The sequence below is a fragment of the Pantherophis guttatus genome, chromosome 2, assembly GCF_059756535.1.
Source record: "Pantherophis guttatus breed Tessera chromosome 2, ASM5975653v1, whole genome shotgun sequence".
In the NCBI taxonomy this organism is placed as follows: Eukaryota; Metazoa; Chordata; class Lepidosauria; order Squamata; family Colubridae; genus Pantherophis; species Pantherophis guttatus.
The window spans coordinates 95871867-96448582 of record NC_142064.1 but is presented as its reverse complement, the minus strand read 5'-3'; the positions used below and the strand labels follow the sequence as shown (position 1 = coordinate 96448582).

At 39.6% G+C, this 576716-nt stretch overlaps 7 protein-coding genes and 2 long non-coding RNA genes across 30 annotated transcripts; 3 read left to right on the top strand and 6 right to left on the bottom strand.

Annotated features, from left to right (window-relative positions):
- Window positions 1-11959: 11959 nt before the first annotated feature.
- MELK (maternal embryonic leucine zipper kinase) lies at window positions 11960-45259 on the bottom strand. 4 transcript variants are annotated; one of them, XM_087886432.1, is made up of 19 exons: window positions 45015-45102; window positions 42613-42705; window positions 42320-42404; window positions 37497-37582; window positions 35969-36085; window positions 31568-31711; window positions 30636-30704; window positions 29371-29463; window positions 26840-26938; window positions 25154-25222; window positions 24227-24325; window positions 23286-23372; window positions 18464-18595; window positions 17204-17335; window positions 15488-15698; window positions 14161-14248; window positions 13553-13721; window positions 12591-12694; window positions 11960-12252 (listed from the first exon to the last, which is right to left on the bottom strand). In XM_087886432.1, the coding sequence occupies exons 3-19, from the start codon at window positions 42381-42383 to the stop codon at window positions 12075-12077; spliced, it is 1941 nt and encodes a 646-aa protein (XP_087742558.1). In that variant the 5' UTR covers window positions 42384-42404; window positions 42613-42705; window positions 45015-45102; the 3' UTR covers window positions 11960-12074. The 4 variants fall into 4 exon arrangements, with proteins under 4 accessions (XP_087742558.1, XP_034266651.2, XP_087742559.1 ...); XM_034410760.2 differs by having other exon boundaries at window positions 42601-42705; window positions 45015-45088; XM_087886433.1 differs by having other exon boundaries at window positions 44815-45037.
- Window positions 45260-89788: 44529 nt separating this feature from the next.
- On the bottom strand, window positions 89789-137467 carry LOC117661679 (cysteine-rich protein 1-like). Its single transcript, XM_034410758.3, has 4 exons — window positions 137249-137467; window positions 103432-103526; window positions 95958-96012; window positions 89789-90954 (listed from the first exon to the last, which is right to left on the bottom strand). Exons 1-4 carry the CDS (start codon window positions 137289-137291, stop codon window positions 90884-90886), a joined length of 264 nt encoding a protein of 87 aa, XP_034266649.1. The 5' UTR covers window positions 137292-137467; the 3' UTR covers window positions 89789-90883.
- Window positions 137468-218530: 81063 nt separating this feature from the next.
- On the bottom strand, window positions 218531-304470 carry LOC117661677 (uncharacterized). 2 transcript variants are annotated; one of them, XR_015732319.1, is made up of 3 exons: window positions 303769-304470; window positions 300857-301035; window positions 218531-219054 (listed from the first exon to the last, which is right to left on the bottom strand). It is a non-coding gene; the product is annotated as an uncharacterized LOC117661677 (long non-coding RNA). The 2 variants fall into 2 exon arrangements; XR_015732318.1 differs by lacking the exon at window positions 218531-219054 and adding an exon at window positions 300051-300339.
- Window positions 231379-235151, bottom strand: LOC117661678 (uncharacterized). Its single transcript, XR_004590094.3, has 2 exons — window positions 234930-235151; window positions 231379-232010 (listed from the first exon to the last, which is right to left on the bottom strand). It is a non-coding gene; the product is annotated as an uncharacterized LOC117661678 (long non-coding RNA).
- A 1764-nt stretch (window positions 304471-306234) lies between the features above and the next one.
- Window positions 306235-413730, top strand: RNF38 (ring finger protein 38). Of its 8 annotated transcripts, none has more exons than XM_034410752.3 (12): window positions 306235-307534; window positions 371166-371236; window positions 395248-395441; window positions 396901-397111; window positions 399690-399857; window positions 401192-401362; window positions 402956-403120; window positions 404778-404884; window positions 407960-408044; window positions 408667-408788; window positions 410942-411041; window positions 413484-413730. In XM_034410752.3, exons 1-12 carry the CDS (start codon window positions 306517-306519, stop codon window positions 413544-413546), a joined length of 2475 nt encoding a protein of 824 aa, XP_034266643.2. In that variant the 5' UTR covers window positions 306235-306516; the 3' UTR covers window positions 413547-413730. The 8 variants fall into 8 exon arrangements, with proteins under 8 accessions (XP_034266643.2, XP_087742555.1, XP_060546350.1 ...); XM_060690367.2 differs by lacking the exons at window positions 306235-307534; window positions 371166-371236 and adding exons at window positions 384417-384561; window positions 385992-386059; XM_034410753.3 differs by lacking the exons at window positions 306235-307534; window positions 371166-371236 and adding exons at window positions 384614-384924; window positions 385992-386059.
- Window positions 413731-419843: 6113 nt separating this feature from the next.
- Window positions 419844-432054, bottom strand: NANS (N-acetylneuraminate synthase). Its single transcript, XM_034410756.3, has 6 exons — window positions 431748-432054; window positions 429476-429691; window positions 428117-428216; window positions 425356-425510; window positions 424796-425062; window positions 419844-421372 (listed from the first exon to the last, which is right to left on the bottom strand). The coding sequence occupies exons 1-6, from the start codon at window positions 431877-431879 to the stop codon at window positions 421163-421165; spliced, it is 1080 nt and encodes a 359-aa protein (XP_034266647.1). The 5' UTR covers window positions 431880-432054; the 3' UTR covers window positions 419844-421162.
- Window positions 432055-442375: 10321 nt separating this feature from the next.
- On the top strand, window positions 442376-445465 carry CCIN (calicin). Its single transcript, XM_034410742.3, has one exon. The coding sequence runs from the start codon at window positions 443626-443628 to the stop codon at window positions 445399-445401; it is 1776 nt and encodes a 591-aa protein (XP_034266633.1). The 5' UTR covers window positions 442376-443625; the 3' UTR covers window positions 445402-445465.
- Window positions 445466-449513: 4048 nt separating this feature from the next.
- Window positions 449514-468797, top strand: CLTA (clathrin light chain A). Of its 6 annotated transcripts, none has more exons than XM_034410745.3 (7): window positions 449587-450066; window positions 460861-460898; window positions 462903-463020; window positions 463803-463914; window positions 465098-465151; window positions 467082-467117; window positions 468331-468797. In XM_034410745.3, exons 1-7 carry the CDS (start codon window positions 449862-449864, stop codon window positions 468500-468502), a joined length of 735 nt encoding a protein of 244 aa, XP_034266636.1. In that variant the 5' UTR covers window positions 449587-449861; the 3' UTR covers window positions 468503-468797. The 6 variants fall into 6 exon arrangements, with proteins under 6 accessions (XP_034266641.1, XP_034266642.1, XP_034266636.1 ...); XM_034410743.3 differs by having other exon boundaries at window positions 462882-463020; XM_034410749.3 differs by lacking the exon at window positions 467082-467117.
- A 2178-nt stretch (window positions 468798-470975) lies between these two features.
- On the bottom strand, window positions 470976-525461 carry GNE (glucosamine (UDP-N-acetyl)-2-epimerase/N-acetylmannosamine kinase). 6 transcript variants are annotated; one of them, XM_087886426.1, is made up of 13 exons: window positions 525145-525248; window positions 514059-514173; window positions 497581-497789; window positions 495339-495790; window positions 494637-494789; window positions 491975-492187; window positions 489078-489165; window positions 487437-487647; window positions 485562-485691; window positions 484343-484564; window positions 482794-482976; window positions 476060-476176; window positions 470976-475065 (listed from the first exon to the last, which is right to left on the bottom strand). In XM_087886426.1, the coding sequence occupies exons 3-13, from the start codon at window positions 497742-497744 to the stop codon at window positions 474830-474832; spliced, it is 2169 nt and encodes a 722-aa protein (XP_087742552.1). In that variant the 5' UTR covers window positions 497745-497789; window positions 514059-514173; window positions 525145-525248; the 3' UTR covers window positions 470976-474829. The 6 variants fall into 6 exon arrangements, with proteins under 6 accessions (XP_087742552.1, XP_060546348.1, XP_034266627.1 ...); XM_060690365.2 differs by lacking the exon at window positions 514059-514173 and having other exon boundaries at window positions 525129-525461; XM_034410736.3 differs by lacking the exon at window positions 514059-514173 and having other exon boundaries at window positions 525145-525329.
- Window positions 525462-576716: the final 51255 nt, after the last annotated feature.

Below are 576716 nucleotides of genomic sequence, written 5' to 3'. Positions count from 1 at the left end.
AATTTTGCCTTACATATCTCAATGAACATATTAAACATGACGACTGTACCAATCAATGGAAGGAGTCATGTCTGTCTTCAAATATAGTCTCAAAGAATGGATCAGTTTTTTTCTTACATCTGAAAGAATAGTGATGGCAAATCATTCTTTTTTTTAACCTGTTATACATGTTCTACTTTGATCCTTCCTTCCTTCCTTCCACTTTCTAAGTAAATTATTAAACCTGATTAACACATAGAAATAAAACAGCACGAAAAAGGAGAGTCAAGAATTCATCCTGTTAACAGGATGCTTAATTATCATTGTTCAATTAAGGGGTACATTTACCTCTTAAGCAACATAGGGAGGTATTGTAACAGCTTTGGTGGGGGAGAGTTCTAAAAACACCCCAATTTAGAAATAAGTGTCCTATTAAGGAAAAAGCTCTTACATTCTCAGCTGGAATCCTAATAGCAAATACAATTACCAATTGCTGATAAAATTGTAGTCAAAGCCTAAGTGAATCCAAAGTTTGCAAGATTGCATTCAAAAAATGGAGAAGCAGCAGCTCAATCCCAAAGGTGCTTTTTCCAAAAGTCAATTGGACTTCTTTGGTTTTTTGCTTTGAGAACATTTTGCTTCTCCTCCAAGAAGCTTCTTCAGTTCTTTGGGACAAGCATGACCTGGATGGTTGAGAATCTCCATAGACAGTAGGCTCAAACATTAAAAAAAAAACAAAAAACAAAAAACAAAACAAAACAGGCCAATATAAACAGGAGGCTAAGTGCTCGAAGAATACTGAATATCCCCCCTCCCCCTTCCTGAAAACAGATCGAATGAAGTATCCTGAGAAGAAGCTGCCTGTACGCCCAAGAGACTAGACCCATGGAATTACATTTAATTCATTTCTAGGAAAATTCTTCATTTTTAAAATATTTCCTCCATTTAAATTAATAGATTTTACTCCAGGAAAAGATACTGATATGTAAAATATCACAAACAAAAACCCTCAAACAGGATAGTACTCTTCCTTTTACATCCTAAAAACATTGGTAAACATGTAAATTGTCACATGATCCCATTGAAGGCAGTAAGAATGTTTAGCGTTATGGCTGTGCATTTAAACCATGTCTTTAGATATAGGGCCATGTAAAACCATTCTCCTCACAGAATTTTCCTACACTGTTTCTCTTCCAGATTTCAGGAAGTAGAAATTGTAACAGAAGCATACCCTATACCAGTGGATCTCAACCTTTTCTTTACCACGGATCCCCTTTAAATACTTTTTGTGGCCATGAGCCATGGCCACGGACCACCAAGACTTAACTCAAGATTTAAATCATAACATTTCTTCATCTGCTGTGACGACATTGTGGTCCACCAAGAGTTGACGGACCACAGGTTGAGACCACAAAGGCATTGTGCTCTCTTAGCTTCTATATTGTTTTTTAAAATTACGTATATTATTGAAGCATTTAAAATATACACTTATTAAATAGAGAAATCAAGGAAGATAAGTACATATAGGTATATAGCTAACAGGTTAGAAATGTAGCTGAGACTTCTGCTCAGTAAGAATAAATATTGTTGCAATATATCTGTTGGTGTTCAACTGGAGGGGGATAAATACGTATTTTTGGTTTTTTGTCTTTTTAATTTACATTTTTTATGTACTTGTTTAGCTTTGTTTTGTCTTTATTTTTATTTATTTTTGTATTTTAATATTTTGAATGAAATAAAAATTTATAAAAGGTTAAAAAAAAGAGAATAAATATAGCTCAAAGAACCATCAAATAAAGGCATTACCAAGGAGAAAATCATATCCCCACCAGGCAGTATAAACTATTGTATATAAACAAGGAGCAAACTCACACTCACACTGATGATCTTACTTAGTGGTGTAATGAAGCATTTGCAAGCAAATAACCAAGCTCAGAGAACATCAAGGACTCCACAGTTTAGGTAATTCAATAATTCAACTACTAAAATATATATATATATATCTTTAGTCATCTTACTCCATGTTGAAGCCTAAAATATTAAAAATAATTCAAAACATTTTCTGGATTTCACATATGCCAAATATGCATCCAGTGTTAATCTAGTTTATGTTGATATAGTAGTTCCCCCTTTCATTTTAAGCCCATTACTGAAACTTTCCTTATGGAAGTACAGCAGGTTCAAGTTAGTGAAGAAGTGAGTAGGCTATCCAATTGTTTAGGAGGGACAAGACTGTGTGGTTAGAATAACTTAGTAACAAAGCATTTTAATTTATATATAAAGGGCAACTAAATTTAGGTGGCTGTATTACTAAAGGCTAGATTAAGAATGTTGCATTTGGTACATCTTCACTGTAAAGCAAATTTAGTGACATTTTGAAATAAAAGCAGATTCCCTCAAATCAAGTTCAACTCCTAGTGACTAGGAGAGTTTTGGGTTTTTTGGGGCTATAATACTAAAAGTTTTATCCTGACTTTTTCCCAGGTATTTTGTTTTTGTTTACTTTCCAGTAACCTATAGCACTGGGGTTTTCTGGTGGCCTCTTGTCCAAGCGTCAGCTGGAATAAACCTTGCTTAGTTTCTTGAGATTAGCCAACGTTGGGAAGGTGCTGCCCCCTTCTGTGTCCAGAGATATTTATGTAAGCAAACAGAACCAGTCTTCTCAGAAAATGTAAAAAAGAACAGAATTGCATACATTCTCTGCTCTCACATACTACAAAATCAGCAGTCTGCACTAATCTTCCCTCTTACATTAATATGATAAAAACATAAATCACACTTCGGTATAAGAAGCCAGCTTCTTATACCGAAGCAGGGGCATCATATGAAGTCCAAGGAATTTATCATAATGCTGTTTAATTTTATATAGTTTTCAAAGTGTGTGTTTGTATGTGTATAGTCTCTCTCTCCCTCCCTCCCTCCCTCCCTCTCCCTCTCCCTCTCTCTTTCTATCTGTCTCTCTCTCTCTTTAATATATAACTCATATTATTTGACATGACACCTACAGATAGTCCTCAACTTATGACCATTCATTTAGCAACCATCTGAAGTTATGACCTACCTGGGAAAGTGGGAGCTACGACCTGGTTCTAAAGTTTCAATGGTCGCTCCTGAGTGGTGGGTTGCCCCTGGTTCAGACCAATTTGCAAGAACAGGTAGTAAAACTGGTGGGAGGCTCCGCCCACTGACCCAGATGTCATCAGGAAGCTTCTGCGCAGAAGCGCATGCGTGTGTGTGAGCGAAGTGAGTGCATGTGTGCAGCCCCATTGCGAACCGGTAGTAAAGATAAGTAGAACCCACCCCGTTGCTCCTGCTCTGCAGTCATGTGTGATCCCACTTCAAGCACTTGGTAACACAGCCACAGTTATGGCGAATTTGCAGCACCCTGCAGTCATGTGTCATATGTTTGCTGAATGACCACTGCAAAAAAGTTTGTAAAATTTACCACCATTACAATGTGTGGCTGTAATAAGTGGGTTAGTGATGGCTGTGTGTTAAGCATGACCTGTATTTCATCTGATTGTTGGACTTATAGAAAATTGCATTAACCAAGCTTTAAATATTGCCGAACATGTGCAGAATTGAAACAGGGTTTTTAGGAAGACGGTTTTATTTAAGCTTACCTTCAGAATAACCAAGTACATAACTACTAAAGGTGTAAATATAACCACAGAAATCTGACTAATATAAGAACTTACTTGGAGATGGCAACTTCATATATGCATGATGTTGCCTCATACAAAATGTCAATACTATCATTTACTTTATCAAGTGGTGCAAAGGAGAGGGGAGAGGATATTTTTGAATAGATAGCATTTAGATTTATAAAGTTAATTTTTTTAAAAAAAGAATGTCTGCATCATGTCTGTAATACTGTTAAACACAGCACACTCTTTCTATGGCAATAAACAGCCGTGATGAAAAGTATAAGGAAAATGTACCCAGTTTTGTTACGCTTTCAAAATACAAATAACTGTGCTTTCCCTTAGACCAGGAGTCTCCAAACTTAGCAACCTGTGCTAAGACTTGTGCACTTCAACTCAACCTGTGGGCTTCAGCATGGTTGATTGGGGAATTCTGAGAGTTTTAGTCCACAACTCTTAAAATTGCCAATTTTTGAGATCCTTTCCTTAGACCATTATCAAATCATAGAACTGAAAGGGATAATCAAGCTGAACCTATTGTTCAAACAGGAATGCAAATTAAAATTTCACCAGTGAAGTGGAGCCGTGGTGGTGCAGTGGTTAGAATGCAGTACTGCAGGCTACTTCTGGTGACCGCCGGCTGCCAGCAGTTCGAGTCTCACTGGCTCAAGGTTAATTCAGCCTTCCATCCTTTGAGGTCGGTAAAATGAGGAGTCAGATTGTTGGGGGCAATATGCTGACTGTAAACCGCTTAGAGAGAGTTGTAAAGCACTGTGAAGCAGTATATAAGTACTTTTGCTATTTCTCTTAAGTAATTGGTTCCATTTTGAAGCGCTATTTCTGTTAGGAAGATTCTCTAGCATTCAATCAGAATCTGCTTGTATTCAACATAAATCCATTCCCTTGGCATGAGAATGACACAATCTCCTTCTGCATAACATCCTTTCATGTAATGTTGATGCTCAATCATCCATGTAGAGTTGTCTGAAAGTTGAGTCATGGCAATTGTACTTTGTTGTATGAGATATTTTGCTACCCACCCAATCATGTATTTGAAGAGTGCTGTCATATCCCAGTCATCTTTTCTGAAGACTAGGCATAGCCAGTTCCTTCTATCTTTCTTCATAGGGCTCATTTTCTAGTTCCCTGATCATCTTTAGTATTTACAAAACAAGCTGTTCATTGAATTTGCCCATGTAATGATGTCAGCTTCGCAAAGTCTATTGTTGCTTGATATTCCTTCCCCCCTCCCTTTTTTTTTTTTTTTTTGGAAGTTGGGGACATTTACTTTCTTCCATCTGGTGCTGCCTCAAATCTTCAGTATTTGTCACAGATTATAAACTTTGCCCAGATCTCAATGTGATTCAGTTATTATCTTAGGATACAGTTAATTTGTCCTGAAAGTTTTAACCCAAAGAAGAGATGTACTGCTGATTATTATTCTCATCTCATCTGCCCTCACTAGCTGGTATTTTATTCTCCATTAAAGTAAAACATGCAAATATTAAACAGAATGGCAACACACATACACACGCCCGACACACAGACCCCAGCCTAAATTTCATTCATGCTTTTGGCTAAACAAATTATAGAGAAAACTATCTCTATGAAGGAGATTGGCAGGTACTCAAATTTGATAGGGTGGATGGATGGATGGATGGATGGACAAACAGATTACATAGATAATGATATAAATATAAGGAAGGAAGGAAGGAAGGAAGGAAGGAAGGAAGGAAGGAAGGAAGGAAGGAAAAAAAGAAAAGAAAAGAAAAGAAAGAAAAAGAAAGACAGACTATTTTTAGTCAATTTGTCTGCCATTACTAATTCTTTTTGTGATGAACTGAAAAACCTTTCTTTGCACAGAAATGGAAACTGAAATCACTTCATCCTACCAGCTGAAATTTTGTGCATATGGTTCCATTTCCTTTTATGGGTTCCTATGGAATAAAATATTACAGGCCCTCTCTCTCTCTCTTTGCTATCATGGTTGGTGGCTTTCACACATAAGCTAAGCATTCCATATGGCATTTGCACTGGCTTATTTCCTAAAAGACTGCACCCCATTTTCATAAGTTATACCTGTCAGCTCAATAATTCCTTCAGGTTAATAGATTGGCTTAATTAAGTAAAACACAGTTGGATAATTAGACTTACAGCCTCAGCTCCTCATTGATTCAGAAAATCTTTGTTTTGCCCCCATAGTTTTATTTATATTCCAAACTTCAGTGCTTTCTTTTTTATTACAGTATTACTTTAAGCCCATTGTTTGTTTAAAATATTGGCTGACTTCATTTGGCCAAAATTCTGGGATCTAACAGTCACAAACATAATTTTTCTCCATATGAGACTGCCTTCCAAAGGGCTACCAGTCAAAAGGCAAAGACAAGCCATGTTTGGAATTAAGGATTGTCTTGGGGGCGGTTTTATTACTTCATCCATGGATTAACCAACTTGGTGTGGAAATGATTGTAGCAGCCAAGTATGCTTACAACATGTCATCATTATTTAAAGCTTTGAAGAAAATCAGGCTCTAGTGACAACCATTAATTTATAAGAGTTTCAAAGGGAGATTAAATACATTCAGAGAGTACATTTCTATTAATGGAGATGATCCTTAGGTTCAAAAGAGAATGGCTTATTATCCATTACTGGGGAAGTAACTGCAGGAGTGAGCTGGTGTGTTCATGTGTAATGAGCATCAAAAATTACTAACTGGCCCTTATGCCAATGAAAGTGGCACATTAAATAGGCCTTTGGGTTGGTGAACCTTTTTATGCTTCTTTGGAAAGTACTTTTCAGAAATTAATACAACAGCTATCATTTGTATACTTATCACTCCAAGAATATGATTTAGGTCTTTACTGATTAAGGTATTATAGAATTACAGAATATGAGTTAGAAGGAATCTTGGAGATCTTCTAATCCAACCCTCTGCTCAAGGAGACCCTATACCCATGATGGCGAAATCTATGGCACGCATGCCAGATGTGGCACTCAACGGCCTCTCTGATGGCACGCAAGCCATCACTCCAGTTCAGCTTTGCTGCGCATGCCTCCTGCCAGCCAGCTGGTCTTTGGGTCTCTGCCGCACATGGGAGCAGGGGGGTGCATGCACATGTGCAAGGGGCAGGGCGCATGTGTGGGGCCATGTGTGCATGTATGGGGGGCAGAGCGCATGTGGGGAGGTGCACGCATGCGCGGAGCCACACATGCACTGCATTTTGGAGGATCGGGCATGCACGCATTCGTGTACACGTGCGCACTTTGAGCACTTGGTCCGGAAAAGTTTAGCTATCACTGCCCTATACCATTCCAGACAAATAACTGTCATCTCTTCACAAATTTTGGAGGTAAACCACTCCATTAATTGTTCTCACTGATATGAAAGTTTTCTTTAATTCTTGGTTGGATCTCTCTTTGATAAGCTTCCTTCCATTGCTAAATGACTATGAAGATTCTCAGTCATCCAGGTCATGGTTGTCCCAAAGGTCCTTTTTTTCAAGAGGCAATTGGACTTTCTGGTTTCTTTTCTTTGAAGACATTTCACTTCTCATCCAAGAAGCTTTGAGAGCTGAAGAAGCTTCTTGGATGAGAAGCAAAACATCTTCAAAGACAAAATCTAGTTGCCTCTTGATCTGCCCTCAGGTGCTTTGGAGAATAGGTCGATCCCCTTCTCTCTATGACAACCATTGAATTATTGGAAGACTGCTATTATATCACCCCTAATCTTTCTCTTCATTGGGGTAGACATATTCAGTTCCTGCAACCGTTCATCGTACACTTTAGCCTCCAGTCCCAATCACCTTTTTGCTCTTCTCTGCCTTCTTTCTAGTGTCTTAGTATCTTGCCTTTTCCATAATATCTTGCATTAATCTTTGTTTACTTAAAGAAGTTCTTTTGAAGGTTCTCTTAATTGTAGAGGCATGTCTATCTTCTTTGTAAGGAAACCTTCTGGGTTCTTTACCCAGGCTATGAAATGCACTCCCATGTTGTCATTACTTGGAAAATCTGTAAAGAGGTGTCTCTTTTTGCTCAGTTTTAATAGTTAACTGATTTGAGTATTAATAGTGGAGCTGGGCAGTACTTTGGATTTGAAGGGAGAAAAATACTTCTAGGTACACAGGACTGCTCCCCTATCTGCAGCTTCTTAAAGCAGCTATGTCTTCCCCCACTACCCCAGAATTGCATGGTTGCCTTCTTCAACTGTCACACAATCCCAGGAAAAGACACAGTTTAACAAATTACTAACAGATGCTATATGCACATTCTAAGGCACATCGTTGCCTTGGAATCCGAAGCACAACACAGCCTTAATTAGTAGCATTTCATTTTTAATCTTTTATATTGTGCGCACATTTTTGTTAGTCCTCTTGAATGCTTGTCTGAACAGAAAGGGGGGGGGATATAAATGGATTAATAACTTTTTTATTATGTTTGAATACATAATACAAACTCGTTATGATAGCGCATCTACTTTTTATGCAAAAAAGTCTCTGTGTTTCATTTCTGCCATCTCCAGGTGCAACTGGGAATGTCTCCCAATCTGTAATTTCTCAATAAGGCACAGAATTATTTCCTCCAGTCTGCAAAAACTCATTTGATCTTAACGGAGTACATCAAGGTGGTTGACTAGTAAGATTCCTTGAACAGCTACTTAAATCTTCCTAAATGTGGAAAAACCAGAATTATCCAAAAATTTCATATGAAGTACTTGTATTACAATATTCAGATTTTGTAGGTTAGAGATTTCTAATATTAAAATATAACAGAAGAACACAGTTGGAAGGAACCTTGGAGATCTTCTAATCCAAACCCCTGCTCAAGTAGGAGATTCTATACTATTTCAGACAAATGGTTGTCCGGTGTCTTCTTAAAAGCCTCCAGTGATGGAGCATCCACAACTTCTGGAAGCAAGCCATTCCACTGATTATTTTAATTGTTAGGAAATTTCTTAGTTCTAGGTTGGTTCTCTCCTTGATTAGTTTTCATGCATTGTTTCTTATCTTGCCTTCTGGTGCTTTGGAAAATAGATTGACCCCCTCTTCTTTGTTGCAGTCCCTCAAAAATTGGAACACTGCTATCATGTCGACTCATGCAAGTTTGCCTATTTCCCACCTGAGCCCATTTAATTTGTCGTTACTTTCTTTTGAAGCTGGGGGTGGGGGTAGGAGAGGTTGAAGCACTAAAGTTTAGGAAGAATGCAAAATACAAGGGTTGAAAGAACTGGGAAACTGAGGGGTGGGCGGTTGGTTCAATTAAATGATAACCCTCCTTTTCATGGAAAGTTGCTGTAGATAATAAAGGAGTTTTCAAAATAATTCTGTGAAATTGCATAGATAAGTCTGATGGAATGCCTAACAGACTTTGGGAGCCCAGAAAAGGCAGCAAGATAATTAAGAGAGGAAACAGGGCCATTGGAGGAGAGGATCCTGCATTCAGGGTGGGGGCCAGGGGAGGTTGTGTTCTCTAAAAGAAATAATATCCCAAAGGGATTGCCCAAGTCCACTGTCTATCTAAAATAGCATTTGGGACATGAGATCTCCTGCTGTCATTTCAAGCCTTTAGATGAAAAATGCAGCAAAGTTAAATCCACATTTACTTGAACAAAACCCTGAATTTAAAATAAATGCTCTTTTCCCTCCCTCCCTGAAGATTAGACAGGGAAAAAAAAAACTCACCAGCCTTCATTAGCATATTCTCAGCAAACCCAAGATAAGCTTTCCATTTAAGGGTAAATAATTTGGGAAAAAATTAATCTTCCTTTCAGACAAATACAGCAGATTATCTGGTAATTACTCATTGCACTTTCATTGACTAAATGGGTTGATAAATTTAAAACCATTACTTGAACTGGACGATGTGACTGCAATCAATTGTATTTTATTCTTTCTAGCTTGTTAGACAGAGCTCGTTAAGATGAAGACGTGCAGGATGGCTGGTATATTATTGTGTATTAAATTTCTTATCCGCCCATTTTAACAGGAAAAAAAACCAAGGCAAGCTAACCGTTCCATAACCCCACACAAATCAGTGGAGAAGCAAGATAATAAATGTTCTTGAAATGCAGTATTTTTGTAAGGCTTCACGCAACTCCAGTGTGTGAGAAAGCCCGTTACTGTCTTTCAGGGGAAAAAATGTCCAGGCTGCAGACAAAGACACTGTCCAAAGGTTGAAATTCAGCATCACAACAGGAAACACTTAAGAGAGGAACCAATCTAGTTTTCAAAGGCAATGGCTTGGGGGCCCTGGCTGCCCCCCAACTCAGCTGGTTCAGACACAGAGAAGCAGGCATTTTGATCATCTGATTATTCCTTTAGTGCAGTAATTTGTTTTCTACCCGGGAATATTAGGCATAAGAAATCAGCACCATAACTGGGGGAAAAAGGAGCCTATTTCACACATCAGAGCGTGTAAGATAACTTGAATCAATTATCCTCTGCTTGTTTTTAGTTTAAAAGAGGAAAAGGGGAGAGGCGGGAAGGCAGAATCCCAGAATATATGACTTTTTATCACAAGCAGAGGTTGCTGTGCATTTGTTATCAGCAGGACCAAACAGTTGTTAAGAGCAGGTCTACTGCATTGGGATGAAATAGTTCTTCATGTTGGAAGATTACGAACGGATGGAGGTACCTAGAATAGGCCCAATTATTCAGAATTAAATGGCAACAGAAATGGAATAAAGCTATCCAGCTGTAGGGTAATAGCACATGCAAGAGTACCCAAACACCACAATTATCCAAGGATACAGGATGTTTTATATGAATCAGATAAGAAAAGCTTTAGTAGAGCAATGTTTGGCTTTCAAAAGTGATAGCTAGTTTCAAATCAAGCATGAAAGCAGCAGCCTTCCACAATATACAAGTGTATGTGAAGTCTACCCAACCCAGCCTTTGAACTGGCCTCCAAAGATTTGCTTATGAGATGCTGATCAAAGATGCAAAGTTAAGACAAACACTCATTCTTTGATAATAACCACCCACATAGGCTTGTGGATAAGCAGAGAATTTTAGATGCCAAAACACACACACATACCTAAATTGGCACATCTTTGGATAGGCTTATTCATGAGTATATACAATAATACTTTTTAAAGTACCTATATATACTTGCAGATAAGACCATACCCTCTATAGGCAGACCCTCAATTCTTTTAACCAAATACTGTGGACAAATGCATCATCCATGGATAGGTCAATGTGAAAATTAAAACATACAAAATTTTTCAAGGGTCGGCTTATCCCCAGGTAGCACATTTTTCATGTTATTTTATAAAAAACTGAGGATCAACTTATCTGTGGATGGGCTTATCTGCAGGTAGATATGGTACTTTGTCAAGAACAGTTCAGAGAAAGGGAAGAAGATAAAAATGAAATGCAGCAAAAAAAAAGATCAGAAAACATGAACAAAAGTTTTAAACAAGAGGTTGTTATAGTTATTGGTAGCTATTACTACCAGCCAGTCTGAAGCTTAGAGGCTTTATCCAATTACAGGGAAACAGATGGAACATTATAAGGCAGGCATTTCAAATGTTGGGATTTATGACATAACAATTAGTATTGTCATAAATAACGTGACACTGTGTTATTAGTAAATGAATGTAAATGAAAACAGCACACAAGCGTCACATGTTACATTTAAGCACCGATACTAATTAATTTGAACTGCAAATCATGTCTATTGACTGATGAAGTAAGGTATTTGGGATTAGGCCATTATTATTCCCCCTGCTCCCGAAATCCATGGTTGCTGGCAACATGTAATTACAAAAGTAGTAATCTGAGAATTTGATTTGCTAAATTGCAATCCAATGTTCATTCCCACAGTGTAATGGAATGTGTGGATGACCTTGGGGAAAGAGGAGTCGTGATGATGCCTTGGAAACAATCAGACAAGAGAGGCAGGAGCCCTCAGTGGCATAGAAAGAAACTTAGGTGGCAGAGAAAAAAACTTAGGAAGGATCTGCCCTAATGGATCAAGCAGTTAAACATTGTGCCTGGAAGTTTGTGCCTCCAGATAAGCAAGCTCAACGTCAGTCCTCCCAGGTAAGCCAGCCAGGAAACACGACTAGATGAACTAATTCTGCTTTATTGTAAGGCTACATTAATAGACTCTTGCAAGGATGAAGGTGCCAACTTCCTGCTGTCACTTTTAACTGCTTGATCCATTAGGGAAAGGTCCTTCCTAAGTTTCTTTCTCTGACCATTTAGCCACTTGGAGCTCCTGCCTCTCGTGTCTGATTGTTTCCTAGGCAGCATTTCTTCCTCTCGATCCCCAAGGTCATCCACACAGAGACAGAAATCACATTAATGTATAAAAAGACAAAGCGAAGACAAAGACATGGTAGGCCATATTTATTGACAAAAAAGTTTCTATTTAAAACAAAATATACTAAACGGGTTGAAATAAGCATGGGTAGCATAGATAAAACAGTCTGTTTATTCATAAGGAGATCTATAACTTGCAGCTCGATAGGATGTCTTCCACTAGTCTTTTGTAGACCCAGGCATCGCCCTTCAACCGTTGCCTTCTAATGCCCATGACTTCAGGTTTGCTTAGCTGGCAAATCTCCAATTCAAACTGCATTTTCACTTTGCCATAGTCTGACTGGGTCTGACACTTCAGTTTATAACTGGGTAACACAAAAAAGAAGCAAAAGTGAAGCTACTGACTGGCAAATCTTTTAAGAAAAGAACCCTGAGTTTTTATTTTCGGGAAGATTTAATGATTCAACTCTTTTGAAAAACCAATAAACATCACTAAGACATAAGAAAGCCAAAACGTTTTTTTTTTATCTGCCGCACAGGACAAAATGAGCAGCTTCAGACCGGGAATGTTGATATTTCAGGCAATATTTTTTCTGAAGAATATGACATGAAGCAAGAGTTTGGCATAAAGCAATTCCTGACCCAGATCTCAGAGAAGCTATCACCATCATGGGCAGAACTCAAGAATATTTACCCTACTTACCCTTTCTGTACATATTCAACTTGTTTTTTTGGAAGGACAGCAATTATTTCCTGTAGCAGCTCATCTGGATTTATTAAGTTAGTCAATGTCACATTGTAGTGAGCCTACGGGAAAAAGTATTTAACAAAGAAAAGGATTATTTCCCAGAGCAAGATATTCTGTCACTTTATGCACTGTATATTAAGATCAAACTAACATGTGGAAAATCCTTCCGAGATAATTTCCTGCATTTAAATTAGGAACCTGAAAATATAAATGCACTTGAATTGTATCAAATCAAAAACCTATTGAGACCAGCAATCTGTTTCCATAGTGCCAACTAGATGCCCCTTAGAAGCCAACTTAACAGGATAAAATCAAAATAGAGCATTTCTATTAGGAACTGATATTGAGTACTGTTTTTTGTATGGGAGGTAATAAACAATTATCCCTAACTTTGTTGAGAAGCCAGATCATTTCCTGCATTCTTTCAGGAGGGGGGAAGCACAACACATTTGAATTTAAATCAGCATTTTGTACTCCAAATTTTGCCTTTCAGCAATGAAAATGCTAGAACCTACTGGCCACATGAAAATCAGTTAATTTCAGTTAGAGGCATCCTGGGAAAACCTTTGGGGAAAAAAGGCAACTTTGCCCTGTTGTTTTATATGCAGAGTATGCTTAATCCGTTATGTGGTAGTTATTCCAAGCCTGCAATTCTGCAAAGGTTGGGATCACGGATCGAAAGTCCTTCAAGCTAGCTAATCTAAGATACAAGAAACAATTTGATTGTATTTTTTAAAGATTGTGTGTCAGTAGTAAGATGGGTCTTATGGGTCTTTTTATCAGATAAAACGGCTCATTTCTCTTGAAGAGCCAGTTTCATATTTGGGGATCTGCAGCCAAAACAAGGATTGGTATCAATTGTTTCCCTTGATCCCTGCAATCTATTTCATCTGAATTAGTCTGATTGGCAAACATACCTTTAACTTCCTCGGGCCTTCTTTAGCTGAACCTTTCCTTTTACTAGGGGTAAGCATTGTGATCATTTTATCTAAGCCCCTTTCAAGGCTCCCAAACATTTTGGCTCCTTTTCGTTTTTGGCTACTTTCCAGGTGCATCTGATTTAAGTCCAGCTCCACCGAATGACACCTGTCATAATGAGAAACAGCAAGCAGGTGAGTAGATTGAATGCTGCTCACTTCAGTTAGAGCAACAATGGATCTTCCATTTCTGTTTCAATAGCAGGAAGTGGAAGGAGGAAGAAATTAGCAAAAAAAAAAAAAGTAAGAAAGAAAGAAAAAGGAGGGTTTGCTGCACAACAGTCATTTGGGATTTTGAGAGAGAACTATATATGTGCTCCAATTCTCTGGGGGCACAAAAGTGAATTTTAATTATGGAAAATAGGAATGCATCCAAGACTGCTGAAGTGTGTAATGTTTTTAAAGAAAGGCCCACAGCCTTTTAATATTTGTTGGTAAATGTAAGAAAGGATTTAAATAGGTTTAACGCAGCCAGCACTGATACATGGCAAAAAGCACTTTTCTTACCAATATAAGGATTAAGACTGGAATAACTGCTGGACATTTACCTTCTCTCGGGGCTAATGACGCCGGCTGTCAGCTCATCTGCTTTAATAGGAGCATTTACTGGCATTGGTTGGGCGGCTGGATTTTTCTCTGCAAGAAGAACCATTCAAGTTTGAATCAATAGGAAAGATAACTATTTCTTCTTATACCCATGCTTGTGTTAGTTTTAAGTTAACAAAGAACACTTGATCTTTGATTAGCGGTACCAGAAAAAAATGAATAAAGATTTAAGTTAAAAATTAAATACATGCAAAAAATGGAAGGGGAGGGAGGGAAGACATGACCAGGTTCAGTCTGGTTTGAAAGGAGGGTTAAAGAAGCTATTTTGCACATTTTACAAGAAATTGAAGTTGAAATAAATAGTGTTTCCCTGAAAATAAGCCCTAACCAGAAAATAAGCCTTAGCCTGATTTTTTTTTTTAGCGTGCTAAAGCCCTACCCCCAAAATAAGTCCGAGTTAAGGCTCTCATTACACCTGAGGTGGGGGGGGGGTTTGTGGCAGAGGTGGGCTGCTGCCGGTTCAGACAAACCTGTAGTTCTGACCAGCGGCTGGGCTCACCCACCCACCCTGGTGTTATCCCATCCTATATAATTGCTGTTTTTTCTATGCCACGCGCATGCGTGGAAGGCGCTCACATTTTCGGTTCTGGGTGAACCGATTGTTACAGGGACGCCCACCTCTGGTTTGTGGATAGGCATGGCCAGCACCGGGCTGACAGTATTTGGCAGTAGCCGCAGCCCACGCAACATAGGTGAGTACCTGTCCAAGAAGCAGGTGGAGACAGAGGTGGGATGGAGGCATGCAATCTGTACGTGCCACATGGGGAAGCCCAGTCGATGGGCTGGAGAGGGCAGGCGGCTCGTCTTCGCGTGGCAGCACTACCAGGAGATAGAGGCAGAGACACGGGGGTGGAGGTGGAAGTAGGCACGTGATCTGGGAGCACCATGGGAAAGCCGAGAGTTGGTGTAGCATGGCAGGTCAGGATCACATGCCTCCCCTCCACCCGGAACCTCTGCCTCCGTCTGCTGCTTGGGGGCCCCCCAGCAAGGCTGATCACTCTGATATCGTGTTTCCCTGTAAATAAACCCTTAATGTATCTTTTGGAGCTAAATATATATATATATAATTGGATAAGCGCATTACATAAAATGGCTGCATCGACTTGGTATTTAAATAAAATGTATACTTCCCATCAAAATAATGGTGCCATTTTTGATAGTAGCCTCAGAATAAGTAGGTAAGCCTGTAGCTTGTTCTCAAGTCCACACCCCATGTAGCCAGTTCAAACCTTCTCATTTCAATCCATTCTCTATAGTTACAAATCATACCCTCGAGTGGAGCAGTATAATTGGAAGATGTCAGCACTTGTTTCTCAGTCATGACCCAAGTAGGCGTCTTCGGTGGAGGAAGTGCAAAGGGCTCTTCCTGGGCAGCTGGAGCACCAGCATTCTCTTTGTTGGCGCGTTTCTTTGATGCTCCTCTCTTGGGCACAGAAAGTAACGGCGAACTGAATTCTCCCCTATCCTGGAACATTGGATTCTTAAAATAAATAAATAGATTAAAGATATTTAGACAAAGGGTTTCCAATTTTATGTGAAGAACATGAATTTTATCTATTCACCACTCAGAATTTTATCTATACACCATCATAAATCCTAGATAGTGGAGCAGCCTATTTATGAATTGGACAAGCTCGAGTATCTTTTTCACCAAGAAACAAGTTAGCTCTCTATCAGTGCTTTTTTCAACTCTTTATTGGTTGCAAAGTCCTGTATTAGAGGGCATAAGAGAGCCCAGCTACTAGAATTTGGAAGGTCTCTTACAGGACACTCTGCTATCAGTCTCAGATGGAAGAATGGAGAAAACAGAAAGTAGGAACACTAAGACAGTAGTGGCAAAGCCAGTTCAACTGTCTCTGATCTGATCTGATCTAATCTAAGGCACTGACATATAAGCAATGTAGAGTATGAGTATGAAACCAGAGAACATTCTTCCTTACAAAATGTTCTAGTAAATTCATAAATGTTATCCAATTGACACTACAGTATTTTTACGTATAGAAGGTGCCACTGGTATCTGGTGACAGACCAGGATCACAATTTGCTGACATTTAACAGCACGTTGCTAAGAGCTCTGGAGAAACAAATGTAGCTTGTCACCCTTATTTCCATATCTATTGAGCTCTTGCACCACATTAACTAGCTTATCCCAATAATAATCTATAATATAAATCTATATATTTTTACCTTGATCTTCTAAAAGAAAATTCAGTGTACTTTACAGCTGTCCTCCTATCCAGGGGTTGATTAGAAGATACCTACTTCTCCTGACTTGAAATGCCCTTTACAGAAGGCTGCCATTAACCATCTATAAATCTACGGGTGTGTCTAGTTCAGTATTTTCCATGGTTACAAACAAATTTCTCCTGCTGGGAGAAGCCAAGAATTTGATCTCTGATCTTTCTCATAGAAATCGGGTCCCACCCACCTAAATCTTTGTTGTTACCCCTGAATCTGGGATATATCAAGCAATACTTGCTTCAAGACTCAGTGTCTTGAAGCAAGACACGGAGCTTGTCGATCAGAAAGGTCGGCAGTTCGGCGGTTCGAATCCCTAGTAGAGGTCTCCTGTGTGAGCAGGGGGTTGGACTAGATGACCTCCAAGGTCCCTTCTAACTCTGTTACTGTTATTAATACAATTGCTTACCATGGTGTAGTGGTTAGGGTTGTTGAACCAGAAGTGGGAAATCCCATATCCTAAAATCTATCCTCAGCTATAGACATACCCTGGACCACTTTCTCCACTTCAACTGATGCTACTGCACAGGTTTGTTATGGGGAAAATATTTATAGTGCCTTGAGTTCCCCAAGAAAAGCAGCATATAAGTCAAATCAATATAAAATGCCTACATACAGAAGGAATTTTATAAAAAGCAAAAATTCAAGTAGATTATGTTTTCTAAAGAGTACAAACCAAAAGCTAGAATGGCTTAAATACACTACTGAGAAAATAAATTAGAATAAAAGGTTAATATTTATAGATACCTGCTTAGGTCTGGGTGTATTTCCTAACATAAGGTGACCTTCATCAAACGATGTTAGAAATTCCATGGAGCCAAATACATAGGGGAATTCTTTATTGTCTGGACCATCTTCATAACTCAGGGCTTTTTTTATCTGTACAAAAGAATTGTTTCAGAAGTAATGTATAGCTAGACACAAATCCACAACTGTCTATGATTGATTCTGAAGGTCCCTTGGCACAATAATCCAGCCTGGCACTTTGACTCAGTGGTGAAATTCAATTTTTTTTACTACCGGTTCTGTGGCCCATGGTTTGGTGGGTGTGGCAGGGGAAGGATACTGCAAAATCCCCATTCCCTCCCCACTCCTGGGAGAAGGATATTGCAAAATCTCCATTCCCACTCCACTCTGGGGCCAGCCAGAGCTGGTATTTGCCGGTTCTTGGAACTACTCAAAATTTCCACTACTGGTTCTCCAGAACCTGTGAGAACCTGCTGGATTTCACCCCTGCTTTGACTTCAGTATAGTTAAAGAGAAGGCCTTACGTCCAATATACTTGGAACATTTATTTTGTTAACCAGGAGTCTATATATTACTCTCATCCACTTCCCATCAAGTCCCATTTTTATAACTACAAATTGATCGCTGATGAAATATAAGGATGGATCGTGTAGTGAGATCTTTGCCCTGTACATAGAGAATTGCAACTCCCATTTAAAAAAAAACAAAAACTGGGTAATGGTTGTCCAACTGGAAAGGAACAATGCTATCAAATGGTTTGATATTTTGACCTCTTAAAACAGAGAGCCAATTTGGCATAGTGATTAAGGCAGTGGGCAGAAATCAGGAGATCATGAGTTCTATTTTTGCCTTAAGCACAAACTCAGCTGGGTGATCTTGGGCTATCCCTCTCTCTCAGCCCTAGGAAGCAAGCAAGCAAGGGCAAACTACTTCTGAAATTTTGCCCCAAAGTGCAGGGACTTGTCCCAGCACTAGCAAGGAATCAATAATGGCTCAAAACCACACATACACACACACAAAGACTTAAAACAGCTTAGTTTTAATACAGCAGTAACTGGAGCATTCTACAATGCCTTGGATTATATATATTACAGCTAGATTTGCTAAGCCATGACTTAAACCGAATATGTGGCAGGCTGAGTGGTTCACAATTCAGAGCATTATCAAGCCACATTGCAAACACTGGATGTTCCCACCCACCCATGATAATTATTATTGGAATACCAGCAAATTAGATAGCAATAAAAATAGACAACATACTTTTTCTTCTCTGGATGGTGTGATGCTCATACATTCTCCTGCCAGAGAAGGAATCCTCAGGCGAACAGGTTTACCATGAGTCTTCTTGTATTGAAGCAAAAGGTATGTTGCAGATACATTATCATACTTCCACTAATAAAGAAACATACATTCTGGTTACTTGTTTCTCGAAAAAAACAATTTACCCAACTCACTTGTATTTTAGAATATTTTTCAGTTAAATGTATGCTACAGGGCATCACTCTTCCTTGAAAAGACAAACAGCAACCCAGCTTGTGAGAAAAACACCTCACACTTCAAACCTCCTCCAGTAACTCCCTGCCCCCTTACCAGAAAGAGACATTCAGAATTTGAATCTGTGACCTGCCTCAAAAGCCAAGGCTTTATTACTCCGCAGTCTTTCAGTTAAATTACAGAATTTTATAGAATTTCCTACCCCCAATCTTGGCCCTTTAGAGACATGCTTGCTCATTTAAGATACATTTAGCAGAATTAAAACTCTCATTAATTCCACTCCTACCTTATGATCACAAAATCTGTGAGATTCATGTTTTACCTCCAGCCTCTTTACTTTTAATTTCATAATCGTAAAACAGTCTGTATTTTTCAAGTCAATCTGCCATGAAATATGCAAATTCTTACCATGAAATAAGCAGCTGATTGCCATGAAGATGAAGCCTGAGCAGTTAAGAATTTAGGTTTGCATGATTTTCCAAAGGGATATGAAATTTAGTGCCCACATACCAGCAATGAAGTGCACATATATTTGCAAAAACGCAACAAGAAAAAACAGACTGTTCTCAACAATGGAACCAGTATTGGGAAAAAGGTGTACCCATCACTATCATCCATTTCTACCAATATAGATACAAAAGACTCCTTGGGGTATTCTAGGAAAGTCTAAAGAGTGCTCTTAATATCCTTTGTAAACTAACAAGCCTGACTAGCATCTCAAATGAACAGACAGCCTCTTTAACTAGAATCCTCTGCAGGAAATGCAGCATTTTATTACAACAGACATGGAAAGCATTTTTAAAAGGCAAAGAGTTTGAAACAGTAAAACTTAATTCGGCATTGCTAAATGTGGGGTGTGTGTGTGTGCTCTGTAAGTTTCAAACCAGAACCTCTGCAGCACCCAAGCCATTATTTTACAGACTCTTCTTTCACAAACGACTCCTTACCTCACAGAATCAATAGCTACTAATGTGTTATGTTGCTTTAGGGGAACAGAATCTTGTATCTTGGGATTGTCGATTGGACCAAAAAGTAACAAAATAAATAAATATATATATAAATCCAGATATTTGTATTTTACGACTTCATAAATTGAATAATTCGTTTAACAAGGGGGCTAAATAATATATTTTCTTGGTGTGCCAATGAATTTCATCTTCAAACGAGTCTCAAAAATATTTGGCATGTGGATATTTCATTTCCAATGGTAAGTGAGTTCAAGGAGTTGGTTATCTTGTCCTTGACAATATGGATAATTTAAGTATACAGCATCACAATAAATTTCTTCATGCAGATATCCAGTCATTTTTTTAAAAAAAAAAATCATGGAAAGTTATTCCATGGAAGAGGTATTCCATAAACAAACAAACAAACATCAATTTGAGATTCTGGTCAAACTTCTTTGAAGTTAGTGATATGGCTATACTTGAGCCTCATTCAAGCAAAGGAAAGTGAGGTAATGTTTGTACATGGAGAAATGATGCTGGTTCATGCTAACGAGGCCCAAAGGCCCAATGTGTATTCAGAAGTAAGTTCGAGGTCAATTCTTTAAAGCGCTATGTGCCATTACTTCATCTAATGTATGTACCCAAAAACACACTGTGTGGACTGTGTAGTGGAAGCCACAGTCCAGCTCATAAAATAGAAGACCTCTGGCTCTTCACGCACCTGACTCTCCCTCCTACTTAGTGGGAGGGGCTTGTTAATCTCTCCAACCACAACTTAATTTCCAGAGGCCCTCACGGGTATCTACCCCCTTAAACCTGGTATGGTGTACTGTCAGCGTTCTAGAAAAAACCCCAAGTTAAACTCTGAAGCAAGCATTTTTCAAAGTTCTGTTTACTAGAATAGATAATCTGGCACATCTGGGAAAATCCGAATCTGAGAAGTCCGGGTTTTCCCTCAGTAAATCAAAAACGCCAAAATCATCCCCTCACTCCTCAGTCAATCACATGCTCCAATCACCATCCGTCCCATCTCGGGACAGCACTCCGACCACTCCTTCTCCAGATGCAGGATCAGCCTGACCTTGACCGACAGGAAGAATGCTATTACATCTAAAGACAACCCCTCTACTAAATCCCCCCTCCTATTTTCCCACACGAGAAGGTGGCAGCATAGAAGCTTCTGGCCTAATATGGCTTCCAAAGCTGACATGTACTCTTTCTGGTGATTAAAATATTGAGGAGAGGAGAGAAAAGAGAAACCTTCACATTATCTCTTGACCATACATTGTCAAGACACGAGACCCAGCCCCATCAAAAACAAAATCAAACTGTATACACATTTAAAATTGAGCAGAATCTTAGGCACTATTTTAAGTTTTAAAGCCAACATTCCTGGTTGAGGGAAATAAATAGAACAGTCCAGGCCATGGGGGTGGAAAAAGCAGCTGTAAAAGAGAATTGCAAAAGAAACGACAGTGCTCTAGGCAGACCACAAGATGGTGCTGGCTACAAATAAAAAATAGTTCATTGTAAAGATCTTTGAGTGGGATTTTACATTATTATTTCAAATCACAGAAAAACAGAATTATTACTTGATACGTAAGGCCAAAGTCCATACAATTACTGAATTTGCACAGAGAAATGATAGGAGACTTTTAGAGCACAAACACCAAAACAAATTCCTTTTCTTTTCCTCCAGAAGTCCTACCTCAAGCATATTTTCTTCAAATTCAATCTTCTTGGATTTTTTTTTCTTAAATTCCAAGATTTAATCTGAGACTCTTGGAAACAATGATAATCTCCTCTTAATCTAACTTTGGTCCAGCAATCACCTTCTTGCTTTTTCCGTAGCCAAAATAGAAGAATGGGCTGGGACTGCTTTCTGTATGCATCACAGAGAATCTATCTACTTCATGAAAACGTGGATTCTATGTCTGTACCTGTCTGGGCTATAAAATGGCCAGATGTGAATGTCTGGTCTACAGCCTGGCACTCACGACAGATTGTATCAAGCCAGCTAGGCCATGATCGGTTCAAATTGCAATGTTCTGGTTCAGGTAAAAAGCTGATGGGTTTACAGATGGATTATGGCAACCTGCTCTACATGAGGCTGCCCTTGAGAACCATTTCGAAGCTATGCTGGTCCATAATGCAGCACACTTGGGTAGTTATGGGCTCAATTAGTTTGCCCACCTGACACCTTTCCTGTAGTAGATGCTTTGATTGCTAAGCTAATTAGCTTCTGAGCGTAATTCAAAGTTCTGGTCATTACCTTTAAAGTTATACGTAACTTAATTCCTGGATTTTTAAAAGATTGCCTACATTGGATAGAATTTCCCTTCCTCTGAGATAGCTGAAGGGCATGTTATTGGTTCCACCTCTGAAGGACTTCTATCACCAGAATCCCAAGGGTAAGCTTAGTTGCTGGTGGCCCTAACACCTCTAGAATAGCCTACCCGCTTTTCTATCAGGATTTCACAGAGCAATAATAATCTGGCTTTCCTGTCATTGAATGGGGGGGATGAAACAGAATTGTGATGTTATTTCCAAGGGAAGTGATGCCTGAATATGTGGGGAGAAAGACCATATTTATCAACATGTTTCTCTGCTGCTATAATCAGAATGACACTGTGTGGCTTAATAGACTTTGGTTTTTGGATGACAGATTTATGGTTGCTGTGTTTATACTGTTTTAATCTTAATATTGTAATATAAGAGCTGTAAACTACTTGGAGTGGGGCTGTTTGCCCTAGAAACTTAAATGAATAAAATTAAATACATACAAAGAATAGAAGCAGAATAGACATTGGACCAGAAGCTGTTTGTGGGAGAGGGACTTAATCTCACATGCTTAAATTTCTGATTCAAGTCTTTAATTTTTGATACTGATCTGTGGAAGCTAAGAATGCAATCTGAAATGGACACCAAATTTTCCTCCCAGTTGCTATGCCCAATAAATGGATATTTAACAGTTGACATAGAGCAGTGATGGCGAACCTTTTCGGCACTGAGTGCCCAAACTGGACCGTGTGTGCATGCACGTGCATGCATGCGTGCCGGAACATCGGAAACATAAAGACCAGCTGGCCAGTGCGCCGGCATGCGTGCTGGCCAGCTGGTGTTCGTGCGCACTGGAAACCCGAAGACCAGCTGGCCGGCACACGCATGCCTGTTTTTTGGACGGTTTTAGCCGCTTTTGGGGGCGTTTTCCAGGTTGTTTCCAGGCCATTTTCCAGGCCGCTTTTTGGGCCATCTTCAGGCCGTTTTCTTGTGTGCCAGAGCCTGCAAAGACCAGCTGGCCAGTGCGCATGTGTGCGCTGGAACCAGAAGAGCAGCTGGCGATTGCGCACGTACCCGCAGAGGGGTCTGCGTGCCAACTCTGGCACCCATGCCATAGGTTTGCCATCACGGATATAGAAGATTCCCAAACAGGTTTCCAAGGATGCTCTATGAAATCATAAGTTTTGAGAATGGGAAGTCAATCTACATGGAACACTTTCCAAACTTCCAGAAAAGGCTCTCAAGTGTTTATACTACAAACATATTTACAAGTTTAAAGGAAGGTCAAAATATGTTAGCTCTAAATATGAAGCATTTTTACTCCCCTAGACTCTCCAACAATGATTAAAAACAAACATTACCTCTGAAATGACATCTGCCATTTTTCGTCTGCTACATTTATGAAACACAGAAAGTTCTGTTATGCAATCTTCATCAAGGCACCCAAGCTGGGAGGAAAAACATTTATATATTACAATTAAGATTTGAAAATATAAAGCTTTTTTTAAAGAACCAGTCCCTGGTACCCAAAAGATTGGGGGCCACTGAGCTAGAGAAAGCCAAGAATGCCAGTTCTGACAGGTAAGAGGAGGTAAACACTGGGGGTTTTGGGGACGGTGCGGGGTGGGGGGGGAAGGCACACAGTAGGATAAAGTCCTTAATTTCAAGTGGCATATCCAAATGGCTCTCCCCACAGTCTTCTGAGGGCCTTTTTAAGATCTGTGCTTACTGCCCAGGATAATGTGTGTTAATCAGAACAGATAATGCTGGCCAAGCTTTCTGATCTACAAGACAGTTTCCTTGCAACTATGTCTTCAGAGAATCGGGGCCATGGAAATGTTCATTGGAAAAACATTTATTTTGACAACTGCCCAGTTTGATTGATATTGAATAGCTTTTAAATTACATTAAATAGCCCTAGTACTAGGGCTATATAACAGTTGTAACAGAAAGCTATAGCTGTAGATGTAACAGAAAGCTATAGCTGAAATCAATACTTTATATTGCTCTTCCCAAAATCCAAGGGTCATGTACATTTTGACAGATTGTAATAGCAACTGGTAGAATAATGGTATCTCTTGATTTTACCCTAGAAACTCAGAGGTAAAAAGATTTCTCAGCAGAGAATTTTCGATACAAGAATAGCATGGTAGCCATCGTGTTATTCAGAATGTTTTAAATTCTTAATCTAAAATTTTTTAATAGTATGTTTCCTTTGCAATTGGTGATTAAACTATTCACTAATCACATGAACCTAAGTTCTCCTATATATGCTCTCATTAATATAAGTTAATCAACTCACCGGATATTTACTTTGCCACAGGACAGCAAAGGAATAGCCCTGCATGAGCCAGGGATGATTTAAAAGATGCTTCACCATAATCCGTTTCTTTGGGTCCACCTAGTGGTCAAGAAAAGAAACACAATTTAAAATATAGACACCTGATAGATACATATACAGATAGTCCTTGACTTACAAAAAGTTCATTTAGTGACTGTTCAAAGATACGAAAAAAGTTACTTATGATCATTTTTCACACTTATGACTGTTACAGCATCCCCATGGTCGCGCGATTTACATTTGGATGCTTGACATCTGACTCATCTTTATGACGGCTGCGGTGTCCCAGGATCATGTGACCATCTTTTGTAACCTTCTGACAATCAAAATCAGGGAAGCCTGATTCAATTAACAACCAAGTTAACACCATGTTAAATTTAACAACTGTAGTGATTCACTTAACAACTTAGCAAGAAATGTCGTAAAATGGGGCAAAACTCATTTAACAAATTTCTCAGTTAGCAACATAAATTCTGGGCTCAATTGTGGTCGTAACTCAAGGACTACCTGTATAGGGATAAGAAAAGGTATCACAGAAACTAAGAGAAGGCAGTGCTGTTAAGAACAGCATCCATAGTTTTTCAGACATTTTAGCGCTTATTTTTGAGGCTACTGAATGGTTTTGCCCTTCAAAGTAAATTATTCTATCTGAGCTAGTTGAACAACTGTACAGGAAACAGGTCTACTGATTTTTAGCTACAACAGAGTAACACAACTTCCATATTCAAAAGCAGAATACCTCAATACTAGCTGTAGATTAACAGAACAATGGAAGGGGGTCATTGTAAACAAAGATTGACAGAAACAGAGTGGGAAGCATTGAACAAAGTATGGATATCTTGGAATGTTTGTGATCCAGTAAGACCCTTTCTTGTGTCTGAGGCTTACCTGCAACATCTGTTGCAGAAGCAGGATACTGCCAGGTGAAAGCCATTTGGGGACATCATATTTCCCCCTCTGTAGAAAACAAAAGACATTACAGTTGAATGAACTTTTCTTCCAATTTTACAACATTCACAAATTCATGAGCATCACCTTTATCTCTCAATCAACATCATTTAAATATGTTAAAACTGAATGCAGTTGGGCAGACCCACCTACATATTGGAGATTAATTATTATTTATTTTCATTTTATTGACATTTCCTCTCTCATGTACCTTACATATTGATCCTTAACTATAAATAAGTTAAAGAGCATTAGGCCCATAATAAGATTTGAAAGCACCCTGCCTGACACCTCAACCTCAGAAAACAAATAATTGGCGAATACTCTTTAAGTCCTAGGTGAGCAAGCGATGTCTCTCCTTAATTGCCATACCATCTCGCCCAAATGGCTTTCACCATTAGCTAGTTTGCTAACGAGAATATCGGAGAGTATTTTGTCAAATACTTTGCTAAAGACATCGTATGTGTACTGCATTTCCTAAAGCAAGAGGAAAAAAAGATGCCCAGTTTAAACTATGAAAAAATGCTGGTTTCTAATTATTACTGCATTGTTTTCAAGCTGCTTATTTATCAATCATTTTGTGGTGTGCACTTTAAAATCATAGAAATGACATAGAAATCAAGTCTGGGGAGGGGAGAGGGACAGAGGGAGAGGGAGAGAGAAAAGTCCAAGGTCTTCCATATATTACAAATGATTCTGGGAGAGAACTGGAGACTATCTACCTGCACAGCATGTGATCTGTCTGCTGAAGGGGCTTATTGAGGAACAACAAGAATACGCCAGATAATAAGTTACTACCTATACCTGATTACACTGGCTGGAACTGTTCGGCTGAAGTTGAGGCTACCAGCTGAAGCGTTTAGGCAACTGTGCATACGTGAATCACAGGATGTATAGCAAATGAAGACAAATGCAAGGCATATGAATTGAACCCGTCACGATTGCTTTGTTTTTAAGCAGTTGAATCTGAATACCATTCAGCATCTTTTCCCTAAAAGAACTGATCCCAACTGAAATTCAGTGTGCTACCCAATCTAATGTCTTTTAATACTGAGTTTTGCCTGTTTCCCCCCGGATGTCGTTGATTCCTAGAGGCAGCTAAGAGATAGGAAAAGAAACAGATTAAAAAAAAAAACTGCAGTGTCTAGAAATAACCACATTTTCCACTCTACGGGTGGCTAGTACCCTTCATTTCATTCCATAATTTTCCCATTTCTTGATATCACCCTGAAAAGGCAAGACATATTACAAGGGGGAAAAATGGAATTACACACCGGGACAGGGTGCAAGAGAAGAAACTGTCCAAAGCAAATTTGATTATGTGGGTGTTCATAGCTATACCTCTCACCATGGGGAAAGAGAAGAGGAGAGAGATCATTTGAACATCTTGTGCTAAAATATAGTATTACTATCTTGGAGTAGTAAGAAAACACATGTTACACTAGTTTCAGTTGTAACATGAATCCAGCTTTTATACTATGGAGTTTCCAATCTTACTTTTTGTAAGATCAGCCAAGTAATAAAATGCCCAGAATTCTCCTTTTGGGAACAGGCCTCTCACACAGTAACTCCATAAAAGTCCTTGTTTAAACAGAGAGGCCTGGGTCTTGAAAATGGGATACATACCACAATTTTCCGATAGAGTGCCATCATGTTATCATCATCGAATGGTAGAAATCCACAAAGGAGAGCATACAGAAGGACACCCATGCTCCAGATATCTGCCTGAGATGATAAAAAAAGATCGTGATTAAGGCATCCCACTCAATTGTAAAACAGTTTTGAGTCACTTTCAACCAAGAACTCGGAAACACTAAGTGGCTAAAATCTTGTGATGCCTAATTGGCTGCCAAACCCTCAAGGTTCAATAATTCTGTGCACTATACTTAAGATGTCGAGCATTTCACCCCAGAGAAGAGGTATACTGTACAGGTAGTCTTCGAGTTACGACCACAATTGAGCCCCAAAATTTATGTGGCTAAGTGTAACATTTGTTAAGTGAGTTTGCCCCATTTTACAACTTTTCTTGCCACGATTGTTAAGTGAACTGTTGCATTTGTTAAGCTAGTGACAGGGTTGTTAAGTGAATCTGGCTTCCTCGTTGACATTGAAACAGTCATAAGTACGAACCACTTGCCAAGAATCTGAATTTTGACCATGTGACCGTGGGGATGCTGCAAAGGTCATTAAGTGTGAAAAACCGACATAAATCACTTTGTTCACTGCTGTTGTAACCTTGAACCGTCACTAAATGAACTGTTGTAAGTCGAGGACTAACCTGTAGTGTTGGAGTTGGAGAGAGGTGGGTTATTCTTGCCATTTTTAAAAACGTGTCGTAGAAACTCAGCATTGAAAAGCAGTTTTTTTCTCTCTCTCTGCGGTTCACAATTTATAGTATCAGTATGGAAACAAGGCAAAAAATGAGGGCTCCTGGGTGCTCTCTGAGCTTGCTTGTTTTCTTGCAGACGTTTCATTACCCTAACTAGGTAACATCATCGGTGCTAGTGCTAGACATCAATGCTAGGCTAGCATTGATGATGTTACCTAGTTAGGGTAATGAAATGTCGGCAAGAAAACAAGCAAGCTCAGAGAGCACCAAGGACCCCTCATGTCAATCCTGAGCTACAAATATTCTTCAAGGCTAAAGGTTACCTTGAAGGGAAACAACACATTCTTGGAAGGGAAGCAGCAAACCTCAGCCTTTCTCTATAGTTTCCAAAGTGCTCCAAACTCACAACTGTGGGGCAGGGACATAGGCAAGAGAAGCAGCATCAGAACTATTGCCACCTCTGCCAGTTTCTTTTCTCTCTCTTTAGGAAAAGCTAGAAAAGGGAGACCCTCAGATGGCTCAGGCACATGGCTACTGTAGTATGGGGAAGAAGTGGCCATCCTCACTTGTCAACAACCAGGAGGGTTCCGCATCCATTTAGCACTGGAAGATCTCTTTAGCACTTATGTTCTTAAAAGGGATTTTAATTTCAGGACAAAGTAACGAGAAAGAGGCAAAGATTTCAACTGAATCCAATCCATTTTGGAATCGATTAACGGCAAGGGTCTTCATGGATCAGGAATTCTATCACTACACCTGATTTACATCACCCATACTCTTCTAGTTGTCTACCAAGCCTTTCCAGACCTGATGGATTCTCTGCAGTATTATCAGCCATGCATGCCATCACAGTAGAGATCTAGCATACAGAGAACTAAATAAAACAGCGGTCTGCCATGGTTTTGGAAAGAGACAAACACTTGCATCTTAAAATATAAGTAGCTCCATCCCTAAAATGGAAGCAAATGGAAGCATACAACAATATGCATTTTTTTTAGCAGAAGAAAATTTTTCTTTTTTCCAGTCAATGGAAGAAAACAGCAGCTTTTTAAAAAGTTTTTTATGATGCATTTCAGATATTGATCAATGCAGAGGAAAGAGCATTGGGGCTGGGCAGCTTTCAGGTCTTTAGGGAAGGCACCTGAATCAGACCTTCTCCCCAGTACAGGTAGTCCTCGAATTACAACTATTCATTCAGTGGCCACTTGACCTTACAATGGCACTGAAGAAAGTGACTTACAAGAGATCCTTGCCCTTATGACTGTTGCAGCAACCCCATGGTCGTGTGTTCAAAATTCAGGCACTTGGCAACCGGCATATATTTATGATTTTTGCAACATCCTGGAGTCATGTCATGACCTTCCCAGCCAGCTTCCAACAAGCCAAGTCATTGGGGGAATTTGGATTTGCTAAATGACTGCACGTTTCACATGACTGCGGTAATTCTCTTAACAACCGAGACAAAAAGGGTCATAAAACTGAGCACGACTCATTTAACAACCCCTTTGCTTAGCACTTCTGTTCCCAATTGCGGTCCTAAGTCAAGGACCACCTGTATAGAATCTTTGAAGGAGAGAAGACAGGGAGAAAAGCTGCAGCATACAAAAGGTGACCAGTAACCAAAAAAAAAAAAAAAAATTGGGGGGGGGGGGGGGAACGGGACAAGCACCCTATCTATACATAATTGTGGCTTTCTAAGATTATCCCTTTTTAAAACTTAGATATTGTTAGATTCATGCAGTGGTACATTGGGAGGAAAATCTGAAAGAGTTCAGTTGAGAGGCTGAGTAAAAAAAGAAATTAGAGGCCAAAGCACCTATTACAATACCTCTGAGCCAATATAAGCCTTGCCCTGAATTAACTCTGGCGCTGCATAGGCAGGGCTTCCACAGCATGTGTTCAGCTGGTAATCCAGACCCCCCTACAAAAGGAACAAAAAGAATAAGCGAAGTCTGCAACACAGAACAGGCACTTCACCTCTGTATGAAAACTGAATTGAGTAGATCTTGTCGGCTTGAATACCTGAGCTCCTAAGAGAAAAACAGAGTGGCTTGTCACACTTAAGAGCCGTTGACATCAACACAATTTGTCTTTTGTCTCTTTATTGTCTTTATCTGGCATGCACATGAGCATAGAAGTAGGTTGCCTTTAGTGGGAGTTCAAACAATGGAATTTTTGAATTTAGTGGAAGTTGCAAATTGAGACCGTGTTGTGCTTAAAGCAACCCAAAATTCAGTTAATGAGAGGCTACTGCATGTGCAAGTTGGGGTTTAAGATGCTGCTGCTCTTTGTGCATTCAGAATAGAGAAAAGAAAGATTCCATCACAGGAAAATAGCACAAGTTATTATTATTATTTTTTTAAAAAAGAGGCTTGTTATTATGAGTCTGGCCGACTCAAGGTGTCTCAGTCTTTCATCCTTCCCAGATCAGTAAAATGAGGACCCAGATTGTTGCAGGGAATATGCTGACTCTGTAACCACTTAGAGGGCTGTAAAACACTGTGAAGCGGTATATAAGTGCTATTGCTATATTAAATATGTGATGTAATTAAATGACATGAACATGGTGAGAGCAACGCTAAAATGAGGTGTGGGAATGCCTGAAACTATGGTAGAATTTTGTTTTTATTTTGCTTTCTATAGCTATTTTTAAACCATACATTTAAATTGTAGGGAAAAAAAAGTTTGGAAGATTTGAGATCAAGATCCAGATATTCTAAACCAATATTGGATTTTGCTATTAGGCATTCCCTAATAGCGGGGTTGAGGAAAAGTGACTGGCCCAAGGTCATCCAGCTGGCCTAAACAGGACTAGAACTCACAGTCGCACAGTTTCTATCCTGGTGCCTTAACCATTATGCCAAATTGACTTTCTCTTGAAACTAAGACTCTAAACTTCTGTCACACACATGACTGACTTTCAGTAGGGCACTACTGGGAAAGAAGAATCCAAACAGAATGCATGAGCAAATATAGGTATGATTTGTTTGGAGATGAAACTGCAGACTTCTCTCCTTATTCAAACTGATATTGTCTGATATTTTTTTTTATTTTTTGGCAAAGAAATTCTAGCAAAATTAAGCTTATACTCACCCTTGGTTTTGCACAGAGACCAAAGTCTATCAACTTCAAATTATGCTCAGCATCAATCAACAAGTTTTCCTAAAAGAAGAACAACGACAGGTTAGAACAAGGACAATGAAGCATAAGAGTAACTATGGACAGTAAAGACGGCTCCTTCCAAGGAAGCCTCAAGCTTCAGTTCAATCAAATGCATACCTATACATACAAAACACGAATCGCTGGCTTAGCTGAAATTTGAGATCTTGCAAAAAGAGAATGTAAAGATGTAGGAAGAAGTTTTGGAGGGTCAGAAGTCTAGAAAAGTTGAGTCTTTCTCTAGGGCAGTGATTCTCAACCTTGGCAACTTTAAGATGTGTGACTCCAACTCCCAGAATTGAAATTCTGGGTTTGAAGTCTGCTCACCTTAAAGTTGCTAAGGTTGAAAAACTGCTCTAGGGAGAGACAACAAAGCAGACACTGGACTGGGGGAAACAAAGAAAGAGGAAATTAAATAAAAGTTTGAAGCTAGCAGATAAGACAATGCACCAGGCAAAAAGAGGGCTAGTTAAAAAATGAGAAAAGATTGTAGGCTCTAAGCGAAACTAAAAGAAGTAGAGGAGCAGGAGAAATGGGCAGGGAGAAGTGCAGGCAAAGAGAGGAGCCAAGAAAAAGCTGGAAGTTTAATAAGAAAGACTAGGCAGACAAACTTGGAGGCCCATGGGTGGCAGATCAGAGAGCCTTGAACTCAGAAGGCATTCGTGATTTCCAATGCCAGCCATGGAGCAACAGATGTATTGGCAGTGAGGCTTTTTATAAATTGGCTTGAACCTGTCATGTAGTTCTTTGGCTGCAGGCTTCTAAATAGAAATAAAACCAGCAGCCAGCAGTGAAGACCATCTGGGCGCCAATCTAGATTCGGCTTATTATTCCAGGAACAGTAGGCTACTGCTGTCTACACTTACTGGTTTGAGGTCCCTGTGAGCGAATCCCTGGCTATGTACGTAGGCAATTGCAGCTACAATCTGACGAAAAAAGATGCGGGCTTCATCTTCAGCTAAGCGGTCCTTTGCAATTATGTAATCAAAGAGCTCTCCTCCAGGGCAGTACTGCAGAGGAAGAAAGGAGCAATGATGTTTGGGGAAAAATTGGCTAGTTTGGAATTACAAAAAAAAAAAAAAACCAACCAAAAAAACCACCCAAAAGCAATGTTGCTGGCTCTCCAAAAAACATTGAAGACAGGAAAAACAATCAGCATTTAACAGAACCTCTTTTCCAAGCCCTGGTAGACAGCTGAGAGATGCATACCGCTCATTAATTTTTCAAGGGTTATATTAACAGATTAACAGAGTTGGAAGGGACCTTGTAGGTCTTCTAGTCCAACCCCCCCCCCAACCACACAAGTAGGAGACCCTACACCCTACAACATTTCTGACAAATGGCTGCCCAATCTCTTTTTGAAAGCTTCCAGTGATGAAGCTCTCACAACTTCTGAAGGTAAGCTGTTCCATTGGTTGATTGGTTCCATATGTTTTTGGTGCATGAAGCCGATATGAACGGTGGACATGGCCAGAGCCAAAAGCATATCACTCCTGTTCAAAGAAAGAGACAGAGTAATGCAGGGAACTCCATGGAGGGCAAAGTCAGATAGATTCTTTGCTTTCTTTCTTCATCCACTTATGAACCAGCCTAGAACTGAGGAGAAATTTCCTGACAGTTAGAACAATTAATCAGTGGAACAACTTGCCTCCAGAAGTTGTACTTGCTCCATCACTGGAGGTTTTAAAGAAGAGATTGGACAGCCATTTGTCTGAAATGGTATAGGGTTTCCTGTCTGAGCAGGGAGTTGGACTAAAAGACCTCCAAGGTCCCCTCCAATTCTGTTATGTTGTTTGAGCAGCACAGAATTTAAGCATGAAGACAAACAACCTTCTAAACAATTGGAGATTTTAACACCAAAAGGTAAGTTTCCTGTTCTCTCTTTCCCAGCAACAACAGATGCCTACTGAAAGAAAGATTAGAGTACACCCACCCATAAAGATATAATTGTTAATTCTTCCTTTAAATTAGCAATTGGTTTCCGTAGTAAGGTGATTTATTACAATGGTGAAAGTGTTAGACTGAAGACTGGGATGTCCAAAGTTCAAGTTCCACCTGACCTGGCTCTCAGAGGAAAGACCAGATAATAAATTCAATTTATAATGATATTAATAATTCCTGCTCTCTTATTCATTTTGGTTTTAACTAGCTGGTCTTTGCAAAAAGTGCTGAATAGTTTGGTTAGGAGCAGGGATGGGAAACCACCATGGAATCCAAGAGTTTTAGACTTTCCTGAAAAGAAATAAGTAGAGGACCCCACTCCACTTCTATATTTTGCTAGGGAAACATATATACATTTGTTAAATTCAATCTCTGCAAAATACTGCAGATATTACCTTTGTAAAAATTACTTGAGTAGAATTATTGAAATTTACAATGTTTTTTTATTAAAAAAAATAGGATAATTACCTAATGACAGAGAAAAAAAAATATCCCATCAATTACTGGCATTACCCATATTTTTAATAGCTCCCAGGATCCCTTTCAACTATGCTGCTGATTTCTAGAGGCAGAATATCTTTAAAACACTGTAGAGAGAATCCCACAATTGGCTTGAAACAAATATAAATACCAAAAAAAGCCAAGAAGAAAACATTAGTGGTTTGTTAATTATTTCGTTTTTTAAAAAATAATTTTGATTACAAGACTTTATATATATAATAGGAAATTAATTCAAAGAAAAAATATAGATGTGAAAAAAAAAATAAAGAAAAAAACTCCAATAAAATAAGAAAAAACATGGGAAAATGTATTAAATGGATTCCGATCTTTCTCTTGGCTGCTATACCAGTGGTGGGTTGCCCCTGGTTCGGACCGGTTTGCAAGAACTGGTAGTAAAACCGGAGGGAGGCTCCGCCCACTGACCTGGACATCATCATAGAAGATCTGCGTGGGCGCGATGCAAACCAGTAGTAAAGGTAAGTAGAACCCACCCCTGTGCTACACATATAATTTTATACAAATAATTTTAACCAAATCCCTCAAAGATTGAATTAATCCATGTTTGTGCTTATCACACTGCAGTAATCATGTAATGAAATAATTTTCCATGATTCTTCTCAAACTATGTATCATTCATCAGTCCTAAAAGGAAAAAGTTCTGGCTACAGTTGAATATTAATTTTTAAAATCCTCTATATCAATGTATATATTTGAATTCAAATTTTTTTAGTTTTACATGTCCATCAAGCATGACAAAATGCTTCTTCATGTTTTTCACATTTCTAACATACAGTACATTTGGAATGTCTTTATGCATTCTACGGTAGATAAATTTTCTGGCATCATGTACCAACAATACATCATTTTATAAAATTTCTCTTTAATATCATAAAGAAATGCTCAGCCAGGCAAAGAGGAGGAATCAAGTGGGGAGTTAGCCTTAAATCATTGCATAGCTGCAAAAGATCCAGGACTGACCTCCCCTTACCCCCACCCCCACCCCAAGCTCCATAGAATCTTATCTATCTGTTCCCAGAGAAAGCAAGCAGGGTAGGGAGATTCCTGCATTATAGATAGAATTGCAATAAGTAGTCAACTTGAACTCTTCACATGTTTATCTATTGCTTGGGCCTGGCAATAATATAATGTAAAATTTAACTCTTTTGACCACATACGGTATTCCCCCTTTGATCCATTTGTATATTATAACCAAATACTTAAGTCTACTATCATACATTGTATGATACGTTTATCATACAATGTATCATACATTGTCCTGCTCTTCCATTTCAAACTTCAACATAAGTTTATACATGTTAGCAATTACACGTTCATCATCAGTACACAATTACATTTCAAATTCTTATTTTGTTCCACATTGTAAATCTTTTTATCCATTTTAAATCTTTCTGATAACTGTAAATGGGAAAACCATTCACAACTATATCTGTATACCTTTAGTTGCAATTTAATTTTATATTTTCCTTGATGATTCTTCAAGAATTCCGGGTACATTTATCATGTCACTTCATCTGTTTTTTTCTCTTCTGTAAAATACCCCTTATGCTGAGATCCAAGTAGATATTTTGGGGGGTTATATCTATTCCCTATTCACAATATGGAATATCTAATAACTATCTCCAAAATACATATCTTCCAAAACTCTAAACAAGAAAATCAAATTATCAATTGCTTTCTCTGCATTTATTTTTGTTTTGGAAAAAGATCTCTTCTTTTGTTATTCTATTCTATTCACACTTATCATCCTTCCATTTGCATTTCTTTCAATTCTTCTTTTGTGGAAATTTTTTTCCACAAAATCTCTTGCTTTCTACATATAGCTCAGTCTGAATCTCTGTTGTTTAAAAATGAGCCCTTCCAACTTATCTCAGCTAAATGTGATCTTTTTCTGTTTGAATGTCTGTCAGAAAAATATACTTTTTCCTCTTATGCAATATTTAAGTTGAAATTTCCTTAAGTAAACTTACATCTCTCTCATCACCTCTGGAACGAGCTCCCCCCGGAGATACAGACGATTCTGGATTTATGTACTTTCCGCCGGGCCCTCAAAACTTTTCTATTTCAACAAGCCGGGCTGGCCTAACTCTCCAATTGTTTAATTTTAGTTGAATTTTAAATGGGGTATTTTAATTGTTGGGCCAAATTGTTTAATATATTTTTAAATTGTTTTTAAACTTTGTATTCTATGTTTTTTACTTTTGGCTGTTCACCGCCCTGAGTCCTTCAGGAGAAGGGCGGTATATAAATTTAAATATAAATAAATAAAATAAATAATCAATCCTCAATCTAAGACAAATATTAAAAAAAGAAAGTAAATGAAAAGTTTAAAAAGAAAAAGGAAGGGGGTGGAGAAAAGGAATATATTTATAAAAAAGAAAAAAACCAAAAGGAAAGTATAGAAATAAATGATTTCCCATTCATCAAAACAAGTACAAACATTTTCAATAACTCAATGCTAATATTTCAACCAAAATCTCTTCATTCCATATCTCATCTTTTATTTATTGACAAATAATAAAATCTCATTTTTCAATCTTCATCAGTAAAAGAACTAAATCAATTTCATTTTTTTCCTTTTATATTGCACAATATCTTGTCATTTTCTATTTAAAAAAAAGTTTGCAGGGATATCTAATCCTCACCTGGAAGCCGAACAACCTCCTATTTGGTATGAATGTATAAATCCAGTGTTTGCTAAAGAAACTTATAAATATACCAGACAGTTACAAGAATCCATAGCAATTCCTCTAGTATAACAGAATTGAGATGTAAATTGTAAAAATGTATGAGGTTTTAAATCTTACCTCTAAAACCATAAAGATCTTCTTTGGTGTCTCAATTACATGGTACAGACGGCAGATATTCTGGTGGCTTAAGCTCTTCATTGCTTCAATTTCAGTTTTTATACGAGGTAAGTCATCCTAAAAAATGGAAGATTCATGACATCTCCAGGTCATTTTATGTCAAAATAAATAAGATGAAAGCATTTGTTTGCTTACTTCTTTCCCTATTTTGTTTTTGGACTTTTGTGTCCCAATATTTCTGTGTGCACAAGAACTATTTTGCTCTTTAATCTCTGCCCATCTTTAAGTCTGTTTTAACTACTTTCTTTTTGTTCTACAGTAGTAAAAATTTCTCTGCAGAAAAACACTTGGTGATAATTGTCTCATCTAGTTCTTGTCTGTCTAACTGAGCATTTTTCAAATTTGACAACTTTAAAATGTGTGAACTTCAATTCCCAGAATTCCCCAAGCAGAAGCCCACACATCTTAAAATTGTCAGGTTTGAAAAACACTTGTCTAATCCAACACAAAGGTAAAAGTCAAGACAAGGAGAAAGGAGCTTTTCTGAGCAACTTGTGTACCATTCTTCAGGTGCCACATGAAGAAAACAATTATTTTCTCAGGGTTTCAGGGAAAAATACATGTCATTAAAAACATTGTCCGTGTTTCATTTGATCTATCCTCATTCCCCAATTCAGAATTAATGTATGCTGGCCTGAGGGACAAAAAGATCTTAATCAAGAATGAGGTTTGGCTGTCAAAATACGCAAACCTTGTTTCTTACAATTACTTTCAAGAGCACCTTATCAAGACCACCATGTATTGGACCACAGCTAAATTTTTTTTTAAAAGGAGAACAATAAATAGGAAGAATCTGAAATAAAGGCAATCTAGCCTAATGAAAGCAGCTGAGCAGAATCAGATGCAATACGTATGGCTGGGATCACAACTCTCCAGCCCATGGGCCTAATTTAGCTTGCTGGGCCAGCTCATCTTTCTCAAATATCATGACCTTCAATATTCTACATCCTGCTGGGACCAGCTGTGTTTCCAAAAGGAGCTAAATATTCTGAAATACTTAGTTTGGTGACACTAAAAGAGAAAATAATTTCTGGACAGAACTTCATTTTGGAAAAGACTGGGGGCACCACTTCAGTTTCCAATAGAATAAAAGTACGTATCCTGGCCTATTTCATCTTTCAGAGAAAGAATTCCTTGGTTTGAAACTCATTATGATGTCTGGTCTATCAAATCTTTAGAGGTGGACAATTTGACCTTTGGATTACAGTAGTTTGCCTTTTGTATCCAACATAAAATTCTACCATTAAGGAGGCATCCAACTAGCATTATTGTCTAAATATCATTAACGGAATGCCAAATGTTTGGTCTCAGTTAATGCAAAATGTGGCCCAAGAGATTTTAGCATATTCCAAATTCCCTAAGGTTCCAAATCATTTAGGGCAAAAACCACCTTAACAATTAATGAGCTGTATGATTAGAAACAGTATTTGTACATATAAAACTAATATTCCCTTTCTTAGAAACTCACCCCCAGAGTCAGCTTGTCCATTATTTTTATTGCAACCTGTTCACCAGTAAGTAAGTGACGAGCCAATTTAACTTTTGCAAAGCCACCTACAGTAAGGAAAAGAAAAGCCCACCATGATTCATAATTAGCATTTATATTCAATTCTGCCTTGATTACAGTGATTATTAGCTAGAATTATTGGTTAGGTCAAAACACCTCTTTTCCAAGGACAGCTTGTGACTATTTAACAAAGGAGCCCTTACTTAGAGCACCTGTTCAGCTATATGTCTAGCATACCCTCTATTTCATAATAATGTCTTACCTTTAAATCTGCAGATTACTCCTGTAGCAAAGCAGATCTTCCTCTAATATGCTTAGGATTCTATTCCTGTAACCGCTATTGCTACCCCTAGAATGCCCTCACAAAATCCAACTCTTTGAGAAAGGCCCAGGCATCTTAGAATTTGGAATGCAAGAGTAAATGGTCAACAGAAACATTCACAGTATCTGTGAAACTAAGAAAAAAGGAGAGGATATTACCTAGTTTGGGTAATGAAATGTCTGCAAGAAAACAACCAAGCTTAGAGAGCATCAAGAACCCCTCAGGAGAGGATGTAACAGATCTGAAGAAAGACAGCCTGATCATGTAAGATGGAGTTGTGAATGCAGGAAAATGAAGGTGAAGTTTCATTCATGAATCAAAGGACTGAACTGTTTTATCAATAAAGTATGAATTGAGATTATGTAGGTGTTGTGGGTGCACATGAAAGTAGAAATCTATAGTTGGGCGATAGTTGCACATTATGTTCTAGTGAACAGTGATAATGAAAGCACCAGAGATGTGCTTTGAGAAAATTATGCAACATTCTGACTGAATGCCACACAGGAGAAAAAAAAAGTATCCCGATCAGAGATAGGAATAGATAAAGTCACTCAGAAGTGTTTCCTTAGGAAAAGATCTGTTTTAAAATCATGATTTAATCATAAATCTATTCATACAGACAGAGCAATGGAAGGAATATAAACCCAAAAGCAAGATTGTTGTTGATGAAAGAGAATTACTGAAGATGATAAGGGCTATGAGAGGCTTCAGATATGGGAAAGTCCACTTTTGGTGGTGTCAAGTGCATTTTCAGAAAAAAAGAGGCATGAAAAACTAAGATTTGAAAAAAAATGGGTGTGAAAGCAAAGTGATTGCAGTAAGAAAAAAGTACAAATCATGTAGGAAATCATATTAGAAGATAGGTTTTCCAAAATCATGAATGGAACCAGTGGTGGGTTTCAAAACTTTTTACTACTGGTTCTGTGGGTGTGGCTTGGTGGGGCGTGGCTTGGTGGGTGTGGCAGGGGAAGGATACTGTAAAATCTCCATTCCCTCCCCACTCCATGGGAAAGATACTGTAAAATCTCCATTCCCTCCCCACTCCAGGGGAAGGTTACTGCAAAATCCCCATTTCCTCCTGATCAGCTGGGACTCGGGAGGCAGAGAACAGATGGGGGCGGGGCCAGTCAGATTTTTTACTACCGGTTCTCCGAACTACTCAAAATTTCCGCTACTGGTTTTCCAGAACTGGTCAGAACCTGCTGAAACCCACCTCTGAATGGAATGTAGAAAACAAAGGAGAATGCAGAAACTGGTTGGAAAAAATTAAAAAGAATTATGCTATGGAATGACATTAAAGACTGTGATGTTATATTAATGCAAAATCTAGAAAAATGCATTTGAGGGAATGAAATAAGCTATGGAAAATTGAGGGAATTTTTGCTTCAGAAAATGGAAGAAATATACTGTACAACATAGCAAAAGAGTTGAATCTGAAGGGTAGAGGGCTAGAAGTCTCAAACCACCTCTTCCGGAGGCTGTTTGGGTCTTTACTGATAGTTTTTGATCACCAACCATTCCTTCAGTGACTGGCAGAACTTACAATGTTGCTGAAAAAATTACTGCCAATTTGTGACTGACCTTTGCAGCCCTCTCAGACATATGATTTTTATTACAGTCAGTGTGCAGTGTCCTTTACCTCACTAGTGGTTTTTTTTCTCCTTTTTCTCCATCCTTTGCAGAACACACACATTGGAGAAGGGATTTCAGTGGTCTAAGATGTTTGCTCTTCTACACACTGAAAGCAATGTGATCACGCCAGCAACAGGAAAAGGTCGGGCAAAGGGGCAACTGCCTCAGAAATTACTTGTTCTCCTCTCCTGCAGTGCAGAGAGATTAGAGAAAGGCTTTCAAGATAGTACTGTAAGCTGTTTGTATAGCACGCCCGTGGCTCCAAGCCCTAAACTGTCAGTGCAATCATGTTGCTTTCTATGTGTAGATGAGCAAATATTCTTACTCTCTTGAGAGCTCTTTCTCTCCAATGTGTCTGCTCTATGATGGGGGATAAGAAGAGAAAAAGCAATCAATTTTTGCCGGCACTCTCTCCTTTGCCTGACACTCCATACTTTTCAAGAAAATAAGCTGCTTGTTCTTCAACACATCACAAGCAATGCTATTGCACCAACAGCGGGAAAGGGTCAGGCAAAGGAGGGATTGCCTACAGAAATCACTTACTTGTTTTCTCACCCCCACCCCAGAGTGGAGAGATTGGAGAAACGATTTCAAGAGAGTACTGTTGCATAATGGAGTCTGTTTACTGTGTAACTGTGGCTCCCAGCCACAGGCTGCTGGTGCAATCACATTGTTTTCACTGTGTACAAGAGAGTAAGCAGGCACTGGAGCATTCCAAAATGCAGGGGAGAGATTAGGAGGGAAACAAAGGCTACAGGTGTGAAACTGAGTAGCTAAAAGGCACAGTTGCGGCCAAGTGATTTCCCACTTAGCAACTATTTTGCTTAGTGGTGAAATTGCCAATCCCAATTAAGTTTGTTAAATGAGCTCTATCTGCCTACTGTTTTAGATTGGTGATGTGGTAATTTCCACTGCCATAAGCCATCCTCCAGAAGAACCTCATCTGATGTCCTCTCTCAAACACTGGTGTGAAAAGGGAAAATAAAGTTTGTAGTATTTGTGCATTCTTTCCGACAATAAAGATAAAAACAAAACATGATACAATTTTGATATTGCCAGCTCCTGACCACATAGGACTGATGCACTTGACTAATCAGCTCTTGTTCCCCTCTTCTCCAATTACACAAAAATAAATAAAACTTTATTTTTTAAAAAAGGAGAAATATTAACTAAAATATTCAATATTGAAGTATAGATCTGTCCAGGTTATCGGAGAATTAACTAATCTTTAATTAAGAAAGAAAATGCAATAGACAATACTCTGACCAGACCTTAAGATCTACTGTATTGTAATACCCAGAATATATGTTAAGTAATACTAAGCTACTACAAATAATATTTCCCCATCCCAAAATCCCAGTTAAAAAGACAACAGGTTCTTTATTATTATAATTACAGCAAACTGATGTTAAAGAGAAAACAAAGATTAAATAGTGGGCCACATATATGAAGTATGAGTCAAAGCTGACATTAAAACCCAGTTTCCTAATTTATGTAGTGAATTAAAGAATCTTAGTCTTAGCACAATGCCAAAAAAAAAAAAGAAAGAAAAGAATCTAAACCCCAAATATAAAGTCCTCATAAGGCTTATAACCAATTTCTGTAGAAATCATAGACTCTTCAAATAGATGTTCCCTTTGCTGAATTAGGAAGATTATTCCTAATCTTCCCAAAACTCTTCTTGAGATTCCTGCTTTGTGTTCTAGGACGTTTGGGAAGTTCTTGCGCTCCACTTGTTTCCAGCCTCTATCCAGTAATTTCTGCCTTGTTTTAAAGGAAATAAAACTTTTTTTTTCAATCTTCATGAAAGGAGAGCTGGGGGAATCTCTCTCTGTACCTAGATGACAAATACCCCCTTCTCTTGTAAAGATGTTGAGCCTAAGTGTATAATCTCGTTGAGAAGGTATGTATTTGAAATGTATAAGTTCTGACAGCTGGCAGGCAAACTACATATGTAACAAATCAGTACACATATAATGCAAGGAGTAGTGAAGGAGAGCAAGGAATGGTTAATCTTTTTAAAAGGCAGAGAAAATGTAGGAACATTTTAATAGATATGTTTAGGGATGAACAGAGCTAAAGAAGGTGTTTCCGGCATACTGAATAGAATTAAAATAGAAGTGATGATTTGGGATGAAATGGAAATGAGGGACTCAAGGGTTGGCTATGGATTTTAAATTGAAATGTTATAAATGTCAGTGTTCATAAAGAAATCAATGTATAAAAATGTTGAAAAATGGTAAGACTACAGATCTAGGAAGTATTACTAGAGAAATATTAAAATGTGGATGTTTTTCTTAGGAATAATCACCAGGTTGCTTTTTTTAATTGAACAATGTAGGGCCAGTTTATAATATATCAGAATCTGCAATAAATCTGAAAATAAAGCTAAAACATTACAACAATCACCTACAGTGTTTTTAATGTATGTGTATTGGGGATATACTCTTCATTGGAAAACTCAGACCAAAAAATAGAATATAAAGTAGCAAAGTTTAAATGGTTCTGCTTTGAAATTCATACATGGGTCTGAAAATGTAAATTTGTAGTGAAAAGTTATAACATTGGAATTAGACATTTAATAATTACTCTTTATTAAACTATATAAGCTCAATAACATATATTCTGTTGATGACAAAAGCGTAAATGTAAAATGTTAGGTGGGTTTGTAGGTGGTGGGTTTTTTGTTTGTCCTTGTATTGTATTGTATTGTATTGTCTTTATATCTGTGTTTATATTTAATAATAATAATAATAATAAAAAAGAAATTCATACATGGGTCTGAGATCCGTATATTTTGTACATCTATCTGAAATATTGTGGAAGATACCTGTTCCAATAGTTTCATGAATTTCATAATATTTGAGAAGTTCCTCATAGTCATCTACAGCCATATTGAAATGGAAAAGTGTCTTCTGGAACGACACAACAAAACACAAAATGAGCTGAATTAACAAAAAACAAAAATAATCACCAGGCAACTAACAAATACTTCAAAATGTTTAAATCTGTGTTCATAAACCGCCTCGGAGTATCATAATTCAAAGAATAAAGCAGTTTTCTGTAATGTTAGAGAGAACAGATAATCAAGGCTCCTTTTGGGTCATATACCATTTATCTTACTTGATTTAATTCAGGGAGTCTAGTTTAGCACTTCATCTGAGGCTCCAGTTTTGTCTGGTAAAGATCTATCTGGGCAAGAGCTGGAAAATATGCCTGGAACAAAGGGATTTTTGATTGTATTGATTAGAAAGAAATGAAGAAATGTTATATTCATACAACCACTTATTAGATGGCAACATGAGAATGAAGTAATTGGGAACTATTATTTTGCCAGAAAATCCATATTCAGAATCCTTAGCATGATTTACACTTAGGGAATAGACAGTAGCAATTTACTCAGGAGACCTTTCTACCTTTTATCCAGTTCACCAACAAGCCATATTTCAGGAAAGTTGTCAATATTATGTGCTTTTCCTCATATAAATTCTTCACGGAAAATTTGCATGATTATGTACGTTTTGAAACATTTAAGATACAATAAGCTGCAGCCCAGTTCACCCAGGTAAATGGAATTTTAGTGGTCTTCACATGTATATAAAGCTAACCAATGAAAATGGATGAAGTCACATCTAGTCATGTTAATGTGGTAAACTACTATAGTTTGCTGACATTGAGTGGTTATCTAGAGTTTTACAGTGTATATCTAGTAGCCCTTGGCTTTAACTTAATATCTTATGTGAATTCAGCATGTTTGCAGTATATCACAGTTTGGTGTAAATGTGGAACCATTCTCATTTTGCAACACAGAGCTCTTGCTCGGTCTTATTCAGGAAACTCCATAGAAAAGTATGAATTTGTAACCACACAAATTAATTGTTGACACCTTATAAAACTAGAGCAAAAGCTATGATCAACAAGGCCAAAATCACATTAGATGATTCTACTGCAGTCCAGCAGTTACTATAAATATGAATTTAAGATAGCTGGCTTACTCTCTATGGATACTTTTAAAGAGGCTTTAAAACCAAGCCATACTTGATTGCGAAAGGTGTATGGCATTTACTATACTTAGGTAAGTAAAACTGTATTGTATTTTTAATTTGTTTATATTTGCAGCACTTATAATGATCTACTTATGGCCTGTTTTGGGAAGGTTGGGGGTTTAAAAGGCAGCAAAGTACATTGAACAAAAACAATTCTTTTCTGTAATTCTTATCCCATGCAATACGTTTGTGAGAGGAAGTATGAAATAATCCCCTCTTTTGGCCCCCCTATATGATATACCCATATACCCCCCCCTCTCTCAGTCTCTCTTTCAGTCTCTCTCTGATAGATTATATAAGGTGCTTGTTACCATCCTTAAAGCGCTCCATGGCTTAGGACCTGGGTACTTACGGGATCGCCTTCTGCCACCGACGGCCTCCCACCGGCCAATACGCTCTCATAGAGAGGGACTCCTCAGGGTGCTGTCGGTCAACAACAGACTGGCGACACTGGCGACCCCCAGGGGGAGAACCTTCTCTGTGGAGGCACCTGCCCTCTGGAATGAACTGCCCCCTGAGATTCGTATGATCCCTGACCTACGTACCTTTCGCCGTGCCCTTAAGACTCTACTGTTTCAACAGGCTGGGCTGGCTTAAGCACAGATTTTAATGGGTGTTTTAGTTTTTAATATAGGGCCAATTCATTTAATTTGTTTTAAACTATTTTTTAAATTTTTATAGATATATATGTTTTTAGTATGGCTGTACACCGCCCTGAATCCCTCGGGAGAAGGACGGTATAAAAATGTAAGTAAGTGAGTGAGTGAGTGAGTGAGTGAGTGAGTGAGTAAGTAAGTAAGTAAAGTATGTATGTATGTATATAATATATACACACACATATGTATGTATCAAGCTGACATATATAAGAATAAAAGCTATTTATTTAACCTAGTTAAAGGGTTAGAGAGCAGAGGGAGCAATAAAAGATGGAATCCCATTAGCTTTTACCCATACAACAGCTGTTTAACTCAACCTCTTATTTTAGATAACAAATGACTTTGAAAGAGGGAAATAAAGATTCATGTTGTTAGATTCAATCATTTTGGCATATATTACATGCCAAGAAAAAAAAAACCCACAGTTGGCATGATGAATGTCATGAATATCAAAACCCAACATGCTGGAAGTGCCATAACAATACAGACAAATACAAGAAAGAGATGCAGACAACTTTAAATCTTTGCTGTAACCTAGCAGCGAGCCAGATTTTGTAGCCTTCGTTTTACAAACCAATACCTTATTTTAAACAGCAGAAAAGGAGCTCTTCTCTCTAACTCACCTTTGAATCCTCAGTACAGCTGCAAAAAAACAAATTTATCAAAAGACAAACTCGAAGCAGCAAAAAGAGTAGAAAAGACATAAAGAGTAGAAAAGACATAAAGAGTAGAAAAGACATAAAGAGTAGAAAAGACTCCTCACCCAGCGATAAATATTGCAAAAGGAGGCGGATACTATTATTAAGGGAAAACACACACATACCGTTGTCCAGATATCACCCACTATATCCAACTCAACGCTCCCGAAGTTTAAAATTCCCGGAAAACCAAACCGTTTCCGGCTTCCAGCCAAACGAAGGGCCGTATCCTCGGCGGAAAGGGCGGGATTAGCGAAGAAGGGGTGCATGGGAGGAAGGTCAAAAAAAAAAACACCAAACAAACCACCAAGCCGAAGTAGGAAGAGTGGCGGTTGGTTTGTAGCGTCGGACTTCTTGGGAGGCGTGGCTTCGTTTCTTCAAATAGCCAATGGGAGGAGCTGGCCGTTGGTCCAGTTCTCTTTCTGCTGAGCTTCAGAAGCGCAGGAATTCTTCATGTCCATTTCACGTGGGAGACGATCGGGGAAGGTTTCTTAGACCAGAGGTCTCCAACCTTGGGCACTTTAAGCCTGGAGGACTTCAACTCCCAGAATTCCCCAGCCAGCTTTGCTGGCTGGGGAATTCTGGGTGTTGAAGTCCTCCAGGCTTATTTATTTATTTATTTATTTATTTATTTATTTATTTATTTATTTATTTATTTATTTATTTATTTATTTATTTATTTATTTAATTTGTATACCGCCCTACTCCCGAAGGACTCAGGGCGGTGAACAGCCATAAAAATAAAACATGTAAATACAAAATTTAAAATAGAGATAAAACTGATTAAATAAATTTGGCTAAACCATTTTTAAAACCCCAATAATTTAAAACCAAATTTAAAATTCCCATTTAAAAGAGGAAAATTTAGGTCAGGCCAGCTTGATGAAATAGGAACGGCTTAAAGTGCCCAAGGTTGGGAGACCCTTAGACCCTTTTACTGAATGAACTGAATAATAGGAGAGAATATTATTTGATTACAATAGTAACCTAGGAACAAGACCAATTGCCACAAAACCTGATCCCACCAAGTATTATTTATGTGAGATGCAATTCTCCGCATACTTAACACACGGAACTGCGCTGCTAAATTCAGAGTAACATTTTCCAACAGAAAGCTTTCAAATCTTCTCTTACAGCCAGATCATAGTTCATAGCAGGGGTGAAATCCAGCAGATGCTGACAGGTTCTGGAGAACCGGTAGCGGAAATTTTGAGCAGTTCGGAGAACCAGCAAATACCACCTTTGGCTGGAACCTGAGTGGGTGAGAATGGAGATTTTGCAATATCCTTCCCCTGGAATGGGGTGGGAATGGAGATTTTGCAGTATCCTTCCCCTGCCACGCCCACCAAGCCACACTATACTTATTAAGCCATGCCCATAGAACCGGTAGTAAAAAAAATGGATTTCACCACTGGTTTATAGGTACACTTTTTAAACAGCTTTGGCAAAGGTTTTGCTCAGTGGAACCAAGCAAACAAAACCCACTTCTCTCCTCCAGCAGCCCATCCTGATTTGTTGGCTTCTGCTGTGTGATAGATGGGGTTAAACTGTTAGGACCAACTTGGCTTTAATATGGATGGGGAGGAACAGACTCAGGCTCAACCCATCCAAGACCGAGTGGCTATGGTTTCCGACGTCCCGATATAGTCAATTGGTGCCATCACTGACTATTGGGGATGAGTCATTGCCCCCCACGGAGAGGGTTCGCAACTTAGGCGTCCTCTTGGACTCACGGCTGTCTTTAGAAGAACACTTGACAGCTGTGGCCGGGAGGTCTTTTTATCAGGTTCGCCTGATTCGCCAGTTGCGTCCCTTTCTGGATCGGGACTCGTTAAAAACGGTCACTCATGCCCTCGTCACTTCACGCCTGGACTACTGTAATCCTCTCTACATGGGGCTCCCCTTGAAGAGCACCCGGAGGCTCCAGCTGGTCCAGAATGCGGCCGCGCGGGTAGTTATGGGAGCAGCATGGCGCTCCCATGTGGCTCCCCTCCTGCGCGAGCTGCACTGGCTCCCTGTGGTCTTCCGGGTGCGCTTCAAGGTCTTAGTTACCACCTTTAGAGCAGTCCATGGCTTAGGACCGGGGTACTTACGAGACCGCCTTCTGCCACCAATAGCCTCTCACCGCCCAGTACGCTCCCATAGAGAGGGGCTTCTCAGGGTGCCGTCAGCCAAACAATGTCGACTGGCGGCCCCCAGGGGGAGAGCCTTTTCTGTGGGGGCACCCACCATCTGGAACGAGCTCCCCCCAGAGATACAGAAGATTCCGGATCTGCGCACTTTCCGCCGTGCCCTCAAAACATTCCTGTTTCAGCAGGCCGGCCTGGCCTAACTTTCCCTTTATATTGCTTTTTGATTTTATTTTAAACTGGGATGTCTTGAATTATCTAGGACCAGAATGTTTAGTATATTTTAATTGGTTTTTTATTATTAACGTTTGTATTACATGTATTTTTATCGTTCGCTGTTCACCGCCCTGAGTCCCTTAGGAATAGGGCGGTATATAAATTTAATAAATAAATAAATAAATAAATAAATAAAATATCTTAAAAGTCTTAAAAGTCTCTAACAAAGATAGGACATCAAACCAGCAAAAGGTTTACCTTCTAGCTGCTACTTGGTCTGTAGATATTAGCTTTCCTCAAAGCTATTTATTTTATTCATCAAATTTATACAGTTGCTTGTCCCACCAAAAGTAACTCTGGGTAGCAATAAAACACCCCTGGATTCCAGCAACAATAATAACAATAAAACACCACTGGATTCCAGCAAGGAGCTTGGCTAGTTGTGGGGAGAATGGAGCAGAGGAATGGAGATAACATACAGCTGGAGCCTTCCAGAAGTAAGAGGTTCCATCTCAGTGGTGAAATTCAATTTTTTTTACTACCGGTTCTGTGGGCATGGCAAAATCTCGATTCCCACCCCACTCCAGGGGAAGGATACTGCAAAATCCCCATTCTCTCCCCACTCCTGGGGGAAGGACATTGCAAAATCTCCATTCCCACCCCACTCTGGGACCAGCCAGAGGTGGTATTTGCCGGTTCTCTGAACTACTCAAAATTTCCGCTACCGGAACTCCAGAACCTGTCAGAATCTGCTGGATTTCACCCTTGCTCCATCTGCCATAATTTCCACCTGGCACAGCTTCAAGGAATTAAAATCTGAACCTCTGGAAGGCTGGTTCCTCTAGTGGAGAGGAATGGAATTGCTCCCCAGAATGCCATTCAAAACCACATTTTTACATCTGGAAAATTGTTCCAGGCTTTCAAGCTTTTGGGGAGCTGGCTGGGTGGGTGGGTAAGAAAATAAAGTGGCCATTGCGACCACCACCACACCCATCAAAGCCACCACTCCTTGTGTATTGGGGGTGATTTTGATTTTGATACAAGCTGCGGATGTCGTGAACTGCAGACCCCCTCCCCACCCTGGAAGACCGGAGGTGATCCAGATGTGCTGATTTGGCCACACTAACATATTTCCTCTCTTCCCAGCTTTCTATCCACTGATAACCACAGGTTCAAGGTTTATGCCAATGGCCGGTTATTCTTCAACTATGCCCATCATTATGTCCCTATCGAACACATCCGCACTCTCAAATCACAGGAGACTGGACCCTTTCCTACATCAAGCACTAAGCAAAAGGGTGTGATGGGGTGGAAAGAGATCAGTAGAGGCAGAGACCTCCTCTTCTATCTCTCAGTCGGTGCCAGTAGTTAGAGTCCCGCTGAATTCGAGTGGTCTACAAGCCCCAGTAAATCAATCAAATCAACCATTCATTCATTCAGTCAATCAGTCAGTGATTCGATCAATCAGACACTTGGAAATAATTGAGATTATTAAATGGCATTTGCAATGAAGTATGTTGATCAAGCATTGCAACAGGCTTACTTTTCGGTCTTCTGAATTTGACATAAAGGATACAAAGCAGTGGGGTTTTTTTGCACCCTCTATATGTATGGGAACAATGTTTCACAAACCTGGCTACTTTAAGAGGTGGATTTCAACTTCCACATCCCATGTTTCACTCTAATACAGGGCTCCCTAACCTCCAGTCTGTGGACCAGCACTGGTCTGTGGCATGCCAGCAACCAGGCCGTGCAAACATGTGAAGCCCCATCCATGGGATACAGGTAGTACCAGTGGTGAAATCCAATTTTTTTTACTACTGGTTCTATGGGCATGGCTTAATGGGCATGGTGTGGCTTGGTGGGCGTAGCTTGGTGGGCGTGGCAAAGGAAGGATACTGCAAAATCTCCATTCCCACCCCACTCCAGGGGAAGGATACTGCAAAATCTCCATTCCCTCCATACTCTGGGGCCAGCCAGAGGTGGTATTTGCCGGTTCTCTGAACTACTCAAAATTTCCGCTACCGGTTCTCCAGAACCTGTCAGAACCTGCTGGATTTCACCCATGGGTAGCATACAAAATCATGGCCCATTGGTTCATGGGAAAAACTCTCCATGGAAACTGTCCCTGGTGCCCAAAAGGTTGGGAGCCACTGCTCTAATGGGTACATTGCAAGCAAATATAGATCTTAATTAACCCAAAACTCCATATTATCCCTCTGAATGTTGCTTTTCTACCCTCTTAGCGAATTTAAACATTTATGATAACTCAATGTTATTAATGGTCATAGACTAAAATTCTGAATATAAAACAAACCAAAATGATAACATTAAAATATTAAATGGTAAAACTTAATCATCTTTTAACCTGGAAATCATCTGTCAGAATGAAATTATGGTATATGCAATGTTTCCTTACAGCAGGGGTGTCAAACTCAAGGCCAGTGGAATGCTTATATCTGGCCCACAGGGCCAGCCTGGAAGCAGCAAAGGACTGGCCTGCAGTGCCTCTGCCAGCAAAAATGGAGCGCAAGGGGGGGTCACACGCGGACCCCTGCACCTCGTTTTTGGCTGCAATGGCGTCCTGCAGCCCTCTGCCAGTGAAAACAGATGTTTCCCCTTTTGCATTTGAGGATGCAAGAAGGATAGGAGAAAGGGAAAGAGGAAAGACGAAGAAGAAGGAAAGATGGGAAGAGAGCAAGGAAGGAAAAATAAGGAAAGAGGGAAAGGAAGAAGAAAGAATGAAGAGGAAAGGAAAAGAAGGAAGGAAGGAAGGAAGGAAGGAAGGAAGGAAGGAAGGAAGGAAGGAAGGAAGGAGATTATAATGAGAGTGAAGGAGGGTCTCAGAGAAATCCTTCCTTAGCACTTGGCCACCACAGGTGCCCCCGACACGAGTGATATTGAACTGGCCACGCCCACCATGGCCCTCCGAGGTCAAACAAAACCCTGATGCCGCCCTCAATGAAATCGAGTTTGACACCTTGCTTTACAGCAATCATAACTGAACGATATATTTCTACCTTTGCTGAGGCGTCCAGGGGTTTTTTCCTAACAAGAAAAATGTATTTTCAGTAGGACAGCTGAAGTGAATCTTAAGGAACATGTGCTATTGTTTTAGAGTGCCATGAATAGTTGATGAACAGCAGAGCAAAGTCCTGCCTTGGGTATGAAAGCTTGCTGAGTGACTTTGGCCAGTCATTCTCTCAGCTCAACTCACCTTACAAGGTTGTTGTGGAGGAAATAGGAGAAGGAAGGAGTATTAGGTTTTTTTTAAAAAAAAAAGAACAAAAGAGGGATTATTTTTTTTTAAAAAAAAAAATATGTGATGCCAATTCAGTCCACACAGGAAGAGATTTAAAAAGAAGGTTCTTATACTTTCTTTTGAATACTTTGACGAAACTCTGGTTTCTCTTCAAGTCATATCAAATGTTATGTTTTGCACATTCTTGAAGAAAAAAAAAACAACTTTGAGAAAGCTGAGATTTGCATATTTTCAAAAAAGCAACTTCTGTGAAGTACATTTTAAAAGCATAATACTGTACATTCTTTAACATGGTGTGGACTCTTCCATTACACCTCCAGTTAAAGCAAAGTTTTATTTATTCGTAGAGATTTAATAGCATGCCTATTTTTCATGAAATAATTGATGCTTTCAAATAGAATATCGTTTAATTGTCTAGTCTAGATGCATAAATATGGGTCAGTAGGTGGCAGCAAACTCTTTCTGTTCATTTATTTGTTCAGCATTTACCCCTATTCAGAAGCCACCAGGTCATTATGTAAGGTCTCTTAACAATTGTCTAACAATTTTAAAGACCTTTTGAACTCTCCCTTTCTTGTATCCGTTCCAAAAATCATCTTAGTCTTTGGCAAAAACACAAATCTACTATCCATCATAATTACTATAAAATCACTTCTACAAGGGCCTGCAATCAATGCTAATGACCTACTGTACAACAAATGCTTAGCCTTTAGTTGTTGCGTGGGATCCAGTCATAATTACCATGTTGATTGCAGGGGGAAAAAATGTTCTATTTTAAGCACTGCACTAAAACAGATGTTTTCTCTGGTATAGAAATGTTACATCTTTTAAGGCTTGGTGTATTGATATCTTTAATCACAACATTCCCAAATCATATTAGGGTAATACCTTTATTAGGCTCATTCAAAAATCTTGGAGATTGCTAGATTTCTGGATTGGACAAAATGTTAGAAAAATTGGGGAATGAAAGGCTTGGTAAAATCTGTAATCACCATTTAAACTCTAGTAGTATGTTTTATTTATTTCAGTGATATTTAGGTTTAATTAAGGAACTGGATCAATGGTTGATTCTCACACTGTATCTAAAATCTAGGTATACCTGAATCTGATCCATTGTTAAGTACAGTCCACAAGTCCCTTGAAAGGAGATGCCTGATTGTCTTCTGCTATTTGTGCATTTTGTATTCCTGCTGAATTTTTTCAGAGACTGGGTAATTCATACTATTAGTACTTCAAGTTACCAAAACCTATAGGTGGTCACTAACAAAGAGTTGTATGAGCCAGTTGTGCTTTTGTATACATGACTGTGACAAACTCACTTGGTAATTTTTTCTCTGCAGGGGCATGGAGCAATCTAGCTTGCAGCTGGCTTTACTTATTTTCTTCAGAGCAATCTAAATACTGATAATGATAGGATAATAAAGTAAAAAGGGAACATTCGTAGCATAAGTTAGACTTAAGAAGAATACTGTATTGTCACAAATAAGTGAGCCTACAACAAACCCCCATTTTCACCTTGGATTGTTTCCTTTTAGACCTGATGAGATAAAAACATAATTCACAGACTTGCATTGTACAGCTTTTGTTTTAATATTTTATTATCCACTATTTACTCAGTTCATTGATTTTGTTTGGTTTTTGGAGACCACCACTGTCTACTTAGTGTCTCCTAGATTTTATAACCTTGCCTTGCAGTTCTGAAAGTGTCTTCTGAACTACTGGACTGTGTGAATTAAGTGATATATAAATATATTAGACAACTAAAAAAAACCTGTTTAACAGAATGTCATGCATAAATCAGTACTGTTCATTGTATTCATTCAGTTGTTCATTGCCCCTTACGTATAAGAATCTAAGCAATACATTTATCAATACTTGGTTTTTTTAAAGTGATGTTAATTTATATGTTAAGTTGGATATCTAATCATTCTTTGAAAAAATTTCCAAGTTCTATTAGATATTTGAAATCTCCCCTTAATGGGAAGATTAAATCTCATAAATCTCTTCTGAGCTATTAGAGAAACATTTGTAATGTTTGCTTCTCTGGTGTTCAGACAAGTGGGATAGGCATTTGTGGATATGAACATATTTTCCCCACCTGATCTCCCAGAATTATGAAAAATGAATATCAGCTCTAAGGCTATCATCCAGAAAGTCTCTCCCATCACTACTAGCTTTTCTCTTTTCTAGCAAATACTTGTTGCATAAGATATGGCTATTCCTTTGGAATTCTACTTCCTTCAGCTCAAACTCACACATTAATTGTTAGGTAAACATAATCAATGTTTTTAGTAGAATTTATTAAAGAATAAAAGATCTCGAAATCTCCTTTGGCTGTTCAATAGCTTAAACAGTTAAAGAAATACATTGATGAATCTGATTCTATGGCCTTCTATTTCTTTTACACCAAACAAACGTAGCCCACTTTCAACTATATTGTTGGGTTAATGGATGGCTGAAATAAGCCTTCTGTACTATACCAGTCCCATTTTATTTTGAAGTTTTAATTATAGCCTGGCCTTCTGCTTCCTTCTATTTTGTGGGAGGGAACTGTCTTCTCAGTTCAATCACTTGCTTTCTTCAGAGACTACAGATTTTTAAAAAGTATCCTTACTTTAACTCTGGTTGTCAATCTCTAGTTCTTTTTACTGATCTCTATACTGGTGTTGCTCTAATCATTCTGTTTACCTCAATAGGTGTGCTCCTAAATATTTGTAGAGGAAATTATTTCATTCATTCTGTGACTTAGATCACAAATTCTTTGCAAAATGACAACTTAAATAAAAGAAAACGAATGAAATCATCAGCCCAGTCTCATTCTCTTTCTCTCTTTCTATTTCTCTTCAATCTAATTCATAAAGTTGTTTTTCTAGGGAAAAAACAGAGCGGCATGTATAATAAACAACACTTTAATTCACTGCACAAAAGGGAAAGAACAGAAGGGAGGGGAGGGGAGGGGAGGGGAGGGGAGGGGAAGGAAGGAAGGAAGGAAGGAAGGAAGGAAGGAAGGAAGGAAGGAAGGAAGGAAGGAAGGAAAAATTTCAACATCAATGTGAACAAAGATATGGGCACTAACTAAATCTATACATTTTGGAACATGAAGTTAAATGGCCTCAGAAAATTACAAAGCTTTAGGATTTGATGAATTACCAGCAGAACATATCACAGTGCTACATGAGGTTTGTAAGCAGATACAGAAAACATGGGGGCAAAGAGATAAGGGAATGGAAAAAATACTACATTCCACTATCAAAAAGAGGCAGTACCAACAATGTTTAAACTACGAAGAAATTGTACATATCTCATATGCTAGTAAGGTACTGCTCAGAATTTTGCAATCTATAATTCAACAATTCATGGAAGTACTGTCAGATGTCAACATTGGATTCAGAAGACTGGGGTATACAACATATCTCTTTAAGAAAATCAAATGTGGTCACAAATGGAAATGGAAAGTGCCAAAGTCTGCTTAAGTCAGGGGTGGCAATTAATTTTTCCAAGGGCCATATGAGAAACTTGGACTGTTGTGGAGGGCTGCTGCCCCCCACTGCTGTCCCCCACAGAGCTGGATGCATAAAATGCCCAGGTCTGGCTCTTAAGCTGTGATTTTAGGAGCCCTAAATAGTAGCCTATTTTGTACAGGACCAGGTTGTATCAGACACAAGGAGATAGCCAATTTTTACAACAACTGTAAGATCCTGTCAGCTTCCTACATTCTGAATTGGTGCCCTGATAGCAGTGATGCTAGCTTATTATCCATTTGGGCTGGGGATTATGTCATCAGTATCTCTTTGATTTGCCACAAAAACAATGACATTTGGAAAGCTCCCTGTTTGACCGAGAAAGCAGCAAGCCATCAGTTATGATATTGGCTGCTCTGCTCACCAAGCTTCACACTACTTTGCTCATTTCCATTATTTCAGCAGGTGACAAGTGAGCACTGAGGCAAGTGTGGCAAAGTGTGTGAAAACAACCATCCCTGCATTCTATGACGGCCTATTATCCAAGGCATCTACAGGAAGGAGTCAAAATAGCATACAGCATGAAAAAAACGGTGTGGATATGGCCATCATCTGGACTTTTTTGTCCACCCTCCATGGATGCCCCTACCTGTTATTTAGTTCTGGGACCATTAGTCTTAAACTTCTGCAGAAAGTTGGTGGTATTCTAAGACTGGCCCAAGACATTTTGCTGCCAGTGGTGTAGGGTGGTTGCTCAATACTATATCCTTGAGGTAGATCCTATTTTCAACAATATGTTGGGACATAACTGGCTTTATTAAGAAAATTGCATCTTTGGAGTTCAGACTATGACTCTGAACCCAATGAAATTTGTAGCAGGAAAGCATAGCAAGTCCTCAACTGATGAAAATATTTGGGACAAAATTTCCATTGTGAAACAAGGCAGTTAAGTGAATCACGCCCAATTTTATGACCTTTTTTTCCATGGTTTGTTTGTTTGTTTGTTTGTTTTATTTATTTATTAGTCCAATTTATATGCTGCCCTTCTCCGTAGACTCAGGGTGGCTTACAATGCATTATAGCAGTAGCCTGCATACTTTTTTGTATATACCTGCTTATTAGGACTTTTGGGGCCCCCCTAAGTGGTGTTGTTCTATACAAAGTTAGCTTATTGCTCCCACAGTCCGGGTCCTCAATTTATCTACCTTGAAAGGATGGAAGGCTGAGTCAACCTTGAGCCTAATGAGATTCGAACTTACACTAATTGCAGGCAGCTGGCAGCTAAGTGCTAGCACTTTAACAGCACTTTAGTCTGCTGCACCACCGAGGCAGTTAAGCGAATCACTGTTGTTAAGTCAACCAGGGGTGGGTTCCACTTACCTTTACTATCAGTTTGCAGCAGGAGCGCACGTGTGGTATCTGTGCATGTGCAGAAGCTTCTGCGCATATGCAGATCACTCATGATGATGTGGTGGGTGGGTGGAGCCTCCTGCCAGTTTTACTACCGGTTCTGTAAAACTGGACCCAACCGGGAACAACCCACCACTGAAGTCAACCACATGCTCATTAACGAATCTGGCTTCCCCCATTGACTTTCCTGTCAGAAGCCATCTGAGAGGGTCACAAATAGTGATCACATGACTTCAGGATGCTGCCACTGTCATAGACACCTTCCGGTTGCCAATCACCCAAATTTTGATTGTGGGATGCTGTGATGGACATTAATGCGAGATCATCAGTCAATTTTTGCAGTGCCATTGTAACTTTGAACTGTTGATAAATGAATGGTTGTAAGTTGAGGACTTTCTGTAAAGTAAACTTAGGGTGTTGCTTCTCATTTTGCCTATTCAAGCCTGTAGTGGGGAGTTGCTCTATCATAACATTTGAGTCTTCCCTGGGATATATAAATTAAAATGTCCTTATTAAAAGTGTTATGTTTATTTCTTGCCCAACCCTTAATATCAATGAACTCATCCGTTTCATCTGTCTACAGGTCACACAGATTCCTTTATCATTTTAAACATTCGCAATACTGCAATTATAACAAGCCACTGAATTAAGCGAGAGTCAGACGATTGGGACATGTAGAAATGCTGTAAAATAAAAATGAACAAATGAATAAAATATCACAGGGTTTTAATTTTTAATTTAATTTAATTTACTTATTCATTTCTTAATATGTTGCAGAGAAAGAAACAGAATTATAAATTATTAAGAAAGAACAACAAATACACAAAAAGCTACCAAACTAAAAACAGGTAGCAAACTAAAAAAAAGAACAGAAAAGGCTAAAATATTGATAAATATCAAATACTAATAAAATGTGAAATATTTCTAAATCTACCTCAGGAATCATCATCCTCACCAAGGAAAATAGGGTGTAGAATGTTGCATGCACACCAGTTAAAGAAAAAAAAAAAGGAGGGGGGAATTAGAAAAATGTCTGAAGGACAGTGAAGGAAGTGCACTGAAGCAGGTATACTGTATCATGAAGGCCTACTGAATATCAGAGACCAAACTGACTTAAACACCAAATGAAGAATAAAAAATAGACTTCACAAGATAAAGCAAGATAAAGCAGAACATTAAAAAAATAATATCAGTCAAAGCAGATAACAATAAGATTTGGCAATGGCTAAGAGCAGGAAACTGAAGAATGAGACAGACGGGTTATTCCGGCTGCATAAGACCAGGCCTTAAGAACAAATGTATACAAAGCCAGAATTGAGAAGATAGGAACAGACAACAAATGCTGCAAAGAGGATGAAGAAACAGTGGGCCCACCTAGTTAGCTGCTGCAAGAAGATAGCACAGACTATGACAAAGTGGCAACAATGGTGCATTGGAAGATCTGCAAGAAACACTGTTTGCCTGCAAGCAAGACCTGGTGAGACCACAAAATAGACCAAGTAATAGAAATGAAAAGTGCTCTGGGACTTTAGAATTCAAACAGACAAGCACATAACACCCCAAATTTAACAAACCCCGATTAACAATACCATGGATCAACCAGTGTTTGGTTCTTTTCATGTCAGTGACTATGATACTAGCACTGAACATCAAAGGTACATGATGTGAAATAAGACTCAAATTGGGAGCCTTTTTCAGCAAAAATGCTGCATCAGGATTCCTGTACATAACATTTCATCTGAAGCCTGAAGTCCTCCCAAGAACATCTCTGGGAAAAATCCAGATTGATATGTTTTAAAGATGCTTAAGAAATCAGTCTTGCTGAAAATTACTACTAGCCTCATGTTATCCTGTAGGGTTAGGGGTGTTTTGTTTTGTTTAATTCTTTATCTGGTGGCACTTCAACTTATTTCTCTGCTCAGGAAGATCTTTCCAATAATTTTGCTCTTAAACATTTTCAGAGCTTTGGCGCTGTTGCTGCAGTCATCAAGCTGATGTTGTGTACCTCACAGCTCCTTTGTTGAATCAGGTGTGGAACCTGGCCCATTTGCAAAAGGAAAAGAATTTCGCTTTATCAAAACAGCCAGCGATACCTTTGCCAATCCTCACAAGTAAGTTTATATAGTAAATAGAGTTTCTCTCCATTGCATCCAACTATGTGACCTTTATCTATTTATGAAGCTAGATGAAACAGTGCTTTAGGATTTCTTATCTGGAGAAAATTATTTATCTTAGAATGTAATTCTCAAACATGGCCAAAGTGGCCTTCTCAAAGACCAGAAAATACATCAATCTATAGATTATTTCCACCTGAAATAATCTTTTATTACTATTATTATTATTATTATTATTATTATTATTATTATTATTATTACGGTATTATTTGATGGGGTAGCTGACTCACCTTGCTAAGTGTGATTGTAAAGATCCAAGGAAAATGTGGACTGAGAGTACTGCTGCCATTGGCACCCTTGGTGTTTTATTTATTTGTTTGCCAGGCTGCTCTAATTGATGCTGATGAGGTGCAGTTTATGTAACTAACATATGGAAGCAGAGTTAAAACAATACAGATGAACAATGGAACAAACAAACAAAAACTCCTACCGCGTGCTTTACGTGCACCTGGATACAATAATAATAATGTTGATTTCATTATTATTATTGTATCCAGGTGCACGTAAAGCACGCGGTAGGAGTTTTTGTTTGTTTGTTCCATTGTTCATCTGTATTGTTTTAACTCTGCTTCCATATGTTAGTGAATGAGGATATTGTTCAAACCCTCTCTACTGTATCTCTAAGGCCTTTCTATATCCTGTTAAATTTCCAGTGGAATTTAAGTGATCCACTGAAGGAGACAGCGACTGAAAAGGCTTGTCTTCACAATTCTTTTATATTGCCTTCAGAGAATCTGCCTCTCCTGATCTTATTCCAGGGCAGCCAAAAAAAGAAGCCCAGATCTTGAGCCTTAAAGGGTTTTAAAGGTGACAACCAGCTTCTTGAAATACACCCAGAAACCACAAGGTTACCAGTGTCTCAAAGTAAAGCTGTTATATGAGCAAAGTGCGGAGACTCCTTAAATTGCTTCATCTGGACCATTTGTAGTTTCTAGGCAGCCTTCAGAAGCAGCCAATTGCAGAACTCATTGCAATAGTCCAGATGAACTAAGCGACTGTAGGAGTGACTTTTGTTAAGGTCTCCTATTCCAGAAAAACTCATAATTGGCATACAAGTTGGTGCATTTTGAACCGGTTCAACTTGGGGATGGAAATGTATAGTTGAGTACCATCTGCATATTGGTGACACTTGATCTCATGCCACTATATGACTTGACCCAGCAACTTCATATGGATGTTAAGAATGGGGAAAGTTCTGAGCCCTGTGGCATCTCATCACATGGGTCCCTAGGGCTTGAGTTTTCCCATTGTTATCATGATAGGAAGGGCCTATAGGAAGGCCCTTCTAACTCTTGGAGATAGTCTAGAACAGGGCTGTCAAAATCCCGGCCCATGGGCCAGATGTATCACGCACTGGCCAAGCCCACACCCAGTTTAGCGAAGGGGAGAAAAGTCCCGATATGTCACGTGACACCACCATGACGACCTGAGTTTGACATCCCCTGGTCTAGAAGGACACTATTCTTAACAGAATCAAAACTTCTGAGAACAGGACTGAAATGACATGCCTTCCTATCCTGGTTCCTCCAGGAATCATCCATAGGCCTAGTCAATGAGATATCAGTACTGTACCTGGGTCTATAGCAGTGGTGAAATCCAAATTTTTTTACTACCAGTTCTGTGGTCATGGCTTGGTGGGCGTGGCAGGGGAAGGATACTGCAAAATCTCCATTCCCTCCCCACTGCAGGGGAAGGATATTGCAAAATCTCCATTCCCACCCCATTCTGGCCCCAGCCAGAGGTGGTATTTGCCAGTTCTCTGAACTACTCAAAATTTCTGCTACCGGTTCTCCAAACTACTCAAACTTTCTCCTACTGGTTCTCCAGAACTTGTCAGAACCTGCTGGATTTCACCCCTGGTCTATAGCCATGTAAAAAGTGATCTAGAAAATTCACTTCTTCCAAGGTCCTTTGTAATTGTAAATCCGCTTCCTTCTCAACAGTTTTTTGCAAAAAAAAGAAAAAGGAAAGGAAAGTTGGAGACAATATATCTATCTTGAAAAAGGGTATACCCTGCCTTCTTGAAGACTGTCACATGTCTTCTTCTTACCAATGTGGAAGGGCAGGGATCCAAGACATGCAGAATTCATGTCGCAGAGAACTTTGTCCCTTTCCTCAGGACCAATAGAACTTGAACTTTCTACAGATAATTTTGCAAGAAACGACTTTCCTTAACCCGGCAGTACTTGGTCAGCTACAGATTTAACTCCAAAAGAAGACTGATGAGTTTTATCCTTCAGCTTACTAGAAGACGTCTCACTTGAAGTTATTGCTCTTTCATGTTGAGAAAAACACCTCAAAAGGAAACAAGGTAATGAGACAACCAGTCTGTTTTGAAAATTGCAGACAATGTCATTCCTACCTTATTTGAACAGCTTATTTGACTATTTGTTTTATTTGCTGAATGACCGAGAATCAACCCTGCAAAGTTTAATTCTGATTAGCTATCATAACAACTGCACCTCTAAAAAAACCAGAGGGGGAGGCATTAAGCCTATCAGAAAAATGCAATAATGCACCTATTTTGAATATTTTAAAAGGCATAAAGAATCCACCATCAAAAGTGGGGGATTTCAGCCCAAATGCAATCCTTAGAACTCTTATGTATGTGTGGCTCTGTATGTGTTTGGCGATGACTACTACATATATATATATATATATATATATATATATATATATATATATATATATGTAGGTCTTTGGTTATTCGGGTCTTCTCCCACGTAAAATTGGAAGTGTCTTGGCGACGTTTCGACGAAGTCTCATTCATCATCTTCAGGCTGGTGTTCTCGGCTTCGTGCTTCCAGGAGCAAGCACGTTGCTCCTGGAAGCACGAAGCCGAGAACACCAGCCTGAAGATGACGAATGAGACTTCGTCGAAACGTCGCCAAGACACTTCCAATTTTACGTGGGAGAAGACCTGAATAACCAAAGACCTACATACAAACACCCGCGAAAACCTGAGAAAACAAATATATATATATATGTGTGTGTGTGTGTGTGTGTGTGTGTGTGTGTGTGTGTGTGTGTGTGTGTGTGTGTATATGTATATATATATGTATATATATATATATATAGTTCTTTTATTCGTAGGTTTATATGTGCAATACTTTTCTAGTCAGGGTTTTTCCTACGTAAATCAAGATGTTTGTATTGGCATAGTTGGGTGATTTGAGATATCACCCAACTATGGCAATACAAACATCTTGATTTACGTAGGAAAAACCCTGACTAGAAAAGTATTGCATATATATAATATGTGTGTGTGTGTGTGTGTGTGTGTGTGTGTGTGTGTGTGTTGCTGGCTTTTGTGAATAAACCATTCCTCGATCTTTATTTTCTGATGGTGGTTCTCAAGGCTTTGCAGAAAAACAGAGTGGATCATCCATGTCTGTCTAGCCTTAGATGCCTTATGTACTCACTTTTATATTTCAACTCAGGTAGATTGTCTCCTTGTTTAACTTCTTAAACAAGTGATAGTGAATTCAAATGTTCCAAATAGCTGTTGGGCCAAAACCAGGAAGCTATGATCACAGCAACCTGAAAAAAAAAATATCTAAATTCGATCCGTGCTCCCCTATTTTCTATTATTTCTTGAAATCCATATCAAAATATAGACTACAATCTATCTTGACAAAATCTGAGGGAAGACAAATGATGTTCTGGAATGTCCCTGGAGAATAGACCTCTGAACCCTACAGTATACTTACATATGCCTATTTTAAGCATTTCATTTTGTGCACCTCTCCCAGAATTTTGAGAAGTGGGAGTAAGATTACTGATTGTAGCATTTAGATCACCTCTTGTGTGGATTCTAGCAAGTCACATAAACCAAAGCCATGGCTCTCTTTGGGCATATGAGCTACATGCAGGGAAATTATCCAACAGACAGAAAGAGAGTATTACAGATGCTAGCAATCTGTCTCCTGTTTCATAACTGAAGCTGTAAACAAAACCTTTGCTTTGCTACTTCATTCAGCTGAATGTCATAACTTGTGTGAAGATAGCAGCAGTCCTGTTTTTAATTTATTTGATTCATGGGTCAAATCAAAAGTAGCACAAAACAGTTGCTGCTTTCCTACCTTCAGTAAAATGGCTTCTGTTTCCCATCAGAAGGTCAGCTAGCTTGAACTTTCTCAAATATAGCATTCCTGAGAAGACCCACAGGTATGATTCAGATTTCAGACCAAGTCTTGGTCTGGTGTAAAGCTAGAGGGAACAAATATTTGCTAGAGCTTCATCCCCAAGATATACCTGTCAGCAGGGGTGAAATCCAAATTTTTTCCCTACCGGTTCTGTGGGCATGGCTTGGTGGGCGTGGCAGGGGAAGGATATTACAAAATCTCCATTCCCACCCCACTCTGGGGCCAGCCAGAAGTAGTATTTGCTGGTTCTCTGAACTACTCAAAATTTCCGCTACCGGTTCTCCAGAACCTGCTGGATTTCACCCCTGCCTGTCAGGGCAAAATTGCATTGGTTTGATAAGCAAAATACTTACCAATCAGGAATGCTAAACACTGTAAAATATTTTTTTTAAAAAATTAATCCCAAAATTAGCATTGCTTTGTGCAATTTTCCTTATATATCTCTTTAATTTATTTATATTATATCCTCTCATGGGTCTGGGCATCAGAGTGAGTGTCACATAGATCTGAAATATTTGAAATATTTGAGGTGTTGTCACAGAGAAGAATGGGTTGACCTAGTCTCCAAAGTACCAACGTAGGATGAGAAATAACAGATAGAAGATTATCAAAGAGATTTAAGGAGAATTTTCCTGACAGTACAATTAATCAGTGAAACAGTTTGCCTTCAGAAGTTGTTGGTGCTCCATCTCTGGAGGTTTTCAAGAAGTGATTGGACAGCCAGTTATCTGGAGTGGTATAGGGTCTCCAGCTTGAGCAAGGAGTTAGACTAGAAGACCTCTAAGGTCCCTTCCAACTCTGTCATTTTGTATACTGTTAAACTTTAATGAGCCAGGTTCATTATACACAGAGGTAGATTCTGGATCTGCTTTTAGGACTCTGTAAAACTTACTTCTGCCCATCGGCTAGGTTTCTGCTTGTCTGTATGTAGTGACAGAGTTAGCCATTTCTGAGCAAAACTTCCAGAGTTGACTCCCACCTCCAATATATAAGCATTAAAAGCAGAACTGTCATAAGACCAAACATTGTCCCGCTCCCAAGCAGAAAGTCCTGTTTAGGTCTGTTGACAAGCAAGCCATCCAGATTCCACCATAACCACGCAAGCAATGATTCTGGTCTTAGGCCAAGTCAACTACCCAACTGTTCCATGAGAGCCTATCTTGTGGATATGAGATAGGGTAGACAACTGAGCAGTAGAGCAAGCACCATCAAGAGTGGAAGGCAGTTGGAAACACATCCAGGCATGAGTTCTCTTGAGCTGTGCTAATGGATTTCCCTACCTTCCGGAGTTTTTGTTGTAGCTATTGATATTCAGACTGTTTCTGCATAAACTCACATTCAAATAGATGTGTGAGGTGTCAGTAGCCACCAGCTTTCAAAAGCCATTGAGCAAACACATGTAGCTGTTCATGTTTGAACTAGAGAAAAGCTCATCTTCTTGTCTGAAGCCTATAAAAATATTCAGCCCAACCATGTCCCACTGGTTGATCTGCCAGTTCTCATATTGTCTAACATTGTTAGGCTCATCTGTCTGCAGTTTTTCCCAAGATAATTGGGGCATGGTAAAAAAAAATTCTACATGTTTGTACTGAACAATTTCACATCCTTTGCCCTATCAATAAATTCTGCTGCAGTTAAAGAATCTTTTTTTTCCTGAGTAGACATAAAGAATTGTACAGTCAAGGATGAGATCACATCAGGCTCTCAAGTCCTTATTTGTTCTCCTTGAGTTGCAGGACTCTTCTTTCAATTGTGCCAACTCATGGTATATATTTTAGCCAACCCTCCATAAATGCAAAGCAGAGGAAAAAAGAAAGATACATTTATCACACACCAGCTGTTCTGTAAATAACCTACTATACAAACACTACTAAATTTAGCTTTCAGGTTATATACCGATTCGGTAAATGATAGGAATTAAATAGGGCACCTGAGAGTTCTCATTTTATTTTTAGGTGAGTTTCCAACAAATCACTGTTTCAGTGTGAATCATAGCAACTGAAAGATAACCTTGCTCACAACTTGAGCTTTATTGTAAAGAAAATAATATTTTGGCTAGGGTTGCAATTTTCAAGCAATAAAAGGCTTGAAACTCACTCCCGATCTTTTCTGCAACATGTTTAACCTGATTATTAAATTAATCATTTTTTCTGGTTTTGCTCAATACATTGAACTAACCAGACAATGTACTTAAGCCACAACATCTTCCAACCAAGATTATCCATAGCCAAGTAAATGGTGATTGTGTGAACACAGATAACTGGCTGGCAGTCCTACTGCATAAGTGATGGAGATAAGTTTTATTTGGGAAAAGGACCATTTTAAATGTCACTTTCCAGAGGCCTAAAGATGAGAAACATGCCTGTGCTAATTTTTCACTAAATTTTCTGTATAGTGCATGGGATTTGAAGACTGTGGGGAACATATAAATGTGAAGTGCCCATGGTGCAGGATATCAGCTTAGTTGCTTGTCCATGGGAAGTGACTCTGAAGATTTGATCAATATCCATTTAATCTAACATCCATTCAGCTCCAAAATTGCATTAGTTAATTCTCAGACTGACACATATTCAGACTATTACAGTAGGTAAACAGACAGAGGTGAGCATTCCGGTTATCAGCAAAAAGAACTACTCCTTCTCTACATCATAGAAAAGCTTTTAGAAAGAAAATCAAAACGCCTCCATTTGAAAGTGTATGGAGCTATATTTGTTCTACATGAGCAATAATTCAGTTGTTGGAATTCTTGCAGCTTTTTCTTCTAAACAAAGCTTGCTAACCGTTGTAAGAATCATCTTTGGGATGAGTAACCTTGAGTTTTAAGCATCTGCCAAAGGATCTGCCAAAAATCTGTTGAAATCTCACAGGTAGATGATAGACGTTGTGCAGGGTTGTTGGGGTTTTTTTGGCCCCAGCATTTGGCTTAAAAAAAAACCCTGTAGTAGTGAAGAAGTACTGATGGACTTATCCTCCACAAAGTTATATAATCTTACATAAGTTCTCCTTTATTGGTGAATAAGTCTTTGTACAGTTGTCAAGGCTACCGTTTGCCAGCCTCTGAGGTAGACCAGTTCAGGAAGCAGATACCCTGTTTCTCCGTGGCTCAGTTCTTCCAATTGCCCCTCAATTATTGGAACAGTTCTTCTAACTTTTCTGGTATGCCTCATTTTTCACTTCATCAGCAAATCCTTCCTGGAACTGGTCAATTATAGGAAGATCATTCCACTCCACATCACAGGTATGTAGCTGAAAATCTGAACGATGAAGTTGTTGTTTCAGCTGACAAATCTCTCAATTTGCTGTTGACTCCTAGACACATCATCAAATGCATGAAGTTGCATGAATTTGTGGTAATTATTCAGCAATGGATCATCACCCTCAATGATCTCCACTATCTATTTAGCTGCCCCTTCTTTCAGCAGACTCAGAACAAAAGTGACCCTGGAGCAATTTGTAGGAAATTCTGACTAACCCAGAAGAATTGTGAAAGTCAGAAAAATGATACTGTAATCTCAGACATCTTTGGCAAATCTCTGCGAGAATGAAGCAAAGTAATTTGGGCTGCAAGACTTTTGAACTGTTCCTGGCTAAGGCAGGGTTTAAACCAAATGTTGTTTTAGTTATACCATGGTGTTGTGGTGATTTGTTATATGTATAGGTACTTGTTCATAGTGCTTCAGTGAGTTGTTCTGCAGACAAAAGAGTGCCCCAAGGAACTGATGCCACCTCCACGATGAAAAGCAAGGTTCAATGCCTCCATGAATAGAGTGAAGCGGAGGACTTTCAAGATTGATGTCAGCCCTCCAGGGTAGGACAGGTCAGGAAACAGACACCAGAAGGGCTACCAAAACTCTACCTTATTATTTTAGGTAAAATAACAGTAATAAATAACTGGGGTTTCTCTCTGACCCTTCTCATACAATCAAGGTTGAGTTTTTGAGACTCGTCATGTTCCCAACGTCTCCAGGATTAGGATGTCTTTCCTGTCACTTTAACCTGCCAATGGTTCTTGAATTTCTATCAGGATGTAAATTAATTACAGGGCTATATGTTGAATTGGAATCATAGGTAAATTCTTTTACATAATATCTATGGTGGCTCAGCAGACTGATAGCATTGTGATTAACACCAGCTGCCTGCAATTACTGTAAGTTCGAATCTCACAAGGCTCAAGGTTGACTCAGCCTTCCATTCTTTCTAAGGTAGGTAAATTAAGGACCCAGTTTGTGGGGGCAATAAGCTGACTTTATATAAATATACAAAAGTATGAAGGCTATTGCTTAACGCATTGTAAGCCGCCCTGAATCTCCGGAGAAGGGCGGCATATAAATCAAATTAAAAAAAAAAAGCTTCCCTCACGAATGTTGAAAATTTAACAGAGAACTAATCTCACAATGCCATGCTAATAAACTTTTCGTGCATTTTCAGTACCTTAACAAACTATCATTCCGAGAATCCCATGCTTACATGGACTACTATATCTGGACTAGAAGACAACAAATCCATTTGCTCTCATTGAGAAGCTGTCTGAATTGTTGCATCCCAACTTTGGCAACAGCATTGGTGTCTAAATAGAGATGTGAAGGCCTTGAGGGGGAAGCAGAAGAATGGTTCCCCCCCCCAAGTTTCTATCCCCAGCCTCAGTTTGAAAGGTATTATACAATCACATCTACATATCTATTATTAAACACATTTTTAGTTTCCCTGTGGCCAATAAATTTAATCCATAAATAAATTTTCCCTGTAGATGCACACAAACCAGAACTTTATAGATTCTTTGGTAAACAATAAAAAAAAAGTATTGTGAACCCAGTAGGACTTACTAAAATTACAAACTTTTGACTGTATATATGTTGCCAAGGCAAGAAAGATCTGCTGGCTTTGAAAAGAAGCTGCATTACACTACAAGGCTTGCAGATGAAAACCAAGGACAATTGTTCAGAGACTGTTGGCAGCCTTTACAAGGTGGAAAAGCAGTGGTGGGATTCAAATTTTTTTTACTACCGGTTCTGTGGGTGTGGCATGGCATGGTGGGTGTGACAGGGGAAGGATACTGTAAAATCCCCATTTCCTTCTGATCAGCTGGGACTCGGGAGGCAGAGAATAGATGGGGGCGGGCCCAGTCAGAGGTGGTATTTACCGGTTCTCCGAACTACTCAAAATTTCTGCTACTAGTTCTCCAGAACTGGTCAGAACCTGCTGAATACCACCTCTGTGGCAAAGCCATACAACCTGTGGCAAAGATGTGTGAAGAGAACCAATGCCTTACACTTCCTTTGAATCTGGAAGCAGTGTTTTGCTTGTGCTGAAGAGGAATGGAGAGATAACCATGGACTAGCCTAAAACTGCTTGGTAAGGTCAATCTCTTACCCTCATCTTGGTATAACTCATCAGCTGTTTGCTTGAAAAAAATCACTTGAAATAATTATTTTGCAGTAGCCATTATAAAACCATACCCAGAACGTAGAACAGATTGTGATGTTTTTTTTTATTTATTTATTTTGTGGGGAGAAGAGGGTGTCTCCCAGTTTCCAGCCTGGAGCTTCAATCACCACATCAAACTGGTTCCATGGTGAAATTAACAAACCATTTAAACAGGTGTGTGTGGGGGGGTACTTCCTCCCTCCCGCTCTTCTCATTGTGTATGAGAGTGTCTGGTGTTAATAAAGAGATCAGTGAAAGGTACGGACACACATTTCACTGACTATAAAAACAATTATCCATGGCGCTGGCCAGAGATTAGAAAACTAATTTCCCTTCATTAGAGCACCTTCTTTTTCCCATTAAAAAGCGGCATTACAGTACGTAGAAATGGGAATCATCAAATGCATGGCCAAGGCAACCATGGAAGCACAAGGAAGAGAGTTTTACTGAATTCACAGCAGTTACTTCTCTTTGGCATTAGACAGGCCTTCATAAACACTTTCTTCTTCAATGCTCAAGAGATCCTTCAACAATGGCTAAGGATGTGGCGGGGAAGGGGGGATTAGTAAAAGGGTTTTTTATGTTCTTATTTTTCGGGTTATAAAGCAAGGTAAAGAGAAATGGTCACTGTTGGAAAAGCAGTGAAAGAAAGGAGGAAGAGATCACTGGTAGATCAATCAGTTGGGATTACACCTGAGGTTCTGCAGGAGATGTTTTAAAAAGATGGGAAAGCCTGTCAGAGCCTCAGCTGTGGCTGCGACAGCATCAATAAAGGAGAAATCCATGAATCTGGAGGGAGGGATAAATAAAAAGAGTTTGAAGAACCTGTAATACTGATGAAAACAAATTAAGGGAAAAGGAGGATTTCTGGAAAAGTATCGTTGGTGTGTGACACCAGAGAAAATGTCTAAGAAGATAAAAGTACTTTAATTATTGTTGGAAATTGAATTGACATTCAGAAAGGGTGCTCCTGATATCAGGTTCTCCTAAGAAAATCTCCATTGGGGAGGAAGGTTAGAACAGAATATGGCAGGTAGAAGAAAAAGCAGGGGTGCTATTCAGCAGGTTCTGACAGGTTCTGGAGAACCAGTAGCGGAAATTTCGAGTAGTTCGGAGAACTGACAAATATCACCTCTGGCTGGCCCCAGGGTGGGGTGGGAATGGAGATTTTGCGGTATCCTTCCCCTGGAGTGGGGTGGGAATGGAGTTTTTGCAGTATCCTTCCCCCAGGAATGGGGAGGGAATGGGGATTTTGCAGTATCCTTCCTCTGGAGTGGGGTGGAATGGGGATTTTGCAATATCCTTCCCCCAGGTATGGGGAGGGAATGGGGATTTTGCAATATCCTTCCCCTGGAGTGGGGTGGGAATGGGGATTTTGCAATATCCTTCTCCTGGAGTGGGGTGGAATGGGGATTTTGCAATATTCTTCCCCTGGAGTGGGGTGGGAATGGAGATTTTGCAGTATCCTTCCCCTGAAGTGGGGTGGGAATGGAGTTTTTGCAGTATCCTTCCCCCAGGAGTGGGGAGGGAATGGGGATTTTGCAGTATCCTTCCCCCAGGAGTGGGGAGGGAATGGGGATTTTGCAGTATCCTTCCCCTGGAGTGGGGTGGAATGAGGATTTTGCAGTATCCTTCCACCAGGAGTGGGGTGGGAATGGAGATTTTGCAGTATCCTTCCCCTGCCATGCCCACCAAGCCATACCACCCTCACCAAGCTACGCCCCCAGAACCGGTAGTAAAAAATTTTGAATTCCACCACTGAAGAAAAAATGAGAAGGGTTATTGGCTTCAGCTTGGTTCCTCTTAGTATATAGAATTGCCCCAGGATCAGCTTCAGCAGGGAATGCTACATCCATGTGCTACACCATTAGAAATAATCCTCAGTCCTATGTCCATTTGTATCAGTTTGGTGTAGTGATTAAAGCATCAGGCTAGAAATCAGGAGACTGTGAGTTCTAGTCCCATCTTGGGCACAAAGCCAGTTGGGTAACCTTGGATCTGTCACTTTCTCTCAGCCCTAGGAAGGAGACAATGACAAACCACTTCTGAAAAACACAATTGAACAGTGGGGAAAAAAAACCCACAGGTTATTCACATATACTGTACATGTGAACGGATAACATCAGGCAATTGAGTATAGGATGTGATGGGAATATCTTTCAGTTAGTGAGCCCTGTTGTGTCTTCTCAGCAACTTCACAACAACGCTAAGGCATTGCTATACCGTCACAGGTGAGAACAATGCTGTTGCAATGGTAGCTTACAGCTCTTGCTTGTGCTGTGGGCATATTGATTTTTCTCCCTGCTGTTCTAACTTGGCAGGTGTTTATTGAACACCGAAGCTATCTGAACCTCAGAACACTGGAAATGTCACATAAAGGTGGCATTTCTTCTGATGTCTCGAAATATTGCTCTATCCTTCTTTGTAGTAATAAATGTGTGGAGCTGATCTGGAATAAAATGAGATGGGAGGTTTTATCGAGTAATCATGCTACTTATCCACAAAGACCCAGATAACTTTGGCTTCCCTTTGTAAACTTCTCAGGTTTTCCCAATGCATTTTTTTTCTTACTTAGGGAAAAAAAAACCAAAATCATTAAGACGAAACAGATGGAACAGTTGCCTTTTGATAGGTAAAGTTACAGTTCCTCCATCTGGGAACACCCAAAATCTGCCTCAGGAATAACAACATTTTTAGAGCTTTAAGGCTGTAACCCAGGAAATTTAATTGATCTTAATTTTGAGGGGGAAATGTAAATTTTATGGGATGTGCTGTTGAAACGCTTATCTGACAGATGTTTAATCCTTGAAAAGAAAAGGACTTCTGCACCTTTGTCTTGTGTGAGAAATATGCCTTTCAGTTTTTAAAGAGCATATCAGGCCATAATCATGTCTGCATGTTTGTTGCATGGATGTATGCATATGGGAAACATTACTAGCTGAGACAAAGACCTGGAATTATTATCACCTGCCCAAGATCATATTGCTTAAACGGTATCTGGGGAAGAAAGCTATGGCAAATCTAGGCAGCATACTAAAAAGCAAAGACGTCACCCTGCCAACAAAAGTGTGTATAGTCAAAGCTATGGTTTTCCCTGTTACAATCAGGGGTAGGTTCTACTTACCTTTACTACCAGTTTGCAACGGGGCCGTGCCTCCTTTCTCAATTGGTTGGCATTAAATGCCAGTAACTACATGTCCTGTTTTGGTGTTATCCCCTGATTCAGTGTATAAGGGGTATTTCGGCCAACAGATTGTGGATACAAGTCATTTGCTGCCTATCGATATTGTTACCTTGAAGGTAGTTATTTGGTGCCAACCTGAGAATGTTCCCATTTGAAGATGGTGGGAGTCACTGTGGCAATCCTTGCTTTCAAGGGCAATCCCCACCCCGTTGCATCATGTTGTTGCATAATAAAGCTGGATTCTTGTTCTGTTTAAGACATATGATAGACAAAAAAAGAACCAAGGAGGAAACATATGGGAGATGGTATTCTGGAGCAAACCTAGCAGGTCTAATCCTGGATAGATATGTATGGACAAAAATTTACGAACAAATGTACAAAATGGCCAATTTTCTACTACATAGAGAGGTACCGGTATATTTGGAACAGAGGAAAGAGTGTTTGAAGCCCTAACTTGGAGTTTATTTATTTAGTGTCTGGCGCTGTTACATTAGCCAGGAGACTACAGTGCTACTACAAAGAAGTTGTTTGACTGTCAACAATTGCCAGTCCATTCTGTTCATGCTTCTGCGCTATCCAGAGTGCACCATAGGGGGCAGACTAGCTCCATACTCATAAGACTTGATGGCATTCTATAGGGACATCTGTGGCATTACCATTAATGTCACCATGCATTTTGGCATTGCATTTGGGCAGGTCCAGCACCGGTTGAATTCATACTGCTGCTCGAAGTGCTGTTTATTCCCACTGAAGTGGAATCTATTTATTTACCTGCATGTAACATGCTTTAGAACTGCTAGATGCTTTTGAACTGCTAGAAGCTGCAGCCAGTGACGAGAGCTCACTCCAGATGCGATGCAGGGATTCAAACTGCTGGAGTACAGACCTGCTCCAGTGACACTAAGTCACTGAGCCACCACACCTCTTCACCTGGAGTTTATTTACATTATTAATTCAGTGTTGGCTCAAGGGTATATAGTGCCCTGGTGTTACCTCCCACCAAAGCAAATATTTGCATAAATTAAGCTTGATAAATTAGATCTGATTTCATCTAACAAATGTTAACATTGTGGATGGGTTCTTAAAATAATGATAGGTTGCTCCTATCATTGAAATGAGCTATCATTTACACTGTATTGCCTTAGAAGTCTTCCACCTGGAGCGTTAAAAGATGGAATAGATCCCCTTGATAAAATAGAAATTTGACATAGAAATAGATTATAGAAAACAATATGAATTTCAGTTATACTCTCCAAGAGAAAAATGAAGTAAAAAGTACCACCTGAATCCTAGCTCTAAGTATTTTTCTATTGGGTGTTTCTAATAAGAAGCATATATTGGTCTCAAAATCTATCGTGTTTCTGATTAAGGCTGTTCCTATTTTTTCAGAAGGTGGAGTAATATTTTGGGAGCAAGGCTACCATGCTGATCATATCATTCCTGAAACAAAGCTAAGCACTGCTGTTATGTGAACACTCTGAGACAAACCCACAAAAACAACACAACTTTCACTTCAGAAAGAAAATCCCAGGGGTACCATTTCAATATTTTTTTTAAAAAAAGAAACATTATTGACAAGATAACTTTGCTTTATCCTGTTGGTCCATGTGGGAATGGGACAACTTGCCACAGCCAACTCGCTGTGCCCAACTCACTGTGCCCAACTCACCGCAGCCAACTCACCATGGGCAACTTGGCACAGGACAACTTGCCACGGCCAACTGACCGCGAGGCAACTCATTGCAGGACAATTTAACAATTCTGTTTAATTATTTAAAATAAATAAAAAAATATTGTAATTTCTGCCATTCACATTTCATTCTGTCCTTCCTTTTGCATCCTTTCTTCAATTTATTTTTATTTATTTATTTTATATCGAATTTATATACCGCCCTTCTCCCTGAGGACTCAGGGCGGTGTACAGCCAAAGTAAAAACATAAACTACAAACATTAAAATACAATTAAAAAGATATATATATTTGGCCCCATAATTAAAAGCAATGACAAAACCATTAAAAACATTTTTAAAAAAGGGTTAGGCCAGCCCGGCTTGCTGAAAAAAGAGGGTTTTAAGGGCACGGCGGAAGGCACCGAGGTCTTGGATTCTCCTTATCTCTGGGGGCAGCTGGTTCCAGAGGGTAGGTGCCCCCACAGAGAAGGCCCTCCCACTGGGGGTCACCAGCCTACATTGTTTGGCTGATGGCACCCCGAGGAGGCCCTCTCTGTGGGAGCGCACAGGTCGATGGGAGGCCGCCGGTAGCAGCAGGCAGTCTCGAAGATATCTAGGTCCTATGCCATGGAGCGCTTTAAAGGTGATAACCAACACCTTGAAGCGCACCCGGAAGACCACTGGGAGCCAGTGCAGCTCACGCAGGAGAGGTGTTGTATGGGAGCGCCATGCAGCTCCCGTAACTAACCGCACGGCCGCATTCTGGACCAGTTGGAGCCTCCGGGTGCCCTTCAAGGGAAGCCCCATGATTCTATGCCACCATTTCTTTGATATTAGTGTAACTCTTCTCCTGCAGTGAATTGTCCTGTGGTGAGTTGGCTGTGGTGAATTGTTATAGACCCGTCCATGTAGACCAGGACTGGCCATTCAGGTGCGCACAAGCTTTGAGTGACATAACAAGGACCACAGTTCCCCAAATGAACAAAACATTAATATAATGTAATGAATGGGTCAACAAAATTAAATTTATTAGCTAAAATTAACATGATTTCATGCATGTCTATTTAAAATGGTCTCCCTCTATGGCAGGGATGTCAAACTCGCGGCCCGTGGGCTGGATGTGTCACGTGCTGGCCCCGCCCCCATCTGGTTTAGTGAAGGGGGAAAAAGTCCCAATACATCACATGACACTGCCGTGACGCCGCGAGTTTGACACTCCTGCTCTATGGCATTAAAAATCACGATTCAGAAGCAATTTTGGGAAGTGTTCTGAAGCCCATTTTAGGGGCTTGGGGATTTTTATGTGGCACCAGTTATCAATTGCTACTGTTTAGGTCTCAACCAAAAGCCATTTTCAGTCCTTGGATATCCTGTTAGCAGCAAAGGCACTTAGCCCAGATTTGTGAGCATCCTATAAAAAGATATTGCAGTAAGTTATTATGGGGATTCTTTTTTTTTTTTTCATTTGCAGCCTTGCTTCTTGTATTTATCAAAAGGTTTATCTCATGCTGCTAAAATCACAAATATACTGAACATGTTTAAATTACAAAACAGCTGCTTTCTTGCACTTAGACTTTATGATATGTGAGATCATACATCTTCATCTAACTGTCACCACCCCAGCAATACTGCAAGAAGATGCTCAGAAGCTGTTGCTCCCATCTTATTATTATTTTTATTAACTGGAACTTTTGGGATCATCTAAACGCAATACGCTGCATTTATAAAGCTGTCACAGGCTTTGAATGTGATACTCGGAGCTCGCAAATTGAAACTGGAAGAGCTCGCAAATTGAAATCTTCCATTTTTTTTATTTGCAGCTTTGCTCAAGAAGGAAATAGGATGGAATCCTATGAAACCAACCAACAATAATCATTTGTCATGTTTGAATACTGACAATGCATATTAAAGGTTGTAAGCATCCATTGGAGAATTGTTTCCAGTGAAGGATATCCTATGCTAACAGGGGTTCAACAATTTATATTGGAGGAAAAAAGTAATAAAACATAATAATACACTTATGGGGGGAAAGACACCTACCTCCTGCCTCTCTCAATCATATAAAAAGAAAGCAAAAAAGACACATACTATATCAGAAATCATGCTGGATTTGTTACATTATAATACAATTATAATTAATATAATTAAAGTGATTTAGAAATATTTTCTTTTTTCTTGGAAAAGGGCTAAGCATCCTTGAAAGCTGCTTCCCATTATCACAAACAGATTGTGGGAGAGGTGAGAGGAGAAAGTCAAAATTGCCAAGAAGGTTGAACTATCCACAACCACAACACTAAATGCATACAAACACACATATACACTTTTCACCGTATGCAATTTATCCTGGACCACTCTTAGGTCTTTGTGGAGCTAAAGATTTGGAAAGTGAACTGAACCATAAAGTAAGCTGGATGAAAGTTAGATTCCAACCATCAGGAACTTTTCTTGGGAATCTTCTTCAAGATTGCTGTCATAGTTAAGGGGAAATCAGCGTATTGAAGGAAAGGTAGAGTACAAATACAGGTAGTCCTTGATTTATGACTTCAATTGAGCCCAAAATTTCTGTTGCTAAGCTACACATTTATTAAGTGAATTTTGCTCCATTTTACAACCATTCTTGCCTCAGTTGTTAAGTGAATCATTGCAGTCAATCCTTAAGTTGTTAAGTCAATCATTGCAGTAACAGAGTTGTTAAGTGAATCTGATTTTCCCATCGACTTTGTTTGTCAGAAGGTCACAAAAGGGGACCCCGGGACTCTGCAACCGTAATATGTATGAATCAGTTTCCAAGCGTCTGAATTTTGATTGCATGACCATGGGGATGCTGCCACATTTGTAAGTGTAAAAAACAGTCATAAGTCACTTTTTTCAGTGCCTTAGTAACTTTGAATGGTCACTAAATGAACTGTTGTAAATCGAGGACTACTCATAATAAATGCAATGGGTCAGTTCAGCATTTTGGAAAGAGTTAAAACATTTAAACTGTTCTGCTAGATTGAGCCCATTAATATTAGACTGTACACCAGTAAAATATATTGCCATGTTATGTTCTTAGAATGTAGTTATTCTGTTCTGCATAAATGGATGTGGAACTCATATAAACAATTTAATGGCGAGAAAGGTGGGAAGATCTTTTAAGAAAAGGGACTGAAAATACCCTTTTTAAAATTCTAGTTGTTGATATTTCTCTGCCAAGAATATTCTTTGATTTGTGTTCGCTTTCTTCCGTCACTCATGAATTCAACTCACATGACTTTAGATACAGGACTCTAAGAAAACCAAGAGCTTCAAGGTAGGTTAGGCCAATGGCAAAACAAGCGCAGAAGAAAAAAGTAAGACACAAAACCACAGAAGGCGAATCGATTGTCTGTTTGTATTGCTAGGGTGAGGTGGAGTTGGTCTTCTCAGGTGACCTCTTGAAAGGACTGTGCGCTGAGATTTGAACCATCCCAACAAGGAGAAAGTATCAGGGAAGAGATGGCAAGGTCATAATTTGCTGTCTGAATGCAGCCTTAACGTGTCTTATAGGTGAATTGGCTTTGCCCTTTTTTTTTTTTTACTTTAAGATGTGGGACTTCTAGGGCATGAACAATTTTGATTGTAAAACTCAGCTTGTTGAATTGGGCCCAGAAACTCACTGTAGTTAGTCCTGCACAGTACAGCTAGTCCTCAATTTATGACCAAAAATTGAGCCCAAAATTTTTGTTGCTAAGTGAGAAATTCGTTAAGTGCCCCATTTTATGAATCGCTTCAGATGTTAAGTTAGCAACACGGTTGTTAAGTGAATCTGGCTTCCCCATTGACTTTGCTTGTGACCCCGTCACATGACCCCGGGACATTGCAACCGTCACAAATATGAGTCAGTTTCCAAGCATCTGAATTTTGATCACATGACCATGGGGATGCTGAAATGATTGTAAGTGTGAAAAACGGTTGTAAATCACTTCTTTCAGTGGCATTGTAACTTTGAATGGTCACTAAATGAATTGTTGTAAGTCGAGGACTACCTGTAGATGAGCAAACTTTGGCGGGCATGTTTGGAATTTTGAGAATGTCAAAATTTTGAATTTTGAGAATGAGGAACATGTATGGCCACAAAATACTTATTTTAAAGGAGCTGCTGTACTTCGTCCCAAAATTCCTGGTAGACTGATAGATCTAGCTTGTCACAAAATATCTATTTATCAAAAGATAAACTTTGAGGATATTTCCAACCACTGCAGTTTGTCTTTTTTTTTTCTAGGCAAATCGACGTATTTCTAAAATAACCGTTGTCAAAAATGCCTCTGTGGCTTACATGAGCACCAGAAAACTCCCTGAAAATACAGATGATGCCAGAGACTGGGGTTTGTTTTATAGCCTGCCTGCTTCCCATTTAATTAATTTTTTAATTAAAAGCATTTTATTTTTTTTAAAAAAGAAAAAAAGGCAGTTCAGTGAAGGAATGAAGACTGGGGCCTGTCCATGGTCTGCAGCTACTGTGGATAATTACGGCCAGGAGATGATTGAGAAATGTAGGCATATAAATACCATAGCATCCCACATTAAGCAAAAAATACTCCTAACTCATGGTTTTATTGATGAATCACAGCTAACAAAAGCTAGATCATAAAGTTTAGATTGAATTGCCAGACATTTTCCCTTTGAGGATTTTAAAAAAATGTCTGCAATCAAGCATCTCTCTCTGGTTATCTTTGCCTTCTCTTACTTTAAGAGAGGGAGGGAGGGAGGGAGGGAGAGAGCGAGAGAGAGAGAGCGAGAGAGAGCGAGAGAGAGAGAGAGAGAGAGAGAGAGAGAGAGAGAGAGACTGAGACTTGATGAAGATAGGATCGATTTTGTGTGCTTCTTCAAAAATGCATTTTCAATTCAAAGTCCTGAAATACAGTTATGTCCTCCAGAGCCGGTGCCTATAATCAAATCATAGTGTCTGAAAGGTTCATCTAGACCAAAAACCCCACTGTTCTGCTCTTGTACTGAGATCTGTATGAGATTCTGAGCTAAAACATTAGTAACTGGACATTCAGAATCATTTTGTGTGGGGGATAACACACTCGCAGGAGTTTTAGAACAGAAGTACATTGATGGGGAAAAGCAGTGATCTTATATAATATGTTCATGGAGGACAGGAAAACACTGCCTGTTGGGTAATAGACAGGTACAACAATAAACCAGGGGGAGCCCTATGGGAGTTTGGGTTAGAAGGAGCCTTAATGGGCTCTCAGGTCTAACTTATCTATCTCTTCTCTATAAACAATCCATTGGTTATCAATCATGACTTGATGGTTGGCCAAGAGCTGAGTGCCAAGATCAAGATCAATGAAGAATCATTTTGGCTGCTGGATTGATGGCAGTCTCCACCTGCCCACCGACCCCACCCCATTTTCTGCTCTACCTATCCAATTTTCTTTTCAGTAATGATACATGTATAGTTGTATTTCTTGTTATGTTCTTTTTCATTTTTTCATTTTATTGTTCTATTATCTTACTTCTGTTCACACTAATTTTCATTTCTTTCTTTTTATTGTTGTAAGCAACCCAGAGTAACCCCATGGCGAGATAGATGGCAAACAAATTAACAAATAATTAAATAAATTGTTGGTAGTATCAGAGTCATTTTTCTCCACCCCTCCCCTCTTCCTTCAACTTCTTCTTCTTTATTTTCTCCTCCAATCTGAGGTTCTAGGTATTTCGATCAGAGTTGGGAAATGGCTCCAGTGAGACAATTGTTTGTATATATTGCAGATATAGCAGAGAAAAAAGATGACAGAAGAGAGATGGATAGACTTCTAGAGAGAATCAGACTGGCTATTGAGTTTCTTGTACTTTGAAGAAAGAACTCCAGCCCCAAGGCTTAGACTATCAGTAGTTAATTACGGATTCTCTCTTTCTGATTTTGTTTCTAACCCACAGTCTCATCACAAACTGATTTGAAAACCTCTGCTTTAAAGCAGCTTATCAGTATTTTGTATAGTAGAACCAGTACAGAAGCCTTATAGACAATTGATGTTACTTCAGAAAAATGAACTTTTGATTTTTAATAAAACACCTGATTAGTTTTTGCATTTTTATTCCCTTTTCCACTAGTCTAGATAGCATTTTCAAGGAAGAATAAGACAATATAATAAATCCATTTGTTTGTAAAAAAATAGTTCTATTCCACATTACTTAGAATCCAGAAGTAGTTTATAATTTCTTAAAACAAAATAAAAACTAGAAGGGAAAAAACAACATTAAACGATCCAGTATAAGACAAATAGGTTAATGGCTAGGGAAGGCCAACATAAAAAGACGTGTAGCACATATAGGAGATATCACCTCTTTATCTTGGAATATGTAAAGGTGCTTTTGAAGATAATGTACCATTCTATTCTGACAGACTATGGGAGTTGAGGTTAGAAGGGAATATGATGGCATGCCTGGAATGAGACTTCTTGTCAGATGCAAGCAACTAGATCCACATGTATAGAGTTCAAGCTAACTACTTTATTATAATCTGCCTACAATACAGGAATTCTCCCAAACTGCTTTGCCTTCTATAGGGAAGAGATATGTAGATAAGTCTCTATGGAGCTTGGATGGGTGGGTGGTGTCAATTCTGGACTCTTGTAATTGTGCACTGTAAAAAGGTAAAGGTTTCCCTGTCAGTCATGCCCAACTCTAGGGCATGTTGCTTATCTTCGTTTCTTGGCTGAGGGAGCCAGCATTGTCTGAAGACAACTTCTGTGATTGTGGCCACAGAACTAAAGCCATATGGAGCGCTATTTCCTTCCCACCTAAGTGGTATCTATTAATCTACTCGCATTTGCATGCTTTTGAACTGTTAGGTGGGCAGGAGCTGGGGCAAGTAACAGGAATTCACCCCATTGCGTGGAGCTTGGGTCTCGAACTCAGGCTGTTAGTTCTCTAGCTGACAAGCTCAGGGTCTTTAACCGCTAGCCATTGTTCAATGATTGAAAGCTAATGCCTCACTTGAATCCTCCTCCCTGCCTGGCTGGATGTTTGGAAGTGGAAATAATTTTCATCCATTTATCCATACCTTGTTTAAAAATATAAAATAAGTAAAGCTCAGTTCTGAGAGCCCTGATAAATGTGACCATGTTGTTTTCTTCACAATGCCACAAAAGAGATTAGCCTTTGCCTTCGTTCACAATGCTTGTTCAGCTTCCTTAGCCTATAGCTCTGGGATTCTAGCCAGGCTGCCCCAGCTACATTAGTTTATTTCAATGAATATCAGGAAAGTGCTAGTATTTTGGACCAAAATTTATTTGGGGAGGAGGGGGGGGGCTTAAGATCCTTTAGAAACGGGTTTGCTGTTTCAGCCTGAAACAGCCTCCCCTGGGCTCTGGAGGCCCTCCAGAGGCTGGAAACAGGTCTGTTTCCAGATTTCCAGAACCACCGGTAGGCCCGTTTTTTGCCCTCCCAGTCCCTCCACGCAGCCCCTGCACTTACCTGGAATGATGAAGGGGTGCATGGAGACTCCTGGAAGGGGTGGGGTGGGAGGGGAGGGGCCAGTGGGAGGGGCCAGCCAGGTGTGGCATTTGGGGGTTTGCTGAACTCTAGTGATCCTTGGCCAGAGGATCGCCCGAACCCGTGTGAACCCCCAGCAGCCCATCCAGTGGTGGGATTCAGCCAGTTCGCACCACTTCTGAGTGGTGAACTGGTTGTTGGAAGAAATCATTAGGGCAGAGAACCGGTTGTTAAATTATTTGAATCCCACCACTGAGCCCATTTCTGGGGGAGGTCAAAAGAGGACAGGAGATGGCAGTAAACAAGGTTAAAAAAAATCCTTGGGGGGGGAGGGAACAAATGGCAAACCACTTCTCTGTAGTTCTCTGTAGAAAATTACAGATGTTTCCAGGAATCAAGCTATTTTTACAATAAATGGATAAAGAACATTTCTGTTTGTCACACACCATGCATGTTACCCTGTTCTTTTCCAACCTCACCTCCCAGTGATGCAATGATTATTAAGCTGCCAGGACACAATTGTACATTAGCTTTAGAAACATCTCCACATTTGGAGATAAAGAGCAGGAACCTCCTGTCTTGAAGTTATGGGGATTGTAGTCCAGGGTAGAGTGTGTGTCTATCTCATTGTAAAATTCCTAAGAAATTGCCATTCCATCTTAAAAAGGTAGAACCTGTCCCTTGTGCTTTCCATCTAAATCCAAGTATATAAATGCAATGATTGTAACCTTATTGCTTCTCCTATAAAAAAATACGTTGTTTATATTATTCTTCCATTGTCTCTGGCTGATTTGTTAGAATGTCCTGTGGCTTGAATAACCCCCAAACCTATTCCATAATAAAATAAATTAACATCATTTAATCACTCCGCTAAATTATCTGCAGAAAATTATTGTGTCACCATAATAGAGTCTCTCCTTGAAGAATCGCACTGTAGAAGAATACTTCCAATAATTCCTCCCCTACAAGTTATGCGATGTGCCATAATTTAACTAATATGGTCACAGAACAGATAACAGCATCACTTTAATATTTCATACTGCTTTTTCAATACCTTGAAGGATCCATTTTAAAACCAATTATGACTAGGTTTTTATTAGTATTTATCTTCCTCACTCCACAGCCATGTCAATATTTTTAAGACTTCAAAATTAAGCACCTCTGAAATTCTCAAATGAGCATCTTGTCTTTTTCTTTTTCTCTTTTTCTTTCTTTCCTTCCTTCCCTCCTTCCTTCCTTCTCTCTCTCTATTTCTTTCTTTCTCTTTCTTTCTCTCTCTCTCTCTCTCTCTCTCCCTCTCTTCTCTGTGTGTGTCTCTCTTTTTCTTTTTATGGCATTCCTGTTTTTTCCTTTTAGAGCTTAATGTGACATATGGGTGCAGAGGAACTTCCCAATTTTTTAACTCTACAAAAGCCACCTATGGTGTTTTCTTGAAAATAAGACCTAACCAGAAAATAAGCCTTAGCATGATTTTTCAGGATGCTTGTTGTTGCAATATTTTCAGGATCAGACTCAATAAAGATAATAGAAGTTAAAGCTTTAAATATATTTCTTTTTAATTATGATAGGCATTCTATATTCACTGAATATTCAAGGTAGAAGCGACGAGAATGGTGAGGGTGGCTCCTTATATATACAAGGGGTGGAGCTAGGAATGGGAGTGGTAAGTTATGAATACATTAAAGTCCAAAGAATAAGTTAACCTCTGATGTTCCATATATACATTATTTACACATTGGAGAATAAGGCATTTACATCTGACAAATCCCCCTCTAAATGCCGGTTCGTTACACAACACCAATTACATTCTGATTCAGGACAATATAATACATATAATTTAGAAGTTAAATATTTGTGTTGTTTAGAAGGTAAGGGTTTTGTTAATATGTCAGCTAATTGTTCAGAAGTATCGCAATGTATTGCTTTAATGAATCCGTCTTGAGACAGTTGTCTCACATGCTTAAACTTTATATCAATATGCCTGGACCTTTGTCCAATTGCATCGGATCTGGATATTTCAATGGCCGCTTTATTGTCTTCATGCATAATAAATGGTAAGGTGGGTTTCTTCCAAACATCAGTGATCAGATCATTGAACCATACAAGGTTATTTGCAGCTTTGGACAAACAAACATATTCCGCTTCTGTAGTAGAAGTGGCTACTAGTTCTTGTTTACCAGTATACCAGTAAACTGGACAATCATTCAATAGAAAAACATAACCAGAAGTACTCTTTCTGCATGATATATCACCAGCCCAATCTGCATCAGCATAACAAGTAATTTTTGGTTCTCTGTCATTATTGGGTTCCAACATTAAACAAAAATCTAATGTACCCTTCAGATATCTTAGAATTCTTTTGACAGCTTCCCAATGATACAAGGTTGGTTTACTAACATATCTTGACAATAGATTGAGAGGTAATGCAATATCTGGCCTAGTCCAATTAGATATATAAAGGAGTGAACCTATAACTGATCTGTAAAATGTGTTGTCTTTAAACTCAGGGGAAGATTCATCAGTGTTTCTAAGAAAATCAGTTTGCATAGGGGTGTCACAGGTTTTAGCATTATTTAAGTTACATTTGTTTAGGAGTTCGATGATTTTATCTTTCTGTGTAAGTTTGAATCCCCTTTTAGTTTTGTTAATTTGCACACCAAGGTATTTATTCACTTTACCCAGAGATTTCAGTGAGAAGTGTTCATTTAACTTATTTACAAAGATTTCCCTGCTCTCTTTATGCTTTCCAATGTATAAAATATCGTCCACGTAAATTAATACAAATTCAATATGATCATTACTCTTTTTTACAAAGAAACAGTTATCAGCAGTGGTGGCGTTGAAATCCATGGTCTTAAGTACTTTTACCAAGCAATCGTACCATCTTTTGCCGGATTGCTTTAATCCGTACAGACTCTTATTTAATAACCAAATTTCGTTCTTATTAGTGTATTGACTGTGTGGTGCTCTTACATATATTTCCTTATCTAATTTTGCATGTAAGTATGCGGTCTGTATGTCATATTGGAATACGTCCAGATTGAGTGCAGATGCTACTACAAGTGCTGTTTTGACACTCTCTGTTCTCACTGTGGGTGAATATGTATCAGTATAGTCTTCTGGATATTTTTGTGCATAGCCTTGTGCAACTAGTCTAGCCTTGTATAAGGTATTGCCTCCTTCTAAGTTCTTAATTTTATAAATCCACCTGGTACCTATAATTGTTTTATCCTTAGGTGCGATCGCAGGTGTGAATACATTTAATCCTTGTAAACTTTCCATCTCTTTTTCCATAGCTAGTTCCCATTTTTCTCTTTCTTCATGTGGAAGTTTCAATACTTCTTCATATGTATTAGGTGTTATTTGTTCTCCATTCATATGCATTATGTAATCTTTGTATTTATTTGGTATTTGGTTTCTATTGTTTCTAATAGTTCTTTCAGGCTTGCTATGGTTATCATGCAAATATCTAGCTTCCTTTTTTGTTAATGTGTCTGTCTTTATTTTATGCTGACTATTAGTCCAAGTTTTGGTTTTGTTCTTACTTTTGTTAATATTTTGATTTTCTGTTGTTCCTTCCTCGCAAGATATCGTATCTTTACATTTATTAGGAAATATTTCATTAAGGTGCAATTTTGACCAATTGGCCTGTTCATGGAACACAGCTGTTCTGGATACTATAAATTTGTTATTACTATCAATAAATCTGTACCCTTTGGTTCCAGTTTCGTATCCCATGAATCTTAATCTCCTGGATACGTTTTCTCCCTTTCTCCTCAATTGTTTAGGTATGTGTACGTCTGCAGTGACTCCAAATATGTGCATGTGTGATAATTTGGGTTTTCTATTGTACATCACCTCATATGGTGTCTTATTCACAATACTGGACCAGGTTCTATTTTGAGTGTAATTCGAATAATGTAATGCCTCTGACCAAAATTGTTTGCCTAAACCAGCATCCTCTAATGTGCACCTAATCATGGTTTGTAGTGTGGAATTTTTCCTCTCTGCAACTCCATTTTGAAATGCAGAAAAAGGATTGGACGTGAAATGTAACATTCCTCTATCCTTTAACCATTGGGAGAATTCTTTAGACATGAACTCACATCCCCTATCTGTCATAATTTGCTTTATTCTGATATTATGTTGTGTTTCTATACGTTTGTAGAATTCCTTAAATTTCTGAAATGTTTCATCCTTGTGCTTTAATGTGTAAACAAAACCATATCGGCTGTAGTCATCCACTATTGTTAGGAAGTAACGTTTTCTATAGGTAATTGAGGGACTTAATGGACCAACTAAGTCCATATGTACCAAATCAAAAATATTGTTAGTTGATCTGTTAGATTTTTTTGGTCTGGGACTGGTTTTTAGTTTGGTGGACTTACATACTGAGCATTCCAAATAATTTTCACAATTTTTTATTTTGACACCTTCTGCGTGTTCAGTCATTTTTTGTACTACAGGAAAGCTTGCATGTCCTAACTTCCTGTGTAAGATGTGAGCACACTCATCATGAATTGGTTTACCTATTTTTGGTTTCTTTTCCTTGTATGTGTTTTTGTGATCATGAGTTATTCTACACTCATCATTGTCACTGTTACTGACATTTTCATCATCTGCTTCAATATAATCTTCCATATTTGAATCAATGTTATGTAAACATCTTTCTTTAGTTATCAGATAGGGTAGACCTCCTTTTATCATTATAGTACCTACATTTGTTTTGTTCTTTTCTATAGTTGCTTTCCCCTTTGAGAAAACTATATTGATATCAGATTCTCTGCTTAATTTTATGGCACTTAGTATGTTGTGAGGTATTTCTGGGATTAATAATACCCCCTCTATTTTCCCTAGACCAGGCAAGGTCACATTTCCTTTGCCTAGTACTTGAACCTTTTCTTGATTAGCTACCTTTATCACAAACTTATCTTCTATAAATGAAGATAATATACTTTTGTTGTTGGTGGTGTGATTTGTTGCACCAGAATCAATAAGCCAATTGTTATTCTCATCCTGCTGTGTTCTGGTGCTGTCTTGTTTATTTAGCCCATTCAGTGACCCAGATTTCCTCTCTTTTGAATTTTCTCTACCCCCTCTACCTTCTTTGTAATTTGGTGGGCTTCTATATTTGTGTCTATCTGTGGAAGATTGTCTGTAATTATATTTGCTCCTATATTCTGGTCTATGTCTCTCTCTTGAGACTTTGGGGCAGTCTCTTCTACTATGTTCCCTGGATCCACAATTGTAGCATCTAAAGGCCTCATTATGTTTATCTTGAAAGGCTACTTTCCTAAAAGGTTTGTGATCTGTTTGGTTACTGGATCGGTTTTTTCTTGAATTGTCTTCTGCTATCAATTTGTTAGATAGACTTTCTATGGATAAATATCCCAAATTAATGGTATCTAAGTGTGACATAAAGCTATCCCATGATGGATCAAGTGAATTGATAATAACACTTTTCATTGTTTGATCTGAAATCACTTCCCCCCTCAATTGTAGCTCAGCTCTTATTTTGTTTAGATTTATCAAATGCTCACTTATAGAAACCCCTGGTTTTACTCTAGAGGAAAAGAAATCCTTAGACATTCTTGTGGTTGTAGCTACGCTATCGCTGTGAAATAGATTAAACATGCATTGAATTATTTCTGATACAGTTAGGTTTGGTTTGATGCTATGATACATTGCAGGAGACACGCTAGATATTATTATGAAAAATGCTCTATGATGTAAACAATCTATTTTTAAAGTCCAAGGTCTTCTTGGAGGGCTAGTTATAAAGAATAGTAAATTTTCTTTCATGAAAATAACCTGAAGCTGTTGATACCACTCTTGTAAATTAATGCCATCAATTCTAAGTTTTGGGAAGTCACTGGGTAAGTTACCTACATTATTCTGTCCATTACTTACAACCTGGGGCAGTCCGTGATCTCTCAAGTGCAGGAAATTACAGAACGGCATTGGGATGCTTGCAATGAGTCTGCGCGGTTCTCTGGCCAGTTCAAGTCCTTCTGGGTCGTCTACGTAGTTTCGCACATGCGCGTTGTTCATTTCTTCTTTGGTGGCGTCGTGGAAGGTTCTCTCCCTTTCAGCTCTCTCGATCCGCTCCTCCTCAGATGAGTCGGTCTCTGGCTCGGTTTTTGGGGTTCTGGTGGTGGTGACGGTTCTTTTCTTCTTTTTGTGTGCGTTGGTATTCGATTTTGTCTGTGGTGTAGGGCGAAATCGGCATGGCTCTCTGGGCTCGGGCGTCGTCGCTTTCGAAGTCAGGATGGGAGCGTGCAGGTCTTGAGTCGCCGGTTTGATTTCTTGCTTCTTCGTAGATGTCTTGGTAATTTTCAGTCTTGGCCCAAAAGCAGCAAAAAGCGTTTTCATTGCTGATTTTACTTGAGATTTTGTTAAATCGTCTTCACTTTCTGATTTTGGATCATCTGAAGAGTTTGAGACTTCTTTCTCACTTTCTTCGTCTGATAGTGTTTTTCGCGCCAGAAATTTTGAACTGAGCGTTTTGATTGGCTCTGCTCCATTCTCTTTTGAAGTTCGTTGAAACCAAGATGGCTGCCATTCAAAATTTCGCGCGGGATCACATCTTTTCTTTTTAACAACTATTTTCTCAGTAGTCATCTCACTTACGATTTTTTGATCTTTGGGTTTTTCTTTAATGACGTTTTTCTCTTTCGCTGCTCCGCTGTTCTTCAGCATCTCCTGGAGGTCCGCGATGAGACTTTCATCATTCTTTTGGCTTTTTAGTATCTTTAATATCTCTGACCTGAGTTCGTTATTTTCTATTTCGATTTCTTTCTGGTCATTATTTTCACTCATTAGTTCTTCTTCTTCAGTGGTGTATTCTTCGGATTCTCTCGAAATCGCATTGGTGGATTCGTTGATCATCTCTTGATCAGTTTCTATTTCTTTGCTGTAGGCCCTGGTGTTGGGCCTATCTTTCTTGGACATTTTTAATTACTTATTGAGTCAATTAACCATCCTCTGCTACCAGCTTGTTGCAATATTTTCAGGATCAGACTCAATAAAGATAATAGAAGTTAAAGCTTTAAATATATTTCTTTTTAATTATGATAGGCATTCTATATTCACTGAATATTCAAGGTAGAAGCGACGAGAATGGTGAGGGTGGCTCCTTATATATACAAGGGGTGGAGCTAGGAATGGGAGTGGTAAGTTATGAATACATTAAAGTCCAAAGAATAAGTTAACCTCTGATGTTCCATATATACATTATTTACACATTGGAGAATAAGGCATTTACATCTGACACTTGTAATATAAGCCCTATCCCCAAAATAAGCCCCAGTTAAGATCGTCTGCCAGATGGATGCATTTTGTACTGTATTTTCCCAAAAATAAGACTGTCAACGTCCGAGACAGCGCGCCGTTCAAAATGGCCACAATGCGCCATTTTGGAGTTGCCACACATATGTAGGGGGGATGCATGGGACCACAGAGGGGTGTCGGGTGATGGACTCATGCTGGGAGAGGAGCCAGGAAGGCAAGCCAGCTGTGGTCAGTTCAGAAGCCATCCAGGTCTGAAGAATACTTGCTGGAGCCAGCCAGAGAGCAACCGGGCTCGAAGAGTACTTGCTGGAGCCGGGCCAAAAAAGTACTTGCTGGAGCCAGCTGGGGAAAAACCAGGAACAGGAGGGTGGAGTATGCTGAGTCCATATAGCCAGCTGGCTAGCAGAAGCCAGTAAAGCTGGCTAGAAACCCTTTTACTTGTATTGTTCACCACGTGTCAAGCTGAGACTCCAGTAGAGACCCATTCTGCTCACATTGTGGCCTCTTCTTTTGCTGGCTTGGTTTGGAACCATGACAAAGACCTTACCAGAAAGTAAGTCCTAATGCAGGGGTGGGCAAATGTGGCCCTTTTACAACCTGTGGACTTCAACTCCCAGAATTCCTGAGTCAGCTTGGCTGTCTCAGTTATTCTGGGAGTTGAAGTCCACAGGTTGTAAAAGGGCCATATTTGCCCACCCCTGCCCTAATGTGTCTTATGGAGCAAAAATTAATATAAGACCCGGTCTTATTTTCAGTGAAATATGGTAGTGTGCACTGTGATCATGTATGGATCTGGACTCACTAGCTTTTATTTTAGGAAGATTACATAATGAAGAAAAAAAGTAGGGCCTAGCTAACTGGTTTGAAAAACAAAGAACTGATATAAAAAAAGATGCAAAAATCCATTAGGCAAGGCATTTCAGCTGGTGGGATTCAGGAGAAGAGCTTTTTCTATGTGGCTCCCGTCCTTTAGAACATCATAGCTCCCCTAGAGGTGAGATCCATTCCCACTCTTATGATCTTCTGTAAAGGTCGGAAGTCTTGGTTCTGCCAGTTGTCCTGGGGCCCCAACAGGGATACATCACTCTGGAGGTGACTGCTGGAATAAGAGAATAAGAGCCCCACCTCTCCCCGTGCGCATCTTCCTCTGCAATGTTTAATTGTAAATTATTATTGTTATTTATTGTGCAATATTTTACTGGCTTTTAATATTTTAATGTTTGTAAGTCACCCAGAGTTGCTTTTAGGTGAGATGGGCAGTTTACAAGTCAAACAAACAAACACACATCTAAATAAATAAACCAATATTTGTTTGTATTTTGTGATATTATTGTCACCAATCTTGCATTTATAATTATTTCCCTAGACAAATGAGAATCCAGGCTTATAGCTTAGAAAGAATATACTCTTTTTTCAGAATTTTCTTTGATATGTGTACAATCACATTAATGTGTATGCCCTTTTTGTGAGCAAGAACAAACTCAATTACCCAAAGCTACCCAATCTCTTCCCATGTCCAGTTGTGTATATTTTATTAAGGAAGCAAGCACAGGGCAGTTGAAAAAATAATACAGGCAATATTCTCAGCAAGCCATGAAGATTTGTTACTGATGTACTGAAGGTCAAACCGTGAGTGATTTGGTTAGTTAGAGGTTGCAAACACAGGAAGGGAATTTTCTCCTTTCTGTTGTTTAGATTTTACAGCAAAGTGCTTGGTGCCTTCAGTTCATAGAGTTAATTCAGGGGCCTATTTCACTATTTATAACAAGAGTTAAGAAGGACAGAATAAGGGAGGGCAACATTTCGGTGGTCACAACAGCTGCTTTCAATCTTGCATGACATATTGAGTTAGAAAAAGGGATTGTGGGCAGGAAAGTGTGTAAGGTGTAAAAGGAAAAAGTGGATGTGGAATGATGTATGTTTAAAAGGACATGGTATTTTCAAGAGGACAGAAAGAAGGGCATGGAATTAAACATTTTAGGAGACAAGGCTGCATGTACTTGCTTATATTTTGTCCTCCACCACTGCACAATATAATTTTTCTAAATTGAAGATTTTGTTTCAAACCAATTATATACACATACACATGTACATGTACATGTACATGTACCCATACCCAGTGGTGAAATGCTACCGGTTCGCACCAGTTTGGGCGAACCGGTAGTGATAAAATCTACCAGTTCGGGCAAACTGGTAGTAAAAAAATGCTACCGGTTCGTCTGAATTGATATTTCCGACAATCAGCTGTGCCGTGCGATTTATATTCGCTAAAAAGCAGGAAATCCTGCTTTCTAGTGAATCTAAATCATGCAGCACAGCTGTTCCCCCCCTCACTGTTCTACTTATCTTGTTAAGCCTCCTTTTTCTGCTTGAAGCATGCGTTTGGCGTGCACTGCATACTTTTAGTGCACACAGTCCATGCATGCCCAGCACACTTTTGGCACGCACTGCACACACACGGGCAGCGAACCGGTGGCAATCTGTGGAGGATTTCACCAGTGCCCATATCCATATCCATATCCATATCCATATCCACACCCATACCCATACCCATACCCATACCCATACCAGAGGTGGGTTTCAGCAGGTTCTGACCAGTTCTGAAGAACCGGTAGCGGAAATTTTGAGTAGTTTGGAGAACCAGTAGTAAAAATTCTGACTGGCCCCACCCTCATCTATTCTCTGCCTCCCAAGTCCCAGCTGATAGGGATGAAATGGGGATTTTGTAGTAACCTTTCCCTGGAGTGGGGTGGGAATGGAGATTTTACAGTAGCCTTCCCCTGCCACGCCCACCAAGCCACCCCACCAAGCCATGCCACGCCCACCAAGCCATGCCACAGAACCGGTAGTAAAAAAAATTTAAACCCACCACTGACCCATACCCATACCCATACCCATACCCATACCCATACCTATACCTATACATCCTCTTCAGTTCTCATTATTTCTGAGTATTGGTTTTCTTATTTGTCATTCTTTGTGTTCCTAAGAAACATCTTCAAATATATGAGTGAAAAAAAAATTAGGATAGTAGATTGATTCCATCACACAAAGGACAAGAGTTATATTTTTTGGAGGAGTATACATTTATTCCTTCATTTACCTAAGGTGATCATGTAGATCTGGGTGTCAGAAGTCACCAGAAGTAACAGTATCTGTTCAAACTATTTCCTTATTTGGTATAAAATTATGCCCCAATTTCTACTTATTTAAGCACTCAAAGGGGTGAACAATAGTTGATCAAAACTCAATTCAAAACTCAAAAGCTGTCAAATCATATCAAGTCTATTCCACATAGAAAGCACACCACTCTTATCAATGGAATACTACTTGTGTTGGTTGATTGAGAAGCCTCTTGACAATAATACATGAAAGCAACTGCAAAAAAAGTGAATTATTATTTGTGTTGGAAATGTGGCTTGATTGCCATTAGTTCTTTATAATGAGATGTAGTTTCATTATATATAAATCCGAGGATTATCTTACAGCATAATGCAGTACATTTCCTCAAAAGTAAATCATGCTGGGCTTAGTGCTTACAGTGTAGGATTGCATGGATTAAACCTATGGTTCCCATAAGTGGTTGCTTAATGACAGAATGCCAATTGTGTGAATTAGGGACAATGGAGAACTTGTTTCAGTATGTTCTTATTGCTCATGTTTACCTCAAAGCTCTAGGAAAATATTGCATGAAACATTAAACATATATTGAACATGAAAACACAATTCATATTTCCCATCGCTAGCACATACATGAGTAGGCCCATGACTACCTGGATTCATTGTGAAATTGGGCCAATCCTGCTCTCTCTTGTCTGCATTAGAGATGTGCATTTTTTTTTTGCTTCATTTCTGAATGAAAAGGGAAAAAAGATGTAATGTTGACTAAAAGGCGCAGAATTAACATGTTCATTGAAACACTGCACGTACCAAAAAGATAGTACATTTTTTGCAGATATTAACTGCAACCTATTGAAAATGTATTTATCACAGCTGCTATCTGAAGCAGCTGTAGCATTAACACTCTCCAAGGAGCTGTCTTAACTTATTTGGACTCATATTTATAACCAAGCGATAAAGTCCTTTAAATGTGAACTTGGCATATTGTTTTATAAAATGCTACTTCTGCAGCATAACAAAAGCCAGGCATCTAGCTGGATTTTCAGATTTGTGCTGGAACTCGGGAAGAAGAAGAAGTACCAAAGGATGAACGCAATCTTGAAGGTCTTGCTCCTTAAAAACAAAAAACAAAAAAGTTAATGTTAGGGATAGATGGATGGATTGATAAAGAAAAAACTGCATTTAACCTTCATAGGTTAGCACTGAAAGCCCCAGCCTTTTAACTATTTTTTAACAGTGTTTTAATCATTTTTGCCTCTTTTTTAAATGTGTAACTTTTAGATGAGTTTTTTTATGGTTTAATATGTTATTAAAGCATATGCACCAAGACATATTCCTTGTGTGTCCAATCACACTTGGCCAATAAATAATTCTATTTTTCTATTTTTCTTATTGTACATAGCCCAGAGTTCCTCTGTGAGAGAGATGGATTGGTTCCAAAATGTGATAAATAAATAAATAAAGAAGCTAGACAATTAAAATATAGACACATGCCAGGAAAGATGCTATACCAGAAACCTAATCTGTACCACTTTCTTTATTCTTTTTTATCAAAATTTATCCTTTCTAGGAAATTACACTGGCTCAGTTTTGCAGAAAGTTTGCAAAATATAATATTGGCAATTAACAGGGAAAAGTGAAAAAAATAATGACAAGCTTCTGGTCCTATAGTGTAGAAGCATATGATTAAAGCTATTAGTTCTCCTTTACTCCCACTTTTCAAAGCTAGTTTAATCTTACAAGGGATACATAAAATTAAAGTTTATTGGAATGTGTGTGTGTATGTATGTGTGTGTGTGAATAAAATGCAATTCACAATTCTTGAAACATTCAATAGCTGCAATTAATTGAATGAAACAAAGAAAATATAAGTCTTTCCCCAGATTACAAGTTGTCACTGACCTGTTCCAAATCATCTACACCTCATTTTTATATAGCACAAAGACTTTTCCAAGGAAATGTTATGATCTCAAGAAAAAAAGGTTATCCTAATGCATATTTATTTTTCTTGCAAGCTTTCATTTGCTGCATTTGCAGAGAGAAGAGAGGTAAGACAAAACTGTCGTTCTTGGTAAAACTTTTAGATCTGGGTTCCAAAAAGCCAAATGACCACTACATGGAAGAGGGATACAGGAAACTTTATTGTCATATGTTGATCACTTGCATTTTTGCAGCCCAGATCCGATAACCATTTTCTCAAAAGTTACTGCCATGCACAAAGGAATGCTTAGCACATGATACTAAATCAAAATGTAGGAAGGTTTGGGTTTAGTACAGTGAGTAGACCAAGCCATTGTGTCCAATTAAACAAATCAAGGTTAAATAAACTTGGCAACCCACTATTATTCATATCATCTGAGGGAAACATCACACACTACTGTAAGATTTAAAATGTGCATGAGGATATTTTCTCAATTTAGCCAATTTAAGACCCATGAAAAATATGCAAACATTTAATATTTTTTTATCACATCAGGTAAGATATTAAAAGAAACCATTCTAGGAGACCAGAGATAGAAAAATCACATGGTAACAGAACTTATCCCCACTGTTTGAATCTTAAGATATGCTTGAGGGAGGGAGAGAGAGAAGAAGAGACTACAAATATTTAAGCTGAATTCCGGGGGAAAAACCCCACAAACATTTCTTAAAGTTCTGAAAATATGATGTCAGGGTAGAATTCACTGGATTACTGGAATGTTTGCATTCTACTTGGATATTTCCTTAAGGTTGGTTTTTCTCTCTGCCCAACTGATTTTTACAACAATTAGCTGGATGAAGACATTTGGAGATCTTGAAAGATTTCATGCTCTTGACCTCAAGATGGATTTTTGCAGCCTAGAATCTGGCCAACCTATTGTGGTGATAAAAGTACACACACACACACACACCATACACATGTAAACAACATTCACTACCAAACCTATGAGATTCCCCACACACACTCTTATGTATGGACTGCTTAAGTTGCCATTGTAAGAAAACATTCATAGTACGCTGAATTGACCCTGAGGGATGACAGGGAGAAGACTCACTCAGGAACCTGTGGTCCAATAACCAAATTGTTTCTATTCACTGACCATATCTCAAAGATAGAATGGTTAGCATGACTTGACCCTAATGCTAATTTTAAATGTATTATAGTTGATAGGCGCTGTACAAAAATAATGTTAAGAGAAACGAGGCTAAGGCTCTTAGAAGCCAGTATGACAAGAAAAGGCAAAATGGGAGCACAGAAAAAAATTAGAAAGCAAAAGTAATCACACTTTCCTTAAATAATTAAGAGTTGTTAAATAACAATGAGGGTGGGAGCAAAGGAAGAAACAAACCAGATAAATAGAATTTTTAGGCAAACTTCAGAATTTCTGGAAAGGCCGTCCACTAGCATAATAACAAATTGTGGGAATTACTGATAAATTTATATAAAAACATCTTTTAGCTGTGATTTATAAAGAACAAGTTGAGAGACTGCTTCTTTAATAGATTTATAATCTAAAACAGTCCAATCTAAACCATCTAAAATAATCTAATCACACTTGGCCAAATATAGTTTTTCTATTCTGTTCTGTTCTGTTCTATTTTCTATTCCATTCCATTCCATTCCATTCTCCATCCCACTGCACTCCACCTTACATTCCATTCCATTCCATTCCATTCCATTCCATTCTATTGTATAATAGATTTGGAAAAATTATAATAACCAAACTTTGGTCTTATACTTAAAGGCATAAACTGGAATGATTATTATGAATTTAGGAAAGTTGAATAATCAACTTTCTTCTTATTCTTGTAAACTGGGACAAGGTTTCTAAAATTCAATTCTGTTTACTTCAGCACAGTAAAATGAAATTGACTTGATTGATCAAATGCCAAATTCACCACTCTGGAAGATGTTAAGAATACACTCTGAAAAGGATCTGTCATTCTTTCAAATAAGCTTTCTTTGCTGCTACTAATTAGTTGGACTATTTTTCTTCATACAATGGAACCTAAGCAATGGAAAGAGAGATTGAGGACTGGGCTTCCCAATAGTGCAACTGGAAAGCAGCATATTGTTCTACACATCTCAATTTGGAAAGAGCTTGCTAAGTAAAACGGCAGCTCCATAATCTGTATGAAGAACAGAGAATTAGCAGCTCCTTTGTTCTCACCTTTTCATCACCACTTCTATGTACAAAAAAAGGAAGGCATTGGACCATGCTGAAGTAAAGATAGGAATGATCTTTACTTATCTTCTGTAGATTAAAAAGACTTTTTGGTTTTCACTGTTACCAGCAGAACTGTTGCTGAAGTGATGGAATTAGAGCTACCCAGATGCCACAGACCTTTAAAGTAAAGTTCTATGAAATCAAGATAGTTTGGATGGACTGATAATACCGAACAGTTCGCTGCAGATTACTTTCTTTCCAACCAACCCACGGTGGGGACAAGTAATTCAGTCACCTGAAGTAGGTTACATCATTCATAACATGCCCTCCAATAAATTCTGTAAAGCAATCCAAATGATGCCTCACTTGACACCGAGTTACCTTCATAGCAAGGGTGAAATCCAGCAGGTTCTAACAGGTTCTGGAGAACCGGTACTGGAAATTTTGAGTAGTTTGGACAACCGGCAAATACCCCAGAGTGGGATGGAAATGGAGATTTTGAAGTATCCTTCCCCTGGAGTGGGGTGGGAATGGAGATTTGCAGTATCCTTCCCCTGTCACGCCCACCAAGCCACCCCATGCTCACCAAGCCACGCCCACAGAACCGGTAGTAAAAAAAATTGGACTTCATAGAGTCCTCATATTTGTCCTGATTCAATTTTCATTTGCATGCAACTAATCATAATAATAACTAAATTATGCCGACTGGCGACTCCCAGGGGGAGGGCCTTCTCTGTGAGGGCTCCAACCCTTTGGAATGAACTGCCCCCTGAGATACGAAATATCCCTGATCTCCGTGCTTTCCGCCGTGCCCTCAAAACCCTGATGTTCCAACAGGCGGGGCTAAACATATAAACCTGTGAATATTTTTAAAATGTTATCTAATTTTAGGTTCTATTTAATTGGGTCAAACTATGTTATAATAATAATTTTAATTAGCAATTTTATGATGTTGTGTATCTATATTTTTCTTCACTATACACCGCCTTGAGTCCTACGGGAGAAAGGCGGTATAGAAATATAATAAATAAATAAATAAATAAATAAATAAATAAATAAATAAATAAATAAATAAATAAATCTGGCATAAGGGCTTAGAAGATCCACAAGTGGCATGCCAAATGGAACATGGAGATGAAGAACATAGGCATGGATATAAGTGATTACTTGAGAGCAGGAGCACGATCACACCTGTCTCCATGCCTCCCACACTTGTCCAATTTCAGATCGGTGAAAAATGGACGTACGTCCATGTATATGTTTATATGGCTCTTTCTCACAGTCAGGATCGCTAGAATTGCAAAGAAGATTTTCTACTATGGGCCTTTCTTACTGATGCTGCCAGGATAAATATAAAGGCTCTAGGGATGACAACTACTTGGGAATCCAAGCAGTTTCCCAGTCATTTTAAATAAAAGAGCAGTTCTGAAGAAAAGTGCACTGGCTATTTTGGTTTGTGATGATAAAAGTTGCAAAGATGAAGTAAAGCCCCTTTGATACACATGTAAGCCTCCTGTTTTCAACAACTGGTGTTAGAAACTAGCTATCAATCAGCTTTTAACATTGATCAACAACAGTTTTTCTCTCCTTTTTGCTGGAAGTTGAAACTTGGTGTGCGTCCACGTGAACATTCCTGTTAATGGGAATTTGATCTGAGCGATGGAGATTTTATAACCATAACAGAAAGAGATTTGTTTATTGGAAATACATTATAAGGATGGGCAAAGCCCAGCATCTCGCTACCTACATCCTGCAAAGAAAAGAGTCTACATATGACGGGAAAGGAAGTAACCCAAGATTAGCAATCTTTTAGCCAAAGAGCAAGCAAAGTAATAAAGAGGGAACACAGAAGAAACCCTGAAATCTCTATTTACGCCATACTACTTGTCTGCCCTCTACTTCTGCTTCCCCTGTTCTCTAGTGTTCCTCTCCTATTACAAGCAACTGGTTTCCAGGTCTTAAATTTACCTCTTGGTCCAAAACGCTGAAGATAGCAATGGGTGCAATAAGGCTTGTCATCATGCTGTGAAAGAAGATGAGAAACAAGATCAGTTATTATTATTATTATTATTATTATTATTATTATTATTATTATTATTATTATCATCATCATCATCATCATCATCATCATCATCATCAAATGGCATTGTTACATTAGCAATTGCAGAGTAGTAGCTTGGCTGCCAAGGTACCAGCTCCCTTGAAGGAAGCACTCCCATGGTGTGCCACAAGAGGGCGAGCTGGCTTTGCACCAGAAAAAAAAACAAGCGGCTCTTGCTATAGCATCATCCAAGACACCCTCCCTCCCCAGAACCATTTTGGGCTTGGATCATTTTGAATCCAAGTTCATCCATGTCTGATAATTCCATACATTACATACAACTAGGAAGGTTCAGAGGGCAGGAAACTGCCTGCCTGCACAGAGCACCAGCTTGTTCCCTCCACCTCCGAAATGGTACCTGTTTATCTACTTGCATGGAATATGCTTAGGTGGACAGAAGCTGAAGCAAGTGATGGGAGCTCACCCCATCATGCAATGCTAGGACTTGAATCGCTGGAGCAGAAACAATCTCCAATGTCATTAAGCCACTGAGCCACCGCGCCTCTTACAAGATCTGTTGTTTCATATTTATTAAAGATATTCATGGACTGTTAATCTCATGGAGGCTGTTGTACCGCATGCTGATAGTGCATAATATCTGAGGGTAGACAATAGGATCCTGATCATAAGTATTCCAAATCATTGGAATTTGTATCACATCCCACTGGGCTAAAAGCAAAATTGCCACTTGAAGGCAAAAAGAGAGTATGAATCAGTCTGAATCTGGAACAAACATGTCTGTGATGTAAGAGATGCTCCTGCTGGAGTTCTGGCAAGAAAGATTGGTACTAGTATTATCCATGCACACACTTGCTATCCATCTGCTCAACCTGAGTAGGATGGATACATTTGTCAAGTCAGTTTCTCACTGTTCCACCTTTTCATTTTATTTCTACAGCAGTATGAAGGTTTCTCTTTTTAAAGAAACCAAAAAAAAAAACCTCTTGCAAAAAAACCTGTATACATTATAATGCACATTTTTCTAGCAGACACTACTTGAACTTTTTTCCTCTAAATTACTCATATACCTGCCAAAAGATGCTTGAAAGTTTAAACTGAACCCTCCTCCCAACTGCAGACACTTTGAAGTCCACCCAGGTTTTATTTTCTCCTTGAAGTCTATTTTCCTTAAATCAGGTACTAATGGAAAATTAAATATACGTGCCAGTCCAACCTATTTGGGTGTTTTGGAAAAAAGAAACCCAATCAATGAATTAGAAAGACACCCCTTTCTACCATTTCTTATTATTAACATTTTCTCAAATTCCTGCAATGTACCTTGAGTCTAAAACCATTTCCATGTAGGGGATAGAGGAGATCTGCCATTATGCCTCCCCCAAATGTTCTTGTTAAGGAGATTTAAATTCTGGGAAAGATGTGGGTGTGATCATGCAGAGTAAAACACATGGCCATTGTTACATGGGGAAACAGGATAAAAGCTGAGAACTTAGTAAGGAATTCCATGGGGAGAGTTCAAACAGTTATGACTGAGAGATTGGGGTTGTACTTTAGTTTTGTATTTTATTTTCTCTTTATTAGGAGGGTTTACTCTGAGCTCAGCACAATGTTAAAGTCATTGCCAGTTCAGGCCCACCCTTTTGCCCATTCAGGATAGCCTATTCTTCAAGGCTGAAATGCACTGGAGCAACCATTAGCACCCGGGTATGTTTTGCCCAGAGAAATTGTGTTGGTGCTGGTAGAATGTAGTGCTTAATTTATAAAATGCTAACCAAGACTGAATCTTGAGTTAAAGTCTTACCATCATCTACCCTACTGGCAAATGCTGAAATTTCTCACTGATGAAGGAAAAGTACTGTTCTCAACAGTACTGGGTTCATAATTGTAAGGGGTTGTGAGAATAACCTTGAGGGAAAGGAGGAAATAGCCAAGGCAAGACATTGGTCAAATAAGAGAAATCTGAGTCCGAAGCAGAAATATAATTTGAGAAAACATCTCAGACTTGAGCTTCCCTAGTCCTCCTTGAGATAAAGGCAGGGAGGGGAGAGATACATTCAGACTGGCAAGGCTGATATCAGCCCTTCAAAGTAGGCCATGGAAGGAAATCAAAGTTATGAATGCTAGTACTACATTTATTATAGGATTACAGTAACAAATCTTACCAGTCTGAATGTGCCTTCATATCATATCCCTGTAGTTCAACAGCATCATTTCTGTCTGGCAACTAAGCCAACTTAGTTCCATGTTGCTGCAATGGAAGAGGAACGGTTCCAAATCTATGTTTCAGTTGGAAACCAGATTGCCTTGAGGAAGATTTACTTATCACGTCATCTCTCCCTAGTGGTATTTACCCAGCTGGTTTGATCTGACAGGTGAGGCATGCTCTGGTGCCTATCTGCAAGGAAGTGCCATTGGCAAGACTCCCAAAGAGCCTTTTCTGTTATGGTACCCTTCCTCTGGAACAGCTGGCTGACTTTAGATCCCTGTGGAAATTATACTTCTGCTGGTTTAAACCACCCCTGCTGGTTTTTCACAAGGCCTTAAAGATTTGATTTTGCCATTGAGCCTAGAGCCCTGATAACATGGGTGAAGTCATTGTTAGCCACCCAGAGTTAATAAATTTCATAAGTAAGTGAATAAATAAATAATTTCTGCATTGGGAGAGAGCTTCCCTCCTCCTGGTTTCTGAGTGTAGGATCTTGTAAAGAAAAAAAAACCATTTCTTCTCCTCAGCGTCTTCTCCTTAGAAGCCTTGGCAAAGCAAACAGGGATGAAATGCCAGTTTCCATTTTCTCTTCACTGATGGACCTCCTTTCCAAAGTGCCAGATTGCTTTGCTTTGCTTTTTTTTTTTTTTTTCCATTTCTTCTCTCCCACTCCTCCTGCCTTTGTGCGGAATGAGGGCAAAGAGATTTTTCTTGCTTTAAATTATGCAGCAACCCAGACCAGGTGGTGATCTTCCCTCATGCTCGTGCTTTTGAATCAACAAAACAGAATACAAGTGGATCGTGTTTAAGCTGCTTCGGAGGAATTGTGGGAATCGAAATGGAAGTCCCCTTGGTTTCTGGAGTTGCTTCCTGATGAAGAGTTGATCTACAGAGCAATTGTCTTTTGCAACAATGTCCAAGTTGCATCATTGGGAAGTCATGATTTTGGATATGAAACTTCATGAAACACTAACGAGACATTACAGTACTGGAAAGTTGTTACGAGATGCTACTTAAAAGTATCCATACATAGTCTATAAAGCCTTATATACAAACTCCACCATAAAAATGAAAGTGACAATAACTAATACAAATTATTCATCATCTGTTTGGTCTATTGATTTGGGTTTTTTAGGCAATAGATGGCATTGAGGTTAATTATCTGGCCAGAGTCATGGGTGCCATTCTTGAAAGAATAATGTTCATGCTCCAGCTTCCCATATGTGTAGTAACTTATGTTTAAGACTGTAATGATTCACTTAAAAACTGTGTCAAGAAAGGTCGTAAAATGGGGGAAAACTCACTTAACAACTGCCTTGTTTAGCAATGGAAACGTTGGGCTCAATTGTGGTTGTAAGTTGAGGAGTACCTGTACAAAACTGCTGGGTCTAGGAGAACTCAACACAGTCAACTCACTGTGGCTGATTCACCACGGCCAGCTCGCCACAGGACAAAAGTTACATAATATTGAAGAAATTTCAATAAAAATCCGTTCATTAAAGAATGGATGCAAAAGGAGGGACAAAATGAAATGTGAACAACACAAATTAAGAAAAAATGTAAATTATTTTAAATTAATAAATAAAATTGTTGAATTGTCCTATGCCGAATTTTCCCATTGCAAATTGGCCGTGTTGAATTGTGGCAAGTTGGCTGTGGCGAGCTGGCTGTGTTGAGTTGCTATGGCAAATTGGCAGTGGTAGGTTGGCCAAGGCAAGTTGATCATGGCGAGTTGTCCCATTCTGAACATGTCAGGTAGCTGTGAATTCTTAGAGTAGCAACCTAAGCATCTGGAGGAGGATAAGTTGAAGGAGGCTTGGCTAGAACAGTAAGAAGGAAGACAGTTAATCAGCCTTCATAAACAGTTTCCTTTCTGAACAGATCTTTTTGACTTCAGGTCTTTTTGAGCAATGCTTGTGCATTGTAATTTGATCATATCTATGTTATTCCAGATAAACCTAGGAAGTTATATTAGACCAGCTCAGTACATTGTTCTCGCTCCTCCATTACTAACTCTGATGGCAACCAATGTCTCTCCAGAGAATTTCTGCAGACAATTTCTGACAACTTGCTTGGACATTTTACCTCTGTCTTCAGTGTTAACTTCTGTATATTTAACATGCCCTGCTAAAATATGCAAATAACATCCATAGCTTAAGGCCATTCATAATGAACAAGATCATATCATGTGAATTTAACCCTTTCCTCCTTTGCTGCAATCTTAGTGAAAATCCCTCCTCTGAAACTGATATTTGCATTAGGGGGACCCCTATCAAATTTAGAAAATTTACTCTCCATATAAACTAACAACTTCAAAGGAGTCATTCTCATGAGCAAATCAAAAAGTCCAGGGTATGACCAATGAAGCAACCAAGATGGCAAAAGGGCTATCCATCAGCATCCCCAAATAAGCTAAATTCTCCTAGGGGGCATTTATGGATTGCTTGGATTTTAGTCACTACTAGCACTGATGAGGTTACCTAGTTTGGGTAAGAAAGCAACCAAGCTCAGGGAGCTCCAAGGACTCCGCATTTCAACTCTGAGCTACAAATATTCTCCTTTATTGGTAGTCACTGTTTACCCAAACTTGAACTAATAGTATCAATGGACCTAAATAGTCTACAGCAGGGATGTCAAACTCAAAACCTGGATCTGGATCTGGCCCATGGGGTGCTTAGATCTGGCCCACGGGGCCGCCCTGAAAACAGCGAAGGACCGGTCCACAGTGCCTCTGCCAGAGAAAACAGAGTTTGTGAGGGCCATGTGAACCCTTCTGGGCTCCATTTTCACTGGCAGAGAGTTGCAGGAAGCCGTCACAGCTGAAAATGGAGCCTGGGAGGGCCAAGCACAGCCTGCATGAACTCCATTTTTGCTGGCAGAGTGCTAGCAAAGCAAACTACTAGCAAAAGCGGCATTTGATCACACTAGTGACATCAAATTGGCCACGCCCTCCTGACTATGCCCCCCAAGGTCAAACACAACCCTGATGTGGCCCTCAATGAAATCAAGTTTGGTGCCCCTGATCTACAGTAAGGAAATAAAGGAGGGGATCAAAGGGTACACCTTATGCATTTTCAGGCCTTCCAAATAGATGTACTATGATTCCATGAATAATATCAGCATTAGAGTTAAGCATGCTGGCTGAGGAAATTCTGGGAGTTGAATCCCCATGTCTTAAAAGTCACCAAGTTTGAAAAAACATAGATTTAGAGCTTTTCCAGTGAAGAAAAAAGACTGAAGGGAAGGCTGTGAAAAGTAAATTTCAGGAAGTGGGTCTGGCAACTTTGTGCTCAGTGCGCATATTTTTGCTTCTCTTCCCAAAGCATTTTAAATGTGGCTGAAATGATACTATTTCTCCTCTTGCTGTGTCAGGGCCATTCTATATTCTATGAATTGTTCATGCATCCCAGGCAGAAAACTTGATTTAATGCTGCAAACTGGATCAGGCATTCTTAAGGAAACCACTTTACAGTGACAGTAAGCTTAATTTGATGCTTTGAATTCGCCCTAAAAGGAAGTACATTGGAATCGATTCTCCTTTCCTGTTACCCAACAGAAGGAGTCAATCCTTCACAGTTCCCTTTCCTGAAGTGGAATGATGTTGTTTCTTGGCTCTGGCCTCTTTTCTGACGAACCAAATAAGAGATAATTTATTGCTGCTGCATTGAAACTTCTGCATCATTGGCTCCAACTTAGCATCATTGAAAACAACATAGTATTATCGCTAACTTGTGCCAGTTCCAATAACTGTGTCTTAACCCAACAGGATAATTTAAGAGGAAGACATTAAAGTTTTAGTGGGTGCAAATGTCTCTCTTGCTAGAGGCAGCTTGGAACTACCTGGCTACCTGCCCATGCATCTTTTCCATTGTTATATTCCATTGAAATGACGTACAAGACCAACCTTGTCTGGGTTTGGAACGTAAGCAAGATTGAGGGGTCCTTAGTGCTCTCTGAGCTTGGTTGTTTCCTTGCAGATGTTTCCTTGCCCAAACTAGGTAACATCATCAGTGCTAATAAGCAGGTAAGCATTAGTACTTGGCTAGAGACCACTAGAAAACCTCAGAATTGTAGATTAGATGGTAAAGTTAAAGCAGGGGTGAAATTCAGCAGGTTCTGACAGGATCTGGAGAACCAGTAGTGAGTAGTTCGGAGAACCAGCAAGTACCATCTCTGGCTGGCCCCAGAGTGAGGAGATTTTACAATATCCTTCCCCCAGGAGTGGGGAGGGAATGGGGATTTTGCAGTATCCTTCCCCTGCCATGCCCACCAAGCCATGCCCACCAAACCACACCATGTCCACCAAGCCATGCCCACAGAACCGGTAGTAAAAAAAATTGAATTCCACTACTGCTATCAAGGAACTGCATGGGTATGTCCATATAGTCACCTGGGGTCGACTAACTTGAGGGCATCTTTACCTGATTTTTATGTCAGGTTTTTTTGTCATTGCAGAGCGATTGAGCAGAACATGGAGCTATTTTGAGTCCTCCTTCTGCTGTCAAACTTGGTAGGCCTTTACTGTAATTAGTATCTTTCTCCGTGTAATCAAGTGCAATCCACATTCCATCACAGTCCACCTGTCCACTGAACCATAACTAAGCAACATGAATCAGAGGGGGGTGGGGTGGAGCTCCATGAAGGAATGTGTTGGACAAAACATGGGGGAGTTGCCATAGTTTTCTAAACTTCCAATTACCTCCCAAAACCCAAAAGAAACAGGCAGCCCGAGAGTTACCTAAGGGGGGGTGGGTACAATGCTTAGATCCCCCCAATCATGCTTTTACTTTCTCATATGCAAATGAGGACTGAAAGAAAAAATTCTCCAGAAAACCTGGCATCTTGGCCAAAACTGATTAAGACTCTTGGTGACATATATGATGAGGCAGTGTATGTAGAGATATAAACAAACCGAGGTTCCCCTTGCAATATGTCACACATATACACACACACACAAACACCACTGCACATCCACATTCCATTCTGCTGGATTTAAGCTAACTCTAGCCTATGTATTTTCCCTTTCCCTCTCTCCAAGCCAAAAGATGAAAGCAATCTTTGCTGGCAAACCAATTCCAGGCAGCCTTTGAAAACAGAGCCCTCTCTCAGGAGAGATTGCTGTCAGGGTATCACAAGTTACGGAAGGAGACAGATGGAATAGTTGGTTTGCTCTGTACCTCAGCATGCTGGCCAGGAGTGAGTTGCCGTTTGCAGTGGTGGCACTTCAGGCAGAGGGGATGGTAGTCCTTGCCGAGAGAACGCCTCCGCTCAGCTGTTAAGAGAGGGAAAAGATATGAATAATTGTACAACTCCAAGCCCCTCATTAATAGGAGAAGGTATGTGGAATGCAGCTTTGAACTGCAAAATTCCTTGCTAGAATTTCAGAATAAAAGGAGTTTTAATACAGAGGCAATACATTGACATTTTTTCCTTTGTTGAACCCTACCTGTTTCTCTTTTGTAATTTTTATCTTTGGCTCACAACATATAATGATATCATTCTTATCTTTAACTCGTAGACATATTAAAACTGTAACTGTTTAACGCATTTCATTTATGTTGTCCATTTTCTTTTCTTCCATTCAATCATGTCTGATTCTTGAGATGGCCTGGAGAAGTCTCTGCAGTTTTCTTGGCAAGGTTTTTCAGAGGTGGTTTGCCATTGCGTCCTTCCTAGGGTTGAGAGAATGTGATTGGCTCAGGGTTACCCAGCTGGCTTTGTTCCTATGGCAGGACTAGAACTCGCAGTCTCCCAGTTTCTAGTCTGATGCTTCAACCACTGCACCCAACTGATTCTCCTGTCCAATTTAAGGGCATGTAAACTTTTAAGACTTTCAAGGACATATCCCCACCTGCTGTAATTGAGAAATAACTTTCTCTACAGAAGTAAAGTGTAGGCAAAATTTTAAAACGATTCCTGAATTTTACACCTTTGCCATTCTATGTGTGCTGTGCAGCCTAGCTATGATAGTCTGCCAGCAACTGAGATTGCACAAAATGCAAAATGCCAGTCTGCAGGAGCAGGAAAGGGGTTGTTTGCAGCAATCCTGGGCCAAATGCCTCATTCCAAGAGGTCATAAGAATATGGGAAGGTCCCTGCTTAGCTTAGTCCACCATTCTGTGTCACAAGGTTACTAATTTTGTACATGCAGGTGGAGAACACACAGGAGGGAATAACTTTCTTTCATAGGAGGCTAGAAAGCCTCCCCCAAAGCCTCCAGCGTTTGGATGATATAGCTCAGGGTGTCAAACTCCAGGCCCACAGGCCGGATCTGGCTCGCAATGTGGTCGGATCCAGGCCATGGGGCCGTCCTCGAAAATGTAAGGGGAAGGCCCGGTCTACCCAATGCAAAGAGGAAATATGCCAGCAGTTTGGGGAGTGGCGTCAAGCTGGCCCACCCAGTTGGCCACACCCACCTGGCATTTTGCTTCTCGCTTCTCATCCAATCTCTGAGCTGAAATCTTGAATGAGAAGTGAAACGTCTTCAGAGAAAAACTAGAAAATCCAGTTGCCTCTTGAAAAAGCACCTTTGGGACAATCATGACCTGGATGACTGAGAAACTCCATAGACATAAAGCAACAGTATTTTACTTAAATTGGTTGTTATCAATAGAACTTTGAAGCTCTGGTGCTGCTAGTGAATATATAGATCCATTTAACTGTGTTTTTTTTCTTTCCTACAAGTGCAGGGTCCACTATTTTTCAGATTGCTTGCCATAAAAATTGACTGACCAGTTTGTTGTTTGAGTCTAATTTCATGAACTGAGAGAATGCGACTAGCTCAAAGTCACCCAGCCAGCTTTCGTACTTAAGGTGGGATTAAAACTCACAGTCTCTTGTCTTCTAGCCTTCTCACCATTACATCAAACTGGCTCTTGTATTTAACCATTTCTACCTAAGAACTACTCACAGTTTTTCCATCCTGTTGCCATGTAGGAGCATTAAGCTGCTAATGCCAAGCTCTCTATTCAGGCTTCTTGCAATTTTAGAGCGGGGACGGGAGTAGGGTTGAATCTCAGAATAAAGCCTTTGTATTTGATGCTTCTTTCCACCACTAACAGAACTTGGTGTAACACTCTTAATGTAGTTGTAAGCTGACTGTAGGAAACCTAGATTCAAAGTACTGCTTGGTTAGTAGTAACCACAGAAATGTGGTTTATGTGATATATAGTGCTTTCAATTTAGGAACAGATTCTGACAATAGCATTCATGCATTACATCATTTCTGAAGTTCAGAAAAATGTATTTTGAACATATTCATTATGCTTTTGAATATAAATTTTGACGAACTAAGTTTAGGTATGCATCAGAATCCTTTTTTTTTTAATAGTAAAGAGAATAGTCTTAGGTGCAGTATCTGTGAATGATCACACTTTGAAGTCTATGAACTGGCCAAGCCACTTTGGCACTGCAAATGCTTAGACTCCACCTAACTGATCTCTAAAACTCTGCAATGGATAACTGTCCAGATTTAACTCTAGCTAAGGACCATTGTTTTAATTGGAAAGGAAAACCCTGATTTATACATGCAAAGAAACCACCGTGGTAACCATTTCTAATTCTAATTCTGGGCAATGTTCATTAAAATGCTCAAAGGATGAAGGTATGAGGAGTGAATGAAAGAAACAAGTGCTAAAGTAAGAAAAGCACAGCAAAATCAGGAGTCACTGCAAGAGCCAAGAGTAAACTGTGTTTGCAAAAGACTTAAGTCCCAACCACAACCCACAATGCTTTTCACTTTGTTTAAGATGACTGTATTATGTATGTGCAACCAGCTTGCAAGCACTGAGAAGTTTATGGGGCAACAGCGCTATCCAGATTTTATTCTCTACCAAGAATAAAATGTCTCCATCTTTAGCAATCCAAGCAATTTGTGTTCTTCATAAAATCTATTACAGATATTTAGAGGATCCTTCTAAATATCTGTAATAGATTTTATTTTATTTTTTTTCATATTCTTTTATTATTAAAAAAAATTAACATACATAACATACATGAATCATAATATATAATACATAACAATATACACAATACAAATAATCAACGAGTGCTCCCCCACCCCTCGGGATCATTTCTGCTTCCAAAATCTTAAAGCTTCTTCTGGTGGTGGTATCCCCCTTCCTCCAGAAAACACATATATTAGGAACTATTTCCAGATTCCATTGAATTCATTTACTTTCATTATGCCCCTCCTTACTTTAATATTACAAGACAATTTATCATTTATGGCAATGTCCCATACTTCCTTATACCATTCTTCCAAATAATAATAATAATAATAATAATAATAATAATAATAATAATAATAATAATAATAATAATAATTTTATTTCTATACCACTCTTCTCCCGAAGGACTCAGGGCGGTGTACAGCCTATTTAAAACACAAGACAAACATCAATTTAAAATTTAAAATTATTAAATAAATTTGGCTCCATTTAAACAATAATCACCTCATGTCTTCCAGTTCCTAGAAATCATTAACCTTGCTGCGGTCAACAAATTTGTTATCAACTCTTTTGTCTCTTTTTTACATTTTATATCTTCCAATAGTGAGAGTAATGCTACCTTTGGTGCCTCTTCTACCTTTATTCCTACAATTTCTTCAATCTCCTTAAACACCATCTTCCACAATTTTTACACAAATTTACAATCCCACCACATATGTAAATACGTTCCTTTTTCCCCACAACCTCTCCAACAGTTATCTGAATAGTGCTGATTCATATTGCTTAATCTAACCGGAGTTAAGAACCACCTCCATACCATTTTATAATAATTCTCTTTTATTCTTACTGACATATTTCTCAACACTCTTTGTTGCCAACTATTGACCAACACATTAAGAGATGACGGGGAGATAGAAGGGATAGGTAAAATAAAACTAAATATGTTTGCTGATGATACATTGTTAACAGTTAAAAATATAATAGATAAGATGGAAAAAATTGGATGGCATCTAAAAGAATTTGAAGAAATAACTGGATTAAGAATAAATTGGTCAAAATCTGAGTTGATGCTGTTTAATTACACTAAAAGGGAAGAGAAGGATTGGGAAGGGAAGCGAAGCGAAATGAGAATTAAAGATCATATTAAATACCTGGGAGTTAGAATTACAAAAAATTTGGAGAGTTAGAAAAGGAAAATCTAGGCAGCTTAAAGAAGAAGATTTTGGAAAGTTTGAATAAATATAATAGGTTGAATTTATCATGGTTTGGAAGAATTGCTTTAGTAAAAATGAAGATTTTAGCAAAGATCAATTTTGCTTTTAGGATGCTACCAATAAAAATATCAGAATTAGAGTTAAAAAGTTGGCAGAATATACTGAATAACTATTGTAATGGGAATAAGAAAGCGAAGATAAATAAAAATAAGTGATATCTAAGCCAAAAAAAAGGGGGTTTAGTACTCCCAAATATTAAATTATATTATGTCTCTAACAGGCTTAGACATGTTATAGAGGCAATTTTAGGAATAGGAGAATTGGAATGGTTGGAAGATAAATCTAAAATTAAAACCAAATTAGAATGGAAGCTGGAAAATATATTTTTTATAGAAGGTGGAAAGAAATGGGTGGAAAGCATAAGTAATCCTCTCCTGAAGTTTCATTGGGAAATTTGGAGTAAATATAAAGGGAGGTTGCTTCCGAAGAACTCTCCATTATCATCGGTAGTAATCTTGGAAAAGTTCCCAGGGAATTTGAAGAATAAAGTGAATAAAATTTTAAAAGAGAAAAATAAAATAAAACTAAGGGAATGGTTAGGAGGAATGAGGACACGTGAGGAATTGGAAGAGGTTCTAGGAGGTAAACGATTGTCTTGGTTAAATTACAGCCAAGTGGAAAAATGGACTATAAATTGGATAAGAGAAAATGGAGAGTGTAGAGAGTTAACGAGGTTTGAGGAATTAATTGAAAAAAATGGAACTGTAAAGGAAGAAAATAAAGGGATAAAAGGCTTAATGAGTGGAATTTATAAAATATTGTTGGAGGAAGAGGAGAGGGAAAATTTAGGAAAGATGGTATGGGAAACCGATTTGAAGATACAAATAGGGCAACAGAGTTAGGACAGAATTTGGCAACAAAGAGTGTTGAGAAATATGTAATAGATTTTATGAAGAACACAAATTGCTTGGATCTATTACAAATATTTAGGGGATCCTTAAAAAGGGACACAGTGGCTCAGTGGCTAAGATGCTGAGCTTGTCGATTGAAAGGTCGGCACTTCAGTGGTTCAAATCCCTAGTGCCGCATAACGGGGTGAGCTCCCGTTACTTGTCCCAGCTTCTGCCAACCTAGCAGTTCGAAAGCACATAAAAAATGCAAGTAGAAAAATAGGGACCACCTTTGGTGGGAAGGTAACAGTGTTCTGTACGCCTTTGGCGTTTAGTTATGCCGGCCACATGACCATGAAGACATCTTTGGACAGTGCTGGCTCTTCGGCTTTGAAATAGAGATGAGCACCGCCCCCTAGAGTCTGGAACGACTAGCACATACTTGTGAGGGGAAGCTTTACCGTTACCTTTTTAGAGGATCCTCTTCTGGGCCCAGTGCCTTTCAGGTAGACTGTGTTGGACATCAACTTAAGCCAGCTGTTCTACAATTTTTTGCAAAGCTGTATAGTTAGGACTAAGATCTGTGGTCGCACAGTGGTTAAAATGCAGTACTGCAGGATAATTCTGCCAACTGCCACCAGTTCGTTCCTGACAAGCTCAAGGGTGACTCAACCTTCCATTCTTCCAAGGTCGGTAAAATGAGGGCCTAGACTGTTGAGGGAGATACACTGACTCTGTAAACTGGTTAGAGACTGCTGTAAAGCATTATGAAGCGGTATATAAGTCTAAGTGCTATTGTTATTGCTATTATGCCTTTGCAATTTATCCAAACTCAGAGGGTTTATAGTATGTTCTTTGTCTCACTGAGCCTTGGGGGGGAGGGGAGGACAGAATATATATATGTAATGTATACGTTATATGGGGTAAATTATATGGTTCGGTTAATGAGCTTGAGACAAAAGCAGGACTGCACCAGAGTTGGGAAGGAGATGTAAAGGTTATGCCTGATTGATCTCTGTTTATCACCCCCAGCAGACATCTCCCCTGCCTTTAGCCAATATATTAAAATTTAGCCAATACATTCTAAACATAGGCAAGCTTTTATTGACAATTATTTTTCATAGAGTTTTAAAACCTTAAAGAAAAAGGTGAAAGAAATTCCATCTGTTTCCTTCCAGGTTATTTTTAGCTTTCATCCTATGTGCCTTCCCTTGGTAGGTACTGTCTCTGATTAATAATGGAGGCATCTGATACTGGAAATAAATCTGTCAGCGTTTTGTCCCATCACCTCCCTGCAGGATGCACTGGGACTTATTAAATGCATGATGCATCAGTCACACTTTAAAACCACCTCCTTCCCCCCACCCCCCACCCCATTCGTTCAATTGCAGGCAATGCTGCAGTCCTCTATATTCAGCACCACGCGTTCTCGCCTTTGGGAAAAGGCTGCTCTGCACAAGCTAAATGTTGCACTGCCCTTGTCGAGGTGAAGCATTAGTAAGCATGCGAGCAAATGCCCTGAAGAAAAGCTCTTTCGCAACGAGAGTCTGCAGAGGGCTCCACTTCCTATCAAATAGAATCTAATTCAGAAAACAGTGCAGCAGCTTTGCTTCCACAGCACCCACAGACACCATACCTTGATCCCAAACGGTCTCTTCCGGCAACAGGGAGAGAGACTGATCTGGGATTGTTGAACTATTTTCAAGACTTTTTTTTTTAAAGGAAGTTACAATGCAGTTGGAAAGAACAGCATGTTAAGGAAGGGCGTATGTGTGAGGACGGAGAACCAGCAAGTTGTGCATGAAAGTGAAAGCATATTAAATAACTGCCTTATTTACCATTTACCTCAGGGGTCCTCAAACTTGGCAGCTTTTAAGACTTGTGGACTTCAACTCCCAGAATTCTCCAGCCAGCTAAAATTCTGACTGGCCCCGCCCCCATCTATTCTCTGCCTCCCAAGTCCCAGCTGATCAGGAGGAAATGGGGATTTTGCAGTATCCTTCCCCTGGAGTGGGTTGGGAATGGAGATTTTACAGTATTCTTCCCCTGCCACGCCCACCAAGCCATGCCCACCAAGCCATGCCACACCTACCAAGCCACACCCACAGAACCGGTAGTAAAAATTTTTGAAACCCACCACTGATGTGGTCCCTTTACTTTGGTGTCACTGTCAACCAGAACCTGAACAAGCTGCCATTTTGGTTATGTGGGAACTGGAATTTAAATTTACAATTAAATGCCTGTTAAATTGAATAAAAAAAAAATAAAGGTGGTTTTAAATTTGTGTGATACATTAACCCCAAAAGACTATGATGGCTATATATGACATACTTATTAATGAGCTTTATGTTTTAGTATATTGGGCAAGCACAATGTATAAAGAAGACAGAAACAACACAGGAACATCCAGAACTACAATGGGACAACCTGGACCACACCATGCTTCACATTCTTACTACAGCCACAAATATTGTCCCTGAGAGTTGCTTTTTCAATCAGCTTTTCCCAGGTTAAACTGGTCTACAAAAAAATAAAATCTCGAGACTGAAATAGGAAGAGATTGTTCTATTAGCACTATACCAAGTTGCTGTCCCTTTTGATGCATTAAGACTAGAAGTGCTTAAGACACAAGAGAGTCAGCATGACATAATCACTGCCAGGAAGTCAAACTATCTCAGGGTTGTGGCCCGTCAGCGGCCTGTGCAGTTAGTTGCTGATTCTGACAGTGAGGAGGCTGGTGTGGCACTCGAGTCGGACAATGAGGAGGCTGGAGAAGATGTGACAGAGGCGGGGATTCAGCCAGGGCCTTCAGAACCTCTAGAAGCTCCCATAAGTGAAGAGGAAGAAGAGGAGGAGCCTCTTCTCGATGCACAAGCGCGCAGAGCTGCGAAAAGGCAGGAGTGGCTCCTCAGGAGGAGGTCTCCTTGAGAGTAAGGCTTGGGGCTAATTGGCCATTCTCCTAGCCTATTTAAGGAAGGACGACGACTGATGTAATTTGCAAGAAACAACTTCGTTCAAATTCCTTCGTGTCTTGATTCAGAAAACGTTTGATTTGGCTCTTGTTTCTCTCTTATCAGTTTTCCTGCAAATTGCTTCTGGGCATTCTGCCAACGACAGTAAGATTATGGTTATCTGAAATACTGTGCCTCAGAATTGAGTTATTATTCTTTGAATTCTTGTCAGCTGTTAATGAAGTTAAATTAACAGCCCTTGTTCAGAAAAGACTGATTTATTGTACCTGTGTCGAACAACTACTAAGAAAGCTCATTAGTAATCTTTAATTAGTAAATTAAGGTTTGTACAGACTTTGTGTGTGCTACGTTCTTTGGGGTCCATAGCTGGGGCAGAACACTCAGATCACTGATTCTTCTAATTCATGATGGTCCATCCAACTTTCCAAGGTCTTAGGCAGCAGTTTCTTCTTTTGATTTTGCTACTTGAGCACCTGCTACTTTCCTACAACAGTCCTAAAATCTAACTAGTAGGGTTTCAATCTGAAGATTTAGTGCAAAGGTAAATGATCAAATTTTCAGAGCATCTTCTGAAGCAATATTTAGAGCTGTCTAATCAAATCAGACACCTTCACATTGATTTTTATTGAATGTCTTTCACAACTGAATTTGCTTGAATCTAATCAACCCAATGCAGATCAATTCCAAGTATCAAATCAAAATCGATTCAGTGCTTCAAATCAACTCAATGATCCCAGTAAATTGATCCGAAATGAGCACAGGAGAGCCACTCCAGCTGACGAAGCAACATGGCCCCAGGGACAACAGTGTCAATATTCTTTTATAAATGGCAATGAAATTTGACTTGTGAATCTGACATCATTGAAAAGAGGTTGGGACATTCAACATTCCCGATACTTTAAGGAACTTGACTGCCCATCTAAATACATTCAAACAAATAAGCACATATATACTGTCAGAGAGCCAGTAGGGGTGTAAAGACTACTCAGTATATTATACTAAAGTCATAGGTATGCAATCAATGAAGTGAACTTTAGGGTCTTAAGAAATAAAGTCCTTTCTTTAAATCCAAGATAGCTAGTTTGTAAAAAGCTGGGAGAGGCAGAGAGAGGGGGACCTTTGGAATTCAACAAATAGCATCCCACTCAGTTGTAATACTTTGACAGACTTTGAAAATAAAACTGATGATGTGTTGTGGCCCGCCAGTGGCCTGCGTGGATTGTGGCTGATCCCGACGATGAGGAGGCTGGTGTGTTACGCCAGCAGTCTGTGCAGCCGGCGCTCGAGTCGGACAGCGAGGAGGCTGAAGAGGATGTGGTGACAGAGGCAGAGACTAAGCCAGGGCCTTCAGAACCTCCAGAGGCTCCTTCAAGTGAAGACAGTGAAGTGGAGGAGCCTCTTCTCAATGCTCGAGCACGCAGGGCTGTCAAAAGGCAGGAGTGGCTACTCAGGAGGAGGTCTCCTCGAGAGTAAGGCTTGGGATTAATTGGCCACACCCTTAGCCTATTTAAGTTCGCACACAGATAGCAAACATTGCTGGAAACAACATTTGGTCCTACGCAGAGCATTTTGAGAGTGAGTTTTTTGTTACAACTTGGTTTCTGGGCTGATTGACAACCCTTGTTGGACTTTGTTTAATCTCTGTAATTCATAGCAGGCTGATAAGGACATTGGTGGTTAAAGCCTGCATTTTGAAAGGGGTCTGTTTGTATTAAACGGAGTTTTTGGAGGTGTGTGTGTGTACTACACTTCTTGGGACCCGTAGCTGGGGCAGAACATGTCCCGGAAGCTATTCTCCCAAGCTCGGGGACAGAGTGAAAGCTGAGCTCCTGCTGGATTGATTTTCTTTGATTATGTGTTGGGGGTTTTTGGAGGAAGGGCATTCTTATGTTTGGTTTTTTTATTAACTTGTAATTATTTGCAATCTAGTATCTCTGGGAAGTGGGCAGCCTATAAAGAGTACAAAGAAATAAAGCCCTCAGGATGGAAGAATGTCTCAGAAGGGAGAGGAAGAGGAACCTGCAGGAAGCATTATGTCTTTGAGGGATAAACAAATATCCTCTTACATTAAAGATGTTCCTCTGAATAAGGAGGTGCACCTAATATTGAGTTCAAACTTTACTGAGCTCACCTTGGCCATAAATGCCAGTTGGGTGACTTTGGGCCAATCACTCTCTCTCTCTCTCTCTCTCCGCCCAACCCAACCCACCTTACAGGGTTGTTATTATTGCAAGGAAAATAGGAGGAGGAAGGTGTGTTGGATATGTTCACTGCCTTGAATTATTTGTAAAAATAATAAAGTCAGGAAATAAATAAATATTGGGGGATTTGATTATTCGAAGCATATACTTATGAGTGTGTGAGGAGTATACTGATCGCCTGATGACTTGCTTGTATGATGCAAAGTTTCAGACATCACAGAGTGTCTAGACAGCCTGGTGGGAGATGCTGGGAATAAGCCAATGGATGTTGGCATCAGTTATGTAAAAAAATAGGTCATTCTGAAAGGAAATGTTAGGTTGTTTATTAGGGTGCTGAAATCCAGGTCTACCAAGCTGGTTTTCTTAGAAAAAAAAATACCTGCATAGCCTGAGAACACGGGTTAGAGCTCTAAAACCTCACGAGGGGCAAATTAGGTTTGCAAAAAATGAATGGGTTCCTCTTGGATCAGGGAGGTACTAAATTGCAGGGGTCCATTTAAAGGGTGGCACAGCAGCCTTTAAACAGATTCATGAGGATAGAGAGGGCAGGCAAATCAGGATGCAAGCACTTGATTTAAACTGGTACAGAAAAGAGGGGGTTAAATTATGTGCTTTTCTAACTGTTGTCTCAAGGTGAGACAATGTAGATCTAAGAAGTAAGTGTAGCTGAGCAAAACAAAATAAATAAATAAATAAAACCCCACAAAATCACAAGGGTAAAAGTGCACTCCACAGATCTAGCAACCACTGCAGAAACTGGATTAATAGAAGTCATCAACTGGACCAGGGTTACCTCTAGAAATAAGCTATAGAGGAAAGACTGGAAAAGAAGTATTAGAGGTACAATATGTCAAAGAGTACACAGTATCCCATGAAGTAAAAAAAAAAAAATCACAAATGGAAGGAACCCTTCTGCTGAATCATTGCAGGTCTCTATATTCAACCTTCAAAAGCAAGCCAGTATTATTGATAATACTTTTCACTAAAGGTAAAGCTGACCACAAATGGAAAATGAATGCATCTGACATAGAAACAATGGGTGATGCTAATCAACCTCATACAGGTTGGAAAAATGAATGTTCTGAATGGGGCAAACAAAGTAAATTTCCACATAGCCTATGAGTCAATAAAGGGAGATGTAAAATGAGATTTAATCCTAAATAATGTCCAGAATCTTTTTCCAGACTTATAAGGTAGAATGGTAACCAGTATTCTGTATCCCTTAACAAATCTCAGTAGCCACATTTTACTTCGGAAGAGTAAACTCCTCCCTCGTTCTCCCCAAAAACTGTGGATTGGAAAAAAAAGGAAAGTTGTAGTTGTAATGTTGTTACCTTTGACTGTGCCAAAGAGAGTGGGAAGTTGATGCCTTTTTTCTTTCCCCCCCCTCACATTACACTATACCCCCTCTTTTTCCCTTCTCTTTTTATTTTTCAATGTTTTTTTTTTCATTTCTATTTTATACTTCGATAAACTAATTAAAAGTTTTAATTTGGAAAAAAAGGGGGGGAAAGGAAAGTTGAAAGAGAGATTCAAGAACGTCCGTTTGTTTCATAATGGTTGAATATTATTCAAAAACACAACAACAGAATCTGAATTAGAAATTACTGTATATCTCAAAACAATAAATATTCACTAAAGTCCAAGAAAAAAAAACACAGAGTCCAAGAAAATACTAAAATGATTAAAGAACAAGATCAGAGAAGTCTGCTCAAACAAGAACAGAAATGACCATATGTTCTGGCAAGTTAGATATGCAAGCAATGCTAAAAGATGCAAAACAAACAAACAAAATCTATGAGAAGCCCATAATAGAGTCTATTAAGAAAAACAATAAAACAAAACACACACACACAAACACACACACAGTACTTGGAATAAAAAGAGGGGTCCAGAGAGTTCATTTGGCCATTGCATGTTACAGGCACTTAAAGAAGAATAAGGAAATAATCCAGAAACTGAATTCTTTGCCTCAGGCTTCCTGCTGAGGTTGTAGGATGGATGGGTGTGCCTGAGTTGGCTTTTCAGGAGGAAGTCAGTTGAACTGAGGCAAATAAAGGTAATGAGAGCTGAGGTTCTAAGCCAAATTGACAAACTAAAAATAAATAAAACCCTGGATCCAGGCAGTTTCCACCCAAGAATTTTTGAACAACTTGGATATAAAATTGCTGATCTTTTCATAAAAATATGCAGTCTCTTTTGAACCTTGGAATTTGTTTCCAAGGGCTGGAAAATAGCCACGGCAGTTCTGATTATTATTATTTTTTAACACAGAGATGAAGGGATGAATAATAAAGCAAATTGTAGGTCAATTCTCTTCTGGAGAAGAATGGTTGAAAGTATTACAATATTAAAGAAAAAAAATAAGCAAGTACAAAAAAATATGTCTCACTAGAAAGTACCAACATAGCTTCTGCAAAGATAATAATAACTTTATTATACATTATACACAGTCTACCCATACAACGAGATTCACTTAACATCCAAAGCCCAGATCCAACACACATAACAGTTCCCAAACACACCCCTACCCAACACAAATTCTCCACCCCTAAACCACCAAACATCAACACAACAGACCAAGTAATGCTGTCCAACAGCTCACTGATAGTGGCCCTTTAGTTCATTGTTGAGTGCAATTATAGCTCTTGTCTCACTGATCTTCTAGTTGTTATTGAGAATATTGACTAGCAGGGAGACAAGGGTGAACCAACAGATGTTGTACACTTGGACTTTCCAAAGTCCAAGTGTTGTAAATTCCTTCATCAAAGGCCTCTGAGGAAACTCAATTTTCATGGCATGCAAAGACATGGGCTCTGATGGATTTGGCTACAAGAAGCACAAAATAGAAACAAATGGACAATCCTCACACTGGAAAGACATGCAAGGTGGGGTCCCTGAGAGATCCATTAATTCAAATCAGTGTTTTTTAAAAAAATTATATATAGTGTAAATGATCTGGAGTTAAAGCTGAGCAATGAGACGCTATGTTTCCTGATGATACACCAATCAGTTCAGGATAGTAATCTTAAAAGAAATTGTAAAGAGTAACAGAAGGATCCCTTCAAATTCAGTGATGGCAAATGCAGTTTAACTGAAAGGGTATAAAGTTTACTTATATATTAGTGGATTCTGATTTTGACCAAGAAAAGAAACTAAGTTATGGTGGACAATTCAGTGACAATATTAGTCCAGGATGCAGTTGCTATAAAAAGGGAAATCCCATGTCTGGAATCCTTAGATAGGATTGAAAACAAATCTAACACTATAATAATCCTTGTACAGCTCTGTGATAAGATCAGGCTCGGAATTCTGTGCATAATTTTGAAGCATATGATAGAGATAGAAAGGGTGGAAGAAGTTGGCAATCAAAATAATTAGGGGGTTGAAGAAGTTCGCACAGAAGGTAAGAATACCGCAACTGGAACTCTTTAGTCATTGATAAAAGAAGATAAAGAAAGACTTGCTTGATGTATATACAATTATACAAGGCACAGATAATGTGAATAGTGAGTTTCACTCTCTCTCTCTCCCAAGTTCATCTATTGAAAAGAAATGCAGGGAGATGTGAGACCAACAAAAGAAATATATATATTTTTTACATAGTGCATACTTAAACAGTGCAATTTGCTGCCAACCATTCTGGTACTAGCAGCCAGTTTCAAAGGTTTTGAAAGGGCAGAGGACAAATTCATGGAGAATCAAGCTATCAGTGGCTATGAATATTGATGGCGGTTTATTATCTCCTGAACAATAAGCTGGGTTGTTCCAACAGTGGAACAGAGCAATCATTCAGGCATCTGAACTTCCCAAATATGCCTAGTTGCCCATTATGTGACATTAAATTCTGCATTGGATGGGCTTATGGCCTGATCCAAGAGAACTCTGGTAATTTTATAATGATTCCAATTGGGTTAGACCCAATTTGCACTGGTCTACTAAATACACTAATTAGAGATATGTCCTAGTACCAATTATATGAACATAGGCTTGCACAGTGTTCCCTAACATCAGTATTCTGTCAGCCTTCATCATGTTCTCACTCTTTCTCTCCCTTGACAACGTGGAACATCATGTTGTAAGAATTATTGAGATTATTGAGAAATTTTTGAATGCTTGACATAGTTGGTAAGTTATTATGTGTGATAACTTATCAACAGCAGTAAGTAAATTCAGACAGCAAATTTACATATTATCCTTAGATACTTTTCAACACGCGTAAGAATATTTGAAAGCTGCAGTTCTCCACAAACTCTTCTGACAATCGGTCCCATTAAATGTAATAGGGTTCATTCCTGAGCATTTATGTTTGTTTGTTTGTTTGTTTATATGCATGCATGCATACATACATACATACACACATACAATTTAGAGGTTGACTGACTCCAAATGATTCTGAGTCAGGGGTGGGTTCTACTTATCTTTACTACCAGTAAAGATAAGAAACTTCTGCGCATGCGCAGATGACCCATGATGCCATCGTGGCAGGTGGGCAGAGCCTCTCGACGGTTTTACTATCAGTTCTATAGAACCGGACAGAACCAGGAGCAACCCACCACTGTTCTGAGTGACTTACACTTAAAAAACAAAAATGATAAAAAAATAAACCAGCCATTTCAATTCTAAGAAGACAACCTCTCTTTAGCAAACAAGACCAGGGACTCAGCCACCACCCTGCCCCAAGGAAGGGAGAACAACCATGTTTTCAGTGACTTTCTGACTGTCATCAGGGTAGGAGCCATACTAATCTCTGGAGACATGCTGTTCTGACGTACAGGCAGTCCTTGAGTTACAACCATAATTGAGTCTGGCAATTACAGTCATAAATTGTGACAGTGGTAAAGTAGATCATCCAATATTATGACTTTTTTTTGAAGCAGTCATTAAGCAAATGTGGAGTGATCTGCTTTACAACTGAAGTACCGAGCTCAATTACAGTCATAATTTGAGGACTATCAGTACAGGATTACGCTGGAGGTCTTCTTAATACTACTATGGGGTTTTTTTTTAAATCAGAATTATTTCTTAGGAATACATATCACACTGACCATTCAGGAATTAGAATGGACTGAATCCCTGTCAGGATTACATGAGACAAGAACGATCTTTTGTAATCCTGTCAGAACTGATGAAGCTTCTTGGATGAGAAGTGAAACATCTTCAAGGAAAAACAAAGGAAATCCAGTTGCCTTTTGGGACAGCCATGACCTGGATGACTGAGAATCGCCATAGACAAGAGAGAAGAACCTTGTGTAAAAAAAGAGTTTCTTATACCATTATAACCAAATTTGTTCCTCAACATATATCATCTATGCCCTCCTACTTATGTTCAATGCACACATCACTAAACTAGAGATTATTTATGTGCATGCTGTTCCAGATCCTTTCAGACATCGCACTGGTTTTAATAATATATACTGTTCTAAATCATGTTAATTGACAATGTTTAATTTTAAATTTCAAATTTGGCTTGGTCTTTGCAATATAGGCTGAGAAAAGCTTGGCTGAAGATTGTAACAAAAACGCTATATAGAATAATTCACCACTCAGGTTTTCACTGGCTAGTCACTTTTCTTTTAATGACTTGGTATCCTATGAAAAAAGTGTTGATGGTCATAAAATACTGAAATGTGAAAGAGACAAAATACTATAAAGGAAACAAGTTTGACATTTACAAATGATTAAAAGGAAGTGTTCCCTGAGTGCATTTTTCTGCATTCAAATGGCTAATATCAATGGTCAGTTCAGTTAATCTCTACTTCTTTTCACTCCTCACCACCCTAAATATTCTCCTGTCACTTTCCTCCTAGTAAAATCAAAATATTGGCAAGCCAGCAAACTTCTTGAGGTCATGTTGTGCCCATAAGCACTTATTAATGGAAGGGATTTCACAGCCAGTGCTCATATACACACAATCATTTCTGACAGCATTTAGAATACCATTAGTAGGACGTCAGTATTAATTACTCCTGCTCAGAGTGTTTACTTGACCAAACAACATAGCAGTTATTAACAGGGGTAATGACTACTGCAATGGTAGAGAACCCATGTGTGGGATTAGTGATATGAAAATACTGCTGGTGGTAGCCATTTCTGTAACCATCAAGACTGAATTACTGCCAATGATTTAGGAACGGAGTCATTAATTTCCATACCTGCAAACAGGTGAATTCTATTAGTTGTAATCCTAGCAATATTTCTTAGTATGCTGCACTTTCATAACTTTGTGAGGTTGCTCTCAATACCTTTGTTCCAAACAGAATAAAGGAGTTGCAAGGGACCTTGGAGGTCTTCTAATCCAACTCCCTACTCAAGCAGGAGACCCTTTACCATTTCAGACAAATGACTGGTCCATCTCTTTTTTAAAAGCCTTCAGTGATGAAGCACCTACAACTTCTGAAGGCAAGTCGTTCCACTGGTTTATTGTTCTCATTGCCAGGAAATGTCTCCTTGGCTCTAGGTTGCTTCTCTCCTTTAGTTTCCATCCGTTGCTTCTTGTTTTACCTTCTAATGTTTTGAAGAATAGGTTGGACCCCTCTTCTTTGTGGCAGCCCCTCAAATATTGGAACACTGGTATTATGTCATCCCTATGTCCTTCTTTTCACTAGACTAGACATACCCTATTCCTGTAACTGTTCTTCCTATGTTTTAGCCTCCAGCCCCCAAAGGATTTGAAAACATGAAATGCAGATACTAGAAAGAATTATCCTGAAGAGTCCATCAAGGAAACCATGGTATGTTACTGGGAAATGGTTCATCTACCAGAAGTTTGTAAGGATTTAGTGACATCTAATTTAAATAAATATCATCAACATATAGCCTAAGTGCAAATCTCTATCTGATGAATCTTTTCCCATCACCCCATGTTGTCTTTTCCAATCCAGTGCCTTCCATCATTCTTGATAAGAATTCAATATTTCTGAAGGACACCAGAATAGGAAAGCTGATGTACTATAATTCTTTACCAATACAATTTCCACTACATCACAATAGATTCTCCATCTTGCATGTTGAATTATGGCTCCCGGTATATGGAAACTACAATAGAGAACTTAAGATCTAAAGTGGCAACTCTTCCTTTCCAGATACCTCAGCAGAATCTCAGTGATAGCAACAAAAATGACAGAAAATTTTGTACAAGACCAGAATTTCAATAGTAGTAGTCATTGAGTTACAAGTCACTGACTTATGACTGGCCCTTGCATGTAGTACTTTTTTAGGATCTCCATGGTCACATGATCAAAATTCAGGTGCTTGGCAACTGGCATGTGTTTACAATGGTTGCAGTGTCCCGGTGTCACATAATTGCCATTTGCGATCTTCCCAACTTCTTTCCAAAAAGCAAAGACAATAGGGGAAGCTGAATTCACTTCACAGCTGCATAATTCACTTAACTTTTTTTTAAAAGTTTTTTTATTAATAATATAATTAAAAACATTGGACATGATTTGACATTTCCGGTTTAGACTTTTCCGTCACATTTTACCTTACAACTAATACAATTCCTTTAGGTTATACAAATTATACAAACCTTGTTTCACAATTCAAACACAAACATTGTTATGTCTATAGAACTAACATCCATAACAATTTCATTCCTATCTCTTTCAAGAAACTAACATATAGATTTCTAAACTTTCAACTCATCAGTAATCCTTTATCCCGGCAATCTTCCTCCTCTCCAACCAATAGTATAATTTACTCCAGATTTCGTAGCATTCTGTTTTGCTCTTATCTTTGAGTTCCAACATCAACCTATCCATTTCAGCACAAGTTAATATCTTAGCTACTACTTCTTCTTCTGAGGGGGTTTCTTTATTTTTCCAGTTTTGTGCAAAGGCCAGTCTTGCTGCCATTAGAATATATAACATTAAGTATATTGTTTCCTTATTGTATTTATCTCTTGTAATACCTAGTAAGAAAAGTTCTGGCTTTAATTTTATATTTTGCATTAGCATTTCCTCCAGCCATTGCTTTATCCGGTGCCACATAATTCACTTAACTTCAGTGCTTCACCTAACAATCGTGGCAAAAAAAAAAAAAAAGTCACAAACTCTGGCATGACTCACTTAACAACCACCTTGCTTAGCAAAAGAAATCCTGATCCCAATTGTGGTTGTAAGTTGAGGACTATATGGCTCAAGGAGAGAGAGCACTACCCTGTTTATTGCTGACAACAATTTCTCTGCAACAGCAGGTCTAGGGTCAGAAGTATCATGTAGCAGAGAGAGGCCGATTTTGCCTGTCATGAAAGAGCAGGAAATTGTTCATGATTTAATGTGTTAAACGTCCAAATTTATGGCAAGGAGAGGAGGATGTAGGATTTTCTACTGCAAATACCAAAAGGAATCTTACTTTGAGTAGAAGAGGTTCTATTGCCTGCTCTAGGCAGCCAATGCCTTAAGATATTTCTTGGAGTTAAAAACCAGATGTTACTGAGTTACAATTCCCCTTGTTAATGGGGCCAATAGTCAATAATTATGGGAGTAGTACAACAGTGAAAGTCAGTTGACTGACATAGGCTCCCACTGGAATTTAAGTAAGGGTTAAAGTTCAGGATGGTCAATCTTTTGGTGGCCAGGAGTTGCAGTTAATTGTGGATGATGTGGGGTGGGGGGAGAGAAGGAAGAGTCTAGATGAGACAAGCAATAAGAAAAATGGACAAAGGATCGATCTACTGTATCTATCTATCTATCTATCTATCTATCTATCTATCTATCTATCTATCTATCTATCTAATCATATCCATCCATCCATCTATAACCAGCCCAACTCAACCAAGTCATCTGAGCAGCTTACGAGACCACCTTCTGCCACTGATAGCCTCCCACCGACCAGTTCGCTCCCACAGAGAGGGACTCCTCAGGGCGCCGTCGGCCAAATTATGTTGGCTGGCGACATCCAGGGGGAGAGCCTTCTCTGTGGGAGCCCCTGCCCTTTGGAATGAACTGCCCCGGACATAGGCAAGATCTCTGACCTCCGAGTTTTCCACTGTGCTCTTAAGACCCTGCTCTTCCGACAGGCAGGGCTAGCTTCATAATTGAGTTTTAAATTTGGAGTTCTTAATTTTTTTCGATTTTTTAGCTAATTTTGGTCTTAAATGTAATACTTTTAAGAATTTTTGAAATTTAAATTGTGATATTTGTATTGTGTTTTACCTGGCTGTACACCACCCCGAGTCCCTTGGGAGAGGGGCAGTATAGAAATAAAATTATCCTTATCCTTATCCTTACAATTCCTTATGTTTCTGGAGATCTGAATGCGGGTCTTTGCTTAGCTAACTATGTTAAGCCAATCTAAGGGTTACACTATAGTTCCGTGATGGCGAACCTATGGCACGCGTGCCAGAGGTAGCACGCAGAGCTCTCTCTGCTGGCGCACGCGCTGTCACCCCAGGTCAGATCTCCGTGGCATTTCTTTCGTGAGCTTCTGTTTCCCTGCAAACAATGAAACAGAAGCTCACGAAAGAAAAAGATCTTACCTCTTGCCACGCTGCCAGTGTTGGGATGCCCTGCCTCCTGCCAGCCAGCTGGTGTTCAGGTCTCTTGCGCATGTGCGCATGTCTGCACATGCGCATGTGCGCATCTTTCAATTTGGATATGCACATGTGTGCTGTTTAGGCACTCGATGTCTAAAAGGTTTGCCATCCCTGCTATAGTTTGTGTGTCTTTCCTTTCTCATAATAGCGAGAAGCCACGGAGTTGATTTTAGGCAATTTTAGTTCACAGTGATTATTTTCCAAGGGGGTCATTAAAAAGTGATTCAAGAATCTGTAGTTGCCTGTTGTTAACCCTACCAGGAAAAAAAATGCTTGAGAAGAAAACAAAAACGTGTTTTTATTTCAAGCAAAAAATAAAACATCTCATCTGGAGCAGTCCAGCCAAACATTTCAAACTGGCTATCTCTTGACAGAAAGAAACTCTGATCAGTTTGTATGTTACACGTTTCGTTGAAACAAGGCTCAAAACATTTTGAGTATTTTGGCCATAAGAAACCATGGAAACACAGAAGAAGTATCTTGCTCCCTTCTTTTCTCTCCAGTATTACAAGAATAGATATGGTAGCAGTTCAGCCTGAGTGCAACCACCAAGCCAGCTTGCAGAAGAATTGGCAGATAAAAGGAAATAAAATATTTTTCAAAACACTCATCACAAAAGCATGTTTTTTCAGTCTCCTATATTGCTTTCCTTGAATCCAGATATATGGCTATCTTTCTTCCTTTGTCCACTGGTATACTAATTGAAAGAAACATGCAGAGAGATTACTAAACTGGTTCATGTTAAAAAAAGAGAAAGAACACACAGAAGCTGTAATTTCTCTCACACACCTTTCAAATCAATTTCCTTCTCCAGGGCAGGAGGACATCCTGGCAGAAAATGAATTCCAGTCAGTCCATTAACCCAAACAAGATTTCTTTAAAAAAAAAAAAAAGCGTGCACACACGTGTGTGTGTGTGTGTGTGTGCACTTTTAGCAATAGCACTTTTAGACATACTATATATACCACTTCATAGTGCTTTACAGAGTGGTTTACAGAGTCAGCATATCCCCCAACAATCTGGGTCGTCATTTTACTAACCTCAGAAGAGTGAAAGGCTGAATCAATTTTTAGCCAGTGATAATCGAACTGCTAGCAGTCAGCAGAATTAGCCTGCAATACTGCATTCTAACCACTGCACCACCATAGCTCCAAAATGCTTTCTGGAATAACTTTTTTTTTAAAATACATTTTTCTGAATGCACTTAAGAGGGATCATTCCTGAAGATTGCCAGTGACCCCAAAAAGTAGCACTTCCTTACTTCAGCTTCTTCTAGTTACTGATGGTGGAGCACCACCATATACAATGCAATAGCTTGTGCCAATTCAGAGTGGAGCAGGTGGTCCTGTAGATACCCAGGTGCCAAGCTATAATGGAAGTAGAGTAAGCCTCCTCTTAATCTAAGATGGATGAGTACAATCCTATCTTTGCTGATAGCAGGATCATGATCTCATTGTAATATTTAAAGGTAAAGGTTCCCCTCGCACATATGTGCTAATCGTTCCCGACTCTAGGGGGTGGTGCTCATCTCCATTTCAGAGCCGGAGAGCCAGCGCTGTCCGAAGACATCTCCGTGGTCATGTGGCTGGCATGACTAAATGCCAGAGGCGCACGGAACGCTGTTACCTTCCCACCAAAGGTGGTCCCTATTTTCCTACTTGCAATTTTACGTGCTTTCGAACTGCTAGGTTGGCAGAAGCTGGAGGAAGTAATGGAAGATCACTCCGTTATGCTGCACTAGGGATTTGAACCGCTGAACTGCCGACCTTTCGATCAACAAGCTAAGCATCTTACCCACTGAGCCACCGCATTCCCACAATATTTAAAGACATACCTGCAAATTTAGTTGGGGGAGGGAATTCTCTCCTTTTTGGCAATTTGGTACAGGCTGGCTGCCCAAAATTAATGCAATTTCTGCCTGGTAGAAAAAGAAAGTGTCCACCCAGGGGAGAGGACCCCTTCCAGGAAACAGAAATAAATAAAAATAACCCTCCCTATCAGGCATTTTATATCTTAAATGTAAATTACATTTTTATCCTCATCAGCATGTGGCACACAAAAGGAATCATAGGTCACACACAAACTCTCACTGAGCAAAACAACTTTTTTTTTTTTTTAAAGCATGTTTAGTGTTTGAGATGCATACAGGCCAAATCAACAAATCTGAACATGCCCTTGAAGCAAAATGTACCATATCAATACTATACAAGAGTGCACAGTCATTTTACTTAGCAGGCCAGCTAAGTCTTTTGCACTCTGAAGGTTCCCTAGATTAAAAAACGCACAAGAGAATGCACAGTGCAATGATCAACAAAACCCAGAAACTCTCTCCCAAATCAAACAGAGTTACTATGTGTCTGCTTTTTCAAACACACCCAAAATACAGAACTCCAAAAGAATGAATGTTTAAGCAGCTGAATGAAGTCAAACAAACAAAAATGTAACATAGCTGGCTTGCTAAGCTAAAGTGTTTGTGTGCACTCTGTGCATGTCTTTGAAATTGCTGATTGTGGCAATTTCAAAGTATCTTTGAAAATGGAGACTCGCTGCATTTATGAAGCCATCTCGAATCTCAAAATCACTAGGAGCCCTGGCACATGTATCAAATGTGGGCAGACAGACCTAAAGTCAATTTTACATTCACACGTCATCTACCTTGTTTTCCAAAAATAAGCCCTATCCCAAAAATAAGCCCTAGCATGTTTTACATGTGCACCTAATATAAGCCCTACCCCCCAAAATAAGCCCTACTTAAGAGCCTGTGCAGCTGTCCACCTGCCCATTCCATCTGGTTGCTTGCAGTGCTGTGGCCACAAGGTGGGGTGGTGGAGCTGCCATACATACCCTGCACCGGCTTACCTCAGGGCCCACACAGCCAGGCCATCCATGTCCTGACACTTGCCTCATGGCAGCAGCACCAGCAGCCATGTGCAACCAGAGCCCATGTGGCCACCAGCCCACTTCTGCTTGCTTGTGGCCACAACAGAGCAGGAGGCTGAGTGGTGTGTTGCTGCTGCAGCCGTGAAACAAGGCAGGTGTCACAGCGTGGATGGCCTGGCTGCGGGGGCCCTGAGGTAAGCTGGTGTGGGATGCGTGGGGCAGGTCCTCCACCCCCCCTGCCTTGCCTTATGGCCATGACACCAGTGTGTCACTCAGCCTCCTGCTCCACTGCAGCTGTGAGCAAGCAGAAGAAGTGGGCCAGGGGCCACGCAGGTTCCTGCTGGATGGGGTTGCTAGAGCTGCTGCTGTGAGGGAAGGTAGGTGTCGGGACATGGGTGGTCTGGCTGGGATGCTGAGGTAAGCTGGTGTGGGGCACGTGGGGCAGCTCCACCCTCTCCTGCCTCATGGCAGTGACACTAGCATGCCACGTGGCCTCTTGCCCCACCACGAGTAAGCAGAAGTGGGTTTCCCGTACATGGGGGAAAAAAAATAAGATACCCCCCAAAATAAGCCCTAGTGCTTATTTTGGGGCCCAAAAGAAAATAAGACCCGGTCTTATTTTCGGAGAAACACAGGTATTTTAGTTCTGAAGGCTATGTGTACAGATAGTCCTTGATCTACAATCATCCGCTTAGCACCTGTTCAAAGTTACAACCGCACTGAAAAAAAGGGATTTACAACCCATCCTTGCACTTACAGCCATCACAGCATCCCAACAGTCACATGATTAAAATTTGGACATTTGATAACAGACATGTATCTAGATGATTGCAGGGTCCCGGGGTCATAGGATCACCATTTGCAACCCTCTCAGCTGGCTTCCGATAAGTAAAATCAGTGGGGAAATCTGGATATTGTTAACGTCCATGTGATTCATTTAAAAATTGCAGTGAGTTACTCAACAACTGTGGCAAAAAAGTTGTAAAATTGGGCGCAACTCACTTCACAACTACCTCGTTTAGCAATGGTAATTCTGATCCCATTTGAAGTCATAAGTCATTGTCTGTATACTACTACTACTACTTCTTTTAGTTCCTTTGAGATAGTTTTTGGATCCTTGGTGACTGCCTGGACTAGTCCCTGCAGTTTTCTGGACAAGATTTTCAGAATGATTTGTCCTTGACTCTTTCCCAGGACTGAGAAGGAATGACTGGGCCAAGGTCACCCAGCTGGTTTTGTGACCAAGAAGGACTAGAACTCATAACCACCTGGTTTCTAGCCTGGCACCTTACCAACAACAAGAACACCCCACCAATTTGGATTTATTGGCTCCTTGTTGTGCCAGTCTGTCTGAATCACAATCAGAACAGAGCTGGAAGAGACTTGGAGGTCTTCTAGTCCAGCCCCCTGCTCAAACAGGAGATCCTATACCATTTACATATATACTCTTCTTAAAAACCTCCAGTGATGAAGCATGCACAATGTCTGAAGGCACACTGTTCCACAGTGGTTAATTGTCCTCAATGTTAAGAAGTTTCTCCTTAATTCCAGGTTGCTTCTCTCCTTGATTAGTTTCCATCCATTGTTTCTGGTCTTGCCCTCTGGTGCTTTGGAAAATAAGTTGACACCCCCACACACACACTTCTTTGTGGCAGCCTCTAAAATACTGGAATAACTGCTATCATGTCCCTCCTGGTCCTTCTTTTCTCTAGACTGGCCAAACCCAAATCCTGCAGCCGTTCTGCATATGTTTTAGTCTCCAAGCCTTTAATTGTCTTAGTTTGGAGCCTGGTTTGCTCCAAAGCGCCACCTCTTTCAAGCTTAAGTCAATAAGGAATACATACACATAGCCATTCTGCCATACAGCCCCAGTTTATTTATTTATTGGTTCGATTTATATGCCGCCCTTTTCCTGGAGACTCAGGGCGGCTTACAATGCGTTAAGCAATAGCCGCCATATTTTTGTATATACCTGCTTAGTAGGGCTTTCGCCGCCCCGCCCCCCCAAGCAATGTTCTTTTTTATACAAAGTCAGCTTATTGCCCCCACAAACCAGGTCCTCATTTTACCTACCTCGAAAGGATGGAAGGCCGAGTCAATCTTGAGCCTGGTGAGATTTGAACCTGCAGTAATTGCAGGCAGCTGGTGTTACTTAACAGTGCTTTAGTCTGCTGCGCCACCAAGGCTCAGTTCTTCAGGCAGGAAAACTCAACTCAGTGTAACATGCCAATAATGAGGAAAAAATAAGACTTCTAATGGAACCTTCAAAAACCAACCATGATTTCTTTCAAGCAGATCAACCTGTTTTGTGTTCAATTTGAATCAAGTCTTTTTTCACATACACACACACACAAGCAGCACAAATCACTTGAAGCAGCTATTTTAAGCTCGAAACGTTTCAAATCGTTTTGCACGTTTCTTTTGACTGTTGTGCTCCACATGCTGACGGTTTGCTTTTCTCTACTTTTTTCTCAACTGCTCTTCTCCAGACCACACTCAACTGATCTCATCTTCAGATTACATATCAGCAGCAAGAGATGGCCCCATAAATATTGATGTATCTGTCTAAGTTCTATTTCTCTAACCACTTTTTTAAGCGAACATGAACCCTGGGAATAATTTGAAGATGAAGGGGCATTCAGAATTTCTAATTGGAAATCAGTCTCATAATTCTCCTTAACCATTTTCTGTTTTACTGCCTGAGAAGAGATTCTTCACTCTACATAGATATTATACTAAACAATATAGGTGTTCCTGTGAAAATTCCAGCTTGTGCAATAATTGCAATTGATTTCACCAAGCACAACGGAAGGAAGAAGGGAAGGGGGAGAAAAGGAAGAATGCAAGCAAGCACTGGGAAGCCTGTTGTATATTATATTCTGGAAAGAATTTGAAACAGAATTAGAATACAGAAAATGCCAGTTTGTTTTTTTAAAAAAAACCCTGCTCTAAACTGAATATCTATATGGCATCACATTGCTCTGAATGGAAAGTTCAACAGTTGGGATGTACTTGTCCTGAATCTGAGGCAGGTCCAATAACAGAATAATGGAATAACAGAGTTGGAAGGGACTTTAGAGGTCTTCTAGTCCAACCCATTTCCTAGGCAGGAAGCCCTATATCAATTCAGACAAATGGTTGTCCAACATCTTCTTAAAAACTTCCAGTGTTGGAGCATTCACAACTTCTGAAGGCAAGTTGTTCCACTGATTAACTGTTCTGACTCTCAGGAAATTTCTCCTTAGTTCTAGATTGGTTCTCTCCTTCATTAGTTTCCATCCATTGCTTCTTGTCCTGCCTTCAGGTGCTTCGGAGAATAGCTTCTTCTTCTTTGTGGCAATCCCTTACATATTGGGACACTGCTCTACTGTGCACTCCTAGTTCTTCTTTTCATTAAACTAATCATGCATTAAAAATTAAAGTTGGTTAACATGGATGCAAACAAGGGCGGGGGTTGAATAGTGATATGTGCTACCGACTTCATTATCCTTATTTCAGGTAGATAAATCAGGAAGGATAAGGCTCTGAGTGATTCTCTGCTAGGAACATTTGCCCAAAATGATAATCATAATGAAAGAGTAAAGGCAAGCTTGTCATCCATAAATCTCAGAATTGGCATTGGACTCAATTCAGCCAGAAAACTTCACTTTTGACACAGAGCTCAGATATGGAAAAGAAACACATTTTCATGTTGACCTGCGTCTGGAAAACCGAAAAACATCTCCATTTTGAGATCCGAGCTTCCTCCAGGAGTGGGAGGGAATGGAGATTTTGCAGCATCCTGTTGCTCACATTTTCTAGTATGCTTGCTTCTTGAGCTACATAAAATTGCAAGATAGTAATTTCCTTTTTGGATCTGTACTTCCTGTTTCTGTGGCTTCCTCGCTGCTTAAACCCCAATGGTTTCATTGCCTTTAACACCTGACACACAATTTATTCCTGCTGCAATTAAGTTCTTTGCTGGTAAAGCTCAAGCACAATTGCTATAAGAGGCTCAGTTAGGATCATATAGCAGTGTGATCACCTTAAGGGATTACAGATCATAAAAATAAAAAACAATACAATATGATCACCTTAGAAAGGATTCAAACAAAACTTCTAAGAAGTATCTTCCAGGTCACCCACTGTGCTCCAAATGCAGTACTCAAGACTCAGTAAACTTGAATCTAATCGCTAGATAAATACCTTTATCTACTGGCTGAAACTACATCACAACCTAGCAGACTGACCCATCTGATATTGGCAGTTTTTCCTGGGAAACAGCAATCCCAAAAGAAATTTGAGTCTCCATGGTTTCTCCAGTGACACCATCTTAACCTTAGAATCAGATCAAGTTAGGTCAATACAGAGGTGGTATTCAGCAGGTTCTGACCAGTTCTGGAGAACCAGTAGCAGAAATTTTGAGTAGTTTGGAGAATCGGTAAATACCACCTCTGACTGGCCCTGCCCCCATCTATTCTCTGCCTCCTGAGTCCCAGCTGATCGGGAGGAAATGGGGATTTTGCAGTAAACTTCCCCTGGAGTGGGGAGAGAATGGAGATTTTGCAGTAACCTTCCCCTGCCACACCCACCAAGCCATGCCCACCAAGCCATGCCACGCCCACCAAACCACGCCCACAGAACTGGTAGTAAAAAAAATTAAATCCCCCCACTGGGTCAATACTACTGCAAAGGATCATAGATATGGAATGTCAAAGAGAAATGGGTGTTTTCTTTCTTACACAATAATTGCAAATAACCAAATTTTGATGTCTAAACTAGCCTCATATAGCAGGGACCAACATTGGTAAAGGCCCCAGTGCTGTACAAATCCAGTGCAGTATTTCTATGGACCTCTTTAAACGTTTCTGCAAGGTTCAACCAAGCCTGCACATATTTTTTTATTATCACACTCCCTTCCCTATCTGTACACAAACTGGTTTCACCTTCCTTGCCCATGTAATTTCCCAACCTCATCTCATAGTCACGTTCCTTGTCAAGAACTTCAGAGTATCCAGCAAGTTTTAAGATAGTCATCTGAACAGAGAAAAATGACTCCACACAACTCACTTCCCCACAGCCCTTCAACTGATCTCTGAAAGTCCTGTGGAAGAAAACTGCTGAGAGCTGAAGAGTGATCACCTGCTCAAGAGAAGACCAGATGTTTGAGGAAGTATCAGAAAAAAACAAGAGCACACATGTTCAGGAAATGGGGTGATCAGGAAGAAGGAGAGTGATGATGGTTCTATCTGAGGCCCCAACATCTGCATTTGAGGAAATGAAGGTGAGAGCAGAAAAGTTTTTTTATATGGTTTAAAAATTCTGAGATGCATTTTCATTGTTGGGAGGGGGAGCACTCCAGGAAAAGGAGCAGCTCAGAATCCAGACTCCAAGTTTCTAGAACAAGGGTGTCAAACTCACATTGTCATGGCATCGTCATGTGACATATCATGACTTCCCCCTCCCTTTGGTAAACTTGGTGTGGGCGTGGCCAGCACGTGATGCATCCGGCCCATGGGCCATGAGTTTGACAGCCCTGTTCTAGAACTATTTCTGGGAGAAGAATGTTGAGTCAGTGGGATCATGGTTACAAAGCAGGGGTGTCAAACTGGCGGGCCGCAGGCCAAATGCGTCACATGCAGGCCATGCCCGAAGGGGAAAAAATATCATGATTTTTTCACGTGATGGCAATGTGACACTGTGAGTTTGACACACATGTTGTAGAGCATTTATTAACGTAATGCATGGCTTCTTAGTCTAGGCCTCTGGCAGAAGGAAAGGAACTATTGTTTTGAGAGTGGTGGGTTGAAGGACAGAGGTCTCTTGCCTCATCCATCACCAGGAATCCAATTGTCCTGGAAAACTGCCTACCATTGCTTCCCAGTATATCCTGGCAACAGGGAGACTAGCCCATCCCACTCATTGGCAAGATAGAGAACAATGGCTCCAGTGCTTCTTCTCATTTTTCCTCCACATCCCTTTTCCTTTTATGCCATTTCATTTATTTATTTACTAATTTAGACAGGCAGTCCTTTGTCATATGACCACAATTGAACCCAAAATTTCTGTTGCAGAGTAAGACAGTCATTAAGTGACTTTTGCCCCATTTTAAGACCTTTCTTGCCACAGGTGTAAAGTGAATCACTGCAGTTGTTAAGTGAATGATTTGGTTATTATGCAAATCTGGCTTCCTCTATTGACTTTTATTTATTTGTTTTAGAAAATTTATATTGCTGCCTATTTGCACATGGCAACTCAAGGCAGCTTACACGAATATAAAAACATCATATATAAAAAAATAAAAAATAACAAAATAACAAAATAATAAAATAATAGCCCATTTCCCCCTAACCCCGGCAACAACACATCACACAAGCCATTTAATGGGCTCCAACCCGTTCTAGGTTCCCCAGGCCCGCTAGCAGAACCAGGTCTTCAGCGCCTTCCTGAAGAACGTTAGAGTGAGGGCCACTCTAATCGCTGGTGAAATGATGTTTCAGAGAGAGGGAGTCACCTGTTGTAGCTTGCCAGCTGCCAGCAGAGCTGGCGGCAGACTTGGACGATGAGGAGGTTGGGGAGGAACTTGGGCCAGTCCTGGAGTCTGGGGAAGGCTCTGATGAATGTTCTGTATCAGAAGAGGAGAGCGAGCCACGGCCGTCCAACATTTCCCAGCTGCCTTCGGAGTCGGAGATAAGTGGGGAAGAAGAACAGCTGGGGCCTGTTACAGATGTGCATATGCACAGAGCTGTCAGGAGAGGAGAACAATTGAGTACCAGGAGCCGACTCAGAAAGAAAAGCACATGTGGATGCTGACTGGCCCCTCCCTGGCTGGGAAATAAATAGAAGCTAAAGGGGAGTAACATCATGAGAAACAACCATTCGGATTTATTCATTGTGATTTGTGTCTCAGAGCCTGCTTGAGGGAATTTGATTTACAGCTTTGTGGCTGGAAGCTCCCAGCCTGGCAATTATCCAAGGACTGATAAGGTCTGTACTTCAGTTAACCCTTGGAAGGATTATTGCCTGGGCTTTTCTGTGTGGGAATGCCATGAATTCCCAGTAGCTAAATTTTTTTGGGACAAGGGGTTCTGTTTCTTGGTTCTGCTAAGGCTGGGTTAGAACACTACCATGGAGAAGGCTCTTCTTCTGTGTCCCACCCGTGTATCTCCCTAGGGAATGGGACCTGCAAAAGTCCTTGCCTCCCCACTCTAGTCGGTTGGGTAGATGTGACCAGCAAGAGACGGTCCCTCAGATAACTTCGCTTGTCGAAAGCCAACTGGGAAGGTTACAAATTGTGATGACATGACCCCAGGACAGTGCAACTGTCATAAATACATGCCTGTTGCCAGCCATCCAAATTTTGATCATGTGACCTTGTGAAAAATGGTCATAACCCACTTTTTCTAATGCTGTTGTAACAGTCACTAAACAAATGGTTGTAAGTCAGGGACTTATGTGTATGACTGCCTATTCTAACCAAATAACTCTGGGCAGCTAGTAGATAATGAACCCACTATCTGCTGTGCTCTTTGGAGAAATAGGACAGAAAGACCAACCCGTATGGAAACCATTGATAACGGCTATTTGTTTTGTAATGGCTGTCCAATACTATCACAATGATTTCCCCAGCCGCAAAATAACTGCAGTTTCAAATGGAATAAATGTGATACCTTCAAAACTAGGCTTGAAGCAAAAATTCGAGGTATTGTAAAGGCTTCGTCTTGATAGAAACATCCATGAAATTTTGAAGGGGGTAGGCTGGCTTTAGAGTGACCTTTAAAGTTACTTTTAGTGTGCTTTTTTCATCGTGTTAATATTTCAACCATGTTTTCTGCTGTTGTGGCTTCATTGTTTTGCTTTCGGGGAAGGACCGCACTATCTTCATGGCTTTTGCAGCTGTCATGCTCATAAATAGATAATCATAATGAAAAAAAAGTGTATCACGAGACAGGGAGAAGAATGGAGGGGATGCACATCTCTTCCCAATACCGAAAAGACACAGTTGCCTTTTTTGGGAGGAAATGTGTTTAGATTCCCTGTAAATTTGGAACCTCGGCAACAGTGGCAGCTGTGCCTCCATGAAGCCAAAAGTGATCATCTGGAGTCCTTGAAGCACATGGACAGATTTTTCCCCCCAGTTTTATTGGAAATAGATCCAGATCCGTGTAAAGATACCTCTTCTGCTATCATAAATAGGAGAAAAAGAAGAGGCAAGGACTATTTTTTCTCTCAAAATGAATACCCACTGTTCAGGTAGGGAAAATGGAAGAATATGGTAAAGAACAGTACATGAAATAAAACTACCACAGATTCTACAATCGAGCACAGAATGTCAGATGTCTAGTCAAGGTTCGAAATGGAATTAAGCAGAGGGTAACGGAAATTTTGAATAGTTTGGAGAACCGGTAAATACCACCTCTGACTGGCCCTACCCCCATCTATTTTCTGCCTCCCGAGTCCCAGCTGATTGGGAGGAAATGGGGATTTTGCAGTAACCTTCCCCTGGAGTGGGGAGGGAATGGAGATTTTACAGTATCCTTTCCCTGGAGTGGGGTGGGAATCAGTGGTGGGTTTCAAAAAAATTTACTACTGGTTCTGTGGGTGTGGCTTGGTGGGCGTGGCTTGGTGGGCATGGCCGGGAAGGATACCATAAAATCTCCATTCCCACCCACTCCAGGGGAAGGATACTGTAAAATCTCTATTCCCTCCCCAATCCAGGGGAAAGTTACTACAATATCCCCATTTCCTCCCGATCAGCTGAGACTCAGGAGGCAGAGAATAGATGGGTGCAGCGCCAGTCAGAATTTTTACTACCGGTTCTCCAAACTACTCAAAATTTCCGCTACCGGTTCTCCAGAACTGGTCAGAACCTGCTGAAACCCACCTCTGGTGGGAATGGAGATTTTACAGTATCCTTCCCCTGTCACACCCACCAAGCCATGCCCACAGAACCGGTAGTAAAAAAAAATTAATCCCACCACTGGAACTAAACCCTTTCTATCATGTCCTTGGAAGCCTCCTAACACTCAGGAGTTTGAATCAGGAATGTCTACATTCCTGGTGTAGCAAAACCAGGTTAGGGAGATTAATAGCAGTCTCTCAAATATGTGCCTTAAAACATACAAAATCATATTTGGAAGATCCACCCACCCTAATGAGTCGTTCTTTCCTTGGAAAGGTTAGAGTTTGCTACAAGCACTGAAGATGAAGAAACCTATAAATTGGAAAGGGGGAAGAGTATTTTTATAAAACAGGAGAGCTGTTTAAAATGAGGGTGAAAGAGACAATTGATCCAAAACCCAAATACAGGAGAAAATCTACCCAAGATACATTTCAGGATTTCAAACTTTCAGATGGGTCAGGATTTCTCATATCAGGCAGAAAAATAAAACCACTTAAACATAATTCCAAGGGTTATTTCATTATTTTGGGTTTCAGTACTAGGATGCTTCAATAGCCAAGGAAAAGAAATAGGGGGAAAAAATCACTTTAATGTAAGATACAATAGGAAGAAATGGAAAGGAGGAATAGGCTCAAATTTGTGGTCCCAGTCAGTTTCTAAACAGCCTTGACATTGAAAGACAGAGTTTTAGCCTTGTTTATTCTCTGTCCCCACTGAGCTCTCTTCCAGGCCTTGCTGAAACATCTGCAAAATATTGCTATAAGAAAGCATTGTGCAGCACACATTCTTTAGTTAGTTCCATCACAAACGTTTGTTGGAGGTTTCCCTTTGGACATGGATAGTCCAACAGAAGACACCCACCATTTTGTTCGCCCACCATGGAGGGGGATGAATAATGAGAGCCACAGCTCATCTGAAAGATACTAGGTTGGGGGGGAGGGGACAATTTAATTTAAACAATAGCTAACTTTCATTTAATTTCTTGAAGGTATAAAAAAAGTTCTCCCAAGTTGCTTTTGGCCTCCAGGGACAATTCTAGGGAACAGTTTTTAAAGAAACTTTTTTCAAACTTACAGTAAAATGGGAAGAAAAGGAACCCAATCAGGGGTGGGCTGCTGGGGTTTCGCAGGGGTTTGGGAGAACCTGTAGCTAAGATTCTGTGCAGTTCGGAGAACCCCCAAATCCCACTCCTGGCTGGCCCCACCTACCCCACCCCTCCCCTCCCAGGAATCCCCATGCAGCCCCTTTTAGATGCAGGTAAGTGCAGGGCATGCAGGGAGGCTTAGGGAGAGCGAAAACGGGCCTACCAGAAGTTTGGGAAGGCCAGAAACGGGCCCATTTCCGGTCTCCAGAGGGCTTCCAGAGCCTGGGGAGGCCATTTTCCTGGAGGCTCAAGGAAAACCTCCAGAGCCTGGGGAAAGCAAAAATGCCCCCCCCTCCACCGTGGTGCAGGAGGCCAACTAGGCCATGCCCACCATAGCCACGCTCACCCAGCAACCGGGCAGAAAACCCCTTGCTAAAATTTTTGAAGCCCATCCCTGAACCCAATGATGAAAAAACTGAACAAAACTAAGACCATATGTCAAAGGAACATAACAGTCAAACAAGAGGATGAAACTGTGTATAATTAATTTCAGGGACAGTCATGTGGAGCTGTTTCCTAGTTTCGACCTCCTTTGTGCAACATGTCTAATTTCAAGCTCCAGCAACAGAATTTGCAAAGTGGCTTTGGCCACGGAGAGGCAGGGCTCAGAATTAAGAAGACAAATGTTTCCTAAATTAGAAGGCATCTTAAATATTTCCGAATCCCTCTGTTTTACAAGAACATTGTGACAGAATTAATGATCCTTTTGTAATACATTTCAGGCCTATGCAGTTGACTTCCCTAACCAGCACATCCGAAAGCCATTTTCTATGGAAGTTTATACTTTCTTAGCAGTTCAAATAAAATAGCATTTTTTTTTCTATATAAAATGAGAGAAAACCCCACTTCTGAGTTGCACCGATGATGTTACCTAGTTTGGGTAATAAAACATCTGCAAGAAAACAACGAAGCTCAGAGAGCACTCAGGATCCCTCATTTCAACCCAGACTTACAGATGTTCTTCTTTATTGGCAGTTTCTTCTGTCAATAAAGTTCTGAAAATGGGATCTTCAGGCTATTCATCATGGCTAGAGCATAGCACTTAAACTTATGTAATGCTTCACAGTGATTTACAGCCCTCTCTAGGTGGCTTACAGAGTCAGAGTATTGCCCCCAACAATCTGGATCCTCATTTTACTAACCTCGGAAGATGGAAGGCTGAGTCAACCTTCAGCCAGTCAGGATCGAACTCCTGGCACTGGGAATGCAGAATCAGCCTTCGTTACTGCATTCTAACCACTGCGCCACCATGGCTTCATTCACAACATTCAGTATTCCCACCTGAACAGATGAGACTTAAACGGTCATACGACGAAAAGACTTACCAAAGTAGACTGGCTTTCCACAAATGGGACAGTAGGAAAGCATTGTCTATCTCCCTTTAGGCACACTCTCCAACTAACGCTTCTTGAGTAAACAGACTTTTGTTCACATGAAGAGACAGGAAAAGCAGGGTTGGGTGAGCAGGGTGGTGCTACATTCCGCTTTTTCAGAGAGGATGTTGTGGTCGCTGGTAAATGTGATGTAGTGGCAGCATGAAATGGAAGGAAGGTATCAAGTATTTCCTATTTTAAAGCATGATGTTGTAATCTCTTAGGTCTGGCAGTCTTCGGCCTTTCTCCCTCTGCTTATTTGTTATTTTATTTAGTTTAGATTTTCTTTTATTCCTTTATTTTAAACATTGTTGTTTAAACATTATTGTTTATTAGCATCCTACCTCCTGAAGGAAATATGTTTGGGGCCTGAAACAAAACAAAATAGACAAAACCTGAAGGTAACTTTCTTAAAGCAAAAGAATTTTAAAAAGTTAAAATATGATATTTAAAACAAAGCTCTTTTAAAAACACTATTCTGAAAGGATTTTTTTCTGTCCATTCCTCCTCCTCCTCCTTTGCCACTTTTTGAGGACCCTGGTCACATAACTATGTCTTTTTAGGGGCTTTGCTGGGGGAAGCAATGTTAAATAAATCAAGATGACCACAACTGTCTAATTGAAACCCCACTCTTTTCAGGTGCATCATATGTAAGGTCACACCTTAAAAAGGAGTGACATTTTGATCATGGGATCATGGCTGCCACCTGGACTTGTTTTTAACCTATCCACCCATCCACTCACCCACCCTGCAAATGTCCCTTGTCTCTTTCTTCCTCTCCTCTTATTCTAGTGTCTAGAATGTGTAAGGCACATTCTAAAACAAGTTTTCTTAAGTTCTCCTCCAACACAACAGGATGTCAGGCAGCACATGAGAGCAAGAAACAAGGTTTTAGCCTTAATCAGTGAAATCTGAAAATGGTGAGACCTCTCTTGACCTAGTCCTGGTTTCTCTGAAGCCACCTTGTGTTGTGTGTCTTGCTGCAGTTTATGCAAACATTCTCAGGAGCCGTGGTAGTGCAGTGGTTAGAATGCAGTATTGCAAGCTAACTCTGCCCACTGCCAGAAGTTCAATCTCGATGAGCTCAAGGTTGACTCAGACTTCCATTCTTCTGAGGTTGGTAAAATGAGGACCCAGATTGCTGGGGGCAATATGCTGAGGTTGTAAACAGATCAGTGAGTGCTGTAAAGCACTGTGGAGTGGTATGTAAGTCTATTGCTATTGCTCATCTTCTAGACCACAGCTGTCCAACCTTGGCAACTGGTTGGTTGGGGAATTTTGGAAGTTGAAATCCACAAGTCTTAAAGATGCCAAGGTTGGACACCCATGTTGGACCAAGGTAGGCAACTTCTAGCCCATGCAGCTCCCAAGATCTCTGGAAGAGGGTAACAAAATGCAGTGGGTTCCCATTCTTTCTTTTTTTTTTAATCACCTCTCTGCTATTTATGTATCTATTGGAAATCCACTTTATTTTAAGCTCTCAGTATGCCTGATATACAGTTGGACCAGGGGTGGGTTCTACTTACCTTTACTACCAGTTCGCAACAGGATCGCACGTGCGTGCATGTTTCGCTCGCACGCTCACCTTGCTTCTGCGCATGTGCAGATTGCCGATGACAACATCCGGGATGGTGGGCGGGGTCTCCCGCCAGTTTTACTACCGGTTCTTGCGAACTGGTCCGAACTGGGGGCAACTTACCACTGAGTTGGACTAGAAGACTTCCAAGATCCTTTCCAGCTCTGCTGATGTTCTCCTCCTGATGTTGTATATGAATAAAAACACCATTTATATAAGGTCACATTGTCACTGTCCTATATTCTCACCTGAAGCACACATCCATTCATACCTCCATTCTTGAGTGGTGATGACTGTAATGTTCCCCTGTCAACATCACCTAAAGCCAATATATTTACAAATTTAGCGACTGGTAAGAGCCAATGAAATACCTTCCTTCAGTGCCTACCAGGGGTGGGTTCTAAATTTTTTTACTACCGGTTCTGTGGGCGTGGTTTATTTTGTGGGTGTGGCTTGGAGCTCATGTGACTAGGTGGGCGTGGCTAGTTGGTCAGAGTCATTTCTGGAAGGTCCTCGCACTTACGACCAGTCCTCGCACTTACGACCTGACTCATTTGTTTGCTTTTAACACTGATCAGCTGTAGGACGGCCCTTTGAAGCCCCGCGGCAAGAGTTTAAACAGTTTTTTTCCCTCGTCATCAGCTGGGACTCAGGAGGCAGCAATAGATTGGGGGTCGGACCAAATAAAAGGTAAGAATAACGTGGGTGGGGGGGGAGGAGGGCGGGGGGGGGGGAAGAACCGGTTCAGTGACATCATATTGTCACGGCTACCGGCTCAGCCGAACCGGACTGAACCAGGAGGAACCCACCACAGGTGCCTACAGCAGTGCATGCTTCTCTACCTCCTAAGTTACCATTGTAGCTGAAAGAGACCCCCCTGAGAACCTTTCCCCGTCATTGGGGGTTATGGAATCTGGGAGACTCTATGATGTGGTTGATTACAGAGTCTCTTTCCAATGCATAATTGTCTTTTTTTTATGTATGGAGAATTTCTAAGTTAGCATAAAATGTATCAAACACTAAAGGAGCCCAATTAAAGTTTTTCTTCCTCACTGATTTGCCAGAGCAGCCTGACAACCTAGATTTCATACCCTGTCCCCATGAAGATACCCTTGTCTCGTTCCAGGCCCTGAAATTACACAGCCATATCCTGCTGTTTTCCACGCTGCAAAACACAGAGTGAAAGGAGTCAGGGCAATGCGTAATGATGCCAGCAGTTCTTTTGTGGTGCTACAGCAATGGCTGGGTTCCCGGAAAGTTTGCTGCTGTGGAAAGATTCTTCATACGTTGCAGCAGGAACAGCCAGGTGTCTTCTAGCCTCTTAAAGGTCATTAAATCAACCATGGAATAAACTTTATGGACAGCCTACGTTATTTTTTTATAACAGATTCACCTGGGAGTCCAGAAATGTTATTGTACTCAATACTTAGTTTGGTAAAGAAGATAATTCTCCTCCGTTCAACAGAACTCTATGCAGGTAATTCTCAACTTATGACTACAATTGGGACCAGAATTTCCATTGCTAAGCAGGGCAGTTGTTAAGTGAGTTGAACCCAGTTTTACAATCTTTTTTTTTTTTTTTGACACTGTTGTGAAACAAATCGCTGAAGTTGTTAGGTGGCCGTTTAACGAACAGCTTCCCCTGTTGACTTTGCTTGTTAAAAGCCGGCTGGGAAGGTGGGCGGTGGCATGACCCCACCCAGGATGCTGCATCCATTTTAATTATAGGCCGACTGCTGAACTCCCAAATTTTGATCAGGTGACCATGGGACTGGTCGTAAAAGCAAGGACCAGTGGTAAGTAACTTTCTGCAGCATCATTGTAACTTCAAATGGTTGCTAAACAAATGATTGTACCTCAAGGACTATCTGCAAGTAGCTATACAGGTAAGTCCTTGACGTATGACCACAAGCGAGCCCAAGAGACCTTCCATTGCTAAGCGAGACAGTTGTTAAGTGAGTTTTGCCCCATTGTACAAGCTTTCTTGCCATAGTTGCTAAGTGAATCATTGCAGCTGTTAAGTTTGTAGCAGGGGTTATTAAGTGAATCTGGCTTCCCCGTTGACTTTGCTTGTCAGAAGGTCGCAAAAGGGAATCACCTGATCCCGGGACACCGCCAGAGTTGTAAATATAAGCCAGTTGCCAAGCATCTGAATCTGGATTGCATGACCATGGGGATACTGCAATGGTCATAAGTGTGAAAAATGGTCATAAGTCATTATTTTCAGCACTATTGTAACTTCGAACAGTCACTAAATGAGAGGTTGCAATACTATTTGTATTCCTCTTGATCGGTAGTCGGCTGTTACTTTACTTGTAAGTGGGAATTAGACAATGGGTAAAACTGACCAATCGGATATTGCTACCCTGCAAGGAGCCAATAAGACACCCAAACGTAGCCCTGTGATTTGCATATGCTGCAATGAGAGCAAAGCAGCTGGCGCCAAAGCTAATGAACCCGTAGTTAGTTAATGACAATCTGTTTGCTCTCTGAGAGTATAGCTGAAGTCAAACTGAACTTGCCACTTAAGTGATTTCTTTTTTCTTCTTCCCTTGATCTTGACCAAACATTTATTTTTTCCAGTTGTAAAAGGCTGCTCTATAAAAGCCAAAGGAGATTGGGCTTTTTTTTAGAGATCGGTGACCAATTGCCTCCTCTAATGTGATGGGACATGGCAGCAAAACTACCGTATCAAGTGCAAGAAATCAGGAGTCAAGGCAGTTCAAATGAATAGAGGTTTATTGCATGCTATCACTCTCTACAAGAATCTGAACTACTAACGGTCAAAACAAACTGACGGTAGAGAACAGTCAACAAAATTCAAAGTGGGCTGGACTTATATCTCTTGTGGACATGAAGGGCCTTGAGACTGATGGCATGCTTGACCCCTCCCTCAGGCTCAACCTAGTCATTTCTTACAAAAACTACGACCCTAAGGGCTTGATTAACCCTTGCCCCCCTGGCAGTACGATTTTCATGACCTTAATACAAGTATTTATTCCTGTTTGCTCCAATTAAGAAAAAGTTGCTTATTGTCTTGAAGAGGTTAACAGCAAATTTGAGAGGGAAAGGAAACATTTCATTCTGGCTGAAGTGGAAGTTAAATGGGCAAAGACCCCTGAGGCATGATTCAGCTTCTTCTCTCTCATACTCATTGGGAAGGAAGGGTTGATCACAGATTAATTGGTCTTTTTTAATTTGTTGCTATATAATTTCCTATTTTGTCATATTTGGTTCACTTGGGCCAGTTGATGGAGTAACATGACCCCGATTTTCTTCAATTGTTTATACTCTGTAAAAAAATTACCTTCTGCTTTGTTTTTTGTTTTTTTTCATTTTGATTATTTCTCATTTCTTATAAAGTATGTGTAATAATATCTGGGGGTATACTCAGAAATATATTTCTGGTGATATCCTTATTAATCTCTCACTTTAGTTTTTGATTGATAGAAGTGGGTCTTCCAAATTATTCCATGCTTTTATGTTACCTCTATATTAAGCATTTACCCGCCCACTTTAGCAGATATCAAACAGATTGATGTGAAATTGCTGGGCCATAGGAACATTTCACACTTTATGCAAAGGCAGCTCTTGATTTGTCACTGACTATACAGTTTCTAAAAAATCATCACTCAATTATAGTTTTTTGAAGGATACCTGGTGTTTTTCAGAGACATTTTTTTTCATGGAAACTAACAGTCTAATTCTAGAAGGGTGCTGTAATGCCCCCTCCCCAAATTAATAATCCTACTAAGTCAGTTCATGGACAACATAGCTTAGTTTCTATCTTCTAGAAGTGACTATTTTAGCACCTTTAGAAAGTCACAACCAAAAAAAGAAACTAAGGAATGATGCCTGCTAGATTTAGTTCAGCATTCTGTGATACAGTGTAGGAATAAACAATCACCTTGAAGGACAGGAGGAAGAGTCAATGGTTAGATGAGCAGAGCTTGAGCCTGGGCCAAAAAATACCTTGAGGAAACATCTCAGAGAAGTCCCTCCCTAGAAGTCCCCACATGAAAATAAGAAGGAGAGGGACTTGCAAGATTCTGTTAACTACAACTATTTCAATAAAACTAGTTGTCAGATCCAGTTCAAGAACGACATAAAAGTTCAGTCCTTTATTTGCTCATATAGAAAGACTCTTGCCAGACTAAACCTATACTTCTCTAAACCTGATGGATTTACCCTGGGAGATTCTAGGGAGTGGCCATCCTAAATCTCTTTCCCTTTCTCTGATCCAGCTGTTGTGGTCCACCTGCAGCCTCCAGAGCTGGCAGTGGAGTTGGACAGTGAGGAGGCTGGGGAGGACAATGGGCCAGTCCTGGAGTCTGGGGAAGGTGGAGCCTGTTCCTAGTGCACTCATGCGCAGAGCTGCCAGAAGAGCAGCTAAAGCAAAAAGGAGCTTATTCCTTACTCGGGAGTAAGGCCAGGAGATGATTGGCCTCTCCCATAAGGCTTAAAAGAGCAGCAAAGGCTCTTGGGCTCTTGTAGGAAAGCAACGTTGCTAAATCTGTTTCCAGTCGGCATCTCTTGTTTCCGAACTTCGTGGGGCTTTGCCAAGAAAAGCCTTTGGCAAGGTGCCAAAGAAGATAACGGTTTGTGATAAGTCCGAAGGACTTTTTCTGAAGGACTTGTTTTGGAATTAATTTGGACTAAGCTGGGAATGAAGTAATTCTCAGCTGTTATAATAAAATAGTTTTGTTTGGGACTAATAGTGTCTTGTAATGACTAAGTGAGCCTAGGTCACAACACCAGCTCTGATTGTTTCGTCTCTTGTTTTGCCTCCTTCCTTGGAATATGTTGTATCCTTCCTGGAAAACTGCTATTTCACTGTAGTCCATTACACCAATCTTGACCTGGATGGCATCGGTTTCTTAGTCTGGTCTGCCTTGTAAGGCTAATACATAGCATTCAACCTTTGCTACTCAAATTCCCAGGAACTGTGTCTTCCAGACACACCCTGATTTAACAATGCACAGAATCTATGGCTATAATGCTCCCCATTCTCTTATAAAGTTGTGTTCTTGCTTTTCTTTCTTTTCTTTTTTTTTCCCTATAAGAAATATTCCCAAAATGAACAGTTATGCAACTGATACTTCCAGCACCCAACCAGGCAGAAGGCCTCTGCCTCTGTGGCACATCTAGCTCTGAGCAGAGCAAGGCCAAGTCAGACCCTTGTGGGCTGGAGATCAAAGAGGAAGGTGACATTTTAGCAGGTAAATATTTTGCCAGGGAGAAACACTGAATATACATGGGCTGCCCCTAGCTTCTACCCTCCTGGGAGTTTGGCTTGATTGATGTATGCAGCTGAGCAGAAAAGGCTAATAGCCTATTGCTTCACAATTTATGGTTGCCTAGAAACCTGCCCTTTGTTGTTTTTCCTTCCTGGAAATGCTCAGCTCTAGGACTCTTGAGCAGTCTACTGGATGCATGGCTGAGGGACAACCTGACAGCCTCAGAAGTGGCCTTCTTTATTTCTGCTGCCCCCGGTTTCGGCAGCTCCAGTCTCTTGAGCAGAGGTGAAACTGGACATTTGGAATATTGTTAAATAAACAAGCTTCAGCTTGTTCCAGTGGAGTATAAGGGATCTCTCTCCACTTTTGCTCCCTCCTCTTGTAAACTAAGTACCTCCTATATTAATTTTAGATGAGAGAGGTTAAGGATGTTACATTCACTTCCCTCTCAAACACCACCTCACTATATAATTCAATTGGGCTCAAATCAGAGGCCTCTCAGGAGAATGCAACTTACATATTGAATTTTGGAGACATGCCAATTTCTGCCAGAGTAGAATGCATTAGGGCAGTGATAGCTAACCTTTTCTGGACCGAGTACCCAAAATGTGTGCATGTGCATGCAAATGTGCATGCCTGCACCCAAACCCCCAAAATGCAATGTGTGTGCAACCCTTGCGCATGTGTCCTGCCCCCTGTGCATGCGTGCACGCCCCCCCACATGCATGTGCACCTCCCGTATGTACCTTGCACCCAGCGCATGCACACACATCACCCTGCACACGCCCCACCACGGGCATGCACGGCAGAGGCCCAACGACCAGCTGGCTGGCAGGAGGCGCACGTGCATGCACAGTGGAGCTGAACTGGGGTGACGGCTCGTGTGCCCACAGAGAGGGTGCTGAGTGCCACCTGTGGCATGCGTGCTATAGGTTCGCCATCACGGCATTAGGATGTGTCAAATTTTTCAACTTTCAATTTCCAAACATTAGGGGTGCTCAAACATTGCGACATGCCTTGGGGATTGTAAAGATATTTTGGTTACTTTAATATAGTTTAGATGTGCTTGCTAAGTAACTACATAAATATCATAACTTTTTAACAAATGTTTACTTTAACATTTTGTTGTTCATTTGATATATATATAAGACTTTCCAAGCAGGGAATAAATAGTTGGTCCAACAATACAAGAAGACTCTCCTTGTTTTATTTCTTCTCCCAGATCCACTCCGTGCCTTGTTTTATTCTTTGCCTAAGAGGGTTTCTAAGTACCCAAAACTAAGAAAGGAATAAGTTGTCCACTTTCTCCTACAAGGTGAGTCTGCATGTTTCTTAAATAAATACTTAAATAATGAATCTGCACCTATTCAGAAAAACTGATTAAAGCTGATTGAGGATAGATTAAAGCCTAAAATGCTACAAGTCATTGCTGCAAGTTCCTGTAGTCAAGTTGAAACTTGGTATAAACCAAGTCTCAACTTCCCATCCATCTTTCTGTGATCTATAATAATTGTTAAGAAATACTTGATTTATTTAAACAAATATCTAAACCAAAAATGTGGATTGACAATGCTGAATTGCTGAATTAATTGGAGTGGCCAACCCAACAAGAAAAAAGTGGATTCCTCTCTTTGGGCGTGTTCCCAACTGATGACCATTGGGTGGGGCATGTCTCCAAAATTCAATACACAAGTTGAAGTTTCTTCCCAACTATCCAGAGCAGAAGGCACAGTGCAACATCATGTGGGCTTTCCCCCACCCACTGGAGCAAATTTTGATAGTGCTCAGGTGTGGAATATAAGGAAGATAACTTGGCATTGTACTTCTAGATACCACCAGAACGTATTTTGAAATTTTAAATAATAACAAAAATGAGCTTTGAAGTTCCTACATGAGATACCATCTTAATACCTTCCATTTCACCTGTTGAACTGCATCACCCACCTATATCAGTTCTGATTACTCATCCTTGCAACCTTGATGGCATCTTTATTCAGTGGTGGGATTCAAGTAATTTAACAACCGGTTCTCTGCCCTAATGATTTCCTCCAACAACCAGTTCACCAAACTGCTCAGAAAGTTAACAACCGGTTCTCTCGAAGTGGTGCAAACTGGCTGAGTCCCACCACTGTCTTTATTCCTTTTGGCACCCTCCCATTTCAAACGAATTAACCTTGCATTGGTGAACAACATAATCATACTGCATTCTCTTTTACCCCCTCATGTTAATATTTTTTTTTTCATAAAATAGCATAGACATTGCAGACTGAGAAGCATACTGGGGAAAAGATTGTGGTAGATGACTAAAGCTTTGCCAGTTATTTGAAGGGCCCACCTGTTGTTCTATTGAAAAAAAAACCATAAAGAAAAAGAATTTCTTTCCCAAAGCTCATGGGCTCCAGTGCCAGTTTAACCATGCTGTGGTTAATATCAGGTTGAACAAAAAGAATAGAAAATCCTCTGCAATAAATTTATTATGACGTGAGCACTTAGAAATAAACACCCATTTATTCAGACAGATCTCATGAAATAGGTCCCTTGGTTGGTAATTTAAGTTTTTTTTTTTAAAGACATACTTTCAAGTTAGCAAGTTATTAACTCCATTCATTGACTGATTCAATGATTCAGTTTCAGCTGAGACATAGGTAAAAAGATTCTATGATCCTCTCTTTTCCAATATGAACAATTTAAAGACACAGTCACCCTTTATGCCCAAACATAGCTCTGTAGGCAAGATGCATATGGAAAGAACTTTGCCAAGCATCCTTCTACAGCAAGTTTGTAAATTAAAAAGAAAAAAAGTTGAAGCAAACAATAGACTGATACTGGGAAGCTCACCCAATGGCTCCTGTGAGCAATAGTTAATCCGATTACTGCAAGGGGTGCTGTTCTAAACCTTCCTTTTCCTTCCATGATAAATGAGCAAATAATACCCTTATACTTACAGCTACCAATATTCTCAAATCTCCCCAATCTGTTGAAGTTTGCAAGGTTCTAAAATGTTCACCAACCCTCTGCAAAAGTTCTCAACATTTTCATGTCTATATGAGTTTGCATACAAGCTGCTGAGATCATTTGGCAGGAAGGTCTCAAAGCCAAAACCACAGCATTTGGTGCAAGACAATGTCCTTGGATAATCAGATTTTTCCTTAGGGTAGACTTATGGAAGTTCCCATTCAACCCAACGTGTGTGGATCTTTAAGATGCCATAGACCTGGTACTCATTGAAAACTATGTTTGCAGAAGAGTCCATTCATTTGAGTCTAGTCTACTACAGCTCCTTAGTGTAACTTCCTCATTCTTCATTGGCTGGGAACCTGTGTTTGTTTATTAATGTCGGTCATGGGTACCTATTAGTTACAACTGCAGGTATATCTGGCAAGGTTTTAGTGTATAGATAGAGAACAATGTTAGGCTACTTAAATGCCACATGAAGAAATCCAGATGAGAAATCCATATGAGAAAGGGAAAGAAACATAGGAAGAGAATTAACTGCAGAGGAATGACAAGTAAAGAAGATGGTAAATCTAAAACAGCTCTAGAGGTGATGCATAAGGCAGGTTTGACCTGGGATGTTTGGAAATCCAATATGGCCAACTTTCATCATTATGAATTTTATTCTATTCTTTCCATTAAAGACTTCCCAAAACTGGATTTAAAAATAGAATTCAAAAATACTAGTCAATTGCAGAACACAACAATGACAATAAAAGCAGAATGTAAAAGTGAAATCGTTTTGTCTAATAGGCCAGAAAGTAAAACCTGGCTGTAACAGTGAAGAGGAAAAATTTCACATTTGGGGAATGTAAGAGGAATCTCTTTCCCAGATGGCCCACAAAGGGCCATCTACAAGTGGTGGGACTCTGGAAGAGCCCTTCCTGCAGAGTTGAATAACCAGACACAAAATCCTAATGTTCTTATAGTACAAAATCTTCTGTTCCTGCCTCATCCATGTTAAACACAGAAATCTTTTCCACAGTTTATTAAGAAATAGAAGGACAAGCATATAAGAAGAACGTTAAGAGAAATTGAATCCAGGGATCATGGCTATTTCCTGCATTTTAGAATTGTAAGCCACCCAGAGTCCCTTGGTTGAGTTGGGCAGCTGTAGAAAGAGAATAAAGAAATATAAATAAAATTGTAACATCAAGGGACTTCAAAAACACTTTCATCTTGCCTACCTTAGTGAAATATTTACGCTATAGATCATCCAATGAGGCAGCTGGAGAGCTAATAAGATTTCACTTAAGGACAGAACTGTTTTCCTATTACTGTTAAACTGGGGATATGGATACCGGGGCCTCCCTCACTACCACACCAAATGTGATATAAGTAAGGTCAAACTTCTCCAATATGCATCAATCAAAAAAGTAACGAGTGTTTGCAAATCATGTCTGTAATATTTATTTTAAGGAAGTTAAGGCTATTATCACCAAATATAGAAACAACAGGACAGCACAGATTGCCAGATCTCCATGAAGCTATTTTCTCACAGCATGCAGTCAAGTAAACATTCTTTTTAGCAAAAAGGTTTGAGGTTTCAAGCATGCTTGCTTACCTTCCACTGGATTCTTGGCTTTTACTGTTTTTTCAGGGCAGAAACTCTTTCCCTGCTTAGGTTATCTACTTAAGCTAGTTATTGAATTAATGCAATTTACCTCCTTCTAATAGATAAGTTTTCCAACAAGTAAACCATTTGGGTTCTATAGACATTTAATGTTTATTACTTTTTTATTATTATTCAAATGCCCAGGGAGATTTATTCTATTCTCCAAAGCCAGCTTTTTGGTTCCCAGTGTAACAAGAATAACTTAAAATGGTAATAATAACAGTAACAGAGTTGGAAGGGACCTTAGAGGTCATCTAGTCCAACCCTCTGCTCACACAGGAGACCTGTACTAGGGATTTGAACCGCCAAACTGCCGAACTCTCTGATTGACAAGCTCAATATCTTAGCCACTGATACCAGTTGTCCTCCAGTTACAACCATTTGTTAAGCACCTGTTTGAAGTTACAACACTGAAGCAGGTGACTTATGACCTATCCTTGCATCTACAACGGTTGCAGCATTTTCACAATCAGACAGTCAAAATTCAGCCAGCAAGTATTTACCAGGTTCATGGGATCACCATTTGTGATCCTCCCAGTTGACTTCCAATCAGCAATGGGAGAAGCCAGATTTGCTCCATGACTGCGTGATTCTCTTAACAACTGAACTGATCTGGCAAAAAAAAAAAAACAACAACACCAAGTTCCAGAATTGGGTGTGACTCATTTGACAACCAGCAATGGAAATTCTGGTCCCAATTATGATTGTAACTCAAGGACTATCTGTGTCCAAACATTTCATCCATGGAGTGTAAACGAGGAAGATGTATCAAAGGTTGTAAGTAGGACCATATGTCATTTCATTTCCCTGTTAGTTATATGGTAGCAATATATGAAACTGATAATAAATCTCTCATAATTGCTGTTATATTTTCATAAGGGCATTTCTGGTTGCCTTCATTAAATCTGAATGTGTTGCATACTGCATATGAACAACCCATGCTCCCTTCCTGTCAACAGTAAACTATAAAAAGAGCAATTGGTATCTATTTAGAATATAACCCCCTGGAATTGTTGGTAGAGGTTACTGTTATTTGATTCTTATTTCTTGCAAGTCATAAACAGTTTATTGAATAAAGACTCAAGCACAATTGCAAATTAATCATTCCCAGTTTGTTTAGTAAATACTAAACTGCCCAGATTGCTATTGAATTATTGCAAATGTTCCTTTAAAGATAACATTTAAACTGTGAGAATTGCCTTATTGGAACAGACCAATGTCTATCTAATCATGCAATTCTGTAAAGAATTCACAAATAGGTTTTGAGTATTAATCAGTCAAGGGATTCCCTTTCTCATAAGAAACTTGATTTTTACAGCTAAAGAGGTTTGTTGGCATGATGCAATATCCCATGAATACTATACTTGAGTTTCTGCATTTGGAGCTCTTGGTCATTTTCTTTCTGGACATTGAATTTATCCAGCAGAATACTATTTAAAAAAAAAAAATACAAGAGGAAACTAATATTACTAAGTTATTGTGAGTCACTAAATTACTACTCACAATGTTAATGAAAATAGACTGCTTTCAGTTTGAGCAACAAAATCCAATTCCACTGGCCCCTTTGTGCCCACCAGCACTAAAGCCTTTTGTCATTAAGTCATTCCCCCCCCCCCCACAGAGAAACATAATGCACGGAATTCAAGGCCTCCATTCCTGATGGGTCTCTCTCATTCCAAGTCTCTTTCAAGAGCGACAAAATATAAACTGTGTTTGCTAACAATTTAGCCAGGCCCTCCATTTCTAAAATGAGAAATGGAACAGAAACCACTGCGATGGCGGTAGCAAGCACACAAAGGGACCCTGTTCAAATAACATAGGCTTGCTGGACAGACGCCAAGAATTAGTTTATCATTTTTTGTTCCTTTTCGTCATGGGAGAAAACACAACATCCATAATATTTCACTGAAAAAAAACAACACATAGTCCGATGTTGTGTTGAAAAATCGGACCATTGTGGAATGAAATCTAAATAACCTCCAATGGAAATGACTGAGAGATCACTTTCATTTCACTCCCTTGCAATCCTCTTCCCTTGATTATTTAGATCCACCTTCCCTAAACAGGTGCTCTCAATGCATTTTATTGGCTGCAAATAGTAGGAATCAGAGCGCTACACTTCTGAAGGGCATCACCTTGGGAAAGTGATTTAAATTGTAAGTTCTTTTCAGTGGTTGAGATTGGCTTTCTTCTCTTCTTCCCTTTCTGTCCTCATAAATATTACTTTATAAAATTTCATAGACCAAAATAATTCATTTTATTGAAGCCAGATCATTTCCATACATCTTCTTAAAAACTGGTCAGAGACAAGTGGTCCATACACCCTGTGGCTGATGGAAGTCTCCAGTATTTTTCAAAGGTCAGTCAGGAATCATCCTTACCCCCGATACTGAAGACAATCCAAATTTATCTGACAACTTCCCTTCCCATAGGAGACCCCCAGCTCAATCTTGACTGTGTTCTGGAATTACTTTCCACACAACAAAGATCTAGGACCAGAATCTACGTTACATCTCAGAAATACAATTTCGAGGGCGTTAGTGGCCTAAATGATGCTGATGGGTAACCACTTGTATGATTTGAATCTTACAAGGGGGTAACAACATCAAGATGCTCCCCTGTCATGCTACTCTTTCAATTAATTGAACTATATCCTTCATTTTAAAAAAAAAACATCAACACCTTGCCTTTCCTAGATGGAAAACAAAATTGCACAAAAGCTGTTCTTGGGATATGCTCCATTTGGGCTCCATTAGATACAGTGTCACTTAGCTTCAGCTTGATTGCTGCATCAGTTTTTACTATCTGCTGTGCATTCCAAGCCTAATGATGGAAGTATGCAGTGGGGTACCCCAAGGCTCTGTTTTAGGCCCAGTACTCTTCAACATCTTCATCAAAGATTTGGATGAGGGAATAGATGGGGAATTCATCAAATTTGCAAATGGCACCAAGCTGTCAGGAATAGCCAACACTCCAGAAGATAGGCTTAAGATACAGAAGGATCTTGACAGATTTCAATATAGGGCGCTACCTAACAAAATGAAATTCAATGGTGAAAAAAGTAAGGTTCTACATTTAGGCAAGAAAAACCAAATGCACAGGTATAGTATAGGTGGTACCTGGCTTAATAGTAATAACTGTGAGATGGATCTTGGAGTCCTAATGGACAATCACTTAAATATGAGCCAGCAGTGTGTTGTAGCTGCCAAAAAAGCCAACACAGTTCTATACTGCATTAACAGAAGGAAAGAATTAAGATCGCATGAACTGTTAATACCATTTTATAATGCCTTGGTAAGACCACACTTGGAATACTGCATCCATTTTTGGTCGCCACAATGTAAAAAAGATGTTGAGACTCTAGAAAGAGTGCAGAGAAGAGCAACAAAGATGATTAGGGGACTAGAGGCTAAAACGTATAAAGAACAGTTGCTGGAATTGGATATGTTTAGTTTAATGAAAAGAAGGACTAGCGGTGACATTAGAGAGTGTCTCAATAACTCAGGGGTTGCCACAAGGAAGAGGGAGTCCAGCTATTCTCCAAAGCACCTAAGGGCAGGGCAAGAAGCAATGGATGGAAGCTAATCAAGGAGAGAAGCAACCTAGAACTAAGGAGAAATTTCCTGACAGTTAGAACAATTAATCAGTGGAACAACTTGCCTCCAGAAATTGTGAATGCTCCAACACTGGAAGTTTTTAAGAAGAGATTGGACAACCATTTGTCTGAAATAGTATAGGGTTTCCTGCCAGAACAGGAGGTTGGACTAGAAGATCCCCAATGTCCCTTCCAACTCTGTTATTCTGTTCTGATCAAGAGCAGAGCCTAGAGTGCAAATTTTATGGTCTTGTGTGCTTAAGAGCAACTTCCATGGCTGCACAGCAGAGTGGAGAGAGAGGGAGAGGGAGAGGGAGAAGGAGAAGGAGAAGGAAAGGGAGGGAGGGAGGGAGGGAGGGAGAGAGAGAGGGAGGGAGGGAGGGAGAGAGAGATTCAGTGATCCGGGAATGATGGGGGAGCGAAGCTCCGCTCACCCGCCTGGGTGTCATTACTTCCTGGTTTTACCTTCTGCGCATGCGCAGAATGTTTTGCACATGCGCAGAAGATCACATGTACGTGATGTGTGCGCGCTGTGCATGCACTTCCGAACCAGTAAGGAAGGTAAGTAGATTTCACTCCTGGCATACATCCATTATTTAGAGAAGAGGGGGAGGAGTAAATAGATTCAATGGGTGAATATAATCATTGAGATCATAGTAGGCATGAAACTCATTCCTGCTCTCCTGTGATCCACATGAAAATAGATCTCTGGGGAAAATAGTTTGCACAATAATAGACTTCCCCATTGGGATTCCAAATTTACTTCCAACAGCTAGTAGCATCTGCAGAGATACAAAATGCAGAGGGTTGAATTTTTCACCCAATATTTATGAGAGTCCATTTAAGGGATGGTATTTGTAAGACTTCCGGTTGGTGACCCGCGGCGATATGGCGTTGAGTGAGTAACTGCTGCTCCTCAATACCATCAGTCACCGTGTTTTGGGGACCCCCTGAGGGGCGTGGAGCCCGGAGAGCCCCACGGACGAGAGAGCGAGCCGGGTGAGCGTGAAAGCGGGCGCAAAACGCTGATCGCAAGACCGGGCGGCTCTGTCTAACCCAGCACGCGTGAGTCGGCCAAACTAATGGCTGACGCGAAGCTGTGGTAACCAGCAACCAGATGGAAGCAAGGGAGATCGGATGCTGCAGTGTGGATCGATACACACCTTTCCTGCATTGAGGAGAGAGGACATCAGGAAAGGGGTCGGCGAAATCGGGCGGGAGAGCCTTACAGATGAGAAAAGCGGCGATTGAAAGCTTCCTGTGTATTCCGGCAGAGAGAGAGCCCGACAAGCCGGCATCGAAATAAGAAAGAAAACTGTACTGACAGTGTGCGTGCCAGAGAGGATCGGTGAGAAAATTTAAGACCAGCACTTATTTCCTTTTTTTACTGTGAACACAAGCAGACCCAGCGGAGGCTGAAATTGGGTGGATCGAGTTTGGCTTTCTTTTTTGCACTGAACAGGAAGCTCAGCCATTAGAGTGACTTGACGGAGGAATAGCCTGCCCAGTGGTGGACAGTTTGGCAGCAAGAATACGATAGAGTGCTGAACCTGGAGGACTTATAGAACATCAGAGACTGGGCAAAAAAGACTATATCCCAAAAAGGAATAATAAGTATGTGTATGTATATATATATATATATAAAAATTAAATTAACAACAACACTTGAACCTTTAGATAATTTGTCTTCAGTATCCTGATTATTAGATCTGTAAATACTTTGATAAATTGACTTCCTTTTTTTTTTCTTCTGGACTAGATAATATAATACATTCTTAAGTTTTGATATTTTAAATCTTTCTATATATATATTTAATTGTTTAGCATTTATAGTATTTACCAGTATTTTTATAGTATCTAAAATTATAATTATACAATTATAATCGTATTTAAAATTAAGTATTCAAAATTTCTATTTATAGTATTTATAGTGTTTTAAGTATTTAAAAAGTATAATATTGAGTCAAATTAATTGCTTTATTGATATATTGATTGTGAACTGCTGATTAATTGATATTTTGATTTGTATAGTACTGAACTGTCTAACTTATATTTACTAAGCCAATTTAACATCAAATATATTTAAATAACATTCTGAGTACAAGATATTGTGAGGAAGAGATTAGAATCATCGTATAGATATTGATATTGACTGCCCACCGGAAAACTAGCTATACCTGTTTACAAATTTAGAAGGGAAAATTAGATATAGTAATATAGATATATAAATATATATTTATATATATATAAAAAAAAAAGATAATAGAGGCGCTAAGTGGCGAATGAGAATTTGGAGTAACATCGACAGGATAATTAAAGAGCAAAAGAAAATCTTAAAAGAAATGACAAGCATGGCATCCACTGTGGGGAAAACAGGAAAAAAGACTCCCTCTAACCCCACTATAGCGACAACCTCTCCGGCGACACAAAAATCAACAGAAAGCCTGGCAATGCAAACTCTGCAAGCATCATTAACCCTAATTCAAGAAACGATGATGGCAATGCAGGAAAAATTATTAAATAACCATGTCGAATTAAAATCAGATATACATGCATTGGACCAGAAAATGAATGATATCCAAACATCAATAGTTAATAATGAACTACGAATCCAAAAAGCCGAAACAAGAATAGACCAAACTGAAAAGAAATTAGACATTGTGGATCAAGCACTAACCAGTCAAAATAAAGAGATAGAAGATACAATAATCCAATTGGAGATGGACCGGGCTTCCTTTTATTTGCGATTTCAGAATGTTGTTGAGGACAAAGAGGAAGACCTAGGAGAAAAAATGGCGGAGCTGATAGCCGATGCACTTCACCAAGACAAACAGGCAATAATTAGGGAGCTGGACGACGTATATAGGGTCCAGACAAACTATGCAAGAAGGAACAAGCTTCCTAGAGAAGTTCATATCCGCTTCGCACGGATACCAAGAAGAGTCCGGGAGATGAGGAAGGGATATAGATTTTTGGCTATACAGTTGAACAAAAGAAAGATACTATTCAGGTGGCTTCTCCCAGAAGGGATGCTAATAACCTGGCAAGGAAGAAAAATTAAAATAGAAAATCTGAGTACAGCACAAGACTTCCTTGACCAGCTAAGAGGCGCGGAAGAAGAGCAGGGGAGTAAGGAAGATCTAGAAATAGCAGCAGTGGAGGAGGAAGCCCTACATCAACAGAACACGAACGAGGCAACTGTAGAGGAGAAGACAGAAGAAGAAGGAGAAGCCAAAGAGAAGAAAGCGAGACCAGTAAGGGCCGTAAGAAATAAACAAGAACCAGTAATCAGATAGGGGTTTAGAGATGAATGGCTTGAAGTTAATATCCGTAAATGTCAATGGACTAAATGATTACAAAAAGAGGAAAAGAATATTAACAAAACTAGGTAAACAAAATGTTGATATAATGTGTTTACAAGAGGTGCACATAAAAAAAGAAGAAAGTAAATGTTTAGAATATAAAAAATTTGGTCAAACATTTGATTCGCTGGCAGAGAAAAAGAAGAGGGGGGTGGCTATCTACGTAAAAAAAGGAATTGAAGCAGAATTGAAATTTAAAGATACAAAGGGTAGGATCCTTATGATTGAAGTTAAGAGAGGGAATTCCAAGGTATTATTAGTGGGCATTTATGCCCCGAATAAAAAACAGGGAGAATTCTTTAAGAAACTGCATGAACAATTAGTGAAAATGGCATATACTGAAATCTGTATGATAGGGGATTTTAACGGCATTGTAGATCCGGAGAAGGACCATAAGAGCAATAAAGTTAAAAAAAATAAAAGGACAAACTTACAGAGAGCATTTTTTGAGTTAGTCGATGAATTAGATCTAATTGATATTTGGCGTACCCTGCACCCAAATGACAGGCAATATACCTTCTTTTCAAATGCACAAAAGTCGTGGTCCAGAATTGACATGGCATGGGCCAGTAGAAATTTGGGGTTGGAAATTGAAACTGCAGTAATTAACCCAAACGATTGGGCTGATCATAATCCATTAGAAATCAGATGGAAGTCTCTCCAGAGAAAATACCAACGGAGGTGGAGGTTTAATGCCAAATTACTGGGCGACAAAGACTGTATACAAAAATTTAAAGAAGAAATAAATTTCTTTTTCAAGGAAAATGAAAACAAAGGCACATCCCGCGCAATAGTTTGGGACACAATGAAGGCCTATCTGAGAGGAGTCGTGATTTCATATATTGCACATAAAAATAAAGAAGAAAGGAAGATCCTGGAAGAGTACTTAAATCATATAGGAGAATCAGAAAGAAAACTCCAAGATAATCCAGAAGATGAAGCAGCCAAAGAAAATTGGATGATGTGGAAGCATAAAGTAAACATCATGGAGCAAGAAGAGTTGGCACAAAGAATGAAAAGAACGAAACAATATCTTTTTGAGAATACCAACAAATCGGGGAGGTGGTTGGCCTATAAATTAAAAAAGGAAAATGAAAGGGGAATAATTCATACTTTAGTAGACTCTAAGGGCAAATTATTGATTAACGAGGAAGAAAAACGGGATAGGGTGAGAGAATATTACGAATCCCTATATAAAGAAGAGGAGATATCGGATGACAAAATAGAACAATACTTGATAAAAGCAGAGCTCCCACAAATAACTGATGATGAGAAAGAAATGCTTAACAGAAAGATCACAATTGAAGAATTAAAAATAGCCCTTTCCAAATTGAAAAATAATAAAGCGCCAGGACCTGACGGATTTCCAGGGGAAATATATAAAAAATTAGAAGAAATACTCCAACCGAAATTAGTAGAAATTTTTAATGATGCACTGTTAGACCACAAAATTCCAGAGTCATGGAAAGAGGCGCATGTCACACTTGTGCCGAAAGAAGGTGCCGACCCAAAACAAATTCAAAATTACAGACCAATCTCGCTCCTAAATACGGACTACAAATTATTCATGGGCATAATGGCCGAAAGAATGAAAAAGATTTTAAATAATTGGATATATAAAGACCAGAATGGATTTTTACCGGGGAGACAAATTAGGGATAATATGAGAATTGTACTAGACACGCTAGAGTATTATGAGGAACACCCTGGAAAACAGATGGCTCTGATTTTTGTCGATGCTCAAAAGGCATTTGACAATCTAAATTGGAAATTCATGAATAAACAAATTGAGATGATGAAATTTGGAACAAATTTTGAAATGATGATTAAATCCATTTATAATAACCAAAAGGCGAGTATCTTGGTGAATGGGGATAGGACTAAAACATTCCAAATTAGTAAGGGAGTAAGGCAAGGTTGTCCCCTATCCCCTTTATTGTTCATTCTGGCCCTAGAAGTTCTTCTAAGGAAAATTAGATTTAACGATGAAATAAAAGGATTGCAGATCAGAAAGGAGATTTACAAGACGCAAGCATTTGCGGATGATGTAGCCCTAATCCTTGAAGACCCTATAGAATCGGGACCTAAAGTATTGGAGGAATTAAGTAAATATGGAGAGGTGGCAGGCTTCATACTGAACAAAACCAAAACCAAAGTATTGATCAAGAACACAACTGAGAGCCAGAAAAACGAGATAGAAGAAGTACTAGGATTACAGGTTGCCAAAAAAATTAAATACCTAGGAATTTGGATTACATCAAGATGTTCGACCTTGAAAGACGATAATTATATTCCCCTAATCAGGAAAATAAAACAAGACCTAGATTGCTGGAAAAAAATAAGACTATCACTTTTGGGCAAGATAGCCACAATTAAGATGAACATCCTCCCCAGAATATTATTTCTATTTCAAAATATACCCATAAATTTAGATAAAAAATTCTTTTTAGAACTAGACAAAATTATTAGAGAATTCATACGGGAGGGGAAAAAACCGAGATTTTCCATTAAAATTTTAAGGGGCAAAAGAGACATAGGTGGATTTGGACTCCCGGACTGGGAAACATACTACAGGTCAGCCAAGCTAGTATGGATAAAAGATTGGATCACCCTGGAAAATAAGAGAATTCTTACCTTAGAAGGCCATGACCTGCAAAAAGGCTGGCACGCCCACATCTGGGAAACGGAGAAGAAAAGGAAGACACATTTTCATAGACACAAAATTAGAGATTCCCTGATACAAACATGGACCCAGATTAGGCAAAAATATTACAAAAAAATCCCAAATTGGCTCTCAATGATGGAGGCCCTGACCCACCCAAATAGGTGGGAGAGGGAGAAAATGGGCAGATATAAAGATATCCTAGACGAAAGAGGGTGGCTTAAACCAAATGATATTTTACGAGAGCAAGGAATAACTTTAGATTGGTGGACTTATGCACAAGTAAAATCCAGATATCAGAAAGACAAAGAACAATATGGTTTAGAACTGGGATCAAACGGACTGGATAAAGTCTTGATGGGAACAAACAAAAAGATTCTGGCAAAATTATACAATTATATATTAAACGGTGACAAGTTCGAAGATGTCACGAAGAATCAAATAATTGCATGGGAGAAAAATATAGGGCGCAATATAAATTTTGGGGAATGGGAGGAGGCATGGAACAGAAATCTTAAATTGACTAGAGCGGTGACATATAAGGAAAACCATTACAAAATGTTTCATAGATGGTACTTAGCCCCGGCCAGACTAGCGAAGATATATCCCAATATACATCCCAATTGTTGGAAATGTGGCCACGGTCAAGGCACCTTCTTTCACATGTGGTGGATATGCCCGGAAGCAAAAGGATACTGGAATAAAATTAGGAGATGGTTATATGAAATAACTGATGAAGATATTGCATTAACACCAGAGATTTTCCTCCTGGGAATAATAAAGAAGCCATATAGAAAGGAAATGATGCATTTAATGATCCATATAATTACAGCCGCTAGATTGGCATACGCACAGTATTGGAAAGAGAAAATTCAACCACCAGAAAGCTTACAATTAAGAAAATACTTGAGTGCGCAGAGATGTCTAAATTAACCTATGAATTAAATGATGAAAAGTCAGTTTACTATATGGTGTGGGAAAGGTGGTACAAGTGGTTGCATGATAGAATGAAAGAAAGATCTAAAGGTGTATTAAATAATGGTTAAAAGTGAGTTAAAATGTCACCAAGTATTATCTATGGAAATAGTTAAAACACTGCACATCCGATACAAATTGAAAAGCTATATTATGTATATGTTGTTTCATGTTATTGTTTGAATGTTTGTTTGTTTTTTCCTCTTATTTCTCTTTTGTTTTTGTCCTTTGTTTTTTGTTTGTTTGTTTTTAAAGAAAATCTCAATAAAGTTTAATTAAAAAAAAAAAAAGAAAAACCAAATGCACAGGTATAGTATAGGTGGTACCTGGCTTAATAGTAATAACTGTGAGATGGATCTTGGAGTCCTAATGGACAATCACTTAAATATGAGCCAGCAGTGTGTTGTAGCTGCCAAAAAAGCCAACACAGTTCTATACTGCATTAACAGAAGGAAAGAATTAAGATCGCATGAACTGTTAATACCATTTTATAATGCCTTGGTAAGACCACACTTGGAATACTGCATCCATTTTTGGTCGCCACAATGTAAAAAAGATGTTGAGACTCTAGAAAGAGTGCAGAGAAGAGCAACAAAGATGATTAGGGGACTAGAGGCTAAAACGTATAAAGAACAGTTGCTGGAATTGGATATGTTTAGTTTAATGAAAAGAAGGACTAGCGGTGACATTAGAGAGTGTCTCAATAACTCAGGGGTTGCCACAAGGAAGAGGGAGTCCAGCTATTCTCCAAAGCACCTAAGGGCAGGGCAAGAAGCAATGGATGGAAGCTAATCAAGGAGAGAAGCAACCTAGAACTAAGGAGAAATTTCCTGACAGTTAGAACAATTAATCAGTGGAACAACTTGCCTCCAGAAATTGTGAATGCTCCAACACTGGAAGTTTTTAAGAAGAGATTGGACAACCATTTGTCTGAAATAGTATAGGGTTTCCTGCCAGAACAGGAGGTTGGACTAGAAGATCCCCAATGTCCCTTCCAACTCTGTTATTCTGTTCTGATCAAGAGCAGAGCCTAGAGTGCAAATTTTATGGTCTTGTGTGCTTAAGAGCAACTTCCATGGCTGCACAGCAGAGTGGAGAGAGAGGGAGAGGGAGAGGGAGAAGGAGAAGGAGAAGGAAAGGGAGGGAGGGAGGGAGGGAGAGAGAGAGGGAGGGAGGGAGGGAGGGAGAGAGAGATTCAGTGATCCGGGAATGATGGGGGAGCGAAGCTCCGCTCACCCGCCTGAGTGTCATTACTTCCTGGTTTTACCTTCTGCGCATGCGCAGAATGTTTTGCACATGCGCAGAAGATCACATGTACGTGATGTGTGCGCGCTGTGCATGCACTTCCGAACCAGTAAGGAAGGTAAGTAGATTTCACTCCTGGCATACATCCATTATTTAGAGAAGAGGGGGAGGAGTAAATAGATTCAATGGGTGAATATAATCATTGAGATCATAGTAGGCATGAAACTCATTCCTGCTCTCCTGTGATCCACATGAAAATAGATCTCTGGGGAAAATAGTTTGCACAATAATAGACTTCCCCATTGGGATTCCAAATTTACTTCCAACAGCTAGTAGCATCTGCAGAGATACAAAATGCAGAGGGTTGAATTTTTCACCCAATATTTATGAGAGTCCATTTAAGGGATGGTATTTGTAAGCATTACAAATGCAGATGCATTTAAAAATCACATTGGTCTCAAGCAGCTAATGAAAATTATCACACACAGAGAAAATCACTTATTTGGGGTTTGGAGACAGATAGACTGGGTGGCCTCACACTCATATTGCTTAGCATGTTGTGAAAAAAATTGATTGCTCAACACGTTAGAAATCAAGTTTTTAAATTCTACAGACCTCTTCTAGGGAAGAGATGTTCATTTAGGTGCATGTTTTTCCACCTTTGTTATTCTAATTGGAGAGGGTGATTGCATCATGCTACCTCTTTTTCAGACTTAGTCCCAAAATTGCAAACAACAGTAGTATGATTGATATTAAGGCTCAGTTAGCTAGATTTACTCCCCATTAGTGACCCATTGAACTGAACTGTGACAAGAACCATTAGTATCAATGATATTGCCTCTTGCATATCATGGACTTTCCCACACAACTCCAAATCTTGCCCCTTCGATTCAGCATCTTAAAAGGATTGAGGATCCTATTGTTTTCACACAAAATAAAGCTGGTTCTATATCCCTTGAATAAAGGTATGGTCAGGAAAATTCAACCAACAAATGTTCTGTCCTACACATTGGCAATAAAAATCAGAACACCAAATACAAGTTAGGTGGAAATGATCTTGTAGATGACCCTCACTCTGTCAAGGACCTAGGAGTACTTATCTCAAATGATCTAAGCCTCAGAGCTCACAGTAACAGCATTGCCAAAAAGACTTTAAGAGTTGTTAACCTTATTTTACGAAGCTTCTTCTCTGGTAACATTGAATTGTTAACTAGGGCATACAAAACCTTTGCCAGACCAGTTCTCGAATACAGCTCATCTGCCTGGAATCCACAATGTATATCAAACATTAATACAATTGAGCGGGTCCAGAGATATTTCACGAGAAGAGTTCTCTACTCTTCTACTCACAATAGAATCCCTTATGCCACCAGGCTTGAAATTTTGGGCTTGGACAATCTGGAACTGTGCCGCCTGTGGTCTGATCTAAGCATACTACACAAAATTGTCTGCTACAATGTCTTACATGTCAACGACTTTTTCAGCTTCAACCTCAATAATACACAGGCAAACAATCAATACACACTCAAGGTAAACCACTCCAAAGTCAATTGCAGAAAATACGACTTCAGCAACAGAGTGGTCAAAGCCTGGAATGCTCTACCCAACTCTGTTGTTACATCCTCAAACCCTCACAGCTTCAACCTTCAACTGTCTACCGTGGACCTCACCCCATTCCTAAGAGGTCCATAAAGGGGGTGTGCATAAGCGCACCAGTGTGCCTACAATCCCTGTCTTACTGTCCCCATTTATCTGTATTTACTTCCTTTGTTCATGTTTATGTTCATACTTATACTTGCTACCTTGTACATATTTGACAAACAAATAAAAAATAAATAAATATCAGCTCTTTGGTGAAAGGGCCATCAGCCAGGGAAATAAACTTCTAGTCCTCTCTAGCCACCATGTGTACGCCAACATTTTTCTGTAGAGTTGAGGGACACTTCAGATTAGGTTTTCTGTGTGAGTAGAAGTCTTGAACATCAGTAAAGGAATTATCAGTCAAGAAATATACCAGAAACTAGCACTTGGTAGAGTAGCATTGTGGTATGTCTATAATTACTAAGATCAATATAATGCAACCACTGATATTCCCTGTGAAACTACAGAAGTGAAACTCACTTGACAGTGAGATGCGCAACATATAAATTTAATAAAGAAAGAAAGTGAAAGTTGGACTCTGCAGAAGTAGGATCAAAACAGCACTGATACTTTTGAAATTTAGTGATGGAGAAGACTCCTTAGAACACTGTGGACAATCAACAAAACAAACAAATGGATCATTGACTAGATGAACCCAAAGTTCTCACTTGAGGCACAAAAGATCAGGCTCAAATTATCCTGCTTCAGGCACATAAGATCTAACATCCTGGAGAAGACTCAAATGTTTTGAGAGGTGGAAGGAATAAGACAACCAACAGCAAGGTAAATGGGTTCAGTTACAGTGACAATAGGTACATCGTTAGAAGACCTGATTAAGTTAGGGTTAGGTCATTATGAAGAAAATCTATCTATGTAATTGCTAAGAGTTGACCCCCAACTCAATGGCACATAATCATTCAGATGTCTGGCACTGGGTGTTGAGTTTATTAGTTGGAAAGATTAGTTCAATAAGCACTCAGCTTAATCTGTCAATACGAATCCAAGAAAATCTGGGATTTCCCACAACACTGTTAAATGTAATGCATTGAAACCAGAACCTAAAATATACTGCATTTCCAACAATAAAGCAGCTACTTCCTGCCGGGCTATGGAAGACACTTGTGCTGAATCTACAGGTTTAACCTCTATATCAAGTTTGAAGAAAACAGAAAATATACTGCAGTGTGATATTTGACTGGAGGTTTGAAAAGTGACAGTAAAACAATTGAAAGCTGACAGCTCGTGATGAAATCAGTTCACAAACTGAATTTCACATCTATTTAACCCCCTACTTAAAATTTGCACATCTATTTTAATTGCAGGGGTGCCAGGGAATGCAATAGATAGGTAGATAACAACTACGACTACTACTACGATAAAAAGAGGTTGCCCCCGGATTTTTTTCTTCTTCAGAAAGAACATTAAAATATATTATTTGAATAAAATAAAAGCTGTTATTGGATATTTGGTTTTTTGTTATTTATAATATAAGTTTTGGTCCCCCATTATTTTATACATACTCCATGCAGTAACAGAGGTTGGTGTGTGAAAAGCTATAACTCTCAGAATTTACCATCAACTTGATGACTGTGGGAGGGATAGTATCAATTTGGGGAGAGCCATCCTAATACAATATAGCATTGTTAGAGACCCTACGCACCCACTTCACTGTCTGTTTTTGTTGCTCCCCTCCGGGAGGAGGTTTCGAAGTATTTCTGGTAGGACTACCAAATTCTGTAACAGCTTTGTTCCCTATGCCATCTGTCTGGTAAACTCGCAAGATTTGTTTCTCTCGCCAAGTAAATGTATATATCCAAACTAGACTGTGTTATTTCTCCATGTCATATAATATGTGGGTATAAGCATAATTTTGTATTTATTTATGTATTTTCTCATGTTTATGTAGTGTATACTGGAGACCCTTTGAGAGCTGTATGCAACGAAACTTCATTTTAATGTATGCCGATTAGTGTACATTCAAAGTGACAATTAAGTTATTCTAAGTCTAAGTCATTAAGGTCTACAAGTTCATCTGAGTCCCACCAAGAGGAGAATCAGGCAATATGCTGAACCTGCTTTTCAGGTTTAACTCAAGGTTGCAATATCCCTGAGTTCAATTAGGTTTTGCAGAATCAGGTGTACAGCTGCATTTGAGAAGCCAACAGGGAGAATTTGGCTGACAGACTCTCTGCTACAGAAAAATAGAGCAAGAAGAACAGGTTGTGGGAAGCTGAGCAAGTCAAAGATGCTTATGTTTGGAGGCAACATAAATAGCCTGCACAGTTCCCCTGGTAGGAGCAAGAAGATAAAGAATCCATAAGAAGGTCCATGAGGCCAGATTATCAGAGCCAGTTGGCAATGGCAGTGAAGATCTATGAAGATCTTTAAAAGATTAGGGAATATTCCCCTGAAGGGTTTATCTTTTTCTCTGATTCAGATGAAATGTAAAAGTCTAAGTCTGTTAATGCAGAGCTTGCATGCTTTCAGAAGACGTTAATAAAGCAGCCTAATAAAGAAGAGAGAGTTCTGGGCATTTTATCTGATACAATAAATATTTTGCCTTTGCCCTACTGAATTGTCCAGAAAGAGAAACCTGGTATACCCGTAGATTGAATTAAATTATATAATATATAATATTTAATTATGTCTAATTTTAAGAAAATGAAACTATAGAGATGGAAAGCAAAGCTGCAAGATCAAGGGGAATTTATGCATGCGGGGCCATCAAGAATAATGGATGGTTGGTTTGTTTTCAGCTGGAAAATCATGAAAGAAGTATAACTATGTCTTTTGGACCATAACAGACAAGACATAGCTAGGAAAGTATTGCTCTCGTTCCAAGAGTTACGGGTGAGGCTGCAGTTGACCAAATATGTTCAAAATCAACAGAGTGAAACTCAAAGATGGTTCCTTTCCTATTTCACTCAATTCCTTTGCTTCTTCTGAAGTGCCAGGAAATGTCACAATTTAAGGAATTGCAGCATGGAACAGGGATAGGTCCAGAAAAGGCTGGTATGATTCTTGCCTTTTCTTGCTCTATGTTACATTGACTACTGTAATGCACTTCACTTGGGTTTACCCTTGACCAAAGAGTCCAGAAGTTGCAATTGGTGCAAAAGTAACAGTTTTTCAGTACAAGGTACAAGAATCATTTAATATAATACTTGACTTGGTTTTCCTACTCCTACTCTCAGAAGTAAAAAAATATGTAAGTACACATTAATTTCACCATTCCTAGCTTTAATATTCCATTTTAATATTAACTGGTTTTGGTTTCTGCTGTTTCTAAAAATGTTGCTAACAGCTTTTTGAGTACTTGCTAAATGAAGCAAAGGAATGAATGACCAAGATCTTCCTAATCAGCTCTTAGAAGAAGCCAGTTAATAAACTCTCTAAATTCCAACTTTGTAAAAAGGATTGCAGTTGTCAAATCTTGGCTATTCCATACTTATTCAGTTGGATTGGGACATCTGGCTTTTAACCAGAGAATTACAAGAAGTGTTTGGTTCATGTGGTGCAGTTTCCTTGGCTTTGCTTTTCATAGCAAACTTTGATCCCTAGAGAGGAGCACAGAAGGCTGAAATGGGAGGCAAAATTAGTAGAAATCTGAGCCAGTTTGATGAGAAGTATGGTATCTACTCAAAGAACAAACCTTGGTTTAATTTGTTTTGCAGATACCCAGTAACTAACGTAGGTGTTTCTAACATTTTCAGGCCACAGAACGTATTAGAAAAAAAATGCTTGCCTGATGCACGTTGATTGATGAGGAGTCATGAACATAAATGTCTCCAAGGGGTTGGATCATGCTTTGGATCTTCTTGCCAGGCACTCATAGGAAGTCAAGATGATGGTTATGACCAGGGGTGAAATGCTCCTGGTTCGGACTGGATCGCCTGATCCAGTAGTGATGGAGGCGGGTGGTTCGGTGAACTGGTAGCAAAAATCCCTGCCCCCTCCCCAATGCCCAGCTGAGCCGCACAATCATTAGAGGCTTTTTTTTTTTTTTACTTTTAAAAGCAATTTTCTAAAACCTCTTCCATGGGAAAAATGCTTTTAAAAGTAAAAAAAAAAGCCTCTAATGATCGTGTGGCTCAGCTGGGATCGTCAAAGGCTTTTAAAAGAAAAAAACCCTTTTTTTCTTTTAAATGCCTCTGACGATCCCAGCTGAGTTGCCTGATCAGCAGAGGCTTTTTAAAAAACTCAGCTTGGATCATCAGAGGCATTTTAAATGCCTCTGACGATCCCAGCTGAGTTGTCTGATCGGAAGAGGCATTTTTAAAAAGCCTCTGCCGATCAGGCAACTCAGCTGGGATCGTCAGAGCCTTTTTGAAAGCATTTTTTTTTTGCTTTTTTTCTTTTTCTTTTTTGAAAGCTCTTCAGGTTGTAGAAAAAATGGTTTTAAAAGTAAAAAGAAAAAAAAGGCCATGCCCACCCAGTCACATTACGCCCCCAAGCCACGCCCACAGAACCGGTAGTAACAAATTTTAGATTTCACCATTGGTTATGACTGCATGGATGAAGCTCCATTTCCTTTGTATGTGTGCCTACATCACTTGGGTTAAAAATTGGTGGGTCTTTGACAGGCGTGATTGCAACCACCAACCTATCTTTCTGATGCAAAGGTGCTTTTTAAAGAGGCAACCGGACTTTCCGGTTTTTCTCTGAAGATGTTTCACTTCTCATCCAAGAGGCTTCTTCAGATCTGGCTGGATGGTGGGGAATGGAGCTGAAGAAGCTTCTTGGATGAGAAGCGAAACATCTTCAAAGAAAAACCAGAAAGTCCGGTTGTCTCTTGAAGAAGCACCTTTGGGACAACCATGACCTGGACGACTGAGAATCTCCATAGACATCCATCTTTCTGACTATTCCCCCCCACAGTTATCTTGGGAAATGATAGGTTACAAAATAGGAAGTTCTGCCAACAGAAATCCATCAGAGAAGATAAGGGCCTGGCCTTCTATGGTAGAAGTTTTTTACTTTACCTTATGGTAAAGAACTTTACAGTTTGGATACATCTTAAGGATTGGCATTTTCTCTTGTCCTTCTACTCACAACTCTGCTATGCCACAACTTTTTCCCCCCAAAGACATTTCTATATACATTTGAGATACAAACTGCACCACAGCATTTCAAGAGGTATATGGTAGATTGAAACATATAACTTATGTTCTGTCCCACATGTATGGGAGGAAATTAGAATATGGTCACTTTGCATATACTAAGAGATGAGTTGGTCTAGTGGTTAAGGCACCAGGCTAGAAACTGATAGACTAATTCTAGTCCTGCCTTAGACATGAAGCTAGCTGGATGATTTGGGGCCAATCATTCACTCTCAGCCCCAGGAAGGAAGCAAGGGCACGTCCAAAATCTTGCCAAGAAAAGTGCAGGAAGTTGTCCAGGTAGTCGCCAGGAATCAAGACTGACTCAAAGGAACCAAAATAATTAAATACAATAAAAATACAGTTGATTTAAGCATGTAGTTCCATTCTGGCTCACATAATATGTGGGAAAAGTAACAATATGGTTATTTTGCATTGACTAAAGGAACAATGGATACAAATAATAAGGAAGCAATTTTTTACACATCAGGAAGAATTTCCTAATGCTAAAAGCTGTCCAACAATTGAAGAGATGGTTTCAGGAAGTGAGGGACTCTTTTTTTTGGAGGCATTGAAATCAAAATAGGATCGCCATCTGTTGGGGATACTGTAGTTGGAGATTCCTGCTCTGGCCAGAAGGTTGAACCAGATTATCTCCACAATCCCTTCCAGTCCGTACATTCTTCCAGAGATCCTGATAGCATTCACTCTGATGATGTTCAGGAAGCTATTAAAGAATTGGCTTTTCTCTCAGGCTCAGGAAAATTGAGTCCCTATTGGTTATATGCAGTGGTGGGATGCTGCTGGTTTGGACCAGTTCGGGCAAACCGGTAGTTCTGATTATCAGATGGCCCCGCCCACCTGCCCCTGCTCTATCCTGTCCTATATTTCCTTCTTTCTGGCTCAGCTGATTCATGCGGCACAGCTGATTTCCGCGTCTCCGCTATTCTACTTATCGGGGCTGCCTTAGAAGGTAAGCAGCTGAGCTTCAAATTGTTGTATTTTGAGCGCTGCATGCAAGCGTGTTAGGCCCATGCACATGAAAAGCCCATGTGCATGCGCAAAGCGCACGCTCCCAGAACCGGTTGTTAAACTGGTTGCAGCCCACGACTGGTTATATGTTGTTTTTAGGGCCATTCGTGATTTTGTGTGTGTGTGTGTTTTGTACTTTATTTTAAACATTTAATTATAAACCTCCCAAAGTAGTTTGGAATTGGGTGGCCTGTAAATTGGACACAAAAATAGCATAATTTCACTGATTCTACAGTTATGTGAATCCACACACACTCCATACTTGAAGAAGACACAGAGCATTTGACAAGGGTCTTGTGTGAAAGATCTATACACAACAACTGTTGGCCATCTTTCCAACCCCCATCTCAAATGTCATTCAAATGTAGGGTGACAGTCAACTGGACTGAACTGGATATTCTGAATCCTTACTGATAAGACCAGCTGGTACTATTTAAAACCAAGAAGCACTATGAATAGAAACTATAGCTTAATCTATACTAAAAGGAGTGTGAGTTAAAAGTGTGGTAACTAAAGGATCACCTTCTGAAAGATTGTGCAGCTAAAGAAACACACACACACACACACACACACACACACACATATATTCTGTATGCATTGGTTTATTTAATATAACAGGCTTGGGATAATAGGAACTAGACTCCAATTAGTAAGTAAAATACTGAAAGGCTAACAGGGAAGCCTTACTGTAGGGTTGGAGGACAGGGCTCGAAATTCAATTAATGGAAAAGGTTGAGATAACTAGGAAAATAGGTCACCCTGCTAGTGATTGAAAGAAAGTCATGACATGGTTCTTCCATGCTCTTGAGATTTCTGTCCTCTCTATAATGAGTTTAATATGAAAGGTTGGGAGGGTTAAGGGCCACACGTTTGCAAATGATTGTCTAAAATTTAGATTAAAAAGACACTTGATTTAAGGGAAATCAAAGGAAAACTTTCTTAACATTTGCCAGAGAGCGCCAAGTTTGCCTTTCAATTTTTATAAAACCCTCATCTGTTCATTTTCAGTAAAAATAAATAAATAGTTAGAAAATTCACTCCTACAGAATGGTTCACACACTCATGCATGTACCTGTGCACCCACTTCTTTGTAAAAGATTAATGCAGAAAGGGAAAGTTTAAGATTAATCTAAAACTGTTGGTAAAATCAGAAGCTTGAAAAACACCAGCCATAAAGCCTGAGTTATTTTCCCCTCTGAGAATAAAACAGACCTAAAACATTTCCTCATGGGGAAAATCTATCTCTGTGGTTGTTGAAAAAGGCTTGATAGCACATAGTCAGTTAAAACACTTCTAGCTTCCGTACTGCTAATTGGAAAAAAAGATATAAGGATATTATCTATGAAGAAGCCATTTTGTGGCCCAAGAAATGACTGTCATATGGTCTGGAGTGAACAAGTAGCAAAGCATATGCCTGTAACTTGTACCTGAATATTAGAATAAGCCAGCATCTCCTAAAACATCATTCAACACCTGAAGAAGAATATCAGAGATTTTAATGAATTAACAGCAATTCTCTATTGCTTGTGTTGTATTGTGTTGTATTGTGTTGTGTTGTGTTGTGTTGTGTTGTGCTGTGTTGTGTTGTGTTCTGGCCTGGCCTGGCCTGGCCTGGTCTACCATTATAACATTATCACATGCAGTGGGTTCTCTGGAGTTAACATGCCTCATACTATGCCCATTTATATTTTCATTTATTTATTTGTTTGTATGTAAAAATTCTATTCTATTCTATTCTATTCTATTCTATTCTATTCTATTCTATTCTATTCCAGGGGCCAAACCTTATCTCTGAATTTACCGTAATTTATCCCCAATATACTCTTTTGAGGACAAAATGGATAGGGGAGAGCATGACCATGGAAATTATTTTTTTCGCTCCCAAAGTAAAAATACCAATATAAAACAATTACTAAATTAAAAAATATTGATTTTCACAAAGCCAGTTGGTTTTACAGCTGCAAAGAGATTTAAAATCTGATCTCCCCAGTTCCAGTTGCCCATCATATTTGCTTTTGTCAGCCAAGCATCTCAATCAAATTCAGAATTTATAGAAGAAGTTGGAACATTATTGGAGATAGACCTGTTTTGCTATTGCTCTTTTTTCCTCGCTAAAGAACCAATTCTTCCCCTGCCCTATCATGTTATCATTTCACGCCATGTTTTCACCCTTTCATTTGAATATCAGCACAGTCCTTGAGAGGGGGCTCTCTGGCACACCCTGCCAGGGGAACAGCTGCTTCATCACTCGTAACTCACAGCATTTTAAACAAGTAACTTGTGCTTTACCCTGCCATTTAAAATGTCACACCCTTAAACATAATCCAAGTGATTAACAATTATTCCTTGGGTGAACCTTTCTCTTATTCTTTTAAACTTTATTAGAAGAAATATTCCATCCTACACAATAAACCAGAGAATAATGAATGCAGAACAGAGCTCCCTTAATTGGATTTTATGTTGCATATAAAGCTAGGTGGGATCATCATGAATTCTTTAAAATAATAATGGAAGTAGATTCTCGGCGCATAAAAATAACATATTTATTATGGAGCTGCAATTATTCTCCAGAATTTACAATGTATTATCATATTTGAGTTTAGGGAGCAAGTAAAACCTCCAAACAATCATAGAATATATAATTTCCTATGAGCCAACCCATGTATAAGTTGCCTTTACTTGAGTGGGCTGTCATTGGTCAAATACCTAGGACAAAATGTTCAAAATGTTGCTTTTGCTTGCTTTGCTTTGCTTTTTTAAATTTATATGCCGCCCTTCTCCAGAGACTCAGGGCGGCTTACAATGCGTTAAGCAATAGCCTTCATACTTCTGTATATTTATACAAAGTCAGCTTATTGCCCCCACAATCTGGGTCCTCATTTCACCTACCTTTGAAAGGATGGAAGGCTGAGTCAACCTTGAGCCTGGTGAGATTTGAACTTGCAGTAATTGCAAGCAGCAAATGTTAATAACAGTGCTTTAGTCCACTGTACTATCAGGCTATGTTAGATTAGGGTTCCTCAATTTTTGCAAGTTTAAGATGTGTGGACTTCTACTCTCTCCTCTCTTGAGAAAGGTCTTATCCAGGGGTGGGTTCTACTTACCTTTACTACTGGTTCGCAACGGGATGGCACGCGCACGATTGCTTCGTGTGCGCGCCTTGCTTCTGTGCATGGATCACCAATGATGACATCCAGGGTGGTGGACAGGGCCTCCCACCGGTTTTACTACCGGTTCTTGCGAACTGGTCCAAACCGGGGACAACCCACCACTGGTCTTGTCACTGTTTGTACAGATTTTTCGGTGGGCAGGAGTACCACAGGCATAGATTTAGCAATCTTTCTTTCTCTTCGGATGGGAGAAGTGAAGCCAGACTGAGATAGCATCTTTATTCAAAATTGCTGGCTATTCCTAAAACAAGTATGGTTGTAGCTGTTGAAAAAAAATTTGCATGGAAAATAAAGCAACTCTGTAGTGAGCTGAGGTATAAATATTTTAAAAAGCCATTTACTCTTACATCTATTTTCCTTCAAGATTGGTTGATTCAAGGTTGATTCCTCTGTTGCATTTAATCCACATAACCAGTGGTGGGATTCAAATTTTTTTACTACTGGTTCTGTGGGCGTGGCTTGGTGGGCGTGGCAGGGGAAGGATACTGTAAAATCTCCATTTCCACCCCACTCCAGGGGAAGGTTACTGCAAAATCCCCATTTCCTCCTGATCAGCTGGGACTCGGGAGGCAGAGAATAGATGGGGGCGGGGCCAGTCAGAGGTGGTATTTACCGGTTCTCCGAACTACTCAAAATTTCTGCTACTGGTCCTCCAGAACTGGTCAGAACCTGCTGAATATCACCTCTGCACGTAACTAACTATTAAAGTGGGCTAAACTAAGCAAGTTTGCTCACGATCACTGAGTGAAGTTTAAGTCTGAAGAGGAAACCCTTTCCTGCCTCAGGGCTCTCTACCCTTATGCCCTTGGCAAAGCAAACTGGCTCTCAAATCTTAAATGATTTAAATATCAGTTACATGTATCTTTAGGAAAATGTTCCATTCCCTAAGATTTGGATAACGTCTAATAACAATCTGAATTTTTGCAGCTCATATCCGGTTGTTCCAAATAACATTATGTGCCTTTTGAATAGGAATGCTACTAGCCATTTATAATAAAAACAATAATGGATAGAACTGACCGAGATATGCTTCTATTAATTAGAAGAAGGTATTTCCCAAAATTCAAGGGTAGTTTTTGAAGACCTGCTTAGAAGAGAAAGTCCACTGTAACATATGAAATTACCTGTGAGGTATTTTCATAATGTATTTGTTTCAGATCATGAAACCATAATTATATTAAACAAAATACAGTAGCAATTATATAAAATAAATAAAATTCCTTTTGAGGAAACTTTCTAGCACAGTATTTATTTAAGAAAAAAAGGAAACGTTTTACTCAAATATTTTTGAACTCTTTCAAAAGTGAAAAAGAAGTGGAAGCTGAGTGTTCTTGTTCTGATAACTCCCAACTCTGTTCCTAATATTTAGAGGATTCTCAAGGAAGTGGTATGTAATATCTGTCAAAGAAAGGGTCAGCCTTTGCACATTTAACTAGAGTCACCAAAATGTCCCTTTAAGACTTGGGATTTTGATTTATATATTTAATTAATATTAATAATACTGTATTTAATATTTGTTTTGAGCCTAGATCTCAGAAAAATAAGTATGAATTTGGGTACTGTGAAATTATGATACAAAATGAAAACTTTATGTCCATATCATTTTGCTTTATTCTCTGATGCAACTGGGTGCCCACCGTAGGATTAGTTTCCTCCTGGATGGAAGTCAAACCTGCACAATTCTATACCAAATAGACATTTCTGGAAGTAAAGAAAGAAGGTTAATCTCATCCCTTCCAATTGGCTGGTGGACAATGTCTATATAACCTGCAAATGTGAAATCGTGCCTATAAGACAAGAAAGCTGCTAATGAAAAGAAATGAAATACAGAGCCAATTTGGTCTAGTGGTTAAAGCACCAGGCTAGAAAGGAAGAGGCGATGAGTTCAAATCCCTTCTTAGCCATGAAAACCAACTGGAGGACCTTGGCCCACATCTTACAGAGTTGTTGTTGTGGTGGGGAAAATAGGAAGAGCAAGGTATGTTGGATACATTCATTGCCTTGAGTTATTTGCAAAAATAATAGAGGTGGGATATAAACAAATAAATAAAATTAGTTTGTCTGGGACAGATAAAAGCTGATTTGTAAGCATGTTGGGAGGGGAAGCGGTCAAAAGAGATGAGAGTTTGATCTTGTATATCCAAAATCTCTTCTGGTAATTCCTGAGGGCTATTGATTCCTCTATCCTATTTTCAGGGGTGGGCTTCAAAAATTTTAGCAAAGGATTCTCTGCCCGGTTGCTGGGTGGGCATGGCCATGGTGGGCATGGCCTAGTCAGCCTCCTGTACCTTGGTGGGGGTCGTTTTTTGCCCTCCCCAGGCTCCAGAGGTTTTCCTCAAGCCTCTGGGAGGGCAGAAACAGCTTCCCCAAACTCCGGAGTCCCTCTGGAGGCTGGACACGGGCCCATTTCCAGCCTTCCCGAACTTCCAGTAGGCCCGTTTTTCACCCTACCTGAGCCTCCGCACACACCCTGCATTTACCTGCATCCAAAACGGGCCACGTGGGGACTCTGGGAGCAGCGGGGCAAGGTAGGCAGGGCCAGTCAGGAGTGGGATTTGAGGGTTCTCCAAACTGCACAGAATCTTACCTAGAGGTTCTCCCGAACCACTGTGAACCCCCAGCAGCCCACCCTTTCCTATTTTCCTCTTTCCAACATTTGAGAGCTGCTCATTGCACAATCTTGGGAAGGGTTTCTGAGATTTGGTCTCTCCTGTTCTGGGCTTATTTCTCAGCTCTTGGAGGGGAAGATCCAAATTGTCACATCCTCACTCCTGTCGCATCCTTCCAGAACCTATAGGATCGCATGCTACATTTTTCACTTTAAAACCTCTTATTTCTGACATAAGTCTTGCCTTGCAGTCAAGTGTCCTTATAAGATAGGATGATGAATACACACCTTTAGCGATCCTAAAGCAAAAAGTTTGATTCTGCTGCTTTTGCTATAAAAGTGGACATACAAAAAATATGGATCTGTCTACTTAGGGAATTTATCAAATGACTGAAATATAATTTATAGGGATTCAGATTCCATTAAATAAGCTGAACATGTACAAAATGAGCCAGGCTATTCAGGTTGGAAACTCATGATTTAAATATATATAAACACATTTTAAATCCCATCAAACCAAGAGTCTGGGAGATTAATGTTGAACAACCGGTTTGTAAGGCAATATAAATAAATGTATTTAAAACCCATATTTTTATGACATTGCCAGGGCTGACATTTGAGTGAATAAACCGAACAATCACTTTTTTTGCCTTTGCAATTTCTCTACTGGCATTTTTCAAATGAATATTAAAAGCAAAGACTTGGTGACAAAGAAGTTGCAGCTGAAGAGACGGCTCAAGTACAGAAACAACATTATGGATTTTAAGATTTTTCCTTGTGAACACTTGCAGTGACATTTGCACTGGATCTTTTTTTTTAAAAAAAAATGCACTGAAAATGCATTGAAGGGTAAATAGATTTGATTCTTTGTATTTTATGGATGTTGCCATTGTGAGACGAATGAGACTGTTCTTAAATAGATTTGGCCTGAAGTATTACATACCGGTATGTATTAATTTAATTCAGATACAGGTAGTCCTCAACTTACAACGATTCATTTAGCGATCGTTCAAAGTTACGACAGCGCTAAAAAAAGTGACTTACAACCAGTCCTTGTATTTAACAACCATTGCCGATCCTCACTGTTGTATGATAAAAAAATTGGGTATTTGGCAACTGGCATGTATTTATGAGGGCAGTGACTCAAGGTCATGTGATTCATTTAACTGCAGTGTTGCAGTTGCTTTTCATATGTGTGCCTAGTAAAGGGGTGTCAAACTAGATTTCTTTGAGGGCTGGATCAGTATTGTAGTTCTCCTCCACAGGCCGGCTAGGGGGAAAGGGGGAGACGAGACAGATGCCTCCTGCTGCACCCTGCCACAGGGGTGAAATTTAGCAGGTTCTGACAGGTTCTGGAGAACCGGTAGCGGAAATTTTGAGTACCACCTCTGGTTGGCCCCAGAGTGGGGTGGGAATGGAGATTTTGCAGTATTGTTCCCCTGCCACGCCCACCAAGCCATACCACGCCCACCAAGCCATGGCCACAGAACCGGTAATAAAAAAAATTGGATTTCACCACTGCCCTGCCGGCCATAACAGGGCACGGGAGGTGGGGCGCATGATGCCCCCCGTGCCCAGTTCTCAGCCTGCGTGATCTCCTGCAGCATTTTGCTGGCCAAAACGAGTTGCCAGAGGCACCTCGGGCTGATCCTTTGCTATTTCCAGGCCGGCCCCACAGGCCAGATTTAAGCACCCCACGAGCTGGATCTGGCCCACGGGTCTTGAGTTTGACACCCCTGGCCTAGTACATAGCTTGCAATAGTGGATGCACCCTAATGCCACCAAATGTATGGTCCTGTAATTCTCATTATTCCTAGCCAAGGGCAAGTTGTGATCATATATCACGAGCCCTCCAAGATGAGAAAGGCTATGAGATAACAATCACTAATACCCAACTTTCATTAAATTTAATAGAAATAAATATAAAGAGTAAAGGATGTTTCTCAAAAGAGATCAAGGGGGGGAGAGAGATTTCATGGTGTCACGATACAAATTTCATCAAGGCAGACTTCACCTTTGTGTCCAGCATAGTTTTGTTTACATGAAAATATAAATAAATAAACATTGGCCTTTGAACATCAAAGGAGAAAGAATCAAAACAACCTTTTAATACAGATGCTAGACTCATGCTTTGATAAAAAAAAAAAATCATTGTTACATGAAGTGCCCAGTATAAAACACAGAATGAGTTATAGACCTTCTCAATGAATGCAGTGAACCAGATGAAAGGGTAAGAATCTCAGCTACACTCACATCAAAATAAATATTAGATTCGGAGCTTGAATGGCACAATTACCAAAACTACATGAAAGAACTGTGCTGTGTTGGATGGAAGCACAACAGGTCAAATTTGATTGCTCCCCCGTTTAAGAAAAACTCCCCAACTTCAGAAAACCATTGTGCCAATGCAGAGGCTGGGTATAACTGTCCCTTACATAATAGTGTAATTTGTATTATTTTAACAGTTGGTTTCTATCCTTCCTTTCTTAAGAGCATAAAGTGGAATATGTAGTAGCTCTACCTCTGCTTTTTCCCCAAACAAGACCAACCTGGGTAGTGGTGAAATCCAAATTTTTTTACTACCGGTTCTGTGGACGTGGCTTGGTGGGTGTGGCAGGGGAAGGATACCGCAAAATCTCCATTCCCACCCCACTCCAGGGGAAGGATATTGCAAAATCTCCATTCCCACCCCACTCTGGGGCCAGCCAGAGGTGGTATTTGCCGGTTCTCCGAACTACTCAAAATTTCCACTACCGGTTCTCTGAACTGCTCAAAATTTCTGCTACCAATTCTCTAGAACCTGTCAGAACCTGCTGGATTTCACCCCTGAACCTGGGTTAATTTGGACTGACAGAGACTGAAGGGTGATGGCCTTACATATTTCTAGTGAAAGAAAACTTCACTCCTTCTATACAGTTTGTTGCATAGTTAAACTGCTCATCTCCTAAGCTTCGATAAAAGTCCTAGCTATTTGTATTAACGTCTGGGTAAGGATTCTTAGATGAGGCAACATTGAACATGAAATGACCCATCTCCTGACTGAAAATGGGAAGATTTTTTAATATGCTTTAGCTGAAAGCACCTCATAGCTTGACTTTATTCACAAAGAACTGGGGGCAGGGAATAGCATATATAGTTCCATTTGCATACTTCACACATAAAGGCCAAAACACAAGGACAGAAAGTACTGCTTGCAAGGGCCTCTGAAGTTAATACATTGAGAGTGAATGCCTCAAGAAGAATAATTGTCTATAGGGGGAGTCCTTCCCAAGCATTGAATACTCAACACGTAAGCATCAGGAGTGGGACTATATTAGCCATGTGACATTGTGGACATGGTTACAATACAGCTTCTATTCTCTTTTCCACTCATTGACCTTCTTCATGTGTGTCAAATGGAAATAAAATTATTGATTCAATCAATAATCAGAACATGTGAATAAAATGTAACAGAAGCATCTTTATTTACTTTTTGAACTGAGTAATCATTGGCACGTGATCTAACTATTTAATGATGCCCAGTTTGCTGTGATAAAAGAAGGGGAAGCATATGTTTCTACTTCAACCCATCGAGTACCTTCTGCTTGTGGCTTTGAGAGATGAAGCTTGCAAAGGATAGGAACAGTTTCATTCAACTGAAGCAAGTGTACTGCTGTTTTTGAGAAGGTAAGAATTTTTTCTGATGACCATTTGATCAGAATAAATTATCCTAGATGCATGTTTTCTGACTTAATCTTCAAGAGAATATTCTGATCAACAGTCAGCTTTGGAATAAAGCAAATGGGAATCCCTTTTTCTTAAACATTTTAATCATTTTCTTGCATAATTAAATGATTAATTCCATAATTCCAATTTCTTTAGCTTGGTTGTGGTTACAGTATCGCCCAATCTTTTATAACGTGTAAGCTGTAAATGCACTTTTTAAAATGTGACTAAAATCATATCAGCATACCCTTGCATACCTACATGCAATTTTATCCTCGCAGCAGCCTCTTCCAATTGATTCAATTAAGAGGTAGCAATAGATCTAGATCACCTCATGATCTTCATGGTTGGCTGGGGATTTCCACAGAGACTTCCACAGTTGTAGTCCAGAACCTCTGCAGTGTATCACATTGATGCAAAAGAGGAGAATTGCATTGCGACATCAGATTGACTCTGAAAACTCTAAGGAAGTGGTGTAAAGTCTTGATGAATCAATTTTCTTAATACTCTTCAGCATCTGATAGGAATGTATTCTTTTAGATTTGACTGATCCCCATTTGTGATTTCCATAGACTTTGAGTTTGCATTCGATTTAATCCCCAGAATCAAATCATGGTGTGAAATTAATGACAGTTGATAAATGTCTGCTCCTAGTCCTTTATTTAAAATATATGAGCACCCAAGAGTAAAAGTGAGAGATAGTATTTAAGGACATTTAACTAAAGAAATACCAGAGAGTAAAGGGTAAGACAATCTATGTGCTAGCTCCGAAACTGTTTAATTCTTAAATAAATACACTGGTGCCCAGTTTAAGCAGCCTAAATTTCCATCCTCCTAAACATATTCATTCACTTTTATACATTGACAAATGATACCCCGCTGGCTCCTTTAGGCCTTAAAGAGCTTTGCGTGCCCTTTTATTTCATTGTAATTATATCAAAGACTTCATTGCAAACTATTCTAAGATCCTTGTAGTTTCCAAACATCTCAAGCTATAGAAGTGGCAAATAGAAGGTCGTATCATCAAACAAGTTAAGACTTTTAAATATTTAAGAGTGGGGTTTTTTTCAAGGCGTTGGAGCCTGAAATACACATTGGGACTATGTATCTCAAAGGGCACAGAGATCAGCCTCAGCTGTACAAGCTTTCTATTTTAATCAAGACACACAGTTCATTTCAGTCGCTGTTGTAATGTATAGCTAAAGCTCTTTCTCATTTATTGTACGGGTCCCAATTAGGCCTCGGTAGCAAATTGGCAATATTAAAGTTTAAATATTAAAGTTCTTCGTTTCTTGAGCAATATTTTCCAGGTCCCTATATGTGTCCCAAATAAAGGCGCTTCAGCAAGAAGCTGAAATCGCTACAGCTCAAGAAGCTGACTTCTGGATTATTATCTTTCATTTTTGGTTGCAATTATTACATAGCTGATCTGGCCCCTTTAATTATAGGAGATAATTTTGATTCCTCTTAGAAAACAACAACAATCAGTTTCTAATAATTTAAGTTAGTCAGTTACCGGAACAAAAGCACTGTTTTGGAATTCAGAACAGCCTCATCCTGGACCATTGAAATGCTCTTCCCACCGAAGCCTTGAAAATAAAATATAGGAATATCCTGTCAGGGTTCCAAGTAATAGATCCATAGTAGGCAAGAACTCTGAAGGGCCCCTTGGTTTTCACCTAATTAAAAATAAACACTCTTTCCACTCAATCCCAAACAATCAGTCACATGGCCCAATCAAAGCAGCGTCTGCTGGTCTGGTGACATCACTCGTCCTTCCTCTGGCCAGGTCTGAGAACATCCTTGGTTCCCAGGGGAAAGTATTTTATTTTGACTACACAACCCCAGCTATCTCTAATCCCGCCCTCCCTATCCCTTGCTCCAGTGTGGCAACACTGAAGCTCCAAGATGGCTTCAGCTTCAGTGTTGACACTCCACTCCCACTTTTGCGAAATGATGGTGTCCCTGCAATGCAGATGTGATAGACATTCACAGCTGGTTCTAAAAGGACACTCATTTGCAGATGATTTCTTTCTCCTTTCTAAATTTCCAAGGCATTCTAGCTTATTTTATGTACATTATTTATTGGATAGCAAAGACAATTCTGTATCCTTAAAGTTGCCAAGTTCTGTTTCACTGCATGTAAATTCCATCTCACCATCACTAACAATTATATTATACGTTCCTTCTACACATTTTAAAAAGCTGTTCAGCTTGGGGAGCATCAGCACATCTTTTGAATCCACCAAATTATATGTCATGTAAAAGATGACTTCATATTGCCTGCCCTGAATGTTTCTAATGATCATATGCATTAAAATCACTGAATCCTTCCTAGTGTTATCTACCAAGCCAGAGGTGCACAATCTATTTTCAGCAAAGGGCCACCCTTGGACTTTCAAAGTCCTGTTCCAAAAAATAGTCAATACGACAAGATGGAACCTAAGCTTGATTTCATTTTCATTTTCATTGCAATTAAATAGTTATTATGTTTCCTCCCCAATCATACATTTTATAATTTACCTTCCTATTGCACTATGGTAATAGAAAAGTATGGTAACTTAAAACAATTTTTTAGGAGTTTCAGAGTTGTGCTTAAATTATACTTATATACAGTCCCATGTCTCAACTGTGCACTGATGTAATAGGTACCTAAGCAAAGTACAACATCTACAACCTTCACAATTGTGAAGGTCATGAGATATTCGGCAGCTGTGAATGATGGGGCAATCCATCTTATTTCCATCCATCCCTCCTTGGGAAATGCTAGATAAAAGCAGTAAAGGTTTCTGAAGAAGTTAGATAGGAAATGAAGCAATTATCCCAACCAATTTAGAGGTTTGTACATGGAGTCCAATCAGAGCTGGCATTGACTTACTCCTTTCATTGGAATTTGACTTTAGCCTGTTCCTTTCCATTATTTTGTCCTGAATACCTTGGTTCAATTTACCTCACACTGTTGACAAGAATCTGAGGTAATTTGTCAGCTAGCCACAAAGCCATTTTCTTGCTTTGTATATGCATGACAATCAAATCTATTTTTAAGGCATTGCTTTTAGAGCTCATTCCAGACATAAGGGGACATACGAGTGATGTCAACTTCTTCCTTTACCACTTCAAAATAGCCCAGATTCGTTTTAGTTGAATGAGTTTAATGTAGATGCTGGGTGAGCGATTTGTAATGTTTATAAGGGGGCATTTCTATAGTCACTGACCTGTCTTCAGGTGCTCTATAATCCAAGCAAAGGAACAATGTGCCACATTGAAATAGAGAAGTTATTTCATGCCAGCAGAAGACCCACCATACAGTCTTGGCTCAACCAACAGAATTTAACGTTTTTAAAAGCTGACAACTGTACAGAAACCAAACTCACAATATCAGGAGCTGATTCTCTGTCACTGAGTCCTATTAGTAAAAACAGAGATAACAGCTACAGACTTTGCTTTGTCTCTTAGAAGCCATCAGGGCTGGTATCTACTCTGGCATCTTGGGACCAGCTACTAAGATCTTACTACCTGACCTTGAGCTTTTACTAATGGTTTCCCTGAGTTGCCTTAATGTTTATCTTATCAGCTCTAAGCCGATCTCAGCCACTGTGCCTAGCTCAGGGCTGTCAAATTCGCAGGCCGCGGGCCAGATGCGTCACGCGCTGGCCATGCCCACACCCGGTTTAGCAAAGGGGAAAAAAGTTGTGATACGTAACGTGATACCGCCTTGATGACACGAGTTTGACATCCCTAGCCTAACTGCCAAGACTAGTTTCTCATAAGATTCCCAATAAGACAATGCTAGAGATTAAAATGATGGCATGATTCCAGATCAGGTGTTATTTTGAAGCATACCTGTCCACTACCAGGTAAGGTGCTGGAGTGACCCATAGGAGAGAGAGTCCAGTAAGTCCCCTTCTAAGAAAGTCCATAACAATCAAGATTTCATCTATATAATTCTCTCTTTGTTGGGGGATATTAACTAGTAGATCTGAGTTGTTTTATGTTACCCCCCCTCCCCATTTCTTCTTCTCTGTTCAGCATCATTACAGGTGGGTTGCCAGTGACAGCCTTGCTAATTAAAATCTTGGCACAGCATATCAAATAGGGAGCTCTCTGGTAAGGTTAGGAAAATGCAGCAATTGGGGAAAAAATTAATCTGATTTATCCTGAACAATGGATCAAAGAGAGCTTTCAAGAAAAACAAAGCAAAGAAGAAGGAGATGCGCCTGCTGGAGACCAGGTTAAAATGTACTAGCTGCTCTCTGATCTATTTATCAGAAAAGTGCCCTTGCAAAAAAAAAAAAAAATGTGTCAGCCCAATTAAAAAGGATGTGTCTGGCTCGTCCCTCTCCCAAGCCATTTGACCCGCTTTGCATTTAAAGCTGCAGAGTCCTCATAGAGAAATTGCCTGCCTCTTTGAATCTCGGTTTTCTTATTCCCCCCCCCTTTTTTTTTTTTGCTAACATGATGAATCCCTTCTAACGTTTCAGCCAGAGAAACCAATTTAAATATGGTGGGTACATAATGAAATTCAGGATTATTCCACCGATGACCCCAGCATTCCACTTGTTCACCATCACATCTTCCCTTGGGGAGGGGAGGGTGTCTTGTTTCTGGAGAAGCATGACTCTTTTGTATCAGGCTACAAAGACAAAATCCATGATGGAGTAGCTACCCAACAGCCTGGTGACAATCTAGGCAGAGCGCCAATTAAGCCAAGGGTCCTTCAGTATTTATTCTTGTTATTAATATTTTGATCATTCATTTGCAGTTAACGCAAATTGTGTGGTCTTTTAAGAAAACCTGGCTTCTTCCATTGATTTTGTTTGTCAGAAGCCAGTTGGGAAGGTCACAAAAAGTGATCACATGATCCCAGGACACACGCCAGTTGCCAAGCATCCAAATTTTGATCACGTGGCCATGGGGGTTCTGCAACAGTTGTAAGTGTGAAAGCTGGTTGTAAGATTTTTTTTCCCAGTGCCATTCAGAGGTGGGTTTCAGCAGGTTCTGACCAATTCTGGAGAACCAGTAGCAGAAATTTTGAGTAGTTCAGAGAACCGGTAAATATCATCTCTGACTGGCCCCGCCCCCATCTATTCTCTGCCTCCCGAGTTCCAGCTGATTGAAAGGGAATGGGGATTTTGCAGTAACCTTCCCCTGGAGTGGGGAGGGAATGGAGATTTTACAGTATCCTTCCCCTGCCATGCCCACCAAGCCATGCCCACCAAGCCATGCCATGCCCACCAAGCCATGCCCACCAAGCCATGCCCACCAAGCCATGCCACGCCCACCAAGCCATGCCCACCAAGCCATGCCATGCCCACCAAGCCATGCCACGCCCACCAAGCCACGCCTACAGAACCGGTAGTAAAAATTTTTGAATCCCACTACTGGTGCCATTGTAACTTCGAACGGTCACTAAATAAATAGTTATAAATCAAGGACTATTATGTTTCCCTGAAAATAAGACCCTGTCTTATATTTTTCTGAACCTTGAAATAAACGCTTGGCCTTATTGCCATGTGCTCAAAAGCCCGATTGGGTTTATTATCAGGGGATGTCTTATTTTGGGGGAAACAGGGTACCTGTAGTTTTTTTTAAAAAAAAATCTCAGAAGAAGGTAATTATAATCCCCTCCCCCATATTGTGTTGACCAGAAAGCTACATCGTTGAGCCCATAAGGCCATCAATGTCATCTTAAAGGACATTTGATCCATATGTTTGTTTAACAATCCAGATTAAATCTGGCTACATCTGAGGCAGATTTTTCCAAATATATCTTGGGCAGAAGATCATTGAGTGAGGAAAGAGTTAATGTCCTTTTTCTGCCCAGCAGTTTTCCCTTATAAATGATTTTCCCACATTAGAACTTAACTCTCTCTTTTTATATCAGCTTGGAAGCCATCTGCTTGTCTGGAATAGCCACAGCAATATTACTATTGGGAACGGTGCAGATGAGCCATCAGGGCACAAAGGCCAACACGGTGGCAGTTTGTGTCAGTGAGTGTGCATTTGATGTATTAGTGAGTTAGGATGTATTTTTCCCTATTGCCTGCCCCAATAGTTTGCTGGAGGAAAGAAAACCAGCAATTTTTTTTTAAAAAAGGCATCCTAAAGCTTTTCCCACATACAAAATAAAATCAGAATAGGTATTTTGATTTATCTGCCAGAGAAGCCAGAAATAAATCAGAGTTAAAACTCAGGCATCTAATTTAAATTAAGTTTCAACAAAGCTAATCAAACGGAGCAGCTAAATCATATTTATGATTTCTTCTTGAAGCACAAATTTTAACAAGATTTAAAATTCTTTTTTTCTAAGCTATAATTTTTCACCATGCTGAGCCAACCGACCCACCCCCCCCCATCCTTTCCCCTTCATTTGCAGAATTAGTCCTGTAGCACCACTGCAGCCATTTTCATTCACGCACCATCAAATAAGGTGTTAATTTTAAAAATACCACCAAGGAGTAGATTTAAGCACCAGTGGTGTGAATTTCATTTTGTGCAGTATAAGACTTGTTGCCAGACATTGATAATGAGTTCGGGGCTTGTACGATTACATCCACAGAGTGAAATATTTGCTGCAGGTACGGCTGCTGTAAAGTAAGAACTACATTGTCCTTCCAAGAAGCAGCAGCCAAGCCAAAGGATTTGCTTCTCCTCAGCCTCCATCTCAGGGTAGGAAGAGAGATAGACACTGTCCCCACCACTACCACCACCACCATCACCACCACGAAAGCAGGATTTGGAGCTCTGTATGGCAGGATGAGCAAGGGAGGACTTACAACTTCTTTGAAGTAAGGAAAGTGATCCAAAACATCATCTATAGTAGGGGTGTCAAACTCAATTTCATCGAGGGCTGCATCAGGGTTGGGTTTGACCTTGGTGTGGGGGGTAGACATGGCCGGGGTCGATGTGGCCAGGGTGGGCATGGCGAGACGTCACTTGTGTCGGGGGCACCTGTGGTGGCCAAGTGCTAAGGCAGGACTTCCCTCAGACCCTCCCTCACTCTCATTATAATCTCCTTCCTTCCTTCCTTCCTTCCTTCCTTCCTTCCTTCCTTCCTTCCTTCCATCCTTCTCTTCTTTTTCCTTCCCTCTTCATTCTCCTTTCTTCTTCCTTCCCCACTTTCCTTATTTTTCCTTCCTTGCTCTCTTCCCATCTTTCCTCCTTTTTCTTTGTCTTCCCTCTTTCCCTTTCTCCTTTCCTGTCCTTTCTTGCATGCTGAAATGCAAAAGGGGAAACATTTATCCTTTTGTTTTGTTTTTAGTTTGTTTTGCTAGGCCTCTGCCAGCAAAAATGGAGTTCGGGGGGGGGGGCGTCCACAGCCCTCTCTGGCCCCATTTTCAGCCATGATGGCCTCCAGGAGCCCTCTGTCAGTGAAAACAGGCCCCGTTTTTGCTGGCAGAGGGCTACAGGAGGCTGTCACGGCTGAAAATGGTGGCCATGTGTTGGATTACAATGCCCATCTACTCAAACCTCTACTGGGAGAGACTGAGTGGAGTTTGAATCCCACCCAACTGGAAGGTCACTTGTTCCCCACCTCTGACATAAAGTTTTTCATTAAATGGCAGAATGTTTAGAATTGCATATTAGAATTTAGAATGTCTTATTTTTGGAATTGTTTACTCAAAATTCTGATTGAAGAATCCCATAGCCTGAAACTAGGTTTTTAAACATGATGTAGTATGTGTGTACTTACAGTAACTCAGTGTGTTATATAAGTATAACTATCATGGTTTATAAACCATAATTTTTGATGTAGCATATTGGACAAACCCCACCAAATGTGGTTTGTTGGATTAATAATGATTAAAGAAATGATGGCTTAATGCAATGTCAAATCAGCTGCATAGCATGTTATGTAACAGCCCTACTAATTAAATAGGTGCAGCTGAACTGTGTCTGCATATACTTTCAACCCTTTTGTTATTAGAGGCAAGTTTATTATCATAAGTGTATGATAAATAACAATTTCTCTTTTGAACTTTTACTCTTTTGCAGCTAAGCAGCTGATAGAGGAATACCTTACCTTCAAGTAATTGTGGATGCTCCAACACTGGAAGTTTTTAAGGCTGGACAACTATTTGTCTGAAATGGTATAGGGACTCCTGCTTGAGCAGGGGGCTGGACTAGAAGACCTCCAAGGTCCTTTTCAGCTCTATTCTGATTGATTGAAAGTAATCAGCAGGGCTAGGCTAGAGGATAAGGACTGGGCATCTCACACCATCTCTAAGATCAATAGCACTTTCCATTTTCAAAAGGCTTCTAGCTAATTAAATTCAAGTGACAGCATTGTGATAGCAGTCCTAGTTCAAGCATTAGCATTTTTGCTTAAAGCTTGCCTATAGTGGCCATTCTGGACCATCATTAAACTTTACACCAATTTTCTCAAAATCGATAATGGTACCATTCAGATATGCCATGATTTATCTACATATGTGGAGGATGCACGTATGTAGAGAAATCCTTTCCCCCTTCTTTCTCCCCACCCCTACTCCCACATTTAGAAACATAAATACTGTGTTTCCCCCAAAATAAAACCCTGTCTTATATTTTTTTGAACCCTGAAGTAAGCGCTTGCCCTTATTTTCGGGGAGGTCTTATTATTTTGGGGTGCATGGAGCAAGAAGGGGCTCCTCTTGCCATCTTACCTGACTTCCAGCTCTGTCTCCCTAACCCTAACCAGAGGAAATGGTGAGGACTGGCTGCACATGTGTTTAAATATTTTCAAGGAGGGTTTATTTTTTGGGGAGGGCTTATTTTCAGGGGAGGTCTTATTTTTAGGAAAACACAGTATATCCTTCACATATTGGCAAAATTTTTAAGCTTTTACCCTTGTCCACAAATCTAAACAGGGTACAGACAAGGGAATCATGAGCTCAAGAAGTATGAAGAGGTTCAATTTTTCGTTTTTCAAAAACAGATTTAATGGAATACCAACGAGCAGGGTGGTGCAGTGCTTAGAATGCAGTATTGCAGGCTAATTTTGCCGACTGCCAGCAGTTCGATTCTCACCAGCTCAAGGTTGACTCAGCCTTCCATCCTTCCGAGGTCGGTAAAATGAGGAGCCAGATAGTAGAGGGCAATAGGCTGACATTGTAAACTGCTTTAAGGGGGCTGTAAGCCACTAATGGAGTGATATATAAGTCTAAGTGCTATTGCTATAATCAGCCATGTTCAGGTTGTTAAATTAGATTACACCCTCTTTTTCTTTGTCCACTAACCCATCATAGCCATAAGTTTATTTGTCAAGCATATATAAGATAACAGGTAAAAGTATAAACATAATTTGAATATATGAAAAGAGTAAGTGAAAAGGAATATTTGGACAGGGACGGTAGGCACGCTGAACTCCATGGAAGTAAACTTCATCTCAATGGCCACATCTTTCTAAGGAACTAATAGAAGAAATTTGAGGTTTAAGAAAGTTCTGACATCCTGAAATGGAGCCATTTGTCCCTGTCCTTGCTACCTCACAAGCACCTCTGCATCCTTGTTTCAACATGTCCAAGGGAACAGGAGGAGGATTCTAACTTGCTATACCTAGTTTGGGTGCCATAACCAGAAGGCATTGATTGCTCGAGTCTTAACAGGTTGAATAGTTAAGCAGCAGGAAGAAAAAGCAACCATAAGAACAGGATTCCTTTTGCATCCTCCTAATTAAATTTCACACTGAAAAGCCTAGAATGTGACTCTCACTCTAAACTTGAAAATTAGTCTGACAATGGCTTGGTCTACGCATGCAGGAGTGTAAGTGAGGTGTAATGAGTCCTGGAAGAGCAGAATGGGAGCTTTATTTATTTATTTTTGGCTTCCTGATCTACTTAACTAACTAGTGAAGATCCTGTAGCACATTGGAATGCAAGTTCAGAATAATAACCCTGAGCGCTCCCCTTAATTCTTAGTTTAGTTTAGTTTAGTTTATTTGATTTGTATACCGCCCTACTCCCAAAGGACTCAGGGCGGTGAACAGCCAACAATAAAATACATAAATACACAAAATTTAAAAAACCCGATAAAATCAAATTAAACTTTTTGGCCCAGACAAATTAAAATACCCCAATAATTTAAAAACAGATTAAAATTTACATATTTAAAAAGGGAAGAGATCAGGCCAAGCCCGCTTGATGGAATAAAAAGGTCTTCACAGCACGGCGGAAGGAGCGCAGATCCAGGATCCTCCGTATCTCCGGGGGGAGCTCATTCCAGAGGGTAGGTGCCCCCACAGAGAAGGCTCTCCCCCTAGGGGCCGCCAGTCGACACTGTTTGGCTGACGGCACCCGGAGGAGTCCCTCTCTATGAGAGCGTACTGGCCGGTGGGAGGCTATTGGTGGTAGTAGGCAATCCCGTAAATAACCAGGCCCTAAGCCATGGAGCGCTTTAAAGGTGGTAACCAAAACCTTGAAGCGCACCCGGAAGACCACCGGGAGCCAGTGCAGCTCGCGCAGGAGAGGGGTTACATGGGAGCGCCATGTCGCTGTTTAAACTGTTTACTGTTGTTTAAACTTTCAGAAAGTGGAAGAGGGTGACTAATAAGCAGGTTGACGAAGGGTTTCTGGCTTTCCCATTTTTATATTTCAATTACAGGATTTTTCCCCCCACACATTCCTGTGTGCCCTTACAAATGCGACCATCTTTACTATTATTATTTTCTTCTTACTGGTATCTATCTCTTCCCACTTATTACTATAACCATGTTTCTAGTACGATTTGATAGCTTATTAGTAACCCTGACTATCACTAAGTGTTGTATCTTTTTATTCTTGAAGAATGTATTTTATTCTCCTTATGTACACTGAGAGCATATACACCAAAGACAAATTCCTTGAGTGTCCAATCACACTTGGCCAATAAAGAATTCTGTTCTATTCTGTTCTGTTCTGTTCTGTTCTGTTCTATTCTATCTTTTCTGTTGTCTCATTATACTTGGGAGTTAGACCAGCCCCCTCTCTCCAATGTTCAAGAAACTGCCCATTTGAGCTACAGACCAAAAAAGATTATTGTTTAGCAGAATATAAATGCTATTACATCTCAACTATAATAACTGTTCTGAGCTTGTAATCAATCTAGTATTAAATTCATTGCTTATGTATATTGTTTCATTATTGTTTATATACTGATGTGTATTATTGTTTTAATTATCTTTTACAGAAGTACCTGTCCTCTTTTTAATATATTTGCAAGTATGTTTGAATGTAATTAATAAATGTACAATTATGACATTGTTGATTTATGCATCCATGTGTAGATGAGGGGGCCCATATTAGTCTTGTTCCAGCACTTAATAATCCTCTCGGCGGCCCTGAAAGATATGTGTGGTTTATTAATTCCCGTTATTTTATTAATTAAGGAACTAAATAAGCAAACTCTCCTTGGCTTTCCATGAAATGGGTGTGCGTTGGCCTGCCCTCTTGGACACAGTCACAAGTATTGCCATCTGAGAAAAACATAGCCGGCAACAAGGTTGTATCCATCCGACAGCTCCAACTATATTCATGGAAAACTGTAAAGATATAAATCTATCACTGGTGCAGCCAGTACAAAAATACATGTCAGCCCAGCACCTGCCTCTTGGCAGCCTTTTCGACATTCCCATCCAACCTCTCTTCGGAATGTGCGTTAGAAGGCAGCCACAGAAATAGAATAGGAGAAAAGTCAGATATCAGCTTGCTCATGGGCTTAGCAAGAGCAGCTGGCCAGGAAGAAGAGCAATAAAAACCGATCAGTTCTTTCTTCTATTAGCATATTTCCAGTGATGAAAACCAAATTTCTTTACTACAGGTTCTGTGGGCATGGCTTGGTGGGTGTGGTGTGGCTTGGTGGGCATGGCAGGGGAAGGATACTGCAAAATCTCCATTCCCACCCCACTCCGGCGGAAGGATACTGCAAAATCTCCATTCCCACCCCACTCTGGGGCCAGCTAGAGGTGGTATTTGCCAGTTCTCGGAACTACTCAAAATTTTCACTGCCGGTTCTCTGAACTGCTCAAAATTTCTGCTACCGGTTCTCCAGAACCTGTCAGAACCTGCTGGATTTCACCCCTGCATGTTTCCCTCTCCCACATCGCTTGCAAGCATACATGCACAAATGTGACTCGCCCACCCATCCACAAGGTGAGAAAAGGCATTTCAATCTAGCATCTTTGCACCATACCAGAATCAGCTTTAGTCTCAGGTGATTTCACTTCATAATCTGGGAATTTGGGATGTCTAGTTTAATGAAAAGAAGGACTAGCGGTGATATGAGAGCAGTGTCTCAATATCTCAAGGGTTACCACAAAGAAGAGGGAGTCAAGCTATTTTCCAAAGCACCTGAAGGCAGGATAAGAAGCAATGGACGGAAACTAATCAAGGAGAGAAGCAACCTAGAACTCAGGAGGAATTTCCTGACAGGTTTAGAACAATTAGTCACTCGGATGTTTTGCCTTCAGAAACTGTGGGTGCTCCAACACTGGAAGTTTTTAAGATTGGACAACCATTTGTCTGAAATGATCTGCTTGAGCAGATCTCAAGACATTGGACTTTTAGCCCAAGTCTTTTGGGCTAAAAGACTTCCAAGGTCCCTTCCAATTCTATCCTATTATTCTGACACTAATTTAATGTCATGCATTAATCTTAAACGCAATAGACGAATGATGCTATCTGTTTCCTTAGCTTTTTTTTTTGCAGACCGCAAGCTACATGGACTAAAAATATGAACGGAAGAGTCACCAATTGATGCCATTTCTTGCCCTTTCCCATTGGGCAGCTGATGGGATCCTTGACTGGCTCTTGTGCATTCTCAGCAGTTCTACATTAACAGTAATAATTGCAAGTCAGCTTCTTCATGCTTCAGGACTGAGGAGCAGAAAATGTCATGGTGCAGAACAATCCCATAGTGTAAGTCTTCTCTACAGCAGGACTGAGCAATCTCGTGTGTAGTTCCAGGACGTGAGAATATTGGGGATGGAGGGGGAGGGAAATGGAAAATAGAAAGCTCATGTTCTGATATTCTATAGTGTAAGTCCACTTTAGGGATTTACACATAGATAAAATAGAGATATGGGACTTTATTATTGGAAGATAATATTAAATGTATGCTATGTATCACTTAAAAAACACCCTGAGAAGTGCAAATGAAAAAAGTATGCATGTGCAAGAGGGCATGGAGAATTTTCTAAGCAATTGTTTGAATTGTTAAAAATAAGCCAAAAAAGGCAATGCAATCCTATGCTGCATTAATAGAGGGATAGAATCAAGATCACCTGAAGTAATAGTAACATTTTAAAAAGCCTTAGTACAGCCGCATTTGGAATAATGCATCCAATTCTGGTCACCACAATATAAAAACATTGTTGCGCAGAGTGCAGAGAAGAGCAACAAGAATGATTAGGAGGCTGGAGACTAAAATATACCAAGAATAGTTACAGGAATTGGTATGTCTAGAGTAGTCTAATGAAAAGAAGGACCAGGGGTGAGGGGGGAGATGACACGATAGCACTGTTCCAATATTTGAAGAGCTCCTACAAAGACAAGGGGGGTCAACCTGTTTTCCAAAGCACCAAAAGGCAAAGCAAGACACAATGGATGCAAACTAACCAAGGAGAAAAGCAACCTAGAACTAAGGAGAAATTTCCTAAAGGTGAGAATTATCAACCAATAGAATAGATTGCCTTCAGAAGTTGTGGATGCTCCATCACTGGAGGCTTTCAAAAAGAGCCTGGACAACCATTTGTCTGAAATGATATAGGGTCTCCTGCTCGTCCAGGGAGTTGGACTAGAAGACCTCTGAGGTCCCTTCCAACAACTTTATTCTATGTTCCATTTTTGTATAGCAATTTAATTTAATTTAATTTAATTTAATTTAATTTAATTTAATTTAATTTAATTTAATTTAATTTAATTTAATTTAATTTAATTTAATTTAATTTAATTTAATTTATATGCCGCCCCTCTCCAAAGACTCAGGGCGTCTCACAATACATTTTTAAAAATAATTATAAAAAAACAATGAAAAATTAAAAACATTAAAAACTCATTCACGCCATTCATGGCCGGATCTCGCCAGATCACAAGAGCGAGATCAATGGCCCCAGGCCTGCTGGAAAAGCCAGGTCTTCACCACTTTTTGGGAGGCCAATGGGGTGGGGATGGTCCGGACCTCAGGAGGTAACTGGTTCCAGAGAGCTGGGGCAGCCACAGAGAAGGCCCTCCCCCACGGGCCTGCCAGCCAGCATTGTTTAGCTGACGGGACCCGGAGGAGACCAACTCTGTGGGATCTTACTTTTCGCTGGGAGCTATGAGGCAGAAGGCGGTCTCGAAGATAATCTGGTCTTGAGCCATGTAGGGCTTTAAAGGTAATAACCAACACCTTGATTTGTGACTGGAGACCAATAGGGAGCCAGTGCAGCTCACGGAGAATTGGTGTAATGTGGGTGTACCTAGGTGCACACACGACAGCTTGCGTGGCTGCGTTCTGGACCAACTGTAGTCTCCGAACACTTTTCAAGGGTAGCCCCATGTAGAGCGTGTTGCAATAATCTAACCATGAGGTGACAAGGGCATGAGTGACTGTGAGGAGAGCCTCCCGATCCAAGTAGGGTCGCAATTGGTGCACCAGGCGAATCAGTGCCATCTTCATTCTTAGCAGTTTTGCTTTAATACACTCCCTTTCTAGCCTACTTTCACCTGTACTAAGTATATTTTTGTCAAGATGCCGTGAATCCTTTGGCACCCAACATATAAGAAATTCCACGGGTAAGTTTTACTATTAGGTGTTATAGACTGCAATAGAAATATAGACTCTGATGCACAAATTCTGCTCTGCCATAGCAGATGCAAAATCTATACTACACTTGACACATTGGATCTCTGCTACAAGGAAAATGCAACTATTGACATTTCATTTAATGACCATTGCAGTTTTTTTAAAAAAATCAATCATCTTTATGATTGCTACCCATCATTTGACCGCAATCAAATTCAACCCAGATAAAAACTGCTGGGGTCCCAATTGCATAGCACTGAACTGAAATCAGTGGCATTTTCTAGGTTGTATTTCAGGGCATGCCATTAGATTGTGTGACACAACTGTCTTCCCCACTATATTGCTCAAAAGGAGTAGCCAGCAGATGTTGTGGAGTTAAGGCAGACTTCTCAGCCATGAATTGGTGTAACTTGAAGAGCTTACAGAAACATCAAACAATTAAAATTGAATTAGGGAAGGAGAACATATTTGTGGGCCCCACCTCCATCATTGTGTCTTCTTCATCCAGCTTTCCAGCCTTTTAAGCATGGGAAAAAGAGGTTCTACAACAGGAATGTGTTCCATGATAAGTTAGACCATAGATTGCCCATATAATTCCGAACCTTGAATAATTAGAGCCTTAATCTGTCCAGGAAGTGTTTCCATATAGAACAGATCTCCTCCTGTGATTATAATCCTACTTTCGCATATTAAGGGAAGCAGTTCATTTCTGCTCTTCTTCCTCACTATATATCTGAACAGGGGAACTGTACATTGCAGCAAAATAGTTTGTGCTGTCCCATCAAAATCATTCCCCCAGGTAGAGAAAGTTTTACCATAAACCAGATGTAGATGTTGTAGGGCAATGTAGGTGGTTCACATACACACATTCTAGACATGATAGCCGTGTTCCAATATTTGAGGAGCTACCACAAAGAAGAGGCGGTCAACCTCTTTTACAAAACATCAGAAGGTGAGACAAGAAACAATGGATGGAAACCAGTGGTGAAATTTAAAATTTGTTACTACCGGTTCTGTGGGCGTGGCTTGGTGGTGGTGGTGGGTAATGTGAGCATGGCCACATGCTCGAAGAGGCTGTAAAAAAGGCTTTCAAAAGGCTCTGACGATCCCATCTGAGTTGCCTGATCGGCAGAGGCTCTTTTTCTTTTAAAAGCCTCTGCCGATCAGGCAACTAAGCTGGGATCATCAGAGGCTTTTAAAAGTATTTTAAATACATACGGAGCTCAGGAGAATGACTACTGATGGCCATTTTCGCCCTCCCCAGGCTCCAAGAAAGCCTCTGGAGCCTGGAGAGGGCAAAAAAATGGGCCTACCAGGACCACCGTGCCATCATGTGCCAAAAGCGGGGGGAGCACGGGGGGGTTCATGCGCATATGCACGGGGGGTGCATTGAATTATGGGTGTGGGCACATGCGTGTAGGACCCCTCTGCACTCCCCCCGCTTTTGGCACACAACGGCAAAAAGGTTAGCCATCCCTGGTATAGGGTCTCCTGCTTGAGCAGAGGATTGGCCTAGAAAAAGTCCAAGGTCTCTTCCAACTCTGATATTCTATCTTCTATGTTTGAGTCTCTTTCTGAACCATCACCAGGTGTCACTCTGGTTGGCTACATACAGCCAAGACATTTATTGCTCCAAGAAATATTCATCTGGGATAAGTGAATAAATACCTTTTAAGTGCTGAATTTTCAATTGTCAGTTTTTTATGATTGCTTTGCCACCCAGAGTCATAAATCTGTGAGAGGGCAACTGTATAAATATTTATTTATTTATTTGTATTCAAACTTTATTATTTTCAGAAACAATCCAAGTTTGTACGAACATATCCAACACATCTTCCTCCTCCTATTTGCCCCACAAAAAACAACCCTGTGAGGTTAGTTGGCTGAATATGATAAATAAATGTAATAAGCATGATAAATAAGGCATTATATTAGGTATGCAGGTGAAAAGGATATGGTTCCTAATGTTTCACACATTTTGAGCTGGACCAGGAGAAAGCTACTTAAAATTCCCTGACCAAATGTCTTTTTTTCTATCAGAACTCTAAGAATTCCTAGTTATCAACCATGCTGTCTAGGAAAGCTGCAAAATGCATCTAGAAGTCATCAGGCTAGGGAAGGCTTAGTTAATTTCTTACTTATCCAAGTCCCACCCTTAATTCCCAGCATACTTCTGCAGACTTCTCACTGGTATTTCTTTTCAGGTTAACATCTGTAGCGGTATAGTTTAGCTATTTTTTTTTAAAAAAAAATAAGAGTCCTAAGACTTATACCTAATGTTCTGCAATTTTTCTCTACTGATGCGGGATAAAAATATTCATGAATGGCAACAGTCAATCAATTAGTTAGAATACTTGATTAAACCTTTTGATCTGTTGAAAGGTTAATTGGTCAGCTGATTTAAAATAGATATTTTTAACTTAAGTGTTCATTAAAAAGAAGAAGTGAAAGGGTGTTACATTTTCACTTTATCCACTAAGTTTCTTATCTAAAACAGCACCTAGTGATATCCATGCATAATTTCAAAACACACCATTTTCCTTAATAATATGAATGTCATTGATAAATTAAAAGACATTTAATGGTTGTTCCTTCCCTGTTCTTTGGATCTAGTATCGAGAAATAGACTGTTTTCTCTATCAGTAGTTTCCCACTTCGTTTTCATAATAATTCAGTGAAAATATAAATCTCTTCTGATGTACCTGGGGCAGTGGTGAGTTCCTCCCGGTTCGGCCCAGTTCAGCCGAGCCGGTAGCGGTGACAATATGACATCACCGAACCGGTTCTTTTTGTTCGGGAGCTGGGCCCCCCCACTCCCCTGCATTATTCTTACATTTTATTTGGCCCCGTCCCCAATCTATTTGCTGCCTCCCGAGTCCCAGCTGATCGGCTAGAAGGAAAAAAACTGTTTAAACTCTTGCCACAGGGCTTCAAAGGGCTGCCCTACAGCTGATCAGTGTTAAAAGGCAGTGTGGTGGTAGACCAATGCACTCGAAAAACAAATGGGTAGACCAGTGCGCTCAAAAAACAAATGGGTAGACCGGTGCCTCCAAAAACAAATGGGTAGACCGGAATGCTCCAAGAACAAATGGGTAGACCGGTTCAGCTCTGCAAGCAGTTAAAAGCCTGGTAGACCAGTACCTCTGCTAAATCCTAAAGAATTGTCATATGACCATCAAACCACGCCCACAAAATAAGCCACTCCCACAGAACCAGTAGTAAAAAATTTTAGAACCCACCCACTTGGGGGAAACACGGCACTGCTGAAGATTGTAGTACACTGATTGGCCAAGCGATTCCACAGCAGGGGTGGTATTCACTTACCTTCTCTACCGGTTTACAAATGTGATCGTGCATGTGCACACCTAGCTTTGTTCACATGCGCCACCTCCATGCATGTGCAGGGCCTTCCACGCATGTACAGAGCATTAAAAATGTGGATAAACCGGATAGAACCGGCTGAATACCACCACTGCTCCACAGATGCAACAATCTTGTGCATCTCGTATGCTTCTCTATGCAATCAAAGGGGAGAGTAGGAAGGAATTATATAATAGGATCTTGCAGAGGATTGTAAGGCTACACGTTTGCATGAGAGCCCTTTTCTCCATGACAGATTATTTATTTAAATCATATATTTTATAGCATTGCAGAACATGACCACAAAGTTGGTTAAAATATTTGATGAAAATACAACGCTAAAAATTGGGACTTAGAAGGCGAGATGTCACCAAATGAAACTGAATAGTTTTAGGACGGGGGGGGGGAAGGAGTACATTACATAGCATATAATTAACTTTTAGAATTTAACAGCCTCAACATATTATGCCCACTTGTTCAGAGGCTTCTATAGATTCATGAGGGGTGCAATCAGCTGCAATTTGTATTGCTAGTTAACTGAAGCCTGAATTACAGAGGCAGTACTCGAACACAGGAAGCGATAACAGGAAAATAAACAACAATAAAAGGCCTTCTTATCCTGATTTCAAGATTCTTGGAGAGAAAGTTATCTTTCTCTTCTATCTTGGATGGAAATAAAATGCTGAATTGAGTGAGCCCTTAATATAATGTACTAAGACTCTGTTGAACCAACTAGCAACTATATTTCTCTGTAAAATCCCATACTGTTTGTGTGTCTTTGTGCATGTACTCTGTGTGTGTGTGTGTGTGTGTGTATTTTTTACAGGATTTCCTCCTGTAATCCTTTCTTTCACGGTAGAGTCAGGATGACTGAATGGAGCTGAGAGTTTACTGGCCAGATGTTCTTCCTGATGCCTAAGCAGAGTCTTTTTCTTTACGCCCTAATAAACATCTGTCAGTGCCTAGGATTGAACTCTCAACCGCCCAAGTGTGAGGCAAGTGTCTTCACATTTAGAGAACCAGCCACTTCAGAGGATTCCTGAAGTGGGGAAAATAGGAGGAAAAAGTATTATGTATGTTCATAAAACCTGTGCCTCTGTCTTCACATGCTGTTAGTGCCGCTGCCACGAGGTGAGGCAGGTGGCATGGTAAAGGTGGCACCATGCCCTGGCCCCTGCATGGTCAGCCCACCATCCAACTTTGTCCTCCAGCTCTATGCACACACGGGATGAGCCTCCACTGCTGCTCTACCCGCAATGGCCCTGGCAAACAGGAAGGGTGGGGAGCCCCCATCCTAAGAGGCAGTCAGGACTCCCATAGGTGCCCCTCGACACGAGTGATGTCAAGCTACCCCCCTACCCACCCACCCCAGGACAACCACAATGCTGGCAATCTTAACGGGCTTATTTTGGGGGTAGGGTTTATATTTTGAGCATTCTGAAAAATTATGATAGGGCTTATTTTCTGGTTGGGTCTTATTTTCAGGGAAACACAGTACATACAAGGGTAAGGAATGAGAGAGGGCAAAATAGATATTTATGATCACATTTACAGAATCTGGAAATGGCCACTATAGTAGGTAATAATAATTAAAGGATTCTCAAATGGTTGCTGAGTGACTATACCAGTGACGGCTAACCTTTTTACCATCGCGTGCCAGGAGGGCGGGAGGTTCATGCACACGCGTGCCCACACCCATAATTCTATGCACCCTGCCCTGTGCATGTGTTCTGCCCCAGCGCCAGATTTCTGAGGATAGTGACACACACCAACAGTCCTTATCAAATTTATTAAGTAGCAAGAATAAACAAGACCGGCAAAGGTTGGCAACCAGCCCAGAAAACAAGATATGATAAATCAAAATACTCTGATAATAATACGAGTTGTTTCCAGCAAGAAAGGACTAGCTGTGTGTGAACTTAAATAGGCTAAGGGAGTGGCCAATTATCCTCAAGCCCTACTCTCGAGTAAAACTCCTCCTCCTGAGTAGCCACTCCTGCCTTTTGGCAGCCCTGCGTGCTCGAGCATTGAAGAGACGCTCCTCCACTTCGCTCTCTCCACTTGAAGGAACCTCTGGAAGTTCTGAAGGCCCTGGCTGAGTCTCTGCCTCTGGCACCACATCCTCTTCAGCCTCCTCGCTGTCCGACGCGAGCGCTGGCTGCGCAGGCTGCTGGCACGACACCACACCAGATTCCTCTTCGTCGGGATCAGCCACGATCCGTGCAGGCTGCTGGCGGGCCACAACAGCATGCATGCACAACCCTCCTCCCCCTCCAGCCTCTCTAGGAGTCTCTGGAGGCTGAGGATAGCAAAAAAGTCACTTCCTGTCCCACCGGGAGTTGGAAAATGGACCCTTTCAGGCCTCCAGAGGGCCTCCGAGCGCGTGGGAAAGGCTGTTTTCACCCTCCGCAGATGCATAGAGAGGATCTGGAGCCAGGTAAGAAAGAAAAATGGGCCTTCCCCCCACCCCAGGCCCGCCAGAGGCAGGAAATAGCCCACCTACTTCTGGTGGGCCCAGAAAGCCCTAAAATCAGCTGGCCAGCGTGCGCATGCGCGCCAGAGCTGAGCTGGCGTGCCCACTGATATGGCTACATGTGCCACCTGTGGCACGCGTGCCATAGGTTCACCATCACGGGATTATACTTTTGATACTTTTAGAAGTAAAAAAAGCCTTACATTTTTCTTACATGAAATGGAGCTATCAAAGCATAGTTAGAGAAAAGTAGACTGGCTTTGGTTATTGATGTAATTTTTTGACTACTGGATAGAGAATCAGGGGTAAAAGTATGAGTATTTGTATCAGTTTGATAGGGCATAAATCTGCACAGCCAATAATGGTTTATAAATATTCCCCCTGGATGGGTCTTGGAGTGAAGACAATCAGATAAATTGTGTTCCTTTTCACCAGTTCACTGTGGAAGTTCTCAATTACAATACATCCAATCAAGGATCTTGTTCCAAATATCTATGCAAATGTGTTCCTAAAGTAAGATAAAAATGGTAAGGTACTTCTTTTTTTTTTTAATGTTACAGTTAACTATAGGGAGAATGCAGCTGCAGACTAGCTACCCTTTTTTTCTCCATTAGGAAAAAAGAAATTACCCATCTCCAATCTATGTGCGCATAATTTAATTTTCTCTCTTCAATTTTCCTCTTAAGAAATCTTTTCCTCTGCCATGCCAGGAACATCTCAAGAAATCCAATACAAAACTCAAAAAGACAGGCCATGTTCCCAAGTACCCCACTGCATTCAGCTTCTTTTCAAATGCCAGCTTTTTCTCTGTCTCTCACTTCTGAAGAGCTCTCATTCTTCTTCAGTGTCACTAGTGCTTGGAGCCTGTAGGAAATCTATCTCCCTTTAAATTACTATCAGATGGCGCAAAAGCATGAATGGATAATTATATGTGAAAGCCATCAGGTGTTTGGGAGGTTCACATGTTCTTCTGGTGTTCAGAAGAAGAACAAGAAAGAAGCTGCTGAAAAGTCCTGAATTTCTGGGATGTGACGTTTGAATACATTATAACTATGAAGGAATGTAGGCCTTGAGAAGAGGGAAGGAAGAATGCACTGTTAAGGTGGACTTCCAGGAAAGATTATTCAGTCCTGAGGAGAAAAAAGATTAACATAAATGTGCCTTGACTTTGATTAGTATAAGCTGGAGGAAGGAAGAGAGGGCTAACTTATTTACCAAAGCACCAGAAGGCAAGACAAGAAACAATGGATGGAAAGTAAGGAGAGAAGCAACCTAGACCTAAGGGGAAAATTCCAAACAATGAGAACAATTAACCAGTGCAACAAATTGCCTTCAGAAGTTGTGGGTGCCCCATCACTGGAGGCTTTTAAGAAGAGACTGGATAGCCATTTATCAGAAATAGGTCTCCTGCAAGAGCAGGTGGTTGGACTAGATGACCTCCAAGGTCCCTTCCAACTCTGTTACTGTTAAGGCTTTTGAGATTGTTATTACTGTTGTGAGAGTGTCGCTTTGGATAGCGAGATGAATTCAATATATAGCCTCATATAAATTTAACAATAAATCAATTAATTCCTGGAATCCCAGCAGTGCCTATAGCATGCAGATCTAAAGGATGGAAAATAAGTTAGCTGTCCCTATATATATATATATATATATATATATATATCGATGAAGTCTCATTTGTCATCTTCAGGCTGGTGTTCTCGGCTTGCTCCTGGAAGCACGAAGCCGAGAACACCAGCCTGAAGATGACGAATGAGACTTCGTCGAAACGTCGCCAAGACGTTCCAATTTTACGTGGGAGAAGACTCGAATAACCAAAGACCTACATATATATATATATATAATTTTTTAAAACAAACAAATACATAATACATCAATCCTTCTGTGTGTCTTGTTGGTGTTTCTTCTGTGACTTCTTCTTTTTTTTATTACTCCTCCTATCTTCAATTCTCCTTGATAGTTTCCATTTCTCCCAAATATTTTCCCCAAATTACAATACATTTAATATAACATTCTCCTTATTTAATTATCACAATCTTTATCTATATCTCTTTTTTAACCAATCATAAAATTTCCCACAAATCTTATAATAGTCCATATACTCTCTCTCTTTAATCATCAAAGTTAATCTGTTCATTTCTGCACAATCTAAGATTTTTTTAGTTACTTCCCCTCTATCAGCTTTCTAAGGAAGCTCAGATTAGATTAAGATAAGGATGGGCCACAGTTTTGCAAATGGGAGATGGCACTTCTATTTATTTAAAGTACACAACGTATGTGACCACTCACTTCATGCTAAGATTTTAGGCAGTGCACTACAAGTAATAAAAATAAGATATAAACACACACACACACACACACACACACCCAGGCACCAGATCAACAGCCTCCCAGCTCAAAATCTCTTCCAAAATGTGCAAGGGACATGGAGGGATGCTGCAACATCTCCTGTGACAAAGGAGCTGAGATGTTTAATTCTGTCTTTGCTCAGAGAAGGCACTTTTCAAGATACCACAACTTGGCACTGCTTTCCTTATGGGACCTGTCGTGAGCTAATACTGCCAGTTTTTATCAGTTGAGGTGAAACAAGCAGAGAGAGATAGTCCGGTATCTTCTCTTGTTTAATGAAAAGACCAGCTGAGGAGTCTGTGCAGCTTCTATTCCTCCCTGAATCAATCTAGCTCTCACTATACTTCAATAATAATAATTTTGCCTGCCTTCCCACGAACATAACACTTTCAGTTCTTAGCAGGCACTGTCTCAGGAGAATGACTACTGATGGCCATAACCTAGGAACAATATAGCTGGATAAGACCTTCAAGTCATCCTCAATGGCATATGTTGTGTGTGTGTGAGGGGGTCTAAAATCATAGAATCATAGGGTTGATGGGACCTTGGAGGTCTCCTAGTCCAACCTCCAAATTGTGTATGTGTGTGTAAACAAACACACCCTTCTCTCTATGTTGGTGGTAAGTGTTTTCCACAATCACAACTCCCTTATCTGAAGCCAGGGAATTTGAGGATTCTGTGCCGATGTTGTTCCTGATATCTCTTGAGCCATTCTCCTAGTTCAGGAATCACAGCCCTGAATGCTCCTTTCACTCCTTCCACAACTGGGAGCACTTTGGCCTATACCAGGGATGTCAAACTGTGTTGTCACGGCAGCATCACGTGACGTTTCTTGATTTTTCCTCCCTTTGCTAAACTGGGCATGGGTATGGCCAGCACGTGACGCATCCAGCCTGCGGACCGCAAGTTTGACAGTCCTGGCCTATACTTTCCACATACTTTCTTCTTCTCCATCTTCTCATAATTCTACTTGGTGATGTTCCTATTACATGGTACTGCTACATCTATCACCACCACTGTCTTCTGGTCCCAGTCTAATACCACAAATCTGGTTAACTGGCCTGTATCTGCCTGTCCATTTGGATCTGGAAGTCCCTCAGGATCTCACCCCTGTTATTCCTCATAGACTTCTGTGGAATATCTGTCTCTAAGGAGGATGAGAACCGCTAGGCCCCAAACCATCTGGCTTGGGCACCCAATCCATTTCTAGGAACCGGAGAGACATTTTTCTGGAGGGCTGTAGAAGGAGCAGTTTATTTATTGCATTTCTCGCACGCAATAAAGGAACAATCTCTGGGACTGGATGCAATGTGGGTGGGAGGGAAGGTAACAAAGCAGGAACCAAATGGATGGGCCATCTGCTGTGCAGCCTTTCAGCTCCTATCTTTCTCCACACATACATGAGAGCCTGCAGCTGTCTCACTGCCTCCTTGGTTCCCCAGAGGTATACGTATAGGCGGATGGTATTTTTTTTTCTTCCAGGCCAGGATGCTGCAAAATTAAGCATATTAATCATTGTAACATGAACACACATGACCTGAGAAGGGGGACAGAGAAGCAAAGCTCTTTAGGGCAGAAAATGCTGAGTCAGGCCATGGTGCGGCTGCTGGAGCCAGCAGGAGCTGCTGTTATTCAGCTGATGGAGCAGGACAGCTTCCAAAAGTTCCCCACAGAGCTCTTGCTAGGGGTTTTTCTCTACAGCAAAGAAAAACACCCTCAGCAAAAGACAGGAGGATTTGCTTTCAACCTCAAAGCCCAGCCTTTGTTCACCCAAAGCCTTGTTCAGGTAAGATTTTCTACCTAATGGGGGGAACCGGCCAAGTTTGTTGAATTGGGAGAAAAAGCCAGTTTGGTTTAAACATCAACCTAGAAACTGTGAGGCACGAGTTCTAGTCCTGCCTTAAGCACGAAGCAGTGGAGGGTTTCAATTTTTTTTACCACCAGTTCTGTGGATGTGGCTTGGTGGGCATGACATGGCTTGGTGGGCATGGCTTGGTGGGCATGGCAGGGGAAGGTTACTGCAAAATCCGCATTTCCTCCTGATCAGCTGGGACTCAGGAGGCAGAGAATAGATGGGGGCGGAGCCAGTCAGAATTTTTACTACCGGTTCTCCGAACTACTCAAAATTTCTGCTACCGGTTCTCAACAACTGGCCAGAACCTGCTGAAACCCACCTCTGGCACGAAGCCATCTGGGTGTGACCTTGGGCCATCCCCTGATTCTCAGCCCTAGAAGGAAGGCAATGGCGACCCATCTCTGAAAATATTGCCAAGAAAACTGGAGGGATATATCCAAGCAGTTGCCAGGAATCAAGACTGGCTCAAAGGCATCCACATCCCCACGATAAAAATGGAAAATTAGGGTTATTTCCAGACCGCGCCACCTCCAATGATCACCAGTGAGATTAATGAAGTGAGCTAAAGCACATTTACACAGCCCCAGCTTTCATTTGCATAGCAATACACACATACAAAATACATATATACAAGATACTCTGCAGCAGTGGTGAAATCCAATTTTTTTTACTACCGGTTCTGTGGGCATGGCTTGGTGGGCGTGGTGTGGCTTGGTGGACGTGACTTGGTAGGCATGGCAGGAGAAGGATACTGCAAAATCCCCATTCCCTCCCCACTCCAGGGGAAGGATACTGCAAAATCTCCATTCCCTCCCCACTCCAGGGGGAAGGATATTGCAATATCTCCATTCCCACCCCACTCTTGGGCCAGCCAGAGGTGGTATTTGCCAGTTCTCCAAATTCCACTACCAGTTCTTCGAACTGCTCAAAATTTTCGCTACCGGTTCTCCAGAACCTGCTGGATTTCACCCCTGCTCTGCAGCTGGTATAATGGATGAAATGTCAGGAAATCTGTTGACATTCGGCGGAAGGGTAATAAAAGGAGGGAACAGGAACCAGGGATTAAATATAGGGACCAACAGATCACCTTTGCCATGCAATTCAACAGCAGGCCAACAAAACAGTTTCTAGGTCCTTGCGTCATCTTTTGTGTCCAGCTGCTACTGTCCCCCACAATGTTGTTGTTGCTGCTCTCCTGCTGCTTCAAGTTTCAATTAAAAATCCCTCCCAGTGTTGGAGACAATTTCACATTTAATACAGCATGTGCTTGCTTTAAAAAAAAAGAAGAAAAAGAAGCAAGCAGCAGCTATATTAGTGTGGATACAGCTCAGCCTTCATCTGTGAGCAAATGTCTATTAATTGATACACAAACAGGCTCTGTCCGTACGTACAGAATATGACAACCAGCTGCATGTGGCAACTGTTGAATGGTAACGGATTTCCTCCTGTGACTGCTTTCTATTCAGCTGGGGGATGAGGCAATTCATGCCTGAATGGTGTGTCTTTCTGGCTGTAGTAAAGAGTTCATTCTTTACTCTCTCTCTCTTTTTTTAAGGTTGAGAGGAAAACAAGCTTTTTTGTACGATTCTTTCTCCTGAAAAAAAATGGGGAGGGAAAACTCAGGGAAGGAGCTCAGATTGATTTAACTAGGGTTGCTCAAGGGTAAGAAACTCAACAGAGTAACAGAGTTGGAAGGGACCTTGAAGGTCTTCTAATCCAATGGCCCTAAACCTTTTGGGCATCAGGAACCAGTTCCGTGGACAGAGATTTTTCCGTGGACCTGAGGGGGTGTGGTTTTGCCTGCTGCTTGCATCCCACAGATGGGCCTTTGCTTGTTTGCGCGGCCTGGTTTCTGGCATGCCACGACTCAGTGCCAGTCCACGGACTGGGGGTTGGGGATCCCTGTTCTAGTCTAGCCCCCTGCTCAAACAGGAAACCCCATACCATTTCAGACCAACAGTTGTCCAATCTCTTCTTGAATACCTCCACTGAAGGAGCACCCACCACTTCTGGAAGCAAGCCAGTCCACTGATTAATTGTTCTAACTGTTAGGAAATTTCTCCTTATTTTTAAGTTGGTTCTTTCTTTGATTAGTTTCTATTCATTGCTTCTTGTCTTGCCTTCCACTGCTTTGGAGAACAAGTTGACTTGGAAAATATCAAATGGTGAAAATTGTGTTGTCTTGTTTATTGACAATGAAAGCTCTTAAATCCATGCTACGCTGGTGTTGCTCAAATTACCATAGATTCTGATATAGCTCAATGAACTGTTTTTAACTTACATGGTTTGGCTCCCAGGAATCCTCAGGACTTTCTACATCAAACTGACTCAGACTATCCAGTTCATTCTTCTCAAGAAGGAATATTTAAAATACCCACAGTTGTATTTGCCATTGCTCTTCCTTTCCTTTGAAATTAGAGGGTTGGTTGACTTCCATCCTGACGACAATCAGGAAGATTGTAAAATTGACATGTTTTATCAAATGTCTGATATTTAATTGTCATCATTAGGTTTAAGTTGTACACCAGGGGCTATTAGTAACATGTTGTTTTTATTAATTAATAGGCATATGCTTACTGTTTTATTATTTTATGTTTCAGCTGTAAATCACTGGGATATCTATTAAAATATGATAGTATATAAAAGCCTTCAATAAATGAATAACTTGGCCATTGCTTTTCCAACGTTTATATAGGATAACGTGTTCTCCAAACTGGTCCCTTCTAGATATGATTCATTAGAAAACCAATCCTTTTCAGTCATGTGCCACCACTGGTGATGAAGGGTGTAAATTCTCATCCAAGATACATGGGAAGAACAGGCTAGTAGAATGTGCAGCACAAGACAAATACAAATTACTCAGGAAAACATACTGCTTCTCCCTCAGAATCCCATCAGGCAGCTGAGAACCAATTGGCTTGTGGCCTGAATCAAAACTTCATCCTATCCATCTCATTATTCTACTATAAAATTGTCAATAGATTTGCATTTGGGCTCTGGGAAGTTGCGGGGGAAAGCCTTCTATCTCAGATACCTGAAAAACTGATGATGTGCTGGAACTGCACTATTTTTTTAAAAAAAAATTGTCAAGAGGAAATCCAGAAAGAAAAGCAATAATTAAAAAATAAAAGTTCCCACTGGGATTCAAACCAGCAATGTCTACATTATAATACCTTATCTAACTATACTATAATACTATACTTACTATGCTATAATAATGGAGCAAATGTAGGAGTAAGAAAGGATTTTGTTAAAATAAAAAATTCGTTGTGCCTGTATTTGATGTTTTAACCTTGTACATATAAATGTCACTGAACTTTGTATATATAAATCAGAGAGACAGACAGACAGACAGAGATATAAAGAGATAGATGATGGATGGATACAGTAGATAAAGAGAGAGAGCAAGAGAGAGAGAAAGAGATACAGTAAACAGATAGATACAGTAGTACAATAGATACAGTAGAGATAGATAGATAGATAGATAGATAGATAGATAGATAGATAGATAGATAGATAGATAATAGACAGACAGACAGATATTTTATGTGTTATACATACAGAAATATGTATGCACAAGAAGGTCCTCCCTTCCCAAAAGAAAGTGATTGTCCATTGTTTTTTTGGGAGGGACAGGAAGATGGGAGGGTGCAGGAAAAGGACTTGTCCAATGAGAGGATGTGATAACCAGAACTCAAGACTGAATATAACGTACCAGTTGTTGCAAAAATCTCTCTGTCCAAACAAGATTTTCTTAAACCGACTTGAACTCAAGTAAGCATGACCACAGGACAGGAACAGCTGAATAGTATGCCCTAAGAATATGGTTAAATTAACCTGAATTATTAAAGCCTGAAATATTATGCCCCAAATATAAAGTGTGAATTTGGCTCTGTATGTATCTAAGTTAATTTCAGAGAAAGTTGTGGGGAATTTGGGGCAGCATTTCGCACAACAGGAAGTTTCACAGAATGCTTTATATGGATAATTCTTATAATCAGGGGTGAGCTTCAAAAATTTTAGCAAGGAGTTCTCTGCCCGGTTGCTGGGTGCGCATGGCCATGGTGGGCGTGGCCTAGTCAGCCTCCTGCACCATGGTGAGGGAGGGCTTTTTGCCTTCCCGGGCTCTGGAGGCTTTCCTTGAGCCTCCAGGAGGGCAAAAATGGCCTCCCCAGGCTCTGGAGGCCATCTGGAGGCGGGAAACAGGCCTGTTTCTGGCCTTCCCAAACTTCCGGTGGGCCCGTTTTTTGCCCTCCCTGAGCCTCCGCACACACCCTGCACTTACCTGCATCCAAAACGGGCTTCCTGGGGACTCCTGGAAGGGGCAGGGCAGTGTGGGCAGGGACAGCCAGGAGTGGGATTTCGGAGTTCTCCGAACTGCACAGAATCTTAGCTAGAGGTTCTCCCGAACCCCTGCGAACCCCCAGCAGCCCACCCCTGCTTATGATTCAGTAGGTACCATTGAAATCACATGTTGACAGTCACCTTGTTTTTTACTATATTTGCATTTTGAACTTCTGTGGATAAGGATGCTATAAAAGTTGGAATAACAGTGAATTTATACATGTAATATTTTGTATTATGCCCCTGTTAATTAGTATTATTAATGGCTTTCTTTATGTATTAAAATGTATGTTAGGCAGCACATGAGAATTTAATGATATTTATGTTCCTGCAGCTTGGTCCATGGAGACCACAGAAGAAAAGATCACAACATAAATAGCATTTTTTATTTTAACAGCAATAAAAAGCTGTACTTTTTTCTGAGGTCGGGAGAGTGGATGGAGTCCAAGTTCTGTGTTTTATTTAAGATTATTTAATTCTACTTGCTCGTTATACAATAATACCATAAACCCTTCTGCTGAGCTACCCACTGGGCCGTGAGAATGGAATTATTCCCATGCTTGCTTTGCTTTTCTCCTGCCATTCTTTTTTTTCCCCCTTATTAAATCATGTCCAAAAGATGATTGTCAGAAAGTAATTAGTGCCTTATCTTCTAAAAGCGTAGAATACATTAGGAGAAGTCAAAGCAGGCGTATGAGCTGAGGAGGATAGCGGCCCTAGCTTGTTTAGGCTGAATGTTACAAAATGAGACTGGTCAAATGTCTGAGTTTTCCAGGACAATGTTAGGTGAACAAAACAAACAGATTAATTGCTATGTGTCTGCTGCTTAGAATGGTTAGTGCAGATCTGGAAAACAAGATGCTGCTGAGGCCCCAATCAGCATAACCATTATATAGGTATCATGTAGAGAAGCACATTTTACTTATTTCAAGAATTTAACTTGATTTTAGGCCGAGATTTTATTTATTTATTTTATTTATTTTATTACATTTTTATACCGCCCTTCTCCCGAAGGACTCAGGGCGGTGTACAGCCAAAAATAAAACCCACAACTATATGAAAGTTAAAAGACAATTTAAAAATATTAAATAATTTGGCCGAAAGAGCTAAAATAGAAACCACCCATTAAAATAGCATTTAGGCCAGCCCTGCTTGGTGAAACAATAGCGTTTTGAGGGTGCGGCAAAAGGTGCGAAGGTCGGGGATCCTACGAATCTCCGGGGGCAGCTCACCTATCTCACCTTTCCTATTCACCTATCCTATTCAACATCTAATATTCACCTATTCAACATCTAAGCACATTGGGGTGACTTGTGCAAAATTACTGGCTTTTTAAAATTATCATTTTGGTGTCTCTGGTTTACTGAAATAGGTAAATCTGCATCTGTTCAGTTAAGATGTATGTCGGAAATGTCACTTTTTGTAGGTATATATCAGTGGTGGGTTGCCCCCGGTCTGGACCGGTAGTAAAACCAGCGGGAGGCCCCGCCCACCACCCCGGATGTCGTCATCGGCGATCTGCACATGCTAAGAAGTTTCCCATTGCGAACCGGTAGTAAAGGTAAGTAGAACCCACCTCTGGTAAATATCCAATTTTTTTTCAAAGTCTAAAAATTCAAAAATTAAGAGGGGGAAAAACTCATTTCTTCCTTAGGTTGCTGTTTTCTTTTGTTAGTTGAACACTCTCACCCACTGAAATAATATCAGCTTTGATGAAAATTAATGTCAGCCATAACCTCAGCAGATGGCAGCATCTGGCTAAGCTTACTTGGGCTCTGAAGCTAATACTAAATATTTTGATGCAAGACTACTGGGACCACCAGAGTTGTATAGGCTAGAGCTAGACTAAGAAGTTGAAAAATTATCTCACAAAAAGGCAGGGTCAAGTATTTTTGAACTGTGACCAAAGAAACTGCAAGGACACATCTGTGAAGACTCCAGAAGTTGAATTTAACATCAACCCCCACCCCCTTCAACTCCCTTTTAATAGTTATAAGCGATGTTAACATTTTCATTTAGAAGAAGGTTCTATTTACTTCAAGGGTATTACTTATTTAGAAGTATGTACATAGTCTTAAATATCCAAAAGATTCTCTCAGAACTGTGACGGAGCGTTCTTGTCACCAGTAAGCAGAAACTGAGCATTACATCCATCCATCCTCTCTGGTTGATTATGTAGCAAGTCCAGGTCACAGGATGCATATTAAAGCAATATACTCAAGCAATATTTTCAAACTTGGCAGCTTTATGATGTGTGGACTTCAACTCCCAGAATTCCCCAGCTGGCCGGAGAATTCTGAGAATTGAAGTCCACACGTCTTAAAATTGTCAAGTTTGACAAATGCTGCTCTAGAGGCATTAGCTGCACATAAAACTCCTGATTTATCATTACTGGCATATTTTTTCATTACATGCAAGCCTACATCAGAATGTCTATAAACAACTAAAAGTTCTTACTTAGATGGGCATTAAGTTATCTTTAAGAGCTTTGGAATAAAGAGCTAGAATATCCCATTCTTAGGGAGTTAATAAGAAAGCTTCTTAAAAAGATTAAGTCTATCTCCTACTCATAATCTTATGAGAAGACTATTCAGTGAAAGTTCAGTTTTCATGTTTAGAGACTCCTTGGTATCTTGAAATATGGAGGGGAAAACCTCCTATGATATAATACTATTCAGTTAATATTTCAGTTTGCTTTGAGATTGAAAACATTGTTACATTATCTTACAGAGATTACAGTTGTTTAAGGATGTGAATATGCTTTTGAGCCTAATTTTTAATTTTAAGCCTATGTTATGATATGAAGTGTTTTGCATGGGGGTGGCAATTGTATTCATTGAGAAGAGTTACTCTGGATTATTGTCCTCTGCTCATTTTGCATTTTTGTACATTTTTCTATCAACTCAATGGGAAGGCTAATAAATAATACTTTAAGCTGACCACTTTCAATGATTTATTTAAAAGGAAACCATTTATTTTTAACTCATACTTTAAAAAAATAAACAAACCAGCAGCTAAAATTCTCTTGGCAGTTTACAATAAAACACACTAAAAATTCAATTTGAATAAAAATGCGTATGATAAAAGCAAATCAAACGCTGGATAAAATCCTGTGTAAACTAGGCAGCAGCCTGGCGCTTGTTCAGAAAAGAAAGAAGGGAGAATTAAAAGACAATTAAAAGCCTGGGAAAGTAGAAAAGTCTTCATCTTCTGCTGAAATGATGCTAACATGGTTGAGTTTCGGGGGAAGGGAAATGCCAGGAATGGGTGAAGATGAAGAATCTCATTAGATGATCTTAAATCCAGGTAGATAAATACAGAAGGTACTTTTTTAAAGTAACCTAGTCCTAAACCATTTAGGGCTTTAAAGAACTTTGCCATGGATCCAGACATGCACCAGCAACAAGGGTAGGGGGCAAAAAACTGGTGTGATATATCCTAGTGTGCAGTGGTGAAATCCATTTTTTTTTTTTTACTACCGGTTCTGTGGAGGTGGCTTGGTGGGTGTGGCATGGCTTGGTGGGCATGGCAGGGAAAGGATACTGTAAAATCTCCATTCCCATTCCACTCCAGGGGAAGGATACTGCAAAATCTCCATTCGCACCCCACTCCTGGGGGAAGGATATTGAAAAACCTCCATTCCCACCCCACTCTGGGCCAGCCGGTTATTTGCTGGTTCTCCGAACTACTCAAAATTTCTGCTACCGGTTCTCTGAACTGCTCAAAATTTCCGCTACTGGTTTCCGTTACCGGTTCTCCAGAACCTGTCAGAACCTGCTGGATTTCACCCCTACTAGTGGGTGTCTAGCCACTCTATTTTAATTGAAGTTTCCAATTAGGCAGCCCCTGGAAAATGCATTCCAATAATCTAAATGGAAAGTTACTTCTATTTGTTGGGGGTGTTCCTTGGAACCCTGACAGTTACCACACCATGAATAGCTGATGCAAGAATGTTTCCATCTAGGGAAGTTGCAGTTGGTAAATCAGCTGAATCTGATAAAAATAACCTGTTGTCACCAAGGCCATCTGAGAGCCTAGTAACAGATTTTGGAGCATCCCCCAAACTTACGATGCATACACACCCCTCTAGAACAAGCAAGGTACAACTCAGATGGACAAGACGCAGCACCTACAACTAATGTCTCCATTTTATTTGGATCGAGTCTCAGTTTTTTTGGCCCTCAAGCTGGCAGGACACCAACTTGCCTCACCTGTGTTAGATGAAAGGAATAGGTAAAATGAGATGCAATCAGGATATTGTCAGCCTCCATTCCTGCATAACCTTTTCCAGCAAAATCAAGCTAAATGATGCTTTGGATGTTAAACATTAATAGAGTTTTGTATATATATATTTCATGTATTCTTTTGTTTTGTATATAAAAGTAAATAATATCAAAAATACCCAGTTAGGAATACCAAATCTAGATACAGAAATCTAAGTGACCACAGGATGGGCAGTAAATATATCCTGAAAATTAATTCTCTACTGCTACGTAATGGTTAGCCAGTATTTTGTAATCCAGGTCTGACCCCTGGTCTCATTTTTCCTCACTTCGGGTATTATAAATATCCAAAACTTTATTGGTTAATGATGACTTTAACCATGGATGGAAAGGTTATGTCTTTGTTTTTGTTATGATAGTTGCTTTTGTTTTGGTTCTGGTTTTGCATGAAACAATTGTACATTCCTTGCCATGTTTATTTATCTCCAACTTTCTTCCATAGTGGAACTCAGTATAGTTATCAGGCACAAACAACCAGACCCAAATGTGCAGAGTTTGAGCTAACTACTTTATTATGTTCTGCCTATAATACAGGAATCTCCCCAGTCTGGCAGCTTCAGTCAGGCAGCTTTCCCTTGAGAACAAATAGATAAGGCTCCAAGGAATTTGGGGATGGGCAGTTCTGGCTCTTTTACAGTTACACAGTGACTCTAGATTAGCTCTGTGCTTGATCCCTCCTCCCTTCCAGGCTGGGTGCTTCTTAACAATGGTCTACATAATAAAATGTTGTCCTATTTGGAACTAACCAGGTTCACACTTATTTAACTTCACTGTGATGTCTCAGTCCGTCTTAGGATCACTTGACAAGGATGCAAGAAATCCCTAGTTAAGGTTAGTTATGAGACCCTCATGAGTATGTGCTCTTGATTGGGTTAAACATATTCTATCAAGCCATATACCACAATTTGTAAACACTGCTCATGGTTTAGCTTGATATCTGTCAGTCTAGCCCATTGACACTCATTCAACAAAAGCACAATGAAGCAAACTATGACCTGATGCAACATATAAATCTAACCCATGGGACCTTTACTTATTCTACACCAGGGGTGTCAAACTGGTGGCCCACGGGCCAGATGTGTCATGTACAGGCCATGCCCACCACAGCTCCGCAAATGGGAAAAATGTCGTGAAACGTCACGTGATGGCAAAGTGACATGGCGAGTTTGACACCATGTTCTACACACTTCCAGTTTCTGGCCTAAGTCTTCAGTCCCATTTTTGGTTAATGAAAGCAAAATCCTCCGAATAGATGAGGTCTGTTGATTGTACACAGCAGGCTGATTAGAGGTTAATTGTCCAGGTTAACTTTAACACTTTTCCTGTGTATTGGAGTTACTACAGAGTTCTTCGGTTCTCTAGGAACTTGCAGGGAATTATAAATATGGGTGAAGGTGAATAGGGAGGCCAAAATATTGACCCACCATTTGGGATTTAGCTTCAACAGCTTGGTTAGCTAAACTTCTAGTATAATAGTATACAGTCAGTTTTGCAATCACTTGAAAATCATTCATATCACTTACAGCTTTGTGCAAAGCATCACTGAGGCCTTGGCATGGACCCACTCTTCGAGAAATCAGGATTTGGGCTTTAAGCATTTCTGCACTGAACTGTTAAAGTCCTAGAGAGTATCTAGAGCAGTTGGTGTCTCCTTCATGATGCCAATCCAGTTGCCTCTTGCAAAAGCACCTTTGGAACATCTTTCCAGTTTCTCCTACAAAAATCTGTGGGATGTAAAAGGATGTGGAATGTTATTTTGGCTGATTTATTTTTTGTTCAATATGGAGTAATGGAAGCTTTGGTGATGGGCAAAAACATTCCAGATAAACATTTTTTCCGGAATGGTACACAAAGGGATAAAGGGAAAAATTTCATCAGACCACTGTAATCAGCCACTAAGTGTGTCATTTTAGACCCTTGAATTTGTACCTGTCCCTACTCAGAAGAAAAAAATAGGTTGAAGTGTTGATTTGATTGTGAGCATAAAGCTGAAATCGTTATTCTCAGCATGAAATATTTGTAACAGAGAAGCAAAGAAGTGGTTAGCCATAATTGGATATCAACATTAACCCTAGCCAAAAAACAGCTAAAAGGCAAGAAATAGGAAAAAGCAAAGATCAGACAATAGGGTAAAAGAGTAAAATGACAGAGGAATCATAAATAACAGAGAATTCATTTCTAGTTAATAGCCATTTCAAAATGACCCATTATCCTCTGGAGTATCTGTGGCACAGTAAATCCACACAGACTGAATAGCCTCTCTGTACAAGGGATTATATTCTATTATTTAATTTAAATTTACACATCATTAAATCCTCCTGAATAAAGCCATAATTTTCATAATAACAGAAGTTATGAAGAGAAAAGACTGATTAACCTCTGCAGCTCCTGTCTTAGCTTTTAAATAAATCCATAAAAGCAGTTCAACCAATAATGCTTTTCATTTTCTCCAAGGTATTACTATGAAAAGGCAGAGGGCATAATTCCTGACGTATATTCCAATTCCTATCCTATGTTGTTGGGTTTTTTTTTTTTAAAAAAAAGTAAAATTATTGCTGTCTTCCATCTCTATTATTCTGGCCAATTTTAACAGCATTTAACCATTTTTGCCTTCTTTTAAACATTTTAACTCTAAACATTTTAAACTGTGGCAACAATTCCTAACTTCTTATTGTTTTTAGTTTCGGCTGTTTTATATTGAACCACATTATACATTAGTGGCCAAAATTGTGGAAACCTTTTGGTAAAAGTGTATTTTCTAAAACTGGCTAATAACACCACTTTTTTTTTTGGAGTAGTACCATAAAATTATATATCAATGGAAAGATAATTTAATCAAGAACGTAATGCAATAACTTTTATAAAGGATTTGCTATTAGAATAGCAGTTACAGTATAAAGAAGAAAAGTGAAACACATAGAAAAAACAAGATATAAAAAAATTATCATGTCAGTTAATACTTAGTTGGGTAACCTTTAGCATGAATTACGGCCTTACAATGTCTTCCCATGGAGTGAACCAAGTCTTTTAGTTCTGCAGCTGTTATAATGTGAAACCAAGACTGAATGATTGCTTCTATTAACTATATTTTTTTTTTTGCTGGGTCACTTCTGACTAACAAGTTTCTTTAGTCGTCTCCATAGATTTTCAGCTGGGTTAAGATCTGGGGTATTCCCAGGCCATTCCAGCAGGGGAACATGATTATCTTGAAACTCCCCCCAAAAAAGTCGTGTTATTAGCCATCAAACCTCAAAAATACACTTTTCCCAAAAGGTTTCCACAATTTTGGCCATTAGCAGAAAGATTTCCTGTAGATAATTGATATACATAATTTTTTTTGTTAAACTATAAAATTGCACATACATTTCTTTTCCTACTGTTAGATTTATTACAAGAGGATTTTTTTTAAAAATTAAAAAAGAAAACCTGCTCCCTCCAATCCTAGAGTCGTACCAGCACATATTTTTCTCTTTAAAAAGCTTCTTTTATACTTTCTTTATACCTTTATACCTATTCTTAAATATCTTTTGAGCAGGAAGCATTCAATTCTTGAACGTAACCAATTTTCTATCACTGGACCTTTGTCTTTTGATCAAGAGTTCTTGGTAATATATTTTAACCGGTTCCATGGCCTGAAAAAGATTGAAAATCTCTGATGTAGTGCTTAGCAAGCATTCCATGGACCATGGCTGCGTTTACAAATCACTCTCAACTATTCCTAATTGAATAAACCATCATGCCTGGTGTGTCCAGTAAGTTATAAACGTTGTAAGTTGATCTTGTAAGTCACAGAAGTGAGATGAACAGCCATATAAATGTAATGATAAATAATTCACTTTCCACATTGTCTGTATCACACACAAGATCCAACCAAGCCATCTGCATTGTGGCTAACGAAAAGAAAAGAAAAGAAAAGAAAAGAAAAGAAAAGAAAAGAAAAGAAAAGAAAAGAAAAGAAAAGAAAAACCACCAATATTATCTCCAGCGGTGGGTTTCACATTTTGTTGCTATCAGTTTGCCGTGCACACCAGGGGTGGGTTCTAAAAATTTTTACTACTGGTTCTGTGGGCGTGGCTTATTTTGTAGGCGTGGCTTGATGGTCATGTGACAATTATTTAGGATTTAGCAGAGGTACTTGTCTACCAGGCCTTTTAACTGCTTTCAGAGCTGTACCGATCTACCCATTTATTTTTTGCAGACACAGGTTTACTCATGTATTTTTGCAGGCACTGATCTACTTATGTATTTTGCAGGCACTGGTCTACTCATTTGTTTTCTTTTAATACTGATCAGCTGTAGGGCGGTCCTTTGAAGCCCCGCGGCAAGAGTTTAAACAGTTTTTTTCCCTCTAGCCATCAGCTGGGACTCAGGAGGCAGTAATAGATTGGGGGTGGGGCCAAATAAAGGTAAGAATAACGCGGGGGTGGGGGGGGGCACGGGGGCGGGGGGCAGAACTGGTTCGGTGACGTCATATTGTCACCGCTACCGGCTCGGGAGAACCGGGCCGAATCTGGAGGAACCCACGACTGGTGCACACACACCTTCCGCACATGCACCCAGCCTGTGCGCTTTGCTTGTGCGTGCGTCTTCCACACATACGCCCAGCCTCAAAACTGTGCCTAAATAGGATGGTATAGAGCTGGGGCGAGTAGGTGGGCCCTCCCACGATCTCCGCTACCAGTTTGCCCGGCTGAATACCACTTCTGATTATCTCAGTAAGGCTTATCCCAGATCTGGAGCGAACAAGAACATCTATCTCATGTTATAGATGTGATTCTAGAGCAGGGATCTCCGATAATCTTAGTTTATAAGATTATTTACCAAAACGTTCTACCTGTAAATGAGTAATTTAATTTCAACCGTAATTACACAAGGGCTAGCAATAGATTCAAACTCAATGTAAATCGCTCTAATCTTGATTGTAGGAAATATGACTTCTGCAATAGAGTAGTAAATGTCTGGAACACTCTACCTGATCCTGTTGTTAGTCTCCCTAACCCCCATACCTTTTACCTTAAACTGTCTACCGTGGACCTTTCACGTTTCCTAAGAGGTCCGTAAAGGGGGCAAGCATAAGCGCACCAGCGTGCTTTCCGTCCCTGTCCTACTGTCCCCACTTATATGTAATCATTCTATGTGTTTATGGCTATGTTTTGCCTATTTATATCCTTTTATTTGTGCCAATTTTTTTTGCCATGTGTCCATGTCTATGTCTATACTGTTACTTGTTTCCTTATACTTGTTTACAAATAAACAAACAAACAAACCTTGGCAACTTTAAGACTTGTGGGCTTCAACTCCCAGAGCTCTGTGAATTGAAGTCCACAAGTCTTAAAGTTGCCATGGTTGAAGACACCTGTTCTAGAGTAAAAGCTGACATTTGCTATTGACCACTGACTGAGAGTGTAGCAGAGGCAGCTCTGCACTTTGGCTTTGTAACTTCACCATTTACCCTCTTATTCATCATTACTCCATACTTGCTACTTCCTAATGCTGGTCTCTGGTTAACCCTGGTTTGTGGAATAAATAATCGTTGTAACTGTAAATGGTCACTAAATGAACCGTTGTAAGTTGAGGACTACCTCAATAAAATACTGCACAATAAATTGGCAGTAAAACCATTTAAGGCTTTCATGAGAGGTAACCAGTCAACCTCTTCTAAAAAGCTCCAGAACTAATGAATCCATAACTTCCAGAAGTAGATTATTCTCCTGTCGTATAAATCGGTAAGTTTTTCATTATTTTAAATGAATTCTAGGGAGCTCCAACCTATACTCCTTATTCCCGATCCTTGAGTTTAATGCCTTGGAAAACAGTTGTGCAGTTTCCTTTTCTTTTTACATATTTGAACATCTCTATTATGTTTTCATGTTTCAATCTTCTTTTCTCCAGGAGGGAATCACATCTAATTTTCTCCTACACACACACATACACAACATATAAACATATATATGTTTAATTGCTCCCTGAACTCTGAATCCAATCCTCATGCTTATTAAAGATTGATGCAAGATAATTCAATATATATAGCACTACAAAATATGTTTTATTTTCACATTCAGTCATTAATAATTTACTATCAGATCTTCAGCGGGTGTGAATTATTGATATCAATAGAGCTACAGTGATTCACACCAGCAGATTAATTAGATGCTAATGCCATATGAGTGTATGGGCTTACACACATGGGCAAAGACACTCCCACACACACACTCCCACAAACACACTTGGGTTTCAATCATAAGAAGCTGTATTAATCTATATTGATGGAGATCGGTCCCTAAAGTTGTTTCCCATTTTTAAAATGTCGTTATAAATAAAGTTTAGCATCTGAATAAACAACTAGAGGTGTCATGTTTGGGATGAAGAGATCACATATCAGAGAAGCCCTATCTTAGCGCAAAGCCTTCTATATTTGATCCAGGGAATGTGGTTTAACTTCAGAGCAAGTTCAATGCATTTTTCTGCTATTTTTCACCACTATAAATAGCTGGTCCCAACATCACCATCCCCAGTATAGGTGCTCAACCTATCTAGTGGCAAAGCCCAGGAAGCAGTCCTGGGATCAGAACTGTGAGGCAGCTACTCTGATCAAGCACTCTTTTTAATTCCCCTAGCTATAGATCACTCAGCAGCAATTTGAGAATCCTTTAATTATTATTACATATTATAGTGGCCATCTGCAGATTCTATAAATGTGAACATAAGTATCTATTTCACCCTCTCTCTTTTTCTTTAACTTTTATAAAAGCTATTTGAAAAATCCAATGTGTATGAAAAGAGACATATATTCTGCAAGGGTTGATTCATAGAGTCAAATGCATATAATGTATGTATGTGTGTGTGTTTGTGTGTGAATCTATCTATCTATCTATCTATCTATCTATCTATCTATTTATCTATCTATCTATCTATCTATCATCTATCATCTATTTCTATCTATTTTAGATATTTTAGATAGATAGGAATTGCCCAAAGCCCCTACTTTGCATTACACAGCACATTTACACCAAACTTGACTCAGACAAACATGATCCCACATGGCCCCCATGGGAGTCTGACTGCAACCAATAGAATACATTCCTTGCCACAGGAACAGGAAGCTCAAGTTCAAAGCCCAGGAGAGAGTATAAATAACACTCACTCTCCATTCCATGTGGTCAGCTACCCAGGACTTCAAACCCATGTGGTCCTGTTCATCAATAAACCATCTTTCCAATCAGCCTCCATGTTTCCAGTGTCTTTCTCCTCACTTGAAACTAAACCCAGATGATATATAACATATACATATAGACACATGTACACAAAGGAATGAATCTATGTGTACACACATAGTTATTTATTTATTTTTATCTCGCCTTTTTATTTTTATGAATAACTCAAGGCAGTGAACATACTTAACACTCCTTCCTCCTCCTATTTTCTCCACAACAATCCTGTAAGGTGTGTTGGGTTGAGAGAGAGAGTGAGAGAGTGACAAGACCAAAGTCACCCTGTTGACTTTCATGGCTAAAGCGGGACTAGAATTCACAGTCTCCTAGTTTCTATCCTGATGCCTTAATCACTAGACTAAACTAGCACTATGAGTTCTATGAGCTGAACAGCAACCCAAAACCATTTCAGGCCATTCGGAAGGAGAAAAGCTTCCCTCGTCCATTTACTTTATCGATTGCTGGTGCTAAGAGGGTCTGGGCCACTGCACTGATTAAACCAGCTGAGTCTTGATTCATTTCCCAGAGTTTTTCAAAGTTGCATTAGTACCACTGGAGGTCTGTCAAATAGGAGAATAAGGAGAGGTCTCGCTTACTCACTGCAGCTCACTTCAGCGCTAGGCAGCTGCAAAAAAAAAAAGAGAGAGAGAGAGTGAGAGCCATCATTTTATACCGCACTGCACCCTCGACCTATCAGTCTTCCAACATCACTGACATTGGGAAGAGAATAAAAAATGGATCACTCACTTGCTCAGTGAAGCCAGCCAGCAGACATCCCAGCATAGAGCAGAAAAGAGAAGAAAATATCTTAGAGATCCACCCGCTGTCTGCATGGACGATTTTCTTTTGTAGTTGTTTTTCCTTCTTGCCCAGCATTAGTAACTTCACTAAAAGACTCCACCAGTGCAATTTCAGTTGCACAGCCCTACACCTGTAGAGTTGGCACATTTCAAGAACTGACCTGCCTGGAGATTTTGTCCATCTTTTTAAAGTCTCCAGGGAAAGGAATAAAGTTAAGAATGCAAGCAATCCTTGACTTACCACAATTCATTTAATGACCATTTGAAGTTACAATGGCACTGAAAAAAGGAGCTTATGATTGTTTTTCACACTTACAACCGTTGCAGCATCCCCATGGTCATGCGATCAAAATTCAGTTGCTTGGCAACTGACTCATATTTATGATGGTTGCAATGTCCCGGAATCATGTGATCCCATTTTGCGACCTTCTGACAAGCAAAGTCAATGGGGAAGCCAGATCCACTTAACAACCATGTTACTAACTTAACAACTGCAGTGATTTACTTAGCAACTGTAGCAAGAAAGATAGTAAAATAGGGGGGGAAGGAGGGAGGGAGGGAGGGAGGGAGGGAGGAAGGAAGGAAGGAAGGAAAGAAGGAAGGAAGGAAGGAAGGAAGGAAGGAAGGAAGGAAGGAAGGAAGGAAGGAAGGCCTCTTAAAAAAATCTGCTACTGTGTTACGTAACCTAAGACATGATGGAATGTATGGGTAGTTTCTAGAGAACTTGTGCTTCAAAGCTCTGCTTAACAGAAAAAAAGGAGATATCTAAATAATGCCTAAAACCTACCTTAGATATGAGAGTGTGGTTCATGTTTCATGTGGGCATGTCTACTCCAGTGATGGGTTCCTCCCAGTTCGTCCCGGTTTGGCTGAGCCAGTAGCGGTGACGATATGACATCACCGAACCGGTTCTCTTTCTTTGGGAGCTGGGCCCTCCCGCCTGCCCCCGCGTTATTCCTACCTTTTATTTCTTCTTTTTTAGCCTAGCTGAGAGGTGCGGCAGAGTGGATTGCCGCACCTCAGCTGGGCAGATTCGTAACGTGCTTGCGCGGAGTGCAAGTTTGGCGTGCATGCTAGCGAAGCGAGCATGCGCGCAGCGATCATGCATGAAGCACGTGACTGAAGAAGCGATCATGCACGAAGCGCATGCACAAAGAGAACCAGTAGTAAAGCTGGTTAGAACCCACCACTGCTCTACTCCTCACATCCAGACCGATGGAGGGTAACAGAAACCAGAGAAGTGAGGGTTTACTGGCAGTTCTTTACAATGATAGTAGGAATAGTCATCACCCAAAAGTGCTTTCTTTCAAAAGGAAACTGGAGTTTCTTATTTTGCTTGAAGACGTTTTGCTTCTCATCCAAGAAGCTTCATCAGTTTGATTGAATGATGGAGAATGGAAGGTTCTTTTAATCCCACCACTGGATGTGGGAGTATGAACGGATTTCCAGAAGAGAAATTCAGATTACAGATGTTTTCCAAAACGGTCCTTCAGAAATGGACTGCATATTTTAGCCTTACCAACAGAACCTCCTAGAAACATAAAGGGTGCTGTTTACTATAACTTCTGGACACATGTAAGGGCACACAGTTGTTCTTAGACACCAGACTTTGCAGAGTTGTCTATGAGGATCTATGTTAAAAGGTTCTGTGGAACATTTGTGATTGAACCCATGGAAGCCCACTTTACGTACCTATTCTCACTTTGCAACTTTCTGGGAAACTTTTAGTTCAGAAGAAAAGACTATACAAGAGTGATGTATACCGTGTTTCCCCAAAAATAAGACCCTGTCTTATATTTTTTTTGAACCCCAAAATGAGCACTTGGCCTTATTTTCAGGGAAGTCTTATTATTTTGGGGCACGTGGAGCAAGACGGGGCTCTTTTTGCCATCTTACCTGATTTCCAGCTCTGTCTCCCTAACCCTAACCAGAAGAAATGGCGGGGACTGGCTGCACATGCATTTAAATATTTTCAAGGAGGGCTTAATTTCAGGGAGGGCTTATTTTAGTGCATGTGCTCAAAAGCTTGATTGGGCTTATTATCCGGGGAGGTCTTATTTTCGGGGAAACAGGGTATAAGAAAAGTTTCTAAAACCCTGCAAATAACAGGAGTGTGGTAATTGTAGGATCAGCCCAATGATGGAGCACTTGCCCATAGTAATGAAGATGCTAGAATCACTTGGTTAAATGGCAAGTATTTTCAGTGTTTAAATAATGAGAAATCCCCTCAGGGAGATTGCTAGAATGTGTGTTTTTCAGGCTGCAAGGCACTGAGGGATGTTCAGTTGGCTTAATTTTGACTCTATTGTTTAATGCCCTCTGGTCATCACTAACATGCTGTGAAAAAAAATGGAATTGTGGGAACTTTCCTCCTTGTCATGGATGGTGGGAGAAGTTAAAGAGTTCCAGAGAATGGATAACTCTCATTTTAACAAAGCAGAGAAAGCATGCTTTGTGGAATAACACTTTTTAAAAGTCCAGTAGGTCCTTTGCTTGTAGATGTGGGAAATGGAGTCACTTATCATCACTTCAGCTTCATTCCTTATTCCCCAAGAAAGTTGCACAATGAAAAAGATGATATTGTAAACAAGATTTCCCGGTTTTTCTAGGATATTATGATAGCAAAATCCAGATACTGTAAAATAGCTTATTTTGAATCGTGTTATGCTTCTCCTTAAATTTATGGTTTGGTGGGTACTGCTCTAGGGATTGTGAGCTAAGAAGCCCATGGGAGGGATGGGATCAGTCAATTATATTCTCTATTATGACAAATGTGCTTAAGAGAAATGAAGTGTGCCATTCTTAAATGAGATTATTTAATGAGATGTGCTTACCTATAAAAAAAAGGTAAGAAAATCTGATATATTATTTAAATAAATTATGTGATTATTATTCAATTGCATTACAGTGCATTAAATGAAAGTGTGTAGCTTTTTAATTATATGATAATTTTTTTGGCCAAGATTATGCAGTTGTTTGGAGATATTTGTTGAAATTAATGGGCTTCAGCATTTATCTTTTATTGGCTTATTTATCATCATTTTGCATGAATAGGCTCAAGCTCAACCTTCCAAGACTGAGTGGCTGTGGCTCCCGGCATCCCGATATAATCAGTTGACTCCATCACTGACTATTGGGGGCGAGTCTTTGGCCCCCACAGAAAGGGCTCGCAATCTGGGAGTCCTCCTGGATATGCAGCTGTCCTTGGAGTAACATCTGACAGCTGTAACCAGGGGGACCTTTTGTCAGGTTCGCCTGATCCGCCAGTTGCGGCCCTTTCTTGATCGATTCCCTGTGCACAGTCACTCATGCCCTCGTCACCTCTCTCCTTGACTACTGCAACGCTCTCTACATGGGGCTCCCCTTGAAGAGCACCCGGAGGCTCCAACTGGTCCAGAATGCAGCAGCGCGGGTAGTGACGGGAGCAGCCTGGCGCTCCCATGTAACACCGCTCCTGCGCGAGGTGCACTGGCTCCCAGTGGTCTTCCGGGTGCGCTTCAAGGTGCTGGTTATCACCTTTAAAGCCTCCATGGCATCGGGCCTAGCTATCTTTGAGACCGCCTGCTGCTACCGACGGCCTCCCATCGTCCCGTGCGCTCCCACAGAGAGGGCCTCCTCAGGGTGCCATCAGCCAATCAATGTGGGCTGGTGACCCCCAGGGGGAGAGCCTTCTCTGTGGGGGCACCTACCCTCTGGAATCAGTTGCCCCCAGAGAAAAGGAGAATCCAAGACCTCAATGCCTTCCGCTGTGCCCTTAAAACCCACTTTTTCCAGCAAGCCGGGCTGGCTTAAGAAGAAATTTTAAATGTTTTAATTGGTTTGTATTTTTAATTTTGGGCCAAATTTATATATATATTAATTGTTTTTTAATATTTGTATTTTATATTTTTTAATTCTGGCTGTACACCACCCTGAGTCCTCAGGGAGAAGGGCGGTATATAAATTTAAAATAAAATAAATAAATAAATAGCATTTGTTCTAGGTTTTAAAATGGCTTACATAAATTTGTGAAAAAAACAACTATAACCCAGTCAAGTATCTGACTGAAACCATACAAATGTACTAATGAGGCAGACCAATCAAAATAGAGCTAGCATCATTCCCAACCATCAATCAACCAATATTTCTCAAAAAGTTTCAAATCAGCAGTGAACCCCACATAATTCAGTTTCTACACAGAATATAAATACTGCCAAGGCAATCCTTATTTCTGAAGTGCTATGCTGAGGAAACCAGTTATGGCTGGCTGGGGAATTCTGGGAATTGAAGTTCACACATCTTCAAGTAATCAAGGTTGAGAAACACAGGTCTAGAGTGCAATGCATCCTTTCTCTAGTTTAAAATTTCAATAACTAGGTCCAAACATATAAATGATCACATTAAAGTTTAATGCGAATCTATCCTTTCATTTGTCTTCTTTTTTAAATGGGGTACTCCCCTCCCTCCATCCCATTATGTACTCAATATATATGTATTGGAGAAAAACTGGCAGAGCCAAGACAGGAGTCAAGCAGGGAATTAGTTTAGAGTCCCTATATAATCACACACACACACACACCCCTCAGTTTTGGGTTTCAAAAATTTTTACTACTGGTTCTGTGGGTGTGGCTTGGTGGGCATGGCAGGGGAAGATACTGTAAAATCTCCATTCCCTCTCCACTCCAGGGGAAGGTTACTGCAAAATCCCCATTTCCTCCCGATCAGCTGGGACTCGGGAGGCAGAGAATAGATGGGGGCGGGGCCAGTCAGAGGTGGTATTTGCCAGTTCTCCGAACTACTCAAAATTTCCGCTACTGGTTCTCCAGAACTGGTCAGAACCTGCTGAAACCCACCTCTAACACCCCCCCCACCCGAATGCTTTAACTTTTATCTAGTTTTACGCAAGTGCAAACTTCTAGTCTTAGAAGATTCCTGTGTATACGTACGTTTTGAGTAATAAAACTGTAAATTGAGCCCTTTACATGTGGACCTGTTTGCTTGTGTCTGACAATATTCTTGCTTCATTTTTTTTTTTTTTTTTTTTTGGAGGCTTTGTGAGGATTTTATAATGAAGTTTTTTTCTGGATTTGTTAAATTGATAGTTTGACTCAGGAAATCCTGGGGTTCATTAGCTAACTGTAGGCTCATTGATGAAAAGATCAATCATGCTAGATAACTGTATCCACCCATATTGTTTCTCACCCTCTCACAGCCATATTTTACAGGCATTCCAAATGTAAATTCCATTCTTGGGAGTCAGTCTGACAAGTGCTCTGTGTGAAATATATGCACATCTTAGAACACACCTCTCACATCTTTTTGATAAGCACGAACATTTGGAAAAACAAGTGATGTGGAAAGAAGCCCTTAAAGCAGACCGTTCTGAAGCTGTTCAGAACACAACGAGGTCATTGACAAGTTGCAAAACTCATGGGTTCCAAGGCTAGATTTTGCTTTCCAACATTTCATGTTGGATGTTCTTGGAATTTAATCAAGGACTGTATCTCATCTAATCTTGAATATGATTGGAATATTAACACCCATAAGAAAATGTGAAGTCTGCAGTTTGTTTATGCACTTTATTATGCATGCTGACTCCTAAAATCGATAGCTGACAAAGGTAAATTGTCGGAATGGGAAGACACATCTGAATGAACAATGGTTTTAACCCAAGTTGTGCCCACAGCATTTCTTTGCAAGAATTTCGGGCCTTGGTCAACAGTCCACATGAGCAGCATCCCATGTCGAGGCAAGAGCAATAAGCCATTCCTCTTTTCTGAAAGGACACCTTGGGAAGATCAGGAAGAAAATTGTTATTCGTGTGTTTCAGACTAGTTCTGCCAGATGCAGCATTAGTACACTGCAGAGATAAAATCCTTACAGCAGCTTCTGCCAATACAGACCTGTGCGATGGGGAGAATTACTCCCATAGATTATGGGAGATGTATGGAGATCCTTTGAGAGAGAGCTGTATGCAATGAAATTTCATTTTAATGCATACCGATTAGTGTACATTCAAAGCAGTGGTGAAATGTAAAATTTGTTACTACCGGTTCTATGGGCGTGGCTTGGTGGGTGGGGTGTAATATGACTGAGTGGGCATGACCAACTTTTTTTTTTTACTTTTAAAACCATTTTTTCTACAACCTCTGGCTGAAGAGGTTGTAAAAATGCTTTTAAAGCCTCTGACGATCCCAGCTGACTTGCCTGATCGGCAGAGACTTTTTTTCCTTTTAAAAACATTTTTTCTATAACTTCTTCGGCCGAAGAGGTTGTAGAAAAAAATGCTTTTAAAAGCCTCTGATGATCCTAGCTGAGCTGCATGATCATAGAGGCTTTTTGTTTTTACTTTTAAAAGCATTTTTTCGTCCAAAGAGGTTGTAAAAAAAATGCTTTTAAATTTTTTTTAAAAGCCTCTGATGATTGCGCAGCTCAGCTGGGCAATGTGGGGGGCAGGGATTTTTGCTACTGGTTCTCCGAACCGAACCACCTGCCTCCATCGCTACCGGATCAGGGGATCCGGTCCGAACCGGGAGCATTTCACCCCTGATTCAAAGTGACAATAAACTACTCCTTCTCCTTCTCCTTCTCCTTCTCCTTCTCCTTCTTCACATATGGGAAGAACCAGGGGTGAAATGCTCCCAGTTCAGACCGGACCAGCCAATCCGGTAGCGATGGCAGTGGGTGGTTCGGAGAACCGGTAGCAAAAATCCCTGGCCCTCCTGCCCATGCCCACCCAATCGCCCGGTCGCCCACTTGCCCGCTTACCGCTTCTTTTAAAAAATGCTTTTAAAAGGTAAAAAAGAGGCTCTGACTATCCCAGCTGAGCTGCCTGATCATCAGAGCCTTTTTTTTTTTTACTTTTAAAAACATTTTTTTACAACCTATTTGGCCGAATAGGTTGTAAAAAAAATGCTTTTAAAAGTAAAAAAAATAGATTGCGCACCACAGCTGATCACACACACACACCGTGCGCTGTTCTACTTACCCCATGCCTCCTTTTGGCATGCACTGCGCCCACGCGTGCACCTCGCATATGGTGCGCACTACACATGCGCGTGTGCAGCATGCATGTGCAGCCAGCAAACAGGTAGTAAACCGGTTCAGATTTCACCACTGGGAGGAATCAAATTTGAAAATGCTAACTTACAGTCTGCACTCTGCAGTAAAAAAGAAAAAACAGAGGTAATGTTCTCATTTTGGAGGTGGATATTGGGGAAAAATAGTGTTTCTGCCTGAAAATTCAGAGCTGCTAGATTTGGCAGGTCTTCTGATCCTGGTTATATTTTAGAGTTCTTTAGGCTTCCTTGGAGAAACCTTCACTTCTTGGATAAAATGAGTAAGATTCCTTGAAATGCTGCTGATTCTTCATTGTTGAAGGGCACTGATTTGTGGCCACAGGAGAGTCTTGGCTAGCGATATCGACACGTTTTTGCTTACAGATCTTGGATGCAGTGTATTAATACAAGAAAAATGTTAATTACTAGGAATAAAAGGGCTCTAAATCACCTTAGTAAATAAAAGGGTAAAAGTAGCCATCTAACTGCATTGCTATACTTGACAAAATCAGCTCCAACCTGACTGAAATCACATGAAGTGTTGGGCTCTATGTTTAGAAAGATGCTGCAAGGAATTTGCATCCTTTTAGAGCAGTGGTTCTCAACCTTCCTAATGCTGTGACCCTTTAATACAGTTCCTCCTGTTGTGGTGACCCCCAACCATAAAATTATTCCTAAAACCATTGAAAATATGTGTTTTCCGATGGTCTTAGGTGACCCTTGTGAAAGGGTCATTCGACCCCCAAAGTGGTCCCGGCCCTCAGGCTGAGAACCACTGTTTTAGAGGGTCATTGAAGCACTTGGAGGTTTACCTGTATCTTGTGACCCTGATGACACAGATAAACCTCCAAGTGCTTCAACAACCCTCTAAAAGGATGCAAATGACCAGCTGTCTGCAAGGAATATAAATCCTTCCATTCCCCACTTTCCTGTCAGAGCTGAAGAAGCTTCTCGGATGAGAAGCGAAATGTCTTCAAAGAAAAAATAAGAAAGTCCAGTTGCCACCTGAAAAAGCACCTTTGGAATGTAGCAATAGCAATAGCACTTAGACTTACAAGATATACCGCTTTACAGTGCTTTAGAGCCCTCTCTAAGCGATTTACAGAGTGAGCATATTGCCCCCAACAATTTGAGTCCTCATTTTACCCACCTCGGAAGGATGGAAGGCTGAGTCAACCGTGAGCCTGGTGAGATTTGAACTGCCAAATTGCAGGCAGGCAGCAGGCGGCAGAAATAGCCTGCAGTACTCCACTCCAACCACTGCGCTACCACGGCTCATGTACCTCATACCATGGAATGTACCTATTAAGTCCTCCCAGGAGCTGGGATAGGCAGATACGGTTGATTGATTGTGTTAATTAACTAAAGATGATTTTGACTAAAGATGATTTTGTCAATGCCGATGGTATTCAGGTAGTGCTCCAGTTGTTTTGGAATTGCACTAAGTTGCCTATTACTATTGATAATATTTTACAGTCGTTCTATTTCTATTTGCAGGTCTTTGTATTGCGTGTGTGTGTGGGCGGGGGGGGGGGTTGGTTCTTTTTCTTCTATTCTGTTGTCTCCGGGAACTGTCAGGTCCACTATCCAGACTTTTTTGTCTTTCTTATCAACAGTTGTTAATTCTGGGGTGTTATGTGGCAGGTGCCTCTCTGTTTGAATTCTAAAATCTCAGAGCATTATAGCTTCTTCATTTCCTATGACTTTGTCTATCTTGTATTCCCACCACTCCTTGCTTGCAGGCGAATGGTATTTCGTACAGATATTTCAATGCACCATTGTTGCTCTTTTGTCACGCCATTGTTTGTAGTCAGTCTGTGCAATCTTCTGGCAGCAGCTGTTATTATTTGTGAAATATATCAATTATACCAATAATAAAATATACTAGGAATTTTACAATAAAAGAAAGTTCTGTAAACAAAAAGGAACAGGAAAAAGGAACAGAAATAAAGTACAAGTGAATAAGCAAGGGCTTTGCAAATATCATGGAAGTTTTCATTTTCTAGTGTCTCTTTAGTTAATTCTGGGTATCTGAATATATGTTTTTAAACAGTAAAATTGTTTTTAACTTCTAAACAAAGAATGAATACCGGTAATCATGATCAAATAGTATAAAATACTGACTGAGCTTATAAACTATAATAGAAGCTAGGCATATAACTCCATGTTTTTTCTGATTTGGAAATCCTATAAAATTTACATAGCATCTCTAACATTTAGAAATGTTGGTTATGTGTTAAAATGTAGTTTAGGATTATTCCCATTTTGAGTTTAAACTCTGCATCAGATCTAGACATCAAAGCATGCTCCCACAATGTAGTTAGCCATTCTTGCAATGTGGGTGGATCAAATGCCTTTTCCAATAAAAAGCAGATGATATATTTGCAGCAGTTAGCATGTACAAAGCTATACTTTGAGGGGATATATAGTTTGGCAAACTTTAATTTTAAAAAATTGCATTTGATGTGCAAATTCAACTACTGAACTGATATGCAATTTTCATTTTTAAATTTTGTTTCATTCTGCTAAGAATCATTGCTAGAAACAATTATTATAAGAAAAAGAAGGTGTATTCACCGGAAATACATTCTGGGGATAGGCAAAGCCATAGTACCTTGTTAATTACGTCTTTACAGGAGAAAAGTCAACAAACATGTGATCTGTGTGCCTGAGAAGAAAGACAAAAGGAAATGCCCTTGGTTTAGCAACCATTTAGGTCAGGCCTGTCAAACTGGCGGCCCGCAGACCAGATGCATCACGCACAGGCCATGCCCACCCCGGCTCCAAAAAACGTCATGATACATCACGATATGTCACGTGATGCGATCGAGTTTGAAACTTGTGATTTAGGCAAAGATCTGGCAGAGTAACAAAAAACAGAGTTAATTCTTCACTCTCTATCTATGCTTCATTGCCTCCTGGTGGTTAGTAGGTCATGAGATGTTGAAGGGTTCATACCTCAGGATTTGGACCTTCAAAAAGTCTTTCCTATATAACAACAAGCCAAATAAACAGTGATTTATTCAGGATTTTGATACCTATTGGCCTGTCTGCATGATATGCTTAAATAGATTAAGGGGAGGGTTAGCTTTTCACATCAACCTGAAAACCTAGTCAGCATTGTTAGAAAATATTGATTTCAATCAAGAAGAACTCTAGATTGTTCATTTAACCTCCACCGTTCCATCCTATTCTGTGAACACAACGAAAGATTTAGAAGTTAACCCTCTCCTATGGTTGGGCACAGAGATGAAAGCATTAGAATGGTTCCTTAAAACAGGACTTCTGTTTTACTTATATCTGCCTAATGGTTTATTTTCACACACCCCTGGGATTTGATTTAAATTAGCCAAGGGTAATCACGGAATTCCTAGATTTAGTCAATCCTGTCCCCCCCCATAAATAATTTTACCCAGGGGGCTAGATATGAACCCATCCATGCAGCTATGATCAGACCCCTGCAAGGATTTGGTTGATGGATTTAGAAAGCCTGATTAAATGTTCTTAATAGTTCGGGTGATAAAACTGTTGCCACTTCTGTTGTTAGGGAAAGTACAATAAATTGATCCAGAATGTCTTCAAAATACAGAATGGTAAGAACAAATTTGCTAAATATGATCCATATCCTTCTGCTAGCTGAAGAGCGGGACTAAAAGAGAAGTCTAAACAGATACAAGAGAACAGAAGCTGCTGGTAGAACATCCAGCGGTACACAAAGTAGTTATGATTGCTGAAAAACTAATATTAGTCAATGAAATGCAATCTGTAAACTGCTGCCCTAAGATATCCAGGAAGGCATGAGCTATTTCCAGTTTTTGAACCCCAGCTATAATAAAAATTAAAAAATGAGAATATATGAAAATAAAGAGTCAGGTTACCAAGCAGGGAAGAAGAATCAAGGATTAAGGTTAAATGTGATTTAGAATCATTGAATCATAGGGCTGGCAGGGACCTTGGAAGTCTTCTAGTCAACCCACTGCCCAAGACAGATGTCCTTATACCATCCTGGACAAATAGTTATCCAGTCTTTTCTTTAAAACCTCCAGCAATGGAGCACCCATGACTCTGGAAGGCAAGCTGTTCCATTGATTAATCTTTCTCATTGTCATGAAATTCCTCCTTAGTTCCAGGTTGGATCTCCCTTGGAGAAGCTTCCACCCATGCTTCTTATCTTCCCCTCAGGTGCTTTGGAGAATACATTGATTCCCTCTTCTCTGTAACAGTCCTTCAAGTATTGGAAGATGGCTGTCATGTCACCCCTAAGCCTTCTTTTCGTTAGGCTAAAACATATGTAGTTCCCTTAGCTGTTCATCATATGATTTAGTCTCAAGATCCCTTATCAACTTTGTTGCTCTTCTCTCTACTTTCTAGGTCCTCCACATTTTTTTTTTATATCATGGTGACCAGAATGGATTCAGTTTTCCAAGTAGTTAGTACAGTGATGCGTGGTCTTACTAGTACTATCACTTCCCATGGTTCCCCCTGCTAACTTGATGCTATCGCTCTGTTGATGCAGTCTAGGAAAGCATTGGCTTTTTGGCAGCTGCAGCACACTGGCTCATACTTAAGTGGTGGTCTATTAGGACCCCTATATACAATGGTGGGATTCAATTTTTTTTACTACCGGTTCTGTGGGCATGGCTTGGTGGGCGTGGCAGGGGAAGGATACTGTAAAATCTCCATTCCCTCCCCACTCCAGGGAAAGGATACTGCCAAATCCCCATTTCCTCCCGATCAGCTGGGACTCGGGAGGCAGAGAACAGATGGGGTGGGGCCAGTCAGAGGTGGTATTTACCGGTTCTCTGAACTACTCAAAATTTCTGCTACCGGTTCTCCAGAACTGGTCAGAACCTGCTGAATACCACCTCTGCCTATATCCCTCTCAGAGGTGCTACTGTTGAGCCAGGTACTGCCTTCCTGTTTTTTTTTTATTTTTATTTTTAAAAAAGGAAGTGTTTAATCTGAGACCCACTTTGACCTCGAGACCCTGACCAAATGACTCACTTATTCCCCATTCATCTGTCTATTTATAGATAAGAAGACAAAGAAAATAATCTGGTTAGTGTTGCCCTTAGAAATCACTTCTTGAAAAAAAAAATGAGTTGGATGAAGTTTTACATTTCCTGAAATGGATTGTATTAAGAAAAGCATTAGATTCAGAATCCAGAGATAATATGTCGGCTGGGTGGATTGATTTTGTGGCTCCAACAGGAAAAATAATGAACCAAAATGAACTTGCAAGCTCGGAGTTCAATTTGGTACTTCTAAACTCTCCCCAAATTAGGAAAAGATGAATCAGAAACAACATCTGCAGAAGTACGTGGTTTAGATTTTATGTCTCTGTAAAGTCCAGGAAGGAGGAAGGGAAGAGCCATGCTAAAGCATCATCAAGGATTTTGTTGGTGGAGAAAGTTGTATTATCTGTTGCCTGTTAATTCTGTCCTCAAATAATGACATTATGATCTTATTGCTTTTGGGGGGGAAATTGAAAGCAAAAGTAAAGTTGCCTGGTTCCAAATCCTCAGACTTTCTTTCTCTGAGACTGAACAAGTTTAATTGTCTTGTACGATCTTCTTGTGCCTGCAAATACCATTTGGCCATCAAGGCAAGTTGGTTATTAACTAGTCAACCGCTATTTGTGTTTTCCTTTTTTTGATTTAATGAGATAAATGATTTTCATTTTTGATTGGTCATCTGATAAAAAATGTGTAATCGCTGACATGGTCCAAATAGGACTGAGGTTCCTGTGTTGGAAACAAAATGGATAAAATTTTCTGAATAGCAGAACAGTAGTAACAGAAGGAGTATACCCAACCAACAGATTTCACAGGTATTTATTTAAAGGACAAAGAATCAAAGAAAAGAATCTTAAAGGCCACATCGTAAGATAAAGTTTGTTAAAATTCTGAAGCCATGAGAAGATTCAAATGTATAATTTTTATCTTTATCTAATTTCAGTTTCCTTGGAAGGAGTGCAATGAGGAATTGGGTATTTTATAAAATAAGGGCTTATTTACAAATATAAACAAACTTCGCTCAAAAGAATCCACTTTTACATGAAGTCATTAGGGAAAGACATGGCACTGTTTTCTAGTTACGTCCAGAATCCCCAAACTGTGTCTCACTCCTTCCTCCATCTTCTACTTCACAAACTCCAGTTTACATTCTTCTATTTACTCCATGGCCACTCCTAGCTCAGGCAGATGAGTATGGCAATGACAGCCAGACGCACAGAGAGACAATATTTGCTAAATTTGCCCAGACTATTCAAAGGGACTCCAGCAGTAATTCTACCTCCATTAAAACTATGTCTCAGTTTTACAATGTCAAAGACCCCATATTCCACCAGCTGACAACCATAGCCATTATTCTTCCTGCCTCATGGTTCTGAACAGGGCAAATTTGATTCCTTTGCTCCCTGGCCAGAGGCAACAAGAAATTTTCGAAAGTATGAGTGTGGAGGGCAAAAGAAATTCAGCCTTGCTTCGAAGAGTCAGGTTAGTGTCAAGGTTCCAAGTAACAGACCCAAGGCAATCAAGACTCTGAGTTCTCATGGTTCCTCAAAGTATCGATTTATTAGAACTGTCATATTGGCACATCTGGGGAAAACCCGACTCTGAAGGGCCCGAGGTTTTCCCCACCCAAATAAAAACCCAAAGTTCTTGCTCCCATGTCCCACGTCCATCACATGGTCCAATCAGGTCACAGTCCCATCTTCAGTGGGCTTTGGTCTACATCTCTCCGACACCTGGTGGAGCATCCTTGGCTCCCACAGGAAAGAATTTTATTTTGGGAGGAGGAGGAGGAGGAGGAGGAGGAGGAGGAGGAGGAGGAGGAGGAGGAGAGAAGGAGAAGGAGAAGGAGAAGGAGAAGGAGAAGGAGAAGGAGAAGGAGAAGGAGAAGGAGAAGGAGAAGGAGAAGGAGAAGGAGAAGGAGAAGATTCCCACCAACTCTGGCAGAGCAAGCCAATTAATAGATTATATAAACAGAGAGCAAACCCCACTCCCTTCTAGCACTGATGATGTTACTTAGTTGGGTAATGAAACATGTGCAAGAAAACTACCAAGCCCAGAGAGCTCCAAGAACTCCACAAAACTATCTTTGTAGCATTTCCTCTGTTGATGCTGTACCTAGCAAGCTTTCAGAGCAAGTTCCTATATCATTCTTCCTGTGGTGAATCTGTCACCATCTCTGTTGGCCTCCTTCAAACAAGATTCTGTCAACTAGCTTTGGCATCGTGTGATAGACTGGAGCCAGCTAGATGGCTATATGATTGTTAGTTAGATGTGTTTTTTTGATGATTTTCTGCCATTTTGTAAACTTGCTTTTTAAAAAAAAAACTCTTATTTTTATGTTTCTTAATTTAAATTGATTTTGAATGGGGTTTTTTTAATGTATTCTTTCTGTTTTATTATGTATTCTGCTCAGAGTCACTGCATGAGATGGACAGCTGTGCCGATGTGATAAATAGATAAATGATACCCAAGGTTTTTATTAACAGTTTGACTATTTCAGTGAGGCTACATGCATTTTTTGACACATTAGTAAAAATATGTTTTGAACTCTATGGGAATTAGATGTAGCTCAAATCAAAACAATACCGATGTTGCCACGGAAGGGTGAAGCTATTCATGGGTCTTTCATCCTATGCCATCCAATAATAGTTCCAGAGAAAAATATGGTCAGCTTCCTATTTCGCTTGTTTTCTTCTGCAAGCACTCCTAATTCTCCTCTACTCATTTCCCCTGCTCTTTTTTTTTTTTTCCTTCAAGAATGTCCCTTGGCTGTTTCAGCATTTTCTCCTATCCAGATTCCTACCTGAGTATTTTCAAGGTAGGATATGACAGAAAAATACAGCTGTTCCCCAACCCAGCCCTTCTTCTCTGCAATTGTCCCCTTATTCTGCATTCGTGTTATCTTAGAAATGTGAGTTAGAGAATGAGTTTTGCCAAGATGTCATTCTGCACTATTTTGTATTAGTGAATTGGAGATAATTGCCTGGGCAGTATTATTGGACTCGGCAGTTATTTTTAGATATACCCTTCAGGGAATGGCTGCAGCCCAAGAGAACCTTGTCTGCTGAGCTCAAGGATAGCCATTTTATACATTCTTCTGTTAGCACACAGACAGGTCTATTTAATTTCCAAAGAACCCAAATCTTTGGGGAACCCAGTGCATTTTGATCCCCAAAGATCCTCAGGCAACAGCTATAAATTAATTCAATTAAGTGGTCCAGATTGTTAAACCCATTCCATTAAATTTAAATGTGTGATTCAAACTACTATGCACATTTCGATTCTTCTTAAAGAAAATGCCCTTCTCTTTCAGCATTTCGCAGTAACTGTCTCCCTCTCTGTCTCTCTTGAATTTGTCCTTTTTCTCCCCTGCGTCCTAAAAACAAGCAATCCCTTCCTTTTTGTTATTTAGAAGGTTACACACATTTGGATATCCTGCCCATGTAGGAATGTTCCTGTGGAACAACTCACTCTCTCACCAAACACCCATTCTAAATTCTTTCTCCATACACTTATTTATCTTTGATGCCATCAGCAGTGCTTACTCTTACGCATGCATTAAACATTGTCCATAAATATTGAAAGTATAATAGATTTCGATGGGTGGGGGGGAAGAGATCAACATCACATCTTTGTAAGAAATATTACCCAATAGTAATTTGGAAGAAGGGAAGCTACAGTCCTTCCACAGACCATTTTTAACTGTTAATTGTCTTCTTTCGGTTGCTAGGTAACATTCTCTCCACCTCTGGGGAACCCAAATAGTAGAAGCGTGTGAAATATTTTGTGGTTGAAAGATGCCAACCCAAAACCTTTGATATTGCAGTGGAAGGATTCAAATGTTCAGCCTTATTACAAAGAGTCCAGTCTTGAAATGGGCTGTTAGAACATTTTGGCTACAAAACATTATGCAAAGTTCTGGCGTGTGGTTTGAACATCAGAGTTCCGTTTGGACATTCTATTGAATGCGTCGAGAGTTCAGAATGGAGTAAGAATGGATGAATTCAGCCCAGATCTCCTTCAGATCCCCTGTCTGGATGGTTGAGGGCAGGGATGAAATCCAGCAGGTTCTGACAGATTCTGGAGAACTGGTAGTGGAAATTTTGAGCAGTTTGGAGAACCGGTAAATACCACCTCTGGCTGGCCCCAGAGTGGGGTGGGAATGAAGATTTTGCAATATCCTTCCCCCAGGAATGGGGAGGGAATGGGGATTTTGCAGTATCCTTCCTCTGCCACCAAGCCACGCCTACCAAGCCACACCAACGCCCACCAAGCCACAGCCACAAAACCAGTAGTAAAAAAATTTGGATTTCACCACTGAGTGAGGGTGTAGGTGGGGTTAGGAAACAGGAGAAGAGCAGCATGTCTGACTACATATCCATTAACCCTTTTTGTGGAACTTAATCTAGAAATAATTTCTTAAAGAGAGATGTTTCCTCGCCTCCATGTCATATCTCCGTGCAAACTTCTCAGTGAGGATTGCATTGCCTTTTGTCTGGGTGAGAATGGGACTAAATCAGTGCGCGCCCCCCCCAAAAAAAATTCAGTAGATATAATAGAAAGTTAGGGTTCATTTTTTAAAAAAAGGTTAAACTTAACCCATCTTTGGAGGAGAAGTGCTTGAGGCACGTGTTGCGAACTCCATTCTCAGTGTATAAAATATGAAGTTTTCTTTTTTAGTAATTTTCCTGTCAATCTGAAATGATCCCGACCTTATAAAGGAAACCGTAACAAGGCTAGCTGAGGGTGGGGAACTCTTTATAGCATTTTCTCAGAAGGGTCAATAAACCCAATCAAGTTATATTATGGTAAAAGCAATATTGGAGAAATATGCTCAATGAGACATATCAAACACACCATGGTTACCTATCTCTGTGCTCATCCATATAGTATCTCTGTGCCCATCCATATTGTTCCCTGTTATACAACACAGGAGCTGGTGGAAACATTTGCCAGCTTAAAAAAGCTGTGTTTCCGCCCTCAATTTTGCCTTGGCAGCAGCGAGTTGAGGCCCTTCTGTCTAGATGAGGAGCAGGGGGAGAAAAGAAGCAGGGAGGCCATTCCTTTGGTATCATTCGTCTTCTGAAGCTAGTCCTTCAATTCCGTGCAGTGATCACTCTTGGGTTCAGAGCAGTGGTGAAATCCAATTTTTTTTTTACTACCGGTTCTGTGGGCATGGCTTGGTGGGCATGGCTTGGTGAGCATGACAAGGAAGGATACTGCAAAATCTCCATTTCCACCCCACTCCAGGGGAAGGATACTCCAAAATCCCCATTCCCTCCCCACTCCAGGGGGAAGGACATTGTAAAATCTCCATTCCCACCCCACTCTGGGGCCAGCCAGAGGTGGTATTTGCCGGTTCTCCGAACTACTCAAAATTTTCGCTACCGGTTCTCCAGAACCTGTCAGAACCTGCTGAATTTCACCTCTGGTTCAGAGGAATGGAAGCAAAGGACCTTTCTCCCCCATTTGTTTCTTCAATGGGTAGGAGAAGCAGTGGGGAGAGGAGAACTGGTTATGCCCTTTCTCAGCTATCGCTCCTCCTGACATGGCTGGTAGGAGATGCAAGAGGGAAAAGGAGAGGAAGCAACTCTTCTGCTGTCAGTTCTCTAACTCAAGAGAAGCTGATCTTCTTTGCTTCTTCCATGCACAGTTCTCTCCTTCCTGCTTCTCCTACCTTTGGTAGGAGCGTTAGAGAACCTGGCCAGTCCTTCTCACCCCCACTTTCCCTGAATAGAAAGAAGAGTCACTTTCCCTAATCCCTTTCCCGCAGGGTAAGGTAAGCGGGGGAGGGACGAAGACGTTCTTCAAGGGAACTATCAGACTTTGTTGCAGAAATTAAATCCAGAAAGCACACACAGACAAACTGATTCAGCAGGATTCATAAATTTCTTTATATACATAATAACAGATGAAGTAAATTTTACAATACCAATAGTTGATTCTTCCAACGTGGTAGAAGTTACAGGCAGGGGAGAAAATTGAGATGAATTTTAGTTCAGAGTTCAGAGCAGACAAGACAAGCTCAGACTTGTTTCAGTTTCAATTCTCAGCACAGACTCAGTTCTGTTTCAGCTCCCATTGGCTGACTTAGTTGCTATGCCTATTCATTGGCTGACCTTGTTACTATATGTTTCCCAGTCATGAATATTCTAACAGGAACTGCTTGACTGTGGGAGTGCTGGCTGAAGGGGGAAAAAAAACATTCCCACCCATCCAAAGCCACAGGGGAACCTTTTACATAAGGGTCCAGCTGTCTTCTGGAAGCCAGATAGATAAGCGTCAACCCCACCACCCATCACATGGACTAACCAGAGATAAATGACTCTACCGCAGGCACTTTATACCATGGGAGGGCCCCTTGCACCCACTTTGATTGTGGGAAGTAGGGAAAGCAACTTTTCAGCCAACATTCCTGGGGGAGGGGGGGAGGGATGTGGTATCAAACAAGCTTTCTTCCCCTTCTTCTCTTCCCATTTCCCATGAAAAGCAGGGACTAAAGAGCAGGGATTTCCTCTGCCCGCAGCAGCCTGAAGGGTCTCTTAGGAGCATATCAGCCACCTCCCCCACCTCCCAATTTTATTTCTGCATGATGGACTTGAGCCATCTCAAGTGGAAAATACCACTTGAGAGATGAGGCTGGAAAAGCCAAACCCAGGTTGTCTTCTCAGCAGATGAGGGCTGAACTGAGCATGCCATCATTTGTTTATTCTTCTCTAAACAAACTATTTGCTTAGTTCGTCTCCAATCCAGTTAGCAGGTTGTGTAGACGAGCACTTTCACACCTACATGAGAGACTATCAAAACCACATTGGAAAGAGCATCAGATACACAGTGCATTTATGTGAGTGGTATGGGAGAGACTATAATTATTAACTTTGCCTGGATATTTAAAATGGCAAGTCCCATAATCACCTGCTGCAGCCAATGCTGGCTGAGGCTGGTGGGAATTTTAGGTGAACAACATCAGGCCTGCATTGGGGAAGCCTGTTTCATTTGTTCATTTAAGAGACTTGTATTGCTGCCCATCTTATGAACCATAAATCTAAGTGCTGTATATTACAATGAATGTCAGAAGTCTGAATATCTACAATGGCTGATGGCAACTGCCAAACTTCTTTGTCTCGTTCAGGTAGTTTTTGGCATTTATCCCACTCTATATTATTTATTTATTTATTTTGTCAAGCATGTATAAGATAACAGATATAAGTATAAACATGATTATGAATACATGAGATGGATACAAATAAATGGGGACAGTAGGACAGGGACAGTAGGCACGTTGGTGTGCTTATGCACGCCCCTTACAGACCTCTTAGGAATGGGGTGAGGTCAACAGTAGACAGACTAAGGTTAAAGTTGTGGGAGTTTGGGGAAGAAACCACAGAGTCTGGTAGTGCATTCCAGGCATTGACCACTCTGTTGCTGAAGTCGTATTTTCTGCAATCGAGTTTGGAGCGGTTTACCTTGAGTTTGTATCTATTGTGTGCCTATATATATATAAAATTGAAAAGTTTTACAAAAAAACAAACATTTTCTTCCCCCCCATATTCCCCCCACCCTTTCCCTCCCCTCATCCCACCCTCCCCCCCAGACTTCCCAGAGCAAAATACAAGGTGTTTCATTTAACAATCATAAAATAGATTAACCTACTTATCCTCAGAGTACTAACTCCCCCCCTGAAACCTTAACTCCACTATAGATAACATAATACTTCTAATGGCTTAGGGCCAGGGTACTTATGGGACCGCCTTCTGCCACCAATAGCCTCCCACTGGCCGGTTCGCTCCCACAGAGAGGGCCTCCTCAGGGTGCCGTCGGCCAGACAATGCCGGCTGACGACCCCCAGGAGGAGAGCCTTCTCTGTGGTGGCACCTACCCTATGGAACAATCTACCCCCAGAGATACGAGTGATCTCCGACCTTCGGATTTTTCGTCGGGCCCTAAAAACTTATTTTTTCCAGTTAGCCGGTCTGTCTTGATTTTAGGGTTAGTTTTAAAATTTTAATATTGATTTTAAATTGACAAGTTTTAAATTATGGGCCAAATTTATAAATTATTTTAACTTTATTTTTTAACTGTGATGTTTTGTATAGATGTTTTTATCTTGGCTGTTCACCGCCCTGAGTCCGAAAGGAGAAGGGCGGTATAGAAATTTGAATAAAGTAAAGTAAAGTAAAAGTAATACTTAACGTTCATTCATAAGCTATTTGATATTTTCTTGTCTGATACTTATTTTGAATATAGTCAATCCATCTTCTCCATTCCGATACATATCTTTCTTGTGTATAGTCCTTCAAGTATGCTGAGATTTTCACCATTTCTGCTAGGTTCGTTACTTTCAATATCCACTCTTCAATAGCAGGCAAAGAGTCCTTCTTCCAATATTGTGCTACCAACAGTCTAGCTGCTGATATTAGATTCAAAATCAATTTAGTCTCTGATACTGTACAGTCCATAGTTATACCCAATAGGAATAATTGAGGCGTAAATTTCAACCTTCTTTTCAGAATATTCTGCATCACCCACCAAATTTTTATCCACTTTCTCTGTTCTGGTCATAACATCCCCCATTTTGCTTTCCAAATTTAAATTGGCTTGATTAATTTCTTCAACTTTCTCATCAAGCTGGATAACAAGGTTTGACAATCCTGATACAGCATGAACAATATCCTCTCTTATTTCATCCTGTTTCTCTGCAACCACTTCCTTAATTGAACTTATATCCTCCTCAACTTTCTTTAATTTCCCTTCCACAAGTAATGTTAAGTTATTCATAGCTTCTTTCATTGCTGTTGCTTGATTATTCATGGCTTCTTTCATAAATTCTTTAAAATCATTAAGTGCTGCATCTTGACTCTGACTCTGGCTCTGTGAATCAGCTGGAAGTTGTGCTTTCTGTGTCACCACTGACACAACTGGAGAACCTCCCCCTCCTTTAACAACTCCTGGTTTCACTTGTCTAGAAGCCATTCCCCCCCCCTCTTTTAAAGAGATCTTTGAAAGCCACAAAGTCTTTTAAAATGTTTGTAATTTATAGTCTCTAATTTATCAGGCAGGATAGTTTTTTTTTTCCCCCACAAGCTCTCACTTCCCAGCAGTTAATAAGCAGTGTGTGCTCATATATTGTTGTGGTTGAAGCTGAAGTAGTCATTGGCAGGTAGGACATTGTAGCAGATAATTTTATGTACTACGCTTAGGTCAGACTGAAGACGGCGTAGTTCTAAGTTGTCTAAGCCCAAGATTTCAAGCCTGGTGGCATAAAGTATTCTATTGCGAGAAGAGGAGTGGAGGACTCTTCCCGTGAAATATCTCTGGACTCGCTCAATTGTATTAATGTCCGATATGCAGTGCGGGTTCCAGACAGATGAGCTGTATTCAAGAATTGGTCTAGCAAATGTTTTGTATGCTCTAGTTAGCAGTACAATATTACCATTGCATATTATTATTGCATATTAATATTATTGCATGCAAATAACAACCAATGAGATGTGAATGTTTATCAAACTCACTTGTTAGAGATTAAGAAAAGAAAAATCTTTCCTATCCATAGATGCTTCTTTCCCAAGGATTCCCCAACAGAAAAATAATCACAGTAACTACTATCCCAATATATCCTTGTTTGTCTTATTTAATGTTCTAGCAATCCCCATTTTATTCTTTATTATGCTTTATAAAGCCTTAGTAAGGCTACACTTAGAATACTACAACCAGTTTTGGTCACCATATTATAGAAAAGATGTAGAGTCTCTGGAAAGAATGCAGAAAAGTGCAACAGATGATTAGAGGGGTGGAGACTAAAACATATGAAGAAAAGTTGCGGGAATTGGGTATCTCTAGTCTAGTGAAAAGAAGGACTAGGGGTGAAATCCAGAAGGTTCCGACAGGTTCTGGAGAACCAGAAGCGGAAACTAGTAGCGGAAATTTTGAGTAGTTCGGAGAACCGGCAAATACCATCTCTGGCTGGCCCCAGAGTGGGGTAGGAATGGAGATTTTGCAATATCCTTCCCCCAGGAGTGGGGAGGGTATGGGAATTTTGCAGTATCCTTCCCCTGGAGTGGGGAGGGAATGGAGATTTTGCAGTATCCTTCCCTTGCCACACTCACCAAGCCACGCCCACCAAGCCATACCATGCCCACCAAGCCATGCCCATAGAACCAGTAGTAAAAAAAATTGAATTTTACCACTGGGTGACATGATAACAATGTTCCAGTGTTTGAGGGGCAACCCCAAAGAACAGGAGCGGGGGTGTCAACCTATTTTCCAAAGCAGCAGAAGGCAAGACAAGAAACAATGGATGGAAACTAACCAAGGAGAGAAGCAACCTAAAACTAAGGAGAAATTTCCTAACAGTGAGAACAGTTAATCAGTGGAATGGCTTGCCTTCAGAAATTGTGGGTGCTCCATCATTGGAGGCCTTTAAAAAAGAGACCAAACAGCTACTTGCCTGGAATGGCATAGGGTCTCCTATTGAATAGGGGGTTGGACTAGAAGACCTCCAAGGTCCCTTCCAACTCTGTTATTCTGTTACTCCTCTCCAGGAAAAAGCTGATCTTTCTATCCAAAAAGTAGAGATAAGTCACTTAGGAAAAACTGTTAAAACCATTGACTGTTGCCACAGCTCATTACACAATAGTCTACTCTCTAATGTCAAGAGGCCAAATTAGAATATCAGAAAAATGTGAGGGTAACTGAATCTACCTTCTGAAAATTCCCACACCTGACTAAAAAAATAAAATGACAGCTGTATCTAAATAAACTATTGTCTGTAAAAGCTTATTACTAGGAAGTATATTGGGCAGAAAAGATGAGCTAAAGCCCACATGAAATTCCCAGAGGAGGCCTGCCTAATCAGCTGATGTTCTACGGGATATTATTGATCCATATCAAAATACAGGGTATTTACTTTTTTGATGTTTCTGTTCACAAGCGGATGTCACAGTTTGCTGATATTTGCTTTGAGATTATTCAAATCTTTAAATGTCAACATTCTCCAAATTTTCTGGCATTGTTCTTTATATATATGAAAGGTTACGGGGGATAATTTAAAACCTTGCCACCACTCTTCTACCAAGAGCTTTGCAATGAAAGATCATTACTATTGGCTGCCCCCAGCCTCCTGCTATATCCTAATCTGTTAGCCAGGGAGTTCTTAGCACTTTTGCCAAGGCTTTCTGCCTTTGGTCTACTATTATTGTGGCCCGCCAGCAGCCTGCGGAGTCAGACAGTGAGGAGGTTGAGGAGGAACATGGGCCAGTCCTGGAGACTGGGGAAGGCCCAGACAAGGGTTTTGCATCGGAGGCAAAGATGGGGCCAGGACCGTCTGGGAGTGATGCGCGGACTCCGAAGCCCCCAGAGTCAGACAGCAGAGAAGCAGAGGAACAGGAGGAGCCTGTTCCTAGTGCACGCATGCGCAGAGCTGCCAGAAGGCAAGAGCAGCTAAAACAAAAGGAACGACTCGGGAATGGGGCCAGGAGATGATTGGCCCCTCCCATAAGGCTTAAAAGAGAAACAAAGGCACTTGGGGCCTTTTGCAGGAAAGCAATGTTGGGCCTTCTCTGTGGGGGCACCTACTATCTGGAACAAGCTCCCCCCAGAGATACGGAGGATCCCGGATCTGCGCACCTTCCGCCGTGCTTTGAAGACACTCCTATTCCAGCAGACAGGCCTGGCCTAATTTTCTCCCCTTCTTTTAAATTTTTTAATTGAAATTTTAATTTGTTTTAAATTATTGGGAATTTTAATTGTCTCGGGCAAAATTATTTAATTTGGTTTTAATTATGTTTTTTTAACTTTTGTATTTATGTGTTTTATTTTGTGCCTGTTCACCGCCCTGAGTCCTTCGGGAGTAGGGCGGTATACAAATTTAATAAAATGAAATGAAATGAAAATGAAACTCTGTTTCCAGTCGGCATCTCTTGTTTGTTTCTTAACTCTGTGGGGCTTTGCCAAGTAAGGCCTTTGGCAGGGTGTCAAAGAAGATAAAGGTTGGTGATTATCCCGAAGGACTTCTTCTGAAGGACTTGTTTTGCAACTAATTGGGATTCAGCTGGGAATGAATGTAATTCTCAACTGTTACAATAAAATAGGTTTGTTTGGGACTAATTGTGTAATGACTCAGTAAGCCTAGGTCACAACAACTATTAGGAAAAGTACAAAATATGGTGCTTTGCATCTCCCTGTGCAAAGCCCAGAAAAGCAGAGATTAACAAAACCCCATAAACTTCTTGAAAATAAGAAAGAATACCAACACAACCTCGCAGTGTTGCTCAATAAAGAGTGTTAATGAGAAATGCCCTTTTTCAACCGATGAAGCCAAATCCACATCGGAACAAGGGCGGACTGGGAAAGGAGAAATAAAAGAAAGACAAGCGATGCAACCATCATACACGTCATAATCCATATAATATCGAACACAGTCGACTTCCTTACAGAAGATCATAGGTTTCAACAGATCTTCAGCAGAAGATAATAAGTTCTAACATTCAATGTGTTCAATGATCAACATTTTCTGCAGAGAAAATGACTTAAGAAAGAACATCTGAGAAATGTGATTAGTTGCAAGGCGGGCCCTCCTTGATTTTCCCTCTGGAGTGCTGTCAGGCTTCACACCGGGGCTTTGGCTGTAAATCATCAATTTCCCAAGCAGTTGCCCGTTTTTATGGAGCAATTGGCTTGACTTCACCTGACTCAGCTAGATTACAAACAAAGAACAAGGAAATAGGGCATGGCAGGGAGTCCTTGCCTTGAGACCACAATTGAGTCCAGCATTTCCATTGCTAAGCAAGACAGTTGTTAAGTGAGTTTTGCTCCACTTTATGGCCTTGCTTGCTACAGTTGCTATGTGAATTGTTGCAGTTTTTTTAAGTCAGTAACGTGGCTGTTAAGTAGCTTGCCCATTAATTGTCTGAATTTTGATCACATGACCACAGGGATACTACAATGGTTGTAGGTGTGAAAAACAGTCATACGTCTCTTTTTTCACCACCGTTGTAACTTTGAATGGTCACTAAACAAACTGTTGTATGTTGAAGACTGCCTGTATTGTTTCAGAGTTTTTTGAATACCATTGAATATCTTGGGATACTCCAGAATTTCTTGCCCACTGAAAACATACTTGGAGATGAAAAGGAAAGGATAAAAGCCAGTTTGAATTACTGTGTTTTCCCTAAAATAAGACCCTGTCTTATATTTTTTTGAACCCTGAAATAAGCGCTTGGTCTTATTGCCATGCATTCAAAAGCCCAATTGGGCTTATTATAGGGGATGTCTTATTTTGGGGGAAACAGGGTAGTAGTTAAGGCCCCAGGCTAGAAACCAGGAGACTGTGAGTTCTAGTCCCACTTGAGCCATGAAAGCTGGCTTCGTGATTTTGGGCCTGTCACTTTCTCTCAGCCCAACTCACCTCACAGGATTGTTGTTGTATGGAACCAGAAGAAGTATTAAGTACATTACCTGCCTTAAGTTAGTTATACAAAATAATAAAGGTGGGATAAAAATAAGCAAAATAAAAGCATTGTCCCTAAATTATACCAGTGGGAACCATGATACATGGAAATCTTGTTGGATCTTCTGAATATTGGGTCATGGTGAGTAGCATGGAGAGTTTCGAGAGCCAGTAATGGATGCACTAGAGAAAGGAGGAAAGTGGGAAAAGTACTGATGAACTGAAATTAAGCAAGCAGAGAATTTTAGAAAGAAAACTGAACGTTAAATGTGATAAAGAAAGAAGAAAGGGGGGAAAAGTGAAATAGTACTGTAAAGTGAAAAAAAAGTGGAAAGGGGCAGTGATTGCAGAAAAGCTGGGAGACACCCGAATAAAGATTGTGAATGGGGAAAATCTGTAGATTTGTGGATAGGGAGTTTATAGTGCCCAGAATAAAGAAGGAGGTAGCACGGAGGAGAAAGGGGGGATGAAATTAGGAAATTGCTGGTGTGAAGCCTCAGTTTGCAGGGCGAAAAGAGTGAAAATTGCAGAGATGTGCAATCTGTGTTGCTATACTGTTGTGTCGAAGGACAGAGAAGGAACTGGTTGGTGCCTTTGTTGTCATTATTGCCTCCAAAGCTTCATGCTGCCACTGCTGGAGGTAAAATGGCCTCATAAGAATAGATAGAATTGGAAGTATGGAGGGAACAGAGAGAAATGGAGAGGAAAGAAATGGAGGAGGTCTCCCACAGGTAGAGAGGAAGGGGGGGAAACCTTAGACCCCAGTAGGAGAAGGCTCACTAGAGAGTGGATGGGATTGTTGTGCATGGACAGCTCCAAAAGAGATGATTGGAACAACATCTGGCACTCATCTGAGCTTATAGACTGAGGAAGTGGGTAGGGTTCTTTGTAATATGAGTTTTGTGACCTGAGAATTTGATCTGTGCCCTACTTTGCTTCTTCAAAAAGGTAATTGGGGATGTGTGCAGCTGGATCCCAGAGATGATTGATGGTTTTTTGAAGACAGGAGATTATATTTTCTGACTTGATGGAGGCATAGGTGGACATCCCCCCCTCCCGAAGAAGCTTGATTTCTGTGTATTTGACAATCATCACACAGAGTATAACCTTTGCTGTCTAGGAAAAGCCTTGGGAAAAAAAATAATGGTTGTGTGGTTGCCTGAAACAAATACATAGGATTGCTGCCAGGTTCCAGGCAGAAGCCCAGGAAGTGCAGTTGGCATGGACAGGACCAATCTAGTTAAATAGCATCCCTGCCACTAGAACTAACTACTTGGCATATACACGCCCAGGTCAGTACTTATCCTTGGGATTGTACTGTATTCATGCAAGGTCAGAAACTGGATTAAATGACATGAATGAATGGCTGAGAACAGAGGCCCAGACTATACTTTAGAGCAAGTTTTATTTATGTTGTTATTTAAGACATTTTATGGTTGCCCCACCTGAGAAATGCAATGCTGGGTGGCATACAATAAATGCAAGACGGAAATACCCAAGACAAATAAACAAAACCAGTTTAAAAAACATAAAGAATAGGCAACTGGGTACTTAAATTTATTGCACTCTTCCAGATAGAAAGAATCACCCTGCCCCAAATGCCCAAGGAAAGAGTCAAGTTTTCACTACCTTCCTTAAAGGCTTAAGGGATGGAATGTAATCCAGATTCTCAGGAGAGAGAGAGTGCATTCTAGAGGAGCAAAAGACAACTCAGTTCAGACAGTTTGTGTGAAAGGAAGAGGGTGAAGACAGCTCCTCCCTAATAGTTCTCAGAGCATATGGTTTATGGAGGTGGTAGCATGCTTTTGTTTGGCAAGATTCTGTCTATAGACTCTATAGAGAGAAATAAAGAAATTTGCTTGAAAGAATCACACTGTGTCTTTCTTGACTTTTGGAGTTTATAAAGTTTGGGCTAACCATATTCCTCCACCTAGTTATGTAGCAGGAGGATCATTCCAGAGGACAGACACCATTATGGAAAAAAGGCTTATTCCAGGTCCCATAAAATGACATTGTTTCAGGGGTGAAATCCAGCAGGTTCTGACAGGTTCTGGAGAACCGGTAGCGGAAATTTTGAGTAGTTCAGAGAACCGGCAAATACCACCTCTGGCTGGCCCCAGAGTGGGATGGAAATGGAGATTTTGCAATAGCCTTCCCCCAGGAATGGGGTGGGAATGGAGATTTTGCAGTATCCTTCCCCTGCCATGGCAACCAAGCCACACCCACAGAACTGATAGTAAAAATATTTGGATTTCACCACTGCATAGTTTCAAGGAGAAGACTCATTAGCACACCCACCCTCTTACTGCATGTGGAGCAGGCATATACCATATAAGTCAGGGGTGTCAAACTCATATCGTCACGGCATCATTACAAGACATGTTGTGACGTGGGCGTGGCCAGTGAGTTTGACAGCCCTGATATAAGTGATAACCAGCACCTCAAATTGCATTTAGTAGCCTATAGGAAGCCGATGTAGTTTGTGAAGTAGTGGCGTTATGTGTTATATGATTGTATTGAGGATCACCTATTACTATCCATGGCTTTGCATTGTGGACTAATTGTAGTTTCAAAATGGTTTGGGCCACCTTCTTCTCTTCCTCCTTCACACATAACAGAACAGTCCTAATGCATTCCTTGGAACACCCCACTGTTGGTGTGCTCAGTAAATCCCAGACCAATTCTCTACTGGAAGGGTACAAGTGGTAGAAAGAGAAGTATTGTTTCTTTCCCTCCAATCCTGACTATTTTATTCTCTGCAGTTGCTTGTTTAACCTGAACCTATAACAGCTGGCTGGGGAATTCTGGGAATTGAAGTCCACACATCTTAAAAGTTGTTAAGGTTGAGAAACACTACTGTAATGTCTTTGGGGCTCTGATATTATCTGCAGTATTTTTGTTTTGTTTTTTTTAAAAAATCCTCCAATTTAGTTTTCTTGGACATTCTAAAGTCCTGCAGGGGTGCATGTTTCTATACAACCCATCAGCCTCAGCCCCCCTTGACCCAATATTAAATTCAGAATTAAAGCATGCATAAAGGTACCCCAGTGAGCTACTGTTCAGAAGGGGACCCAAAAATCCCCACATAGCCCAGCTGACAGTGGGTAAAATCTAATGTTAGTAAGATTCAAAGCAGACCCTTTGAAATCCACTAAATTAGTGGATAATTCAAGTCTCCAAGATTTCAAGGGGTTTTCTTTTAATTGTTTTAACACCGGAATTTGACCTAATAAATCCACCAGAAAACTAAATATGTTATGTGAATTTCAGGTTCTCGTTCAAATGCATTTTGAGTTCATAAAGCTTTTTATTAAACTATAAAGTTTGTTTCCGTTTTGTCTTAATCAAAACAGAATCCAATAATCTAGACTACACGTTGTAGCCTATGGCTCATTGCTGATATTTCTAAAGAGATTTCTGATTTATCTTCCTCGGTTATGAGTTATTGGTCACAGCTGTACAAAAGATTCGAGGAGGGATAAATCAAGGCCTTCCCCCCTACCCAGCATTCATTATCATATGTGGGAAAGTGAATTAAAACTGAGATTCCACATCTTTGAGGTTCCACATCTTTCCTGCTGACCTCCTTTCAATCTCTGATCTCTCTCTTTTCTATTTTCTGTAAGCATCTTTATCTTTCAGTACTTCATCAGGGGAGGAAAGTTGGTTTTAAAAACCAATAACAGTTTCTCCATTTCCCTGCTTGGTATTCCCTGAAGAGCTGGTAATGGATTCCTCCGTAGAGGCCAAAGACCATGACAGCAGTAATCCATTCTGTTCATAGTCCCGGCCCTTAGTTACGGCAAATGACTTGGCAACCATTCGAAAGGCAGCTGATGATGACTACAAAGCCAGACAGTTACTACAGCCCAAACAGTATCCGGTTACATGGCTACAAAAAGGCAGTGAGTGATTAGAAAAAGGAGGACTTTCAGATGGGAGATCTCCAAGGGCCCAAATGAGATCAAAGTGAACCAGCCAGAGGAAAAGAACAGTCTTTAAAAAAAAAAAAAAGCAGTTAAACAAAATCCCTCGAGAGAATGGCTGATCCTATTTCCCAAGGGAAAATCCTTTTGTGCAAAAATTAAACAACTTATTTCCTTCTTTACCATTCTTTAAGTCATTTGCTATTTTAAAAAAAAGAATGTAAAAAGACAGTGAAAGAGACTGCAGAGATGAACAGGAATTGTTTTTCATGAACTGGTTTCTTGTTTTTGTTTTTTAGAATACAGTTTGGGAAGAATATCTGGTGACAACCATGTTCATACATTTTTAAAGAATCTTTAAAAGGAAAAAAAAGGAAAAAAATACTGTAGGTACAGTAGGTAAATAGGTAGAAGGAGGCTAGATGGAACTTCCATTGTTTAATGCAGAGAATGGATGGGTGGATGGGTGGATGGATGGATGCATGCATGGACAGCTACATCTATGCAACTGGTTTATTTTTTTTAATTGTACAAGTTTGTAAAGGCTGAAGACCCATTTTTAATGCAGCAAGGTAATACTGACTTCCCAGAATTGAAGGACTTCACACAGGCATTTTTATCCAGAGTGAGCTATTAATAGATTTAGTCAGGCATGGAGTATGGAAAGCTGTGGTATGGGATTGTTGGAAGAAATCTCCTTCTAGGTTCTGCTCCAAGTGGGGAAAAAGACACTGGAAACATGGAGACTGCTTGGAAATGGTTTGCTTGGTTTAATGGTGGACAGGATCACATGGCTTGAGTTCCTGAACAGAAAAGGGGCAGATACAGTAAATCCTTGGGTTTTTATGCTCTCTCTGGCTCTGCATTTCTTGGGCCCCCGAAAGAGTATCCTGATTGGTTGTCAGACTCCCAGGGGGTGGGGGGCCTTGCTGGCTGATGGTCACATGTGCTTCCCAGGTCACATGTGGTGAGTTTCTGCTGCTATTGTGTAGAGGGCTAATCCTATCTTTGTTGGATCTTTGGCAATTCCTACTATGGCTCTGCCTGAAGGAGGCAGATCTTTGTTATGTAGAATAGACTGGCCCAGGCCTTAATGGCCCATTGACAAGTGGGGGAGGGCAGGAAGGTGGGAGCTGCTTTGTCTGTAAAATATGCTTCTCCATTTCTCATCCAGGGAAATAAATATAATATTCTGCCTTTTTCATATTTCCTAAAATATTTCACTCTTCCAGGAAAGGGGTGGGTGCTAACTTCCTACAGGATGATCACAGTTGCGGTCCAATACGACTGAACCCATAGGCTGCAGAAGGCTGTTGCTAAAGAACACAAAACCATCGTGTTGGCACTTTAAAAGCTGCAAATAGACAAGAAACTGGCCACCAGATTTCCCTTGTTTGAGGCAGAGTACACCTTTGCCAGTTGTTGTTCCACCTCATGCAAGTTACAGAATAGTGGCAATTATTGATGTAAAAATATGCAAGGCTCCTTTTGCATTTTAAACTCCTTATATTTATATCATGAAGATACTGTGGTATACTGTAGATACTTCAAGGGCCCTGCAAAGAAACAATCCCATCTGTTTTCAGGTTTCTTGGTTAGGTTGGGCAATGCTTATTTATTCAATTCATGTCCAGTTTTTCCCCCCTTTGGGTTTCCATTTGTATCATTTTTCTGGAAAAGATCCAGTAAAAGGTGAACTAACTTCTGCTTACTTCTCTCTTTTCTCCTTTACTGCTGCCCTGAGCTCTGGAGCAAATTTGGAAAGGGCAGCAGAAGGATGTACTCCCTTCATTATTCAACTGTCAGAAGACATTCCATTGGCATGAAGAATTAATTAGAGACCTCTTTGGGTAAATAGGTTAGACTACATGAAAAGTTACATGAGATATACTTCAGTACTACACCAAGGTACTACAGTAGTACAGTTTTTTTTGTCTTCAGGCACTGATTCCTGAGAAATACCAAGCTTATGAAATGGCCAGTTCCAGGGATCGAAATATACTCATAGTCCTCAATTTACAATGGCAAATTGAGACCAGAATTTCTGTCACTAAGTGATGAGGTCATAAAGCATGGATTCATAAGAGACATCAGTCAAGAAGATAATTCCAAAGACTGGTCGTAACCACCATTCAGTGCCATCATAACTTCAAACAATAGCTGAATGAAGGTTGTAAGTTGAGAACTATCTGTAACTAGAATGATGCAGAATTGGTCCTTTTTGTCTCAGTATCATCTGCACTGACTGGGAGCAGCTTCTTAAGATTTTAAATAAAACTTTTTTTTTTTCTATCCGAGTGATGCAGATTCCATGTTCTAATCCAAAGTTGTACTCCACTGTGATATGATATGATTCCATACATCTGTATTGAAATTGACGGGTTTTTTTCTATATAAATTGTAACAATTTATACAAAATCATATGTTTCTGCAACCTCATCCTATATAAATTGTTACAATTTATATAGGATGAGGTTGCATAAACATATGATTTTGTATAAATTGTCACAATTTATATAGGACAAGGTTGCAGAAAGATATGATTTTATTCCCAAGAAAGAAAGAAAAAAGATCATCATATGTTTAGTCCTTCTGAGGATGTTATTCTCAGGGACAAGATTGTGGCAAAAATCCCTTTCTCACTTTTGCTTAGGCTGTTGAGATCTACCAGAGGAATAATCATACAAGTAGAACAACTGTGATATTGCAAATATTTCAGCTAACTAAAAGTACCCAAGCTGCTTGAAAAAACAAGGCAATTCTCCCACAAACATCCCCACAAGAGAGCTATTCTCTTAGTAAAAGCAGTGATTGTAACAGAACTGGAAACAACACAATTTTTCTGAGTGTGTTTCCAGCTTTGGAATAGCTGAAAGTTCTTGTTAGAAATACTCAGCAACAAGCTACTTAAATGAAGGCAGGACAAAACTAGAAATGTGAGGGGCGCATATATTATAAGATTTTTTTTTTTTTTGCAAAGTCTTCTTTTCTCCTTGAAGTTTGAAAGCAGCAATTTTGAAATCTTTCCTTAGGTCTTCTGTGCGGCGGGGGCGGGGGGGGGAATGGGATAGCTGAAGAAGCAAAGTAGGTATCAATTTGAAAGTCTAGGAAACTTCAGGAGGACCAGAAGGATGTTCAGTCATGAGTACAGCATCTCATCAAATAATGTACACAGCTCTGTTGCATAGTGAACACAATGTCTACTAAGCAGCTTGAAGGAAATAAATTCAAGTACCTGACATAGCATAGTAACAATTGGTAGCTTATAATTCAGCTCTTTCATCTGGAACAGTAGTACAGAAGCAAATACGATTGGTCAGGTAGCCAAATGCTGTTTGCTTCTGAAGGTACTGTACATATCCCAAGCCAAATTCTTCAACATCTGTAGAGACTGAGTTTAACTTGTTATGTAACTATTAATTAAGATCCATCAATTGTTGAGTGAAAAGTATATGTAGCTTTGGGCCTATCATAAAGAAATTCACACAATGCTTTAAGAAAGAGGCAATCTTCTTCAAAAACTGTGTAGATGTTTATAAAAGCTGGGACAAATAATCATATAATCCAGGGGTGAAATCTAAAATTTTTTGCTACCAGTTCTGGGGCGTGGCTTAATTAGTGGGTGGAGCTTGGTGGTAAGATGACTGGGTGGGCGTGGCCAAATCAATGTCACTTCTTTGCCCTTTTTTAACCTACAAAACACAACACAACACAACTGGCTCACCCACAATGTAAAAGCAGCTGTGCTAGACCCAAAATGGCCCTTGCAACAAGCAGGAACCTCACACAGCCACAAAAAGCCCAAAAAAAACAACTTTCACACTTTACACACACACAACACAACACAACACAATTGGTTCACCCACAATGTATAAGCAGCTGTGCCAGACCCAAAATGGCCCCTGCAACAAGCAGGAACCTCACAGACACAAAAGCCCCCAAAAACCAACTTTCACACTTTACACACACAAAATTCCACATACAGCTTTGTGAGATTTTGTGTGTTTGTGTAGTTAGAGTGAAACACTACAGAAACACACTAAATCTCAGAAAGCTGCACAAATATTATTTTATTTTATTTTATTTTTATATAAAAGCAGCTAAATTTAAAACTTCCTAAACTTTAAATGGCTAGGTCTAAAAAAAGAACAACTAAAAAAAACCCTAATTAACTATTTTTTTTAAAGCTCCCAAAAGGGGAAAAAACTTACCCAATAGAACAGGGGTCTCCAACCTTGGCAACTTTAAGACTTGTGGACTTCAACTCCCAGAATTCCTCAGCCAGCTTTGCTGGGAGTTGAAGTCCACAAGTCTAGGCAGGAAGGCAGGCAGGCAGATAGAGCTGCTCACTGATGAGCTTGATTGCAGGCAGGGAGATTCAGTTGCTTGCTGATGCAATGGATTGCAGGTATTACAGCAAGCGAAGCAAGGCAGGCATTGCGACCAGCAGCTAAGGTAAGCAAGCTGGAGGGGGGAGGGATTTTTGCTACTGGTTAGCAGGCAACTCAGCTGGGATCATCAGAGCTTGGCTTGTTAGAGCCATTTAAAAGAAAAAAACACTCTGATGATCGCGCGGCTCAGCTGGGCATGGGGAGCGGGGGCAGGGATTTTTGCTACTGGTTCTCCGAACTTCCCGCCACCATCACTACCTACTCGCCCGAGCCAGTCCGAACCGGGAGCATTTCACCCCTGATATAATCATAATCATAAGTTTATTTGTCAAGCATATATAAGATAACAGGTAAAAGTAAAAACATAATTTGAATACATGAAAAGAGCAAGTAAAAAGGAATATTAGGACTGGGACGGTAGGATGGTATTGCTCTCACCATATCCTTCTATACCTCAGTTCTCCAAGGATATTGAAAACTTTCTATTTAGGTTTCCTAAAATAAATATCCATGTATGACAGCTCTGTGCCAAAGAGATTGCAGTACTGCAAAAACACTGTGTTCTGCCTCTTGATTTAGCTGCCAACTGATTTGAAGCATAATGGAATACAATGACTTGTATAATAACAAGGAGTTTCTCTATCCCATCCTAGTGAAAGCAAGAAAGAACTTACAGTATAGGGGAAGAAATTGTCCACAATGCTCAGTGAAAAAAAGCATTGTAGGTAAAGAATCACTATGTGCTTTACCATCTGTTTACCCCATAAAGCAGAATGCAAAACTTACTTCAAGTAAAAGATACGGATAGTACATTGTACTGTAATTTCCCACAATGTTCATAATAAACTACACTAACATCAGAGTGATGACATGCAATGACTTCACTCTGCAAATGCCACACTATTGTACTTGCTTCTCATCATCTGATTCAAGTACATAAGTTGCAATATTTGCATGATCACGATGAAAAGTACATGTCAGCATTTGCCATCCCAAACTCCTGGCATTTTCCTACCCTCAAATTCACCTTCTTGTCAGGCACTATGGAAAGTGATCAGCTCGCCAATGTCTCACCTTGAAGCCATTGTGCCATGGCACCATGTCTTTCTCAGGAGAAAGACCACCGGTTATGACCTAGGCTTCCTGATATAGTAAAAAGCACACAATTAGTCCCAAAAAACTTTTTTTTTTATTTTAATGGCTGTGAATTCCTTTCATTCACAGCACGTACTGAATCACCAAGAGTTTATAAGTAGTCCAACAGAAGTCTGCCACAGTCCTTCAGATAAGGCTGGTAAACAGCCACCTTTATCTTCTTTGACATGCTGCCAAAGACCTAATTGGCAATTATCTTGGCAAGGCCACACGGAAACACAGAGTCAAAACAGAGCTTCAAAGTAGAAACCGACACCGACATCCACAACGTTGCTTCCTGCAAAGGCCCCTTCCTTTAAGTCTTATGGGAGGGGCCAATCATCTCCAAGCCTTACTCCTGAGTTCTCCCTTTTGTTTTAACTGTTCTTGCCTTCTAGCAGCTCTGTATATGCGTGCACTAGGAACAGGCTCCCCCTGTTCCTCTGCCTCTCTGATGTCTGACTCTGGAGGCTCCAGAGTCCGCACATAACTCCCAGATGGCCCTGGCCCCATCTCTGCCTCCAAGCCTTCCCCAGACTCCAGGATTGGCCCATGTTCCTCCCCAGCCTTCGCACTGTCCGACTTTGCTGCCAGATCGCAGGCTGCTGGTGGACCACAACACCACCATAGAAATGATAAAGAGGCTTATCCATACTGTCACATTAAAAAGCAAAACCAAACAGCAACAGATTTATTTTGCATTGTTGACTAAGTCACATGATCCACTGCTCTGGTCATTTCCCTGTAGATGTACGAATGGCTGATGGAAATGTCTAATTGGAATCCTTAGGCTGCAGATGACATTGGAGACCCCACCCCCTTTGGATACCCATTTTTCTGTTGGCCTCTGTAACTGCCTTTCTTGGCAGGTTGATCAGCAACCCAGACAGGTGATACCATTTATCTTCATATTCTAAAACCAATTTCAGCTAACACAGTGTTTAGTTGGGGGGGGGAGGTTTCCCCCTAAATGAGTTCCAAAAGTCCTACTCAGCACACTTAACAATTGGTTGAGGATTTATAAACATTGAATCCCAGAACATCTGCATACTCTCAATTTGAGAAAGCTTTGATAAACAATGTTGATGTAATGTAATACCGTGTTTCCCCAAAAATAAGACAGTGTCTTATTTTATTTTGACCCCTGAAATATGGCTTTGGCCTTATTATTGGGGGTCTTATTATTTTTGAGGTGCAGGACCTCAAAACCTCAGCCCCCAGAAGGGGAACTGATGCCGGAGTGCTGACCAACTGCTCTGCCAGTGCTGCTCAAGCCGCTGCCTCTAGCAATCGTGGCAGCTTTTTCGTTGCTTTTCCACCCCGGAGTTGTAGCCCGCAAGTTTCCTCTAAGTTCAGCATGGCAAGTAAGGCCGGGAGCAAGAAGTGAGGGTGGGGCCATCAGACAGAACTAACTCCCAACCAGAACCTCCCAACATTGCACGCGGCTTCACCATCCCCTCCGCTGAAATCACTGCCTCCTTTCTGAGGGCTGCGCTCTCGGATGCTGGATGGTGCAGCCTGGTTCTCCATCCATCCATGGTGGGCTTTTTAAAGCCGTGTCCTTTTTCATGTGGGTGGCACGAAGCACATTATGGAGGCAATTAGGGATGCCTGGTGGGGCTGGCTTGAATTGCAAAGGCCACAGACTGGCTCAATCGCCTTCCTCTTGAAGAGCCTGCAGGGCAAACAGGAGATCTGGGGTTTGGGCGAGTGGCAGAATTCTCGCTTCTCCACCGCCCCACCCCTCCCCACCTTCCACTCCCCTTTGCTGGCCAATATCGGTAAGCCAGATTTGGGGAGCTGAATGCGCTGCTGCCGCCTGGGAGGAGAAGAACATGAGAAGTGGGCGCTCTCACAGCGCCTCCGCTCTCTCTTCTTCTCCCGAGTGGCAGCAGTGTGTCCAGCTCACCGAATCTGGCCTGATTTCAAGCGGCAGCGGCTCTGATGTTCCCCCTCCCTTTGGCCCCCTCTCTGGCCTCGCCTCCTCATGTCATGTTGTTTGCACGGCAGCTGTGCATGTGTCTAAGTATTTTGGGGGAGCTTATTTTCAGGAGGGCTTATTTTAGTGCATGCACTCGAAAGCACAATTGGGCTTATTATTCGGACATGTCCTAGTTTCGGGAAAACTTGGTACATGAATAAAAATTAATCATTATCTTTTCCCCTTTTTCAATAAGGAATACTATTTTCTTTCTTTCTTTGGCTTTAAAACTGAGCTGCCCCATCATTTCTTCATACTGTGCAACTGTTTCTTCTCACATATATAAACTCTGTCCTCCCAGTTGGGGTTTCACAGGGCTGTAAACACTTGGCTATTCAGTAGCATCCTTGAAGTTAGTTTGGGCTTCCCCTTGGGGATGGCACTTTTATTATGGCACTGATAGGGTTTCTTGTTCCTTTCTGCGTTTTTAATGCATTGTCTATTTTTGTAAGTCAATCAGAGTGAAAGTGGGATAGAGCTGCATAGAAATTTGAATGAATGAGAGAGGGGGGGAGGGAGAGAGAGATATTCTTGACCCTTACCAATTTGTCACTGAAGGAAGTTGCTAAAGTAGAATGAATGAATGAATGAATGAATGAATGAATGAATGAGATTCTTGGACCTTGCCAATTTGTCACTGAAGGAAGTTGCTACAGTTGAATGAATGAATGAGTGAATGAATGAATGAATGAATGAATGAGATTCTTGGACTTCACCAATTTTTCACTGAAGGAAGTTGCTAAAGTATATCTTCAGCAACTTCCATATTATGTCATCATTTTGCCTGCTACTGATGCATCCAGTCTTCCTGTGTTCTACCTTCTTAACAAAAATCCAAGACCAGGTTTGTCTTCCCAAGACACTTTATCTTCCTTTTATCATAATTGCCAGAAACTCTGCGATTCCCAATGCCTAGTACTATAAACGTTTTGTGGCCGCTAAATAGACTTCCTGGAAGTTGCAATTCCAACTCCTCTAAAGAGCACTTGGTTGAAGAAAGCTATCCCAATACTAGAAGAGTTACTTGTTTATAGGAAAGTATTTCTAGATGACAAGGAAAAGCTAATAGGAGTTTGCCACAAAAATCCCTGCAGGGGATTGTAAAGGACTGTAAAGTCCTTAAGCAATTGTCCCTGTTTCCTAAGAAGGACTATATATGTTGGGCAAGAATACCTGTAACCATGGGTGCTATTCAGCAGGTTCTGATAGGTTCTGGAGAACCAGTAGTGGAAATTTTGAGTAGTTCGGAGAACCGGCAAATACCATCTCTGGCTGGCCCCAGAGTGGGGTAGGAATGGAGATTTTACAATATCCTTCCCCCTGGAATGGGGTGGAAATGGAGATTTTGCAGTATCCTTCCCCTGCCACACCCACCAAGCCACACCCACCAAGCCACACCACGTCCACCAAGCCACGCCCATAGAACCAGTAGTAAAAAATTTGAATTCCACCACTGCCTGTGACCTATACTTGCAGCAAGTCCAAGCTTCTAGCAACCCTTAAAGATAAACGTGACTGCCCTTTGGCTGATAAGAGAGTAAATATTTATCAGACTGAAAATAAGAGGCACCATAACAGAAAGAAGCAATTCTATATAATGATGTCAAGTAAACAAAGGACCATTAGGAGCAAGACTCACAAGAATGGTTTTCTGGTCCTCCTGGAAGAAATATGCCCTGAGATTTTAGAGAAGAAACAAGGACATTGCAGAAAAAGACTTCTTGAAGGATTCCGGATTAGAGCCATGGTGGTAGCATAGTGGTTAGAGTGCAGTATTGCAGGTTAATTCTGCCGACTGCCAGCAGTTCAATTCTCACCGGCTCAAGGTTGATTCAGCCATCCATCCTTCCGAGGTCGGTAAAATAAGGACCCAGATTGTTGGGGGCAATATGCTGACTCTGTAAACTGCTTAGAGAGGGCTGCAAAGCACTGTGAAGCGGTGTATAAGTCTAAGTGCTATTGGTATTGTGCCCTTTTTTGCAAGAAGAATCATGGTAACTGGTGAATCACTACCATGAGGAATCAAAACAGATGAATGCTGGTGTGAAGTGTGTTGTTGGCCAACTATAAGAGCCACAGTGGCTCAGTGGTTAAAATGCAGTGCTGCAGGCTACTTCTGCTGACTGCTGGCTGCCTGCAATTTGGCAATTTGAATCTCACCAGGCTCAAGGTTGACTGAGCCTTCCATCCTTCCGAGGTGGGTAAAATGATGACCCAAATTGTTGGGAGCAATATGCTGACTCTGTAAACCGCTTAGAGAGGGCTCTAAAGCACTGTAGAACGGTATATAAGTGTAAATGCTATTGCTATAAACAGGAACGTGGCAGAACAGCTTTTAAGATTTATCTGACTCATTGACAAGTTTCTTTTATTGTTAATCTATATGGGGGGGGGAGTGATTCTGCAAAGAAAAACTGTGCCCATGTCACCCCAGAGCTGGGCATGCATGGCCTTGAGGAGACTGAGAAGGTTATGATAGTACTCTTCAAATACCAGAAAGGATGCTGAATAGAGAAGAAGTCAAGACCTATTCTCTATCTTTCAAGAATGCGAGGCACAGAGTAACTGATTTAAATTATGTGAAGAAAAAATATCTTTGCATCTTAGGGAAAAAAATGTTGAGGATACTCTAGGGCCAATTACTAAGAATGATAGTGAATTCCCCTTTGCCGAACAGGTTCACGTAAAGGCTATCTGTGAGGGATGCTTTTATCTGGATTCCTCCATTGACAAAGGTTGATTTCTTCCAATTCTGTGATGCTTATACGCAATCCACCAAAGACAATTCAAATTAACATGATCCCTGGTACTTTCCTAAGCACATTGTCTCTGCGTGTATCTGTTAGCTGTCAAGCTTTATCATCATTATTTTTCTGGATTTAAACCTGGAATAAGATTATGGATTGCCTCCTTTAACAGGTTTACATTTTAGCTCTTCGTCTGTGTTCATTCTAGGACGTGCATTGATTTTCCCAATTGTTTGCCCTTAATTAAATTGTCCCCTTTCCTTTAGTATTGCAGCTTGGGAAAAAAAAGAAATTAATTAGAATCTAAAAACTATGTATCACAAGACAATGTAGGCAAGACAAAGGGGGTATATCTTGACTCGTGGGGATTGGTTTTGATTTTCACTAAACTTCATTACCCATACAAAATACCTAAGATGTTGTTTTTCATGGGCCTTGTAAGTGACTGTGTTGTAGCCATAACTGATCACAACTGCTTTGGTTACATCCCTATGCCCATGTGCAATTCCCTTGCAGCTGGCTGGGCTTTTTGCCCTATTGACTTTCTCTAATAGATCCTTTTCATTAAAAAATCATAGCGAGCCCATAGGCATTCTTAGGGAGAAAAATGTGGAACTGAAGCTACTACACAATGCTTTAATAGAAAATACGTCCTTTTGGATAGAGAAAAGACAAAGTAAGCTGGAGGTTGTAAAATGTGCCCTGGAAGGTGTAAAAAGCATAGCAGGGAGCATAACTTAATGCTCTGACTTTTGGTAAATGGAGGTTTTAGGACTGGCTGTGCAGCCATTTTGTGAGAATTCCATTAGGTGGTCCCTCAATAACAAATGCCCACTAGCTAAAAAATCTGGGAATTCTCACCTTAGATGGCTTGAGCTTCATACTTACATATGCTAATACATGTTATGGTACCTGACTTAAGAGGCGTAGTTTGTTAATGTGCCCTTAAAAATCATTCATTCCATTACATGAAAATAATCAGCAATGTCCATTTGAAAACAGCCACCTATAAATGATGTGATAGCCCTTAAAGGAGAGACACGCATAAAGATAAACATGACAGAATAAAGCAAGCCCAGGTATGAAAACAGATTAATGGGCAGGTCCCCTTGCAGAATCCTTGATGACTCTTCATGGATTTCTTCCATTTCTTTACATCCTGCTTACTCCAAATTGCTATCACTGCCATCCCTCAGATGTTATGCCTTCCTTACTTTGAAACTCTCCACTTTTCTGATCTAGCCATGGTAATTAAAATAAGCTAAAAGCCATGTTACAGGGAAGGAATCTGTCTTTGAAGGAAAACTATCTGACCTGAGTGCCATATGGAAATTTATCCCCACACTCTCTTTGGGAAGTTTCCATATTTGGTATCTATACTCAGAAGACATTCAGATTGCCCAGAACTGTAGCAACCCGTCTTCAAAGGAAAATTTAGGTTCTTTTTAATTTGGGGATCACGGAGGAAGCGTTATGCCCAATGCACAGTTCCCTCTGCTGCAAAGTGCAGATTTTAACTTAGAGAATAGAAGAATCTGTTTCATCCAAGAATACGCATCACATCACAAGCTGACAGGATGCTCTTAAACTTTTTTTATATACTTTTGGCTTGATGGAGTAGAAAACCTCAAAGAAACAAAATAGAATCCATCCAATATACATTCCCTAAATGCTTATTTTTAAATTGCATTTCTTTTTCAAATGCTTTTTCCTTGTTCCTCTTTCTGTCTGTCAGTTCCTTGTTCTGGTTCCTTAGCCAGCCACTGAATTCCTTGGATAATACATATCTCAGATTCTTCTTCCTTCTAACGAATGACAAAAGAGTTCAATCTTTTAATCACACTATTGGCATATTTTAAAGGACAAGAGCTAATGCATGCAAAATATATTCTGCAGTGTTCACTGGGGGGAAATTGTGGCTTTGAGATAGAGAAAGAATATGTGCCAAAAATAAAACGAAATAAAAATAAATAAGTGAAGAGAAGAGCCATCTTTTAAAATCCCAGGTCTTGCTTCTCATTTTAAGAAATCAATGAAGCTTCCTTATGTTATCTGGAACTCAATGACTTCTCAAATATTCCAGCCTTTATATTAAAGTCTTGCCCATGATGCTACTTGGGAATCTCATTAATAAGTCATGGGATGAATGCTATTCAGTAACTTCCCATTTCTCATTTGTAAATCAGAACCTGGTACAGTTCTAGAGGAATAGGTGGGGGAACAGGGGAACATGTCTCCGATTAGGCAACCTACAGTGCCTCAATCAGGCCATGATTTCAAAATGAAACTTGTAGGTATTACCATTCACTTGATTAATTTTCTGACATGTATTGGAATGAAGAGAAATGAATTGATCCAGCTTGGTAAGGTGCCCATGAATTAAGAGTATATACTTTGCATGGCTGGATGGAAATACCAGTTAAGCTATTGAGATCAGAGCCAATTCAGATAATATGCTTATCCCTGGTTAATTTGAAATGGTTGGCTCATCCAGTGTTGGAGTTCACATGAAAAATAACTCCATATCTTGGTTTTGTACAACATACTGGGCTAAAATGTGTTAGGCTGATATATTCTCTTAGTTGGGTCCACCTGTGGAGAAGGAACAGGATGTGCACAGATCATGAGCATCAAAATGACACATGCAACTGGGTGATTGCAGCCCCGCTCTTTTTTAACATGCATGCAATGTTGTTGACACATGTTAAAAAGGGGGCCGAGGCTTGAATCATTCAGTTGTGCCTGCTCCTTTGATGCTGTTGACCCAAGCAAACACTCTTGACATGGAGGATGGTAAAGAAGAATCTGGCTATATGAATTATATCAGGAATTACCTGCCTGCAGCCAAAAGTATAGGCTAAATAAAAAAGGAGAAGATTATACAGAAGAAGCTATTCATTTCTTCAGGAATGCTTCTATACAAGATTCTAGTCCATCCTTCTCTGAAAGCTGGGCATTCTGCCCTCCTTTTGCACAATTGACTCAATATGATTGGATTCAAAGATTGTGCGACAGTCGGTTTGTCAAGCAAACCATGGTGACAGCATTAGTGAATTGGTGAAATTACTATTGGACTGACACTGGGAAGACCCTGGTTCAAATCCATGTTCAGTCATAGAGGCTCACTGGATTACTTTACAGTACTACCAGGATACTATGTGCAGTCTACCTTACCTTAAGCTTTCAGATACAGATGCTATATTATGGCATGGTCTCATATTACAAGTGTACTCTTCTCTCTATATAAAACCCTAAAGCTAATACCTCTGTAGTTAGATATACTGTAGTTATCTGTAGTGCAAAAGTCTGTGAGTTCAATTCTTGGTAGACAATTTGAATAACAGAATAATATGTGTAATTAATAATATCAGTGACCGACCCAGATTTGATCTTGCAACAATATCCTGGGACACGTATATTTGCCTTTGTTCATGACAATACTATCTGCCTACCTACAGCTGAAGATTTCCAATAAGGACAAAGCCAGGAACATGGTATCTCTTGATGCTCACTGTAACTGAACTCATGTGTGTCATTCATTTGCTCTCAGCCCAATTTATCTCATAGGGTTCATTATGGGAGGAGAGGAAATGGAAGGAGGGAGCATTACACATGCTGCCTCAAACTTCTGAATGAAAGAAAGATGAACATTTAACAAATAATGTTAGAAGGTTGTAATGATGTCTACATGAACATCTAGGGATATCATGGATGCCAAAGCTATAGATATATATTGGGGGAGTCTACACCTCTGTGCTTGATAAATTTGACAATCCTCCCCTCATCTGTAGTTTATAATCTATAGAGGCTGGATTCACAGTTTATGCTAAACCCAAACCAAACAAACCATACTGTACTATAGCTTAGTGCAATGTGTGAAACCAGCCAGAATCATTGGTAAATCACAGGTGGATAATGTTAGCAGCAGTGACTGTGACTTCAAGGTAGGACTGAAGTCCAGGGTCCATCACTAGATGAAGAGGTGAGTAGTACCCTCTCTGCACAATGAGCAGAAGAATGGCTTAATGCATTTTGGAGTCATGCATACTGCCATGTAGACTCCCACTTTGTCCACCTGAGAAGACCAGAATCTAATGTTCCCTTATGTCATTTCTTATTAGGAAATGAAGCTAAAGGTTTTTTGATTTGTACACATGCAATATATCAGGCTTTTGGCTAAGTAGTACATGGTTTGCCTCATGCTTTTTCTTATTTGGAGGCATCTGCTTGCTAGCAGCTTTAACTTTCATTTTATACCTTGGTTTGTTGGTATTTGAATGACGATGGCCAAAGGGGACATTAAGTTGCTAGGATCTGCCCACAGCCTTTCCCACTCATGCATAAGACTGGATCTATTTTTACTGGATAACTCTTGAAATCAGAAAAAAAGGAGGAAGGAACCTGGGATGGTATATATTCAGAGGAGAAGTTTGGAAATAGGATAGAAAATGAGTAGAGGAGAAGGGGGCTAGAGTGATGACTTTCCCTTCTTATTTTCCAACATGTCTTTTCATTCTTCAAACTTCGGAGAATTTAGGAAGGAAAAATGGAGGTGATATGAAAATGTTCTAAGAATAGCACCAAAAAGAAAAATTCAAAAAAGGAATAAAATATTATTTTATCTGAAACAAAATGTAACTGAAAGAAGTAAAATCAGGTACTGTTTCTATATTCTGTGTGTTTGAATAATTTTTTTTTTTACTGTTGCAAAAAATATACATGAGAAAAAGCAAGAGAGAGATGAACTAATTTAAAAGAAAGCAACCTGTATTTAAATTACAAACCGTTTTTTTCTCTGTAAATTTTACATTAAATTCTTCCGAAAGTCAAATTTGCTACCTTGTAAATCTATACTTGTGTCAAGCTGCAGGTAGTCTTCAACTTACGACCATTCATTTAACAACTGTTTGAAGTTATGACGGTGCTGAACAAAGTGACTTATAACCAGTCCTCGTACTTAAGACCATTGCAGCATCCCACGGTCACATGATCATGATTCAGGGACTTGGCAATCCACATGCATTTGTGACCATTGCAGCCTCCTCGAATCACATGATTGTCATTTGTGACTTTTCCAAGGAGCTTCTGACAAGCAAAGTTAATGGGGAAGCCAGATTCACCTCATGACCGCAGCAAAAAAGTTGCAAAATTGGGCGTAACTCACATAACAACGAAAGTTAGCAACAAAAGTTCAGGTCCCAATTGGGGTCATAAGTCACAGTCTAAATGCATATTCATCAAGAAAAGGATGATTGTACAGCAAGCCTGTTGTTTTACCATAGCTTCTCAGCCCTGCATCATTAAAGATTCCTAGAAGCTGCTCCTTGGGACTCTGCCTTGCTCATTGCAATAACATTTTGACTCTCCTTCATCTCATCCCTAACATCTGAGTGAGGAAGGTTTAAGTCATTCTTAGCTGTATAGGTTTCAAAGGAGTGTTTTCCTTAACCCTAGTGCACCCAAGGACAACTATGAGGTGTGTAAAATCTGTTATATATTTTTTTTCACTCATTCCATTGGAGACAGATAACCTCTAGTGCAGGGTGTCAAACTCAATTTAATTGAGGGCCACATCAGGGTTGTGTTTGACCTTGGGGGGCCAGAGTAGGCATGGCCAGGGTGGGCGTGGCTAGCTCGACGTCACTGGTGGCAGGGGTGCCTGTGGTGGCCCAAGCACTCTGTCAGCAAAAACAGGCCCCCAAGCTCTGTTTTTGGCTGTGCTTCCTGCAACCCTCTGCCAGCAAAAACGGAGCTCGGAAGGGCCGCCCGAGGCCCTCCCGAGCTCCGTTTTCACTGGAAGAGGTACCATGGACCAGTCCTTTGCTGTTTCCAGGGCGGCCTTGCAGGCCAGATCTAAGCAGCCTGTGGGCCAAATCCGGCCCCTAGACCTTGAGTTTGACACCTCTGCTCTAATGGATAAGATCAAATAGATGCTTTATTGGTCATATCAAACCAATGAGGGCATACTCCTACAGTCCCCATTCAGTTGTCTGGAGTCAGGAGCAAGGGGTCAATGATGACACGAGCACAAAGATGCCATCACACGTGTGCCAAGACTTGTATCAGGTATAATCAGCAGTAGGAATATCCTTGACAAACAGAAGAAAATGTTGCAGCCAAGACAATGATCAGATAAAAGAAATGTGAGTCTAAGGCAGAAGTGTAGTTAGAGAAAGTACCTCGGATTTTACTCTCTCTGGGTCTCTTTAAGATAAAGGGAAGCGGAAGTGTATTTAGACTTGCAAGATTCTATTATTACAACTTCACAATAAAAGTAGTATTAGCATCCATAACTCTGGTTTTCTAATCTGGGTTTCTGATCTGGTCTACTTCAAAGGCTGACAGCAGGACACAAAGACATAATGGCAGCATTTGCATGACATCATCCTACATGTGTCATTCTTTTGGCGTTATCATCACTTGCTGCAGATGCAAATGCTCATTTACAGAGCTTTCTGCCAATTCAAGAATGGGTGGAGTGCACTTTACTCAGTGGTAGGGATAAACCATGAGTGTGATAGAGATGGGACATTAGTAATAGTTAAAACAGGAAACACGACCTATTTTGTACTGTCACATGGCTAGGTAGTGGTCAATAGGAGAAGGGAGCATGTTGCCGTTACAAGATTTTAAATAGTTACATTTTGTAAAATGACTCTTAATAGCAATGCTTAAAGTTTTTAAAAACTGTACTAAGACTTGCAAAACTGGATGGAGGAAACTGTAATACAGGGTACCTCTTCTTAGGGCTATCAAAACTGGGTTGCAAAAATCTAGATCACCACTAGGTGGCAGCCTGAGATACATAGACCACATTATACTCTATGCTGCCATCTAGTGATAACACCCAAGTTTTGCCATTCACATCTTGTAGTTGTAGCCCTATCTATTGTAGTTTAAAAAAACTTTAGTTATAGTTCTTTAAATGGAACTATACTTAAAATGGAAAGCAGTGGAGATGGAAAGCAGTGAAAATGGTATGGGAAAACTGGGAGTAACAGAAGAGGGAATAGGTGGAGCCCTTCCTTTCTCCAAAATAATCTGCTACTTTGTCTATGATGTTTGATGAGTGCCTGATGAATGTTTATACATATATGGTTTGAAAGCTACAATTTAAAATTGAAGCCAGTTCATGAAAATTCAGACTGCTATTCAGAATTTCCCATCTTACTGATGGCCAACATATTTACATGCAGCTTGCTAGAATGCCAGGAGGTCAAGGTAGGAAAAAGATGTTTTCTAGCCATTATCATATGGTAAACATCAGAACTGTAATATCTGTCCCACTGAAAGAAGTGAAAAGGTTTACTTTTAGAGCATGTAGTCATCTACAGCACATTCATAAAGTATTCAGACCCCTTCACTTTTGTCAATTTGATTATGCTACAGTCTGATTCTACAATTGCCCCCACTGAAAGGGCTCGCAATCTGGGAGTCCTCCTGGATAGGCAGCTGTCTTTGGAGGAACATCTGACGGCTGTTACCAGGGGGACCTTTTATCAGGTTCGCCTGATTCGCCAGTTGCGGCCCTTTCTTGATCGGGATTCCTTGTGCACAGTCACTCACGCCCTCGTCACCTCTCGCCTTGACTACTGCAACGCTCTCTACATGGGGCTCCCCTTGAAGAGCACCCGGAGGCTCCAGCTGGTCCAGAATGCAGCAGCGCGGGTAGTGATGGGAGCAACATGGCGCTCCCATGTAACACCGCTCCTGCGCGAGCTGCACTGGCTCCCGGTGGTCTTCCGGGTGCGCTTCAAGGTGTTGGTTATCACCTTTAAAGCGCTCCATGGCATAGGGCCTAGCTATCTCCGAGACCGCCTGCTGCTACCGACGACCTCCCACCGACCCGTGCGCTCCCACAGAGAGGGCCTCCTCAGGGTGCCATCAGCCAAACAATGTAGGCTGGTGGCCCCCAGGGGGAGGGCCTTCTCTGTGGGGGCTCCTACCCTCTGGAATCAGTTGCCCCCGGAGATAAGAAGAATCCAGGACCTCAATGCCTTCCGTCGTTCCCTGAAAACCCATCTTTTTCAACAAGCCGGGTTGGCCTAAGAAGAAATTTTTAAAATTTTAAAATTTTTAAATTCTTTTAATTAGTCTGTGATTCTTAACTTTCGGGCCAAAATTTATATATATTTTTAAATGTTTTAATATTTGTATCCTATGTTTTTTTATCTTGGCTGTACACCGCCCTGAGTCCTCAGGGAGAAGGGCGGTATATAAATTGGAAATTAAATTAAAATTAAATTAAATTAAATTAAATTAAATTAAATTAAATTAAATTAAATTAAATTAAGTAGGGCCATGAACTAACTGGGTCAGGTCCATGGCCGTCATGGAAGCCATGAACTCCCGAGCCACCTCAGACGTTTCACCGACGGATGGCAAGTTGAAATCACCCATGACTAAAAGCCTGGGTGTATCTACTGCCACCGTGGCTATCACGTCGAGTAGCTCAGGAAGGGCTGTTGCCACGCGGCAGGGAGCCAGGTACGTAAGCAACAAGCCCATCTGAACCCCACGGCCCCACCTCACAAGGAGGGACTCACATCCGGCTATCTGAGGCACAGTGGTCTCCCTCGGATCCATTTTGGGGTATGACGCGTCAAGCTTTGCACTGGATTGGGGAAATTTCTACCATTCTTCTTTGCAAATCCTCTCAAGCTCAGTCAGGTTGGATGGAGACTTTTGATGGACATCCATTTTCAGGTCCTTCCAGAGATGTTCAGTAGGGTTCAAGTCAGGGCTCTGAATACTTTATGAATGCACGGTTAAGTGTTTAATTGGACAATACTGTGAAATGCGTTCTCTGAATAAACATTGCACAACTTGCCATAAATTTGTATTAATTTCAGCAGAGAGCGACAATGGGGAAAGAAGCAATCCAGAAGACATGGCAGCTGGTCTGTTTTCGCTTTTTGACTAATATGGTTTCTCAACAATTATTTAAAATAAATAATTCAAAGTTTAATTAATGCACAGAGGGCAGGATCCAAATAACTACTTTTGATGCCCCTAAAGTAATGAGGTTCTACTTGAAACTTGTAATACACCAGACTGACCCTGGAACTCCTTTTCATTGCAAACAAGAAAAAAGAAGTTTACATCGACCTAACCAGTAGTGGGTTCCTCCCGGTTGGGCCGAGCCGGTAGTGGTGACGTTATGACGTCACCGAACCGGTTCTCCCCCCCTCCCCCCCACCCCCCCCACATTATTCTTACCTTTTATTTGGTCCCACCCCCAATCTATTGCTGCCTCCTGAGTCCCAGCTGATGACTAGAGGGAAAAAAACTGTTTAAACTCTTGCCGGGGGGCTTCAAAGGGCCGTCCTACAGCTGATCAGAGTTAAAAGCAAACAAATCAGTTGGGTCGTAAGTGCGAGGACTGGTCGTAAGTGCGAGGACCTTCCAGAAATGACTCTGACCAGCTAGCCACGCCCACCTAGTGACATGACCTCCAAGCCACACCCACAAAATAAGCCACGCCCACAGAACCGGTAGTAAAAAAAATTTAGAACCCACCCCTGGATCTAACTGTATGGTGATGAAGAAATCCAAAGCAGTATTCATGAATGAGTTACTGACTCCTTCAGATACAAATATACTGCTCAAAAAAATAAAGGGAACACAAGCAGAAGACATCCGAGATCTGAATGAATGAAATAGCCTTATTAAATACTTTGTTCTTTACATACAGTAGTTTATACACTGCTCAAACAACTAAAGGGAACACAAAACTACTGTATGTAAAGAACAAAGTATTTAATAAGGCTATTCCATTCATTCAGATCTCGGATGTCTTCTGCTTGTGTTCCCTTTATTTTTTTGAGCAGTGTAGTTCCTCCTTATGTAATCAAAAATCAGATTGATTGGTTTGTTTGTTGTATGGCAATGGTGTGCAGGAGTGAATTTTGCCTTCAAGCCTTGAAAACAAACAAACAAGCAAAAAAAGGGGGAAATTTGAAGTTAGGATTAAGTGGCACCGGAGATGTCAGAAGAGAGATACTGGTCAGATAGTTTAGGAGCAGAAGTTGAGCCTTAGGAAAAGTATTCATTGAAACGGTGCAGAAAATACCACTCCCACACAATGTTGTCTTTACATCACTAGTCTTCTTCTGCAGATGGTGAACAGGGCAATATCTGGCCAGGCAACTACTGAAATTTAACTCTTCTTGCTTCCTTCTGAATTTTGAAATGGCATCCCTGATTTTTATTTTTATTTTTGCCTTTTTAAGTCCAGCCGACGTTACTTTCAGAACACATCCACAATGCAAGTTCTGCTTCTGCCTTTAAACCATCATCAGTAGACGCTGAACCGGTGTCACAGCACATAAGAAAAAGCAGAGCCACTGCTTTCATCCCCACTGTGCTGCCAGCCTCTCCTTGTCTGAATGACAGAATTCACTTTCTGTGACTGCTCCACCAAAGCAATTCTCGGTGCCACAGGGAAAAACAAAACAAAACAAAACAAAATCTCTTCTATGAAATTTCAAGAGCAGTCAAGCAACATAACAAGTACCGCTACTGAAATGATGTCTCGGTGGGTGTCTTTAATTTTGTTTCTGTTTTGATTTATTTTATTTTATTTTATTTGCCCTTTCCCACTTGGTTGAATGGGTATTTCATGGTCTCTTTACTAAATTATTTTTGGCTTAACTACATCTTAATGTATCCGGGCAAATAAATTGCAAATCTCGCTGCTTTCTAGGTAAAAGAAAATCATACGTTGCTTGAAACTCGGGAAAAGTATTAATGTCCTTCAGACATTGTATTGATGTTTTGCAAATTCTAACTTGGCTTCAGATCCATGAATTCATTAGTGCAGAGGCTTTTGTCAATCAAAACTATGCAATGGTTAGGTTCCACTTCCTTTCATAAGAGAGAAAACACTGCTGCTATGGGGGAGCACAGAAGTGCTTTTATTTTCGTCTTTTGCAAGGAGTGGAAAGTTCTAAGCAGCTTGATAAAAGATGATGGAGATGATAGGCAAAAATGAACTAAAACTTTCAGAAATTGATCTAAGTATTCAAAGCATGAAATGCCTTATGATAAATAAAACGCTGGGCTAGAAACCAGGAGACCAGTGAGTTCCAATCTTCCTTTAGGCATGAAAGCCAGCTGGATGTCTTTGGGCCACTCATTCTTTCTCAGCCCAATCAACCTCCAAGGATTGCTGTGTTGTGGGGGGGAAAAATAGGATCAGGATCCACCTTGAGTTGACATAAAATAAAGCTGGGATAAAAATCTAATAAATAAATAAAAGCTGCATGCTATAACAATTTCTATAATTAAAATACCGAAAATGTGATTTATGATTTCATTAAGAATGCAGCAAAACATAAAGAACTGTTTTTCAGATTAAGCCAATTAAAATGAGAACACAAATTTAGAGAGTATCTGGGGGAGAGGGGAAGATGAAAAGAAAAACGATGTATGTAATCCCAGCATCTGTGATTGTTGATATGAAGTTTTTTGATTAATCAAGCCTAATAAAAATGCTGGTCTTATAGCTTCTGCTGTTAAGAGGTCAAAGCATTTTCTGCTTCTCGTTACAAAGTCCCTCTTATTTTAACTGATTTCTCTACATGAGCAGGGTTCTCTACTTAACTAGAACTTTAAAACCTAAATTTAAAAGCATTTGTTCATTCCATTTTCCTTCCCAAAACTCAGCTACAGCTGAGTAATTTCTGCAGGGATTCGAAAATATTTCAAAATATTTGTAGAAGTCTCCCAAATCCCTAAATCTCTAAATAAGTGATCAATTATATCTTATGGAGAGGAAGGAAGAAACTTTAATTTTTTTCTGTGTTTGATTAGATGACTTAAGGGTCAGCTAGCATATTTGAACATTGGGCCACTGAGTTACATGGTCGTGAAAATCATGAAAATATCTAAATGAGGTAAATTGGATATTAGCATAATAGCTCAATTTTTTTCATTTAGTTCCATCATTGTTTTTTGTATCCCTCCCCTTCATTCTGAATAGATTGCTCACAAATGTGTTCAGAAGCAATGTCACAGCTGTTTCACAATAGGCGTGCCTCAGAAACCTTCATGTTCCTGCAGATAAATTTCATCTCATCTTTCCATTCTGCCCTTGTCCTCTTTTTCCACATTTCTTAGCTGGCTTTATCCACATTTGCCCTTTAATGCAAGTCTTCTACCTATATCATACAGGAAAACACTGGGTGGTAAAGCAGTGTTTTTCACCTTTTCCTGAAAGATCACAATAGGGAGAACAGATTTCATGCTAGTATAGTCCTTTTTGCTGTCTCAAGAAGGGATGGAGAGCATTTCAACTGGGCAGTAGGGAAGGCTCTTGATCTAATGGTCCCAGACAAGCTAATGTAATCATAAGCCGGAGAACTCAAACCTGATTTAATATCCACCCTCAGGTCAAGTTGTGGTCATTTCAGCCAAACTGTTTTAAACCCAGTCAAACCCAGTCAAATCCTACTCGGATTTGATATTTTTAAAGTACATTACTTACATTTATTACTTGGAAGAAAAGAGTAGAAGAGGACAATGAGCAGCAAGGTAGATGAATTCAATTGCAGTGCCAATGAGTCAGTGGTGAAATCCAAATGTTTTTACTACCGCTTCTGTGGGCGTGGCTTGATGGGCATGGCAGGGGAAGGATACTGCAAAATCCCCATTCCCTCCCCACTCCTGGGGGAAGGATATTGCAAAATCTCCATTCCCACCCCACTCTGGGGCCAGCCAGAAGTGGCATTTGCTGGTTCTCAGAACTACTCAAAATTTTCGCTACCGGTTCTCCAGAACCTGCTGGATTTCACTCCTGCAATGAGTGCCCCATTAGAAGACCTGAGAGACCAGATTAAGGACAGATAGTCATGAAGAACATCTGCCTTATTAATCCACTCCCTGATCCACGTGAGTGCTGCCGCCTGGTAGTATTTTTCTCCATCAGGGAATTAATTTAAAATGGATTAATTTAAAAAACAGGAGGCTGCTAGCACATGATATGCAAACTGGGTGGCACGCAATCCTCCACCAATACTTCCAGAAACACCTAATCAGAAGAGCTCTATTGGACGTTTGGATTAAAACTAAGCAACAAAATTATATAGAAATTCCCAATTGGCTGTCAACTCTGGAGATGTTTGTACATCCAAATTTCATGAAATTAGGAAGAGTGATCACGTATAAAGACATATTGAATGAAAAGGAGAACTGAGGTCTAGACAGGACTTACAAGAAGAAGGGATAGAACTAGAATGGTGGGCATATCTTCAGATTCATTCCCGAAACGTGAGAGATAAAAATGAATGGGGCATAAGAACCGAACCGATAGAATTGGATGAAATCTTACAAGGGGCAGATGTGAAGATGATTAGGAAATTATATAAATATTTACTGGATTATGACATGATAGAAGAGCAAGTGAAAGAGACCATGCTCACTTGGAGTAAGAATTTTGGGTATGGCATAGATCTAGATAGCTGGTAAAAACTATGGGAGAGGAATAGAAAGCATACCTTAGCCACTGCATATAAAGAAAATCAATACAAGATGTTTTACAGGTGGCATTACCCACCCACAAGACTGGCCAAGATGTGCAAAAATTGCTGACCGAAATGTTGGAAATGTAAAGCAACATTAGGCACCTATTATCATATGTGGTGGGGGTGCCCGAAAGCCAAGGACTTTTGGTGCCAAATAAAACAGTGGCTAGAAGAGATAAGATAAGTTAAGATAATTTTATTTCTATACCGCCCCTCTCCCGAAGGATTCGGGGCGGTGCACAGCCAAGTAAAAACACAATACAAACATCATAATTAAATTTAAAAATTATTAAAATTCTTACATTTGCGGCCGAAATTTGTTAAAAACCCCAAAATTTAAAAACTCCAAATTTAAAACTCCATTACAAAGATAGCCCTGCCTTTTGGAAGAGCAGGGTCTTGAGGGCACAGCGAAAAACTCGGAGGTCAGAGATTGTGTGTATTTCTGGGGGCAGTTTGTTCCAAAGGGCAGGGGCTCCCACAGAGAAGGCTCTCCCCCTGGGTGTCGCCAGCTGATATAATTTGGCTGACAGCACCCTGAGGAGTCTCTCTCTGTGGGAGTGAACTGGCCGGTGGGAGGCTATTGGTGGCCGAAGGCAGTCTCGTAGAGATGTTAAACAAGACGATAGATATGACGCCAGAACTTTTCCTTCTGGGTATAGTAAGGGATAATTACAAAAAAGAAGAAGTATATCTTATGATACACATACTAATGGCAGCGAGGTTGATATTCACACAAAATTGGAAATGCAGAGAGAACCCACAGGAGGTAGAAATAATTAACAAATTATTGACCTCTGCAGAAATGGACAGGTTAACAATGGAGCTCAAAGATAAAGATGAATCAGAATTCTATGTAACCTGGAATACATTTTATAAATGGCTAGAGAAAAGGAGGAATGTAGGGATAGAGAATTAGAAACAGAGTGAAGGAAAGGGGAGAAAAATAAATAAAATTAAATTAAGAAATATTAGATAGGAATAAATTGGATTTGAATAGTTAGGAAGGGAATATGTAACTGAAGTGTGATTGAATGTATAAAAAGTATATATGGAATATGCATGATATTATATTGTAATATACACGAAAGAAAAAGTGCTGGAAAAGTATGTACCAGACAATTCACACCAAGTCTAATGTTTTTAAATTAATTTTTTAAAAAAAGAACATCTGCCTTATGTGGTTGCTAAAAATTGGCCAAGCCTTGATGGCACACAATCGATCAATCAAATCATGTCTATTACAACCTTTCTTTTAAACCTGCATTTCACTCTTTACTATACACCTGGCTAATTATTTGTAGAGTTAAATTTGATTGTTCATTTCCCCAAGTAAAACAACTAAAACTTACTCATGCACAAGTCTGCCTACAAAATAATAATAAACACCTTTGATTCTTTGATTCTTGCAAGGCTTATGTATGCATGTCAATGGATGTTAGAACAAGGCTAGAAACCATTTTAATTTGAAGAAATTTGGGTTTATGTGGTAAATGTATAGATGATCATTACTTAAATACAGTAGTGGGTTTCAATTACCTTTGCTACCGATTCGGAACTGTGAGCGCGCGCGTACATAGAACCTTCTGTGCATGTGCAGAGCATCCGTGATGATGTCCGGGCGGGTGGGTGGAGCATCCCACTGCTGCTGCTACCAGTTTGCCCGAACCTGGGCGAACCAGTAGAAACCCACCACTGCCTAAATATTCCTTAGTATTTGTACTTTGGAGCCTGATTGTACATTTGTATCATTTTCATTTTCAGTCCAGGTTTTTTGTTGGGATACTCTGTTTTGATTTGTTCATATACACCGGCCAGGATTGACCAGAATGGGTTAGTTTATGAGTTTTATCAGTCAATTAATCAATAAGAGAGCTGAATAAATCCTTCCACCATAAGTCCTGGTACAACTGCTTATGTCAAATAAAGCATAGCATGATGCTGTTGATATTTTGTTTTTCTCCTGGAGCAAATCCATGAATATTTTCTAAACAGTAGCATAAATTTTAGTAAAGAGGCATCTGTTTCACCCTCTGGTAAATCCCCAATCACTATTCAATATAATTTTATGTAGTGGTAATAATGTCAAGATAAGAGTGAATTTCAACTATATAAGATATAGTGTCCCAGAATGCTGAGAAATCTTAGAGTTTATGGGTAGGCACATGCTGCTTTTAAAATAAATTGGTTTTATGACTGGCAATACACTACTTCAATATTTGTGTCATCATTTGTAGTAATGAGAAAGAAGAAGTACTAATAAAATGTAGTTGAATCATAAATACTGATTAGCTTTTCAATGCATTAATAATCATGACATTATAATGTTACTCCAGTACTGTGACAAAGTAGTTCAAGGATGTTTTTCTTATTCTACTGAGGACTATGTCAATGCAATGAAAATGACCAGTGACTGGATATTCATAATTTACTTGAGCATTGGAGTGGTAATATCCATGATGAAAGTGAGAGCTGCAGCTAGTAAGTTTAAAAATAAGGGAATCTGACATCATATAGGATGATTATCAAAATGTAGGACAAGTGCCTTCCATAGCCAAATCGAAGAAATACACAGGAGAACATTAATATCATGCAAGGGCTGAAGCAAGAGATGTTGGATTTAAATCCTGAACCGATATATCTGGAGAACTTGTTTTCTAGTTCCTGCAGTTGCTGAGCTTCTTAAATGTTGGAGCTGAGTTGTATCTGCAGTTTAGGCAACATACCTGTCCAAGCCTGGTTCTTCATTCTCCCAGCTTGAGTTTTTAGATAGGTATGTAGCCTTATGACTTGTGTGTAGGAGATGACCAGGCTGAGCTGAAGGGAGGGGTCAAATGTGTCATCAGTCTTGAGTTCCTTTGCATCCACAAGAGATCTAAGTCCAGCCCAGGTTGAATTCCAGTAGACTCTTATCTACTGTCAATTTGCTTTGACTGTTAGTAGCTCAGATTCTTGTAGCGAGCATCAGCATGCTGGAGGAGGAGATATACCTTGACTAATGAGTAGATCCATGAATTTGGTCATCTGTCAACACCTGATACTGATTCAGAGTATTCAGAATATTCAGTGTCCAATAAGAGCAGGTTTCCAACACACGACCCACCATACTGTCAATCAAAGATCACAGATTGCTCTTAAACAAAAAAATCCTGTATTGGGACAAGAAGAAAAACACAGCAACAGCTAAATACAGCCTCAAGTTGTCTCAGCTGAAGGCTAAGCATAGGAAGAAAGCAACATTATGAGGACACATTATAAAGAAAATAGTTACCAAAGCATGCTTATGCCATTGTTAGGAGGACATAAGAGGACATAAAGCTGAGCCACATTAGTTGAAGACAGGTCGTTCTCAATTCTGAACTCTCATTTGACCTAGACTGTTTTTTCTGGCTCCTTTCCCTATTGATTCTTTTCCTATCTATTTGACAAATCCTTCAATGTTTCCTGAGATAATGATTTTTTTTTCATAATTTCACTATCCCATTGAGTAGCTCACTTGGTGAGATTGTCACTCCTCATGTGCAGCAATTCTATATCATTTATAACCCAATGAAACACAATTGTTTCTTTCCTTTTGCTTTTTCTGTACCTTTTTATATCTGCATGCCTCATCTCCATTTCCATTTGAAAAGTTAATTTCAGTTCTTTAACAATAGGAGAAATGATTTTCCTTTTTTTTAAAAAAAAAAAGGGGGAAGAAAAGCATAAATGCCACTTTTTTGGGGTATGCAGATATTTTTCACATCATGGAAGATATTTTGATCACTATAGTTATCAGCAAATCTCTCAGTCCCTATTTCAGATCAAGAAAAAAAATTCTTCATACCCCTTTATTTTCCTTCTTATTCTTCATCTGCTGAAGTCTTCCCCTGACACTTTTAAATGTGTATGGACTGAAACTTCCAAAAATTGTGGGTGACCATAATTTTGCCATAATTATCAATATGCAAAAAAGGAACACTGTTAAAAGAAATAATATGAAGACTTTCGAAGCAGTAATTGAAATTCAATTTATTTAGGCTTGAGTGAAGACTATTGATTGCTCTTGAGAGAAGACAATTAAGAATGAGTGAGCAGGAAGAACTAATTGTTCCACAAGAGTTTAAGGGGAAGACTTTAACAAATCTTCCCTCTAAGTGGATAGTGGAAAAGAGAATATGGATGGATGCAGTTTTGCAATCACAACCTTCAATATTTGTAGCATGTTTGTATTCCTTCTTCAAAATAACAAAGTGTGCATATCTAGCAAGAACAAATGTATTGCAGTGCTCTAAGCTTGAGGGGAAAATAGGATCAGAGTACTGAATAGCCACAGTTCAGCTCATAAGAAAAGATGGACGTTTCCTGGACCAAAGAAAAGAAGTGTAACAAAAAGAATTGTCAGAGGAAGCTTCTTTCTACAAGGAACGCAACAAAAAAGAGAAAGCAAATCCTATGGATGAAAGGACAAACAGAAACAAGAGATTCAGAAGTAATTTTAAACTACTCCAGAAATAGCTTTCAGCAGATGAAATGTTATCTAAATCTCTGGGGGGGGGGAAGAGAGCCTATGTTACATAGAAGACAAGAAGATGTATGCTTGAAGAGCAAGCAAGATGCTACTGCTACCTGATAGAAGATGAAGAGTATTTGCGGACTCTATAGTTTGAGAAATAGAAATATATCCTGAGTGGATCTGCTGGCTTTCAAGATGTACTGCCTCTGAGAACATAGATCAGGGATGTGGCAGAGCAGCTGTCAAGATCCATCTAATCCATTGACCATATGAGGTATCTTTCCCACTGAGCCATAGTGAAACACAAGATATTGCCAATAGCATCATCAACTTGGACATCAAAGCTCCAGAGAAGAAACTGAAGAACTGTTCTGACCTAGGCTTCCTGAGATAGTAAAAAGCACACAATTAGTCCCCCCCAAAAAATCTTTTTATTTCAATGGCTCTGAATTCTGTTCATTCACAGCCTGTGATAAGTCACTAATAGTTTGTAAAGAGCCCAAAAGACGTCTGCCACAGTCCTTCGGGATAAGGCTAATAAGCACCCACCTTTATCTCCCTTGACATGCTGCCTAAGACCTAATTGGCAATTAACTTTGCAAGGCTACGTGGAGCACAGAGTCAAAACGGAACTTCAGAATTTAAACCGACCAGCATGAACAAAGTTGCTTCCTGCAAAGGCTCACGTGCCTTTGCTCCTCCTTTATGTCTTATGGGAGGGGCCAATCATCTCCAAGCCTTACTTCCGAGTCACCCCTTTTTCCTTAACTGTTCTTGTCTTCTAACAGTTCTGCGCATGCACGCACTGGGAACAGGCTCCCCCTTGTTTTGACCTAGACTTCCTGTAAAAAGCACACAATTAGTCCCAAAAACCCTCTTTTTATTTCAATGGCTGTGAATTCTGTTCAATAACAGCCTGTTCATTCTCATTCTGTTCATTCACAGATGAGTCACAAATAGTTGTAAAGAATCCGACAGACGTCTGCTGCAGTCCTTCAGGATAAAGCTGATAAGCACCCACCTTTATCTCCCTTGACACACTGCCAAGACCTAATTGGCAATTAGCTTTGCATGGAACACAGAGTCAAAATGGAGCTGCAGAATTTAAACCGGCCAGCACGAACAACATTGCTTCCTGCAAAGGCTCACATGCCTTTGTTCTTCCTTCATGTCTTATGGGAGGGGCCAATCATCTCCAAGCCCTACTCCCGAGTCGTCCCTTTTGTTTTAACTGTTCTTGCCTTCTGGCAGCTCTGCGCATAATCACACTGCCTCACTGATCTCTGACTCTGGAGGCTCCAGAGTCCACACATAACTCCCAGTGTCAGTGTTCCAGAAAACCCCAACTCTGAGTAAAGACACAGAAACAAGTATTTTCCAAAGTTCTCTTTATTAGAATAGGTAAACTAACATATCTGGGGAAACCCAAATCTGAAAGGTCTGGGTTTTCCCTCAGTAAATCAAAACCCCCAAAACCATCCCCTCACTCCTCAGTCAATCACCTGCTCCAATCAATGTCCTTCCCATCTCAACTCAGCACTCGGACCACTCCTTCTCCAGATGCCGGATCGACCTGACTTTGACCCACAAGAAGAATGCTATCAACAACCCCTCTACTAAATCCACACTCCTACTTTCCCACACATGAGAAAGTGGCAGCATGGAAGCTTCTGGCCTAATATGGCTTCCAAAGCTGACACTCAGATGGCCCTGGCCCCATCTCTGCCTCCAACACAGAGCCCTCGCCGGACCTTCCCCAGACTCCAGGACTAGTCCATATTTCGTCTCAGTCTCCTCACTGTCCAACTCTGCTGCCAGCTCCGCAGGCTGCCAGCGGACCACAACAAGAACATCTGGTTTCCAGTGGTACTCTCAACCACTCTTTGGGTCCATGGAGGAGGACTGATAAGAAAAAAATAACTGAAGATGAATACGGAGAAAAAAATAGCACCAATTTCCACAAGATTTGTTTGACAATTATCAATACACTCAAAGGGTTATGAATATGTAAAATGTTGTATGAATAGAGCTTTCATTAAGGAGCACAATATACCATAAAAGATGAATGTATTGGTCTTTATAGTGGTTTTTGCTGATGCCTTCTTGAAAAATATGCTTTTCAACACTTGTCTCATATTTTTAAATGAGATAGTCAGCTGTCAGTTTTTTCCTTCTGTCATAAAAGAAATACCGGTAGATGGATGGATAAGTGTATGTCGAAGACCTACTTCCCAAAAGTGCAATTTGATAGGAGATATTTTGGGCTGTGTAAGATTCCCTCTCCCATGAAATCTGATAAATACACCCTTACTTCTCCTTTCCCTAGTTCTTTAAAGGCCAATTGTACCCACCACTTTTATTTTATTTTATTATTTTACTCTTTATTTATTATTACCTTCAAGTCATTTTTTGACTCTTGGTGACTTCCTAGATAACTCCCTGCAGTTTTTTTGTCCTTTCTCCTTTCTACAGCAGAGAGCGAAGTGGAGGTGAGGTGGGGTCGGGAGGGAGGGAGGGAGGGAGGGAGAGAGACTGGCCCAAGGCAATCCAGCTGGTTTTGTGCCTAAATGGGAACTAGGATTCAGTTTTCCTGCTTTTTAGCCTGATATCTTAATTCACTATGCAAGACTGTCTCTCACTTTTGTATTTATTATTAAAATATGTGTTTTACCTGATTTATAAGACACTAGGTTGCCTACAAACACACACACACACCAGCCCATCATATGAAAACACAAAAGTCATTCTTTGGAGGGAAGCTACTGTGCATTAAGTGCCTACGGAAAGCCCCTCAATAAATCTGATGCTTAGCATTTTCTTTTTGGGTTAGAGAGACTTGCTGGCTACTGGCTACATTCTGAGCTGAACTTCTCTGAGCTTCCACCTTCCGGGGAGGAATTCTGTGGGTAGCACACAATGGAATGTGCTGCAGCAGGATAACATAGCAGGATAATGTTGCCTCTTGTAACTAAAGTGTAAGGTACGATCATGGAAGGACCGATCCTTGTCAAAGCTCAAAAAAATCAATTCGGTTCATGTACTCTGCTTAAAGATTTTCCTGAAACAATTTGAGACATTCAGACATGATATGAGAGAAGGATATGGTGCTGATTTTTCTCCTCTTGGCCGAAGTTCTTGAATTGTGGATATCCAAGAACCAACAAGGGCTTCTTAATACCCAATGCATACCATGAGTATGCATGTATATACATCTCAAGATGGCCGAACAGTTGTCCATCTTCTAGCTTGAAGCTGTTTTATAACTGAAAGTGTGAGGAGCATGGGTCTTGCATTGCCACTCATTTGGCAGACGAGAATTGATCAGCCAGCCTGAAAAAAATTATCTGCTGGAATTAACATACTTTATACCAAAACCATGGATTGAAGAAATTGGGCAGTGTTTTTTGCATAAACACAAAAACAGGAATTATTGCTTTAAGGGCCTCACTGACTGCAATGTGCATGTTGTTAGAGTAAGTGCCATCTCCCCTTCAGGCTTATGAGGGAACTTCAAAGAACTCTGGCTATCTGAATGAATATCAAAGAGGTTCTGGGCTCATGTGAGACCAAAAGCCATTGTTGGTTTTTTTCACATAATTTTCAAGCGGTGCACAATCAGTCCTAAAGGGAACCTGTTCAGTACTGAGGATACTTTATGGGATATTCCTGCCTGTTGTCACCTTTGGACTATGAGTGGAAGAGAAGGTAGCAAAGAGTGGAGGATGTTTTAGGATATGCATGATTGTAGAAAAGACACTGTTGTACTACAGAAATGCACCCAGTGGTGGGATTCAAATAATTTAACAACCAGTTCTCTGCCCTAATGATTTCTTCCAACAACCAGTTCACCAAACTGCTTAGAAAGTTAACAACTGGTTCTCCCGAAGTGGTGCGAACTGGCTGAATCCCACCACTGAATGCACCTTGATGTTCACCAATGCATCACTGTGATATGTGCCAATAGGATAAAAGATATTTGAGGGTTCCTTGGTGTTCTACAGCACTGATGATGTTACCTAGTTTGGGTAATGAACTGTCTGCAAGAAAACTATTATGTTGTGGGATGCGGTAGGCAAGAACAGACAGCATAGATACAACAGCATTTATTGACTCAACTCGAACTGCTGAACAATGGCAAATTCCTGTAATTTATACTCTGGGCCAGTGGTGGGATCCAGTTTAACAACCGATTCGGTGATTGTGTGTTTCGCTGTGTGCGCATGCTCACTTTTGACAAAACTAAACTTCTGCGTTACTTCTGGGGACTAACAGAGCTGAGGTACGGCAACCAACTCTGCTGCACGAATCAGCTGAGAGGATAAAGATAAATAAAGCGTGCACGGGTGGGTGGGCAGGTGGACCCATCTGATCATCAGAGCAAACCGGTTCGCTCCCAGCTGATCATTGGAGCTACCAGTACGCCCAAACCAGTCTGAACCAGCTGAATCCTACCCCTGCTCTGGGCCCACAGGGCCTCAACCAATCATAATACTTGAAAAAGCCCACCCAAATACGAATGTTCTAAGCTTCCTTCCAAAACAGTTGAAGTTAACATTTAGGGTCATCTAAAACAGGGGTGAAATGCTACCGGTTCGCATTGGTTCAGGCGAAACGGTAGTGGTGGCGGCGGGTGATTCGGAGAATTGTAGTGGCGGCAGCGCGAGGCTCCGCCCACCCGCCCAGACATCATTACTTCCTGGTTTTAACCAGGAAGTAACCTTTTTTTTACCCTCTGCGCATGCGCAGAAGGTTTTGTGCATGCACAGAGGGACCAAAATCGCATGTGACATGCGTGCATGCACTTCCGAACCATAGGGAAGGTAAGTAGATTTCACCCCTGATCTAAAGGTTAGTTTCACTTTAGCAGGGCTTAACACAACTATATGTATTCAATACATAACAAAAACAACCAAGCTCAGAGAGCACCGAGCAGTCCTCAGCTCAACCCTGGGCTACAGATATTCTCCTTTATTGGTAAAAGATGTCTGTCTGATCACACTGGGGTGGAATTTGGCAGTTCTATTGCCCAAGATGAGGGCTTAGAAAAAGGATAGAGTTGAAGGTGCAGGCAGAACCCCCTACATCCTTGTCCAAAAAAAAAGAATAGCGGTCTTTGTTGTGAAGGTGTTGCTGTTCTTATTGTGTAGCTTTTATTGCCGTTTAATAAGGAACATTCATATCTTTGATTCTATAATCAGTCTGAAACAGTGGAATACGGCAAAAGACAAAGTTTGTGATTGAGCTGATTGCCTAATTAAGATAAGTGATGCTGAAAGCAACCAGAAGACAGAAGCAACCCACTAGGGAGCTGGTTCAATATTAAATTTGGAGGGATTTATGGGAAATAATTAGGTGGTGTGGGTTTGCTGAAAACTGGGCCACATTCCTTAACCCTTATCATACTATGCTTGCTTTGTTTACCAATGTATTTTTAATTAGCCCAGCTTGGTGGCAGTACCTACCTGACTTGGGCTGATTTCAGACAACTATATGGAACTGGGTTTGCTTCTACTGTATTTGGATGGGAGAACATTAGGAATTGTCAGGGTTGCTTTTTCTCTGACTGCAATTTCTTTCAGCTCTGCTTCTGTGCCAGTTAACCAATTTCTCTGTAAAACCTACATGAAATCTCACACATTTTTTATATCTCACAAACCATACTTCCTTAATATGTGTTTTGTGCATCTTTTGCCCCCACAAATGCATTTTGTGGGTGTATTGTTTCCTTGGTATATAAACAATTTTTCAGTTGTGAACTGCTTTGACAAATTCTGAAATGTGTTCAAAAACTAAAAAGTATGTCTAGCTTTGTCTGGGCTTGCAGAAAGCAGACATTGTTAATTGGTTAAATTTGTACAGAATTTCACACAGAGCAATAAGCTCACCGATCCATAGCTGCCAGAGGTAGAAAATTGAAATTGCCATGGTTTCTAAGCAAGCTCCTAACGCAAACACCTTCAAACTATTTCATGTATTCCCCCTCTAGGACAGAAAAGTGGGAGGGAAAATTAGCTGAGAATTTTAAATATTAGATGTCCTACAATATATTACTACAACATGTGCTGAGATCTGAATCCCAAGCTCTGTGATTGAAAAATATATTTCACTGCTTAGTGCAATTAGAGGCTACAGGACTGATGAGGAGGGGATGACATATAGGATTGCCCAAGCTCTGATGTGGTAAACCAAGCATGTTTTTAACTCCATTAGGTTTTGATGAACCTCACTTCTTTTGGGGCCCTGTGTACTTAGGAATGAAAAGCAGAGGGATATTATGATATTGGTAGGTCAGTATGCAATACAATGATGGTAGTTGAGGTTTAACCTGCAAGGTCATGAATTGAACAAGTTAAAAAAGATATCTATCTGTATGCACAACACACTGGCCAATAACATAAGCAGAAGCAAAATCGTAACTCCTAGGGCTGTGATAGTGAACCTATGGCATGCATGTCACAGGTGGCACGCGGAGCCATATTGGTGGGTATGCAAGCGTTGCCCAAGCTCAGCTCCAGTGCACATGCATGCGCTGGTCAGCTGGTTTTTGGGCCTTCCGGTCCCACCAGAAGTCAGCAAATGGGCAGTTTCCGGCCTCTGGGGGGTTGGGGAAGGCCATTTTTGCCCTCCTCGGGCTCCCAAAAAGCCTCTGGAGCCTGGGGAGGGCGAAAAACAGGCCTACTGGGCACACTGTGCCTTCACGTGCCAAAAGCGGGGAGAGTGGGGAGGGTCGTGCGCGCATGTGTGTGTGGGACACATTGAATTATGGGTGTGGTACACGTGTGTGCGACCCCCCCACACTCCCCCTGCTTTTGGCACACAATGGCAAAAAGGTTAGCCATCACTGCCCTAGGGGTTACGATCCAAGTTTAGAAAGACAAGGAAGGAAAGGGAAATGGGAGCAAATGTGTATGACATGATCTATACTGATTAGAGATTTTAAAAATGGAGCCGAATCAGAAAATGAGGGCCTTATGTTCAGGTATAATTATTTTGAGGGGAAGGGGGTAAAAATGGAAACAATTAGTATAATGGAGAAAACAAACCTAAGAAAATGGAGGTTATAATGTCCTCTAGACATTAAAACCAGTTCATTATTTTGCTTCATCAGACTGAAATTGACTCTCCCTGGCTCCAGACAAAGCTTCCTGCAATTTCATGAAAACCAAGGAATAGCAGCCTCCTGACCAGCTTATAGTATAGTCCAAGGGCAACTCTTAAAAGGGAATTGCAACATAGAGAAACCCCAACCTTCTATCAGTTGTCAACCTCAACATTCCACCTCCTTTAACAATGAACTTCTTTAGCTCTGCTGCCCTCCTGAAAGGTCCATTTTGCAATGGACCTAATCATAGGTACACAACAAGGGCCTGCCTAGCAAACCCAAGTAGACCTGCAAACCAAGATCCCTAAGATTCCCCACTTTGTAGCCTTCAACTTCTATACAAATCTTTGCTTTTCCATTGTTCAGGGTCTCTCTGTCTTTTAAAGCAGGTAGCCACCCATCTTTTTTATTAAAAAAATTGCAATAAACATGGTTGTGTTCCTTCTTTGGACTGATTCCATGAAATAAGAAACCAGAAGAACGTGCCTTCCAACAAAACAAGGCTTTAATGTGTTAGTATGTGTTTGTCTCTCTATAGCTGCGTAGTGAAATTACTAGAGAAACCAAGTCTGTTTCAGACAGTTCAAACAAAGAGGCCTGGAGGGCTTAGGAAGTTGATAACGAGATAAAGAGCCTTTACCTCTGGGTCACTGCTCTGAGCCCAAACCTGATTGGTAGAATGGCTCCCAAGCAGATGCTTAGTGACCTCTATATTATTAACTTCTGACCTAAAGCCATGACCTTGCATGACAAGAGTTGATAGATCTGCTGTTGACCTCTGTGACCAAAAGAACAGACCTCAAAAGGGTCAACAATGTGAATATGACCATCATCCTTTGCTCTGCAACTTTAGATTAGATCTGTCGGCACAACATAAATCATCATCATCATCACCTTTGAAAAACTGGGCCTGCTATTTATAAATCCATGCAATGTTCTCACAAGCCAGTCTTCTTCAGCCTGATAGTAGCCACAAGGGATAGCCTACAATTTCCATTTAATCTCCTACTCAACGTGCCCATGCTAGGAGGGGGATCCCAAAAGGGTGTTCTCAGGAAGATTAGATTTTGAGGTGTAAACCAGTGGTGAAATCCAATTTTTTTTTTACTACTGGTTCTGTGGCTGTGGCTTGTTGTGGCTTGATGGGCGTGGCTTGGTGGGCATGGCAGGGGAAGGATACTGCAAAATCTCCATTCCCACCCCACTCCAGGGGAAGGATATTACAAAATCCCCATTTCCTCCCCACTCCTGGGGGAAGGATATTGCAAAATCTCCATTCCCACCCCACTCAAGGGAAGGATACTGCAAAATCTCCATTCCCACCCCACTCTGGGCCAGCCAGAGGTGGTATTTGCCGGTTCTCTGAACTACTCAAAATTTCTGCTACCGGTTCTCCAGAACCTGTCAGAACCTGCTGGATTTCACCCCTGGTGTAAACCCATTGCAGATTATAAATAACTATTTGTGATTTAGCGCATTTTGCAATGTATTCAACAATTAAGGTTCTAGCAGGAGGTAGTGAACCCAGAGAATAGGCGCACGTAAATGATAACTATTAATTAAATGATATCAGTCTGAGAAAAGCTGTCCTATTCAATCATTCTTTTTTTAAAAAAAAATTTATTAAACAAAAACATAAGACAAAAATACTTACAAACATGTATACATAACAACAATACAAGAAAAGAAAAAAAAACTAACTAACTAACTAACAACTAACATTAATTCAGCCTATCTGCTGACTTCTAGAAAACTGTTGCATTGGTGGTTATTTTCTATTTCACCTCTATTTCTCTTTTAGAGATCTATTTTATGTGCTTACTTATTTTTACATTTTTACATATCCAAGGCTTAACTTTATACTCTATTTTTAAATTTTTCTCTCTATATAAGTATCTATTGCTTCTATACATCCTTCTAATAACCGTTCTAACTATTTATACATACAGTCATGTGGTCTACCTCCTATGCGATTGTCTGTGTTTCTTGGATATGTTTTATATAGGTATTATTTTATCAATCCTATCTTTCCCTCTAGCCAGGAATACCATCTTTGCCAGACTGCATAATAATCAGTGTCCTCTTTCTCTTGTAGCTCTTTTGTGAGTCTGTCCATTTCTGCACATTCTGTTATTTTTGCAATTATTTTTTCTTCTGTTGGTAATAGTTCTGATTTCCAATTTTGAGCATATACTATGCGTGTTGCTGTTAAGATGTGAATAATGAGATATTTTATCTCTTTAGCCTGTTGTGGTGTGATCATTCCGAATAAAAAAAATTCTGGTTTCATATCGACCTTCTGCTTTGTTATTTCTTCAATCATTGACTTGATTTCTTGCCAGTAATATTGTGCTCTTCTACAAGACCACCAGAGATGGTGATATGACCCCTTTTGCGACTTGCATTTCTAACACATTGGTGACACATTTGGAAACATTTTCAGCCTATTCAATCATTATTTTTGTGAGTAAATTCTACATTTAAATAGGGGAACTAGAGAAGGATGTGCAAACTTTGCCCTTCAGCTCCTGGTAGTTCTTACTCTCTTTTTGACATAGAAATTAATCCTTTGCAATGAAAACCTCCCTCTATTAAGCAAGACTTTTTTGAGCAATTCTAAAACCCTGGTAAACCATGATTTTTTTTTTAAAAAAAACAAACCCTTACAAAATACTTCCACAGCAGATAAAGGATGTATCCTCCAGTTGTCTTCCATGCAGTCAGGCAGCCACAGCGAAAGAGGCCAAGGCAAGATGCTCGCTGGCATTGTCTCTCCATGTGTGTAAAGCTTCCACATGAGTTGAATGATTAAATAGGGCTATAATTATACCACAATACACACTAGGTAGGGAGGGAGGAGTTTGTAGGAAGGCTATCAACCCACACTATGATGTAGATCATTGAACTGTGCTCACTTTCTCTTGATCACCCAGTTATTACAATAAAGCATCTTGCAAAATGCTTTATGTTTTTTTTAAAAAAAGGGCTCTACACATGAAGAGATATTCAGCAGTTTAGCTGGCAATGGCAACTTTGACCTGTCTAGTGATGAGGCCATATCTGCACAATTTAAAACTCATTAACCAAGGCATTAAAATAACATTAATAAGTGAAATAAGAGACCTGAGGATTTTTCTCACTGCCTGACCATTCTATTAAGGGATGCCTATATAACTTAGCAAGAACAAAACAAGTATGTATTTCATACTTTTACTTAAGGCTACAACAAGTGAACCAGCATTCTATCAGAAAATTATATGCTTTCAATGGCTTACCTTGCGCTAGAAATATTATATTGCTGGAATCAACTGTGGTTCAAATGTACTATTAGCTGGGGAGACGTTTATATACTGCCTCCAGCTCCAGAGTAGAAAAAACTGGTAGGATATAACTGAACTGAATAAATGAGTGACTGCTGGATAATATTGGCAGAGAAAAGACATTTCTCATCAGCAAAAGAATTTTTTTTTTTAGTACCACTCAGTACATAGAAAAGGTTCATACTTATAGTTCAGGCATGGAACATATTACTGACACTTTCCTCCCAAACACCCCTCTAGATATGTAAAAAAGGCTAATATCATTCAGCTGACTTGAGCTTCAATTTTCATGATTTCTAGAAATTACTGCTGATGGAGTTCAAAGCATCTGGAGGGCACCAGGTTGAAGAAGGCTAGTATATATGACTCTATATCTGTGATAGCGAACCTATGACACGCATGCCACAGGTGGCACGCAGAGCCATATCTGTGGGGACGCGAGCGTTGCCCTAGCTCAGCTACAGTGCACATGCGCACGCCAGCCAGCTAATTTTCGGGCCTTCTGGGCCCACTGGAAGTTGGAAAATGGGCTGTTTCCGGCCTCTGGACGGCCCCTGGGGTGGTGGGGAAGGCCGTTTTCACACTCCCCAGGTGCCAAGAAAGCCTCTGGAGCCTGGGGAGGGCGAAAAATGGGCCTAACAGGCCCACTGGTAACCTTTGTGCCAGAAGCGGGAGGAGCGCGGAGGGTCGCATGCACATGCACGGGGGGCAGGGCATGGGGGACATTGAATTATGGGTGTGGGCATGCATACACACTACCCCCCTGCACTCCCCCCACTTTTGGCAAGTGATGGCAAAAAGTTAGCTATCATTGCTCTATGTGTTCAGGTTATTAGGAAGAGTCATGTTTCAGATACATCTATAGGTATTTGAAAGTTCTCTTCTTCCAGAATTTGAAAATGTTCAAATTTTTTAGATTGATTAGATGTCTTGTTATTCCTTTTTGCTACTTCGAGATTTTTATTTTAACATTTTGCCTTTATTTTAACATTTTGCCTTTCCCTATTTCTTTCTTGCTGCTTTGTGTTACTTGCTATGGCAGGATAGAATTAGAAAATCATTTCAAGTATGTGCATATATAGAGTTGGCGCAAGAGTGAAATGGATAGGATATAAATTAAATAAATAAATAAGAAAATGCTATTTCTCCCAGTGAATGGATCCATAGTTAAAACATTTACCGTGTTTCCCCGAAAATAAGGCCCTGTCTTCTATTTTTTGAACCCTGAAATAAGCGCTTGGCCTTATTTTCGGAGAGGTCTTATTATTTTGGGGTGCATGGAGCAAGACGGGGCTCCTCTTGCCATCTTACCTGATTTCCAGCTCTGTCTCCCTAACTCTAACCAGAGGAAAAGTCGGGGACTGGCTGCGCATGCATTAAAATATTTTTTGGGGAGGGCTTATTTTAGCTCATGCGCTCAAAAGCCCGATTGGGCTTATTATCAGGGGATGTCTTATTTTGGGGGGGAAAGGGTAGGTAGTCACCACTTGATAGTGAGAAGAAAATTGACTTGAACTTGATGATGTCAATCACTCATTGAGGTCATAAAAGTGTACCAATAGAACAACAGAACATTTTAATAAAGTTTGTGCAGGTGAAATTTCTAGCTGGCCAAACTTGGGGGGTGGGTGGGTGGGAAGTCATCTCTTTTACATATATTTTAAATAATCAGTATTAATATTTATGAATCCCCTTCCAACAAAAATGAGAAAGGAAGGAGGATGATATATTAAAGCAATCGATAAAGTCACGCAGATAACTAATTATACAGGTGAAAATTTGGACTGGTTTTCTTGTCTCAATGTACATTTATGAAATTGCCCAACCATTTATCTCTTTTCTGTGATGCAGGAATGAATGTTTGTCTTCTGCTATACACCCAAGATAACAGATATCCGGAGGGCTTTTCACATAGGTTTGTACATGTTCAAATTCTTTGCTTATTCACATTCCTTTTGGAGGGAAAAACACTGTAGAAACTGGGCCAGCTACATATAATTGTACTAGTGACAAGATTCTGGCTATGGTACCGTACAGAGCCTCATTTGCAGACTGACCTGTTCATCCATCAGGTTAAGACTCTGGATAAGTGCAGGTACAAAAGGAACAGGAAGCAGAAGAAGCAGAATAACTGAGCCATGCGTATGAAGCATGTTTTGATAGGCTATTAACTTGGCAAGGTACCATTTTGAATCTCAGCCCCAAATATCTGACAAAGGACAGGATTAATAACTGGGCCTACAATAAAAATTGCAGTTGAAAAAAAAAATAAACATCTCTAAGTGCAACGGAGAACTAATGGGGCTGAAGAACTTTTTTCAACAAAGAGGGAGCAATCAAGCAGCATTTACTTGCATGGTGTTAGTTAAGAATTGGCCAGAATTCTGAAAAATCAGAAATAATAATTGCAAATGCACCCACTGATAAATGAAAAATCCTGATCTTTAAAACGGTATATATATTAAGAGCTGCACACAGACAATTCACTTGTGCTTCGGTGTGCTGCCTTCTGTGAAATGTACATTCCTTCTTTCCTTCCTCCTTTCCTCTTGTTCTCCCACAACAGCAGGGTCTGCCTTTTTTCCACTGAGTGATCTACTGGTTGTGACAGGAATTGGCCAACCCATTTGTCACCAAAGCCTGCCATCGTGGGCTGAGTGAAATGGCTAGGTCAAAGTTATCCAACCGGCTTTCATGCCTAAGGCAGTACTCCTGGACTGGTGCCCTAAGCGCTAGACCAAATTAGCTCTAAAAGATACACACAAACAGAGAGACTCACTCACTCAAATTTATGGCTGTCCGTATCACCCCAGCAACTGGTGATAAATAAAGGTTTTAAAAAATCAATATAAGCATAAAAGTGTCAATACAACAACAACCAAAAAAAAAAAAAAGTGGTCAAAGAGGAAGTAAGGAAGAAGAGGCCAAGAAGAACCATCAACAAAAGTAACAATAACTGACAGGCTCATTAACTTTCCAAACCCAATGCCTCAGACAATAACCAGGTTAAAGGGGCCTTCTGAAAGACCAGCAGAGTCAGGGCCAATCCAATCTTGGGAAGAGCAGGGAATGAGGGTCCAAAGCATAGAAAAAGAATAAGTCAAAAGACTTAAGGAGCACTGGTAGCGCAGCAGACTGAAGCACTGTTATTAACATCAGCTGCCTGCAATTACTGCAAGTTCAAATCTCACCAGGCTCAAGGTTGACTCAGCCTTCCATCCTTTCTAAGGTAGGTAAAATGAGGACCCAGATTGTGGGGGCAATAAACTGACTTTGTATAAAAATATACAAAAGTATGAAGGCTATTGCTTAACGCATTGTAAGCCGCCCTGAGTCTCCGGAGAAGGGCGGCATATAAATCAAATAAAAAAAAAAGGATAAAATAAGGAAGTACAGCTAAAACTAGTTTACACCAAGATTTCCACTTGACTGCTTCATAATTCCATGTTCTTACAAACAATCATTGCTTCTTTGAAGTCTGTATCCTATTCATACTGTATTATTTAATCATTTAAACATCTCACCTATTTATTTTTGAGGACCCTATCCACTAAATCCAATCAAAACTTTTTTCATCTTCCCCTACCTCTCAATCCATTCACTCTTCCTTCATATATTCATTTTAAAAGTTGATTTTCATTCATTCATTCTTTCTAAATAGCCAAACTATATCAAAGTACCTTTTTTATACTGGTCATTCGTTTTGTAATCCAAATATACCGGTATTTATTTAGCACCCACTCTCACCTTATTTAATGACAGATACTTCTTCTTAAGACTCCTATTTCTGCTGAATTACTTTTAAGTTTCTCCTAAAATACTCAGCTCTAATTTCTGTATTGAAAAATGGGCAGACTTAGGTAACTTTACTTCTTTTGAAACACACGTACTTTGCAATAAACTCCCATTACCTTTCTACCTGCATTCTCAACCCCTAATTAACTTCGTTAATTGCTGGGGGTTTTGTTTCTTTCTGCCATTATGAGGGGGTGAACTTGGGGTTGTCGTCTGCTCATTTCAAAAGTAGCTGCAGGCATGCAGACCGGTTTTGCCCCTGCTTCTCTCAGGCATTCAGCCATCCCCTCACACTCATAGACATTCAAGCCAGCTGTCCAGCTGTCCAGCTAACTAAGCCACACCCTGGCATTTTCAAGGATGTGCCAGACATCCAGAAGCAGTGTCACCCCACTAAGACCCTTAGTTTACAAAAGCAAATGCTAAAACAGAGTGGATGTGAGCATGTAGGAGAAATGGAGATTGCAAACTGAATATAGGCGAGGAAGCAGGAGGCAACTGTCGGAAGCTTAACAGCTATTACAGGAAGGCCATATTACTATCAGTCAACTATCAATCAACTGCCACTATCAATCAGCTACAGTAAGCAGCATATCCTAGTGGGTGTCTTGCCTGGAGCATGGTGTAAAGCTCAGCTAGCGTTCCAAGGCAATGTTTAAGAAGAGAGCTTGGAAACTGGCTGGGAACTTGACAGCATCTAGAAGAGGAGCAACCACAGTGAAACAGCACCTTCTCCCAACTAGTGCAAGACTTTTGGAAAAAGGCAAATGATTGCATGCTCCTTTATAGATGTTGAGACTTTTGTGTAAAGTGAGTATTAAGGCTAAGTATAATAAACTGAGTTTGGAAGACATCTTTACATGGCAACATCATCTTGCAAAGACCTAGAAGGGTGGAAGTAGAGGTGAACAGAGCAATAACTTCTTGTTTGAGGAAGATGCGTACTGCAACAACAAAGTATTATGCACAAATTTACTACGCTATGTTGCGTCCAGTCCTTGGACAGCAAAGAACTCTCACAGCCATTTATGGTATCTATAATTTTCAGCTATTCACTTCATTTTCCCTGTACAAGAACAGGTCTGATATGTTCATCTTCAAATCCTTATTGGAAATAATTCGGATTCTCAGCCAACTGCATCAGGTTGTCCAGGAAAGGCTCTTCCATATTTCAGGTCTCATAATAGAAAAGCAGCATGTTAGGGCCTCGGGCCACAACTTTTATATTGTATGCATACAAGAGTACATGTATGTTCATGTTCACCACCAATCCCTCTAACATTAGCTGAATTACCTTATCTGTTGATCCATATACACATGAATCAGAGAGTTAACCTGCATCTTTGCCATATTCCTAATTTGTTGAATTATTTTCTAAACATTCCATTTATTCTTGATAGTATTACTTCCTTGATGTAACATTTTCATCAAATTCAGCAACCAAATTTCAACTCCATATTGATGTAAAATGCAACAAGGTGCCTTTCATCTGGCAGTAGTATTGGAAGTTCATTACACCCTAGTCCAGCATTGGCTTCCAATTTGTTTAAATACTAATTTTAATCTAAAATGCCTTATAATAGAATGGCATCAACGTACTTGTACTTGGTGCTTCAAATTACATACCATTCTACAAACAAGGCCCAAAATATTCTATATTGCGAGTCTATTCATTTTATGATTCGTTCTCTTAAAATTAACATAACCTTTCTTACGTTCGCACATTTCCAATGAATGCAAAAATCTGATTTTCATACCAGATATATGCTTTTTTTCAAAAACTGCTCATTGTCATTCCCTGGCACTCTTCCTATCCTATCCCAAAGAATTTAGTTACAAGGCTTCAGATTTGTGTAAAACAAGGCAGGCATGGCATGGGTACAAATGCAGGCATGTAGGAACCAAGCCCCATTTCCGAAACGCCTTGCTAGCAAAGAATTCCAAACAGCCAGCATCGAAGGCAGTGGCGGGAAACGATGGCCTCTTTATGACTTGTGAACTTCGGCTCCCAGAATTCCTGAGCCAACCATACTGGCTCAGGAATTCTGAGAGTTGAAGTCCACAAGTCAGAAAAGGGCCATTGTTCTCTATCTCTGATCTAAGGGGAAGAGCAGAATAATGGCCAGGTCATAGTACAGAAGTCTAAAAGTCCCAAGCACATGTCATCAATCAGTTTGGGGTCAAAGGGCAGTGTTTCCACAAGCAATGGGTTCCATTGACAAGTGCACAGAGTTCTGCTAAGTGGAGTGGTTTGTTTCCAACAGAGGATTGCTAGCAAAAGTAGTTCTTAAATAGTACCTGCTCTAGCTCCAGACAATCGAGGACTGGAGTAGAGTATCTCTGATGGGTGAGGAGACATGTTTAATGCCTTTGCACTGGTGGGCAATCTGCACACCTGTTCTAGGACTGGGGAATCTGGGATCCAATGAATCATCTGATGCCATCAGCTACCCTACATGTTCCCCAGGTCCATTATCCACATATTCCTGATTGCTAATCTCCTTCTGAAGCTATTTTTCATTTTGGACCTCAAAATTGCACCCTTCTACTCTTCCACACATTTGTCCAGCACACCTCAAGTAGCATCATCTTAGACTCTTCTGAATCCAAGCAGGCCATGACACTTTGAAACAGAAATCTTCTTAAGTGTACTTAAGAAACTAACTTCTGGGTATTCCTGCATCGTTGTTTCTATCTTTCCTTTTTATAGGAGAATAATGGGATTTTTCCAATTGTTTGCCACAGAAATCATCTTAACATACACAACGTAAGATTGCATAAGCACTTCATAAGCAAACTCCATTGATAATTTAACATTTCTCCAGATACAACATCCATAACTGGGCATTACCATTTCCCAACATCCTCAAAGCATTTGTGACTTCCTTTTCATCTACTTTTTCAATAAAATTAACAATAAAACCATTCATTTCAATTTCACTTTTCAAGGTACCATGGTTACTCTCATACAAATCTTGATAATTATTTCAGTTTTATTCCAAATAATTTTATTACTTTTGTTTTAATTCCATACATTCTTCTGGAGGCTTCACGGGGTTGCCCTTGAAAAGCACACAGAAGCTTCAATTGGTTCAGAAGGCAACAAACGTATACAATGTTGGGTATGCTTAAGTTTGCTCATGTGACACCACTGCACTGATTTATAGTAAATTTCTGGCATAGGGACAGTGATGGCAAACCTTTTGGTCTTAGCGTGCCAAAAATTCAGAAAATGCCTATCTTGACTCTGCTGGCATGTCACCACTCCACCCCGTGGACAAAAGAGAATTCATAACAAAGAGTAATAAATTAAATTATTTAAATGTGTTCTTTAATAAATAAACACATACATATTTACATATTTGTCCCAAAAGTGGGACAGTAAAAGAATGCTAACAAGCAGATGACTGCAAATAATATACTGTATTTTTCGCTCCATAAGACACACTCCCCCCCCCCACTCCCCTGAAAAGTGGGTGGAAACGGTGCTGGTGAATAGTAGCCGGGCCGTGGCAGCAGGATCCTTTTACAGTGCTGAACTCCACTTCGTTTCTTTTCTGCAGTGCAGGAGTCAATAGGCTCCTATCTGTGATCCTCTCAGGCTCCGCCTGATACTTTTGTTCTTGTTTTCCTCCTCTAAACCTAGGTGCGTCTTATGGTCTTCTGCATCTTACGGAGTGAAAAATAAAAGTAAATCCTTCCATCCTTCACTATTTGGTCAGAACTGAAGAAGCGAAACATCTTCAAGGAAAAAACAAAATCCATTTGTCTTTTGCCGGGGGTGGGAGGTGGGGGAATGCTTTTGGGATAACCATGACCTGGATGACTGAGAATCTCCATAGACATAAATACTTACCTAATTGTAAATATCTTTCAAAATGCCATCCAAGACAGCTCCAGTTTGCCTGAGGCCTAGAAACTTTGAAAAACGCTCGCGTGACCTTTCAGCTTCTGAAAAGAGTGGGAAAACATGCTCTGTTCTTGTGTGCTTTTTGGAAGCTCCAGAAGTCATGCAACAACACGGTCCTCTTACGCGACTAGGTCTGGTATGTATCACCAAAAATGACATGGAGTGTCGCCTGTGACACACTTATCTTGGCATCACCGGCATAGGATGTTATTCGAGGGACCTCCTTTCTCCAGTAGCTTCTGTCAGGTCCAACAGGGTGGGTTTTCCACAAGTCCCTTCTAAGTCCACCATTCTGTGGGAATGAGAAGACATATCCTCTCTTTGCAGCCCCTTCCGTATAGATCTTTTCCCCTGAGATCTGAAAGCTCCAATCTAGCTCTTCACAGAAAGCTGTGCTGTAAAAAAATCCTGCTTTTCCCTCAGGTGTTAGGACCAAGATGTTAATGGGATTTGGGGGAGCTGCGAGATGCTTTGGTTCCTGTATTCTATTATGATTGCTTTCAATCGTCTTATCTGTTTTGTTCAGTTTTTGCATTCTTGTTGCTGTCCAGAGTAATTTGCTCATACTAGGCAGTCATATAACATTTCTAAATAAGTAAATAATTTCTCCATCCACATTTTCTTTCACATCATCTCTGTACCAAATATTCTTTTTTATACTTCCTTGTCATGGCATTTTTTAACCTAATTCTTTTCACTGCCTCCAAGCATTTCACATTCTTTTTTGTTACAGCCATTTACTGCACATCCTGCTGATGATTAATTACATTTCTCAAGTATTTTTATTTTTCACGATCAATTGACTTTTTAGTTTCGTAGTCATTTCATTCTTTGCTTTTCTTTTTCTCTATATCTGTGTTTTTCCATTAGCCACCGTTGACATTACCAAAAATGTTCTGTCCCACATTCGTAGCCTCTCATCATCAATAATTCTCTCACTCTTTCATCATAAACAATGAAACTTATCAAATTAGTCACACTTTTAGATAAAAAAGGGTGAATCAAGACAGGGTTTATAGGCCAATCACAATATTTTACTAATTCTTTTTTCCCCCACAGAAGATTCTACTGTACTTAGGAATATTCAAAGGTCACATGTCAAAGAGTAAGAAAATATTCAAAAGGAAATGGCAACCTGTTCAAATATGCAGGTTAATATAATTTGTCTAATGGGCCTGACTTTTGGTACACCTTGTATATTGTTCCTTTATCATATAGAGTACAGACTTATACCTTTGAAAAAAATATTTGTTTACACATATCTTCATTATATTTCATAAACAAACATTTAAAATACAAACATAAGGGGGAAGAGGGCAGGAGAATAACAGGACTGATTAAAAAGTGACAAAAATACATCAAACATAAGACAAGCATAAAAATATAACTAAATAAAAAACAAAAACAAACAAATTTTCTAAGCTGATACTTACTTAAGGAAAATTGGCAGGTTTTCAAGACAGTTGTAGCGAAAACAATAAAAACATATTGTTGTGACCATGGTGCTCTCTGAGTTTGACTGTTTTCTTGTAGACATTTCATTACCCAAACTAGGTAATATTCAAGAAAACAACCAAGTTCTGAGAGCACCAAATACCACTCATTTCACCTTTTAGCTACAAATATTCTCTTTTATTGACTCCTACAACCTTTGAGATATTTAATTTTTTTTAACTTGAATACCCTGAAAGAGTAAACAGTCTGAAAGCTATGGGGAGCCTTGATGGATAAAAAACAGGCTTTTATTTAATCCGAACAAGACCAAGTGGCTATGGGTTCTGGGACATCAATGTGGAAAACTGTCTATCTTTAGGTCTAGAGGGGGATGCACTCTCCCATACAAAACCTATGCATATTTTTGGGTCCTCTTGGACTTTCAGTTCCTGCAGACAAAGCAAGTAGCATCTATAGCCAAGATCCATCTAATGTGCCAGTTGTACCCTTTCTGTATTGGAACCAAGGGTGAAATCTAAAATTTGTTACTACTGGTTCTGTGGGCTTGGCTTGGTGGGGGTAATGTGACTGGGTGGGCGTGCCCAACTTTTTTTTTTTTTACTTTTAAAAGCATTTTTTCTACAACCTTAAGAGGTTGCAGAAAAAAATGCTTTTAGAAGCTTCTGACGATCAGGCAAGTCAGCTGGAATCGCCAGAGGCTTTTAAAGGCATTTTTTTTCCTACAACCTCTTCGACTGAAGGGGTTGCAGAAAAAAATGCTTTTAAAGGCCTCTGATGATCCCAGCTGAGCCGCGTGATCATCAGAGGCTTTTTTTTACTTTTAAAAGCATTTTTCATCCGAAGAGGTTGTAGAAAAAATGCTTTTAAAAGTTAAAAAAACCAGCCTCTGATGATTGCGCGACTCAGCTGGGCATGGGGGGGAGCAGGGATTTTTGCTACCGGTTCTCCGAAGCACCCGCCGCCATCGCTACCGGATCGGGTGATCCGGTCTGAACTGGGAGCATTTCACCCGATTGGAACGCCTTGATTATGGTCACTTGCCTTGATCACCTCTTGTCTGGACTACAGCAATGCACTCTACATAGGGCTGCTCTTGAAAACACCTGGAAGCTGCAACTGGTCCAGAATGCAGGGGTACGAGTAGTTATGTGTGCATCTTGGTGTATTTGTGAAATACCACTGCTTCACAACTTGCACTGGCTCCCTATAGGTACAATTGATGTACCTGTATGTACTCTGTTATAAATATTTTATGGTACTAGGCTGGGTTATTTTTGTGATTACCTATCTCCAATCATCTGTTTATGCCACATGACTCAGCAGGTTGGGAATGCTTCAGGTCCCTTCTACAAAAGTATCACCTGATGGAACACTGGAGATGTGCTTTTCCTGTCCCATTGAAGAACATACCACCTGAAATTCAAATGGCTCCAATCTTGCTGGCCTTCTGTGAAGCCCTGAAACTTGCTTCTTTGTCTCAGAGCATGGGATGAACGCATCCAAAAATGGAGTTCTTGAATGGAATCAGTGATGGTTGGCCTCAGTTATTGTATGAGATACATTCTTTAATTAAAGCTTGGTAGATTTATATGCAGGGGAATAATTTTAACTACCGAGAACAGATTTTAATTGTAGATATTTGGAAGTTCATCTGTTTTTTTTTATTGTTGTTGTTCTTTTGGTTTTGATACATTATAATGAAGAATAAGAGATTAAAAATTGTATTTCTTTACAAGACTGACTATGGAGCCTTTTATATAATAAGGTATAAGTTATTGCTCACTTACTTAAATAGCAGAGAAATCTTCTTGAAAATATATCCACTTTAATGATTAACTGTTTAAAGAATGGTAGTCAATTAAAATTAATTAACTGATTTAATACTCCTAATCTAATGCCTGTTATATTTCTGGACTATCCATTATCAATACATTTATATTTATATATTTATCTTTTGGTTATCTGGTATTCCTTTATATTTAGGGTTGAACAGTTTGTTCTAAATAAATTTGATTTTGAATGCATATGTAAATCCATAGAAACTGGTTGAGGTCCATTTCTGGGGCCTGAGAACAACTCCATTCAGGATTTGAAAAAATAGAAAATTGAACCTCATTATTCACCATGCTACATTTTTAGATTTAAAGATATCATGTACAGATTAAACTGTGAAACTATCTGGGAACCAAGTATATACAGTTGGTTGCTTCATTCTGGTAGAATGGTTCAAAGCAGGGGTGAAATGCTCCTGGTTCAGACCGGATTGCCTGATCCGGTAGCGATGGCGGCGGGTGGTTCTAGAACCAGTAGCAAAAATCCCTGCGCCCCCCGCACCATGCCCAGCTGAGACACACAATCATCAGAGGCTTTTTTTTTTTACTTTTAAAAGCATTTCTTCTACAACCTCTTCCGCGGAAAAAATGCTTTTAAAAGTAAAAAAAAAAGCCTCTGATGATCGTGCAGCTCAGCTTGGATCGTCAAAGGGTTTTAAAAGAAAAAAACCCTTTTTTTCTTTTAAATGCCTCTGACGATCCAAGCTGAGTTGCCTGATCAGCAGAGGCTTTTTGCCGATCAGGCAACTCAGCTGGGATGGTCAGAGCCTTTTGAAAGCATTTTTTTTGCTTTTTTTTTTTTTTTTTGCTTTTTTGAAAGCTCTTCGCCGAAGAGGTTGTAGAAAAAATGGTTTTAAAAATTAAAAAAAAGCCTCTAATGATCACGTGGCTCAACTGGGATCGTCAGAGGCTTTTCAAAGCATTTTTTTCTGCAACCTCTTGGCCAAAGAGGTGGTAAAAAAAATGCTTTGAAAAGTCTTTGATGATCCCAGCTGAGTTCCCTGATTGGCAGAGAGGCATTTTTTAAAAAGCCTCTCTGACGATCCCAGCTGAGTTCCAGATCGGCAGAGAGGCTTTTCAAAGCATTAGAAAAAATGCTTGGAAAAATTAAAAAAAAAAAAAAGTTGGCCACGCCCACCCAGTTACATTACCCCACCACCACCACCAAGCCATGCCCACAGAACCGGTAGTAACAAATTTTACATTTCACCCCTGCTTCAAAGGAATTTTTATAAAAGATGGAATCTGGAAAAAGAAATGAAAATGATCATGAAAATATACAAGAACCTAAGAAAGGGTGGTAGTATGAAACAATATTCTTAGGTCTGAGAAGATAAAGAAAATAGGCAGAGAAATGGTAAAATCAATGTGTACAGATTAATTTGAGCTAAGCAGGCTCATTAGCTGTAGATTTCAATTATGTCATTTTAAAATCTGGACCGGGTGAACCTATTGGAGAAAATCCCTTTTAAGAGGCCATGCAATCACCTTTTCAACAAATATTAAGTCTGTCCTGTTGGCTGAGGGAGCCAGTTATATTGAGGCTTGTAAGCTCAAAGTCCAGCTAAGATTATACCATGCACTGTGTAGAACAGTGTTTTTCCCCCTTAGCAACCTTAAGATATCTGGATTTCAACTCCCAGAATTCCCCAGCCAGCATGCTGGCAGGGGAGTTCTGGGAATTGAAGTCCAGACATCTTAAAGTTGCTAAGGTTGAGAATCACTGGTGTAGAAGTTAAGCAGATAACCATGGCCAACAAATACTGATTTGCATTCTCAACTACATTTAATTAATCATTGCAAGTCTTGATATACTTCCTCTGAAAATGATTTCTGTGACTTTAACAAGCTATAATTCTGAGCAAAGAAAATATTCACAAGAAAATTTCCTCAATGAAACGAATGGTTCTTTGCACAGAAGCAGTTGTATTTCCTTTTGTAGATTTCTAAGCTATTCATTTAGTGAGGGTAATATGTACCATAGTGCTTTGATATTGATTCTGAAAAAAAGTAAGGGGAGGGGAGAATGAGACTTGAGATGATAATGCAGTAGGGCTACAGGGTATTTTACTAATTAAGATTATTGAAAGTTGATGAGAATGATGCTAATAATGAATAAAATAATTTATACTATGTCTTTCAGCATGGTCTCAGGTTGGGTCACAAAGAATTGCTATTACAGTAAAAAATACTTTTTAAAACATAAAAAAATAAAATAAAAGGAGTAACACAAAAGAGTTTTGTGGAAATAAATAACACGTCCAAAACAAAATGTTTTGTATCTTTTTGTATCTAAGCAATCACTATTATTTTCAGAATTGTAGGGACAAGTGATTTCCCAAGTGGTGTAGGATATAGTAGTCCCCCCCCTCCAATTTCTTGTACTTTATCAATGAAGAGTTTCAGACTTAAATATCATGACAGAAGGCCTTGATAAAAGCCCCTTTTTCGCCTTACATATCCACTTCTTCCTACTGAGAGGATCAAGCTGGATGGGCTACAGAAAACAATGCTCACCTTTCTCCTATAATAAATATTTCAGTAGAGAACTGGCGAATAAGCAAGGGAATGTTTAGTTCTTTCTCAAGCGATTATTGGTTACAAATCCCCACTTGAAAGTTATTTTCCTTTGTAACTCGGGTTCCGTGGTTAGAAATGGCTCTGGATATGAAGAGGAAAAATTTCTGTGGTGGATTCTGGAAGGACAAAATGACAAGTGGGGGAGAGTTCTGGTTAGCAACTCCTTGGCTTGTTCTGATCCCTCCCCACAAGGGGCCTCTTACTTTCACATTCCTACTATCTTGGCAAAATGAGAGGCAGGGGTAAAAGAGGTTGAATGCTTGTGCTTGTCACATCCAGACATACCGGTAGTACACTTCACTTAGTTTAGCTTAGGGTGTTATGGAAACTCAGCCCTTCCATTTTGCAAATCATAGTTTATAATAGTTTGATTTGTGATTGGGCCTAATTTAACAACTGTATGGCTTAGTGTAATGTATAAAAGTAGTGCATGTTTACCATGACCTTATAGCAATAGCAGTTAGACTTATGCACTGCTTCATAATAGTTACAGCACTCTCTAAGTGGTTTACTGAGTCAGCATATTGCCCCCAACAATCTGGGTCCTCATTTTACCGACCACAGAAGGATGGAATGCTGAGTCAGGATTGAACTGTTGGCAGTGGGCAGTTAGCCTGCAATACTGCATTCTAACCACTACACCACCATGACTCATAGCCAAACGCCATATAGCCAATTGTAACTGACAGCCCCGGTTTATGGCGAAATGAATTCCTCAGCATTAACGAAGCTACTGATCCTCTATGTCCTCATGGGCAGAAATTATACATCAACAATTGCCTTCCCAGGATATGGAACGTCAGTCATTAGGAAGCCAAAGCAATGTCCTTACCAGTTTTACATAAATACAAAGCCAGGGCCCAGGGGTATAATTTATTTATTTAAAACATGTACTATATATAGCCGCCCATCTTATAACATAGAAAATATAATAAGAATAGAATAGAATAGAATAGAATAGAATAGAATAGAATAGAATAGAATAGAATAGAATAGAATTGAATTCTTTATTGGCCAAGTGTGATTGGACGTACAAGGAATTTGTCTTTGGTGCATAGACTATAGAAACTAAACATGTTAAAAAAAAACCTTTAAATTCAACAAAAATCTTGTACAAGTCAAAGCTAGACCTTCAAAGCTTTATGGGCAGCTAGAAACCTAGAGAGGCCTGTTGAGGTCCAGGGCTCAGTGTGTTCCATAGGCTGCCATTGAAAAGGTATTCTTCCTAGTCATCCTTTCCTAGGGATGAGCAGTGTAGCTTGCCTTGAGATAAATCACATTAAAATTATGACAAGAAAATATGAAAATTTGCTTTGGTGATGTAGACAATGCCACAAATAATGTTGGACTTACTTCACTGTCAAAAAGATACTTTAATGAGCTGTTAAGCTAATAAACATAATTTTAATTTATTAAAAACCAGAGACAGAGCAAAACAGAGACAAGAGAGATGAGAGAAAAGAGAGAGAGATTGCTATTTGATTATAGCTCCTAAACCCTGCCAAGTTAGTAAATTAATACCGTTTTACTAAATGTCCACTATTACAAACAAATAAGCAAATACTAATGTAACTTCTTCCAGCAATAAGTATTTTTGCATTAGAACTGGTTAATTCCAAAAGGTTTCTTAGACTAACCAAACATTTCAGTTTTATGCTTCTAAACAAAATTACCAGTTTGCTGTTTAAGACACCTTTTCTGATTAATTTTGACAGTGGAACAGGCCACTGCTGCACTAATTAAACATCTGGGATTATCAACTGAAAATTAATCTTCAGGCTCATATTCTGCATGTCTGGCCTCAAGAGACACTCTAAATAAATAAATAAATAACACCAGGGTTAAGTATTCCTTGCCTTCTGACAGGGTAACAATGTGTGAATACTAACCAACTAAATACTAACTTCCATTTCTCTGGAAACAGTTTTTTTTTTTAAAGTTCTGCATTTTGGTTCCAAAGCTCCTGTTCCAATACAGTAAGCAATACTCTTCAATATATAGTTGTTTACAAAACTGTGATTTTAGATCATTTTGCATTCTTAATATCCTGTAAAGTTAGCCAAATGATGCACTGATAAAATCCATATTTTTTACTACCAGTTCTGTGGGCATGGCTTGATGGGCATGGTGTGGCTTGGTGGGCATGGCTTGGTGGGTGTGGCAGGGGAAAGATACTGCAAAATCTCCATTCCCATCCCACTCTGTGGCCAGTCAGAGGTGACATTTGCCGGTTCTCCAAACTACTCAAAATTTCCGCTACTGGTTCTCCAAATTACTCAAAAATTCCGTTAACCAGTTCTCCAGAACCTGTCACCTTCTGGATTTCACCCCTGAAATGATGGCTGAATTTGTAGCAACGCACCAGACCATAAATTAGCCAACCACATTTGTGTGGTGTGAATTCATAGTGTGGTTAACCCTTGGGTCAGTAAGCCGACTGAAACCATAAAATAGATTTTGAGTAACCAATGATTAATCACAATTACATGGGTCATATGAACACAGCCTAAGATTTTTTTAAAAAAAATAATAATTGAAGTCTCTCATGGGTTTCAGTTCAGAGGTAAACATGGTTAGGAGTGTAACTCTATTCAGAAAACAACCCTGATGTGCAGACAAATCTCCATCTCACCTATGTACCATGTACTCTGCGACAGTCAAGGGCTGGTTTGGGGGCATTATGGATAAATCTGAATTGTCTGTGTGGTGGCAGATGGCTTTGAACCTGGGACATGCAGTTACTTTCAATTGTGTTGATATACAGCCTAACCCCACTTTTTTTTTTGCGCACCTCCAACCCTCACTAACATTTGCCAACACCCTTTAGTTTAGACTGCAGTCCTACTTACCAAGAGAGTCTTAATTCCCGTTAATGCATTTCTGAGCCTGTGTCACACAGCAGGCTCTACCGGGCCAAGCTTTCAGAGAGCCCGCACACAATTAACTCGTGTTCGTGTATGTATTATTAACACTTCGCAAGACGGGAGAAAATCGTCAGGATGCAGCTCTCTCCCCCCCCCCGCCGCCCCTTCAGCGTTTGTTCACGGCGACAGCTTCCTGCGAGTCTGCAGCGTGCTTGGCCAGATGTTCCTCGCCTTTTTTTTCTTTTCTTTTAAAGGCTTGTACTGACCCTGACAGCTCGTGCCCGAGCCTTTTTCTTCCAGAACACAAAGTCTCACCGGGATCACTTAAACTTTTTTTCCCCCCTCGAACTGTCCGAAAAGGCTCGGCGTTATTCATATCCTGTGGCCCAATCTAAGCTGAATGCCCAGTGCCCATAACGTCGTGTGTCTAAGGGACTGAAAGCTGTTGAAAAGCAAAAGAATTTATATTCTGGTAGCGCTGCTGCTGCTGCTGGTATTGTCCGCCTAAGTTTAGGCAAGATCACCCCGGCAGCAGAGGCAAGCTGCGGCCACAAAGCCCGCTGTCAACAAAGCGCCGCGGCGTGGGTTGGAACATAATTGATTCCTCCCTCTCTTTTTCCGGCTCTTACAGCACCTCCCTCCGTCAGGCCCCAGCTTTGTCCGGCGGCTCTTCCGTCCCGCTCTCCCTCCCCCCCCCCCACCGCCACAACCTAAGCGCCCGCTGGATGGAACGATCCAGCCCCGGAGCCCCGCGATCAGCCTCGTGCAATCGCCTGGCTACCCAATCGATCGCTCCCCCCCCCCCCGCCTTCCACGAAGCTCGCAACCCGGGAGGGTAAAGGAAGGGGAAGGGAAAAGGGGTTCCAGCCGAAGGCGACAAAGTCGAGAAGGAAGAATGCATTATTTTAAAAACAATAAGCCTGTTGTTTTTTTTTCTTCAATCAGGAGGGGAGAAAAAAGTTTTGTAGTTTGCTAAATTGCGGGATTCCTCAAAAGAGATGCCTAAAGTGGACTTCCCTGCTGCATCGCAGAATAAGGGATCATTGATCAGGATTTGAAAGAGAGACTTTTTCCATTGGTTTTTTTTATCCCCCCCCCCCGGTCCCAGAATTTCCGGGAACAAAGACGGGGAAATGCGGGGGAGGAGTGAGGATGATTCCGGGTTTGGCTGCTCAGGTCTGCCTGTAAAGCAAAGCTTCCCAGTGCTATTGATCTTTGCACGTTTCACCCCGCGGTCGCTGTAGCCAGACGAGGTTTCCTGTCTTTGTGGAAACTCTTCGTATCCCGTCGTCAGAACTCCTCAGGAAAAAGCCTCCACTCCCCCTAGCAACTTCCCACCAACAAATTTACAAATGTTTTAGCTTAGCAGTGAGCAGATTCCCGGATGCATATAAAACACGTGCGTCCATCCTTCATCTGAATGTTAACCCCTTCCTTTATGAGGGATGTACACACGTGACGAAGTGGAGGGTGACTCACGAAACTAGCATACGCGACGGGAGCCTTAAGTCTTCTATAAGGCGAAGAAAAATGCTCCCTTAAAAGCCTACAATTCCGATTAGATTACTCTTACAGGTGAACAAGGAAAGAAGAATTTTGTCTTCGGATCCTGGCAATCTTTCTTCTTTACTCCAAACTCGAGGTTGGGTGAGGGTGGGAAGGACAACCGCTTCAGAGTACTTTTAACAAAACCTCGGGAGTTTTCCAAATTCTCATGAATCGAAGCCAGCACCACCTCAGGTCCCTTGACATAATCAAAGGGGATAATAAATCTCCACGCCTCCTCTCGGGAAGAGTGATGAAACATCCGCTCTTACAGGTATCCCGATAAATACCGTCGGGATGAATAAAAGGGCGCTAATTACGGGAGAACACCCGATTCACGTCAGGACAGGTGAGGCTGAAGGTGCGCCTTTAGCGGCCGCTGGGAGAGTTACAGCGCTGAGAATCATCCGCGTCCGCCCCGCGTCCAGTAAACAGCCCCTCCAAGAGCTTTACGAAGTAGGAAAGAATCGGCGCGGCGCCAGCTTTAGCAATACACCGTATTTATTTGTCCAGGCTGGCGATTAAATAAACCACTCCGGCCAATGCCGCGTTTGCTTCGCGTAGAAACGAAAGAAACGAAAGCCAGGAACGCGGGCGAGTGGGCCACTGTCTCTCTGCACGAGTGCCTGTTCTGCGGGGGCTCGCATTTCACCCTCCCTCTTTTCGCTTCTCTGGATTAGGCTCCTAGGGAGCTTTAAAGACCAGGCGGGTTTGTGCTCCCCCCACTGCCTCGTGTAATTTATGCTGCGCTTCTCAAGCCGATTGCGTAGCTCAGCCGGAGCCAGCGGTGCGGCTGGGAGAAAGGAAGCAGCAGCCAGCGTAGTTTTTTTTTTTTTTAAATAAATAAATAAATTTCGAGGTTGTCAAGAGGAAGCTGTAAGTAGCAGAGAGAGGAGGGAAAAAAAGTTGTATCGCTCGGGAGAGGCCGGGGCGCGCTTGACCCCCCGGCCCTGCCGTGGAGAAAGGAGGGGACGGCGGCGGCTCTCACACACGCGCACAGAAGGATACACGCTTACCCGCACAAAGACCGACTCGGATGTTATTACTGGAGACCGGGCGCACGCTACGCGCGCCTCTAACCTAGACTCCTCTTTCTTCCTTCCTTACTTTGCCCTGGGTCTGAATCTGAATCGGAGAGTGGCTTTTTCAGCGGCGGAGAAAGGTGCCGTTCAGACATTCACTGCGTGGATGCCCTTCGCTTTCCCTTCCCCCGCTCTTAACACGGCGTGCTGCTGCTGCTCCGGCAGGGAGGCGGTGCGCGAGCAGCTGCTGCGTTTCCTGAGCAAGACCGCCTTTTGTTTTTGCTATTGCACCGAATTAAGCCTTCCCGCCCCCGCCCCGGTACCCCCACCCGCGGGCCAGGCAGGAAGAGGCAAATCGGAGGCAACTGCCCGTGCGGGTAAGCGGTCATCGCTTCCTTTCCACCCTTCCTTTCACCCACCCCCGGTGTACTTTGCTCGGCTGCTGCTGCTGCTCCTCCTCCTCCTCTTAAGGAAGTTTCCTCCCCTCTCTTCTTCAACCACCCGCGCCGCACTTCCCCTATTTCGCAGGCTGCCCGCCCCAACTCCTGGGGAGGAAGGGCTGTTCCATCACCCCCTTATCTCGAGCGGGGCTGGGCTGGGCGCAGACCACCCCCCGGCCCCTCAGCGAGGCCGAATGCCGGTGGCCGCCAATTCGCCACCCCGCACGGTGCAGCAGCCCGACTCCCGCCCCTTCTCTGCCTCCGCCCGCCTCCGGGACCGGGACCCCGCCAAGCCCCACCACCACCACCCAGGGGCCGTCGGCGCCGACGAGCGCCAGGAGCCCCAGCGTCACGGCCAGGCCGGCGGGGAAGCGGCGGGGCGGACGGGCGGTAGTGGTGGCGGCAGAGCGGCGGCTCCTTCCGGCGCCCCTTCGCCACCCTCTTTGCTCGCCTTCTTGCCGCCCTCGCCGCCGCTACGTCCCGCTGGGGGCCCTTCGCCGCCGCCGGAGCCCCCCCGGACTCGCTCCCGTTCTCGCTCCGGATTCTTCAGCCTCCTCGCCATGAACGGCGGCACCACAGCTACAGCCGCCGCCGCCGCCGCGCACTTCCAGCCTCCGCCGCCTGCCCCACCGCATCTCCATGGGCCGAGCCTGCCCGAGTTAGGCGCCCGCAGCCAAGGCAGGGGCAGCCCCGCTGGACACGGGCACCCTCGAGCCCCGCCGGGTGCCCGGGCGCCCGCACCAGGTAATGGGGCCCTGGCGGGAGGGGGGGTGGGTGGGAAGGCAACGGGAGCAGGCAGCTGGGCGGGCTGCGAGCTGGGGAGTTGTCTGGGCTTTGGGCGGCGGAGGGGAGGGGAGGGCACCGCGCGAACGAGCAAGGTCTTGGGAAGTCGCAATTGAAGGGGAGCCGCCGCGCGAGGAGAGCGAGCGAGCGGTGGCCGAGACGGGCTGCTCCAGGCAGGCTTTGCGGGAATGGGAGGTGACAGGATGTCCGTGAAGTGACTAATAAAAGAGCGTTGAGGTGAATTATAAATGGGTGCAAAAAAAGGGGGGGTGGACAGAAAAATGGGGCGGGGGCTGAAGAGAATTTGGGAAGGTCTTGGCAGCTTTCCGATTAACCGTGTTTACTTGGAAGTGAAGTCCCACTGAGTTCAATGGGACGTAACTTCCTACTGAGGCGTGTTTAGGCTTTTCGTTTATTATTGTTTCCCCCCCCCCTCTCTCTCTTTCTCCCCCCTTAACGTGTGCTTAGAATTGCACGGCTGGATTCGTGTTGCTATCCTGACGAATCTCGAGATTGCCGAAACACCCCCCCCCCCCAATTCTACACGTTAATGATCAGAAGTCGGATCTTTGCCATAGCGAAGCGTGGTAATAATGATTATAATCGGAGACTGGGGGAAAGGAAAGGTTAGGGAAGGTGCGTCAATGAGGCACAAGGGAAAGAGGCTGCTTAGTTTAAGGCTTAGGAGGAAGAGATGGTGGAAAGAAATTCAGTTTCCCAGTAGTGCTTTGCTCTTTGTGGGTTCAGGGTTTGTTTATAAGCAATATCTGGCCACACTTATTTCTCCCCCTCTTTTGGTAGAAGGATACTTAGTACTTTCTTTTTCGTTCTTTGCTTCTGTCATACTGTGCTTTGCAATAGCAGTTGTATATGGTATGTGTGCTCTTTGGCCGCTGGTTAAGTTAGTTCTGATTTCTTTGGTATTAGATGTGTGTGTTCTTAAATCTGGATGGACAATTAAGATAGTTTCGTCTCCTAGAATTGAAGTTGGGAGGTTTCAAACAAGGGATGACAATGTCTATTAGCAGTGGATATGTGAGAATGAAAAAAGAGGGTCAGGTGGGAAGAAAACAGCAAGCAGCCTGAAAGGATGTAATAAACTTAACATGGTAAAGTTTGACTGAATTGCCACTAATACATTTTTCAGTGTGTAGAAATAGCATGGTCAGGATCAAAGTTGGGTTAAACCAAAGTACATAATGGGAGAGTGGTTTATTCAACTATATTTGTATAATACCTGAAATTTTGAAATGCCTGTCAAAAAAAAATAACAGTGGAGCTTGCTGGATAATAGGTATAGTCCAATAACTAAACTGCTGTCATACAAATATAATCTACTGAAAGCTAATTTTTTTGTTTTAAGTCAGTGTGTGACTTTTCCTTCTGCTACAAGAAAAAAAATGTATAGTTGTGGTAAATCATATTTTGTCTTTTTGTGCTTTTCTAGTAAATCTGTTTTCTCAAAATTCCATCCATTTCAGCAACAGCATAAACTCAAGTACAGTATACCTAGGATTAGAGCGTGTTACCATATTATTTCTCCAAACCAACCAATAGTTTTTTTATATTGGTTGCGTTTTTAATTTATTATATTTATATGACACCCCCCCCGTCACCTATATGGCAACACTGGGCAGCTATATGAACATTTTTTATATGAACTTTGTAGATTTGGGGCTTTTTAAGCAGTCATAGTTCTTTGTGAATAATAATTAATACAGCAATGTAACATTTGTGGAATGTCCATGACTAATAAAGTTTTAAGGTAACAATACAGTTTTGTTCAATTAAAAATGCTTTTAAATACATTAAAAAATGCCCCAGCTGCAGTTCTTTCTGGAAGACACACCCTCTACCCTGCGAGATCTTATTCCTAATTCCAGATGTGTGTGGGCTGGTTGTTCTTACACAAATGCGAGGGAAATACACACACACTGCAGGTTATGAAACCCAACCTATTTTTTACATGACCCTTTTTAAAGTCAGCTTCCACTTGCCTTTATTGGATACCCAAGTAGAATTCGTATAGGTTCATATTTTGTTGTCTAAAGCAGTTGGGTGTAAAGAAAACTTTTTTCTGAGTTAACCAAAGAATAAAAATGCCAGCACATTTCTCTATTTTGGAAGAAAATCACACAATTAGATATCACTTGTTTTAAAAATGTGAGTTCCAAGGAATGTCAGTCTTTCTTAAACACAGCAACCTGTGAACAAATTTTACAGTCATTTTGCTGGAATAAAAAAAGAAGTTAAATTACCTTCTCTGGAATCTTATGAATTTAGCACACACATCACAAGAATAGGTTTGTTCCACAAACAGAACATAGCACATGTGGTTTACATCTGTTGTTCCTTTAATGGAGCAAGTAAACAATTTTTTTTTTGGTATCCTGGCAATGAGTTTTACATAGCCCCTTTTCCAGAAATAATCTATTTAATGTTGTAAATGAATATAAGAGAATCTTTGGGGACAGTGAATACAAAAATCTTTCAAGAGGTTCTTATGGATGTTGTCACTGAATGGCTATCCTGATGCTCTTGCTATTCACAAGCTACTGGCAGGCTGGTACAGATACATTTATTTATTTGTTTGTATCTTAGTTTATTATTTTTACAAGGGAGTAAATATATCTAATATTCCTTTCTCCTATTTTCCTCACAATAACAATCCATGAGGTGGGGTTTGGCCTGAGAAAGAGTGGCCTAAGGTCACTCAGCTGGCTTTCATGTTGAAGGCAGGACTAGTACTCAGTTTCCTGCTTTCTAGCCTGGTGCCTTAACCACTAGAGTAGACCAGGGGTCTCCAACCCCAGGTCCGTGAACCAGCACGGGGCCTCAGCGTGTCACCAACCGGGCCGCACAAACAAGCAAAGCACCGAAACCAGCATGGAGCCTCCCGCTAAGGGTGGCGGGAGGCTCCGCCCACCCGCCCAGACATCTCTGTGCATGTGCAGAAGCATTGTGCACGCACCCACGAGCAAATCAGTAGCGACCAACATTGAATCCCACTACTGATGCAAAACCACACCCATTCCAGTCCACGGAAAAACCTCTTTCAATAGAACCGGTACCTGGTGCCCAAAACTTTGGGGGCCATTGTACTAACTAGACCAACCTGGTTCTCTTTCTCTTTCCCTTTCCCTGTGTAGGCTCTCTCAGTGTGCACATTTCTAAACAAAGCAATCCACTATTTTTTAAGAATACTTGTTCAGTACTTTAAGAACCCAGAGGCCTTTTTGACTTTAAAAAGTGTTGCTTTAACTTTGCAGCGTGCCAACAATAATTCCTGTTTATTTTGTTTTTTAAAAGTCAGGTGGAACAGGAAACCTGACAGGTGTCGAGAAAAGTATCTGTAGATACACTGGAGTCTGTGCATATTTCAGTGGTCTACACGCTTTCTTTACAACATTATCTACTGTAAAATACAACTATTTGTGCTTAGTTTTTAATTAAGTGAAATACTGAGATTTATACAACTCTTACAGTTAAGATTCTGCATTCTACATTTTGCTAGATAGTTCAGAACATTTTCTTTTATCTATAGCTAAAAAATCTTTAAATAAAATAATCTGGCACAAATAGCAATAACAATTTGCAATGTGTATAAAGCATGCAGTTTGATTGAATGTAGTTTCTAAGTTAGATTTAGGTGTACTGTAATTATTGGAATAATACATAGATAGGCCTGACTAAAAAAAGAGGGGGTTATTTGATTGTTTTTATATTGGATTTTAATAGTTTCTATAATCATTTATTTATTTATGATCATGATGTTGAATTTGAGACTTGAATTCAGACATGTATAATATTGAGTATGACCAGTAAATATCACTAAAACAGATGGTTTTATTTCCAATTAAGTACCACCATAGTTGGAACAGGGCTATGAATCTCTGTGACAAGTACTATGACTACATGTTTTCAACCTCAAAAATAAATTGAATACACTATACCGTCAATTAAAAGTTATAGGGAGAGGTTAGCTGTGGATTATTCGTGTCCATTTTTCAAATTATTTTTCCTATTTTTGACACCGTTGTTTCACTGGAAAAGTTAATTAACTGAGAGACCACAGAGTTTGACTGGCCTTTCTATATTATTGATACAACCTCCCATTTCCTCCTTGACATACATACATATGGAGAGAGGAGTAAAGATTACTCCTAGTATTTGGAAGATTTGAAAGGTTAGAGTGTCTGTAGTTGCTGGATGTACTGATGAAACTGTAGCAGAAACAAAGTTTGGCAGCCATGTCCAACACAGTACTATTCTCAGATATTTCTATCATGCACGCAAAATCATGAGTGTTTCTGTATTCGTCAAAAATGTATAAAATAAGTTGTTTGTGTTGCCAGTTTTTCATGCCTCTGGAATTCCCCCTTCTATTCAACTATCAACAGATTGACATCTTACTAAACTGTTTTTGTTCTGGAGGACAGATATATTTGAACTTTTTCTCCAAATCTTGTACACACACTATTTTACGCAATCTAGTTGTGAGCTGTTGCTGGTCACATCTAATCTGTATAGCCACTGTAAGCGAGGAATGCAAGCCAGATTAAACACATTTATGCAGAAAGGGGGAAAATGCAGTCTAGGGGTGTGATTTGAAAAATGATCTTTAACAAACGTTTCAATTTTAGTCAGATACCTCAAAACTGAAGTTTTGGGATATCTGAGCAACAAAAATAAGTCTTGTGCTACCTTAAATTGTTAAGACGGTTATTTTTCATGGACTGAACTTCAACAATTGCATTCCTTGAAGAACAACCTAGTCTACAAAAACATTGCTGTAACATAGCATCTTAAAGATAGCACAGTATGTTTTAGACATCTGTTTTATAATAAAATTTCACATCAGGGATTAAGATTTTTTAAAAAATAAAACTGAATTTAAACTTGCTTTTATAAAGGAAAGAACTAGAGGAAAAACTTAGCTTATTTGTTCTTGACCGAGGGTGTGACAAATGATCACAATAGATGTATCTTGAATCACCCATTATCTCTGCTTGGCTGGCCTCTATACATTGCTGGCCTCTTGAAAATTTTCCCTTATACATTCTGAAATATAGGGCTCTTTAATTCCATGGTATGCCCAATTCTAAATAGTACTAACCAAATAAAGTGGTTATTTTGATTTTAAGGGAAAAAGCTGTTTCACTAATTGTTGTCCTTTTTTAAAGTATGAAAACTAAACGGCTTTGCTGTATGTTTCTGCATCTGGCAGCAGATATATTATTTCTCTTTGCTTTTTCTTTCTGCTCCCTGTACCATCTAAGCTAAAATAATTCTTTACTGACCAAGTAGGCTGCATAATCTGCTTTAATCAGTTTAATAGCCTGTTAGTCTATAGCCTGAATTACAATGTGGCAGAAATCCCAGAGGAGAAAATATGTATGAAAAAATAAAAAGTAAAAATTCTTGGAACTCAACATTGTTTCAGAAGGTTGTCTTAGCTTAGAAGCGTATATTGACGTAGTTTCCAGATCAAGATAGAGCCTTAATTTGTTTTGTAAGACCACTGTATTACCCTTAGTGACCTCAGTAGAAAAGGAAACATCAACTGGAGAGTTTCAGAATTTTAATTTTGGGGTAAATTGATTGCACTTTTTAAGCACCTTTTATATGTGCTTAAAAGATCCTTACCCTATTTTTTCTTTACTTCTATAAACAATTTCTATTGAGATAATAAAAATTCTAGAGGTGTCTTCGGATAAGTTCTATTTATCATTTTAGAAGAATAAATGCTAAAAGTTTGTAAACACATACTTTAAGGTTGAGAGACACGGTGGCTCATGGCTAAGATGCTGAGCTTGCCGATCGAAAGGTTGGCAGTTCAGCGGTTCGAATCCCTAGTACCGTGTAACGGGGTGAGCTCCCATTACTTGTCCCAGCTTCTGCCAATCTAGCAGTTCGAAAGCATGTAAAAAATGCAAGTAGAAAAATAGGAACCACGTTTGGTGGGAAGGTAACAGCGTTCTGTGTACCTTTGGCGTTTAGTCATGCTGGCCACATGACCACGGAGATGTCTTTGGACAGCGCTGGCTCTTCAGCTTTGAAACAGAGATGAGCACCACCCCCTAGAGTCAGGAACGACTAGCACATACGTGCGAGGGGAACCTTTACCTTTACCTTTTACTTTAAGGTTTGGTGGCCTTTTTTTAAAAAAAATAGGAACCCTATTTTTAATTCTTTTGTAAACACATGGACGCTGTTGGAACAATGGGTGAAAATTTTTAAAACTCTTACTTTTTTTGTAGAGCCCAGTGGTTCACTTCTGGAAAGTCAATCATTATGGCTTTAAAAGCTACCGATTGTCTGTTTAGGTTGTGTTACTTGTGAGGAAGCTTTGTGTTTAGAATCAGGAATTAGAAGAGTAATTAAGAGAGTATGGATTTCTATCATTGTGACCACCTAATCAAAACATGTTTGTTGAACTTGAACATTTAAAAAAAGAACAAGAATAAAGCCATGTATATTTGCTAAACTCTAGCCATTTTCTTCTTATTTCAGTGACCTTGGAAAAGCAAAATGTGAGTGTCCCAATAGAATGTATTAGTTTCATATTTTTTGTCTTTAAAACACTGTCTAAGATCATCTCATGATAAGATGTGAAAATCACACTGAATACATTAGAGTATGAGTGGGTAGAAAGTAGTATCAAAATGACAGGGGGAAAAAATCTAAATTCAAATTTAGACCTGAATGCATCTTTGGTGGGGCTTGAGCAAATAATGTCATATCTAGTGACTCTTATGTCAGCATTTACTTTCTACAGTATATTCTTCATAGGGCTGATTATGATTAACGAGTGCTTATTTTTGAAGCACTTTAACTGGATTGAATTCAAGGTTAGAAAATCATGTATGTATGTATGCATGTATATATGTGTGGTATGCAAAGTTGTTTCATCAGTTTTAGTTTAAGAGCATGTCTCTTCTATGTACTATTATATATATATACATAGGTAGAGTTGTGATTTTAGTGGAATAGCAAAAAGAGGAAGACAATTTTTTTTTCCTTAATCACTCTTTTTTCATATTGCAAGAATTGAAGAGTCCCTCTGATGCAAAACAGATAGAAAAAAAAGGCTGTCAGTTGATAAGTGAGAGAATAATTATAATAGATTGCTTTAGTAATTAAAATATAATCCATTATATATGCATTTATAAATAGTCATTTTCATAGCTCTGTTAAAGAATTCTATACATTAAATTAGTTGTTCAAGATACCTTTCAGTTGTGAATAGGTCTAAACGCTTCCAATACATTTTCTGGGTTATTATATAATTACTATATAATTCTTTACCTGTAACATAACTGATAAATTCCGTTTTTATGATCCCATAATCCCTTAATTTGGGATAGAGTCAGGGTGACTGGATGGAGCTGAGCTTTTACTGGCCGGATGCTCTTCCTGGCGTCAAGCGGAGTTCACAGCACATATTTTTTCTTTGTGCCCTAGGAGAGAGAAATATCTGTAGCTACGTAGAATTGAACTCTCCACCTTCTGAATGGAAAGTGAGTGTCTTTATCACTAGGCCAGCATGCCCCTGAATTGCCAGTATCATAACTGATAAACTGATTAAAAACTTATAGAGAAATATTTTAAAGCAGTGGGCTAACCTAGATTTAGCCATCCTTTAAAATAGTACATTACATTGATATTGGTTTGAATGCTAGACTAGTATCTGGTAGACACTGTACTGAGATCTTCTGTCAGTGATAAAGGTTCACTGGATAATTTTGTGCCTGCTGTATGGGTGGGTTTTTTTTTTTAGCCCTGTTTAGAGCACAGCATTGTTGTGGAGCTATAGTAGTAGAGGCACTACTGTGTAATCTTGAGTTCAAGAGGAAAGGCAAAATATAAACTTCTTTAGTGTTGGTCATCATAAACTTGTGCTGTTGGTTTTAACATGGCCACTTTAAGTATGATTAATAATCTTTAGCTGAATTGTGTACCTGGAAATCGTGTTCTGTTTTTAATGGCAAGACTATTCCTACAACCAAATTTCCCACTTAAATTAATTAGTGGAATTCTGGGCAGCATTATGATATTGTTAAATATACAAAATTAATTTCCTAATTTATTATGACTAAGTACATTGTTAAGAGAATGTCAAAAATGATTTATTTTTAATACAAGACAGCTTACAATCTGTGAAGGGAATCTGATTTTAATATAGTAAATTGGCATAATAGGTTGCAAGTTCCTAGTGAACACACTTAGCAAAGTTCCCAGTACATAATTGAGCACAAAATGGGCTGAATAAACTTGACAACTATGCCAAATAATATTTCATTTAGTGCTTCTGAATTAATCATTATATTCGTTGAAACTGCATTTAACAGTAGAACTAAATTTACCAAATAGCAAGATTTAACATCTCGAAGTGTGTAGTATATGAGTTCCTCCTATTGCATAAAGGTATGAAGAGTTAATGTGTCTGGAAGAGTTAAATAAGTGAAACATACTTGAATTTCGATTTCTCAGCAACACTTAAGTCTTTCTCAAAAGTACACTAAGAATGTTACTCAATCCATATATTTCTGTTCTTTTTTTTATATAAAAATAAAAAAACGACCATGAATATGTCAAAATACACTGAGCTGCTTAGGTGAAACTCTTTCAAAGCCTGTTAACAAATGCATGATTATTATTCATAGTAAGATTTTTTGACTGACACTTCCGTGTTCCAGAACAGTATATCTTTGAGTATGGAATGCTGTTGGCAACTCAGGAGTAGATGTGAGAATACATACCACCTGGAAGCTAGTGCAGACTGATGCATCATCTCATCCAGCAAGGTCCTAATGGACTTGCTTATGTGAATGAGGTATAATTTTCATATTGTCCATTGTAATACTTTGATGGAATCGGATCACTAATTTTCTTTGACTCACTTTCTAAGAATGACGTGGCAAACATGCATGTGTAAACTAGCCTGTAAAATAATTGGCATTTTCTCTTGTTTTTTGAAATCCCTCCACTTCCACTCCTAGCTGGAGTAAATTTTAAAAGGGTTTGATGTAGTTACACTTTACTAAAATTGGAAGGATTATTAAATTTGGGCATAATACTATAATACTGCAAGCTATGTTTGCGATACTGTTTTTTACAATATAAGCAACGCAGTTAAAAGATTAAATAAGGTTGAAATAATTTATAAGTTTATTTCAAATATTGCTAATCAAATTACAGGTTTAGGGAGAGGCTTTCATTTGCAAAAGTATGCTATCTGAAGCTTTAGACATTTGACAGATGTAATATAAATTATACTATTAAACAATCTATGTCTATGAATAATAAAATCTGCAGACAAGAATTTCATAATTGAAGGGAAGATCTATTTCTGTATGGCATGTTATTATGAAATATTATGAGAGGAAATTGTTCATTTTGGTGTTATATATTGGGATTCCTCCCTTTGAATTATCAGCTGTGCTGGGATTTATCTAGCAAGGACGCTCTGAGTCTGCACTCCTATTGATTTTAAATGGGCATTTAGAATTCATTAGCTTGCTGAATCAGCCTTATAGCAGTTGAAGTAGCAGTGCTCTTCCAAGTAATTTTGTCTTCTGAGGTACAGAGGTGGACATCTCCATAGCTCAGGTCCATCTGGATGGACCACAGCATCCACAATGCTTTACCTCAAAATGAATCAGGAATGATTGTGTCTGCTAGTACCTTATGTTATATGACCTTTGTAATTGAAGTTAAGGCTAACAGAATTTTTATTCAGCCACTTATTCAGAAATGGTTACAATAGATACATAGATAGGTAGGTAGCAATAGCACTCCAACTTATATACTGCTTCACAGTGCTTTCCAGCCCTCTCTAAGCAGTTTACAGAGTCAGCCTATTGCACCCAACAATCTGGGTCCTCATTTTACAAACCTCAGAAGGATGGAAGGCTGAGTCAACCTTGAGCCCAATGAAATTCGAATTGCCAAATTGCAGGCAGCCAGCAGAAGTAGCCTAAAGTACTTCATTCTAACACTGCGCCACCACAGCTCAGGTAGATGATGGATGGATGGATGGATGGATAGGAATATTTAGTTACCTTAATTAGAATGTTTTACCCAGTATGCCTAATGCTAAAAGAATGTCCCATTAGCAATCCAAAACATATCTGGCCATTAAAATGTATTGAACCTTTTTCAGCTTGTACAGGCATTTTAGCAGATCTTCGTTTTCCCAACATTTTTAAGAGCAACTTGATTTCAGTGAAGGAAAAAAGTTGTGTTGCTGGTGTACTAAAGTCGGTGATGTGGTGATATTTTTTGTTTTGCTTTGTTATGGCTTTTGTTCTACCCTTTTGTTCATAGCTGTGGGATTGAGTAGGCCGCTTCCCATTCACATGGAGAATTAGTAGACAGCAAATGAACAGCTGTAGTTGGGATCAGGATCCACACTTGACTGGATATAATTTTGTGCGCTGTTGTTGCACCCTGTGAATAATATACTCTATCACCACTTGTAATCCACTTGTAATCCATTTCAGATTTTAGATTTTGTATTTTTATCTCTTGTGTTTTATCTCTTGTATTTGTGTTTTAATTGAAATGTGATGTGAATGTGCCATATGATAAATAAATAAATAAATAAATAAATAAATAAATAAATCCACTTTTAACATAATCGACTAACATAACGAGTAGCTTTAATAGAGGGTAGTTTAATTCCTGCATGAATTAACCACACTTAACTCTGAAATCCTCACACTTAACTTTTTTTTAATCAGAGAGATATACACATGACTTGGATAATGTGACTAGATTATTTTACATATTTTGCCGGTATGAAATGGCTGTGGAGCAGGGGTGAAATGCTCCCGGTTCGGACCGGATCACCCGATCCAGTAGCGATGGAGGCGGGTGGTTCGGAGAACCAGTAGCAAAAATCCCTGCCCCTCCCATGCCCAGCTGAGCCGCACAATCAACAGAGGCTGTTTTTTTCTTACTTTTAAAAGCATTTTTTCTACAACCTTTTCGGCCGAAAAAATGCTTTTAAAAGTAAAAAAAAAAAGCCTCTAATGATCACGTGGCTCAGCTGGGATCGTCAAAGGCTTTTAAAAGCATTTTTTCTACAACCTCTTCAGAGGTTGTAGAAAAAAATGCTTTCAAAAGGCTCTGACGATCCCAGCTGAGTTGCCTGATCGGCAGAGGCTTTTTTTCTTTTAAATGCCTCTGAGGATCCAAGCTGAGTTGCCTGATCGGCAGAGGCATTTAAAAGAAAAAAAGCCTCTGCCGATCAGGCAACTCAGCTGGGATCGTCAGAGCCTTTTGAAAGCATTTTTTTACAGCCTCTTCCCTGAAGAGGTTGTAGAAAAAATGGTTTTAAAAGTAAAAAAAAAAAATTGGCCACACCCACCTAGTCACATTACCCCCCCCCCACCAAGCCACGCCCACAGAACCGGTAGTAACAAATTTTAGATTTCACCACTGCTGTGGAGCCTGCTATATGTGATAGAAGTGATGTTTTGTCATATCCATATATCTGAAAATCCAAAGAATAAGAGAGGGAAAAATAAAATTAAGGAAAAAGTATCATGACATTTACAGAGGGAGTTCCATGTCACACAATATAAAGAAGTGTGGAAAGTTTTTAAAATATTAAACATTAAAAAAGATATATATATATATAAAGAAATATTAAAAGACTAGAGGAAATAAAAAGTAAAATTTGAATAAATGAAGAAGGAATTTAGAAATATCATGGTATTGGTTGTAAATAACTGAATGTATTATGTCACGTAAGACAGTAAAAAATCATTAAACAATTAACTATGAATAAACTCTAAGAATGAATCCTGAGAATTATGGTAAATGCAGTATAAATCACTGAATAAAATTATAAACTAAAAATTCAATTCATATTAACACAGATCTATTTTGCTTTTGGTATCTTGTGAAATTAAAATGCAAACATTACATAGAAAAATCCCAGATTTGTTTCCAGAATTATACAAAACTTTATAAAGAAGTTGAAATTTCCCCTGTGAAAAGAATACTTAAAGAAACAAAGATTTTCAATGATAATGGATAAATAAAAGCAAATGATGAATGGACCTATAACAATATAGCAAAGAAAATCTATGAGGCTATAAAAAAAAGAAAAATAGGGAAAGCTGGCCCAAGTGATTTATATATTGTTTATTGTCAATAGATGTGATAATATTTTCCAAAATTAAAATGCATGTCATTATCTTGTTCCTTTAATATAGGAGTACTAGATACTTAAAAAGTTGTCAACCTCCTACTCTGAAGAAAGATATTGTCAAAAACTAAATTATTCAACTAATCTACCATAGTTGATCATTCAACTAGATTATTAGATTATTCTAACGAACAACTAATTAATTATATTCTTTCTATAGAAGTATTCTACAGAAATACAGAAAATATTTTGTTTCCTTTATAATCTCTTTTAAAACTTGGCTACTCTAACCTACCCATAGTATGGATACCACTAACCTACAGCTCACATTGGCTTGAATTATATACATATGCAAAATTTTAATTGATTGGACTGAATTTGCATAAATAATTAAAATATCTATTTAGGTTACAGATACTTATAGCTGTTCTGTAGTAGTGTGTGGACTAATTTTTAAAAAAACAATTTTAATTGACCGTACCATATCCTTCTAATTCTTCTCTGTGACTGTAATATATATTTGATTTGATTATTTTCCTATTTTTTATATATAACATTTATTTTTGAGGGACTTGGTGTGTCTGTGTATACAGTATTTATGTTTGTAGGTCTTTGGTTATTCGGGTTTTGTCCCGCGTAAAATTGGAAGTACCTTGGCGACTTTCGACGAAGTCTCATTCGTCATCTTCAGGCTGGTGTCTTCGGCCTTGTGCTTCTAGGAGCAATGTGTGATATTTATGTTTATGTTTATGTATATATATGTGTATGTGTATGTTTTCATAATAGGTTAATAGGCCTAATAGGCCTCTGCAAGAGTTTCCAAGTTCTGTCAGAACAATAATAGTGTCATGCTGCAAACTCCTTCCCTTTTGTGCATGAATGCAATGTCATGATGCACTAACAAAAGGGCTTGCATCACAATGGTGTGCAATGCTACTTTTGTAATTCTGTCCCCACCCTGACCCAGCTAATGCTGCTGTGCATACGATATGCGTGCATTCTTTTTTTCTCTTAAAAAAGCACTCTCATTTTTAAATGAGCAGATAATTGCATGAATGTTAAAGGTATTCAATTTTTATTTGAATTTTCTCAAGCCAAAAGAAATTGCTGTTAAGAGTACTTTAAAAAGATTAGTAAGAGGGTCTCTGTCTCCAACTTCCTGATTAAAGGAGCCTGAATGAAGCAAGATTGAAGGGGTAGAACAGTGTTTGTCAAACTTGGTAATTTTAAGAAGTGTGGAACTTTAACTTCCAGAATTCTCCTATATTGGCTGGGGAATTCTGGGAGTTAAAGTTTCATATTTCTTAAAAGTTGCCAAGTTTGAGAAATATTGGGGTAGGGGAACAAATTACTCTATTAATTCCAGAATTCTTATACTTACCCACCCAGAATAGAAAAAACACTCAAAGAAAGAAGAAGCAAATAGTTGGCAGATCAGAGTTGAATGATACAGCAAAGATGATAGAAGCCTGGTGAAAGCTCCTAGATTATACTGTTCATCAATAAATGATAGGCAGACCCTTTGTCTCAAAGTATTTGTGGCATATCTCAACACGAAAGCTCCAAATGACCTTGTCAGATGTAAATGCCTTATTCTCCAATGTGTAAATAATGTATATATGGAACATCAGAGGTTAACTTATTCTTTGGACTTTAATGTATTCATAACTTACCACTCCCATTCCTAGCTCCACCCCTTGTATATATAAGGAGCCACCCTCACCATTCTCGTTGCTTCTACCTTGAATATTCAGTGAATATAGAATGCCTATCATAATTAAAAGGAAATATATTTAAAGCTTTAACTTCTATTATCTTTATTGAGTCTGATCCTGGAAATATTGCAACAAGCTGGTAGCAGAGGATGGTTAATTGACTCAATAAGTAATTAAAAATGTCCAAGAAAGATAGGCCCAACACCAGGGCCTACAGCAAAGAAATAGAAACTGATCAAGAGATGATCAACGAATCCACCAATGCGATTTCGAGAGAATCCGAAGAATACACCACTGAAGAAGAAGAACTAATGAGTGAAAATAATGACCAGAAAGAAATCGAAATAGAAAATAACGAACTCAGGTCAGAGATATTAAAGATACTAAAAAGCCAAAAGAATGATGAAAGTCTCATCGCGGACCTCCAGGAGATGCTGAAGAACAGCGGAGCAGCGAGAGAGAAAAACGTCATTAAAGAAAAACCCAAAGATCAAAAAATCGTAAGTGAGATGACTACTGAGAAAATAGTTGTTAAAAAGAAAAGATGTGATCCCGCGCGAAATTTTGAATGGCAGCCATCTTGGTTTCAACGAACTTCAAAAGAGAATGGAGCAGAGCCAATCAAAACGCTCAGTTCAAAATTTCTGGCGCGAAAAACACTATCAGACGAAGAAAGTGAGAAAGAAGTCTCAAACTCTTCAGATGATCCAAAATCAGAAAGTGAAGACGATTTAACAAAATCTCAAGTAAAATCAGCAATGAAAACGCTTTTTGCTGCTTTTGGGCCAAGACTGAAAATTACCAAGACATCTACGAAGAAGCAAGAAATCAAACCGGCGACTCAAGACCTGCACGCTCCCATCCTGACTTCGAAAGCGACGACGCCCGAGCCCAGAGAGCCATGCCGATTTCGCCCTACACCACAGACAAAATCGAATACCAACGCACACAAAAAGAAGAAAAGAACCGTCACCACCACCAGAACCCCAAAAACCGAGCCAGAGACCGACTCATCTGAGGAGGAGCGGATCGAGAGAGCTGAAAGGGAGAGAACCTTCCACGACGCCACCAAAGGAGAAATGAACAACGCGCATGTGCGAAACTACGTAGACGACCCAGAAGGACTTGAACTGGCCAGAGAACCGCGCAGACTCATTGCAAGCATCCCAATGCCGTTCTGTAATTTCCTGCACTTGAGAGATCACGGACTGCCCCAGGTTGTAAGTAATGGACAGAATAATGTAGGTAACTTACCCAGTGACTTCCCAAAACTTAGAATTGATGGCATTAATTTACAAGAGTGGTATCAACAGCTTCAGGTTATTTTCATGAAAGAAAATTTACTATTCTTTATAACTAGCCCTCCAAGAAGACCTTGGACTTTAAAAATAGATTGTTTACATCATAGAGCATTTTTCATAATAATATCTAGCGTGTCTCCTGCAATGTATCATAGCATCAAACCAAACCTAACTGTATCAGAAATAATTCAATGCATGTTTAATCTATTTCACAGCGATAGCGTAGCTACAACCACAAGAATGTCTAAGGATTTCTTTTCCTCTAGAGTAAAACCAGGGGTTTCTATAAGTGAGCATTTGATAAATCTAAACAAAATAAGAGCTGAGTTACAATTGAGGGGGGAAGTGATTTCAGATCAAACAATGAAAAGTGTTATTATCAATTCACTTGATCCATCATGGGATAGCTTTATGTCACACTTAGATACCATTAATTTGGGATATTTATCCATAGAAAGTCTATCTAACAAATTGATAGCAGAAGACAATTCAAGAAAAAATCGATCCAATAACCAAATACCAAATAAATACAAAGATTACATAATGCATATGAATGGAGAACAAATAACACCTAATACATATGAAGAAGTATTGAAACTTCCACATGAAGAAAGAGAAAAATGGGAACTAGCTATGGAAAAAGAGATGGAAAGTTTACAAGGATTAAATGTATTCACACCTGCGATCGCACCTAAGGATAAAACAATTATAGGTACCAGGTGGATTTATAAAATTAAGAACTTAGAAGGAGGCAATACCTTATACAAGGCTAGACTAGTTGCACAAGGCTATGCACAAAAATATCCAGAAGACTATACTGATACATATTCACCCACAGTGAGAACAGAGAGTGTCAAAACAGCCCTTGTAGTAGCATCTGCACTCAATCTGGACGTATTCCAATATGACATACAGACCGCATACTTACATGCAAAATTAGATAAGGAAATATATGTAAGAGCACCACACAGTCAATACACTAATAAGAACGAAATTTGGTTATTAAATAAGAGTCTGTACGGATTAAAGCAATCCGGCAAAAGATGGTACGATTGCTTGGTAAAAGTACTTAAGACCATGGATTTCAACGCCACCACTGCTGATAACTGTTTCTTTGTAAAAAAGAGTAATGATCATATTGAATTTGTATTAATTTACGTGGACGATATTTTATACATTGGAAAGCATAAAGAGAGCAGGGAAATCTTTGTAAATAAGTTAAATGAACACTTCTCACTGAAATCTCTGGGTAAAGTGAATAAATACCTTGGTGTGCAAATTAACAAAACTAAAAGGGGATTCAAACTTACACAGAAAGATAAAATCATCGAACTCCTAAACAAATGTAACTTAAATAATGCTAAAACCTGTGACACCCCTATGCAAACTGATTTTCTTAGAAACACTGATGAATCTTCCCCTGAGTTTAAAGACAACACATTTTACAGATCAGTTATAGGTTCACTCCTTTATATATCTAATTGGACTAGGCCAGATATTGCATTACCTCTCAATCTATTGTCAAGATATGTTAGTAAACCAACCTTGTATCATTGGGAAGCTGTCAAAAGAATTCTAAGATATCTGAAGGGTACATTAGATTTTTGTTTAATGTTGGAACCCAATAATGACAGAGAACCAAAAATTACTTGTTATGCTGATGCAGATTGGGCTGGTGATACATCATGCAGAAAGAGTACTTCTGGTTATGTTTTTCTATTGAATGATTGTCCAGTTTACTGGTATACTGGTAAACAAGAACTAGTAGCCACTTCTACTACAGAAGCGGAATATGTTTGTTTGTCCAAAGCTGCAAATAACCTTGTATGGTTCAATGATCTGATCACTGATGTTTGGAAGAAACCCACCTTACCATTTATTATGCATGAAGACAATAAAGCGGCCATTGAAATATCCAGATCCGATGCAATTGGACAAAGGTCCAGGCATATTGATATAAAGTTTAAGCATGTGAGACAACTGTCTCAAGACGGATTCATTAAAGCAATACATTGCGATACTTCTGAACAATTAGCTGACATATTAACAAAACCCTTACCTTCTAAACAACACAAATATTTAACTTCTAAATTATATGTATTATATTGTCCTGAATCAGAATGTAATTGGTGTTGTGTAACGAACCGGCATTTAGAGGGGGATTTGTCAGATGTAAATGCCTTATTCTCCAATGTGTAAATAATGTATATATGGAACATCAGAGGTTAACTTATTCTTTGGACTTTAATGTATTCATAACTTACCACTCCCATTCCTAGCTCCACCCCTTGTATATATAAGGAGCCACCCTCACCATTCTCGTTGCTTCTACCTTGAATATTCAGTGAATATAGAATGCCTATCATAATTAAAAGGAAATATATTTAAAGCTTTAACTTCTATTATCTTTATTGAGTCTGATCCTGGAAATATTGCAACAGACCTCTAACAAAAATTGATCTCTTTAATTTGAATCCCCTAATTAATATCTGTGTCCCAAAACGATGCCATGGCAAACAAAGACCATAATATTCTTATGGATCCTCTTCTGTATTCTGTTATATTTTTATCATTACATGCAGTATTAAAAAGACACCACTGCTATCTTTTTGTTTGGGTAGAAAAGTTCAAACTGTACCAGCTGATATCTCCAGCATGCTATTGGTGAGAGATTCTGGCTGTTTAGCTGTATTTAGAGATCCTTAGGTCCACCAAACCTGCTATGAGAAATGTTAGGGAGAACACACAATAGTAGGCCTATGCCTAATCTTTTATGGAAGAAAAGTTAACTTCAGGCTATGTATAAACAAAACATTTTTTTTTTTTTTGGCTGATGAAACCACTTTGGAAAGATACTTTCTGTATCTGTATCGTGTTCAAATGAACAATTTATGTTTCCTCTGAAATATACTGGCCTGGTGCATTGTGCTGTCAAATGCTCGTTTCTTTTTTCTCTTTCAAAAATTGGTTGCTGATTTTTTTTTAATGAAGAAAGGCCATTTAATTGAATAAAAGCACATTGCTTTCAAAAAATAGGGCAACTGGACCACTCATCTGAAATATGGGAAAAAAGGCAATAAGCGAATTAGCATTTGAATTGCTGGTTTGTCCAACATCTAGTAAAGGGAAGAGGAAATAGGCTTGCCCATTGGAGGAAAAAAAAAATCCCCCTGTGGCTCATACTTTAATGTTTCATTTGTGTTAAGGTTTCAAAAGTGTAATTTTGATTACAAATAGCATCTATTTTCACATTTAGCCATTGCCCTTGTTTACCAAAATAGCTGAAATTTAATTTTCATTCTGCACTGTTTTTCTTGTTCTTCATTATCCTGTACAAACATATTTCGCTGAGGTTGCTCTTTCTTTTTTTTTTTTTTTTGTTAACAACATGTGTTTTGTTTTAGGAATAACTTCCTTTTTGATCATTGGGAAGTTTTTGACACAGCGATCCATATTGTCAGGTGTCCAGACTGATGCTGCCAGGATTCTCTCCTCTTCAGTGCTCAGACACTTTCATTCCAAGGAAATAATCATGGGAAAAAGGATCAGAAGACTTTGGACATCCATGGGAAGTCTGGATCAGGGGTCTCCACCCTTGGCAACTTTAAGACTTGTGGATTTCAACTCCCAGAATTCCTCAGCCAGCAAAGCTGGGAGTTGAAGTGCACAAGTCTTCAAGTTGCCAAGGTTGGAGACCCCTGGTCTGGATTATGGTCTTGATATCCCATGGAATTAATTGGAGCATGGACATTCCAATAAATAGTAGTGGGTAGTCCAGGGCATCAGGAATTGAAAATAGAATATACACCCTACTGGCAGTCCTCAATTTACAACAGTTCATTTAGTGACCGTTCTAAGTTACAACGGCACTGGGGAAAAATGACTTATGACTGTTTTTCACACTTACAACTGTTGCAGCATCCCCGTAGTCATGTGATCAAAATTTAGACACTTGGCAACTGACATGTTTATGATGGCTGCAGTGTCTGGAGTCATGTGATCACCTTTTGGTGATCATCTGACAAGCAAAATCAGTGGGGAAGCCAGATTCACTTAATAACCGTGTCACTAACTTATCAACTGCAGTAATTCACTTAACAACTGTGGCAAGAAAAGTTGTAAAATGGGGCAAATGTCTCACGATGCTGAGTTTGTCAGCTGGAAAGGTGACAGTCTGGGTTCGGGACCTGAGTGCTGCGCGATAGAGTGAGTTCCCATCCTTGCTCCAGCTCCTGCCCACCTAGCAGTTCGAAAGCATGCAAATGCAAGTAGATCAATAGGTACCATGTCAGTGGGAAGGTAACTGTGTTCCGTGCTCCTCGGCATAAAGTCAAGATGGCCCCATGACCAGCATTTGGACAACATTGGCTCCCTTGGCTAATAAATGAAGATAACCATCGTCCCTAGAGTCAGATAAAACTGGATAGGGGACCTTTATCTCACCTTTCCATTTACATTTACCTTAGAATGGAAGAAAAAAGTATCTTGTACATTTTTCCTTCTAATTTCATGATGGAATGGCTGTTTATTTTATTTTAATAAATTTATAGCTGGCCAGTCTCATGGGTCTGTGGTTTACACAGAATCATAGACTGGAAGAAACCTTGGAGATATTCTCTTGTCTGACCCCTAGACCCAGTGCAGGAGCTCATCCTCAACAGATGACCATCCTCTCTTCTTAATATTTCTTGCAAAGGAAAACCCATTAACTCCAAAAGGAGTTTTTCCTATTGTTGAACAGTTTAAAAAAATAGGTGTAGAATTACTAGGTTTGATATGTTTTTCAATATATTTTCTTGTTGAACAACTAAGGATGTAATCCCATATATTATATTCTTGAGGATAAGTGTGAATCAGTTTAGTAGGCTTATTTCTGAGCAGATTTGAATAGAGCTGTAAATTGTTAAGGGTAGAGTGTGAGTATTGGCACCATGCTAAGAGGAACATAACTACAAGCAGATGTGAATAAGAGATTCTTGTACATGCTGAATAGAAGATGTGTAGGTGAATAAAAAGACGATAGTAAAAGGAAAAATCCTGTTAATTTAAATTGTACAAGAAAAAGACATAATTATGTTCAAAATCTGCAGGGAGAGACCACTGTGTTGCCGAAACATTTTCCAAATCTTTAACAGCTCATTAATAGCCTTAGATATTTCCTTTACATTTCTTTACGTTTATAACCCAAGAGATTATTCTCAACATGCTACTTATTGAATGGGATTCAGTCTAGTGGCTTCATCGGCTAGCAGGCAAAGAATTTCAGTAATTATTGCTGAACAAATCCTTGAGCCAAGCCATCTTTGAAAGCAATTACGATGAAGCACATGGAAAAAGAAGAGAAGAATCATCTCAAAGATGCTTTTTCAAAAGACAACTGGACTTCATTTTTTCCTCGAGGAAAATGTTTCACTTCTCATTCAAGCAACTTTAAGACAGTCATGACTGGGATGACTGATAATCTCCATAGAGAAGAATCAGTTCTAGTTGGTTTCAACAGTATTGTTCAAACAGTATTGATTTATAGCCTTCAGAGAATCCTTAAAGGGAAGACTCAGGGCTGCGCATGATATTCTTGGCCAGGTAGCTGCATTATGAATATAGGTAGTTCGCAATTTAACCATTTCTCAATCATTTGTTTAATGACTGTTCAAAATTACAAGGGCCCTGGAAAAGTGATTTACGACCAACCCTCATACTTACAACTGTCAGAGCATACTCACAGTCACATGATCAAAATTCAGGTGCTTAGCAACCATATGAATTTACGATGGTTGCAATATCATGGGAGCCCCATTTGCAATATTCCCAACTGGCTTCCGACCAGAAAAGTCAATGGCGGAATTTGGATTTGCTTATCTAACATGTTATTCACGTAACAACTGCAATGATTCACATAACTGGGGCAAAATATTTCATAAAATTGGGTGAAACTCACTTAACAGCCTTGTTTAGCAACAGAAATTATGGTACCAATTATGGTTGTAGGTTGAGGACTATCTGTATTGAGAAACTGATCGAGTCAATGAAGTTTCTACCAAAAGTACCTGCAGTACCACCATTGGCATTGAAATGGGTCTTCTTTACTATCATAACTTAGAAACATGGTTATTACAACACATTTTTAACATACCTATTTCTTTGAAACCAGTTATGATGATGTGGTAATAGAAATACCTTAAATAAATTAAGTACCTGTTCTAAATAATAGAATAGAATAGGATTAGAATTAGAATTATAGAATTGGAAGGGACCTTGTAGGTCATCTAGTCCAATCCCTGCTCAAGCAGAAGGCCCTATGCCATTTCTGACAGATGGCTGTCCAGTCTCTTCTTGAAAGCTTCCAGTGATGAAGCACCTACAACTTCTGAAGGTAATTGGTTGATTGTTCTCACTATCAGAAAATTTCTCCTTATTTCTAGGTTGAATATCTCGTTGATCAGTTTCCATCCATTATTTCTTGTCTGGCCTTCGGGTGCTTTGGAAAACAGGTTGATCCCCTTCTCTCTGTGACAGCCCCTCAAATATTGGAGCACTTCTTTCATGTCACTCCTGGTCCTTCTCTTCACTAACCTAGCCATGCCCTGTTCTTGCAACCGTTGTTCATATGTTTTAGCCTCCCGCCCCCTAATCATCTTTGTTGCTCTTGTACAAATTGTACAAAATATACCAATTGGCTCCATCTTTTTGAAGATCAAAATGGTGTAAATTGGCATGTGTCCTATTAAGATTGTTAAGAATGGGGAAAAAATTCAGGATGGCACAAAAATGATAAAAATAGAACATTATGCAGCCAAGAATATATCTGGCAATTGTTGATAAATACACTGAAGTTGTCCTTGGGTGTGTTGCTTCAAAAACTAGTAGGAAGTACAGTATGTGAACTTCATACTAATAATCCAGTTTAGTTTAAGTACTAAAACATGTTATTTCTTTTGAGACTGTGTATTTGGCTGCACAGTATAGAATATATTAATGCCCTTTTGAAGGAGGAGGCTGCACCAAAACAATGAATTAGAAATGTTCATAAAATATGCACCAGACTATTGATTCTATAGTGTAACTGGAGAAAACATATTTCCTGCTTTCAAGTACAACGCTGATGTTGCTTCGTTTGTCACAGACAACAGATAGGATGGTCAGAAACTTAGTGGAAGAAAAATTATTGAGCTGTGGGTATACTGTTCTCCCCCTTGGCACTTTAATGATCGCAAAAAAAAAAATTCCTCCTTTTGCTACTACTGGTGCTAAGCATACTTACAAGGAAAGGTAAAATGAGATGGCAGAGGCTTGAAATGAGTGGCCGAAGTCTCTCTTGATCTCTTGTCCTGTCTGTAAAATTAGAGTGAGCACTGTAAGATCTGAATTCAGACATGAAGGAAAGAACGTTGATGCTGTAAGGACAATTGTTGTCATATGTACATAAAAACATTTGGAGTGACCCTCTAAATTGATGCTGCATTTGTTAATCATAATTAAATGTTTAGTAGGGTCAAGGTAGTCCCAGAAAGATAGAATTATTAAGATTAAAAAAAAAATATTTAAAGAAACCATAAAAGTATAACACAGAATGTATTTGACAATTATGCCTTTAATTGTCCTTCTTGTCCTTCTTTAGATCAGATCAGATTTAAACTTTAAGGGTCAGTTTTACTTGTGATATTTTCTTCCAACTCTTCAACTGCAAATATCTATATTTTCGATTTCTATTACATCATCCTTGGCTTCTATATTCATTTTCCTGAAAAAAATTACTTCGGAGAATTCAGATATAGCGGTAACTTGGCTTAGATGAGTGTTAACAAAATTCAGTTGGATCAAAGAAGGTTAATAGGATTTTAAAATGTATCAAAAGCAGTATTATGAGAAAGACATTAGAAAATCATTATACTATTGTAGCAAGCTCAGAGGTGGTTTAGGCCTTAGGCTATAGTTTGTAACATGGGGATGTTCTTGTCCCATAGGGACAGACAAAATTAGATCTAAATTATGGGTTGGTGAGAATCATCTCCGGAAGCCTGAAATCAGAACAGTTGGGAATCCCTCTAATGTCCATTTCCAAAGAGATTACAGTAAATTGTACTATGGTATGGTTATTTAATTTTCTTAAAGAAATAGAAGTTCACAGAAACGCTAGGAATATAAAAAGCTGACAAAGGTGGACTTAGCTATTAAAAGCTACATACATACATACATATATACATACATACATACATAGTTGTGTTATTTCATATATATATGTATTTGTAGGTCTTTGGTTATTCGGGTTTTCTCCCGCGTAAAATTGGAGGTTTCTTGGCAACGTTTCGACGAAGTCTCATTCGTCATCTTCAGGCTGGTGTTCTCGGCTTCGTGCTTCTAGGAGCAATGTGAAGCACGAAGCCGAGAACACCAGCCTGAAGATGACGAATGAGATTTCGTCGAAACGTTGCCAAGAAACCTCCAATTTTACACAGGAGAAAATCCGAATAACCAAAGACCTACATACAAGCACCCGCGAAAACCTCAGAAAACATATATATAGATATAGATATAGATATAGATAGTAACACAATAATTGATACATTTTAACATGGTATGTTTTAAACTATAGGTTTAAACTCTGTTTTATTTGAGAATGGATCCTAATAATAGATTTTCTGCAAAGCTGTTAAAGTGGAAATGTGATTTTAAAACTAAAAAAGGTTGAATAAAGACTATTTTTTTAAAAATAGATTTTCTGCAAAACAGCTTCTGTCTTCTCTCTCTGTTTCTTTTCTTTTGTGCCCTATCTGCTGCCTGCCTGCCTTGTCTTGTGAACACTGATCTACTATGGAGAGGGACTGTGCTAGTTTGGTTCCATTTTATTTGTGTAGTAGTAGGTGGCTAAGATTTATAAGTAACTGAGTCCTAAATAATGTCAGCAATAATGCTAAACTTAGAATATATTGGTTGTTCCCATAATATGTTCTATAGGTTATAGGAGGGCTTAGTATGTTGTGGATGCACCAAAAATAAAAAAGAGATAATCAAGCCAGTCAGTTAAATCTTAGAAGATTAAACTTAATTCTTAAAGAAACACAGTCATTCTCAGCTTAAACTAACTGCACAGAGATGTTTATGGCAACATCTAGACTGCACAGCTGGTGCTGTAAAAAACAGAACTGGGAGAAAGAGTGGCTGAAAAAAAACCCCACCCTCTCTCTTACAAAACTCAATGCAAGGGTTTGCCAGTGCAGAATGCAGAGGTTAATACCAGGATTAATACCAGATCAACAATTGAGCAGTAAACACCACCTTAATCAAGAAACTACCGAGAAGAAAACAACAGCCCCACCAATACTGGCAGGGCAAGCCATTGTATATAAACAGATAGTAAAGCCCACTTCATTTTCAGTGCTAGAAGATATTACCTAGTTGGGTAATGAAATGTCTGCCAAGCTCAGAGAGCACCCAGGACTCCACAGTTCAATCCTGAATTACAAATATTCTCTTCTGTTGGTATATTGACCACTGATTAACAGCAGTGGCCAAGTCTAACAAATGGGCCAATGGGAAAATACCTAGGGGAATAATGAACCTTGCCAGTATATACCTAATGCAAGGTCTTTAAAGATGTGAGAAAATGATTGGAGATTGTGTATTTCAGAGATGGGTGATTTCCATATAAGAGTTTACGCTGTCAGCACCTGATAAAGAGATGAGATGTGGCTAGTGGTTCACTGGATGAAGCGTGTTGTGTTGTGAGTTTAGTAGTGACCAAGTAGCCTAACCAGCTAAAACAGATGTTTGAATAATACTTTTGTAATTTTATTTATTTTTATTATTTTTTCCTAGGCAGTTTTCTTTTTTTATTGCAAAAGTTTTACAATTACATTTTCACCCTTTCCCCCCCCTCAACCCACCCCAAACTTCCCAGCCTCCCTAACCCACCCTAACCCTCCCCTCCCCCTGGACTTCCGCACAATATACTCATATCAGGTAAAAAAAATAAAATAAAAATAAAAATAAAAAAACCCTCCTTTGTATAAAACTTGTATAAAACTTGAACCCCTCCTTCCCCCTTATAATTTTTCATCTTCAATACATTAAAAAATTTCTATCTTAATATAACATTTTCAAATAAAAGCTAGGCAGTTTTCTTGTTGCCATATAGATGATAAAAAATTGCTAAGCAATATTATCCTCAATGTAAAATATAACTTACAACGAAATCTATACTATTGTATCTGCTCTCCCCACTTCCTCCACAAAGGAAGAGTAGTGAGATAGTAGTCCTGACCTCTGCTGGAACAAGATTCTCCATCTTAGAAGTAGTCAACATGCAGGTCCTACTCAAACCCTCTTTCAACTATTATTACAATGGAGTACTCAATATGCAAGCATCACTGACATTGTTCTTATGATAGCATTTTCACAAATGCATTCATGCGTTCAGTGTGGACTTCTTTAGGAGATAAAATCTATTTGCTTCCTTGTGAAGGGAGGAAGCTGATAATGCAAGGGAATTCCAGGGCTAAAAACTAGACTGAGAAGTTAAAAACACAAAGGAGAAAAAATTCCCAGAAGGCGGCAGTGGTAAGCCACTTTTGAATTATTGCCAAGAAACTGCTGTGATTGTTTCTTTTGAAGTCCCCAGGAGTCAAGCTCATCTTGAGGGCATTTTTATCTTTAATATGGTTCGTAGCTATAGCTAACCTGAACCTGCATATTAACTTTAAAAAATACATATTTTAGGGGTAAAAAAAATCTATACTGTTATATTCACAGAGGAGGTTTTAGAAGTAAAGTAGAAATAAAATATGTGCCATGGACAATATAGAGAGTTTGTTTTTCTTCATTAATGAAATATTTAATGTGTGTTCTGTAAGACAGTTCTTTTTTAATCCAGCAAACCTCAGTTCCATGCCAAAGAATGAACGTTTTGCACTTTTGAGATGTCATCTAAGCCTAGAGCACTGTTTCTCAACCTTGGCAATAGGATGACTTCAACTTCTAGAATTCTCCAGTCAGCTGGGAATTGAAGTCTACCTGTTTTAAAGTTGCCAAGGTTGAGAAACACTGGCCTAGAGGCTATTAAATTATCAAGCACAAGATACCTTGAGATATATTCTGTGTTGAAACCGGTTGACTGTGCCAGATTTAATAATAAGCTGTGTTATTGCTTTTTGCTCCACATTTTTCTTCCATTGAAATAAGAGGTTCCAAAAATGAGGGTGCGAAATATAGCAGCTAGTAACTAGACGGATAGTCAATAAATATGCACATTATCAAATATGATACAGATTTGTGAAGAGAGAATTTTAGATGCTGTGAAGCGTTACTGCCATATTTAACAGAGTACAGTTTTTTTATAAAAGATAAACCTAGTATCGTGTGTAATGTTTCTTTTTAAATTGAAACTGTGCTATTCAATCTTTCACATTTTGGCATTTTGTGGATGTTGTTACAAATTGGGAGATGAACAGGTTGAATACTGAAACTGGTTTGAGTCTGGTATCAGTTTTTCTGATAAAACAACGAAGAGGATTGTCACATCTTAAAAGTTAAATACAGTTGTTATGAGATGAACTTTTCATGGTCTATATCAGCAGCCCCCAAACTTTTGGGCACCAGGGACCAGTTCCCTGGGAAGAGTTTTTTCCGAGAACCGGAGGGGCTGTGGTTTCGTGTGCTGCCTGCATCCCGCGGATGGGGCTTTGCTTGTTTTCGCACCCTGGTTTCTATCATGGACTGGAAGTTGGGGACCCCTGGTGTACATTTTACTTTGTCATAAAATATTACTCTGATATATTCATTCACTCAAAGCTTGGAATTGGAATTATAATATGTGAAGTCAGAAACAAACAACATTCAGGAAAGAAAAGGAATATTAAAAAGTATATTTGTTTTTACCAATTAAGTTAGTCCCATGTTTACTATATAGGTCAGCTAGTTGACATGCATGGTACAATAAGAAAGTGTTCCAAATGCAGGATGTAGAGTTGAATTGGTTGCATTGTAGCTCCGCTCTTCATTCTAAGATCTGCTTTGAAATTCAGGAATGTCCTCCTTAAGAACAGTAGCAGTGCTCTCTTATGAATCTGATGTGCTCAGTGGTTTTAGCAAATGATGATAGAGACCATACAATTGAATTGAATTGAATACTTTATTTGACCAAGTCTGATTAGACACACAAGAAATTTGTCTCTTCTGGTGCGAAGCACATGCAAAGTAACAGAATAATGATAACAACAACAACAATAATACCAAAAAAGGTGGAAGAAGATAATAAGGATAAATAATAATACTGTAGCCATACTACATGGGTTAGTATACATAGACATTAGATAGCACTGAGAGAATTAAATATTCAGCAAAGTGATGGCATGAAGGAAAAACTGTCCCTATGACTCATTTTTTGAGCATGCAATACCTATAATAGGTATTGTCCCGAGGGGAGGAGTTGAACAATTTATGTCCAGGATGAGGGATATGTAGATATTTTCTCAGCCTTCCTCCTGAGCCACATACAGGTCTTGTATGGAAGACAGGCTGGTTGCAATTGCTCTTTCTCCAGTCTTAACTACCCATTGGAGTCCGTATCTGCCCTGTTTGGTTGCAAAAGAGGATAAACTCCTGATATAATGTTGGTAAGGATACGAAGACAAAGGTGGCACTCTACTATTACTATTAAATAATTCTTAGGGTGAGCAACTCTATTTAAGCAAGAACAAACTTATCACACAAAACCAGGGAGAATTGCGTATCCAGAATTATCTATAGAATGTTTTTACATTTGAGCAGTTTTAACTGAAAGCTTATAAACAGATGCATTGATCAATACTTTTTGGATACAAACAGGTTGTGATTTTAATTATATACATTCAAATGGTACGGAAAAAGTGAGTAAACATACAGATAGTTCAAGGCTACATTTAATAAAGAGGTGAAATTTATTGAATGGTGGACCTTGGCTGATACTTTTTTTAGGAATCTGGGTAGCAAAGTTCATTGATATGCCAGGTATGTTAAAAAGAAAAGTTGACTTAAAGAATTAGAGCCTGCTTTGTAGTGCCATTGATTTGAAGATGGATATTCTCTGCCAGTATTTAATTTGCTGTAAGGACACAGTGGCAAAGACAGATGCCAAAAACACTATAGCATCATTTGGAGTGATAATTACAATGATCTTGATGAAGAGTGTTGTTACAAAATGAGGAAATTAATTAGTTAGAATTAGTTAAAATTCCAAGGAAGTATTGGAGCATTGCATTAAAATAGAAATGTGTATTTAGACAGTGATCAGATAAAAAATAAATTATATTATACAGGTTAGCATATAATTAATGAAATATAGTTCTGTACCTGTACCTGTACCTCTAAATAATTGCATTCACTTTCAGGTTTTTTAAAAAAACACAATTCTCTGTTTTTATAATATTAAAGTATGTGTGGGGTTCCCAGTTCAACCCTAAGCTACAAATATTCTCTTCTATCAATAACATATTTATAAATTGATTTTCTTCCTGCCTGGATAATAAAACCGTTTTTATTTCCCCTCTTGTAATAAATTTAAATAAATTAAAATTTATTTTTCCAGTCCATCCTCTACATATACAAATAGCATGATGAATGCACAAATTCCACCTCCCCTACACCTTTTCCACCCTGGCTCTGTTTTTGCTATGATTCATTGGAAAATAAATTTTGAGAACTTGTAATGGAAGAAGCAAAGAAGCAGCTAGATGTATTACTACTAAAAAAGATAGACTATATTTCTGCTGACATGACCAGCAAATAGTGGAACAATTTTGAGCATTCTTTTGAGGTGGAACATAGGAAATACAGCATTGCTATCATGCCTGTAGAGCAGGGGGGTCAAACTCGATTTCATTGAGGGCCGCATCAGGGTTGTATTTGACCTCGGGGGGCTGGGGTGGGCATGACCAGCTCAACGGCACTCATGTCGGTGGTGCCTATGGTGGCCTCAGCGTTCTGCCAGAGAAAACAGAGCTCAGGAGCCCATTTTCACTGGCAGAAGCACCACGGGCCAGTCCTTTGCTGTTTCCAGGGCGGCCCCGTGGGACAGATCTAAGTACCCGCAGGCTGGATCCACCCCCCTCCCCCGGGCCTTGAGTTTGACACCCCTGCTGTAGAGCAATGGTTCTGAAAAATCTTCAGCTCATTGACCCTTTCATGATAGTTCATCGACTCCCAAACTTCTATTAGATGAAAATAATTTAGTAAATACTATTTGAATAGTACTATCAATAATAAGAACATTGACAAATTCTCTATCAGTCAATTGCAGCTTTATTCAGGATAGCTTACAGCCTGCAACAATACCTCTATTACCGTCAAACATCACCATCTGCCTATCCCAGGTCCTTTGGAAGCACTTGATAGGTGCATCAAAATTTCAGATCCAATCTGAACATCTGCCTGACTGTGTGACAAACCAACAAAAACCATAATATACAGTACCATTAGCCCTTGGAAGTAGACATTGAGACGGTGTCTTGATTGGTGTTGCTTCGTTTGCTTTTTCCTGAGCGCGCTCAGCACAGACATCACTATATCTGCTAGCTGGTTAAGGCTGTAAATATGGATAGATACCTAAGTGCTAAAGGTTTATATTCCTTTTTAAATTTAAGAATTTAATGGGTTTGTTGGCCTTACTCAGTAAATGACCTGCTGAATCTTGTCTGCTCTCCCTTGGGAGGCATGGAACCAAGTGAAGGTATTTTTGGTGAGAAGTTTATTTGTTTAATCAATTTGTATGGTCACACCTATCTCCAAATTCTGGGCAGCTGGCAATACTTAAAAATAAGATGAAAACCATATGAACAAAATTATAAAGAAGGTAATATAGCAGCCAAGGAAAACCAACCAACAACCACAATTAATGCAGCAATGATAAGAGCTCAGCCATACACCCAGGCCTCAGGCTTGATAATAAAACCAGGATTTCAAAGCCTTATGAAAAGCCAGCAGTGAATCTGATCTCTGGAGAAATCCAGAGGGAAGATAACCATGGCAGAAAAGCCTCTCTTTCTGTATCCTGTTAGATATCACTCTCTGTTGAGGCTTCCAAATGTGACCTGGAGCATGTCTTTCCTGCCGGAACTAATAGTATAGGTAGATACATTATGGGTAGAGATAGTCCTGCAAATAACTCGGTTGCAAAACCAAGTTGCTCCATATCTACTGCTCCAGCATTCTCACTAGTTCTGTGTATCTAGGAAAGTAGCTAAAAATTCAGTAGCTCACTTAGGTTTAAGTGTGCTAGGGAGGTCATAATGTTAGGCCTCTGACTCTCACAACAGCTTTTGTGTTACTGGTGACAATATCTAAAATAGATGCAAATAAGGGCGGCTTGTGCTTACAGCTGTCACATTGCTAATTTCTCATAAAAAGAGTTTTAATGTTCATAGTACATTATGTGTTCTGTAAGATTATCTCTGAATTGACCTTGCATACCATATCTAGTTATATAAAATTTGGAAACAGTATAAAATACAGTGATAGAAAACCAGCAATATTTGAAGGCAAATATCATTTGTCATGAGCAGAGATTCTTCTGAAAAGCATCTGGTTCGAGCTTTAGCAGGAAAGAAACTGAAATAAGCACATAGTGTTCAGAAAGGGATATCTCGACCACAATTTTACAGCAAGAGTAAATACATTATGGGGAAACAATGGCTAATTGGTTTTGGTTTTAGGATTTGTTTTTATTATTATTATGCAAGCAATGCTTAAAAGTCTGGATATATGTTATGACAGAAAAGAGTAAAAACTATTCTGTACACAGCTCTAAATACAGAAGCTACTCAGCAGAGATTTTTTTGGGGTCTTAGGACATGACCCTTGGTCCTACCAAATGGAAACTACTACAAGGAGAGAAAGGCAAAGGGTAATGTGTGGAATGAAAGATTGATATCAATAGGTCATCTAGCCATTGTTTTCCTCAAAGGCTTCTTTAAGTATGCATTTACATGTCTGTTGAATATTCAGTAAGCATCTTCTCTTGCTATTATGCATGTTCTCCTAGCATCTTACTGCTCTGAAAGAAGGGTTAAGAGTTCAGAACATGAGCAATTGATGATAAATTCCAGCTTCTTAAGGGTTTGGAGTCCTCTTTCCTTGCATCTGTTTCTGTTGAAATGTTTGCTGCTAGGAATATATAATTTTTAGCATGCAGGAATATCTGCATATACTATATTATTTGAGATATCAATTACAATCTTTTTGGACTGTTGCCTTCTGGCAGAAGATACAGAACAATTAAAACTCAGACCACACGTTTTCTGAATACTTTTTATCCCAGAGTTATAATTGCACTCAACAATGAACTAAAGGGCCACCATCAGTGAGCTGTTGGACGCTATTACTTGGTCTGTTGTGTGGATGTTTGGGTGGTTTAGGGGTGGAGAATTGCGGTGGGTGGGAGTGTTTGGGGATTATTATGTGTGTTGGACCTGGTCTTTAGGTGTTAAGTGAATTTCGTTGTATGGGTATACTGTGTATACATGTACAATGACAATAAAGTTATTTATTATTTATATATAGTTGTCATTAATAGTTGTCATTGTCAATCTTCTGGACATGTTTTGATATGGCTTCCTCAAGAAATTTTTGACAGGAAGTTTCCAAAGTGCTGAAATCTTAATCCGAAGAGATTTATAAAATGTACAGGGAGTTGGACAATTTTTAGAAGCCTCATCTTGGGACAGTTATACTTATCATCTGGGTATCCAAATTACTTTAGTCTGTTATATAAAATAATGCATTATAATAACAGGTAATATATATATAATACAGCCTTTCTGGGGTGTAATGTGAACTACCAAAATAGTTCTCTACACAGCATGAGACCCAATGTGGTCTAGTAGTTTAAGGCACCAGGCTAGAAACTAGGTGATGTAAGTTATAGTCATGAAAGCTGGCTGGGAGACTGGGCCAATCATCCTGTCTACCACCAACCCACCTCACAGCGTTGTTGTTGTGAGAAAAATAGGAGGAGGAGGGAGTTTTAGGTGTCATCACTGCCTTGAGTTATTTATAAGAACGATAAAGGTAATATGTAAATAAAAATACTTGAAGTTTCTTACCTTGAGATGTTTTTTACCCTGTAGGACCATGATAGCGAACCTATGGCACGTGTGCCACAGGTGGCACGCAGAGCCATATCGGTGGGCATGTGAGCGTTGCCATAGCTCAGCTATGGCGTGCATGCCTGAGCCAGCCAGCTGATTTTGGGCCTACCGGAAGTCAGGAAACAGGCCGTTTCCGGCCTCCAGAGGCTCTCTGGGAGGGTGGGGAAGGCCGTTTTCACCCTCCCCTGGCTCCAAGAAAGCCTCTGGGGCCTGGGGAGGGCAAAAAATGGCCCTATGGGCCCACCGTGCCATTGCGTGCCAAAAGTGGGGGAGCGCAGGGAGGTTGCATGTGCATGCGCAGGGGGGGCAGGGCACATTGAATTATGGGTGTGGGCACACATGCACACGACCCCCCCGCGCTCCCCCCGCTTTTGGCACGCGACGGCAAAAAGGTTAGCCATCACTGCTGTAGGAATCTGTGCTTTATCTGTAGGTGTTTATTGATTGGTACAATGAAGATTGCTGTACGTGTGTGTATTCATTCATTATTCATTCATCTTTATATGCACACACATTAGTTTGCATGTATAGGGAAGTTCTTGATATAAGACGTGTTCCAAAATAAAAACAAGCATGATCTTACTAGATTTCCACAAATGAGTGAATGTGATTAGAGAACTACTTAACATTTCCAACAAGATTGACAGAATCTGTTCTTACTGTATTTCTCTGTGTACACTAGAATAATTCTTTTTTTTAAAACTGTATTTATTTTTTTCTATGCCAAACGGAAAGGCATTTTAAATTTTTATAACTGCCTTTCCATGATTGAAGCCTTTTAAAATAAAAACAATACGGTGGCTTTCGGTCAAGTGTCCTACTTTCCATTCCTCCCTTTTTCCATTCTGCCCATCTGAGAGCGAAAGAGAAGGGTTGGATTAACATCACAGCCTGATGGAAAGATTCCAACTGTAGCCTCTTTTTGTGTAACTTCAACTTGCAGTGCCAACAGATGGTAACTAAAAATTTGATTACAGTGTTTAAAGAATATTCTTTGCCACCCCACCATGTTTAAAACACTTAGTTTCTTAGGAAGCCAGCATCTTAGGTAAAAGATGAAATAAAGTTATACTTCAGGTTAACAATTCCAACTTTAAAATCCCCATGTCCACAATAGAACATTGATTCTCAAATGTTTATTGCCTTTCCAAACCTGTGCTGCCTTGTTATCTTAACAGAAGTACCCTGTGTAGAACTGAAACAGGTTGTTAATGAAAGTCAAAGTGAGGGGTTTTTTCTCTATGTGATCATACTCAGTTGGTGTCAGGCTTCTCAGAACCGATCCTCAAGACCAGCTTATCCCAGGATGATTATGGGCTGCTGATCACTTCTCCAAGGCAAGAATGTATACATTATCCTCTAATCGTATTCCACCCACCAAAAAGACAACCTCTCTAACATTTTGTTTACTATATACTAAAATTGATGTTTTCTGACTTGTGTCAGCTCAAACCATACTATGCTTCACTTCATTATGAGTGAACTACCCTACTTCAATTGGCTACTGTGTATAGGTAGTCCTCGAATTACGACCACAGTTGAGCCTAAATTGAGTCTAAGGATAAGAAGGTATGGAGAGGTATAATGAATGCTACTGATGTAAAGTAGTTTGAGCCCTGTTTCCTTTTATTTTTCTTGTCTTATATTATTGATATAAGGAAAGGAGAAATATTATTGTCGAAAGAAGTTTTGTCTTCATTGTACGTCAATTCCAGTTGCTTAAGATACTAAATTATCTCTATTGGTTTAAGGCCCTGTCAAAATCTTACACACACACACACACACACACACGAGATTGGTTCATTTTCTATTCCCTGACAACTGATATTCAGAAGCACGCTCTCTAGAAATAAAATACAGTTGCTATAATTAATTAGTATTGCTAAAGCTACTTTGTATAAATTGTCTAATTCCTTAAGCCATTAGCCATACTCCCATCTTGTGGTACTGAAGTCTACAAATTAATTAGATTTTTCTGTCAAACATGCACATCTGTCATCGATCCACTGTCAATCTAATGCTACAATCTTTGGGGCTGTTTTTGATCGGCCTACATCCTGGTATCCTCTATCAGTCTGTCATTCAGGTATTAACCTGGCCTAACCCTTCTTACTGTCCTAGCCAGGGCACATTAATGTAGGTCCTCCATATGAAAGGCACTACCATATTGTGATGTTACAAAACTAGTTTACCATTGGTTCAGTTTTCCTACATTGTTTAGCATATTAAGGAAACTTGTAGTATAATAATCAACTTTACTAATAAAGGTCCATTTTTAGAGGAATTTCTGCCTGAGAAAGACACAAAATTATAAGCTAAAATATGTAAACTCTTTTTAATTTAAAATTTGTTCTAAATCTTTAAACCATTTCACTTTGTTATCAAAGCACGTGAATCTTAGTGTTTTTCTATGTGAGACCTAGGGAAAAAGTGGAAATTATCAATAGTAGAGTGAACAAACTAACAAACAAACAAAAAACATGTAGATTAACAGTCTCTTACTATTACTGCACTACAGTAGTAGCAATTTTAACACAGAAATGTGTGTTTTAAAAAATAATGTAAGTATATGTTCATCTGAAGATGAACTCTCATCTGAAGAGCCATGGTGGCGCAGTGATTACTTGGCAGTATTGCAGGTTAATTCTGCTGACTGCCAAGGGTTCCATCCTGACCAGCTCAAGGTTGACTCAGCCTTTCATCCTTCTGAGGTTGCTAAAATGAGGGCCCAGATTGTTGGAGGCAATGTGCTGGCTCTGTAAACCACTTAGAGAGGGCTGCAAAACACTGTAAAGCAGTATATAAGTATATTATTATTGCTATATACCCGTGATGTGAACCTATGGCACGCGTGCCACAGGTGGCACGTGTAGCCATATCAATGGGTATGCCAGCTCAGCTCTGGCGCACATGTGCGCAGCGGCCAGCTGATTTTTTTGGGCCTTCTGAGCCCACCAGAAGTAGGAAAACAGGCTGTTTCCTGCCTCCAGAGGGCCTTGGGGGTTGGGGAAGGCCCATTTTTCTTTCTCACCTGGCTCCAGATCCTCTCTATGCATCTGGGGAGGGCAAAAACAGCCTTCCCCACTCCCTCGGAGGCCTGAAACGGCCCATTTCCCAACTTCCAGTTGGACAGGAAGTGACTTTTTTGCTGTCCCCAGCCTCCAGAGACTCCTAGAGAGGCTGTTTTCACCCTCCCTAGATGCATAGAGAGGATCTGGAGCCAGGTGAGGAAAAAAAAAAAAAAAGGGTCTACCGGGCCATTGCGTGCCAGGAGCGGGGGGGTGGTGGTTGCATAGAATTATGGGTGTGGGCATGCATGCGCGCAAACCTTCCCGCCCCACCCCCTCCTGGCACGCGATGGCAAAAAGGTTAGCCATCACTGCTATATGTAGTCTAAAAACCTATGTATACTGATTGGAAAAGATTATAGGAACTATGGACAGCTTCATGTTAAAATAGTTCTTTTGACAGCCAGTCTATCTTTGGGTACAATTCAGGGGGTGGCTTGTGATATATAAATGTTGACATAATTTATCTTCAAGATCCAGAAGATAATGTGTTCCCTAAAAGCTTGATTATCTCTTAAAGCTCTTGGGAGAGGCTTTAAGGAAAAAGAGACCTTCTCTTTTTCTTATTAGAAATTTTCAGTGTAATGAAATATACAAAGGAAAGAACAAAGTTAGAAGACAAGGGACACAAAACAAAGAAAGCAGCTTCTCAGTATTACAACAAATTAATGGGCCTAGGTTGAAAATGTGTCATTGCAAAAATTAAGCATGACTTCAACTAATTTCACAATACCTTTCCTGCTACTGTGCTTAACATTTTGTTATGAAGTGGTCTTTGAAAAAATGTTAAGGTAATGCTTTGATTTAAATAGAATTCTGTGGTAGAAAAAAAAAATATGTCTGCATTTCTGGGGGAAACCCCCCCCCCCATTCCAAAGGAGATCTGTAGAATTAATAGGAAAGAAGAGAGGAACAGATATTGGCTCCTTAAATGAGGTAGTTACACATATTGCTTTTGGATGATATTATAATCCATATTGTCTATAAATCAAAATACTGTTGATATTTTCTAAGACTTTCAAGCTTAACTATTGTTAAAATTTGGCTTGAACCCACATTCCTCCTACACTTCTTCTTTTTTTTTTTTATGACCCTGTAATCCCTTTATATGGGGTAGAGTCAAGTCAAATCTTATTAATAGCAACATACATATTTCTAAAGTAATAAATATATTTCTATCTACATTTCTGATAGTACTCTTTTTTAAAAAAATGTACTGATTGTACAGTTTTACGGTGGCAATTATTTAGAATTTTGTTCCTACCATGACTTATGTCTCCATTGCTAGATATTTGGAACTAAGAGTTTCACTGTACAATATTTTTGGATGAATTTCTCATAATGAAAGCTCCTAGTAAAAAATAAAATGGGAGAAAAGCATTTCAACATATTTATTTGCCAGTTTGTATCTATACTTGAATAGAAAATTCAACTAGGGAATAGAAAATTCAAGTATACCATAAGCAATAACATAATTCATAAGCTTTTAATAAAAATTCTTAGTTATTCCTCCTTTTACATAAAAATGTACAATAGCGAACCAGGGCTGGTAAGCTAATGGTTGATTGTCTCATGCTTTGTGTATAGAAATTCTGGTTTAGTTGCCATTATTTACTGCTTAAAAATTTCTCATATAGCATGGCTAAGAAAGTCCTCCACAGAAGATCCAAGACTGACATTTTAATTAAAATGTGTACCACACAAATAAATCTGTGGTCTTTATAATGGTGATCTTTTTCATCATTATTTTAGGTGATACTATAACACAGTTTATTGTATGTAGTATACTATTGGTTTAATATTTGGACATAGTTAATAGTTGTGGGGGTAGATGATGTATTTGTAACATGGGTTCTTTAATATAAACAGGATCTCTTGTGTTTGCATGAGCATTCCTGTTGCATTCCATATTCAGAGTAACATTCTGGTAGGTGAAAGGGATTGGCCTATCAGTGCTTGATATTATATGTTCCTAAACCATGCAACTAATTTTTCCTCTATTTAAAAATAAAGAATAACGTTTAACTATATAAAATGTACAAAATGATTCAGTGTCAGATACGCTACATATCCGAAGTATAGTTCTGGATCAATTACTCAAGAGTGAAATTGATATGAACAATGCATTCCATTCAGATTTATAGTTCAGCTTGTTATTCACTTGACATTTAATTAGGTTTGCATCTAGTGGTTCTTGTCTTCAATTTATAAACAGAACAATTTATTTTAAGTATCTTTATCAAAGAACAATGTTAGTTAAACCAGTGTCATGGCAGATAATAGATACCCTTTTTGATTAAGTGTGTGATAATTCTTGCATGTAAATGGATTTCTGGATGCAAATGCATGGACTGAGGTGCTATGTGCATTTCTCAGATGAGCTAACAAACAATACTAGACAATAATATTGTATTAACCCATGTTTATCCGTTCACTCTTGCTCTGAACTTTAACAAATGAAGATTGATAGACCTAAAGTGATAGAACTTGCCACATGTTCTTGCGTTTCCAGATTGGGAAGCTGTGTTGCTGGAAAGCATTCCAAATGTTCTCCTGAAAGAGACATACTATGGTATCTTCTAGTTCTTACACACCCACACCCACCCACCCACCCACACACACACACACACACTACGGTAGGAGTGTGTGTGTGTGTGTGTGTGTGTGTGTGTGTGTGTGTGTTATAGAAGGATTAGAAGATAATGTTGGTAATAGATGTAACAGTGCCAAGTAACAGCAACATCAAGAAAGAATATGAGAAGCTAGAGAAGTAAAAGGGCCTGAAGGTGGAAATAGAAAGGATGTGGAAATTAAAGGCCAAAGTAGTCCCAGTGGTGGAAAAAGCATTTGGGGTTCTGAATCCTAAATTGGAGAATAACTTTAAGAGATCTCAGGAACATCAGGGCTCTTTGTCCAGAAGAGTGCAATGTTAAGAATATAAGGTTCTCCAGCATGTAGTGTGAGTGTACAAGAATGGGTTAATATTGTCTTCCGCCCAGAGACTGTGTATCAATTTCATTGCCACACCCACTTGCCTCTCCTTCCGGCTCCAGTTTTCGACTCAGTCTCACCTGAGAGAGACACACTTTTGGATGGATCGGAAAAATTAATCCATTCTTGGACACCCTTGGACCTTAAAACAGGTTTTTATGTGATAAAGGCTGTTTTCAAAAAGGGGAAGCAGCTTGCCCTGCATTCCCGCCGCCAGAGCTTGACTTCATGCAAGTCGCGCTGGCCAATCCAGGTCCCTTGGCAATGCTGCCGACTCCCAGGCCCTAAACTGGGAATTGTGAGAATTGAGTTGGCTAGCCCAGTTTCATACTGGCACAGCCGTGGACCCATGGAGTGGAGCAATCTCGCTCAGCTGGCCCAGCCACGGTAGCGCCGGATTGCATTGGGAGATATTGCATGTGGGCTAACATGGTTTTCCAAAGAAGCCGACCCCCCCACCCTTCAGCCGTTGTCAGTGTTGCTGATACATTTGGAGCCCTGCTCAGTTCTCTGGGCATTCTCCTTTCTGTCGGAGCTGAGCCCACAAAATGGCGGACTGCTCCCTCGAGGATAAGCGAGGAGGCAACAGCCACTCCTGAGACCTCCTGGAGTCCCCCTGTAAGGGACCGGCTAAATCCAGGTCTGCTTCCAGAAGGGCAGCTGATAAGTTTAAAACCAAAGCCCTCAAGTCCTCCAGGAATACCAGTGCTGAGGAAAAGGACGCTAAACGGCACCTCAAGGCACTTGAAAAGCAGATTGCTAAGGCTGAAAAGAAACGGAGTGAGCAACTAGGTTCCCCCATATCTGTTCCAAGCACTTTGTGTGCTATTCAAATGGAGCAGTTGGGTCAGCGTCATGAGGCAGCTGAGCTGTTTTCACCACCAGAGGGAGCAGGGGAGCGATCTCCCTCTCCTGCTCAGCTTGTCAGCAGAGATACAAACCTGGATCCTTTTTCTTGTTTCACAACAAGCAGGCAGTCTGATAATATTGGAAGGCCAATTCCAACTGCAACCTTTATGCCCACCTCAGCAGGGCTCCGCTTAGAGGAAGGTCAAGAGCCAGAGGTTTCACAGGATATGAAATCCCTTATATCTCAAGCTATTTCACAAGGGATTGCTGTGACCTGACTCAATCTGACTCCTTACCTAGAGAAGGTCCACTTTATTCTTCTGCACCTCCTTTGCTTTCAGTTAATAGGCCCATATTCCAGGGACCTTGATCTCGCAGTCCATCTGTGGGAAGCCAAGAAACCCTGTGGGGAGATGAAGGACATAGAGATCCTGACCTCTCTGTGGATGAGGACATGGTTCCGGATCCTCCAGCCTTTATGGGGCTTTTTCCACCAAGCCTTTTCAAACTTTTATTACATAAGATGAGATCCACGACTAAATTGGGAGCATAAATAGAAGAAGTCTCCCTGGACCCTGCAGACGGCCTCTTTCAGAAGCCTAAGACAACCCAGGAAGAGATATCTGTCCCTAGACCTTTTCTGGATGTTATCCAAAAGCAATGGGACCATGCCAGGGCCTTTCCACCCCGAGTAGTAATGACAGGCAATTTTACAATGCTGGTCCGGACTTGTAGGAGCTTTTGTAACTACCCTCAATGGACAGGAAGATTGCAAATCTGGCTTCATCCTCTTCCATTGTGGCAGGGGACTTGACAGACAACTTGAGAGCCGAAGATAAAAAAGCGGAGCTTGTTCTTCGCAAGATTTACCAAGCAGCAGCCTGGGCGGTGAAAGCAGCTATGATTGCTTCATTTTTTAACCACACTTCTCTCCTTTGGCTTAACCAGGTACAGGAGAAATTAGGAGGAAGTGCGTCTACACCAAGATTTAAATAAATTGGTGGCTGCTGCCCAGTTATTGGATGATGCAATGTTAAACACTGCCAAATTTGCATCCCGCGCCCTTTCTTCCTCTGTCACATCAAGGAAGCTACTATGGCTCCGAAACTGGCAGGCAGATGCCAAGTCCAAATGGCGCCTTGCCTTCCGCCCCCTACAAAGGAACCATGTTATTTGGGAAAGCCCTAGAACTGATCCTAATAGAGAATAAAGAAAGAAAAAAAGTTATGCCTAACATGTTTAGAAAGGCAGATCGCAGGCCTTCCCCATACTTCCGGAGGCTGGTTTTCTGACCTTCAGAAACAGAATTTTCTCCTCAGCAAAGGTTCGCATACCAACGCCCAGTCAGAGAGATCTGGGTTTTGGGATCATCCCAGACAAAACCTCCAATCTTGGCGGCCCTTTCGTGGAACGGGAGGTCGCCTTTTCTACAGAGCCAAATTGATCTGTCCCCGTCTACACACACACACAAACACAGCCAGCCGAGGGTTAAGAAAGTACTTGGCACGCACACAGGTCGTTATCTCAAACTTGGCAACGATATAAGCACCGTCTGCCAAGAGCTTTACTGCAACAGATAACATAAAATTACATACGCATTGCAAATAGTCCAGCAAAACAATATCCCTTCGGCAGCTTCAGACGTTGTTCAAGTGACTAGCCAGAATTAGTTTTTGTTCATCGCGGAATTTTACCAGCCACCACCCTCTCTTATATAGTCTCTGGGGTGTGGTCCAGTGATTCAGTTCTAATCCCTAGCACGCCTCCTTAACTGCTGCAACCGTTTATCACGCCTTCGTTGGCGTGCATCCAGGAACGACGGCTCTCCTTCGCTCTCATCAGAGACACCTGGCTCCTGGCTAATCTCCCTCGGCCGGCACTTGAGACAGTGCCAGAGGGGAGGGGCCTGGAGAGGGAGGCCTGGCTGACTCCTCTCCCTCATGTTCGGAGCCTTCTTCCTCTGATGAGATAGGCTCAGAGGGTGGGGCCACAACACAAATGACTTTCAAACCGACCTTTCCATTGGGGGCCAATTGGCACTCTATGCCCCTCAATGGGAGGAGACCACCACAGACAATTGTGTACTCAACACCATGAGGCTAGGCCTCTTCTTGGAATTCCTCTCCACACCCCTGAACAACTTTGTATGGTGCCCTGTATCCTTCAGTGCCAAAAAACACAAGCTTATGGTAATGGCCATCCAACACTTGTTGGACATAGAGCCAGTTCCTCTAGACCAAAGGAGACAGAGGTTTTAGTTTATTCTATTCATTGTTCCAAAGTCTTGGGGTAGAGGGCGATCCTGGATCTAAAAAAGCTCAATACCCATTTGGTCTACAAAAAATTCAGAATGAGCTCACTCCAGTCCATTCTGGAGGGACTGCGGCAGGGTGACTTCCTGGCCTCCATCGACCTTACGGAGGCTTACCTCCATGTGTTGATTTTACCAGCACATCGCCATTTACTGAGGTTCCAGTATGTGCGAGGTCACTACCAGTACAAGGCGTTGCCATTTGGCCTGGCCTCATCGCCCATGTACTTCACCAAAGTACTGGTGGTGTTAGCTGCTCACCTGAGGACTATTCCGATCAGAATACAGTGTTATCTCAACAATATCCTCATTCAGGCTCCTTCTCCATCTCGAGCAACAGAGGATGTAAGTACAACAATTCGATTTTACAGAACCACGGGTTCTCAGTCAATTTCAACAAAAGTCATCTTGTGCCTATGACTTGAATCCTACACCTGGGGGCAGTGATCGACACCGAGCGGTGCGAGGTGTTCCTGTCCCAGGAGCGCAGGGACTGCCTGGTGGCCTTGGTCACCCTGACACGAGAGAAGTACATGGTTTTAATGGTGCTGCTATCTCAAGTACTGGGGAAGATGGCCTTGTGTGTATCCATAGTGCCCTGGTCGTGGCTGCATGCCAGGCCCCTGCAATACCTGCTGCTCCCCTTCCAGTGAGCAGGCACCAGCAATTCACAGACCGTGTTTGCGTGTCTACTCCAGTCCTACGATCACTCCAATGGTGGACATCTCCAGCTCTGGCCAAGGGTCATCTCTTCCAAGAGCCCAACAGGTTGGTGATTACATCGGACGCCAGTCTCTTCGGCTGGGGCACCCATCTACAGAGACACATGATCCAGGGCTGGTGGACGCAGGCGGAGCTCGCCAACAATATCAATTGCTGGAGCTCAGGGTGGTACACCTGGCCCTCCGCCAATTCCAGAGCCTCATCCATGGACAACACATACTGATTCTGACCGACAATGTGGCCACAAAGGCACACATAAACAGACAAGGAAGGACCGACTTGCAGGCCCTAATGGCCAAGACGAGTCATTTGGGCACTTGGGTGGAGAATCATCACTGGGTCCACTAAGCAGCAGGCGGACTCCGTAAGCAGGGCCACGATCGACCCCTCCGAGAGGGCTCTCCACCCGGACATATTCAAGGAGATTTCCCGGAGGTTCAATCATCTGATCGTGGACTTGTTCGCCTCCCCGGCGAATGCGTAGGTCCCTTGCTTTTTCTTCAAGTATCCAACCCCCGGGGTGGAGGAGACCAATGCCCTCCGTAGTCTCTGGCCCTCCGGCCTCCTATATGCCTTGCCTCCCCTACCCCTCATTCCTGTGGTTATCAGGAAGATCCTGATGGAAAGGGCAGAGGTGTTACTGGTGGCCCTCCACTGGGCCAGACGTCTGTGGTTTGCAGACCTGAAGGGCCTGTTGGTGGCTCCACTGTGGAGGATCTCTCCAGAAATTATTTCCCTCAGCCGGGGGTCCTAATACAACTGGAGCCTCTGTGGCTCCAGGTGACCATCTGGCACTTGAGCGGAATCTCTTGAGGGAAAGCAAATATTCCTCCATGGTCATTCAGACCATTCAGGCCTCCAGACATCCATCAACCACCAGAATATACAGTGCCACCTGGAGGGCCTTCTTGGCTTTGTGTTCAAAGAAGACCATTGATCCCATAGTGGCGACAGTACCTCAGGTCCTGGACTTCCTTCAGGATGGTTTGGACAGGGGACTTCCACATAACACCATCTGCAGGCAAGTGGCAGCCCTCTCCATAGTCTTAACCTTGGAGAGTGGGATTCCCTTTCCCTTCATCCAGTGGTTTGGCGCTTCATCAGAGGTGCAGCAAATTTATACCCACCTGTGGTCCATAGATATCCCTCCTGGGACCTACCCACAGTTTTGCAGGTGCTCACCTCAGCCCCTTTTGAGCTGCTAAGAACAACTACGCTCCGTCATATGACCCTTAAGGTCGTGTTTCTAGTGGCCATCACATCAGCCTGGTGCATTTCGGTGCTGGTGGTCTTGTCAGTCAGGGAGGACCTCTGCATTTTCCATGCAGATATGAGTGGTCCTCAGACTAGATCTGCCTATTATATTGAAAGTTAACTCCTGGTTCCATCATGCACAGGAGATTATCCTGCCCAACTTCTGTCCAGGGCCTTCCCATACACTAGAACACCAATGGCATACCTTGGATGTGAGGAGGGCCCTGAAAATATATATCAAATGAACAGCCAAAGATAGAAAGTCAGAGTTGCCCTTCCTCTCATTTCAGCCAGCCTCTCTGGGATCCCGAGTTACCCCTTCAAGAATTGGCAGATGGTTGCGAGCATGCATAACCTTAGCATACTAATCCAGGGCGTTGCCATTGCCCGGCCGGATCACGGATCGCTCTGCTAGGAGTGCGGCCATGACGGCAGCCTGGGCTACTCAAGCTCCATTGAGGAAGTTTGCAGAGCAGCAACCTGGGCCTCCCCATCACCTTTCATTAGGCACTATAAGTTGGACTCCTTTGTGTTTGCTGACGCTTCCTTTGGGAGGAGGGTCCTACAAAAGGTGCACTCTGGAGGAACTCCGGACCACACGGCTCTCTGCCCTTAGGGTGGTTGGCTTTGGCACATCCAATTCTTGGACACACATACTATCATGCTGGAGAAGTAACGTTGGTCTTACCTGAGATGTTCCTTCTCAGCAGATAGTGTGAGTGTCCAACCCCACCATAGCACCAGTATGGTCCAGGATTTGGGGGCATGTAATGGTATGTTTAGATTTATTCACAGCTGCGCCATAGTTGAAAACTGGAGCCGGAAGGAGAGGCAACTGGGCATGGCAATGAAATTGATAGTCTCTGGGCAGAAGGACAATATTAACCCATTCTTGGACACTCACACTATCTGCTGAGAACGAACGTCTCAGGTAAGACCAACATTCCTTTCCTTTCCTTTCCTTTCCTTTCCTTTCCTTTCCTTTCCTTTCCTTTCCTTTCCTTTCCTTTCCTTCCCTTCCCTTCCCTTCCCTTCCCTTCCCTTCCCTTCCCTTCCCTTCCCCCCTCCCTCCCTCCCTCCCTCCTTCCCTCCCTTGAATGCTTTTGTTTGTTGAAGTTTTCCTTGCATTTTTAAGGATACTTTTTTCATATGAAGCAAATGATTTATTTATTTATTTATTTATTTAATTCTTAGACATATATAAGATGTTGACTGCTGAATATTGGGACATGGTGTTCAGGAAAGTTAGAAGGTTCTCAAATTGGAAGGACAATTGCACATCATTCCAGTAAGAAGAAATAAGGAGATGGCTTAGAAAACTGTTGTGGATGGATAGGGAGCTTTCAACTCATATGAGTGTTAAAAAGAACATGTGAGTTTCTAGTAGAACAGCAGCCCCCAACCATTTGACCACCAGGGACGAGTTCCATGCAGAGTGGTTTTTCCGAGGATGGGAGTGGGCATGGTTTGACATGCTGCCTGCATCCTGTGGAAAGGAGCAATAACCTAAGCAATAACTAAACCACTCTGTTTTGAAGATATTTTCAAACTCATTTCCACAGACCCCTTGTGTTTTTTTGTCAACTGCTATTGCATAAGACATATTTTAAATGGTTGATGTATGATGTCCACAATTGTTATTGTTTAGTTTTATTGGCTGGCTTTTCTTCATTCCATGATTATGGTTATTACAATCTCTAATAAGTGCAACGTATTGTCTGTTGGAGAAGAAGTACTGTAGGCTATTCTTCATGATACTTCAGTATGAAGACAGAGATATTCTTCATATGCCACAAACTTAAGTTTCTGATTACAAGGCACAATACAATGGAAACTTTGTTATGACAAATTGGGAGGAGAGTAAAACTTCACTGGCAGATCTCTTCTTCCAACGATTCTGTAGTAAGAGATAATTATGCTAGACTGGACCTATCTAGCTGGTGCCGGAGGATTTTTAGCCCTTCTAGCAAGAACTTCTTCTTTCAGTTCAGCTCTGGGAAAATAGAGGCTTTGGATCTCCCTTCCTGAAACCAACAATAGACAATATAAATCTTGTGCTAATCTGTAAACATGAAGTTACTGTGCAAATATGAAGTATTGCCCAAGGAGAAACTTTTAACAATATACTCTTTTTAAAAATGCAATGAAGTGAATTAATCTATCTTTTCAATTTGTGGGAGAAGATCAGAAAGAAAAAGTGATTGACTTGCTGTATAGATGGTGATGATGGAAGAGATTTGATTCCTGGAACCGTAATATAAGTATCTAGGATGATATACTACTGACATGAGATGTACTTCATATGAACTGGTAATGTGTTTTGTCTAACATGATGGCCAGGAAGGGGTTTAACTTGAATCCCATAGAGCATTGCACACATAAAGTGAAATTAATGCTAAATTGGGAATGTTGATTTAATGCCCCTATTAAGCCATTCAACAGATTTCAGGAAAGACATTGGCTGATAAAGTTATAGCTGTCATTGTTTCTTCACAACTATTCAAACATACAAGAATGAAGTAGGATAATCTCGAACTCTTAGTACAGGGAGGTACACATTACTTAATAGGCATAACAGCATCCTGATGAGATGACTTTTATGATCCAGTTTGTTCAGAAGGAACAGAAATAATAGAAAGGGAGGAGGAATAATACTGAACATGAAAAACATTGTTATTTACCCAAAATATTATAGACAGAAACTTGTTAAAAGAAATGGAGGAGAGAATAAAGGTAGTACTGTTACAGCCAACAAAGGAGAATAATTGAATGATGATGCATTTCGGAGGGGGGGGAGTCAGAATGTTCAAAGCGGAATGATGTGGTAACATCGGGGAATTTTAAGTATCTGTTGGGAGACAAATGTAGAGGGTGGAAGAAGGCATAAGAGGGTCAACTATATTTCCTTATTAGTTCCAAGCCAAGACTTAGTCAAACAAAGCGGGAATAGCAGGAACCTAAGGGGAAAATACCAGTGTAATGCTGGAGTTCTTTTATTTCAAGGGAAATTAAAACTGAATATAGTTGAATTTATATCTGACCCATGTTGTCGAAAGAGGGTATATTAATAAACTCCGAACAATGGTATTACAAGGCAGGAAATGTTAGTGGGAAAGGTGGATGGGAAAAAGGAGGCGTTTAAAATCAAATGCAAAGAGTCCTAAGGAGATAGCAAAAGAAACATATTGTTGTATGAATTGATCCATGCAGTCCCCTTATTTTGGCCCCCAAAGTCCCTTCAGTTTCTTGCTGAGGACATGTTCTCGCAACTTTCAGTCTCATTCAGCTTGCTACTAAAGCAGCTTAAAGATGGATGCAGTTGTTTTGATAATATTTTGTGTGTGTCTGTGCGTGTGTGAGTGTTATGCCATTATGCCACCCTAAGACATTCCATGCAGACAGTTAAGAGCATGTGAAAGAGGCAGGCTCTTCAATAATACCTATCCAACTGTTGCATCTTGGATGTACAAAACTGGATAATCCCTATACGGCCATGAGGTAGAAAAATCTTAGCAAGATAGTAATTAACAAGTTGCTAGTATTTTTTGAAAAAAATTCTGTCAATATAAATTAGAATACAGGTAGTCTTTGTCTTAAAACCATTCATTTAGTGACTGTCGAAGTTACAGTAACACTGGAAAAAGTCACTTATAACAGTTTTTATGTTTATATGACTGTTGCAACATCCTGATGGCCATGTGATCAAAATTCAGGTGCCTGACAACAGGCATGTATTTACAATGGTTGCACTGTCCCAGGTCATGTGATCACCATCTGTAAGCATCTGCACAGGTATAAAATGGGTTATGTTTGACTTGGTAATAGAACTTTTCAAAATTATTTTGAAAAAAGTGACATCTTTGGAAAACAATGACAGAGCATCTTATTTGGAGGATGTTAAGCCTTCCTTCCTTCCTTCCTTCCTTCCTTCCTTCCTTCCTTCCTTCCTTCCTTCCTTCCTTCTTTCCTTCACTCGCAATTGCACAGAATGAAATGGATAGATGAAAGCCAACTTCTTTAGACAAGGAATAAGTAGACTTGCTAATTAAATAAAATGAAACTAAACATTTAAACTGGCTGGATGCAACTTTTTGAAGACCATATTGTTGAATTTTAAAACTGCTGAGTAGATTTTGTCACACCTTATAATAAGTGTTATGCAGGAGAGTTATTTGGAAAATAAAATACAATTTCTGTCTATTCAGGCCTGGTAGAATGGGATCAATTTATCAGATGATTTAGGAGGCACTATTGTGCTGCATTCAAAACTAGAGGTTTTTTTTCCCCACAGTTATGCAGCTATGATTTAAGTGGAAACATTTTTGTGCCTGTTTAGTTATGAAATATAAGTTTACATCTGACTTAGAATTATATTTTGGCATAAGGTGTAAAACATTCTTCTCAACTATCAGCATTAAAATGAATAGAATTTTTATCACAATAGCTGCTGGACATTCTGGCTCCATGAAATAGGAATTCTGTCGTTATAATATTGTTTGCTTGTTTGTTTGACAACATTTGTAGCTCTCCCTATTGTTAGAGGACGCTCAGATTTTAAGCCTAATTTAATTTTTAGCCTAATAGAATAATTTGCTGAGAATTACAAAATGTGTGAACTTTTCCTTGTGTAATTGATAAAATTAATGTTATGTGTAATTACTTCCAGGCCACATTTTACTTTTGTGTAAATGATTAAAAATCTAAACATTGTGGATAAAAAGAAGTATTGAGAAATTCATTTGTTGTGGATTTTACTGCACTAGTACAGGGAAAAGGCAGCCAGATATCATAAGTTAAAGATCGGGTAACATTTGACTCTTGGGATTGCTCATGTATCATTTTCAGTGTCTCAGTTTGCACTTTTTAGTGTTATTTTGAAATGGAACAAGAGAGAACAATGAAGTAATAATCTTAAAATCATATATTGTGCTGCATTTCAGAAACAGGGTGAATACATACAGATGTGGTTGTAACTTAAAAAAGTGAAATAATAATTCTCTAGTGTAGGAAAATTTGTAGTATGTCTTGTGGAGGCAAACAAATCCCTTGCTTATTTAATTTATTAGATAAATCAAGCCTTTGCTAAAAGGATATTCAGAATTTATATTATTAAATTATCCAGATATCCTTTGTGATGTCAAAGCAGATTTCAGAACATTTTCCCAATATATGGAATGAAGATATCTTTTTAATAAAAGCAAATAAGAACTGAGCTTAAATATTAACCTTCATGAAACAAGACTTGGACAGATGTTTGCTAATTAGAACGAAACCAAGACAGGCAGGAAGGGTAAAGCTAATTTGTCTGACAGGCCATGAAATAACACTTTTATTTTGGCCTGGTATATCATTCTTATAGACTAAAAGCATGGATTGCTGCACTAAGCACTTCCATCTACCATAATTTCTGCAAAAGGGCTGCTTCATGGTTTTGTTGAGTTTTACTTCACACATTCTTCTGTTTTAGTGTGCTAGACACTGTACATTTAAGCTATTTGAAACCTGTCATTTCTTATTAAATCTCACATAGGTGAACAAGTTATAGGTGTTTAACAATGATTTTGAATCATGAAATTTTCAGGCTGCCCCCAAGTGTTTGAAGATAGCCAATTAATTAGTCCTGCAATATATTGTATTTCTCCTCTTGAGATAAGATTTGAATCAAAAACCGAGGAAAAAAATCTGACTTGAAAAATGGGATGGCATTCTTGTATTAAAATATGTAATTATACATAACATGAATGTTTTAATTTCTTCAATGGTCAGGTTTAAACATTAATTTAAGGAGATTATTAAAATTAAAGGGCTTAAATACAATATTTTTTTGGGGGGAACGGAAGTATGTAACTGAGGCAGAAAATCAAACTGCTTGAGAGAAAAAAGATACAGGCGGGCAGCTTATTCAGCAGCATGAACTGAGTTGTTCAAATGTGATATGAATTGTTCTGCAATTAATGAGTTTATTATACCTATGCATAATTAACACAACAGCGATGTTTGGCAAGCGCTGAAGTACTGTATATAACATGTGCTATAAATGGTACGAAAAGATTCCTGGTACACTTGTTTGATATTTTGGATATAGGATGTGAGGATGTTAGAAAGTGCATTTACGGGTATTAAAACTGTCAAGAAAACGATGCATAAAATGACATAGTAGATTTATATCAAGGAAGTGTGTGAACTCAATAATACACATGGTACCTTTTCTTGCGAAAAATCTCAAGTACCATAGGAGCTTTGAAGGTGAAACCACTAAACTGTCAGATAAATTCTCAATAAATTCAGGGTGTTAGTTTAAACAGGGTTGCTTAGTATTCAGGGCCAATGTGCCAGTAACAGTACTAACAAACTTATAATCAAGGTACTGTTCAAATAATCACAATTTAGTTGTTTGATTTAGCAGAAATAATTTTTGATGTGTATAGATTTTACTTCATGTATCAGCTGGGAATAGGTACTGAGGAGGCAAATATGGACAAGAAAAACATTGTAGTCAGTTCTGATTAAGATTAAAGCATTATACCATGTTTTCCTGAAAATAAGACCCTGTCTTATATTTTTTTTGAACCCCGAAATAAGTGCTTGGCCTTATTTTCGGGGAGGTCTTATTTTGGGGCATGTGGAGAAACGGGGATCCTCTTGCCGTCTTACCTGATTTCCAGCTCTGTCTCCCTAACCTTAACCAGAAGAAATGGCAGGGACCGGCTACTCATGCATTTAAATATTTTCGGGGAGATCTTATTTTGGGGGGAGGTCTTATTTTCGGGGAAACACAGTAGGAAAGTTTGCATATTATGTTGTTGGGAAGTAACATGAGTAGTGACTACTTAGGCAACTAATGTTTACTTGACTGCATTCTTTTTGTATTACAATAGATTAAAACTTCTAACCTGAGATTTGCATTGTGATTACTTGTCTAGTGTGTTAAGAGCAGAGTACCTTAAATATTACATGCCCAGATAAAATAATTTACATTTCTCTGCATCTAATGTAATGACAGAATATTGTTATAAACATATATGTTTTCAGTTAGTAACCTTCACAGGAGCATACAAAAGCATACTAAAGGATTGACAGTTTTAAAATAAAAATAATAAATAGGGAAAATACCTCCTTTAAAAAAGAATAGATAATGTTGATCATTTGGGGAGGAGGGTTTTTGTTTTTTTTTGTTTTTTGTTTAGTATCTTTGAGTCAGTTTTTGACTACTGGTGATTGCCTAGACAAAGACCCTGCAGTTTTCCTAGCAAGATTTTTCAGAAATGGTTTGCTGTTGCTTCCTTCCCAGGGCTGAGAGAGAAGGACTTACCACAGTCAACCAGCTGGCTTCATGCCTAAGACGGGACTAGAACTCACTGTCTCCTGGTTTCTAGCCTGATGTTTTAATTCCACTACCCCAGACTGGCTCTCTTAATTTAGTACATTCAGGACAGCTTTTGTCTAATGTCTAAAAACAGGGTGAAGCTTACTTGGAGAAAAAAAAATCTACAGATGTGAATCATTAACATATAATGAAAGCTTCTGTTAATAGTCATTATCTGGTCTTCCAGAAGCTGGGACAATTAAAGAAGATTCCCATTATAATAAGCAATCACAAATTGGAAAACGAAGTCTTTTAGTACTATGACTTCAGATAATTTAGAGCAGGGGTGTCCGGCATGTGGGATGCTTATATCTGGCCCACGGGGCCATCCTGGAAACAGCGAAGGACTGGCCCAGGGTGCCTCTGCCAGAAAAAACTGAGCTCGGGAGGGCCACAGGAGGCCCTCCTGTGAGCTCTGTTTTCACTGGCAGAGGGTTGCAGGAGGCCGTCACAGCCGAAAACAGCTCGGGAGCTTGTATTTGCTGGCAGTGCTCGGGCCAGCATGGGCGCCCCCGACACGAGTGACGTTGAGCTGGCCACGCCCATCCCGGCTATGCCCCCCCTGGCCTCCCGAGGTCAAACACAACCCAATGAAATTGAGTTTGACACCCCAGATTTAGAGTATTGGGGAGAAAAACCCTAAGTAGTTTGAATGGATGGCAGGCAGGCAGGCAGAAGAATGAAAATTTATTTCAGTGTAACAACCCCCCATAGAATTTTTCACTAGCTATTTTTTTAAGCATTGTTAGTGGCAGAGGCATTCAGTTTGTGTGCAGATGCAAAATGTCACAGGGTCAGTTCCTGGCCTTCCCAGATAAATTTAAGGACAGCTATCTATAAGACCTTCAGAAGCAGCCCACTTGCAACTTTGAGAACTTGGGGTTGGGGATGGAAGTTGTACCTCAGTTTACATGAATCCAGATCAAAGTTGACACATCCTCTTTTTTTTGACACAGCTTTGAACACCTTGGCTGTTTTCAGAAGTAGAGGAAGAAAACTTGTCCTACTTTGCCTCCTCCTTCATCAATTTAAGTCAGTCTTTCTAATCTCACCCTGAGCACGTAGTAACCTACTATTTTGAATTTACCTTTTTCCCAATCTAGTTGCAGTTACTGAGGAAAGTACCTGGTTGCAAAAGGTGTTGATATACCTGGATTTCACCATCAAGGTCACAGTGGATTTTGCAAACAATGGAGTGATGACTGCTCACTAATGTCAGGGTTCCAAGTAACACCCCCAACGAAAGAAACCTCCGAGGCTTGGATTTCCTCAAAGTTACTTTTTATTAGAGATGTCATATAGGCACATTTGGGAAAACCTGAATCTGAAAGCTTCCAGGTTTTCCCTACCCAAGTGAAAGTTCAAGTCCCTGCCTAGCACCCTCATGTCCATCACATGGTCCAATCATCCACCATCCAAACTGAAGACACCTCCCAATCATCCGACTCCAGGTGCTAGGACACTGCAACCTTGACTATCAGGGAAAGGAATGTTATTATGACTAAATATCTCCACTGCTCTATGCAATCCCCCCTTCCATATTCCCACAGAAGAAGATGTAGCAGATCTGAAGGTCCAAATGTAAAAGATGGCTTCCAGGTCTGACAATTTCTAAAATTAAACGGTTGTTGTTTTTTTGTTATAGTGGTACACACCCATCAACTGCTATTTATATATTTATGTGGTCATATGTCTATACATATTGATTGTCTACAATTCTGAAGTTAGAGATGAAGTAACTGTAGTGATCTACAGCCTTAGTTTTCACTGATTTTTTGGCCTAGGATCATAAACAGTAACCTTGACCTGATTTAAGGAATGTTTTAAGATTTAAGTTGGAAAATTTAAGGAATGGAATTATGTAGGCTTCTTTCAGTTTTGAATACTAAGTCCCTGAGAATTCAGCAGTATAATAACAGATTGTTTTATTATGGCTGCTTCAATAAAAGATGGATGCCATGTCTGTACAATGTTGGCCTAGACAAAATTGATGTGATGCTTTGGTATTCTGGCTCCAAAGGAATACCATGATAAATATTTTATTAACAAAATAGCAGTGTATGGAATAACTGAATGAAATTGAACAGTGGCAGGTTAGAATGGAAAAAATACTATCATACAAAGGCATTAATTATTTATAAACACTGAATGTTGGATACATTTGAATAGTTTTAAATGGATGAGACAAATGTATGGAGGTAAGGCTATTGATGACTACAGATCCTGATGTCTACTTACCGTATTTTCCGGCGTATAAGACGACTGGGCGTATAAGACGACCCCCTACTTTTCCTGTTAAAATATAGGGTTTGGGCTATACTCGCCGTATAAGACTATCCCTCTTCCAACGCACACCAAATAAAAATTAAAAAAACATCAACTGGCTCACCCACAATGTAAAAGCAGCTGTGCTTGACCCAAAATGGCCCCTGAAACAAGCAGGAACCTCACACAGCCCCAAAAAGCCCCAAAAAACAACTTTCACGCTTTACACACACACAAAACACAACACAACACAACACAACTGGCTCATCCACAATGTAAAAGTAGCTGTGCTAGACCCAAAATGGCCCCTGCAACAAGCAGGAACTTCACACAGCCACAAAAAGCCCCAAAACCCAACTTTCACACTTTACACACACAAAATTCCACATACAGCTTTGTGAGATTTTGTGTGTTTGTGTAGTTAGAGTGAAACACTACAGAAACACACTAAATCTCAGAAAGCTGCACAAATATTATTTTATTTTATTTTATTTTATTTTTATATGAAAGCTAAATTTAAAACTTCCTAAACTTTAAATGGCTAGGTCTAAAAAAGAACTTAAAAAAAACCCAATTAACTATTTTTTTTTAAAGATCCCAAAGGGGAAAAAAACTTACGTACCCAATAGAACAGGGGTCTCCCACCTTGGCAACTTTAAGACTTGTAGACTTCAACTCCCACAATTCCTCAGCCAGCTTTGTTTTGCTGGCTGAGGAATTCTGGGAGTTGAAGTCCACAACTCCCTGCCTGCTTGGTTGTAGGCAGGGAGTTGCTTGCTGATGGAATGGATTCAGGCAAGCGAAGCAAGGCAAGCAGCTAAGGCAGTGGTTCTCAACCTTCCTAATGCCGCGACCCTTTAATACAGTTCCTCATGTTGTGGTGACCCCCAACGATAAAGTTATTCCTAAAACCATCAAAAATATTTGTTTTCCGATGGTCTTAGGCCAGGGGTCCCCAACCTTTTGGACCTCAGGGACCACCAACTTCATAATTTTAAATTTCGCAGACCACTAATACGAATCCAGTGCCCCGCTTGCTGAAGCACCTGGACTCCCAGTACGGGATGGGGTCCTTCAGGCACTCTCCATCCTCTCTGTCTCTCTCTCTCTCTGTCTCCCACTCTTTCTCTCTCATTCTCTCTTTCTCTCTCTCTCATTTTCGCTTTCTCTCTCTCTCCCTCTCTTTCTTTCTCTCCCACTCTTTCTCATTCTCTCTTTCTCTCTCCCCCTCTCTCATTCTCTTTCTCTCTCCCCCTCTCTTTCTCATTCTTTCTTTCCCCCACTCTTTCCCTTTCTCTCCCCTCTTTCTCATTCTTTCTCTCTCTCTCCCACTCTTTCTCTCTCATTCTCTTTCTCCCCCCTTTCTCTCTCTCTTTCTCCCACTCTTTTTCTCTCCCCCCCACTCTCTCTCATTCTCTCTTTCTCTCTGTCCCCCTTTCTCTTTCTCCCTCCCGCTCTTTCTCTTTCTCTCTCATTCTCTTTCTCTCTCCCCCTCTTTCTCTCTCTCCCCACTCTCTCCCTCTCATTCTGATTCTCTCACTCTGATTCTCTTTCATTTTCTCTCCCTCTCTCTCATTCTCTCTCTGATTCTTTGGTTCTCTTTGATTCTGTCTCTTTCTCTGTCTCTCATTCTCTCTCTCTCACTCTCTCTCTCTGATTCTCTCTGTCTCTTTCTCTCATTCTCTTTCATTCTGTCTTTCTCTCTCTTTCATTCTTTGTCTCTTTCTCTCTCTGTCTTATTCTGATTCTCTCTTTCTCTCTCATTCTCTCTCTCTCTCATCTCATGGGCCAGCCAGTGTCTTGGGGCTGAGAGGAAGTCAAGCATCTCCCTGAGAGACTGAGGGCCGGAAGAAGTGTGGGAGCGAAGCACTACTTGAACTTGTGCGGCATGAGCATTCGCCTTGGTATATTTGCGCCAGCCGATGGCCAAGGCAGCCCTCATCTGTCTGCTGAAAGTGCAGCATCAGGATTCTGCCTTGCTATATTTGCGGCGCAAGGCAGCCTTTGTTTCCTGCTGCTTGGGACTCAGAGCGGTAAATAGCGTCTGATCCGGAGAGCTGCTGGATTTTGCTCTCTAATCCGGATGCCAAATCGGCCCCCTGCAAACTCTCGTCTCTCGAGGAGCGCTCCCTGAAGCGGGGCTGGAAACTTTGGTTGGACTGCTTGAGAGGAGAGCTTGCAGGGGGGCGATCTGGTGTCTGCAATGGAGAGCGGCATCCGGCTTTTTCTCTCCGCTGTAAGAGCGCTGTAAGAACGGCAGCCCTCATCTCCTAATGTTTGGGACTCGGAGCGGTAAATGGTGACTGGTCCAGGGAGCAGCTGGATTTTGCAGTCCCAAGCATTAGGAGATGAGGGCTGCCACTCTTACAGCGCTCTTACAGCGGAGAGAAAAAGCCGGATGCCGCTCTCCATTGCAGACATCAGATCGCCCCCCTGCAAGCTCTCCTCTCAAGCAGTCCAACCAAAGTTTCCAGCCCCGCTTCAGGGAGCGCTCCTTGAGAGACGAGAGTTTGCAGGGGGCCGATTTGGCATCCGGATTAGAGAGCAAAATCCAGCAGCTCTCCGGATCAGACGCCATTTACCACTCTGAGTCCCAGGCAGCAGGAAACAAAGGCTGCCTTGCGCCACTCCTGACACAAATATACCAAGGCGGAATGCTGCTGCCATACAAATGAAAGTTGTGCTTCACTCCCACAGCTTCCAGCCATCGCAAACGCCGCTTCTTCCCGCTTCTGCCGCCCCCTCCCCCACCGCCACAACAGCACCATTCATTCCGGATGGCGAGGGCTGCGCTCGTTTTTCTGTATTGCACCACCATCAAAACCCCTGTGAAAGGGTTGTTTGACCCCCCCAACCACTGAGCTAAGGTAAGCAAGCCAGGAAAATGCGCTGCGCACTCCCACCCTTTGCCTGCGAGCCCGGACGCTGATCCGGACGGCTGCAGAACGAACTGGGCACCGGCTGTCATGTCTTTTCTGCTGTGCGGGGTTCGGCACCTGGGCTCCCGGGGTTTAAGCCTCTGGGCCAGCCCGTGCTGCTCCAGGATGTTCACTTCGGGCTCCTTGGAATCGCTGCCGGGCAGTTCTTCCCGTTGGGGCGATGGTGGGTGGCAGCGATCGGCGTCGCTTGGACTGCGGGAGCCACGGCGGACTCCTTCCCCACGAGGTATTGCTCTGCATTTCACCACCTCTTCCAGGCTCGCAGCCACCCACCATCGCCCCAACGGGAAGAACCACCCAGCAGCGATTCCAAGGAGCCTGAAGCTAACATCCTGGAGCAGCACGGGCTGGCCCGGAGGCTTAAACCCTGGGAGCATAGGTGCCGAACCCCGCACAGCAGAAAAGACATGACAGCCGGTGCCCAGTTCGTTCTGCAGCCGTCCGGATCGGCGCCAAGCCAGGAAAATGCGCTGCGCACTCCCACCCTTTGCCTGCGAGCCCGGACGCTGATACGGATGGCTGCAGAAGGAACTGGGCACCGGCTGTCATGTCTTTTCTGCTGTGCGGGGTTCGGCATCTGGGCTCCCAGGGTTTAAGCCTCTGGGCCAGCCCGTGCTGCTCCAGGATGTTCGCTTCGGGCTCCTTGGAATCGCTGCCGGGCGGTTCTTCCCGTTGGGGCGATGGTGGGTGGCTGCGATCAGCGTCGATCGCTGCGCACTCCCACCCTTCGCCTGCAAGCCCAGGTGCCGATCTTCTTGGACTGCGGGAGCCACGGCGGTGCTGGCCGGGCTGGGTCTGGTGCGGTGGGCGGAGATGAAGGAGCAGCCTCGGCGGCAGCAGCAGCAGCAATTACAACGGGAAAAGCCGTGGGGAAAGGAGGACGAGGAAGATCTGGCAAGGCGGTGCGAGCACTTCATGGCTCCTCCGGTGAGCGGATTGCGAGAGCTGCGCGACTGGGGCGGAGACATGCGAAGTCGCATGGAGCTTCTCATAATGGAGACGCAGAGCCAGGTGTGCAAGGCGCTGGCCCAGGTCGACCGCGCCGCCGCTTTCACCGTGGACTGCTGGGAAAGGAAGGAAGGTGACCCGAATTCCGGGGTAGAGTGGGGACGCGTTCCTTTCTCGTGGGCCGCGCACTGCCTGGCACCTCTTGTAGGTTGGAACTAATTCAGAGTACAGCTTCCCCTCAATGTTGCCAGCGCTCCCAAAGTGTCATCAGTCAGCGCCAGCAACTCAGATTCGGGTACCCGGCGTATAAGACGACCCCCGACTTTTGAGATGATTTTCCTGGGTTAAAAAGTCGTCTTATACGCCGGAAAATACGGTATTAGAAAGACGGTTCCCATCTCATAAAATGGAGATTGTGTATCTTATATATGTTTAGAATTATAGAAGCAAATTATTTAAAACAAAACAAATAGGCAAGGCTGGAAATGGCTGCAGGTATCTTTAAAGATCAGGTGTCGGTGTGAAAGACCAGATTCACGTGTGAAGGTCCAATTAAACTGATTTGTTGCTACATAGCTTATGGATAGGACTCTCCTCAACTAACAGCACTGCTTGAAGTTAGATAAGGATCAGCAGAAATTCAAGGGAGGTTGGACTTAGTTTGCTTGTGGCTAAGTAGGAATTCTAGGCTGATGCCTCTTTTAACTCCACCCCCAGGTTCTGCCACTTCTTTTTCTACATCACATTAATTGGGAATTTAACCCATTCGCCTGTCTTCTCCATTATACAGGGATTGATTCTTCTTGCCTCGATTTTGTACAATATGGTTGAAAATCTCAGTTCTCCAGACAATAATGTCTCATTCTGGAACTCACTCATTTGGCAGAAAGCTCATAGATCTGGAACAGCAAGATTAGGGTGGTTTTATTTTAGACTAAAATGAAGCCATATACCGGTATGCACAAGAGGTCTGCTTACTATTATACCCAGGAGTCACAGTTTGTATATAGGTCTCTGTTTGAGGATTTAAATGGCATGTGTGCCCAAAGTGGCACGTGAAGCCATGTCACCTGGCACGTATGGCCTTGCCTGTTTGTCTTCCGGGTTTCTGGTGTGCATGCGCACGTGACAATCAGCTGTCCTTCGTGCGTGTGGCAGTGCCAAAAACCGGCATGTGCATGCGCGCCAGCCAGCTGATTGCTGGGTGCACATGTGCACCAGAATCCAGAAGTTCGGCTTTTCCGGAGTGCAATCCGTTCGCACACGCAGCATGTGCGCTAGAACCTGGAAGTTCGGCTTTTCCAGAGTGCGACCCTGATCAACGAGCACATGCAACATTTCCTTGCAATGCCATCACTGTTCTAGGCTATTTCCTCCTGCCTTTCTGAGTCACTCCTTGAGTGACCAGAATCAGGACCGGCAACTTGATTGTTAAACAAGTAGTTGCTAAGTGAAACAGCAACTGTGCTTATGACCTTACTTCAGCTTTTCTTTGCTTTATAGACCTGCAAAGGTCATAAATGTGACGATTGGTTGCAAAGTTACTTTTTCATCATCATGTAACTGCGTATGGTCTCTAAATGAGGCAATTACTAAATGAGAACTACAGTACCTCTATTGCACAGGATTTTTGGCAGAGTTATTGCGAGTCAAATGCAAAGCAGGGAAAAAGTTCCGCATTAAATTGAACAAGACTATTTACACGTTGTCCCAGTAAATTTTGCATTAAGAATAATATAAATACAATATCCAGAGGCATTTTTTCTGATGTCGACTCACATTGCAGTTCTCATAATACCTCTGCTCTTGTCGCACCCAGACTATTAATTTGCTTTAGAATATGTGATAATAGAAATGAATGCTTTCACAGGGAACAATAAAAATAAAATCTAATTTTTCAATTACTGGTGAATCATATTAATCCAACTGCTGTTTCTAATCATAAGTCAAATATTTAGGTAGTATTTTGTTAATGGCTGCTTCCCAGGACTTTATCTGAGAGTAGATCGATCTTCCCAGAAAATAAATGAAAGCAAGATCAAATGTAGTGACTTACAGAAAATAGTGGTTACATGGGTTTGCATTGTGGTAAACTATATTTTGTAACTAGTTATGGCCTTCATGGCAGCTATTTAGAAATGGGAAAGCTCCCCAGCAGCTATTAAGGACAGATTTTGCAATATACAGGTAATTCTTCACTTACAACAGTTCATTTAATGACTGTTCGAAGTTACAATGGCACTGAAAAAAGTGACTTTAAGACCATTTTTCACACCCATGATCACATGATTTACATTCAGATGCTTGACAACTGACACACATTTATTACAGTGGCAGTATTCTGTAATGTAATCCCCTTTAGTGACCTTCTGACAAGCAAAGTCAATGGGGAAGCCAGATTCACTTAACAACCATGTTACGAATTTAGGAACTGCAATGATTCACTTAACAAATGTGGCAAGAAAAGTTGTAAAATTGTGCAAAACTCACTTAACAAATTTCTCACTTAGCAACATAAATTTTGTGCTCAATTGTGGTCATAAGTTGAGGACTACCTGTACTCTGAAAATCTAAAATATACCCAGATGGAGAACTCCTGGTGTAGTTTAATTTAATTTAATTGATATGAAAGTTCCCTTATTTCTGGTGCGCAGGGGAAGTTTTCACTGTGGCAAGACAGTGTTGGAACCCAATATTTGAGATAAAGATCTATGAAACCAAATATAAGAACTGATTGTGTACACTCCTTGTTGTCTACTAAATAAGTTGTCAACAAAAGATGCTTGCAGATTGGTGGAAGATAGGCATGGCCTACCTGAAGCTAATTTTATGCAGTCAGTGGCCTAGTTTTAAAACTTGTTTTGAAGAGATCAATTCAGACTTCTGTTCCTTCCCTTGAAGCCTCAATGCTTTGGAGCAAGTTACAGCTTTGCAAAAAGAAGGGGAAAAAAACGGTATAGTTGCCTCAGATGGAAAGCTGTGCTAAGCTCTGTGTTCGCTGACCTAATCAAGGAATGCAGGAAAGGAAGGAAACACAGAATATGCCTTAGATCAGAGGTGTCAAACTCAAGGCCTGCGGGCTGGATCTGGCCCGTGGAGTGCTTAAATCCAGCCTGCAGTGCCGACCTCGAAATATCAAAGGACCGGCCCACGGTGCCTCTGGCTGCTAAAACGATCTGCATGCGGGGGCCCGACGCCTCGTTTTCACCCTCCATGGCCTCCTGCAGCACTGTGCTGGCTGGAAAACAGGCCCGAAACGGCCAGCAGAGTGCTGCAGGAGGCCATGGAGGGTGAAAACGAGGCGCAGGGGGGCTGCACACTGACCCCCGCACCTCATTTTGGTCAGCAGGGTGCTGCAGGAGGCATCCATCCCGCCCTCCCCGCTGCCCCCCCCGGCCCGCAGAGAACTACAATGCTGATCCAGCCCTCGAAGAAATTCAGTTTGACACCCCTGCCTTAGATTCAACGGCTTGCAGTCTCAATTCAGAAGTATCAGTCCTTCATAGGCAATTTTGAAAACATGAATGCAGAAAACAAATATCATTCGTATGAAACAAGATACCTTAAATGCAGTTGTTCAATCACGAAGCTTTGTTTAATGAAATAATTTCAATGTGCTAGGGAACCTAAAGAGAACTCATTTTGTAAGATTTAACTATCAGAGATGATGGCATTACAAGTAGATCTTGACTCAGAACAGTTCATTTAGTGACCGTTCAGAGTTAGAACAGTTTTGAAAATAATGACCAATGACCATTTTTCATACTTATAATCATTATAGTATCCCCATGGTCACATGATCAAAATTCAGATGCTTGGCAGTTGGTTCATATTTATGGCGGTTTCAGTGCCTGGGGTCATGTGATCATCTTTTGTGACTTTCTGACAAGCAAAGTCAATGGGGAAGCCAGATTCACTTAACAACCATGTTAGTTACTAACTTAACAACTGCAATGATTCACTTAACTGTTGCAAGAAAGGTCGTAAAGTGGATCAAAACTCACTTAACAAATGTTTTACTTAGCAACATAAGCGTTGGGCTCAATTGTGCATAACTTGAGGACTATCTATACAGCCTAGCTCAAAATAGCATCTTGTATGACAAAGAAACTTTTAATACCATATTAACCATTTTAAATAGAAAAACCCTGGTATGTAGCGATAGTTCTCAACTTACAACCACAACTGAGCCCAAAATTTCCATTGCTAAACAAGACAGTTGTTAAATGAATTTTTCCTTATTTTATGACCTTGCCATAGTTAAGTGAAACATTGCAGTTGTTAAATTAGTAACACGGTTGTTAAGTGAATCTGGCTTCCGCATTAACTTTGCTTGTCAGAAGGTCACAAAAGGGGATCACGTGATCCTGGGAAACTGCAACCATCATAAATACAAGTAATTTGCCAAGCGTCTGAATTTTGATCATGTGACCATGGGGATGCGACATTGTTCGTAAGTATGATAAACAGTCATAAGTCACTTTTTTCAGTGCCATTGTAACTTTGAACAATTGCTAAACAAATGGTTGTAAGTTGCAGACTACCTGTGTAAAATATGGAATGTAATCCTCCCAGGCAGTAAAAGAGTAAATTGAACACTGGACATCTCCATTCACATTAATTTGGATTTCTGTTTCTTAAATTACAAACTTAATAATATGGCAGAGAGCCTCAATGCATATCAGGATCTGGTTGCCAATGCATATCAGGATGCATATCAGGATTGCTCAATGCATATCAGGATCTGGTTGCCAGTTGCAAGCCAAATGGAACCAGGTCCATTTATTATTTGGATGGGAGATTCCAGGGAATACCTGGATGTTTGGTCAGGTTGGGAAAGAAAGAAAAAAAAAACCCCACAAAAAGGCAGTATTTCCATTGGGGTTGCCAAGAAAACTGCCTGGGTGTGACATGCAATAAGCAGCAGTCGAGCTACACTTGAAGGAGAGTTGACTTGGCTTTTAATGGAAGGCCCTGTTTGAAGACAAACAGTAGAAATCCCAGTTCTTTGCACTTTGGTTTGCTTGAAACAGCTTATTGTGTGTCAGCCAGTATATTTCGTACAGCCATGACAAGAACTTTGTTCCAGTAACTATGGTAAAGCCAGTGAGTGTACTAGAGGGATGACTCAGGCTTCAAATGATGTGAATTGGCTCTGATCCATGAACTAGCAGCATGCAAAGGCCAAGTATTGGGTAGGGCTCAGCATGTTTTGACTGAATGCAGAGTAGTGGCTTCATAACAGAACACTATGTTTCCATACGTCAAGCTAATCAGGAAGGAAAAGGAGTAGGCACTAAAGCGGGGAAGGAAGTACAAGGGACTGAATTCCTGTGGCATATTAAACTGGTAGCAATGCTGTGGAAGTTTCTCCAAAATGTTATTTTAGCTTCATCAGCTAAAAATATCATTTGAAGTACAGAGAAGGAAGAAAGGGTAGAGGAGTCTTTTTTAGCATTGAGCACTGCGCAGATTTAATTTCAAACAAATTTGGTTGAATATGGCAAAAATGCATAAAAACTAAGGCAAAGCTTTATCAGCCTTGGTTTCAATGTACTGCTATTTGGAGAAGCCAACATGGATTCATAATTTGTGCTGCTAGTGGGATTCATTCCATGAATTCAAACAATAATTGTATTTTAATAACAGCTTGGTAGCAAAAAATTTAGAGCGTTAATTCAGAACAAGCAATCTGATTCAGAAATTGACTGCTTATAGCTTTTTGTCAGAACTTTTGGGTTTGATTGTTCCGTAATGAATATGTACGTGTTCTTAAGATATGTAAAAAAAGATAAATTTGACACTGGTAATTTTTTTGGTATAAAGTTATGGCAGTGCAAAGAAAATAGTAGATTGAGAATTGTAAACAGATTGATTAAATAATTAGATTATTCTGTTCTTTAACAGTCAATGCACAAGGATGGTGAAATTGTGGCCTTCCAGATGTTGCTAAATTATATAACTCCAGAAACAACAACTCTGCTGACTGGAGCTGCAATTCAGCAACTAGCTAATAAATGTTTCAGTATAAATCTTAATGCCACCTTGCTTGGACTTAATTATGTGTCACTGTGTATTGCCAATTACTTTTAGAAACTATCCATCATGTTTTAAAGACACAAGTTTAGCTCAGAATAAACCATTATTTACAAATAAATCACCAACTGAAAAAAAAAATCAACAGCTTCATTTTGTTAATCCACTAGCTGTTATGCCTCTGTGAAAAGTATGTCGTATATGATTTTGCATAATGTAATTTAGAAATGTCTTAAGATCAGGATATTTAGGAAAGCTCAAACCTAGCTTTCCTAAAATAGTAGTTGGTTTTTTTCGTAAAAAAACTAGTAGGCATATAGCACAGAATCCTTAGAGAATGACCAATTGGAAATAAGAGAGTCATCATATATTTAGATGCCATCATGTATTTAAGGGAGAAGAAATGGCAGAAATGCTTAGCTATGGCGGATTTAGGTTTGGGTTGCTAAGTGACTGCATTGACAGTGGCAGTTATTTCATTTTCCATTGTAAGTGTGAAAACAACTGAAGAAACTCACAAGCCACATTTTCTGCTTACTTTCTTCCCAGGTGGTATAGGTGCTTCCTTCCAGTGCCAGCTGATCCATCAAGACCACATCTGTACTGATGACAGTGACAAGGTAATTGAAAATAATGAGAGCTAAGTGCAAGTTCCCATTTCACTAGGTTTCTTAAAAATAACTATTTATCCATATTTAACTTAAAATGTTACCGTTGGCTAAGGCAGTTTCATTGTTTCAATAAGTATATTGATGCACATACCACATACATGTTTATATATTGGGACTATATTTACACAAGAGCAGTACAGTGTTACTATCTACATATAGTTTACATATAAAATATAAGGGAATGATAAGTTATTTTAACTCCATTTCTTTTACAAATCTTCAATGGTACTAGGTTCAGTGGGTTTAATGTTCACCTAGAAGGCTTTTAACAATAATTGATTGGATATTTACAATTTCAAATCATTGAAGATATTTATGCAAGGCTAGAAGGTTTGACCTGTATATAGGTGGTCCTTGACTTACAACCATTTGTTTAGTGAACATTCAAAGTTACAATGGCATTGAAAAAAGTAACTTATGACCGTTTTTCACACTTATGACCATTGGTCACATGATCAAAATTTCGACGCTTAGCAATTGGTTCATACGTATGACCATTACTGTGTCCTCGGATCATGTGATCAACTTTTGCGACCTTTTAACACGCATAGCCAATGAGGAAGCCAGATTCACTTAACAACCACGTTACTAACTTAACAGCTGCAGCAATTCACTTAACAATTGTGGCAAGAAAGCTCGTAAAATAGGGCAGAACTCACTTTAAAATGTCTCGCTGAGCAACAGAAATTTTGGACTCAATTGTAGTCGTAAGTTGAAGACTACCTGTACTTCCACTTTTTTCCCCCCCAGGATCAGTGCGTGTTAAAACGTTTCAAAATTTTAACTGAAATAGTTTTTCAGTACTATAGTGGTGTCAAAAGTGATGAGTGATAGCAAGCCATGTATTTCATTCATTTTGAAGAAGTGAAGCCCTTATGAAAATGTGCTTTTAAAAGTGTGTATTTAATACCTATCGAGTTCTCAGAAGCCCTTACAATTGCTGAAATATTTCCCAGTGGAAATTTCATTGACCTGTATGGTTCCTTAATCCTTCCTCTGACTAGCAGAATTAAAAAGAGATTGCCAGAACTGTTCACAGAAATTGAACAAATTAGGGATTTTCTTTCTGCAGAATTTCAGTTCTAATGTATTGTTTATCTCCTTTCTGTTGTACTCTATCAACCATTTGAGAAACAATTTCCCCATCTATTCTTTAAACTTAACTTTGGCCATCTCAAGTCAACAATGACAAAAACAATTGGATATGATACAATAAATGGCATATAGTACAGCCTTATAGATAATATTTATATTATTGGTCAATATAGATCCGTGATGGTGAACCTATGGCACATGTGCCAGAGGTGGCACGCAGAGCCCTCTCTGTGGGCACCTGCACCGTTGCCAGCTGCTCTTCCGAGTTCTGTTACACACATGTGTGATGGACAGTTGGTCCAGAGTGAATGCGCACTGGCCGACTGCTCTCTTCCGGGTTCCAGTGCTCCCACACCCGCATTCCGAAAAGGTTAACCATCACTGATATAGGTTATCGTTAGATCAACACTGTGCCTCATGCTGGATAAAAGTGCATTTATTTTAGACTATGTGGAAAGAGGCTAACTTAACGCATGCTGTTCAAGCTATAGAAAAATTTGTCATGACTTCCTTATCTTCACAGGAAAGAACAAGCATACTCTTCTGTTACTTGACTCATCCTAGGAGAAAATGTGTTATGTCTTTTGTTGTTCATTGTGGCTAGAAAAAGGAAAGAGGGGTGATGTCTGCAGAGTTATTTTGTTCTGCTTTGCTAATCTAGGATATACAGGACAAGAAGCTTCCATTTTAATTTTTGGCCTCTCCCAGGAAGACAGAAGGTGGTGGTTTACTTTCTCTCATCTCTTCATAGTGCAACAATTGGTGGATTTCCTCCTGGTGGGATAAAGATCCACTAATTGCTCCTCATAAGGAGTGATAAGGAAGTCACAAAAATTTTCCTATAGTGGTGGCGCAGTGATTAGAATGCAGTATTGCAGGCTAATTCTGCTGACTGCCAGGAGTTCAATTCTGACCAATTCAAGGTTGAATCAGCCTTCCATTCTTCCGAGGTTGGTAAAACGAGGGCCCAGGTTGTTGGGAGCGATACAAGACTCTGACTTGTAACAGAGTCAGTTACAAGGCTGACTCTGTAAACCGCTTAGAGAGAGCTATAAAGCACTATACAGCAGCATATAAGTGCTATTGCTCTTAGTATCTGCTGGAGTTTGGAGAGAGATGAGTTTTGATAGATGGCTAGAGCTGTGGCTGTTACATGTGAGAGCTATGTAGAAATAAGGGCCTCAACTAACAGGTGGCTTTAGAGACTTTCTGGTTTGCAATATTCTCAAGTAATCTTGGATGCTGCATTAGCCTTGATCATCTTGATATCACTAAATCAGCAAATTTTTTAGCACAGTATTAGGCCAAGATCTGTGAGAGGCAGGTCATTCTAAAGAGGTCCTGAGCTGCTTTCTCTAGTTTTTGGAGTGCTGTGGCTCCTGTCCTGGAGATAGATCAGCCCAGCAACACAAACCAAAAGGCCATGAGAAGAATGTAGTAATGGCTAGATAGAAGGGGATATGCTCTCAGCAGCCAAAAATAGCCAAATTCTAGCCCTTGCTCTGACATAAATCATGCATGTAGCAAGGCTTATTTCCAAAGTTGGAAAGGACTATTTCAACATTAGGTCAGAAACAACAGAATTCAGTTGGTGTTTTAGGATGGAGATGTGAAAAAGGCTACATCACAAGGACTTGTCCTTAAACAATGGCCAGGAGATACCCTCGGGGAAAATTAGGGGCATGGGTATGTTCTTAGGAAAATCTGCCCCTCCTTCCTACATATATAAATGCATGAGATGTCACCCACGCAATCATTTTCATGTGTTAAGCCACCAATTTTTGAAAATATTTTTTGAAAGCAAGGATCTGCTAGGCTGTTTCTCTCCATAAATACCAGTTTCTAACCCCCACCCCCCTTGCAAATACACAAAAGAAGTAATTTATGGCAATTATTTCCTTTCCAGTTTCAAGGCTCCAGCAATTAGGAAGCAAATAGAATAACCATTTTTTTTTTTTTTTGATAAATTGTGGATGCCTGAAGGACAGTTTTTTGCAGGCCCATTTTTTCCCCTTCCATTCAATTGTTTCCGATTCTTGGAGGCTACTTGAAAAAGTCCTAGTGATTTTCTTAACAAGGTTTTTCAGAAGTGGTTTGCCATTGCCTCCTTCCTAGGGCTGAGAGAAACCGACAGGCCCAATGTCACCCAGCTGGTTTTGTGCCTAAGCAGGACTAGAATTCAGTCTCTTGGGTTTATAGCCCAATTCTGTAACCATTACACCAGACTAGCTCTCATAGACCCAAATAGATAAATGTTAATTGAGTCTAGGAATATGATTAGAATCCCCCTAAAACTTCAAGGGATGTCTTTTGGATGCTTTATTCCCATGCTGCTTTCCTAGGATTTATAAGTGCTGTGAATGTCTTGGCTAGCCCCAGAAGAGGAAAAGGAGAACCAGAACAAGCATTGGCATGTGCTTATCAAATTTCCACTTAGCACATTGCTACAACTGCTGTTAGCAGCACTAATAGAGAAAGGTTGCACAGTAAACATATTGCTTGTTTTCTGTAAAAGAATGGTGGCAAAAGACCAACCCACTTTTCTTTAAAGAAGGTTTTTTAAAAATGGTTGGAAAACACTCCTGAAAGATAGTTGCTATATTATTTAATGGTATTATCTGTTCTGTGACTTCATCTGTAGTTACTGTTCACCATGCAGTGATTGAAGAGAAGGTCTTCTTAATAGAAATAACCTTCCACAAAGAAATAGAGGTAGCCCTTATATTCTCTCATGTTAGGTGACAGGCTAACGTGCTTGTTAATCAAGCAATTGTAGGATAGATATTGTTTCAGGGTTAAAATACTACCAGACAGTTGAGAGTTGTGTAAAGTATTTCTGTGCTGGTATTAATTAAAGATTTTTATTGTTAAATAGCTAAAAATTATCCTTTATTGCAGTGGCTCCCAATCTTTTGGGCACCAGGGACTGATTCCATGGAGAAAGGTTTTTCCACAGACTGAAGGGGGCATAGTTTCATGTGCTGCCTGCATCCCGTGGATGGGGCTTTGCTTGTTTGTGCGGACCGGTTTCTGACATGCTGTGGACCAGTGCTGGTCAACAGATCGGGGGGTTGGGGACCCCTGCTTTATTGCTACTATTTTCTAAACTATCCTGGCATAGAAATAAAAGTAATGGTTTATACTATTTTTCTCTTTCTTAAAAATATGCTTACATGCATTACTTTACTATTTCTGTAAGAAAATACAAGAAAACTTTCCCCCATTAATTCTAATTACACTGTGCTCTTTTTGAATGTTCATGTGTGTGCTGCATAAATTTCTCACACCTAAGTGTAGAAGAACAAGTAACTGTGACAAGACTGCAGAATGAGAAATTAACAAGGGCGACAAACCTTGATGACCTAGTTTTGAATAGATTTTTATATCATTGGGAAAATAATTTCTTACAAATCCAGGAATATAATACTCTGTAAAACATGCAAAAAGAATGATAAATAAAAAACATTTTAATCTTTCTATTTCAGTTAATTGACTTTGTGAACTTCGAAGGTAGCGAGGCATGTTCTAGGACCTAGAGTCTAGGTATATGTGACTGTGTTCTTGATTACGTATGAAAGACAGAATAACTGGCTCTTTTCATGTTGTGTTACATGCAAAGTGTGTACATCCATGTGGATAGTAAACTAGGATTATAGAGAGTCCTCATTTATCCTGAATTGTGCTTTTTTCTTTCTGTCTTGCTTTTATTTTTCAGTTGCTGATATTTTTGTTTCTCACGAAACTGAAACAGAATTTATTAAACAATTATTAATATTTAGTTTGTGCCGAAAGTGTGTTTGATAAGATTCCATAAGCACCCGTTCTCTCAGATATTAATTTAATACCAGAGTAAGAAGCTTTTGGGAGAATTTCTTATTTTGAAATTCAAATTTAAGTGATTAGGGTTTTTCAACAGTTCAATACTATTCAACAAAATTAAAGAACAATAATGCTGTCCCTGAGCCATGCTTTAAGACACCAGGGCAGAAATCAGAAGACTCTGTGTTTTAGTCCGATATTAGGCACAAAGGTGGCTGGGTGACCTTGGGCCAATCCCTCTGTCAGCCCTAGGAAAGAAGCAATGGAAAACCACTTCCAGAAATTTGCCAAGGAAACAGCAGGGACTTGGCCAGGCAGTTGCCAGAAGTCAACACTGACTCAAAGGCACCTTCCTGCCCAGAAATGCTCTCTAGGGCAGGGGTCTCCAACCTTGGCAACTTTAAGACTTGTGGACTTCAACTCCCAGAGTTCCTCAGCCAGCTTTCCTGGCTGAGGAATTCTAGGAGTTGAAGTCCACAAGTCTTAAAATTGCCAAGGTTGGAGGCCCCTGCTCTAGGGTATACTTTTTCAACCTCAGGTTTTATGGAAGCTTGGGGTCTTGCTTCTATCATCCCTGAATCTTGGACTTGCCCAGGAAGGAGTATATACATCTAAAGATTTTCAGATCATCATCATCATCATCATCATCATCATCATCATCATCATCATCATCATGTTTAATTATGTGAATATGAAAAAACTTTATTTTGCCACCTATTTTTTAAGCATGTGAAAGATTTATTCCCTGTATGCTTCTGGGATATGATTTTATAATTACAAATAAGATAAACAAGAAACAAAAATGTTTTTTGTATTTATACGGGGGAATTTTATTTAAATGTACCTCCTCATTTTACAAAGAGAATAAACTAGCTGAGCATTTGCAACAAAGAGCTTGAAAAAAATTAGCTTATTTCTCTGAACAACTAGTTTTCAGTATTGTATATTTTCATTTTCCTTAAGTGTTTTGACATTTCAATTCAGTGTCAAATTTAACGGTTCCTGCCTCATAAAGTAACTTGGGTCTTGTAAATGAAAAACTGTCATATGTATTTTCTCTCAATTAAATGACATATCTGTGTCAAAGAGACAATATTTTTTTTTAATTTTTGAGAAATTAAAATTGCAAAATGCTTGTTAGTAATATTTTCCTGAGACAACAAGAGATAGAAAATATTTTTGCAGAAAATTCTGGATTTAATTGCATGTGCTGATTCAGAGGATTTTAAAAATTAATATGTAATTAATTGAAACTAGAGGATTTTTCTTTTTGGATTGATGGAAAAACAGTTGGGAAAAAAATCTTGGAACTTTATTATTGTACATGATCACTGCAGCAAGATTATTATATACAGAAAGATGGAAAGACTCCACAATATTTACAATGGAAGAATAGTTGATGAAAATGATGGAACTTGTTGGATGGCTAAATTGACTTCTTTGATCAGAGAAAAGAAAATTTCCACACTTATTGCTGATTGGAAGGCCTTATAGATTTTTTGTATGAAACAGAAAAAAATGAATTTGTGATTTATGGTTTTGATAATTAGATGGAATGGATTTTAGAAAGAAGAGAAATATGTAGTAATTATACAGTAAGAGGTAAACTTGTAACTGTTGGAAAGGAAAATTGGAAGCCACTTCTTTTTATCTTTTTCTGTTTTTCTTTAACTGTTTTCCCTTTCCTGCACTTTTAGCTTCTCTTTGATTTCTCTTTTTCTTTTCCTTTTCTTATTTTACTTTGTATTTTCTTTTAAAATTAATTAAAAATATTTTACAAGACTAATTAATGTTATATATGTAGAATAGGTGTGATGTATTGAAAACATGAAGAAGATGGGATGATGGTTGGTGTACAAATGAAGAACTCTTGACATAGATCAGGCATAAACAGAAAACAGTAACAGAGTTGGAAGGGACCTTGGAGGTCTTCTAGTCCAACCCCCTGCTTAGGCAGGAAAACCCTACCCCATAGATGGAGATCAGTTTGAAATACTACTTTTTAGCAGCAGAAACAATGAAGAATGTTCCTGTTACATCAGCATAGAACAAGTTTTTTCCATACTGTATACCATTTTGCTTACCAAGACGTTGGAAGGGAGAGCTAAACTGATAAATGTTTTGCTGTGAGTAAGTCATGTTCCACTTAATGGGTCACCATAGACCAATTTTGATTTTAGTATTGCTGGGACAAATCGAATAGGATGTAACCTCAGCAATTATTATTTGGGATGCTTATCAGTTTGTAGAGTAAAAGAATGTGGATAACTTGAACAACTATCACATGCATACTCAATCCTTTTCAGTATTGAATGATTAAATTAACCAATACAAAATTAACTCCTGGTTATAGCAGGTGATCAGGGATCCTAATCGGTAGCATGTGTTACATCTATTCAAGAAACTCCTTTACAGCTACATGCTTATAGGCCAATCTCAAGTATTTATGGAAAAGGTGGTATATTTGCAGCAAATACATATGAATGACACTGATTACTTGGGCCAATTTCAGTTGCGCTTTTGAACAGGGTATGGTAATGAAACTGCTGTGGCTTCCTCGGTGGATAATCTATACTGGAAGCTGGAAAATAGGTTCCCTGGTTCTTTCCCCTTAATTTCTTGACAGTTTTTGATAACACTGATCTCATATGGCATTCTATTCTAGACTATGTGGTAGGATTGAGGCTCAGAATGCTATAGGTCAGGGGTGTCAAACTCATGGGATGGATGTGTCACATGCTGGCCATGCCCATGCCCAGTTTAGCGAAGGGGGAAAAAGGTCACGATATGTCACGTGACGACAATGTGACGTCGCGAGTTTGACACCTTTGCTATAGTTAGTTGTCATTTATCAATGTGGAATTGTACTGCTAAGCGATGCAGTCATATGGCATGATGTCACATGACTCTGCCGACTGATGGCCACAACTATGGGGGACCCATTGTAAGTACTCCTTGTTCAATGCAGTGGTGAAATCTAAAAATTTTTACTACCGGTTCTGTGGGCATGGCAGGGGAAGAATACTGCAAAATCTCCATTCCCACCCCACTCTGGGGCCAACCAGAGGTGGTATTTGCAGGTTCTCCAAACTGCTCAAAATTTCCACTACTGGTTCTCCAGAACCTGTCAGAACCTGTTGGATTTCACCCCTGGTTCAATGCCTTTGTAGTTTTGACCAGTTGCTGAATGAGTATTCATTAAAGCAGGTCTACCTGTATTTTGCCTTGGTTCTACTGCCCGTCAGATACTTGTCAGGTTATGTCAATGAGGTGATGTTGGTAGTCTGCTGCTTGGCACTTACGCCATTGACTTCCAGTATCCCATCCTGTTTAGCACCTTCATGAAACCACTGCATAAGGGAGCCATGCTATGGCATGCAATACTATTGCTGTTTGTTATCCACCCAGCAAATCAGTACCTTAAGTGTTGCCTTAATAATGGGCTGGATGAGGAAGAACAAACTGAGATTAAATCCAGCCAGCATTGATGAACTATCCCTTTTGATAATAAAGCCCCCAGTGAATTAGGTGCTTATCATAATAATTACAAAATTACAATAAAATACTTTTTCCCCAGAATTTCCATTTCATGGAGCAAGAATCTAAGTTTGCCAGCCATTAGTTGGTAAAGCACTAATAAGGACTTTTCCTGCAAGGAAAGCACTTGCTTAGGAGATGTCATTTCAATGCACATCTTTGTATAAACATGCACTCTTAAGCAGTTAAAAATCCAGTATTTGAAAGAACCTTTAATAATATTTTTTTTTTAAAAAAAAATTAGATTTATATGCCGCCCTTCTCCGGAGACTCAGGGCGGCTTACAATGCGTTAAGCAATAGCCTTCATACTTTTGTATATTTTATACAAAGTCAGCTTATTGCCCCCACAAACTGGGTCCTCAATTTACCTACCTTAGAAAGGATGGAAGGCTGAGTCAACCTTGAGCCTGGGGAGATTCGAACTTGCAATAATTGCAGACAGCTGAATGTTAATAACAGGCTTTTAGTCTGTTGAGCTATCCAGGCTTAATAATATTAAACTTGCTGAATGATTATTTCTGAATAAATTGATTGAATTGGATTGAATAAAAAGTGATTAAAATATTTCATACATAATCGTAAATAAGTGTGTCGGGTTGGGGTTCAGTTGAGGGGAAGTTATTGTTTTTTTAAATACTGCCAAACTCCAGCAGTGATTACCCTAAAACCAGCTTCTAGTCTTTACCCAGCTTATTCTAACCATTACTACTTGTTTCTACCTGAACTAATATAGCTGCTTCTGGTTCCTATGGTGACTGGCAGCAGCACTAGATAATAGCATGTTCTGTTACAACTGCATACATAAAACAGGCTGCTACCCTGGTATTTTTGGCTTGTACTATGCAGTAATACTGGATAGATATACTTTGTATACTGGATACGAAGTGCTGTTTAGTGCTGTTGGAAGATTCGCTTTGCTAGGAGATATTTTTTATGTTGCATGCTTCAACGGTTAGTTGCATAAAATACCCGGGTTTTATCCTTAAAATAACTGCTAATCCACTCTTGGATTACTTTATGTACCAACTGCTAGTTCTGTAGAAACATTTTTTTTCTGACAGCCTACTTCATCAAATGAATCATTGGGAGAAAAACATTTATGCACATACATAAAGTGCTCATGTGCAGGATGTATTAGATGATCCTTAAGATAATTTAGATAAAGTAAGTGACTTATTGCATGTATCTGACACTTTCAATGTTTGAATGCTGTCTTTGATATGTACTAGTTATCTAAAATGTCACTGTTATAAGATGAAGTGAGGGGAACCTGCAGCCAGACTGATCTTTTTATCTTCAGCTCCCTTGCAGTATTGCGATTTTATATTAACTTGTTCCTGTATAAATCTTACCCATGATTTAAAATTACAGCAGTGCTCCACAGGAAATAAAGATTTCAGATTTTTTGATGAACATAATATGACAGCTTTTCTTTCTTTCTTTCGTTCGTTCGTTCGTTCATTCATTCATTCATGCTAAACAGTACCCCAAATGTATAGATCAGGGGTGAAATCCAGCAGGTTCTGACAGGTTCTGGAGAACTGGTAGCAGAAATTTTGAGTAGTTCGGAGAACCGGCAAATACCATTTCTGACTGGCCCCCGAGTGGGGTGGGAATGGAGATTTTGCAATATCCTTCCCCCTGGAGTGGGGAGGGAATAGGGATTTTGCAGTATCCTTCCCCTGAAGTGGGGTAGGAATGGAGATTTTGCAGTATCCTTCTCTTGCCACACCCACCAAGCCACACCATGCCCACCAAGCCACGCCTACAGAACCGGTAGTAAAAAAATTTGGATTTCACCACTGGTATGGATCAGCTTAAGTAGTGATCTTAAATTCTATTTGTACTGATTCTCCCTTTCTACTAATTATCCTTTTTAAAAATTCTACAGTTCATACACTTACTGTATTAGGCTGTTAATGAATAAAACTGAATCTGACAAAAGCTAAATAGCTTCCTTAAGAGAGTTTTATCCTTTCCCACCAGTACTTCCATATTCTGGTCCAACATTCTTATACATTGCTATCATTTTTTTTTCTCCTCAAGGTCAGGACTCTCCTGAGGAGAGATTGCTAGGGCAGCCCTGCATCCTGCTCTTCATGTGTGGTGTATTTCCCCACCATATCTAGTACTCTCTACTTGAATTAAACTTTTATATAAAACATAAAACCCAAACACCAACAAAAAGCAAACACACACACACACACACACATACACACACATTCCTAGCTTTATATTAATTTGAAGCCAGACTTGAAAAGTGCAAAGCTGTAATGATATATTGTCTAGCTAGCTCTATCATTTTTGGATATTAATTGCCAAAGAGAAAAGGATAATTCTGGGGTGGGAGGGACTATTAGTAATCCGTTAGCCCTGTATTAACTATACATTGATCATTCACTTAAAGAAGCTTATAGGATGCCCCGTCATTGAGAGCAGCAGTTATTACAGTTTTATAGAATACATTTAAATTAGCATATCACCTATATATTCACATAACTGGCTAAGCCATGGTTACCATAGACATGATTCATGGAACCATAAGTTAACCCTACTCTCTGAGCCACATAACACACTAAATTTCAGATTAGCCAATAACACTATATGGTCTATCATGTTGTGGAAACTCAGCCATCATCACTCTTGAAATGTTTTCATTTCTAAATACTTGGGTGTAGAACAGGGGTGTCAAAGTCACATTGTCACAGCGGCGTCACGTGACGTATTGGGACTTTTCCCGCCTTTGCTAAACCTGGTGTGGGCGTGGCCAGCGTGTGACGCATCCAGCCCATGGGCCGGGAGTTTGACAGCCCTGGTGTAGAAGATCCATGCCTAACATTTTAGGTTTTGGCAATTGAGCTTTGATTATATAAAATGATTGCATCGAAAGTAGTGAAACAGGATTGGAATACTTTCTTCTCTTACTCCCCCCCCCCTTGCCATTTTTTTTTTGTTAGCTTTGACATAATTATTTTTGTTATCAGTTCTGCTTGAGACATTCAATATCATTTGAATGAAAATTCAATATCATTTTTCAAGCTTAAACTTATACATTGTATCAACCTCTTCCCCCATATAGAGCAGAAGGAAAAGGGGGACGAGATCGATACACTAGCTTGCTATACAGAGTATTAATAATTTAGTACAATTCTATTTACTGGTAATTTTGTTCACAAATATTAAATTGCTCAGTAAGTTTCTAACTGTAATCTAAGTTTCTAACTCGAATCAGATGTGCATTGATATACTGCTGAGATAGCTTGGTTCTATTAGAATGAATGTGATGTCACAAAATTCAAGCAGTGCTGTTTATTTTTAAAAGAAACACTTGTTAAATGGGTAACTCTGCTGTTAAAAAAAAAATAATTAAAAGCACTGATTTGACCAAATCCCTTTCAGGGTTCAGTGGGATTCGGCAAAGATACAAAAGTACAGGCAGTCCTTGACATACAACAGTTCATTTAGTGACCATTCAAAATTATGATATTGAAAAAAATGACTTGACAATTTTTCACACTTATGACCACTGCAGCATTCCCAGTCACAAGATCAAAATTCAGATGCTTGGCAACTGATTTACATTTATGATGGTTGCAATGTCGGGGGTGGGTTTTTTCATGTGATCACCTTTTGCAACAAGCATTCAATGAGGAAGCCAGATTCACTTAGCAAGCTTGTTACTAACTTAATAACTGCATTGATTCACTTAACTGTGGCAAGAAAGATAGTAAAATGGGGCAAAATGCATTTAATAAATTTTTCACTTAGCAACATAAATTTTGGGTTCAATTGTGGACGTAAATCGAGGACTATCCGTATTGCAGGTGAGTTACCACTCTCCTTAGAGTCCTGAGAAAGTTTTCTTGAACTGACAGCATGAGTCGTTGTCCCTCTTATTTCTTATGTAGAAGTCAGGCTCAAAGTATCCGGGTCTTCTTAATGCAAAAGATGAATTAGGGGATTTGAAATAATCCCCTATCTCATCTTTTGCATTAAGGCTGTCAAAAAATTATACTGCCTTAGCATGTGGACAGACACACAGATTTGGAAGAGAGGGGGGTGACTTAGGTAAAGGAGTTTGCTATCTGCTTCCTCCTTCTCCCCCTTGTGTGACTTGAAATTCATCTTCCACACACAATTCATTTTCCATCCCAGTTTAAGATGGGTTTAGAAAGTGATTGTATGCTTAAGGGGTGAAGCAGGTTTCGGATGCCTTGTTGTCTCCTAAGCCCCTTCCTCCCACATGTGGTTGCCCTGATCCGTTTTAAAAGAGGAGCACATATTCTGAATTTTGTTGTTGTTGTTGTTGTTGTTGTAATTCCAACCAGTCAAGCAACATCCCCTCCCTTCAGCTCCAAGAGAGACCGCAGGCAGAGGCTCTTCAAAAGGAGCCGAGCTTTTTATAACTTCGACCCAAAAGCCAGACATCTCCACCAGTCAGTATTGGGAGCGGTGGAAATGAAAGAAGCGTCGCCACAAATTGAAACTTAAAAAAAAAAAAAAAAAGGCCAACCCTAGATTCGACTCCGCCTTCTTAAAGGAGAAAGGCGTCGGAGGGAGGGGCCACTCGGTAGTCACGTGCACGGCCGCCGCCAGCGAGAGTCTTTCCTAAAGCAACAGCCCTCCAGCGCGTGCAGGCTGTTAGGTCTACGTCACCGTGCTGACGTAAAGAAGACATCCTCTGCTGGGCTCCGCGTAACTGAGCTAAAACAAAGGAAGGGCTCCTCTGGTTGCTTGGCGGGGGGAGGGGGAGAGGGGCGGAGAGGAGGCGGAGCCGGAGGGCTCGCAGGCGATCGAGGCTTGGCTTGGCAACGGCGATTGGTAAGCAAGGAAGTCAATAGGCATGACGTCACTGTTCCTCTGCTGGCTGAGTGGGTAGGTGGAAGGCTTCCTTAGGGAGGGGGGCGGGACCAGAGCATCATGGAGAGCGGCGGAGGTGGTGGGTTGTGGACGTTGGCGGCAACCGGGCAGGGGAAAGGTTCTGAGAACGTTGGTATCGACGCGGTCGGGCGCTCATTGAGGGAGGCGGCGCGGTCGGGTTCTTTCTTGTGATGGGCGGATGGAGTCGCACTGATTATCCGGGAAGCCATTGCAGGGGGTGGTGTGGCAGAGCTGGGCCTACTGGTGCAAGCGGTGGCCGCCGCCGCCCCCGAACACAAGGAGACCTCTCGCAGCTCCCGTAAGGTACCGGCGCCTGGATGGGGAGGGAGGAGGAAGACCCAGGCTTGGTTTCTCGCGCCCCTCCCCCCCCCGCCCCTCTTCCATTTCCCGCGGATAACAAACTGCCTCCAGACCTGACAGGAAAGGCGGCGGGTGTGTGTGGAGGGGGGGCGGCGGTTGTCTAGTCTAGGAGGAGCTCCTTTCACCACCCTGAGCGAACCTTTCTCTTCCTGAGGGATGTTGGGGTGCTAACATTTAACGACCGTTTCGTGAGGGAAGCAGTAATGAAATAAGTGCAGGCTGCAGATGAGCACTACTGAACCTGTTAAAAAAAAGGGGGGGGTGGATGAACACAGAAGGGCTATGGAGGCGGTGTGGGAATGCATTCACACTCCCCCCAACACACCTTTTGAATGGTTGTAGGAATGTGCAGGGAGGTCTGTCCTTTGTGTCTCCCACTCACCCACCCTCAGCATCCCTTGATTCCCCCCCCCTCTTTCTTAGGAGAGGGGAGGTTGCTGTGTTTTCTTACAGCTTGGTGTTAATATATCAGTTAGGGGTTGGCGAGAGAAAGAAAAAGCAAGCTCCTAAAACCAGTGGAACCTGAAATGAGGAAAGTGGGGAGGGTGTCAAGGAAGGCCATAACATATCAGTCATCGTACCACCTTCTCCCCCCTAACATTTGTTTACTATAAATTGCATGTAGCTGTTGGCGTTGCTAAAAATAGCAAGGACAAAGGGGACAGGAAACACCACAGGGACTTCTTCTGAAAAGCTGGTTTGGGATAGTTCATTGAATCACATGTTCTAATGTTTGAGAGTTTGCTGTATCTGATCTTATGTTCCATCTTTCCATTGGTGCCCGCCTGTTCTGAAAGAATATGTTTGCAGAAATTGATGTAATACTTTGGTGGTCTTTCCATCCCACACAGTTGCTGTTGAATACTGTACAAAGAAACAGTTACAGTGACCCATACGTGATATTGGGGGATTAATACACTACTGTACTTTGCTAATTTATAGTTCTGCCTTTTTAGTAGCAGTTTTAGTTGAGGTGCAAAAAGCAATCATATGTTGTTCTTCTGAAATAGGTGGAGTGGACAGAGAGAAAACATTGGAAGGGAGAGGAAAAAGTATTCAGTGAAGAATGAAAAGAAAGGTTGGTGTGACAGGAGTGTAAGGAATTGTATGATGGTGTCTACATGGATTATGGAAAAGCTATACAATTTTTTTAATTGCATACTTACCAGTTTTCCTGAAGACACATTGCATACTTACATAAATATATAAAAGCTAAGTTTCTTTTGAAAAGCTAGGTTAGATAGCACCCCATGTAGGTCAGATCTCAAGGATTTGCATTTGAAATAACTTATCTTTTCTGCCCTATATTCACATTTGATATAAATTGTACTTTTTATAGTTTTCTTAACTTACTAATGACAAAGGCCTGTGATATATATTATCTCAATTATAAATAGTACAACTCAAAATGTTCTGAACCATTGCCGCTTATATTTTTGCAGGGTGTGTTGTGGGTGCTTTCATAAAATGGATACTGGGGAAATTGGTTCATTTTTAAAATGGCTCTAATGGAGACATAATTAGCTCCCCCCCCCCCCCAAAAAAAAAAAAAAGCAGTTGCAGAATCCTTGTAGCTTTCTTATTCTATTATTTCTGCTTTGGTGCAATTGTCCATTTTTATTTTCTAAGACAACTTGTGCTGTCTTTTAGAAGGAAATCTTTACTATATGACAACTACTATTAAATTTTATTTTCCTTAAAATCAAGGAAGGAAACATGATTGGTGCCCCAAATATCTTTAAGTACAGTATTATTATCTTGGCGGGTCCTTAAGTTCTGCAATTTATATATATTGTTCAGGAAGTTTCCTATATGTATGCTCCTATACATTCCTATATATAAAATGTTACATTGATAATAACAATGGCTATTTATAAATTTTCTGAACTGTTCAGCTTCAAAGAAGCCATGAGTTGTATCCAGTGGTATTCTTTCCTATCTTTTACCTTCACTTGCAAATTCTCTGCAGGCCAAGATGCACAGAATTTAAGTTCTCCTGAGAAGTTTAGAAACGGACGGGATGCAGGGAGGGGGAAGATAAAAAAAAAAAAAAGATTAGGAGCATCCATTTGTATAAGTGTTAGATACATCCTCCAAATTTTGAAATTGTACCTGCAGTTAGGGATTTTCTCATCTATTAAGTATTATTAAATCTAATAATACAGTTGCTTTGAATTAAGTTTTGCAGATAAAAAAGATTAGGTCAATGCCCTTTAAAAATACTAAGGAACTACCACTTTGGTATGGAAATATCCATTTTGGCATTTAAGCTTCTATATTATAGCATAATGGTAAAACAGTAAATACTTAATTTGGTCAAGGTTGTTAGAAGTAGAATAAAGCAATTGTTGGAGTTAGATCATTGTATTTGGAGATTGGTTGAGTGTCATATAGTATTGAGATGAAGGCTCTGAAAATCCATCTAGGAAAGAGCCTAACTATTCCAACTTGGTTTTATAATAGCGCTTATCATAGCGCTATCTAGGTGTCTAATGATTTGAAAAGTGTTTTTTTTTAAAATCAAGATATATTTGTTATGAAAAATTGAAATTAATAGTTGGTGTACTATTTTTTTTAAAAAGTGCATATTAATAGATATTGTAATTAGAGCATTGGTTTACAATTAAATACTGCCTTAATATAGAGTATGTTCAGTCTTCAAAGCACATGCCTCTGAAGTATACTGTAGATATATTTACATAGAAACAAACTGGGGAATTCTGAATGTTTGCAATAGCATAATCCTTTGCTTGATGCCTGAATAATAGGAAATTCCAAAACAAAGCCATAATTATATGAATTGGACAGTGGGTTATCATAATACAAAAATAATAAGTACAATGATATAGTATTTTTATTTCCCGTTTGGGGATCAAGCTCAAACTTTGCTCTCTCATTTCAAAGTTTGTAATACTTAAAATTGATTAATATGTTTCAATCATCTATACATTTTTCTTGATAGTAATAAATATTTATTGGTTAGTGTAGTTAGTGCTATGCCTTGGATTTAAAAAGTGACCCAAGTGCCAAGTTCAAATATTTTGTGTAAAGACAGTGGGACCTTTTAAGAAATCCCTTGCTTTGTTGTTTCTGTATCATAAAAGTACATGGAATAATCCACTAGTAACCATCCAAAACTCACAAAAGTATCCACAGATATTGTTTTTTTTATAATTGAATTTCTTATAGCAGTTGAAGAAACAATTAGATAAATGTTTGCAGTTTTCTCAAACACAGAATTCACAACATAGTTAATAAGTATCAATTTATTTCAGTAATCTAGCCCATAAACAGATTAATTTATTATTTTAATAAACTTTTTATATCAATATACATTTTTGATTGGTGACTTCACAGTACACATTTTTTTTTATAATTGCGCCATTTACAAATCTGAAAAACAAAACAGCAAAACTAGTAAACATGCAGTATATTTTTTCCCCATTTGGTAACTTACCCAGAAAGAAAATGAAGCATAAAAAGAATACATGTTCAACAATTTTATATTACAGTTTTTTACTACTATCTTTCTGTTGCAAAGTATTTAAAAATAATAAATTAATTTGTTTGCCAAGTAGATGTTAGTTATTTTTTATGCCTAAATGATTCTGAATCTTGGGATATATTCTTAACTGACTATGAATCTGGTTTTTAAAACATTAACTTTCTCTTGTGAGATTGCAGCCTGGGTCTCTGAGGCTTCCACAGTTTAAACTTTTGCAATTGGCAAGTAACTACTATGTCAGATTTCCCTGCCAATTCCATCATATTGATTCCATTTCTTTTTTTTTAAAAGTGCATAGTTTTTTTTCTACAAGGCATTTATGAATTACTAGTTTTATGCTTATCTTACTAATATTCTGAAATTATATTTTGTGAATTATCTATTATATGCACATTGTATAAAACATGTTAATGAGAACAATTGTATATAACTAGTGATATTTGAAAATGTTATTCACTATCTCATTAACATTTGGTATTTTGAGAGAAAAAATATTGTGAGATCTATTGTTAATGTCTAATTTTAAGAATAATTTGCATTATTAAAATCTTTGGTAGGCTCACTATAGTAATTTTATGGTAAAATAAAATTTTATTATTTTGTTTTATTTTTAAAACTAGTAATGGAGCTTCATGAACAATCCATATATATTTTTCTGCAACAGAAAATGAGTTCTGTTGATATTGTAAAATGCCTGATAGTTACAACTAGTTAATTTGAAAATGTCAGCTGAGATAAACAACATAGTGTGGGTATATGGCATATAAAAACATCTTAATTCAGAAATATACCATCTTATGGTATAGGCATGGGAATCTGTGGTCTTCCACATGCTACATTTCCACAAAGTTTATGCTTCTGTGGCCTTGTGATATATCATGGTTTGGTCATTAACTAATGTTAAAATGCTTTGAATGCTGTGATTGATTGATTCTCTTATTGTACAGCCTAAGCTTCAATTGGCTTTTTTCTTTGTTATGCCGGTCATGGATTGAAACACAAGTATATTGAGGAATTACTTAACTCCAGAACTGAGAGATAAGCTGACGAAATCCCATATTTATTGCATTCAGAATTTCAAGATTTTATGTTGGAGGAGGGTTTATAAAAGTTGACAAAGATGAGATAGGAAAAGCAGAGGCATCTTACAAAAAAAATCAATAAACACATTTCCTAACCCACTTTTAATTGCTGCTTTTCTTTGTGTTACTGCTACCTTAAAGATAGTCTAGAACCCAATACTCGGGAGAGAAAGAAGCAGCTCCCAAACAGGAACACATATCTCAGCTGCTAAGACCAGTTGCAAGCGAATGAAATATTGTATGTTCAGTTCAGATCCAGAGAGGAATTTATTCCTTTTCAATCAAGATCTCTCCTCACTCCCTTGATTAGCCCTGCTGGGTTGAAACTTGATGGTTGCAGGTTTCCTGTGCCTATTGTAAATGCATACAACCTCTTTGCAGCATAAATTGCATGTTTGGGGGATGGAGAGAGAGAAAATTGACACTGTCAAAGCTTTAAGCTTTGTTGACAGTAAAATAATACATTTTTCTTATGTGCTTATTGTCATAATTTGACTTCTCCATCCATCTGTATTTATCATTTCTCAAGACTACGGATCATTTTTTATTTACTTACAAATATTAACTGCAATTAATGAGAGTGGTAAACAATACAGGAACCTTGGGAAGATCAGCAGCTTGTGCACCCATGGTATAGGGAGATAGAATCCAATTTATCTAGACCCCAGAGAAGTTACCATATGTAACACATTGGGAAGTAAGATGGTTTGATACAGTTGATAGATCATTACTGTGACATTTTCATATATTTGTATTTATTTTTATTCTAAGAGTAATTTTCCACTCAGATCACATGGGATATAATACTAACATAATATACTTATGCCACATTATAAGAGATGCAAGGGAGGTTTTCTGGCTTTCATAACTTGATTTTTAGCAACACCAGTTTGTACAGTATTGTACATAATGGAATAATACACAGAAGTATTAGTTTAAATTGCTTTGCCTAAGAAAATGAATTAGATGTTTGGTTCATTTTTTTCCCCAACAGTAGCAGCAGCTGGAAAAGAGGGAAATTGGAGGAGAATACAATCTGAGAATATAGTGAGATTTTCAAAGATTTTATTTTATAAATACAGAGATGGCATTGGATCATCCCTAGTATCGTTTATTGTTGTCTGTAGAATTGTAAAATAAAGAGTAATTTCTAAATGCTTTACAACTGGATTGTTGAAAAGTTAATCAACCTGGAAAGAGATACGGCAATAGATTAAATACCACAACATCTAGTTTCATATTTTTTGGAACATGCAACATTATGCAGTACAGATAGTCCTTGACTTATGATCACAATGGAGCCCAAAATTTCTGTTGCCAAGACAGTTGTTAAGTGAGTTGTGTCCCATTTTGTGACCTTTTTTGCCACAGTTGTTAAATAAATCACTGAAGTGAATTACGTAGTAGTTAAGTGGATCTCGCTTTCCCTCCTTTGCTTATCAGAAGCTGGCTCGGAAGGTTACCAATGGCGATCACATGACCCTGGGACAGTGCAGCCGTCATAAATATATGCCAGTTGATCACGTGATTGTGGGAATGCTAAAATGTTCGTAAGTGTGAATACTGGTCATATGACACTTTTTTCAGTGCTGTTGTAACTTTGAACGGTTACTAAATGAATGACTGTAAGTCAAGGACTAGTCTTACATTATGATACTTGAAAAGGTAATTAATCCCTGGTTCTTTTCAAAATGACAACAATAAGAAAGTGAAGTGGAATAAATATTAAAAATGATTGAAGAAGCTTTAATTAAGTGGTCTAGGGCAAAGTTAATGAAGGTTGGCTATTAGGTTGTGTTTGTGTTATCAAGCATGATTTATTGACCATTTTAAATGATTCCCTCTGAAGCTCCATTGTTCATGTAATGTACCTGTAGTATTTCAACAACACATGTTTTTAACAGTTTTGATATGAAAGGACAAAATACACTTTTCTTTTCCAACCGTACTGGACACAATAAACTCCTTTCCTATTATACTGTTTACTCAAGAACACTTATGTAGAACTTGGATGTACTCTGGATGTTTGGACTTCAACTCCCAGAGTTCACAGCAGATGACCTTGTTTTCTGAGGAGTTGAACTGTATTTGTAGATAGGAAAGGCTGCTCAAAAACATTTGCTGTTTTCTTGTTAAGAATAAAAAAGTGTGATAGATCTTTTATCAATACTCATTTAGTGACTGTTCAAAGTTACGATGGCACTGAAAACAGTGACTTATGACCATTTATCATACTTTTTTTTTTCTTTTTTGATTTATATGCCGCCCTTCTCCGGAGACTCAGGGCGGCTTACAATGCGCTAAGCAATAGCCTTCATTCTTTTGTATATTTATACAAAGTCAGCTTATTGCCCCCACAACTGGGTCCTCAATTTACCTACCTTAGAAAGGATGGAAGGCTGAGTCAACCTTGAGCCTTGGCGAGATTCGAACCTGCAGTAATTGCAGACATCTGGTCTTAATAACCAGCTTAATAACAGGGTGCCTTAGACCACTGTACTACCAAGGCTCTTAAAACCATTGCAGCCTCCCCATGGTCACGTGATCAATATTCAGATGCTTGGCAACTGATTCATATTTATGATAGTTGCAGTGTCCTGGGGTCATGTGATCCCCTTTTGCAACCTTTCAACAAGCAAAGTCAACGGGGAAGCCAGTTTTACTTAAAAACCGTATTACTAATTTAGCTGCAGTGGTTCACTTCACAATTGTGGGAAGGAAAGTCATAAAATTGGGCAACACTCACTTAACAAATGTTTCATTTAGCAACAAAAGTTTTGGGCTCAATTGTGGTCATAAATTGAGGACTACTATACATAAATAATAACTATATTTCTGTGAAGAATTTGATATTTTATATGTATATAAGGGGGGACTTTTAGTCATAGAAGTTTTGCATGGGTACAGTCATGCTGCTAGGAAAGAATCTATTTGCTTGTTCTCTTTTCCATCATACTTATCTGGTGACCCACCAAACAGCTAATCCTTTTCTGCAGTATGATGAGAAATGTCCTTGAAGCTTAGTTGTTTGCTTCCTGTTTTTTCTTCTTGGGCTGCTGAATCTTTGTTTTATGTAAGCCTTTAGTTGGTTTAAGTTCTACGGTGATGCCGTGTGGTTCACTATAGTTCACCAAAGTTCAACAATAGTCTGTTGGTTGTTTCTGAGATGGTTTTGATGTATGATAGTGTTGTCCTTTTAATAGCTTGTATTGGTTGAAATGTGCTGTATAGAACTGAGTGGTTAGGTACAAAAGTCATCTTCAACATACAGTGTGAGGAGTATAACAACCACCACGGTATATAGAACAGACTGACAGAAAACTAGCAGACCACATCCATAACTAACAGTCAAAAGACACAATGAAAAGTCCTTAATCTCACAACAGTTGATCAGACTCAACCATAGTTTCCACTAGGAAATTGAGAATTCTAGAACAAATCCAAGAATTCTGCAGAATTCCTAGAAGCTTGGTATTCAGACAAATTAGCCCTCGTAGGCATGTTAACACACATTCAAAAAAGACACAAAAAAAGGAAACAAAAAAAAAAAAACTCAGAAGTGCAGAGTTTGCTTCCATAAAAGCAAAGAGAATACCCCACACTCACTAATACTTATGTTACCTAGTTGAGCAATGAAGAGTCTGCAAATAAACAACCAAGCTGAAAGAGCACCAAGGAACCACAGTTCAACCCTGAGCTACATATATTCTTTTTTCTGTAAGTGCTTGGAACTAATACATTGCACATTGACAATTAGCAATTTCAACATATTTTATTTTCAAAAGAAAAAAAATGCCAATTAATATTCAAGATGAGCAAAAGGAAAGTGATAATGTGTTTTTGTTGATGTATTTTCTGATGATATAACTGTTTTTGTATGTATTAAGCTTTTGAGCAAATTAATTGACTTGGAACATGGCGGCGTCTTTGTTAACAAAATATTATCTTGACCAAGTAGAGTGTTCATTAGTGTAGGGAACTGCTGAATTTTAGGTAACAGTGGTAGATAACCAGGGCAATTATGTGCAGTATTGGTTGAATATTAGTACTTTGAAGAGTTGAAAAGCAAGATATAAATTACAGAAATAGTGTGCATTTTTCTGCAAAATTTTTCCTGAGCCACTCTAAGTTCATTTTTTTTGCTCATATTCACCATCATCCTTTCCTTTGTTTTTCTTTCAGTTTTATAATATCATAATATACTCATTTTCTGCTGGTATCCAGTATCTTCCCTTTTTCAAGGAGTACTTTTCCAGCTAGTTGTACTGGGATTGCAATTTTCAGTAAAACCAGGCACTAACCTAGGTCAGGTGAGAACTAAGGAGGTCAAACTGTTCAAAGCAGGTGTGCGTACCATATCTGTTGCTGCTCTTTAAAGAAACTGCATCTTTGGATTCACATGCAATTGACTTAAGGAGGTACTGAGAAGAGTGTTCCCATATCTGTTCCAAAAACCTTTGTCACTTTTAGTATTTTTTTGAAAATTCATTTGTACTGTATTAGCAAGAAAATATGTAAGTGATACATTGGGCTTATCATAGAAGGCCAAAGCCTGGCTAACATAACAAATTGTATATCTAGTAAATAGTGAGGGCATATGTTGAACTGGAACTCCATCTGGCTGCAGTTTCTTTAATAATATACATTCCTAGAGCATATTGACATATTAATGCTTATGTAGAATAGTTTTTTTTTAAAAAAAAAATAAGCAAACTGATTGTGCTATCTTAGAGAATAAAGATTAAAATTTATTCTAACAGAGAAGATTTTTCTAAAATTGTTATCCTTGTAACCAATTATTTGCACAATTAGAAAACAATCCATGCATGAAAAAAATATTGGGGATGTATCATTATTCTTTCAGGAATCAAACATATATAATCATTAAAAAATATGGTTAAGTCCATGATTAAGATTATCCAGTTTAGAACGCATTTTATAGAATACATTGGGGCAGGGGTGAAATCCAGCAAGTTCTGACAGGGTCTGGAGAACCGGTAGCGGAAATTTTGAATAATTCAAGAGAACCAGCAAATACAACCTCTGGCTGGCCTCAGAATGGAGTGGGAATGGAGATTTTGCAATATCCTTCCCCCAGGAGTAGGGAGGGAATGGGGATTTTGTAGTATCCTTTTCCTGGAGTGGGGTGGGAATGGAGATTTTGCTGTATCCTTCCCCTGCCATGCCCACCAAGCCATGCTCACCAAACCACACCACGCCCACAGAACCGGTAGTAAAAAAAATTGAATTTCACTACTGCATTGGGGCTGCATGTAAAGATGATGAATTCACCTAAATGTATACTGCTTTCTATTGTAATGTTCGTCTTCCATCTCTGCCTTTCATTTTATCTTACACTGTTTTATCTCACTCTTTTTTTTTCTTAATCATACCTTACCATATTTTATTTTACCGTAGTTTAATTTATCTTAATTTACTATATCTTGCCTTATTTCATCTTAGTGTATGTTATTGTGGCTGATGCCCATTTCTTTGCTATGGTCAATTAACTAATCTGTGAAGTTATACTACTATTATTACATTGTTTTAATAATAATATGCATCTAAACAATTTTTGTGATTTTATTTTAATCAGAATCAATTTCCTGAAGTAATGCCTTACTTATTAATTCTGAGATACCCATCAGTTGTGAATATATTCATTTTACTATTGCATAGAGCGAAGATAGTCCAAGTCCCAAGAGACAGCGCCTTTCTCATTCAGTCTTTGACTACGCAACAGCATCACCAGCTCCATCACCACCAATGCGACCATGGGAGATGACATCAAATAGGCAGCCTCCTTCAGCTCGACCAAGCCAACATCACTTCTCAGGGGAACGATGCAACACACCTGCGCGCAACAGAAGGAGGTCAGCTTTCCTGGAGGACAGTCATAGTCTTGATTTAGAAAGTAGTTTTTGAAGCATCAAATTTTTAGTTTTAGGTTTGTGTATAAGAAACTAATCACTCCAGAATTTAAAGCTATGGAGTCTTAATTTTATGAACCTCATGAAGCCTATGCCAGAAACATGGAATTATGTATCACAGAAGTAAACTTTATTCTACAGTCTTAATTAGTTTTCTGTACAGGTTTATTGAAGAGATGCTTCTAATATTAGTAAATCCTAATATTTGATTGTCCAGAATATTTAGTTGTTAGCTTAAATATTGTTGTTCTAGTACTCTAGTACATCTTTATCCAAAGATATCAGAATTGACGTCCAAGTCAATTATCTCTCTATTCTTTCATCATAACTCTGAGGGAGGTTTAGCTGAGAAAATGTAAGTAGGCTAAGGTCAGTGAGTCATGACTTTTGTTTTGAAATTGTAAAATATAAAATAAAACTCTGAAGTCAGATATCATACATCAATCAATTTTTGCTACAAAGTTGGTGTTCTTATTGGGACTTAAGAGTTACCAAGAATACGATATTTTGTTACCTCCTCATATTTTTCTTTAAGTTTCTATTACATGCTTCTTCCAGGGAACACAAGATACAACATATATTATGTTTTCTTCCCACAATCTAATGAGAAAATTTGGACTAAAAATTAAAGTTTTTTTTCCAAAAATAGCATATGAATGAGAAAGGAATTGAATGTAGAACTATATCATTGAGCTGTGCCATTATTTCATATGCAACATCATGATTTACTAGATTTATTTAAATTATTTATTAATATTCATTTAGATGATTTCAGTCTCATTCTTAACTTCTTGCCTCCATCATATCTGCTTACCTTGAGCTTAATCAGTTGCTGTATGTTTTTTCTAAGGTTTTCTCAGAAAAGTTACCACAATCTATTTGTTACAGACTTCCTGTGTTGCACAAATTAATTCAGAAGTTTTGAATATTTTCATATTAACAATAAGTTTGTATTCCTCTTTCCATATTTTTTTTCTCTTCAATTCAATCACACTGTAGAAGGCAAATATTTTGTAAAAATCTCTATAATGTATTTGTACTGTAGAGTGTAAAGAAGATAACTGCTTTGCTCAGTACTCTAATGGCTTGCCAACTGGCAATATTCATCACAGAACCAGTTGTCTGGCCTCTGACCCATCAGCTAAGTTCAGCTTGACCTTCACTCTTGCTACTAAGTTATCTGAGAAGAAAAGGACCATCTGGCAATTTTGATCTGATTATTCTGATTATGTTATGTTACTTTTGCCCCAGAAGAAAATACAAATGCATTCAGATTTTTGTGATGAGAGAAATGTAGGAATACAGGAATAAAAATATATATCCATAGTATATAGTTAGTTTAAAAATAGAAATTACCATAGCTGTTCAAAATATAAAACTTGTCCCATTTGATTATTTATAGCCCTCCTGTTAGACGCCAGAGAGCAAGAAGAGATCGACTGTCTCGACATAATTCCATTAGTCAAGATGAAAACTACCATCTTCCTTATGGACAGCAACAAGCAATAGAAGAACCACGAGCCTTTCACCCACCAAATGTGTCTCCCCGTATGTTGCACCCAGCTGCTCATCCGCCACAGCAGAATGCAGTCATGGTTGACATCCATGAACAGGTATGGGCAAAGATAGAAAAATAGTCTCCAAGTTTCTTATGATTAACACTTTTTAAATTATTAATATTTCCAATTACCTGGGTATATTGGGAGGACTCGTCCTCTGTCATTCTATATGAATCATTCTTGTTTGTGCCGCTGTCTGTGCTGAACAACTGTGTGTCTGCATTAATACAACCTGATATAACAAGGTAGTCACACTAAGTGAACTCTGATTGGAAGGGCAGAACTTTGCCTTATTTCTCTAGGAATGCAATGGTCTGTTCCTTGATTTCAAATGAATTTTCATAATTTATACTGCGGCACAGTACAGTGTAGGAATTACTAGCGGATGCTCTGAAAATACCAAATCTTCTAAAAAGGAGAAATGAATCCATCGGGCATATTAAATGTGGTTAAATTATATTTAGACATTCCTTTTAACTATTCAGATGGTAGGAAAGGCAGTAGAAATTGCTCAGTGTCCTCTTTTGTTGTTACATTGTGATAGATTAACATATGATTATCATACAACTTGATGGATTATGTCTGAAGAATGACATACCAGTCGTACTTCTGTAATCATGAAGGTCTTCTCAAAGAAATCCTGCTTATACCTTAGAAGCTGCAGCAGAGTACAGTGTAGAGTATTGCAGCTTTCATGTGGATGGACTGGGCTGCCAGAAGGCATATTGATGTTCACATGCAGCAGTAACTATTTTTAGTTTGCATACACAATACAACATGATATTTAGATCTGGACTGAAAGTGCTTTAGATGTGAGTTAGCCAGAAGGTTGATTAGGGTCTACTACTTAATCTTTGATCTGCCAGTGAATCAGCAAGGATTTCAGTGCCACAATTATATAAGAAATAATGACAATTGGCAGAATGTTCCTAATGTTGGGATATGAGTATTCTACACTTGTGCACCAACTATTTCAAATAATTGAAACAAAGGCAGAATAATGTCTTTCTATTCTTTTCTTTTACTAAATTGTTTCTGTCCCTTTGCATACAGTACAGTAGTCCTCAATTTACGACCGTAATAGAATTTCTGTTGCTAAGGAAGTTAGTGTGTTAAATGAGTCGTGTCTTATTTTGAAACCTTTTTTGCTATGGTTATTAAATTAATCACTGCAGTTGTTAAGTGAATCATGTGGTTGTTAAGCAAATCCACCTTCCTCCATTGACTTTGCTTGGCATAAATTGGCTGCAAATGACAATGGGTTCGCCTTATGATGACCACATTCGCTTAACAACTACTGCAAAAAAGATTCTAAAATCAGACACAGTCACCTAATTACCCACTTAACAACCAGCATGACTTACAAGCTGTAATTCTGGGCTCAGTTACAGTTGTAAATCAGCAATCACCTTGCCCAGTTATCTGTATTCATCCGTTTAGGTTAACTTCCTCAGAATCTCTTCCCCTTGTAAGGTTTTTGGGTCTTGGATGAGAAATATGTTATCCATCGGGTTTTGAAGGCACCTTTCCATCTTGTGCTCTGGAAGATCATGAAAATCGTTCTTTTCTAATCAGCTTTTGGGTCCACTTGATTGATGCTTGTGTGTGTATACATTTAATTGAACTTTGTTTTACTACTTGCATTATCCTGGTTGAGTTTTAATTTTTGTACACTGCCCAGAATTCTAAAATTGTGGTGGTTAACAGCTCTGTTAAACAAACAATATACAGCTAATTATAGGGGCACTTGTGTTGTTGAAGTGTATTCCATTAGACAGATACAAGGCTATAGGTTTAATTTAATCTGAATCTGTTCAAGGTTCAGTTCCACATATGATCAGAAGATTAACCATGCAATTTAAGTAGGAGCAGTATTATAAAAAAAGTTACAAGTGAGCACATTGAATCTGTGTTCACTGTGTGTTAATGCATGTTTTCTATGTCTGGATGTAAGGTAAAAGAGATTTTTGCAAAGCTGGAGAGTAAAAGAATCCATGTTTTGGCTGTGGCTGTCAGTTGCCTTGATGCAATTAAAAAGAGATAGATTTTGTTCTTTATTATGAAAAGACATTTTCTGAAATATTTGACTGCTGCCAAATAAATAGTCTTCGACTTATGACCATAATTGAGCTGAAAATTTGTTGCTAAGTGAGAAATTTGTTAAGTGAATTTTGCCCCATTTTACGACTTTTCTTGCCACATTTGTTAAGTGAATCACTGCAGTTGTTAAGTTAGTAATACACATTGATAAGTGAATCTGGCTTCCCCATTGACTTTGCTTGTCAGAAGGTTGCAAAAGATGGTCACATGATCCCTGGACACTGCAATGGTCATAAATGTGAACCAGTTGTCAAATATCTGAATGTAAATCACGTGACCACGGGGATGCTGCAACAGTCATAAGTGTGAAAAATAGACATTGGTCACTTTTTGCAGTGCTGTTGTAACTTTGAACGGTCACTAAATGAATTATTGTAAATTAAAGAGGATTGTCCGTACTAAGTTGATAATAGCTGGCAGGTGATTCTCAAACCTCCTAAAGTGTTTTTGTGGAAAACCATAATCTCAATGACTTCAGAGTTTCCTGTTATTTTGGTCCTTGTATATTGATTCTGATTCTCCTTGTCCTTAGATTCACCAGGGCACGGTCCCCGTTTCATATACAGTGACCACAGTAGCCCCACATGGGATCCCACTTTGCACAGGCCAGCACATACCAGCTTGCAATACGCAGCAGGTCCCAGGGTGTTCTGTGGTTTTCAGTGGGCAGCACCTTCCTGTCTGCAGTGTGCCTCCTCCAGTAAGTAGTTCTTTAATTTTAATTTTGGAATAGATGATGAAAATAATTGGAAGAGCAGACGGTTTTAAAGGGATGTATTTATACCTGAATTGTATAACTATCTATAAACATAAATAACTGAAATTTAATTTTAGTGATATTTAACTTGCATGTTAAAAAGTTAAGTTTCTTGTAACAATGCATCATCATGTATTTAACTGTTAAACTGTTAGGTTTATTTCACAACCTTAATTACTTCGACAGTAGAATATTGGCTTTGTTCCCCTTGATATTTTTGAACATTACTTCCATAAAGTAGTTTGTATACAAAATTTGAAAATACCTATTTTATCTCACTAGTAGTAATAATTGTTGTAGTACCTATCCCACCTTTCCTTTTATTCAAGATGGCAAACATTCTTAATAATCCTGTCTACTGTTTCCCCTACCAGATAGGTGTCAAACTTGTGGCATAATGTTGCTGTCACATGACGTATTGCGACATTTTCCCCCTTCGTGGAGCTGGGGTGGGCATGGCCTGCACATGACACATCCTGTCCATGGGCCGCCAGTTTGACACCCCTGCCCTCAACTACATTCCTGTGAGGTGGGTTGGGCTGAGAGAAAGTGATTGGACTAATCACTTTCTCTCAGCCCAATCCACCTCACAGGAGTGTAGTTACCCAGCCAGCTTCCATGTCTAAGGAAGGCTTTAGTTACTATTTTTAGCAACTTTGGTTCAAAGAATTCTTTCAGAACTCTTATTTTAAAGTTCAAATAAAATGTGTTTCCTATGTTTGACATTCTAGGCAGATTTTTCAAAAATAAATTATCCTCCTTTCTCAGGTGCTACTATTCTGAAATATCTAATTACTCTGAATAGTTAATAACCTAATAGGAAAAAATACATCAATGCATATATATTGAATTGACTTACTGACATACAGCTCAATGGCAATGAAAGAGCTTACAAGTCTTATACTAGTATCTACAATTCCTACAGAAGAAACTTAACATTGCTTAAGCTTGATTTAAGATTCCAAATAATAGCATTTTAGTAAATTCTCCATTTGACATAGATGGAGTTTACTTAGTTTGTAATTATGTAATTGTTTAGTTTCTAAACTATTGGAGTTATGTAATTCCTTAGAAAAGATTAATTCTGCCATGCCAATAAGTTATTTCTTCTTAATTTGCATAATTAATGTTGCTTTTGTTAATAAAAGGGAGATAATCTATACTGTTGCAATAGTATTTGTAAAATAAATACAGCTTTATTTTATCTTATTCCTTTATAAACATATGCATCCAAATACTGTACGTTATATAAGGTTATATATGTTTATCTTCTGCAGATGCTTCAAGCTTGTTCTGTTCAACATTTGCCGGTTCCATATGCAGCTTTCCCACCCCTCATTTCTAGTGATCCATTTCTCTTACATCCTCCACACCTCTCCCCACACCATGCTCCACATTTGCCACCTCCAGGCCAGTTTGTTCCTTTTCAGACACAGCAATCGCGGTCGGTAGGTGTTCCTTTTTTTAAAATCTAGTAATAAATTTTGGAATATTGTATTTAAAATAATCATGTTTTGATGACTGGCTGCCAAAGGTTGTTCCACTATTAAATTGAGAAATTCCATGAGTAAATTCTTCTGATATGCAAAACTTGTGATATGCAAAAAGCAATCTAACTTTAATCATGTTAATTCCAAGATTGATAGAATTAAAAATGATTTTATAAGTTTGTATTGTGGCACTGAGTTTCCTATCTAAATGTGGAAAGAATAAATCAAAGGTGCTAATGCTGATTTAATAACCACTGGGGGTTCAGTTTTGAATTTAACTGCAGTTTCAGATTTAAGAATATAGCTCTGCTTCAGTAAAATCTCTTTACATCTTTTGTTATTCACACAGGGATTTTTTTTTTAAAAAAAGCTTAAAAATATTTTTTTAGTCTCTTTGTAATAGTGAAATATGCTTTTCAGAAGTATTCAGACCAAGATTCAAAAGGCTCGTCAGAGGCAGGAATCCAAAAGTGAGGTGACAATGGCTAGCAAATGAAGCCTATTGTTACTGAGATGCTAGATTGCCTATGCCAAGAAGGCTATTAATTTGGCAGTGTGATATAAAATCACCTGGTCATCTTTGCTTTAGTTTTACATGCTGCTGCCCAGAAAAAAATTGTAATTTTCTAACTTAGACTATGGTAGTAGTTCATGTAACACGAGGTTTTCCTGAAAAAGAATTAGGCAACTTGTGCTCTCCTTGGCACCTCATCCTAGAAAATTCTGAGATTAAACTTGGAATTTGGTATTTGCTTAGATATTTCTTGATGTAAAAATGCTCAAAGAGGAATGGAGCTATGTATACAAGCCAAAGGTAGTTCATCTTCCACGTCCCACAGAACCTCAAAATCACAGAAATGTGAATTTTATGCCTGTCAGTTTAAAGATTCAACCTGCAAAACATTCCCCTGATTCTTTTCTAAAAACACCTTTTTAAGGTGCTTTGCTTTATTGAAGGTTTGAGTGAACACTTTTGGAGCTATCTTGCAAATCAGTGCAGTCCAGTAAAATCATGACAATCGTGTTGTTTTACCTTTTACTTAGCTCCTTCTCAGCATAGCAGCTACACAGCAATTTCTTCTGGTTTCAGCAGGTACTGGTGGAGAATGTTTAGAGTTGCTGTGAAGTAATGCTGTTCTCTGTTTTCTCCAGTATTCTCAAGAACCAAAAGTCTCCACTAGAAAATGTTTTGTTTAGCCTTCTCCAGGAGAACTACCAAGTTTATCAGTGTTCTGCAACAGTCCTTGCCAAATTTGGGGGGGAAAAGTCAAAAGCTTATCAATTAACAATGCTAGAAAAAAGTTGTGTCGTAAATACTGTATAATAAGTAGCAACCATGGTGAAACAGACTATAAATTAATTACATTTGATACTGTTTAGCATCATAATGAATGCTTTCAAATTAGTTTAATTTCAAGCAATACATTCTGTGTTTCCAGCTCTGCTCTGAAATCAGTATAAATGTGCATTGTACGTTTGTTTAATTAGCCAACTAACCATATATTTAAAATGTTAAATATAATATGATGTTTATGTTTTCTTTTTCCTCAGCCTCTCCAAAGGATAGAAAATGAAGTAGAGTTACTTGGAGATCATCTTCCCGTAGGAGGTTTTACCACCTATCCACCTTCAGCCCATCCACCAACATTGCCTCCCTCAGCTCCCCTTCAGTTCCTAGCGCATGACCCTTTACATCAAGAGATGTCATTTGGAGTAGTAAGTGATGTTTTCCAAAATACTGTCAAAATTCGGCAAAAACCTTTTGTTTTAGCTTTTTAATGCACATTTTGATCATATTTATTCAATTTCTAATAGCTGCCCATCTCAATCGATGATTCGAAGCACTCACAGTTTAAAAAAACATAGTACAATTAAAACAATAAAATATTTTAACACAGAAACCGTTAAAAAAATCCAAAACACATATACATAATAGCCGAGATACTTGGCCAATTAAAAATAAAGCCAGGAAATGGAGTCCTTAGTATATTTGGCACCCCAGGTTTGGGAACACAGCCAGGTGTTTAGAGCTTTTATGAAAGACTAACAGGGTTTGGGCCATTCTAATCTTCAGGAGGGAGAGCTCCACAGAGCTCGGGCTACTGCAGAACAGCAATAGCACTTATACTTATATAGCGCTTCATATTGCTTTACAGCCCTCTCTAAGTGGTTTACAGACTCAGCTTATTTATTTATTTATTTATTTATTTATTTATTTATTTATTTATTTATCAAATTTCTATGTCGCCCTACTCCCGAAGGACTCAGGGCGGTGAACAGCCAAGATAAAATACAGATAATACAAATATTAAAAAAGTCCCTTAAAATTATTAAATATTTTGGCCGAAACACAGATTAAAATTGTTGCTCCCAACAATCTGGGTCCTCATTTTACCCACCTCGGAAGGATGGAAGCTGAGTCAACCTTGAGCCAATCAGGATCGAAGGAATTGAACTCCTGGCAGCAAGCAGAGTTAGCCTGCAATACTGCATTCTAACCTCTGCACCACCATGACTCATGAGAAGACCTGTCTTCTAGTCTTGGCCAACCATCACTCTTTGGCTGACGGGATCTGCAGCATTCCCAAACTGCTAGATTGAATTGGACGGGTAGAGATCCTTGAAAATTGTATTGTGTGAAGTATTTATTTGTCATGCTTATATATCATAAATCAATTATGATCCCTTCAGGGGATACATTAGGGAACAGAATAACAAACAAAAATATACCTGATGTAAACTAGTAGCAACACTGTTTCTCATGACATAACCGTAGAATTTAGAGAAAACTACCCAAGGTGCTATGGATCTAATTTTGTGGGGTAGTTGAAAATCTATTGTATTGTGTAGGGTACAGGCCATCAAGGAGAAATAATGCCTCTGGGCTCTCATTTATCTCATCTCACAAAAACTGGAGCCATGAAACTCCAATTGGGCTGAATACAAAGGATGCAGCATTTGTATGCAAAAGAGACTGCTCCAAAAATAATCTGGGAACCAGATCACACAAAGAGTTCAGAGTTAAACCAGGTGCTTTAGAAACCCATTGGTTGCCAATGTAGTGCCTACAGTATAGATGGTATATAATTATGGATGCTTTTCCCCCTTTCCATGAAGACTACTGCATTATGTATCTATTGCAGTTCCCTAGCAATGTTCAAAGATCCCATTTAAATACATTGCTGTAGTTTAGTCATGATGAAAGTGTTGAGTTATTTTTGTAAAGATTTCTGAGCAGGGCTTTTACTGCAGAAAAAAAACCATTGTGATAAAAAATACTTTGACATGTAAAACCTCTTTTTAGTGCCGTGTATGACTGATTTCATTTAATAACTGACCATACTTTTAAAACACTTTGCTTTATTTCTTTTAGCCTTATCCACCCTTTATGCCTCGAAGACTCACAGGGCGCAGTCGATACCGATCTCAGCAACCAATTCCACCTCCCCCTTACCATCCCAGCCTATTGCCATATGTGCTGTAAGTTTGACATCTGGGTTGTTTGTTTTTTGGGGGGTATGAATTTAAGATGGGATGACACCTTTTTGCTAAAAGGTCAGGCACAGGTAGTCTTCAACTATTTGTTAAGCAACCAATTGAAATTACAAAGGCATTAAATGAATGGTGGTCATGGCCAGTCATTCCTGCATCTTGGGGCATGATCTGGGCACTTAGCAATCAGCTCACACTTAAAACTGGTTGCAACCCCCCATGATCATGTGATTGCCATTTGCAACTTTCCCTGCTGGCTTCCCCTAAAAATCAGTGGGGAAGCTGACAGGAAAGGTTGCAAGTCATTGGAGTAAGTCTCCCCATACATGCATCTTCCCCAGCCCCTCTGGGCTTGTGCCACATTGGCCACTTGAACACCATTGGGTAACTCTCTAAGCTTCGCTTGTGTCTCCCTGCATGCCCTTGCACTTTCTCTGCATTTCAATCTTGTATTCCTTCACGTCTTCCCCCACCTGGCAGCAGCCACTTAGCTGCCTGCTGGCCTGCTTAAAAACCACTTGGGATTGCAGCTTCCTGTCAACTTCCCCACTGATTTGTTTGGGGGCTGGCAGGAAGTTGTCTTGCCTAATAACCATGGAATTTGATTAATAACAACAACCTCGACTGCACGGATTACCATTGCTAGGTGACGCAGTTGTGCTTTATGATCGCATTGCTTAGCGACAGGAATTCTTGTCCCAATTGCCATCATAAGTCGAGGACTACCTCTGTTTAATTATCATATTTTTCAGAGTATAAGACACAGTCCCCTCTCCTAAAAGAGGGTGGAAATGTTGGTGTGTCTTATACACCAAATACAGCCATTTTTGGCCTTCCGAAGCCCCACCCTGCTCGTCCCATTTTTGCAAAAAATGGGCCTGTTTTTCTCAAAAACAGGTTGCACAAGAGGGTTTGGGAGGCCTGCAGAGTGCTCCTGGGAGCTGGAGGAAGGCAAAAATGTTCCTGTTTTTGCGAAAAACAGGCTCGTTTTTTGCAAAAACAAGGGCATTTTTGCCCTCCCCCAGCCCCCAGGAGCACTCTGCAGGCCTCCCAAACCCTCTGCACGCCCCATTTTTGCAAAAAACGGGGCACGGAGAGGGTTTGGGAGGCCTGCAGAGTAGTCTCCTGGGGGCTGGGGAGGGCAAAAACTTTTTTTCCTTTACCTCTTCAAAATCTTGGTGCGTCTTATACACCAGTGCATTTTATAATCCAAAAAATATGGTAATCCCCACAAAATACATGCTGTTTTAATGCAAACAGCCTACAGAAGGCATCATATGTTGTCATGGAAACTTTTTTAATCTCTGTGTATTAGCCCTGGTATCCATGCAAATGTACCGCTATGCTACATTCTTGTGCTGTTCTCTTTCTTTGCATTCAGGTGAATAAGAAAACTTTCTAGAAAAGGAATAAGTAAATGTTTTAGTTTACATCCCGAGTAATGAGTTTATACTGAATGAAGTATAGGAATCATTTTCCAAATGTATTGAAGGCACAAGGTTCCTCACTCTTGTGAGATTGTATATAAAATTTCTAATTTAGACATAGAATTTTCAGTTTTTGGAATATGGTAGCTCTGCAAATCTCACAAAAAAGATTTAGGAAGGTTTTTTTAATGTGCACATTGGTAATTATCAGTAAGAAATTACAGCAACCTGCTTTTGGTGGCTAGTGGAAGCTGGAGAAGTGAGGTTAGATGTAAAGCAAAGTATGTCTAAGAGTGCCGTATTGGTGCTATCGAACTTTCTGGAGAATGTATAGCCCCTAGCAATAAATACATTATAATCTTTTGGTTGCTCTTATTTTTCCTATTTTGTATAGAAATATATTGTGTTGGTTTCCTTCTTAGTGTTATTTTTCTAAATTTCCAGATGGTCTCTAATTTTGCTATTTTAAACCCAGTCTCCAGTGTGCTTTCCTTATGGTTCCTCCATAGGAGAGATAAATGCTTCCTGTTCTTGTTGAAAGACCAATCCTTAGTTTTTGTTTTTGGAGTCCTATTGAAGCATAATTTCATACTTTTTTATTTCACCCATAAGACATCATATTATTTGTTTTTAGTTGTAGCATTTGTTAGTAGCATCAGACTGTCTTCAAGCTCTCACTCATGTCTTGGCTTGGAGAAAGTAAGAAATAGCAAAAGTAAATCAGAATAGTTTTATTATCTCAATCAAAAAGAGAAAAAAAATGCTGCTGCTCTTTTGAGTATTCTGGGCATGCCAGAGGGAGAGAGGAGATTGGTAAATAGACACACACACACAAACACAAACACACACACACACACACACACACACACACACAAGACTGGCAAGTAAATCAAACTAATTTGATATAGGAAGCCTTTATGTGAAATACAAAATCTGCTACTTGATCATGTGGAAATATTACAGGTAGTCCTTGACTTAACAACAGTTCATGTAGACTGTTCAAAGTTACAACAGCACTGAAAAAAGTGACTTATGACTGTTTGCCACACTTACAACCGTTGTTGTAGCATCTCCATGGTCACGTGATCATAATTCAGATGCTTCACAACTGAGTCATATTTATGATGGTTGCAGTGTCAAGTTTTGCAACTTCTGAAAAGCAAAGTCAATGGGGAAACCAGATTCACTTAACGACCATTTTATTAACTTACCAGCTGAAATGATTAACTTAACAACTGTGGCAGGAAAGCTTTTAAAATGAGGCAAAACTCAGTTAAAAATTATCTCATTTAACAACAGAAAGTTTGGGCTCATTTATGGTTATACATTGAGGGTTATCTGTATATGTTTTAGAGCAGTTTTTGGCTTTGAACAATACTTTCCTTCTACTCCCTAGTTTGTATTAATTGAGGAAGTAGCCCATTACTGTTGAGTGTAGAAATGGTTGTAGTGGGTAAGAATTTTTCCAGCGGAATAAGCTTTTATTCTAAGCTTTTAATCCTTTACTTTTTGTGCATTGTGTTTTTTGTATTTGTTTTATTGTAATTTTAACAAATATTCTGGAAACAGGTTGAAAAATATGGATTACAAAGTATTTTATTTTTGGAATAATAATAAGCCCATCCCTCTTTCATAGATCAATGCTTCCTGTGCCGCCTGCCGTTGGGCCAGCCTTCAGTTTTGAGCTGGATGTAGAAGATGGTGAAGTAGAAAACTATGAGGTTGGTTAACAATAAATAAGTATTTGAAGTATAGTTATGAGGATTTAATTATTTTTAAAAAAGTCTCAAGGTGTTAGATTAGTTGTAATTGGTGCTGGAAGGCAATTTACACAATATTAATTTTTACCTATTATCAGCCAACTCTCCTTAACACTGGGCAGAAGTCAGAATGATTGTACTGTGAGGGAGGGAAAGTCTAGTATTTTGTGGAAGAATCTCATAGAGCATGTTAGCAATTCCCTTTATGCATAATACCTTTGAAACACCATCCCCTTTCATGCCACTGTTTTTAGAGGTGATTTTTAAAAAATGCATCCTTGGATGAAAACCATAAACTCGTGAATGTCTTTCTTTGGAATAGAAAAAATATATTAATTCCATAAACTAGTTAATGTGTAAGAATATATTTACACAGATGGATTTCTAAGATCTGTTCATTTTGAATTTAACTGCCAAGTAAAAATTGTTTACCTTATATGTATTTATCTACATATATAGTATGTCATTCAGATGATTTTGGTTTTGCATATCATGGATTGTATATTCTGGTTCCTTCCTCATCGCAAACTAGTTGTGATATGAAAAGTCAAAGGGTTGAACTAAAGCATTATTTCTCTCACAGGCACTGCTGAACTTGGCAGAAAGACTAGGTGAGGCCAAACCAAGGGGATTGACAAAAGCAGATATTGAACAACTTCCGTCTTATAGGTTCAACCCAAATAACCATCAGTCAGAACAGACTTTGTAAGTTTTTCATACTTTCACTGAACCTTTAGTATGAAGGCATGTTATCTTGTTGCTGGAATCCTGCACAGAAGCACCTGTAGACTTAAAATTATTTGGTTTTGAGGCTTTCCCAGTTTTCAGTTAAGATCCTTATTAAACTCACAATATTTTAGATTTCAGAAGGGGCACATTTTCTCTTTTGCTTCCATCTACTATACTGGAATTGTACTGGAACAGTAGAAAATTAGGTGAAGGAAAGGCCATTCCTATAAGATGAGAAATCTATATCTTCAGAAATTCAGTCAACCTTCCCTTCCTGTAATAATACATTGGTATCTGCCTTTGAAATATGGAAATTATCAAATCAGTTTGCAGTGTAGTCTGGGGTATAGATTTTCAAGGTGAAAACGTATCACATAAAAAGATAACAGCAAAATAATCCTTTTTTCTTGAACCTCTGCTCATTTAAAATTGGTCTTATTTTTTTTTTTACAAAAAATCTCTGCCTTATTTTTGTTCCTCCAAAATGATAAACATAAATCTGCATTTTGAAAAAAAAATAAACATATACTCCTCACTGAATCTCTATAATAGAGAGTTAGAAGAAGTTAGAAGAAGTGGGAGAAGATTTAAGAAAAAAAACCCTCTTATTTATCATTCATCAATTGTCATACAAAAATTCTAAATAAGAAAGATAGAAAAAGTGTTGCTACAAAAGGAATGAAGTTTGAAATGAGAATTCAATAATTCAATTTTTGCATGAATTTAGATCAGGCACTTCTAATCTCCTTAAACAGGGCTGTAATTTTTAGAATTAATTCAGCTCGATGTGAAGCCTAAAATCTGGTTTGTTTGTTTCCCCAAAATGAAAAAGTAGCAGCCTTTTGGAGCAGCATTACTGTGGTGAAATAATTCATTTTAGAATAATGAGTATAGTAAGACAAGGTATTCATACTTCAGTACCCTAAAACAATAAAAGCAGTGTAGTATTACTTTGAAATACAAGAACAAAATGCATTTTGTAAACATATAGTTATAAATGTAATTATATGAATAAATAACGCTTTTATACAGCATTGCTATTTTTTTAAAATACCCAAGTGAACATAGATCAAGATGCAGTTAATAAGAATTTAATACGAAGTTAATCAGTGAATTAATGAATTAATAATACATATTTTATATTCCTCCAAACTCTGAATTTAAAAAAAGTGTTGAGTCACACAACTGTTTTTTTTGTCAACAAATTCAAAATGTTAAATACATATTACCTTTTATGCAGCTCATTTCAAGTACTGAAAATCTATACTAGATAGATAGAGTCGACCCACCGTTTACCTTCAGTTCTATTTTCATCTACTTGAGGATTGCTGAGGGTAATGCATGTGAAATGCTTTACAGTCCAAGCAGTATAATAAGAACTAGGAATGTGTAAAACATTCCTTGCGCAAGCTGTTCCATGCACAAACTGTTCTGTATGCAGAACTGCTGGGTTTGGGTGGTCTGTGCCCACACTGCAACATGCTGGTTGTTTTGTTTTAGGCACGGCACACAAAGGGACTGTTTTGATACAGGCACAAATGTTTCACAGAGGAAGGGAGCAGGAAAAAAGCCAAGGGTATTGTCAGCTGAGGTGGGAAGGAAGGTGCCAAGAAGATTGAGGACTTGCACGTCGGGGATACTGTATGCTGTACTGGAATATCACATGGGGAGAGAAGGAAGGGAGTTGGGAAAATCAGGGGAAGGTGGGCCATTAGGAAGTTGCTACTCTGGGTGTCACTGATGAAAATGGGAGTTTCTTGCCTGTTTGGATTTTGCTTCATCCAAACCCTGAAACAACAAAAATATTCCAGGTTCTGTGGAATGGAAGTTGACCCCAATTCCAGAATGCAGTGGTTTATTCTAAGTTGGAAACAAAACATTTTTCCCATTTCATGCAGGCCTGCATAAATGACCAATCCTAATAGGTGTTATTCTTTGCTCATAATTGATTTTGAATGTATTTTTGGAGTTTAAATTTAAAACAAAATCGGACACTGATTCATCAACATGCATGTGTGGCTTTTTATTTTTAAGCTGCATAGAAAACAGCTTTAACTTTTGAATTAAAAACTTGTTAAATATAATTGTTGCTTTTGTTAAGTAAACTATCTTGCAATGTTCTTTTTTAGGTGTGTAGTATGCATGTGTGACTTTGAGTCAAGGCAACTGCTTAGAGTTTTACCATGTAACCATGAGTTCCATGCCAAGTGTGTCGACAAATGGCTTAAGGTAATATTATTTTTAGAAAGAAAGTTGTTTTAATCATGTCCATATTGCACACAGTAACTTTGCAATAGTCTAGCACAGGGGTGTCAAACTCAAGCCCGGGGACTAGATCCGGCCTGTGGAGTGCTTAGATCTGGCCCGCGGGGCCACCCTGGAAACAGCAAAGGATCAGCTTGTGGTGCCTTTGCCAGCAAAAACGGAGCTTGGGAGGGCTGTGTGCAGCCCTTGCGAGCTCTGTTTTCGCTGGCAAAGGGTTGCAGGAGGCAGTTGCATCCGAAAACAGAGCTTGGAAGCCTGTTTTCGCTGGCAGAGTGCTCAGGCCACCACAGACGCCCCCCAACACATATCGAGCTGGCCGTGCTCCCCCGGGCCACACACATCCCAGGCCCCCAGGTCAAACACAACCCTGAGGTGGCCCTCAATGAAATCAAGTTTGACATCCCTGGTCTAGCATGTTCAGAAGCATACTCGATGCTTGGAGCAGTAGTTATCAAACTGTAGGAATAACTTTTCTTTCTTTAAGATGTGTCTTTTTGTTGAAGAATAGAAAATGTTATAATCTTTCCTAAAACAGTGTTTTAAAAATGTCATTAAATGTTTTTTAAAATGTATATTTAAAATTTAGCTGGTGTCGCCAGAAATAGATGTAAGAACAACAGCATTCTGCAAAACATAAATTCAAGAGGAAATTGGAAATTTCAGATGATGCCTTAAGTTCTATTGTATCACTACAACGGTAAATTCTAAAGAATCAGTATACAAAAACCTAATGTTTTGGAAGATCCGATGCAAAAGATGGCTTCCAGGCCTGACACTGCATAGACAGAGTTATTCAGTTTTAATTTCAATAGCCTGTAAAAAAGGCATGTGTATGAAAAAATCTGGAGGAATTTTTAAATAGAATTAGATGTCACCATTCATCCTATTGAAATTGTGCAAGGGCAGAACTTTACCGTAGTATCTAAATTCGTATCCTCACTAATGTACATGGCAGTTATATATATATATTCAACATTTTTATCCCACTTTTTAAAAGAGAAAACAGATCACCTGCAGACTACTGTATACAGAACTTACCAGTTATTTATATACCATGTATTCATTCATTCATTCCCCCATCTCATTTAAGCAGCTTACAATAAAAAACATAGTATAAAAACATAAATAAGAGCAAAGTTAAAAACAAATTTAAAAGGAAAGATTACAGTATTAAAAGTTAATAAGGTGGAGAGAACCCTCTCATGACAACCATCCCTGTGGTTGCATATCATTCTTTGAACCCAAAGCCAATTGGCAGATCCAAGTCTTAACACTGTTCCTGAAGGCTGGAAGAGAAGGGGGGAACATCTCACCTCCGGGGTAAGGTGTTCCAAAGGGGAAGAGCAACAGCAGAGATTCTCTCTGGAATCTACCAGTTTAAAATCTTTAACCAATGGAATCCACAATATACTCTCCTTGCCTGACTGGGTGGGACAGTACAATACAGTTGGGGTGAGATAATTCCTTAGGTAACTTGACCCATGCCATGAAGGGCTTTAAAGATGATAACCAACACCTTGAATTAGACTCAGAAACAAACTGGCACTCAAGCTTGTATAGCAGAGCTGTTACATACATAACCCTAGGGGTGCCCAAGACTGCTTGCACTCTTCACATTTCGAAGCCTTTTTGTACCATATTTTATATAATCGGTTTATAAAGTTGAAATATTAGAGAGAATATTATACAAATGTTGTCACTAAGGATTTGCATTTGTGGCATGCATATTATTCAGTTTTTACTAAGGGTGTCTGTTTTTGAATATTTTTTTGTTTTGTACAAAATAAATTGCACAAGCTCAGGTTTTCAGTCCTATCAAAGATAGTATCAGGGTTTCCCTCTTGTGTAGTATCCATGTATTTTTTGTGATCTATACATACATGCAAGTACATAATATCCCTGAAGACCTCAGTGATTGTAAGAACTTTGGTCTTCCCCTTCTGACACTGCAGAAAGTTATATTTTCAATTGATCTTTAGGAAGTTTCAATTAAAAACATTTAGAACAAAAGTATGTATTAACTCGATTTTAAGTATGACTGGTATGACCCTTGAGGTTTGGTAGAGTTCTTTCATTTCAGAATTCTGTTACCATACTGAGCAAGGACAAGTAATCAGCCACTGAGTCTTGTTAGCATATTTGCTGAAAACGATGCTTTCTAATTTTAGGCTGAAATCTTATCAGCATAAGGCATAAATGCAAGTAAGAGAGATGATGAAAAATCAAAGACTCCCATTCCTACCTTCAAAATCTTTCTCTTTCCCTATTAAGTTCATCCTCCAAATAAATTTCTACATCTGTTGAAGATAATATGTCATTTATTTACAATGAGCAGGTTTTTTTCCCCTCAGAAGGGTGTTTTCTATTTCATAGCCTTCCTTCAGTAAAACCTCTTTTGTATTTTAGGCAAATCGTACCTGCCCTATCTGCAGAGCTGATGCTTCAGAAGTGCATCGTGATTCAGAATGACCAGTCTAAGAGCACAATTCTACTTTGGGTGTTCCTAGTCACATGTGTGTATATATATATATGAACTCTCCATTGAACTTAACCCGTGTGGCTTCCAGCCTTCCCTTTACACAAAAGGGTCAATGGACCTTTCTTTGCACTGTGTGATTTAATCAACTATAAAGCTTATAATTAGTCTTCACGATTATGGGATTGTTATACTAACTGTGTGATTGGAACTCCAAAGATTTTTTTTTTCTTTTAGCTTAATTTCGTGTGTGCACTAACATTCCCTGGTTTTTGTGTGATCATTCCGAGTGTTGCTGCGAGATTACAGTGGAACGTGATCTTCTAGCATGTGCTTTTATATAAAAAGTGGTAGCTCCAAACAATATAGCAATCTACCTTATATAGAGCCTTCAAATACTGTGAGTGAGAATAAATGGTGCGGGTGGGTGCGTTGATCGCAGGATGTCTGTTATGTATGCAGGCGAGCAAGAGTTTGGCGATAGCGTGTGAGAGGACTTATATACCAGCATGTACTGAGGATGTATGTGTGTAGTATTAATTATGCTGCAATGTATAATCTTGTGTGTTATTTAAACAGTACTAGTACTGTACACTGGTTTCTTTCCTTGCGTTTGCAGTTGCACACTGAATGCAAAGGGTGCAGCAATTATAGACATTTGATATTTCATCCCCCATGTATTTAATAGTATAAAAGGTCCTTTTTGCTTTTATTCAGATAACTATTATGCTTCCCATTACTTGGGGGTCCTATATCTGTCATTATAGAGCATATTGATTCTCAGTTACAATTAATTAGCCTTAATTTTAGGCTGCTGGAATTTCTACATTTTTAAAAAAAAAAAAACTTGCAGCTCACTGCTAACTGTATAAGGAGTTGCAGCATTGCACAGTCAGGTAGCAATATTAAAAATTCTCAACTGATAATGGAAAAGCTGATTGTCCTCTCTTTTTTTAAATTCTTCCAATCAATATTGGTTCTTTTTGATTGAACTTTGGAATACATTGTTTTTAAATTTCAGAGAGATAACTTTGTTTTGAGAGTTTTTTTAATTTTGTGTTTTTAAATACAGAAACCGAGAGGATCTTCAAATCTTGTGCAAATGCTTCTTGTATTGTTGGCAATATATTTGCTTAAATATACAGATACACTGGCACTAATTCACATTCCTTGCCATATACAAGCTACCGTATACGATTAAATACCTTTTAAAGAGATTTTTTTTTCTTTTTCAAAGCCTTCAGTTTTGTGAACAAAGTAAACCCTTAGCACTTTCTTAGAGATAGAACATTGTGGTTCTCCATCTTAGCCATGGTACCATGTTCACCTTCTGCCTGGCAAGTGTCACAAATGCAGTTTCTAGCTTGCTACCCTGGGTAGCGAGTTTTTGTGTGGATGTTAAAGCATCCTCAGTATTGTATGGATAGTATGAAGAATATTCATGGTCAAGAATGGGCGGGTATACGAAATCAAGAAAAAAAACCTAAATGCTGTGAATTTGGAGTTGACCTCCTTTCAACTGCCTTCTGAATAATGTAGTGGTAAAATTGGCATCATTTAACATTCTGGACTTGGTGTTTAACTTTTTTTTACAACAAAGGAAACAGTTGTCTACCCATGGCTACATGATTCTCCAAGAGAGGAACATTTATTTCTGGATTTCATTTATAAGCGCCAAAACCTTTGATTGCAACGGCACAAGTGCTGCAGCTATCGCTGCGAGTCAGCTTTCTGGATCTTGTGTGTCTTTTCTGATGCTTTATATGCTGCTATATATTGAATCTCTTTATTCCTCCAGAACAGTGTTGGTTGTGAATCATCCTCCTTTCTCAAAGCTCTGATGACTAATCGCAGTGTGTGGTTCTACAAATTTAAAAAAAAAAAGCACAATTCCCACCAACCTTCCTTGTTTCAGATACTGTTTGCCTCTGTTTAGTAACTTAGACGCCTTAGTCTGTCCATAGTGTCAGGAACTGTAATCTGTGTGACAGATTTTACATGTTACAATTTTTCTCTTCAATGTGCTCTAAGAAATTGTCTCAGTGTGTTGAAAAGTTTAAATTATTGCACATGGTAAATTTTATTTTTTTAAGCAAACAAAATCATGGGTCGGGAAGTGGGAGGGAAGCCACACATGTTTTACAGAAACTCTGGATCTTTTTTATATTGCTGGATTTTCAAAAAAAGAAAAAGAAAAAAGAAAAAATTACCACGCAGAATTACCATAATACTACCCTGCTCATTGTCCGCTGAGTATCCACTCAGTGTAAACTTTGCTTTGGTAAAAGTAAAAGACGTTTTCTGGAACACAGTGATGAGGCTCATTAGTATCTCAATCCAGCCCTGCATCTGGATCCAATATTGCAGTGCAGCGTCTGTCCCTTGAATCCCCGTTTCGTTTGAAGGACACTGTTGATGGAGGGATAGGACTGCAGGAGGGGAACTATTCTGGTAGCATACTCAAGTTAATTGTTGCACTCTTGTGGCAGATCTTTTTGAATGACTTGTTCGCTTGGGACTCTTGCAAATGTGTGCAGGTTTGCTTCCTGTGGTTAGGTTTGTGTGAGACACATGTGCATGTGTTTTGAACCAACTCAAAGCCGGCTGCAGTGGAATTCTGAACCCATTGCGGCTGGCAGATGAGAGGGGAAGATCACTCTTCGCAGTAAACTGCCATGCATTGTGCACATTGACACATCTAATTCTACAGCCCTTGATGCCTGACAGCACCTAATTATACTATTGGGTAGCCTCTTCCCCCTTATCCCTACCTCTCCCTAATGGAAAAAAAATAAATAAAGTTGGCTTTATCATGTTGGCACTGCTGGGGTTTTATTTGCATGAATTGTCAACTTAATTTGATGACCTGGCTTTTTAAAAAATAAATGGTATAAAGGCCTTAAGGATATCTCTTTAAGGTCACACCTCTTGGTTTTCTTTTGCAGATTATTTTGTGGAAAGTAATTTCTTTTGTATAAACTTCTTTGTACAGTCTCCAGAATGTGATATTTGTCGCAGCTGTTAACATTTCCACTTCTTGTACTATTTGGGATTTACCAACTCTTAACTTTGCTTTCTAAAAACTCAATAAAACTGTTATTTGTAGACATCAGAGAACGGTGGTTCTCTCACCTTTGCTCCCTTTGGTACCTTCAGTTACCTCATTTTGGTATTTTTTTTTGTGTTGCAAATTTGCTAATGATTATAAAAGCTTATGGATTTTGTTAGAATTATATTTGTCAAGTGTTTTCTTTAAGATCATACTCCATTGTATCATTTAACATGTAGTTTTAAATGTATTATAAATATCTGTAACCAAATCATTTGAAGGCTTGATAAATTTTTAACAAAATTTGTACATTTTTTATGAGAGTTACTAGTAATGCTTTACTAAGTAGTGCAATGAATTTTTATTTTTAATCCCTGTGCCCAATTTTGGAGTTGAGAGGGTTGTTCAGTAATAAATGTATGATGTACACTTAGACAATTTTGTGTTTTTTCTTCTAAACTAGCTATTTAAAATCTATTAATTGGCCTGGAACCTCCCCTTTAATTTAAAAATAGAAATAGAGATTGAATTATGTTTTCTATGTCCATATTTATACAGCAAGAAAATTGTTAAAACCTCAAATGACAATTTTATTCTAATTTAGCATTGATACATCATTTAAAATTTCAGCAACTGAAGGTTTGGAAATGTCCAGTCTCTTTAAAGAATATTGCTTTGGGTATTCACGTTATTGCTATGTATTATTTCTTTTAGGTATTCATATTGTTACATATTGTTGCTGCTTATAATACATTTTTTAATGCGTGGGACTCAGTTATGCATTTAAACTAACTAATGGCTTTTTATTACTAGCCTCTTCAGGGTAAAAAGTAGACAGATGTGGGGCATTCCATTTCCAGATGATTTATATGCAGTCCAAAATGCTTCTTTTGTTTCAATCTGTAATGTGCCAAAAGCATCGAAGTGTACACCAATCCCTATGCATTTGCAGTCTTGTCTGATGGATTCGTATCTCAGTTTATGAAACTTTATTCTAATAGCAAAGTTTGGAGTTTTGCATAAACTTTGTTTGGCCTACTCTTGATATTTTGTTATAGATGTATGCAAGTGGAGCTGAATCTAAAGACAGTGGAATGAACTGGATGAAAGAGGGGTTGGATCCCTGCATAATGGATGGTGCTTGACTAGTGATCCTCCCTTTGTTTACAAAGGTTGTAGGATACTGGCAATTTCATTTTATCTTCCTACTATTTTCTACTTTTTTCATTGCCACTCAGATGTCTTCAGTAGGAAGGAGGATGCTCCTGGAAAGCTACATATACTGCTTAAAAATACTGGTGCTATTTTGGAAGTTGAAACAAAATTTCAGGCCTCAGTTCCCAACCAGAATACTCTAGAAACAGTGGAATAGGACCAAATTTAATATGTAGGGGAAAGCTAGCAAGAATAAGATTTGAGTACAAAGATAGGCCAGATCTGGCTGAGAGTAACAGAAAAATACTCTGAAGAAAAATCCCCAGTCCTCTTTGAAGAAGAATTTGGGCAGTAACTCCGGATGTTATTGACTATTCCATTCAAAGCCTTCCTTCCCCTTCTTTCTGAGTCATGTACCCCAAGGGAGGTCCTGCTTCTCAGTGGATAAATCTGGACACTGTTGTAAGGGAATTGAAAAAAAATCCAGAAGCCATGGTCTCTTATTTCAGTTGTTATTAACATAACTGATAATTTTCAAGTTTCTCTCTTAAAACAGCACTTCGCTCATTATTCCTTATGTATAGGTTAGCATTCTAATTTCTAAAGCAAGACTCTATTTCACTTGCCTATAAAGTTACGAGTAAGATTTTCCCAATTTGAAACATTTTAAGTTTAAAGTACTGCATTTCAGTTGGAATTATGAAATTGAATTCACTCAACAATTCCATAAATATTGTGAGCACAAAATAGCATCATTTAAACTCAGCCCATTTCTGGAACGGCATAGAACCCCAGAACACTTCCAGTATGATTGAAACTACCATTTTGGTGCTTGATTTTTGCCAATATTTAGGCATGCACAAGGGCACAAAGATAGCAACTTTTCAAAGCAGCTGAAACTTTTCCCAGGATCATGAGGAACCTGCAATTCTAGGAAAAGATACAGTTGCATTAAAGGGCTGTAAACAAGTTCTGCATTTATGGTCCTACAACTCTGAAGCCTCTTTGAGTGAAATCAAATTCCTGAACGGCCCTAATAAAACTTAAGAGTAGTTTAGTACTTTGATATATACTAAAGGGAGATGCAATTACCACGAAAGCATTGTATTAATGCCTCGGGTGAGCAATGTCTTGAGAAAAATAGAGTATAAAGATAATTTAAAAAAAAAAAAATTCACAAGAGTTAAGAATGCTGATAGTTAACAGATGATAAATAATGGAAAAAGATAATGTTAAGGATGTTTGACTTTCACTTAATTTAATTGCATGACTTTTTTATAACTCCACCATGAGGTAACTTCAGTCCTTCTAGTATTTCAACCAGCATGGGGGGAAGGACATTTGTAATCTGTATATCTAAAAAAATCCCAGATACAACAACCTCAGGCAACCAGAATCCTCCAGATATGTGTTGGATCAACTCCCATTTTACTTTCCCATTAATCCTGCAGCTTGGTCTGTGAATCATGTTGCCTTAGGTCAGGGGTGTCAAACTTGTGGCCCGTGGGTTGGATGCGTCATGCGCTGGTCGTGCCCACCCCCATTTTAGTGAAGGGGGGGAAGTCACGATATGTCACATGATGATGTAAGTTTGATACCCCTACCTTAGGTGGACTATACTTCCCTCTTTCGAAGTAGACCCAGTAATGACAAGGCTAATATACCTGGATGGTTGTTACTGGCAAAGGGTAGAACTATAGATTAGTTTTAAGAACCATTTAGTGGACAATAGGTAATTTGAGGATGGAATTCCCAAGGAAGGGCTGAGCCCTTGTTCCTAAATAAAGCTTTTCTGATTTCCCCATAACTTTGTCCCCATATTTTTGGTTTGTGTTTTGTTAAGACTGAGACAGACTTGGTCTACATATGTAAAAGACTGACCATCCTTCACAAACCCTGTTTAGTAAATTGGCCCTGTCGCTATGGCCTAAAAAGTCTTGGTTGTTTCAAACATAGTTCTTGGGGAGCAGCAGCACTCATCCGTTCATCAAATCAAAAGGTCTCTAAAGGGGCTCTCTTTCCTCCCTCGATGATAGAAGATCCCACAGGAGATGCAATCGAGTTGACCCCATGAAAACAAACAGGGTAGAAAAAAAAGTTTATTCAAAAAATTTTTTTAACTGTTTTTCAAATCTTTAAAGAATTTGTCCATTATTATTTGATCATTTCCTTAGAGCAAAATTACTAGAATGACACCACAATGAATCACAAAAAAAATCTACCCCGATATTGCATCAAATGGTTGAGCAATCAAGCCTGCACCCACTACCTCTCTTTGTTTCTGGGCTTCTGTGGCATCCGCATAGTGGAATACTTTTTGGGAGAGGCATGCACCTGCATCTCCACTTTCACGCAGTCTATATTAGACTATGTGAAGTTTATATAAATGAAACACTCATTAATGTATACCAGAATGTCCCAGAAACAGGGTAAGTGGACTAACACAAGCCTGAAATTTCTGCTTGAGCTTTTAAGTAAACCAATCTCATAAAAATGAAATCTCGTGGACACTTTTCAAGCATAAGCCAGCACATTCTTCATTCAAAGTTTTCAAGATTGAAATGTGAATTAGTATACCATAATAGAATAAACAATGCTAAATTCATTAAAAAACATCTTGAGTGATTCTGATTCATTACAAGGCACGTGATACAACCAAAAACAATATCATAAACACAATTACAGCAGGGTCATGTTAAACATGTTGACTTGCTTTCCAATAGGAATTGCTTATGATAGCCAACTTATTTTTTTCTTTCAAAGAAGCAATACTTGATCATAAACTCAGTTTTAGGACAGAGTTTTCCTTAAATGTCTAATAATCAGGTTTGTCTGTACAAGCTGATTAGATACCGGTACTTGGTAGCCTAGAAGCATGTAAGGGAGGTTTAAAAATCTAAAAAGTATAGCTTGCATACATTTTATACTTTCTTTATAGCCAAATCTTAATGATAAAGACAGGAAAGGAAGACTGACAAATCAAATTGCAAGAGCAGAGAATTTACTCAAAAGCATATTCTCTGTGGTAGTCCCAACTAGCACTGCAGTTCTTGTCCTGAATTCTCCACGCTAGACAAATCTAATCTTAACAGGAGAACTAGAATTGTTTAATCCTATGAAAGTATCATTTCCATAACTGTGCAGTACTTTTTAGGCAATATCTCAACTGGAATGACATTATATCATTCCTGAGCGTAAGGTTCCTAGCCACACATTCTGAAGAAAAATGTATATTACCCTATTTCTGTTCTTCAGAATGGTAGAGAAATGAAATTCTATCTGAAAGAAAAATCCCACCGAGGTTCACTTTCCCACACATCTTCAATGTAATTTTAAATATTAGGACTTTAATATTTTGGCCAATCATACATCCCAAGACAATCCTTGATAAATATATAATACCACTCAGCATTTCATTTTTTTCACATGATTTTCAATTGCATCTTCAACAATGGTCTCATCTTCCTCAATATTGACCTTGACCTTCTTGCCAACCAACTCAAAAATATCTTCTGGCGGATATCCTTTGGGTTCCCCCACCTTTATTGTGAGCATGTCCAACGTGAGCGTGGTGCCTTCTGGGATCCTGACTTTGGCAATTACGGATTTTCCCAACTGCAAAAAAGTGAAATTTAAGTAGGTTAAGTTATTCTATTGAGAACTTAGAACTGAAGTGCCTTAAGCCATTCAAGCAACATAGATTTCAGAGAAGTCTGACCTGAAGCAAGAGGTAGAGGAAATGACTGTGTGCGGTAACATACACAGCAATATTGGCACACACTGTAGAGTTCATTCATGGAATGTGTGTTAGGTTAGATCAAAATGAAAAAGCCATAACAAAATTAAGAAATCTGTTGCATAGTCAAAGATCCAATTCTATCCATTTCTATCTAGAAACTCATTCGCAATTATTGTTACCCAACTTCTTTAAAACCATGTTGTCTTCCCACAAGTGGTATTCAGCTCTGAACTTAATTTAGCACCTGAACAGCAAGAATACTTACTTTCCAATGGGACAGAGGTGGTGACCCAACCTTTTGTATGCTTTTCACGTACAGCTGATGCTTAAAGAAAATCGTGGCCATGGTAGTAGGATCTTTTTCACTTATAGAATGGTTGCCACAGTGGTATAGATAGTCGTATAGCAACAGGTCAGAAAATCGACTGATAAGACTATCACTCTAGCTACGATATTCGCAATGTGAAAACTGAACCATTCTTGGAAGTTACAACAATTCAGGAAGCTGATGTATTTAACCAAACACTATCCCTTGTATATGAATCTGTAATTAATTCTGCAGCATGATAGTTTTCATAATAATTTTTTTTTTATTTGATTTATATGCCGCCCTTCTCCGGAGACTCAGGGCGGCTTACAATGCGTTAAGCAATAGCCTTCATACTTTTGTATATTTATACAAAGTCAGCTTATTGCTCCCACAAACTGGGTCCTCAATTTACCTACCTTAGAAAGGATGGAAGGCTGAGTCAACCTTGAGCCTGGTGAGATTCAAACTTACAGTAATAGCAGACAGCTGGTGTTAATCACAATGCTATCAGTCTGCTGAGCCACCAGGCCCTGTGGTAATAATAACTTAAATATTAAAAATGAAGTAGCCAAGGGAGTTATGATCCCCAAATAGCAAGGATAATTCTGGCCACTGCTCCTGTATAGCATACTCCATGCCGACTGATCTTGACATATCCAGGTAGTACTTTGAAAGGAGTACAGGTGGTCCTCGACATACGACCCAATTGAGCCCCAAATTTCTGTTGCTAAGTGAGACATTTGTTAAGTGTGTTTTGCTCCATTTTACAACCTTTCTTGCCACAGTTGTTACATGAATCACTGCAGTTGTTAAATTGGTAATACAGTTGTTTGGTGAATATGGCTTTCCCATTGATGCCGCTTGTCTGAAGATTACAAAAAGTGATGCACAGCAACCATCATAAATACGAGTCAGTTGCCAAGCATCCAAATTTTGATCACTGGGGTGCTGCAACGGTCGTAAGTGTGGAAAACGGTCATAAGTCACTTTTCTCAGTGCTTTGAACCATCACCAAACAAACTGTTGTAAGTCAAGGACTGCATTAGGGAATTCAGGAGCTAGGTCCAAAAAGTGAAAAAGCAGAGGAACATTCCTGAAGAAGGTAAGGACAATCATTTCACCACCAAGGAATCTGCAGAGATGCCTCAATGCAAACATCAGGAACCAAAATCAATTGAGCAGGTACTTCACCTTTTACCTTAACCCCTATGATTACCCAGCACAGTGGTAACCGTGAAATAGTTAAAGCATTTTCAGGATTTACCAGATGAAGACAGTAATTTCCAACCTGTAGCCAAAAGAGTTGGCTGGGTAATGAAAATAACAAAAGTGGTGCTGCGATATAAGCTTTGCCCCTTTGTATGTGCACTGTGACATTGCATGCTCATACAGAAGGAGTAAGCCTTGCATCACAACAGTAGGCATCTCTTTTTGTCGTTTTGACAAAGGCTCCAATCCTGTATATATATATGTATGTATGTATGTACTGGGATGAATGCATGAACTGTAGTTAATTTTAACTCTACGTTGAACAATTTTTCCTATTTTCAGTTTTATATTTGTTTTGGCTTTGCCTGCTTTTGGTGATGGAGCCTTGACATACTAATCGAAAGACGAGGATTGATCCAACAAAGCTATGCAGCCCTAAACTAGGGAGATAAAATTAGGGAACCCTCCCTTCCAAGTTGTCACTGCAGAATAATTGCTGCAGGGTTCCTACATTCCAATTGTGCAATCTGTTGCCCAGCAACCAATTATGGAGAACTTTTATGACTTGTTCCCACATCAGCATTTACTAATTCTGGTGTTTGTTGTTCGTTGTCCAAAATGATCACATCTATTGGTTTTCAAGATTCCAAATTAACATGACAAGTTGGGATTCCATGATAGTACAACTGCAGTAATGAATATATATGTATTAAAAAAAAACCAGCCCTGCAGTCAGTGGTGAAATGTAAAATTTGTTACTACCAGTTCTGTGGCATGGCTTGGTGGGTGATAATGTGACTGAGTGGGCATGGCCAACTTTTTTTTTTAACTTTTAAAATCATTTTTTCTACCACCTCTTCAGCTGAAGAGGTTGTTAAAAAAAAATGCTTTTAAAAGCTTCTGACGATCCCAGCTGAGTCGTGCGATCATCAGAGGCCTTTTTTTCTTACTTTTAAAAGCATTTTTTTGGCTGAAGAGGTTGTAGAAAAAATGCTTTTAAAAATAATTAAAAAAAACCTCTGATGATTGCTTGGCTCAGCCGGGCATTTGGGAAGGGGGGTGCGCAGGGATTTTTGCTACCGGTTCTCGGAACCACCTGCTGCCATCGCTACCGGATCAGGCGATCCGGTCTGAACCAGGAGCATTTCATCCCTGCCTGCAGTTCAAATCGCAAACAATGCTTTACCCACAGAAGTGACATACAATACAGAGTTCCCTGACCACTTCTTATCCAGGCACAAACCAGATCCACCTTGGTTTAGCTTCAGCAAGAGAATAGTGATTGCAGTCACAAGGCAATGCCTAATGCCCATGAATGTACGTATAGTTTTAGATGATTAATCTTATTAATCTAAGGATTTTGGTTCTGAAATTTGCAGATGTTGTTTAGTTAAATGTTGTCCTAAAGCCTGGGATTTATAATAAGGAATAATGGTAGGCAGAAATACCTGTGGGAATCAGACTTTCTCCAGAATGAAAGCAGCATCACACTGCAAGTTCCAAACTCCCTTGAATCTGCATGTGATGGCAGGAGACAGGTATGACTAGGGGATAGCTTGCATTGCTGCTTCCATCATGGGATGCTCGCTTGTTCACCCCTACAGATACCTCTGCTCTGAGCTTTCATTTAGCAATAGTTCAGTATCCACCTCCTTGGTACCTGACTAAATCAGGCAGGTCTACTCGTAAGAGGAATAAGTCAAAGGCCTACCCTCAGTCATCCAGAAAAACATAGAATATAATTCCTGGGAAGAAGGTCTTTCTGCCTTCAAGAAATTACCTTTTCATTGCAAGCTTCTTCACAAGTCAAGAGCTGCTTGATCGGTGATCCCATGGCTTTCTCTACCATCCGGATGCTTCTCACCAATTCTGCTAACTCTTTGGGCTCCAGAGATGCTTGATGGTCATTGCCTTTCCAGGTCTTGTCTAAAGTGATGTGGCGCTCCAATATTTTGGCCCCCATCGCTACTGCAGCAATAGAAATGGCTATTCCAGTCTCATGACCTGAATAACCAATAGGAATATCTGGGAAGGCTGAACGGTATTCCTACAATACAATAAACATTTATGACAATAAAACTGACCAGAAATTGCCAATGCAAAGTGGTTTGGCTCACTCATGTTTAATATGAAAGTTTTTGTGTCACAGTTCAACACAGGCATACTCATCAGAAAAGTAGAAGTACCTTTGCAAACTGACTCTACATAGAAAGTTCTCACATTCAAAGCCTACCTAGCCCTGAGCTGCCAATCAAAATTGTCTTGCAGGAATTATGACAGCTATACTGTTCTACATTGCTATATTCTCCTACAACACTCCAGACATTATTCCACACTGACCGTTATGACACGAAGATTGACGTCTTCAGGATGAAGGGGGTAGGCACTGGTGCACTGAAGAAAACAGAAATTTGGATTGATGGGTTTTACCAGCTTGTAAACCTGCTGCATTGTGCTCATTGACTGCATCCCACTGGAGATCACCATTGGTCGACCTGGAATGAAGAGCCAGAGCAGCATTTTTAATTTTACAAAAGACTGACTTCTACAGGCAAGTTATACGAACTGATACACTATCAATTAATAATCTTATTAAATACATCCTCCTTTCCGTATGGATAGATCTGAGTCTCAACTTGTTCACTGCATCATTTCTTTTCCTCTTCCCAGAGGTAATGTGGCTCCATTTTGTCTACTCAACAATACAGGTTTGAATTCTCCAATTATTTTACACTCCAAATTGGCACACTTGAATAAATATTCCTATTCTGCAAACAAGATAGGATGATGTGTACCCATCTTGAAGTTTTCCATGAAAAAGGTTCAGCTAAACATTTTTAGAAAGTTCTTCTAATGCAGGGGTGTCCAATCTTGGGAACTTTAAGATTGGCTAGGGAATTCTGGGAGTTGAAGTCCACAAGACTTAAAAGTTACCAAGGTTGGACACCCATGTTCTAATGCTAGATTTTAATAGGGTCCATGAACCCATCTTCCATATTTTATTATTTTTACCCAGGGTTAATATTTGAGGGGGGGGGGGTTAATGGCAGAATAATTTACAATTTATTTTAGACACTTATCCTAAATGTGATCAAATGTGACAAATTTGTCAACGTAATTTTAATTATATTCAAGACATTCCTAAATGTTTGTCTCCTAGTTTTGTGTTCAAGAAGACAGGATAGACATGTTTGAGGGAGTCCATGAAGAGAAACCTTTCTTTGAAGAATATTATTGTTTTATTATCATCAATCTTTACTGTAAAACAAAAAAACAGAACAAAAACCAGCCTTAAAAAACGATGTACTATATTGTGGGCATTCAGAAAAAGGGGAGGGATGTTTCACAACATGAGACAGTATGGAAAGCTAATTTTAGATCTTCCTGACAGTGTAGTAGCAGTGTAGTAGCCTTTTCTTGAGCCAAGGCTTACCCCCAAACACCTCAGTGACACAAGCCCAGCCACATAGTTGACCAGGACCTAAGAATGCATGGGGCTAGGAAAAAGATCTGCTTCATTTAAATTCACCAAACTAATAAAGTTACTATTTCCTATGCATCTGCTCCTTTTTTTGAGTGCAAAATGACCATTCAATAGCAGATTCTGAAGGGCCTGTTTCCAAATCAATGAAGTAGCTACACATCCTTGCTCTACAGGGAGAAGTGAGGCAAACCCACCAACATTCAAACAGTAATAAAAGCAAAATTCTTTTGGGTGAATTTTGTCAAGGTGGGCCCAGTTACTGAGAGGTCTGCTGAGAATCAAAAAGATGGCTTGGAGAATTGCATCTTCTCTGTCAAGTTCCTTGCTATGGTATATCTACTGTGTTTTCCCGAAAATAAGACCCTGTCTTATATTTTTTGCACCCTGAAATAAGTGCTTGGCCTTATTTTCAAGGAGGTCTTATTATTTTGGGGCATGTGGAGCAAGACGGAGCTCCTCTTGCCATCTTAACTGATTTCCAGCTCTGTCTCCCTAACCCTAGCCAGAGGAAATGGTGGGGACCGGTTGCGCATGTAATTAAATATTTTGTGGAGGGCTTATTTTCGGAGAAGAGCTTATTATCCGGAAAGATCTTAATTTTCGGGGAAACACGGTATTAGACTCTGGAAGAAAAGAACGCACCAGTATCTTCCAGTGGTTAAAACCAAGGCATTTGCACATACCAGACACATCCTCCCCTTCTGATATTTATTTCCTGTAGTTCTGGCAGGCGTAGCCTTTGTCAGCTGCACTCCCTTGTCTGATCAATCGAAGGAACAGATTTATTCTAACTGTTCTATTCTAGGCTGTTCTCTGGGGAGTCCAAAACATGGAAAATAAAATGCTTCCACATACCCATCACATCCAAAAGAAAGAAAGAAAGAAGGAAATAATAAAATATTATTTTAATCTTTTAAGTAAATTAATAAAAGAGGATTATCCTTTAGATGTGATAGATAAGTCAACATCTAAAAATATTTGGAGTCCAAAAACAAGTCTCCTACTTGGTTCCAAAGATGATGTGGCCTTAATTCTCCTCTCTCTCCTTAATAGAAACAACATTCCAATGTGGCATCAATATGTTACATTTCCCACATACCTGTCCCCATCACTGAATTTTGAGTCTGAAATGTAAAATACTCAATTTACAACCAGACAATGCAGGTAATTTAGCCGCGGTGGTGCAGTGGTTAGAGTGCAGTACTGCAGGCTACTTCTGCTGATCACCGGCTGCCAGCAATTTGGCAAATCGAATCTCACCAGGCTCAAGGTTGAGTCAGCCTTCCATCCTTCCGAGGTCAGTAAAATGAGGACCCAGATTGTTGGGGGCAATACACTGACTCTGTAAACCGCTTAGAGAGGGCTGTAAAGCACTATGAAGCGGTACATAAATCTAAGTGTTATTGCTATAATTCTCTCTCACTCTCTCTCTGTGTGTGTGTGTGTGTGTGTGAGAGAGAGAGAGAGAGAGAGAGAAAGAGAGACAGGCAGGCAGGCAGAGATGGCTGTGCATTTTATGGATTCTTTGGACACAGGAGCATGTGAATCCACATTTATTTATACAAATAAAAACAGGCGGTTGCACATCCATTATTTTCTCTGCTCCCACTAAATTACCTTTTCGGGCTGTCTTCTCCAAGTATGGGAAATTATTTGTATCCCCTGACCCGACTTTAAAAAATGGGACATCCAGTTCGTGCAGAAATTCTACAGCCATCTATTGAGAAAGACACACAAAAAAGCAAAATCAAAACAAAATCTCCAACTGGATGAATGGGCCCACTAAAAAATTAAGAGAAGGATTAAAAGGCAATTTCTTGATCGGGATTCCCTGTGCACAGTCACTCATGCCCTCGTAACCTCTCGCCTTGATTACTGCAACGCTCTCTACATGGGGCTCCCCTTGAAGAGCACCCGGAGGCTCCAACTGGTCCAGAACGCAGCAGCGCGGGTAGTGACGGGAGCAGCGTGGCGCTCCATGTAACACCGCTCCTGCTTGAACTGCACTGGCTCCCGGTGGTCTTCCGGGTGCGCTTCAAGGTGTTCGTTATCACCTTTAAAGCGCTCCATGGCATAAGGCCTAGCTATCTTCGAGACCGCCTGCTGCCACCGACGACCTCCCATCGACCCGTGCGCTCCCACAGAGAGGGCCTCCTCGGGGTGCCATCAGCCAAACAATGCAGGCAGGTGACCCCCAGGGGGAGGGCCTTCTCTGTGGGGGCACCCACCCTCTGGAATCAGTTGCCCCCAGAGATAAGGAGAATCCATGACCTCAGTGCCTTCCGCCGTGCCCTTAAAACCTTCTTTTTCCAACAAGCCGGGCTGGCCTAATTCTTTTTAAGTGTTTTTAATTGTTTTGTTTATCGTTTTAATTAATGGGGCCAAATTTATATATTTTTTTTAACTGTATTTTAATATTTGTATTTGATGTTTTTATTTGGCTGTTCACCGCCCTGAGTCCTCAGGGAGAAGGGCGGTATACAAATTCAAAATAAAATAAAATAAAATAAATAAAATAAATTATAGCCATACCAAAATCATTAAAGAAAATTTGCTAAAGATGTTATCAGTTTCCTCAACACAGCAATCCCTAGAAAGAGTTGATTTCTTTGATCCACAGTATGACTCTTGATGTTATTCTGTGTTAAACTTCTATCAGTTTGGGTTCCATTTTCTGAAGTCAAAACACAATAGGCTCTGAAACTCTAACCCCACTTGTTAAAAACCCCCTGTAATATATTCTGCTATTCTCTCCCCTGTGGGAAGAAAGACTAAAGGTGCTGGGAACAAGCAGATGAAATGTGCAAAGACCTGAAGTAACCAAAACAAGGAAGAGGCAAGAAATTGAGTCTTAAGTAATGTCAATAAATTCTGGGATTGCTATTATAGGAAGAGTCTCTGGCCTCCTTTGTGTGGGCAAGTTCAGAAGCTGAAGCTCCTTTTAAACCTCAAATGCCAAATTCACAACTTTCTTACTTCATCCATGCCAGATGCCGTGAAGAAAATGCCAATCTCCTTGGCGTAGCGCTGCAGCTCTCGGTACTGATCGTGACTGAACTCCAGGTGGCGCTTGTGTTCCCCGTAGGTTCTCCCCCAAGAGTGTTTGGAGGTGTACGGCCTCTCCAAAGCTCTCCGATTGAACTTGTGCTCCAATTCACTTTTCTGGAACTTGGCACAGTCTGCTCCGCATTCCTGCAAAGAGACAAGCCCAGCAAGACTTTCATAAGGTCGCTTTAACCGGTCCACCTCACAACAAAGACTGCGACAGGTCCTGGCTCTGTGGGATATGCAGTAAGCTCTATGTTTATTTTATTAAAACATTTATATAGCCGCCCATCATATAACAAACTTCGGGCGGCTCCCAATCAATAATTAAAACAGCATAAAACCTGTACTAAACCAAGCACATTAAAAGCAAACACCTGGTGCCAAGTCAAACTGCACAATTCCAATGTGCAGTTACCTCATCTTATCCCAGAACTTAGGGGGGGAAATAATATATTTAAAGCTTTACAAAAAGCTAGGCAGGTAGAGGCCTGACAAATTTCAGGGGGCAGAGCGTCCCATAGAGCAGAGCCTGTTACAGAAAAGGCATACTTCCTAGCTCCCATCAGACGACAATATTTAGGGGAAGGGGCTAGGAGCATGTCCACACTTTCTGACCTGTCAGATGGGATGGGTCAATGTCCTTAGGGAAAGGTGGCCTCCCAGGTAGCCTGACCCTGTGCTATATAGTTCATTAAAGGTGATGACCAGCACCTTGGATTGCACCTGGAAAGCCACTTCCACAACGGTGGTATTAGATGGGCATACTTAAGACTTAGAATAACTTTGTCACTCTGCATGTACACTAATCGGCATACATTAAAATGACATGTCGTTGCATACAGCTCTCAAAGAGTCACCCCCTCCAATATACATTACGTACACATGATAGATAGATAGATAGATAGATAGATAAATGGCATCCATCGCTGTGCACAATGCTATGTTCTTACCTGCACTAAGCCTCCCTCAACCTCATGAAGGACCCTGCACTCTGCTTAATAACCTGCACGTTTGTTGTTTCATGGCCACATCAGGGAGAGCAGAGGGTGGGAGGTTGTTAAGCAAAACCATCTTGCTTATCAGCCGCCACCACTTGCAACCATAATGGGCAGATTCCATTATGATTGTATGTCGAAGACTGCCTGTACTTTAAAAGCACCACACAAGATATGTACGATGTAAAAAAAAAAAGAGATATTATTTCCTCACTCCCAAGCAGGTGGCAGCAGAAGTCATAGAACCTCATGAGAGACATGACACAAAGTCACATCCATTTCTCTCTGCTCGGAGAAGCTTAATGAAAGATGATGTGTACCTAACCATTCTGATAAATCTCGCAGTCACAGGAATAAAGCAAGGAGGGCTCTGTTTTTCCCATATTGTTTAGGCATCTTGCAAATCAGCACCCCTTAAAATCGATGAAGGGATTAATACCTATTTATAAACACATCCCAAGGTTCAACATACGGTAGGCAATATGTGAACTCTGCCTTGTTCACATGTTTAATGGGAATCCACACAATTGCCTCCCATCTTTTCCGAACTTTTCTCTTCTGGTGGGAAAAGTGGAACAGCAGTCACACATCCAGGTTCTAGAGGTGGAGATGTTCACTTGATTCATTTTTGTTCTAATCTATGCTTTATATTGAGCTTTGCTCAAAGGTGAAAACCAAGACCACATATCAGTGAATGCAAACAGGCATATTTAGTTGTGGTTATTCTAATTAGCATTCACACAGTGGTGGTGAAGGAATTGGGAGAACATTTGGGAATTCTAGCTCCTAGTCCACCCTTAGCCAGGGAAGCAGACCAGGAGATTTAGCTCTCCTACTAAGCCTTCCTTCCTTCTCTTTCCTTCCTTCCTTCCTTCCTTCCTTCCTTTCCCTCTTACTTACTTATTTCCTTTTTAAGGGGGCGATTAAAATGCACAGCTTCATAAAGGAAGGACGGAATATAATTGTAATAAACCATTCTACGCAACTCCAGTCCTCCAAGTCAAATCCGTTCAACTCAGCTACAAGTAAGCCAGCGAAGGCATGAACCGCTGCGCCTCCAGGAATCAAAGGAAGGCTTGCACCTCTTTCTTTTGCCTCCAGCTAAGCCTAGCCATTCATCGTCTCCCGCTTTTCCCGGGAAGCTCACGATCCTCGTCCTTCGCCTTCAAGCTAAGCTCAACCCCAAAGCCGCACTCGCGCCCCACCTTGGCCAGCCGGATCATCTGCTTGGCAATCTCGAGATCCCCCTGGTGATTTTGGCCAATCTCGGCGATAATAAAGCACGGATGATCTCCGCCGACAAACCGGCCCGGGCACAGCTCCAACTGCAAAGGCATCGTGATGGTGGCGATGACTGGGGAGCGGGGCGCGCTTGACCCACGGCCGCAAAGAAAGCTCCGCGATCAAACCCAGCCGGTCCAAAGCGCCCCCTTTTTTTTCCTCCTGCACCGAAAACCTATCACGGCGCATGCGTCCCCCGTGCCCACGCCCAGCAGTCCGAGGGAACACGTTACTTCCCTATCGATGACGGAAAGAGACATGGCGCTGCGCCGCATCCAATCCTAACGAACCGATCCTAACGAGGCCAATCAACGCTACAAGCGTGGCGCGGTTCTCACCAGGCGCCCTCGGGGTCTGCCTGCATCTGTGAATCCCGAGATTTTTGGGGTGGGGGGGGGATTTGAGGTTTTTGCGAAGAAGTTGGTGATGCTTTAAGAGAGCCTTTAAGGTCTCCGTGGTGTTGATCTGGCTGAGTAATTTTTCTCTGAGACTTAATGGCAACCCTTAAGGTCGCAATCTGCACCACAAGGGGACCGCCTAAGACCGCTTAGGAAAGCCCGAGGGCAAAAGGCGACGCCTGTCCATCATACCCTTGCGGATTCGTTAAACGTGTTAGAGCTACTTTCGTTATTTAGAGGAGCAGATGGAGGCCGGGAATGGTGCATTCTGAAAAGAAACAGGAAGAGGTTAAGGCTAACGCCCATTTCTTTTTTGGCAACAGACCGAGGAAAACCCTTTGTATAAAATAAAAGTTGAAGGCTGCAAAAGGTTGCCTTTCTTTCTTTCGGAAAGATTTTGCGCAGTCCCGAGACTTTAGGATAGACAGAATGGGAGGGGGAAAGAATTTGGGAAATTTCTGGTTATTTTCTATTTTGTATTTGAATATTGGATAGAGTGGTGCCTACTGGCTATGAATTATGGGATGTGTGGTCCTATATGTCTTGAGAGTACCCCCTTTGTAATTTAGAATTCTTTATTGGCCAAGTGTGATTACACACACAAGGAATTTGTTTCCCGTGCGAAAGCTCTCAATGTACATACATCATCATCATCATCATCATCATCATCATCATCAATAATAATAATAATAATAATAATAATAATAATAATAATAATAATAATTTTATTTCTATACTGCCCTTCTCCCAAAGGATTCAGGGCGGTGTACAGCCTGATTAAAAGCAGAAAAACAGACAAAATTTAAAAATAATTAAAATTATTAAATCATTGGCTCAATTATAAAACCCCCAAATTTAAAATCCCACATTTAAAACCAATTAAAATCTTTACATTGATAGCCTGGCCTGGCGGAACAACAAGGTTTTGAGGGCACAGCGAAATACACAGAGATTGGAGATCTTATGCATTTCTGGGGCCAGTTCATTCCAAAGGGCAGGGGCTCCCACAGAGAAGGCCCTCCCCCTGTGTGTCGCCAGCCGACATAATTTGGCCGATGGCACCCTGAGGAGACCCTCTCTGTGGGAGCAGACTGGCTCCCGTTGGTTATCTAGTGATAACCAACAAAGTTATAGTCTTTATAATGGTGTAATGCACTTAAACCTCACATTTCTTTTAAAAATAATTGGATTTGCTTCATTTTGAATTTTAAGATATTTGCTTCAGCAGCAGCCTTTCTGTAGCTCGAACTCATCAAATGTGTTTACTGGTAATTCTAGAACTGATGCCCCAAACATACCTGATGGGTTTTGAGGAAGTCTGATACTCGGAAATGTAATTTTTCCTGCTCCCTCCTCTCTGAAATGAATGTGGAGTACCGTGTACAATCCTTTGATCTTTAAAGGTGTAAGCACCAGGTACCCACTGCAATACTGAAAACTTCTATGTCTTTTCTCAGGATTGTGCCATTGCCGTCTTAAGTTCTCAAATATCCCAAAGCACATTTCAGTGATGGGATCGGAATGCTCTGCTTATCCATGTGAAGTAATAAAGAAGTGGAACTTGTAAGAAAATGTTGCAGTACAGGAATCCTCCCCAATTTATCCCAAAAGGGGAGTCTATTCTGGGTAACAGTTAACTATGCCTTTTTTTCTAGAATAATAAATTGTTCAAAGACTAACTCAGGCAAGCCAATTCAGGATCCTATCCTATCTTCTGCCAAGATAGCAGTTCAAAAGCACGTAAAAAATGCAAGTAGAAAAATAGGGAGCACCTTTGGTGGGAAGGTAAGTGTTCCATTTACCTTTGGCATTTAGTCATGCCGGCCACATGACCACGGAGACGTCTTTGGGCAGCGCTGGCTCTTTGGCTTTGAAACGGAGATGAGGACCGCCCCCTAAAGATAGGAAAAACTAGCAGATATGTGCGAGGGGAACCTTTACCTTTACCTTTTTACTCTCCCCCCCTCAAATATTTAGCTTTATTCCCTTGCTGTGCTTAGAAGTCACCTTCTGAGGTGACATTGTTCTAAAAAAGGCTTTCTGGATATTAATATTTGGAGCAATTCATCATACATAAGTTTTGTTAAATACAAAAAGATAGGGAATCAGATGCATTTGACTTGGCAATGACAATGGCCATTTCTTTTGCTTGGGGAGAAAACTGTGTTACGCATTCGGCTAAAAACACAGCTTGTTACTGTCTGGGGACTTCTGCAAGCAACGGCATAAAACCTGGTTTTCACATCACGCTAGCCTAATGATTTGAAATGCAAAATAAATAAATAAAACCTGGTTTTCACATCGCCCTGGCCCAATGGTTTGAAACGCAAAATAAATAAATAAAAGCTAGTTTTCACATCGCTATAATAAGTTGTTCAAAACTTATAATAAATTGTTCAAAGACTAAGACTCAGGCAAGCCAATTCAGGATCCTATCCTATCTTCTGCCAACCTAGCAGTTCTAAAGCACGTAAAAAATGCAATTAGAAAAATAGGGACCACCTTTGGTGGGAAGGTAACAGCGTTCCGTGCGCCTTTGGCATTGAGTCATGCCAGCCACATGACCATGGAAACGTCTTCGGACAGCGCTGGCTCTTTGGGTTTGAAACGGAGATGAGCACCGCCCCCTAGAGTCGGGAACGACTAGCATATATGTGCGAGGGGAACCTTTAGCTTTACCTTACCTTATCCTATCTTCTGCTGTACTTTTTCATTTTACACTCTGCATTCCATAACTCTACTTGATCATTGAACATTCTTGTCCTTTGGCTGCCATCAAGCTGGTATAATGCCCCTCTTGAGTGTCTTGTTAGTTTTGTATTTCTGCAACCCTCCAAGCACACACACAGCTCCCTTCTCTGTATCAGTGTCCTCACTTTACCTCATTTTTGCCACTTGGTAAGCAGTGTCTTTGCTATTTAAAGAAGTAATTATGAAACAGTGTTAAGAGAGAGAGAGAGAGAGATGTAAAGGTTTATAGCTGTGCTATATATCAAATTGTCTTCTCACTTGCAAGTTATTCTTTTACAGCTTATTCATCCACCTGCAATGTCCAAGGGAAGCATTTTAATAACGTAACTACCTTTGGCAGAAACTGGGTGTGGCTGAAGACAATATTTTTGAATAGGTTTCAGAGTATAGAAAACGGCTGTCACCTCTTCTGAATGAGTATTCGCTGCCAAGCAGCCACCTAGTTTGATGATGTTAGGTTAGATCTAACTATTAAAATTTAGCTCTCAGGTGGGCACAACAAATTTTATTAGAAAGCAAGAGTCAGCTTGTTTAGGGGGCTTTATTGTAAGCTGCTGCTTATTTATGCCTCCTAAATGAATTGCTTCATGGATTATTTAAATGCACTTAGGTGTGTCTTTGTCAGTCAACAAATGTATCATTTGTTGCATTAAGTTAGGGTTTAATTCCAGCCACTTTTATCCCTATCCAGCATGGCAGAGCAAGAGGGCAGAACTTCCACCTTTCTATGATTCTCTGTTTGTACTAGTAGTCTTTTTCTGCATAGTTTACCTAAGATTGCATTGTCGATTTCTGGTTGAAACGCTCTGAATTACTACAGCACAAATCTCTGCTTGATTTTCTAAATTATACACAGAGAATAAGTGCATTGAATCCTAATGCAACACTTATATAATTATTTAACTTCATAAAAAATACTGAAAATAGAATGGCCTCCAGCTGCAAAATATTTGTCTTCTTCAACTGTAGAAGAATTTGGAAGTAGCATATTCTATTTGTAGAGCCAAAGTCTAAAGATCAACTTGCTTCTACATTTGTCAGGCCACTGGCTTTCACTGAAGCTAGGAGAGTTTGGTGACTTTAGAGAGTAAAATGAAAAACTAAGTTGGTCCTTTCATTTAGCTTATAATGGAAGCAATTTCCGGAAGGGACTGCACATTTAAGCTTAAATAGAAAAGTTCAGATAAGCAAAAAGAAGTATCCCCATTCAAAAAGTACAGAAGAAAAAGAGATGTCAAACTCAGTTGAACAAAATGAGATGTCTAAAGGAAGATAAATAATAGAAAAATACTAGAAAAATGGTAAAAAAAAAAAGTTGGACATGTTCAATATTAAATGGTAGAATCACCTTTTTTGGGGGGGGGGGAGGTAAAAATATTGATTTATATGTAAACATTTTGAAACCGGTAGTTGTGTTAGCCTAATGCAGAGATCTTCAAACTTAGCAGCTGGAGAATTCTGGGAGTTGAAGTCCACAAGTCTTAAAGCTGCCAAGTTTGAGGACCCCTGGCCTAATGCATAAAAAAGATACCCTGTGTTTCTTATGTGTGATACTATATCTAGTGTGTTACCCATCCAATCACCCTGATCCTACCCTGAATAATTAAGGGATTACAGGGTCATAAAAGGGGAGCCAGATTAGTTGCCCCAACTGCGTATTACAACTGGATCTATTTTTTAAATTTATTTTTCCCCTTAAAAACAAAACAGCAGGGGAAGGGACAATAATACAGATAAAGAATAGAAGGGAACTTGCTTATTCCATAATTTCAATATTATTAATAAGATTTCCAAAAGTGGGGGACATCCCATTCTTTTGTTTCGTCATTAATAGATTTTAAGAAGGTATTAGTGTTAGCTAAAATCTGAGATAAATCAATTATGCATGCTTGCTGTTAATCCCACATTCATAAAATATAATGAAATCCATATTAATGGCTTCTATATGTTTTTCCTCCCTTTTTAACTTGTACAGACATCATCTTTACTTAGTTAACTAATAAAATATTAGCTTCAAGCTTTCCAGTTTCAAGAGCTCTGACTAGACCAGATGGTGAGAAAAATAAGGGACAGGTGGGGGAGAGAAATAAAAAAAATGAGCCATGTCTACCAAGTTATATTATTAAACTATATGATTGAGAAACTTAACTCATGCAAATTGATTCTTGGTATAGAGGCACCATATACTGTTAAGTTTTCTTGGAAGATGAAGCAAGCAGACATTTGTAAAAATTCAGTTTCTGGAAATAAAATATCTTCAGTTAAAAGTGTGAGATATAATTTCTACATTACAATATGGATATAATTTAAGATGATGGAAGTATTTTTAAACTATTTTTCTTATATCTAACTTTGTTTTTGTTGTTGGCAGAATACCTCTGAGATTAAGCATATGCCAAGTACAGTAGAACCTCTGGTCACGACCATAATTCGTTTCATAACTTTAGCTGCAAACCAATTTGGTCGTGACCCGAACCTAATTTTGGAAATTTGGTGCTTACAAAAAAATGGCACAGAAGGGGAAATCAGCCTCAGGGAGAAAAAAATGTGAACTTTTTTGATCGGAACCTGATTTGGTCATGGTCAGAGGCGTTCCTGACCAGAGGTTCTACTTCCCTGCTGCAGAAGAATCATTCTTCACATTCAAATGGAAATCGCTGGATTCTGATGAAAAATACCAGTCGAAATTATACAGATATTAAAATAGAAGCAACTATTGATCCTCCAGATGGTTTATACTGATAACCCCCCGATTTGACATCTGGAGCTTACATGGGGATTATAATGCAAAGATCTGTAAGGCAATGTTGTTAATAGCAGTGTGATTTGCAGAACTGATGGACTAAGCTGTTACTGATATGATAAAATTAGCTTAATATCCACCAGACTAGCTCTTCTGATAAAATGTTGACAGGTATTACCTGACATCAATTAAATTAGAAAAGCTTCAGGGATGTTTTATCATCATCAGTGTGGCTAATTTTTAAAATAAGAACAATTTATTTACCCATTATAATTCTTTGTTTTATTCTGAGGTAATATAAAGAATTTACGATGGGGGGGGGGAGAGCAGTGAGTCAGTCAATTATAAATGTGATTATTGAACCAATTATTTAACAGGTTAGGGGAAAGGATGGTTAAAGGCAACAATATTTTAAGGATTTTTGTAAAATACTATCATAAAATATTGTACAGTATCTCCCATTTCTTAATTGTACTTGTAGGTTTTTCCATATTAAATTTGGAAAGCACATGGCATATGTTAAATTGGAAAATCATCTTAAATGAAAGCAAGCATTTTCCACAGAAGTACAGTAAATTAAGCAGTGGTTTATATAATTTAGAATGATGAAAGCAAAAGAAAAAATAGCATACTGGCTTGCCCTCACCACTATCTAGTTCCAAGTTTTCTGTGAATGACTGAAATGTAAAGCCACAGTTTTTTTACATTGCATTCTTTTATTGCCTGAATAAACATGCCTAATAATTGTTATAATTATTACTATGACTTTTAGAGCTGCCTTCACTTTGGTGCCCAGCAGATTCATGTGATGGGCCCATTTGGAAGTTTGAAAAAAATATCAATTCTTGAACAAAGTATCTGTGGGGCCCCTTGCCCAGTCACAAGGAACGTACATCAGATACAGCCATGGAAATTGATATAGAGATGGAGACCAGAGTATCACTATTCCTATTCAATTATAGTGTAGTACTGTAGTTTTTCCACATAGGTATCCAGGAAAAAAGAATTGAAAAGAATGGCCTTCATAGAAATATAAAATAAACCAATAAAGCCACCCAGTATTTCCAGTTGTCATCTGATGAAAAAATAGTTTTCAATAGAATGAGATTTAGTAAATCAGAATCTGAACTCCCCAAAATAACACTGGACTTGAAGGATTTGCCCCAAATCTCCACTTCTAGAGAAAGCAGGGAAACAGGTGGTTTTATGGTAGCTTACAGTTTAGTTTAGTTTAGTTTATTTGATTTGTATACCGCCCTACTCCCGAAGGACTCAGGGTGGTGAACAGCCACAGGATAAAAACACATAAATACAAAATTTAAAACTGAATTTTGAATACAGATAATTAAAGGTAAATAACTGTTGATGTGATAAATGACAGAATGCTATTGACATTCTCTTTTCAGCTGCTGTCCAGTCCTGTAGTACTATGTAACCACATGATGCAGTTTTCATGGTAATCTTCAAAACATCACCCATTCAGCCAATGATTAAATTGAAACCTGCTTCGTTTTAAAATGGCAAAATAATGAACTAAAATTATTGCTCACTGATCTGCCCCCCTATATTTTTGTCTTATTTTTGTTTTATTGCTGCTCTGCATATATGCACCATACATATGCATAGGTACACATATACATCCATACATACCCTCCACACCATCATCATTCCACCAATGTAAAGAGCCAGTTTGATGTAGTAGTTAAGGCATCAGGGTAGAAACTGGGAGACCATGAGTTCTATTTTAGGCATGAAACCAGCTAAATGACCTTGGGCCAGTCATTCTCTCTTGGCCCTAGGAAGGAAGCAATGGCAAACTATTTGCAAAAATCTTTGCCCAAAAAACTTGACCAGGCACTCGTCAGGAGTCAACACTGAGTCAAGATTACCAAAAAACGGTAAATTTACCATATTTTATGCCATATTCTTCCCTCACAGAAATCCCTCTATAATCCCAAACTAAAATTATAGTAAATTATAGCAATATAAGAGGGATTCTACTAAAGCTCTCATCATCTTTTGCTAGGGAACCCTGAGTACCTGAATTTGGAAACAAATCCATCGAGCAATGAAGGCAATTAAATTTTGTACTATATGTTAGTTAGAGATTGAAATATTTTTGTTAAGAAATTAGTAATTTTGCAATTACTAAATGTCGGTTGGGTAAGAGAAATGATAATAGAACTTGATTAACAACATTCCCTATACAGTTGAGAAATTTTACTGTCTCTATAAATTACTGTTCTCTAATTGCAGTAAATCAGAGTCATGCAAACGCATGGAAGCAAGTTCCTTTTTTTCCATCATTCTCTAAAATAGTATGCGAATGAATTTCAATTTTTAAAGAAGAGAGTGCTTTAGTTACCATAACTTCAGAAAACATCACAATCTCTGGCTTAGTTATTAATAAATGCCACTTTGCAGCCAAATAGTTATCATACAGATTACATGTAAAGTTCTGTGATAGCTATTTCAGTTTCACTTCTTTTTGATTTTTTAAATAATGCCCAGCTATCTGAGAGAGTCATATTCAGAACAGTATATATATATATCTTTCATCTTCCATCATGTTTTTAATGAAGTTTGTGATTTTTACAAACTCTTATTTTTAGTGGATAACCAGCTGAATATACACTTTGGGCATCTATGTTAAGGTTGCTACTACTACTAGATGATTAAAAATGAAGAGATGAATAACATTCTAATTTTTGATTGAAAAAAAAGTTCATTTCACTCAAACATCAAAACTCAAAGACCAGCTTCAACATTCATAACAACATGTGCTTGAGTGGCAATAGGAAAAAGGAAACATATAACTCACAATCAAAAGCTGTCCCATGTTAAATCTGAAGAGGCAGGATCAAAAGCTTTAGTGGGGACGGCTGAAACACCCCTCCATGACACTCTACATTAGCCATTCTCTACACAGTTACTATAGCTTCACAAATTATGGTTTATGGCAGGGTATGTTTGTGAACATAACTAGTACAGAAATATATTTTTGTCCCCAAACTTTTGCTATCTGAGGAATTTTACTAGCTGTTCCCTAGATTCTTTAATTAGGTAAAATATATTCTATTTGCGTGACTCATAAGATTTCTTCCCTAACGTTGAAGCATTGTCTTTCTTTCTCTTTTGGATCAGCTTTTGTTCTCTATACTCTTAATTAGACAGCACTGTACACAGCTTCTTGAATCCTTTTCAGTTAAACTGAAAATGATGTGGGAGGATGACCAGTTTTGTGGTTGACTCACTCTCCAGATGTTCTTACAGTGTTTTCTTACCAAAGTAGTGTAACATCTTAACAAAAGGGAAGTCCTGGAGAAACAATGTTAAAGTAAGATTTGTGGACCAGGAGGGAATAAAAGGCACCGTCTACACAAGCACATTTAATTCTGTAGCAAAATACCCTATACAGATGAAACTTAGCTTTACAGAACTAATATTTTTTTCTCATTTTTGTCTCCAGACCACATTGTTATTAATAAGTGCAAAAGCAGAAGGTAGGGAAAATTAATTAGCCAAGCCCCAAATACTAGCACAAGAATCAACAATAATGTCTTTGTGAACAACTATGTGCATGTCCATTTAAAAACACACCTTAATGGGGCTTAGTTCCACAATTAGGTTTTAGCCCTGGAGTTCAAAAATCATGATACAATTATTACAGGGAAACTCAAAACAGGACAAAGAGATGTAAATAATAACAAATTTATTTTCTGAGTTTTTAAAGAAATATTTATCTAACATAACAAAATAATTTACTATTCAAACTGACAACCATTGAGAATATTGCATTGAAAGCAGATGTTTCTAATTGTCCCTATTTTGGGAAGTGGAATTCTAAAATTTAAGGCATTGAGGATGCAAATTTAATAAATTAGTAGTAATGATGATGGTAAATAACAAAAGAAAATCATTTACTAACATTCACATTTAGCAAATATATAACAACTAACCAGTGGTGGGATTCTACTGGTTCACCCTGGTTTGGGCAAACTGGTAGTGGCGGCGGGGGGAAGTTCCGCCCATCTGTCACCATGGATGCTATGCGCATGTGCAGAAGCGCTGCGAGCGAAGCGAGCATACATGCACACTCCCGGTTCCAAACCAGTAGCGAAGGTAAGTGGAACCCACTACTGTAACTAACATTCTGTGGATTAAAATCTAGTGTTTTTATGGAAAAATACTGTATCTCAGAAAAAAGGCTCTGAAACAATTGCTCATTTGTTGGTCTTAAGACTAATTGCTAGTAAAACAGCAGAGTTCCAAGGCTCTGCTACCAATCTGATTTAGAAGGAATGAATGAAAAATAGCTGGGGGGAGCTAAAGACCACCAGGGCTAATAGAAGCAAAAGAGCTGAAGTAATAAAAAACACAAAAAAATGATAAAGCAAATCCTAAGGAAGGAAAGGTTATTGAAGTTAGTGAAAGATTTAGGAAGCAAGTCAGCAGTTATTTAGATCTGGGAATGGGCATTGTTCACTCTGCAGAGCGCAAAGTCAGAATTCTTAGAAAAGAGCAATTTAGCAACTGTGAGACAGGAAAACAATTTTTTGTGATTTGTGATGAAATAATCTAAGTGAAATGAATACAAATTCTCCAGAGTCAGTCTGGTAGAAAGTGCAATAAATTGTTTACTGTTATTCCTTGGGTTTTTTTTTTTTTTTACCTCTCATTCTAACTTAAAGCCCTGGAGTTCCTGCTGGTCTTTTATCGAAATATTTAAACAGGTCTCCCTCGGCTAAGCTTCCAAGCCCAAACAACATTGCACCCAGAACACCAGCTGTAATCCTTCCTAAATTAAATCAGGTCCAGACAGTTATCAATACCTTGATTATACTATATAATACCATGATTCTGCTAGTGCAATGTGCTTAGGTGTGTTTTTTCTTGAGTATTCAGAAATTTCAACTGATGTTTCATGTAAGTATTATCCAATAAACGTAACAGGACTGTACTATGCCTATGTTGAAAATCTGAAAAATTACTACTTTTCCGCAAATAATTGAAAAGGTTGGACCAAATTTTTTGAACTCTAAATTCATCAGTGTTGCAAATGAAAAAAATATTTAAAAGTACGTATCTGTTCTACACAACAAAACTTTATCATTAAAATGAGCTGATACACTGAGAATATTGTGATGAAAATATATATTTCTAATCTTCAAATGCTGACTACAATTACAGAACCTAGTGAGGGAGTCTTCTGTATTGTTCCCAAGCACAAAACCATTATCTTCATGGATTGTATTTAGCACTTCTGCAGCCAAATTCTTTGAATTATTTCAATGTTTTCAGAATTTACTTCAACTGTTTTCTTATTTTATTTTTCTTTCTTCCCATTTACCCTTTAGGGAAAGGAAAAACAGATTAATTAATCAAATTTCCATTCAAATTGACTGGGAATTGTGACATTTGTGATCCAAACATGCAGAAGAATATAAAACTGAGGAAAACTTTTCTAGGTGATGTAAGAAATTGACCCTCTTAAGATTAGAAGTTTTACTCTTTTTGTAGCAAGGCTGGAAGGGAGCAGTATTGAGATTTGAAGTAGGAAGAGGCTCTGATTTATAGTGAGTGTTCTTGCTGTACTTGTTGTTAGCTCTTATTTTCCTGAAGCTGCACAGCCACAGTGAGAAGAAAAAGGCCCAACGTCTTTAGGAAGCCACCTACAGTGACTGTATTCATACTGGATCTGAAGTAACATTCCTATATTATCCAAATGCTGCGCAGAACCTTTTACAAATTTCAAAAGGCTGTTTTCAGTTTAGGTCAGAGGTAATTGTGACCTGGTATCTACATCTACTGACATCACTCCACTGCACTCAGAGTGAAGTTTTCAAGCCAAGAGAATATAGGCTTTTACCATCATCCTCAACTTCAGACAACCTTGACCCAGCTCAAAACATGAAGATGCAGTTTACAGAAAAGAACCACAACAGTTTTATGGTACAGGCCCTTAATAAACAAAGAAAGAACAAGGAATTTTGTGATGTGGCTCTCAGTGTGGACCAGACTGTCTTCTATGCTCACCTCAACGTCTTAGCAGCGATGTCTTCCCATATAAGGAGTTTGATATCCAGCAATGATATGAAAGCAGATGATGAACTCTTTATTATCATTGATGCGAAATTCATGAGCCCGGCCTTAATGGAGGAATTGCTTGATTATTTCTATACTGGGAGGATTGTGATTTCAGAGAAGAATGTGGAGGAACTGCTGAAGGGAGCAAAGTACTTCAGTTCCCAAACTTTAAGAAGTCACTGCTCTGATTTCCTCCTCCGGTCCCTCAAAATGGAGAACTGCCTCCAGTACATTCTGATAGCCACTACATATGACCTGAAGGACATAAGGAATGCTGCCTATGATGGGATACGAGACAACTTTCATTATTGGGTAGGGCCTCAGGGCATATCAGAATTTATGCAATGCCCTTATCATGTCTTCAGCAGATTGCTTAAAGAGGAGAATCTTCATGTGCAAAACGAAGATCAGATCTTTCTCGCTCTCCTTCAGTGGATAAAATATAAAAAGAATGAAAGGGAGAAGCATTTTAAAAAGTGCTTTACCTATATACGTTTAACAGCAGTTTCTACCAAAACACTACTCGCAGCCTGTCGGGAAGTGTTGCTCTTTGCAGACCACACTGGACCTCTGTCCCGGATAGAAGCTGTGTTGAGTGAACGTAAACAAGGAAATCCTCAAAGTTTGATGCTTCAACAAAGGAAGGGGGCATTAGTGGACTCAGTAGTAATCTTAGGGGGACAAAAAGAACAGGGTAAATTCAACAATGAAGTGTTTGCATATGTAATTGGAGAGAATATCTGGATGAAACTCACAGAAATGCCTTACAGAGCAGCCGCACTCAGTGCAGCCTCACTGGGGAAATTCATTTATGTCTCTGGAGGAACTACTGAGCAGATCTCTGGACTGAAGACTGCCTGGAAGTATGATATGGATACCAACACATGGATCAAACTTCCAGATCTGCCAGTTGGTCTTGTTTTCCATACCATGGTGACTTGTGGAGGCGCAGTGTACTCTATAGGAGGTAGCACAGCCCCAAGAAGGTACATTTCCAGTATCTACAAGTATGATGAAGGCAAAGAGAAATGGACTCTTGCTGGGAAGATGAGTATACCTATGGATGCAACTGCACTGATCACCAAGGGAGACAAGACTATTTATATTGTGACAGGGAGATGTCTGGTAAATGGGCGCTTCTCACGAGTAGGTGTGCTGGACTGCTTTGACACAGAGACCCGGAACGTGGTCCAGTATATCACTTTTCCCATTCAATTCAACCACAAGCCCTTGTTGTCTTTTCCACATGAGAACATTTTGAGTATACAGAGCCACAAAGAGAGCATGGAAATAAATCTGCAGAAGATTAAAGTTAGCAAAACCTCAAGCCTTGTGCCTCTGCTGCCACATAACTATAGTTTGGATCTGTCACATGCAGTGTGTTCTATTGGGAATAACAAAGTGTTTGTATGTGGTGGACTTATTTGTCCAGGTGACAAACGTCCAGAGGAGTATTCTATCAATCGGCAAGCATATATGTTAGACCAAAGCACTGGGGAATGGAGGACTTTAGCTGAGCCTCCAGAAGCTCTTGATTGTCCTGCTTGCTGCATGGCTAAGTTGCCATGCAAGGTCCTCCAAAAAACTGTAGTCAATTAATTTGTGAAACCAAAATGAAACAATCTGTAGCAATAAAGAATGACTGAAATGCAGTTTACAGATACATAGATGGACACTTCCTTTTGTCCCTTTATCATGTACGTAATGTAATTAGGATGAGAATATAGGAGGGGGATATGGCACTTCTCCAGGGTTAGAAGCATAAAATAATCAGCTAGAAATCCTATGCAATACTAATATAGCTGTTAACATGTTTCATTCTGTGATTTTTATGTTAAATATTTGAAGATATTTTAAAACTGGATAAAAACCTAGATACCAGCTTGTTCAGACACAAAAGGCCAGGCTTCTCGCTTGACCTACAACTGCAGCCTAGCAAGTGAAGCATTGCATAGTTCATCTAAAACCCTGACTATGTGAAATTGCACAGCAGTAACCCGTGCACATTTTTATGCCCTAAATTCCTAACCTTTGGGAAGAATCTTAAGATTTTGGAATTGTTGCAGTGGCAACTTCTAAAGTCCACAAACATTCTTCACTATTTTGTTACAGGTTCAAAGAGGAATAGCAGTAATAGTTAACTTCTAAAGGTGTTATCATTTAGATTTACATATTCTTAAGCGCTAAGACTCCTATGTTCTGTATGAAAATAAAAATGACCATCATCTCTTTTCCTAACAAGGATTTAAAAGAAGAATGTAATGTTAGGGGTTCTTCTACCCAGTTAGCAGAGCTGTTCACAAAAATAATAAAAATCAACAACAGTGGGAAACATTTTGCTATCCAGATATTGTTGAGCTATGCAGCTTCCAACCAACATTGCCCCTGGTTAAGAAATCCTGGGAGCTGAATTCAGCAGCATTTAAAAAGTTATTCATTTTTCATCCTTGGTTATGCCCTGCTCTCAATTCTATGTTTGTTACAAAATATATACAGTATTTTTAAATAACAGTAAAACCTGAGGTCAATTTTCTTTATCCAGCAATCTGTTTTCCTGCACACATTGCCTTTGCAACCAAAGAAAGGAAAACAATTGGTTCATAGTAAATGTCTTCCACAAAGAGGATTTGGAGAATAGAGGAGCCAATTTTTCAAGAAAAGGCACTTGGAATTAAAGCTGTTGCTATTGTTGCAGTAAAATAATTGTTATTTCAAAGTAGCATTGAGTTGGTCCTCAGGTAATAGCAGAGTAGACAAAGAAGTTTGTAAATTAATAAATATATGTAAAGAGTATAAGTTATCTTTCACCAAATTCCTTGTGTATAGTTATGTAAGACAAATGATCCTCCTTTCCTTTCCTTTCCTTTCCTTCCCAAATCACTTTTAAAAAATGCAGCTTAGTGTGAATGATCAAAGTAGAGAGAACTGCATTTTAATGTAGGCCACAGAGGGGGTGTATGTGTGTGTACCATGCTAAGTCTTTTTACACAATGGCTCTGTTTAAATAATACTATTAATTGAATCATGATTACTCACCCCATTGGGGGGGGGGTTGTAATTCATACTGGACCATAAAACTAAGTTGTTTAACTAGTTTGTGGTTTAGCATGTTGAACAATTATAGCTTTGTGACTGTCCAAGAAAGCTAGGTATTGACCTCTGTGATCTTAAAAAAAATAGGAAACTTCTGTCATTCGACTAATGATTGCTCAATGATTTCTAGATAATAGAGTGGAGAACTGAAGCTGTATTTCTTTGAAGAAAGAGGAAATGAAAATTTGTTACAAGAACTTGTTAAGAAGTTTTACTGAGATGTACTCCCAAAGGTTAATAATTTTCTAGGATTACACTACAAAAAGGATTGCCATTTTTTTACCAAACCTATGCTTTTAATACCTGTTGGTATACAATAATATAGGAAGTGACTGTTTTATAACAGGGGATATACTATAATGAAATGATAACTGAAAGAAGATGCTAAGAAGGGCTAGTCAGTGTGATATTCAGTATAGGCATCTGCTGGGAGGGGGAGGTTAGAGTGATGGCAATATATATCAGCCAACCCCAGCTTTCCAATCTAGCCTACAGCCCTGGAATTCCCTCATAGTTTCCCATTCAAGAACTAAATGTGTTATCATATATGGTGGACTTGCAAGAAAGTGAAGGCTTTCTGGATAAAAATTTGGTGGGTTCTGAAGGGTTCAAAATGTTCTGAAGAAAAAACTCCAATTTTCTCCTCAATTGTTTTTATTGGGCATAGTTAAGGGTTTTTCAATGGGTGAAACAAAATTGATATTGTATATGGTGACAGCAGCTAGGTTACTGATTGGTCAATATTGGAAAAGGGATGTTTTGCCTACTATTGAAGAATGGACTTTGAAGGTGGCCAGTTTTGCAGAAATAGCGAAGATATCAGCATACTTAAAAGACCGGACTCAAGAGACTTATGTATGGGAGTGGAAGAAATGGATAGATTATGTGCAGAATAAATACCAAACTAGGAAGTACTAGATAGCTTTTAGTTGAATGTTGTGTAGAAATGTATAGTATATAGAGGGTAGAGTAGTTTAATGTCATGTAGAAATGTATAATACACAGGGGGGAGCATAGAAGGGTGGCAAAGTATGATATAATATGATTTGGATTTGGATTTCACCTTGGGGAAGTCATGGGAGGAGGGGAGGGCTAGGGAGGGTTAGGGAGGGAAAGGGGGGGGAATGGGAAAATTTGTATTTGTAAAACTTTTTCAATAAAAAAAAAAAGAACTAAATGTATCCAAAGTTGTTTAGCTTTAAAACCCAGAAAAGGCCAATCAAGAACTATCACCTGCTTTGATATCCAACTTAAAAAGCAGGTATGTTTTGCTATACATAACTTAAAATACTAATTTGCACTAAAAGGGAAGATCTTCCTGCTCTAGGAAGACAAGTTGATAAGTTATAACTTTAAAAACTATACAAGTGATTCCTGCAATTACAAATGGATTCAGAACAAATAAAGGACTTTCTAAATCAATGTAAAGCAAAACAAGTGAGTTCGGTATCTGAATACAAAGGCAACTTTCTAATATTGTGACATTACCAAGTTTTGAACTGTATTCTGGAGAACTAGAAAACGAATACCTCTGTATGGACCTTTTTCATTAGAATAAGCTTTACAAGGAATATCTCTACAGATTTTGTAGCATTTGAAGTGCCGAAGTCCTGTTGCAAAAAAAGTTAACGTTTTTGCTTGTCATGGAAAACAAACTGGTCAGATCCCAAAGGTGCTTTTTCAAGAGGCAACTGGACTTTCTGGTTTTCCTTTGAACACATTTCGCTTCTCATCGAAGAAGCTTCTTCAGCTCTGACTGGATGGTGGTGGGGAGTCAGAGCTGAAGAAGCTTCTTGGATGGGACAAGCGAAGCATCTTCAAAGAAAAACTAGAAAGTCCAGTTGCCTCTTGTAAAAGCACCTTTGGGACAACCATGACCTGGATGACTGAGAATCTCCATAGACATTTAGCGATAAACTGGCCAGATGAACTGCCATTTATTAGAGCTGTGTGATTAAGTTACACAGAAAGATCGACCAGACCCTTAATGGGCCAAGTTACTGCTACAGAGGTATTGTATGTGATTTTAGATATTTTAGTTGTAATTTTATATATTATCTGACTTGACATAAATTGTAAGACACATTTTTGTAATGTGAATTGTAATCACTTTATATAAATCCAGATACCATCTAACCCATATATTCCTTTTAGACTTCACAGATTCTAGCCAGATTGTTTTACAGATGCATTTTAAGTTTGTCTCAAATTTTCTTTACTGTCTCTGAAGATCGATTTAGAAGTACTCACAGAGAGTTCCTAGTACTTGTCTGTAATAAACTGACTGACTGGCCAGAGAGGATAAGAATACTCCTTGTAGTAGTACTCGTTCTTTCTGTTACAGCAAAGCCACAATTGCTTAGTGATTTAAGTGCCAGTAAATTACTAGGACCCATTTTCAGAGAAAGGTGTGCAAAGGAGCGTTTTCTTTTCGAACGAACTCTGGCGCTCCTCCTTTCATTGAATGTACCGTAGACCATTCACGTTATAAATCCGGTTTTTGCCTCAATGCCTCCGTTTAATATGCCAACAGGGAAGTCCGCTTTACTGGGGATGGACGGGGGGGGGGGTGAGTTGAGAGGAGGGGGAGAGAAAGCGAGCGCGTCCCGCCCGCGAGCAGTTCCCTCCTCCTCCTCTCCCTCAGAGCGCACGGACGAATGAGTAAAGGTCACGTGCGCAGAATCCCGCCTTCTGGGCACACTAATTGGCTTATGCCTTTCTCTCCCCTCGGTTGGTTGGTGGATTTGAGCCATCACTCTAGCAGCTTTCCCGGGATGGGGGGTTGTGGAGGAAGGAAAAGAGAAAAAGGCTGCTGACTGCTGGACTATTAGCTGCAGGAAGCCGGAAATACTACTTGCTATCCGTTAAACGGTTGCCTCCGGCGGGTTTGTAGTCTCTTTTTTTTTTGGCCGCTCGTCCGTTGGGACCGTCGCTTCGGTTGGCTCCTCCCCGATTCTTTTCGTTCGATGGCCGAGTTCGATCTCTTCGGCGCCCCTCAGCCGGTGGCGGGAAACGGGGCACTGGGGGTGGGCGGCGAAGAAGACCCAGCCGCCGCTTTCCTGGCCCAGCAAGAGAATGAAATCGCGGGCATCGAGAACGACGAGGGCTACAGTATCCTGGAAAATGGCGAGCTGCCCGTCGGGATGCAAGGCCAAGACGGGCTGACCGCAGGTTAGGAGAGGGCCCGGCCGAGGACGCGCGCGGGGAGGGGAAGGAAGTGGCACGTGCGGAGGGGGGGGGAAAGAAAGAGAGGGAGTGGGTCACGTGACAGCCGGCGCGCGCTTGTACGGTTGGCCTGAGTGGGGGGGAGGGAAGAGAAAGGGAAGGAGGGGGGAGAAATGGAAGCTTCGCGTTCGATCCCCCCCCGCCACCCTATCTAGACGTTCGATAGCTCTCGAGAGGAGGGGGCAGTAGAATTGTCTAATGGTTAGATCTCCTGCTTCCCCCCCCCCCAAATCTCTCGCTCTGACCGCGTTCTCGTTTAAGGCTGACCCGAAGGGAAGTTATGTCATAGCGAACGTATGAAGACGCCTTGTAATACTGGGTAGCCTTCCCCCCCTAAAAAAAAAAACTTGTCCAGAAAAATATACCTTGCGTATTTCCTTCACAAACACCCCCCCAAAAAAAAATTACACCCCCCCGCCCAAAAAAAACTGAGCCAGTTCGTGTAACTTTTGAAGCCATTGGAGCCGTAGGCTGACACGCTCCTTGTGGCTCTGGGCGCCTTTTCTTTCTCTCTTCTGCCTCTTTCTTCACGAGAACCTGTATTGGGAGAGTTTTGCTGCCTGAGGCGGCTTGCCTCGCCCCGCCTAATAGGTTGTAGGGAGAATCCAGCGTCGAATAAATGGCAAATAAAATGAGCCACGGTAAAGAAAACTGCCTCGGAACTGAATTGAAACTTCCCTTTCTAAGGAAAATTTTTAAATTTTTTAGTAATTTTTCTAGTCTGGGCATCTACGCCAGCGCTTCATATTTTTCCACACCTTTTCTTTCTGCCTCATAGTTCACTTCGGATTATTGGGGTGCTCGTCCGTCCTCCCAATAATTGTCGTTCCTATCAATGCCCAATATTTGTATTTGTTTCCAGGTAGCATTCAAGAGGCTGGTCGTTACTTATAATTCCTACTTAAACTACTGTCATTATGTATGGGCCTGCCTCCTTCAGCATCGATTCATCCTGTTTGAGTAGTCCATGAAGGATTGCTCTGGATTCCTCTTCAACACTTCAAGGGCAAATGGGCCTGTAACTGGCCTTTTTTCAGTAGCATTCCTTGTGGAATTTGCTGTCCCTGAAATCTATATGTATATCGCTACAGTATAGTTCTATTTTTCCACAAAGCAACAGAGAGCTAGCCCTTTAAAAGAGCATAAGACAATTAAGATCAACAGTATTGTGTCTAATCCTTATATATTATACAGTCCCCTTTTTTTAGCTATATAGCTGTTGAAATATTTCTGTTTTTGTTTTATTGGTTTGTTTTTTAAATGTTAGTTGCATGGAGTCTGAACTAGGCAGAATATAATTGTTTCTTTAAACATAAAGTCCATTTAGGAAAATAACATGGAAATAGGTCTTCTCAGCTTATATTCTAAGCTGCTTACGTGTCTTTTCACGCTATATGTAGCGTTAGTAAGAAACTTTTAAGTATAACACCTTCTCTCACCATTTTTTAGTGGTTCTTTAAACAACATAATAAATCAGAAATATCTCTTAAACATTAAAGGGACATCACAACCATTAATTTGGATGTTTTATATTAGATTTGTTATAGACTATAGGTTTTGGACAAAAAGGATAGAAATAAAGAGGAAAAAAAAGTTATAGAAATGACTTCTGATCTTTATAGCAGTTACAAACGTTTATCATTTTTCCCTTTAGAATTATATAAGAATTCCCTTCTTCCCATGTTTAATATGTTTTAATCAGCAAATCCTTTTTGTTTATTGTCAGCAAAAAAAAAAAGGGTTTTAATCTTTTATAAACCTACTGTTTTGTCCCTAATCAAGACAGGTCAATGCCTCCTTTGTGGGTACATTTTAGCTAAGCACTTCTGATTTTATAACTCAAAAACAAATTGTTTCCTTTTTCTCTCCCTCTTAACATGATTCTCATTCACTCTATATTTGATTAGCACGAAATGAATTATAGAAACGGATCTATTCTGAATCTGTATGATTCCAGCTTGAGAGCACAGATTGCATTTTTGGCTATGGTTTGATCCTCTATTGCAGTGATGGCGAACCCTTTCAGCACCAAGTGCCCAAACTGGAATGTGCACGCCAGAAACCCAAAGACCAGCTGGCCAGTGCACATGTGCGCAGGGTGAGCTGGTCTTCAGGTTTCCAGCACGCACGAAGACCAACTGGCCGGCACGCATACACACACCGGAAACCCAAAGACCAGGTGGCTGTGGATAACCTTTGGTGGTTGTACAACATTATCTTCTGCCAATGCAGAGAAGTGTTAAGTGTCTTTGGAACTAAAGTACATTCAATGCTAGGAAAATGATGAAACGGCCAAATAAAACATCTGGCTTTAACCCCTTCTCTCTCCCCCCCCCCACCTCTGTTCAATTGTATCTGATTCTTGGAGATTGCCTGGACAAGTCCCTATAGTTCCCTGGGCATGGTTTTTCAGAAGTGGTGTGCCATTTCCGCCTCCCTACAGCTAAGAGAAAGTGACTGGCCCAAGCTAATGCAGCTGGCATTGTGCTTAAGGCAGGACCCGAACTCATGGTCTCCTGATTTCTAGACTGGTGCCTTAACCATCTAGTTCCTTTCTGTTTCAAAATCTGCATCATAAAACTAAAACTGTTCCTATGAAGCCTTTTAGATCTAATATGTGCAATCTTGATGAAATTCCTTCGTATAAAATCACCACAGGTACTCCTTGACCTATGGCTATAATTGAGCCATGAATTATGGTAGTTAAACAGGTCACCACACGACCATACCTGATTTTACAACATTTTTTGTGCTGGTCATTAAATAAATCCATTTTACCCAATGTGCTTTATAAACATTGGAAGCCAAAACTGCCAAAAATTGCAGTCACGTGACGCTGGGATGCTGCAATCAGCCATAAGGATAAACCAATTGTCAAGTGCCCAAAATGTGACGATGTAACCATGGGGAGGTTGGCTGTCAGAATTTTAAACATAGCTGGGGTTGGGGCAGTGTAACTTCAAATGGTCTGTGAGTGACGAGCTGTATGTTGAGGATTATCTAATGTTAATTTTGTCTAAAAAATGATTTTGTCACCTTTGCAGAGGAAGGTAGAATATCTAGCTAAAAGAGACGTCTGATTTCAGTATGTTAAGTTGTCCTGATGGTCACTATAAGAAGAATGAGAACAAAAAGTGTTATCTAATGCTAGATTTGAACTTGTCAGAAGGGCTTTGATCTTGCTGTAGGTACAGTAAAAAAGGTAAAGGAGTCCCTGCAGATTTTATTCCATTAGTTGTTGCTGCCTATAGGGGCAGTGCTTGTCTCCATGTCAAGGCTATTGAGTCAGCACTGTCGGAAGACATTTCCAGAATTATGTGGCCACTTTGATGTCACGGAGCACTGTTATTTTCCCACAGAAGTGGTACCTATTTATCTACTCACATTTGCATGCTTTGACTGTTAGATTAGCAGGAGCTGGAGCGAGGATGGGAGCTCACACTATTGTGTGGAGTTCGAGTCTCAAATCTGGGCTGCAGCTTTCCAGCCAGCAAGCCCAACATCTTAATGGCTGAACTATCATGCTATCCTTGCTGCAGGGAATGGGAGAAAAAGCACAATTGTTCAATACATGTTGTCTTATAACTCTTAAGGATGGATTCCTCAACTGCTCTCATATCTGTTTTGTCCAACAGCAGTTTAAATTCACAAGAAAAATAAAGAGGAACAAATGGACTTAGGCAGAAAATAGAAAAAATTCAAGCTTGAACACAATTGTGAATAAATTAAAAATTGCTTGATCTTAATTTGGATTAATAGAAAAGTATGGTCTAAGTATACTTCATAAATTCAGTGTTTATTTGATACAAAGTCTTGATAAAATGGCCTTGCTGCTCATTTGTTTGTTTCTGATAAGAATAATGTAAATCAGCTTCAGTTTTTCCTTGCATTTGCTATATGTGACAGAATCCATTACGTATTTGCTAATAAATAGTAACTGTTCTAGAATGCTTGGCCAAAAACTTTAGAAATGGGTTTAGTTTAAAATAGAGGTTTTTGTTTGCTTGTTTGTTTACATCTACAAAGTCACTTTCTACATACATGTTGAAGGATAATTTGTACAGCTTATGAAATATAGTATGCTTTTGTGAAAAAATAGATTGGCGTGGCAACAGCCCTGCCCGAGCTCCTCGACGTGATAGCCATGGTGGCAGTTGATACACCCTGGCTTATGGTCATGGGTGATTTCAACTTGCCGTCCATTGGTGAATCGTCCGAGATGGCTTGGGAGTTCATGGCTTCCATGACAACCGTGGACCTGACCCAGCTAGTTCATGGCCCCACCCACAGGGGGGGTCACACTCTGGACTTGATTTTTGTCTCTGGCCAGTGGTTGAGTGGTCTTGTTATAGGGGATATAGACATGGAACCCTTGTCATGGTCAGATCACTCGCTCCTTCGCCTGGACCCTCGAACCGCTACACCCCGCCGCAGGGAGGTGGAGCCAATAAGATGGGTCCGCCCCAGGCGCCTGATGGATCCTGAGAGGTTCCAGATGGAGCTTGGGCCACCTCCTGAGGATCTGGCACATGACTCGGCCGAGGACCTGGTGGCTGCCTGGGATCGGGCGGCTGGTGGGGCCTTGGATCGAGTCGTGCCTCTGCGGCCTCTGACCCGGTGTCGATCCCTCGCGGCTCCTTGGTTTACCAAGGAGCTGAGGGAGATGAAGCGCCGGAAAAGACGCCTGGAGAGCGGTTGGAGGGCCAGTCTCGCTGAATCTGACCGAACACTAGTAAGGTCGCATATTAAGACCTACTTAGTGGCGATAAAAGCGACAAAGTTTAATTACTCTTCCGCTCTTATTGCATCATCAGAGAATCGTCCGGCCGCCCTGTTCAGGGTGACTCGTTCCCTGCTTCAACCGAGAGCGCGGGAGGACCCCCTGGAAGGCAGGGCTGAGGATTTCGGACAATATCTGTATGACAAAATCGCTTAGATCCGGGGGGATTTGGACTGACTGGGTAGATTCGGGCAGGGTGGCGAGGAATAGTCTTGAGAATGTTATCTGGGAAGAGTTTGACTCTGTGACCCCTGATGACGTGGACAGGATTTTGGGGAGACTTAGTGCGGCCACATGTTTACTGGATCCGTGTCCCTCCTGGTTAGTATTGGCTTCCAGGGAGGTTACATGAGGCTGGCTCTAGGGAATTATTAACGCTTCGTTGAGTGAGGGTTACTTCCCCACAGCCTTGAAAGAGGCTGTGGTGAGGCCTCTCCTCAAGAAGCCCTCCCTGGACCCGGCAGTATTGGCCAACTACCGTCCTGTCTCCAACCTTCGCTTCGTGGCGAAGGTTGTTGAGAGTGTGGTCACGCGACAGTTTCCACAATTCCTGGAGGAAACGTCTTATCTAGATCCGTTCCAGTCGGTTTTCAGGCCTGGGTACAGCACGGAAATGGCATTGGTCGCGTTGGTAGATGATCTCTGGAGGGCTCGGGACAGGGGTTGCTCTTCTGTTCTAGCCCTGTTAGACCTCTCAGCAGCTTTTGATACCATCGACCATGGTATCATGCTGCACCGGTTGGAAGAGTTGGGGATGGGGGCACCGTGTTACGGTGGTTCTCCTCCTTTCTCTCTGACCAGTCGCAGTTTGTGTTGGCAGGGGGGCAGAGGTCGACCTCGAGGCCTCTCATCTGTGGAGTGCCTCAGGGGTTGGTCCTCTTGCCCCTTTTGTTCAACATTTATGTGAAGCCGCTGGGTGAGATCATCCGTGGCTTTGGGGTGAAGTACCACCAGTACGCTGATGACACCCAGCTGTACATCTCCACCCCAGGCCACCCCAACGATGCCCTTGATGTGATGTCTCAGTGCCTGGAGGCTGTGTGGATCTGGATGGGGAGGAACAGACTCAAGCTCAACCCTTCCAAGACTGAGTGGCTGTGGTTCCCGGCATCCCAATATAGTCAGCTGACTCCATCGCTGACTATTGGGGGCGAGTCTTTGGCCCCCTCGGAGAGGGCGCGCAATCTGGGAGTCCTCCTGGATACGCAGCTGTCCTTGGAAGAACATCTGACGGCTGTAGCCAGGGGGACCTTTTGTCAGGTTCGCCTGATTCGCCAGTTGTGACCCTTTCTTGATCGGGATTCCATGTGCACAGTCACTCATGCCCTCGTCACCTCTCGCCTGGACTACTGCAACACTCTCTACATGGGGCTCCCCTTGAAGAGCACCCGGAGGCTCTAACTGGTCCAGAATGCGGCCGCGCGGGCTATTACGGGAGCTGCATGGCGCTCCCACATAACACCGCTCCTGCGCGAGCTGCACTGGCTCCCAGTGGTCTTCCGGGTGCGCTTCAAGGTGTTGGTTACCACCTTTAAAGCGCTCCATGGCATAGGACCTAGTTATCTTCGAGACCGCCTGCTGCTACCGACAACCTCCCATCGACCTGTGTGCTCCCACAGAGAGGGCCTCCTCGGGGTGCCATCAGCCAAACAATGTAGGCAGCTGCCCCCTGAGATAAGGAGAATCCAAGACCTTGGTGTCTTCCTCCGTGCCCTTAAAACTTTCTTTTTTCATCAAGCCGGGCTGGCTTAACATATTTTTAAATTTTTAATTGGTTTGTCATTTTAAACGGGCCAAATTAATATATATTCTTTTAATTGTTCTTAATGTTTGTATTGTATGTTTTTATCTGGCTGTACACCGCCCTGAGTCCCTTGGGAGAAGGTGCGGTATATAAATTTGAAATAAAATAAAATAAAAATAAAAATTACAAAAAATGTTCATGCTCTATGCGATATATTTTATGTGGATTTAGAGTTAGGTTTGTTTAAGGAATACTGATCTACATTTTTGAACATAATAAAAATATGATATATTCATTTAATGGCATGCTGTGGAATTTTGACCACATTGGTTGCAGTTCTGTGGCAAATGCAAGGAGACATTTCTTTGGGGCTGAACAGAGCAGCATACTTGCGGCTATAGCTTGTCTTTGGGATTTGAGCTGAGGGACTGCAGGTAATTACAATCAATGTTGGGTGAAATGATTTCTGGGTACATTCATAGGCTGGTTTCCATTTTGCCAGAGTATAGGGAGAGGTTTTTTTTTTTTTAATTTAAGTGATAGCATATGTACTGTAAGGAGGGGTTATTGGTATTGAAAGAAGATAAAGTTCTATTTTTTGTCTTGTTAATTTAAACCATCTAGAGCAGTGATGGCTAACCTTTTTGCCGTCGTGTGCCAAAAATAGGGGGACCCCGGGGGGGGTGTCGCACACGTGTGAGCCCATACCTATAATTCAATGCCCCCCAGCGCCCCCCCATGCATGCACGCGCAACACCCCCTCCATGCATGCGCATGCGACCCCACCGCGGTCTCCCTGCTTTTGGCATGCGGCGGCAAAAATGAGCCCATTTCCCGACTTCCGGGATGACCGCAAGGCCCGAAAATCAGCTGGCTGGAGCTGAGCTAGGGCAATGCTCACGTGCCCACAGATATGGCTCTGCATGCCACCTGTGGCACACGTGCCATAGGTTCACCATCATGGATCTAGAGATTTGTGGGTTTGATTTATAATCATTTAATTGTCATTCTTAACATCTATAATATTTTTTCATGTTGTTCTTTGTTTGGAATGCAATAGCAGTGATAGCGAAACTTTTTTGTACCGAGTGCTGAAAAGGGAGCGCACATGTGCACGCACCTGGACCACAACCCAGAAGAGGAGCTTCCCAGGGTGCATGCGTGCACCCAAAAATGAACTTTCGGTTTCACTACTGAACTTCTGGTTTCAGCCAGCTACTGTTCCGAGTTTCTGGCACATATGCTCACGCAGGAAAACGGAAATCCAGCTCTTCTAGTTTCCGGCACTGCCACATGCAAAAAGGCCAGCTGATCGTCACGCATGCATGTGCGTCAGAAACCTGGAAAAGGAATGGGTGATGCGCATGCCAGGCGATATGGCTCCGTATGCCACTTCACGCACACGTGCCATAGGTTCGCCATCACAGCAATAGCATCTTAGATGTTTCCTAGACATCTATTGTATTGTAGCATCCTAGATGTTTCCTTGGTTAAATATTCAGAGTAAATAAAATAATGAATAGAAAATTAATAGAATTAAAAAATGAGAAACCATGTAGATGATGGTTTCTGATATTTTTCCAGCCATTAACCATATTTGTGTCCTGTGACCAGGGAGAAGGAGAGCTCAGAATCTAGTTACCGTAATAACATTTTAAGCCACTGCCTAAATGCCACTCCCATAGGCATGCATTAGTGGACTTTTTCTGGTATTTTAAACTTGTCTCTTCTTTCTCTTCAAGAAATACTTATCCTTTATTTCCCCACACCCCTCAAGAGCCAAGAGAGTGTATGGTTAGAATAAATGCTATTTTTAGGTATGATGTTTGAAGGAGATAGGTGCAGGTTTCTACTTCCCCGTGTAGATAAATTATAACTCTTAATCAGATTTGTGCTCTATTTTCTTTTTAATTGCAGATAGTGCTCCCCTCTTACTATCAGATTATTCTTTGCTTCTGGGAATGTTTAATGGAATAGAATGTTTAATAGAATGCAAACGTTAAGTTTTATTTACTATCAGATCTATTTTTAATCCATACAGTACATAAAGATGTTTAGTATTATAAGAAACAATCCATGAGAACAGTAGTCATTATGAATAAACAGAGAAACAGAAAATAACCACAGTGAAGGTCACAATTGTATGCTCAATAATATGATATTCATTAGCACAATTTTGTTTTCTTCAGTTCACTCATATCCCTGAGTCTACTTTGGTGTAGATTTAAAGATTATACATGGAAATAGTGGGCAAAGGGAATCTGAAAGCATGAAACGATGTCTGTTTTCATGTCAAGGACCTGTCTGGTCCAAGCTTAATATTGAATGTATGCTGTAGTAATTAAGAACAATGTCCCACCTAAAATTGTATTAGGACTGCAGTCGTAAAAACTATTGACAAACGAAAACTTTTTGTTTTCTGCAAAAATTAAACAAAGACTCTTAAATTGTTCCAAATACAGTTCTGTTGAATTTATTTCATATAATAATTATCTAAATTATCCTTTCTAACAGTGGAACTCAACTAAAGCATTTCTTTAGATAATTGCAATTAAAAATATTCTGTTCATCAACTGTTGATATTTGAACGTGAAATCTGTTTTCCTACCGGGCAACCTGGAAATATAAAAATATGATCCAGTTTCGATGTTTCAAGTCTTTTCTTAATAAAACAAATACTCACACAAACACTTTCTTTTGCTTTCATGTTGCTGATTTCAGGATCCTATAAAAAAATCGGGGATCTGAAAACACGGTTTTGAACTGGTTTCAGGGCCTGATGTGCTCTGTTCCTGGTAACCACTATTTTCTGTTCAAAGATAACAGGAAGAAGTGTGACTACATATATCTAATCTTCTGGCAAAGGATGGAATATGCAAGTGCAAATTTCCTGTTTCTAAAAAAAATTCTAGTATACTTGGATTTTTGTCTTCATCTCTTTAAATATTTAGCCTTTTAATTTGTGTGACTCAAATCTCACTATTAGTTAATTATTAAGGATAAAATTTTAAAAACTATTAAAATTAATAAAACGTAATCTCAATAAAACATTAATTCTAAACTGGATTCTTGTGAATTTTAGAAATAAGGTAGTACAATTTTAAAAACAATGAGAAATTAAGTTGCTGTAATCTGACAGTAGAGACTGAATCTAATTTTCTCCTTGCCCTAGAAAATTAATTAATGGAATTGTAGAATACATAGAGACATTATAGAAAATAAAATATAAAAGAAAATGATCTGTGAAAGAAAGAGTTTGTGTGTGTATTTGCTTTATTAAGAAAAGATGTGAAACAATAGTAACAAGGAGTCTTGGTTCTGATCCTTGCTTAGGCTCAGAAGCAACCTGGGTGATTTTGGTCCTCTCAGCCCTATACTGAAAATATCTATCAAGCAAATGTGCACTGGCCCATCATGATAGCTAAAGCTCCATAATCTTCAGTGAAGCAGGATTGATTTCACTGGATTGATTCAAGCAGATTATATATACATTTATACATTCTTTGTATTATTGACCACATTTGTATAACTATCCATTTCACGTAGTGACCCTGGGTGGCATATACAATAAAACGCACAACCATTAAAAAACAATTTTAATTAAAAAGATTAAGATAAATAAAAACAATGACAGGAGTGCATTCCATTAATTATATATAGCCATCTAGAAGCTTCATTTCTACTGTTGGATACCCAAGCAAGTTGACAGAATCACTTTTAAGTGCCTTCTGGAAGGTCAATCTCACCTCAGGGTGTCTATATTTATGATCTCTCCCAAAATGAATGTAGCCCTTAATTTTCCTAATCTAATAGAATTTATGCTTTACTCTTGTTATAATCAATTTTAATCATTGAAATTATTTTTCAGTAAATTATTTAGCATTTCAAGTGTTTTGAAACTATTATAATAGTGGCTTTAACAGTTATCTTGAAATTGGTATCTTATAAAATATATTACAAAGGGAAGAGGTTGACTGAAAAATTATGGCTTCACCAAGTAAACAATTAGAAGAGCTTTGAAACATGAGCTTTCTGTAGTATTTATTCTTAGTTAATATAGTCTCAAGTTCCAGTTGAGAGGGTGAAGCTAGTTTAACTATAACTAAATAAAGTCTCATTCTTTAGTTTACTTTCTTACATACTTTTAAATGCTGCTTCTTTTAAAGAAAGATTCTGTTGCCAAGAAAGTTAATGTAGACCATTTCTTCTTCCTCAGATGCAATTGATGGAGTGACGAATGGCGATATCTACCAGGTAAGTGAAATTCTACTGTAAGAATGGTCACCACTGATTGAACCGAACTCTTGATAATGAGTTTTGTCTCCTGTTACATCATGTCCCACTTAACAACTGCACCTGTTAACAATGAATTTTCCAGTCCCTATATTGTTAAGTAAGTTGAAGACTACCTATAATTCAAAGAACCATACGATACGTACATAGGATGATACGTATAGGTAGTCCCTCTGTTACGACAGTTCACTTAGCAACCGTTCGAAGTTGTGACATAACCCCTCCCCCCAAAGTACTTACAACATAGTCCCCAGGTTATGAATGTCGCAACACCACAGCAGTCATTCATCCTTAAGAATGACAACAGAGGCACTGCAACATTCATCCTGCCTATTCCCTCCCCCACGTTGGGTCTCCATAGGCAGGCCTGTTTCCACAGTGAAAAGATCTTTACTTACCTTTTGAAGATCTAGCAAGCTGACTCCTCTCCAGCCTTTCTGTTTCTTTGCCTGCCTGCTCAAACACTTTTTGCCTTGAGACTGGAAGCTTCTGGGGGCCATGATCTCACGCGACTTCAGGCACACATCTGCTTTTGCAGAGAAGGGGTGCCTAAAGTCCTGCGAGATTAAGGCACCCAGAAGCTTCTAGTCTGCACACGAAAAGTGTTTGCATGCCAATAGGAGGCTTGAAGCAACATGATTTCACTGGCCCAAAACCTCCCGTCAACATCCGAATATGTTTCTGTGCCAAGGCTGGAAGCCTTTGGAGGAGATTCACTGAGGCTGCCCGTTGCTCCAGAAGTTGCAGGCAGCCTCAGTGAGTTAGAGAAGCTGATCAAGTCGTGCTTGTCCTGCTCTCCCTCTGCTCTTGCTGGGAGCAAAGAAACTAGAGGCAGGAGAGGAGGCAGCTCGCTAGATCTTCGAAAGGTAAGTGAGTCTCCATAGGCCTGCCATTGCAGGATTGGGGAGGGGGGAAAGTAATTGCGTGCGTTCTCTGGATTAGGTGAGACCTTGGGTGGTCTGAAGCAGGTGGTCTGTTCCATCACTAGGTCCCCCATGGCTTTCCCCACCCTGAGATACCTCATGTGCACTTAATGTATCCGATTAGCAAATGCATGGACAAAAGGAGGGAGTGATCATGTTCAAGTTATACAATTCACTCCTTCGAATCCCCAGGTTACGAATGTATTTGGCAGGCCCCATTGCATTTCTAACTCGAATACTACCTGTAATTCCATTTGTTTTTCTTCTGTTCAATTATGTCCAATTCTCGGATACTGCCTGGATAAGTCCATGTGGGGTTTTTTGGCCAGATATTCCAGAAGTGATTTGCCATTGCTTCCTTCCTAAGACTGAGAAAGAGTGACTGGCTCAAATTGACCCAGCTGGCTTTGTGCCTAAGTGGGACTAGAACTCACAATAATCAAATTTCTACCCTGGTACTCTAACTACTACATCAAATTGGCTTCCAAAAATTTCCCATGAATACATGATGAACCTTCCAGTTAAAATAAATTTATATGCCTTTTCCTTATTATTTGAAAAGTATATTGGGTGGTATCCCCTCTTTGAGGGTCAGCATGATATTAACGAAATACAGGAGAGATACTTGGCAGTGCTCTCTTCTGACAGATAGTTATCACTCCTTTTTTTCCCTACAGATGACTAGGATTCATCTATTTCTTTAGCAAAATACTATTATTAGTGTTGCCCTTTTCTTATTTTTCCTAGCAAAAGAAGGTTTTTCTTAGGTTTTCTTGCTTTTTCATAGTTTAAGGTGGCAGCCAAAGGGTACTTTTTTTTTAAAAAAAAGGCTGAAACCCAGAAACTCTGCTCTCAACTCCCACTTAATGCTTCATTTGCCATGGAGGTTATATATTACCAAATCTTTCCAAATAACTTGTCATTGTTGATCCATTTGCCTCTTCTTACATTTCTTCTTACTCTTCATGCAGCAAAGCTAACCATACCTTAGAACTTTATTTTTATTCAATTATAAAAATAGCTGCCTCTTTGTCTGGATCAGGAGAGCAATGGTCCTACAGACTGCTATGCTGCTATTTCTCAAGTTGATCGTCTGCAGACAGAACCAGAGAGCATTCGCAAATGGAGAGAAGAGCAGCGAGAGCGTCTAGAAGAGCTTGGTAAGAATCTAATTTTCAGCATCACATAACTGTTAATGGGAACTTTATTTTAATCTGAGTAGCAATATTGTCAGTTATCCTTGAATTGCAAACCATAGGCACGGCATTTGCCATCTCTCTTGAATGCATTTTGACTCCATTTTGAGTATGTCTTCCTGTCCATTAGGTAGAAAGGAGAGTATTGTTCAGGCCCAGAAAATAGGGCCGATCTGTTGTTAAAGCAGAGAATATATATAATAACCGTTCTTGCCAAATAATCTCAAATTCTAGAAAATTCATTTGTGTGGTTTTTTTCCCTAACATGTATAATGTTTTTCTGCTGATTAGTTTGCATAGCATTCATTGTCCTATTCAATTTTTGAAAGAAATAGTCATTAATATTTCAAAAATAGAACCAATTTTTTTTTAAAAAAAAGAAGTCTTAGGAAACTGGGATATGCGACCAACTATTTCATTATTCTTGTAGAGTTACTTCAGGTCATGAACTTGGTTGGTGTGGTGGATCTGGTTTCATTTTTTGCTACATTTCAGAAAGGAATTAATATATTTGTACTGCTAATTAATCTCGAAATTGATTCCAGCCTTTGTGCTTACTGCCATTAATAGTCATTCACAAAATCTAAGTGGTAAACTGCCTACCTTCCATTGATTTTTATCCCCTAGAAAAGTCCTATGATCTCTATAGTTTTAGTTAGTAATAGTTCAGAATTTTAGCTTTATTTAATCCCAAAGAGTAGATATGTATGTATAAACCACATGTCTGTGTGTATATTTTTTTAAAGATGCAAACTCTCGGAAGCAAGAAGCAGAATGGAAGGAAAAAGCAATAAAGGAATTGGAGGAGTGGTATGCAAGACAAGATGAGCAGCTACAGAAAACGAAAGCAAATAATAGGTAAATGATACAGTTAAAGATCAATTACTGGATTTTGGCATACCTTTTTTATTAATATTTTTGCTGACATGATAATGGCTCTATGCTGATTATAACTAGCAAACAGTAACCTCTCTGAGGAATTTTCAGGAATCCATTATTCTTAGGATAATGATTTTCTCATTCCCAATTCCCCCTCTTTTTTTTTTTTTTTGTATAGATGTATATCTAAAGTAAGAATTACCATGACTTTGCTAGTACCATTGAACAACTGTTTTCAGTAATAGAGTCAATCTCAACCCTTTCCCAAAGACTAAATGACTGTGTATATGTGATTGTGTATGTTATAGGTGTATAATCTGTGTGTGAGAGAGAAAGAGAGAGACTGTTACGGTTATAAAATATGTATGTGTTTATGTGTATGTATATATACACACATACTTGATTAGGTAGTTTCTTGCAGTAGTCTGGTATAAAAACTCAGCAACAGGGGTTAAGATTTTTTTATTGCAATCAGTATTTGATATTTCTGAATGAAACATTTGAAAATGTTGCTGTGTTTTGACAGTTAACTTTACAGCCAATTCAATAAATAGGGTTGTTTTTCTTTAGCCGTTTCTGTGGTTTTCAGTCAGGAAGTCACAATTGCTTCTTAGCCTTTTTCTACCATAGTTCCTGAGTCTTGTGATAAAAATGAACTGCAGAGATGACAGATGGAATGTCCTCTTTACTATAATAGCCACTTGCTGGTTCAAAGGTTTAGAAATGCTCGCTCTGTAGAGCAGATTTCCCCTTTCTTAGCATAAACCAAAGCACTTTTTTAAAAAAGCTATTGCAAGTTAAGTTGCCTTTGTTAGCTGTTGTTTATAAACTAGTTTACCAAGATATCCATAGTTTGAAATTTTATTGTGCAAAACAATGCCTGAAGACCTAAAGAGAGCAATCAGGATGTTTGATTATCTGCAAGGGACTAATTTACCTTAATTGAGCTAAGTTGTTTCTTATCTGTGTGGTTTATTTCTTAACACATATTTCTTACATGTTTTTTTCCTTCACTTAACAATTTCTAAGTATTTCTAGGATCAGATTAATCTGCATGCTAATCACTTGAAATTTAATTCTACTTGGCTATGTTTCCTTTTGCTTATTCTTTTCTCTTTGTCTTCTGTCTGCTTGCCTCTTCTGTGGATTACTTGCCATCTAGGGTGGCAGATGAAGCTTTCTACAAACAACCCTTCGCTGACGTGATCGGTTATGTGTATGTTGCCTAACTACTGGTTATATTCTGATCCATCTGTTTTACTTAACATTTTTTAATCTTTGAGAGTTATTGTGATCAAAATACCCCTACGGAGAGAGACATACCTTGTTATAGGGCAAAATAGGAAGAAGACATCTGACTTGGGGGGGGGGGGTGTCAATTTCTATGATATTACATGCTGTTAAAATAGGCAAGAATAATAGTATCCAAATGTCAATTGACTTCTGGCCACATAATCACTGAATAATTTAGGTGCTTTTTAATCAAAGAATGGTGGAAGTTTCAAATAAAATTGTAAGGAAGAACAATTTTCCAGTGTTAAGGAAAGAGATTCCATAGTTTTGTTGTCACTTCTTGTTGAGTTTTGAATATAGTACTAAAAGTGTTATTACTATGTAGCAAATGCTGAAGACTTCAGATAACTCATGGTTTGGTTTGAGTTATGCAGTAGAGTGTATATCTGGAATAACAATTAATTGTAAAAATATTAAAATTAATAGATAATGCTAGAATAGGTGAAATAATTGAATAGTAAATTGAACTTTTTCAAATCAGTGTTCGGTTTCATTAATATTGTAATAAGCAAACCTGTCTTAAATTTCATTCTATATTGAAAATTAAACTACTTAGCATGCAGAGTTGAATTTTGTTGAACTAAATTAGGTGATCTTTAATAACTGAAAACACTCAGTTGTTTTCTCACAGCTGAGTACTCTTCTCCTGTACTTTTTACATATTTGGCTGTTTAGGATTATGTTACCCAAGCATATAAAATAATAAAAGCTACTTACAGCTCCTTTATAGCTATACTAGGTGTAAAACTACTGCAGTGGTTAACAAGAAATAGAAACAAATGGGAAAACAGGTTAGATAGTTTTGTATAACTTCCCTGTAAAATATAGAATGGGAGAATTCATTCAGAGTCATAAAATATTGCTGGAGAATTTAGCTCTAGTAATTGTAGGTAAAATTTAGACATACCACTTTCCTATGTAAAAATAACTCTTGTTTCAGAATAAGTGGGATAACTTTTTCTGTTTTTCTGTTCATATTCCAGTTCTATACTCTGAAAAAATTAAATAAAAGGTGCTTCTTATCTTCTGGATGTTTGTTCTGGATGTTTGTTGTTCAGAATCAAATGCCTTCTTTCCTCAATGCACATGCTAAAATTGTGATACTTATGTTCGCTGGGGCGAATCCAGATGGACAAAATAGAATACTATAATACATGTGTTGATAGAGTAATTGTCTTTCAAAAGAGAACCAAGAGAAAGAGGCATGAGCAATTTGCAACACATTTTTTCCTTTTTCCTGCTTGAAAACACCAGTAATGGCAAGTTCAGGAGATGGGGAAGTCACTGTTCCTCGTCTATACTCAGCAAGTTTGTAGTTAAATGGAATATGTCAGGAATTGAGGAAAAAGAAATAGTGATCAAACTGCTTTGGAGCTGGGACCCTGTGTTCCTCACCATGATTTATATTTCCTTAATTGCCTACAATATTTTCAGATTCGTTGTGTAATCCGGAAGAGTTGCATGGCAGCCCTTGAGAAGGCCGATGGATATTTCATGCCTGTTTCTATTCTGAATTTAGTACCAAAACTTTTTCCCAATGCTATAGACGTTTGGTAGATGACTTAGGAAACCCCTTGACTTGTGAAATGCTGGACTTACAGGTGGTGTCTGCCTTTGATTTTTGCAGTCGAAGTTCAGGCAGAAAGGCTGTTTTCTGTAACTGGTTGAAGGGGAGAGAAGAATGCCTGTAGTGCAGCTGCCATAAAAGAAATTTCGGAGGCACCTGTTCCTGAATGTTGATAGTGCTGCAAAGTGCATGTCTGGCCAGCTTTACTTGCCATCTGCATTATGCTCATTTTCATTTTTCTATATCTGACTTAAACTCTCCTTTTTGTTTCTCTTCACCTTTAAAGCACAAACATAAACCATCCTTGCTACAGCCTAGAACAGTTAAGTAAACTCTTCACTGCCCCTTAAGTGTCTTGTCCCATGAAATAGCAGTGTTGTAGTGACCCTTGTCATCAGTGGTGTTTGTAAAATATAACCATACTTGTGATCAGTGCTGAACTTCATTAGTTCATCTCATTGCTTTTTCCCCCCCTTACTCTGTGGGAGTAGTTTTCTTCCTTTTCCCTTCCCCATAAGTAGGTCTGCTTTATTGCATTTGCTTGTGTTCAGAGCTCACAGTCTACTTCGATTAGCTCCAGAAAATAATTTTTCTATTTGTGAGCAAGGTAGCAGAATGCTAGTATTGAAGGGACAATACTTGTGGTGATGTCACTAAGCACAAAATGTGCAGATGAAGAAGCAGATTTCTCCTTGGCCTTTCTCCTTCAGTCTTCCTTGCTCCAGCCTTTAGGTCCATAGCATTTTCAAGCATAAGGGCTATGACTTCTTTTCTTTCATGCTAATTTCTGCTATCTCTCAGCAGCATTGAAAATAGCATTCCAGTTTCATGTTATAGTTTGTAAAAATTGAAAATAACTACTAAGAAGGCAACTGAATACCAATCTTAGCATACCGTGCCAACCTGATTACTTCTACTAGTATCCATAGGATCATTGGCGATGGCCTTATATAGAATTAAATGGTGATCCTTCAAACTTAGTGTCATTCAGATCTGACTCCTAATAGCTCTCCGAAGTTTCAGATTGGAATCTCTTTTTTTCTCTCCTTTTTTTTTTTTTTCCCTGTATGGAAATGCTCGGGATTGCACCTGGAACCTTCTGCATGGATTACACATGCTCTGCCATTGTATTGTGGATCTTCTAATTTATATTGTATGCAGAACTCTGTGGGTAATGAGATTATGTGCCATTGTCAAATTTGCACATTACACAGACTCAGGTTATGCATCTGTACAGTTGATTCTCAACAAATCCATTCTCCTCAGCCTTGTACACTATATAAGGTTGAGATTACTCTTCTCTGTTAAACCAAGCATACATATACTCCCAACTACTTGACTTAGCACCTCTCTGTTCACCTGGGTCTTGATTACTGCCCCTTCCATAATTTGAAGGTCTAAAAAGAGTGGATTGGAAATTTTACCCTACTTTGAGTGATGGTGATGATTTTACAAATAATTAGAAAGCAACTGATGGGAAAATGGGCAGGAGTCCTATTTTGTTGAAATGAAACATGGTGTTGCATTATTTCTAGGGCAGCTGAAGAAGTCTTTGTGAATGATGTTGATGACTCATCTCCTGGCACCGAGTGGGAACGTGTGGCTCGGCTCTGTGACTTTAACCCCAAGTCGAGCAAGCAGGCGAAAGATGTGTCCCGCATGCGCTCAGTGCTGATTTCGCTCAAGCAGGCCCCGCTGGTTCGCTGAAGGGAAAGCACAACCTACACTACAAATGCAATATCTAACTTTACTCAGAGAAGCTGTGTTTGCAGTAATTGGATTAATTATGTTTAAATGTTTTTTGTTGTTTTTGTTTTTGGACCAAACCTCACGATGTATTTAGAGTTTGATCATTGTTCTGTGATTGCATGTTTCTCCTCTGTGTCCTCCTGGTGTCCAAACTGGGAGAAAGCTTCCAGAACTGTAGTCTCTATGCTCCTCCTCTTATGCATTGGGATTTGACTTTCAAATGTACCAATATTAAAGGTCTGTTTAAATTGCACTGTTGTGTGGGAATATTAAAAAGCCGAAGAAACTTTACTCATTTAAAAGGATTCTGTTGTGCTAGCTACAAATAGTTGGGAATATAATGGCTGAAAATTGTATTTTCAAAAACAGAAAAATTACTGTTTTTTCCCCCCAGTTATCCCTTGCACTATAGTATAACATTTCCAAACCGGGAATATTTATTTAACTATTTATTCGCAAGATTTAAATGGCCACCTACTTCATACAATGACCTGAGGCAGTTCACCATTCATTCATTCTGAACTTTATATAGCTGCCCATGTCAGAAAAAAAGCAATTCTGGGCACCACATAATAAAACAATGACACATAAAAAAACTATTCAAGAAAATTTTACAGGAGATCACCAAATGTCAACCACCATGGAGCCACCTCAGTACTTCGCTGGTATCGTGGGGTCCCCAGGTCTGATGGCATAACCAGGTTTTGAGGTTTTGATTTTATGGAAAATCAATAGGGATGAAGCCAACTTCACTCGGGGGGGCGGGGATTCCATAAAGTGGGCACCATGGCAGGAAAAAGCCCACCTCCTGGATCCTGCCATGTGTAGCTCCCTAGCATATGGGATTGGGAAGACGCAGTCCTTCTAATAACCCAGCCTCATGCCATAAAGGTATTTAAAAGTCAAAACCAGAATGTTGAATTGAATCCATTTAAAAAAAAATAGTTTGAAACAAATGTATCCTTTCCCCAAGGGCTAGACGACTCTTCCTCAAGTTCTACCTCCATTCTAGCTCTTGGGAGAAGAGCCAGATATTCACAGCCCTCAGGAAGGGATCCTTGGGATGGGAGGCTCTTCTAAAGGACTGGGGCAGTCATTGAGAAGATACACATCTGAGGTCGTATCAGATGGCAGGGCTTAAAGGAGGGGACCTGGAACATACCCACCTATTTAACCTAGGACAGGCAGATGGCATTTGGGAGATGTGATTCTGTAGCTAACCTAGCCCTGAACCATGCAGGACTTTAAAAATATTCTTCAGGTATGTTGATCAGTTCTATAACTTTTCAGCAAGCATGGCTAGTGCTAGGAATTCTGGGAATTGAGGTTTTTACATCTGAGAGTGCCCAGTGTAGGGAAGGATATATACTATATCAGGTAACATAATTTGTATTCCTAGAAGTTATTTAATTCCATCAAAGACTGAAACAGGATTATGGTTTGTCTTGAATATCAGTCACGCTTTTTCAAAAAACATTTTTCCCCACACTCAAATTTTTTGTAGCTAGCTTGATGAGTTCCAAAGAATCAAATCCTGCAATTGCAAAATATATGTTGCTATAAGATTGAAGTTTTAATTACAAAAAAAATCATATTTTTAACACACATTTAAGTGATATATGCATATTTTAGTCAAATTTTACCCAAAATACATAAGAAGAATGTCTTTTTTCTATACCACAAAAAGCAGTATCTTTTGTTGCTCCATTTTGTCATATTCTCTGCACCTGTGCTTTTAATTTAAAATTACAATGTCAAGTATTGAAGCCTGTTTTGAGACTTGTATTATCCTTTCCTCCTGGTTTAACTTGGAATTGTGTTCTTGAATACTTTTACAGCTAGACTTTATGGGAGTAAAATTGACCGAACATGGGTCTAACAGGTTTATAAGAGATTGTTTTTAAAGAAAGGGATTGTTCCCGATAATGAAGAGTGAGAAAACCTAGAATCTGATGAGAGTATCAGGTTTTAGACACTGAGGATAAGGGATATATTCCTACAGTAGCTGCTTCTAAAACAGCATTAAGTAGAAGTGAATAGTTCAGGAAGCTATATTTTATACAATTCTTAAGTATGCAAAACCTTTGAAACAAAAAAAAAATACTTTCTGGATAGTTGATTAAAGTTATTGGCCAAGCAGTTAACATTATTCACAAAAGTTGTGAACTGTTATTACATCATAGCTGGGGTTTATTAATAAGCTTGCTTTTCAGATTCCTTGAAGAGCAACAGAGCCATTTCCAGAGAATTAGAAATAAACTTTGTAGAATTAATCTTGATCTAAAAGTACTGATTACGCTATCAGGTGTCTTCTGGTTTTGGCTTTAATTTCAGGAATTTTATAGTAGTGAGCTATGATAAAATCATGCAGATGTGATGTTTCTCAAACTAATAGCTAAATAAATAAATAATATACTTAATGGAAACTTGATACATACATAATTTTTATTTTTATTTGAATCTTTGATATTTAGCTTGAAGTCACTTAGATCTATTTGTCAACATTTACACAAAGAACAGAATGCACAGAACTAATTGTTTTAATAAAAAGGCAACAGAGAAAACCTTATTTTTCATGCCAACAAGAAATAGAAAAGTACCAAATTTCAACATTTGATTTTATTTTTATACATGTAACATAGGCAGATGTAAAAATATCCTCCTTTCCCAATTAAAAAAAAGTTATGCAGGAGCTATGCTGAGCTAAATAGCAAATATTAAGATCAATATTCAATTAAAAACAATTTTGCTTTTAAAGTTAATACTATTGGGACACTTGAACATTTTATTTTTCACTGGTGTGTATCAAATTATGAATATACAGTTGAGCCAACACTTCTTTTTTCAAATTTAATAAAGCAGGCAAAGAGCCTGTTAAAAATTCAGTACTAACGAATGAAAACATGACTAATCACATAAAATGTTACTTAACCACATAAACACATCTGCATCATAATTTAGAGGTGCAGCAATGCCCTTTGTCGGTGATAAGATTTATCTGCTAGATTACCAATTAAAGATATGGTATCTTTCATACTGAGGCTAATATGCTGGGGCATTCTGGGAATTAGACAGTATAGTATGTTATCTTGGGATGGGTGCTTTAGGAATTTATGTCCTCCCAATGATTGGCAGATCATTGCTCAGAGATCAATACCAATTAAAAAATGTGCAAGTCTCACCAGAAGTAAATTGAAGTCACAACAGCCCACCTGCACTATTATTTAATGCTGAACTTGGATGTTCCCTTCATGGTTTATAGAAGCCAAGTGAGCACAGCACTACATTTCTTTTCCGTTCCATCCAATACCAAACTATAACCCAAAAAAATCCCAAAAATGACAGCTTCACTATTTTGAGATAACTTGTTAGTATGCACAAAAATAAAGAACTTGTCTTTTCCAAAAGCATTGAATATTTAAAGCAGTTGAACATTATTTGGAGAAGAAACTGGCTTGATGAAACTCCTACCAATTTACTAAGTGGCTTTCAAGGAGGCATGGAAAGTCAAATCTGTTTCTATAAGTCCATTCTGCTGCATCCCTTGCCTAAATATCCCAACCCTGAGCTTAACTGCACAAGCAACTCATTCAGGTAAGAAACGGGCATAATCCCAATCAATAAATTTTGGTGGTAGTTTCAATGCAATCAATTTTTCATTTTTTAGCAATTGTAATAATTGCGGAGAGAAGGGTGACTAAAATTTCTTCCCCAAAATCACTCTTCAGGGGTGCAGTTGCAATTTGAGCAAGCCTTAAATGTTAGCAATCTGTTCCAGTCTGAAAGCTATAGGTGATGTGGGAACGGGATTTTCCAGTCATTCATTTTTCTTCAGACTATTGTCTTTGTTTTTATCCCGCTTGCCTAACTGAACAAAAGTGACAGCAAAAATAACCTCGTGTTTTCTAATTTCATACAGGAAAACAGATTTAGTGCACTTAACTGAAAACTAAGTTGTGTATTTTGCAAAATGCTTTGAACTCCAAAGCTTCCTTCAAAGTAGTTCTTTCAGAATGAAAAGAATGGACCCTCTTCATTTAAATTTAACCCTTTGCTACAGTATTTATATTAATGGCTCAATTGCTTGCAACTCGCTCCCATAGTTCAACGCAGCTAAGGTCTGGAAAATTCCCTTGTTTTATAATTCCAGGATGATAATGGAAATGAAGTTTACTGAAAGTTTACTCAATGCTTAGAAGGTTGTTTGGTTTGGGGCAGAATTTTAATCAATGTTTTAATATTGTAATATGTAAAATTTTATTTTAATATACTGCATAATAATTTTCAAAATAGGATATATAGGGGAAGGTAAATATTCCTTTGAACTAGAACAACATGTATGGCATTTGACATATTACAGCCAGCAAAAAGAACCAAAAATATTGGAGAAGGAGCTCAAACTTTCATATAGAAATCTGTCCTACTTTGTTTCGCATGGATAACTTTTCACACCCTGTATTTTCAAAATTCAATTATTTACGGTAATTCATTATTACAAATGTTCAGGCAGTGACTGTTTTCCTTATATTATTAGACTGAGGAGTCATAAAATCCTAGCACAAACACATTTGTCAGACATCTAATTTCTTTTTTCTTGAGTTATATCCAGTTGTGTCTGTCAGTTAAGGAACAGAATTCACCAACATGACAAATCTGCTGCACAAATTCCAAATTTGATCCAGAGGACAGAGATTCCTTCAGGGCTGATTTGAGGATGTGAAGCACAGAATCGCAAAAGAACAAGGAGATACCTTCTTGTTTACCCAGAAATCTAGAAAACCTTAAAGGAGGATTATTTTCCAAAACCCAGTTTACCCTCTAATAAACAAATTAGAAGCAAACTTTTAAATAGGAGTTCTAATCAAGTATCTTTAATTGCTCTTTAGATCCCAAAGTGTTCAAATATAAGGATTAGATCCACTCTTATACATACTACAAATGAAAGCAGTTACTCTGGTAGATATAGATTCCTGAAGCAATTCTGTTATTACTGCTATCCTATCATCCTGTTTTTGTTTTAAAATGTGCCTTTAAAATAGGGGGGGGGGACCCATATTTTACAGCAAGAGCCTCCATAGTAAATGGTTCCCTTGCACTATTTTCTATGATAACCACATAAAGAACTGAAAGTTGCCTTAAGCACACTATAAGGTTCAGCATTTGTAGCTTCCAAAATCTTTAATATATGGTTCACTATATTCGCCTTCTATATATCTGGGTTTTGTAAGCACAAATCAAATGCCAGTAAGACCATAGTCTTTTTTTTTTTTAAAAAGTAGGACTTGGTGAGCACGATGAGGCTAACAAAAATATATCTGACAGATTTCTGAAAGCCAGATTAAATATGGGTTTGATTCAAAAAGCAAATGTTTTCTCAAGCCCCAAGTCGACAAGATCTATCTTTTCAGCCAGATATCTAGCAATCTGGGTCAATTAATGAAAGCATAATGACTAGTGTAACTGACTCTTTAATTTCCAAAACATGAAAAACTGGCTGAAAACATTAAAAGCAAAGAACATGAAAACCAGGTGGTAGGAATTGCCACAATTCAGAGGATGTATATAAAATGTAACTACTGTTAACTGAGACAAAGTATACATTTTATTCTCTTTTTCATTCTAGCACATTGTATGTCTCCAAACTTGTGCCTTTTATGGGGTTTCCAGATTACAGCTGCAGTAACTGCTGGCCAACATAATTGACAGTTATGATGGTTCTGCAAATCAGTATTTCTGAAGGGCATTTCTGAAAGGAAAGCACTTTGAAACTGAACATGTATCCTAATAAAGATTGTATTCTAATTAATGATCTCATTGATAGTCACATTTTAATGGTGGGTATTTTACCATGAGATGTTTCCAATTTCTCTTATACAGAGATCATACCTGCCCAGCTCTGCAGAGATGGAAATGATTACATGTATCTGTCAGGGATATTTATTTACTTGCTTAACAAAGGTCTGGTTACTGAAATTACCACCTACTGAGAAAAACAGTTTGAAAATGCATTAGGAAGAAGTACATTCAGTTTTCTTTTTTACAATCTGTAGGTCCCAAGAAGTGTTTCATTTCATTTTGTCTACAAGAGAGTCCTCTTCTGAACCGTGTTTCTAGTGATATTCCAGCATATAAAAATAGAAATTAAATAAAGGAAGGGTGGATGGGAACAATTTTTATGGTGAGATTTCCATAAAACCATATGAAACAATGAAAAACCCCAACATCAGTAGGAAATATTTTTCCCGTTACAAACTTCATAAGGATTTCTACTTATTCTCCAGGTGCTTAGTATATTCTGCGTGTTGTATAATCCAGAACCATGCTAGCGGCTCCAAGCAAGGCAGGATCACTCAGGTCTGAGACAACCACATTCACTGTTTGAACAGAAAATAGCGCTCGCTGACGAATCACATCTCTGACAACATTGACATAATGACTTGCCAAGATGCCAGAAAGTATAACCAGGGAAGGACTAATGGTGTGCAGAACATTAACAATTCCAAGGCCCAGGGCTGTTCCTGCTGTGAGGAAAAAAAGGAAACATGAGTTAGGGAGGACATAAGAACTGGAGTTACATAAGAAAGAAACTCTTTCCATTTATTCTTTGGATTAATTATAGATCTGTTGCTTTAGGCACAAATATAATTTTCTTAAAATTGGATTGAGTCTATTTTCACAGGAGCTATCAAAGAAAGAAGTATCAAACATGGTTTCTACTACATTCAGGTTACATAAACAGGTTTCAGTAAAACCTCTTTTAAGTTTTCAAGGATTATGATTCTATGCTAGCAAGTATGCTTCAAAATTTAAATGAGGGCTTGTCCTCCAAAGAAACAGAAATTAAGACTGCTCTCCATTCATAAAAAGGCTCCCTTTCCTATTCTGTTGATAGACCTCTTCCATTAACAGGAGAATCCTAGCTGAATACTTGCCAGGCAGCTTGGTTTAATGGTATTGAGATGCTCTAAGTTGTAGAGGCAACGTGGTTATCTTGTTCTAGCAAAGAAGCAACGTGTTTTGCCTCAATAAAACACTTGATGTTACCCCAAAGCCTCAACTGTCACCCCAAACTGCTGGAGAAGGTTTTGTTCATCTGCTGAACAATTGCAACTGCTAGAACACGCTTTAGAAACAAGTGAAGCAAAACGAAGTAATCAATTTAGTTTCAAATGTAGAAGTGCAAGCAGGGCTACAAAGAACAACTTTCACAGGGTGATTCTGGTGAACCACTAGCACAGAAAGTAACCTATCAAAGCTTTGCACAATTGTATTTAAGATGATTCTCTGCACTTCTAACTATATTTTTTTCACTTCTATCCCTCCTTATCTTGCCTGGTCTATTTTTCCCTCTCTTTGCATTTCCAGTGGAAAGTTAAAATGTTATCGGGAGAAGAATAAGGCCTATTTTTGGTACTGTTTTATAACAGAAACAAACAGATGATGCTACAGCAGTAGCAATATTTACCACTAGCCAATATTCTAACAAAGATCTCAGTCTTAGGTTTGTATTTTTACCTGTTCTAACAATATTGTCAGCTTTTGAGTTTCCTAGTTTAGCTGCCTGAATAAGATGTGCAGCAGTTATTGTATCTTCTTTTTTCATAGACATATCTCCAATCAATAATGAATCCTCTGTTTGGAGAAAAAAAAATGGAAGAAAGCAGAATTAGTAATTAAGAGGCAAAACAGAAAATGCTGATTATTACATTTTACCAATCATTTTTTTTAAAAAATCACAAAGAATCTAATCTACCTATGTCATACAATAAAATTAATTTTAGTGCAGCTTTTTCCATAAATGAAGTTTTATCCCTCTTTTCTGACAAAAAATCCCACTGGCTTCCTACAGATGTAAAATGATTTCACATAAATACCGGTATGTATCAGGAAACAGTGGAATATACCTAATCTGTTTGGTTTTGTTTTTTTTTTTTAACCAACAAAACTGACTTAAGTAATGCAAATGCAGATTTGGCCCTCACTTTCCTGATGCTGGATTTTATCTACATTAAGTCCTTAAAACGTTCTTAAATTGGTATAAGCCAAGGAAATCCACTTTCTTTTTTCTTGTTTACATTTACAAATGTAACTTTTAATTCATGCAATTGCCTATAAATGCATATACCGTATTCATATCTATATATAATAATACATTTTATTACTTTTTTATTATAATAGTAAAATGTAATACAAACTAAACAAATAAATGAAGAATAGAAAGGAGTAAACTGCAAAAAAAGAGAAAAGTAAGAATATAATAAAGAAAAATATACTGTATAATGAATTCATCTTCATCTCAACAACTATAAAAAAAAATTAGTGACTCTCCACTACTTCTCTGAAGTTATATTTATTTCTTTATCCCATACTCTATTTATGATCTATGAAAAAATCATAAAACATCATCTTTTCAGGCCTGATATCAGCAGAAAGTACATGAAAGGTAGCTAGAAGTAACAACATATTTTGTTCAAACTTTGATGAAAAACCCCAACTTTATATTACTTCCTTTTACTTTAATCTTTAGTTAATTCAAATACTACCATAGGATTTGATTTCTTTTCATTTTTTCTTTGTCCCATCACCAAGAGTTCTTCAAGGCTTTAAGAAGTCTCTTAAAATCCCACTCCAATAAAATCCTCCTAAATCCAAAACAGTCTCTTGGTTTGTAGTTTGTATTTCTCTTTTAAATTTTAAAATCTCAGACAATTTCTGTTGTAGATCCGGTAAAAGATTCTTTTCTAAATCATTAACTTCTCTTGTCAATTGTAAATTCACTTTTGATACCATCTCCATCTTGCCAGATAAAGTCTGTTCTACATCTGACATTTTTTCATAGTCTGTCCACAAAAGCAGACATAATTACTAATTTTCTTGATACTGTGGCTACTATTATCTAATTCCATCCTTCCAAAGTCTCCTTCAGGATTTTTATTGACAAAATGTTTTGCACCATCTACTGGTCTTTATATCTGTATCTAAAATCTTTAGTCCCCTCTAGTGTCCAGTTTTTGAAAACATGAAATTGTTCATCTATGTTATGTCTTATATAAACCAACAGATCTATTTCTTGCAAGATGATGTTTGTAGTTTATAATTAATTTTAAAATCCTAGTGTAAGGGTTTTGGTATTCCAATTTATCTGGACTCATTCCATTTATAACATTCTAAAAGCAAAATCTTATTTATGTTTTTGCTCTTTATTTCAGATTCTTTACATTCTTAAGCTTACGAAGAAGTTTCTTCTTTGAAGAAACGCCTTCAAAGAAAAAAGAAAAAAACAAACAAACCAGAAAGTCCAGTTGCCTCTTGAAAAAGCACCTTTGGGACACCCATAACCTGGATGACTCAGAATCTCCATAAACTCTTAAGCTTATGATTAAAATTTTCTTTTGTGAAAGATTGAAGGCAGACTCACCCAGCTTTTTCAAACCTATGTTTGAAATCAGATTAGTTTCAACTATAGAAGAGCAGCCCAGATTATAAGGCAACAAATATATTTAAGTGAGTTTATTCATTAGCATGTAACAGTAACAGAGCTGGAAGGGACCTTGGAGATCATCTAGCCCAACCCCCTGCTCACGCAGGAGACCTGTACTAGGGATTCGAACCGCCGAACTGCCGACCTTTCTGATAGACAAGCTCAGTGTCTTAGCCACTGAGCCACCTAGTCAGGCTTTGAGCCACCTAGTCAGGCTTTATATCCATGTGATGGATATATTGCAATAAAGAAGGCTTTTCAGATCAGAGTTATATACAGGTAGTCCTCAACTTACGACAACAATTGAACTCAAATTTCTTTCTTTTTTTAAAAATAAAGTTTATTTTCATTTTTAAAAATACAATACTTTACATATATACATACAAGGTTATTGCAACTAACGTACACAAATCTGTGCCTATACCACTAATACAATCCATTTCATTTTCCTCTCTTTTCTTTCACCCAATTATACCATAAATTCCAACATTTGTAATAATCAGAATCTTTTTGGTTCCTAAGTAGTTTCGTTAACCGGTCTGCCTTTGTGCATTCTGTAATTTTCCAAATCAATTTATTTTCTGTGGGTATTAATTCGTTTTTCCATTCTTGCGCGTATAGTATCCTAGCTGCAGTATTGATGTGGAGGATCAAATACCATTTTTCCTTAGTTATTTTGTTCGGTTTCATTCCTAATAAAACAATCTCTGGTTTCAGCTCTATATTATATCCTGTAATTTACACCATCCAGTTCCAAACCTTGGACCAATATTTGCCTGCTTTGGGGCACGTCCACCATTGGTGGTAGTACGTCCCACAACCATTCCCACACTTCCAGCATGCCGGAGAAACTCCCGGGAACATTCTTGCGATTCTTGCCAGGGGGATATGCCAACGATAGACCATTTTATAAACATTTTCCTTGTAGGGAGTTGACAAAGTAAGTTTCATATTCCTATTCCATATCTCATCCCATTTATCCAGATTTGGAGAAAATCCAAGGTTCTTCCCCCAGGCAATCATAGTGTCCTTGATCACCTCCTCGCCAATCCATCATGATACTAAAAACTGGTAGCACCTTGAAAGTAATTTCTTTTCAATTCCCAATAAGATTTTATCTAACTCCTATAGTGACCTATATATTCCCTCCTTTCTTTGGTCCCTTCTGACTCTCGATTGTATTTGGGCATACGCCCACCAGTCTACCTTTTTGCTCTGTTTTGTAAGCTCCTCTAGGGTCTTCAATTCCCCTTGAGGGTCAAGCAAATCCTGGTAAGTCAATGGTATTTCCTTATTATATAGTGTCGCATGTGTTACTGCCTCTAATGGGACAAACCAAATTGGAATCATTGAATAATGCCTGTTCCTAACTCTTTCCCAAGATTCTAATAATATTCTCCGAAGGTAGTGTCTCTTCAACTGTCCACATTTCTTGCCCCTCTCCCTCCATAGAAAATGGTGCCAACCTTGACACAAATCATAAACCCTCCAATGTAAGAGTCCTCTTCCTATTTAAAAGCATCCAGTCTCTGATCCAAGTTAAATTAGCCGCTTGGTAGTAAAACTCCCATTTCGGTAGACCAAATCCCCCTCTACATGGAGCCTCTTGGAGCATTTTAAGTTTTATCCGGGGCTTCTTCTTCTGCCATTTCCTCACATAACTATCTAGCAGTTTAAAAAAACCACTATCCAGTCTCGCGGGGGCGGTCTGAAATAAGTAGTTCCATTTCGGAAGTACGTGGGTTTTAATCGTAGCTATCATACGAAGTAAGGAGAGTTGCAGGTGCTCCCACTTTTCTAGGTCTGTCTTTGTTTGGGCTAACAACTTTGTGCAATTATCTGCCATAATGGACGTATTTTTAGAAGACATCCAAATACCCAAGTATTTTATTCTTTTAGTCACTTGAAAGCCCAATTCTCTCTCCAATTCATTCCAACGATTTCGTGTCATATTATAATCTTCATCTTGTCTTTGTTGATTCAGAGACCTGCAACTCTACCATACTTCTCTATCTCCTGAAGCAAGTTTTTACCTGATTCTAATGGATCCTCTACAATAAAAACCAAATCATCCACGAATGCCTGAGTTTTATATTTTTCAGATGTCACCTTCAGCCCCTTTATTCCCTGATTCTTCCTAATTTCCCGTAGCAGAGGTTCTAGTGTAAAGATAAATAGAAGTGGGGACAGTGGGCATCCTGGTCTTGTGCCTTTTCCAATTTCAATCCTACCCGTTTCTTCCCTATTAATTAAAGCTCTAGCTATTTGAGTTGAGTAGATTGATCTTATCGCCCGTATATAATTATCTCCAAATTTCATTTTATCTAACAAGGCAAACATAAATTTCCACCTAACCCTATCAAAGGCCTTCTGAGCATCTACAAAAATGAATGCTACTTCCTTATCCGAAAACGTCTCATAGTACTCCATTGCATCTATTATCGTCCTCACATTATCCCTTATTTGTTTATGTGGCAAGAACCCATTCTGGTCTCTATGTATGTAGTGGTTTAAAAAATGTTTCATTCTCCCTGCTAAAATTGAAGTGAAGATCTTATAATCGGTATTCAAAAGGGATATAGGCCTGTAATTGTGGATCAGCGATGAATCTGTTTCTGCCTTGGGAATCAAGGAAATATATGCCTCCGTCCAGGAATTTGGGATCCGACCCTCCACGATGATTCCATTAAAGACTTCAGTCATATATTGTCCCACTATATCAAGAGTTTCCTTATATTGTTAATAGAATTAGAAATAAGACAACTGAAATGTCTATTGGTTACTATTTATGCTCCGAATGGAAATCAGAAGTCTTTTTATGAACGTATATACAAAAAACTGATTGAATTAAAATATGACCATGTTTGCCTGATTGGGGACTTTAATGTTATATTGGACAGCAATTTGGACTATTCACCAGGTACTAAACTGCCGGGGGGAGAGAAAAAAATATACAGGAGGGGGTTGCCAAAGGAAGGAATCATGATGAGAGAAGAATTAGGCCTTCGGGACATATGGAGAGACCGACACCCAGAGACGAGACAATATACATTTCACTCTTTCAGGCATAAGTCATGGTCGCAGATTGACATGGCCTGGATGACACTACAATTAGGGGAATACGTTTCTGAGACAGAGATTGGGGTTAATGATTGGGCTGACCACAGCCCCTTGCTTGTAACATGGAGGGGCCAACAGAAAAGGAAAAGATGGAAGATGGATGTGAGGGTGCTGAAGGATGAGGAAGTTGTAACCTGGATCAAGAGAGAAACAGAATATTTCTTTAAAGAGAATAAGAAAGAGGATACGAGCCTGCAAAATAATTGGGATATTTATAAGGCGCTAATTAGGGGATTGGTAATAAAATATACAATAAGGAAGCAAAGACTGGAAAGGAAGGAACGATCAAATTTAATGGATGGTTTAGAACAGGTGGAAAAAGGATTACGAAACAAACCGATGGATCAGGCATTATTAGAGGAAAAAAATTCAATTCGCCATAAAATAAATTTATTGGACCAAGAAGATATAGCTGAAAAATGCAGGTGGGTCAAACAAGGTTATTTTGAAAACGCTAACAAGCCAGGAAGATGGCTAACCTATAGAATTAAAAAGTTAAGGGAAAGAAGTAAAGTAGGTGGTTTCAAGGATGCGAATGGAAGATGGGTAACCGAAGGGGAAGGTATGAAGGGAATCGTACAGAAGTTCTTTACGGATTTATACAAGAGAGAGGAAGGGTCAGACCAAGAGATGGAGAAATATATAGAGGGGCTGGATCTTCCAAAAATGCCGGAAGAGGTAAGACAAATACTTAACAGGGAAATTTCAGAGAAGGAATTGGAAGAAGCAATTGGGAGGCAGAAATTAGGGAAAACTCCGGGGACAGATGGGATTCCTATGGAATTCTGTAATTGAGCTCAAAATTTATGTTCCTAAGAAAGACATTTGTTAAATACGTTTTGCTCCATTTTACAAGCTTTCTTGCCACAACAGTTAAGCGAATCACTGAAGTTACCGTGTTTCCCCGAAAATAAGCCCTCCCCGAAAATATTTAAATGCATGTGTAGTCGGTCCCCACTATTTCCTCTGGTTAGGGTTAGGGAGACAGAGCTGGAAATCAGGTAAGACGGCAAGAGGATCCCTATCTTGCTCCACGTGCCCCAAAATAATAAGACCTCCCCAAAAATAAGGCCAAGTGCTTATTTCGGGGTTCAAAAAAATATAAGACAGGGTCTTGTTTTCAGGAAAACACAGTATTAAGTTAGTAACATAGTTGTTAAGTGAATGTGGCTTCCTCATTTATTATTTATTTATTCAATTTGTATGCCGCCCCTCTCCGAAGACTCAGGGTGGCTTTGCTTGTCAGAAGATCGCAAAAGGTGAGCACACGACCCCAGGACACTGCAACCGTCATAAATATTAAGTCAGTTGCCAATTGTCTGAATTTTGAACTTGTGACCATGGGAATGCTACAATGATTGTAAGCGTGAAAAACGGTCACTTTGTTAACTTTGTGCTGTTGTAACTTTGCATGGTCACTAAACAAATGACTGTAAGTCAAGAACTACCTGTATATGTTGATCAAGGTGGTCAGTGTGGATACTGGCATGCTAGTAGATGCAGAAGTATGCATTCTGCTACCTTATTTAATAAATGGCAGCTACTGAGTGGCAAATGTATTGTATGTGAACTTTTTTTAGGCTGCTGACACTTATGTACAATCTACTAGTGAACATGGGCATAAACAACAGGACGTCACCTTACTTACCATCATGTAATTTCTTAGCTTCTCTCTGCAAAGCTATTCCAGAAGCATATGCCTCTATGCAGCCATGGTTCCCACACAGGCACTCTGGTCCATCCATTGCTACCACAATGTGCCCAAGCTCAGCAGCACAAAAAGAACTACCGTGAATTAATTCATTTTGATGAATGATTCCACCACCGATACCTGGAAGGAAAAACATAAGGACATCGTCGCTAAACTCTGAAAACCAGAAAATATATAGCATTCCAATGGATTCCTTTATCATAGGCAAATATAAAATCTCACTTGACTGCCCAGACTTTATTTGAGTGATTCAGTGTTTGATGGTGCTCTGTCCATCCAATTTATTTTTCAATTTATCACCCTCGCTCCCATTCTCTCTTGCTCCATTCTTGTTTGATATTCTTCAGTTTGTTTGTTCATCCAATGCTCCCTTTATCCAGTTTTTCCTCCTTTCCCCCACCTTTTCATAACATTATACTCTTAATATTTTGTTGAAAGACAGTAATTATTCAATTGTACTTTTTAAAATTTTGTCTTCAGTGTTCGTTAATGCCTCCTGCAAAACATTTATATGTAAGAATAAACAATGAAGGTTTCTGTCCATCTATTTCATGGTTTTTGTCTTTTGTCTTTATGCATGCATTATACTGACAGAGGTGTGTGTCAACATTAGCTAGTATTATTGGAGAGATGAAAGATGGATTTGAAAAGTGTTGTAAAATGTAATCTTCTCATCGTTCCCACCACCCATCTCCTTCCACTTATGACTGTATGACTATAACTTTGTTGCTTGTATCCTTAGGATTTATATTGATATTGTTTCTTATTTGTACCTTATGACTATCATTAAGTGTTGTACCTTATGATTCTTGATGATACTTTTCTTTTATGTACACTGAGAGCATACGCACCAAGATAAATTCCTTGTGTGTCCAATCACACTTGGACAATAAAAAAATTCTATTCTGCTCTATTCTAAATGTCGCTACTGTAAAAACAATGTAACTTGAAAACACCACCCATTTTTACATTTCAAATGCTTGAATTTCTTTTAATAATGGATTGATTTTCCTGGAAATATAATTATTATATGCATTGTTAACCTTTTAATCTTTGTATACTATACAATGAGAAAGAGGAACTCCATTTCTTTTTTCCTGTTTTACACTCTGGAATTCGAAATGAGTCATGAGAAATCATCATTTGACTGACATAAGGTGTAGTGGAGGGGCTATTCCAAAGCCAAGGATTTAGTAGATAAGTGGTTACTGCCCAGTAATTTGCATCGGTTTAAATCTAATAAAATAACAGAAAACATAAGAGAAGTTTCCTATTATTTGCACTAATCACAATTCCCTGCCCAAATCTGACATTTCCTGTAGTTTAAGGGGATTTAATCATGTACCCAACAGCTGGATAGAGATTATAGCCATTTGCACATGATCTATTACAACAAATATAACATTTGAATAAGTACAAGATGGAATTATTACTCGATTCCAAAAAAGACTGAAAACTGTTTTAGGAAGTTTGAGGAAATCGATACCTGTGCCAGTGATAACGGTTATAAAGTCTTCCACTCCTTTTCCATGTCCAAATTTTCTTTCTGCTAAAGCTGCACAGTTGCCATCATTGTCCACCCAGACTGGCAAATGCAGGGCGTCTGAGATTGGAGTCCGCAAGTCAACAGCGTTCCACTCCTGAATAAGTTTTGTGGAATGAAGAACAACACCTTCTCGGGGATCAACTCTTCCACCTGTAGAAATGCCTGAGCCACACAGCATAGATCAAGTTATATGAAGAACAGGACAGAACTCTATTAATTCTAGCATTTATTTTTTTTTTAAATCCAAAATAAAGCTTTGTTAAGTGTTAGCTTCTCATTCAGAAACAAAACTGAACCACCTCCTTCAACAACGAAACAACTAACTCCAGCAGTTCGGTTTTACGTTACTTTTAACTGTAAGAAGAATTCCTCAATAAACCCCCAAATAAGTAAAGAATTGTTATCATATGGTAACTCCTGCCACAATTTCCTGTTTAATTTTGCATTATCTAATAAGATGCAGAGATACATTGTCTGAATTTCCCATATATCCTGTTGATTGTACTGTATCCATAGATAGTATCACACACAAAAAATATGAGAGAAGACAAAATCTTCAAAAATTTAGAGGTTAACAGCTGTCCTGCTTATCTCAATCTAACACTTGATGCTCAATCGGTGCCTTTTCAGCCTATTGTAATTTTGAGGGGAAAAGTATAATCTAAGACTATATATACTATTTCTAATTGCCTTCAGAAGTACAATTTATTATGAAACATATATGGCATGGGGCTCGAGGATGTTATTTATTTATTTAGTGCCTCTGGGTCAGGTTTTGGCTTCTAAAGACTGCCTAGAAAAGTCCCTGCAGTTTTCTTGGGAAGGTTTTTCAGAAGTGTTTTGCCAATTCCTCCTTCCTAGAACTAAGAAAGAGAGACTGAAGTAAAGTCATCCAATTGGCTTTATGCCTAAGGCAGGGCTAAAACTCGCAATCTCCCACTTTCTAGCCTAGTGCCTTAACAACTGCACCAAACTGGCTCTTTGAGAACTGTATACCAATTTTAATATATAAATTCATTTTGCAGGCTATAAACACTAAGATATCCGTTTGTAAAATTCAGCACTTAGCAAACAATTCCTTTTATTATATTTGAAATGCATAACTTCTTGCCTTCATTTCATAAAGCAAAAAAAAAAATATGATGATTATTAAACTTACCTACACCCAGAATTCTGCAATTCAGGTCTACTGCTTCTGAGGCAGCTTCTATACACATCTTAAGGATCAATTCTATTCTATCCTCATAAGTTTTAGGGTTCAGTTGTATGTATTTCTTAACTATTTCACCCTAAGAGAAAAGAAAAAACCCATCAAATTTATGTTTTCTAAATATTCTTGTGTCATAAAAGTGCTGTTCCCACAGGATATCAAATATGGTACAGAGTGGTAGACTATGTGCCATCAAATCAATGTCAATTCTTGCTGACCAATCAAAATCAAAACTGAAGAGATGAGACACGTATTCCATGCAGCAAGCAAATACTATATAGGTAGTCCTCAATTTACAACCATCTGTATAGTGACCACTTGGGAATTACAGCGGCACTGAAAAAAGTGACTTATCACTGTTTTTCACACTTACGACTATTGCAGCATCCCCCATGGTCATATGATCACAATTCAGGCATTTGGCAACCAGCATGTATTTAGGATGCTTGCAGTGAACTGATCACCATTTGTAATCTTCCCAGTGGTTTCCAACAAGCAAAGTCAATGGGGGAAGCCAGATTCACTTAAGGCTGTATGATTCATTTAAGAACTGCAGTGATTCACTTCACCATTGTGGTAAAAAAAAATGTTGTAAAATGGGGTAAAACTCACTTAACAACTGTCTTACTTAGCAATGGAGATTTTGGGCTCAATTGTGGTCATAAGTTGAGGACTAACTGTATGAAAAGAGAAGTCTTTCTATGTGTCTCTGCGCTTTCCTAGCCAGACAACCATATGCCCAACCTTAATCTCAGTTTATTGGCTGGCCTGCAAAGGGGATGAAAATGGTGGAGTTAATGCCTTTTGCAACAAGAAAGGAACAATGAAAGACAATCCTGGTTTAAGACATCTTTTAAATATTAATTAAATTTAATTAATCCTATCAGTTAAAAATGAACCAAGCAAGAGTTTTAAGAGGCAAACATCCTGTTCTCAGGAAGCCTAAACTTTATAGAAGGTGCTATTAAAAAAGAGCTCCATTACACTCCATTACAGTTAAGGGAGAAATGGCTCTTCTAAACAATGCCCATCAACTGCAATTTTACAATGTTTTTTTTTTACAACGTTTATGTTAAAAACAGTTTATGTAGTCCCAAGGCAGCTTTGCTACGACATGGGAGTCCAAAACCACATTGTGAGTAGCAGTACAGAACAGAATTCATACTCAGCTACTATTCTTTTAATTCTTCAAACTTTACATAGCCCACCCTGTGTTTCCTGAATCAGGATGTATCTACGTATGATAGATCGTCATTTGATTTTAGATCACTGTTTCACTTAAACCAATTCATCTAATGTGTACATTGCACTACAGTATAATGGATTATTTGAAAATTGGAATTATTTAGTTGCATTTATATTCCACCTATTATCCAGGACTTCATGATACGGGGTCTAGTCTCATTTTACCTCCACAACAACAGGGGTAGGTTAGGGTGAAAGATAGTGAATGGGCTTTAATCACTTTGCATACAGTACACCAAAACATCTGTTATATATTTTTTAAAATGTTTTATTTTATAGAGAATTGATACCCATCAGTATTGATTGGAAGATTGTGTTATATTCTACATATTTTCTCTTTTTTTCCTCCACATTGTCTTCTGGTAACAGAGGTTTTTTCCCCCTCTGAATATCTATTTATTATCAACATGCTATCCTCTTACAAGAAGCTGCCACATTTTAGTAAGACAGAATACAGGGATCGGGTGCATTTTAAAATTATTATACTACTTAAAATTATAAGTGTGTTATTCTCAGCAAGACACCTCCCTGTGGATATATAAACCATTCTTTTATGGTTTATTTATGATTTATAATTACCTTCATGCTGACAATTGCTACTCGGAGATTCGTTCCACCCAGATCCACTGCCAGTGCACTCTGGGTTTCTAAGATATGATCAATATCTTGGGAAATATTTTCTTTTACAGTGGGGAAGCAGAATTTCTTTTGAAGGGGTTCCTCAAGGTCAATGGATTTAAGGAACTTCAGAATTCTTGGAACAGCATTTCCATCGCCATATATTTTTGAACTGTAACATCAAATGGAAGAAATTATAACATTTTAAAACAGATGGAAAGTATCTTACAAGCTAAACCTATACATTCAGATTGTGAGTACACTAAGAGAGATGCCAGGAGGGATACATCTTGAAAAAGTTATTTAAAAATTGTCCTTGAATATATTTACAACACTAAACTAGGAATGCTCAGCATGGTGCTGGGATAATTAGTAAGACAGAAATTAATGCTTGTATTTATTTTCATTGGAGAGGAAGACATGCACCCTCCTATCCTTCCGCAAGTGCCTGAAGACCTGGTCTTTTTACTATATTCAAAAGGATCGATTTCCAAGTAAAGGCGCAGAGAATTGCTATCTTACTTTTTAATTTTAATGTTAATAGAACCATGGCAACATTAATAATCTGTGTACCTTTTTGCCAGCTAATGAGCTTGGCTTATATCTGATAATAACAGTATATTTGCTTTTTTTCCTTGTTCTTTGGTATCCGTCCTGCAAATTCTAACTTAAGCATCGATACACATATGGCAACATATGTATAACTTGTTCTTAATTTAACTTGTTTATTTATCCCACACTAAAGTAAAAGGTAAAGGTTCCCCTCGCACATATGTGCTAGTTGTTCTCAACTCTAGGGGGCGGTGTTTATCTCTGTTTCAAAGCCGAAGAGCCAGCACTGTCTGAAGACGTCTCCGTGGTCATGTGGCCGACATGACTAAATGCCAAAGGCACACGGAACGCTCTTATCTTCCCGTCAAAGGTGGTCCCTATTTTTCTCCTTGCATTTTTTACGTGCTTTCGAACTGCTAGTTTGGCAGAAACTGGGACAAATAACAGGAACTCACCCCGTTACACGGCACTAGGGACTCGAACGGCTGAGCTGCCGACCTTTCAATCGACAAGCTCAGCATCTTAGCCACTGAGCCACTGCATCCCTTAGGACTTGACTTGACTTTATTTATTTATTTATTTATTTATTTATTTATTTATTTATTTATTTGATGTAGTCCCTTAGGACTACGTCATTTAATGACCAAATTCTTAAATGAGGTCTACCTATAATTGTGAGCCTAAATAGAAAAAGCTGGACAGGAAGTCTGGGATTTGCCAGGGGAAGTATCTATGGACACAGTCTTCTCTACACTCTTTATGTTTCAGGGGGGGGAAAGGCAAGCATTTTTTTTTATGTATGGTAGTAGTAAATCTGAAGCAAACAGATATACATCAGCGAAATGAATTATGCAAACTGTCATTTACTCTGTAGGGCAGCATTTTTTAATACAAAGATACCATTAAGTTTATCACACAACTGCTTTCCCAATGCCATGTATTATTAGCCTATTTGTAATAAACTGTTGTTTTGAAAAATTTGCAACATATAGTCATATTTTCTCCTGGTACCTTAATTTTTCTTATACTTGCTTGTATGGCTTTACTCACCAAGGGTATTGTTTCCCAAACTGGATGTGCAAAGCTCGAAGTATTTTGTCTTGGGAATCAGCATCCCTCACGTGAAGGACATTCTCTCCTCAAAAAAAGCAAATGGCCTCAGAACATTAAATATCGTATTAGAAAAAACTGAACTTAAAATGAAACATACTTGCTTAATAGAGAAGAACAGAATGTTGGACAAAAAAATAGTTTAAAAATCCGACTTCGTTACTCTTGCATTGTAGCAAATATGTTAGCATAATTATTTAAACAATTAAATGTCCTAAATGTCAGTTTCTTTTTCTGTATTTTAATTATTGTTAGTTGCCTTGATTCCTTGGTTGAATAAATAATAAAACGAATTACATCTGTGTTCTGGTTTTCATATACATTAACAAGATGCATATTTTAAAATATCATCTGCAGAATTGAATGAATAAAAGGGTATATTCATAAAAAACACAAAAAATAAAATGTATTTTGCTTGTATTTTGGTTGATGGACAAATAATGCATTTCATTATATTACCACAAATCTTTCCAGCATTCTCAGCCTTAACAGAAATTAAAATATAAGCCTGCCTATTTGGCCCCTTAACTGCACAAAGCAATTACCCACAGAAGTGCACTCAGTTAAAGAATCATACAAGTAAGTAGGCTCCCTGTTTCACAGGAAGAGAAAAATAACCACAGAAAAGAAAACATTTCCTCTAATTTTACCTTGCTTTTCTAGGCTTGTCTTCTTGATTATGAATTACAATTTTAATCAGGCCCCTGTTCAAGTCAGAAAATGGTTTGCTTCCATAGAGATACAGTGGTAATAACTGCCCATCCCTGCCCCTCAATTTCCATCAATAAATTGAGTGAGATTTCTCCCTTCCAAGTTTCAAATTCTCCTCTCCATTTCCCTTGCGGCTTTAGCAGTTTGGGAAAGAGGGGAAAATAGCAACTAAATTCAGGAACTAAATTCTACTGGAAGTCTTCACTTAGGCTTTATGTTGTACTATCCAATCAACCATCATTCTTTAGCCACCTGACAATTGGAGCTTACTCCTCTATGTTACTCTCTGCTGCTAAAGTTGCAGGACATAACCATAAATCCTTCAACATAAAACCATGTACATTTGCACCATCATGCATTTACTCAACAAACATGGAAATGCCGAATTCTAAAAGATAGATTTAGTTCAATAGCAGTGCAATGTAGAAATTAGCCTGAACACCAAAAACATTTTGGCTCATGGCAGAGTGTTTTGTTTGGTGATATTCAGGAAGAAAGCCTCTTTTCTACACTGCCTAGGACAGTGATGGCTAACCTTTTTGTGGTCGCGTGCCAAAAGCGGGGGGAGCGCGGGGGGGGTCACGCGTGCATGCGCCCACACCCATAATTCAATGCCCCGTGCCCCGCCCCTCCACACATGCAAGCGCGACCCCCCCACACTCCCCCCGCTTTTGGCACGCGACAGCAACAAAGTTACTGGTGGGCCCTCTAGGCCTGTTTTTCACCCTCCCCAGGCTCCAGAAGCTTTCTTGGAGCCTGGGGATGAAAACAGCCTTCCCCCCCACCCCGGAGACCCTCTGGAGGCCCCTCCAGTGGGCCCAGAAGGCCCAAAAAATAGCTGGCCAGCACACACATGCGCGCTGCAGCTGAGCTAGGGCAACGCTCACGTGCCCACAGATATGGCTCTGCGTGCCACCTGTGGCACGCGTGCCATAGGTTTGCCATCACGGGTCTAGGAAATGTTAACTACAAATAGTCCTTGACTTACAACCATTCGTTTAGAGACCATTCAAAGTTACAACGGCCCTGAAAAAAGGACTTACAACCAGTTCTCGCACTTTCAACCACCGCAGCATCCCCATGGTCACATGACCAATATTTTGGAGCTTGTTAGTTGGCATGTATTTACAATGGTTGCATTGTCCTGGGGATCATATGATTACCATTTGCCATTCCTAGTAGCTTCTGAAAAGCAATGTCAATGGGGGAATCCAGATTTGCTTAACCACGTGATTCTCTTAAAAGCTACCATGTGATTCTCTAAAAAGCTACCATGATTCACTTAAGAACCATGACAAAAAAAACCCATGTAAAATCAGGCATAATTCACTGAACAACTGTCTTTTTTTTTTTTTTTTTTGAAAAAGTTTTCAAATACAATTTTTTTCTGAACAACTGTCTTGATTAGCAGTGGAGATTCTGGTCCCAACTGCGGTCATACGTTGTGGACTATCTACAGCAGGGGTGTCAAACTCAAGGCCCGGGGGCTGGACCCAGCCCACTGGGTGCTTAGATCTGGTCCACGGGGACGCCCTAGAAACAGCAAAGGATTGGCCCACGGTGCCTCTGCCAGCAAAAATGGAGCCTGGGAGGACCACACACGGCCCTCCCAGGCTCCGTTATCAGCTGTGACAGCCTCCTGCCACCTTCTGCCAGTGAAAATGGAGCTTGCCACCTTCCCCCCAAGCTTTATTTTCACTGGCAGAGGGCAGCAGGAGGCCGTCACAGCTGATAACGGAGCTCAGGAGCCCGTTTTCGCTGGTAGAGCATTTGGGCCACCACAGATGCCCCCGACACGAGTGACATCAAGCTGGCCATGCCCACTCTGGCCATGCCCCCAGCCCCTCCCCCCGGGGTCAAAAACAACCCTGATGTGGCCTCAATGAAATCAAGTTTGACACCCCTGATCTACCGCATATCAATTCTACATAAACAATAGCTTTCAGTTTGTCAGATAGTTACAGATTTCTGGTTCCAGTTACGAGCATGACTACAGTAATCTTATCTCTAGTATGAAAAATGCATGTTCTTCCTTACTCTCACTAAAGAATTTGACACGGCTACAGAAAGTTTTAAATTAAAACAAAGAAACCTAGTGCTAGGCTGTTGTTGCCATTTTTAAATACCTGTTTCTCTCCCTATCTGACGGGTTCCAAGATTGATGACAGGAGTTCCAAATGCCCCAACTTCTCGTACACCACAGCTGCTGTTCCCAATCATGCAACCTGCATGAGCCAATAGCTGGATGAACTGGTCGAAGGGGACATTTTTTACTGCACGGAAATTTGGGTGATGCTCAATACCTTTCTTCCTCATTACCCGAACCATTTCTTTGCTCCCTAGGATAAAAAAGGCAATAAGACTTTTAATGTATTTTGAATAAGCGTAAGAGGACTATGAAGGTATACAGAAATTATTACAAGCCACTTTGCATAATGAAATCAGAAGATAATCTTAGTGCTGATCAATTATTGTAATTCCTTTTCAAGATACCGTATTTTCCGGCGTATAAGACGACTGGGCGTATAAGACGACCCCCGAATTTTCCTGTTAAAATATAGGGTTTGGGCTATACTCGCCATATAGGACTACCCCTCTTCCAACACACACCAAATAAAAATTAAAAAACATCAACTGGCTCACAATGTGAAAGCAGCTGTGCTAGACCCAAAATGGCCCCTGCAACAAGCAGGAACCTCACACAGCCACAAAAAGCCCAAAAAAACAACTTTCACACTTTACACACACAAAATTCCACATACAGCTTTGTGAGATTTTGTGTGTTTGTGTAGTTAGAGTGAAACACTACAGAAACACACTAAATCTCAGAAAGCTGCACAAATATTATTTTATTTTATTTTATTTTTATTTTTATATGAAAGCTAAATTTAAAACTTCCTAAAACTTCCTAGGTCTAAAAAAGAACAACTAAAAAAACCCCCAATTAATTATTTTTTTTAAAGATCCCAAAGGGGAAAAAAACTTACCCAATAGAACAGGGGTCTCCAACCTTGGCAACTTTAAGACTTGTAGACTTCAACTCCCAGAATTCCTCAGCCAGCTTTGTTTTGCTGACTGAGGAATTCTGGGAGTTGAAGTCCACAACTCCCTGCCTGCTTGATTGCAGGCAGGGAGTTGCTTGCTGATGGAATGGATTCAGGCAAGCGAAGCAAGGCAAGCAAAGTAAGGCAAGCAGCTCAGGTAAGCAAGCTGGAGGGGGAAAACTTTTTTCCTTCTCCATGGCTCTGGCGATCCCAGCTGAGTTGCCTGATTAGCAGATCATCAGAGCTTGGATCGCCAGAGCCATTTAAGGCTCGTCAGAGCCATTTGGTCTGGTCTGCCTGGTTACAGGAAAACGACACCCGGCGTATAAGATGACCCCCGACTTTTGAGAAGATTTTCATGTGTTAAAAAGTCATCTTATACGCCGGAAAATACGGTAATCTTTATGTCAGGGTTCCAAGTAATACACCCATAATAAATGGAATTCCGAGGCAGGTAGATTCCTCAAAGAACTGGTTTATTGGATATATAATATTGGTACAGCCTGGTGAAAACCGACTCTGAATATTCCCGCAGTTTTCACCTAATTAAAAGTAAAAGGTTTTCTCCCTTCCCCAAACAATCAGTCACATGGTCCAATCATCGTGTTTTCCAGTTGCCTGGTAACTTTGCTCCTCCTCTCTCCGACTACTTGTAGGAATGTCCTTGGTTCCCAAGAGAAAGTATTTTGTTTTGGCTACAAACCCCATCTATCTCTATTCCTCCCTCCCTATCCTTCAGCTCCAGTATGGCAACACTGAAGCTCAGAAAATGGCCTTGCTCAGACCAGCTTCAGGGTCGACACTTTATGTACCACATTCTGCATATTTTTGTAAGAAATGTCTGACTACATGGGCAGAAAAAAAGGCTTCCACTTAATTCATGAGTATATTTTTAGCTTTCAAAAAGGCTTTCCAGTTTCTAAAAATCTCCTGTGTTAATATGAGGCAATCCAACAGATACAGAACTGGGATCTGCCATATAATCTTATTCCTGGATTAGTTACTAATTATATATTCGACATCAGAATAAAAGTTAAAGAGGATGAATGTGACTTAGATTGGGAGTTAAATCTCTCTTTCATGAGCAAAACAAATATGGGCTTAAAGATGATTTAAACTTTAGATGGGGAACATGACACCACTTCATTTTACATAAAGGGATAGGAATCTGGGGAAGTTCTATAAAGGATCAGAGGACAGAAAGGAAGCTGAATGGTCTTGAATATTCATTAGAGACAGTTCTCACTTAACAATCACTTGTTCAGTGACATTTAATTTACGATGGTGCTGAATAAGCAGTACTTATGAACCATCCTCAAAGCTCCAACCACTGCAGCATCCCTGTGGTCATGTGATCACGATCTGGAGGCTTGGCAACCAACTCGGAATTATGACTGTGAGCAATATCTCACAGTCACACAATTACCATTTGCAACCTTCATTGCCAGTTTCCACAAGTAAAGTCAATGGGGAAGCTACCAGGATTTAATAATAGTGCAGGACTTGCTTAATAACATCAACTAAAAGTCCCAGAACTGGTGTCATTACGCACCACAATCATGTGAATTGCACTTTACAACCACATTGCTTAGTGGTCCTAATTATTGTTGATAATCAAGGATACCTGTATTTGTGTCAAAGAAGTGAAAGGATAATAATCATAGCACTATCGCTTAAATTTTATACCTATTTTTACATTTCTAATACAGTACATTAACATATTCATAACAGTCATATCACTCACCTGCATCAATATTTGGGAATAAAATCAAAGTCCTCTTGTTAAAAGAGATGAGGGCATCCAAAGTCAGTTCAAACATCTTTACAGAATGTTTAATGTCTGTGGTCACAGGATGTTGTAAAGCGATTATATACTCTTTTGGCTTCACGCCTTCACCTGTGAAAACAATGTAAATGTACTATATGCATGCATACACACTTAAAAAGTAAAACTGAGTTACAAAAAAAAAAGCAACCACAGAATTCATTTAATGACCATGGTGCTCTCTTAATGACATTTAGAAAAAAAAACAGTTGTAATGTCAAATCTGGTCACGTGATGCCTCAATTTATGACCAGTCATAATTCCGCGCTCAGTTACAACTATAAGTCAAGGACTACCTGTAATAAGATCCCTTTTCACATTCTAATGTGAAAAGTTTGCTGATAAGATTAATCTAGACTTCTGTTCCATGGAGCAGCTGTAGAATTTATATATTATAAATTCTAATATATAATCCAAAGACAAACATTTCTGGTAAGTCAAACCAAATTGTAATGGTTTGGCATATCAATTATAACGGCAAACTCCAACAGGTGTCAGATAAATCTTTTTTTGCTATGTGCCTGGGATTATACAGTAAGATTATGGGGCAATACCAATTTGATGGGTTGTACTCTGCTGCATGAAATTGTAGCCTTACATATACATACACAACTCATTTACCTAACCACATCCGAATAATGCTCATATAATCCTTATTTTTGGCAGATAGCAGTTTATCATACGAAGGGCATCCTGCCAGAAGGATGCGATCGTGGTCTTCACACATAGAAATCAAATGCTGTTCTGCACTTCTTGTGCAACACACGTGGTAATGAGCCAGCTTGGTAATGGCATGCCTGATGGAATCATCTATGGTCCCGCTGACTTCTCCACCTTCAATGTGAAGAATTCGAATGTTCATTAAGGCAGCAGAGGTAGCTAGCGCTAAAGCATCAAACCGGTCTCCATGGACTATCATTATGTCAGGTTTCAGGCGATTGAGCACATCGGGCAACTTGACTAAGGCAAGACCAACGGATTCCACCATAGCTGCTTCATCTTCTCCTCTTACTATTGTGTGTAATCTGGTGTGGATGTCAAAGTCATCTTGTTCAATCATACGGTAGGTATTCCTGAAAAGAGGGAAGAGGAAAAGTGCTTAGATTGCACTGACATACACTTTAACATCGAAGTGACAGATTCAGTATGCTAGTTACTGAAATTAATGGTAGAGTCAATATATTTCTCTGACAAGACAACGATAGGTAATATGAATAATTTTGATCCGAAGGAATTTAATAATAATAGAAATAATAATAGTAATAATAGCATGACTGTGGCAAAAATAGTACCAATAGTAATAGGTGCCTTCAGTGCAATCCCAAAACAACTGGAGCACCAGCTGAGCACCATCAACATTGACAAAATCAACATCAGTCAATAGCAAAAGGCAGCTTTGCTCCGAATAGCTTACATCCTGAGATGATATCTGTAACATCATTAAACATCCACATCTGCCTATCCTAGATCCATGGGAAGGACTCAACTAGTAGATAAGAAATGTCAAATCTAATCTAAACCTCTGGCTGACTGTGGAACCAGCCATCATAGTCATCATAAAGTATTATTAATAAAACCATTCTTTAAGGGCTGTACAGGTAGCCCTCGACTTACGACCACAATTGAGCCCAAAATGTCCATTGCTAAGCAAGACAGTTAAGTGAGTTTTATTCCCATTTTACGACTTTTCTTGCCACCGTTATTAAGTGAGTCACTGCAGGTGTTAGCAGGTAGTAACATGGTTGTCAAGTGAATCTTGCTTGTCAGAAGGTTGCAAAAGGTGATCACATGACCCCTGGACACTGTAACTATGATAAATACATGTTAGTTACCAAGCGCCTGAATTTTGATCACGTGACTATGGGGATGCTGCCACAGTCATAAGTGTGAAAAACTGTCATTAGGACACTTTTTTTCAGTGCCTTTGTATCTCTGAATGGTCTCTACACAAATGGCTATAAGTCCAGAACTATCTGTATCTGCAGTGCCCCTCCAAGATAGGTATAGCAAGCATCTGTTAAGTCTCATGACACCTGTTCCCAAATATTAAGAAATGTTGACTTCAGAAATTATTGAAAAACGCATACATTTTAGCAAATGAAGAAACATCTCTTCAAAGATATCTGTTGCAAAAATGAAGAACTGGGACAGATTATCACTGGTTTCTGTTGCTATTTTCAGAATCATTACAGCAGGAAATCGTATCATTGTTGAACCTAAAAAGATAGACATCTGAAATACGGATTCCTGGTAAGCCAGCTTGATATTATTAAAAGAGGGGAATGATTCAAATTTGTGAATTGGTTCTTATCTGCTTTGACAACTGCATGAAAATTTGTAGGATGAGGACTTATTCTAAATCAATACAGATAATCTTCATTTAAAGACCAGCCGTTTAACAACTGGTCAAAGTTAAGACAGATTAAAAAAAAAATACTTCTGACTCAGAATTACAACTGCTGCATGCTCACTTCACCCGCCACCCCATGATCACATGATTTGGAGTACTTGACAACCAGCTCAAATTTACCCGTTTACACTGTACCATGGTCACATGACTATGATTTGTGACTTTTTTTGCCAGTTTCTGGCAAAAAATGCCATTCAGGAGGATCGATTTGCTTAATGATCAGGTAGTTTGCTTAATGGCAATTTGCTTAACAACCAATGACTTGCTTTACAACCATCATAAAAATGGTTCTAAAGGTGGTGACCAAAATGACTTACAATGAAAATTCCAGGCCCCATTGTGGCCATTAAGTGAGGACTATCTTTGAACCTGGAACAAAGAAAACAATCTTAAGAAAACCCATCCCTACCATTCCAGTTAAGCATGTTTGAAGAAATAAAGTATGCCTCTTACCCATAGTCATCAATCAGATGAGAGCCCAGAACTACAATATCCAGTTCAAAAAACTGTGGTTCTGCTTTAAGGCCAAACATGATTGGGGCCAATTTTGAATAATCTGCTCTGTTACATGTAGCAACACAAACCCGAAGTTTCCGGTTGTTTCCATTCTTCTCCATTACTTCCTTTTGTTTTTGCTTAGCAAGGGTCTTGAAATAAAGCTCCTGGAATATAATTATACAGGGATTAGTACACTAGGAACATGTAGAGTATATTGAATACGGTAATGGATTTAGCAATAGCAATAGCACTTAGACTTATATACTGCTTTACAGTATTCTATAGCCCTCTCTAAGTGGTTTTACAGTGTCAGCCTATTGCCTCCAACAATCTGGGTCCTCATTTTACCCACCTCAGAAGGATGGAAGGCTGAGTCAACCTTGAGCCTGGTGAGATTTGAACTGCCAAATTGCCGGCAGTCGGCAGGCAGCAGAAGTAGCCTGAAGTACTGCACTCTAACCACTGCACAACTAGATAAGAAATTAACTAAATTTTGGGCCAGAAATAAATTTTATATCCAATGTAAGTCAAAGAACTGTAATGACTCAGGAGTGGAGATTTCTCCCTAATAGATAATCAACTGGGACAGGCACCGTTTGGAACGACTGCAATCGAGAAGACCCTACATTCAGGAAAGTAGATATGCAAAGAAAAAAATCATGACACAATGCATTTAGAGGTAAAACTTAGTTAAATGGAATTTCATGAAATATTATTTGTTATATAACTACATGCGATTTTTCCCATACATAATTCTTGCACCAGTGATGGAGAAATACTTGCTCCACAATTCTCCTCCACACTTTTTAAACTATGAGCCACTTGAATATAATTAGACTAACTGAAGCTAAATTATACAGGATATAACTTAGAATTAGTACTTTCAGTAACACTAATGGATGAATCATAGCGAGCTGAGATCAAATTCACTTTAAAACCTCTAACCATTGAAATTTTAAAGTATGCTGCCTACAATATTTTTAAAGGTTTCCAAGTATTTCAAGTAATTGGTTCCAAGTACAGTAATGAATAGGGATTTTTCAGTAATCAGTTTATGAGTCCATCGAAAGCAGAAGGGGAAAAAGGAACTATTACTTGCTTATAAAACAATATATGATCAGTTGAAAAAGGAAATTTTGGAAAGAAGGTTAAATTACTCTCTAATTGGTTGATAGGATTATGTCAAGTCTCAGTTTTTTCTGCTACTGCTACAAAAAACTATATTTATTTTGTAAGGTGTTTTCTATTTTTAAAAAATACCTCTGTAATTATTTATCTGTCACTAAGGTTATTTCTCATGCTAAGTTTTTCTGAAATGAAAGGAAACAGCAACATAGAACTACTCATATTTGTGCTAGCTTATAGAAGAAAAAAGATTTATTCGTCAGTTCCCCACAAATAAGAGAATACAGAATTCTCACATCCTACGCAGCAGGCCTCATTATATCACAGCTATTTGAATCAGATATAATTTTCTTTGTATAGCACAAATGCTTAAGATCTTTCTGGAGTATTAATTTTATTTTGAATTTATTTCTTTAAATTTGGAGAAAGGAGCTCCTCTAATCACAATTCAAATTTTTGTTGTACAGTATTAATATACAGAAATATCATTTTTGCTTTACCATGTGGAAAAGCAGCTATAAATTTGTAATAACTAAACAGCTTCCTACTATAGTCTATTAAAAAAACAACTTTTCAATCCTTTCAGTGAAGCAAAATTTTTAACATGCCAAATCTCCAATTTCTTGGTGTCTGCGTACAAGCCAAGACGGTAAGGATTTTTTCCTCTCACTCCTACACATTTCACTAATAATTATTCACTTTATTGAATTTATTAAGGCCTCCTAACTCCAAAATGTCTCTGGATGGCTTGACCCTGAAATAAAGGTAATGTTGTATATTTGAATAAACATGATCCAGATTCTGAAATGCCAGATGTTAACTGGCCAGCATTTATGATATAAAGTGCTTACACCAGAGTTCATGTAACTGAGAGGCAAGATTTATTTTCTCTTAAAGGGAAATAAAAATAACTAGAAAACAATTTTGGAAATCCAAAGATAATTTTTCCTACAATTAATACAAGAGTACTATAATTGTATAGCTAAATTATTGAGGTTTTATTCAAATAAAGAACATAAAAATCAGACATTTAATATTTTTCAGACTAATTCAGATCAGTTTTATTGATCTATTTTATAACAAATAAATGTGACAACAAGCTACAAGAACCAATTGTATATTGTAATTAGAATGGTGTCTTTCCTCAGAACAGTAATTAAAAGTAGAGAAAAATTCTTTTTTAATATCCAAAAGAACAATTTTCTATTAACAGTTAAGGCAGTCAAATTTGCTTCAATCATTTATTCCACTTTAATACAAAGAAACCTTACTTACCTCTGCTTTATTGTGAAAGTAAAGATTAAATATTAGCATTCAGTGAGATCTGCCTCAGATTAAGTCCATCTAAGTACCCATTGAGCAATTATTAACTCACAAATTACTGTTCTAGTATTATGTAGGTTTCTAATTAGATATATGCCAAATAATTAAATTAACCCTTTAAATAAGAAAGTATGTTAAAAATGTTTGGTCAATTTAAATGCTGAACGAGCAATGGAATGCAAAGTAGAACTCCAACAGCTTAGTAGGAAATTAAATTCTATAAAATAGCAAAACAATGGAAATAAAATATGAATACTTTCTGAACCTGTTTTTCACCCTTCATTTCATTTGGTTTTCCTAAGTGTCAGACATAATGTCTCTGCAGAAGGAAAATAAGGAGCACAGGATAGATTGAACACATGTATCACTTAATCTACTCCCGAATGCAACCATCACAGATCATGTTTTTTTCTGATTCAAATTGCTATTGATTTTTGTTATATATCTTACCTGACGTGTTTGGTTGCAATATTTTTTTCATTTGATTTAGAGAAAAACAACTTTAGAAACTATTTAGAAACTGCAATTGGTGCACATTTTTCAGACTTCAGTGTTTTACACTTAAATCAATTACACTGACTTCCAACTTGTTTAAAGACTAATTCGTAAGGATGGTGTTTACCTGTATCTTAGGGCCACTAATATTTGAAACAATAACTCCTCCCTGACTGCATCTGAAGTGAGGTTTTAAAAGTTTTAATTACCATAAAAAAATTAAAAGGTCTGGTTGATGGAATCCTGAATTGTTCCACAGCAGCACTGCAGTACTATACGCCCTAACCAAACCCCAAAATCTATCTCATGGGTGTCCAACCTTTTGGCTTGCTTTGGCTGCATTGAATGAAGAGGAATGATCTTGGGCCACATATACAGGTAATCCTTGATTTATGACCACAATTGAGCCCAACATTTCTATTGCTAAGTAAGACATTTATTACGTAAATTTTGCCCCATTTTACGACCTTTCTTGCCACATTTGTTAAGTGAATCATTTCAGTTGTTAATTTAGTAACAGGGTTGTTAAGTGAATCTGGCTTCCTCATTGACTTTGCTTGCCAGAAGGTCACAAAAGGGGATCACATGACCCTGGGATACTGCAAAGGTCATAAATATAAGACAGTTGCCAAGCCTTTGAATTTTGATCACATGACCACAGGAATGCCGCAATGGTCATAAGTGGTCATAAGTCACAAGTCACTTTTTTCAGTGCCACTGTAACTTTGAACAGTCGCTAAATGAACTGTTGTAAGACAAGGGCTACCAGTAAAATATATAATATTATAATATTAATGTATATAAATCACATGATGTTAAAAGTTTACCATCTTGTGAGGGCCACTTTACTAGTTGCCTAGGGTCAAATGTAGCCAATGAGCCGCAGCTTAGACATACCTACTCTAGATAGTTCACAATAAAAATTCATAAAACAAATCCAGCAACTTTCTCCCAAAACTCAGAATCAGCCTTATACTGTAATATAACCCTTAAAAAACTACATGAGTAACAGTAGAATCCAACCTAGCCCACCGTAACACAAAAAGGCACAATATTGTTGTCTCCAAATGACCAGCAGAAAATTATTTTAACACCTTCCCAAATGGGGGTGGGGGTGGGGGTGGGTGGAGAAATGTCACCTTAACTTTGGTGGTATATGGAAGAAAAAGAGTTCTACAGAATTGGGGCAGCCACTAAGGACAACTGATCCCTATTTCCCAAACCTTGGAGACAAGAAACTAAAAGCATCTCCCACTAATAGGAGTATGATGGGCAGACTTAACTCAAAACCTTATTAGGATTTTACAATTTACAGTCCTGTGAATCTACTTAGAAACCTACTGGTAACTGATGAGCCACACACAATATTTGAATTCCATTGCTCTCAGATGCAAGCAGGTGGGTGCTGTACTGTGGGCCATTTGCCATTTCCAAGTATTTTTCAAAGGCTGTGGTGGAATTCTTTCAGAAAGGTGGGCAGTGAAAACACTGGATGCCTTTGAATTTGAAAGCAAAGATAACTGACTGGTTTTATCCCTCTCGTTTTACTCCACTGTACAATTTATGTTTTACATAAAAGCCCTGGGGGCTGAAAGGCAAAAACGGAAGCAGTATGCTCCGTCCCATAATTGAGTAGACCAGGTTGCCCTAATAGACCGGACTCCCACCAGAGAAAAAAACACTCCACTGTACACTTTTAACATTTTTGCTTTCCAGTCTACTTAGAAGTTCATGGGGATATCTATATAATTAAATGATTTTCCTAGTATCCTATATGAGCCCTAGACTCCACCCACCACAAATGGACAACTTCAGATTTTAAAACACTTTTTAAAAAATACAATAACCTGGTTAGTATCTTCATTTTGACAAATTTATCCTTACCAGGAAAATTTAAGCATTTATGAGCTTCAAGTTAATCTTATTTTTTTTTAAAAAAAATAGTTTTAACTCGTCGGTTAAGAGCGTTCTGTATTATGATAGATTCTATGATAGATTCAGTCAGCCATATACTTTTGTTTTGTTTGTATTTAATGTTTTACCTTTTTTATAAGTTTCTTTTTTTTAGATTTAAACATCTGCTTTTAAAATGTTTTTAACTTTCTGTATTTTATATTTTTTACCTTTTAAAATTATTTATATCCCACCCTTCTTATATTAGTCTAGGACTGTAATAAAAATTTGATTTACTGATCTGTGAGTTGCATGTTCATGAAGGTTAATTATGCAGTTATATATGAATTACCCAGACGCAGTCTTTTAAGTATAGAGCTTTCTTTAAAAAAAAAAAAAAGCTAAAAGAGTCACTGAATGAAGGATAGGCCTGAGAGAAGGAAGTGGGGGGAGAGAACAGAAATATTTCCCACAATCTGCATCATAAGACTTCCAACAGCCTGAATCATAAGACTTTGCTTTGCAGATCAAAAGCTTCACTTATATTTAAATACTGAATATAGTCTGCTCTTTATATTTCTGAAGATGTTTCACTTCCCATCCAAGCTTCTTCAGTTCTGAAGAAAGGTCTTCAAAACAAAACAAAACCAGAAAGTCCAATTGCCTCTTGAAAAAGCACTTTTGGGACAACCATGACCTGGATGACCAAGAATCTCCATAGATACTCTGCTCTTTATACATATATTTTATTTTATCCTGAAATGATCATAATTTTTTTTTTGCTACCTTCATCTAATTTACCTTACTTTACCTTTTATTGTTGACATATTATGAAACACTATTACCACATATATATTTTTAGACCCTACAGAATAGTAGTGTGCAGTTATTTGGCCCGATTCCTCCTCCCAAAATTTTAAACCTTCAGTAAAGAGCATCTTGCAGGTAGCGCTGCTGATTATGAAACGCCAGCAAAACCCATCACTTTGCTCCTAAAGTGGCCTAGGTAGGGGAACAATCCACATCGCTTTAAAAACAAAAACAAAAACCAATCCACCTCGCATCTGTTTTAGGGGAGGATGTTCAATTCATCGCCTAGTTAAAAGGCAGAGATGAAATGCTCCAGGCTGAAAAGCATTGCTTCCAATGATATTCGGCTCCAGATCAGATAGGGCTTCCCACCCTCCCCCAGCCACTTTTCTTTTTGCATGGAGCAAATAAACAAAAGGAGCCTCCAGCCTCCGACAGATGCATCCCCGGGTGCTGGATGCTCTTTATTTTCATCGGACCGCTACCTCTTTGGGGCAAGGGTTGCTTTTTTTTGCAGCGTGGGGAGGAACAACAAACAGCGCCCGTCGCCTTGGCGGCGGCGGCTGCTGCTGCTGCTGCTGCTGCCGCCCTTACCCCGCAGAGGTCCAGCAAGGCCTCGGCGAAACGCCACGTCCGGTCAGGGATGCTTTCTTTCACTTTCCCCTCCCCAGGACTGCGCTAAGCAGCGGCTCATTCCCGCCTCCGCCGCGCCAGCGTCAGACGAAGCAAATTAAAGGCGGCCCACCTCTCTCTCTCTCTCTCTCTCTCTCTCTCTCTCTCCCCCCCACACACACATTTCCCTTTTACCTTTCTTTAACGCGCCTCGCTTCCCTCCCCAAACCTCGGGAGGCAGCCTGTCCTCGCGGCCTGTGGAGGAAGAGGCCTCCGCGCCGCAAAGCGCCTCGAGGCGGCGGCAGAAGGGGGGGAAAAAAAATATGGCTCGGCCTCTTCAGCCTCTCGAGGGAGGCGCGTGTGTCTGTGTGTGTCGGCGCTGTGAGGAGAGCCCGGCTGCGAAGCGCTCGGCCCCTTTCCTTCCGCTGCCACTGCCGCCTCTGCCTCTTCTATTCTCTCTTAACAGCGGGGAAGAAAAGGCAGTTTGCTTCGCCGGCCGTTTCTCCCCGTTTCCATTCCAAAGTCAGCCGCAGCCGCCACCTCCCATCTGCTGTTGGGAAGGCGACGCTTGTGGCGTCCTTAGATTAGCCACTTCTTCGAGGCTCTGGTTTGATCCGTGGTTTGGCTTCGGTAAAACTGAGCCCGTTTAACCCTTTCTTGGTGTGTGCACTTTTGTCATCTTCAATTACAAACAAAACGAATAAAATACACATTTCCTCCAACAATGAAAGGGGTGGGTTGAGAAATAACGAGAGAGTTGAAGCCAGCGCTTTGAATTGCATCATTTGCGGCGAATTTTATATCCCTCTTCTAAACTCAAGTTTAAAACTCTGGTCTCTCAAAGGACTGATTTCTCCAGATCTAAAACTTGGATGTCTGCAGCAGCCTGTCTGGAATAGATTTTTTTTTTTTTAAAAAAAAAAAAATGAAAGTGGCAATTTAATGTTGAAAGCCGCCCGGAGTCTGGAGAAAGATAGCATAGAAATTTAACAAATAAATAAATATTCTTCAATCTGCTGTTCTCCAGATGAATTCAACTTGTTTTTATATGTACTTTGTTTCATATTGTTTGGCTTATCATTAATATTGTCAAACTGACATATTTGCTCTGTTTTTATAACTGACTGTACTCCACCCTTCTAATCATAATATTTGACCATAATAAAGATAACTTCAATTTGATATGTGGGTTAGAATATAACATAAATGTATGCTCTTTTCAGAATGACCCTGTTGAACTCATACAATCCTTAAACTCATCTTCCACTTTTGGCTTAATGTCCTGTGGATACCAGATTGCTACCATTGTACAGAGGAGAACGTGCTCCAGATACCCTACACATTTTTATGCTTATGTTTAAATAGAATAAGATGTTTTTGTTGTTATCTTGATTGTTTAATTTCTATATTTTATATGATATTTTTGTTTCTTATTTTATCTTAGAGTAAAAGTTTATTATATATTTGTACCTGTACTCAAGAAAGTTGGAAGGCAACCCTTTTTTCTGATCATTTTTCTGACATTTTTCTCCCTTTTTTATTACCCCCTCAAATTTCCCCCCTTTTGTTATTTTGTGTTTTATATCTTTTTGAAATTTAACAGTCAATTAAAAATATTAACACAATGTATATATACACAACATACAAATAGAATTAGCCTGAAATAGGCTGCTTGTGTTGTGTTCTAGTTGTCAAAGGCAGATAAAGAATAATTAGGTTAATATTAAAAAGATAAATTATTTTACAACTCTGCTTATATTCCATTTCTAATAATTGAATAATGATACTGATAAAGGGTGCTCTATTACTTGGAGGCATACAATAATGAGTCTAGGAATAACAGAATAACAAAATAACAGAGTTGGAAGAGAGTTTGGAGGTCTTCTAGTCCAACCCCCTGCTCAGGCAAGAAGTCTTATACCTGGTTGTCCAATTGCTTCGTTAAAACTTTAAAACAAAAATTGGAACATTCAGAACATCTGGAGGCAAATTGTTCCACTGATTAATTGGAACTGTCAGGAAATTTCTTCTTAGTTCTAAGTTGCTTCTCTCCTTGATTAGTTTCCATCCATTGCTTCTTGTCCTGCCTTCAGATGCTTTGGAGAATAGCTTGACTCCCTCTTCTTTGTGTCAACTAGCACAGCTATCATGTCACCCCTGATTCTTCTCTTCCTTAAACTAGACATACCCAATTCCAGCAATCATTCTTTATATGTTTTAGCCTTCAGTCTCCTAATCATCTTTGTTGCTCTTCTCTGCAGTCTTTCTAGAGTCTCAACATCTTTTTTACATCATGGCGACCAAAACTGGATGCGGTATTCCAAGTGTGGTCTTACCAAGGCATTATAAAGTGGTATTAACATTTCATGTGATTTTGATTCTATCCCTCTGTTAATGCAGTATAGAATTGTCTGTTGGCCTTTTTGGCAGCTGCACACACTGCTGGCTCATATTTAAGTGATTGTCCACTAGGACTCCAAAATCCCTCTCATAATTACTACTATTGAGCCAGGTACCACCTATACTATACCTGGGTATTTGGAAGGCATATATATCTTATGGTTTGCTTAAGGCATGGTATAGAATGGTTTTGGTTTAATAATTGTTTATTTATTATGTGCTATCGAGACTGTAGTGACTCTTAGGTGGCTAAACCTCCAGATGTTTTAGATTTTTAAAAATCTTTAAATCAGACTTTTTAGATCTTCAACAGAGCACTCATCACTGTTGCAATTGAGCCCATTCACTTTTCTGCTGCTCATTTTTTTTTACTTCTTTGGCAACAATATAGATTTCTCTGGAGACCTAGGTTTTCACATGTAGGTAGCTCTTGACTTAAAATCATTCATTTACTGACTGTTCAAGGTTACAATAGCACTGAAAATAGGAACTTACAACTAACTTAACAGCCCTCTAGCTGTATGTTCCATTTGTGGGTTTCATCCCACCAAGTTTCTGTAATGGCAACAATATCGTATCATTAATTCTAAATAACCTGTTCATTTTTTTTTTGCTGTAATAATTGACCATTTATACCTCCTTGTGCCAATAATATAGTCAATTTTATTTCTGTGTACCCCATCTAGCAATGTCCATGCATATAAATGTTACTCTGTCCTCCTCAAATCTTGCTGTGTTCCCTTATGGTGGCAGGTTTCCCCTGGGAGAAGGAATGAGCAAAGAATACCAAGGGTATATACACCAAGCATATATATTCCTATGTATTAAGAGGAATCAGGAACCAGTTTGGGGCAGCAGCAATATAAGGAGATACTGTAAGCAGCTGATCATTTTAGTAACACTGGCAAAGGAATTATTTCATATTGCACTTTGGAAGAGAATGATAAATTCTCCTTTATTTTACCAGAAGGAAGCCAGTTTGGTGTAGTGGGTAAGGCACCAGGCTAGAAATCCTGCACTGTGATTGTAATCTTGTCTTAAGCCAAAACCAGTTGGATGACACCTAAGGCAAGGTGTCATCCACCTTACCTAAGTCCCACTCTTTCAGCCCTAAGCAGGAGGCAGTGGCAAACCACTTCTGAAAAATCTTGCCAAGAAAACCATAGGGAATAATCCTGGCAGTTGCCAGGACCAAAAAGTGACTAGAAAGCATACACACACACACACACACACACACACACACACACACACACACACACACCTTTTACCAGAAACAAGATGACAAGATAAAGGTGTATTTAAAGAGAGAGGAAAGTTCTACTGATGAATGAGTGGTATGGCCTTGTTGACATTCCAGATTCTTGAAAGAGAAAATGCCTAGTAAATATTAACTCAAGGTATGTACGCGCAAACAATTTGATTAATGATGCAATGTATACTTAGTCAAAAGGTTAGCCAGTGAATTAAAGTACATGTGCCCAAAGAACACTCTAGATGCTACAGTAGATTGCAAATGAACATTGACTTATTAGATTCCATTTCATGCTATATTCGGAGCAATTGAATCATTGCTTAGAGTGCAAGCGTATTTATGCATATATAATTTTCACTTGCTAATTTCTCTATATAGGCCAGTTTGGTGTAATGGTTAAAAGTACCAGGCTAGAAACTGGGAGACTGTAAGTTCTAGTCCTGTCTTTAGCATAAAGCCAACTGGGTGACCTTGGGCCAGTCCCTCTCTCTCTAAGAAGGAGGCAAGAGCAAACAAATTCCAAAAATTTTTCCAAGGAAACTGCAGGTTCTGGTTCTGCCAGTCGCCAGGAGTCAAAAATTGACTTGAAGGCACAATAACAACATCAAAAAGAATCCCAATAATCTTTTTGTCATCATTTTTTTGAAGGCAGGTAAAATAATTAACTAAAATACCAGTGATTTCTATTGCCTTGTACTACAGGTACCATATTATTGTATAGGTTATGAATAGGGATGCTAGGAGTTGTTCTACAATATTTGGAAGGCTACAGATTCCTTCACAGAGGGCTACAAATTCCTAGATACACAATCTATACATTAATTAGAGAGCCTGTGAAAATATTAAAATAATAATAAACTGTGGAATTTATCCTTTTTTTAAAAAAAAAAAGTTGACTTCATTATCATAATCTCTATTAGGCCTCCAATTTCTCTGCTTTACTTGCTCATAATTACTGGAGATAAGCAATAGTAGTATATATTACAGTAAATGTCAGCCATCTCAACTTAGTCAGTTAGTAAAGAAAAACTCCTGGCCTATGTTTAGCCAAGAATATATCTTACTAGCGCCAAAGTGGTTACAGCAGAAGCAAAGCTGGATCTGAAACCTTCTCAAATTCTCAAAATTTCAAATAAGTCTCTGAATTCAAAGTCCTTTTGAATTCAGACTTATTTCCAAGAAAGCAGATATAAAATTGTCTAAGAATACAATCTCTCCTGAAATTGACACATTGAATATCTATATACTAATAAAACTCTCCTGCCTCTAACCTTTAACTAGGTGACAGAACGCATCATAGGGCAACCATTTTTGAACCAAAGTACCTAAAATGGGCTAGCCAACAGAATGTGTCCAAAATCTAGGATCCCTGATACCCATGGGATTGAAATTTGGCAAATTTGTGGTTGCTTCAGTGCTGCTGCATTGCTACATTGCCAACCAGAATTTCAATAGACTAGTCTCACCCTGGTCTTCTGGAGACCACATAAACCAGCGTCTCCTTTGGCCACTGGAGATCAGGTAGATCCCCTTCCTAGCCCTCTGGAGGCCAGGTAGACCAGCAATTAATTTTCCTAAGGGGCCACATGAGAAACATGAAACAGGGACTATTGTGGAGGGTCTCCGCCGCACCACTGATATTGACATTGCCCCGCCTCTCTACCAATGCCCTGCCCCCACCACTGACACCCCGCCCAACACTGCTGATGCCCCGCCTCCCCACTGCCGAATCTGCCAATACTGTGGGATGGACTAGAATTGCCCACAGGCTGGATATAGCCCACAGCAGGGGTGAAATCCAGCAGGTTCTGGAGAATGAGTAATGGAAATTTTGAGTAGTTGTGTAGTTCGGAGAACCGGCAAATACCGGTACCGGTAGAGCCCTGGTGGCACAGCAGACTAAAGCACTGTTATTAACATCAGCTGCCTGCAATTACTGCAAGTTCAAATCTCACCAGGCTCAAGGTTGACTCAGCCTTCCATCCTTTCTAAGGTAGGCAAAATGAGGACCCGGATTGTGGGGGCAATAAGCTGACTTTGTATACATATAGAAAAGTATGAAGGCTATTGCTTAACGCATTGTAAGTCGCCCTGAGTCTCCGGAGAAGGCAGCATATAAATTAAATTAAAAAAAACCCACCTCTATCTGTCCCCAGAGTGGAGTGGGAATGGAGATTTTGCAATATCCTTCCCCCAGGTGTAGGGAGGGAATGGGGATTTTGCAGTATTCTCCCCTGGAGTGGGGTGGGAATGGAGATTTTGCAGTATCCTTCCCCTGCCACCACCGCCAAGCCACACCACGCCCACCACGCCATGCCCAGACAACAGATAGCAAAAAAAATTGGATTTCACCGCTGGCCCACAGGCCATAAAATGCCCAGGACTGAGGTAGACTGTCCCATCATTGGCTACCCGAGGGCAGTCAGCTAGCAGGAAGTTGGAAGGCACTCCCACTTCCAATGCATTTTTTCCATTGGTCTTCTTTTTCTCTGTTTAGGTAAGGAAATATTTCTGAAACAATGACCCAACAAGACAGGTTGTACAGGAATCTTTAAAATCAGGCTAAGAATAATATACTTTGCATAAAAACTAACTTCCAATATATCAAGAGATTTACATGTGATGTTCTGATGGTTTTGTATTTACTATTAAAAGCATGCATACAAAGGAGTTCATTGTTAGATGGAGGAAGAACTGTAGGCATGTTTAGAGAGGGTGGTTTAATCTCCCTTATTTTTTCAAGTTTCTACATTTCATGGAGTGAAAAACACATAGTACAGTATGAGAGTGTTATTAACTTTTACTAACATACAGTGCGGCTGTTTTTCAATCTTTGAGTACGGATTTTTAAAAATCTATTCATTACATGTACAATCAATATGCTGATAGATAAAACATTTTTCTTTCTATATGAATGATTATATGAATGAATTTTAAGTTACATAGCGTTTAAATATTTAAATTGTAAAGACAATTTAAGAAAACCAGATAGAATTTACTTTGTTCAAGTTTCAGGAAAAAAAATTGGCATGAGAAATATTTGATCCATAGACTAGTAAATGTACGGTAATCTCCCCAAGTAATCTAATAATCTTAGATGTGTATTCTGCAAATTGAGATTCATCATACAGAAAGAGGAAAGGCACCTGGCATCTTGAAACTTTTACTGGTATTAACAATTTCTTAAAATAAATGTAATGCAAGTGTAAATTTGAATAACAGCTCAAATTCAGAAAGCATATCATGGTTTTTTCTATGATACTAAAACCAATTTATGTTACTCTAGGTATATAGGTGGACCTTGTACATTGAATAAACCAAACTCAGTTATAATGTTGTTCAATATTTTTAATCTGGTAAAGAAATAGGAAGCAAATTGTAAGCTAATGAGGATTCCCCCCACCCTTTTCACCACACATTTTTAAAATCAGTCGTGATGTAATGCCTCATGAGATATAAAGCACTTCTATTCCTAATGTTTTCTGCAACTCTGGAATGAAACCCTTGTTTAATTCCCTTTTTGTGTATTATATCTGTATGAATAATATCAGTGCAATCCTCTTTGTAAAAGGCAAAAAAGGTCCCTTTGTATGTTCTTCAATGGTACAAAGCTGTCCTACAATAGTCTCTCAGTATTGCAGTTTTGATGATGCTTCCTCTTATTCATCATATGCTTTTACATCAAGAGCAAAATGAGTCTGGGGTCAGATTTCTAGATTTTGCTATCCAAGCCCCATAGTGATCAATCTCCAAACCGCGAATCCTGATTTTCCCTCCACACATATTGCCAGCCCACTTCTATTCAAAAAGTCACCCCCCAAAAAAGCAGGGCAGGGTTGACAACGAAGACAGCAAATGTTATGTCATTAGTGGATAGCACTTCAACTCAATAGTGAGGAAAGGCCATCAATCTTTCCCTATTAGCCTGCCAAGACTGGGCAGAGAGATGCTGCCAAGGAAACATGGCATAGTTAAGAGACAAAGGATAGTTACTCGGGCTGTAAAGGAGATGGGGATTGAGAATTGTACTTTGATAGTTGCAAGATTGATGCTGGCCTTGTGGTAGGAACAGATAGGAACTACAGCCACAACCAGATGAGCTATCTCTATGTTATTGTAAAAACTACACTGGATATTTCCAGCCTCTGCAGCTTGAGAAACTAGGGGAGTCTCTTCTGAGTATCTTGTCTCAAACACTATCTGTGTACAACACACAGCTGTGTGCTGTCTCTTGTCTGGCCATTCTCTTAGCCACATCTCTTTGCTGAGGCTCCTAAGGTCTTTTTCACATATAATTACACCTGCCATGTCTGAATATATAAAAAATATACACAACATTCTTTCACAAGGTTATTCCTAATAACCTACTTCAGCAAATATTCCACAACCTAGACTCTTCTATAATTAGGAGGGAATTATACAACCATATCCATATGTAACTATCTTCAACAGCTTTTTTATGACACCCTCTGTTATGGTTTAATCAATGCTGTTTATTACTCTCCTCCAAGGACAGGAGAGAGAAAAATTGGCTTTATGTCTCAGGAGGATCAGTTAATAATTAATGGGAAATTTGGTGTCTACGTGCACTTCCTTCATGGGAAGAAAGATGTCTGTGTATGAAAAAATACACATAGGATGCTTCCACTGGGATGATGCCGATATATAGCCAATATAACACCCCCAAGAGTAGATCTGACTTTTAACCAATTAAGAGCACAGAAGCCTACAGTATGTCTGTACCATCCCAGTACAGTGTTGCAAATAGTGTTACAAATAATTCAAACAACAACTTGTAAGACACCGCATTTTGTTTGTATTGCCACATATGATATAGTTGTCATACAACAAGAATTGCCAATTTTCATTATAACTTTGCCTTGAGTTTGTATCTGTATTAAAATACCAGAGGAAGAATTTGATACCTACAGCTGAAACAAAGACAGCTGTTGTTAGAACTTAAATTGGTCTCATTAAGACCACAATGAACCACATTAATTAAAGAAAAAAAAAGTTCTCAGTGTTTGCAGAATGCTTTGCATTCACAAGTGAGGAGCTAAAGAAAACTTGTATTGGGATTTTGGAAGTTATTTATATTGCAGAGAAAATAAGTTAAGATAAACTGGTTTTTCTTTATCTTCTTTCTCGAAAGTCATTCAAATTGTCACATTCTTCAAAATCTTAATCCTTAAAAATCTATTTTCACAAATCTTTATTTATTGAGCCCAGTTCATACAACAGGCTAAGCCATCACTTATTAAATGAATCACAAATCACAGTGGTTGCTTTCAGATTAAACTCTAAGCAAAGTCAACACATTTTAGCTTTGCATGATATCTGTGTCTCAAAGATGTACATATAATTGTAACATTGACATTTCTACCATTCCACCTCTCACTTTCCTAGCTGGCAAACATTAACCAAACACCTACACTTTTTATCCAAAGTATTTGCAGTAAATATCAATCACAACTCCCTAAACAATCTAAAGAGAATAGGTAAAAGCAGAGACAATACAGATAGTCCTCAATTTACAACAGTTCATTTAGTGACCATTCAAAGTTACAACAGCATTGAAAAAAAGTTACTTATGACCATTTTTCACGTGACTGTTGCAGCATCCCCATGATCACAAGATCAAACTTCAGATGCTTGGCAACTGACTCATATTGATGATGTTTGCAGAGTTTCAGGCAGGGGTGGGTTCTACTTGCCTTTACTACCAGTTCGCATTGTGCCTGCGCGCACAGATCACTTGCAGATCCGCCTGCGCAAATCACTTATGATGATGTCTGGGTCAGTGGGCAGAGCCTCCCGCCGGTTTTACTGCCGGTTCTATAGAACCGGTCTGAAACAGGGGCAACCCACCATTGGTTCCAGGTCATGGGATCACTTTTTGCAATCTTCTGACAAGCAAAGTCAATGGGGAAGCCAGGTTCACTTAACAACCTTGTTACTAATTTAACAACTGCAGTGATTCACTTAGTAAATGTGGCAAGAAAAGTCATAAAATGGGGCAAAACTTTCTTAACAAATGTTTCACTTAATAAAAATTTTGGGCACAATTGTGGCCGTAAGTCGAGGACTATCTGTACAATACTGCTTGTAAATATGTTGCACCTGCTTATCAGAAAAACACTGGATCATAGTGTAGCCATTACTGGTTTCTTAACTAGTATATAGAGTACATTTAGCACTACTGATTTGTGCATTTGCAGGCCATCTTTCGGTGTATATCTAAACATCTAATGCGCTTAATGGTCTGTAAGCAATCCAGCATGACAGCTTCAAGTAGTTAAATGGACTTAAAGGATGGAAAGAAAGATTTGCCAGTCAAAGCAAAAGAAACTGGGGTTTGAAGAGAGAAGAGATTCTGTGTTTTGTGCAAAGGTTTGACTCTTTATGATGTACAGTAGGAAAGATTAGACTGATTGCTGGGCTGAAATTTAATTCCAATGATGACTGTCCATCACTGTTATTGGTGAAAGACTCCAGTGAAGAAGCAAAGATGGGAAATAATTACATTTTGTGGAACCAGCAGTGGCTGTGTCTCATCCCGCCATCCTCTGTCTCCAAGGAGAAGCAATGCCCTCCTGTTCAGAAATGAATCCCAGAATTTGATTTCGCTTAGAATTGCGCTGTAAGATTTATAAAGGATAGAAATTATTATTCAATTATTTTTCAAGTGAGACACGACCATCCTATATCTTCTACTTAGCAAATTCTCAAAAAAGCACAACAAAGAATGTTCTTTCTGCATCAAGTCAGGAAGCTCAAACTGCCCAAGGAACTGCTGATACAGTTCTACAGAGGAATTATTGAGTCTGTCATCTGTACCTCTACAACTGTCTGGTTTGGTTCTGCAACCCAACAAGACTGCCACAGACTTCAGAGGATAATTAGAACTGCAGAAAAAACAATTACCACCAACCTTCCTTCCATTGAGGACCTGTATACTGCACGAGTCAAAAAGAAGGCTGTGAAAATATTTACAGACACCCTCACATCCTGGACCCTAAATTTTTTTAACTCCTACCCTCAAAACAACGCTATATAGCACTGCACACCAAAACAACTAGACACAAGAACAATTTTTCCCCCGAACGCCATCACTCTGCTAAACAAATAATTCCCTCAACACTATCAAACTATTCACTAAGTCTGCATTACTATTAATCTTCTTATTGTTCCTGTCGCCCAACTCCTCCCACTTATGACGGTATGATGTAACTTTGTTGCTTGTATCCTTACGATTTATATTGATTGTTTCCTAGTATGATTTGATTGCTTATTTGTTCCCTATGACTATCATTAAGTGTTGTACCTTATGATTCTTAACAAATGTATCTTGTCCTTTTATGTACACTGAGAGCATATGCACCAAAGATAAATTCCTTGTATGTCCAATCACACTTGGCCAATAAAGAATTCTAATCTAATCTAATCTAATCTAATCTAATCTAATCTAATATAATATAATATAATATAATATAATATAATATAATCTATTTATTTTTCTCTTTGTAGACTTCAAGTTTTGGGCATGAAATTAGTTTTCTTCATGGCCAGCTTAAATCCCTGATCCAAAACAAATCAGCGGAGCTTCCTATAATTTATCTGCAAGATGTAACAGGTGAGCTATTCACCTGAACCATATTAATATGCCCACATTATACAACTCATTTGTCTTTGACCTCTACATCAGCTGTATTCTCATATCTATCTTCACTAGACTGATTGTTCCAACCATATTCAGTAATTTGTGTTAAATGTCTTCCATACCAAGGAAGTAAAGATGAATTAATAGTTACTTTAACTTAACTAAAATTAATCCAGCTGCTGATACTCCATTCTCTCTAATCAGAAATGGCCAGTCCAGATAAGGAAAATATTAGAATGTGCAGAAATGAACAGATTAACATTAGCAATTAAGGAGAAAGAACAAACTGAATATTATATGATATGGGAAGTATTTTATCAATGGTTGGAGGATAAAAAAGGATTTCGGAAATGAAGAAGGCTAAAGAACAAGTAGAAAATACATTAAGATAAAGATATAAATAAGATGAAAATTGTTAGTATATGTATGATGAGAATAATGATGTTTAATGTTAATATGGTATTATCACTAGAGGATATTAAGAAGAAAATGGAGAGCTTTACAATGTTTAAATGTTTAATATATTGTAATATTAAGTTTTGAGAAATAATGTGAATGTGAATGTAAGTGATGTGGCAAATGGTGAATGATGTTGCATAGAGATGTTTGTACCCAGATGACACACTGCATAAGGAAAGATGGAATGCTTATCTTTGTAATTGAAAAATAATAAACTTTTTAATAAAAAAAAAAGAAGTGGTCAGTCCAGGGATTGTATGTGGCCTTCCAAAAATGTTTGTTGTTGCTTCTTAGCCATGTTGCTACCAAGATTGTGCTGCCAAAATCTAGAAGCAAGTTCCTAAGCAAATCCTTTCCCCCAAACATTTTTAGGAAAAGGTTAAAAACTACTAGCTAAAAACCTAACTAAGCAATTGTATCTCCAGGTTGTTGACTCCTGATATATACTACTCATAGGGAAGCCTAGGTCCCACACAAACACTGTATAGTTATTCAGTAGCAATAGCACTTAGACTTATATACTGCTTCACAGTGCTTCATAGCTCTCTCTAAATGGTTTACAGAGTCAGCATATTGCCCCCAACAATCTGGATCCTCATTTTACTCAGAAGGATGGAAGGCTGAGTCAACCTTGAGCGGTGAGAATCAAACTGCTGGCGGTTAGCAGAATTAACCTGCAATATTGCCTTCTAATTATTGCGCCATCATGGTTCTATGTCTTAATAACAGTTCATTCTAATGTTGTTGTTGTTGTTGTTGTTGTTGTTGTAGTGAATCTTTTCTTCCTCTCCTTGTTTCTCTTCCTTTCTTTGATGATGTCTTTTCCTGATTAAGAGAAGGAGAGTCAGGACAGAATACTATCTTTTACAATGCTGTTTGCACCAAAAACTTAGCCTATTGAAAATATATACAGCATGTATAAATAATCATACATTTCTGATATGGTTCTCTGAGCCCAATTAAAGGATATTTTAGAGTAAAGTGAGCCTGGAATTTAATAAATGGTTTCCAGATTGCACTTCAGATATGGAACTGTAAGTAGCACTAATTAATCTCAGTCTAAATAGCCTATCCTGACTATGTCAATGCACTGTGGATATCTATTAATTGCTGAACACAGACAACATTATACTAGCTTGCATGGTAGACTCTAAGTTAGAGATCCTGGCTTATATAGATGAGCATAAAGCATGCATGGATAAAAAGGGGCTTTGATTAAGTTTGTAGTACACTGATTGAAATGTACAAAAAAATACATAAGATATGTACAGTTCTTTTGCTGCAGAAAACCTGCATACAGAAACTGATATATCCCAAGCTGAAAACTTGGTCTACTTTTTCCATTATCTTGCTAAAAATTTGGATGTGAAAATCCAAATTCACCAAAGCCATGATGGATGGTAGAAACAATTTGTAGAGGCTCATCTGTTAACAGCGTAACATATGAAAAGTTACAATTTGTAATGTATGTAGGAATAAATGGCAGTGTGAGAATTAATGACCGAAAAAAAAGAAAATCGAAAAACTAAGAGAAAGGAGATAGGTATAACAACTGAAGAAGATAGTTTGATCTATTTATTTATATATTTATTAAATATACAGTATATGCCACCCATCTCACTGGGTTCTGGATGGCTACTGGATTCTGGATGGCTAGTAGAAATGATAAATTGATGACACAGGAAAATAAAGGTATAGGTTTAATTAGGAATGAAATAGCTGAATGTATGTTGAAAGAATGACTTGATGTCATTTTGGGTATGGATATGAAAGTAGGGATTTATAAGTTGGTGGCATGTGTCTGCATCAGGGGTGAAATTCAATTTTTTTCCCTATCGGTTCTGTGGGTGTGGCTTGGTGGGCGTGGCAGGGGAAGGATATTGCAAAATTTCCATTCCCACCCCACTCTGGGGCCAGCCAGAGGTGGTATTTGCCGGTACTCCGAACTACTCAAAATTTCTGCTACCAGTTCTCCAGAACCTGTTAAAACCTGCTGGATTTTACTCCTGGTCTGCATGTTGCAATACAAGGTTAACAAGGGAAAAAACAGAAATGAGTTTTGATTAAAATTGCACAAAATGGAGCATAATAATTGGATCCAAGTGAAAATATAATTCTGGGGGTGACATGAATGGATGGCTGGAATGAGATGTGCACAGAAAAAGTGACTGATTACTCAGAGATCTAAGAATGAATTAGAAAAATATTTATTTAGTCTGTATCTATTTAAACAATATTTTGAATATAAACATCAGTATATTCATATATGCATATGAAAAAATGAATGAATCAAGTGTAATTGATGAGGTTATTTTTGATAAAATATTGAGAGAATCAACAAAGGATACAAAGATAAAGATGATTATGATGACTACAACAACAATATGCTTTTGGGATGTGTGTGTGTGTGTGTGAAAGAAAGAGAGCGAGATAATATTACTGCAAAAATGACAGCAAGGAAAGGTTACGTTTATAAAAGGCTGATAAAATGCAGAACAATTTTAATGAGAATGAAAAGTAGTTTTGCAAGAGGGTGGAATAGGTTAGCCTGGACCACTGTAACGTTCTCTACATGGGGCTCCCCTTGAGGAGCACCCGGAGGCTCCAACTGGCGCAGAGTGCGGCCGCACGAGTGGTTATGGGAACAACATGGCGCTCCCATGTGACACCTCTCCTGCGCGAGCTGCACTGGCTCCCGGTGGTCTTCCGGGTGCGCTTCAAGGTTTTGGTTACCACCTTTAGAGCGCTCCATGGCTTAGGACCTGGTTATTTACGGGACCGCCTACTACCACAAGCAGCCTCCCATCGGCCGGTACGCTCTCATAGAGAGGGGCTCCTCCAGGTGCTGTCAGCTAAACAATGTCGACTGACAGCCCTCAGGGGGAGGGCCTTCTCTATGGGGGCACCCACTATCTGGAATGAGCTCCCCCCAGACATACGTAGTATCCTGGATCTGCGCACTTTCCACCGTGCTCTTAAGACTCTCCTATTCCAGCAAGCCGGCCTGGCCTAATTTTCTCACCTGTTTTAAAATTCTTGTAAATCGAAATTTTAATCTGTTTTAAATTATTGGGATTTTTAATTGTCTCGGGCTAAATTATTTAATCTGGTTTTAATTATGTTCTTAACTTTTGTATCTGTGTATTTTATTCTGTGCCTGTTCACCGCCCTGAGTCCTTCGGGAGTAGGGCGGTATATAAATCTAATAAAACATAAAACATAAACAAGGAGTCTCCCATGATAAATTTTTTTGGAACAAAGTTCAAGTAAGGGGGTCCTGGAAGAAGTATTTCATAGATTTCTATTTGAGAATGATAGCAATATGTGAAAGACTGAAACTGAAATTAATGCTAGGTTGGTGTTCAAGAAAAATTGATGGCAAGGAAGTAATGAATTATATGACAATGTTGAAACATAGTAAGGCTGCAAGTCTAGATAGCAAACCTAAACAACCATTAAAATATGAATGTAGTTTGTTTACATACTGTTTATGCAAAAGCTGTACCTGTGTTTGATTATTAAAAGACTGCTGCTTGCCTTATCTTATAAAAACAAAGATAGCAAGAGATAATGCACAAATATGAAAAATGGAAGACTTGATCATGTCCATCATCTTGACATTCTGAGCCCTCCTTGCCCAATACATTGGTTTTTCTTCAGATCATACAAATCTCTCTCCCACCCCTTTTTTTAAAATATTCATGGAAATTTTAGTAGCATTTTGATTGAAAATATACAAGAGGTAATAATGAGCAAAATTTGGAAAATGTGATATGGCTTTATGCTGGATGCAAGGTGTGCAGATCAAATTTTTGCTCCCCTGAATGTCATTGAATGTTTTAATCTGATAAAGAAATTGTATTGTCAGTTGTTGATTTTTAGACAAAGCATATGATAAACTGAATAGGGTTGAGTTAGACAATGTTTTATGTGAGCGTAATTGAAAGTTGCTTGTTGTTTAATATAGTTACAGAACTATAGTATATCATGGAAATAAAGCATGTGAAAGAACAAATTGAATGATAAGCAAAAGACTCTACACAGCAGGGAGCAAGAATGGGATTCTCCTTGGTTCTTTAATGGATTTCTGTAAGGAACATTTTTAGTAATGTCAGGGATATATTCATTGAGGATGTGAATGTACCCATAATTTTGTATGAGATGATGCTATGCTATTGGTTCAAGACCTGAATGATTAAGAGGTTCACATAGATGGTACAACAGAATGAAGATTATGGATTTGGAAATTAATGCATCAAAGGCTAAGGTAGTTTTATTTGAGAAGACAAATGGAATGAAAAATTATATGATATATTCATAAGTGAAAAAATTTAGAACTAGGAGATGAATGAGTTCCACCAGCTCGGAGAATGAACCTTTACCCTCAATTGGATTAGTGTTTTTGGAAATATCTTTATTAAATGATGGGAAAATGGATTAAGAAATGTTCACATGTGTAAATGCTGGTAGAGCATGATGTCCTTGAAATCCAATGGACTTGGTCCATTAAGTAAGTAAGCCTAATTCATACATATGGATGCAGTGGGAAGGACCTTGAATTCCCTATGGTGCTTGCAAGGTGCAAACCCTCTCTACTTTTTTGTCATAGCAGTGGGAATTTTATTTTATTTATTTTTATTTTATTTTATTTTGAATTTATATACCGCACCTTCTCCCGAAGGACTCAGGGCGGTGTACAGCCAACTAAAAACATACAATACAAACATTAAAAACAATTAAAAGGATATATTAATTTGGCCCCAATTTAAAATGACAAACCAGTTAAAAATGTTTTTAAAAAATGTTATGTTAAGCCAGCCTGGCTTGCTAGAAAAAGAAAGTTTTAAGGGCACGGCGGAAGGCACCGAGGTCTTGAATTCTCCTTATCTCTGGGGGCAGCTGATTCTAGAAGGTAGGTGCCCCCACAGAGAAGGCCCTCCCCCTGGGGGTCACCAGCCTACATTGTTTGGCTGATGGTACCCCAAGGAGGCCCTCTCTGTGGGAGCGCACAGGTTGGTGGGAGGTCATCGGTAGCAGCAGGCGGTCTCGAAGATAACTAGGTCCTATGCCATGGAGCGCTTTAAAGGTGGTGACCAACACCTTGAAACGCACCTGGAAGACCACTGGGAGCCAGTGCAGCTCACGCAGGAGCAGTGTTATGTGGGAGCGCCAGGCGGCTCCCGTAATTATCTGCGCGGCCGCATTCTGGACCAGTTGGAGCCTCCGGGTGCTCCTCAAGGGGAGCCCCATGTAGAGAGTGTTGCAGTAGTCCAGGCGTGAGGTGACAAGGGCATGAGTGACTGTGCACAGGGAATCCCAATCAAGAAAGGGCCGCAACTGGCGGATCAGGCGAACCTGACAAAAGGTCCCCTTGGCTACCGCCGTCAGATGTTCCTCTAAGGACAGCTGCGTATCCAGGAGGACACCCAGATTGCGCGCCCTCTCCATGGGGGCCAAAGACTCGCCCCCAATAGTCAGTGATGGAGTCAACTGACTATATCGGGATGCTGAGAACCACAGCCACTCAGTCTTGGAAGGGTTGAGCTTGAGCCTGTTCCTCCCCATCCAGATCCGCACAGACTCCAGGCACTGGGACATCACTTTGAGGGCATCATTGGGGTGGCCTTTTGCTTATTTTAATAAACAATATTTATTAAAAATTATGCATTTTTAAGTTTTTCTAGATGCCCCAGTGCATTAGTTCCTCTCAATGATTAGGCTGCTGAATATCTTAGTTGCTTCTTCAGGTGAATACATGGGGATAGGGAGCAGGAAGGGAACAAGTGGGGAATTCTGTTCCTTCAAATTTTCTGCAGCTCTCTGGATTCTGCTGAAGTGCAATTCCCAGCGGCCCCAACAGCATGACAAGTAGTGCTTGCAGCTGTAGTTCAGCAACATCTGGTAGGCTGGGTTTTCCCTCCATTACACTAAAACCTCTAGAACTGTGCAGATTTTGGGAGGAGAGGTTCTTCCAAGTCAATGCAGTAGGACAAAGTAGGTATAACTCACATTATTCTTGAGCAGAGGTAAAATTCTCGAGCAGAAGTAAAAGCACGTTGTAAGATGCCCAGAGTCACTTGATAGCAAGATCAGTGGTATATAAACCCAATAAAGAAATAAATCTCTCAAAAATCCCAAAAGGCGTTCGACAGAGTGAGTTGGGACTTCATGATTTCCCAAATGAAATATATGGATTTCGGTGACAGGTTTATGAGAGCAGTGCAAGCAATCTACCATGAACAGACAGCAAAAGTATTAATCAATGGGAAGGAAACAGAGAAGATTTGGATTGGTAGGGGGAGGGTTGTCCACTCTCTCCGCTATTATTTGTGTTAACACTAGAACCATTGCTTAGGGAGGTTAGGAGGAATACGGAAATAAGAGGAATGAGGGTTAGGCACGAGGAGGTGAAAGTTCAGGCATATGTGGATGATCTAGTTTTCATACTGGAGGATCCATCAGAATCAGGACCAAAGCTATTACAGGTACTTAGGGATTTTGGGAGAGTAGCAGGATTATTAATTAACAAGGAAAAAATGAAAATATTAGTTAAGAATATGATGCAGAGACGGAGATGTCAGTTGGAGGGACTCCTGGGGATGCAGACAACTAATAAAATAAAATACTTGGGAATTTGGTTGACACCAAGGTGCTCTTCGGTAAAGGAAGATAATTATGTTCCCCTTTATAAACAGACAGTCAGAGATTTGGAGAGGTGGAAAAATTTACAACTATCTCTTATGGGAAGGATAGCTGCCATCAAAATGTACGTCCTCCCCAAATAGTTGTTTTTGTTCCAAACTGCCCCAGTAAGTCTGGATAGGGAATTCTTCGACACCTTGAACAGAGTTATTTCTAAATTTATTTGGCAAGATAAAAAGTCAAGGATTAAGTTTAGGATGATGCAGGAACCTAGACATAGAGGGGAGTTTGGACTCCCAAATTGGGAGCTTTACCATCAGGCAGCCATTCTGATATGGGTGAAGGACTGGATCACCTTGAAAAAGAGGCGGCTATTGGCAGCAGAAGGCCACGGTCTTCAACATGGTTGGCACCACTATTTAGGGCCAGGACAGTCAACCCGACCGAGGTATTTTTGCAATCATTATTTACGTAAGACCCTAGGGGATACCTGGGAAAGACTTAGGAGAAAGTTGTACCTGAAGATACCATGTTGGATTTCGACTCAGGAAGCCCTGGTATACCCGACGTTATACAAAGGAGTGAAGGTCTTAACCTATGAAGACATTTTGGATACTTAGGGCAGACTGAAGACATGGGAACAACTGAGGTCGGAGGGGTGTAATATAGACTGGTGGCCTACACCCAAATACACTCAAGGTGGAAGAAAGATCAGGAGAGTGAAGGGATATATCATGGGAAACAAGAATTGGATAAAATATTATTAGGTAATGACAGGAAAGTTTTATCAAGATGCTATTCTTACCTATTATCATTGAAAGTGGGGGAGGAAGTCGTTAAAGACTCCATGATTGCCTGGGGGAGAAATATGAGTTATTCATTGGATTTTCAAAAATGGGAGGAGATTTGGCTTAAACATTTAAAATTAACTATGGCATCCTCTTATAAAGAGTATATTTATAAGATGGTTTATAGATGGCACCTACCTCCAGCAAGATTAGCTAAAATGTTCCCCGGGACATCTTCACAGTGCTGGAAATGTGGGCATAGCAATGGAACTTACTTCCACCAATGGTGGACATGTCCACTGGCAGCTAAATATTGGATGAAAATAAGACGATGGTTGCTTGAAATTACACACTGTAGAGTGGAATTGAAACCGGAAACCTTTTTGTTGGGGGTTAGACCTGTAAATATTGGATTGACTAAATGGTATCTGATGCTGCACATAATCACTGCAGGGAGACTGGCATTTGCACAAGAATGGAAGAATGAGGATCTACCAATGGACTTTAAAATAATTTATAAAATCATGGAATGTGCGTAGTCCGATAGACTTACAAAAGTGATGAAGGGTAAAAGAGACTCAGATTTTTATAGTAGTTGGAACATGTGGTATGATCGGATCCAGAAACGATGGGAAAGCGACAAAGGATAATGCTGGATTATAATTATAGGTGATGGTATAATTATGGTAATCAACAAGTATTGGAAATGTAAAATTGTATATAAGAATTGGTAAATATTTTCTATTTTTACTTTCTGATTATTGGTGTATATATACATGGACATTTTGGTGATGTTACACCGTGATAGAAAAACTATAATATATTTGTCTTTGTTTTTTCATTTTTTTTGAACTATAATAAAAAATAATTTAAAAAAAAGAAATATCTCTCTCTCTCTCTCTCTCTCCCCCTCCCTCCCTCCCCCTCTCTCTAACACACACACACACACACACACACACACACACACACACACACGAAGCATGAATGTAATATTTTAACAAGTTCCCACCTCCAAAACATCCTCCTTCCCAAGTTTGAACATACAAATAAATATAATCAGACTCCAATAATGTTTTTAGGGAGGCCATTAAATGATTTCTATAGAAAATTCCTTCCTTCTTTCCTCCCTTCTTCCCTTCCCTTTCCTTCCTTCCTTCCTTCCTTCCTTCCTTCCTTCCTTCCTTCCTTCCTTCCTTCCTTCCTTCCTTCCTTCCTTCCTTCCTTCCTTCCTTCCTTCCTTCCTTCCTGAAGCACTGCCAATCTTTCCAGCTCAGCCCTAGTTTTGACATGAGAGAGAGATGGACCGGAGGAGAAGATTGGCTGGGGTCGCCAAGGAAAGATAGCGGAGCGGTAGCGACACCGGAGTCAAAGCACGTGAGGACAGGCGCCTGGCTGGAAGTCGCGGGGATCCCGCACCCTTGAACTTTTATCAGGCAATTACCAGGGCTTGGCTTTCCTTAGCGTTCAACCCTGCCCGCCCCCCTGCCCCCTCCCTCCTTGCACCGCCGGTCAAAGATGAAAAGGCTGCTTGACCAGATGCAGAAAGCAATTCTCTTTTTCGGGGGGGGGGCGAGTGGGGAGAAAAATCCCGACAGAAGAGCCACCTCTCTTAAGGATGGGGACGCGCTTCCTCCCTTCCAGCTTTGCATTTCTCCAAACCAGACCCGGCTAAGGAGCGACACCACTCCTTCGCTCTCGGGCATCACATTGCTCCCTCCCTGGTTGTGCTGAAGGGGATCTGACCTCTGTGGTTTTGGCTTTTGCGCTACAGGCAATTCGGAGCTAAAAGGAGAGCTCCCCGGATCCCTTAACTGGATCGGGGTGGGTAGATGGAGTTAAAGGACCAGTGGCTTCCTCCTCACCCCCCCCCCCACCCCCAGCGGTAGCGGAGGGACTAAAGACGAGCAAGCGACCCCGCGCAACGAGAGTCCATTCGTGGCGACGCCTGCCTGCCTGCCTGCCTTCTCCCGGTTGCCTTCGCAAGGCTCTCGTTCAGCCCACCGTCTCCCCCGCCCGCAGTTTCCGAGACAAAAGGCTCTCCCACCCGAGATCTGCCTTACGTGGGGACCGCAAGGGCTTTGAGGCGTCCGGCGGTGCTGCTCGTGGCTTTCCATGGCGCGGAGCTGGGGTTTTCCCCTTCTTCTGCTGCTGGCTGAAGGAACCGGGCAACTCTTGGTTTTCTCTCTCTCTCTCTCTCTCTCTCTCTCTAGCGAGGCTCCGCCGGGCACCTGAATTCCATGCCCCACATTTAAGCCCGGCCCCCTTGGAAAGTCACCGAGGGAAAGATCTGACTCATTTGCCGGTCTTTTTCGGCAGCAACAGGATGTCAGCCGAGGCTGTGGTTCAGACGGAGACGCAGAGCTGGGCTCGGAAAAGCGCTTTTAAGCATTGAGACTGACGGCTGACGTTACATTTTCCTCCAAGCCAGGTCTTGGCACTTGGCGTGTGGCAAAAGACGCTTTGCGGCCCCCTGGTGCCTTCGAGAATATAATGCCCAATGCTTCCAGTCTGGGACCGACCAGGTCAATAAAAATATCTGCTCACCTCAAAAAACACTATGAGCGGATTTTGCATTCGCAGGTAGTCCTTGGCTTACGACCACAATTTGAGCCCAACATTCCTGCAAAACTCACATTTGTTTGAGTGAGTTTTGCCTCGCTTTCTGACCTTTCTGGCCACAGTTGTTAAGTGAATCATTGCAGTTGATAAGTTAGTAACATAGTTGTTGAGTGAATCTGGCTTCCCCGTTGATTTTGCTTGTCAGAAGGTTGCAAAAAGTGATCCCGTGACCTGGAACTCTGCAACCATCATCAATATGACCTTGGGACACAGTAACAGTTGTAAGTCTGAACCAGTTGCCAAGCATCTGAATTTTGATCACATGATCAGAGGGAGGCGACAAAGGTTGTAAGTTTGAAAAATGGTCCCTAAATCACTTTTTTTTCAGTGCCGTTGTAACTTTGGACGGTCGCTAAATGAGCTGTTATAAGTTGAGGACTACCTGTACATCTTATGGAAGAAGAGGCAGCCACAAAGCCTGAATGCTAGTACAGCCAGTCCTCAACTTACAACCACAGTTGAGCCCAACATTTCTGTCGCTCAGCGAGACAGTTTTTAAGTGAATTTTTGCCCCATTTTACGGTTTCTTGCCACAGTTGTTAAGTGAATCACTGCAGTTGTTAAGTTAGTAACATGGTTAAGTAAATCTGGCTTCCCCCGTTGACTTTGCTTGTCAGAAGGTTGCAAAAGGGGATCACATGACCCCGGGACATGGCAACCGTCATCGATACGAACTAGTTGCCATGCAGCTCAGTTTTGATCACATGATCCTGGGGATGCTGCAATGGTTGTGTGAAAAACTGTCATAAGCCACTTTTTTTCAGTGCCTTTGTAACTTCGAACGGTCACTAAACAAACGGTTGTAAGGTGAGGACTACCTGTGCTCAATATTTGAAGGCCCTTTAGGCTTATGGAAAGAACTTCTGAGAATGGACGGATAAAATGATCTTACGCATTGAGATAGTACCAGAAGTGTGTTTTAGGGGAATGCCCTCATTTAAATTGTCAATGCATGTTATTTGCCAGGAAAAGTTTTTAGAATTGCAACATCTATCAATACAAGTCAGCTTGATTAGCTTAGAACATTTATTTATCAACAGTTCTTAATGATTTTATAATATATTCTTAGAATATATTCCATCATCTGCAACATATACCTTTCTTATAAGAATATGAGGAGACTAGTGAAATGCGTCATCTCTGAACAAAGAAAAACTGTGTTTGTTTTAATTTTATGACACTTTTAAAGACCAAGTTTGCCAGGTGGCCTGCAGTACACTAAACTAGAGTAATCAGATAAAGTAAAGATCAAACACAGTGCCTCAAATACATCACCCTAAATTGGTAAAATAATAGATGGAAGAAGAATGATGAAATTCCCACAGCGGAAGAATGGATTGTGAAAATGTCAGAAATTTCAGAAATGTCAAAACTGATTTGCATTATTTGGTCAGAGAACAAACAAGAAAAACTGCCTTTGAAAGCCTTATACAGGCTTTTTGCTGAAGGAAAAAAAAATGAATTGATTTATGGATTTGAAGGCTAAGAAAGATGAGGACTAAATGAAGGGATAGTTAAGAGGGAGGAGGCAATTAGAATGCAATTATCTGTTAAAAAGAAGCTTGGAAAACATCTGTATGCCTCTTTGATTTTCTTTTTCTTTTCTTGCACTTTTTGTCCCCAACCCCTTTTTTTCCCTTTTGGCTTGTTTGCATGAGATTTTTCGATAAATATTTTTTTTTTAAAAAAATGTTAAAATAATAGAACGATAATAGTAGCAGCATCTCAAGGAACTAAAATGATAAAATAGAAGAAGAATAGCATCTCAAGGAGCTAAGAAATTTCAAAGTAGCAAATATATCTGGAAGAATAGCAAGAACATTTAAAACCTAGCTGATGAAAATATGCGGAAGTATAAAAATGCATTCTTCTGCTGGAGATGCAACAAAGTTGGTGCAGACAGTGCTTTCTACTGCATAGTTGGGGTGTGTGTGTGTGTGTGTCTGTGTGTGCAGCTGTGGTATGCACACTTTAAAGCAGGAAGATACCTGGTTCAGGGCTTCTGAAAATGGATTTCAGGTAATGTTATTCCTATTACTTGAAAGTCATTTTCAGATGTGTGTATATTTAATCCATTAAATCCACAATAATTAAGTCTAGTGCAGGGGTGTCAAACTCATGGTGTCATGGCGGTGTCACATGACGTATCGTGACCTTTGCTAAACCGGGTGTGGGCATGGCCAGTACGTGATGCATCCAGCCTGCAGGCCAGGAGTTTGAGACCCCTGGTCTAAGGTTATATTCAAGTTGCCTTTGCAAGTTCTCTTTTCATGTTCTCTGGGTATCTTCTGATGGCACCACCATTCTTTACTAGGAACAGTTCTAGTCATACCATTTTAGAATGAATCACATCTGCATTTCGACTTACCTAGTAAAGTTTTTATAATAGAGATGAATGAGAACTGACTTGGAGTAGAGAAAAAGGCATCAGGCTACCTGGGTGACCTTGAGTTGGTCGCTCTTCTCAACCCTAGAAAGAAGGGAAGGACAAACCACTTCCAAAAATCTTGCCAAGAAAACTGCAAGAAGTTGTCCAAGTTGTTGTTAGTTGCAAAGTCATATCTGACCCATCGCGACCCCATGGACAACGTTCCTCCAGGCCTTCCTGTCCTCTACAATTTTGCTTTTGGATTTTGGCTTAACCTGTTGCTGTTAGGGCTTATGAATTTAGAGAACATGCACCTGCTTGTAATCAGTATTTGTTGTTGTTAGTCACGAAGTCATGTCCAACCCATTACGACCCCATGGACAACATTCCTCCAGGCCTTCCTGTCCTCTACCATCCCCTGGAGTCTATTTAAGTTCACACCTACTGCTTCAGTGACTTCATCCAGCCACCTCGTTCTCTGCCGTCCCCTTCTTCTTTTGCCTTCAATCTTTCCCAGCATTAGGCTCTTCTCCAGTGAATCCTTCCTTCTCATTAGGTGGCCAAAGTATTTCAGTTTCATCTTCAGGATCTGGCCTTCTAAAGAGTAGTCAGGGTTGATCTCCTCGAAGACTGATTGAAGACTCGCAGGAGTCTTCTCCAGCACCTTAGTTCAAAGGCCTCAATTCTTTGACGCTTAGCCTTTCTTATGGTCCAACTTTCACAGCCATACATTGCAACTGAGAAAACCATAGCCTTGACTATACGCACTTTTGTTGGCAGGGTGATGTCTTTGCTTTTTAGTATGCTGTCTAGATTTGCCATAGCTTTCCTCCCCAGGAGCAAGCCTCTTTTAATTTCTTGGCTGCAGTCCCCATCTGCGGTGATCTTGGAGGCCAGGAAAATAAAATCTGTCACTACCTCCATTTCTTCCCCATCTATTTGCCAGGAATTGAGAGGGCCGGATGCCATGATCTTAGTTTTCTTAATGTGTTGTCGAAGTAGTAGGTGTCAAAACCAGCTTGAAAACAGAAATAAAAATAAACAAAATGGAGAGGAACTTCTTGAGAATTTAAGAGCCCTAACGCTCTCTGCCAATACATTTCAGGATGCCCTTACTTCAGAGCAATCTTGTAAGATGAGAGGCTAAGAGAAATAGTGACATCTGTGAAGACTAACTTCTATGAATCAGGGATCACCCAGTATGATCAGGGATTAAGGGATTTATTAATACAGTGCTAATTAATACAAGACAATGATTAGTCTTCGTTACAGACTAGAGGAAACTATGGTGGGTGCATATAAAACGTACATAGGTGCCAAAGGAATATTTTTCCTCAGAAGAACAGCAAGAGAATGCTATTCTGATGCTCAGGGATTTTTTAAAAAAATTCTGCCTTTATTGTTTTTAAATAACTCAAGGTGGCAAACATACATAATATTCCCTCATTTTCCTATTTTCCCCACAATGGCATCAACCCTGTAAAGGTGTGTCGGATTGAGAGAACGTCACAGGCCCAAGATCCCCGCGCGGGGGATTATGGGGGCGACGAGGCGCTCCCATGTGACACCTCTCCTGCGCGAGCTGCACTGGCTCCCAGTGGTCTTCCGGGTGCGCTTCAAGGTGTTGGTGACCACCTTTAAAGCGCTCCATGGCTTAGGGCCGGGGTATTTACGAGACCACCTTCTGCCACCAATAGCCTCCCACCGGCCAGTACGCTCGCACAGAGTGGGCCTCCTCAGGGTGCCGTCCGCCAGACAATGTCGGCTGGCGACCCCCAGGGGGAGAGCCTTCTCTGTGACGGCGCCCACCCTCTGGAACAACCTTCCCCCAGAGTTACGTATAATAACAGACCTCCGGATTTTTCGTCGGGCCCTGAAAACCTATTTATTTCAACAAGCTGGGCTGGCCTGAGTTAAATTTTAAATTGATTTTAAATTGGGTTATCTTAATTTCAGCCAAAATATTTAATTATTTTAATACTGTTCTTAAATTTTGTATGCTTTGTTTTTATCTTGGCTGTGCACCGCCCTGAGTCCTATTGGAGAAGGGCGGTATAGAAATTTAATTAATAAAATAAAATAAATAAATAAAGATCACCCAGCTGGCTCTCATGCCTAAAGTGTGGGACTAGAACTCAATAGTCTGCTGGTTTCTAGGCCAGGACCCTAACCACCACACCAAACTGGCTCTTAATTATTAATAAGGGAGTCCCAAAGAAATCCTGAAACTGAGAGAGCTAGATCTTAGAGGAGAAAAGGTCTTGAAATGGAAAATCCATGCCTTAAGGAGCTTCTGAGGGTCATTGAATATGAAGTCTTTATACTTCCTTATAATTATGCTTAGGAGCAGCACAATCATCAAAAGCAGGTGATAGAATTGGATCAGCTCCAAGACCGAATTGCTGATTTACCAGACTGTCCCTCCCTGATATATTGTATGATCAGCTGCACAATTAATATGTCATTAGTTGCCTGGAAACTGCTCTAGGTAGATTCAGGTTGATGATCTTCAGATAATATTTCATGTACAAATTTATTCTAGCCCCACCTTAACCGCAGTGTAATTGTTATAAATAAGGGTTCCTAAAACTGCAGTCTCCAGAGCAATGCTACAAGGGGGAAAATGTATAAAATAACAAAATATCTTCCAACTTTGACTTGGAGTAGTCAGGCCATTTGTCATTAAGAGATCATAAAGTTCATTTAACTGTTCTAATGAGATGTCTGTTTCAGGCAAGTAATTCTTGATAGACATTCATTCATCTGCCATTACTGCTTAATTTTACTTTCTAGGACTAACATTAAGGACAGGCAGAAAAGTTGCACAATGTAATGTGAAACACAAGCCACAGAATCTTAGTTTTCTTTATCAACAGCAGCCAAAACAACTAACCAATGTGATGCACAAATATTTCTGAAAATTCTGTTAAATTTTCAGACTGTGAAAGTTGCTGGATGAGTGGGGAGCGTTTCATGTATGGCTTGTATACATTCTTCACATCCAGTTAATATAATAACAGGACTGCAAAACAGACTAACAGATCTACTTATAAAACAGACATTATGCAGATCATACTTAGCATAAATAATTGCCTTCAGCTTTTCTTATTGGAGATGTGAGGTTTCCTTAGTACATAAATTTTGATTTTTTAAAAATAACTCATAAAACTCAATAATGTTGGTAATGAAGCAAATAACAGAACCACTTATTAGCAAGTATCTTAACCTATCACATTTATTCATATAGAACTAATTCATATGCAGACCCTGAATGGCTTAAAACCAACCAAGGGAATTGTCTATGCATTTGGTACATGTTTAGCTCAGAGCCCATACTGCTAAACAACCGTTTTACAGCACCATAAATACTAGCTCACTTTTAGCAAGCTCATCAAAATGCAGATTAAAAAGAACCAGGGCATCAATTGTGCTGCTAATGGCCATCATCTTGACATTTTTGACCTCCCTTGCAGACACACCTAGTTTTCAGTTTAAAAAACCCCCGAATTGCACTGCTAATTCAGAGGAAATCCTGAAAACGTTCCTTCGCTTACCTAAGAAAAATGCTCTTACTACTTATTGACACTTGCTAATACTGATTAGAGGAGATCAACCCTGACTGCTCTTTAGAAGGCCAGATCCTGAAGATGAAACTCAAATACTTTGGCCACCTCATGAGAAGGAAGGATTCACTGGAGAAGAGCCTAATGCTGGGAAAGATTGAAGGCAAAAGAAGAAGGGGACGACAGAGAACGAGGTGGCTGGATGGAGTCACTGGAGCAGTTAGCATGAGCTTAAATGGACTCCAGGGGATGGTAGAGGACAGAAAGGCCTGGAGGAATGTTGTCCATGGGGTCGTAATGGGTTGGACATGACTTTGCGACTAACAACAACAAATACTGATTACAAGCAGGTGCATGTTCTCTAAATTCATAAGCCCTAACAGCAACAGATTGAGCCAAAATCCAGAAGCAAAATCCTGTATAAGCAACTTCTCTATTCTAGGGGGAATCTCTCCCCCATTCTCCCACAAATTGCTTAGGGGGTTAAGGGAGTTAGAATTTAACATAACCAGAGAGCGCTACTGTCTGGAAACCATTGTGCTATTCTTTGGGGATCACAAAATGCTTTAGCTGTTACTTGCTCAGAAGCGAGGATTTTACACCGAGTATAGTAGCATCCTTCAAGCAATAGAATAGAATAGAATAGAATAGAATAGAATAGAATAGAATAGAATAGAATAGAATAGAATAGAATAGAATAGAATAGAATAACAGTTTTGGAAGGGACCTTGGAGGTCTTCTAGTCCAACCCCCTTAGGCAGGAAACCTACACCATTTCAGACAAATGGCTTATCCAATCTCTTCTTAAAAACTTCCAGTGTTGGAGCATTCACAATTTTTGGAGGCAAGTTGTTCCACTGATTAATTGTTCTAACTGTCAGGAAATTTCTCCTTAAGCTCACAACTGCTGGAGCAGGGAAGAAAGATTCTCCTCTGTACTTCCTGTTTGCATACCCTCCCTCCGGAGGTGGTATTCATCCGCTTTGTACTGATTTGGGCAAACCAGTACTGGAGATCGGCTCTATGCTGTCCTATTAAGGACATTTTTGAGGCTGGGTGCATGTGTGGAAGCCGTGCGAGCGAGAAAAGTGCATGCACAGAAGGTCCGCACGGGCGCAAAGCAAGTGTGGGTGTGCGCTGCGAACCGGTGGTAAGAATATTGGAAACCCACCTCTGCTCCCCCTCCCATCGTCCCACCTTCCAGAACCTGTCAGAACCTGCTGGATTTCACCCCTGCTCTAGATACGTAATTCTATATCTGGCTATGTGCTAGGGCATGCTATTGTAACTTTTTCCTCTTGTCTACCTCTGTTTTTCCCTCCCTCATAGCAAATTATGCCTCCTTTTATGCATTTCTCCATGTGGGATTGAAGAAAAACCTCTGTTATTATACACTGTTGTTTGTAGTCGTTATTAATGAATGGAACTACAAATTTATTTGTACACTAAAAGCTAGATTAGGAAATGGTTTTTACAGCTGAAACGTATTATTTAAGGCTCATTTGTGGTAGCTTACATGTAGGCATTTGAGAGCCAGTTTAGTATAGTGGTTATGGCATCAAATTAGAAACTGAGAGATCATGAGTTCTAGTCCCGCCTTAAGTGCAAAGCCAGCTGAGTGACCTTGAGCCAGTCACTTTCTTTCATCTCTAGGAAGGAATCAATAACAAACTTCCATAAACAGAAAAAAGGTAGGGCCATGTCCAGCCACATTTTGAGAATGAGACACAATTGAATGGAAGAAATTAAAAAAAAGACAAGTATCTGTATGTCTCCAGGTTATGCAACTACTCATTAGAATCCATTGATTAAATTCAGGATACAAACTATACATTACCAACCAACAAAAGGGCTGATAATATCTACTTAATTAATTTGAAACAAAACCCTTTTAGGCAATTGTTAGGTAACCCTATTTCAGATAAAGTGAGGGAGAAGGAAAACACATTTAGATTTGCAAAAATTTCTGTTACTGTAATTGATCTAATAAAATGAAATTCAGATGTTTATGGCTTTGGCTTCTTAGTCTGGTCTGCTATATGGGACCGACAAAACTGCTCACTTTTTGGCCAGCTGTTAGCCAGCTTCCTTAATATCATAGTTCTGAGGTTGGTCCAGAACGCAGCCGCGCGAGCTAGGTACACCCACATTACACCAATTCTCTGTGAGCTGCACTGGCTCCCTATTGGTCTCCGGTCACAATTCAAGGTGTTGGTTATTACCTTTAAAGCCCTACATGGCTCAGGGCCAGGGTATCTTCGAGACCGCCTTCTACCGCATAACACCCAATGACCGGTAAGATCCGACAGAATTGGTCTCCTCCGGGTCCCGTCAGCTAAACAATGCCGGCTGGCAGGCCTGCAGGGGAGGGCCTTCTCTGTGGCTGCCCCAGCTCTCTGGAACCAGTTACCTCCTGAGGTCTGGACCATCCCCACCCTATTGGCCTTCCAAAAAGCGGTGAAGACCTGGCTTTTCCGGCAGGCCTGGGGACGTTGATTTCGCTCTTGCGATCTGGTGAGATCCGGCCATGAATGGTGTGAATGAGTTTTAATGTTTTTAATGTTTTTAATTCTTAAATGTTTTTTATAATGTTTTTAAATGCATTATGAGCCGCCCTGAGTCTTCGAAGAGGAGCGGCATACAAATTGAATTAATTAAATTAAATTAAATTAAATTAACCCTCAGAGCAATTATGTACAAGTAGTCCTCAACTTATGACCCATAGTGGATCCCAAAATGTCTGTTGCTAAGCAAGTCTGCCTTCCCTGTTAAGTTAGTTTTGGCTCATTTTACGACCTTTCTAGCCACAGTTATGAAGTGAATCACTGCAGTTGTTAAGTGAATGTGGCTTCCCCATTGACTTTGTTTGTCAGAAGGTCGCAAAAGGTGGTCACATGACCCCAGGGACACTGCAACCCTCATAAATACATGTCAGTTGCCAGGCATCCAGACTTTGATCATGTGACCATGGGAATGCTGCAACGGTTGTGTGAAGGAGTGTCATAAATCACTTTTTTCTAGTGCCATTGTAACTTTGAATGGTCACTGAACGAATGGTTGTAAGTTGAGGTCTACCTACATAGTGGCAGCTGATTGGGCGTTCACTCCCAGTGTTTCCCATAGAGCAATGCCTGCACCAAGATTAATAGTACAAAAAATTGCTCCGGGAGAGGCACATTTTAAGTACAATGAAGACAGTGGTGAAATCCAAATTTTTTTACTACCGGTTCTGTGGGCATGGCTTGGTGGACGTGGTGTGGCTTGGTGGGGGTGGCAGGGGAAGGATACTGCAAAATCTCCATTCCCACCCCACTCTAGAGCCAACCAGAGCTAGTATTTGCCAGTTCTCGGAACTACTCAAAATTTCCACTACCGGTTCTCTGAACTGCTCAAAATTTCTGCTACTGGTTCTCCAGAACCTGTCAGAACCTGCTGGATTTCACCCCTGAATGAAGGGATTGTTTTGAATGGCAGAACAGAAAGGCAGTGGATGATGTATGGGGAGAAGGTGTGGTTAATTTCAACTCATTTCAAATCCAGTCCAATACCCAAACATTATTATACCCAAGCTTTATTTTACCGAATGGCAGAGTGGGCCCTGCTCTTCCTCATTCAGTCCTACTGGTATTCTAACTACCGAAAAATAGGATTTGATTTGATCCTTTAAAGCAGTGGTTCTCAACCTGTGGGTCACGACCCTTTGGGGGTCGAACGACCCTTTCACAGGGGTCGCCTAAGGTCATCGGAAAACACATATTTTCAATGGTTTTAGGAATAATTTTATGGTTGGGGGTCACCACAACATGAGGAACTGTATTAAAGGGTCGTGGCATTAGGAAGGTTGAAGGCTTTAAAGACAAAGGTCTCACATTGGTCCAATAAAAGTAGATCGACTTAAGTCCCATTCGTTGTTTTTTATATGATGTGACTTTATAGCATTGCCTGTTACTCACTCCCATCTGGCTGCAAAAGCATCAGATTGTCTTTAGCTGCTCCAGTTTTAAAGTAGTGTTTTTCCTTCTGTGGACCCAGTTTTTGACATGGACATTTGCTATAGCATGGGTACATCAATGATGGGGTATCTGATGCAATCAAGGGCTGGAATCTGCCCAGTTATTATTGGGCACTTTAAGACCATCTTCCCTGTTTATTTGCTGGACACTGTTTTCACATGTTGGCTTAGATAGCAGGAGAAAGTTAACACCAGGCTTCCACAGAAGCATCTGTCCATGTTATTTCTGGCCATTGTTTCCTGAAGTGCTTGTCAGATCTTTCACAGACTCCTTATATACATGGGTTTACTGCAGGGGTGAAATCGCCCGATCTGGTAGCGATGGCGGCGGATGGTTCGGAGAACCGGTAGCAAAAATCTCTGCCCCCCCCCCATGCCCAGCTGAGCCGCGCGATCATCAGAGGCTTTTTTTAATTTTTAAAAGCATTTTTTCTACAACCTCTTTGGCCGAAGAGGTTGTAGAAAAAATGCTTTCAAAAGCCACTGACGATCCCAGCTGAGTTGCCTGATCGTCAGAGGTTTTTAAAAGCATTTTTTTTTACAACCTCTTCAGCCAAAGAGGTTGTAGAAAAAATGTTTTTAAAAGAAAAATAGCCTCTGACGATTAGGCAACTCAGCTGGAATCGTCAGAAGCTTTTAAAAGCATTTTTTTACAACCTCTTCGGCCAAAGAGGTTGTAGAAAAGAATCTTTTAAAAATAAATAAATAAATAAAAAAGTTGGCTATGCCCACTCAGTCACATTACTACCCCCCCCAAGTTATGCCCACAGAACTAGTAGTAACAAATTTTACATTTCACCAATGGTTTAGTGTGTTTTTGAAAGAGCACTAGACTGGCATTAAAAAACTAACACATAACTGGCATTTTATACAGTGATGTTGATGCTTTGAATGCTCTCTTGATGCTATGAATAGCGATAGCACTTATATACCGCTTTATAGTGCTTTACAAGCCTCTCTAAGCAGTTTACAGAGTCAGCATATTGCTCCCAACAATTTGGGTCCTAATTTTACCCACCTCGGAAGGATGGAAGGTTGAGTCAACTTTGAGCCTAGTGAGATTTGAACTGGCAAATTGCAGGCAGCCAGCAGGCAGCAAAAGTAGCTTGCCGTATTGCACTCTAACCATTGTGCCACCGTGTCTCATGCTAGAACCATGGTCAAGAATAGGCCAATTGACAAGGTCCAAGTATGGAGTACTTCTGGCTTGTATCCTGTTACCCAGACAACTTGATAGATGGATAAACCTGTCACTGAAAGCTCATAACACATTACAGAATAACAGAGTAGAATGGGACCTTGGAGGTCTTCTAGTCCAACCCCCTGCTCAAGCAGGAGACCCGATACCATTTCAGACAAATGGTTGTCCAATCTCTTCTTAAAAACCTCCAGTGTTGAAACACCCTCAATCCACAACATACCCAACTGCACCTCACTACCTATTAAGTGGAGGAACTGTATCAGTGGTGAAATGTAAAATTTGTTACTATCGGTTCTGTGGGCGTGGCTTGGGGGGGTAATATGACTGAGTGGGCGTGGCCAACTTTTTTTTTTTACTTTTAAAACCATTTTTTCTACAACCTCTTCAGCTGAAGAGGTTGTTAAAAAATGCTTTTAAAACCTCTGACGATCCTAGCTGACTTGCCTGATCAGCAGAGGCTTTTTTTCCTTTTAAAAATATTTTTTCTATAACTTCTTCGGCCGAAGAGGTTGTAGAAAAAATGCTTTTAAAGCCTCTGATGATCCCAGCTGACTTGCCTGATCGGCAGAGGCTTTCTTTTTTTTTAAAGCCTCTTGACGATCCCAGCTGACTTGCCTGATCAGCAGAGGCTTTTTTTCCTTTTAAAAATATTTTTTCTATAACTTCTTCGGCCGAAGAGGTTGTAGAAAAAATGCTTTTAAAGCCTCTGATGATCCCAGCTGACTTGCCTGATCGGCAGAGGCTTTCTTTTTTTTTTAAAGCCTCTTGACGATCCCAGCTGACTTGCCTGATCAGCAGAGGCTTTTTTTCCTTTTAAAAACATTTTTCTATAACTTCTTCGGCCGAAGAGGTTGTAGAAAAAATGCTTTTAAAGCCTCTGATGATCCTAACTGAGCCACGCGATCATCAGAGGCTTTTTTTTATATTTAAAAGCATTTTTTTGGCCGAAGAGATTGTAGAAAAAATGCTTTTAAAAATTAAAAAAAAGCTTCTGATGATTGCGCGGCTCAGCTGGGCAATTGGGGGGGGCAGGGATTTTTCCTCAGTAAATCATACAATAGTGTATTTTTTTTTCTGCCTCTAAGACTGGCGGATTGCACTTGAATGTGGCATCTGGTTGTGCCCTTGAATTATGGAATGAATGTCTGGCACACTGAACATACCAACAGTTGCAACACTGTACAAGTTTTCAAACCAAAGAAGTATTACAGTCAAAGACCAGCATAATAGGGAGATGGTCAACAAAGAATTAAAAAGCATAAAACACACATACACACACACACACACACACACACATCTGTATGTGTGTGTTTGTGTGTGTGTAAAAATATTTTTTAAAAATCTAATTTTTTGAAAAAAAAACTAAAGAGGGGTAGGAACAGTAAATAGGCATAGGGGAATATGGCAAATTAGATTGATGACAATACAGAGCACTGTAGAACGATGAAGGAAGTGCTTGTTAAAACTGGTTTCTGGCATGGATCATTTGTGATGCATTTTAATTGCTGCTGTGCAGAACTTGGCAACACTGTATGGTATAGCAGGGCTGGTATCTGAAAGCAGTGGAGGGATATAAAGTAGTCCTGTGCACCCTGGATATTTGGAATAATAATGAAGTGAGGCTAATAAGGATGTGTCTGTAGTACAGGCAATGGAGAAGTAATGTTCTGTTATTTCAGTCCAGAATTACAGGGACAATGTGTCATTAGGTAGAGGAAATCGTCCTGTATCATCCTTCAAGGACAGCTCTTTCTGTTCTTCTCTGTTTTCTCTTATAGCCGAAGACCGCCCGAAGGAAACCACCTCTTTAAACTACCCCTATTTCTTCTGCCACCCTCTTGTGGAAAGTCAGTTTGTAATACCATAGTTAAACAAACTATAACTTAAAAGGTAAATAACCCTTGCTTCTTAATTGGTGCATCCATTCATGGTTCTGGATTCTGGCAACTGATCGTCTCTTCAGTAGCCAGTGCTGGCCATTTAATTGCTTTTTTATTCTTTTGAGAATAACTGGTAATTGAGCTAAGGCCGAAAATATGTCTTGGTTTAGAATACTAAGAGAAATAAAGGCCAGACAAAACTACCCAAGGAACAAAGAGAATCGCATTGTTCTTCCTTTATTTTCCTTTCTTAGTTTGATGTTAGTCTGTCTCACTCCCACATTTACTATTTAATTAAATATTCAGTTTTAGTTTCCATAACAACTTTAAACACAGCACAGGGTCTTTCACTGGGTTTTGTGTTGTGTGACTCAGAAGAACAAACTTATGAAATCTCAATGGTGCTTAGAAAACTGGCCTGACTGACAGAATAAGGGGTGCCAGGAAGGGGTGCTATTCAGCAGGTTCTGACAGGTTCTGGAGAACCGGTAGCGGAAATTTTGAGTAGTTCAGAGAACCGGCAAATACCACCTCTGGCTGGCCCCAGAGTGGGATGGAAATGGAGATTTTGCAATATCCTTCCCCCAGGAGTGGGGAGGGAATGGGGATTTTGCAGTATCCTTCCCCTGGAGTGGGGTGGGAATGGAGATTTTGCAGTATCCTTCCCTTGCCATGCCCATCAAGCCACGTCCACTAAGCCACACCCACAGAACTGGTAGTAAAAAAAAAAAGAATTCTACCACTGGTTCCAGGTGAACTTGTGATTTGGGGAGGAGAACGTAGGGTTTCTTCTGTTATACCTGATAGGCTGTAGTTGTTGTGGAAAAGAGATCAGTTGGTTGGAAGGAAGCAGCAGAAACGGTACTGAAACACTAATGGCTACAAAAGTTGAAAATATCAGCAAAAAGGAAAAGGAAAGTGAAAAGGTAAAGTAGGGAAATGATTTCTTAACCCCCCCTCTTTTTGCTTTAGTAATCAAACAAATGACTATCAATACTATAAAAGGTGATAAGGAACCTTCTAGATGTTGTACTATAATATTATACTATGTTATTGTCGATCCCGATTGTGGCAACTGGAATTTGAGCCCAGCAAATGATTATAAGACATTCTTGGCAGAGATATCATTCTGCCAGTCCCCTAACTGGCAAAGAATTCAAAGTCATAATTCAAGCCGACACATTTTCTTCTCAAAAATATTGCTCCTTTGGATGGAGTTAGGTCAAAAAGATCTGCAACCTTCCGCCGTGCTCTTAAGACCTTTTTATTCCATCAGGCTGCCTGGCCTAATCTTTTCCCTTTTCCCTTTTCCCCTTTTTAAAATGTAAATTTTAATCTGTTTTAAATTATTGGGGTATTTTAAATTTGTCTTGGGCCAAATTGTTTAATTCGGTTTTACTTTGCTTTTAAATTTTGTATTTATGTGGTTTATCTTGTGGCTGTTCACTGCCCTGAGTCCTTCGGGAGTAGGGCGGTATATAAATCAAATAAAATGACAAAACAAATGACAAAACATGACAGGTCAAGGGCTCCTAGGAAAATCTGTCAGCTCAAAGACATTACTTTGTAAGCACAGAAAGAACTGGGTTAGCCGTTCAGACCAGTTGGGGAAACTCATATTTTTTGGACTCCACAAACTCATAATTTACTTAGCTTTTAACTGTCGTTAGGTTTCTCTAGTAGGATTACTCAAATTCAGCCATTGCTAAACTGCTGTCCTTAGGAAGTTTAGACTGGGTCTTAGAATTAGTCAGGTTTCCTGAGAATTCTGAGAGTTGTAGTCTTAGATATTTGAGATCAACAGATTGGAAAACGCTGTTGCAAAGCCGTTGCAAAGCAAAACACAGTGCAATTAATTGAGTTAAGTAAGTTATGCAAACCCAGTTGATTCATGGTTCAGTGCGTAGTGCAAACAACTGCCATTGTAAAATAAAAATAACTGCTTGCCTTGGGAGCGTATTATTCCCCATCCATCCTGATTTCCATTCACCTCTCTGTACAGCTCCCAAATGCTCTTCTGAAGTCAACAGTTCGGGTGACACTGCAGCTTTAATATTGTTCATCCTTGTAACTGTGGGAACAGTTCAGAAACCCCATACTGCCCATCAAAAAATGAAATGAGTTTATATCTTGGATCAGCAATTAGTTTTGCAGGAAGATGATCTTGAAAACAGTGGGGATTGGTGGGCAAAAGGGTCGTTTTTATTTCCCCAAGGGCTTTGTTGCCAAATCCTATTGCAGAAGACAGTGTAAAGCAGTTAGTTTTCAATTTGAGGTGCAGTGACTTCACAGCTTCTTCCCTCTTTTGACAGCAGTTTGTGTTCACTTAACTCAAAATGAGGCGAGCTGCTTTTGTTATATTGGAAAGTTCTGCTGAGTACAGTAAGTAAATCTAAGCTTCTGCCCAGAGGTGGGTTTCAGCAGGTTCTGACCAGTTCTGGAGAATCAGTAGCAGAAATTTTGAGTAGTTCAGAGAACTGGTAGTAAAAATTCTGACTGGTCCTGCCCCCATCTATTCTCTGCCTCCCAAGTCCCAGTTGATTGGGAGGAAATGGGGATTTTGCAGTAACCTTCCCCTGGATTGGGGAGGGAATGGAGATTTTACAGTATCCCTCCCCTGCCACCCCCATCAAGCCACGCCCACCAAGCCACACCCACAGAACCGGTAGTAAACATTTTTGAAACCCACCACTGCTCCTGCCCTAACAGATAATTCTACTGTAGTCTTGGTGGTAATAGGGAGTGCAAATAGCTCATTCCAGGGACTGATTTTAGACCCAGGGTGCCAACTTCTGATTCTTCATTCACAACTTTGCTTTCTCTTAATGTTGTGTAGGAATGTAGTTATGGACATACATGGGTATTTACATCACCATAGCAGCAGAAAGAACTCTGCGTAGGGTTCTGTAGGGCTGTTCTTATAGTAAGTTAAATTAGGGCAGCTGCCTCAGATGGAAGGTGTCTCTAGGATCTAAATCAGGGGTGTCAAACTGGCGGCCCGTGGGCAGGATGCGTCACACCCACCCCAGCACCATGAAGCGAAAAAACATCATGAAACGTCACGTGATGGCAACGTGACGCTGCGAGTTTGACACCCGTGATCTAAATTGTAGAAACTTGTCTTTTGTGCTAGTGCATACATACACACACACACACACACACACACACACACACACACACAGGTATATATTTTCTTTCTACTCCAGATGTGCAGAGATGATGGAGTGTCGTGTTGGATGAAGGAGAACAAAAGAGAGGTATCAGCAGGCCTGACTAGGTGGCTCAGTGGCTAAGACACTGAGCTTGTTGATCAGAAAGGCCAGCAGTTCGAATCCCTAGTACAGGTCTCCTGTGTGAGCAGGGGGTTGGGCTAGATGACCTCCAAAGTCCCTTCCAACTCTGTTACTGTTTTTTTTAAAAAAAATAGTTTTTATTAGGTATTTTACATTTTAAAATAAAAAACACAGTAACAAAAGAAATACAAAAAAGAAAAAAAAGAACAAGCACATACATCAACGCTAAAATACAAAACTAACAACATTTACAGTATATACAATTTTACAACTTTCTGCATCAACATTTGTCTTTACATTTAAATTCCATCTTCCTAATCCTTCTCTTATTTTTGTATGCCCATATTTAATGTTACTGTTACCATAGCAGGCAGGAAGGAAGAGAAAAATGATTAACAGCATGAGTTGGAGGGAGAGGAGAAGGGGGCACACCTTAGCACCCCAGGAACCTGATAAAAATACCTTTTGAAGTGTTTTCCATTTCTTGTGGCTTCTTTGAACCCACTTAAAAATGATATCAGTTATTTGCAAAAATGATGGATTAAAGAAGTTGAATACCCCATGTTAAGCAATCAACTGAATTTAAAATTATATAAATACTCTTCAACTTACAACTCATTCATTTAGTGATTGTTTAAAGTTAGGACACAACTGAAAAAAGTGACTTATGGCCAGTCCTTGCATTTACAATTGTTGCCAGGGTTGTGTAGTCACATGATCCAAATTCAGGTCCTTGGCATGATTGCCATTTGTGATCTTTCCAGCTGGCTTCCTCAAGCAAAGTCAATGGAGGAAGCTGGATTCATTCATTTAATGGCTGCATGATTCACTTAACAACAGAAATGATAAATAAAAATAAACAATGCTGGAGGGAACATTTATGAGTAGGAAAAGGTTCCCCAGCTGGTAAGAAAACATCTACCAATCACTCTTTGTTACATTTGATTGTAAAAAGATCAGGAGAAGGTGAGCTGTGACAGATGATTCTGGAGGATTTAGCCATCTGTCAAGACTTACTCTGGTTTTGTTTTTGACTGGTGTGAGAAGAATCTAAGAGTCAGCTGATAACAACTGATAGTAGGATGCTCTTCTGGAATATTGCTAATGTGGAAAATTGCAATTCTGGAAGAAAATTAAACCTGTGTTTAAATGTTGCTCCCACTACACCAAGCAACCCCGCATGTCTATGCCTAGGAGTCATTTTTCAGACTGGCTGACTGGAACTGGGGGGGAAGAGGGATTATTAATTCCCCTATTGCTTCTGTCACCCATAACCCAACCTTAACAGCAAGCTGCCAGGACTGGTGGATGGTAGGAAAAGTGGGGCAAAATAGAAGAACCAGGTTTTTTCTTATTCCCCAATCACACGCATGCACACCTACAAGGACTAAAGTTCTGTGAAGAAACTAGTAGTTCTGCTTTTTAAACACAGACCTACTAACTTCTCAAAAGTACATTACACCTGTGTCCAAATGGAACCTATATATTGCCTTTAAAAAATTCATCAGAATATAACCAGGAAGCCAAATGTCTGACTTCTCCTTCAGTCAAGGCAAAAATAACCGTGGAAGAAAGACATTGGTATTAGTATTAGAAGTGAGGTATCATGCCCACAGGATTATAAAGTGGCTAATGGGAACATGCCCCTCATCACATCATGACCTGTATAAGGCATCGTAGATCACGTCCCTTGGCAGATTTGTATTGGGAGAAGAAAGAAAACAGTAGATTTAGACTGGCAAGTTTAGAGACCAATTGGAGCTGCCTCTATGGTACTCTGGGGATGAGATGAAGCAAGATTGGCAGGAGAACATAAGGACAAGCTCGTTGAATAATGTGCCAAATATTTGGAATTTAAATAAACAAAGAACTATGGATTTCCTGAACATGGAGCATAGTGCTATGATTCTTTTACCACGGAAGTGGAGTGCCACAACAGATCTTGGATTGATAATATGTTAGTTCCCTTCTTCTGAAGTGACTTTTTATTGACCTAATGGAAAGACTGATAATTTGATGCTATCAAGTTTTAATCCTTAAATTTTAATTTGAGCTGTTGTTTTATAAAGTGGGGTTGTTGTGTTAGTCTCTGCTCTATACACTTTTTTCCTTTGTTTTTTCTTCATTTTAGTTCTGTTCTATATACTTTTCCCTCTTGTTTGTTTATTCTTCATCTGCTGCAATACAGATACAATTAGTTTAACTATGTTCTTTTACAAATATAGCATGTTCTAACTTTAATTTCCATTTCAGTGATACTCCTTTTTAAGAAAATTCACTCCAGGAATTTTCCTGCAGATACCCAGTCTAAACGTCAGCCTATTTTCTTTTTTCCTCCAAGTTCTCATAGAATGTTTTCTCTCCATATTTTTTCCAAGTAGAAACTCTTATTATTCTGGAATATTCTCCCCATCCCAGCCTAAGATCTGATTAAACTCCACTTAGTTACCGGTACTTTTCAAACAGTAGTTTAAATGTGGCTTTCTCAACAGACTATCTACGCTTTGCTTTCTATCTGATCATCAATGGTTATTATCAATTTGATAAATTTATCATTATTGGATTTTACGAGTTGATTGTGTAATGCCTAGAGATGTGTAATTGTGGCAGTAGAATACTGGAGAAGAAATAAAATATAAATAAAATCGCAGATCCTCCCTTTTTTCAGCTTTCTCCTTAGTGTTTTCTTCCTGAGACCCACCTACCAATTTCCTGTGGGAAAGCTATACATAATTGTATAATACTGCTTCTTGAAAAATGACATTTCATTCAAGAGTCATGGTTTGCACAAAATTCTCTGTTGATCCCAGGGAGCCTAGGCTGTGAGTGAGTTGAATGTAACAGCTCTCCAAGCTTGTAAATAGACATCCACCTCCTCATTATCTAATGCAGTGTTTCTCAACCTTGGTAGCTTGAAGATGGGTGGACTTCAACTCCCAGCTGGCTGGGGGATTCTGGGAGTTGAAGTCCACCCATCTTCAAGCTACCAAGGTTGAGAAACACTGATCTAATGGAAATGGAAATGTCCTGAATTGAAACTGAAACTTACTACATGCAAGCTATATTTTTTGCTGCACATCTCCGCTTCTCCCACAGTAATCAAGGTGAGTGATACGGATTTTTGATTGTGCACCAGTAGTTTGCATATATAGGTAGTCCTTGACTTACAAGAATTTGTTTAGTGACTGTTCAAAGTTACAACAACATGGAAAAAACTGACTTACGACTGACGAGTTTTCCACACTTCTGACCATTTGCAGCATTTCCATGGTCATGTGATCAAAATTCAGATGCTTGGCAATTGGCTCAGATTTATGATGGTTGCAGTGTCCCTAATCATGTGATCACCTTTTGTGACCTTCTGACAAGCCAAGTCAATGGGGAAACCAGATTCATTTAACAACCATGTTATTAATTTAACAACCCCAGTGATTCACTTAACAGCTGTGGCAAGGAAGGTCGTAAAATGGGGCAAAACTCACTTAAGAACTGTTTTGCTTAACAACAAAACGTTTGAGCTCAATTATGGTCTTAAATTGAGGACTCCTAGTATATGTAATTTCCTGATGGTTCAGTGAGTAGTTACAGTTGGCTGAAAAATATGGGCAAATTATTTTCATTTATTAAATGTTTATATCATTGCTTTAACTCTGAACTGTCTTTTCTGCCCTCTTGATGGATGTAGATATGACACAGTTTTGCTCATCAAATTATGGAGTCCTGGGACATCTTCCTTAGATATTTTTCACTCTTCCAAGAATTATTTCTGCTGCATAAATCTTGAACTGACTCATATCTTTATTGCGTCCCTGAGCTGCTTTTTCCAGCACATATATAAAAGCAAGCATATGTTTCTTTTTTAAAAAAGTAGGGAAAAATTGCATGAATTAGTTTTATACTTCCCCAAACCATTGCATAGCTTTAAATAATTCCATTAAGATCCAGAGTGATCACAGTATGATAAAAACACCATTTTTTTCCAGTTTAGTTTCTTTGTGGTGCTGGTCTTAGTCCTATCTTGGTAGAGTTTAGAGTTCCTGTCTTCTCTTCTGTTGTTCTGCCCCAGCTACGGACCCCAAAGAACGCAGCACACACAAAAACTATACAAAGCTTATTTTACTCAAATAACTCAGTCTTTTTCAACCAAACGCTGTTAATAAACTTCCTTAACAGCCTACAAGCATTCTAAGATAAGGTAATCACAGTCTTACTAGAGTTGGCAGAAAGCCCAGAAGCAATTTTGCAGAGTCCAGACGCGAAGGAAAGTGAACTAAAGTTGTTCCCTACAGCTTGCTGCAACCGGTGTTCCTCCTTAAATAGGCTAAGGGAGTGGCCAATTAGCCCCAAGCCTTACTCTCAAGGAGACCTCCTCCTGAGGAGCCACTCCTGCCTTTTGGCAGCTCTGCGCGCCCGTGCATCGAGAAGAGGCTCCTCCTCTTCATCCTCTTCACTTAAAGGAGCTTCTGGAGGTTCTGAAGGCCCTGGCTGAATCCCTGCCTCTGGCACCACATCTTCTCTAGCCTCCTCACTGTCCGACTTGAGCGCCAGCTGCACAGGCTGCTGGCGCAGCACCACACCAGCCTCCCCGCTGTCAGAATCAGCTACAATCCGCACAGGCCACTGACGGGCCACAACATCTGTCCTAGTCTGTCCGAGTCAAAAACAATCTTGTTTTGAGGCTGAATTTTGGTAAGATGATCTGACGGTGCTCTTTTCTTCAGTTGGAGGGTTAGGTGTGATATGATTCCTGTGGTCTGCAGATTATCCTCCTACCTTAGAACAATTCCCTAAACATATTTTGGAAAAGCTACAGAGAACTTACCAGGCAAATAAAAACCAGGTAGTAAGATTGCCACTTTTTATGTTGGTCATTTTTCTACCTGAATAGTTAACCTGATGTACAAAACAAAAACAGGTGAAATACGTACTGAAGACAACTATTGGGAAAAACATTCCTTGTACTTTTATTAGGCTGCCTGCAACTCAAGGATGAGGATTTAGTACTATCAGGTTGGTATCAGACTTCAAACGATAGCCAGTTGGTCTAGTGCAGGCAGTGGTGAAATACAATTTTTTTTACTACCGGTTCTGTGGGCGTGGCTTGGTGGGCATGGTGTGGTTTGGTGGGCGTGGCTTGGTGAGTGTGGCAGGGAAAGGATACTGAAAAATTCCCATTCCCTCCCCACTCCTGGGGGAAGGATATTGCAAAATCTCCATTCCCACCCCACTCTGGGGCCAACCAGAGGTGGTATTTGCTGGTTCTCTGAACTACTCAAAGTTTCTGCTACAGAACTTTTCAGAACTTGCTGAATAGCACCCCTGAGTGCAGGGGCGTCAAACTCATGTCGTCTCATCGTCATCATGTGACTTGTTGTGACTTTCTCCCCCTTCGCTAAAGCAGGAGTGGGCGTGGCCAGCACGTGATGCATCCGGCCCAGGGGCCATGAGTTTGACACCCCTGGTCTAGCGGTTAAGGCACCAGACTAAAAACCAGATAACTGTGAGTTCTAGCCCCACCTTAACCATGAAAGCCAGCAGGGCAATTTTGGTCTAGTCATGGTCTCTCGGCCCAACTCACCTCACAGGGTTGTTGTGGAGAACATAGGAGGAGAAAGAAGTATTAAGTATGCTCACTACCTTGAGTTATTTATAAAAATAATAAAAATGAGATATAAATAAATACATTTTTTAAAATCCAAGATGATTTGTCACTAACTTGGCCTTTCAGGTTTTCTAATGGTTCACCCATCCCCAGGGCCGGATTTTCCTATAGGCTAACTAGGCTTCAGCCTAGGGCCTCAAGATCCAGAGGGGCCTACACAATGTGGGATTCTGGGGGTTCTAGGTGGCTCCGCCGAACCCTTTGTTAAATTGCTGGCTCCCCCGCCCCTCCGCACCACTATTTATTGTCAATAAATAGTGGTGGGCGAGGGGCGGGGGAGCCAGCAATTTAACAAAGGGTTCGGTATTTTTTTTGTAATGTTATTGGCCCCCGGAGCTTCAGCATAGGCTAATTGGCCTCCCGGCTCTCAGCTGATTTGTCTCCGCTGTTTTGCTTCCTTCCAAAGAGTGCTGATTTTTTTTCCCCTAGCTATACTGAGAAACGAAAGTGAAACTGCTTTGCTGTTGCTGCAAGGTTGGAAAATTAGGCAGGCAGAATTCTTTTCTTTTTCCTCACCAAAAAAGGTAGGTGCAAACAATAGGAAATTTAGGGAAAAAGAGAAGAGTTCAGGATTTTAAAACACAAAAGAAAAAAAAGCTGTATTTAACTAGGGAATTGTAATAATTGAGATACTATTAATTGTATATTTCTGAAAGCAGAAATGGTTAAGTTGTGGTTTGGAGGAATATATGGGGGAAATTATTTGGTTTATTATTATTGGTAAATATAATTAATGGATTTGTAAGAAATTGGATTGCATGGAAATAATTGGAATATTCATGTTCATATTGATTAATATACAAAAAAGGTAGTTATATAACTAATTGATTTATATTAAAATGTTGAATTTATATTAAACAACTAATATTACATAATTAACCAATGTGAGGATGGATATAAAAATAGATGACAATGGGAAGGGGTATAATATAGAATAGAAGGGAAAAATTGAATTTGATTAAGTTTAGAGATGAGGATGAGGGTAATATTGGTTTTTTACAAAAATAGATGAGGAATAAATATGGCAAAAAGGAAATATAGAAATTGTAAATTTAATTGAAATGACTAAACACTGTTTAAATTTGTGAACAGGCCAAATACTCTGTTCAAAGAAAATACATTGTATGTTTGTATGTGTGTTTCTAATTATTGTTATTTATTCATATTTGTTCTCTTTTATTCTTTAAAGTTTAACAATTCATTCTTTATCTTAATATCTTTATATTTGTTTGGGGTTGGCTTTCTTCCCTTTCATCTTTTTTATTGTATAGCAATCTTTCTCCTCAAACCTACCACCTTTCTTTTCTTTCCTTCTTACTTTCTCTTCCTCCCCCTCTTCTTCTCCTCCCTACTTCCTCTTCCTTTCTCCTTCTCCTTCTCTCTTCCTCCCTCTCTCTCCTACTCTAATTTCCCTTCCCTTCCTTCATCCCTCTCTATTGCTGTATCCTTTTATGCATATGGACTACTCAGAGGGCTGAAAAAGTTATTTCTGACTGGTCCTTGCACTTTTGACCAGTCCTCGAACTTACGACTGTCCTCACATTTTACGTTTTTGCCCTATCTTGTCACCATGGTGAAGAAAAGCAGTTGTGAAATGAGTGACATGGTTGTTAAGAAAGCTGCACGGGCATAAATGTGAGGATGGTCATAAGTGTGAGGACCGGTCAAAAGTGCGAGGCCCAGTCAGAAATGACTTTTTTCAGCCCTCTGGGTAGTCCTTTTGTGCATATGGACTACTCAGAGAGCTGAAAAAGTTATTTCTGACTGGTTCTCGCACTTTTGACCAGTCCTCGAACTTACGACTGTCCTCACATTTTACGTTTTTGCCCTATCTTGTCACCATGGTGAAGAGAAGCAGTTGTGAAATGAGTGACATGGTTGTTAAGAAAACTGCACGGGCATAAATGTGAGGATGGTCATAAGTGTGAGGACCGGTCAAAAGTGCGAGGCCCAGTCAGAAATGACTTTTTTCAGGCCTCTGAAAAAAGTCTATGCACATAGCCACGCCCACCTGGTCACATGACGAGCTACCCACGCTTACACAGTCACGTGACCAGCTAGCCACGCCCACCCAGTCACATGATTGCCAAGCCACACCCCCAACTAAGCCACGCCCACAGAACCTGTTGTTAAATATTGAATCCCACCACTGGTGAAAGGGCCTCATAAGTGGAATAGCCTAGGGCCTCTTTCAATCTAAATCCGGCCCTGCCCATCCCCACTGTATAGGGAGTCCTTGACTTACAACAGGTTCATTTAGTGACCATTCAAAATTACAACAGTGCTGTAAAAAGTGACTTATGACAATTTTTTTCACAATTATGATCTTTGTAGCGTCCCCATGATCATGTGATCAAAATTCAGATGCTTGGCAACTGGTTCATAATTATGACTGTTGCTGTGTCCAAAGGTCATTTGATCCCCCTTTTGTGACCTTCAGATAAGCAAAGTCAATGGGGAAGCCAGATTCACTTAACAGCCGTGGTACTAACTGCAGTGATTCACTTAACAACTGTGGCAAGACAGGCTGTAAAATGGGACAAAACTCACTTAACAATGGTCTCACTTAACAACATAAATTTTGGACTCAATTGTGGTTGTAAGTTGAGGACTACCTGTAATTTACCCATACTGCTGGACATGTCTTTCTTCTCTTTCTTAGCATCTTTCCCAGCATTACGGACATCTCAAGAGAGCTGATCTTTGCATAATGTATCCAAAATATAATAATTTGAGCTTGCCCATTTGTGTCTCAAATGAGAACTGTGGATTGGTTAATTTTTAAACCCATTTATCTATTTTCTCGACATCCATGGTAATCTCAGATGTCTTCTGCAATACCAACATTTGCAAGCAGCAATATTCTTTCTAGCTTCTTTCATTTCCATGGAGTATCATGGGGAAAGTGGTTATTTGAGTGATTCTGAACTTTGCAGGAGTACCTGATTTTAGGAAGGAACTCAATAAAGAAAACGCCGATTCCAATGTGCAAAATATTTCAAAGAACCTCTTGTTCAACGAACCTAACATTCGGTGTTAGATTCTCATGGACAAAACCTGTGTGGTTGCTACAAATTTTGAATGACCTGATGGCACATAATTGTGAATGAAATTCAAAGACCAAGGTGTTGATGATGCAGCTGCCAAACCATTGAACATCATATGGTGAGGAATAGTTTCAAGGAGCACAATAGGACTCTTTCTCTGTAGTTGCACAAAATCTTTGACTTCACTAATTTAGATCTCAAACAATGGGCTAATACAGGATTCAGGATTTATTCTGAGCCTTGGTATCTTCTTTCGGTGCAAGGGCTGTGTCTTGGAATGTACTCTTGTAAGACTGGGGATTAGATAAAATGGAATGAATGGTCTCAAATGAAGCTGAAAACTAGTCAAACCTGCTAGCCAGGTCTCCCCAAGCACTTTTTTTTTGAAGGTCAACTATATGTGACAAGGGACACTAGGAAACAGAGAGTTGGATTTCTAAATTCTACGCCTTACCAAGCTTTGCCTGGAACAATGCCAAGAAGAGAATGTGCATGCACCAGTTTTGTCTTTGGTTTTTTCCAGGTGACCCCTTGCATTTAGTCCAAAGGAACAGGAGAGGAGGAAAGGAACCAGGGTTCCTCAACCACTTATATAGAAAAGCTTGTAGGCAACCTCTAAAAACATTAGATTGTATGATAAAATGGGCACAAAACATAGGTGAACCAATAATGATGGATACATGGGAAAAAATATGGGTTAGAAATGTAAGATTTACACAAGCTCAAAATTTAAGAGAGAATTTTTACAAAATGTTTTACAGATGGCATTTAGACCCAAAAAACCTAGCCTGTATGTATCCAAATTTACAATCTAAGTGTTGGCGATGTGAGCGTGAAGATGCTACATATTTTCATATATGGTGGACATGTAAAAAAATTAAGGCTTTTTGGATAAAAATATGGTGGATTATTCAAAATATTTTAAGGAAAAAAATTAAATTTACACCACAGTTTTTTCTGTTGGGAATAGTCACGGATTGTACTGTAATAGAGACTAAGTTGGTTTTGAATTTAATAACAGCTGCCAGGTTACTGGTGGCACAGTACTGGAAGAAGGAAGATCCACCCACCATTGAGGAATGGACACTAAAAGTTGTGCATTTGGCAGAGATGGCAAAAATTTCATCATACCTTAAAGATCATTCAAATGAAAGATACATATCGGAATGGAGAAGATGGATTGACTATATACAAAAAAAGTATCTGAACAAAAAGATTCATATAGCTTATGAATGAAATATTTTTAAGTAGCTTATGTTTATAGTTTTTCAGTTATAAGGAGTTAAATATTTAGGGAGAATATGAATGCAATAATTTGTTAGCATATTTTAGCTTTATGTTTGTGAATGCTATATCCTGTGCTTGTTCTGGGAAGTCTAGGGACGGGGGTGGGGGGAAGGAGGGAAGGAGGGAAGGGGTGGGTGGGAGGGAGGGGGGAGGGGGTTGAGGGGGAAAGGGTGGGGGGGAGAAAATGTTTGTATTTCCTATAAAACTTTTCAATAAAAAAAAATAAAAACATTAGATTAAATATTTGTAGCAAACTTTCATGTGATCAGGAACTGGTTTTATCAGGGTTCTAAATCTGGAGAGATTGTGTCAGCTCATCTAGTAGAAGACATTTACAAAAAAGCCCTGTAGGAGATTGTGCTCTTTGAGGGTAGAAAGATCTATATCCGTGATGACGAACCTATGGCATGCAGGCCAGAGGTAGCACACAGAGCCCTCTCTGCTGGCACGTGTGCCGTCACCCCAGGTCAGATCTCCGTGGCGTTTCTTTCGTGAGCTTCTGTTTCCCTGCAAACAACGAAACAGAAGCTCACGAAAGAAAAAGATCTTACCTCTTGGTGTTGGGATGCCCGGTCTCCCACCGGCCAGCTGGTCTTCGGGTCTCTTCTGCACATGTGCGCATGTCCATGAATGTCCATGCACATGTCCGTGCATGCATACATTCATGCATGTCTGCACATGTGCATGTCTGTGCATGCGCGCACACCTTTCAGTTGGGGCATGCGTGCGCGCGCAGTTTGGGCACTTGGTATCTAAAAGGTCTGCCATCACTGATCTATAAGATTATGTAGAGGGGTACATGACGTCAGTCCAGCCAGATTTTTCAATGCATTATAGGCAGCATTCTTTCCCGTGTCAGGTTCCTGATACAGGATGTTCCAAATATAATAATTAATGTTGGACAGTTTTGATTCAGACCCAGAGAAAGACCTTCCAAATGCTGATTAAATGTTACAGGGTTGGACTTAGAGTGCTGATGATGGAACAGTGAACTTTGGCTGCCTCCTGCAGTGCGTAAATTGTGAGTTTTCATGCTTCTCTAGTCTGTAAATAAAATAAACACAAATATTACACAAGGATAGTAAGGTTTCAATGACCTTTTGTTCAAACCTAGGTCTGGAAAGGCCTCCTGAAAGGTCTTGTCAATCAGAGCAATGCGATGACTGTAGTAATAATGATGGATATATTTTCCTTTATCCATTTGACATATAGAAATGGAAGAATTGAGCTAGCCATAAAATCAAACATATAAATCAACAATCATATCTTCTTTCAAAGTTTTTGAAGTATTTCCAGATCTGAAGCCCTGCTAGGGTTTTTCATGTGACCCAGGGGTGAAATGTTCCCAGTTTGGACTGGATTACCTGATCCGGTAGCGCTGGCAGCGGGTGGTTCGGAGAACCGGTAGGGAAAATTCCTGCGGCTCCCCCCATGCCCAGCTGAGCCACACGATCATCAGAGGCTGTTTTTTTTACTTTTAAAAGCATTTTTTCTGCAAAAAATGTCTTTAAAAGCCTCTGGCGATCCCAGCTGAGTTGCCTGATCGTCAGAGGCTTTTAAAAGCATTTTTTTCTGCAACCTCTTAAGGTTGTAGAAAAAATGCTTTTAAAAGTAAAAAAAAAAAGTTGGCCACACCCACCCAGTCACATTACCCCACCCCCACCAAGCCACGCCCACAGAACTGGTAGTAACAAATTTTAGATTTCACCCCTGATGTGACCCTCATCAGTTCATACTGAAGTGGTGATACCACACTTGGAACACTGCATCCAATTCTGGTCACCATGACAAAAAATAAGATGTTGAGACCCTACGAAGAGTGCAAAGAAGAGCGTCAAAGATTATAAGGGATCTGGAGGCTAAAACATATGATAAACAATTGAAGCGACTAGGTACCGTATATCTAGTCTAATGAAGAGACGGACTAGTCTCCGGTACTTGGGGAGCTGTCACAGAGAAGTAGGGGTTGACCTACTTCCCAAAACACCTGAGGGCAGGATAAGAAGTAATGGGTGAAAGAGAAATCCAGCTCCCTTTCTTTCTAAGGAGAAATTCCCTGACAGTGGGAACAGTTCATAAGTGGAATAGCTTACCTATGGAAGTTGTGAGGGGTCCATCATTGGAGGTTTTCAAGAAGAGACTGGGTAGTCATTTATCTGGAATAGTATGGGATCTCCAGAGTTGAACAGGTGATATAGACTAGAAGATCTCCAATGTCCCTTCCAACCCTATTTTTCTTTGTTCTATAGTCTAAAGTTTATATTCTTTTTTTTTTTTTTGGCTTTTACAGATTCTGCCTTCAACTGCTTATGCTTCATAGATGGGTGGTTTTTATATTAACTGGAATCATGAAGAAGTTCTGGTAAAATGCCTCCAGGACACCAGTAGTTTTCATTCTCCATCAGTCTACACCTGTATTATCCACACTGCAAGTCCACTTTCTGGACCCTGCTGAAAGTGCACACGCTCCAGACTTAAACAAACCACCTTACTATAGAAGCTGACCACCTGCATAATAACAGAATAACAGTGTTGAGTGTCTGCCATCCCACTGACCTCATTGCCTTCAAAATCGAAGACAAACACCTTCCCTTGTGACGGGGTGACATTCTTTTGATCCGAACCAAGTGGCTGTATCCATGAAACTATACATTATAGCAGGGGTCTCCAACCTTGGCAACTTTAAGTCTGGAGGACTTCAAAGCTGGCTGCGGAATCCTGGCTGTTGAAATCCGCTAGGCTTAAAGTTGCCATGGTTGGAGACCCCAGCATTTTTTTTTAAATTTGATTTATATGCCGCCCTTCTCTGGAGACTCAGGGCGGCTTACAATATGCTCAGCAATAGCCTTCATCCTTTTGTATATTTATACAAAGTCAGCTTATTGCCCCCACAACTGGGTCCTCAATTTACCTACCTTAGAAAGGATGGAAGGCTGAGTCAACCTTGAGCCTGGTGAGATTCGAACCTGCAGTAATTGCAGGCAGCTGGTCTTAATAACAGGGTGCTTTAGACCACTGTACTACCAAGGCTGGTAGCATTATAGCATGTATGTGTTAATTTGCACAGAGGCCCATGAGAAGAACCTGCCTTTACTTCAGAGGAAAGGTGGCCATGCCTGGTTATTTCTGTATCATTCTCTATTCTATATTAATGTGCCGGACATGCCTTCTTTGAGAACAGATGGTTTCTGTGGTGTCTCTGTGCTAGGAGTGATTGGGTGATGTAATCCCACTGAGGTGGCAGAAGCAGATTGGGAGAGAGAGGCTTGGAGCAGTGACTGATTCCAGACATACAGTAGGCATCTCTCAGCCAGTTCCACCAGCTGTCGGCACGCTTAAATTATTTCATTTATTTCTCTCCTAATGCATCCCACTACAGGAAAGATGTGCTGGACTGTCTCGACATTTTCAGTACTCAGTGCATTCTGTCCCTACTCTCCCCCCCTTACCCGCCCATTCCTTCTCCTCCTCATTTCTGACTGACGTTATTTTGATTGCATGCATTTTTTAAATCTGTTCTTCAGCAAGGCTCTTAGGACATACTGTGCAAATTAATCCAGCCTTCATTGAAAGGCATTGCTAACTTCAGCCCTTCCTGCCCCAGTTCCAAAATTTAGCTTGCGATAACAGTGGTGAGATGTAACTGTTTTCTCGAGAATTGCTGGGAACCAGGAAGAGGATCTGAAAGCACTCCTTGCTGACGTCAGGAAAAGGAAATTGAATCAAGCACATTACTTATCTTTCATTAATCGGGCTTGGCCCAAGAATCTGGCTCTTGTCAGCCTCTCCTTTCGGGGACAAACGGTGTGCGTGTCTGCACAACTGAATAGATTGACTATGTACTCTGTGTCTTTGCAAAGCAATATTGACAGAGAGCTGCAAAAAGATCTTACTTAAACCACATCCTGCCCCTCCTGACAAGTGAGCTACCTGTCAACAGGGAAAGAGCTTGAAAACAATCAAGTGTTGAATAAGGGGAGGGCTTTTTAAATTGTTTCCATGTTTTAAAATGAAGAAAAGCAGGAAGTGCCCGATACTCTTGACATGTTTGACATGGGAGGGTCAAGATTGCCTTGAGCACAGCCTGAACAGGATTTTTATTATCCTAGCCCCAGGATGAATGCATCAATGAGTACGTGGCACTTAAGGAAGGTGTGCCTGGAAACAGAGCTCAGGTTCTCAGATCTGGCCTTTTAAAAGCCAGATGACCAGTGGATGGCGCCACAGTTAGACGTTTTCTTGTGTATTTCTGCTGCCACCTAGTGGAGGAGTGAATTATGCAGCCCAGATAGAATAGCCCTAAATCGGGCAATTCCACTAGCTCAGGGATGTCAAACTCAATTTCATTGAGGACTGCATCAGGGTTGTGTTTGACCTTGGGGGGCCGGGGTATGTGTGGCTGGGGAGGAGGCATGGCCAGGGGGGCGTGACTAACTCAACGTCACTCATTGAGGCTCCGTTTTCAGCTGTGATGGCCTCCTGCAGCCCTCTACCAGTGAAATGGAGCTCGGGGAGGCCATGCGTGGCCCTCCCGGGCTCTGTTTTTGGCCATGACAGCCTCCCCGAGCTCCATTGTCACTGGCAGAGGCACCGCAGTCTGATTCTTTGCTGTTTCCAGGGCAGCCGCGCAGGCCAGATCTAAACTTGCTGTGGGCTGGATGCGGCCTACGGGCGGGCCTTGAGTTTGACACTCCTGCACTGGCGGATTATTTTTTTAAATCTTCCATCACTCCTTGATTTTATATTTCATTTTAAACACACATACTTTATGTGTTTAAACTCTTTCCTCCTGTTCTGTTTTCTCTTAAGTTGGGAGGCAGAAATGGTTTCATTCACACGGGATAGACTGTCCTGAGAGGACTACATATAAGGATAGAAATACTTCTGATAGATAAAGAAGAAACCATCAGCCTAATAGAACGGGGGATCATTTTCTAACCCAAAGTAGTCAACTCATCATTCTATTTTTTTAAAAAAAATGTTAAATGTTATAAGGAAGGGGGTAATGGATCAGCAGTCCCTGCCATGCTTATGAGTATCTTTGTAGCAGGGGTGAAATTCAGCAGATTCTGACAGGTTCTGGAGAATCGGTAGTGGAAATTTTGAGTAGTTTGGAGAACTGGCAAATACTACCTCTGGCTGGCCCCAGAGTGGGGTGGGAATGGAGATTTTGCAGTATCTTTCCCCTGGAGTGGGGTGGGAATGGAGATTTTGCAATATCCCTCCCCTGGAGTGGGGTGGGAATGAGGATTTTGCAGTATCCTTCCCCTGGAGTGGGGTGGGAATGGAGATTTTGCAGTATCCTTCTCCTGCCACATCCACCAAGCCACGCCCATCAGGCCACACCATGCCCACCAAGCCACGCCCACAGAACCGGTAGTAAAAAAAAAAAAATCACCACTGCTTTGTAGGTATGCTATAGATCCATCATGGAAGATGACCAGCAACAAGGTGGATGGACTTAGTTATGGTGGTGGAAGGAAGTAGTATTGAAATTACTGAAGGACCAGGTTAAGGGACAAATCACCATGGAGAAAATCTATGTGGTCACTAAAAATCAACAATGACTTGATGACATTGCTTATGACAAAAATAAAACTCCTATCATGACATATTTTAACTGTGGAACTAAAGCTCATCTAACACTTTAAGTCAATTCAAACATTGCCTTTTGTTAAATAATCATATCTCATCTGCCTGTACCATTTCCTGACTAAATCTTGGTCAAAGCTGAAGTTGATAACTCTGATGATAAAACATCTTACAGGTCCCCAAGTCGTCAACAAAATCTGTTGTAGATTTTATTTAAATCCTGCAAGAGCAGTGAAAAAGAAATGAAATGTGGAACAAACAATTTCAGCCTAAATCTTAATTCCACATAAAAGCAACTCTTGGATAAATTCCCCATCGCTTTGCTTTTTTCTTTTTCCTCTGTGCCGCTTTGGCGGATGGATGAGTGCATACAATTTGTGCACCACTTCAGAGCAATAGAAAATAATTCTTTTAATTGCACATTCATTTAGCAAAGTGCTGCCTTTCCCTAGGCTTTGTCAAAGCCAACCCTGTTCACAAATGCCATGAAAAAATGAAAAAGATAACTACTCGACTGCTAACAGTACAAGTTTCAGGCAGCCTTATCTGCTGAAAACAACAATTTTCGCAATGGTTGAGACTTTCTCGCTGTTATCTCCATTTGTATTTCATCTGGGCTTTGCACAGGAACTTTTGGGGCCTTCATCTTTGGCTGGCGAATAGTTCTTAACACGCAGTATCTTTCTAAACATTGTGAACTCAACCTCTCAAAATCTTAAAAACAAACAAACAACAACACAACAACAACAACAACACCATACCACACCCTAGAGCAGTATATCCCAATCTTGCCAACTCCCAGAATTCCCCAAGCTATACAGCCAATGTTGAAAATTGCTGTTGGGAGTTCGTTAAACCTTCTCTTCTGGAAGCTGCCCTGGTTAAGCAACATTGCCCAAGACCTTTCCAGATAGCTCATTGTGTAGACTTGGACCTACATCAAACCAAGAAAATCCTTGTGCAAGAGGACCACAGATGCAAATCTGGAATTTGTACCATTTGCATTGCTTGAGGCTCCTTGGCAACCTTAGCAACTTTAAGGTGAATGAACAGCAACTCCCAGAATTTATGCAAACTGAGAGAGTTGAAATCCACCCATTTTAAAGTTGCTAAGGTTGAGAAACTCTGCTCTTAGCAATAAGACATTGATCCAGTTCTTGTTAGGCAGTGAAGGTTGCATATTGGTAATGGCTCCTGGACAAATAATGCACCAAGGAGCCTGAAGCAGCGCAAAGGGTACAGATTACAAATTTGCATCTGTGATCCTAGTTTTCTCTAGTTTGCTTACTCGTCAAATTTCTAAAGCTGCCTGACTTTATAATGGCTTTGAGTGGCATACAATATTAAAAGCATCATGGCCAGTTTAAAAAAATGGTAGACATCCGGAGGAGAAAATAAAAACAAACTAACATAACTTCCAACTTCCATATTTTCCAAAAAGGCCTACCACTCTCCTAGCCTAAGGTTTAGGGCAGTGATGGCTAATCTTTTCCAGACTGAGTGTCCACATGTGCAAACCCTCAAAATGCAATGCGCGCGGGGCCCCTACACATGCACCCTGCCCCCCGTGCACGTGGTTCCCCCGCATGCACCCCACCCCCATGCATTCATGACCCCCGCATTTGCCTGTGGTCCCCCGCATGCCCCCGCCCCCTGTGCATGCGCAGCAGAGACCCAAAGACGAGCTGGCCAGCAGGAGGCGCACGCGCATACGCAGCGGAGCTGAACTGGGACGATGGCTTACACGCCCATAGAGAGGGCGCTGCGTGGCACCTCTGCTATGCGTACCATAGGTTCACCATCACGGGTTTAGGGAATAAGCCAGGCCTTCAAGGTTTCCTTAAATAGGGTCAGTGTAGGGGGCACTCAAATCTCTGGGGGATGCTGTTTAAGAGAGTAGGCTCTGTGGCGGAGAAGACTATTGCAAGAAATCAGTTATTGTAGTAAGGGCAATCTTTAGCCTGTAACTATTCCAGGCAGAAAGAAATAGGGTGCTAGTCTCAATGTTTTCCCTCTTCCCTTATTCTTCCCCTGCCTTTTAGTAAAAGTTTTCTTTATTTGCAGTATTAGATCCATTACAGCAGTGGTTAGTTATAAAGAGTGGTGCTGACACCAAGTGGTGTATAGGATCTTTTGCAGTGAGCCATTGTTCCAGGGATCCTGCAGAAGAAAACTCCAGCTGGATCTTTCTTGGATGTTAATTTGATTCGGATCCTGGGAAGAATTCCAGAGGAATGTTTCAGAGAGTTTCCCAGGAAGAAGAGATGCAGTGGTTATTTCTCAGATACAGGTACCTAGGAACAAATTAAATATGACGATGTTCAATATGCCACTTGGAATGCCGTTTTTTTTTATTCTTTAAGTGATAAAAATCATACATAAATGGAAATCCATGTAAGCTAATGAGAGGTCACTGTGAACAAGGAGAAAGATATTATAAACTCTATAATACGTATATTTAAATATAGAAAGGAACACAGGATATTGCAATGTAACCAGTCCATCGATCCATCCAATGTATTATATTAATATGCATTGACAGCAGCATCCCATAGTGTTATAACCAAAGTTTCACTGATGCCGTTGTCAAGATTGAGGATGACACTTCTTGTCGTTTAGTGTTAGGGAATACACAAAAACCATGCTAATAAAAATGTTTAGAAGTTGTCCTTAAAATTTTAACATCGACGTTGAAATGGACTGTATATGTGTTGATGTTATTTATTTATTTATTTATTTAAATGCATTGTGCTGGTGCGTGTATGTGTTTAATAAAACACACAGATACATACACCCCAGTGGTGGGTTTCAACATTTTTTACTACCGGTTCTGTGTGTGTGGCTTGGTGGGCGTGACATGGCTTGGTGGGCGTGGCATGGCTTGGTGGGCGTGGCAGGGGAAGGATACTGTAAAATCTCCATACCCTCTCCACTCCAGGGGAAGGTTATTGCAAAATCCCCATTTCCTCCCGATCAGCTGGGACTTGGGAGGCAGAGAATAGATGGGGGTGGGGCCCATCAGAATTTTTACTACCAGTTCTCCGAACTACTCAAAATTTCTGCTACTGGTTTTCCAGAACTGGTCAGAACCTGCTGAAACCCATCTCTGATACACCCACCACACATTGCAGTTCCCCACGTTTTCTATATTTTTAGATAAACATATTGAAAAGATACTCAACAATCAAAGGTCTAGGTTTGGACCATTCAAAGTTGCACTGATCTTTCAGTAAACATCTTGGTATTTGAGATCCTTCAAAATTATTTCGGAGAATCAAGTACCACTAAGCTATAAAACAACAGCTGGGTGTACTTATTCTGTGACTTCATCTGGGTTGAACAAACTGCCCTTCACACAAAACTTGTCAAAACTCCATCAACTGGGTAGGACACCCAAGATACTTTAAATTGATATGGGCGCTCACCTCTGTCAGCCTTTTGAAGTAGGCCACATTATGATATCAACTGCACAAATTTGATTGTTTATTACTTGTATACAATGGGCTTATTTGTGTTTGCTTATAGTTACAGACTCTTAAAAGCCTGATTGTGTTTTCTCTTCTCTCTGCCTTACAAGTCAGGGTAAAGCCAAGCTGAACTTCTTTCTAATGTTTTCTATGTCTCCCAAACTTAAACCATGTTTTATTTTTACAACCATTGTCGCATAGTTTTTCTAATATTATCTCCATGGCTCCATGGCTTTCTACATCATGCAAGAATTTTTGTCCTACATAGAGACTCTTCTTTATCATCAAGTAATAACCTACATGTCCAAATTATCAACAAGTGAGTTTAATAACTGTTATCAACTAGCAGGGCTAATTAATTGTTCTGGCTTTAGGGTAAGGAACATTTTGAAAAAAATGGCTTTTCTTCTTGTTGCATTTTATCAATTGATGTAATCACTACTAAGTACAAAAGACCCAACAGTAATATAATTAATGAAATATAATGTAAAGACAAATTATGCTGTTCGATCATGCTCTAACATTTTCTTGTACGGCATAGATCCGTGATGGTGAACCTATGGCATGTGTGCCAGAGGTAGCACGCAGTGCCCTCTCTGATGGCACGTGAGCCGTCATCCCAGTTCAGCTCCACTGTGCATGTGTGTGCACCTCCCACTGGCCAGCTGATCTTTGGGGCTCTGCCATGCATGTGCGGCGGGCAGGGTGCATGCAGGGGCTGGTGCGTCATGTGTGGGAGAGTGTGTGCCTCCTGGGGGGCGAAGTACATGTGGGCGCATGTGCATGTGTGGGGGCCACGCATCCACTGCATTTTGGGGGTCTGGGCACATATGCATGCTAGTGCGCTTTGGGCACTCAATCCGGAAAAGGTTAGCCATCACTGGCATGGATGCACTGAAATATCTGACTGTTATTCTAGATATTAATCTGTTTCTTTTCCACTTATTTATGGATGTAGTCCTGGTATGGTGTGGATGGATATTGAAGATGGCTTTTATGTCACTGTTTTTAAGATTAATATTATACCAAATATATTGTGCATGGATTAGGATCACCTGCTGAGTCTTAGCTAATATTTTAAGAAAAGCTTTTTTCTTTTTTCTTTTTTTTTTTTGCAGAAGTCTCACATTATTCCAAAGGCAGTTTTTTCAAAAAGAATGGATGAGAGAGATTTATGTAAGTGGTAATTTTAAACATGCAAGGAATGCTGTAATGTTAACAATAGATTTTTAAAGCAGATAGTGGATGAAGAAATAGCAGATGGAGAAAGTTGTTGATTGATTTTTTTTAAAAAATCATATCATAACACCCATTCATCCAAATTCTATTCTAGGCAAGGTCATTGAACACAATTTTCACCACATAAGTTGTAATTAACTGATGACAAAGATGGATTCAGCTTTCCATACTTTCAATTTTATCACTGGGTATTTATCAAATTCATAATTTTTTATCTGAAAAAGGAACGGGTTTAACTCAGAGACAGAGATTATCTATCCCCAGTGAAATCCTGACTTGAAACTTCCTGGAATAGTTTTCTTTTCTGTGTCCTTCAAAGCGGTTTGCTCAGAAGTAGAAGACTGTATTGAATAGATTAAGCAGTGCTTTTAAAGGTACATTACATCCAGGGGTGGGTTCTAAATTTTTTTACTACCGGTTCTGTGGTGTGGCTTGGTGGGGGGTAATGTGACTGTGTGGGTGTGGCCAACTTTTTTTTTTTTACTTTTAAAAGCATTTTTTTCTACAACCTTAAGAGGTTGCAGAAAAAAATGCTTTTAAAAGCCTCTGACGATCCCAGCTGAGCCATGCAATCATCAGAGGCTTTTTTTTTTTTTACTTTTAAAAGCATTTTTTCGGCCGAAGAAGTTGTAGAAAAAAATGCTTTTAAAAGTTAAAAAAAAAAAGCCTCTGATGAGGTGGGCGGGGTAAGTGAGCGGCGACCGGGCTGGGGACCGGTTTGGGGGCGTGGCCAGCCAATGTTATTACTGGTTCTCCAAACTACTACAAATTTTTACTACTGGTTCTTGTGAACCAGTGCGAACTGGGAGCAACCCACCACTGATTACATCCCTAAGTGCCCCCCCCCCACAAAGTCCTGTTATGCTGCCTCATTGTGGTAGTGGGGTATTCCTTGGAGAACTGTAGGAGATGAGCAGGCTGAGCCCAAGGTATGGGCCTTCAGGTGCTTTGGAGAATATGTTGCCCCCCTCTTCCTTGTGGCAGCTCCTTAGATATTGGAGCACTGCTATCATGTCACCTTGAGTCCTTCTTTTCACTAGACTAGACATACCCAATTCCTGCAACCATTCTTCATATATATTTTTAGCCTTCAGCCCTCTAATTGTCTCTGTTGTTCTTTTCTGCACTCTTTACAGAGTCTCAACATCTTTTTTATAATATAGTGACCAAAACTGGATGCGTATTCCAAGTGTGGCTTTACTAAGGCTTTATAAAGCAGTACTAACACTTCACGTGATCTTGATTCTAAATGCCCAAAATTAGCTGCATGGTTTCCTGACATTTTGAGATGCGGGAATATTAGAATTCTATTGTAAGCCTGACTCCACTAGACTTAGAACAGCAAATGATTAAATTAATTGGCTTTGGAAAATCAGATTTCTTTTTCTTGGAAAGGCCAATTCAAAACCCAACAGGGGATTATGAGTAACTTGAAATGCTTCATGTCAGAGTTTTAAAGTCTGCCTGGATCCAAAAAGGGGGGCAGCCCTTGCCTTTAGTTTAATGATTAGGCTAATGCAAGCTTTGGTTTATGAGCATCTGGAGGGCCACTAACTGGCAAGTTTATTGTCTTGATGGTCCAATGTAGAGCTCATCCAAGTCTTTATGGATTTTATAACCTGGATGTCAGACATAGCTACTGCAGTCATTTAATACATTTATGATAATCAATATATATATATATTGTGCATCTGAATGTTAGTTTAGCTCTATTTATTTGAGCCTATTATGCCTGTCATTCTCATTAAAAAAACAAACCCCCGTATTCTTTGCTGATTCCTAATTCAGGTTTCTTGTGCAACAGTTATGGCAAACGAGTTAATAATGCATGGATTTTGTACCATGCTATTTGCAACCAAAGGGCACTTTGTTATTTATAAAACTATGAAGAAACTTGAACAGCGTAGGCTGTGGTGGCAATCATCCCCAAGAATAATTTACTGCCTTTAATTACAGCTATATCCCATAAGTGAAGCGAGCTCCAACCTACTTCAGACTTCAGTTTTTAGAAAGGTCAGCTAGTCTCTGCTTGTATGGAAAGAGTAAATCTCTCCCTTTTGCTGTTTAATCCTAAATTCTGCTGTACTTTGTCCTCTCTTAGGACCATTTCCATCTCTCAGTATTGGACTAGACCTTGAATACGTCATGCTTGGATGCTGCTCTTCAAGAATTGGATGGAAATGGAGCCATATGGCCCGCAAGTCAGAGAAATCCTCATACACTTTTCCTACCCATCTGTCTTCAATTTAATGAAAGAGAATTTTCTTTTGAAATTTTTAGAAAGGTGACAAGAACAGTGAATAAATTCCATAGGGGAAGACCAATGTTCCCATTTTTACAAATGACAGGAGCTCTATACAGATATTCTTGGGCCTGTGTGGCCCTCCTGTCATTCACTGTACCATCATTTCAGAGTCTTCAGTTCAATTCAACAGAAGACCCCTTTGATAGATAAGGAGCTTGAAAGAAAATTTGGAACATTGTTATTATATATGTTGATAGGGGCAAGAATCTTACATGCACAAAGATGGAAAGACACATGAATCCTCACAATGGAAGACTGGATGGTAAAAGTGATGGAGTTGGCAGAGATGGCAAAATCGACTGTTTTAATTAAAAATAAGAATTTATCTAGTTTTCTATTGCTTTTGGATTTTGTACACAAGGAGTTGATCCCCACTTTGTGGCAACTCCTTAGATATTGGAACACAGCTTTAGGGATGCTTCTGATTTGCACTTAGAATCCACATAGGATTACAAATTGACTAAATTTCTACTCCTCTACAACCTACCAATATGCATCCCACTGTATCACATCACCTCATTCCTTCACCACCCACTCCTCAACTCAGCTAGTTGATGGTGGGTTCTAAAATGAGCCATCTAAAGAGCAAGGATAAAGAGTATGCTCTACCATCTCTTGGCTCTCATCCAGACAAAAACAATTAGCGTAACCCTAAATGTCTATGGAGATTCTCAGTCATCCAGGTCCTGGTTGTCCCAAAGGTGCTTTTTCAAGAGGTAACTGGACTTTCTGGTTTTTTTTTAAGACGTTTCGCTTCTCATTCAAGAAGCTTCTTCAGAAGAAGCAGCTTCATGAATGAGAAGAAGCTTCATGAATGAGAAGAAACTTCATGAATGAGAAGCGAAACATCTTCAAAGAAAAACTAGAGAGTCCAGTTGCCTCTTGAAAAAGCACCTTTGGAATAGTGTAACCCCAATTATCCCCCACCTGCCAAAAGCTTTCCAGACCAAAGATCAAAAGTCCAACGTCTCATAATCACCAATTATTCAGACAGAAAGCCATGATCTCTTCTTTCTGACAACTCCACCCACCACCTCCAAATTTATAAGATGCTCCAATCAGACTGACTCACAGCCATAAATAACTCCCCAAATCTGTAATTTGGGTTAAAAACAAGAAAGATAGATGCAACTTCATCAACAACACAATGCCCATATACAGAAAGATTTATGGGCCTTAGTGCTTTTCTGGGAACATAGGTGGAGTGGACTGTGGAATCCATTCTCTGAAATATGAAAAAAAAAAAAAGCAGCATGAAGTCATTCTACACTCTGCCAAAATTCTTTTATTGAATGAACGACTCTCTATGAAAGCAGAAGCAATCTCCTGCAACTAGCCAATGTATAATATTAGACGGGTGAAAATATTCTTGGAGGTTCAGAGCTAAACTTGGACATCATCATATTATCAACTAATGGTTGCTATCTTCATCTTTCTTTCTCTTTTTGCCCGTCCAAGCTTGTGACAAAAATGGCCCCTAGAGATCTGTAGCCATAAAGCTGTCCACACAATTTGAGGCTTATCTTTCATAATGACATACTGCCTACCCTGTTAAGACTTCCATGATCAAACTGTTGTCTGCCCCATGTTGTCATTAATCAAGATGACATGAAAGACCAACACAAGGATTTAAAACATGGAGCTGCTGGTTTATATGGCCGAGCCTGTCATTTTTAATTAACCTGATAACTTTGGTCTCTATTCCTAAAGGGAAAGGGAGAAATTAGATACTTTTTTTTTTTTTTTGAAAAGAGCAAATGTAAGAGACAGAGTGCCCATCAAGGAAAAAAGCCAGCTGGAGGAATTGAATAGATGGCTGTTGGCTTGCTAGTTTTCAGCCTGCAAAAACATCTGGGTATACAGAAATAAACCACAATAAACTGATATAAAATTGCTATAAGATTAAAACCAAGTAGAATGTTTATTACATGTGTGAAAGATTAATAAACCTAGTAGCGTGTTTTCCAAAGATGGTAATATGAAAGAGACAAATAAATGTGAGGAGAAAGATAGTGGAAAGTATGCAGTCTGCTCTGAGGAAGCTCAAGTTGTTATGTGAAAGCCTCAAAGTATTCACATAAAGCAGGTACAAATAAGAGCAGCATTGTAGTTACAGAGGAATGCCTATGGAGTTTCATATTTTTTTTTCCTGTGGAAGGGAAAGCGTAATTCTTCTTTTTGATAACCAGAGAGTTCAAGAGTTGAAATGTGCCAGATGGATCATAGGGAAGGAATTTACTTGTTTAGAGATAGTAGTATTAGTGGTGTTTGAAACAGCTGCGATGAATTTGATACAGTGAGATAGGAGCTATAATATCATATGATAAGCTGCCCAGAGGCATTGAGTGTTGGATGACCATACCTTCTTCCTCCAACTTTCTCCACCACAACCACCCTATGAGAGGTGGCCTTGGCCAAAAGAGAGTGACTGGCCTGAAATCACCCGGGTGGCTTTTCATGCCCAAGGCGAGACTAGAACTCAGTCTTCTGGTTTGTAGCCTGATGCCTTCAACACTAGACCAAACTGACTCTCTTGTATTGCTTTTATAACAGCCACAAGGAGTAAGATAGGTTACCGTGATGCCGAGCAGTAAGAACATTTTCAATTAAAAGAATTCGATTTCTTAATCGACCCTTGCTCTTTAAGAAATGCCTTAAGGGGAGCATCGGAATGGAAAAAGATTCATTTTCAATACACAGCGATGGAAATGAGAGTTGTTCATAAAACTCTTAGTGCTTAGCCTGGGGATTCAAAACATATTCAGGAAGCTCACTGGAGCATAAGATGAAAGATCAGAATGCTTGTCTATCTGCATCTCATTTGTGGATATAAGATCTTCAGAACGATGGAGAAATAGCTCTGAGCTGAAGCCCTGACTGGCAATGTTGATAATGATATGGTAGATTTCCCTGGTCTCAAAATCACCAGTCTAGCTGGTGCATAGCCAACAGCTACTGGTGCATGGCCAACATTTTTGTTCTTAAAGCATATCATATTTTATATTCAAGGTGGTCTAAAAGACTTAGTAGAATACTTATATATTCTTCTAATGGTGTGAGAAAATGTCTCTCTCTCTCCCTCTCCCTCCTTCCCTCCCTCCCTCCCTCCCACGGTCCCTCCCTCCCTCTCCCTCTCCTCTCTCTCTCCTCTCTCTCTCTGAATGATTCACCCAATCAAAGGTGTAAAAATGGTAAAAATGCTTTCCACGAGCATTTTAAAATAATAATTTTTAAATAATATTTTTAAATAATAATTGGAAGGAGACATGCCTGCATTGATAGTTTATGTTCGGGAATGTTTTCTTTTCCAGGAAAAAAAGAAAATAAAGCCACATTTGTTTTCTGGCTCAATATCTAAATGCTTCAAAGTTTCTTTTGGTAGAGGAGTTTTAGCTTGCAGGATTGTTCCAAGGTGTGGAGGTTTCCTCTAATGTGTGTGTTTGTGCGTGTATTGCACCTCCTCAACTGCTTCTGCTTCCTAGTCTGAAAATCCTCCCTAGAAGAAGTCTGATGTCTTTACTCTTGGGGGTTAACTGAGATGTAAGACAGTAGGAAGATTGCAGCCTGCTAGAGATAAAATTGTACAATGAAAGACAAAACATTTTCACACACACGTGCAGGCACAGAGTGCAATTCCAAAAAAAACCCCATGCATGTGGGTTGCATCAAAATATTCCATTCCTGACTTTAAACTAGAGATTTTTTATTGGGGATTGTACCTGAAATATACAATAAATAATTGAGATATTTGATTGTGAATGTATTAACAGCGGCTAGAATTGTGTTTGCTAAAAATTGGAAAAATGAGAAAATGCCAATGCAAGACAATGTTATTAAGAAAATAATGGAATGTGCAGAAATCAGTAAATTGATATTTGAAATTAGAGAAGAAGATGAACAATATTATAAGATATAGGATTTATTTTACCAATGGTTAGATAAAAAGACATGGAAATGAAATATGGTAGAGATTTTTCCAATGTAAGAAATGTAGAACTATATAAAATACAATATAAGGATGTACTATTATTGGAATGATTTAGGAGAATGAAGGGCATAATACAAATTAACTTAAATCTTAGATTATTTTGTATGACAGGAGGGAAGAAACACCCATAGTTAAACATATGATTAATGAGGATAATAATATATGGATATATATGAATAGAGTGAAGATGCACAAAAGACTTGTAACCAACCAACATACTGTTTGTATTTACATTGAAGATGGTTTTTTATTTGTTTTTTTTATATATTTGTTTAAAAAATAAAAATTTTCTCAAAAAAAATTCTATTCCTTTGACAAGAAAATGGGACTTCCTGTTTGCTGCTGGCCGCCGCCAGACGTTCCTTTGGGATCGTCAGCTTCCACTGCCTGTTAGAGCCGCCTTCACAACGGAACGGCGGCTCGAAAAAACTCCGTTCCCATGAGGAAACGGAGATAGAGCCGGCAGGGGTGGGTAGAACTCTCTGCAGAGTCCCAAAAGTTTTTCTTTTACTTTTGGGATGGAGCGGATGAGATGCCCCATATCCCCAGCCGCTGCTCCGGGCTTTGGGAGACCTCTGCTAATGCAGAGCCAGGCGTCAAAAGCAAGCCTGCGAATTTGACAGATTACTCAAAGAAAATGTGAGCTGGACCTGTAATACTGAAGCGCAAGTATTTTACTTATCTTTTAAAAATTACTTAAGAGAATAGAGGAAGAGAAAGAGGAAAAAAGTTTCTTTTTAAAATGGCGTCTGCCGCGGCTGGAGAAGAGTTTGAGAGGGAAAGTTCTTCCGTTTTTTATTATTACAATGTAGTGGAATAAATACCACTGGCTACATTTGTAGACAAAACTCCGCTCCTGTTTTTGTTTTTCTCTTTTTTCCCTGGAGGCTTGAGTGTTGCTGGCTGGAAGTCTTTTGTCTTGTTTTTTTTTTTTTTCTTCTAACAAAGCCTGCTTAGGCGGAAACATGGCACTGAAGCTTGTGAAGTCAGACAAACAAATAGGTGGGGGGGATTCCCCCACTAAGAATTTAAAGCAACAAGTTTTAACTCTTCAGTCCCAGAAACCTGATTTTAATATAATAGAATTTCTCTTAGAGGAGATTGAAAGAAGGGATGAGATTGTGAATCAGCAACTTGAAAAATTTAAGCAGGAAACTAAGGAATTGGTGAAATCCAAGTTTGACTTTTTGCAGCAAAAAATTTTAAAATTGTCAGAATTCATGATTCGGTTGGATACAAATACTAATTTACTAGAGTCAAAAATGGATGAAATTCAAGATAAATTGGACAATAGAATTCAAAAAATTGAAAATGATTTGTTAAATATTCAGGATTATAGTTCAGAAGAAAAATTTAAAATGGATGCTGACCAAAAGTCTGGTAATGTAGAATATCTGGAACAGAGGATTCAAAAAGAGGTTCTAAAGATACAATATAATTTCACAGAATATGCAATAAGACTTAGAGGTTTGCAGGAAAATAACAGAGATGACTTAAGGAAAATATCTTCTGAATTTCTAGCTGGGATTTTAAAGATTCAACCTGAGGAAGTGTTTTGTAGGATTGACAGAGCTTATCGAATAAACTCCTGGACTGCCAAGCAAAGGCAATTGCCTAGAGATGTGGTAATCTATTTTTCAGATAAAGAAATTAGGAATAAAATTGTGCAAAATTCCTTCAATTCTAATTTGCAATTGTATGGAAGAAAGATTTGGATTTACAAGGAACTCCCACCTAAGATACTAATGGAAAGGAAGAAATTTGGCTTTCTGGTGTCTGAGTTAAAAAGGAGAAATATTCAATTCCGGTGGGACGTCCCAGTTGGTATTATATTGAGATATCAAGGAGAAAGATACCAGTTAAATACTGTTGAAAGGGCGGAAGAATTTTATCAAAATAGGTTGAAAATGAATTTAACGTCTTCAGATATAATACAGGATAAGCAGAAGGAGCTGGAATTAAAGACAGAGACTGTACTAGATAAATTGCCTTTGGATTTATCGGATACCCCAGCTGGATTATCTACAAATTTGAGAGAAGTGCCATCTGATTTTAATGTGATGACTTATCAAGGCAAGGACAAGCATGGAAACCAATTAGAGGATATACAAGGGATAAAAAAGAAATGCGAGACACAAAAAATTAGGATGGAGGTCAAACCCACAAAAAGAAAACAAAAAAAGAAATAGGTTGTACAAAAATAGAAATTTCTAACCCAAGCAACAGTGAAGCCAGTGATTTTAAAATATGAATGATTATGTGAAAACATAGAGGAGGCGACATATTGGTCAATATCATCCTGAGGATAGTGGCAGATCTCTGCATTGCCGTAATTTTGGGACATGGAAAGAGCCTCAAATTGATGGTTTTGAATTATCTACTTTGAAACTTCTTTTTGTGTTGATAAATATATTATAATTATCTTGAATTATAAGGCAAGAGAATCACATTGGGACATGCAGAAGATCGGGTTGTTACCCAATACGATGATGGAAATTAATAATCCTGATGAAACCCACAATTATTATTATATGGAATACAATTATAATGTCACTCGGGTGGTTGTTTTTACTTTTATATATATAAGAAGATGTTTACTACTGATGGGGGCAGATATGATTGGAGATCTTGAATAAACTGTTGCATCCGCAAGCTATGTCACCCTATTATGGATGTTGGTTTTAATAATCCAGTGGAAAGACTTCAAGAAGATATTATATGGACTATAAATTTAAAGTTATTGTCTTTTCTTTTTTTATTTAGATATAATGGAATATATATATATATATATTTTTAAGTAGTGTGGGCAGTGAATTAAAGATATCAAGAATTGTTGTGTATGGTAAATTTGTAAGACAGTGGGTGAATAAGCTAGCTACAGACTGATTAGTTTAAGAAAAGGGATTTTTAAGTGATACATTTAGGGGAGTGGAGGAAATGGATAGAGTGGAATAAATGTTAAATTAGATTTTATGGGGAGCCCGCTTTGAAATGTTATTAAAGTAGGACTTATTGTATAGTTTTAAAGTGGAAGGTGGTTTTGAATTGTTGCAATAATGCATAGATATAAAACACTATTATGCTAAATTAGAGTTATTTTATAATAGTTATAGTATAATGTGTTTGTTTTTTTTTGTTTTTTTTTTTTCTCTTCTTCTTTTCTGAAATGTATGGATAAAGGGGGATTTATAATACTTTTAGTAAGTAAAGGTCAGTATTTTGAGGAGGGAGTAAGTAATCTGTTATGAATTAGGGTTTTTTTTTGTTACGAAGAAGTCACAGGGGGGGAAGGGTGGGGAGGGGGGGTTAGGGAGGGGGGGAGGGGGGGGGAAAAGGGGGAAAAATTTGTATTTGAAAACCTTTTCAATAAAAAAAAAAAAGAAAATGTAGCAGTATTTCTTCTCAAAACCAGAAAGCAAATGAGATTGTGCTGATCCTCACTGCTTACTGTTCAGCAAGCAAGAAGTTATGAGTCTTTTCCTATTTCATGTAATCACAGCTGAAACATGTCTATCATCCTCCCTTTTTTTTTTGCTGTATCATCATTATGTTGCCTCCCATATCCCAACCCACACCTGAAGCAGCTTAAACTAGTGCTTACATATACTTATTAAGCAGCCATCAATCTGCAGCACTTTTACTGTGGACACAGTCTGACATGCTTCACTGAGCATTCTGTTCAAATGACTTTAGATGTCCTTTTGGAGATGTGCTTAGCCTGATAATTATTGCTGCTTGAATCTGATGTGGTAATTTTCCTCCACTCCCGTCTCTTGCCCATTGATCTCAAGGAATAACTTTGCACTGAACGGGAAGTAGGACTGAGCCTGGTTCATTGAAACCTGGTTTTCCTTCCACACCTGTCAGGTCTTCAAGTTGGTTCCTGGCTTGGAGAACCTGAGAAGCCGGAATAGCAACTTGTCAACAATGGCATTATAATATAGAACTAGATAACTGGCAAAAACTCTGGGAAAGAAACTATGAATTGATGATGACAATCACTTATAAAGAAAACTTGTATAAAATGTTTTATAGGTGGCACCTACCACTGGCGAGGTTAGCAAAAATGTTTAAATATGTCTACCCAACTGTTGGAAATGTAATCAAAAACTGAGCCAGAACTATTTTTGTTAGGCATAATACCAGAAAAATAGGATAAAGGGAATGTATATTTGATATTGCACGTTTTAACAGCAGCAAGAATTGTATTTGCACAACATTGGAAAAGCGAGGAAACATGGAAGAAGATATAATTAAAAAAATATTGGACTGTGCAGAAATGGACAGATTAACACTGAAGATAAAAGAAAAAGAAGACACAGAATATTTTTGAACTTGGGACTTGTTTTATCAATGGTTGGATAAAAGGGGTAGAAATTAGGAACGTAAGAAGTATTACTATGTAAACGAATTGACCCAGACAGTACTCTGTTCATTAAGCACATATTGTATGTAAAGAGAAAATAAATTAAAAAATATTAAAAAATCCCAATACAATGGCACTGGGGGGAAGGGACGTGGTGAAATGGGAAAGAGAAAACTGTCCCTCTCTGCAACTTCCTAGGGTAAGCCTTGTATCTTGTTTTGTCTGCTTCTGGATATGGCTTTCCTGCATTTCTAGAAGAATGCAAAACCTGAGCTCAAAAGCAGCCTGAACACAGGAGACAAAGCTAGGGAGCGTTGTGTGAGCCAACAGTTTTGTCCACTTAGCGTACATCTCACTTATCGGTCAGCGGTTACCTATTTTTAAACATATTTTAAAAAGTCACAATCGATAGCTGACACAGGAAGTCCTCGACCTGCAACCATTCAGTTAGTGGACTATTTGACATTAAGTGACACTGAAAAAAGTCACTTTTTCAACCTTGTTGCTGGTATCCTTACGATTTATATTGACTGTTTCCTAATATGATTTGATTGCTTATTTGTTTCCTATGACTATCATTAAGTGTTGTGCCTTATGATCCTTGTTGAATGTATCTTTTCTTTTTATGTACACTGAGAGCATATGCACCAAAGACAAATTCCTTGTGTGTCCAATCACACTTGGCCAATAAAGAATTCTATTCTATTCTATTCTATTCTATTCTATTCTATTCTATTCTATTCTATTCTATTCTATTCTATTCTATTCTATTCTATTCTATTCTATTCTATTCTTACAGCCGGTTCTTGCACTTACAACTGTGAGAGCATCCCCACAGTCACGGGATCAAATTTGGGCACTTGGCAATCAGCATGTATTTACATAGTTGCAACATTCCACTGATTCCCATTTGCGGCCTTCCCCACCAGCTTCCCACATGCAAAGTCCATGGGAAAAGCCCGGTTTGCAGTCTCTGGTGAAACAGGGGAGAGCTCTTATCTGATTATGTGTCAATTATCTGAGCTGGCTCATCCCCTCCCCTGCCCCATCTCCCATTACAAGGATCACCTCCTGGTGTGGGAGAGTTGATAGTTAAAGGTGGAACTGGTTTCTTCAAAGCTTCAGTTACTATGGAGCTTCTACTCTGAGATATCGGAGACTTGATGGATAATGTTCCTCACTCCATTCACTTTTCATCTTTCCTAACAACTGCAGCCAATTCTCAGGTTAGGGGAAAGGACAGACGAAGAGGACACATTCTAAAAAATGGCTAAATCCATATTTTTCCAGACAGACGATGAGTAGTTTAAATCCCATGTTTGCCTGCACACCATTACTGTGATCGATAGATGGTTTTTTTCCCTCCGCTTAATTGTGATGAGATGCAGGGAGAGGTCAGACAGGAACACGGAAATGTAAACCCTCACAGCAGTGGTGGAATTCAAATTTTTTTACTACTGGTTCTGTGGGTGTGGCTTGGTGGGCGTGGCAGGGAAAGGATACTGCAAAATCTCCATTCCCACCCCCCTCCAGGGGAAGGATACTGCAAAATCCCCATTCCCTCCCCACTCCTGGGGGAAGGATATTGCAAAATCTCAATTCCCACCCCACTCTGGGGCCAGCCAGAGGCCTACTCAAATTTTCCGCTACCCGTTCTCCAGAACCTGTCAGAACCTGCTGAGTAGCACCCCTGCCTCACAGCTTCAACCTCACCCCATTCCTAAGAGGTCCGTAAAGGGGGTGTGCATAAGTGCACCAGCGTGCCTACCATCCCTGTCTTACTGTCCCCATTTATCTGTATTTACTTCCTTTTTTTCATGCTTATGTTCATACTTATACTTGCTACCATGTACATGTTTGAAAAACAAATCAAATAAGAATAAAAAAATAACTATCCTCAAGTCTGAGGCCAGAGGGCCAGAGGGCCTGGCCTCAGTGAGGAATAACAAAATCTCCAGAGGCTTACTTTTCTGCTGGTTCATAGACAGATAAAGAGCACCCTGGCTGGGAAATTCTGGGAGTTGAAGTCCCACCCATCTTAACATTGCCAAGTTTTTGAAAAAATACCGCTTTAAATAAATTGTGGGGAATTGCTCTGTGTAGATTCCAGCAGTGAATACTAAAGCGGAGTATATAAACATCCTTTCCAAATTCTCCAGTGACTCTGTAGGGAATCCCAGGGAAAAGTCCCCAGTGATTGCTAAAAGACAGGGCTTCCTTTTCATGGTGACGCTGCTAACTCCTTAACATGCCCAGTCACTGTCACTTCTAGCTGACTATTTGGAAAGCAAAGTGATGACAGGACAGCACAGTTGAGACTCACAATGGCTTGGCATCCCACCTCCTAAAAAAAAAAAAAAAAAAAAAAAAAAGCAGGGAGAGGAGATTATCATGAGCTCAAGATGGCTATGTGACACAGGATGTCAAATCTGCAGTCTAATTAAGCTTTCAATCTTAATTAAGCTTTCTGGCTGCTCTTAAGAATTCAGCCTTGCCTTCAACTGGTTAGCAATGATATTTTATTAGCAGAGGATTCTCTTGAATCCTTTTCTTCCCGACGAAAGGATTCCTCAAATTGCCATCTCAGGTATCCGACTCAGAGGTGGTATTTAGCAGGCTCTGACCAGTTCTGGAGAACCGGTAGCGGAAATTTTGAGTAGTTCGGAGAACCAGTAAATACCACCTCTGGCTGGCCCTGCCCCATCTATTCTCTGCCTCCTGAGTCCCAGCTGATCGGGAGGAAATGGGGATTTTGCAGTAGCCTTTCCCTGTCACACCCACCAAGCCATGCCCACCAAGCCATGCCCACAGAACTGGTAGTAAAAAAATCTGAATCCTACCATTGATCCTGCTGCTGGCTAAAGACGGACCAAGGGATAGGTAGTACAAATTCTTTTTGGGCCACTGAATATTTGTGCAGAATGTAACCACTAGATGGGGAAAGAATCATTGTACTGCTTGATACTGCAGGTACATAGACTACCCATCTGTAATGTATGGATAGCTGGCAAACAGCATCTCTGACAAATGCAATTGTTCACTATTCTGTTAGGTGGTGTGTAAGGGCAATGCCGAAATTTCTTTAGTTTTAACATTTCAGGACAAAAAGTCTCTATTCCAGAAATGTGGAATATTTATTCATCCATGAGTTCTACACAATTATTTCCCTGACTTGATACTAGAGATAGATCTCATTTAGCAACTGCCTTGTATGGTGACCGTTTGAAGTTACGATCATGTAGAAAAAAAACCCCAGCTTTTTGATCAATTCTCACACTTACAAATGCAGTGCCCTATGGTCATGCGATCGCCATTTGTGGGCTTTGCAACTGTGACAAGCACAGTTAATGGCAGGGTTGAAATCTACTTACCTTCCTTACTGGTTCGGAAGTGCATGCACTGCGCCACATGTGCGCGCAGACCCTCTGCACATGCACAAAACCTTCTGCACATGCACAGAGGGTAAAAATCACATTACTTCCTGGTTAAAACCAGGAAGTAATGACACCTGGGTGGGTGGGCGGAGCCTCGTGCCGCCATTGCTACCAGTTCTCCGAATCACCAGCCACAATCACTACCGGATTGCCTGATCTGGTCCGAACCAGGAGCATTTCACCCCTGGTTAACGGGCAATTCAGATTTAAAATTGTCAGTCATGGTCATGTGATGTTTGTCTTAATGAACACAATCATTCAAGTGGAAGTGAGGCCATATGTCAGTTTTGATCACATGATATTCTGCTT

Coding starts and splice junctions, on each gene's coding strand:
- MELK (XM_034410759.2), bottom strand. CDS start 45,158: ATGCACCCCTTCTTCGCTAATCCCGCCCTTTCCGCCGAGGATACGGCC. Junction 31,712..35,968: donor AGATCTTTATGGTTTTAGAG/GTAAGATTTAAA, acceptor CTTCCTCTGCAG/TACTGCCCTGGAGGAGAGCT. Junction 15,699..17,203: donor ATACACCCAGACCTAAGCAG/GTATCTATAAAT, acceptor ATTTATTTTAAG/AATCCAATGTTCCAGGATAG.
- LOC117661679 (XM_034410758.3), bottom strand. CDS start 137,291: ATGCTTTCCTACTGTCCCATTTGTGGAAAGCCAGTCTACTTTG. Junction 103,527..137,248: donor TGGAAAGCCAGTCTACTTTG/GTAAGTCTTTTC, acceptor CTCTCTTAACAG/CTGAGCGGAGGCGTTCTCTC. Junction 96,013..103,431: donor CTCCTGGCCAGCATGCTGAG/GTACAGAGCAAA, acceptor CTTCTTTCACAG/CATGATGACAAGCCTTATTG.
- RNF38 (XM_034410752.3), top strand. CDS start 306,517: ATGCCCTTCGCTTTCCCTTCCCCCGCTCTTAACACGGCGTGCTGCTGC. Junction 371,237..395,247: donor GTACTGATGACAGTGACAAG/GTAATTGAAAAT, acceptor ACTATTGCATAG/AGCGAAGATAGTCCAAGTCC. Junction 403,121..404,777: donor AAGAGATGTCATTTGGAGTA/GTAAGTGATGTT, acceptor TATTTCTTTTAG/CCTTATCCACCCTTTATGCC.
- NANS (XM_034410756.3), bottom strand. CDS start 431,879: ATGCCTTTGCAGTTGGAGCTGTGCCCGGGCCGGTTTGTCGGCGGAGAT. Junction 428,217..429,475: donor CGGCATCTGGCATGGATGAA/GTAAGAAAGTTG, acceptor CTTTCTCAATAG/ATGGCTGTAGAATTTCTGCA. Junction 425,511..428,116: donor GGAGAAGACAGCCCGAAAAG/GTAATTTAGTGG, acceptor TCTTCATTCCAG/GTCGACCAATGGTGATCTCC.
- CCIN (XM_034410742.3), top strand. CDS start 443,626: ATGAAGATGCAGTTTACAGAAAAGAACCACAACAGTTTTATGGTACAG.
- CLTA (XM_034410743.3), top strand. CDS start 449,862: ATGGCCGAGTTCGATCTCTTCGGCGCCCCTCAGCCGGTGGCGGGAAAC. Junction 463,915..465,097: donor AAAACGAAAGCAAATAATAG/GTAAATGATACA, acceptor CTTGCCATCTAG/GGTGGCAGATGAAGCTTTCT. Junction 465,152..467,081: donor GCTGACGTGATCGGTTATGT/GTATGTTGCCTA, acceptor TCACCTTTAAAG/CACAAACATAAACCATCCTT.
- GNE (XM_034410736.3), bottom strand. CDS start 525,198: ATGGAAAGCCACGAGCAGCACCGCCGGACGCCTCAAAGCCCTTGCGGT. Junction 494,790..495,338: donor CATTATTCGGATGTGGTTAG/GTAAATGAGTTG, acceptor TTGTTTTCACAG/GTGAAGGCGTGAAGCCAAAA. Junction 476,177..482,793: donor AGCTAAGAAATTACATGATG/GTAAGTAAGGTG, acceptor TTCTCCAAACAG/AGGATTCATTATTGATTGGA.